Below are 576716 nucleotides of genomic sequence, written 5' to 3'. Positions count from 1 at the left end.
GTCACGTTACAAACAATAGAAGTACTGCTATGTGGTGTTGTGTAGCATGCAAAATCAAGATGCTGATACACATTCAAGTTGAATGAGGCAAAGCGGCAGTATTCATGTTTATAAGCTTAAAGAAACATGTTTCACACTGTCACGATGGAATTAGCACAATGGGGGTCTTTTCTCGGTTTCAAGAAAATCTTACACAGCCTTCCTATTGCCATCTGTTGAGTTGTACATGCAGGTTATAAATCTGAATACTGTCAACTTTGCTGGCCAGGTAAGACGGGCCTATCGCTCATTATTAGTATTCACCTTGTTGCAACCGAATAGGGCCTGGGGTGTTTTTTTGGTCGAATCTCTTTTTAGTCCTATGGTGAACCACAGTACATCAGTATATGCACAATAACTACCTTCCTTTTTTTCACAGTTCACAGTGGAATCAAAGATGAATTCATGGGAGTAGAGGTGAGATATCATTAGGGAAGTCTATAAAGAGAGATAGATGCGGATTTATTTATAAAACTTTATAAGCCGTTTACTCAAACACACCACACAACATTCATGTCAACTTTTGTCACAGTTGTAATTATTACGAATGGGTCAAGTGTAGATAGAACGTGAAGCTTGCATTTCTTTGACCTTCTCAACCCACCTTTCTGTATGGCGCCTCCAGCATGGCCTCCACATCAAAATCATCGGCCATGACGACCCTAAAGTAGAATGAGGGACATGAATCATAATCATAATATGTTTTAGTCACACTCACTTGGCAGTAGGGCTGCACAATATATCTAAAAATATTGATATCGCGAGACCTGCCCACGCAATACGCATATCGTGAACACATGCAATAAATTTCATCTGGAAATTTATGCTTTTATCTGAATTTGACCAGCTAGACGTCAACTAAAATGTGCACTACCATCCAATCGGTGAACATTATCGAGGTAATTCAAATGAACTAAGACTATATTGAGTTTGCTTATTTTGCCACATGAAAAATGTAATTCTTTCATTAGATAAGCGTACTTCTTTGTTTCATGTTAAATATCGCAACAATATCGATATCGCCATATTCAGCAACTACATCGCACGTCACGTTTTTCCAATATCGTGCAGCCCTACTTGGCATTTTGCTGTGACCAGCAACTCTTTTGCAGTGAACAGCTCTGATTGGTCAATTGCCGGAGTGAAATATTGACCTGGCGTTAATCTGCAATTTTACCGTGATTTCGGCAGAGGTTGCCCGTGAATAGGTTATTTTTAGTGTATGATCACTGTGATGTGTATGCTGCTGGGAAGTGTGGTACACATTCACCGGCGTATTATTATTATTATTATTATTTTAACTTGTAGTTCTTGTGCGATTCACGGCAAAATAACCAGGTGGCGAGTTGCCTATCACGGCAAAAAAAAACAAAAACACACACACACTGAAACACAATTACACATGTAACCTAAAACACTTTAAAAAAGCTAAAAATCCACACCCTGCGCTTAATGTGAAATAGAGTGTACATCAGTTGAGAGAACACGAACACTACGCATGTTTGACAATCAAGGCATGCTACAAAGTCTAAGGAGGCTAAATGGCGGTCGCAGCTACATGTTAACGCTAATTAGCTGCTCAGGCCCGTGGGGCGATCGACGGCCCCGCTTTGGACTACAAATCCGCTAATGTTAACTTCACGAATGTATAATGTGATAAAGGTACAACGTAAACACACTTAGCGCAAATGTTTGGCGAAATTATCAGCATGATGCGACCCTTTCAAAACGTTCATTAAAAAGGCCGGCTAACGGCAAACGTTAGCTTACTTAGCAGACAATGATGATACGATACCGTTTGGAATTGGTGAAAATGTGCTATCAACAGTTTCCCACTGAAGACAATCTTCTGGGTGCCTCTCGTTCTGTAAATCCCACTAAAAAGTAGTAGAAATTATTTCAACGAGTGCCTTATGTAAGACGTTTTTGTTTAGTACGTAAAAGCAAAAAAAAAAAACCCACAAGAACAGCCGTGGCCTTCACATACAACATTCAACTTCCTCCAGCTTCTTCTTCGTCGTTTTTTTTTTTTTTTAAACCGCCGCTCCATTATGAGGTAGAACTCCTGCCACCTAGCGGACGTAGGAGACACTCACACACTGACTGGCTTGTCATTGTTTTCCCAAAGCAAAAGAAAACGTTTGCACACTTCGATTAAACACAAAAGATAAGTCTGGTTCCATGAAGGACTACAGAAATATGAGGAGGCTGAATTCAGAGGAGTTAGATCATTTTAACTGAATGGCTCTGGTCTTGATTGATAACTTCATCACAGGTTCGTTGTCAATTAATTTTGACACATCTGATCTCAATGAACAGGACAAAATGTCTGTCAGTCTGTCTTGTACTGGCTCCAGGAGGCCAAACCTGGCAGACCACAAAGGACCAGCATAATGGCCATTCATTTGCAGTGTAATGGTTGCGCTCGTTTTATTTAATTAATTAATTAATTAATTAATTAATCAATTAATTAATTAATTAATTAATTAATTAATTAATTAATTATTTATTTATTTGTTTGTTTGTTTGTTTATTTATTTATTTATTTTAATTTTTTTGCTGTCAAATGCCAAATCAATCAATATTAAAAAAATAATGTTGGTGAGTACAACGTCAATTCTTTCTTTCTTTCTTTCTTTCTTTCTTTCTTTCTTTTCATTTCTATCTTTGGAGTACTATTTTTTGCTTCCTACTTTTATTTTGCATTGTGTTTATCGTTGTTCAAAACACCAATCGTGATAAATCGCGCTAAGATAGATCCAGTGTTTTTATTTATTATTATCTTTTATTATTTTGTTTTAATTGTAGTTGGATGGGAAAAATAAACATATAAACATAGTTGTGAACTTGTGACACACAATATATGACAACTCTTGTCTCCACACTCAAGATGTCTTTACATTACATATCAGCTGAGTTCTTTCGCCAGCCAGGAAATCCAGTGCCACCAGCGAATGGCTTCTAAAAACACTCTGTCAAACTTGAAAAAAAGCATATTGAGGTAAGCTGAAAATTTGTTGCCAAGTGGTGTCGAGGGTGTGACTCTTAATTAAACTGTAATCATATTTACGTATAGCTAGCACATTGCTATCCTAGCAACGTGCTAGTAATTAGCTTTTTTCCCCCCACCACATTCGCTCAGGTTCGCACATAACATGCACCTGCTGGTCCTTTGAAGGGTCATGGGGATATCTCATAAACAGTGAAAGAATAAAACAGCATAGGAATTTTCATCATTACATTCTTAAAAGGGTCCGAACTTGTCATTCATGTCATTTCATTGCACATACTTAAATCGTCCACCAGGTGTCACTAGTGTGTCTATTAAGTGGCAAGGTCTCGTTGGAACTACTGTATAGTATTTGGACACAGTTAGGTATATCATGTTACACAATAAAGACTGCAGTAATGATGAGAAATAAAGATTGATAATAAGCAGTGACGAAAAAGGGACTAACTAGACCAGGGGTGTCAAATTCATGTTAGCTCAGGACCGCATGGAGGAAAATATATTACCAAGTGGCCCGCATCGGTCAAATAACGGTATATAACTTAAAAACGGGTGCCGTAAATTATACGCAGATTTTTGCTATTTGTGGGCCAGCCCTAAATTACGGAGCTCAACTGTCATGATATTGTTCCCAAAATTTTTTTTTTTAAAAATACAAATGCAAATGGAACGCGGCAATGCTGAGTTCTGGACGTGTTAAATCACATGCTTTGCAGATATATTGTTCCCAGAATGCATTGCGCAGCGCAGTTGTTTTATTATAACATTATATTACATTATATTATATTATTATTATTATATTATTGTTATATATTACATTATAAAGATGCTAATCCTTGTCACACCGACTTCACCGATGGACTACAAGTAACATCACTCTACAATGGCGACCCCTTTGGAAACACAGACCGTGAACGATAAAACACAATTTACTCGAGTATAAAACTAGATAGCTTTCTTTATTCATAAATATTCCACATAACTTGACAGGGCTCGACATTGCGAGCATTTCACTCGCAAATGCGAAATGTGAATGTGAAATTTTATGGCAGCAAGCTTGCAAGCTTGTCTTGGACAGTTCAAATGATACAGATGAAAAGGGCAGGGGAACATCTGCCGAGGAGCAGGTGAAGAATAAAAAGTACTGACTTTTACTGAGATAAACAAAATAATGTTCACATGTTATACGAAATGATTGACTTGTTTTGATAGCCACTACTGTTGCAGGCAAACCTCCAATAAAATAATATTGAGTTGCGTATGCCTAAGGTCATGCTGTAACTCCACAAAAAAAAAGTGGTGCGACCAAATCCCGTGCTGTGCGACAACTAAAAATCTTACTCGCACCAGTGCTACCAGTGGAAAAGTTAGTGTAGAACCCTGCTTGACGTGACGCAACGTACGTGACAGTATGCTACGGAGCCCATAAGGTGACATGGTAGGGAAGAAAAAAACAACAACTTTGTGTTCCCTCGCAAAGATTGCAAGATAATGCAAAGATTGCGAAATAACGCAAACTTTTTTTTTTGTTTTTGCGAGAGGGCGCTTATTTTTTATTTTAAACGAGTTAATGTAATTCCGGGTCATCTTCCGTGTGACCAAAAGCGACGAGGATGGAGCGTGTATTTTTCCGCTGCTTTGTACACGCTCCATCCTCGTCGCTTTTGGTCACACGGAAGATGACCCGGAATTACATTAACTCGTAAAAAAAAACAAAAAAAACTTTTGCGTTCTCACAATCTTTGGATTCTTATAGAAGCCCATTCCCGCCAGTACAAAAAAAAAAAGGGGATTTTTTTTTCGCAGTCAGGAACCGTCAGTGGATTTTTTTATTTATTTTTTACACGTTAGAACGCCAGTGAGAATTATTTTATTTTTTTTTACACCGTCAGTAACTACCAGTAGATTTTTATTTTTATTTTTTTTTTACACGTTCCGCCAGTGGGGATAAAAAAAAATAATCTATCAGACTTCTATGCGGCATGTTGCGCCCTCCAGTGGCGAGCGAAGTTTGAAACAATTCTGAAGACCACGTCACACTCAACGAGCATCTAAAAGTCGACTTTATTAAATTATTGTACAATTGTACTTGGCAACATGTATTATAATGATGTGATTTGTGGTGTTATAGACCTACATGCGACAATACCCACCACGTTGAAGCAAGGTTGCACAAACTGGACAGGTGACCAACTGTTTCTTCAGGTTGCCATTACGCTCATTTTGGTTGATGCGCCTGCATCGATAGCACGTAAAAATGGCCTGAAATTTGAATCCGCGTGTGGTTGAAACCGATGGAGGGCTTGCGTTTGCCGCATGGTATGGGAACCCATTCTCGCTTTAATAAAGACTTAGATTGTCGTTGAGTGTGACGTGGTCTTCATAATTTTTTCAAATTTTGCCCTGCGAGAGAACGCAAAGTTTTTCTGAGAGGGAACGTAATCTTTGCGAGAGAGCGCAAAAGTTTTTTTTTCTTCCCCCCTACCATGTTACCTTAGGGGCTCCGTAGTATGCCGCTATCTCCCTGCATGAAATTATACGGTGAACTAAGGAACTGTATGGAATGCTTATGAAATAAGTTCAAAACAATAAATGAAGCAAAATTACGACAAGGTAAGTTTGCTGGAGGTCAAAATGAGTTATAAGAACCCCCCAAAAAAAACAAAAACAAAAAAACAATATACTACTATCCGCCATTTTGGTTGTTTACTTTTGCCTTTGTAGCAATTAGCACCTTAAGGGGTCGCTGTTGCCCATCAAGTAAATTAAGGTTAAATGAGAGCAGGTGTGCGTGTGTGGTTAAAAACGCCAGATTGAGTGGAGCACCAGAGTGACTGCTGGGCTCGTATGTAGGTGCTTATGAAGTGAGACTGTTGGTGAGTGATTTTAAGACTGTTTGTTTGTTTTGAGTGTGATGTTTTAATAATTTTTGTACAACAGGACTATATGAGGCTATGCCAATGTAGGTGTCATCCGAGTGCGTGTACAGGACTGTGTGTGTGTGTGGTTACGACGCACAGGTATAACCTTTTTATTGTTTAACATGTTTAATGTCTGTTTTAAACATGTTTTGAAATCTTTACATGACTGTAATTTTGTTTGTATTACAGTTATTCTACACTGCACCTGCTGTCCTTTTTTAGAATTATAACTCCTTTTTTTTAGCTCGATTATAAGTGCCCTTTTTTATATCGTTTATACGCCAATTATTTTATTTGTATTTTATTTGTATTTTATTGTTATTCTCAGGTCACTTCCCACAGGAATACTGATGCCCGATTGGCCACGGTGGGCCACGCATAGGGTTTTATAGTTTGTAGTGTTGAGTGCCATATTGGGTGTTGTTTGCAGTGCTGTGTTTTTATATTTGTTTTTATTGGAGTGCTGTGAAGATTTGACGGTTTTGTTTGCCACACATATTTTTGTGACCTATGTGGCTCACTGTCCATGTTGAAGCCGCTCACTATGTAAATGAAGGGAAAAACTTTTTACATCTTGTTAAAAAAATGATATGACTATCTAATCTGACTCCAAGCTCGTTATATGAAACACAGGACTACGACACCGTGAAGGATTTCAGGTCGGAAATGGGAAGAACCAAGGTCATATATCCGACCTCCGACCATCCTCGAATGCAGCATATCTTTGGCTTTCTTGAGTTGAAGCGGTGAGCGAGTAACTGTACAGCGGCATATCAAAATATACTGTGTCATCAAAGCATAGATCGTCCGAAGGTGCGGCCAGGTAAGGCATTTTCAAGACGAGGCCCGTGAGCAGGCCTCCGGCGGCCGCTGCTGCGATGGTGGAGAAGACGGCCGCCACCTGGAAGAGAGCTTGTTCTCGGGCACTGCGGTCCAAACCTGGGCGGAGACCGGGAATCAACGCCTGGAGCTCAAGCAACTTAGGATCTCCTTCTTTTGGGGCTCTGTACGGAAAAGTCTCGTACAAACTCGGACCGTAGACGTTCTCGTCAGCCGCCACGATTGCGCAAATCCCAGCAATGCAAGATATGAGTCCCGTCAGCCCGTGCAAGTTATGTATCCCGCACTGATCCTGGATCCGGAAGCGCCTCGCCAACACGGGGCTCAGGTACTTGTAGCCCAGGATGCACGCACCGCCGCCCAACATTCCCAGGGCGTACGCTCCCGCCGGCGACACCATCATATCCACGGTCCCGGTGACAGTCACGCCCCCGGCCAAGGTCACGTTCTGGATGTCGGCCATGCGGAGTTTCCCGTCCTTGTGGAGCAGCGCGGAGAGCGCAAAGGCGGTGAGGGTGGAGGCGCTGAGGCCGATGAAGGTGTGGAGGATGGCCCGGTGCTGGTCGTCGCCTCTCAGAGTCAGCGCCGCGTTGAAGGAGGGCCAGAAGACCCAGAGGAACAAGGTCCCCATCAGAGACAGGATGTCCGAGTGGTAGCTGGTGTTCTCCTTGGCGTGGCCTTCGTTGAGGCCGGGCCTATACAAAACAAACGTGACGCCCAAGCCGAAATAACAGGCAAAGAGGTGAACGAGGATGGCACCGCCGCTGTCGTTTATCTTCAGGTACGTCAGCACCGCCCACTCGGTGACCGCAAACACCGGCACCTCCAGGAGAGCCATGACCAGCATCTGCAGCGGGCTGGTCTTCCCCAACACGGCGCAGAAGGAGATGAGCACGACGGCGCAGGCGAACTCGGCATTGATCAGGTTGAATACGCCAAGCTGGATCTTGCCGTCGTGGCTGAACTGGAAGTAGCCCTGCACTAGAATGGCCCATTGGATGGTGAAGGTAGCCACCAGGAAGTTGAAAACCATCCCCCCAAATGCGTAGAGTCGGAAGAACGCCAGCAGGCATCCGAAACCGATGAATATCATCACCTGTATGTCTGTGAAAAAAGGGTAGTCCTTGTACACCGCGTTGTCCATGGGCTCGGTCGCGTTGGTTTGGAATCTGGCATCGGCGTGCTCGTCGTATGTGACAAACGTGGCAAAAAGAGCCAGAATCGTCACCTCCGCCGCAAAAACAATCACGGGCAGCTTCAGCTGCAGGCTGCTGGTGTAGGCCAGCTTCATTGTCGGAGCGCTTCGATCAAATGATGCGTCTTTCATTTGAAGCCGGGATTCTCATTAGCACAGATAAGGGAGGACAACATTCAAGTCTGCGCCTGCTCAAACAAGTTGAGATATTCAGGAGGCTGAACTTTGCCTTGGCTCAGAAAAAAATGTCGCTCTGTTTAGTGAGATGTTTGGCACCTCATTATTTTAACTCTGAATTTAACAGTGTTCCCACACTGTAGCAATATTCTCATTAAAAAGATGTAGTAATAATAATAATATCTATCATGAGGTTGTTGGCAATAACCAGCCTTTGTGGCTTTTAGCTTAAGTACATATGCTGCATTCGAGGCTGGTCGGAAGTCGGAAATATCCGAGTTGAAACTTCCCATTTCTGACATCAAAGCATTCAAGGTGAAAGTAAACAACCAAAATTGCGGATAGTCATAAATTGTTTTTTATTTTGGTCCTCAAAACTCAATTTGACCTCCAGAAAACTTACCTTTTTGCAATTTTGCTTAATTTATAGTTTTAATCTTATTTCATAAGCATTCCATACAGTTAAGTAGTTTACTGTATAATTTCATGCAGGGATATCGCGGCAATACTGTCACGTACGTTGCGTTACATGAAGTTATGGTGAATATTTTTGAATGAAGAAAGCTATCTGGTTTTATACTCAAGTAAATTGTGTTTTGCCATTCAGAGTGACGTCACATTGTAGTCCGCCGGTGAAGTCAGGGTCCTTGTTTTTTTCCAACTTCGCGAGTGGAATTTTCGAGTTCAAGTTCCCGGGCGTACTTCCTGCTTTGAACTTGGATAATTACGATTTCCGACCATTCTCAAATGCAGCATTAAACCTCCAATTGTCCGCTCACTATCAGCGGTTTTTCCTCGGCTCACTTTTTACAGGTTTTTGTTTTTTGTGTTTTTTGTTTGCCTTCAATCACAAATGTACTATGCACATGGCTAATGAAGCCGCAGCAAATATTTGTGCAGGTTTTGCAATTCAATTCAGTATAATTAAATTAAAAGAAAAGTTAAACATTGTAAAACCACTGTGGTGTGTTCTTCTACGGAGCCCCTAAGGTGACATGGTAGAAAAAAACAACAACTTTGCGTTCTCTCGCAAAGATTGCGAGGGAACGCAAAGTTGTTTTTTTCGCCTGCCATGTCACCTTCGCTGCGCCGTAAACACTTCCGGGTCATCTTCCATGTGAACAAAAGCGACGTGTAAACAAAGCAGTAGAAAAATATATGCTCCATCCTAGTCGCTTTGGGAAAGCTTTCCCACTGTTTTGTTTCATGCTTACAAACGTTCCATCCTCGTCGCTTTTGTTCACATGGAAGATGACCCGGAAGTGTTTACGGCGCAGCGAAGGTGACATGGCAGGCGAAAAAAACAACTTTGCGTTCCCTCGCCGATTTTTGCGAGGGCACGCAAAGTTTTTTTTTTTTTTTTTTTTTTAATTTATTACTTTTTTTTTTCTTTTTTTTTCTACCCGGTAACCGCAGCGGCCAAGCCCCAGGAAATTCATGACTCCACTCTTATCTTGGTCAATAACTGGTCATTTAAATGAAACAACACAAAAACCTTTATTGACACACACACCCACATTTCAGTTTGTATTTCTAAGTCTAAAATGACACATTTATTTACATGTTATTCTTTTTCTCACACTCGCACGCAAGTGCGACATTAGTCAATTAGTATTGACTGGTGAGTTTTTTTTTTTAACCAGTCTGTCAGGTTTTATCTCTAACATTTACAATGTCTGTCTCTGCTTGTCAACATTATAAGTTGAAGTTGATGTTGAATTTAGTGCCGTCGCTTGACCTGTGTGCTTCCATGCAAACTTATTAACGACAACGAAAAGAAACATTTAGATGAGTACATATTGAAAAGGTTCAAACAAGAAACTTGTATGAGAAAATGAAAGACAAAAACATTCTTCATGAAGGCGTGGGAATCGAAGCAGAATGAAATGCGGTTGAATCAGGATGGAGCCACCCGCAAGGTTTTATCCTTGAGGGAGGTTTTGTGAGAGTCAGATGACATTGAGGGCCGAGCCTGTGGGTAAAATCTATTCAGGATGTTCAGGAGTAGATGGTAATGACCTCGCGTCCCCCTCCGCGGACCAGGAGGACCCGATTTAGACCCTCTGTGAGCACCTCCAGGAACTCCATGTCTGGAGTTTAAACTCAGTAAAGGAGGACAAAGACAGTAGCATGATAATCAGGGATACGAATGATGGAACATTGTTCTCATTTCATGATGAAGGTTTTCTTAAATGCCGTGAAATACTCTGACTCTTTTTGAAGCCTAACCTATTGTGAAAACCTGCAAAAATGGACCATTTTGTCGATTTGTGTGCATTAATGGAGACACGGAATGGAACGGTGAACACAGCAAGGATACAGTTTTCTTCACCGGTGCGATTTTTCGGGGGTCCGGGCATGTTGAGCAGGACGAGCTTTGCCTCCTTGGACTTCTTTGTGATGACCTCGTTGAGCCGCAAAGCTGTGTGCATGCGCCTTAAATCTGTCTGGTTCCTTGCGCATGAGACAAATGAGAAGACTGGATGTAGCTATTCGGATCAAATGGTCGGTCACCGGGAGACGTGGTCATACTTACAAGTTTTCCCATTCCCTGCAGAAGCATGTCACGAGGGAGAAAATAACGTTTGAAATACAAAGAAGACGTACACAGCTGCAGGCACTTTCACACTGCCCATCTAACATGACTTTGTCACTGCCTTCCTCAGCGCATGTAAAGTACCGATACTGAATCGAGGTTGAAATCAACCGGGAAGTTTTTCTGGCAGCCAGAGTAGTGTCATACTCTTAGCAGAGGGAAAATGGCACCTTGGTGTAGTAAGGGGATATATTATTTAAGAAAACGGATGGATTACTTGTCGATTAATCGGTTATTTTTTCACAGCTCTAGTTATGTTGTGAGAGCATTGAGTAAACAGAAATAGTAAAAGATAAATTTAAAAAGAAAAGCTATTTTTTTACTTCACTTTCATCAAAATTGCAAGAAAGTCCATAAAAGCAACATTGCCCCATACAAAATAAATACAATAAAGTGAAGCTACCCTAAGCTAAAGTGAATTAAGCCCTCGTCCACAAATTAGCCCTTAGCTAATGCTAGCGCTTATGCACATATGGGTGTATCATTGGCCCCAAAGAAGAAGAAAGCTATGTCTTCTTTCAATGTTGGTCCAGCCAAAAGAAAAGCAATTACCATGGAACCGTAGCTAAACATCATAAAAAGATTGCAAAAAGGAGACTTCGACAAACATCGACAAAGACTTGGCTTCAGTCAGACAGTCGTAAAGCTTATTTTTTTGTAAATCTATTTTAGATTTTTTTTTTTTTATGCAAATTATTTTGATGTAAATATTGACTTTAACTCATTCACTCCCAGCCATTCATACATATATTTTTATCTGTTTCCATTTTGCAGCAACTAGCATTAGTATATAGCTAAGTTTCATTATTATTCACAAACCTGTTGAAAACATTGGGGAAAAGAGCTTGTCGCAACATAGCCATGGTTGATTTCTTATACTGTGCTGCCACCTGCTGACTTATTTGTAATAACTACTATTGCTTTAAGCAACCTCTTCAGGTCAGAAGCTGCATAAAAGCCTTCTGTATGCTCTAGCATTAAAGCAGAAAACAATTAAAAAAACAACATATAAATACGTTTTTGAGAGTGAAGGACAACTTATTAAAAAAACGTATTTATACTTTTTTGGGTTTGAATGATTAATGAGAAAATTCAACTTAAGTCGAAATTCGGGTTACATCGCTAGCGTAGGAACGTAGCTGATGTAACTCGAGGACTCCCTGTATATAAGAAGTGTAGAGGCTACTCACGGTTTCATGTTGAAAGGGTCTTTGCCCGCCTCCAGGTTCTTCCCCTTGTCAACGTCCTTATTGTCTGTCCAAGTGTTCCCGCCCCCGGCGGGGGCAGTTAGGCTGGTGGGGCTGGTAGGTGTTGAGGCGTTCTTACTGTGGATGAGCTGCACCTGTTTGGAGTTGACAACAGCCACAGACTGAGACGGGACATAACGACAATACCATAATGAGACATAACGACAATGTGACAGAGTGACAGAAAGAAAAGAAACACCTATCAGCAAAGACATCAAGTCATTGTCCAATAGCGCTTGTCCTCCTAGTGTTGTGGGCGAGCTGGATCCTAGCCCAGCTGACTTTGGGGAAGCGGCAGGGTCCACCCTGAACTGGTCACGGACCAACCACGGCATATTTAGACCAACAGCCGTTCACACTCGGCATTCTCGCCCATGGGCAGTCTTCAATGAATCTATCCTTGCATGTTTCGGAATTGTGGGATGAAGCTGTATACTGTAGCTGCAGAAAAGCCATGCAGGCATGGGGAGAACATTGCACATAGAAAGGCCTAACTCAGGGGTGGAGAGATCCGGTCCTCGAGGGCCACAGTCCTGCAGGTTTTGGATATTTCCCTTCTTCAACACAGCTGATTCATAATCAGCTCATCAGCAAACTCTGCAGAAGCCTGATAACGAGCCTGTTAATTGTAATCAGCTGCACTTCGAGTAGGGAAATCTATAAAACCTGCAGGACTCCGGACCTCGAGGACCGCATTTTGCCAGGCCTGGCCAAACTCAAGATTCTAACAGAGAATCCAGAACTATAAGGCAGATATGGTAACCACGAGGGAACTTTACTGCACCATTTGTCCTCTTGCGGGTTGCGGGTGAGCTGGAGCCTATCCCATCTGACTTTGCGTAATACACTGGTGTGATAAACAGTCAACTGATCACCAGCCAATCGCAGGTCAAAGGCCTGCATTGGAACACTATTTATTGCCCATGTGTGTCTGTCTTGAGTTGTGCTCTGTGATTGACTGTCGACCAATCCGAGCTGTACCTTGCCTCTTGCCCAATGTCAGCCGGGATATGCTCCAGCTCACCAGCAACTCAACTTCAGTCGTCAAAGAAATGATGGATAATTGGTGTAGTTATGTGATATTGGGATGCCATCCCAAGAGATCAACTGAAAAAAAACAGTTCCGATTGGTCTGTACCTCCTCTTCTGGATGTTCGGCCACTCGGACTCCTTCCTCAATGCTGTGCTGTGAGCGTGAGGCAAAGGATTTTTTACGCCGGATGGACCCACGTGACGAATCCGTTATGCTCTGAATCTGTCGAGTTATAAAGGAATGCAATGGATGAGTGCCACTTGCTAATTTAACCGAGGGATGTACTAGTTGTCTGGCTGCCAACCAATTCATAGTCGGAGAGCATACTTTTAGGACCCGCTGATTAGTAACAAAATACAGCTTTCCTCTCTCGATTTTTTTTATTTTTTTATTTTTTATTTTTTTAAATGCAAGCTTACCTCTCGCTCCATTTCATTCTTAGTCAGATGCATCTGCTTGAGGATCTGTGAGCGCTGTTCCATTACTAGTGTCTTTTCATAGGTGTAGGCTGAGATGTCACTATCATGCTATAGGATTGGAAGACAAAGTTTAAGTGTACAACAAGCATCATATGGTGGATGCTGGTGTGGATGTATGTAGGTTGTATAGACAACACTACATTATACTGAGAGTCATTTCGGTTACACTGATCTACTTGGTGCAGGGGAGAAGTTTTGATCAAGCTCTTGTATCGCATTATTTCACACTTTCACCAAAGTACTTGTTATACCCTGAGGTCCTAAACCGGCTTCTGCTGTGAATCGATGCTCAATAAATGAAACAAATAAATGAACGATGAAAATCAATTGCGCAGGTGTAACAAATGTGAGTTTACGCGCCAGTCTCACCATCTCCACCACTTCCACCTGAGCATCAATACGCAGATGATAGAGAAAAGTTTTGACATCCTTTTTCATCTGAATACTGTTGTCATCCATCTGAGCCACGGTGAAAATGCGCATCTTGCACTTCCTCCACACCTGCGAGAAAATGGAGAGCACCAGATGAAGCCGTATCCAACCAAAAGAATACTTTAGTCTTGCATTTGCCACCTTATGCTGACGCAGCAGGAAGGGCAGAAGCATCAACATGCCTCCATCGTGGACAATCCACCACACATCAATGTGTCCTTCGGTGAAGCGCTCTCCATTGGACGGGTAGCTAGAGATGTTTTTGGGAACCAACAAGGCCAAACTGGCCACTGTGGTCTCTCTGACCACCTCTACACAGAAACAGGAGGAATATATTTGCATTAAAGAGTGACTGGACAAATTGACCAATTTGACAGTATGTCAAATGTGAAGCTGACTCTTCAAGAAAAAGTCAAATACCTCAAGTAGTACAGATTGTGCAGTAGACAGAGGTCACACAAAGTTAAGAAACATTAAAGATGGTGAGTATATCGTCAGCAGTAACTTACCAATAAAGTTTCGGAATTGTTGGTGGAACTCGGGCTGTTTCCAGTTCCGTGGCCAGCTGACCATCACAGTGTTGTGCTTCAAACCTCCAAGTCCTCCAACCTGGATCAGGTGGGATGTCCCATCTCTCAGATTGGAGGATATGACCACTTGGGGGAAGCCCTTCACCTTCTCTGTCTCCATCAGCTTGCGCAAAGACTTCAGCATGGCAAAGAATCACCGTTAGACATGGTAACAAACTGTGTTCGCTTAGTGGGATGAGTGACAGAGACCTGGTCTGCCTTTTGTGCTTCAGTATAGTTGTCAAGGAACTTTCCTTGAACAGACGTGCCAACGATAGTGAGACCCTTCCCCGCTTTCAGTTGATTAGTCAACGAGATTAGACGAGGCTGCTCCACATTCTGCTCGGCATCCATACTGACAAGAACCAGGATCTGCGGCCTGAGCAGAGAAATGGGTACGCAGCTAGAGCGCAGCCAGCTTGAACAGAAATCGAGCATCAATTTCTGTAAATGATCACAACTGAGCTTGATTATGACTGACCTCCAGTTCTTGGTATGTGGCGGCCCCTCCTCCAACCTCATGAGAGCAAATCGAGCAGCGCTCAGAGAGATGCCGCGGATCCCATCACCCCACTCTTTCTCAGCTCTTTCACATCATATTTTATACAGTTAGCATGTGTGTCTCAAAAGAGATTTGCATTTAGTCTCCATCACATGATGACATACTTACCCGCAGAATTCAATGTATTTGTAGATGCAGGTGGCGATCCCCATGGCAACGATGGCATAATACCAGGAACAGATGAACATAAGTGATAGGCACAAGCTCATGCCCAGGAATGAGAGAGCCCTGTGGAGGACAGTACGTTGCATTTTTGATCAAACTGGTGTTTACTGGCAGCCTCAAAATGTTATTATTTTGCTTGCAGCTTGGCAGCTTTCGGGCTTCTAGTACTCCCTACCCGCTTCTTAAGTTACTTGTATGTTGGAATTCCTGCAACTGATCCAGCGGTTCAGATAATGGATGGCTGGATGAAAGCTGAGAAGTTGTATAAGAGGCCATCAAGGTCATGACTCAGGTGAACTCTCACACAAGCAACTGAAATGCTCTCATAGTCGCATCTGAAACACCCTCACTCACTACTGAAATGCTTCCATACAAACTACTGAAAAAAAACAACAGTTTAGTGTGTGTGAGAACGTTTCAGTAATCCTGAATCATGTCCCTCATAGGTATATAATGCGGCTTTTCTGTGTACTTTGGCTTTCTCTCATTTTATGTTGAGCATTGCTTAAAATCAACCATGTTCTGACATTATCATCCTTTTTTTTTTATTTTATTTTTTTTATAACCATTTTATGCTTTATGATTAGTTAAAAACTGGTTTAGTTATTTCAATGAAGAACCTCTTCAGATTCATCCATCTATTTTCTCTACAGGGAGTCCTCAAGTTACGGACGAGTTCCGTTCCGACGCTGGCAATGTAACCCGAATTTCGACTTAAGTTGGATTTCACCGTTAAAGTCGATATTTACATCAAAATTACTTTGTAATTTTACAAAACATATTTGCGCCACCCGGAAGATTCCGGAACCAATATTTTGTGTTTCCGCACGGACACTCATTGTTGACGGACGGTAAAGCGGAGCTAATGGAAACTTAAACAACTGCTTGGTGGACGCCTGTTGCTAGAGGTAACAACAACACAACTTTAAATAACTTTAAAATGGCCTGATTACGATGGGAAATTAATGAAAAGGAAGGTGCTACGGATGAAGCATGTGCGTCGAAACGTCGTATGGTCGCGTACGTCGTAACTCGAGGACTCCCTGTACTGCTAATCGTCGAGTTAGGGTCACGGGTGACTTTGGGCGAAAGGCACGGTACACCCTAGACTGGTGAGCAGCCAATCAGTGGGCATTTTTACTGATTCCGAGAGCAAATCCTGGATAATCTTGTCACCATGCTACTATTAAAATAGCATTGTCCAGCCTTTAAATAGCAATTAAAGGTGATATACGTTTTAAAAATAAACATGTAGCTCACCAGTGGTAGAACTTAAAACGTGGCCTCCAATTAGGTGTCCTCAGTAAAGTTTGCAGTGCACAAGCAAGGTTAACAAACATGTAGCACATCAAGAAGAACCTGAGAAAGACAAAGGAGCAGTTCAACACGAACATGTTGTACGTACAGTATGTTTGGCTTGGCATCAAAATTACATGGAGAGGATGGGTGCGACGGCATCCAAAGAGGCAATAATGATGCCAATCTCACAAATGCTAGCTGTGAGCAGGAGGGCCCAGGTGGGCTCCCCATTGGCTTTACCATGTCCAAACACCTGTGTGGATAAAAACCAAAAAAGGGGCTTTAGTAAATCACATTGCATTATCCTCGTGCTGAATTACGTTGTTACTGTAAATATATGACAGGATAGACACGACGAAAGATTGAGTGTTAGAGTAAGCTTGAACATTCATCGGAAAGAATCAAGCTGGCATTAGTGAACTCACCCGAAGGAATGGGATGATACCGTCTCTCGAGATGGCCTGCAGGAGGCGTGGCGCTCCGGTCAGACTCTGGAGCCCTGCGCCACAGGTGGAGAAAAAAGATCCAAAAACAATGACCCACGGAGACGGCCACGCTAGAGTCCCAATCACCAGGTTACCATTGACCCCTTCACCAAACCTGCAAGGTGAAGACAAATGAGAAATAAGTAAGAGTTTACTTAGATTTTGGAGGACTGCAAGGTTTAGTAATGGGTCCAATAAGTGGGACCTACTTGTCCCTCAGGACAACACCCTCTATACAAGCACCAAAGAGCACCACACAGGACATATCTGAATCAGAAGTCTACTAAGGAATACATCATTGGAAATGTTGAGAAAGCAACAACAAACAAATGCTTGGCTCTTTCAAATCCATTCGGATTGTGTTTTATAGACTATTGCTGCTCTGTGAAAGATACACACAGTAGATGTAGTGGTGATGGCTGCAATGGTGCCGATGGGGATGGACTTCTGAGCATCACGTAGGTCTCCAGAACGGTTGGAACCTGCCATGATACCTGCAACACAAGGCAAGCAATTTGACCATTGCAGGTGAGTTTTGAGCTTTTGTTGACCGCACGTCCAGCTTTTTAATGTTTTAGTACTTTTGCTCAACTAGCTCTTCTCCAACAAGGAGCCGAACAGCAAAATTCACAGGTTTTGAATAGTAAAAGATTTCCAAGGACGTCCTCTTCTATGTCTTTCTGTGACTCTTCCATTCTCTCTGTACCTTTATTGCAAACTGCTCATGACACTGTGATTGTCTGACACTCTGACCACTTCCTGATGGATATTCGAACGACATGTCAAGTGCCTGAGCAGCGATTAATATTTTTGTCCGTCGCCACGCGAACTGTGCAAGTAATGGACGAGCAGTGTTGCCAGGTGTACGATAACTATCGTGTTTGTACGATAATTTGTCCATCTGTACGATGTATGATCAATAATCCTAAAAAATGGCTAGTGTACGATAATTTGACCATTTCATAGTTGCCTGCGAAACTGAAACTGACAGTTGTTTGTGAACCCTGAAGGTATCTGTTCTCATGTGACATAATACCAACCAATCGTGATTTGCAGAGCGTGAGAAACGAGTGACGTCCATCACGCATTGATTGGCTGAATGGTAAGCGTCCGCCCCAGGAGACGCTCCCAGACAGGAAGTCGAGCATGAGTCAAATCACCAAAACAAGTGAATGAGAGGTAAACGCAGAAGACAGAGAAGGAGAAGGAGAGATAAACAGAAGCAAAATGAATTCCATTGAAGGGGACAGTGAGGAGGGACGAGAGAAATAAGCATCGCCCACAAACTTAGAGAAAAGACTGGGAAAGTCCGTCCCACTTTGCCGGTTGGCTGCAACCCGTTGCGAGCTTAGACGGTAAGGCCGTTTGTCGTCGTTGTTGCAACACAGAGATGTTTGCTGAATTAACGGTTTGAAAAGACCACAGCAAATCAAAAAGGCACACTGAGAAACTTAAAAAAAAAAAATGGTGCCTCCAGCACTCATGATTAGCTCATTAGTTCCCACCAGTCAGTCAGTGTTTGCTGGGGACATATTAGTCTAACACAGCTTTAAGTTCACGATAACCCATTCTCTACTGACACAACGAAGCTTTGAGTATCTGTGAGCGGAGTACACTATTAAACACTAGAACGAAAATATTGGACTGTCGTGAATCAGTGGGCTTGTTATTTTGGTTATGAGGGGTGTACAATAATTTCCATCAAAATACGACCATTTTGAGTCGACGGTACGATCATCATATATTTCCCACCTAGCAACGCTGTGGACGAGTGAAAATAGACTCCTAGTTCATGAAACTCGCGAAAATCCTGGTCGTCTTTTTCTCTATCCATCAAGTGTACCACTGCGTGCTGCACTCCCCTCACTTCCCCTCGAGCCTTGAAGGAGTGGTGGCTAACCCCGAGTTTACACCGGTTGCGTGTGTGCGGTGAGGCTGCGGTGCGTCTTGACTGCATGCTCCGGATACGTCAATTTTTTGGCCAACTTACACCGGCTCCGCACAGCTGCGCTCCGGCAGCTCCGTCGCCGACCGCTTCCCGCCGTGTCTCGCGTGACCGCGCGCGATCATGTGGCATTCAAAACAACGACAAACACACAGAAAGTCTGTGCTCAACAGAGAAGCAGAAAGAGAGGTGGACTTTTATTATTTTGTGGCTTTCTACCTCCAATATAAACCTCTCCTCGTCCATGTTCGCTGGTGTCTAAACCGTGAATGAGCACCTCGCCCGTTAACTCCAGGGCTGGCTACGCCCACATCACGTTTTGCTAACATGCTTGCGAAATAGGAGCTTTGCGAGTGTTTTATTTTGAAAGGTAACCGGAAATTTATTTTGAAACTGCCTCGGTCTTGCCATTTGCCGGAGGCCGGCAAAAATAGAAAATAGGTCTATCCTTGCGGAAGGGCTGCGGCACGCTGCAGCTGAGACGCAGTCGACATGCAGCACACACGCAAGCGGTGTAATTCGCACCATTCGAATGAATGGAATCTAATTGGTTGCGTCGCCGGAACGCACCTCAGCCGCACCGCAGCCGCAACCGGTGTGAGTCCCGGGTAAGATTTAGTCTCGACGGGCCGCCACTGCTGCTTAATGAATGTGGAGGAAAGACTGTACTGTACACAATTTTGTTGACATTTCAACGACATCTATCTACTGGCAGCATGCCTCTAACCTGTGACAGATGGGAAGTATATTCCCACCAGCAGTGTGAAGAAGCTGGTGATGTCGGCGATTACAAAGCGGTTCGTGCTGGAAGCGGAACCGTCTGGGTCCACTTGGGATGCCAGTCCTCTCTTCTCTACAATCATCCCTTTTTCCAAATAATTGCCAAACAGGTTTTCTGGAAGAGGAATCCACTGAGCTTCTCATCTGGATATTTTTTCTTATTTTTTTGGTAATTGGGTCATGCAATGAAACTTGAGGCACTATTACCTGCCAGGATTCCACTCGTGACCCCTGGAATGCCCTGTATCTCTGTGACGTTGTTGTCGCTGAAGTAGTCATCGCAGGTGGCATTGATGTACTCGGAATCACAGAAAGAGCGCCACAGTTTGGTGGTGACTGTCTCGTTGTCAATTTCAATGACCTTTGCGCAGACGTCATAGCCCTTGGAGGCAAGGGTTCGATTTCCCAGGAGGCACACACTGTAGGGAAAGGTCAAGGAGAAGGAACACATTTCAGAAACTTATGCCACCACAAAATCCCTCATCAGAAATGTCCATTAGACTGACGGGAAGACCGGCGGGTCAATGGCGGTCTTGATGACTCCTGCATAGACAGCCAGGATGGAGAGGATGACACAAGCGAGGAAGACCAGCGCCAGCTTGTTGACATATTTGACCCCCACGAACACCACCAGAGCCATGAAGCTTAGAACGATGGTGCCGTACACCCGCATATTATTTAGGAGGGCGGCCTCTGCTTCCAGCCCTTCCAAGCCTTCGATCTTGAAGATGGCTGCCTGAGGAATAATATAAATCTGACAGATGGGAAGATAGTTCAAGGCAAGGAAAGAAAATGGGCAAGGTTGTGGAGGATAATGGAGGAGACAGAATACATATGTTCATCTTTGCCTTTAAAATGCAATACAGTATGATACAGTGGAATACATACATGGGGATATAAACAACCCCAGCTATAGTAAGTGGTTGACAGTTTACTGTCTGTTTTAGAAGATCTTGTCCTGTATTGTATTATATTATAATATTTGACTCATATTGCAATATCATACAAAATATCAACATGTTCCAAATAGAGGTTATGTACCAAACTATTAATATTCCATCCCTCACATATCGTAAGCATAATCCCACCGGCACGCCAGCAATGCTAAAAATGCTCAACCATGACTGAACATGTAAGCAAGATTTAGTAATGCAGAATATACGTAGGCTATCCAACTCTACTGTATAACTGGCACACCTGACTGGAATGCAGCCATTGCTAATTCCAAACGAACTCTCCAGTTGGGACACGTAATGTCTACAATGTCAATTTAAGATCTTACATAAGCAGTGTTGAATAACACACAAATGCTAGCATAATAATTGCTAACTTACCAGCAGGATTTCAATGCAACCAAGGATGTACATAGCGCCAGCAAAAGTGGTGCCCAAGTAGAAACAAATCCCAACAGCGCCGCCAAACTCAGGCCCAAGTGAGCGAGAGATCATGTAGTAGGAACCTCCAGCTAGAAGAAGAAAACGCTCAGTCAGTCAGAGAGAAGTCAGCGTCAACAAAGTATTATTTAACAGTTTCCGTCATCCACTCACCCGGCACCACTCCGTTTGTAGCAATGGCACTCATGGAGATGGCCGTGAGCATAGTCTGATGATAGAAAAATGCAAAAGAAATACATCTGACTGTGAAACAAGAACCAAGTGAATTTATCTACTTGATGAATTCTCCATTATGCATTTTCACCTTGAGGCTGGTTACTACGGAGCCCCTTAGGTGACATGGTAGGAAAAAAAACAACAACTTTATGCTCTCTCGCAAAACCTTTGCAAAACAACTTTGCGTCCCCCCCACCACCACCACCATCATAGATGATAACTTTTGACCTTTGCACTATGCAGGGTTGCGGAATCCAAGTCCAGAACGTAAAAACTCTACCACAGATTGGCTTTAGCCACAGGTGCTTCTACTTAATTGGCAGGTAAACGAGCTTATAGAAGCACATGTTGAGTAGAAGCACCTGTGGCTAAAGTCAAACTGTTTCAGAGTTTGTTCTCTCTGGACTTTTCTCAGGATTTGGTCTGGTACTTTTCTTCCATAATCTCCCAAAACAATTTGCAATTTGGACTCATCAGTCCACAGCACACTTTTCCACTTTGCGTTAGTCAGTCTCAGATGATCTTGGGCCCAGAGAAGCCTTCAGTGTTCGAGGTGTTGTTGATACTTTGTATGGCTTTCGCTTTGCCCAGTTTTCACTTGCAATTTTAGGTGTAGCATCGAACTGTGTTAAATGTCAATGGTTTTCTGAACTGCTCCTGAGCTCACATGGCAATATCATTTATACAGTGATGCTAGTTTTTAATGCAGTGCTTCCTGAGGGATTAAAGGTCACGTGTATTCAATCTTGGTTTTCGTCCTTGTTCCTCCCATGCGGAGATTTGTCCAGATTCTTGGAATCTTTTGATATTATGGACCGTAGATGTGAAATCACAACATTCCTTGCAATTCTATGTTGAGAATTACGTTCCTTATACTGTTGCTCATACAGTTGTTCACAAAGTGCCGAACCTCACCCCCCTCTTTGCCTGTGAATGACTTTTGAGTATGCACCTTTTATACACATATGATAATCACCTGTATCCAATCAGGCTGTTCACCTCTGGAAAGTTCCAAACAGATGTTTGTTTTTTTCGCATTCCTCAACTTTCCCAGTCTTCTGTTGCTTCTGTCCCAGCATTTTTTTTTAAATGTTGCAGGCATCAAATTCAAATTTATAGAACATTTCCTTCATCCACCCATTTTCTTAACCGCTTGGTCCTCACTCGGGTTGCGGGGGGTGATGGAACCTATCCCAGCTGGCTTCGGACAGTAGGCGGGTTACACCCTGAACTGGTTGCTCGCCAATTGCAGTGATAGAGAATTTTCAAACAATAATGTTCATCAGTTTATACATAAAATATCTTGTCTTTGTGGTGGATTCAATTAAATAGAGGTTGAAAAGGATTTGTGTAGTATTGTAATCTGTTTTTGCTTTATTCCCTGTCCCACCCTCAACGGAAAATATGCGACTTGAATTTAGTCTTGCAATTCTCAGTAAATCCATGTCTAACCACTGCAGACATTGTGGGAGACATTCTTTTCCAAAGGTTGCATTGGATTGCCAGGATTTGAGTGGAATTTCAGGAAATGCTCAGCTATATTGCCATTATTACACGATAAAGCCACAGAGGCCACATGGCTCAGCAAACGGGAAGTAAACCCCTTTTGGGCAGAAGGCATGTTGAAACGCAAATGAAGAAGAATCTTAGACTGCTTGCCAGTTTACACGGCAGCCTCCAACTTGAAGGTAGATTTTTGTTGGATTACAACATAGCAACTGTACAATACATTTTACTCAAATATATAGCACGGTATTTTATACTGCATTTTGCTGTAACAGTGTGCGATTGATGCAAAGTAGGATAAAGGCCATGGTGCAGTTGTTGGTGGCTAACTATTTGAGGCCAGGATTTGCCAGGTCACCTTCAGCATCTGGATAATGCACATTCTAATCATACCAACCGGTATTGAGCCAAGGCACATGTTGTACATACGAAAAAACCTCACAGCAAAGCACCAAACAAAAATGCCACAAAAGATAATGATAATCTGGTCTCAATGTATTCACAAATGTACTTGTAAGTAATGTAAGTAGTTCAACACAAGGCGATTGCATCAAGTGGATGAGCATTTCATTGTTCTGCCTTTCATTGTAAGTTGCTGGCATAGATGGATGAATATCACATTTCAAGTCAATAACTAATCATTTTTTAACCAATTCTGTGAAATTCCATTATTTTGGCATCATATGGTCAGAAATTAGTGACGTAAATCAACGGTGAGGATTCACAAGTTAGGAGCACATGCACGTCTACAATACTCACTGTGGAGCAACACATGAAGACAATTATGAAGGAACCAAGGACGCCTCCAATCCCGACCATCCAGGTCATTCGCAAGAAGAGGATCACACCGAAAATATTCTGAATGCATGGCAAGTAAACACCCATCAGAGTTCCCAGTTGTGGAGCCTGACAAACACAAAATGCGAACAATGTGAAAGGCAAATACAAGTTGCCGCCAGTGTCACTTGTTTTTTTTTGTCAACCCTTTAGTAGAACTAGAAATTGAATTTTTGACTGTATGATTTCTCCTTAACGCAGTGCGGTTCCCATTCACTTCTTCACCTTGACAGGTTTTTTCGACGGACGTGCACCCTCTTCATTGTTCTCGGCCTCCTCATGCTCTTTACTCCCTGTCGGCAGGTTGGAGTAGTTGGCAAGGCTGCTGAGCAAAGAGGACACCATCGGACTGGTGTCCATCTCCTCCTGCAAGTGTACACGCACACAGACGCAGGCAGACACGCACTCATCGCTATCAATTTCATTCTCTCCGAGTACGCATTTGACAGAGAGAGAAAAAAAAAAACCTCTCTGACCTCAAACAGGGCCATGTTCTTGCCGTCATACTGCTGGCTCTTCTCCACATCACTTGAGGCACTGCTGTTGATGAAAGGACTGCTCTCCTTGGGGTTTCCATCACCTGAGACACCAATCAATGACAAGAATGGGTTGAAGTGGAGGGCATATAAACATTATATTGAGGTTCATTTTGCTCAGGCATTGGGGGTCAAAAGCCTGTCAGGCGGCGAGTAGATCAAGTGATCGCAAGTTCAAGTCCAATTCATTCAATTTCTTGTAAACTTTCCAAGTTCCTTCCAGGATTTTCCTCTTGTCTTTAGTTCACCAGCTGACTCAGTCTTCCTCTGCCTCTCTTGCCTTTCAAGTTCAGTGTAGTGATTGTTTGATGACATTGTCTGCCAAGTGTGTCTGATCCAACCCCATTTGTGACAGAGAATTTCAATCTCAACACTTCTTGTCCTGCTCTTTCCAACAGTTTTTCATTTCTGTTGTTGGCCTCAACAATGTCAACAACGCAAGAAACTCAACTCAACTTTATTTATAAAGCACTTTCAAACAAGCATTGCTGTATACAAAGTGCTGTACATGGTCGTGCAGTAAAGAATAAGATAAGAAAAACAAGAACAAAGCAAACATTTGAAGTGAATATAAAAGTATGTATATATAAAAGTAAGTACATAAATTTTACATCAGTAAATTAATAACAAGAAATAGGCGAGTGAATAAATAAATAAATAGAATAAACAGATTTATAACACAAAACACAGTACACACCACAAAATGTCTCATGGTGCGCCAAAAGCCAAAGAATACAGATGGGTTTTAAGACGGTTTTAAAAGTAGATAAAGAGGGGGATTGCCTAATATTTTGTGGAAGGTCGTTCCTAAGGGAGGGACCGGCAACTGCAAAGGCTCGACCCCCTCTCGGTACATCCAATTGTGTCTGGTCTGCTGACCTGAGGCACTGGGCAGGTGAGGAGGGCTGCAAGAGCTCAGCGAGGTAAGGTGGGGCAAGACCATTTAGAGATTTAAAAACAAATAAAAGAATCTTAAAATGGACTCTAAATTTTACAGGCAGAGAGGCCAGGATAGGGGTTATGTGCTCCCTCTTTCGGGCACCAGTTAGGAGACGTGCAGCAGCATTTTGGACAAGCTGGAGACGCTTGAGGATGATTCCAAAGTAAAGTGCATTACAGTAATCCAGCCGAGATGTAACAAAGGCATAGATTACCATTTCTAAGTGCTGCTGAGGACTTACTACTTACTTACGTACTTGCTGAACACTTACTAACCTTGTCTTTGGCCCTCCATCTCTTGATATGACAGTCCCTAAGTATGTGAAACACTATGGCTTCAGGGGTGGCGTGGCTCAGTGGTAGACTGGTCGTCTCCCACCCGTGAGGTTGTGGGTTCACGGACTCACTATTCTTGGCTTCCCTTGCAATCAGTTTGGAAAACAGGAACCGGGGAGTAACAGTGAAATCAACTTTATTACATCTGGAAACTAATGGGCAAATCTACTTGAAAACCACCTCTGTGTAACGCTGGAGCAGATATTTGCGTATATCAGCTCGCACTTCAGAAACGTTGATAGATGAGTGCCACATCATCACGGCTTTTCCATCTGGGCCCACTAAGAACTTTTCAGTTCCATTTGATGTCACTGGTTTTCAACGGGTCCCAGAACAGTCTATTGGTGGGGTTACCAAAGTTGTCTCCAACTAGAGGACAGGAACTCTGGAGGAAGGTGTGAACCCCTTGCTCATCTTTCCCGTTCACATCCCCTTTCTCAAACAAGAAGAAGTTTGGAACAAAGTCGTTGCCGGGCTTGACATGCTTTAAAGCTGGCAGGTGACCATGTCAAAGTGTCCTTGAGCAAGACAGACACTGAACCCTGATTTGCTCCCAGTGGACCTAGCAGTGCCTTGCATGGCAGCAGCCGACCGCTGGTGTGTAAGTGTGTGTGAATGGGTGAATGTGAGGCTTTGGAAAGCGCTTTGGGCACTATAACTAAAAAAGTGCTATATAAATAGCAGTCCATTCCATTCAAGGGGGTGAATTTCATTTTTGACTACACTGTTGTGCACATGACCTTGGTTTTTATCTCTGCCTTCTGTCAATTCTACTTTGGCAAACATGTTGGCCAGTAGAGCGCCAGAGGTGATTGTGTGACAACGGAGCAATGTCATCTGCAAAGTCATGTTGAGGCCACGGTGTCCACTGCAAGCCAAACTTGTCTTCTTATGTCGTTCTTCACGTAATGTCGTCTACAGACTTGAAAAGTATTAATTGCAGGAACAGGCAGTTCCAATACTGTGGAATGTTCTGGGAGCAAACCCATTATGAACAACTTGACAGAGCGACGTCAATGACGGGCCGTTGTATTGACGGATGTCCACCTTTCGACGAGTGCATCCACATTTTCGGCGAGCGCTTTATGACGCGAAGCCTCGTAAAAATACACGGACTGAAGAAGGTTTACGTCCTTCTCAGTCCGTGTTCAAGCAAAACATGTGCTTTAAACAATAAATTCTTAACCAATAAAAGAATAAATAGGAAAAAAACTGAGCGATAATTTCTTCCAAAACGTTTATGCGATATCACAGGCTGCAACTTGAAATGCGAGGCAGATTTGTACCCTTCATGTGACACGGCTATTACAAAATGGACAGTTGATTCCAGCTTTTAAAAGCTTAATAGGACACAGGCTCAAGGGGATTATCCAGCAGCTGCTGGAGGCCACAGAGGAAGGCAGAATTTAACATCTGCATGTGAGCAAAATGTCCCAATCAGCTGCATAAGTGAGCTTGAATTACATCAATTACATCAGGCCCACAAATATCCCGTCTGTTTTCACCCCGCCTGCTGTAAATGAAGATTCCGTATTATTATTGTCTCCACTGAGCCAAGTTGACACTGATTTGGGAAGCCTTCTGTCATGGTCAATTATACAGCAAAAAAACTGATCTGTTTGGTCCACCTGACATTCTGAGATCAGGAACTAGAACTACTTCCTGATTTTGCATGTAAGAACCATGGGAAATGTAGTTCTACTATCCACTGTGGTTGCCAGTTGCCTGTCAGACAATGCAAGCGTTGATCTTTCTAGCGGTCTATTTACAATGTTAGAATGCGTGTGCAGCGTGAGGTAAACACCGGCACAACCAGCTACCAATAGTTGTCAGGACTGAGCAAAAAAGGTTAGATAATGGAGAGTGCATTGACCTGTTTAGTGCCGTTGAACAGTCAACCAGTATAGCATTTAGCAATAGCATTTAGCATTAGCAATTGATGCTTATTTCACGTTTTTTGAACATTGTTAGTGAAAACTCCATCCACAAGTCTTGAGAGATTACACCCAAATAAAACGTTTCATAAATAAACAAGCTAGTCAATTAATGGTGCCTGATTGTGGTCTATAGAGACAATATTCTCGTGTGAATGAGATGCTATATTCTTCATTGAAGTAAAGATTAGGTGACACACTGTACTGTATTTTATCTAGTCTAAGATAACTGGGTGGTGTTGTAGCTCAGTTGGAGGATTAAAGGAAATCTCTGTCACTGCTCTTTGCTCTTTTTCTGGACCCTGGACAAACATTCTCAGATGAGTGATCCCAGTGACTTGTGAGGCGACTTAGTAACATGAGCGAGCCGAAGCTGTGACTGCAAGTGTTTTCTTTTATTGAACGCAAGCCCATATTTCCAGTGTGTGAGTACATCCACTTCAAGTGACACATGGCACAGAAACCCAAGTGACAACGGCAGAAGTAAACAGGATTTCTGGCTTGTTGTAATGCAAGGGTAGTTAAATGATCCAGGCCTCAGATTTGTATTCTTTCACTACCGTGGCGTATATCCAAATGAAGGCAAAATTTGAGACAATTTTACACTAAATATGCACATAAATCCTTTTGATTGATTCAACCTAAAATACTTTGGGGCATATTCACTAAAGGTTTGCGTCGCCTTTGCACCGAGCTAACCAGTAAAAATGGAGCAATCCGGGAGCGCCTAATTCATTAAACGCGCAGATGGGGAAATCCGTCACTCAGTGTTCTGCCAACCAGATCGCACCACGGTGCGCCGGTGTTATTTGCGCGTATGTAAATTAGGTAATTTGCATACATTTGACGCAAAATATGCCCACCCCAATGCAAATGAGACTCATTGATATACAGCGTCTAATTCACTAACGCCAGCGCAAATAGCCACACCGAGTTTGGTGACGCAAATAACGTTTTTGGAAAGCATGTATAAACCTGCCGCAACCTCGATCCCGGGATCATGACAGCGGTGCATGTCATTTGCGGCACAAGAGAGAGAGAGGGAGCGAGGGAGGCAATTTTTTCGTGTTGGTTTAGGACACATGATGTAACCCGGGCTGATCGGCAATGGCAGGGAGGCCAACCTCTGAAAATATATTTTTAAAAAACAATCGCACCGGTAATTTGTACTTTATGAATGAATGACGTCGTTGTCGTCCTCTCTGCTCTGTACAGCTTAATGGCGCTATAAACGCTTACTCTCGGTCCAACCTTGTTTTCTGATAATCGCAACTGTTACTATAACAACCATGTTCTTGGCGCAAATCCATTGCCATGTGTGGTAAATCAGGTGCAAATTTGCTCCAAGCTGTCAGTTTTGTGGGCGTGTTTGCGCCGGTATATGATTAGAGCAATATGCTTCGTGAATAGGTGGGTAACTGGGCGCAGACTGCCTGTGCAGTTGTGGTGCAATATTTCGCGCTATTACCGGACGCAGCACATTCTTAGTGAATATACCACATTGTGTTTTATGGTCATATATAATGTTAATGCTGCAAAATCGCAGTTGAGATTGCAAGGGTAGTTATATGATTGAGTCCTCAGATTTGTATTCTTTCACTACCGTGGCGTATATCCAAATGAAGGCAAGATTGGAGGCAATTTTACACTAAATTTCCACATATGGATTCAACATAAAATACATAGTGTTTTATGGTCATATATAATTAACCTTGCTCTCGTAAGGTGAATTCTCGCGGTATTTGTGAGTTGACAAACTCCGGAGAATATGTCTTGTACCGCTCCCGCTGATAACAATCACAGAGCGACATTGTTTTGTGTTTGGGGGCGGGATATGCAACTGTGACAAAACCAGGAAGCCGGCGCTGACGCCGGAGCTAACAAACAAACCTAACATGGACGAATGGATGCTACAATTAATTCTGTTCTCGCAGAATTACTCACCCTTTCTTTGCTGAATGTTGAAGAGCGAGATGCGCCTCGTGCATTTCTGGCTGGTAAGATGTTTGTGCTTTTCCCCACTTCGGCAGGAATGAACACAAAATTTTCACCCGTGGCCGTGATTGGTTAAAACAAACGTGTAGAATGCCGCATCGTCCAATCAGCTCGAATTATTGTACAGAATGTCCCGCCTTTTCCGATCAAATGTATTTATTTATTTATATTGCGGATCATATCCATCTGGCTGTTGCCTGGTTAATATATAATGTTAATGCTGCAAAATTTCAGTTGAGAAGAAATAACTGGAAGCAAGATTTTAAATTATTATTATTATTATTATTATGTCTAAATCAACATTTCTGTTTTATTATTATTATTATTTGAATTTTCTAATGTCTAAAATCTAAATAAGCAAATATTCAACATTTGTCTGTTTATCCATCCATCCATTTTCTTAACCGCTTGCCCCTCACAAGGATCGTTAGGGGTGCTGGAGCCTATCCCAGCTGGCTTCAGGCAGTAGGCGGGCTACACCCTGAACTGGTTGCCAGCCAATCGCAGCATTTGTCTGTTTAATTAAGGCTTAGTTGGATTGTTGTCTTGTTTTGGTGATGGCCCAGGAAATTGTACTTCTCTTTATGTCACTTAGAGACTCACGGTCACCAGCCAATCACTTGTACAGAGAATCTTTACTTAACTGCGATTACCTGAAGAAAACCTGAGAACTTGCAAACCTCTCTGCACCGGCAGTCTGTCGCCAAGATTCGAACCCAGAACCTCAAAACTGTAACAGCTGAATCACACTGCCGCACATTCTAATCCATAATATAGAAAAGAAATTGGGTTTGTCTAAACGACGACAATATGTCAAGACCTTTGTAATCCAACTTTGACATTCTGACCCACTCGCTTGATATGATTAAAGTCATGACGTGACACACTCTACATTCAAGTGGAGCAATTGGAAGAGGCGCTAAAACACATTGTGAGGATTACTGACAATCACTGAAAGGATTTAAACACACTCCCTGATGAAACACCACCCTTGGCTGTCCTTTGCATTCTTGAGGTGCACCGTTGAGGGCGACATGCCAGGATGGAAGACAAAAAAAAAAAAAGCTCTCTTCTCGTAGACAGATTAGTGAAGCAATACATCTATAGCAGGTAACAAAATCCAAATATTTATATGACAAAAGAAGGTCAGCTTTAGATGTTGCCACACTCTGCTACATGCGATTATGCACAATTGCATGGCAAATGTGCATAATTGTGCACAATCTCATATCCATTTACGACCAAATAGGAAGCGACACTAGAACGCTACATTGATAAAATGCTTCTATCATTGGGGAAGGAAAAGATGAGTGGAAACTGTGAACGTTGTTTACATTTGACCATCAATATTTGCTTGTATCACTACTTTTGGAAAGAACTTTGTCTCTCAAGACACCCCTGTAAATACCCTGTAAGTTCCCTTGTTTATCGCTGAGTTTGTGTTCCAAAAAATACCCGCAATAAGTGAAATCCGCAAAGTAGTCAGTACGTTTATTATGAATGTTTTAAGGCTGTAAAAACCATCACCACACACTTTATACACTTCTCAGACAGGCATTTACATTTTAGCACATTTCTCTCTGCATAAATGTAAAAAAAAAAATAGGTGCAGTACTTGAAAAAAATGCACGCAAAATTACACGCACAAAAAAATCTGCATAACAATGAGGCTGCGAACATGTGAATCGCATTATAGCGAGGGAACACTGTATATTTAAACTACAATAAAATGAGAACTCAACACAATTTTATATAACTCATATTCCTGATGCCCGCTAAGAACATTTGAGCTGTCAATCAGTGATCATTTCATAAGACCCTTTCCCATTCATAAAAATGATTACGTTTGGGCAATCAGAGAAATGGATTCTATATTCACATGCCGACAAACAGGCTTGTGACATCTGGACAGTGGATTAGTTCATCTCAGCTGCCTGTGTTTGTTTTAAGATCAGGCAGGATCCTCTTGTACCTTTTTAAAGAAAAAAATCTTGACATTGTCAGATGCAGAAAAACATTTTCCCCAAATTTCAGAATGACCATCTTTTCCTTTGTCACACAAAGTTAGATTAGCATCGATGCAATTTGATATTTAGTGTTTGGTTTAGAATGTTGTTGTTGTTGTCCCAAATACAAGTAAGTTGGCTATAAAATGAGCTGCCTGCTGTGAATTGGATGCGTGGTTTAGCGCCGATCCCAGTTGAATTCAGGAGAACTGTTCCAGACCATCGAGGTCACTGAAGCATTGAGTGGTGTGCAGCTCTTAGCATGTGAGAAAACATCCAACCCAAACAGCAGTTTGCGTAAGAAAATAACTTCCTTTTCTTTTCTGTGTGCAGTACATCAATATTTGTTCGTCTACCGGACGTCTTGTTTTGACGAGGACAGTCTGCGTGTTCGCAACCTGGACCGGAAATAAACTGATGTGCAAAATCACGTCCCGCCTCTTCCATGGCATATACTCCATTTCCACTGTTACAATGTGGGATCGGAGCAGCTTCAAATACCTGGTGCCGGGGGGGGGGGGGGCGGGGGGCAGAGCAAAAAAAAAGAAAAAAGAAAAAAAGTGGCATAATGGTGAGTGCATTGACTTGTTTTGCGCTGTTGAACTGTTAGCCGAGATAGCGTTTAGCATTAGCTAGCGATTAAATTCTATTTCAGCTAAATTGTAGCATCCCGTTTTTTTCCCACCCTATCATATACATTTGTAATTTGTAACAGACAGACAATTACATTTTTTTTTAAATTTAGACGCTTTCTGTGTATTTACTTGGTTTTCTATTCATTTTTCATTTTGTATTAGTGTCCATCCATGTGCTTCCCTTGCATAACACGGTCGCAAAGCCTCACTCACCCCTGACCTCACGTTAAAGTGCACATGGTGTCATTTTATGCTCTTATATAAACACAGACAAATATTTGTAATTGAAATGACCTTCACTCTTCTCCGCAAGCTGCGCCAGATGATTTGAGGGGCTTTGAACCTACCGGAAAACGCAAAAAACTGTCAGTGGAATAGCATGCGTCAACAGACGTCTCAATTAGGATGTTCATGTTGAAGGTTCACTTTTGGACTTGGGGTTTGTTTTGTGTTCACATCTGGAGTTTTGCAACATAACGTCGGCCAACCAGCCTTTGCCTCCACTCCAGCAAATTGAATCCTGACTTTTTTTCTTCTTTTTTTTTTACTCTTGAGGTCATTATGATGAACTGCATTGAAAAATTATATTGAAGAACAAAACAAAAATGTGTTGTTCATTATCTACAAAAAACATGAGCAAGTGCAATCGCAAACAATTGATTCGAGTTCATCCAAACTGATAACTCATCCATAATAATTGTTGTTTATACAAAACAATTTCAACTTAGTTTGACCTTTATGCATTATGTTCGGAATCATCTCCAGTGGCCAATACATGATCATTAACTTCACTCAAAAAGGGAAAAAGAAAAAGAATACAAACACACTGACTGCTATTTGGAAGTGTTCATTATTTAGTAAGGCCCCAGGCCCAGCTGAAGAAAAACAGCCCATGCTTCACTGTGAGGTATGTTTTTTTGGGGGGTTGTTTTTGGTGACATTTTTACTGAAAGTGAGGACACAGTGAATTATGAACAGTTCCAAATAGCAGTCAGTGTTAGTATGAAATTTTCAGGCTTCATCTGGAGAGTATAGTTGTTGATGTCATTTTTTGGGTTCAGGGTTGTTCTTTGGTTTGGGTTTTTTTGTGTTCTTGTTTACCTTTGGTTCAATACAGATCCTGACGTTGACGTCAAAATGGCTGCTAGCGCAACAATTTTAACATGATAGAAAACGCATCTGCCACACTTGAACAATGATTGACAGCTGTTGTGGACCAGCTGCCACAATGAGAATAGGCAAAACAAAAAAAGTATCGAGGATGCTACCAAAAGAGGAATCAATGCGGAGCCAATGCACATGGTGGCTGAATCAGCAGATGCGAACTATTAGCACACGCAAAATGTGGGGGAAATCATCAGTTTCATTTGCGCGGCTACGGTTGAATAGATATTACACAGTTGAATTTAATAACTGACCAACACCATAAAGAAGACTTTTAAATGGTATAAATGATGCAGCCGATGTAGCGGCTGCTAAGTTGCTAACATACATATAACACTGCCAAGACTTGCGTGAAACTGCTAACTTCGATGGCATTTTGAGCACACATAAATGGGAAATAAATCCCGATTGTAGAAACTTGTAAAGCATTTGTATGGTCAGATTTGAAAGCACTCACCAGCGGCAACACAGAAACTAATTCCACGTTAGCAGCGCCGCCAAGTAAAAAACAAAAACAAAAAACCTCCTGACACTTACTTGGCAATCCAACATGTCCACCGCACGCATGTATATCATGTCTTTTTCATCAAAGTGACTGTCAATGCTCTTGGGTGGAAAGTTGACAGACAAAAGCTAGTTTTCAAACTCCACGCCATTGTAGCCCATTGCCAATAATTTCCAGCCGCAAGGGGGCGTGTTCAGAGAAAGTCACGTGACCTCAGGATCTCTATTGTGGTCTTTTTTTGTTGTGTTTTCCTTTGTCTTGTCCTTTTCCTTTCATTAGATAATAAAAATGTCATTTCTTTAAGCTATGATGTGTCCACTACAGAGGACATTTCTTTTAAACTTAAATACTAGGCTCAAATACAGCTAGAATAATTCAAACAATACTTTAATGTGTTCTTAAGACACGTATAGAAAACATGCTAACAACATTTAAAGCCTAAATTTGCTCAATAAAAAGTGTTATATACTTACTTTTCCCCTTCCCTAAAAAGTGCTTGCACTGAGGGAAGCCATTTTCTTTTATGATGCAATCAAACGTAGCAAAGCCCCACCCCTACACATTTGGTATCATTGGAAAACTCTGAATGTCCTCTATAGAGCACAAAATGAGTTAATTCAATCGTATGCACTGGCTGGGAGATATTCAGGTTCAAAAAAGGTCCACTACAGAGGACAAATTTGAATTGCTGGTAGTCAGGAGGATATGATTTATTTTGGTCCCCCCCATCTGATTCAAAATCCACTGCACAAGTTACGCATCTTTTTCATATTCGATCTTATTATGGATAACAGGTGTGTGTTTACATTGTATTGCATATCAACATGATTGAGGTGAAAGACAAAATAAGGTGAAGTTGAATGTTTGGTGACGCATTGTTGAACCACCATCGATTCAGCGATGACAAATTGCTCACTTAACCTCACAGTCACTCCGGTCGAGCTCATTGATTGCGATGAATCACCCGCGGACGCCTCGTGGGATCGATCAGTACTTGTTATCTTGCCTGCGTCTCTTACTCAGGAACGAATGGAATAAGCAATTCTGGCGGGATTCGGCATGCCGTCCTCCTACATAATGATCGCAATCCGCTCCATGAGAATGCACCTGATGAGATGTGCTTCAACTCGTGACCTAGTTATTCGCCACTTTACAAAACAAATGGACGAATTTGTTCTGCTTCGTGTAATTTACGTCTCAAGTTGTATTCTAAAACATACATACAATTTGACACAGGCAGTTCTTTGGAACGGACGTTTATTGCTTACTACAAATTGGACACAACAAACAAAAGAACAACAAACAAATACCTCGTTGGCCGCTTGCCATGAAAAGAGATATGATGTCGGCTATTATCCACAAAGTTTCTTTCAGTCTTTTGTCTTCTCTTAAATCCAATTTGGAGCATGACTCTTTGCGCTGACGTCACTGCTTAGCCTCCCATAACGAATGAATGTAGAGAGCTTGATTTTCGGCAAGCATTTTCATTAAAAGGTGGGAAATATGTCAAGTGTCACAAAAGACGTCCCGAGTACAACACTACATTACTGCGACTCATTGAAACCAGTCGTTTGGAGCCGCTACCTACAAAAAATGGAGAAGAAAGTGGAAGTGGAAACTTAAGGTAGCCTATTATGTTTTTGGTTTAAACAGTACGTCGATCACTACTTTCATGGTGTAAATCAGGGGTGTCCAAACTACGGCCCGGGGGCCATTTGCGGCCCGCTGTCCACTTTTTAGTGGCCCGAGACGTATGCTAAAAATGGCATTTGACTCAGTTCAAATAAAATAACAACAAAAATGTTTGGAGATGGTCAAAGTTAGAAGGGAGGGTGTAAAAAAAAACAGGTGCTATTTAAGTTTATTTTAGTTAACTAAAACTAATGAAAAAACTAAAATTCAAAAAAACAATTTCATTAACAAAATAAAAACGAAGATGCTTTTTTTTTTTTTTTTTTTTAAAGAAAACTAACTGAAACTACAATTTATGTTTACAAAACTAACTAAAATAAAACAAACAAAATAAAACATATTGCGCACAAGTAATGCACATAAAAAAAAAAAAACTAATACTGAAACTAACTAAACTAAAACTAAGCATTTATTAAAGAACTAAAACTAGTAAAAAAAATAAATAAATAAAAAACTAACAGAACCACCCTGAAAACTAATTAAAACTAACTAAATTTGAAAAAAAACAAAACTCAAAACTAAATAAAAACTAAAATGAAAAATTCCAAAACTATAATAACCCTACCGCCATATTACAAATAGATTGGTTTATATACTGGAGCATTTTTCTAAATATGCAAAAGCACAAATAAATTATTTGGACAATTTTTATTACTAAACACAATTTCTGTTCATAACATTATGTGGCCCTTGCGTCCTTCTGATTTTTTGTACGTGGCCCTCAAATGAAAAAGTTGGGACACCCCTGGTGTAAATTGCCATTTAGGAAATCGTTTGTGTCCAGATATACTTGTCTTGCTGTATATCGAAGTCTTCAAGCTATCTTAGCTTACTAGCTGCTAACAAACATTACTGCGACTCATTGAAACCAGTCGTTTGGAGCCACTAGCTACAAAAAAATGGAGGACAGATTGGAAGTGGAAGCTTAAGGTACGGGGAGAACATGCAAACTCCACCCAGGAAGGCCAGAGCCTGGACTCGAACCCGAGTCCTCAGAACTGGGAGGCGGACATGCTAACCAGTCTCCCACTGTGCCGCCCTTACACAAAATTATTTAGTCATTTGTTTTCAATTTAGTCATTGACGAAATTGTCAATTAGTTCTCGTCATCGTCTATTTTAGCTTTAATTTCATTTACGTCTGAAAACATTTTTTTTTTTTTACCACGAAAAATATGACAAAAAATTTCCGTCGGCAAAAGATCACTGATGTGCAGCAGACTACTGGTGTATGTATGAATGTGAGGCTTTGTCAAGCACTTTGGGCGCCATACGGTGTCGATAAAGCACGAAATACAAAGCAGTGCGTTTACTATTTCAGAACGGTGAAGCAAATGTTCTAACCACTAGTGTTAATTTTGTCTGCCATTTTTAAATTTAGTCTCAGTTTTAGTCCAGTTTATGTCACGCTTGTTAGTTTTTATCACAGCTAGTCAACCTCATCCCATTTTTATTTAGTCGACTATAAATCTCGCATTTTAATTTGTATTTTAGTCAAAGAAAACAATTTTATTTGTCTAATTTTAGTCGACAAAAAGGACAACCATTTTACCCCTGGATATTTTTTTGTCAGCAGATTATATTGAACATTTTCGGATCTAAAACTATTTCACATCAAATTTTCTTTCATCTTTTGGATGGAAAAACAACTTCACACACAATAACAGTGGCTACTATAGCTCCATGCTTTGGGCTAGTAAGTTAGCCAACATTAGTTAGCAGTTGCATTCACACTATTGTTGGAACGCTTTAGCCGTTGGATTAATGTTAAGTTAAAACTATAAAAAAAAAAATTCTTTTTTTTTTCTTTTTTTTTTTTAACCTTTCACGGTGAATCCACCTCCTGTCTGTCCCATGTGTTTGTGTTGTGTCACATGACGGTGTTAGACGTTTTTGTCTCGTCTTTATTAGTCGACGAAAATGCATACTGATTTAGTCCCACTTATTGTTTATAAATAAGGATTTTAGTCTAGTCTAGTCTAGTTCGGTGAAAAATGTGTGTTGACGAAATTATTTTGATTTAGCTTTAGTCGACGAAATTACCACTACTAACTACCCTTATCCGATATTGTTCGATAGAGTGATTTATAATTGGGCATTCTCTTTGCTAAGACACTCTAAGCATGAATTGGAATTAATATGTTGCTTTGGTTACATGCACATCACATAAAAACGCGTTATTTTTTCCTTCTTCTTTTCATGGATTCATTGACAAGCTCAACCTCTGTTGGATTGCGCTCACATCGAAAATTACAAACAGGAAAATGTGCGGTTTGCAAAGTTGAGCGAGGCAATCAAGGAAAAACACGTCTCTCTGAAAGTCTGTCTTTCTCCAGCAAGGTTATTTTAGTTAACAAAACTAATGAAAAAACTAAAACTAAAATCAAAAAACAATTTCCTTAACGAAATAAAATAAAAAAACGAAAATGCTGGTTAAAAAATGAAAACTAACTCAAACTACATTTTATGTTTACAAAACTAAAACTAACTATAATTATAGCGAAAATGTCCTTTGTTTTAATCTTTGGTAATTAATTTAATGCATGCGCTTTTGGGGATGATTGTAAACGTGATATGAAGTCAATTTATTTTGATATGAACCGGAATAAGGACGTTTGAAAGTGTGTCACATACAGAAGTGACGTCATCTGGCAACAGCCAATAGAAAAGCACCTTCAGATGACGTTGCTACCATGCTGTTTATGAAATATTGTGCACAAGTCATACACAATTTTTCAAAACTAATACTAAAACTAAACTAAAACTAACTATTTATTAAATAATTAAAACTAATAAAAATCTAACAGAACCACCCTGAAAACTAATTAAGACTAACTCAATTTAAAAAACAAAACTCAAAACGAACTCAAATGAAAAATTCCCAAAACTATAACAACCCTGGTCCCCAGCCACAAACCAAACCGCAGCATCCGTCCGGTCCCCTCTGAACTTGGAACAAAGTCATCAGGCTCACACTCACCCTGGTTGTTCGGGCTGCCCTCTCCTTCCTCGCAGTCGGTTGTCACGTTGTTGAGCATCCTCTCTCCTCCACACTTGATCCCGTGCTTCAAAAGCAAGTGCTATATATATCTGGTGCACGTCTCAGTATTAAAGAGCAGGTTATGTCCCTTGCTTGATGCTCTTGAGCGGGACGTTTGAGGGTCAGTGGGGAGTCGACGAGTTTGCCAGCCTGATGGCACATGCGCTCTCCTGTGCGCCACTCGCCCTCAAGTCACTTTTAAGCCCATGCAAGCGCTACGTTCATGCGTTCACACGGTATTATCCCCGCTCCCCTCCCGTCCTCGCTTTTCGCTCCCTCACGCACCGTCATCCGTGTGGCGGTGACGATGAGAGCGCCGTCAGACGACGCCACCGCTTTTCATATTCTTTTCAAAGGGCAAAACGGATTCCGTTTTTTGTTTTTTTTCCATTAGTTGTTTTACTTTGTTATTTTTACCCCACCTCAAGTCTCTCTTTTCATATTTCCATGGACGGACAATTGTCCGTTGGAAGGGCTGCAGGCTGTTCTTGTATAACTTTGAAAGCCTTGCTCCTTCTGAGGGTGACCTCTGTGTGTGTGTGTGTGTGTGTGTGTGCACGCCTTTGTCTTTGCTACAGTATGGGGCCCATACTCACTTTTTTTCCCCCCTGGTTTAATTACCAGTGTGGGCATTGACGTTTTTGGCTATAGGCGAAGTAGGCCACTGCCTAAGGCCCCCAAGCCACCAGGGGGCCCCCAAGCTCTTTGTGTAGTCTTACCTGAGGATGATTAAAAAGTCCTGTCTTTATTCTGTCTCTAATATTTGTTTATTAACTCCCATTTTTGATTGTAAAACAAAAATAGGACATAAATAAAACAAACTGCGATGTTAAGCAGTGGCTGGTGATTTTGTGTCAGTTTGTGACGCTACGTCAGTAACGTCACTGTGTGAGAATGATACCCATCTACTCTTCCCGTTAGTGAGTAAATATTGCCGCTGTTGTCAAATCCATTTTTTTCATCTTAGGCAGCTGGCTAAGGTAAAAAATCTCGTATCTCAGCAGCGCTTCGAAACGGTAATCCATGCCTTTGTTACATCTCGGCTGGATTACTGTAATGCACTTTATTTTGGAATCAGCCAGTCCTCCCTCCAGCGTCTCCAGCTTGTCCAAAATGCTGCTCGTCTCCTTACTGGTGCCCGTAAAAGGGAACACAGAACCCCTATCCTGGCCTCTCTTCAATGGCTGCCTGTGAAATTTAGAGTCCACTTTAAGGTCAGCAGACCAGACTCAATTGGAGGTACCGAGGGCAGAGCGGAGATGTTTAGATGTTTAACAGATTGTGGTATCTTAGGAGACCATCTAAAGGGTTAAAAATCTCTTCATTGTAGTTTGACAAACTAGGGACACCCAAACAGAATCTTGCCTAGGGCCCCCATGAAGCTAGAAACGGCCCTGAGTGTGGGGGCCGACAAGTTCAGACCTCTTTTTGAGGGTCAAGACTTGTGCAGGTGCCACAACGTATGTCACGTATGTATGTAGTGTGTGTGTGTGTGTGTGTGTGTGTGTGTGTGTGGTTGCTATGGTAATGCGCGGATGTTGAGGTCACATGACATGAATGCCGGTGTCGGTGCGAGATGTGATCGGCCTGCCAGATTTTATCAGGGTCACCTACCGATGACGTCACGCTTACAGGATTGGCTGGAAATTGTCCGGTTAACGTAAAAAAAACCCCCAAAAAATTCAAGGTGTCATTTAAATAAACTGTATGGACTGAAATTGTGAAAACACAAGTAAAAAATAATCCTAAAAATATAAAAGCAGGATATGTTAAGGTTGAACAAATAATAAAATAGATTGATTAAATAATAAATGAGATAAGATAAAAATAAATAAATATAAAAGAACGCTTGCAAATAAATGCAAAAACTAAAACAAATATTATTGAAAAGCTATCCATTCAAATTAATTTACTGAGATGTGACAAATGTTGTCAGATTAGATTGCTAATGTGTCCCAATTATCATGAAGATTGTTTTTGGGATGTATTGTGATTTTGTGACAGCTAAAAACAAAACCACACCAAATCTGACTTGCACAGTTTGTTTTCAGTAGCGCTGCTCTACTGACGTCATCGGAAGGCCACCGATACAATCTGGCAGGCTGATCGCATCTGGCACCGATACCGGGAGCTTCAAGTAGGTATGCTTTCCGGTAGTACGGGTTTGTGAGTCGAGCTAGTTAGCGGTATTTTTTTTGTTGCCCGCAATGCATCGCACCACTGAACGTGAATCTATCCAATGTGCGTGATCGTCAAAGACACAAATGATATTATTGAAAGAGCATTCAAGTCTCAACGTGCCTCTCTGGACAAACCGACATTGCGACAGCGTGTCACAAGACCCACCACCGTCTCTCTCACAGAAGCGGCAACTTGGTCTTAAAGTTTAGGTTTGAATTGGGTTTAGTTGAGACAGTCCTCCAATAAATACAACCACATTTGTCGTTTTGCGTATTTTAGTTGAGCGACCTCGATCGGCCATGTTAAAAAGCGCAAAAATACTAAAGACAGTTTTGAACCAAGTCCAAAGATAAGTGTGTATCCGACTGAGCTATGCGTCCAGTGATTGCTTTAGTGTTGACTACATGTTTTGTCATCAGGGATCAGCTCTGAGCCCCTTCTTGTTCGCTATGGTTATGGACAGGATGACAGACGAGGTTAGACAGGAATCCCCATGGACTATGATGTTTGCAGATGACATAGTGATCTGTAGTGAAAGCAGGGAAAAGGTGGAGGAGAAGCTAGAGGCGTGGAGGTTTGCCCTGGAAAGGAGGGGAATGAAGCTTAGCCGTAGCAAGATGGAGTATCTGTGTGTGAATGAGAGTGATCCAAGTGGAAGAGTGAGGTTACAGGAAGAAGAGACCAAGAAGGTGGAGGAGTTTAAGTATTTAGGGTCAACAGTCCAGAGCAATGGAGAGTGTGGAAAAGAAGTGAAGAAGCGTGTGCAGGCAGGTTGGAACGGGTGGAGAAAAGTGTCAGGTGTGATGCGTGATAGAAGAGTTTCAGCTCAAATGAAAGGAAAGGTTTATAAAACTGTGGTGAGACCAGCAATGTTGTTTGGTCTGGAGACAGTGCCACTGAGGAAAAGACAGGAGGCAGAGCTGGAGGTGGCAGAGATGAAGATGCTGAGGTTCTCTTTGGGAGTGGCCAGGATGAATAGGATCAGGAATGAGTACATCAGAGGGACAGCACGTTAGAGGCTTTGGAGATAAAGTCAGAGAGGCCAGACTGAGATGGTTTGGACATGTCCAGAGGAGAGAGAGCGAGTATATCGGCAGAAGGATGCTGAGTTTCCAAATGCCAGGCAGAAGATCGAGAGGAAGACCAAAGAGGAGGTTTATGGATGTAGTTAAAGAGGACAGGCTTAGATGGAGGTAACTGATTCGCTGTTGCGAGCCCTGAAGGGAAAAGCCGAAAGAAGAAGAAGAAGAAGAAGATATATCCGACTTCCGACCATCCTCAAATGCAGCATACAAATGAGCGCAAAGCTTGTTACTGGACGGTTAGCTCAGTAATTTAGATGTTAGTCTTTCGCACAGAAGATCTGGCTTCAAGTCTCAATTTTGTATTTTTTTTATTTTTTTTTACTATTTTACATAGTGGTCGCTAAACTACAATACACAACACTTGGTCGTATTTTGGTGCATGGTAAAACGACCAAAATGGTCGTTATTGTTGGACGACTTGTTGGTTTGGTTGGGGTTAGGTTAAAGGTTAGGATTGAGAAGTTTATTAAGTTTGTAATTTATGGCTTTAAACTTGTAAGTAAATGGCAAAAACTGGGGACTCGTATCCAATCCAATTGTGTCTTGTACGGCTTTGTCTTCAAATTTGAAGTTCTCTTCTGGCTTTAAACTTCAAGATACGACATGGCCAATGGAGAAGGTCGATGGTGAAGTGCAGGTGTTTTTAAATTAATAAAAAAAAAAAAAAATGTTTTTAAGAGTGGTTTGTTTCTCATCCAAAGAGGGCTGTTTAAGCCACCAGCCTCGTGATCATCATCATCATGGCACTGCCAAAATACAATGCATATGAAATGGATGAAAGATGAAAACCTAAAAGCCTTTTCGCCATTCGTATTTGTGCGTTACGTGACAGTGAACTGCCCGCAGCCATTTCTGCTGTAGTGGTGAGATGATCTCCACATAGACTTGATCCTCAGACCACCTTCCTGATCTTCTCTATATTAATAAGTCCTCCTGCTCCTCTGTGACGACATGAAACTGCACCAGACGACCTTAACACAAAGCTGCAGTAGGAATATGATTCAGGGCTCTACACTAACTTTTCCACTACTAGCACTGGTGCGAGTAACATTTTTAGTTGCTCGCACAGCACAGGATTTGGTCGCACCATTTTTTGTGGAAGTGTAGCTTGACCTTAGGCATACGCAACTCGATATATTTGCAAAATATTTGATTGGAACACGAGGTTTGCCTGCAACAGCAGTGGCTATCAAAACATATGATTCATTTAAATATTCAAAACTTATAGTGACATTTGTTGCTTGTAGACAATCTTAAGACACCACACATTTTTACAGTATCTTCAAACATGTTAAAAAACAAAACAAAAATGTCTTCTATATTTTCATATATTGAATCAATTATTTAAATAGACCGCAACAAAGGGCTGGGCGATATGACTGAAAAAAATGTACCAGTTTAAATATTTATTAGTCGTTATTGACAGCTATAATTGTTTTTTTTTCTATTCAAAATAAGGATCAATTAAACAAAAGGCTGATAATTTGAAATATAAATATTTAACCTTTAAAAAGACACAAACACAATATGTGCACAGTGTGAAGTATTTCAGAAACATAAAAATTTGAGACATGAAATAAACCTACCGTCCAGCCAAAAGAAATATGAAGCCACCTTATGGAACAATAAATCTATCAAACACATTTTAACCACTTAATATATCCAAAAAATATTGACAAAAGTGACCTTCCCTTTTTATCAACAATTTGTGTTTTTCTTTTGCCATCACATTCATTTTTGGTTAATGTATGACGTCTTTTTTTCTTTTTTTTTTAATCTGAGACACGATGATGACCACGGAATCACTGCTGTTCATTTTTTTTTTTTTTTTTTTTGCTGTGGTTCATTTTGAGTTTGATGACGTAATTGCGGGCACATCTCAGTTCTTCTATCTGCTTGTCGCGCTAGCCAATCGCAGAGCGGGGGGCGTGTCACTCACTGTAGGCAGACGGGCCGGGCAAATTTGTCGCCTGCATGACGTCACTCCTGTCGCAACTTGACAGCATGCATGGTTTTGTTTTTTTTCTTCACTCACTCACTCACTCACTCACTCACTCACTCACTCACTCACTCACTCACTCACTCACTCACTCACTCACTCAAGTTTACTTAGTCTCCCACTCACTCACTCACTCACTCAAGTTTACTTAGTCTCCCACTCACTCACTCACTCACTCACTCAAGTTTACTTAGTCTCCCACCCACTCACTCACTCACTCACTCACTCACTCACTCACTCACTCACTCACTCAAGTTTACTTAGTCTCCCAGGCTTGTGTGAGTGGGAGACTAAGTAAACTTGAGTGAGTGAGTGAGTGAGTGAGTGAGTGAGTGAGTGGAACAAAAAAAAAAGTCAAGTTGCAGCGAGAGTGACGTCATGCAGCCGACAAATTCGCCCGGCCCCGTCTGCCTACAGTGAGTGACACGCCCCCCGCTCTGCGATTGGATGGAGCGGTAAACAACTGTCTGTCTACAGAAACATCCCGCTGTTGATAAAACAAACACAAAATGGCAAAATACAGGCTGGGGGGATGTGGGTAGAAGAAAAAATCACCACCACACATTAACAGAAGCCCAGAGGTGTAGACTGAGAAGGAGTTCATATACATTCTGTATTTATATAGTGCATTTTCCTGAGTGAAAACGGAAGACCGTGCCTCAAAGTGAAAATGCCATTTTAACGTTATTTAAAGTAGTGTTGATGTTACCTCCAGCAACGTACGTCCATCGAGCAGGTCGACTCGCCATCAGGCACGTCACATTTCCGTGTTTAAGTCTCCATTAGCTCCGCTCTGCCATCCGTCAGCAATGAATGTCCTTGCGGAAACACGCAATATTGGTTCCGGCTCTTCCAGGTTGCGCAAATCTTTTTTTTTTTTTTTTTTTTTTTAATTATTGTACAAAGTATTTTGATGTCAATATCGACAATAACGGTGAAATCCGACTTAAAGTCGAAATTCGGGTTACATCGCCAGCGTAGGAACGGAACTCAGCCGTATCGAAAGGATTCCCTCTATAGCATTTCAAAATGTCTGGCGCAGCTTGGCCAACTTGTTGTACAGTTTTGAAGGTATTTGAACAATCTGAGCCAAGTCCGATTTTTATTTTGCCACGCCCATTGAAACGTCCGAATTTTTTAGTGAAGGGTATCTTCACTCCCTCACCATGCAATTTTGCCCAAAAACAAAAGGAAATACGCATCGCTGTCTGCTGTTACACAAGTCAGGAAAAGACAGTTACCTCACTCACTTCGACCAATTGTCAGCAAAACCGAAGTTTTTGGACATTATTCCCATCAAGCCGGGTAAGAATGGATTTATATTACCTCATAGTTTTAATGTTCTGTTGGCATTTATAGTAAATAGTAAGTCAACAAAGGCGTGGACGGTTAGCTACCCAGAGCTATCGTTAGCCTTTGGCTAAAAACAGCAAGGGGGAACATTACCTTAGTGCAGACGTAGTGGTTTCTGGTTATTTTGAAGGCATTCATCTGGTTGTGTGTGCAAAGTTTGTTCTGTTGGCATTTATAGTAAATAGTAAGTCAACAAAGGCGTGGACGGTTAGCTACCAGGAGCTATCGTTAGCCTTTGGCTAAAAACAACAATGGAGAACATTACCTTAGTGCAGACGTAGTAGTTTCTGGTTATTTTGGTGGGATTCTGGTCGTGTGTGTGCTCTTCAACAAAGTTTGATCCAGCGCAGACATTTTTCGTAGTTGTTTGAGAGTTCAGGGAAGGGAATAAACCGGACAGTGTCACTCTTGTGTGTCTCTTACACAAGCTGTGAATACCGCAGGACGCCGGTTAGTTGATCGGGATAACAGCTATCATTCTTACACAAGCCGTGACGACAGCGTTTAACCATTTTTATTGTTTTTTTTTTTTTTTTCTTGGCTTTGGATAACCTCGCAATGCACCACTGGGAGCTGGATTGCTTTTGTTTGTCCTCAGCAGAACGCACGTTCCGTCGCAGTCACGTCTTGCATCTTGATTGCTTTACTAGATAATGTGGGCGTGGTTTACAATAAGGTCAATTTAAATGTACAATGTATTTGTAATTTCTCCTTTTCCACATACTTGTCCTGTCTCCCGTTTTGTTCGTCCCATACACAGTAGTCGAGCAGCCGTCCAGTTTTTATCATCATGGGAGGATGTTGGCGCCTCTCAAAATGTTGCAGCATTCCACTGAACTTGTACAACTAATCCAGCCTAATCGTTCACTTCTCTTTTCACTCCTGCTTAGCTCAACAACTCAAGCAGAGAAAGATAATTTTCCTGGAAAATATTCCAGTGATGATGAATGAAACCCTTGCAGACCAATAAACTCAAATGTTCTGCAAGACGACACTTCGATCCATCCATTCATCCATGACGAGACTTTGGGGTGTGTCTCGATTTTTGTTGTTGTTGTTGTACTGTTCATCCAGAAGAAAATGTGTGAGGTCAAAGACGAGTTTTTTGTTCCATTTGATGGGATTCTGTAGTCTATGCTAAACATCTGACAGACTCTACGTGTGGCCCAGCTCGCAGCTTCCTCACCATGTCAGCGAGCGTGTGTTATTGGCCGGGCTTGGATTGGCACAGAGCCTGAGATCCCCGTTCATCTGTGCCAAGCCGCTTTAGCTCTTAAGCGCATGTCCCTCCATCTAGTCTGCCGGCCGTTGCTGCACATGTGGCCGACGGTGTTGCTGTCCATACGATCAATCGCACTTTTGTGTGCCGGTTGCAATGCATTTGCATCACGTGCGGCCTTCATACATGCAATTGCAATCAGGAAGCTTTGACTCACACAGATGCAATGACGTGAAATGACAATAAAAACACAGCGCTCAAGTTTAGGACACACTAATCCCGCAGATTAAGGCCATGGAGCATTGGGGCAAAAATCTACTTTTCTTTTTCCTGATCAAACACAGACTCTCGCTCTCAGATGATGATCCAGCTCCTCTGGCAGCTTGCAGACGTTTCACCGTAATGGTCAGACCTGAGAAAGATGTTTCAGAAAATATTTTCTATCACTATAAAGTAGGGATGTAACGATATACAAACATCACGATACGATATTATCACGATATGAAGGTTTACGATATGATAATTATCACGCTATTGTGGGGAGATTGGCGATAAAAAAAGGGTCACAATATTGTAAAAAAAAAAAAAAAAAAGAGTTCATACTAAAAAAACAAAATCTTGTGCTTTTGTAGATTACAGCAATGCATATAAAGCACCCACAATCTCTAATAATCTCTAATATTGAGACACTTGCTCATGCACGCACATATTGAGTTCCTCCACATATTGACTCGCTTCACAAGAATATTATGTTCCCCTTCATCTGACCATTAGCGTGGATTTTAAACATAGAAGGGCCAAAACATGCCCTGTTAAAATTAAACTGCACTAATAAACTAGCCACCAGAGGGTGATAGAACTGCACAAATAGAAATCAACCTGACTTTTTGAACAGATGTGCTGCTTTTAACATTGTGACATGACGACGACGATATATTGTGGCAGTTTTAATATCGCAATATCACGATATTGCTATCGTTAAATCCCTACTATAAAGTCACTTTGTTCTCATTTGTGTCATTCAGTCATCATGAAAATGCAGCAGAACAATATACTCCAGTACAATGGTGAGTCTCTTAAAGGAGCACAAGACTTTTGAAACACTAACCAGCTATTCTGTGAAATGGTTAATTTCACAACTCTTCCCTGAAAAAATTGCCAATTGATGTTGAGCCTTCATGATTTTGTTGCACTTTTGCTGAGTATTTTTGCATTAAGTACTGTATCAGGCAGTTTGGACAGTCACGTGATCATCGTGACGTATCATGTGCGTGAAATACACATTGAATGACATGACATGAATGACAACAAAGAGAATCACGAGGAATGATGGCGTCCCACAGCAGACATCAAAGGCAGAATTACGACTTACAACAAAGAAGCATTTCTTCAAAAGCAGTACGGCCATGGAGGACACGCCAAAGATTTGTTTCCAACCGAAAGCCGGATGAAACTGTCAGATCCAGCCGCCGGTGAGTCGACATCCGGGTGACTTTTACTCTGCTAGGCTAAGATACATGTCGTGTGCTAACAACGCTTTAGCCCACATTAGGAGCGGCTACCCCCCACCGCTCCACCACCACTCGGAATGACGTGAAACTGGACTTGCTGAGGACTTTACTCTGAACAGAATTGGCGCAGTATTTGGGATCGAAGACGGTCTTTTTCTTGCCCATTACATCAGCAAACTCCCATTGAAATGAGCGAAGACGGCTTTCGTTTTACGCACGCAGTACGTCATCACGATCACGTGACGAGGATCATGGCGTTCACCATGGTATGTTTGTATTTTGAGACTTAATCGGTTTAAAAGAAAATTCAGGGTGTAAGATGCCAGAGATATTTGTAATTTTATTCTTTGTACACAATTCCTAAACCAATACTAGAAAATTAGTTCTAAGTGTTGTATCGCTTTAAGGATGCAAATAATGTCGCCTCACAGTCGGTGAAGTTTTGGTGCGACGAGATATGATGACAAAACAGCTGTCCGTATCTCAAAATGTAGCTTTACTCTCAAAATTTATTTTATGTTAATATTTTTGAGTTTCTGTATTCCAGACTCTGGAGTTGATTAATTGGATTTACATAATTGGGAAATATTTCTTTGGCTGTTGTATGATTCAGTTTTAGCCAGACTTTCTGAAACGGATTATCCCGAAAACCAAGGTTATACTGTATTTCTCTGCTGACAGTTAACCTGAATATGATCTGTGAAACGTTACCCAGTAGGAGGAAGTACAAGTACACAAACATTGATCCCCCCCTCCACATGAACCGTTGCCAGTTCGTTTGAAGTGCAGGAAGAGTTACTAAATAGAGTTACAAAAACCTGGATCTATTTCATGCTGTTAATTGTGCTACAAACACATAGGGTGGTTGATTTCGGAATTTGAGTGCCTGAGTGTTTTCAGTTGTGGATTGTGAACGGCATGCGGGACAAGCGCGTGGTAGTTTAGTATTGAAGTCTCGGATTTGACTTGGTGGAAAACGTACTCATGTTCCTTCTTGGGTATCGCTGGCGATGTGCCAAAAACTCAGAAGTCACGAGTCAGTACATTTCAGACTTTTTCAAAAAAAGCTATACTATTGGTCAGTCCACATATATTATTGTGGGAATGCTTCAGCATAACATAACATATGTTATTGTGATTTTTTATTGTCCACACTTTTTTGCCGTGTAACAACTTCCACACAATACTTCCGATTTACACTGTTTAAATTTCAACTTGCTTAAAAAATTGACGCCTCCCAGGGTATATATCGTCTGTTTCCACATTACTTTCAGTATTGGCACAATTTAATGTTAAATATCAACTTTTTCCCATTCATTTTCAATGGGACAGACAATGAACTTTTTCTAAGTATCACTTTCCACGCCCACTTCCATACTTATAATTTACCAGGTGTCTGATACTTCTCGGTGGCACAGTTGGTAAAGTGCATTGACCAGTAACCAGGATGTCATAATTTCATAATTTATCTCTCAATTTGTTCGAGTCCAGGCTGCGGCCTTCCTGGGTGGAGTTTGCATGTTCTCCCCGTTCCCGCGTGGGTCTTCTCCGGGTACTCATTCCCCACATTCCAAAGACATGCATGGCAGGTTAATTGGGCGCTCCGAATTGTCCCTAGGTGTGCTTGTGAGTGTGGATGGTTGTTCGTCTCTGTGTGCCCTACGATTGGCTGGCAACCAGTCCAGGGTGTCCCCCGCCTACTGCCCAGAGCCAGCTGAGATAGGCGCCAGCACCCCCCGCGACCCTTGTGAGGAATAAGCGGTCAAGAAAATGGATGGATGGATCTCTCAATTTATTTCATAAGCATTCCACATACATTCAAATCTTAGCATTCACCTATTGGCGTTCGGCTTTCAGCATTCCCACGCAATTTCTCCAGAAATTGCACTTAGTCTAGTTATTATTATTTATTTATTTTAAAAATGATTGACCTATCTAAAGTGTGAAATGTCTTCCTCTCTCAATGTTAGTGGTTGAACAAACATGCTGTTTTTTGGTTTTGATTTTCGATGTAGGCTACAAAGTTTTGGCCCGATGCCAGCGAGAAGAGTATCAAATGACTTCTTGCACTTAATATTGTTTTAGTCTTTTGTTCTGTCTTAGGAATTTTTATTTTAGGAGAGCCCTATTCCCAGGAAAATAAAAAATACTCACAGTATGTGGTTTGCATCAAAGCATTTGTAGCTGACATGTGGATTTTTTTTTTTAATGCATTTGAGCATTAAGATATATGAAGATAGTCATCGAGGCATTGGTTTAATAAAAAACCAGACGTATACGCTATTTTTTGTCCTTATTGAAACAACATTTTTGTCATACATCTGCTGAGGAAATGTGCAGTCCCCCAGTAGCGCTCACAAAAGTGTGACCCCTTCCGTCACTCAACGATGAAGACCGACAACCTTTCGCATTGACATTCACGCATGCGAGTTTTTGAGAATGCACATGCGGCAAAGCCACATAAGCACAAGGAGTACATGCAAACTGCGCACGGCACGGCAGGGGGTACTTGAGATTGAAAGCCGGAACCTCGGGATCGTCAGGCACATGTGCTAGCCACATGTATTGAAACCAAAGACTGTTTATTGCTTGCATAAGCGTCGAGATGTCTATAAACCAGAAGTGACAACTTGGTCTTGGGACTGCAGCACGTCAAATTGCTTTCCCATGTTTGTGATTATTAGCAGCACTCTAATAAGAGAGAAGATTAATGGCTCATTAGAGGCCATTTGATGAAAATAAGAGATGTGATGACTTCAGCCCCAAGCAGGACACCCAAAGATAAGCCGCTCCGTTTCTGTTTCTGGCCTAGTTTGTTTGGAAAACACGCCATTAACCGTGCACATTGGGATCGTTTATCATAACATTCTTCATTTTTTGGGCCACCTTTTCGCAAACATCGTGTGTGACATGAACAAGCTGTTCTTCTTGGGTGCATGTTTTACAAAAAACGTATTTGTCAGAATAATACAAACAGATTTGAAATACTCATTAAAGAGTCATCAGTAATCAGTCTAACCATAATGAAAATCGTCATTAAAGGGCAATCAGTCCCACTATGAATAAATATGGATATAAATATGTCATTCAAGTTTTTCGATGCTTTTGGACACATGCTGGCCACTCAGCCGGGTGTCAAGTCTCAGAGGATCATAGAAGCTCGATTAGGAATTCTATCTATCTATCTATCTATCTATCTATCTATCTGCCTGCCTGCCTGTCCGTCCCTCTGTCTGTCCGTCCATCCATTCCCTCCATCCGTCTGTCTGTCTACCCATCTATCTATCTGTCTGTCCATCCCCCCATCTATCTGTCTGTCTATCTGTCCAACTGTCTGTCCCTCTGTCTGTCCGTCCATCCATCTATCTATCTATCTATCTATCTATCTATCTATCTATCTATCTATCTATCTATCTATCTATCTATCTATCTATCTATCTATCTATCTATCTATCTATCTATCTATCTGCCTGCCTGTCCGTCCCTCTGTCTGTCCGTCCATCCATTCCCTCCATCCGTCTGTCTGTCTACCCATCTATCTATCTGTCTGTCCATCCCCCCATCTATCTGTCTGTCTATCTGTCCAACTGTCTGTCCCTCTGTCTGTCCGTCCATCCATCCATCTATCTATCTATCTATCTATCTATCTATCTATCTATCTATCTATCTATCTATCTATCTATCTATCTATCTATCTATCTATCTATCTATCTATCTATCTATCTATCTATCTATCTGCCTGCCTGCCTGTCCGTCCCTCTGTCTGTCTGTCCGTCCATCCATTCCCTCCATCCGTCTGTCTGTCTACCCATCTATCTATCTGTCTGTCCATCCCCCCATCTATCTGTCTGTCTATCTGTCCATCCATCCCTCTATCTATCTATCTATCTATCTATCTATCTATCTATCTATCTATCTATCTATCTATCTATCTATCTATCTATCTATCTATCTATCTATCTATCTATCCATCCATCTATCTGTCATGTTTCAGTTTGGTTTGGTTTGGGTTTTGTTTTATTTTGGTGAGACTGTTGGTTGTCTGGTGTTCTTGTGTGTTTTCCCCCCAGTCTCGTTATCGTTAACCTTGTCCACCTGCATGTGTCTTCCCTTCCCGGTGTGTTGCTGATTGGTTCCCCCTGCCTGCTGTGTCTCCCAGGTGTGTCCTGTTAGTGTCTTATTAGTGTTGCATGTTGCAGCGCAGTGTTGTCTTTTCTATGCCAAGCCATCCACGCCTCGCCATCCCATTATGCCATGTCTCCACGCCCTTCCAAGTCTGCTCCACGTCATGCCACATCAGTCCACGTACAGTCTGGTCAATAAGGTTCTTCTCATTCATGTCAGTATTCTCCCTGCCTGTTTTCTCCGTCTGTGGGTCCCACCACACCCCCACCGTGACTCTATCTATCTATCTAATATTGCAAGGAGAGCAAGACAACTAAAAAAGCAAGGCAAGATTCAGCACACATGGGTAACCAATTGTAAGATTTTTATTAAATGAAATGGAACGCCGGAAGAATTAAAAGTCCTGGTGGTGAAAAATATACAAGATCTGGAGAAGTACAACTGACCTGTATGGTACAACTTACTTTTGAATTCTCTTGACCATCATTATGCATAACACGACATGTAATGCCAAATCACAAATGGATATGGACATGCTAAAGTCAATTATCCAAAATAAAGAATTTGAGCTGGAAACAAATGAATATTATGAGCATAGTACAACTGAGTTTGATCTTGGAATTGACCCTGAAAATAACTTACTCACTTCTCTCGTTAGTAGTTGTAATTATTTCACCGATGAACAGTTTAAAACTAATATGAATTTGTATGGGAAATTGTCAATAATACACTTTAACAGCAGAAGCATGTATGCAAACTTTGAATCAATTCAGGAGTACATACCAGGATTTGGCTGCCCCTTTAGTGTCATTGCTATCTCAGAAACTTGGTTCAACTTAGAAAATGGTATAACATTTTTTCTTGATGGGTATGAACTAAAATATATGAACCGGCAAAATAAAGCAGGAGGAGGTGTTGCCATATGTGTTCAAAAATCAATTAAATTTAATATTGTAACACATATGACTCTTGCAATAGATGGAATTATGGAATGTGTAACAGTTGAAATTATAAATGAAAAAATGAAAAATAAGTTGTGCGTATTGGACACCTGGTTCAATCATTGAAACTTTTACTGAATGGACAGACAAATTGTTTTCTTCTGTTAATCATAAAACATTATTTATCTGTGGGGACTTTAACATAGATTTGTTAAATACAACCAAACTCAAATTTATTGACAACTTTACAAATACAATGTATAGTTTAGGTCACACAGTGCCACTATTATTGATAATATTTTTACTAATATTATGGAAACGTATGTTACCAGGGGCCTATTTGTGACATCACTGATCACTTCCTGTTTTTGCCTTGTATGACTGCAAATTTAAGAAAGTAAAAGATTATATGGAATTTATAGTAAAGCGATCAAAAAGTGAGGAAACAATTTATGCATTGAATAATAGTTTAGCGCATCAAAAGTGGGATCTCGTTTATAAAGAATTACATGTTGATAATGCTGACAGTGTATTTGTTCATATATTTACTACGCTCTATAACAAACGCTGTCCTCTGAATAAAACCTGTATAAAGAGGAGACATAAAAGGAGTCCTTGGCTCACAAAAGGAATAGTTAATGCTTGCAAAAAGAAAAAATAACCTTTATAAACAGTTTCTCAAGGCAAAAACAAAAGAAGCGGAACAAAGATCTAAATGTTATAAAAGCAAATTAACTGACATTATAAGAAGAAGCAAGCAGTTACATTATAGGAAACAGCTGTATGATAATCAAAACAATATAAAAGGTACGTGAGATACGTTAAATAGTTTAATTCAACTCAAATCAACTTTATTTATAAAGCGCTTTAAGAACAGGCGTAGCTGTATACTTTCGTCTCTTCAAAAGCCAGTCGACCGCACGGTTAGGTGCCACACCCTTAACTCTTTCAATCCCACGCATTTTCTGACAACGTAACTCCAGAATCCCACCAGATTTCGCACATTTTCACCCATTTTCAATGCTTATTAGAATATTGTGTGCTATGACTAAATAAACATGGTGGGTGTCATTTGAAAGATTGGGTTCTCCTCTTTCATTAGAAAAAAAAAGTATGATTCTACCTTATTCTGTTCTTTAGTAATCATCATTTGAAAATGGCTTGATTTAACATAATTCAAGAATCTCGGGCAAAATAAGGAGAAATGAAGCTTTTTGTGAAATGATGCATTTTCTGCAAAACAGTGACTTTTACAGTAATATTTTTTGGTTTAGTGACATCTCAAATATCTCAACAGTCCTTGCCTTCAATAAAACATGAAAAAAAAAATGAAAATGTGTTTTTGATAGCAAAATAAGGATTTATTTACATATCTGACAGCGTGTGGAAACAGCAATATTTTCACATTTCACAAACTATTTACAAAATGTTGATCATTTACAGGAATGTTTGTGCATGTGTAGGGCGTGCAACTTAGCTGCAGAAATTCCGTCCCATAAAGCCGAAACATGCGATACATCTATTACATCTATAACCAGCGTCGCTTTTCCTCTTACCAACAGATGAGCAAGAAGTAATAAGTGCGGTAATGAAATATAAGAGTAAGTTATCGACAGATTTTCATGACATTAATATGGCTTTAGTAAAAAAAAAGTTATTGCTAATATATACATTAGCAATAATATATATATATATATATATATATATATATATATATATATATATATATATATATATATATAATTTTCTTTAGCTAAATGCTAACATGTAGCCACGTTGGCCCTTCTTGACCAGCTGCGTTTCGATCCTCACTGAGACCATCAGTGACTTATGAGGTCTCTTTTTCCCTTCCTCATCATCTCCTTTTGTCTTGTCTATGTTGAGGGTGAGAATAGATTATTGTCCACCCACCGTAACTACTTGACGGGCCGCCTGCATCCCGTTCAGGATGATTTTTGTCTTCTTCACAATCGTTTGCAGACGATGTTTTCTGAGGACGCCTCCTCGTGTCAAACTTGACAGACTGCAAGCCTGCTCGTGAAGCCGTCTATAAGGTGCAAGTCACAGATGGCGGGGTTCAAGTCAGTCCGTTTGTGGGTGAGTCGATAACGAACGATTGCATTCAAGTGGAGAGTTCACATTTGTCTCGCCGTTGCAATGTCAAAAAGCGCATTTCTTTTCTTTAGCACAATTCTTCAATTCTATTGGAAGAAATACCAGCATTATTAATGACATGTCACTGTGGAATGTTGTTTGTTAGTCAGCTACAATTTTTTTATTTTATTTTTTTTTGGTTGATGCAAGTTGCATACATGCCGGTTATCAGTCATCTAACAAACACCTGATGAGAGTTCATTTCCAACATCTGGACTTGATCGATACAAGCAGAAAGAGTGCAGTCGAGGTGAAATGATTTGAACGCGGATTTTCTTCGAAGTCATGTTATCACACTTGGACATTTGCAGCTAATGATAATGTACATCATTATTTATCCGTATAATGTTGCCCTCAACTCATCTCCAATCAATAACACAACCATGTGACATTTGCTGTCATATAATTATTGTCTTAAAATAATCATAATAGTTTATATATATATTTTGGTCTTTAATCAAAGTGCTGAAGCAGTTCTGATCAGGAAAAATGTCAACGGGTGTAATCCTGTTTTAGCAGTCAAATCCTCTCAGCATGATGACATCGCCTGGCCGATGACATCTGCTGAGTTTAGTAGTTGTGATTAATATACATAAGACCCGACATCACGTAGAGGGCGGCATAAGAAAAACGTCCTCTTTGATATTGTTCCCCTTTAATTGAGTCAACACATGATTCACAGGATTCAGGCATCTCTCTCTTTTATTCTTCTTTTTTCTTCTTTTATTCTTTATTCTTCTTCTTTTCTTCTTATTTCAACTCGAACGAGGCTCGCTCCGTTACACCTCTCTCTCCCTTGCGCTCGTGACATGCGCAGTACACTAAGCACTTCATATAAACTAAAATACAGTGGAAAAAAAACAGAAGCAATAATTCACAAAACAACTATAAGTCCATTCGAAGTAAATAAAATATGTGTTGACAATCAATTACTTAAGTTGACACATAGAAGTTTCACCTTTGTGTTAGTTCTGCTTTGTTTTTGAAGTCTTCACCATAGTGGTCATTTTATGTTTAGTACGCCCCCCACTGGCCAGGTATGGCTACTACATTTAGATGTGTGCGCTTCCTACTGGGTTAGAAGGTTAAAAGCAAGATGGCTGCCTTAACGCTAGTGTGTGGGAGGGGAGACAATAAGCGCTAGGCAGGCCTCTCGTCTCGTTAAGGTTTTTCAAGCATTATTTGACATACTCCAAAGGATTCGTATTGTTTATGTATTCAACTTTTCAAAGTACCCAACACCCATAAGCCGGTTCCTCGCCATCATCGTCTGAGCAAACAATTGGTGAGTCAACGCTGTAGTTTGAAAACCCTGCTCGAGGTCACCCGTCAGTGTTTTTTATTTTTGATCTTGAGGAAAATGAAGCGAACGTGTTTACTGGTTGGAAATCATTTGTGCTTTTATGTGAACTTCTTGGACACACAGTAGGTTTTGTTTTCACAAATGTCACATGATCTCATTCAAAAGAGTTTTTGTTGCATTATGCCAAAGAATAAGCAAGCTGCATATCATTTGACTTTTCGTTGGATAACCTCAACTGGGATGAATATCTCAAGTCTACATTTTGTGAGAGATCAGAGGTGTCCAACGACAAATGATTCAATGATTCACTTAATTGCTCTGAAAATTATTTATTCATCACATCTAGATTTTTTTTTCATTTATTTCTGTCTGCTATGTACAGTGACAGGCAGGAAACTATTTGTTTTTTGTGTTGTTTTTTCCCCCACTATACTGTAGATGCCTTTTTGCTTTTTGGTTTGCAGGTGTGTCATAAGATGTTTTTCTAATGTGAAAATACATGCATCAACTCAATCGTTTGGAATTACAGTTGTAATACAAGAAGCCATCAGTAATGTTTTACTGTAAAGTAGTCGATATATTTGACCTAAAAAAAATAAAAAATAAAAAAAATAAAAAAAATAAAAAATTCCATTGTGGTTGCTTTATAATCTTTAAGACATGTTTTTTTCCCCCCCTTCTCTGCATTTGAATACATTCTAAAGCATTATCATTACCCGTTTGGGCAGCATGGTACAAATTACAAATCTGCCTCACAATTCATATTGTTTTCATCATGTAAAATAAACAAGATTAAATAAAAAATAATCCTTTCATGACTCCCGCAGGGAAAGTTCAGTGAAGGAAAGGCAAGTTTATTGTGGGAATGATGAAGCATTCCCACATATGTTATTCTAATTTTTTTCTCCACACTTTTTTTTTGCCGCGTAACAACTCCCACATAATACTTCCAATTTACACTGTTCAAATTTCAACTAGCTTCAAAAGTTCACACGTGCCACGGTATATATCGTCTGAGTCCACATTACTTATAGTATTTACACAATTTAATGTCTAAAATAAACTTTTCCCCAGACATTTTCAATGGGACAGACATTGAACTTTTTATAAGTACACTTTTCATGCCCACTTCCATACATATAACTTATCATTACCAGATGTCTGATACTGCTCGGCGGCACAGTTAGTAAAGTGCTTTGTCCAATAACCAGGGTGTCATAATTTCATAATTTATCTCTCCATTTACTTCTTAAGCATTCTACATGCATTCAAATCTTAGCATTCAGCTATTAGCATTCAGCTTTCAGCATTCCCACACAATTTCTCCAGAAATTGCACTTAGTCTAGTTGTGGGAATGCTGAAGCATATGATATTGCCGCGTAACAACTCTCACATTATTCTTCCAATTTACACTGTTCAAATTTCAACTAGCTTCAAAAAATGACGCCTCCTGGGGTATATATATATATATATATATATATATATATATATATATATATATATATATATATATATATATATATATATATATATCATATGATTCCACATTACTTACAGTATTTGCACAATTTAACGTTTAAAATAAACTTTTCCCCATTCATTTTCAATGGGACGATTTTTTTTTTCTCGTACACTTTCCACGCCCACTTCCATACATATAACTTCCATATAACCAGGTGTCTGATACTGCTCGGTGGCACAGTTGGTAAAGTGCATTGATCAGTAACCAGGAGGTCATAATTTCTCAATTTACTTCATAAGCATTCCACGTGCATTCCAGTCTTAGCATTCAGCTTTCAGCATTCCCACACAATTTCTCCAGAAATTGCACTTAGTCTAGTTTGTATCGCACATTACATATACAAGGAGACTCAATGTGCTTTACAACAACACAACCCCTATAAGCATCAACAAACATGGCAGTTAACAGTATTTAGAAGCAATAACGAGAAAACAAAAGTAGGTTACAAAATTTACTAAAAGAATATACATTGACTATGTTAAAACATTAGACAGCAAACTTTAAAAACATTTAGTGTAGGCCTAAGGAAGATTAAAGAAATAATTAAAAGGGGAAAACCCCCCCAACATGATTTAAAACTGTTTAAAAGTCCTTCATCGAAGGTATGTGAGTTTTTAACCTGGATTTAAAAGTATTTACACTCGGGGCTGTAATCATCCACAAGGGAAATGAACTGTCATTGACTTACAACGAGCTCGATTCACTAAAGCGCAACTAACAAGAAAATAATGGAAACAACTTTTATTCAATGATTTTATTAAATGAAATGACTTGTCGATGATACTTTAACCCAGGCTCCCCACGTAAACCAAATATTCTTTTTTCAACTGGTACTCTGGTTGTGATGTTGTAGTGTAGCCAGTAGATGGCGACAGAGATGATATGTCACCGTACGGTACTTGTAGCTGATAAACAATTGTCGCTTCTCTCCTTTGACTTGTTTCTTTCAAATCTACCATTACGGACAGACATTGACCTCAACTGCACTTGTTTCTGAAAAACCTGACGCTCGCTCCTTGCGGGCAACGCCATCCAAGAGTTGTTGTCATCTCACGAATGGTTGTTTGTGCCGTAAATCGTTGTATAAAGTCAAATTGTTGCTGTGAAAAGATTGTCACAATGAGGACACTGGATGGCTGCGGGCACAGCAAAAGCCAGGCTGAGAGGCGATGGTTGTTCTTTTTTTTCCCTTCTGTTTCTCCTCCCACACGCGATCTTGTGCCGCGTGTCCCCTCCCTCGACTCGTGATCGATACTGTAACATCTCAAGGAGGCCTTGTATCATTTTTCTAACTTGACCTCCCTACAATCGTTTGCCCTGCTTCAAGTCGCTGTAAAAGTGTCATCATGTGACCACACCTTCACACTCATGAGACTCATGGGACGTGGCCGTCATTCCACAAGTTAACACGGAAATATTTTATTTATTTTTTTCTTGGGGGAGAAAACGATCATCCTCTTGCATTCAAACATTTCCGAGTAGCGCGAGAACTCGATAACCAAATTCTGGTTGAGAGTAAAAGCACAAGAAGCCAGGTAATGACATGTCCAATGGCAACAAATGAACACAAAAACATGATTCATTTTGAAAGACCAAATCATTTCATTTCAGCAGATCTGAATATTTTTTCTTTGTCCTCCATAAAAGCAGAAAAGTTATTTTTGTGTTATTTTCCTCTGGGAAAATAAAAAATAATGTCCGTGCCTCAATGTGCATCATTAGCAAACAGAAATAGAGCGCAAAAAACACACATGGCACAAAACAAGTTTTGATGGTGATTGGCATTGGTACTGCAGGCAAATAACACTTTCATTATGTGATTTATTGTATAGCCATTATTTCAATTAAGAATTTTATAATGGATTTTTTTCACATACGTACGCACGAACATATCTACATACTCATCAAGTTCCTGTACTATTCATGTACTTTTAGCATCCCCCCCAACCTACACACACACACACACACACACACACGCGTGGCTCAGTGGCGACATGGGTTCGGAACCATAAGTGTGACGTTATGTGCATTTTTTTATTTTATTTTTTTAACTTTGAGCACCTGCACAATACCAAGGACCAAAACTGCCAAAATTCAAAATAAAATAAATGACTAAAAATGAAAATAAAAACGGATATAAAAATATAATTCGAAGATTATATAAAAAAAAAATATATAAATGGAAATAAAAAGAACATATATATGTATATACATAAATAAATACATTTGTATTTATTTTTTAGTATAGATTAGTTTTTATTTTCACTTTTAGTCATTTATTTTGAATTTATGCAGTTTTGGGCCGTACTGCTAAGTCGAAATGTTATTCAAATGAGGGGGCGGTCCTAAGTGCGTCTTGGGTTGGCTGCAAACTACCTGTCATTGGTCAAGCGAGCAGCTTGGCGAACAAAGAAGTCTTGCCGGCTTGCAATGGAGAGCTCCCATCAATGGATGACGATCATGTCCACTGTCATCTCGACTTGTTGTGTAGCAAGTAGCAACTCATGTCGCAAGTTGGCGGAGTCCAACCCAAGACACGCTTAGGACCGCTCCTTCATTTGAATAACATTTCGACTTGGCAATACGGCCCAAAACTAAAAGTGAAAATAAAAACTGAAATAAAAAAAATATATATATATAATTGGAAAATGAAATACAAATACAAATGTTTTTATTTATGTGTGTGTGTATGTATATATATATATATATATATACACAAAAAGTAAAAGCGTGTGCAAGGTTTTCCGAACAGCTATTAAAATGAAAAATAGCAGGCAGCACAACTAACCTCTTCCAGCACTTTGCGCCAAACGCATCCGAAAGAATGGGAGGAATGCTCACATCTTCGAGAGTGCGGCGTGGCTAACGCTAGCAAAGATAAGTACACGCACACCATGAAACAATAAAGTTGAGCTGTATTTAGTACCGGGGGAAACATTGTGACATGCACCAGAGCTTGTCTTTTGCCAGAGTCAGTTGACAGGCTAGTTTTGCTTGTAAGGAATTTGAGTTTATTACAATAAAAGGTGGCGCTGATTTATTTTCACTTTTAGTCATGTATTTATTTATTTATTTAGAATTTTGTCAGTTCACCTCATCCCCTCTACTTGGCACCATCTCACCGACTGACATGACAAATGAAGAACACATTGTACGCTGACAAAATATTTATTCTATACAGTGACAAGGTCACCTTTTGAGAGCTCATGACAGAAAGTCTCTGAATCGTGTCCACATATGAAAGTGGGTGCTGATATCCTGAAAGCCATGTGGGATTTCAAGCTAGCTGCCTGATTTTTAACATGACAGCACTAAACGTGAGAGGGTATGATAGACACTATTCGCCACAGTGTTCTCAACACAGCAATAACGCCAGAGACATTTCATTGGGCAGCTGTCATAAGATGACTGTATATGACACAAAAAGGCCCACAGGAATGTTCACATACAGCAGAGTAAAGTAGCTGTGTAAGCGATGGTGACGGTATCTCAGGTATAAATAAGCGTTTAAAATGTTATTTCTTCTTTCCACCTTTCGGAGCTTTGTCCAACCCTTGGATGTACTTGCGAGGAATTCCATAATGGTCTGAAATGACAGATGAGAGACAACCATCACGTACGAAAACACATCAGTTATAAGCAAAAAAAAAACAAAAAACAAGTTGACGCTCCACACCGAGCAGCAAATGTCCAACTTGTTGAATCTGGTTGCCTTGAATCTGGACCAGGACTTTGTCTTTGGTCCCAGGAACCGCTTGCATGACTGAACTGGCTTGAACTCTGTGCTGCAATGCGCTGGCGACAGCAGAAGGCTCCAAAGCGTACACCTCCAGATTTTTTATTATGGTCACCTACGCATAGAACATCAAACCCATCACAGATAGAATAATATAAAGCAAATAAAAAAGATAGATTTGGTTTAATTAAATTAATTAATTAAACCCAACAAAAGGCGAACTCCAAAAGGTAAGCAAAGCAAGACGGGGGGGGAAAAACAAGGCAGAAAACCGGCAGCATGACGGGGTGAAAACAACAATGAATCGACGCGGACAGAGGGGAGACAAGAGACTAAATACACGCACACTAATTGACAACTAGACACAGCTGGGCAAGACATAAGTGGCAGAGGGTGTTGATTGGTTGAGACACGTGAGGAAGGGCAGGCAAACACAGGTGGACATGAAAATGCTTGACAAGTCTAGTGGTGCACACAAGGACAACAACACAAAACACACATCATGACTGGAACTAAGAAAAACAAGGATAAAATCAAACAAAAACAAAACCAACTCTAAACCATGACGTAAATAAAAACAACAACAACAAAAAACCCCAAACCAAACATGACAATTTCATTGAGAAAAACCTGGGGGGGGGGGTTTCTTCCAATTTTATTTTTCGTTATTTCATTAGTTTTTGTAAAACTATGACAACCTTGGCCGAGACAGGAAAAATTTCTTGCCATGCAGCAATTTTGGAAAATTGCTCCAATGCCAATTGGTGAGCCGAGAAAATGTAATGTTTACAAAATAAATGCAAAGTGACTGACAGCTGTACATCTGTTCGAATAAGATCCTGAACCAAAATAGGAATAAAAAATAAATAAAAAAACTACTGTATGTATTAGGGCTGCTCGATTATGAAGAAAATATTAATCACGATTAATTTGGAAATAATTGAAATTACAATTATACAATCAGTTGCTGTTTGAACATGTAAAAAATATTCAGACAAATACATTTCTTTAAAACACTATAATTACGCAAGTTCCTTTTGGACCAAACAAGATGTATTAAATCAGTTATTTTAAAATAAAAAAGTGCAAAAATATAAACAACTCAAAATCAGTATTAATACTCTTTTATTTTTGTTTATAATTATGTATTTGTGGAGTATAATAATTAAAATTGTAATTGAATGTCGAATGTAATTGCACAGCCCTAGTACATAAATACATCTATTTTCCACACCACAAAATACTTTTAAAGCCATTAACAAATCGGACGGTTGCAAAGAACAGCAAATTTGCATGTGCGTTTTAACAGAAAGATCTTGGGGATGGATGTCGGTCACCTTCTTGTTGGAGCCTCGGGAAGCCACTGTGACATCAATGGGCTCAATATGTCCCTTCTTTATTAGGGGTGTTTGTCCAGGAAACACTATTTGATAGCACTCCTGCATTCTCCCCAATGTCCTGCACAAATGAGAGGTCAACGTTTCAATTATTCCTTAAAACCACAACAATGACTGTCAGCATTCACACAACAGTAGCAACTTCAATATCAATGTGCTCCAAAAATTCCCACCAACGAGGCACATGTTTTATTACATTCCACTTAGGTGAAGTTTTCACACAATTTAATGTTTAATATAAATTTTTTCCCATTCATTTTCAATGGAACTTTCAGTCAGAATTCCACTCCCTTAAATACCACACAGGTGTTTTATACTGCTGCAATGGTGCAGTTGGTAAAATGCATTATTTAGTGATCATTCACTATTCATTAAAGGTTTGCGTCGCCTTTGCGCCGCGCTAACCGGTATAAATGGAGCAAACGGGAGCGCCTAATTCACGAAACACGCGCAGATGGGGAAATCCGTCACTAAGTGAGCTGTCAACCGGATTGCGCCATGGTGCGCCAGTGTTATTTGCGCGTATGTATATTAGGCAATTTGCATACATTTGACGCAAAATATTCCCACCCCAATGCAAATGAGGATTATTGATACACAGCGTCTTAATTCATTAACACCAGCGCAAATAGCCACATGCAGCTTGCGTGACGCAAATAACGTTTATGGAAAGCATGCATAAACCTGCCACAACCTCGATCCCGGGAACATGACAGCAGTGCATGCCATTTGCGGCACAACATTCACGGCAGAGAGAGGCAGAGAGAGAGAGAGAGAGAGAGAGAGAGAGAGAGAGAGAAATTTTTCTATGTTAGTTTAGGACACAACATAATAACCCGGGCTAAATGGCAATAGCGGGGAGGCATTTTACGATCATTTTTATGTGCCAGATGCATACTGTACACCCACGCCAACCTCTGAAAATATATTTTTTTTAAACGATTGCACCAATAATTTGTACTTTATGAATGATGTCGTTGTTCTCTCTGCTCTACAGCTTAATGGCGCTAAAAACGCTTACTCTCGGTCCAACCTCGCTTTCTGATCATGTCATCTTTCTCGCAACTGTTAGTAAAACGATCATGTTCTTGGCGCAAATCCATTGCCATGTGTGGTAAATCAGGTGCAAATTTGCTCCAAGCTGTCAGTTTTGTGGCCGTGTTTGCGCCGGTATATGATTAGGGCAATATCCTGAGTGAATAGGTTGGTAACTGGGCGCAGACTGCGGGTGCAGTTGTGGTGCAATATTTCGCACTATTACCGGACTCAGCGCATTCTTTGTAAATATACCCCAAAATGTTATACATACATAATATCATATCATAAAATGAAGTTCATCACATAAATGTGGATTAAACAAATAAAATTTACATTCATCTTCAGTTTTATACCAAATTATTCAATACAATTGCATACCCTTTTCAACAATTTATACATTTATTAGGGCTGTCAAAGTTAAAGGGTTAATAGATTAATTAATCACAGAAAATTGTCGCATTAATCACGTATTAACGCATATTAATCGCACTATTTTTTTGGACCGCACTTGAGCCTTGAACGTAACCGTGGATGGTTACATTGAAGGCTGCGCAGGTCAGTGATTAGGTCAATGCACGGCCTTTCCTACGCCTGTTGTTCCAAGATGAGCGGGGTGACTCCAGTTGATTTGCTCGGTGGTAAAAAAAAAATGTCGCTTTAAAAAACACCCCGACGGGACTTTAGATAAAACGAAAGTAATTTGCATTTAAATAATGAATAATTGCTGAATTGCACCCAGTAGATATGATGCTGTTACCAAGTTTTCGTCAGTATTTAGCACATTCTTTGCAATATAATTGCTGAATTGCACCCAAATGATATGATGCTGTTGCGTTTTGAGCAATACACGCATGCATGCAATTGCATACATGCATTTAATCAATGTTTGCAAATGACATTCAGATAATAAAATGTGTTAATGTCAAAATATTACGGTATTTTGTATTTTATATTACGCAAGTAATTTAGCTGATGAATCGTGATTAATCAAAATTAAAAAGTGTGATTTGTCAGATTAAAAATTTTAATCGTTTGACATCACTAACATTTATACAAGCAGATGACTAGTGCATGGGAAACCAAGATTCAAATCCAGGTTGCCGCAGATTTTAGTCCAAGTTCAATTTATTATCATAATCATTGTCCAATTATTTATCAGCCATTATATTCAATACCACTTCACATAAATGAATTTCTTTCTAAATCATTCCATACTTTCATTGACAACATGAACTCATTCAAAATGGCAGTTCTGTTATTTACGATCATTCAATTATATTCAATAATGAATCATCTTCACATAACATATCTATCAATATCCTTAAGCATTCCACAACATTCCACATGCATTCTGCTTTGTACATAATTCCACATGCATTCAACTTTCAGCATTCACACGCAATTTCTCCAGAAATTGCACTTCTAGTCACACTAATACTTCCCCCGACAGTGTCACCAAAAGTCAGAAACATAACTGGACTTGAAGTTTGGCTTTGACTCAGTTCTCTCAAGTCACTCTGGACCATGATAACAGAGCCATGTTGTCATTTCTTGTACTGGGGTGAAGGGGAGGGTGTTGTTATTCCCAGAAATAGTTTGAGCGTAAAAGTTTGTTGTCATCTTTGTCAATATTATCATGAAGTAAACTGAATGTGACTCTGCCATTGAAAAGAGCGCTCCACTTCCTATTTGCGCATTGCTTTGTTTTCCCTCACTCTGCCATTGATTACCACAGTAATGATGGTATGCAACCACAGATAATCTGTCTGTCTCAGTTGCCTTTTACATGCTTGAAAGTTTTATAATCAGTCACATTGTGATGGCGATAACATCAAAGTCTTTTTTCTAAATTCCCCTATTTGTGTGTTCCAACCTTGCCCTACAATTTTATGGTCAACCTTAAAGCGATACAACACTTATAACTCATTTCCCAGTATTGGATTAGGCATTGTGTACAAAGAATACAAGTGCAAATATCTCTGGCATCTTATTCCCTGAATTTTATTTTAAACCGATTAATTCTCAAAATTCAAACGTACCGTGGTGAACGCCATTATCCTGGTCACGTGATCGTGATGACGTATCCCGTGTGTAACCGGAAGCCGTCTTGCCTCATTTCATTGGGAGTTTGCTGACGTAGTTGGCAAGAACAAGACCGATTTCGATCCCAAATACTGCGCCAATTCTGCTCAGCGTAAAATCCTCAGCACGTCCGGTTTCATGTCATTCCGTGCGGGGGTGGGGCAGTGGACGGTGGCTGCTCCTAATGTGGGCTAAAGCGTGCTTAGTACACGACATGTAGCTTAACCTAGCAGCTGAGTACGTCACCCAGATGTTTACAGCACTTAACGCAAAAATATTCATAAAAAGTGCTATAAAATCATAATCGCTCAACATAAATTGGCAATTTTTTTCAGGGAAGAATTGAAATGAACCATTTCACAGAATAGATGGTTAGTTTTTCACAAGTCTTGTATTGCTTTAAAGTAGGACAGTATGTTACCATTTACTTGAAAGCCCATACTACAGTACATTGTATTTTCCAAGTCTTGAATTTTAGTCACTGCATCATTTCATTAAGGTATCAAAACGGCACTATTCAGCATTCACCATGAGAAAAAGGTGTTCCGAATGGTTTGATGTTGGAACAGTTTGACTCTGTTCTGAAATGCTGATACTGATAACTCAAACGTGAGCACCTACATAATGTTGTTTTATCTTCCAAGGTAGGGACGTCGTGAATCGGTGGGGGGAATACTTCGAAGACGTCCTCAATTCCACCAACACGTCTTCCTTTGAGGAAGCAGAGTCTGGGGACTCTGAGGTGGGCTCTCCTATCTCTGGGGTCGAAGTCACTGAGGTGGTTGGAAAGCTCCTCGGTGGCAGAGCCCCGAGGGTGGATGAGATCCGCCCGGAGTTCCTAAAGACTCTGGATGTTGTGGGGCTGTCATGGTTGACACGCCTCTACAACATCGCGTGGACATCGGGGACAGTGCCTCTGGATTGGCAGACCAGGGTGGTGGTCCCCCTTTTTAAGAAGGGGGACCGGAGGGTGTGCCGAGGCCGAGGGCAGCTGAGGCGTTGAGGGGTTCCGGTTTGGTGGTCTCAGCATTGCATCTCTGCTTTTTGCAGATAATGTGATGCTGTTGGTTTCATCAAGCTGTGATCTCCAACTCTCACTGGAGCTGTTCGCAGCCAAGTGTGAAGCGGTTGGGATGAAGATCAGCACCTCCAAATCCAAGACCATGGTCCTCAGTCGGAAAAGGGTGGCGTGTCCTCTACGGGTCGGGGATGAGATCCTGCCCCAAGTGGAGGAATTCAAGTATCTTGGGGTCTTGTTCACGAGTGAGGGTAGGATGGAGCGAGAGATCGACAGGCGGATCGGTGCAGCGTCTGCAGTGATGCCTCTGCGGACTCTGTATCGGTCCGTTGTGGTGAAGAAAGAGCTGAGCCAAAAGGCAAAGCTCTCGATTTACCGGTCAATCTACGTTCCCACCCTCACCTATGGTCACGAGCTGTGGGTCGTGACCGAAAGAATAAGATCCCGGACACAAGCAGCCGAAATGAGTTTCCTCCGCAGGGTGTCCGGGCTCTCCCTTAGAGATAGGCTGAGAAGCTCGGTCATCCGGGAAGGACTCAGAGTCGAGCCGCTGCTCCTCCGCGTTGAGAGAAGCCAGCTGAGGTGGCTCGGGCATTTGGTTCGGATGCCCCCTGGACGCCTCCCTGGGGAGGTGTTCCGGGCATGTCCCACCGGTGGGAGGCCCCGGGGACGACCCAGGACACGCTGGAGAGACTATGTCTCTCGGCGGAAGCTGGTTGAAGTGGCTGGGAAGAGGGAGGTCTGGGTTTCCCTCCTAAAGCTGCTGCCCCCGGAACCCGACCTCGGATAAGCGGTAGTAAATGGATGGATGGATGGATGGATAGATTCAGAACAAACCGCAGGGAGTCCCATCCAGAGTCAGCAGAATAGCAAATCATATTTTATCATATTTTATTTTGTGTTCAACAAGCAGTGAAGATAGCAAAACACGGCTGAGTTTGCTGGAAATGCAACATGCTGATCTTCTATTTTGCATATGTTTGGCTGTCTGCGTTCATGTCATCTGTATGTGCAACTTTTTTTTTTTTTTTTTAGTTCTTTTTATTTTTTTTATTTTTTATTTTAAATATTTTTTAAAAGAGCTCAGAATTGTTCATTCGGTAGTCTTACCGATTCAACGTCTTATCATCATTGCTCTTTTTTTTTTTTTTTTTTTTTTTAGTTCTAAATAATGCAACTCGACCCTAAAGAGAGGATGAAATGTTATTGCAGTATGATTACTTGCAGATTGTATTTGTTTAATAAAACATAATGTAATTATCCATCACCTGACTTTATGCACAACCACAGGATTCTTTTTTTTTAAATTTTTTTTTAAATTGTTCGACTACAGTGTTTCGGTCATTTAAAGAACGTTAATAAACCGTTAACCTGTTTTTTTGAGATATGAGTGAGCTGACATCCAACTTTTTCGTGAAACACGAGTTGATCACATTTTTTTTTTTGTTTTTTTTGGTTTTTGCTTCGACTTTTGAGATAAAAGTGCGAGATGTTTCCCACAAAGTCAGGTTAGCAGATGGAAAAACAATTCTTAAAAAGATACTTTACTTATTTAGTCATTTTTAGCAGTCAAACATTAATATTTTGCCTATAATAAATTTGATATTTGCATTATTTTTCATATATAATTAGTACCTTTAGAAACACATTTTGCAACTTGCTGTCGACTGAAAATGACATCACAAGGGCTCAGGTAACCAATCACAGTTCAGCTTGTGAATGTCACATGACCAAACCTAAAAAACAGCTGAGCTGTGATTAGTTACCTGAGCCCCTGTGATGTCATTTTCAGTCATCAGCAAGTTGCAAAATGTGTTTTTAAAGGTACTAATTGTGCGTGAAAAGTAATGAAAGTATCAACTTAATTATAGACAAAATATTAACTTTTTATTGCTTTAATTGGCTAAATAAGTGAAGTATCCCTTAAAAAAGGAGCTAAGGACAGCCCATGTAGCTAAATGCTAATAAACAAGTCATTTGAGTCAGTTGTGGAAGTCATCTTCAGGTTATCAATGTATGCATTAGACTGCCCCCTGGTGGCTAAGGCATGCACACCAGAAGGAGCAGCACAATGCCCGTTGAGGCAAAGTAGAAAAAGAAAAGGCAAAACTTGGTAAAAACACAATTTTAGTAATACAGTATTTTTCTTATTAAGACACGATACAAATTTATGGGAAGCCGGAACATATTAATGGTAATGTCACAAAATGAATTAAACTCATGCCTAAACAAAAGTCAGGTCTTTGTCGGTTTTAGGAGAATATCTACTATATCTGTGTAAATATTTGGCAACTGTTACTGCTAAGTGGGAAAAAAAAATCCCATCTCACTTGTTTGTTTTCATCTGTGAAAGTGAAAGCGAGAAAGAAAAACATGAGGGAAAAAAAATAATCTGTGACCAGTAAGCATTCCATCCATGGAGTTTGACAGTTTCTCGATCTGTTGATTATCCCGTTTTTGAGCAGCAGCAATCTCAGACACGGATGAGAGAAGTGCACGGTTTTGCATCACTGTAACACACATATCCTGTTCAACATAGACCAACACCTTATCAATACGATCAATACGGTTCAGTGACGGTCAAGTTGAGGGGTTGTTGCGTTGTCATGATTTTTCAACTCTGAAAGAAAACATATGCATTCTTTTCCTACAGTGCAAACTGTTACCAGGTGTCTCAGCACGTATGTGTGATACTGGATACCTTCCTCCAAAATACTTTGAGGATCCATAATTACAGACAGAGGGCAACATTGTTTGGAGCCCAATGTTAATGAAACCAAAACCCAGAGAAGAAATAATACATAAAAAAAAATCTTTAAAAATGATTTGAAAAATTGTGAATGAAAACGGCTTGGATAAAAATGATGATACCCCACATAACTTATTGTGCAACCTTTAGAGGGAAGTCTGGTGATACACATATTCAAGAACCCACTGTGCCAGATTTAAAGCAGCCCCAGAACATAACTAAGCCTTCTGTTTGTTTCATAGTAGGTACTCAGTACTACAGTCAAACAAATAATTGTTTTGTTATTTTTTGGGGCTGCTTATGCAAATTTGGCACATCTTGAACCTGTGCTTGATGCAAAGACATCGCAAAACTATCAAGAAGGCCATGTGCTGCCCATTGCACCTATTCAACCTCTTCTCAAGTCAAGTCAAGTCAAGTCAAGTCATATTTATTTAATTAAATTAAGCTCTTCATAATAAAGGCACTGTGCAAAAAATGGCTGTAATTCATATATATTATATATCATATAATATATCATATATATATATATATATATATATATATATATATATATATATATATATATATATATATATATATATATTATATATCATATAATATATCATATATATATATATATATATATTATATATCATATAATATATCATATATATATATATATATATATATGATATATATATATTATATATCATATAATATATCATATATATATATATATATTATATATCATATAATATATCATATATATATATATATATATATATATATATATATATATATATATATATTATATATCATATAATATATCATATATATATATATATATATATATATACACATATACATATATATATATATATATATATATATATAAAGAGAGAGAGAGAGAGAGAGAGAGAGAGAGATGACAAACTCATATTAGCTCAGGGGCCACATAGAGGAAAATGTATTACCAGGTGGGCCGGATCGGTAAAATCATGGTATATAACTTTTGGTGTCAATTATACACAGATTTTCGCTCTTTGTGGGCCAGCCCGAAATGATGGGTCTCAACTGTAATTATATTGTTCAAAAAAAAAATAACATGATTGCAAATGGAACATGACAACACTTTACCTGTATGAGTTCCAGACGTGTTATATGATATATAACTTTGCATATATTGTTCCCAGAATGCATTTTGTGGCGCAGTGAATGAAGTTATAAGGACGTTAGTCCTTGTCATATTGAATTTGTGCCGTATTTAACATGGTTATGTAGGTCTAAGATTTTATTTTTATTTTATGTTTTTTAACAAACCATAACTTAAGGTTGTGAAATAATGACAGCCAGGCCAATTGACCTTACCGTAAACCACGCCCGCATGACCTAGTAAACCAATCAAGACGCAAGACTTCATGTCTGCGACGGCACGTGCCTTTTGCTGCGGACAAACAAAAGCAATCCCACTGCATTGCCCGGTTGTCCAAAGCCAAGACAAAATCAATAAAATGGTTAAACGCTGTAGTCACGAGTGATAGCCGTTATCCTGATCGACTAACTGGCGTCCTGCGGTAGTCACGGCTTGTGTAAGAGAGACACAAGAAAGATACTGTCCAGTTTATTCCCTTCCTAAACCCTCATACAACTATGAAAAATGTCTGCGCTGGATCAAACTTCGTGGAAGACCACACTCACGACCAGTCAAATTCCTCCAAAATGAGCAGAAATCACTACGTCTGCACTAAGGTAATGTTCTCCATTGATGTTTTCAGCCAAAGGCTAACGATAGCGCCGGGTAGCTAACCGTCTATGCGTTTGTTGACTTACTATTTACTATATATGCCAAGCAAACATTGAAACTATGAGGTCATATAAATTCATTCTTACCCTGCTTGACAGGAATAATGTCCAAAAACTTTGGTTTTGCCGACAATCGGTCGAAGTGAGTGAGACGACCGTGGTCTTTTTATGACTTTTGCAGAAGCAGACAGCGATGCGTATTTCCTTTTGTTTTGGGGCAAAATTGCATGGTGAGGGAGTGAAGATATAACCTTCACTAAAATAATTTAACCCCCCTTTGGTTGCTTGGAAGAGAAATATCGGCGTCCTGAAAATACCTGAGCGAGAAATCACAAGGAAGATCTGACAACTTTGTCATTACAGCGCATGCTGTTTCGCGCATCTTGCTCAAACAATGTTGTAGGGAGTTGCTTGTCGCACAATGTGGGTGGGGAGTAGCATGCCACGGTAAGGTCAATTGGTCCGACAGTAACCTTTTTTTTTTGTCTGTTTCTTTACTTTAAAAAAAAAATCATCTCGTGGGCCGAATTAAAACCCTTTGCGGGCCTGATGTGGCCCGCTGCGGGCCGCATGTTTGACACCCCTGGTGTAGAACAAAGCTTGTTTGTGCGGTGTCAATTTGAAAAAAAAAAAAATAAAATCCCAAACGTTACCTGCTGAAAAGGTCATCCCACTTGAGAGTCTCTACTTCCTGGTACTCTGATTTCTCCAGCAAGCAGTCACATAAAGTTGGGTTGATCCTCACGTAACTGGTTGAAAAGCAAACACACAACATGATTGTCTGACTTCCACTTGCGCATTCAACTGGAAGGCAGGCCACGTGCTGCCTTGTTAGGCTTTTCATGGTTTAATCGGCTTCATCTCTCTTACAGCGAAATCATCAATTTATGTGAAACGACAAAGACAAAAAAAGAACAGGAATGCCCCTTCAGATTGGGAGTCACATTTTCAGCATTTAGATCTGATTACAGCCGCATCACATGCCCCGGAGTGGTGAATGTTGGGACCCTGAACCACTAGAACTGAACTATACTGAACCCTGAAGCAAGCGGTGCCCTTATTATGATTCTAATCTTCCACTGTTTATTACTGACTGCCAAAAACAGTTTTTCTTTCCATCTCGCCTGCTGACTAAAGGAGCAGTTTAATTTAACGTAAACACTGTATGTCATTTTAATTACCTTCACAAAATAAGTATTATGCAAAGTGAAATGTTTTCCATGTATTTATGACTTAGTGTCAACGCACTGTTTATGCATTTGCAGAAAGTTGATTGTACTTACTTCTTATTGGTTTCATCCACCAAGTCGTTCGTCTTCACATAGTCGGTGACGATGCTTCTCACCTCAGCAGCCTGCAGTGCCGCGCCTTTCCTGTGGGAGCGCCAGAGAACATCATTTTAAACTAATAGAATGGCTGCATCCTTTAGTCATTGATACAGTTATTTCACAATTTATAGATATACTGTACTGTAAAAAAACGAGTGTGATATTGATTTGTGTTGAGGTCATTTTTCTGCCACTAGATAGCATAATTGAATTTTTAAGACATTGGTGACAGCACAGTGCATTTTTCTTTTCATATTAAGAGCTACCTCATCTTTAACATGAAGTAACTTGTGAAATTCTGCACATATTTCAAACTATAAAATACAACTTGACCCCAGTCACCACAAATGTATGCATTATTTATTAAAGTAATTATTTATTGAATTAATTTATTTCTGCTAAATTTTGACGTGGATGTGGCTTTCCAAGTAAGGGGTGTTCATTAATCACGAATTAAAAAAAATTGTGGCGTTAAAGGAACTTTAAATTAAGGCACTAATTTTGACACCCCTCTGTTATACTAACACTTCATGTTACATACAGAGCACATCTCTCCATGTGAGGTGCCTGGCTTTGGTTTGAGGTTCGTTGGACATTGGTGGAGTTAGTGAAGTGAGGCTAGTTAACAGTATGATAACATGGACCAAAATCTCAGGGCAAAGTTTTCACCAGTCTGTGCCGTGAAGAGCCAAGTTGTGAATGTAAAAGCAGCTCCAATCAGGTACTTGCAAAGTTTATATTACAACAAGTCCAATGAGCACTACAGGACTGCATATGAGAAAAAAAAATATCACACTTTTGACATCACAGACTGGCAAAATAACAGTCATGAGATCCTGGAGATATCAACGAGGATTTGCTTTAAAGGCATGACTTAGATTTCTCAGTAATGTTACGGTTTTTTTAGACGTTACTGTAAAAAAAAAAAAAAAAAAAAAAAAAAAAAAAAATCCCAAGCAACACACATTTGATACATTTAAAATTATTGCATATCATAATAACACATGTCATTCAGCTGAGAAAAGTAAATTAATAAAACGGGAGTCATTTAGACACTTTCTTACACATTCTAAAAGTTGAGTTTGCTGTTGTAACTCACTCCCAACCCCCCTTACTTTCAGGGTTGTTTGGACGTTAAAGCGATACAAGACTAACTCATTTTCCAGTATTGGATTTGGCATTGTGTACAAAGAATAAAAATGCAAATATCTCTGGCATCTTATTCCCTGAATTTTATTTTAAACCGTTTAAGTATCCGAATTCGAACGTACTGTGAAGCTCAATTCACACTGCCAGCAGAACGGACGTGGTGCGTTTTCCGTACGGACGGCGCAAGGATAGAACGCATTCAAGTCTACGTGTCAATTCACACCAGCTGCGGTGCGGAACGACTGCGGCGATGCAGAAGGTTTCCGCAAGTGTTCTATTTCTTCCGGACACCGCATGCGGAATTTTGATGAAGCTGAAGAAATGACATGAGCCGGACAGGAAGTCGGGCATCTCGCATCAAGGTAAATCCGGTATATTTAAAAATAAAACCGTTTGCGAACTACATAGCATGACATGAGTCGGACATTTAAGACAAAAAAAAAAAAAAAAAGCTCAGAATGAATTAAAGATGACAAAATAACACTATTTAAACACAAAACGTACTTACCCATTCAAATTGAAAAACACTTTATTTGTCCCCGAGGGGCAATTCAATGGCATACGAGCAGTGTTAAAAAACAGGCATTATATCAATAAACATAAAAAAACATACCTAAATACTACAGGTAAAAATCATTCCAGCTAACTAACAATAAAAAGAAAACAAAGTGTTCTGTGCTTCATTTTAAAGTGCTACATGCATTCCATCAGTCAGTCCATCGCAAAAACTGACGGAATGTATGTAGCACTTTAAGTGTGAAGCACAGAGCACTTTCTTTTCTTACCCATGGTGGTAGACGTCCCAGAAATAATGTCCAAAAAGCATATTGATGTGGCAACAGGCTATTGTTAACAAAATAGGACTCCATATACACGGTTATTATCACGTGAACTCAATTCTCCAGCATGAACCCCACGTGATCTTGTGGTCTGGCGGGTGCACACATGCAACGCACGCGGTGTAAATTGCAGTCCTTGCGGATGCCGTGCCAGGGCCGTACGGGAAACACACCGCGTCCTTTCCGCAGTCAGCGTGAATTGGGCTTGAGGAACGCCATGTTCCTGGTTACGTGATCGTGATGACGTATCCCGTACGTAAACCGGAAGCCATCTTCGCTCATTTCAATGGGAGTTTGCTGACATAATGGGCAAGAAAGACTGTCTTCGATCCCAAATACTGCGCCAATCCTGATCAGAGTAAATCCTCAGCACTTCATGTCATTCCGTGTGAGGTTGGGGTGGTGGGGGGTGGCCACTCCTAATGTGGGCTAAAGCGTGCTTAGCACACGACATGTAGCTTAGCTTAGCAGAGTAAAAGTCACCCGGATGTTTACCGTCCACTTCGACTCACCGGCGGCTGCCTCTGCCAGTTTCATCCGGCTTTCGGTTGGCAACAAATCTTTGACGCGTCCTACATGGCTGTTCTGCTTTTGAAGAAGTGCTTCTTTGTTGTAAGGCGTAATTCGACCTTTGATGTCCGCCGTGGGACACGATAATAGGGCAGTTCACAATTACCCCCAAACTACTATTTTTAGAACAGCGCTCTGCGCGTGGGCGTGGCCAGTTGAGTTTGGACAAGAAATGGAGCACTGCACAGGCAGGCGACTGAGGCGAGTGTATTAGTGCGAGTCCAAACTTGTGAACTGACTTACTATTTTACCTTAAATATCCTTAACAAACGTATTATAGTTACAACAAACCTCTGCTGCTTTGGTGTCTGCCGCTATGTGACTGTGTTGCGATGTTGGCAAGACAAGACTGCAATGCACATTTCATTGTTTTTAAATTAATGCATACATAAATTTTCTCTTATAAGCTATATCTGTGAGGGTTATTCAAAGACTTGTCCGCATCATGTTGTCAGGACAATGAACAATTAAATGAACGCAAAGGCCATCAGGACAAAATTGGCTGTGAAATGTAAACCCAACTGAGTCCATTTATGTACAGTAAGCTCTTGACAACATTAGACATGCACATGGCAGCCAAACCAGTATTACACCTGTCCAAAACCTGAGATCATAAATTACATGATGTATGTATGTATGTTCCAAAAAAACATTCAAACCACTTGTACATCATGTGTCTGACGATCAGATTCAGCCCTGTTTGTTAATTGTTTTTAATTACTGGTTATTTTAGGCATAATAAAGTCTCAAAACAATTTTTATAAATATGGGCTCACATCGTCCACTCAAAAATAACGGAAAACGTAATTTATTAAAACGTGAACATTTCTGAAATGCATGAAGAGCCTCATTGAAGAGGCTCGTAAACTATGCCGCGCAGTCTCGTCAGTGTTGAGTGTTTGTATCATGTATGCATGCTTGAAACTGCAGTAGAACAACTGTGTGCGCAGACAAACTGCTATTAAAAGTGAAGTGGGAATGGTGTCCTGTTATGTGTGTGGTACACGCGCCGGCTGGCGTCACTGTAGTGACGTGATGCCCGTTCACTTTGGACAGAGCCGCTCCGTCCCACAACACGACATGGCTGTTCCCCTTGCATTTAAGCTTTTTTGTCACATTTTTCTTTCCCATTCCATTAACCACACGTACTATATCAAGTTTTAATTTGTTTATAGGAAGTTAATATAAAAAATACAAACAGTAAATACAGCTGCAGGTTAGGATTTTTTTTTTTACTGCGCTGAAAGACATTTGCTGTGTGCTGAGGTTGTAAGAGCACTGCGCGATTGCGCACGCGCGCAGCTTAGAGGGAACTAGGGGTGTGAATTGCCTAGTACCTGACGATTCGATTCGTATCACGATTCATAGGTCACGATTCGATTCCATACTGATTAATCCCGATACGAATTTACAAGTCGATTGTTGCAATTATTTTATTTAAATTTAGTAAATACTAATCAGTAAACTTGTACAGTGTAAGATTTGTATGAAAATGTATTATGTATTTATCTGAAACTCGTCTTATACAGGTTGTAATCTGTTTCATGTTTGAACAGCATTAAAATAAAATATTAAGGCTTAATGTTCCATTAATATAACATTCCTCCATGCTTAAGGTGTGAACCCAAAGGCGTTTTGGTGAATATTTTTCCATCAAAAATGGATATTTAAAAATCGATTCGGCCGCCTATTGGATCAATTCGAGAATTGCGCGATGTAATATCGCAATATATTGGCGAATCGATTTTTTTTTAACACCCCTAGAGGGAACATTGGTCTGCACTGGCTTCAAGCATGTAAACGGAAGGGATTTATGTGAAAAATGTCACAGAAGACACCTAAAAGTGCTTTCTACATTTTGTCAGTGGAAATGGGCCAGCAGCTGAAAATCCAGACCAATATTAGCGACTGCAGCTATGTTTATCGTCTGTTTATCAGCGTTAGCCTTGCTAGCTGCCTGCTACAACATGTTAGCTACATCATGGTAAATTGTAAATACACCAGAAAGACCTCAAGTTCACCTACGGAAGCCACTGCTGCTTCGATGTGAAAATTAATATAAAATATCAGCGCTATATAACTTTCTTTGCTTTGCTTTCTTGAATTCTCGCAGTATTTGTGAGCCCACAACAACATGCTAGTTGCTCAGTGATGTGTGCAGTCACTGTGTCACCATGCCGCTTTACCAACAGTAACTAAACAGAAGTAACAGCCCAAAGGTAGGCCTAAAATCTTCCAATGAAAATTGTGACTTTAATGTGTTTCCTTTACGTGAATATTTGCGGCCAACATGAGAGTAGCAGCTACCAAGACCGCACCGGAGTGTCAGCAATGATCATACAGTTAATCTTACCTTTCACCTGAAAACTGCTTTCTTTCTGCTCACTTTGAGATCTCCGCATGTCAACCGTTTAAGTTGTTCCATGCATATTAATGAGGAAAACGTGACACCATTCGAGATCAACCCTATTCCTCGTGAGTTTCGTTGTTGTCATTCATTCCATGTCATTCAATGTGTATTTTACGCACGCGATACATCACGAAGATCACGTGACTGTCCAAAATGTCCGATACAGTACGTAACGCAAAAATATTCATAAAAATGCGCTATAAAATCATAATTGCTCAACATAAATTGGCAATTTTTTCAGGGAGGAGTTGAAATGAACCATTTTGCAGAAAAGCTGGTTAGTTTTTCATAAGTCTTACGTGTTGCTTTAAGGTCTACCACAGTGCCGCCCAGGCGGAGTGGAAGTCTAATTCAAGGAAATATGAAACATGTGGATGATTCCTGACTCACAAGCGTCTAGAATTCGCAGGAACATGTTTCATTATGGCTCACGCTCGGGAGTACACGCACACACACCTTTTGCTTGCATCCTGAAAAAGAGGCTGCAGTCGAGCTGACACCAAGTATAAAGTGGTGATCTCAGGAGGATGGTACGGCGTTTCTCCCAGTGGAAGCGCTTCCATGCACGTCTCCTCGGGGACACGGAAGCGTAGTCTGCATGTGACACATGTAGAGGGAACAAATGAGAACTGTGGTGATTTTCACTTTTGAATGAATCTGTAGAGGCCGAGCTCACTCTGGACTTTTCCAGTCCACCTCTACGATGCTCTCCACGCCCTTCGTCAGCTCTTTCACGCGTACGATGCTGTGCTGCTGCTGCATGACTTGCAGGAACTTGGAAAGCTGTTTGAAGATTCAAGTTGAAAGTAGAGTTAATTTCGTCAGCAAAAATTAAACACAAATAATATCGCCAACACACATTTTTCGCCAGACTAAGACTAGACTAATGCTGCATTTGAGGATGGTCGGAAGTTCGCCCGAGGCGAAAGTAAACAACCAAAATGGCGGATAGTGGTAAATTGCTTTTTATTTTGGTTCTTAAACACTGATTTTGACCTCCAGCAAACTTACCTTCTCATAATTTTTTTCTCATTTATTGTTTGTATCTAATTTCATAAGCATTCCGTACAGTTCAGTAGTTCACAATATAATTTCCTACCGGGAGATACTGTCACGTACGTTGCGTTACGTGAAGTTATGTTGAATATTTATGAATGAAAAAAGCTATCTAGTTTTATACTCAAGTAAATTGTGTTTTACCATTCACGGTCTGTGGTCGCCATTGTAGAGTGACGTCACTTGTAGTCTGTTGGTGAAGTCGGGGCCCTTTTTTTTCCCCGACTTCACAAGTGAAATTTCTGAGTTCAAGGGGGCGTTCCCGTACACACTTCCTGGTTTGAACTCGGAAATGTCCCTCTTCCGACCAGCCTCGAATGCAGCATAAAATCCTCATTAATAAACAATAAGTGGGACTAAATCAGTTTGCATTTTCATTGACTAATGAAGACGAGACGAAAATGTACTTCACTTAATAAAAAGTGGACTAAAATCTATGGACATTTTAGTTCATGAAGAAAAACGAGACAAATTATCTGATTTTTGTAAAATCTTGTCTATGCTAATCCGTCACGTCTGTGACACTGTCATGTGACACTCAATGACACACCCACTTTCAAATCTGCAGCTAGTGCAACATGCACAAACACATGGGACAGACAGGAGGTTAAAAAAAGTTTTGTTTTTTTTTCCCAGTAAATTATAGTTACATAACAGTTAACATAACATTAATCCAACGGGTATAATGTTCCAACAACAATGTTAATCCGATCGCTAACTAATGCTGGCTAACTTACTAGCTCATAGCATGGAGCCATGTTAGCCACTTATTGATATACTGTAATTGTGTGTCAAGTTGTTTTTCATCAAAAAGATGAGAGAAAATTTGATGTGAAATAGCTTAAGATCCGAAATGTTCAACATAATCTGCTGACAAAAAAAAAATATGCAGGGGTTAAATGATTGTCTTGACTAAAACGTCGACAGTTTTTGTTGACTAAAACCAGATGAATAAAATGTTTTCTTGGACTAAAATAAAAACTAAAATGCTACCTTTATAGTCGACTAAAAATGGACTAAATAAAAAAACAGGATGAGGTTGACTAACTATGATATAAACTAACAAGCGTGATTGAAACTGGACTAAAACTGAGATTAAATAAAAAAATGGCAGATAAAATTAACACGCGTTGAAAGAAATTTGCGGGATTCAAACATGACATTCATTCACATGTACCTTTTTATAGCTGGATTTTTTGATATCTAGTTGTTTTCCGCTGGGGCTGAAGGGAAAAAACAAAAACAGAATGTTTTGAGTAAATCACTGAATTCCTCTTGAACGCTTTGTGACTAACGTCTGACTCGGTTACCAGCAGGAGACCATGTGGTTGCGGAGAAAAGTGCTTGTCAGTAGAGGGAGCTCTGCTTTCTTCACCTTGCTCTTGAGAGCCAGGAGAAAGCACTGCCAAAGTAAAGTATCCATGACCTCTGTGAAAACAAATGACGGCCGGGGTCACACACACTTAACTATTTTCCCCTTTCACCACATCGCACCATCATGCGCTCATGAAAGGGCTCTGCATACGTGATCGCTGCATGCCTCCTGCAACCAATTACTGTCTGAAATTTAGGAATTTGAATGGAATCTTGGTTCCTGTGAAGCTGAGGCACATCAAAGGACGAGCGCTTGTGGCAAAAACCACAGCGCCACATCAAAAGCATGTTGCTATTATCACAATACCAATAAATGACACAGAAGATCAAGACGAAGACGATGTTACACATGTAGGTGGTATTATTATTATTTTTTTTACAAACTCACGTCACTTGGCAGAAATAACCACAATGGTGGTTTTCCAAAACTGCAATTTTAAACAGTTATTTTCAAAACAATCCTTTTCTCCTCTGATTGTGCCACGCTCCACACTTTTGAGTTAAGTTGATTACTAAGGAATGCAACAAATGGTGTGGGGTTACATGTTGCGGTGTAAATTCCAACAGACAAATGGAAAAACTACGTCGTAGAGGTCAATGAACCGTGCGCTTCCGTTCTAAAACAAACAACTTGACAGCGAGTGACAAAGCCAAGCAGAAAACACATTCGCTGGTACTGCGTTTACGGTTTTCTACATGTAACAAGCTAAACTGAATACATGCTTTCTGCCTGGTGGAGGTAAAAACAAGGACGTAGCACTTGATCATCATAACTCATTTCATATGATCTTGTCTCTACACATTCCGAATATAACAAATTAGTCCTTTAGAAAAGCTGAAAGAGATTTAAAAAAAAAAAAAAAAAAAAAAAGGATCTACTGTCAAGTAATTTTGAGAACATTTATTGTAGCCTATGGACAGAGAGATGGAAGTGTCCACCTCTGTTATTTTGTAACTGCGGTTTTTAATCAAATACAAATGTCTTCTTAACAGAGACCACTTTCTGTCAACAAATTTGTGTCTTTCTTAAACACTATTGTCATGCAACATGTCAGTCAGTTAGTCATTTGTTTCATTTTATAAACTGTGACACAATTCTTTGTGTAACACTGCAAAAGTAAAGAAATAAAATTACTTAAATATTAAATCAGAAATTGTGTTTCAAAAAGTCGAAACATAAAATGTATTAAAACTTTAAAATTTAAGATATAAAACACATTTTTCATGGAAACATATGTAAAACTGTGTCAGTTGCTGGACAGATAAAATGTCTTCCACAAGTAAAAGTAAGCTCATGAGTGTTCTTCGCCTGAAGACTTCCGTACATTTCCCCGCCACTCTTATGAGGTGCTCCCCCTAGCGGCCCTCCAAGTAATTGCTCAATAAGTCATGAACAATGGAGCTGTTTATAGTGGCTGTATATTGACTACAAATATCGCGATACTTGCGTAGGCGTATCGATTGGGAGACAAAGCCTCACAATTTATCACGATATCGATATATCGTCACACTCCTACATGTCAATCTTCGATTAGCTTAGCAATTAGCACGGCCTCTTTGTCTTGTGCTAATCGTCCGGTCGTGAGAACGATACAACAAGTCTAGCTTATTTGCCACAACGGAGGTGATTATCAACTTTGGAGCGACTCTGCTTTTGTGTTTAGTCGCGCACTAGTGCCAATTGAAGCTCAATGCTAGTTAGCTGGTGCGGCGTAATCGGCACAGAGCTTGCCTCGACTGCCCACTTCCCGCACATAGTTGACGTAAGCGTATTGCAATGTACGTCAAGCCCAGTGCAGCAAATTTTGAACACTTCCAAATAACACTCAGCACAAAACATTCAGGTTTCTACAAAGATGCAAAAAAAAAAAAAAAGGAAAAGCCTACTAGAACTATATTTAGGGTAAATCAGACGCAAATAAAGCAGATGTTTAACAAAGTTTGAAAGTGACTGGTTGGGGTGTGCTGACTTTTTCTATTCACCGGACAAAACTTTTCCGTACCAGTTCAAAGTTTCGATACAGTTTGTGATGAGTGTGCACAATGTGTTTGTATGAAGATGGCCTAAATCTTGTACCTTGTGGTGACTTTTGATCTTCTTGGTCCTCCTCCCTTTCCTCGTCACCCTTTTCAACTACCCCTTCGTCTTGCTCAGCCACAGCAGGGCAGGCTTGACCTTTGACCGGCTCGCTTGCTTGCTGCTCTTGCACTGCACTCTGCTCACCTTCCTCCTCCTCCTCCTCATCTTCCCCACTTTCTTCTTGCTCATCAGTCACACATTTGTCACCATTCACATCCTCAGCTTCCCCCTCCTCATCTGGTAAAGTGGGAGGACAGGACTTTTCTCCAAAAGCCCTGAAAAACAAAAAATAAAGTGGACATTATGAAGAAAACATTATTAATCACAATTCATTTGGTAATCATTGAAATCACGATTAGGACAACCATTTGTTTTTTGGTAAAAAACAAGAAAATGTTTAAACGTAAAAAATATGAAGACAATTACATTTGTTTGAAACACTATAATTACGCAAGTTCCTTTTGGACCAAACAAGATTAATTAAAATAGTCATTTGAAAATTTAAAAGAAGATGCAAATATATGAATTTAACAACTTATTTGGTCCCAAAAAGTATAAATACGTTCTATTTTAAATGTTTAATGTCCCAAAGACGTATTTATACGTTTTGTTTTGTTTTTTTTAATGTTTTTTTTTTTTTTATGCTAGAGTATACAGACGGTTTTGATACAGCCTCTCAACCACAAAGAATGGGTGAAGCAATGGTAGTAATCACAAAAACGGCCAGCAGGTGGCAGCAGAGCAAAGGAGATCAACCAGGGCCATGTTGAAAAAAAGCTCAATCATTCACAATTCTAAATAGATTTGTGAATAATGATTAAACTTAGCTATATTCTAATGATAATTGCTGCAAACCGGAAACAGATAAAAATATACTTTTTTTTCCTGATGAAAGAAGAGACTCTACTCTTTCTGTTGGTAGGTTCCATGTTTTTATAGCAATAGAACACAATATTCTGTGGGCCTTGCAAAATCAGTCCAAATTCAGTAAAACAGCGTGAAGGAGTGAAGGGGACTGCTTCTGTGAAAATGGCTGCCAGTGAATGAGTTTTAATCTTTTATTTTTGTTTATGATGATGCCAATTTGATAATTGTGGAGTGTAATACATGAAATTGTAATTGAATTTCAATGAATTGCATAGCCCTAAGTAGACATATGAAAAGCAAACTTACACAGTGGTGCCCTGAGATAAGAGTTTAATTGGTACTGTGACTATGCTTGTAACTCAAAACACTCTTATCTCAAACTTTCTTGAATGAATTGAATTGACGTTAATCCCTTCCAGCCTTACTTAAGAAAATTGTAATTGTAATTTAAGAAAAATATTACGGTTATATTTAACTTAACAGAATAATAACAAAATTGAATAGAATGTTAAAGAACTAACCAGTTTGTGTATCATGATTAAGATCAGTCATTTTCAAGGACTCCGCAGTCAGAAAGAGTACCGTCACGGTCCAGGGGTACATTTGCATATGGCGATGTAGCAGATGTACAATTCATACAATTTTGGCTGTCACAAATGAATTGACCAAATTGTTCCTGATATTTTCCTTTAAAATGTGGGCTTGGCTCTGCTGCACATCAAATCATGCACTTTCTCAACCAGTAGTCAGACAACCACCAATGTCTTAAGGCTTCATTAAGCTGCCCAAATAACAAACAAGAGCACCCTGCAGCGGGAGAGTCTTATGAGAGTGGCTCATGTCGAGAAAAACAAAGTACAGCACAAAAAAAAAAAAAATTGGAAAAGGGATCCTAGACTGGTGTCAGATTCCGGGCAGGGGACAAAAAACAAGATTATAGCACAAAGTTAGCTAGCCTCTGATAAATTTTGGATTATTGAATAAATTCAAATGAAAATCTATTCACTTAAAGTTGTATTTTGGACTGAAAATACCGTATGTTGTTTGTTGAAAGGTAATGTAATAAAAACACAGATGTTTACCCTAACATGACAACTAATTGTGATTAATAATGGTGATTACAAAACTGATCAAATAATAAATAATCCCAATTATAATTTTTAGGCATAATGGGTCAACCCGGGTCAGATGCATCCACCACATACATAGATCCACATCTCCAATTGACAACTCAACCAAGTAGAGTGTATGAGGTGTGTGGCATCCACAAGTGAAAACTTTTTTATTTTCTTCTGGGCTCCGCTTCCACAAGTGCAACACTATAGCGCCGCCCTAAAGACAGCCCAGTAGCTAGCTAGTACATGAGGCAAGGTGAACGAACCCTGTCCCCTTAAAAAGCAGGCTAATTTCAACGGGACTAGAAATAGACAGGCACATGGCTAAGACACCTGTCAATCTATTTAAATTGTGAAAATACAGCTGTCAAACTTTTTTTTTTTTTTTAATCAGATTAATCACATCTTAGAATTTTGATTAATCACAATTTATCGCGTAATTAAAAAGGCTTTTTTAATCAATATTTTTTTTGCCCGCCAACTTTAAATTTTGTTAATTTTTCTACATTTAATGTTATGAGGACGTCTTCAAAACATTTTATCCACAGCATGCGCTCATCCTCCTCTTTTTCTCATCAGTTAATTACTTGCATAATTTCAAATGGGAAAAAAAATTATCCAAATAGTTTGACATGAACAACTATTCTGAGTGTCATACGCCAACATTTATTAAATGCTTTACTTTAAAGGGATAGTTCGGATTTTTTGACATTAATCTCCATTTCATTATCACCTCCAGTGTGTGTGATCATCACTGACTTACCCCTGAATGCGTTCTGTGACACGAGTTCTGGTCCGGTGTTGGACGAGAAGAAAATAGTCCGGCAAGTTGGCTGGGGCCACCTAAATAAAGCGTTTTTCTTCTAAAAACAATTTGTGTTCAAAAGAGTGATACATTTACATACAAAACTCCCTCCGGAAAAAAAGTCAGACTTCATTACCGCCGGGCACTATTTTTCTGTTCATTCGTATCGCTGCGCGGCGCCCCGCATGCAGCTGATAGACGCGCACCAATCTACAAGTTGTTTGTCTTTTCGACGGCGGAAGGCGCGACTATCAGCTGTCTGCAGCGCGTCTATCAGCTGTCTACAGGGTGATGCGCAGTGATACGAACGAACAGAAAAAAAGTGCCTGGCGGTAATGGAATCTGACTTTTTTTCTGGAGGGAGTTTTTTTTTTTTTAAATGGAAATGTATCACTCTTTTGAACACAAATTGTTTTTAGAAGAAAATGCTTTATTTAGTTGGCCCCAGCCAACTTGCTGGACTATTTTCCTCTCGTCCAACACCGGACCAGAAATCGTGTCACAGAACGCTATCAGGGGTAAGTCAGTACTGATCGCACACACTGAAGGTGAGGATGAAATAGAAATTCGTGTCAAAAAATCTGAACTATCCCTTTAATGCATGTAGTTATGTTTACTGCTTAAACACAACCTGTGCTACCTTTAACGTAACCATCTGCTGTCAGCTAAAGGATCATATGCAGTCAAAATGAACAGTGTAATTCATCTGCGTTAACACATGATTAATGCAATAAATTTTTGTGATTAATTAATTAGTTAACGCTTTAACTTTGACGGCACTAGAAAAAAAAAATCTCCCTTCAAATAAGTGCAGAAATGACTGATCTCTCTACTTTGGTCATTTGTTGATCATGACTAATGAATATAGAGAATGTAACGCACCTTGAGCACTGCCTAAATATAAGCTTTTGTTTTTTTACATTTATTTATTAAGGGTGCTCAACTCTACAAAATAATTTCATTCATTCTGACATTTAGACCAGTGGGTGGCGGTAGTACATTTTTAATGACCAGAAGAAGATAGAAGAAGAAGAAGATGATGAGGAAGAAGAAGAAGATGATGATGAAGAAGATGATGATGATGAAGAAAAAGAAGATGGTTATGATGATGATGATGATGAAGAAGATGATGATAGTGAAGATAGAAGAAGAATGGAGATGATGATGATGGTGAAAATAGAAGAAGAATGAAGAAGAAGAAGAAGAAAAAGAAGAGGAATGAAGAATGAAGAAGAATGAAGCTGAAGAAAAGAATGAAGCAGAAGAAGAATGACGCAGAAGAAGAAGAATGAAGCAGAAGAAAAGAGGAATGAAGCAGAAGAAAAGAGGAATGAAGCAGAAGAAAAGAAGAATAAAGCAGAAGAAGAAGAAGAAGAATGAAGCAGAAGCAGAAGAAGAAGAATGAATCAGAAGGTAGAAAAAGAAGAATGAAAAAGAAGAGAAAAAGAAGAAGAATGAAACAGAAGAAGATAGAAAAAGAAGAATGAAGCAGAAGAAAATAGAAAAAGAAGATGATGATGGAAAAAGAGGCTAGAAAAAGAAAACAATTGAAGAGCCTGACCATCATTCAGCAAGGACACTAAATGGCGAATGGCGAATGGTATTCGATTTGCTTGGTACAAAGTTGATCGACCTTCCATATCCAAATCCCGGTCAGTTGCTTCCCAAATTAAATTAAATGACTGAATCAAATCGAATTTAGAATCAATATAAGCTATCACTACAATTGAAATATCTCGTGATACTTAATCACTGACTGATAATGCTGCCTGAATATTCCTAATATAATCACATTGCTCTGAAACTGCTGTTATCCCATGTTAACCAAACATATCTATCAGCAACGCTATCACTGATAAAAAAAAGAAGAAAAAAAATAAATAAAAAAAAGGAGGGAGGTACATCAAGTGCAACCGATAACATGTTGACGAAAACATTTCATGCCAATTAATTATCTGTGCCCACTGTGGACAGATTATTCCTGCAGTAACACAGCGCTCATTGAAGCCGTCTGTGGCTTGCGGAAGAAAGCCACTCACCAGAGATGATCCATGTACGTGTGCAAAACGCACACTCCTCTTCCTTTCATGCCCGCGCTGAGCATTTCTGCATTCGAGACTACAGCGGTGCCAATTGCCACAGGAGCTCTGGAATCATTACAGAGAGTTCTGTTCAATATGTATATGTCTATGAAGAAAAAAAACAGTAATTAAAAAAAAAAAAAGCATACTTATTATTAACAAGCGTAACAGCGCAGGCGTCCCCCTGTTTTACGTCTGGGAGTCCACTGGAAGGCACTACCACACCAGGAAGCATCAGATCTGTAGACGGGAAGTTATTCAATGGATGCAACTTTTTGATCATTCGAATCAAATGTAAAAAATATTTTCCAGCTGTTCAAAAAGACGCTTACCAGCTCCTCCGATCAACTTGTGAAGAACAGGGGGCCACGTCCTGAACGTCGGCAGGGCAGCAGGGTAGTGCCAAAGCATATACACTATTGCAATATGAAAATGCACGTTTGAATTTCATAAATGAGCATTTCGTCGGTTTGACGTTGTCGACTTTTAATCACCTGTAGGATAAAGTTGTTTGTTCACTTCAAAGAAGAGCGGGTTCTTATGACCAACATATAATGTCACAGCGTCTCCCTTGTGCGCATAGATCTTCACAACACTGAAATCCTCTTTGTTCGGGACCAGCTCTGTTAATTCATCAGAAGACAGACAAGGGAAGGCTGCTGCTATGTCAGCCTTCAGCTTCCTCCTAAATTAAAATGCAATGTTATTTGGGTGAGAGAATCCAGTAGTATACAATTCACTTCAAGCCAGATACATATACATTAAGTAGGGTATTCAAAAGCAAATATGTTTGCTTAGAGTAATAAAAAAACAATTAGCAGACTACAGCAGTTTTTATTATTATTGCTAATTTATTTTGAACGTGCATATTGCATACAAATAAGAATAAATTAACTAGTGAAAAGGAAAAAAAATGCTAAATTAAACCAATAAAATATGAAGTAAAAAAAAAGAAAAAAAAAAGCTAAAGTTAAGTTAGATCAATCAATGCAAAATCTGCGATATCATACCTGCTTACACATGCTCGAAAAGGAGTAGGAAGAAGTATATAATTATTCTCATCTATTCCTACCCCCATACCCTTATTTAATTATCAATTTATTTCAGTATTTAAGAATATTCATATTGATCTATACATAAAATACAAAATACAATATTCTAATTTAAAATACATTGTGCAATGCCGTATTTATCTACCAGTATGTAGTTTTCCATAGTATTTTAATTTTCAATCACTAACCCATCAATATACTTCCTATGTTTATTTTACTAAAAATAATACAACGTAACCCTTATTTTCATCAGTATTTCTACTCTGCATTATTATATCCTTATCTATGTATGTACATCATCAGTAACATATAGTAATTGTTGTTATAGCTTATTCCAATTATGTGCTTAACCAGCCTCTCCTCTTCTCCATATCTCCAAAATATTTCATTTATATACACACATATATGTATATACACACATATATGTATGTATGTATGTATGTATATATATATATATATATTAGAGGTGTGCAAAATTTCCGATTCTTAGATTATTCACGATTCGGCCGTGGAACAATCGAGAACGATTCACAAAAGTCCAAATTCCGATTATATAAATATGCCAAGGGAACCGAAACTAAAAGTGGACCGGAGCGGAAAGTACGCGGAACTGAAACGCAGTAGCGCTCGCGGTCTTCGGGACGCTTAATGGGACGGACCGAGAGTACACATCCACAACTCACGCCTCGACATTCAAAACAACAACAAGCATGGCTGAGCTGACCAACCCACCTCTTCGTCAGATCAGACCTGCTCCGAAAAGGCAAACAACTTCAGGCGGAAGTATCAGCTAGCTGGCTGCAGTGCGTCGGTTAGCGTTCTACAGGGCGCCGCGCAGTGATACGAACGAACGAACAGAAAAGTAGTGGCTGGCGGTAATGGCGTCTGACTTTATTCAGAAAAGAGTATTGTGGTGGAAATGTATCACGCTTTTGAAAACAAATAGTTTTTAGAAGAAAAAGGCTTTATTTCCGAGACCCCAGCCAGCTTGCTGGACTATTTTCCTCTCGTCCAACGTCGAACATGAACGCGTGTCACCGAACGCTGTCAGAAAGAAGTCAGTGCTGATCGCACACACGGGAGGTGAGGATCAAATTGAGATTCATGTTAAAAAAGCCGAACGATCCCTTTAATGTTTACACGTTCATGTTTACACAAGTTAAAAAGCAGAAAAGCACTTGAGGTTTTTTTTTTTTGTACCTCTGAGAAACTTTAATGTTTACATGTTCATCTTTACACAACTTAAAAAGCAGGAAAGCACTTTTTTTTTTTTTAGGCATTTGTATTGAAGTAGTAGTTCACATTGTCTTTCATTTATATCTCAGTGCACTTTTGAGTGGATAAAAATAATATATTTTTGCTCAATGCTATGTTTTATTCTGTTGAAGACTGAATATACTTAAAAGCTGTTGTTACAGAATGAGGACTTGAGTATTTTATTTACTGTTTTGAACTGTTAACTTGATACTGAAATAGTAGTTTATTTAGGCCTGAGAGGACTTTTGTACTATTTTTGTAACTAATGTACGAAACATTAAAAGCACCAAAATACATTGTTTTTTTTCTGCTGCCTGGGGGGAAATCAATAATCGTTTTATAATCGAATCGTAGCCTCTGAATCGTAATCGCAATCGAATCGTGAGGTGCCCCAAGATTCCCACCTCTAATATATATATATATATATATATATATAATAAACTGATTGGCTGTTGAACATAGCTGCAGTTCCCCTAGAGTGTTCCATATTTTTGACTTGAGATATTGGGAAAACGTCGAACTAAAGCATGTTGTTTCACGTTGTTTCACTATCAGCTACAGAACATGCATTTATTAATGTCGGTGGCTGGTAGACGGGATTTTTTTTATTCTTTTAGTGGACAAAAAAAAAGACAAGGTTGGCTATTGAGATTTAGCAAAAAGCACAGTCTGTCGCTGTCACTCACCTGTCGGATCCCTTCATTACAACGTTGGATTTAACTCGAAACGATTTTGCAAACATCTTAACGGAAAATGAATAAAAAATAAACAGGACAAATACCGTATACTATATTACATGCTAGTATGCAAATATTAACAATGATAAACTCGCTTATTGCAGCAGCTTGTGCGTTGCGTTTAACCGCCCGGTGCGTATTTACTTCCGACGTGAAACAAGAACCCGGCGTTTTGGTTCCGCTGACCAGACGTTTAGAGGCAACAACATGCTGTTTTTTGGATCAATAAAGAAAGACACAAAAGAAAGAACGAAAGAAAAAAAAAATATGTGGCATGAGTCACGACTGTTGTGTGACTCATTTAAACTGCGTTTCTCAGTGTGGTCTCCCCACTCTCGGAGCTACAACCACCGGATGCTGTTATTCACAGAGAACGGAACAACATGGAATCTAAATTGGCATATGTGGTTTTGAGCTGCTAATTTGTGGTTTACCAAATTAAACATTGTTGGGATGCTCATGTGTGGCAAGTGAGTTCTCTCTTTAATATAAAAAAGCCCACTCTGACATCATGCCATCATTCCTGGCAAGTCAGCATGTCAACATTGTGTATTTTCTGGAGTTGTGAGGCAAGTTGGGAAAGTGCAGGCATGTCAGATCAAATGCATCTCATGTTTTTTTTTGCAGTGAGTGAGAAAATAGATCTGCGTTCTTGAGGCACAAATGATTCTTATGCTCTCTGAGACAAATGTTTCTTCTTGTAGAACTACTGAACTTCCTCACAGTCTCATGGAACAGTGACAGATCGGGATCTTATTCAAGTTTTTAGTCACAAAGCAGGAAACGAATCATTAATCAAGAAGATAGAATCTTGAAGGCTGAATAGGACGTGCATATTAACAACTAATTTGAAGAAAATAAACCCATCATCTGACAAGGGAAGTCTTTTTTTTTTTTCTTCTTAATTTTGGCAACCACTTTGAGTTGCCTGGCTTGTTTGTTCCCTTGTAGATGGTCATTATTTTACAGAAGATCCTTTTGAAAATAGATCTTCTGTTCTCTGCTCTATGCAGCTGCAAAATCACACGCTTTGTTGACATTTTTGTCTTTTCTTGTAAGTGTGTTATGAAGTCAGCCTAATTGAATCGCTAAGGTTATCACTCGCTGCGATTGGCTGCCAACCAGTTCAGGGTGTTACCCCGCTTACTGCCCGAAAACAGCTGGAACAAGATCCAGCGCGCCCGCGAGCCCTCGTGAGGGAGGATAAGCACTTCAGATAATAAATGGATGGATGATGGTTATTATTCTGAAGTTTTTATTGATAGCAAAACAAGTCATGCATCATGTGGGCTCATTTAGTAGCTTGCAGGTACAACTGATGCATCCAGAGCAACTTTTGCAACTGGAAGTTCTTATGATCATACAATGAGTATATTGGGTATAGTGAGTGAGTGAGTGAGTGAGTGAGTGAGTGAGTGAGTGAGTGAGTGAGTGAGTGAGTGAGTGAGTGAGAGAGACAGAGCGATCTGTGTGTGTAAAAAGTGGCCTTGTACAATACATGGGGCTACCTATGATTATCATTTTAACATGGCCTTCATCAGCAGTCAGTCATCTTGGCCAAATTACACTCATGTCTGTGGTGGTCCAAGTTGCAGGCAGAAAACTCAGAAAACTTAATTTATGGGTTCCATTAATAAACTATAAAAGAGTATACACTAACACAGTGAATAAATGCCTTTGTAATATTTCAAGTCATTTGAACCTAGTGTAAAGGTAATTAAAATTCTTAATATATGTGATGTATACATTAGCATTTCCGTCCGTCCGTCCGTCCGTCCATCCATCCATCCATCCATCCATCCATCCAATCATTTTCTTAACCGCAGAGTTTAGAAATGATCTCTATAACAGTGCTCGTTTCTGAATAATATTGATTAAATGATGCTATCAATCTCCCAGAATGGTTGATGTATTGTGACTTCAAAGGTATTCATTTCCAAACATGACAAAGGCAGATCTGAACACTTTGTAAGAATGTGAAAATCACATGTCGGATTATGTTTGCTGCCGTTTTGCTAGCCCTAAACTTCAGGAAATAGCACTCTGTGATTTGTCAACAAAACTTATTATTGGGTTTGTTTGCAAGGCATGATAATCAAGTTATTGTCATTCATTGTATACCTCTGTAGTTCATAATCGTTGTTTGTGTTCTTTTGCCAAAGATTGAATCTTCTTTGTTGTGTTCTACAGCCAGAAATTCTGCAGTGCATGCAGGCAGCTCCAGCTTCCAAATGAAAATTCGATTTGTGGAAATTTGAGCTTGATCGATTATTTATTATTATTTCTCAGTTGTAATAATGATTCTTGCTATACGTAAATTAAATTGTGTAAAATCTTCATTGCTTTTGCTCAATAACTTGTGATGGTAGCATTGTGTGACCACTGACCAGGCATGAACGTGCCAGTCTGACAACTTGTTTAACAAACAATTTTCCTCATGTCCGACGTAATGGGTGAAATGTTTGATCTCACACTTGCATCATCCAATTCACCAAAAACAACAAATAAGAGCCAACAGTAACATGATCCAAATAAACTGTTTGGCAAGAGAAGTGGACATTTGGCTCATATTATGTTTCCATCAACTCCCACTGCGTTGTGAATCCCACAAGTTGATGTTCTTTACAAGTTTAAAAAATAAAAATAAAATAATAGGCCTACTTCTTGTATAAGGCGCATTGACAAACAGATATGTAAATAATCAACCAAGTTTAAAAAAAAAAATGTAAATTTTTTTTTGATTGTGGCAACATGGTGTGTGGCATCATAACAATTCTAAAAGTATTCAAATAAATGAATGACATGAATCTTAAACTGGAAGAGTTATCTCTGAACTTGCCATCAGCTTTCATGATGGCCTTTTAATATAGTCGGAATTCTTTTTTTTTTTTTTTTTTTTAAAGAGAAAGCTCAGAATTGTTCATTCGGTACTTACCGATTCAACGTCTTATCATCATTGCTCTCTCTTTTATTTATTTAGTTTTTTACGTGTATGTGTGCGTGCGTGTGCGCGCGTATGTGGGTGTATCCGTGTATGCGCGTGCAAATGCGTGTGAATTTATATCTATATTTTATATAATAAAAATCACATTACCCTTCACCTTAACCGGATACTTCAGTCTCATCAGAGTCGTGAGGTTCAGACGGTCAGTAAACCAGAGAAAGTCAGAAAAGATAAAAAGAAAAGAAAGATAAATCAAAGTAAAATCCAGCACCAACCAAACACTTCCACATGGTTACAAAATCAGAGTTACGTCAACCCCAGAAACCTCTAAATTCCAACAAATTAAAGAGATCTCAAGAGACTAGAGGAAAAACTAAAGAGAGGAAGGAGGGAAGCATAGACGAGGCAGAGTGAGATCCACAGAAACCAGCACATCCAGTCCATCAAAGTGAAATCCAGCACCAACCAAACACCTCCTGCCATCCGCATGGTTACAAAACCAGAGTCTTACGCCAACCCCAGAAACCTCTAAATTCCAACAAATTAAGGAGATCTCAAGAGACCAGAGGAAAAACTAAAGAGAGCAAGGAGGGAAGGATAGACAAAGCAGAGTGAGATCCACAGACACCAACACCCACTGATTCAACGAGCAGTGGGAGGGAGAGGCGGGTTCTGTTTGAATTTCAGTAGATGCTGGTGTGATGGATCTGGCATGCATAATGACCGCCACCAAAGAAAGGAGCCATCAACCGCGGCCCAGCAAAGCGAACACCGCCTCCCGGAATCCCCCAAGCCGCGGCAGCACCAAGGCCACCCCCACGCCACCCGGGCAGATACCGGTCGGCGAGCCAACCCAGATGCCCGGAGCACCCCCGCCCCGGCCCGCCCCACAGAGCCCAACGCCGCAGAACGATGCCTGGCAGGCCCCCACAGCGCCCCACCGGTCCACACCGCCCCCACGACCCCCCCGCACCCCACCCACACCCGCCGCCCACCGGTTTGGATCAATACCTGCTTTTCATATTTTGTGTCCAACTGCTACAGGATTTATTGGTCTTCTATTAGACTTTGAACTCATTCACTCCCTGCCATTTTCACAGACGAAATCCCCTTCAATCCCAGCTGTTTTACTGGATTTTTGACTGATTCTGCAAGGCCCACAGAATATTGTTTGTATTGCTATAAAAACATGGAATCTACAAAAAGAAAGATTAAAGTGTCTTCTTTTATTAGGAAAAACTGCAAAATTACAGATAAACAGACGAACAAGCAAAAGGGTGAAGTAAAGTTAATAGTACAATCTTGTGCCGGTGTTGAAAACAGCACCAGTGTTTTTCTGCTTGCCTTTTTTTTTTTAAAATCAAAGACATGTTTCAATTTTATTGGAACGGTTGCCCTGGAACCATTTGTTCCAGACTCCTTGCGAAATGTCAAAACCAATGAGATCGCTTCTGCCTCTATCTCTTCAAAATATGCAGACTGATCCAGCTGTGCAGAATCAAATCAGTTTGACACTTGGCAAAATGGCGTAACATTCCTGTGTTTGTACAAATCCAACCTGCTTAAAAAAACAAAAACAACAACAACAACAACAAAAAACCACAGAAGCCCAAAAGTGTCAAAATTCAATAAATAAAAAGGTTATTTTTAAAATAACTATCCTGTAGATAAATAACAGACAATTATGTAATATGGCCGTTAAAATTTAAAATGAGGTGTTAGTATTATTATGAAAAGTGTTATGCTATTTTTAATTTGTAACAAATATTTTATTTTGATTAAATGTTTCATAATGATTATTTTAACGTCACACTTTTTTTTTTTTTTTTTTTTTTTAATAATGACCTTTAATTTATTTTTCAAGGTTTTATAAGATAAGAAAACTTTGTTTTACAAAGTCAGTTTTTATTTCACAATGTCCTTTTCCACAATGGTCTTCTTTTCCATAATGGCGTTTTACAGCCGAATGACTTGGTCTGCCAACCAAAGTCAGTGGGTGGGACCACCTGTGTGAGCCTAGATCGCCGTGACGCCTACGCTGTAGCCTGACGCAGAAGTTTAACAAGGCCTTTACGTTATGATCCGATTCTAAACGATTTGCTACTGCTTGGAGTACTTCTGAAAGTGACTTATCTCCCTCATCCATCCTTTAGCAAGCCTGTGACCGCCGCGGCTCCTCATCAGGCGCTAAACCTAAACTCTCCACGCGTGAATCGATTCTGCAAGTGCTGCTGCTAATGTCTCTATAAGGGACTCAGCCAAACACGTAACTGGCTCTGCCTCATGTCATTTGATTGACAGACCAAGTCATTCGGCTGTAAAACGCTATTATGTACAAGAAGACCATTGTGGAAAAGGACATTATGAAATTAAATCTGACTTTGGAAAAAAAAAAAGTTTTCTTATCTTATAAAACCTTGAAAATAAATCAAATGTCATTATTTTTAAAAAGTATGACGTTAAAAATAATCATTATGATGTATTTAATCAAAATAAAATATTTGTTATACAGTATATTAAAGAATAGCATAACACTTTTCATAATAATACTAACACCTCATTTTAAAATTAAATGGCCATATTACACAATTGTCTGTTATTTATCTACAGGATAGTTATTTCAAATTGACCTTTTTATTTATTGAATTTTGACACTTTTGGGCTTCAATACTTTTGGGCTTCCATATCCATATACTGACTATTGATTTCTATTTTGTCTTTATTGTTATTTATTTTATGTTAAAGCCTTGCATCTTGACTGGGAATTATTTTGAAGACTGTTATGGTTTAAAGTAGCCACTAGATGGCCCTTTATATATGCCAATACGGTGATATGCGCATTGCATGCTAGGAAAATAGCGCCACAGGCGAGACAGTGCTCGACGCCGCTAACAAACTTTGACACAGTAGAAAAGGTGAGAAAATTTTTCTAAAACAAAATACTGCTGTATTCATGAGTTTTTTGAGTCCACACACCTAGTAAGTCATTGATGGAAAGTTCCAGACTACTCTGACCGGAGGATTGCTTTTGATACTGATTTGCTCCGGTGAGTGAGTGAACTTTTAGCATGCTACGTAGCGAATGCTAGCGGCCGTGTAATGGTCAGTTTTTCTGTAGGTTTATGATTTTTCCAAAGTCTTGAACTGTTTTATTAGTCATTTAATTAAAACCGACCGGAGTAAGTTATAAATGTATAGCAACATTTTGGTTCTTACATTCAATGAGTTTTAAGTTTTGTAAAGCATCTGTCTCTGTTTGAGAACGTCTAATTTTAACTGCGTCATTTGTTGATGCCGTGTCTAATGGCGGATAGTTAGAAATGCCGAGTGAGTCAGGTGAATTTGTACGGAGCCCCTAAGGTGACATGGTAGAAAAAAAAAAACTTTGCGTTTCCTCGCAATCTTTGCGAGGGAACGCAAAGATTGCGTGCCCTCGCAAAAAACTTTGCGTTCTCTCGCAAAGATTGCGTTCCTTCGCAAAACAACTTTGCGTTCCCTCGCAATCTTTTCGTTCGAACGCAAAGTTGTTTTGCAAGGGAACGCAAAGTTGTTTTTTTCGCTTACCATGTCACCTTCGCTGCGGCGTAAACACTTCCAGGTCATCTTCCATGTGAACAAAAGCGACGTGTAAACAAAGCAGTGGAAAAATACATGCTCCATCCTAGTCGCTTTGGGAAAGCTTTCCCATTGTTTTGTTTCATGTTTAAAAACGTTCCATCCTCGTCGCTATTGTTTACATGGAAGACCACCCGGAAGTGTTTACGGCGCAGCGAAGGTGACATGGCAGGCGAAAAAAACAACTTTGCGTTCCCTCGCAAAACAACTTTGCGTTTGCGAGGGAACGCAAAGTTGTTGTTGGTTTTTTTTTTCCTACCATGTCACCTTAGGGGCTCCGTAAATTTGACACATTTTCCTGATTTTTTTTTTTTATTACATCATACATTCATATTGGGTTAATTACAAATTGCTTAAAAGTCATGTGAATGGGAAAAGAGATTGTTTATTAGATACATTATCCTTTCAATTGTGTGACATTTTATTAATAATACTGTTAATGACACATTGACATCTGAATAGTTTAGCGTTTATTTTGTGACCAGTATTTAAAGTTACACTTATAGAAATATAGAAATATAATATTGTACAGTAATTCATGATTGTATTATTAATTTCAATTCCTGATAGAGCAGATTGGTTTTATGAGTGCTGGTTTGACATTCGAGGGACAGCGTTGATTCCACCGAGGTTCTCTGTCTGATGCAGGGCAGAGCTACAAAGCATCTTCAAAGCTTCATCTTCGTGGAGATTCACGCCTGGACCAGATAAGCTTGAAACTCCGCAGCAACATACATACGTAGCACACACATACACACTGAACAAACGGAGCGAACATGAAATGAAAAAATGCATCACAGAGCATGTAGCATTAAAAAATAAAAATCTCATACTGTGCTTATTTACCAACCAGTTGAAGCACGTAGCCTCACTCACACACACAAACAACAGACAGACGAGGCTGAACATAACGGTAACGTTACTTCGCAAAGTAGCTCATTGAGTGTGGGGTCATCGTACTAACGTTATTAGTTTAGATATGGACAACAATTATAAGACGGGAATTCAAATGCACTTGCCTTGAATTCTTTGTACAAGTCTGGATGTCCATGTTTCACTAAGTTGGATGTGTTCCCCTTTCGGCTGGAAACGGTTTCGGCATCTCAATCCCTGCGCATCAATGTCAAATTCAAAGTACTTCTATACGTGACTTTGGTGTTTTTTCTTCTCAACTAATTGAGGGGCCGCTGCAGTTAAAGACGCCGCAGATGTGCGGGCTACTGTCATGTTGCACGCATGTTACTCTACTTCCTTGTTATTGTAGCAGCGGGAGGGTAGTCACGTGACGTCATTAGACGTAACGTGGGTTGCCAGATAAGCGCCCATATCCACCCAGTTTACATGATGTCAGCTTGTGTGAATGAGTGCGTGTGGGATTAAAAAAATAAAAAAATAAATAAAATAAACACCCCAAAACAACACAAAAGACGTGGTCAGATATGCCGGCTCGATACCAAACGGTACTTCGGGTATTGTAGAAAATGAAGTACCGTCACATTTTCAGAATCTTGGCATCGACTTGGCACCGAAGTATCGATTCTTGTGACAACCCTAATATATATATATATATATATATATATATATATATATATATATATATATATATATATATATACACACACACACCCCTACACACACACACACACACACACTGAAAGGGTCTAACAATATAGTCATTAACCTGTTGTCGTGTTAGCTATTGCGGCATACACAGGAAGCCCGTACACCTGTTTTACGGTTTTAGTCACGTGATATTCTACATGCAGTGGTTTATGGTAAAAAAAAAAAAAAAAAAAAAAAAAAAAAAAAACCTAAACAAAACATTTCTTCGCGAAACACCAGACTGGCTGGCTCTCCACAATACACGTGTGGGCTGGTCCGTCAAAACTCCGGGGCCACTTTTTCCCCCCAGTCCGTCCCTGGTTGAACCTGAGACATTAGTAAATTATTGTGGTTGCAAAGCAATATTTATTTAATAATTATATGTACAATAAATAGTGTTACAATGGCAACAGGTGTATGCACAGGTTTGTTGTACCATCTGCCATCAAATGGACTTTTTGCCAATCGAAGCGGCTCCTCTCATTTCCTTTAAATTCAGCGCAGAGGAGGGGCGTCGTACATTTTGGAAGCATAAACAGACTCACTGAAGTCTATGTAGGAGATCGACGTGTAAAGTATGTTTATAAGGAACTGCAAGAAGATTTCCACTTGCGGATGATGTAAAGTTGGCTACTGTTAAGTCGGCATGGAGAATGACTTCCATTCTGCCCTGATCATGGGGAGTCTGACAAAGTCAACTGCACGGAATTTATTCTCACTCAAGGCAATAAATCAGAGCAATCTTCATGGAGAAAATTGATTTTCTCTAAGCAAACATCACCATTTCTATTCTTAATACACAATAGTGTGACATCCCTTCAGTAATTCCTTTTTCCTTTTCTAATTGAATGTTTTTGTGATGGGGTCACAAAACTGTGGGAACTGTGTGTTACGATACTTGTATACGTCTCATTTTGTCTCTACGATCTCCCTCAATTTGCTGAGTACAGTTTCTAACACTTTTGACTAAAATCTCTTTATTTATTTTATTTTTATTTTTTTTTCCCCTTCTTCTTCTCTGTCATTCTGGACGATTACGATTTTAATCGATTTTAATCAAAAGTTTAAAAAAAAAATTAAACAAGATTTGATTTATTCAAAAATAAATTTTGTGCAAAATGTTTTTACACCGTTTTTGAATTAGTTTTAACGTAAATTTAACATACATTGCTTGTGCAAATAAAAAAGCTACTCATAGCTTTTGCTCAACTTAAATGCCCTACATAGCTTATGCAAAAAGAAAAAAAGCTACTCGTAGCTTTTGCTCAACTTAAATGCCACATACATAGCTTGTGCAAAAAAAGAAAAAAGCTACTCATAGCTTTTACTCAACTTAACTCTTTGTCTGCCATGTTCGGCAATTGCCGAACCCTGCAAACAGACCGTATAGCGCCGCCGTCAGGAATTGCCGAAAGCTATATTTTTAATGGGAATTTACAGAGTAACTTCGTAGCCAGCTGTGGTTTCAGTTTTAAACTGATCCTGTACTGTAACGACTAACTATGGCCATTAAATGTGACGACTCTCTTTTGCATCATCTCAACACTCCCCCCCCAATGGAAAGAGCGGAGGTGGGACATTAGTGGCTGCTGTTTTGGAAGCAGTGACGATCGGGCTGGCTTCACGGCCATCCGTTGATCACAGCCGACGCGCGCCAGTCAGACATTTTATGGTCAGCCCAACTAATTGGAGGAGTGGAAACAATCCGAGCGTGAAGAATATGATTGAACAGCAAATCAACATCCTCAGATCCAGACAGAAATATGCTAAGGTAAGCGCTAACATGCTACGAGCTAGCTCGCTAACTAGCTTTCACTAGTTCATCAAACGTTTGTGTAGAGGTGACAAACAGCATGTGTAACTCTGCTGGTATACACGATAACAACTGTTGCCTAACTATTGTGAATGTACAATAACGTGTTTGAGTAAAGCGGAGGCCGCGGAGGAAGAAAGTGTGCGAGCGATGGACAGAAAAACAAAACAGCTAACACTAGATGAGTTATTTTCGTCTGAAAATGCGTTGTCATCAAAGGAATGATGGCGGCGATCGTTTCACGTCGAAGAAACGCATCGAGCAGCCCTTGTACGTTCCGCCGGCCGCGTCCAGCGAGGAGGAATATACCGATCATCATGACAATTATACCGATTTGGAGGATGACTGTGCAAATTTCCCTGCTCTAACGTGCTGCGCCCTTTAAGAGACTTCTCGATTACGTTATTCCTGCACCAATTGACATGCGCATTCTGATCCTAGTGTTCAGTACGCAGAAGGAGCGGCCAGAGTTAGACGACCGTATCAGACTTCCATGTTAACTCGCTTGTTGTGCGTAATTGACACTGTAAGTATAATAAGTTCTTTATAGTTCTTTATACAATTTGTCAATTCTAAGTAGAGTTAACCCATGTAGAACGCCTGAATTCTGCCTTTATTTACATTTTACCGCAGCAGCCATTATCCACGCTGTAATTTCTAGTCTATTATGTGGTCTTTGGCCCACCCTTGTGGATATTTCGTGTAAACAGACTGCACCACAAGGAATAGTGTTCTGCTTTATTTAGTGTACAAATATGACTGTAAAATTCTTTGTGCCATTGATATATTTCGTTATTACTTGAAACAATTGATATTATTTCGTGCGATGCCTCAATGGACCTCATTGTAATTGTTTACATTTATTTGTTTGTTATAGAAAACCACAACTCCACAACTTCATTACAATTTATCAAGATCACGACCTCATACTTTAATACCATCAACAATCAAAAAATCCATGTTCTGCCATCATTGTGGTGATTAAAGACACTCAACCCCATCTCTGGATTCGCTGCAATCTTTCTAACCGAAGATTTAGGCCAGACGAGTGTAGACCCAGCATACTTTCAATAATATTCCACAATGACGATTATGAGCCAGATTTGGATCCTGACTTTTCAGATGAGTGTGTGCCTTCAGATTGGAGTTGAAGCAGCAGGGAGTCTTCTCCGAACCCCGCTCCAGAACGAGGAGGTAAGAAAACCTGCTAACTTGCTAAGTTCCCATTCATAGCTCACACCCCCAATGCCCTCATAAGGCAGTTATATGCATCATTTTGTCCTACCATAGAATAAAATTGCCAGTAATACTAATAATACATGTACAAGTCGTGCATCTTGTAAATGTAATGGACAAATATATGGGTGTCTGTGCGTGCGTGCGTGTGCACAATCGCTAGGTTGATAGACGGACTTGTGTATTGTTAATGTTTTAGTTAATAGTCAAAGTTTTAGAGAGAGGTGGGGAAATGTCAATATGTAGCAAAAAAAACCAAAAAGTGTATTGTCATTGTTAGTGTTTTAGTTCTAGTTATCGTTTTAGAGAGAGGTGGGAGAATGTCAATATGTAGCAACAAAAAAACAACAACAGATCGACTTGTGAACCCTGTGGTACTTTTACATAAATATATATTTTGTTTATCAATTACACATGAATCCACCAGCCAGAGAGCTTTGCCTTCCTTTATTGGTACAAAGAAAGGTGAATAAAAGTAGCCTACTATACTTCATACTGCAGCAATAAAATATCGAACATTTGCAATTGTTTATGGTTCTACAATATACAGGTGGTGCATCTAGAAGTTGTGGGGATGGTTGGAGCTGGCAGCGAACCGGATGGCAGCCGAAAGACATCCCACATGCACTGTCAGGCATTTATGTACATAGTTCAATTCGTTAGTTCAGTAGTTCTTTATGTTCAATAAACTGTTATTTTTGTTGTCAAAAGCACTTTTTGTAATGTTGTTTTTGTTGTTTTATAGAAGGAAAACATTATTTAGATGTTTGAGCTGTCACAGAAGAAAAAATAGCAGTGTTAAAGTCAAAGTTGTCCTTGAAATGTCTGTTTTTACAAAAAGCTCCTTTTCTCCCATTTCTTGGTCAAAAATGGTAATTTTCACAAAACCTAGCCATATTCAAACAATGATAACTAAAGAACGGAATGAGATAGCAATATACTTTTTTTTGTTTTTTTCTGTCGAAAGAAAAGAGTCTAATTTTCCTTTTGGTATGTCCCATGTTTAATTAGCATTAGAACTCAATATTCTGTGGGCCTTGCAAGATCAGTCAAAATCCAGGAAAACAGCTGGTATTGAGGTGTTTGCTCCAGTGAACATGGCTGGTATTCAATGAGTTAATTAGTCCCGCTCCCTCATTAATTTTGATGACCATAAGCTTTAGCGATGGCTTAAAATCAGAGGTAATTCGCTGACTATCTTAGCGCTTAGCGCCGTTGTTTGCGCATGAGCGGTGACTTATAGGTCAAAATTCAGTTGTCATCTGACTGGTTGTCCTGTATGTAAATCAAGTACAGTGTTCCCTCGTTTTCCGCTGGGGTTAGGTTCCAAAAAATACCCGCAATAAATGAAATCCGCGAAGTAGTTAGCTTTATGTTTTACAACTCTTATAAAGGTTTTAAGGCTCTAAAATCCCCGACCGCACAATTTATACACTTTTCTCATTGAGGCATTTACATGTTCTCACATTTCTCTCTTGTTCAAACATTGACATGTTCAAACCTTCATAAATTTTATAAAATGGGTATATTACTGTAAAAAAATATGCAAAATTGCACTTAAAAAAAAATCCGCGAGACCGCGAAAAGTGAACCGTGTTATAGCGAGGGAAGACTGTAACGGGATTGATGATAGGCTGGCATCGTAAGTTATGCTGCACTTAGAGCCGTTGTTTGCGCTTCATTGGTCACCTGAATGTCAAATTCATTTATATCAATGAAGTGATAGGATGAATGATAGACTGATATTTTTTAATGTCACGCCACGATTGACCACTACTATCGCGATCGACGTAATGAGCATCCCTGGCTTATAACAATCAGCATCACCTTTAATTGTAATTAAACTCTTAAATTCCTTGCAAGAAAATCTAGCTGGCAAATGACTCTCTGGTGCATGTCACAATGTTTCCCCCGGTACTAAATATGGCTAAAGTTGTTTCACGGTGTGTTTGCACTTGTCCTTGCTAGCGCTAGCCACGCCGCACTCCCCAAGATGTGAGCATTCCCCCCATTCTTTCGGATGCCTTTGAAGCAAGTGCTGGAAGAGGTTATTTGTGCTGCTGCTCTTCGTTTTAATAGCTGTTCGGCAGACCTTGCACACACTTGTAGTTTGCTCTACGTCGCTCTTGTAAAAGCCGAACCAATTCCATATAATAGACATAACATGAGTCCCTTTTCTTGGTATCAAGTCTTCGTCTTCTGCAGTAGACATAATGTGCGGCGAGTAGGCAGCGTAGCGTTTGGCAGAAGTAGCAAACAGGTGGTGATGTGTGAACTGCCTGCACGACTGTTGCGGGGTACTGTGCGCCTTCCGATGTCGTCACATACCGCAGCTTCGCTATATAGTAGCGTGCCGTCATCAGTAGGTGCGTTTCCATTACCCTCAGTTTTGCGCAAAAGGCATGTTTCGCAAAAGTAAGCTGGTAATGGAAACACCGGATTTGCGAAAAAAATCTCAAATATCGCAAAAAAGTTTTTGCGCTCTCATGAGGTGGTTTTTGAGACGTATCGAAAAAGAAGTATTTTTCAAAAGTGTAATGGAAACACTTTGCGCATTAGTAGTCATGTGACACCCGCCCGGTCACGGAGGAAAGGAATGTAACACGTTTATGTGTATTTTTAATAAACTTGCAATTACTATTTGTTTTGAGAATGATTAATTTCGGTTTTGTATTTTTGTTTCACATGCTGAAGTGATTTGTATCGGCTACTGCACGTCATGAGCGCAAAAGAGAGAGAGATGTAATCGAGCGAGCCCCCTTCGAAAAGTTGAAGGAGAGGAGAACTTGAAAACCTGTCCTGCCATGTCTGGTTAATATAGCAGAAAACATCAGAAACTTTTAACAATTTGTAGCCCTCCTTTTACCCAGCTTCTGCATGAGAACAACAACATTTCAGGATTACAGGAAGTAGGAAGTATGGTGGCACTCGCTTTCGTGTCAGAACTGCTTGCAATGCCAACTGCCGAGGGGCACCCACAACAACACCAACACTAAATGCCCAAAACCGCCCGATGAGGGGTGAGTGTTTTTAAAGTAATATAACTACACCGGGCGTCCATCTACCGTAAACATCATGAGCACAGCCTCCAGAACAGCGAGGTCTCGTGAGACGGAACATTCCGAGAATTGCGCCTCAGAAGCGAAACTCTCGTCAGTGGAAACACCGACAATTTGAAATTGTACTTTATCGAAATAGTACAATATCGCTTTTATTTTTGCGAAAAGGGGTAATGGAAACGTACCTAGTAAGTGCGCCAGCCACCAATCGAAGGACCCCAAAACAACGAGCGTAAGGAGATGCGAGCCGCCCAAGGGGTGTATTTATTTTTAAGCACTAGTGATGGGACTGATGGCTCTTTGACGAGAGCGTTCAACCAGGAACCGTTCACTTAAAAGAACCGTTCAAAAGACTCTTTTATGCTTTTTTGTCGGGGTGTGAATTGCCGAGTACCTGACGATACGATCCGTATCACGATTCATAGGTCACGATTCGATTCAGTACCGATTAATCCCGATATGAATTTACAAGTCGATTGTTGCGATTTTTTTATACTCAAATTTAGAAAAATTCAGTAAACTTGTACACTGGAAGATTTGTATGAAAATTTATTATTTATTGCTCTCAAACTTCAGTTTTATAACTGTGAGCCACTGTATTTAGCAAACAGGTTGTAACCTTTTTTCATATTAGAACAGCATTGAAATAAAATATTAAGGCTTAATGTTCCATTAATATAACATTCTTCCATGCTTAAGGTGTGAAAGTTAGACGTTTTGTTGAATATTTTATATTTATTTTATATTTAAAAAATCGATTCGGCTGCCTATTGAATCGATTCGAGAATTGCGTGCTTTAGTATCGTGATATATTGCCAAATCAATTTTTTTAACACCCCTACTTTTTAGCATTATTTTGAATCAATGTTTTACTCATAATCAACACTGAGGTTAGTGATACATCACAATTCATGTCATAGTTACTGTATAAAGTAGGCTTTAAGTGTATAGGAGTTAGTTAAGACATTACACTGAGAAGACTTAGACTTGACTTTATTGATCCCTTTGGGATGGCTCCCTCTGGGAAATTTACATGGTCTTCTAAAATATTTTTAAGTTTTTATGACGTGGGTGGAATTCCTGTCATAGTAGGTGGTAGGGGTGTGATTTGCCTAGTACCTGACGATTCGATCCGTATCACGATTCATAGGTCACGATACCGATTAATCCCGATATGAATTTACAAGTCGATTGTTATGATTTCTTTTACTCAATTTAGAAAATACCATTCAGTAAACTTGTACATTGTAAGATTTGTATGAAAATTTATTATTTATTGATCTCAAACTTCAGTTATAACTGTGAGCCACTGTATTTAACAAACAGGTTGTAACCTTTTTCATGTTAGAAAAGCATTGAAATAAAATATTAAGGCTTAATGTTCCATTAATATAACATTCTTCCATGCTTAAGGTGTGAAAGTTAGACGTTTTGTTGAATTTATTAATTTTTTTTAATCAAAAATGGATGTTAAAAAATCGATTCGGCTGCCTATTGAATCGATTCGAGAATTGTGTGCTGTAGTATTGCGATATATTGCCGAATCGATTTTTTTTAACACCCCTAGTAGGTGGTACGTTTGGCATTTTGGGAATTGTGCCAAACATTACTTCATTTTGACATATGGAATAGTCTAAAAAAATAACATTCAATTATGTTTTATTCTCTTAAAACATAAGAAAATATACATATGTAGTGTACAACAGTTTACATACATTGGCCAGCACGTGCATGTGTACACTGCAACAGCGATGTTTTGACTACTTTCTACACTGTAGACAGTAGACTCTACATACAATGTCTAACTGTCACATCTATCAAATCTACCCTTTAGCCTCTAACTTCTCCTAGGTCGCAAGTCCTCCGGCAGCTCCTCCCCTCCCCCTGCCCAGTTTTCCTCCCACACTGATGTTGTGTTAACCTTCTCACAAGATGAATTCTCGCGGTATTTATCAGTTCACAAACTCCGGAGAATACATGTTGTCCCGCTCCCGTTGATTTCCGCCGATTGGACCAATCACAGAGCGACATTGTATATAGGGGCGCGATACGCAACTGTGACGAAACCAGGAACCTAGCGCTGATGCCGAGGCTAACAAACAAACCCAACATGGACGATTGGACGCTGCAATTAATTATGTCTTTGCAGAATTACTCACCGTTTCCTTGTTGAACGTTGAACAGCGAGGGGCCCGTGCATTTCTAGCTGGTAAGATGTATGTGCTTCCCCCCACCTTCGGCAAGAACGAAGACAACATTTTCACCAATGGCTGTGATTGGTTAAAACAAACGTGTAGAATGCTGCATCATCCAATCAGCTCGAATCATTTTACAGAATGTCCCACCTTTCCCGACCAAATTACCGTGGAGAGGTACCAGATGGATATTGCCGAATTGCGGAGAACTCACTTGAGTGAAGCGCATATCCATCCGGCTTTTGCCAGGATAATGTTGTGTGCCTCCTCTCCTCTTTTCTCCCTCTCTCCGTGACTTGTGTTCTAACTTGTGCCATGACGCTAAAGCAGGCATGCGCAGTGAGCAGTGTCATCTGTCTTTTTTTTTTTTTTTTTTTTGCTTCTTTCAGAACTAATCGAAGAGCCGTTCCAAAGACTCGATTAGTTCGTGAACGTCCCATCACTAATAAGCACCTCGATTTCACGACTTAGCTAATTTTCACATCGTGGTACTTTAAATGGACCAATTAATCGAATTAATTCAATTTATTGCCCAGCCCTACTTTTGACCCACATCCTTGACCTAAATCGCCACCCCACACATTTCGTGAACGTGCGCGGCATGTCCTTATGCTTGTAGACTCAAGTTACAAGGTTGTCTTCTAGCTTTTACGAGGACCGCCTCTCACCAGCTTCATGACCTATGGTCTTTTTAATGGTGACAGGCTATCCTAATTTTAAAGCAAGGCCTGGTTTGTAATGAATTCCGTAACCCCTCGTGGGTTGCAGAAATGATCAATTACAGATATAGGAACATTTCTAAATTCAAGCACCGAAAAAGCAAACAAGAAGAGACACCACATCGCTAAAAAGAAAATTATGCTTGTCAAGCGAGAGTCCAAATGTTTATGCGTGATACTCCCTACAGTTTAATCATGACTGACTAATGAATCCCAGCTTAATAGAGCTTCAAAAAAAGTTTTGTTGTTAGGTCTCTACTTTGATATACATGCCAAAGCAAGGAACATTAAAATTCCATGCTGTGCTTTTTTTGTTATGATTCAATGGAGAAGAGCCTCACAGTATTGTGTAAAATCAAGTTAGTTTAAAAAAAAAAAAATGCTTAGAGCAAAAGAAACTAATGTGCTATAATGAATGTAGGTACATCTGCATTAAAAAAAAAAAAAAAATTTGAACGACATATTATGGAAAACAATACAGTAGATTTTAATACTCAACGAAAGTATAAAGTATAAGTATAAAGAATAAACACTTGTTTTTGTGCCCATTTTTTTATGATGGACTCAAAGATGTAAAACTTCTTCCACATATACTATCACAGTTTCTCTCAAACATTGTTCACAAAACAGTCTAAATCTTTGATAGTGAGCACTTCTCCTATATTAATAATCCTGGGCCTCTTTCGTATGTGGATATAAATCGGATATGCTTGTGATGCGTCTGCACTGTGAACGCTCATCCACACGCATCCGATTAATATGTCATCAAAAGCCTGATATGAATATGCGCTCTGTGCGGGCGGGAGAGAGTGCTTGGATAGGAGACAACTGACACATCGGTGAATATACAAAGCTGTTTTGAGTAACAGTGTTAAATTTTTATTTGTCTTTAATTTAAGGCCCAATCCCATTAATTTCACCCTACACCCTTGTCTCATTTTTTTTGTCTCTTTTCTTTTCTTTTTCTTTTTCTATTTTATTTGTCTCTTCCCCCTCCCACTACTACTTCTTTGCAAAGACAAAGAAAAAGAAATCCTCTCGGAATTGGGAAAGTACTAGAGCAGCACGCGTTGGTTGTGAAGTCACGGAACCTCGTCTGCTGCGACTTTAAGTCCATGAACCTCATTTGCTGCGGCTCCAAGTCACGGAACCTTGTCTGTTGCGGCTCCGAATCCATGAACCTCGTCTGCTGCGGCTTCAAGTCCATTATCCTCGTCGACTGCGGATTCAAGTCTATGAACCTCGTCCTCTGCGCCTTCAAGTCCATGAACCTCGTCCACTGCGGCTCCAAGTCACGGAATCTTGTCTGCTGCGGCTTCAAGTCCATAAACCTAGTCTATACTGTGGCTTCAAGTCCATTAACCTCTTCTGCTGCGGCTACAAGTACATGAACCTCATTTGCTGCGGATCCATGTCACCGAACCTTGTCTGTTGCGGCTCCAAATCCATGAACCTCGTCTGCTGTGGCGTCAAGTCCATTATCCTCGTCCACTGCGGCTTCAAGGCTATGAACCTCGTCCGCTGCGGCTTCAAGTCCATGAACCTCATCTGCTGCGGCTTCAAGTCCATGAACCTTGTTTGCTGCGGCTCCAAGTCACGGAACCTTGTCTGCTGCGGCCTCATGTCCATGAACCTCGTCTACTGAGGCTTCAAGTCCGTGAACCTTGTCTGCTGCGGCTTCAAGTCCATTATCCTCGCCCACTGTGGCTTCAAGGCTATGAACCTCGTCCGCTGCAGCTTCAAGTCCATGAACCTCGTCCACTGCGGCTTCAAGTCCATGAATCTCGTCTGCTGCGGCTCCAAGTCCATGAAACTCGTCTGCCGCGGCTCCGAGTCCATGAACCTCGTCTGCCGAGGCTCCGAGTCCATGAACCTCGTCTGCCGAGGCTCCGAGTCCATGAACCTCGTCCACTGCGGCTTCAAGTCTATGAACCTTGTCCACTGCGGCTTCAAGTCCATGAACCTTGTCCACTGCGGCTTCAAGTCCATGAACCTCATCCGCTGCGGCTTCAAGTCCATGAACCTCGTCCGCTGAGGCCTTAACTCCATGAACCTTGTCCGTTGTGGCCTCAACTGCCTCCACGACAACAGCCTCAGGTCCCCTCATCGCCTGGGCTGTTGCCGCCCCTTCATTCATCGCCTGGGCCGCGACAGCCTCAGACCCCTGTTCCTGTTTTTTTTTTTTTTTTTTTAATGTATACTTGATTGATAAGGATCCACCACAGAAGATGATTTATCAAATACATTTTTGACATTGAGCTTTTTTTTATTTTGACATCTATGGTTCTAATTTCTTAGTATGCTTAGCATATCCCCGCCAATTATTGGTATCGGCATCGCCCTCAAAAAATCCATATATTTTAACAGATGAACTAACTGCCTTTAACAAACTTAAAAATGACATGACATTGTAAAGTTTTATCCAAAATGTAGTTTATTGACACAAAAAATATTCATATTGAAGGAAGTTCCTTTTGAGTTTGACCTAAACTTATGAAACACAATAAAGTCATGTATAGAATAATTGTTGGTTAACAACCTTTGCCCTGTTCAACGTGACCATGGTTAGTGTATGTGTTGTCACTGATTCTCCCAAGCACATTACTTCACGGTTGTTATATTGATGACCGGAAAGTTCCAGTATTGGACAACAGGAAATGCCACAGCTGTATATTCTCTGGTGGCACATGCAGGCTACACGACTGGGATCCTTTATGGCAGTCACAGAAGTCATTCAGAAATTGTCACATTAAGTCCATTTCTGTCATTTTCATGTTAACCTACATCTTATGTGCACGTGCGTGTGAGAACTTTGCTTCCATTATGTGGCACAATGTGAAATCAAACAAACGGAAAACTGAAGATTTTTTTTTTTTTTGCCAAGATGGCACACACTCAATTCCTACTTCATGTAAAAAGTTATATAAATATCAGAACATTTTTATGTTGGTTAGAACTGATATCCATTTATAATTTGAGGCAGAACTTGTTCTGGTGTTTTGTAATTTTATGGACAAGCCTCCTGATGTGCCTCCACAGCATGAGCTGCACCTCCACAACCTGAGACCCAATACACCACATAATAGAAAAACTGCCGTTACAAAGAGGAATTGCGCTGCATCATATTGGAAGGTGTATTCATCATATTGTTTAATATGTGTTTGGTAAATATTTCTATCTTTGTAAGACTTGAATTTCTGATGCAGCTTTTCATCTGATTTGACTGTGCAGTTGTACCTAATGCTATGGCCAATGAGTGAATGCAATATTCATGTGTAAAGTAATACTGTATTGCTAATACATAGTGATTAAACCACCTTTTTAATATTACATATTTTAAATATTTAATTTTTATTATATATATTTTTTATTTTCTTTGCCCTCGTCAGAGGTTAAGTTTGGGGAATGTCATTAATATTTGTCAACTTTGGGCCTGTAAGCCCTTTGAGAGTCTTTTGTGATTAAGGGCTATAAACAGTATAAATAAATTTGACGTGACATGGGAAAGAATTACACGGCTTCCGTCTTATAAATTGGGTTTGATTGCATCCTAATTTTGGGGGGGAACTGGCTTTATTTAGTTATGTAAAACTTTAGCCAAGATGCAGCCTCTTAGTATCACATGCCATAATTTGATAATGTACATGAGTTGCACATGATTAAAATGTGGTAAACAGAGACAATTTTGCCATCTTCTTGAGAATAAAATAGTGTCAGTTTAATACATTTTAGTCACGTTCACCCAATGTACATGTTTGAATGAAGTAATTCAAATGACTCTTTTCAGTGCAGGTAAGTACCACCGGCGGTTTTTAAATCCCATCTTAAAAGGACAATTTTTTTATCATCAAAATGTATTTTTTTTTTTTTACTCAACAATGTAAAAATATTTACTTTTGGCCAGGTTAGTCAGTCAAACAACTTATTATAACAGAAAAAAAGGGATGAGAAAATATACAAACATTTCACTTTTCACATAAAGTTGATAATTACATTCATGGGATGTCATGGGCTAGATTGTCCATTAGGAAATAGCCATAAATGATAAGCTGCTGTTGTAGATTATATTATATTTCACGGTTTGGGTTTCTGCAGAAGCTGGAGGTTAGCAACATGTTTTTTCATCGCTCTCCTTTGCTCTTTCTTACACAAAACCTTCTCACCCCCTTAAGAGAGAAATTTCCAGTTGCTCTCAAGCTCAGGCACGATGCAAAGTGATCCATCAAAACCTTCTGGACAAGGCACGGACAAAATCAATACAACATTAAGGAATGTAATTTGCAACACTTCTACAAGCCTTCCAATTCTGTCTTTCTGTGTTATTTACGTACTGCAATAATAAGTCAAATGTCAGGCTTGTACTAACACATTTTCCCACCAAATCCTGTCAAGCCTCTCTGAGATTGAGCTTTTGTTGTGCGCACCACTCCGAACCCTTTCGATCTACAAATGAGTGTTTGTAACCAATCACAGAATATTATCCAAGGTCCATGGAAAGGAACTTCACACTTTCTCGAATACTGTACAGCTGAAATTGTTTGTCCTTGTTCAACATCCTCCTGCGCCCAAAATGGGATCAGCAATGGGGGACGTTAAAGAGCGAGGACAAAATGTCTTATAGTGTAGTGAACCAAATCATATATGGTTACTAGCGCGTTTTGGACCCCTCATAAAATGTGAAATCAAACAATAACTAGGCAACAAAATGCTTGAAGTGTATAATGAAGTTATATCACTTGCTCGTTAAATGTGACCATTTCAAATATACAGTATGGATTCGTAAATAAAATATACATTGTGAATTTGCATTTATTATACAGAAATTGTAAAGAATCAAACTAATAAATAACTTTTTGAACAACAATACAAACAATTGATTAAGCGATAAACAGATACGTTAATCAAAATGTGTAGTGGAGAAATTCTTTAGTTTACTTCAATTGTATTTGCAATATGATGTATAAACATAATATATGCAGAATTTCTTCAACAAAGGTCCATCTTTGCTCCTAGTCAAAAGGAACACTTTCAAATGAATTAGACAGCATGGCCAATTACTATTATGAAATCTTCTTTGTGGGTCAAACATAGCTCTTCATGATCTGCCGCTGGCAACACTAGAAATACAAACAAATTCAAGACAAACATGTACAGCAGCCATAGATCACATCGGATAATAATCTCAATCTCTTGACAATTTGGATAACATCTGTCAGAGACATCATTCTGCTTTAATGTAGGAGGGTGACGTGTAGGAGGGTTCCTTTCACCCAACTGCTAATGTCCTTTTTTTTTTTTTTTTTATAAACATTCAATAGGAACAACAATGGGTAAAACAAATTACCAGTAAATTGTCTGTTGCCCATTGTTGTTGTATGCATTTGTGTTCTTTGAGGTCAACTTGACCAGATTGACTTGAATCTGGAGAAAATTATTCGGCTAGAACAGTTGTTTTTTTTGTTTTATTAAAAACCCAAATCTAGGAGCCGCTGGCTATTTGGCTTAGAGCCGAGGAGAGGATTGAGGGCATTACAAGGTATGGCATTACCCATAAATTGTCGCTTTACACGGCTGATCTGTTGCTTTACCTATCAAACCCCTTGTCGTCTATCCCGATTGTTATAGACATCTTGACAAAGTTCGGTAAATACTCGGGTTATAAATTGAATTTTGGTAAAAGCGAACTTCTCCCAATCAACGGTCAATTTAGAACGTCTTCAGTGCACACTTGCCCATTTAAGATTACGCCACAGGGATTTCATTATCTAGGTGTGTTTGTTATTCCAACATTTGATAACCTTTTTAATATGAATATCCACTAATGGAGAAGTGTAAGCAGGACATGGCTCGCTGGTCCGCCCTTCACCTCTCGTTATCTGGCAGGGTCAACTTGGTAAAAATGGTGATGCTTCCCAAGTTCCTTTTATTTGTTTCAGCACATCCCGGTTTTCATAAGGAAATCTTTTTTTTTTTTTTTTTCCCAGCTGGATCGTTCGATTTCTTCATTTCTATGGCTGACTAAGCCCCCACGTATTAAGAAGACTATACTGCAATTGCCAAAAAAACCCAAATTGAGTTGAGGTCCTCGAAGCTCTCGCTGCATTCTCTCATTAACGCGCGACTGCCGCTTAAAGTGCACAATGTGTCCCAGAATAACGTGGTCTTGTGTACTTTAAAAATTTGGACTCAGTTACGTAAAAATTTTGGCTTGGTCGAACCGTCAGTACTTGCTCTTATTGTCAATAATCACCTTTTTACACCGTCTAGTTCTGACCCTACTTTTGCCAGCTGGCGAAGCAAAGGCCTGGCGCGAATTAGTGACTTTTACGTAAATAACCGCTTTGCTGATTTTCAGGAACTTGCGTGTCGATTTGATTTACCTCAATCGCACTTTTTTCGTTTTTTGCAAGCCAGACACTTTTATACAATCTGCTTACTCTAATTTCCCAAACCAGCCCCCTGGGTCTTTAGCCGACCAAGTGCTTACCCTAGACCCTGCTCAGAGACGTGTCATATCCATTATTTATAATTCCCTGGGATCTCTCGACTCTCAAATGCTTGATTCTGTGAAACAAAAATGGGACGAAGAGATTGGAATATCAATACTAGCTGATCAATGGGTACAGATATGCAGTCTCGTTCTTCCTCTATATCTGTTTGCTTCAATGTAAGGTACTTTTCAGGGTACACTATACAAACGCGAGACTTGCTAAGATTTACCCTGACGTCAGTGACACTTGTAATAGGTGCAAGCAATCACCGGCTAACCACACACGTGTTTTGGTCTTGTCCTGCTCTTAGCAGTTTCTGGCGTCAGATTTTTGACACTTTATCAGTGGTACTACGTTTGGACCTTGATTTTGAGCCGTGCACTGCCCTCTTTGGTTGCCCTCCTCTTTCAGCACCAAATTTGCCACTGGCTAAATGGCGAGTACTGGCCTTCACTACATTGCTGGCAAGACGCTTAATTTTGTTTAAGTGGAAACATACTCTTCCCCGACACACAATAGCTGGCTTCGGGACGTTACGACGCATATTAAACTGGAAAAGATGAGATTCTCGCTTTCCGGTGCTAGTGAAGTCTTCAACAAGACGTGGAAGCCATTCAAGGAATATTTAGAAAATGTCATGCTCCTTCCTAATAGCGATTAGATGCCCTCCCCACCCTTACCACACCCAGTTGACCCCTTTTTTTTTTTTTTTTTTTTTTTTAACCCATTATCTATTATCGTTTACGCGGTACTTCAGGACATATGTGGTTTTTGTCTTTTGTGTGTTTTTGGTTCATTTGTTTGCTGTCTGTATGTATGCGTTAGAGTGAATGGATGGTTGTCGATTTTCGCTAATAGTAGATAATTGCCTTGCTTATTGGTTCCTGAAGTTCGTTTTGAATCTCTAATACGACTCATTGATATTGTCATTCTGGATAATCCTTTGAAGTGTTAACCTATTTGTTTTTTACCTGTTGTAAGTCAAAAGGCCTTGTATGTCTGGAACTTCGACGGCATCACTGTGTTTTTCAAATCATAAAAATTCTGAATAAAAAGATTTACACAAAAAAAACAACAACCCCACATCTATGGAGTAGTTGCTTGATGTTTATGTGTTGACTACCAAAATAGTCCTGAATGTATTTATGAGACCACATGAGTAGCTTGCGGGCCTGTTCTAAAAATAGCTCACCATTGGTGGGTACTCATGTGATTTTCTAGTACGGTAATCATGTTGCAGACAATCATAGAAATCAAGTTCTACAAACTGATGTTTATCTTTTTCCTACCTTGTTCAACTATTGATGATAAATACTGGACGAAATCATTAACATGATCAGTGCTCTGACATAGATATCATTAATTATGAATAATGACTTATGATTAAGGTAATTTAAGCAAAGTTGCACACATTAATCGGTGCCAAAGAAATAGATCTCAGATTACAAAAGGTATTTGTTTATACACCTAAAAAAGCTTACGGTGAGATTGACCTGAAAGAACTCACATGTGTAAAACATCAATGTGCACTGGACAGGATTGACTGAAATACATCATGAGTTCCTGTTATTATACTTCATTACTTTATTCTAATTGAACGAGTTAAGCCATTTAACATAAACATGCAAAAAGAAAATGTCAATATAAATCACTAACCCCAAAGTTTATAAGTAGGATTAACACATCATCCAATTCTCGCCACTATTCCAGTGATTTAGGGTTAAAAAAAAAATAAAAAATCTCGAAAGCACATTTAAACTGAGATGGTTTGAAATTTACAGCAGCCAAAATCAGCACAACCCTAAATCAGGTTAACCAAAAGTTTATTAGAAAATAGAGAACAGGTGCCATGGCATAATAAAACGTTCTGATTGTATATGGCTCAACTGACAAGTCGGTACCAAAAAAATAAATCTGGAAGAATGTGTTGCTGCTTTTAGAATAAAAGGGTTCAAAGTTTAGAAGAGACAATTTACAGGATTGAGGTGGTGAGGAAAAAGCGCAACTCGGTAGACCTAGAGCAGAAGATCACATTTACTGTTTCTACTGTGAAAATTTTGCCTACGGTTGTACCGATAAATCTGGGAGAAGCGCCAGATGATTTAATGTGCAATTCATTTTCCACAAACCCAATATTAATCAGAATGCCGTGTTTAGACTAATGGGCATAGAACTTAGTATTGTAAAGAACGCGTTGGTCTTGAATTCCCCTTTAACGCTGAATGAAGTACAAGAGAAAGAAGTACAAATATGAACATACTTTATGTAATCAAATCTATAGAGGTGAACAGGGACAAAGTGTCCTGACACGTTGGAACATGTCGCAGTCATGATTCCAACATCATGGGTATAGCCTTCGTTACAGAAATCAGCACGTTTGCCAAGTTCTCCTAGAACGATCAACCTAAAAAATTCCCCAGAAACTACTGTGACTATTTCAATTTGAAATTCAATTGTAAAACTGCCCGAGAACCCCCCCCCCCCCCCCCCACCCCCCCCCCCCCCCCACCCCCCCCCCCGACACACTCACACACACGCACACTTACAGTTTGAATAGAAATGTAATTTGCAAGGATACTCACATTATTGTAGCTGCAGCTCTGTGCCTTGCTGGTCTCTGCTTTAAATTAAATGACAACATGCATCAGGGTAACCAAAAGTGGGATGTTTTGAAGGCATTGTGCAATGTGGTCTTACCTAGAAATCGTATAAGATCCCGATCTGTGACGGACGCGGGTCCTCTGTTTTTAAATGACAGGGACATAATTAGTGCCATGACTTTCAAAGAAAGTACACATGCTCATACATACTCATACATACAGTAGGAACTTGGTTAAAAAGTCTACACACCCATGTTCAAATGTCAGGTTTTTGTGATGTTAAAAAAAAAAAAAAGACAAGATAAATCATTTCAAAACCTTTCGCACGCTTATAACGTATACAACCCATTTTGTGAAAAAATCTTTGCGCAAGGTAAAGTTCATGTGATCTACGGCGGTCATCAACGCAAGAGCAAACGTGGAGGCATAAATTAGGCTTAATACCTTTGAAAAACAAGATCCCTCTGACGCTGCGGAAGCCCATTACAGACCATGGCTTGCACTTTATTTAACTTTAACTTTATTTGTGATTAATCAGGAGCACTTAAAATGGTGGTTGCTGCATGATGACTACCATTTAACATGAATTTGAATATGAATGGTTTATTCTGAACTAGGCGTGGGCCGATATTAGATTTTGACGGTATGATAGCCATGAGCAAAAATATCGCCATGTCACGGAATCACGGTATTAAAATTACATCTCTAAAATGTCCTTTTAAGAAATATTTGGGGAAATAAAAACAGCTTCTTTTTTTTTCATTCAACACTATTTCATTTTTAAACAAAATATAGAATATTTGGTACATTAAGAAACATGTACCATGCCAAGTTTAAATAAGTAAACATTAGGGTATATTCACTAAGAATGCGCTTTGTCCGGTAATAACGCGAAATATTGCACAACAACTGCACCCGCAGTCTGCGCCCAGTTACCCACCTATTCACTAAGGATATTGCTCTAATCATATACCGGCGCAAAAACGCCCACAAAACTCACAGCTTGGAGCAAATTTGCACCTGATTTACCACACATGGCAATGGATTTGCGCCAAGAACATTGTAGTATAGCAGTGCTTCTCCAATAGTGGGGTGGGCCCCCCTAGAGGGGTGCGAGACTCCATCAAGGGGGGCGTGTTTGATCTCGGGGAACATGCTTTTTTATTTTTTTATTTAGATTTTTTTTTTTACTGTCCTAGAATAAAGTGCAATCGCACCTCCACTACATTACATTCTTACTGGGGGGGGCCATGACAGAAAATAATTGAGAAGCACTGTATAGTAACAGTTGCGAGAAAGATGACATTATCAGAAAGCGAGGTTGGATCGAGAGTAAGCGTTTAGAGCGCCATTAAGCTGTACAGAGCAGAGAGGATGACAACGAGGTCATTCATTCATAAAATACAAATTATTGGTGCGATTGTTTTTTGAAAATATATATTCAGAGGTTGGCGTGGGTGTACAGTATGCATCTGGCACGTAAAAAATAATCGTAAAATGCCTCCCTGCCATTGCCGATCAGCAAATAACAATGGTGCACCGAGGCGCAATCTGGTTGGCAGCGCACTTAGTGACGGATTTCCCCATCTGGGTGTGTTTAGTTAATTAGGCGCTCCCTGATTGCTCCATTTATACTGGTTAGTGCCGTGCAAAGGCGATGCAAACCTTTAGTGAATAGGCCCCATTGTGTTTTAATTCTTCTTAGTAAGTCACAGTGTCCCATCACTGGTGAGCTATTTTTTAGAACAGACCCAGTTACTCATGTTGTCCGTTGGGACACGCTTGCACATACACGTACATTTATTTATTTATTTTAAGAACAATAACCATCTGTCCTTACCCCTACCCCTCTCCAGTTATTCCCTCCTCCCCCTTGAGCACGACTCCACGTGCACTTGCTGTAGAAGAAGAAAATTAATTGAAGGCAACAAACTTCAAATTGGCCCATTTACGCAACTCTGCAAGAAGAGCTAAGTACCGGTGACAGACAGTATTAGTGGTTATTGAAACCGTGACTTTTTAAAACCACGGTAAATCGTCAAACCGGTTATCAGCCCATGTCTATTCTGAACACAGTAATGTCCCATCCCTCCTTCTAAGAAAGTGTGCAAAATTATCTCAGTTCAGTTCCTCCCATGTAAAGATTTTTTTTTTCCCCAATAGCATTGTACAGGTTACAAGTCACATTTATGTAGGAAAAAGTTGTGATATTAGATTTATTTATTTATTTTTAAATATCACAAAAGGCTGGCACTTGAACGGGGTGTGTAGGCTTTTTTGCATCCAACGTAAATCGGGCCACGACCACTGGCCAGAGTTATACCTCATCAACATACAACAAAGCATTGACAAAGGTGTTATTTTCAAGTGCCAAACATTGTGTATGATGTGTGTGGGATCCTGGCTCAAATTGAGGCAGAGGTGGTATTATCTAGGGATGCTGCGATCCACTTTTTTCATTACCGATACTTTGGGGTTCAGTATCTGCCGAGACGGATTTGATACCGATCCATAATAAATTGTCTTTGCACTTTTTTCCCACAAAATGTTCAATGTATTCACAAAAAAATAATGTTTTGAAAATGTTTTTTGAACATTTATTGGAGTAGGATTTTCATTCATCCTGGCTGGCTGACTTCCCGCTCGTGAAAGCGTCTGATTATCCTTCTTTTCCCACTAATAAAAAAGTTAGTATTCCTTGTCGAGGGAAGTTTGCAAACCATTATGATTTGACGAGGGTCCGTGTCCTGGTTAAACTAGTCCCTCTGCCGCATCATCCTGTGCTTCCACGGGGTAAGCTGTTTCATGCGACTCGGGAACAATCTCGTTCGTTTTTGCGGCAGGAACCAACATAATATTTGCGATTTGTTCCTTCATCAGCCCGTGACAGAACGGCTTCCTTGCTAATGCTCGCTAGCTTCGTCCGCCACCGGCAGATGTAAACACTGATGTCATATTGTGATTATACTGTAGCCAATCATACGTCACTGGTCGCATCGAGGATTGTGGGTTCGCATGGAATTTTCATGCGGCCATGTTTTTTTTTGTACACGGAAGCTTGGTATAGCGATGTTCCGCCAGTGCACCTTTGACAGACAAATTGACTGCGTCACAACCGTAGCAAGGGGGAGATATTTACCTCACCATTCCCCGTTTCACCTTGTCATTGGAGGTGTGGTGAAAGAGCACACGCCCTGGAGATAAGCCTCTGTGGATCGGGACCATTTTGACAGATACCCGATCCATTTTTTTTTCTTCCCAATAGGTCGCTTGCACATCGTAATGCATCATGGGAGTTTTTCCTTCGGGCGCCATATTGGGTGTCCGCCGGTTCACAAGGTACACTCGCGAGTTACACGGTAGAGCTTATCAACCTGATGTAATTTTCGCAGTATTTTCACGATTTACCGGAAGATCAAAAACAACGATACAGGCAGAAGGTGTCTCTGTGTGGCGGGATTGATCCTAATTACGTCCTGACCAAGGGTGATTTTTTTTTTTTGACGGAGAAAGCTTGCTGGCCAAATGTGACATCTCTGGACATCTTTCCCTACCTCGTGTTGACAACATGCTCCATAACACGCCAACAAATCCCTGGAGGCTTACAATTATTTTGTAAGCGGGTGGATACAGAGTGTAAACTTTAACATCGCATCAGAAGAAACGGTTGCTGTTGCACGTAAGTAAACCACATGGTGTTGGTAATTCTGCACACAAAAATGTTGATTTGTTCTCAGGCTTCCTGTTATCATTGTGTTTACATGCACAGCTGGGTTTACCTGATGTGGTTTTTCTAACAATTTTATAACAGGCAAATATGGCAGAGCGTATAAGAATAAAAAGTAACTATGCACAGCCTCCCCTTGGCTTAATTAAATTTAATGCTACCCTTTCACTAGTTACATGTTACTTAATCAACTTATTCTAAATGGTTAAGGTTAACCACTCTCAGAGGACGTATTTTTAGTTTCAGTTTCCAGTACAATAAAACGTGTTCATGGTAACTACTGAGCATACTGACAGCTTTTCTTATGATCTCACGGTTAAGGAGGCTGTCACAACACCCAATTTCTGTCTGGTGCCGGATGGCAACAATTCCAATCACTTGTCACGACAACACCAATAGTATTACCAGGTATGTATGGCTTTACTTTTTGTAGTTTCTTATTTAATTCTATGTTTCATATTTTAATTACAATGTTTGTAATATTTTCAGATTCAGGCACAGATGAGTTTAACTGGACGGACTTCTGCGACTTTGTGGTGTGGACAAAGTGTGATTGAGCGAGTCCACCCAGATCGCTCGTTTTGGCCAGTTGGAAAAGCCAGAGTTTTTTTTTTTTCCCCAAAGTCCCCTCCTTACCTGAACTGCTCGGGAGAGCATTTACTAGATCAGCAGTGGACTTCCAGTGTTCCTGCTCAGCCGCTGTCACCTACCACTTGCTCATGTACTTCAAAGATGCGGAATAAAGTAGTTTTTTGTGCTGCAGCAGATTGTAAAATCAAATGATATCACTTGAAGTGTGCCAATCTAGACTGCCAAAAGGACAGTGGTTTTGTGGCAAGTGTGAAACAAGGATTATTGGGAAAACTGTAACACAGTACTGGTACTTGTCTTTCATTAAACAAATTTAAAAGAGAGCAACTTTTTCCTCTGTACATAGCATAATGAAAGTAATTGCGTACCCCATCAACATTACATCATACCGTCATCTCAGGATGGTAGGCACCTGTGCTAAAATAAACTACATTAATTAACAGTTCAATTTTTAACTCTGAAATTACTACATCTAATAATTATTCACTTCATTTTTTGTGCTTTTAGAAATAATAGAGATTTATGCCATTACTTTAAGAGGGACCATATTGCACATTGAGTCAAATCCTGTCATTTGTATTATGTATAGCTTTGTAAACAAACCCAACAATAGAATTTGTATAAACGCTGCCTTTATTAGCGCCAAACAAAAAGTCGCATGTTGTCCTCCTCCAATGCTTTGATGCTCGCCTTCGTTTCCATCATGTCATTGGCAATCAAGTCGGTGTGGCATGAGATCCCTAAAGAAAAAAATAAATAAAAAAATCACAAAAAAATACGGTACCAGTAATAGGTTTAATATAGTAAAGTAGTATAGTTTTTTTGTCAGTGTAAAAGAAATGTACACATTTTGTTGCATTTTTTAATGTATGAACATTGCTACAGGCAAATACTTATTTCTATAAACACTTCCAAATGTCTCTAAAATATAAGGTGCGTGTACACACACAAACAAACACATACATTCACTCATGCATACAATATATCATGTAATGAATTCTGAGTGGCATACCAGAGTCAATGATGTCAGCAGTACTTGAGGGTACAGGTTACTGGAGCCATCTGGCTGCATAACTGCAACAATCTCTGCCACTTCGAGTCGTCTTTTCTTTGCTTGTCTCTCCTGTGCACGTTCATATCTTGGCACCGACTGGGCTGAGACATAGATGTTGTAACTTGGGACCCAACTTTAATGTTGGAGCCCAGTCGGGATGATTGGACAGAAAAACGGGCGCAGGGCGACCTGTTAAAATAAACAAATATATAAACAAATAAAATATGGAAAGACTGGTTATTTTACCGCAGTAGGGTGGCCGTGAATAAGTTCTTTAGCATGATGTGTAGGCTACCGGGGGTCTGTTTTCTTGCATCACCCCCGGGGGTCTGTTTTCTTGCATCAGCCCCTTCTGTCTCTTTTTTTTCCAAGTTTACATTTTGCCACCAAAAAACATGTTATCGGCATTAAAAGCCCAAGACTAATCAATCCAATTTCAGCAGTAAACACTTTGCACTGGCACTACTTGGGTGAAAATGTTCGATGTTAGCTTTCGGCTAACGTCCGCTAGCCAGCTTGTACTACCGAACTTGCTTGCTCATGAATCCAAAACATAAGCAACTTGCCCATATATGGGCGGTCGAAACGTTATTAATCCTCATGCATTAAATAAAGGTAAACAAGCTTACCGCTCACAAAGTGATCGCTGCACACACGAGCCCAAAGTAACGACTTCCCTCCGGAGTCCGCACTCCTCTGTCTCCAGGCCCTGGTTCCTAATTATTTTCGGAATTCGGAAAAAAGACCGACCATTTTCCCCCTTGGCTTTGTTCGAACAGCCAACGATGCAGCAACAATGTACCATTTTAAACGCAGAAAACAAACGTGATAGATACGTGTTAGACCGAATCGCTACGTAAATGGAGGCCACCCAGCATGGCGACTACGAGAAATCCGAGGCGGAAGTGACGACATGTGCAAGCGACCTATATCTGGGCCAATACCCAATCCACGTATCGGATCGGAGCATCCCTGACTATGATGGGTGATATGACTATCTGCAACATTGGTTGAGACTGCAACATTGGCCTATTCTTTTTGTGTGTATGGTGCTCGTCACGAACGCAGCAGCTGCTTGTTTATGAGCTATCTTATAAGCAAACAGTTTGTCGCAAACGTGTGACGTCATACATGTTGCGATCGCGTGTTTGATCAACTGAAAGGAGACTGATTCTGTCCTCTTTCATCTATAATTGCTTCGAACATCAAATCGTATGTAGGAATGGAAGGATGTTGTTTTGTTGTGATTGTATTGTATTGGTGTTAATATTTTATGTTATGTTATGGTTGTTTTTTTTTGTGTGTGTTTCTGTAAAGCACTTTGTGACAGCTCAGGCTGTTTGAAGGCGCTATATAAATAATCTTGTGGATGATTTGGAACAGCAGTGTTTCCAACACCATGTTAAAACGTGTGAATGTTAAAGCATTCATTTAGTAAAACCGTTCTGCCAAAACATTTCAGGAGGGGGAAGTATCAGCCACTGTTTTTTCCAGGATTCAAAAAAAGACTTTCCGTTGCATGATGTGGCGACGTCTTAAGCCGGATTTATACTTATGCGTTTACTCTTGCGTTAATGACCGACACACATCCCAATTTACGCCGAGTATTGTGCCGTAGCTTGTGGTCGGGTGCTGCGCACACGTATCCAATTCTTGTACGCCGTAGATGGCGGGTTGTAACATCGCTGTGGCTTGTCCGTTTGATGGCGTACTCAGCTCCCGCCTCCCCCACCCCCCCGATAGTTTCCATGAAAGGAAACTGTGTTTGTAAGCGTAGGCGGCACAAATTCACTTCCCGTCAGGAGACCATGTTTGTGTGTGATTGCGTGGATGTGTGTGTGTGATGAGAAAAAGAAAAACAATGATCGCTAAGCACGGAGCATGTTGTGTTTTGACCAACACTAACCATTGCAAATTGGCATTAAATAATTGCTGTGGTGATGAGCTAACTCCCCCTTCCAGGCTGGAGGCGGCAAGCAAAATTCGGTGGAAATGGCCGCCTCTGAATTTTGTACACAAAAAAAAAACCATGTTCAATCGTGACACCCTTTTGATGCAAGAGTTTACCTATACTTCATGACAATGCACATTGAAAATGAATTTAAAACTGCTATCTTAAGATAGAGACTAGACAGATTAAAATCTGTACAACTACTTTTTGCTATAAGAGTTTTCTTCTGAAAGACCTATTACAATCTCCAGCAGCATTGTGGCTTCCTAGTGGGATAATGTGATATACGATCCAAATTGACTTCGAGACAAATTCACAACCTCCTTATTCTCTGTGTTCCTATTAGAGCTTTCAATACACTTGAAATCTTTATCTTTTTTTTTTTTTTTTTGGTCTCCTGTCAATCTGTCCTGATAGAAATTCAAATGTCAGTGTGGTAAACTTTTAAAGCATGATTGGTTTCTGATTAAATATAGCATTATCAATGTGCAGTTCTACATAAGGTTATCAGGTGGAGGTCTGTTAGCAATTCATGGTTAGTATTAAAAACATAAGGAGCACTCAGCTCAGCTCTAGAATGACCTGTCCGGAAAGATGATGAATATTCCTCTTTTAAAACTTTTCAGTTCTGGGCAAAATATTTACTACCGTTACTACGCATCTATTATTAGGGTCATAAACAGACAAAAACGTAGTTTGTCCTCTAGCAACAATAATGAGCTTATTGAGAATGATCAGTAAACGGATAAAAGCCCGGGCTGGTCATGTTCCATGTTCTAATTGCTCTTGTAGCCCGTCGATGAAGCAAAGTAATGCCTGGTGTGTTTTGAGAACATCATGGCCAAAGGAAATCTATTGTTTGAAGTCTCACAGCATTTCCCCTTTTGAGTTTTATAATTATACAGACATACTGTGCAGAAGACTATTTAATGGGAAAACAGACAGTGTTAAAGACATGGTTTCTTTGGCTCTATTAAGATTCTAAAATGGTCCATATGTTTGGGTTTTCATGCTGTTCTGGGCTTGCCTTCCACAAAGTGTTGATATCAAAACACCACCATAATATTTTTAGGATACTGCTGGTCAGAGCTCACATCTGACTGATGATTTAGATTTACTGGCCATGAGTTAAAGACTCCCAGATGCTATGGAACGCACATCATAGCTCAACCTGGTGAATTCTGACCATGTGTTTGCACACAGGACTAGAAGAAATCACTTGGTGAACACTCACAAGAAACGTTATTCAAAAAGCCAAACTTGATCCTATACTCGATCAAATAAACCCACTTTTACAACATTCATGGTGAGAACCTTGCACAAGCCTGTAAACTGTGGTTTTGGCCACAATCATCTCCGTATGAAGCTTGTTAATATAAATTTTATATTGTTTACCTCGTAAATCCAAGCCGTCATGCACAGAAAAAAATATCACAAACTGAGTAGGTGGGGTAGTATACAGGGGGCTTCATGAAAGGGGGAGGGAAAAAAAAAAAAAGGAAAAATGTCCACATTCTGTAGACCGGGGATGGGCAATCCTGGCCCTCGAGGGTCGAAGTCTTGCAGGTTTTGGATGTTTCCCTGCTCCAACGCATCTGATTCCAATGAATAGTATTGTTATCAGGCTCATGCAGAGCTTGCTGATGAGCTTCAGGTGTGTTGGGGAAGGGAAACATCCAAAACCTGCAGTATTCCGGCCCACGAGGACCGAGAAATATATATTACCGTAGTCTAGCTGGCATAACCTGTCGTTACCCCGGACTCACACCGGTTGCGGCTGCGCTGCGGCTGTGGTGCGTTCCGGCGACGCAACCAATTAGATTCCATTCATTTGAATGGTGCGAATTACACCGCTTGCGTGTCGACTGTGTCTCAACTGCGGCATGCTGCAGCCCTTCCGCAAGGATAGACCTATTTTCTATTTTTGCCGGAGGCCGACCGATGCGGCCTCCGGCAAAAATAGAAAATAGGTCTATCCAAGCTAGCACAAAGACCGACGCAGTTTCAAAATAAATTTCCGGTTACCTTTCAAAATAAAACACTCGCCAATTCGTATTTCGCAAGCATATTAGCAAAACGTGATGTGGGTGTACCGGGCCTGGAGTTAACGTGCGAGGTGCTCATTCACGGTTTAGACACTAGCGAACATGGACAAAGAGAGCTTTATATTGGAGGTGGAAATCCACAAAATAATAAAAGTCCACCTCTCTTTCTGCTTCTCTGTTGAGCACAGACTTTCTGTGTGTTTGTCGTTGTTTTGAATCCATATGATCGCGCGCGGTCATGCGAGACACGGCGGGAAGTGATTGGCGACGGAGCTGCCGATATGCAGCTGTGCGGAGCCGGTGTGAGTTGGCCAAAAAATTGACACGTCCAGCGCACGCAGTCAAGCCGCACCGCGCACACAACCGGTGTAATCCTGGGGTCAGCCGCTTAAAGCTGGTCTATCAATAAACATAACACAGTAAACATATTTTCTCACAAGCTCTTATACAGTATAGTTGGGGAGGGGCAGCCTCATGCTGTACGTCACTGGGCGGCTGTTTTTGCCCAGCCGAACACCGTGAAAACTGTTAAATACTATACTACCACAAATCATTACTACAATATTTCTTGGGCTTTTCCCATTTTCAACATGTTTAAACACATAATGAATTAAGGGGGAAAAACGAATCAATGAAGTTATTATACAGTGTCTTCAAAATCAAGACCACAGATATGTTTAAAATTTGATGGTGACAAGAAAATTGCAAAAGATCGTTTGCAAGGGCTGTCTTTGCAACGTTTTTCAATCTTGAACGAAAGCTGACGACCAGTAGGTAAATGAGGTCATTATGAGAAGCACCTGTGCCAAACACTGGCAGTGTTTTACTTTCTTGATCTGGTTTTCCCATTTCTGCCTGGCACGCCATTTGCTCAAAATGAGCATGTTGTATCGACCTCTTCATATCGGTGGCTGGTGTGAGTAGTGCACAGGCCTCTCGACCATGCTATTTTTGGTACGGTACATAATTGTTTCATTGTAAAGCCCTTATCTATGCTATCTAATTATAATGGGGGTGAATAAAAGGAAACGCTAGCATCGTAGCTCATGAACACCACCAGATGCGTCCATTATACTCCAGCCAAGAACCAACAAGGTCAACTTTAAAAGTTTTAAAACAGTTTTAAAATTTTTAAAAATACATTTATTTACAATAATACTCTATTGCATAAGGCATTTGCAGGCATACAAAAAGTACAAAACTATTTTTGTACTGTTATTGGGTGTTTAAAAAAAACCAAACCTAAAGGACAATCAGCTCTCTCAGCAAGCCCCTTTCCCAATTAGTGTGTTAAATTAATGTTCCACAGTATGTAGTGAAAATAAATTAAATGTTTCAATCTATATATAGTACATCTTGTCTTTTCCTGAATAACTGCGGAGTTCTGAAAACCACTGCAAGCCAGTAATTGGTGTGGTCTACCATAAACTACCGCTGTTCATTTGAAGGTGAGTTACAACAATGAAGTCCTTTTGACACATCTTAAACATACAATGTTACTCGACAATTGGGTTGTGATAAATGTAATAGTTTTGTATCTTAAGATTTTCTGTATAACACTTGTCGCAAATGGGTTGCAAGCCAGCTTCGTGCAAGCTTTGCTGTGCTAGCGTCAGTTCATGAGTTTATACGTGTGCTAGCTACTGTGATGTTGCGAACATTTAGGGCAGCAAATATGCTTTGGCAAACCTGGCATTGACACATGTTAGAGTGAGTGTCGAAAACAGGAAACATTTTAGGCCTTTTGTTCCCCCCAATACCACCCACCCACCACCACACGCACGCACATACACGCACAAAACCAAACAAATCCAATAGTGCAGAACCAAAAAATGTGACTAAAATTAGAGTAAAACCTTTTTGAGCTGTGTTGCCTAAAACTGTAATAAAACTATCATATCGTGAGATGACTAAATTGTGACTATTGGACCAATAAACAATTCTTGTCCAAAAGTTTAAGACTAAAATTAAAATGACTGCAAGATGCAGAACACAGATGCGGAAGGTTAATTTTCCCCCAGCGAACAATAATAGCGAGCGCAAGAACTTATCTAACTTGACAAATTGAACTGAATTGCAGAGCAATCTCCTACACCATGACCATAAAATCTTTTAGAGCATTTGTGTGCCTTACAAGCACGATCCTCTATTTCACCCAAATGCAGTTCTATGCGTAATTTGACATTAGCAACATAATGTGTCATTATGTGTTGTTAGTATTTCTGCATATACCCAACACAAATTATTAATTAATTAATTCCACAGCTTCTATGACTGTACATCTTTTATCTACAGGAGTTCATGGCATACGAGTATGTCAGCCTCACAATTCTGTTGTCGCATAGTACACCATCTTAAATGAGCCATTACTAAGAAGTCTTAAGAATTGTAATTGTTCTGTTGCATTCTTCAGCAGGCCTGTCTCAGAGAGCACAACTGAGAGGCCAAGGCACACGTGATCACGTGAGGAATTTTAGAGTATGGTAGAGATGGTTTGGGAATTAGCAAAATAGAAGCACCGGTACCTTTTGTGTGATTAGACAGAAGAGAGTAAATATGAACAGTAGTGCTCCGAAGATGGAGGTGATGATGAAGCCAAGCTTGTACAGGTCTTTCAGTGGTCTTCTCTGAGAGGCCTTCACTGACCTCGTAATATAACTGTCTGTAGAAGATTACACACAATCTGTGACCTCTGAGGCCTCAAGTAACATCAGAGAAGCCCTCAATAGATCGATGATCCCACCTGTGCAGCCTTGTGTGGAGGACGCTTGAGGTTGCTCCGTGCTTGAACCAAACAATTTTGAGTATTCATACTGGCAACTCCAGTCGAGTGGTGCATCACTCGTCGTTACCAGCTCCAAATAAACAGACAGCACTCTCGAAGCTCTCTGCAGCGCTTCTGCAGGAGACCCTTTGTAAAGCACTTCAAAACTCTCGGGCTTGTCCTGTAATGGGCATTGGTAAACATTGCATAGGTTTGCTCAGTTTCCATGGAAACCTTTTTCATAGCAAATACTTATGGCCTGAAGACGTACGCACCTCAAGCTCCTCGTTGATCTGAGGAACACATTTCTGCGAGTAGATATTGAGGATGAGTGCTCTCAAAGACTGAACATAGCTATAGTTGACCGAACCCCTGTTATATTTGAAGTGAGTGGTGAGGAGCTCTAATATCCACGGGAAGGCAGCTTTCACGAAGCAGCACTTGCTCTGCAATCAGAAAGTGTGGTCAGGAAGCTGGAATATTAAAATGTAGAATGAGGCCTATAATAATAGAACTGGTTGCAAAAATTTCTGTGTATGAAATTTAGATTATATCTTGACTCATTCAAGACCAAATGACATGTGCTAGTTGGCTGCAAGTAAAAGAGGCTCTGTTGATTAAATCTCAACTAATTTGCATCCTCAGTAGAATAGAATAGAACAGAAAAAGCATCCTCGATGGAAAGTTGAGCTACAACCACACAGACCTGTTGTATGACATATTTTTTCAGCTTAGTTCAAGGGTGATCTTGAAATAAGAGTAAATAAGAATATTCACTGGGAAGTAAGTATTATTTCAACTGGTGTTTATTTTCTGGACCATATTTTCAGTAAGAACCAGAATGCTGTTAAGTCGATACTACATTTTTTATTTTTAAAATTAACAATGCATTATAGTTCATTTGAACTTAAGGCACAACTGCCTTTCTTTTCTTCTGCCAGAATTTAGTGTTTAATTGTTAAAAAATACACTCTTGTCATCTGAAATTAATAGGCTCAAGTAAAATATTCATTCATGTACCACACGTTGAGAGGTCTGATTTGGATAAATACTGTAATGGAAACTTACAACAATTAAGAAGGTACCTTACCAAAGATTTCTGTTCTATGAATGTGTAAGTTATCGAGCACCCGCTTCTCAATTGGTTATCCATCTGTAGAGACAAAATGGAGACAGTTTTTACAACTTTTTAAATACAGTATTCAAGCAGTGTCTGTCTGAACCCACTTCCCCACAATCTAGTTAATAGAAACTGCATCTTAACACCTGTCATTAATTATATTTTAAAATGATTATCAGCATCAATTAACTAATGAGCATGTTTCAGCGTTGACATAAGCAGTTGACAGATGACCTAAAGAATTGATTGACTGTGGCATGCTTGGATGTGTTAATGGACTCAACGCCTCAAAGCAGTATATTAACTTTTAAAGTCTCTCACTGCACTGACTCTTGCAGTGTGTTTGAGAGTTGCCCGGACAACAGTCTCAGAATAAGTGAAAAAGGCTTATTTCCATTATTCCATTTCTTCTTTTCATTATATTGTTTACCTTCTGATTAGCTGCCGACCTGAAAATGTTTAACTGCATATTTATAAAGGACACTTTCACAACCCTCAACCACCCATCCCTACCAGCAACTACCTCCGTCAGACCCCAGACACCCTCCCCTGCCCAGCCGATTCACGAACATGATGTGAAACGGCTTTTCAAGCAACAGAAGATCAAGAAAGCTTCAGAGCCAGATGAGGTGTCTCTCGCTGACCAGCTGGCTCCATTCTTCACACAGATCTTCATCAGATCCTTGTGTGAGGTCAACATCTACTTCAAATGCTCCACCATCACCCCAATCCACAAATAACCTGCAATATCGCAAATGAGCAACTACAGGCCTGTCGCGCTGATATCAGGAGACATCATCAACAGAAGCACTGAGCAAGGATGCGCCCTCTGCCCACTGATTTTTCTCCCTCTACACAAGTGACTGCACCTCAGCTGTCAAACTCCTGAAGTTTACAGATGACACCAGAGACATCGGCCTCACCAAAGACGGTGATGAGTCTGTATTTCGACAGGAAGTGGAACAACTGGCGCTCTGGTGAACATGGTCAAGACTGCAGAGATAATTGTGGAGTTAAGGAAATATCCTTCGACATTCTTCCAGCCTGGCACAGGGTCATGGAATAAGTCCTGTGGTCTGCCATCATCGTCTCGTTTGGTGCGGGCAAATAAGGGGAAAATCCGATTTCAACGGACAGTAAGGACTGCTGAAAAAAATAATTGATAACTTCCTATCCACTCTTGATGACTTTCACACTCCAAGAAACATGACAAAGTCAGGCAAAATCCTCTCAGACCCTCCCCACCCAAGTCACTACCTCTTACAGCTCCTTCCCTCAAGTTTTGTAGGCGCTATCGAAGTATGCACACCAAAACCGACAGTTATTCCAACAGCTTCTTCCCTTTTGCTATCAGTCCCCTAAACAAAATTCTATAGTGGCACATGGTACCAGACACTTTAAAGTGCTCAAGGACTTTCTGCAAGCCGTTTGGAAAATGGATGGATAGATGGATGACTACATACTAACATTCATTGTGTGCTTTTCGCACACTTGGCCATTAAAGATGAGTCATTGTTTTTCACCCTCACTATTATTATTTCATATATATATATATATATTATTATTTTTTTCCACTTAGAGTTACATAATGGGTGTAGTTGTCACCTGATTCATTGTCTCTGTGTGATACATTGCTCCTTAAAACAAAGATCATGTTATTCCTGTTTTTTAAACAACACAGCAGTGTTTCAGCTTCAGATGTTTGTGGTGGAGCTGTAGAATTGGGTGTAGCCTGAGGTGTGTGTGGAAATTTATGTGCTGTTAAATGTAGTTGCTGTGAAACCATCACAAAATAATGTGTTGATTCGATTCCCATTCTGAAGTAACCTTTTGCAGAAAACTTAGTGTGCATTTGGCTGCCTACTTTTAGATTTCTTTCCTTCTACTCTCTCTCCTTTATCTTCTCTATGTCTAACAGCACTGTGTACTATGAACCAGGTCGAAAGTACAATTTTCATTTTTGCAAGGCGCGGTGTAGGTAGTCTCAAACTTCTTGATCAAAGCAACCTTATTATTGAACTTTCACAGGAAAATGTATTTGATCTTAAAATTAATGACATTGTTTTTCGTAACTGGCAAAACTTGATGCCTGTTGGCAATTAATAATATTCTTATTGGCAAAAATAAATGTAAAAAAAAAAAAAAAAAAAAAGTTTTACAAAAGCCCATGACTATCCATGCTTGGGGCCTTGCTGCACCATTAAAGGAACAGTTCGGACTTTTTTGACATGAATCTCTATTTCATCCTCACCTCCAGTGTGTGCGATAAGCACTGACTTACCCCTGACAGCGTTCTGCGACACAAGTTCTGGTCCGGTGTTGGTCGAGAGGAAAGTAGTCCGGCAAGTTGACTTGGGTCATGGAAATAAAGCGTTTATTTTCTAAAAACAATTAGTGTTCAAAGGAGTGATACATTTGCATCACTAAACTCCTTTTCTGAAAAAAGTCAGACGCCATTACTGCCGGGTCCTATTTTTCTGTTAGTTCGTATCACTGCGCGTTGCCCCGTAGACAGCTGATCAACGCGCTGCAGACAGCTGTATCCGCGCGGTTTCCGCCGAAAAGACAAACAACTTCTAGATTAGTGCGCGTCTATCAGCTGCATGCGATGCGCCGTGCAGTGATACGAACAAACAGAAAAATAGTACAGGCGGTAATGGCGTCTGACTTTTTTTCAGAAAAGGAGTATTGTGATGCAAATGTATCACTCTTTTGAACACAAATTGTTTTTAGAAGAAAAACGCTTTATTTCCGAGACCCCAGCCAGCTTGCTGGACTATTTTCCTCTCGTCCAACACCGGACCAGAATTCGTGTCACACAACGCTGTCAGGGGTAAGTCAGTGATGATCGCACACACTGGAGGTGAGGATGAAATTGAGATTCATGTCAAAAAATCCAAACTGTCCCTTTAAGTTTCCCCCATCCCCGACTTTGAAGCCTTTAAAAACACCTACCAGATGTTTGAGTGTCCGCAGGTGGTCCCTAGTAATGGAGTGTCTGCAAGGTCCAGGGACCTCAGCCATGGACAGCGGGAAGCTCAGGAACATAAGCACACACAGACACTTTACCTGCAACTGACACAGTCACATTTTCAAATTGGCATCTGCCAGCATGTTTGCGAACATTTAAAATCGGTGACGTTCAAAATGCACAAATTATGAAGTGGAGTGCCTCCCATGATTAATGGAGTCCAATTTGCAGAAACATTCAGTGGAGTTTAAAATATGTTGCAATGCTTCATCACTCTTAATGAAACCGTCACTCACTTTTGTTGGTGGTATGAATTTTCTTTAAGATAAAATGGTGCATAATTGTAACGATACCCCGAGGATCAACAAAAACAAGCCCCCCAGCAATACGCAGCATGCTGTTGTAATCATGCCCTTCAAGCATAAACAAACAGTGCAAGTTGATGGATGGTGGAGGAAAAAAAGATTGGTTTCACACCAAGTGGGAAAGTGGAAAGAGGAAAAACACCTGTGAATTCTTTGCTGTGAGCTCGCGAAGCTAGCATTGTTGAGGGCTATCAGTCAGGCAAGTGGTCAGCAAATGGCAAACACAAGCAAACTCGCAAACATATATACATATTTTTTTTTTGCATATTATTGAAATCAGTAGTATGTAAAGTAAGTTTAGATGGGAACTTTCGCAAGTTCTTTTATCTTGAATGCTCGATATACTTATAACCAGAAGACTGCATATTCTCAGTTTAACTATTTACTGGATGCCAGAAAGATTGAGTACACAGCTGTGGAGCCTTTCCTACTGGATCCAAAAGAAGGTCTAAACTATTCAAAACTCTAATCTTATACTGTCTTGGCCGCCCACCCACACAGGGTGAGTCAGCCTAGCGGCTAGGCTGACTCACCCTGGGCCCTAGGCCCTAGCCCATGTGAAAATGTGTGACCTGATGATCTTAACTGGTTGCAACTGTATAACTGTGCCAGAGTCCAGATAGATAGGAAGACGCCAAGCCAGGACAGGTCACAGTGACACAATGGCCTAATCATAAAGAGGCTAAATCTATAACAAGTGAGTGTTTAAAATGAACTATTAGTTCACCACTAGATGGTGCTAAGTATTACACAGTGTCCTGTTAATATTTTGGAGCCTGGCTACGATGTCCCATGTGACAACATAGGGAGCACAAGATGAGTCAGAGACTAGCTCATCGAAGAGAAGCATTAAGCGTCATGGTGAGTTGTCTTTTTAACCTTGCATTTATTTGTTTCAGTACCGGTCTGTCTAAATAATTCGTTAATTTGACACAAGGGCAGGAGCAGCTCTTCCAAACGGAAGCAGAAGATAACGGTTGTCTCCACTCAACTTAGGGCCCAGCTGCGTGACCAATCACTGTGACATCTCCCTGTTAGCGTCTGCATGTGTGTGGTGTGTTACAAACATATAACCAAATACAAACTGAGTTTCCCTTCAGTGATTTATTAGAATGATGATAATTAAGTCATTAGAAAAGAAGACAAATGATTAATTGAGAAGAAACATTTCCAGTTAGCCTTTAAAACACAACATAGTAGGCTGCTCCCTGTGAAAAGGGGTGCATTGTCAGTAAGGGCAACACATCATGCGAGTAATTCGCTGTGGCTGCTCAGATGGGTCGAGTGTAAAGCTACAACTACAAAACATCAAGCGTACACCCTTTTTTTTTTCTTTTTTTTTTAAAGTAAGGGAAGGACTGTCTACACGCTATCAAAAGGGACATTGTGATCTTGTCTTTGAAGTGTATTTAGTAAACTTAATTATGTTGTTCATGGAAAGAAAGTTGTCTTGGTGCCTTGCCTTGAGGACAGAATACCAACACCAGTGAACACTATAGTGAGGCTACGAGACTCTTAATAATGATTCTGAGCATAAGAGGCAGACTTGTCCAAACTTAATTATGCCCTTAAATGTCCCCAGGATGACTTTTGATTGGTCTGCGAGCAAGCCTGTGAGAGTCTATGAGAGTTTTTACTGGTCATTGCGTTATTAATTTATGTCTACAGTAAAGTCACTTTTCTATCACAAGTTCGAAAACAGCCTTGCCCTGTACCGCCACGGGCTCGTTTGGCCTGGCCTGGCCTCCGTCACCGATCAAATAGGGCGGGATTGGGGCTGTGTCAATTGAACTGCACAGCGTCCAATGTCAGTCTGTTACTTTGCCGTGATTCAAAATATGAATTGTTGCAATTTAGAACCCATCAAGTGCACAGATGATTTCACACATGAAAAATCAATTTCTCCATTTAAGCCAATAAGAGACAGCTGGCCACCACCAAAAATTAAAAATACGTAATCCATATTCAGTACTAGGGGTGTGAATTGCCTAGTGCCTGACGATTCGATTCGTATCACGATTTATAGGTCACAATTCAATTCGATACCGATTAATCCCGATACGAATTTATACGTTGATTGTTGTGATTTTTACCTAAAATTTAGAAAATACTATTCAGTAAACTTGTACATGCACACTAATATTTGTACGAAAATGTGTTATTTATTTATCTGAAACTTATAACTGGGAGCCACTGTATTTAACAAACAGGTTGTGATCTGTTTCATGTTTGAACAGCATTGAAATAAAATATTAACGCTTAATATTCCATTAACATAACATTCTTCCATTTTTAAGGTGTGAATCCTAACCCTAAGATGTTTTGTTGAATATTTTTCCATCAAAAATGGATGTTTAAAAATCGATTCGGGTGCCTATTGAATCGATTCGAGAATTGTGAGCTGTAATATCGCGATATATTGCCGAATCGATTTTTTTTAACACCCCTATTCAGTACACGCATACACGATATTTACAATTTCGTAGTAACAATGAAAGAAATAGTAAAGCTGTGTGCATGTCGCCGGGTCCTTCTCTTCAATGAGAAAGAGCTGCTATTAACAATTCCAAACATCCGGGCATTTCTTACAATTGTGGAATTGTAAGAAATGCCCGCACAACGCTTCATTTCCACGGTGTATTGTATTGTATTGTATTGTATTGCTTTTGCCTGACTAGAATACAAATCAGGCATATTGTCAAAGTAGGCAAAGATTTGATCAAATTTTCAAATCAAAATAATCCTCACAAATCAAATTACAACGATCCAAAGTCCAATGCGTCTCATTCAGCGAAGAGCTTCCTTTCACCGAGGATAAACTGCATTTGATGGAAGTGGGAAATAGGATTTATCCCATTTAGATTCTGTCAGTTCGATCGCAAAGAATTCGAGACAAATGTACTGTAAGAACAAGACATACGTTCACATGACACAATGTGATTTGGAATGACCGTGATAACCAGAACAAAATTTATCGGAATCAGCCATCTTTGTTGTTTACATTTGTCTCAAACACATTGAGGGCGGAACTGAAGTCACCCGAGGGGTTGAAAATGTTTGGTTTTACAGTTTAATTCCAGTTTGCAATCTCTTATTTGTGTACACACCTCAGCAATGTGATGTAATCCAATACAAAAGCTGTATCAATCTATCTTTAAAAAGATAAGGTGCGGATGGAGTGCTGATTAGGACTGGTAGAGAGGATTTAATTGAATTAGGTCAATTGCATTAGCACAGAACCTCAGAAGAGATACTGAGTAATGTTTATATAAACCAAAACAATAAGCACTTCTTCAAGTATGCATTGTTGCTACTACAACCACAATAAGAAACATTTGTTTTATTGTTCAGTCAAGTATTTGCTATAGAATTGAATTCTGTTATGCTAAGTATATAGCCATCATTACATCACATCATGTTGAAGGAGTCAGGAGACAGAAAAAGCATGGATAAATGAAAGCATACACTTATGCCCCCTACGGGCTACGAGCAATACGGACATGCCCAGCCATGATTTTGTCTTTGACTCAAGTGCAGTAGTTCCAAATCAATCAGAGTTTCCACCTGTGCGAGCAAAATACAGTAGATCCAAGTGAGGCCATTGCACCTAATGTTGCGGCCGGTGACTTTTTATTGTCAAGCTAGGCCATATGTGCTTCTTGCATGAATTTCCTCTTCTTTACAAAGCAAGAAACTGTATGAGAGGCCCATTACCTTACTGTAATAACAAACGCTGAAATTTATAGTATCTTTGAAAGGATCCAACGTTGCTTTAGGAGGAATACCTCATATTATTATAACCATGATCACCATGCCACAAGTTTGTTTTCCCGGAAATCTCCTGCCATGCATCCATCAACCAGACCTTTAAACCATTGACCTGGGTGAGGCTAAATTTTCATTTCTCATTTTTCGTCAACATTTTTTTGCTGGTGGGCCCTGCTCTTGTTGATAGTATTCCATCGAGGACAGCTACAGGCTGAATATTTATTTGGTTCCAGCTTTATTTATTCATTGTTGATCATCATTTATATGAACTTGGTAGCATGATCAGTGTCTACATGAATGATCATTAAATATTAAGTATAATATCAGTTAAGGTAATCTGAGCAGATTTATTTCAGAAGCATGTATAAAATTGGTCGCCTGAAGGGCCCATGTAGTACCGCTCAGTTTCAAAAAGGTTGGTGATCCCTATACTAAAAACAAAACTCATTTCTCTTTCTTGTTTGTTGGTCACATCACACAATTGCGTGGCCACTTCCTACAAGACGGGGTCAAAATGGCATGTGACACATGATTGCTATGCAAAGTCAAATAAATAGCGTGGAAGTAAAACTGCCACTGTTTTGACATAAACCTGCAGCCTGAGGAGCTCCAGTCTATTGATCTCATTGATTATGTAGGTTTGAATCATTTACTCTACTGAAAGCATGACTGTCCAGTGTCCAATAATATGGGTTACATTAAACGTCGGATATTGTACTTGCTTGATGGTATTTTTTCATATTCTATTTGAAATTGCATGGAAGGGATGTCTTTTGCGGGTGAGTTCAAGTGTAATATATAGAGTGCCACTCACTGGAAATCTGCCGGCAAGTGATTTTTTTGTTTTTTTTAATGGTGCATGACCTGAAAATAGACTGGGGAAACACTTTGTTGTAGTAAAACTGCCATCCGTTTAGAAAATGTGAAGGAAACAAATCTTATCACACTCAATTATGTTCGCTACCTAATGCGCTTTGGCAATTGTACTGTAAGTATGAAATGGGTGCCAGATGGACTTAATTTCACTCAACTTTATGATCGAAACATGGTCTTAAGCACATGTGCCTCACACATTCTACCCTCAAATGTTTTCTGTCACATGATTCAGATTTGCAACAATACGATACAAACGGGTGACAGACAGGCACAGAACTGAGACAACAAAACATGATTTATTTGAAGCCTGGCCAACATCTGAGATGGATTAGGACATAAAAGACAGAGCTTTAAAAGCCAGCATGGGCCAAGGACAAGCCACTTCATATTTTCTTTTAGTTCCTTTTGTGTTCTTAAGCACAAGCAGCATTTAGAGATTTGTCTTGTCTATTCTCTCTCGCTCTAGTCTTAAATTCACTTTTCACACTAACTTTAAGAGTCCTGCCACAGCTAGTTATGAATCCAAGTTGGATGTGTGGGGAATTGATTATTATGCAGTACAGCCGTAATTGGAAAAAAAAAAAAAAGTATTTAAAAAAAATAAAAATAAAATAAAAATAAATATATATATATATATTCCAAGAAAATAGTATTTTAAATTATGGTGACTAATGAAACAGAATAGAAAAGCTAATTGAATTCAAATTAAGATGTAAGATCCCAGCTAACGAAATTATTGTAATCTAATAGAGCTAATAATTTGACTTGCATGTAACAAGTGCAGGAGCACATGACATTCATGACATCAGTTACATGATGTGTTATCCAAGCAGTGAATGACATCTGGAGCAAAGGTACAAAGCATCAAACCACATGCGAGGAGTGACAAATGCATTTAAACCGAGAAGCGACAAGTTCTCACCTACCTTAGCCTTGCTCTGAATCAGGGTGGGCACAAGGATGGTCATCTGGTATGTGTTTGACAATGGGAAACAAATCCTCTGTCACACACATTGAAGCAAAGAGATTCTTCTCATATATTCACTTTCACTCCACAGAAAAGACACTCCAGCTGGGTCAGTGTTGCGCTTCGTCATGTGGCGTACTTCTAATGCACTGGCTGACGTGCTCTTCTTGCAGAGTCCAAACCGAGACTAACCGTCTCAGCAGACAGACAGGCAGAGAGCCCGTTTACAGACCTCCCACCTCTCATCTCACAGTCAAGATCCATGCCTTTCCATGTCTTATGATCATTTTGGTTGTTGTTGTTGTTGTTGTTGTTGTTTTATTACATGTGCTGTACATGGACTTTATAATGCATTTTTTGTCGACAAAAAAAATCCAATGTAAGCTATGGCATTGGGCTTATGTACTATACAGATCCCCATCAAAGTTTTCGTGCCCAGATTAGCAACTCAGTTCCAGAACCAGTTCAGAGCCAAGAAAAAAAAACGGCTGCTAGGTTGGAACCAAAACCTTGCAGGGCCAGTTTAAAGAAGTCACTAACAGGGACTACCAAGGAGCAACAATGTAGGCTTACCATCACATTATTTTTTACAGAAAGCATTGTGTTCATCTAAAAATGTAATAATTTATTGAATATTTTTACAACTGAAATCTGACAAAAAGAAGAAGAATCTGTCAGTGTTGCTGCGATCTCTGAATCTAGACTGGCAGCACCATGTGCTACTTGTTTTTTTTTTTTCTTGGCACATTCATTTCAAACTTATCCACAGAGACCGCATCACTACAAATGTTGGACCGATCTGCCTCATTTGTGAACAGGACCTGAAGATCCTTGCAGTCCTCCACTTGGGGCAGGACCTGGAGGACACCCCGCCCTTTTCTGAGGGAAGATCATGATCTCAGATTTAGAGGTGCTGATTCTCATTCCAAAAGTTCCAGTCACAACTCTAGAGAGTTGAGATGACAGCTTGATAAAGCCAATGGAACTACATCATCTTCGAAAAGCAAAGACGTCGTATTGAGGCCACCAAAATGGACTCACTCAATGCTTCTAGAAATTCTGTACATAAAATCTAGCAACATAATCAGTGACAAAGGGAAGGCTTGCCTGAGTCCAACTCCCACTATGGACAAATCTGACTAACTAAAATGTGGACTACAAGTAAAATCTGACACCCATCATACAGGGACCAAACAGCCTTTAGTAGGGGGTTCAGTATGCCATGCTCCTGAAGGATTCCATGAGGGACATGGTGGAACGCTTTTCCCCGGGTCCACAGACTGTAGTGCATGTAGATTTGGTGGTCACTGGGCAATCACATGCGCCATCCAGGAACCTGCTGAGGGTGTATAGCTGATCCACAGACTGGACGAAAACTACACCGCTGCTTCTGTTCTGAATATGAGATTCAACTTTCTAATGAAACTTAAAGAGTGTGATCACCATGTAATTGAAACACACTGTCAGATTTCATTTATTGAAAAGGAGGACCACCACCCCGGTCTGCCAATCCAGAGGTACTGTCCCTGATACCCACACCATGTTGCACGTGTCTACCAGGGCATCCTCACAACATCCAGAGCCTTTTGAAACTCCAGGTAACTCTCATCCAGCACGGTTCAACCTTCCCAGCCTATGCTTCCTCACAGGAATTGGAATTGAAGAGGTCTTTGAAGTATTTTCCCCGACTCACAATGTACCAACTCAAGGTCAGCTACGCCCCATCCCCACTATAGTGTTGATGATGGGCTACTTCCCCCTCCTGAGACCCCGGACGGTGGAACAAAATTTCTGGGAAGCTGTGCAGAAGTGATTCTCTATAGACTCATACAAACTCCTTCTGATGCCTTGAGTTTTGGCTCAACAACCACCAAAACTCCATACTGTTGGACCTGCTGGCACACATCAGCTTCCTCCGGAGTCCCACAGTATTCCCAGGCACACCCTTCTTCTCATTGCCTACATGAGGATTAAATACTGTATAAGCATTCAAATAAAGATTTAAAAGCCAAGTACCAGAGCATATTTGAATTTTGTTTTCTATTCAAGGCTGTTGCGCCGGATTTGATGGGAATGGAGCATAAAAAAATAAAATTAAATTAAAAAAAAGAAACATTGATCATTCCTTTAAAATACGTGTCCACATTTGAACTTAAAGAAAATGAGTTTTGATTGAGGGCCAGGCGCCCTTCTGTTCCACAAATAGATTTGTTATCACATGTTTGGCAGCAATGAAATTGAAGTGAGAAAGAATAACAGAACAGACCGAACACTCAGTGAGCGTCTGAAAACGCTGCAGGAGCCAGGCGGTGTTCAATGCTGCTCAAGGATTCCTGAACTTTTTTTTTTCCTTTATTATCCACATCAAATTGTGCTAGAGCCCGGGATGGGGCAACTTAAAGGATAGCGCTTCTCGAGTAGCTTTTATTTTCAAAAATGAATCGAGGGCTACTCCGCATGTGGCCTGCGGTCCGGCAGTTGCCCATCCCTGTGCTTGACAGTTGAATTTATTGAAACAGTGCGTGTGTTCATGCATGGATGGATGGATGAACTATTTTAGAAGGAGAATTAAAACTTATTAAAACTTGCTTTTATAGGTTAGTGATAACAGTGGTTCAGTTTGCAATTCATATTCTCAAACATGATGTATCACAAATAAAGTGTTACAGTGTTTTAAAAAATATTAGATTATATAAGTAGCCATGTCATTTCTCTTAAAGGGATCGTTCGGATTTTTTAACATGAATCTCAATTTCATCCTCACCTTCAGTGTGTGCGATCATCACTGACTTACCCCTGACAGCGTTGTGTGACACGAGTTCTGGTCCGGTGTTGGACGAGAGGAAAATAGTCCAGCAAGCTGGCTGGGGTCTCGGAAATAAAGCGTTTTTCTTCTAAAAACAATTTGTGTTCAAAAGAGTGATACATTTGCATCACAATACTCCTTTTCTGAAAAAAAGTCAGACGCCATTACCGCCTGTACTATTTTTCTGTTTGTTCGTATCACTGCACGGCGCATCGCATGCAGCTGATAGACGCGCACTAATCTAGAAGTTGTTTGTCTTTTAGAAGGCGGAAGGATCAGCTGGATGCAGTGCGTCGATTAGCTGTCTACAGGGCGACGCGCAGTGATAAGAACGAACAGAAAAGTAGTGGCTGGCGGTAATGGCGTCTTGACATTTTTCAGAAAAGGAGTATTGTGATGGAAATGTATCACGCTTTTGAACACAAATAGTTTTTAGAAGAAAAACGCTTTATTTCCGTGACCCCAGCCAGCTTGCTGGACTATTTTCCTCTCGTCCAACACCGGACCAGAACTCGTGTCACAGAACGCTGTCAGAGGTAAGTCAGTGCTGATCGCACACACGGGAGGTGAGGATGAAATTGAGATTCATGTCAAAAAATCTGATCCCTTTAACACATGACTAACATGCATGAAATGTTTAATATTGTCTTACAGCGCTGTACTTGGTGGCCTTGTGCCAAGGTGATGAGTCTTGCCCAGAAGAAAAGTGTTGAGAGGTGAACCCGCTTACCATTAATGTTTTGTTGACAGAAAGGAAATACTTCACAGTCAGATCATTTCTTCTTTGGCTTTCCAGCTGATAGCATCGACAGATGGAATGTTTGGTAAAATCACTGTAACAATGTTGAACACAGAGCACGGTGAGGCAAAATGCCTTTAGTTGTCTTTTACGTGGTACCATTCAACTACTCGTTTCTACAGTTGAAACACTTGCTGCCGTGCCGGCTAATCTTTCCAGTTCATTGTTTGCAGCTAGTTCTGCCATAACTGTCCAGACGACTTTGTCAGCTCTCAATTTTTATTTGTATCATTTAAAATAAGTCCTTCAGTGAATATGATCCAAGTAATCACCACTTACTTCTTCCCCCAATGTCGCTTTTAAGTACCTGCTTTTAGTTACATAGCGCAAGTTCAGTATTCCCTTCTGCCACAAACGTGACGTTGGCATAAAGATTTTCTAAATGATGCAGCTCCGGCCCCATTAAAAACATTTGTACATCTGCACTCACAATCAAGGAACAGGGTGTTCACGGTCTGCAGTGAGGGGCGATTGTAACATCCCAATACATCCCTATAAAGCTATTAAAGAATGGAACGGGCTTCCCGACCACGTAAAAAAAAAAGAAAAAAAACGATTTTTTATTTTATTTTATGAGGACTACAGATAGAACTAGCATTGTGCTAAATCTGATGCAGCCATCTTTTTAATGTTACTGCACACTGTCCTTTTAATAAACTAAAGTTAAACTCAAGACAACTCCCATTATACACCCAATCTACACATGCTGACACAACCAAAACACACCATGAAGGAAAAGATTTTTCAATTACGGAGCGCCTGCCAGGCGAGTCGCACCTAACTAGTGTTTGCAATCTGCACTGAATTGTATGATCTTTCCATCTTGGAAAGGACGTAACATTTTGGGACCGTCTAGTGAATACCCTTGCTCTAACATGAGCAAAAGCTGTTAAATAAATTTGAGTTGACAGTGAGAGAGCGGTATTGCGGATTGAACAAAGTGTAAACATGCATCTTTGGCCCGTATAGTGACAGCAGACAGAAGCCATGGAAAACAATTCCAGGATATGAAAATATTTTCCCATGTTACTTTATTATGTTTAGATCATTTCGAAGATTGAAATGTGTGACAAGCCGTACAAAGGTTTGGGCAGGGAGGGATGAATAGACAAACATTCTCTACATGTTTTCAGATGTGACTACATGCTTGTTGGGTGTAGCTTGTCACTGTACAGTACACCATGACTGTCAAAAAAGTGTATAGCTAAATAATATAATAACAAAGCTATTTGAACTAAAATAAATAAACCACAGCCTTTTCTTTTCAACTTAACATAAAACTTCTTGATCACAGAATGGAAATCAATAAAGGAATTCATTCATGCATCGTAATTCCCTCATCTTTATTTCAGTTTGGCATCAACAGGCCAGACACATTTTGCAAAGGCTTTTGCATAGTTTACAATTAGAGAACAGAAGGGGTTCAGGGCAACGAAACTTGGCAGAACGGGATGCAAAGCATGAAGGTGGTTGATTGGCTGCATACGATGTGAACCACAGAAGTGAAAGGTGTGCTGACGGTAGCAGGAAGTTGCAAATAGTGTTCCTTTGTCATGTTGTCAGACAGCTACAGCAAAGCCGATCCGATTACTGCGACGGTCAAACTCTGTGTAGTAGCGGGCGATGAAGTTGGCTCCCAGAATCCAAATGGGACCTGTAGGGGGCGGCACATCCAAGCCCCTGAAGGTAACAATGCAGACGTCCCCCTCTATCTGGGATTGCTGGAGCCACAACAAATCATCCGTGACTAACGGTATACTATAAATTTGAACGTCTCGGCATTCGCTATCCAACTTACCCATAGGATATAATCCTCATATGAGAGAGAGTACTCGAGGCCACCGAGGTGAAAAGCAATACTCGGCAATGTCTTCACAGTGTCACAGCTGACTTTGTACTGATTGAAAACATCAGTTATGGTGCAATGATGGGCAGGGCATTCTAGAGGGCAAATATTTTCAGCGTGAAACTATTTTGATTGTGTAGAAACAAAAAAAAACTTACACCACTTTCATCCAGCTGTGCTCCAATGCTTTTCATCAGCGCAAAGACGGAGGAGGCCGGGCCTGTGATGTAGGAGGAGCCTGTGTCGATCACAGCTGTGCAGCCTTCCACACAAAATATCATTTCTGCTCCCACGGAAACACTAAAAGAGTGAATGAAAAATGGACAGTCAAACAGATGTTAAGCATGGACTTTTTTGAGGTATTAGGTTATGAAAACATACCCTTTCATCACAACCTCCCACTTGCCCATCTCTTTGGTCTCCACATAATTAAAGGCTCCAGTGTAGTAGTTTGGGTCTGTGCCTCCCAGAACCAGTTCCCCACCAGGGGAATGTTGGGGGTCCCTGAAACCAATACACTCTCTTTCAAATGACATACAGTGTAGCATGTTAATTATCAACTATCCGTTGTAAATTGTTTTGAGATGTAATCTTTTGATCTTTCATTCCGACGAGGACAACAATTGATGTACTATGCTTAGCAGAACTGAATCAAATACTTTTAAGTGTGACAAAAAGTTGAGAGCAAGATTTATTTTTTTATGATAAGGGCTTCTGGTTTTCAAAACCATTTTTTTTGTAAGTGCAGTTTTTATTTGTTAATTAAAAGTATAACCAATTTTGTCACTGCAGCCTGTGTTGTCTGCCCCCCCCGAAAAACACCAATTGGACCAATAGAAGTGCGAGTGGGTCCGTTGACCTCAACATACCTGCTGTAGTAAACAGAGAAAACCTCCTCCTTGAGGACATGCTGAGACATGATGCGGTCAAACACTGGAGTGATACCGTCAATGGCTACATTGGGGTAACCCATCCCCAGAACGCCGTCGAACTTTGCAAAGATGAAGGGCATGGCAGACAGGGAGGTCGCCTCAGCAAAAACCTGGACCACGGGGATTCCACCCACCTCCAAGGAAAAGAATGAGGTGGAAGTCATTCTGACAGATAATGTGCTCTTCAGACCGCAGCTTTCATGAATAATGTGACAATTCATAAACGGTTGTTTTGGTAGCTTTCTCTCCGGAACTGGCTTGTAACAGAACAGTGGTTCTTTGAGGTATCGCCATTATCAAGATTGGACAAGTCGGAAAATAGCACTATAAATATTGTAAATAGTTTTTAAATATAAGGTTGAAACAGCTTCTGTATCATGACTATTTCATTTCAGCACCCTCTCGTGTGCGCGATTAGGGCACCGGGCAGAAATATAATTTTCTAATCGTAGGTCTAGTAATTGCAAATTATATTACAGAGGCCTCGCCGCACCTTTCAGCAGGCTGATATGTTTTGCCGTCATCCTTCTGCTACGGATACCCAAAGGAGAATAATTTCGTTGTGCAGGTGTTTTAAAATCATTGGATTCTATTAGTTCACCAATAGATGGTAGGCTACTAAGTCAGTGGGCGTCAATTTTTGCTAGTTGCGGGCCAGCCCACTCCCTATCCCTCCGCAAATAGCAATATCTCAAATTAGATTCAAGTCATCATGATGGTTTTAAAAATGACAAAAAAAAAATGACGAGAGATTTGCGCATTTCCCTTGAAGATGAGTGCAAATGCCAGGTTAAAATAAACGGTGCTTGGTGGTCAACTTTCAGACCCTTACTGAGATGTCTATTTTACCAACTATTCACGAATCAAGTAAACTTAGGGTTAGGCTTAGGGTACCCCTAATCCATAAATATTGTAACGAACTAAGTGTGTTGTATTTTCCCGGTGTTGCCCATTTTGTTTAGCACTCTTATGTCCGAGTGTAAACGCAATACACATCTCGTGGTGGAGGAGCTACGTTATGTTTGTGTTGGCTGCTTGTTTTCATTGCTGCACGCCGCTCGTAAATTGTTCTTGTTTTCAGCGTCAGCTACGGCCAACAGTAGCCGTTTGTTCAAGACAAATAAAAACGGTGACATTCCTAAACAATGATTTATTTATTTCCCCCCCCCCCTACAATATTGTATTGGCAAACAAAACTTTTCCGACACAAATCAGCGTTCTGGAGAGCTGACCAATTGAATCACTCCAGAACATTTGCATCTTTAAAGTTGTTTCTATTTTAGTTCTGTTTTTGGACCTTTGCAACTTTTATATTTGCTGATTTTTTTTGTTTGTTTGTCACATTTGTTCATTTCCTTACAACTAGTGACCCCAACATGACCACTAGTTTTAAGGCGACCGAATTAGCGAGTCTTGAGCTGGAACGTAACTGGTTTTATTTTGTATACAGAGCAAAGGGAAAGCAAACATAAAAGAGGCAAAAGCTCCAAAAGCGGACATAAAAGTAGAAACATACAAATTTTAAAGATACAAATGTTCCAGAGTGATTCTATTCGTCAGCTCTCTGGAATGCTGATTTGTGTCGGCAAAGTTTTGTTTGACGCTGCAGTATCCCAAATCACAGCACAGGTTGCGAATTGTTTACTCACCACAACCACATCCTCACTGAGGAATCCCCTGACGTTCCCTGAGGCATACTGGATGGAAAATCCTGTTCCATTTTCCATGTAGGTGTGAGACATGGAGGCGTCATACCTGTTATGTGTAACTGAAAGGTCACAGTTCGTTTGAGTCGACTTGACGTTGCGTGAAACCAAAACAAGCGGCTCTCCTGCTGCATGTGCGTGATACTTACAGCAGGCTGTGGAGAAAGGGGAGCAGCTTTGTGAGGGAACCCACAGGTTGGCTGAGCCCGTGTCAAATACCACGTTGAACATCTGAGCTGGAGAGCCGATGCTGATTTCTCCATAGTACTGTGTCTGTGTGAGCAAAGAGGAAAAAAAGGATGTTCATGCCGCAAAATTCCCATTTGGGACATGAAATCCACCACTGACAGTATGACGCAGGAATATTTTAAAGTCAAAGGGTCAGCTCTTAATCTTGACATTTTAATGTTCGACTAAGAGAACAACATGGTATGAAATTCCTTAACACAGCACAGACCAAATTGTCTCACATCCAAATAGTTTGTCAGAGGAGTGGGAGCAGTTCCATTGCTGAAGTCTTGCGCGTTCATCTGTGCTAACTCAGTCAACACCTGCTCCACCGAAACCCCCATATCCCGCAGTGTCTCCCTGATAGACGGCATCTTCTTCAAGCTTATTCTGGAAGCAGAGCGGACACGTGGGAAAGTCAATCCTTATGAGGCAGAAGAAAAATATCCCGCTCGGTGCACATGGTTGCTGAAAGAACATAAAAGAATGATACACAATTGTTGAGGTTACGCGCACGCCATATTGCTGGTCATCATTCCAGCTTCTAGCCGATAATAAAATGCAGACTTCTTAACTGACTGATCCTAGCCAGAAAAAAAAGGTCCCAATATTGAGCCAAGAGAAGAAAGCAAAAGTTGTAAACAAAAACACTTCACCCGCCACCACCCTCGGGGGTTTAGTGTGCAGTTTGTCCCCTCACAGTTTTGCTTGGTGTGATTTCTCTGGGGTAGAAATTATTAGGCTTACTTTGATTTCTTCTAGTCAGTGGCTAACATTGCAGTATGAAGACCCTTTTCAAAGCGGCCTCTTTTTATTTTTTATTTTTTATTTATTTTTTAACAGAATTCTGTTTCCTATTAACAGCACTAGCAAGAAAGTGGAAGTCTAATACTGTTATCCAATGATTGTAAATAGCACCAAATGGTTCTAGGTAGGGATGGCTGAATATTGATACCTGTCTTAATATAAGGTATATTGGTATTCTACAAAAATTAGAAGAATAGAAAATTGCCATTATTTTCATGCAATTTACGTAAAAATGCTATACTGTGTTGCTGTGGCGAGCGCTCATAATAAGCTATTAATGCGGCGCATGCCCAAGCCCTTCAATAAAATCATTGAAATATTTATCTGTTATACAATAATTCTATGGGCGGCATGGTGGTCGAGTGGTTAGCACGTACGCCTCCCAGTTCTGAGGACTCAGGTTCGAGTCCGGGCTCCGGCCTTCCTGGATGGAGTTTGCATATTCTCCCCATGCCCGCGTGGGTCTTCCTTCTCCGGGTACTCCGGTCTTCTCCCACATTCCAAAGACATGCATGGCAGGTTAATTGGGCACTCCGAATTGTCCCTAGGTGTGCGTGTGAGTGTGGATGTGGAGTGTGGTTGTTCGTCTCTGTGTGCCCTGCGATTGGCTGGCAACCAGTCCAGGGTGTCCTACGCCTACTGCCCAGAGCCAGCTGAGATAGGCGCCAGCTCCCCCCGTGACCCTTGTGAGGAATAAGCGGTCAAGAAAATGAATGGATGGTTTATACAATAATTCTACTGCTTTGGTCTTAAATTCCTGTGTAATTTGTCCTGTTTTCCTTGCGGAGAGGTGGAAAGCCGACAGCGGCTAGTTGGTACGCACGAACCATCGCGATAAAACGGGTGTCTCGCAAGAGGAAGCTTGGCTTTGTAAATAGCTTTCACGCATGCGCAATGGGAAATCAACTTGTCTTAGTTCCGAGAGATTACTTTCTGTACGGGCGCCTTTTGAATGGCGCATAGTTGGCTTACTTGGCTAGTAGTCAGTGGCTTTGGGTCCCGGAGATAGAGGGCCGGCAAATGTTTGACCGTGCTCCGCGGTCCTCCCGGCCGCTCCAGGAATGCTCCAGCGAGAATATAATTTCAAGTGATCGGCCTACTGAAGTAACCATCACGAAAACGGGGAAGAATTTCGTTTCTCACTTTCAAGAAAAGGTTGTACGAGAAACATCAGTGGCTAGCTGGCTGTCCACCGGTTAGCAAACTTTATTGTTGGTTGAAACCTCTCGCGGCTCTTCTGCGATGTAATTTTTTTCCCTTCTCCCGGGTTTATTAATGCTAACTTTTGAGTTAACAAATTTATGCATTTTGCACCTTTTCTAAATTTTAAAATAACCGCTTTAATAACTTTTGTTTTATCTCAAAGGAACTTGTATAACTATAATGTTTCAAATAATTTTATTTGTCTGAATATTTTTACGTTTAAACATTTTCTTGTTTTGTACCAAAAATTAATCGTGATTTCAATTATTACCAAAATAATCGTGAGTGAATTGACAGCTTGCTGTGTAAAAGCACACACAAGTATGGCCACATCCCACCTTTGCTGCTATAATTCTGTGGGACCTCCAATGGCACAACTTGCACTAATCATCAATTAATCAGTGGCTGCTTTTTGGAGTCACTTTCTCTGAATCAGTGTTAGCGATATCACTAGCTGATGTCAAATCAAGAAACCGCTTACCTCCTCAAAGAGTGGCCCGTGCTCATTGTCATCCACACAGCAACCAAGCATGCCCAATAGGCCGTCAACACTGCCATGGTAGGAAGGAAAAATGTCAAAAGGCCACCGATGGAAGATGGATGAAGACGATTGGATCCCCTTTTTCGATTAATGGAGAGTCCCGCAATTGAGGCAGCCGCAGCTTTGGCTGAGTTGTCTGACCATCCCAACAGTTTTATACCAGCGGTGCACGCAGGTAACAGTGAATCTGGACGGAGCCTTCCTAGAGATGAGCGCTTGAAAAAGAGCTGTGCCCCCCCCCCCCACCCCCATCCCTGGCACTTCTCCATTGGTCACGTAGCCCCTACTGTGATAAACAGTGAGATGTCTGCACTTTGACCTCATGAATCCCATTTAGGACAGAAAGCAAGAGGGGGGTTCACATGGAGCTGATTTTTGCAGCTGTGCAGATTGCTACCATTTGAATGGACGTCAAGCAGTCAATTGATTCGTTTCACTTCCAAGTTACTCCCAATTGATTGCTTTTTTTTTTTTTTCTAAGTGTACATTTCCTTTAGAACAGACGAGTATGAAGAGTTGAACATCTGCGAATTCACTGCAAGCTTTTGATTGTGATTGTTGGCAAGTGCGCCTGGCGCATGGCGAGTGTATTATGTTGATTTTGGTCATGTTGGGATTGCACGTCTTGCTGCGATGCACAGACCAAACACGCCGAACACTTTTTTTTTTTTTTTTCCATTGCAGGCCCGCTCTCAGTGGATTTTTACCCCTGGGAGGATTCCCACACTATCTGACCTGTCAGCCCGCGGTCATGTGCTCGTACTGTAACTGACCACCCAGTCGAGTAAGCAGATACGGGAGGGTTCTCATCAGCCATGGCAGAGGTCAGAGGTTAGCCTCAAAGAAAATAAGGTCACTGTGGGGCAGACCTTCCAGGAGAAGATAGCGTGGCTACGTGACGCACAAGACCTCGGCGGTAAGATGGACTAAGCATTTCTACTCACGCAACGTAGGATTTGGTTTTATTCTATTCACTGGTGTGCAACCATTATGAAGATGTGATTATAGCCTTTATTTCAACTTGCGTGTTCTTCTTTTTTTCTTTTTTTAATCATAGCTGGAACATTCATTTCTTTTAAATAAACATTAATCATAGAAAAATAAAACACGAAAAAGTAAAAACCATTTGTGCACTCTAGGGGACATGAAACTTTTCTTTGTTCTCTAATTCCTGGCAGATCATTAACACTGATGCACAGATTTTATTGTTTAGCAACATGCACACGCAGAAACATTTCCTCTCTCTTTTTTGGCCAATAATATTAATTTCATCAGATATTTTTGTCTAATTTTTCTGTTTTAGTCGAATTTCAATCACGCTTGTTAGTTTTTATTAGAGTCAACCTCATCCTGTTTTTATTTAGTCTATTTTTATTTGACTATCAATCTAGCATTCTAATCTTTATTTTAGTCCAAGAAAACGTCATTTTATTCATCTAGTTTTAGTCATCAAAAGCTGTCAATGTTTTAGTCAGGACAGTCATTTTACCTGTATATATGTTTTTGTCAGCAGATAATGTTGAACATTTCAGAGTTTAGGCTACGTTCACATTGCAGGCAAATGCGAGCCAGATCGGATGTTTTTGCCCAAATGCGACCTGTATCTATTTTTTTATTTATTTTTTTAATGCCGAACGCTCAATTCCGATTTTTTTCATATCCGACCTGGGTCGCTTTCATATGTGGTCCTAGATCGGATACGTATCCAAATTTTTGCAATTCGACTGCAGTTTGAACGGCCAGATCGCATATCAGTATCCAACCTCTACGTCATCAAAAGTCCACAATATACCCTCTGCGGCATCCGCGTGGGCACGTGACTCGGCAAAGTTGTTTCGAGTAACAGTTGTGGCTTTATGTTTGACTTTAATTTAATCCCACTTGAAACATGAAGCATAAAGCTGACATTTGTGGTGGTATTAGTAATATAGCCATGCTGACGGCTCATTTATTACGCAATGATGTGACATCATCGTTGGGGGGGAGATGTCCCTGTGAGATGAGTAGCTCGAACAGGCTCGCCTCATTTTCACAAAATATGAGCCCCAATGACGGACTTATAAATGTCCGTGGCCCTGACACGCTGGACCATACGTATTTACTTCCGCAAACACATCGTTGTGAGTGACGTTGTATGTTCTTCTGCGCATGCGCGTCACATTGGGGACATATAACGTTCATACAGCAGACAGACTGAGGTCGCAATTAATAGGTAATGTGAACGCTTACTCAAAAAAAAAAAAAAAATCATATTTCACTAAGAAATTGGAATTGAGCATTAAGACCTGCAGTGTGAACGTAGCCTAAAACTATTTTACATAAAATGTTCTCATCTTTTTGATGAAAAACGACAACACACGATTACTCCATGCTACAAGCTAGTACATTAGCCAGCGGTCGTTAGCGGTCGGATTAACATTGTTGGAACATTATAGCCGTTGGATTAATGTAAATTACTTAAAAAAAAAAAAAAAAAAAAAAAAAAAAAAAAAAAAAAGTCCCATATGTTTGTGCATGTTGCACTAGCTAGCTGCAGATTTAAAAGGTGATGTGTCACTGTGTCACATGACAGTGTCACAGTGACAGATTAGCAGATTTTACAAGACGATAACATTTTCGGCTCATTTTTATTCATGAACTAAAATGTCCATAGTTTTTATTAAGTGAAGTACATTTTCATCTCGCTTCATTAGTCAACAAAAATGCATGCATGTTATTGTTTATTAATGAGGGTTTTAGCCTAGTCTAGTTTTAGTCCGTTGTAAAAATGCGCGTTGACGAAATGATTTTTGTTTAGTTATCGTTGACAAAATTAACACTAATCACTGTATGCAAGGATTATGGAGATGTGACTACAGCCTCTATATTAACTTGTGTTTTTTAAATTACGGCTGGAGCATTTGTTTCTATTAAATAACAACATTAATCACAGAAAAATTAAAACACATTGGGGAAGAAAAAATATTTGTGCACTCTAGGAGACATGAAACTTTTCTCTGTTCTCTAACTCTTGGCACATCATTAACACTGATGTGCAGATTTTATTGTTTTGCGACATGCACGCATAAACATTTCCTCTTCTTTTGGCCAAGTATTTAAAGTTTTCCACTGTTATGCAGTGCACTAGAAAGTAAAACAAATACATGTGCATTTTTAAAAGCTTGAACTTGGCCACTTTAAATGTATGAGTCGGAGTCCGTTCCGAAATCTGCTTCTAATTCTATCCCTTTAATTGCATTCTTATGTTTGTGTATGAGGTACACTAATAGATAGTGACAGATTAAAAACACAAAAAAAAGAACAGTGTAAAGAAAAACATTGTTTATTGAAACAACTTGCATTTGATTTAAAATGGGATTGACTCATTAAAATCCTTCTAATTTATTCGATTGAGTCCCACCACTACTTTTATTTCAAAGCAAACTACAGTAAAATGTAATCCGGTGTTCCTTCATTTTTAGCCCACTCACTGTATGATATTGGTGCATTTCCGTGAAGTAGAGTTTGACCTTTGATAAAATAATTAAATAAATAAATGCATAAATAAAATTGTATTTTGGGGAGATTTATGCCTCTGCTAAGCTGTTATGAAATCCTCCCACACACATGGTTCTAAACATTTGTCACACTTCACATTTTTACTTTGAAAATGCAAAATTAAGTCTAAATAGACTCATAGTGTACTCTCGCAGCACACGTGGAGTGTGTTGGGAAATATTCTGCAAGTGATGCATGCGCTTCACTCGGACCACGTTTGAATCATGCTTATTTTGATATTCCCCAATCTTTGTAAAGTAACTGGAATACTGCAAAAGAAATTTTTGAAAAAAAAAATAAAAGTTTTTGTTTTTAAGCTATGATGTGTCCACTACAGAGGACATTTTTTAAAACTTAAATGCTCAGCTCAAATACAGTTAAAATAATTCAAACAATACTTTAATGTGTTCTTAAGAGTCTTATAGAACACATGCTAACAATATTTAAAGCCTAAACTTGTTCAATAAAAAGTGATACACTTTTCCTCTCCCCTAAAAAGTGCTTGCACTGAGGGAAGCCTCATCCCTACACATTTGGTATCATTGGAAAGCTCTGAATGTCCTCTCAGAGCACAAACGGAGTTAATTCAATCATATGAACTGGGTGGGAGATATTCAGGTTTGAAAAGGTCCACTACAGAGGACGAATTTCAATTGCTGGTAGTCAGTTGGATATAAGCGCAGCACGCTGTTCATGCAAACACAGACAAGGATATAGTTGTATTTTAAAATGACTTAACTACAATCACACTCTCGTTGTTTTCCTCTTCTTTGTTTTAAAACAACCTTTTTTTTCTGGTCGGACATAGAAGGAATTCAAATAGCAAGAAGACCCACATAATAACGAGGTAAACCTGGATTAAATAATGTCACGGTCACAAATGAAATCCCGCAATCGAGTACATCCGTCGTAATTGAACCGCAATGTAGCGAGGGACCACAGAATACCGTTGTAACGTCAAATGTGGTTACATATAACTTTTATGTAACCACATTTGATCGTTTTTTTTTTTTTTGCCGTGTCAATGAAGTCACACCAGCAGAATCAACAAGCCTGATCATCAACTGAGTACATCTTATATTATTTTTGTTCTCATTCCATCAGCAACAAGCTAATTGCTGTTTATTTTCAAACATGGAAAAACAGCTGTGCTGTTCTTGGAACTGAAATAATGTGATTGAGAACTAAAACTGTCAAAGCGGTTTGTTTAAAGTTGTTTCATCAAGCATGATAGCAAATGTTGTCTGAAGTAAGCTTGAATGTGAGCTCTCCTTATCTAACCCACAATTAGGGCCAATCTCACATTTGACATCTGACTTTTGACCCACAAGCTAAATAGATGCCAGCTCGCCATTTCCCACATTGCCGAGGGAGACCTTCACGTCACTCCTGTCTGGCCTTACACCCCTTGTGATGCAATTCTGTTGGTGGCCATGGGAAGAAAGTACAAGTCCAGGAAGAGAAATTGCTTGTCTCACATATTTTTTTTTTTGAAGAGCAACTAATGTTACCTTGGAGCTATTAGCATCAAGTGAAAGCTATGTCACCGCTATTTTCATTAGTGTTGTTCCGATACCATTTTTTGGCTCCCGATACCGATACCCAGCTTTGCAGTATCGGCCGATACCATACCGATACTTAAGGTTTTTTTTTTCCTCAACATGAAAAAGCTGTTGGTTCATTGGTTCAGAGCATTCAAGGGCCAATAGGATATATTAGATCGGCATGCAGTGAACATGTCACAGATCAGTGAATGTTGTGCACGAGCAAGACACAAGATGCTGCATCCAAAATCCTATATTAGAGTTGGCATTCATGGTATCGGCATATAACTTGTGAGTAGTCACTGATACCGATAGCACTGTTTTTATGCAGTATCGGCACCTCTGCCGATACCAGTATCGGTATCGGAACAACACTAATTTTCATGTCTTTGACTGTGGGATGAGATGTACATACAGGGATCCTGGCGTAAAACACTTCTAAGTGTTTTCTGTGGGAGGGAAATTAGAGTAGAGTGTACCGGCACTTATTTTTTTCCACTTAGAACACTGGGTGTGATGATGTCATATATGTAACTGCATCTGTTTTTTGTTGTTGTTGTTTTTTTAAGTTATCTGTCATAATAAGAGTGAAGTGAAGCAAAGCTGTTTTCAGGAAAATGGGACTTTAAGAAGACGTAATGGTTCTCAAACAAACAAATAAACCTCATTCCCACACCCACAAAATGTTCCATCACAGCTGGCAATACCAATAAAATGTGAAACATCTGTATGCAGCACTTATCTCGTGGTTGTACACAGACCGCACATTCTTCATATTTGAGACAATAGTTAGCTGATTCACTGTGGAACACGAATTAATGCTGCAACGTGTATGGCCAACAGGGGGCAGCATTGCATTTAAAAAGCGCTCATTCGTATGATTGAGCTCATTTAAAACACTTTGAAATTTAGTCTTTAAATCTTGTCATTTTATTTTCTTTCAGTAGTCATAAACTGAGAGCTACTTGGCTACTGATTACAACAGGGGCTATACACACTTCTGTACTGCATTGACTCAAAGTACCTTTAATCGGATATTTTTTTTTCTTTCTATTAATCATATTAATTTATGTGATGACACTGATCATGCTAATGATTTCTCACAATAATTAGGAAACAGATACATCTATCTATTGATCTATCTATATATCTAAGAGACCAACTTAACCTATCAATATATATAATTCAGCCTGCTGCATTCTGCAATGGAACCACATGGGGGAGGAAGAGGATAAGACAGGAATGGAAATACTGTACAGTAGTTGACTTGAAGCTTTGATAAAGTGATCATCAACAACATTATGCCCACAAGCACAATCATATTGAGATCAAATGTAGGAGCTATGATCAGAAATGTTGCCACTGCAGTGTTTAATGACTCTTACGGATAAACTACTAAATACCTATTGGACAGTGTCATAAAAAAAAAAAAAAAAAAAGGTCTAGTGTTACATTGTCACTCGGCGTAAAGCAAACATCCGTTGTGTTTCTTGTCATACAATACACTTGAACGTGTCGATATGAAAAGGAAGAAAGCGCATGTAGAATCTTTTTTTTATTTTTTTTTTTTTTTTTTTTTTTCAGTAACAGGGTTAGGTGTCACTTGTACTCTGGCGTGACGACCGGGGCCTCTCCCCACCGGGCTCGGTGTTCTGGTGTCCCGCCTTCTCCCCTGGTGCTTCCTCCTCTGCTTCCCCCCTCCCGCCGCTGTGCAAATCTCGCGCGGCTGGAGGTGGGGTGGGCACATCTTCCCTCTCTGCGCTGCTGCCCGGTGCCGGTTTCCGGGGGGGGGTGGGGGGTTCTCGCGGGGGGCCGGGTTCGCGGGGGGGGGTGGCGGCCGTCGGGGGGGGGCGGCTTGTTTGGGGGGGGGGTGGAGGTATGGGTGGGTGGGGGGTTGGGTGCTGGGGGTCGGGGTGTGTTCGGGGGTTTGGGGGTCGGGGGTGGTGGGGCCTGGGTCGTGGTGGATGGCGGGTTTGGGTGGGGTGCGGGGGGGTCGTGGGGGGATGGGGGCTGGGGACCGGTGGGGCGCTGTGGGGGCCCGCTGGGCCTCGTTCTGCGGCCTTGGGCTCGGGGGTGTGGGCCGGGGCTGGGGCGGGGGTGTTCCGGGTGTCTGGGTCGGCTCGCCGACCGGTGTCCGCTCGGGTGGCTTGGGGGTGGCCTTGGTGCTGCCGCGGCCTGGGGATTCCGGGGGGGGGGGGGGTGCTCGCTTTGCTGGACCGCGGTTGACGGCTTCTTTCTTTGGTGGTGGTCCTTATGCATGCCAGATCCGTCGCACCAGCATCTACTGAAACTCAACAGAAGTACCCTCTCCCTCCCACAGCCCCTTGAATCAGTTGGTGCTGGTGTCTGTGGTTCTCACTTTGCTTTATCTATCCTTCCCTCCTTCCTCTCTTTAGTTTTTCCTCTGGTCACTTGAGATCTTAATTTATTAGAAGTATGAGGTTTCTGGGGTTGGCATAAGACTCCGGTTTTGTAACCACGCAGGAGGGGTCTTGTTGGTACTGGACTTCACTTTGATGGATTGGATGTACTGGCTTCTATTGATCTCACTCTGCCTTATCGATCCTTCCCTCCTTCCTCTCTTTAGTTTTTCCTCTGGGCTCTTGAGATCTCGCTAAATTTGCTGGAATTTAGAGGCTTCCGGGGTTGGCGTAAGACTTTGATTTTGTAATCATGGGGAAGGCAGGAAGTGTTTGGTCGGTGCTGGATGTCACTTTGATTTACCTTTCTTTTCTCTTTATTTCTTTTTTTTTCTGACCTTTTCTCTGGTCTCCTGACCATTTAAATCTCACGACTCTGGCAAGATTCTGAAGTACCTGGTTAAGGCGAAGGGTAATGGGATATTTATAAGGTTTCAGGTGATTGAATGAGTATAAATTTATACGTATTTGCACGCACGCACACGCACGCACGCAAACGCACGCAAACGCACACACGCAAACGCACGCACGCAAACGCACGCAAACGCACGCAAACGCACGCACACATACACAAAAAAAAAAAAAAAGAAAAAAAAAAAAAGAAAAGAGCAATGATGACAAGACGTTGAATCGGTAAGACTACCGAATGAAAAAAAAAAAAAAGATAAAAAAAAAAAAAAAAAAAAAAAAAAAGCGCATGTAGAATCTAAGCACTTAGATAGACCGGCAAGGAAATTTATCATATGATATATAGATAATCCATGCAGGCGTGACAATAGGCTGTAGTGTGATTGTTTAATGCTGCACCTTTTATTTGCATTCTCTGGTCACCATCACCATGACAAATTGATATTACATTTAACTTGCTGGTTAATATTTGACTCTTCTGGATTGATTGTTGATTCTTGATTTGCTCACCAGATTACTGCCTCTTCCAAAACAGTTTGGGTTACACTGTGCTGAAGGCAGATTTTTACTATGGGCAGTGTGATCTCAACATTGAAAACTTGCTTTCTTTGATCTCTTTTTGGATAGCTCCCTTCAAAGGATGTACAGGTATGTAGGAAGACTAAAACGTAAGCAACTTATTGGAATGAATTGATGTCAGTCATACTGAATCAATGCAACCCAGTATCATCCCACATCTCATAAGGGCTTTCAATAGTTTCAGTTTTGTCGTCAATACATACATGAAGCTTCTCCGTAAACCTCCTCCGCCCTTCGGCCGTTAAAGTGCTTGAATAGCGACGATTTCGCCCGATAAATTTCTTTGTGTGTGGTGGTGTTTCCATACAGTCCGCCATGTTTTCTGCCATCCGCACATGAGTTAGAAAATGTCAACAAAGGATCCTCCTACAACCCCTAGCAAAAAGTATGGAATAAGCAGTCTTGGATGAGCACTCAGAAGTTTTATTCTATAGATCAAACTCAGATAAAAAGCATGAAACAAGTCGTAAGGTCATTCCAAAGTGCAACATCTTGGCTTTCAGAAACGCTAAAAGAAATGAAGAAAAAACATTGTGCTGATCAGTAAAGGTTACTTTTATAGCGCAGAGCAGGGAAATAAATATTGAATCGTGAAAAACAGACAAAGAAAAACCAATCAAAACACATCACTAATATTTAGTTGCACCACCTCTGGCTTTTATGACGGTTTGCAGTCTCTGAGGCATGGACTTGATGAGTGACAAACGGTATTCTTCATCAATCTGATGCCAACTGTCTTTGATTGCAGTTGCCAGATCATCTTTGCAGGTCGGAGCCTTGCTGGGGACCATTTTTTTCAATTTCCACCACAGGTTTTCAATTGGGTTGAGATCTTGGCTATTTGCAGACCATGACATTGACTGGATACGTCTTTCTCCAAGGAATGCTTTCACAGTTTTTGCTCTGTGGCATGATGCATTGTCAACTTGGAAAATTATTTCATCATCCCCAAACATTTTTTTCAATTGAAAGGATAAGAAAGCTGTCCAAAATGTCAATGTAAAATATTTAACCACGGCCATCTCCCCTGTGCCTTTGCCTGGCATGCAGCCCCATATCATCAAACTGTGGGAATTTTGACATTTTCTTTCGACAGTCCTTTGTAACAATTTTGTAATAATTTTTGATAATCTTGTCTTTGGTCTCAACAGACATCTCCGTTGTTGGAGCCATGATTCTTGCCAATCCACTTGGTCCAGCAACCCTCCCAAGGTGTGAAAACTGCACTGCTTTTAACTGCTGACTTAACGAGCAGTTGTCATTTGAGGCAGGTGCCCAATTAAGGAAAGGAAATTGACTGGGTGTGTCATTTTCTGCTCCAAATGGAGTGACTCCATATTTTTTTCCTCAGAATGGAATGATTCCATATTTATTTTCCTGCACTTGCTCTATAAAAGTAACATTTACTGACCAGCACAAAGTTTTTTCTTCATTTCTTTTAGTGTTTCTGAAAGCCAAGATGTTGCACTTTGGAATGACCTTACAACTGTTTCATGCTTTTTATCTCCGTTTGATCTACAGAATAAAACGTCTGCATGCTCATCCAAGACTGGTGATTCCATACTTTTTGCTAGGGGTTGTATATGAACAAGTAGTCATGGAAAATGATATTTTTTTTTCCAGACAACAGCAGTTGGAGCAGTGGGACAAGATGAAGAACAGAGCGACAACGTGTGGAAAACGGGCCGTTACCTGGCTGAGAAACGGGGCGTGATAGGGGGAGCCAACATGAAGTCAAATAGAAAACATCGCCGTGTACGTTGTGGTAACTACAGTATAAACATGGAGAAAGAAGCATGGTGATCATTCGCATGACAAACAATGAAGGTAAAAGTGGCACAGCTCGCGATGAACCACGCACGAGCCTCTCAGCACTTAACATTGAGATGAAATGGGATGGAAAGCATGCCTTTCATACATGCCTATCCGGGCCACTGCCCTCATACTGTAACAGTGGCAGAGCAGCCCCACTTTCTCAACTACAAGCTGAAACACTGAGAGGCTCTTTGTTTTCCATGCAGTGGCAACTGGCATGTGTTTCTCACCTGACCCTTGGGCTCATCTACAAACGAAACTTCTGATCACCACCAGTCACGGAAAAAACATCGTTATTATCACATTGCATTTGCTTTTTTCCAGACTTATAATCGTTATTGTGTATATGTCTTCAGTTACTTTACGTTCATGCACACATATATTCAGCATATCAATGACTCAATTGTGATAATCTCTATGAAGAATGTATACAAATTTTTACTCAGGCTGAAGTCTAGAGCTCTGCAATTAATCAAAATGTAATTATAATTTCAATTATTACACTCCACAATTACAAAATTAGCATAATCATAAAAAAGATTAATACTAATTTTGAGTTGTTGAAATTTATACAAATGTACCTTTTTTATTTATTTAAAATAACTAATTTAATAAATGTTTCATACAAAAGGAACTTGTATAATTAGTGTTTCAAAGAATTTTATTTGTCTTAGTAATTTTTGTTTGTAACATGTTCTTGCTTTGTACCAAAAAATAAATGATTGTCCTAATCGTGATTTCAATTACCAAAATAATCATAATTAATATTTTCTTCATTATCGGGCATCCCTAGGTTGAATGTTGGCAATGTAAGGTCTCAATTTAGATTTAGTAGTCCGAGTATGTACAGTAACTGTTTACAGTGGTTCTGAAACTTACAAAAAAAAAAAAAAAACATCTTAGCGCTCAAACTATCTCAATCATGACAAACATGAAATTACAATAATAAGCCCAAGTGTTCTTTAAAAAAGGGAGACATAAGCTTTATAACAAAAAAGTATATTTTATATTAATCAAATCCACTATAACATTATACGAGTTGAACGTTAGGCTCACGCTGTGCTACATTAAAAAAAAAAAAAAAAAGGTTCTTGCATGTTTCCTCTCAGCATGCCCCTGGAATTGACTAACAAATAATTCCAAGTTTATTTTGACAAAGTAAGGAGTAGAACGTTTTCAAATACAGGAAATAAGAAGTAAAAAGTCGCCAGAAAATCTAAAGACTCAAACACAAATACCTGAAATACAGTTAGAAATGTTAACTTTGAGCAATGATGATAAGACGTTGAATCGGTAAGACTACCGAATGAACAATTCTGAGCTCTCTCTAAAAGAGAGGGAAAAAAGAAACGTTAACTTTACTGTCCTAACACTTCCTGTGACATCCATTTTATGACTGATATTGAGTTTGATCCTGCAACCTCCACTCTCCATCAGCCTACAATCCTACATGTCCATTATTTATGAATAGAAAGTAAAAGCTCTTGCAGTAGTCGGGTTGATTGTCACTCAGTGGCGTAAAGCAAACGTCTGGAAGTTGGTGGGAGGGGCGTTGGCAGCCAAGGAGGCGGACACTCATGCGCCTCTCTGTCCACTCATCCTGCTTGCCTGGCGCACGAGCAGATGGGATTTGCTACCTTGTGCTACCTGCTTAAAGGCGCCGCCGGTGAATCTTCGACCAGCTGTCCTGCTTAAGAACAACTCATTTTCACATGTTAAATTGAACAAATACATATATGCAGAGTGGATGGGGAAATAGTCAAAAACGTGGAGGATGCAGGAAGAGCAGAGACGATCCGAGAGCGGATTAGATGCCACTGCTGTTAATCAGAGCGTGTTTGTTTGTCCAAGAAGCGGAAACAACAACAACAGAGGGACAACAAATGGGCTTGAAGCGCCGGGATGGCAGCGTGCACTTGGAGCAGCGTGGCTTGGTTCAGGACGCGCGTCAAAAAAGTGCTCGCCTCCAACTTGGGATGACGCACCAACATTGTGAACTTTTCCAAGTGTCGGAAGTACCTCCGGGCTATGCATCGACTCGCTTGCAGCTCTCTCGGCGCCACTGCGGGATTTAACTCGGATCCGAGTCACCATGTCCAAAGTCATCCAAAAGAAGAACCACTGGATCACCAAAGTGAACGAGTGCGTCATCGTGCGGGACGCGTGCGGCGAGCTGAACGTGGAGCTGCTCGGCGGGGCCGAACGCGGACAGTTTGCCTACGTCGGACACGTCCGAGAGGATGCGGTCCTTTACCAGGGCGGTAAAATCAAAGAGGGGGAGCTCATACTGGAGGTTGAGGGGCTGCCTGTGTCCGGATTACCCCTCTATGACATTTTAGCCGTGATCACGTGCACGAAAGGGCCCATCATCTTGAAGACTGTGCGTCAAGGTAGGATATCTATCTATCTATCTATCTATTCATCCATCCATCCTAATCTAGTCTGATGAAACTATGTTTACGCTTTTTGGGAAACTGGTTAAGCTTTTTGGCTGCAATTCAAAAGATTTTGTTTGGCTCATCATAAAAAGAACACCATCCCAACAGTGAAGCATAGTGGTGGGAACATCATAATTTGGGGCTGTCTTAAATTGGAATCAGGGCCTTTTGACATGGTGGATGGAATTGTGAAAAGTTCCAAATAGCTCTCGGTGTTGGCAAAAAAAACAAAACAAAAAACGAAAAGGCTTCTCTACTCGGACATCTGAAGTTTATTGTTCATTCCACAGCACCTCAGAAGTCCCACGTTAAACATGAAGTGACAGCTTGTTTGTCAACCACACGCAGGGTCACACACAAGGCCAAAAGGGCAGACTAGTTATAAAGCTCAACTCCCAAAACACACGAGATGTGTGTCAACCAAATACGCACACTTGTAACAATATTGAGTTATTTTTTGTCCGGTTGGCAACGCCGGATGTTGCTGTTCTTTGTTTTGTCAATTTGTGTTGATGGGAAGTGAGCGCAGGCGCTGTTATTTGTTTGCCAGGCCCCTCTTGTGGGCAGCTTGCGTGGCTGCTCGCGTGCCGGATGACCCTTCATCGCTCACGGTCTGCTGCATCCGCATCTGTCTTCGAGACGGCAATGCAAACTTCAGCTGTTTGTTTCCTCTGCCTCTTTGGCCAATTGTGTCTTTTTGTCAACAACTCTATCCAAACGTGGATGTTCCGTGTTGATGAAATTTGGAAATGAAGCATTTGTGCTGTGTTCCCACCCAAGACCCTCGTTCAACACGCCAGCACAACATCTGATAAAGCTTGCGGTCTCTCCGGGGAAATCATTAACAAGGTTACATAAGAGTTTCAGGTTAGTTTCGACTGTACTGTCCGTCCATTAGTGAACTAAAAGTCGTGGCCCCTGGGAAAACGGCTGAGCATCATGTCTGCGTTGCTTCTGACAAATAGTGTTCATTTTGTCTGCCATTCTAAAATTTAGTCTCAGTTTTAGTCCAGTTTCAGTCACATTTGTTAGTTTTTATAACAGTCAGTCAACCTCATCATAAATCGTGCATTTTAGTCTTTATTTTAGTCCAAGAAAACCTCATTTTATTTGTCTAGTTTTAGTCAACAAAAATTGTTTTAGTCAGGACAACCATTTTACCACTATATTTTTTTTGTCAGCAGATTATATTGAACCTTTTCGGATCTAAAACTATTTCACAATTCACATCAAATTTTCTCATCTTTTTGATGAAAAACAACTTGACACACAATTACAGTGGCTACTATGGCTCCATGCTATGAGCAAGTAAGTTAGCCAGCATTCGTTAGCAGTCGCATTAATGTTATTGTTGGAACGTTATAGCTGTTGGATTAATGTTATATTATAACGATAATTTACTTTTTTTTTTTTTTTTTTTTACTTTTAACCGTGAATCCACCTCCTATCCATCCCATGTGTTTGTGCTTTGTGTCACATGACAGACGTGACAAGATTTGACAAAAAAAAAATCACATCATTTTCCTCTCGTTTTTGTTCATGAACTAAAATGTCCATAGATTTTAGTCCAGTTTTTAAGGGACACAAATTCAGACTGATTTAGTCCCAGTTATTGTTTATTAATGAGGATTTTAGTCTAGTCTAGTCTAGTTTTAGTCCGGTGAAAACTGTGTGTTGACGAAATTATTTTGGTTTAGTTCTTGTCGACGAAATTAACACTACTGCCAAAGAACTTGGTTTTTGGATCAGAGATCAGACTGGTCGTACTTTAGATGAGCAAAGACGTTATCAACATTTTGAAATCATCCCTGAAAGTGCAGACTTGGAGCATTTCCCGATCCCTCCTTGTGGCGTTGTCATTAGCGTCGCGCATGAATCAGCAGATTGTTCCGCTCTCTCATTAGAGGAGCGAAATGTTCTTCGACTCGCGTCTCGTTTGCAGCCTCACAACTCTTCCGTTGTGCCTAATTGTGCACTGGAAGCCGTTTTGTGTTCCATGATCCGTGATATCCCAGACCTGATGAGCGCTTGCGGGGCTCTCCGTCCCCTTTTTCAGTCCGCGGGGCTGTGGCTCGTATTACGTGGGCTTCATCAACCTTTGCCAACGTGAGAAAAAATGGTTGAAGGGTGGGTGGGAGCCCTGCAGGTGTGCTCCCGCAGATGGAATGCAGGAAGGAAAGTACCTGAATGGAGCGGTGGAGATTTCCATGGGATCGGCTGCAATGTTACCCTCGTATCAGTTTCTATGTCTGGACTTTAATTTCTCTTTCTGTAAACAACACTTGACATTGAGAAGGAATCGATAGAATTCCAAACATTTGTTGTCACGGAGGGACTGACGACATTGCTTTTGTTCAATTTTGCTTTTCAATCCAACTTTCTATAATGGTTTGCAACCTGCAGCTTTCGAGCCACATGTGGCTCTTTAGTCCCTGTCCTGTGGGCTCCCTGTGGATCGCTAAAAAAAAAAAATTAGAAAAAAAAAATTAGTAGAAATAGTATTTTTTTAATATAAATTAATCTATATATTTTTTGATAAAATATTGTTAAAATGAATTAATGATTGAGATAAAATTATAATAAAACATTTAAAACAAAAGTCAGAGTCCAAATTTATAAGTTGTCAGAAAAGGGATGAAAGGAAGATGGAAAAGTTTTTTTTTTTTTTTTTTTTAAATTACTTAAAAATGTCCCCTGCGACCCTTGTGAGGAATAAGCCGTCAAGAAAATGGATGGATTGATGGATGGATAAAAATGTCCACAATAGAAGAGGAAAATCAGAAAATTACCATAAAATGTCCATGAAATTGCCCAACAGTCAGAAAATGTATTTTTATTAAAAAGACAGAAAAGAAAATATTGAAACAGTAACTGTTAAAAGTAAAGAAAAAAGAATACATTCTGAAAATTATCATAAAATATCCATAACATTTCAACAAAAGTAATAAAATAAAAAAAATAAGAGATTTGATAGAAAAGCAGAAAAGTCTGAAAAGTCAGAAAATGTATGAAAAATAGTCTGGGGGAAAAAAAAAGATCCAAAAATGGAAGATTAAAGTTAGAAAAAAATGAAACTCTACATATTTGATGGTGCAAAATTTCTGTTATGGTGCAGTTGAAATTAGCACTGTCTTGGGCCCTCAGTACATTAAAAATACTGTTTTCCTTCATCACAATCTTCAAATGTTTTGTGCCTTTTTTTTGGTCATTTATTTGGCCAAAAATGTCTCTTTTGACAGTAAAGCTGGCCAACCTCTGGCCTATAGAGTGTGTGTTGTTTACACATAGCATTTGTGGTTGGTTTTCTGGTACCTTCAGATACTTTTGGACTTTGACCTACCAGCATAACTCTTTTATCATCGGCTGAATCCCTTCAAAGAGTTCAAAGGTTCATTTGATACTTTCGGCTTGAATCAGACTATGTTGGTGTGCTGAAGCTTGTACTGTACTTTGGAATAAATGTTCTAAAATTGGAATTGCTGTCTTTAGGCTAAAAAAGTGTGTCCACCAAACATGCCTGCCAACTGCAGTGAAATGAAGTGAAATGTACACCGCGGGTGCAGCATAATGTACTGTAGTTGGTCCCTGTCATTCTCATTGGGGACAGGTGGGGGCCATACTGCAGGGGTTCTCATAGTTTGGAATTGGAATTTTTCATCATACTCAAAGTTTGTTTTTATTTCATTTTTACTTTTGTTTTTTAAATTCTGTTGGTTTTAATCTGGTTTCAGAGCAGCTCTGTTAGTTTTAATTTCTTGTGTGTGTGAGAAATGTATTCGTTTTACTTGGGTCTATGGCACACTATCTAAAGCCAACAGCCTCAAACCTGGGTGTCAAAATGGACAGTGACCTTAAACTAGACCGGCAAATTGCCGCTGTTGTCAAATCCAGCTTTTTTCATCTTAGGCAGCTGGCTAAGGTCAAAAATCTTTTATCCCAGCAGCACTTAGAAATGGTAATCCAGGCCTTTGTTACATCTCGGCTGGATTACTGTAATGCACTTTATTTTGGAATCAGCCAGTCCTCCCTGCAGCGTCTCCAGCTTGTCCAGAATGCCGCTGCTCGTCTCCTTACTGGTGCCCGTAAGAGGGAACACATAACCCCTATCCTGGCCTCTCTTCACTGGCTGCCCGTGAAATTTAGAGTCCACTTTAAGATTCTTCTATTTGTTTTCAAATCTCTCAATGGTCTTGCCCCACCTTATCTCGCTGAGCTCTTGCACGACTACACACCTGCCCGGTGCCTCAGGTCAGCAAGACCAGACAAAATTGGAGGTACCGAGGACAAAGCGGAGGATTAGAGGAGATCGAGCCTTTCCTGTTGCCGGTGCCTCCCTTTGGAACGACCTTCCACTAAATATTAGGCAATCCCCCTCTTTATCCTCTCTTAAAACACATCTGGATTCTTTTGCTTTTGACGCACCATGAGACTTGTTTTTGGTGTTTTGTGGTGTGTATGAATTTGATGTTTGATGTTTACAAACGCTCACGCGCTGCCACCGAGGGGCGAAAAAATGTCCGACATACCAGAGGATGAGGATGCCGAAATGGACCTCAACATCAAACATCAAATGTGCATTTATTTATTTATTTATTTATTTATTTATTTATTTATTTATTTATGTATTTGTTTATTTATTCACTCACTCGCGTACTTCTTATTAATTTACGGATGTAAAATTTACGCACTTCAAAATGTTTGCTTTGTTCTTGTTCTGTTACCTTATTCTTGACTGCACAACCAATTTATGTTTCATGTACAGTACTTTGTATACAGCAATGCCTGTTCTTAAAGCGCTTTATAAATAAAGTTGAGTTGAGTTGTTTTTATTACTTTTAGTATTAATTTTAGTTTTTTTGTGTTTTTTTTCAATGGGGAGTAATAATTCTAAAGTCAATTCCAATTCTTAAACAGCTAATACTTGTATTCCTTCCTCTGTAGCTACAGATGTAAAGCAACACTGAAATAAATATATTCCAAAATGGAACATGGAAGCTCATGTTTGATATTAAATGACAAAGACAAAATGAAAGACAATTTTGCTATATTTATTTTGTTAAAAAAAAGTGTTGTTTTTTTCCAATTTTAGTTTTTAAGTATTTGGTTATTTTTTTGTTAAGTAACCTTGCCATACTACACTGAGAACACCTGATATTGTCTGATTGTGCAAGCTAGTTAGAGTCAGGAATGACATCCGTTCATAAAAACATATGCCAAAATGTCATCCACGCAAATGTGACCATGAATAGGCAACAACTGTGAAAAAGAACAAAAAAAAAAAAAAGAAGAAGCAAGAAAAAGTAAAGGGTTTGAACCCAACCTATGATTGATGTTTTCATGCTTTTGTTGCTATAGTGTAATGTTGACACGTGGTAGGCAACTTGGTCATTTCAGTACAAGAAACTTCATCACAGCGAGTAAGACATGAGCTAATTATCTCAGGCTCTTCATCAAATGCGACCAAATGCTTTTGACAGCCCGTTGTCGTTGTAATAGGTTATGATGATGCAGTTTGATGTCTTACAATCCAGGTTCCAATCCCCTTTGGTTCAATAAATATAATCTGACATGCACTTAGATCAAGTGTATTAGATAAATAGTCAACTACATTTAATTGTTTGTGACAGTCAAATGTTAGTGTTTGTCCTTAATGGATCAAACAAACGCTCACGCGCTGCCACCGAGGGGCAAAAAAGCATCCGACATACCAGAGGATAAGGATGCCGAAATGGACCGTGCATTTTGTGAATGTGCATGCAATGTGTGAAATAAAATGCATATAATGACAAATCTGTAGTTCTAACGTCACTGTGGCAGAAGAATACTGCTAATCTCTTGAGGGATACCTTTGTTACTTTACAAGCTTGCAGTTGCCTCTACCCTAGTTTTATCGTTTCTTATTTTGTCAACTTTTGTCCACAATAGTGTTCTTTAGAAGCTGGCTTAAGTGGATTCATCGAGCTACGTACCTTGTGAGTGGCTGCTCGCCAGCTTGATTAGTCATTGCACTTGTCAATAGAAATTCAAATTCATCATATATTTTTTTTTCATTCAGTCACATTTAAAGGAGTCAAGTTAGTGTACTTAAGTTGGGGTGCTTTTTGTCTTTGAAAACGCCGCCACATTAACCTGGAAATTGCCAGATTGTTTTTGTGATTCACTCAAGGGAGTTCTCCACAAAATCAATCTGGGACCGCTCCACGGTGATTTGCTCGGGAAAGGCGGGACAAGCTGTACAATACTTGGAGCTGACTGGACGATGCGGCATCCTCTAACTTTCGTTTTGACCAATCGTGGCCATGGATGAAAATGTCTTCTTCATTCTCGTCGAGGGGAGGGGGGGGAGCACAATCATCTTTACTAGCTAAAAATGCACGAAGCGCCTCTCACTGTTCAACATTCAACGAGGAAACGGTGAGTAATTCTGCAAGAACTGAATTAATTGACCTTCCGGTAAACCACGCCCACATGACCTGGTAAACCAATCAAGAAGCAAGACGTCATGTCTGCGACGACACGTGCGTTTTGCTGCGGACAAACAAAAGCAATCCAGCTCCCGGTAGTGAATTGCATGGTTGTCCAAAGCCAAGAAAAAAAACACACAATAAAATGGTTAAATGCTGTAGTCACCTCTTGTGTAAGAGTGATAGCCGTTATCCCGATCGACTAACCGGCATCCTGCTGTAGTCACGGCTTGTGTAAGAGAGACACGAGAGTGACACTGTCCGGTTTATTCCCTTCCCTAAACCCTCAAACAACTACGAAAAATGTCTGTGCTGGATCAAACTTCGTGGAAGACCACACACATGACCAGTTGAATCCCTCCAAAATAACCAGAAACCACGTCTACATGAAGGTAATGTTCTCCCTTGTTGTTTTTAGCCAAAAGCTAACGATAGCTCCGGGTAGCTAACCGTCCACATGTTTGTTGACTTACTAATATGCCAACAAAACATTGAAACTATGAGGTAATATAAATTCATTCTTACCCTGCTTGACAGGAATAATGTCCCAAAACTTTGGTTTTGCCGACAATCGGTCGAAGTGAGTGAGGAGACTGTCTTTTCCTGACTTCTGAAGCAGCAAGACAGCGATGCGTATTTCCTTTGGTTTTGGGGCGAAATTGCATGGTGAGGGAGTGAAGATAGCCTTCACTCCAAAATTGAAAGTCCCCTTTGTTTGCTTCGAAGAGAAATATCGGTGTCCTGAAACTACCTGACTGAGAAATCACAAGGAAGATCTGATAACTTTGCCATAGAGTGCATGCTGTTTCGCTAATCTTGTGCGAATAATGTCGGAGCCAGGTGCGTGTCGCGTAATGTGGGTGGGGAAGGGCGTGCCACCGTAAGGTCAATTGCAGCGTCCATTCGTCCATGTTAGGTTAATTTGTTTCGTCACAGCTGCATGTCCCGCCCCAAAGACAATGTCGCTCTGTGATTGGTCCAAACTACTGGTTTGTGAACGCACAAATACCGCGAGAATTCATCTTTCAGAGCAAGGTTACTGTCACATGAGCAGATGAACAATCCGGGCCGGGTAGTTTGAACTCTTAACTAGCAGTCAACCTCAAGTGTTGCGCGAATGGCTTGTGCAGTTTCCAGCGTGGTTGTTAACAAAGTATTAGTTGATGACAAGCGCTCACCAATATACATTCGGCTTGATTGCTCGGCCACTTGGGAATTGTACTACTGTATATATTTAGACAAAATAGGTGGCGCGTGTGCATCTCAGCATCTCAGACGCACTGTGAGAATGTGAGAGAATTTCAGAGTGACACAGATGTTCTGTGATGTTCTTCTTCCAGAACGCGAGTATCTCACTTTTTAAGTTGGAGCCATTTGTCCAACTTGATTATGTACAAGTGATGGCGTTAGCGTGAACTTGAAAGGCTTGTCGAATCCTTGACGTTCGTCGTGTTCCGTCGCTGCTTCCCTTCCTTCCTCTTGATAGGAAGCGCTTCCTTCCTTTTTGCCTTTCTATCTTGAACTCATATAGACGCTTTACCTTCTCTTTTTATGTGCCCATAAAGGAATACGCTGGGCGATATCACAGAGTCCCGCTGCCTTATAATCATTGCCCTTTAAAAGGCTTTTGACATATCATCTTTAAAGATCTGTAATTTAGTGTGAGGAGTGGCATTTGGTGATTTATTAGATATACGTTGCCAAATGTTATTATGCCATGTGTTTCCTAGCATAAAAGCATATCTTCTTCTTTAACCTTAAGACCTTTAAAACATGCTGGTGACGTTAATGACATTATACAGTAGACTGGTTCTTAAAAACTTGTGAGAGTTTGATATTTTATGGGGTGGTCTGTCACACGGGCAATCGAGCGCCGACCAGCGAGTTGTGTTATCGTGGGGATAAATTGACATTTAAGCTGTTCTCCTCCTCGTTTCACACATCTGGAAAGGATTACACACCCCTACACGCACATGAATCACTTCAATTTAAGGGCTCTTTCTTTGCTTGTGCAATTTATTTTGGCGCTAATTACACTTTTTTTTTTCCAGTTGTAATTATAATATAGTGTTGGCCAAATGCTCAAATTTTTCAGTTGTCCTGTGTCATCAAGATGGATTTTCGAGGCTTTCTAATTGACAGGAAGTATTTCTGATGATAAAATACTGTCAAGTGCGGTTAAAATATTTCTCTGTAAAATGAGTTGAGTAGAAAGGTTAGTGGATGATGCTTAGAGGATTTCTGTGCTGATCTCTCTCTCCTCATATCTTGTGTCAATCTGTCGAGATTCAGGTTGCTCATAAGCCCTTGAGAGGCCGACCTGATCCAGTCCCGCTCTACGAGCGCATAAAACGCTTTATGTACGTACGATCGTCTGACATCCTGACACTAATGTCGTCCTCGCCGCTCTAATCGGAAAGCATGCTTCTTATGCGCGAGGCGGAAGCACCAATTTTAGGGAAACATTGATGTCATTTCAGAAAAGTATTACATTCTTGTAATAAAGTGGAGTGAATACAGTTTAAAATATTGTAACAAATGGTGAAAAGACGCACATTGGAAAGCGTCACACTTAGTTGTGATTTTGATTTGTGAGGATTATTCTGATTTCAAAATGTGATCGAATTGTCGTTTGACTACGATAACAATCTGCCTGGTTTGTATGTTAGTCACAGGCAAACGCACTACAATATGCCGTTTGTTTTCATCTGGTAAAGGAAGCGTTACGTTGTGGAAATGTTTGGAATTGTCAGTTGTCCGTCCTTGTTCTTCTTCTTTGTTGTCCCGTGACAGTTGGCAAATGAGCCTATTGGCTCCTTACTACCACGGCAAGGGAACCAATCTGAATGTATTGATTTGTTTAAATAAGGACAATATGCCATACTTGTGAAGAGACGAAATTCATTCAATGATTTGACTTTTGGACCTCATCACCTGTACTGAATGTTGTGTTGATCAAAGTCAGTAGTTAAGAAATTAAATCAAATCAAACATTTATGTGGGGGCGGAATCACTACTGGATTATTTTGTCAAATCATTAAAGGAATAGTTCAGATTATTTGACATGAATCTCTATTTCTCCCTCACCTCCAGTGTGTGCGATCAGTACTGACTTACCCCTGACAGCGTTCTGTGACACGAGTTCTGGTCCGGTGTTCGACGAGAAGAAAATAGTCCAGCAAGTTGGCTGGGGTCACCTAAATAAAGCGTTTTTCTTCTAAAAACAGTTTGTGTTCAAAAGAGTGATACATTTGCATCACAAAACTTCCTCCTGAAAAAAAGTCAGACTGCATTACCGCCAGGCACTACTTTTCTGTTCGTTCGTATCACTGCGCGGCGCCCTGTAGACAGTTGATAGACGCGCAGCAGACAGCTGATAGTCGCGCCTTCCGCCTTCGAAAAGACAGACAACTTGTAGATTAGTGCGCGTCTGTCAGCTGTATGTATCCTCTCGATCAACACCGGACCTGATCGCGCATACTGGAGGTGAGGATGAAATAGAGATTCACGTAAAAAAAAATCCAAACTATCCCTTTAAGCAAATGGTAAAAAAAAAAAAAAAAAAAAGTTAATTGGTTGCCTTTTTTTTTTTTTTTTTTTTTTTGTAATTGTGTAGCATTCCTTAGTTAATGCAAGTGTCTTTGAGGACAGTGATTTCCAAAGAAACAAGAGAGGGAATTGGGCATTATGACATAATTGATACAATAGCCATAAAAAAAAAAGGCAACCATATAAATTCAGTGTCAAAATTAATTAATGAATTGACAAATAATTATCATGTTATTCAACAACTATTTTCGTAATTGAGTAATCGTTTGGTGCCATTTTTTTTATTTAAAGTTGTCCAAATCGTCTGATTTCAGCATATTAATAGTAATTGGTCACTGATTTCAGTCGTCCTTCATGAAAGAAGAAAGATTATCTTCTATGTTTAATCCAAATAAGACATTTGCAAACATCTGCTTTTACTTTGGAAAACAATAACTGAACCGGTAACATAGTACAACCCCGAAAACCCCCACCCCCTTTTTTTTAAATCACTATATACAAATACAAAGTATGAAATAACAACCAATCACTGGTTAATAAACGGTCATCAGGGAAAAAATATTGTTGTTTTTAAATACACTTTAATACAAAATTAAAATGAATCTGATTAGTCGAGTAATTAATGGAATAATTGAAATATTAACCGATTCTAAAAATATTCGATAGTGACAGCACTAATATCTTGTCGTTATTATTGATGAAGTGAATTGTCATAAGTTAACCAATCAACAACAATAACTCATCAGAGAGAGGATCTCTTATCTCCATGTCTCATCTAAAAGCAACCACATGGTGGAACCAAAAGTTAGCACTAGCGGCAACAGTCTTGGGTCTCACTCTCAGGATCGTCAACCTTGTGAAAGGCGAAAGGGGGCCAACATCGCGCCACCGGATGGACAGGTGTTTGAAAATGGCTGGACGCTGCTGCTGACCACAAACATCCTGACTTCCAAACGCCCTCCCCGGCCGGATCTTCGCTTGTAAACGTCCGTCTGTCTTTGTTAGCTGGACAGTGCAAAGATGTCAGGGCTTATTTGTCATTTTGTGTACATAGTGGCTGCGCTTCCTGTGCAAATCTCTGCCCAGGTCTTGTTTTCCATTTTCTCTTGTGAGACTTGAGCTTGCCACGTGTACAGTCGTTCTGCATTGTTTTCCTCCAAAAGCAAATCCGGGTGTGGAAAGCGTCATGTTTGTAAATACTCTACATTTGATGACATTTGATTTTCCCATAGCAGTTTGTGTGTGGGGGGGGCCTATAGCTAGGCTGAAGGAAATGTATTCTCCTTACCTGTCGGCTTTGCTTCGAGTTGTATCGTGCTGTGCTGTTTCTTCAAATTGGATGTGGAGTAGTACAACGTTTGCAACACACTGACAGGGTTTTGTAATCTTTACTGGACAAAAATGCAAAGTAATGGTTGTATTTCCAATGTCTGCTTCTTCCATTGTTTACGTCGTGAAGAGGTAGAAAGTGTCTATCGTTTTGGCCATACTCATGGCGCTCGCCGCTCACACGTGTTGGTACACGTGACCCGGCGCCTCGTCATCCGCTGAGAAAACGCGACATGCGATGTGACGTCACTCCCAAATGCAAGAGAAACATTTTCTCCTGGAAATTATCTTCGAAAAGGACAACAAAATTCTGCATTCTGCATACATTACGAGGTCATAAAAAAATAGTAACGTATCGCCACTTAGAAAAGTAACTTTAATCAGATTACTGGTTTGGAAAAATGAACGCGTCAGATTAAAATAACGCGTTACAGTGATACTTCTACTTACGAACGTCCCTTCATACGAAATTTTCAAGTTACGAAACTCCTCAACAGGAAAATATTGCCTCTTGCTACGAATGAAATTTCAGGATACGAAAGGTAAAAAGACAGTATTCGGCTGCTACTCGCATCTCCCAGAGTTTCCTGAACGCAACATACTTACAGCTGCTCTGTCATTGGCTATTACCTTAGCATACTGCGTGTAAATAGATGTATCTATGTAGCGTCCTCATCATTCGCCCCTCGGGCCATGAGGTGTTCAGATAGTTTGACGTAAATGTATTCACTAACGGTCAACGCATTTGTGCAAAAATTCAAACAATTGGTGATTGATGAAGGCGACGTTGCACAGTAAGTTTTTAATTGCGATGAGACGGGCCTTTTTTGGAAAAAGATGCCTCGCCGTACCTGAAGTTTTGGGATTTGTTGAAAAGAATCAGCCAGAAAAAGTGTTCACCAGTCGAAATGATGTTTGCCTTGGACATTTTTTAAGGTTTGTTAAAGGGCAAAAAATTACGAGGACAGCAATTAAAAAGTTAAATGACCATCATTTTTATTCTTTACTCTATTCTTTGTTTTTTACATTATGCACAACTCTCATTTATTGTGCAATAATCTAATTGTAATTTGTTACATGTTTTGATGCATTTTTATGCTTTATAAAACATTTATGTCTGAATTTTGGGAGGCTTGGAACGGATTAGCCATTTTACATGTAAATTGCTGTTCGTTTTACGATGTTTTTCATTATACGACGGCGGGTCTGGAACGGATTAAATTCATAAGTCGAGGTACCACTGCACTTAGTAACGCGTTAGTGACAACACTGCGTATGAGTGTGTGTGTGTGTGTGTGTGTGTGTGTGTGTGTGTGCACGTATTGGCGAATGTGCTTGTTCAAAGAGTGTCATGTTTTGGTTTTGTGGGGGTGGGTTTTTGTTGTCTTTTGGTGTTTTTGGTCGTTTGTCATGTGTTTCTTGTTTCTTTCCTTGTCCCGTTATGTCAAACCACGTCCACCTGAGTGTGTCTTCCCTTCCCAGTGTATCCACCAATCAGCTTCCCTTGCCACTTGTGTCTTGCCCAGCTGTGTCTAGTCATTGTCATTAGCGTGTGTGTATTTAGTCACCTGTTTTTCGTTCGGTTCTTGTGGAGTCATTGTGCTTGTAGTATCTGTTGTGCCTGTTCATGTTCATGTCCCTGTTTTCCTTGCCATGCCTTGTTTTTGGTTTTTGATCTTGTTAATTTTTTCATAGTACCTTGTTTATAGTTTTTGTTAATTAAATCCCCTTTTTTTACCTGCATCCCTGCCTTGCCCTGTTTTTTGTTGCCCCCTGCATTTGGGTCCTGCCTCCAACACCCCCACTCCCGTGACAAAGAGAAGATTTGACAATAGGTGTTTTACTAAAATAGCAGTACACCTCATGAGTTACAGTGCATTTCCCGTGATTACCAATTTATTCCTTCACTGCGGGCAAAATGGCGGACGAGGAGCCAAAATGGCGGACCGGGCGCAACCACCTTTGGTCGATTGCGCCTTAAGTCGAGGACTCCCTTTCAACGTACTTTTTCGGAACAAAAGCTCTGTCTCATGTTTTGTTGAACACTTATGTTGGTCAGGTGGTGGTCACTTGAAAAGCGAAGTATATTTTTATGTTCTACTGGAGTAGCATTGCTCACGCCCATCTTTTGTCTGATGTGGCCATCATGAACAGTTGATCTCATCTTGGGGCACGTTGTCTTGTCTGTATCAAAGCAGCTTTATATTTTAGTCACGGTGAAGTTGTTTGGTTTTGTAGAACAGTTAGCAGAGTGAGGCCGGAGAGTCCGCGTGCACGTTCAAGTGTTGCATCTAAACAGCTGCGTGTGCAGCTGCAACACATTTGCATAATACCCATACGACATTTTTTGTTGACACATTTACGTCTTGGTTGAGATTCCCCCCCCCCTCACATATGCAACATGGAAGCGTCTTGTGTTGTGAGACTTTCTTGTCATGAACGCATTTTACATTTTACCTCTGGCCTTCGCACATACACACATATATGTACACACGTATATGCACACAAACATGCACACGCATGTCATCTACCACAATCTGACATATGACTCTGCCTATAACATCAGTGGCTGTCTGTCTTCCAACTCAAAATGACTAAATGTAGTGAGTCGATGATAGTGGAGTGAGTCCATATAGATGACGATTATGACAGAATGTTTGTCATCAAAACTTGCTTTTTCTCTCAATTTTTAAAATGAATCTTTAACTATTTCATCACCTTTTCCAAGTATAAACTTGTCAATGACATTTTTTCCAACGGGGCTAGATGGGAGAGAATCCGATTATGCGCCATTGTAAATGTCAAACACTAGTAGATGACATCATTTCCCCATTTTATCAAAAATAAACACCGTTTGAGAGTCCATGGGAGTAATGGCTGCATTTTGGGCAACCTACATTTTTCTACTGTCGATTAGACACGAACGGGACAAGGCAGAAAGGAGAGAGAGTTTATGCTGTCATTTGGCAGATTCGGTTTACACATAATTATTGAACATAATATCGTGTGGGTTTTGAACATTTTGAAATTTTCTAAAATGGCTGGCAGTAAACAAGTTAATTTATGTAATATTAGTAGTATACAAATTTCACTTAACTCCTGGAGGAGAAAATTGTTTTATTTAGGGGTGTCAGGTGATTACATTTTGTAATCATAATTAATCGCATGACTTCAATAGTTAACTCATGATTAATGGAAAATTTTATGTCTGTTCTAAATGTACAATAAAACATTTTATTTTAATATATATTAGGGGTGTGAATAGTACCTGACAATTCAATTTGTATCATGATTAATCCCGACACAAATTTCTAAGTTGATTGTTGCAAAAATTTTTTTACTCAAATTTAGAATATACTAACCAGTAAACTTGTACATGTACACTGTAATATTTGTATGAAAATATATTATTTTTTCATCTGAAACTTCAGTCTTATAACTATGAGGCCACTGTATTTTACAAACAGGTTACAAACATCTGTTTCATGTTTGAACAACTTTGAAATAAAATATTAAGGCTTAATGTTCCATTAATTAATACAGTCTTCCCTCGCTATAACGCGGTTCACTTTTTGGTGGTCTCGCTGTATCGCGGATTTTTTTTTAAGTGCAATTTTGCATATTTTTTTACAGTAATATACCCATTTTATAAAATTTATGAAGGTTTGAACATTGTCAATGTTTGAACAAGAGAGAAATGTGAGAACATGTAAATGCCTCAATGAGAAAAGTGTCTAAATTGTGCGGTCGGGGATTTTAGAGCCTTAAAACCTTTATAAGAGTTGTAAAACATAAAGCTAACGACTTCGCGGATTTCATTTATTGCGGGTATTTTTTGGAACCTAACCCCAGCGGAAAACGAGGGAACACTGTATAACATTTTTCTATGATTAAGGTGTGAACCCTAACCCCTAAGTAAGACGTTTTGTTTAATATTTTTCCATCAAAGACGGATGTTTAAAAATTGATTCGGCCGCCTATTGAATCAATTCGAGAATTGTGCGATGTAATATCTCGATATATTGCCAAATCGATTTTTAAACACCCCTAATATATATCATTTGATAGTTTTCATTCTCCTGTTAACATGAAAGAGGAAAAAAATGCTAAAATAATACAAATATGGCTGCTTTTTTTAGTCATTGATAAAAATTCATAATAATTCATAAAATTGAGTGAAAATTAAAAAGTAAAAAATAAATGTGTACTGTAAAAAAACGAGTATTGATTTGTGATTATGCCATTTTCTGCCACTAGATGGCATCATTGCATTTGTAAGACGTTGGTAACACAATGTTTTGTTTTTATTTTACTTATCTTACTTTTTATCTTTACTTAGATGAGCGATTCCTGTTTCATGTACAGCGCTTTGTATACAGCAATGCTTGTTTTAAAGTGCTTTATAAATAAAGTTGAGTTGAGCTCATTGCATTTTTCTCTTCAAGTTAAGAGCTATCTAACCTTTAACATGAAGTAACTTGTGAAATTGTGCACATTTTTCAAATTGTAAAATATACAACTTGACCCCAGTCTCCACAAATTTATGCATTATTATTACATTTATTACTGCAAAATTTTGACGCGGATGTGTCGGCTGCGTTGCGACTGGAATTCCACCAGTACAGGCTTTCCAAGCTCATTAATCATGCGTTAAAAACTTGAATGCCATTAGAAGATCTTGAAATGAACTCAAATTTAACGCACTTAATTTGACAGCCTTCGTTTTATTATTTTCTGGCTGTCTGCGCTCATGATAGAGCTGATGATAGAGTTGAATGTCTATGCTTGTTGTGGGTGTTTCAGCAATCAAGCATAGTTGCGAATCAGACAATCACCACAAAGCAGAAAATGAAGAGATGTATTTTTAAAACTGTCAAATTATAAAACGTTCTCTCTTGAGTGTGCTTTTTTTTCCAAAGCTGGAGCAGCAAGGATGCGTTTCATCACGCGATACCGTATTTGTACGGTTTCTTTTCCGAGGCAACGCCCGTATCGCTGCAAGTTCACAACATGCAGTCCAATTGTCACACGGAATGACAACCTTCCCTACAGGCAAAGTGTACTTAGTTTGCATCATATGTGTTCAGCAGGAAATGTGAGAATCAAGGTTTAAAAAAATAAAATAAAATTTAAAAAAAAGTGTGGTTCATTGTCTAATATAGCATTATCCCGGCAAGGAAAAGCTTTTTTTTTTTTTTTTTTGAAACTCTACAACAGGGGTTTCAAACTCATGTTAGCTCCGCCGCATGGAGGAAAATATATTATCAAGTGGGCAGCATCGGTAAAATAACGGTATATAACGGAAAAACACTTACCGTTATTTATACGCAGATTTTTGGACCAGGCCAAAATTACAGAGGTCAACTGTAATCATGTTGTTCCGTAAAAGAACACAAATGCAAATGGAACGCGGCAACACTTTGCCGGTATACATTCCGAACGTGTTAAATTGACCTGTTTGGCATGTATATTGTTCCCAGAATGCATTGCGTGGCACAGTTAATGACGTTATAATGATGCTAATCCTTGTCATCTATTTGTTCCCAGTAATTGAATTTGTGTCTTATTTAACATGTTTGTCAGTCTATGATTAAAAATAATAATAATAATAATTAAACAAACCGTATATGACGACATCCAGGACGATTCCCCATACAAGTTTCATTGCTCATCTGAGGACTGCTTGTGAAATTACAAATTATATATGTTTTGATTGTGGCCGGCTGATTAATTTGTCCGACATTACAATTTTCTTTTTTTTTAACTTTACAAAATCATTAAACCCCTTTGCGGGCCTGATCCGGTCCGCGGGCCGTATGTTTGACAACCCTGCTCTACAAGGTCTTTTTTTTTTTTTTTTTTTTTTTTTGTACAAGCCTCCAATGCATTCACATCCTTCCTACCATGAGATCTTGAACATGCTTTGAAAATGTTCCAGTCCTGTCGTCACATTTCTCATCTCTGTTTATCACAATGTAAAAAGGAAGGCCAGAACTATTTTTTCCCATGAATATGACAATAACCTTACATGTAGTGTTAATTTTATACACCATTTTTAAATTTAGTCTCAGTTTTAACCCAGTTTGAAGCAAACTTTTTCCATAGTTTTGTCAATATAATCTCGTTTTTCTTTAGTCCATTTTTAGTCGACTATAAATCGAGCATTTTAGTCTTTATTTGAGTCCAAGAAAACTTAATTCCAGTCATCCAATTTTAGTCAACAAAAACTGTCAACATTTTAGTCTAGTTTTAGTCAGGACAATCATTTAATTCCATCCATCCATCTTATACCGCTTATCTGAGGTCGGGTCACAGGGGCAGCAGCTTTAGGAGGGAAGCCCAGACTTCACTCTCCCCAGCCACTTCAACCAGCTCCACCGGCAGGATCCCAAGGCGTTCCCAGGCCAGCTGAGAGACATAGTCTCTCCAGCGTGTCCTGGGTCGTCCCTGGGCCTCCCGCCAGTGGGACATGTCCGGAACACGTCTACAGGGAGGCGTCCAGGAGGCATCCGAACCAGATGCCCGAGCCACCTCAGCTAGTTCCTCTCAACGCAGAGGAGCAGCGGCTCAACTCTGAGTCCCTCTCGGATAACCAAGCTTCTCACTAGTGTTGTTCCGATACCGATACTGGTATCGGCAGAGGCGCCAATACAGCATTAAAACAGTGGTATCTACTTTTTCGGACACTTTTTGATGAACGTCTGCCATATTTTTTCCGCCGCACCTGCCTTCATTTTGTTTCTTATTGCATGAAAACATTTTTTGTGTGGTGAGTAACGTGTTTGTTTGACCACGACTGTGTATCACATTCGGGCTGGATCACTTCAACCGTATGAGGCAGCCATGTGGAGATGAAAGTGATTAACGCTCGACTGTTTTTACCCGTTTGAGGGAGAAACGGCTCTTTGTGATTTTTTTGCGTCTGATGTTTGTTTTTGCTTTTCTGTCAGCACATCATAAGGATATATATATATATATATATATATATATATATATATATATATATATATATATATATATATATATATATGTATATGTATATATATGTATATATATGTATGTATGTATATATATATATATATATATATATATATATACATATATATTTAATAAATACTATATATGTATATATATATATATATATATATATATATATATACATATATATATACATATATAGTATTTATTATATATATATATATATATATATATATATATATATATATATATATATATATATATATATGTATGTATATATGTATGTATATATATATATATATATATATATATATATATATATATATATATATATATGTATGTATGTATGTATGTATGTATGTATGTATGTATGTATGTATGTATGTATGTATGTATGTATGTATGTATGTATGTATGTATGTATGTATGTATGTATGTATGTATGTATGTATATATATATATATATATGTATATATGTATGTATGTATGTATGTATGTATGTATGTATGTATGTATGTATGTATGTATGTATGTATGTATGTATGTATGTATGTATGTATGTATGTATATATATATATATATATATATATATATATATATATATATATATATATATATATATATATATATATATATATATATATATATATATATATATATATATATATATATATATATATATATACACTCCTGATCAAAATCTTAAGACCAGTTAAAAAATTGCAAGAATTTGCATTTTGCACTGTTGTATCTTAAGAAGGTTCTAAGTAGAGTTTCAGAATGCAAAAAGAAGAAATGGGAACAAGAGACCAAATGTTTTGAACAGGCAATTAATTGAAAAGAACAATTTAACTGAAATAGGCTGTTCATCAGCTGATCAAAAGTTTAAGACCATAGCTCAAAAAAAGCCCTAAAACAGAAATTAAAGTCTCGAAAACAGACTCAGTAATGAGTAACTCCACCATTATTGTTGATCACTTCAAAAATTTGTGTTGGCGTGCTTGATGCGAGTGTTTCCAAAAGGCTTGTAGGAATGTTGCTCCAAGTGGTGAAGATGGCTTCACGAAGGGCATCCACTGTCTGGAACTGATGTCCATTTTTGTAAACTTCCCTTGCCATCCATCCCCAAATGTTCTCAATTGGATTTAGATCAGGGGAACATGCAGGATGATCCAAAAGAGTGATGTTATTCTCCTGAAAAAAATCCTTTGTCAGACGGGCATTGCGAATTGCAGCATTGTCCTGCTGAAAAACCCAGTCATCACCACACAGACGAGGGCCCTCAGTCATGAGGGATGCCCGCTGCAACATCTCCACGTAGCCAGCTGCTGTTTGATGCCCCTGCACAACCTGGAGCTCCATTGTTCCATTGAAGGAAAAAGCATCCCAGATCATGATGGCGCCCCCTCTGCTGTGCCTTGTTGAAAAAATTTCAGGTGGCATCTCCTTGTCATGCCAGTAGCGTTGGAATGCATCAAGACCATCAAGGTTAATTATTTTCTCATCAGAGAATAAAACTTTCTTCCAACTTTGAACGTCCCATGTTTGGTGCTCCCTTGCAAAGGCCAAACGGGCAATTTTGTGGCGTTGCAGGAGACGTGGCCTTTGAAGACGTTTTTTGTTTTTGAAGCCGTTCCTTTGCAGATGCCATCTGATGGTTATTGGGCTGCAGTCAGCACCAGTAATGGCTTTAATTTGGGATGAGCATCGCCCCGTGTCTTGATGAACAGCCATTCGGATCCTCCGGCTCAGTGCCGGTAAGATTTTTTTGGGTCTACCACTTGATTTTTTTTATCCATAAACCTCAGGATCTTTTAAGAAATGCAAAACGACTGTCTTACTGCGTCCAACCTCAGCAGCGATGGCACGTTGTGAGAGGCCTTGTCTATGCAGCTCAACAATCCTGCCACTTTCGAAGGCAGTGAGTTTTTTTGCTTTTCCCATCAAAAGGTCTTGACAGTGTGATTACTTGACAGAAAATGACATGGAATCCAAATTTTTGCACAGATTTGGGCTTTTAAAGGATGTGGTCTTAAACTTTTGATCAGCTGATGAACAGCCTATTTCAGTGAAATTGTTCTTTTCAATAAATTGCCTGCTCAAAACATTTGGTCTCTTGTTCCCATTTGTTCTTTTTGCATTCTGAATCTCTACTTAGAACCTTCTTAAGATACAACAGTGCAAAATGCAAATTCTTGCAATTTTTTAACTGGTCTTAAGATTTTGATCAGGAGTGTATATATATATATATATATATATATATGTATGTATGTATAATATATCTCCATCCATCCATTTTCTTGACCACTTATTCCTCACAAGGGTCGCAGGGGGTGCTGGAGCCTATCTCAGCTGGCTCTGGGCAGTATGCGGGGTACACCCTGAACTGGTTGCCAGCCAATCGCAGGGCACACAGAGACGAACAACCATCCACACTCACACGCACACCTAGGGACAATTCGGAGCGCCCAATTAACCTGCCATGCATGTCTTTGGAATGTGGGAGGAGACCGGAGTACCCGGAGAAGACCCACGCGGGCACGGGGAGAACATGCAAACTCCACCCAGGAAGGCCGGAGCCTGGACTCGAACCCGAGTCCTCAGAACTGGGAGGCATACGTGCTAACCAGTCATCTACTGTGCCGCCATATATATATATATATATATATATATATATATATATATATATATATATATATATATATATATATAGTTAAATAAAGGTTAAGTATGTACATATATATATATATATGTATGTATGTATATATATACGAAACATGTCGACCTCTTTTTGTCTCTGATGTGGCTTTTTTTCCTCTCTCTATCGTTCGGCCTGCTCAAATCATAACACGGAGCGGAGGGGGGTGCGTTCGGCACGGGTTCTTCTGGTGAGGTTATATTTAGAAATGAACAGATGCAGTGCACTGGAGCGAAGCATGCCGCCTCTGCTCTTCTTGCACACGTGCATGTGTGTCTTTGTCTGTGACTCTTTCGTCATCCCAGTTTTCCCATTATGCGCATTCGGATTTTGACTCAGACGCTCAGCGGTGAGGAAATGGGTCAGAAGTGGCCAATAGACATATAGTCTTACGAGACAAATGTTGGCGCCATCAATCGTTCTCTGAACATTTCGCACAAAGTACCACTTCAAAAAAAATATTTAGCTCTCCAGGTAGCACCAATCGGGCCTAAGATTTCATTCAAAACGAGTCCTAAAAAGTACATTGGAAACCCTGTGAAATTAGGGCTATAGTTATATAACATTAATCCTGAGCTTAAATGTCGAAAAATAAATATATGTACTTAATAATTCAATTAAAATGTATTGCATATAACAGTTTTACCTAAATAAAAGTTTAATAGCAGTTAATGAAAATTAAGCGCAAATGTTTTGTACTAAAAAGCTAAATAAAAGGCAGTGATCGTTTCATGTAGAGATAGACCCATATGTTTTTTTTTTCCAGGTCCAATTGGCAATTAGTAGTCATGCTAACCGATAACTGAGTCAAGGTAACCGATATCCATCCATCCATCTTCTTCCGCTTATCCAAGGTCGGGTCGCGGGGGCAGCAGCTTTAGGAGGGAAACCCAGACCTCCCCATCCCCAGCCACTTCAACCAGCTCCTCCAGCGAGATCCCAAGGCATTCCCAAGCCAGCCGAGAGACATAGTCTCTACAGCGTGTCCTGGGTCTTCCCCGGCCTCCCGCCGGTGGGACATGCCCGGAACACCTCCCCAGGGAGGCGTCCAGGAGGCATCCGAACAAGATGCCCGAGCCACCTCAGCTGGCTCCTCTCAACTCGGAGGAGCAGCGGCTCGACTGACCGAGCTTCTCACCCTATCTCTAAGGGAGAGCCCGGACACCCTGTGGAGAAAACTCATTTTGGCCGCTTGTATCCGGGATCTCGTTATCCCTTTTAATCAAAATGAATTTTGATTAAAAGGGATAATATTGGCATAAAAAAAAACAAAAAACAAACTCCAGCTCTTATTATTATTAGTTTTTAAATTAGATGTTTATTGAACAACGTTTAGGGTTTGGGTTTGTAAAATATTGGCGTTTAAAAAATAAATAAATAAATACATCTTCATCAATAGACATCTTTGTTTTGCAAATCTTAACAAAAAGTTGAGGAATATTCCAGGGGCATGTCGTCAAAAGTTCAATAAAGACTTAAGCAAATAGCTCCATATTGTTTGCTACAGTAAATAAAGTTTTTGAAATTTCAGCATATATGAAGTATTAAAATTTGACTTTTAATTTCAAACAAAGACAGAAGGTGCAGAGTTCACAGGTCAGAAGCATCGATGTAAATTAAAATAATTAGTTCCCTGATTTTTGTTTTTCCTTATCATTCTTCAAAATGGCCAATGTCGATATTCGTCAAAATGGTGAATATCGGCGCCGATAATCGGTCGAGCCCTAGTTTGGTGTCCCACTCGAGAGCCTACGTAGCAAACTTTGAATCCACATTGTCAACTACAAATACAGTGGAGCCTTCAGATATGACTTTAACTCATTCACTCCATCATTTTCACTGAAGCAATCCTGTTTGGTCCCAGCTGTTTCACTGGATTTGGCCTGATTTTGCAAGGCCCACAGAATATTGTGTTCTATTGCTATAAAAACATGGAACCTACCAAAAGAAAGATTAGAGTCTCTGCTTCCATCAGGAAAAAAAATTCTATATGTTTCCATTTTGCAGCAATTAGCATTAGAATATAGCCAAGTTTAATCATTATTCACAAATCTTTTTAGAACTGTGTGGAAATCAGCTTGTTTTAACATGGCCCTGGTTGATCTCTTATACCCTGCTGCCACCTGCTGGCCATTTTTGTAATAATTACCATTGCTTCAACCGTTCTCTGCAGTAGAGAGGCTGCATCAAAGCCTTCTGTTCAAGTATAAAAAAAAATAAAAAAAAATGTATAAATATGTCTTTGGGAGACTTAAAACAATTAGAATAGAACGTAGTTATACGTTTTTGGGAGCACGAGTTAATTTACTCTGTGGTCACGCGCTTAACTCAAAACACATATATCTCAAGGCACCACTGGCTGTCCCAGTTGGTAGTTATAACTAGAGATAGACCGATATGCTTTTTTCAGGGCCGATACCGATTCCGATTATCGGTAGTCAAGGAGGCAGATAACCGATATTTGAAGCCGATATTCATTTGCAGTAAAAGTTAAAATGTTGGCACCAAATTTTTGAATAATGCAAACCCTAACCGTTCTTTACAATGGATTCTGACACTACACTTTTCATTTTACATCCTTCTATCTGCAATAAGACGTTGGTGGCGGGGGGAGTTAAATGTGGGGGCCAATGTGACATTACCTTTTATAGCATTTGGGATACTTGTAGTTTTATTCTATAAATGTTATATTTTTATATTTTGAAGTAATAGGAGGAACCCTGTCATTCAAAATGTGCATCAGCTGTGGCATTACTTATTACTACAGCAAAAAAAAAATGCAAAAAATTCCATGAGAAAAACTATTCATCCCTGAACACCATACAGTTCTTGTAGACCTTATTATAATTATTGTTATTGTTACCATATAGACAGTTTTGATAAGCTGAGGATCTTAAATCGAGAACAGCAATATCATGCTACTCCTCTCTACAAGAGAACTGTCAAAAGACACTTCATCATGTAGTTTACTGCCACTTAGGATGCACCAATCAACGCAGAAAAAGGTCGAGTAAAATAACTTGGTTATAATAATAGTAAGAATAACTTGGTTAAACAGACATTGTTGCGGTGGACCGCTGCCACTTTCTGCTGTTTAATGTGTTTTACACTTATAGACACGTGTGTGTATATGGGCACACTATTCTCTCACTACTGTACTGTACTGTATCACTTAATGGCACAGATGTACTTGTCTAAATAATAACTAGGCTGCAACATTGCTAATTCACATTAACAAGCACTATCTTAGCTGTCCACATGAATAGTTACTAACACACGAGAAAGTTATACAACACACCAAACATGAGCTCATTATTCAAAGTATGATGCACGTAACGAAATTACATCACTGAACATTAATTGCAGCCGACTACGGCCGTAGATGTTACATATTAGTGGCATCGATTGAGAGGATAATGTCCCAAATGACGGCAGACATGACGTGAAAAGAGAGACAAAACGAGCAAATAAGCACACTATACTTTAGTGCACTTCTCTACTAATGCCAAACATACGGAAGAGAACACGTTCGTGTAGTTAAACGGTGTTTGAGACACTTAATTAGTTACGGAGCGGACTTTAACGAGGTGCACAACGAGCTGTCAATCAAATCGACGTCGAAGCTTAAGGCACACAATGGCAAACCAGTGCGACAAATAAACACAATATAAAGTAACTAAACGCTATTTAGTGTCACTGTGGCATCTCACTGCATAATAACCGCTATGCAACAAGTAGTGGACGTGACCCAGAATGCAATGTGTGCGTCACGAGAGGTAAATATAATGACATTACTCTACTCTTAACATGGAACTAGACAATATAATAATGACAACTGTTAATATTTGGAACCTTTCTAACAAACATTATTTACTTAATTAAGTGAAAATGTGTGTGATTCCCTCCCCGAGTAGTTCAAGTAGCGAATTAGCTACTGGGTGTTAGCCTACATGCTAAGCTGAACACACCACTGTTAGCTAGCGGGGATTGAATGCAAGGCAATGCAGCTCCATTCATATAGTGCATTTAATACACCACATAATTCAATATGTTTAGCTTATCATGGTGAAACGATCGGCGGAGTCTCTTCTCTTTTAACTTACCTTCGAAGCATGTGTGTCTCGCGTTGTGTCCGTGGGCGCGTGTGTGACCGGCTACTGTGATACACGGCATACACTACTGATTGGTTCTGGCTTTTGCACGGCTAACCAATCAAATGCTGCTATGGGCGTTACATTGCTGGAGTTGGACTCCATAACAGACAGAGACGCTCTGGGCTGCATTCGAAGCGAAAAGACGGAGTTTTAAATGGATCGCTCATATCGGCCGTCAGATTAATAAAACAGACAGATACCGATATGTACCAATATGTCAAATATCGGCCCCGATTATCGGCCCGACCGATTATCGGTCTATCTCTAGTTATAACTGGTATAGTTGGAAGTTTGGTGTTTATATTCATCATTGAAAAGTTGAACATTTGTCTTTTTTTTTTTTTTTTTTTGCATCCCAAAATCTCTTAGGTGAAATTTTACAGGAGACCTGCACCAGATGTCAATATTTGACTTTCTGCTTTCTTGCATTTTGTTCTTTACTTTGCTTTTACTGTCAACGATGAATGCATGTTATGTAAATAGGAAATATGCAACATGACTAATGATGCCGATGTGGTTAGAAGTGGCTTTTTTTGGCACGAACATGCCAGATTTTTAAAACGATGTCCTTGGGTTGTTGTGAAACTAATTAGAGCTTAGTTGTCGTAATATCACGGCAATATTGAGTCACATCTGCGAATGTGAAAGTCGGCATGTGGACTGAGCAGAGAGAAGACGTTTTCGTGTCTCATTTGGGACTTTTTTCTCCACGATGCTGCAAGCACTTTGGATGGATGAGAAGCAGTTGAAAGCAGTCTGGGTGGGTGTGGTTGGTTATAATTAGAGAAGGAGAGAGGAGCCGGCTTGAAACGCTCTCTGTGATTGTTGTTTTTTTTTCCTCTCTCCACTCCCTCGTCACTCGGCCATCCCACCAAAAGCAGAATTAACAATTTCTTAATATTTTGCATATTGTTTGGCTGTGACATGTGAAGAAGGAGCAGACAAACGGTCCATGTTGGATGACCACATGATTTCTCTCTGAGCCAGGCAAATGTGTGAGAGTAACATCTGCTGGTAGCAGCTAACATTATGGAATGTGAGCAATTGAGTATGTTGAGCCCTTCCAGACAGGCCCGTCCCGGTCCTTTTGGATCATATTGAGTTAAACGCTTTGCTTTAGTAACTGGAGACTGGCAGGATGTCCTGAGACCGACAGGAAGCTCCCGAAACAATTGAATTTTCTGTTTAAGCAGCCTGCATTTCCACTTCCTGGTCTCACTCAGCTGACGGGAAATACGGCGATATTTATCCATGAGAGGAAATGACGACGCAACCCGACTGGTGTTTAGTTATTGTTTTTGTCCTATTGTTATTATTATTGTGCTTAACCTCAAAACCAGTGTGGAACATGACTGGCCTATTGGATCATCATCAAGTGTCTTTCATATGTGTATGTATGTGTGTGTGTATATATGTGTATATATATATATATATATATATATATATATATATATATATATATATATGTATATGTATATATATATATATGTATATGTATATATATATATATATGTATATGTATATATATATATATATGTATATGTATATATATATATATATATGTATATGTATATATATATGTATATGTATATATATATATATATATATGTATATATATGTATATGTGTATGTATATGTGTATATATATATATATATATATATATATATATATATGTATATATATATATATATATATGTATATGTATATATATATATGTATATATATGTATATGTATATATATATATATATGTATATGTATATATATATATATATGTATATGTATATATATATATATATATGTATATGTATATATATATGTATATGTATATATATATATATATATGTATATATATGTATATGTATATATATATATATATATATATATATATATATATATATATATATATATATATATATATATATATATATATATACACACCCACGCATACATACATACAATTTCAACTCTTACACCCCACAATTACAAAACTGGCATAATTGTAAACAAAAATACATTAATACTAATTTTGAGTTGTTTAAATGTATATTTTTGCACTTTTTTTTTTTTTTTTTTTTTTAAACAACAAATTAATCAATCTTGTTTGGTCCAAAAGAAACTTGCATAATTATAGTGTTGCAAAGAAATTGGTCTTATTTTTTTTATATTTATAAATTTTCTTGTTCTGCAGCAAAAAAAACCTAATGATTGTCCTAATCGTGATTTCAATTATTAGAAAATTAATTGTGATTAACGTTTTCTTGACAATTGAGCAGCCCTAGTGATATATATATATATAAGTATATATATATATATATATATATATAAGTATATATATATATAAAAGTATATATGTATTTATGCAACATACATAACAAGAAAATGTATAAATGTAAAAAATATTAAGACAACTTTCTTTGCAACACTATAATTATGCAAGTTTCTTTTGGGCAAAACAAGTGATTAATTTTTAATTTAAAAAAAAAAGTGTAAATATATACATTTAAACAACTCAAAATTAGTATTAGTTAATAATCTTGTATTTTTGTTTACAATTATGCCAGTTTTGTAATTATGGAAGAGTTGAAATTGTATGTGCGTGTGTGTGCTTATGTGTTGTATCGACTGAAGTTACATTAGAAGTCAATTCAGACTGTCCACTGGGGGGCAGCAGCCCATAATAATAAGCGCACTTGGCGCCTCTCCTTTATGCTGGTTGGCTCTGGGTTGCCGTGGCAACGGCTCTGCAGGAAGCTGACTTTATGAGTGACGAGGCTGGGAGACACAGAGGGCAGTGTTGAGTCGCACGACGGCCGCTGAATGCCAATGAGCAGCTGAGCTTCGCTTCACACAAAACCAGCATGAACTCATCATTGCAACGTTGTTCCTTCAATTTGCCGGATGATCAAACCACATCCCCGTCGCTTGTCGCATCAAACCATCACCAGCCTATTAAGAACCAGCAACGTGATTCATAGGCGCAGAGCAGTGACTTATAGTGACGTACAGGCGCAACGTGCAAATCAGCATCTCGTGAGATATTCGAACGGGCACAAACCATCCCCCTGTCCTAAAAAATGAGACGAGGATGCATAACTAGATTTAAGGTTATGTAATGCTGACTGGAGGCAGGCAGGCATGGAGGATGGTATAATCCACTCTTATTTGGGTTAAACCCATCTCTATCGCTCTCGCGAGGGGACAGCGGCCTCACATCTCTCCGGCTGAGGAGCAACAATTTGTGTCACACAGTCTTTTAACCGCCAGCTCCGTCAACGTCTCGGCAAGTTCCGGCTGCATCTCTCTTGGACTCTCGGTCGTTTCCGATTTGGCCTGATGGGACGTCTTCCATCGTTTATCCAAGCGGGTCGTAGTGTTAATTTTGTCTGCCATTTTTAAATTGAGTCTCAGTTTTAGTCCAATTTCAGTCACACTTGTCAGTTTTTAATCAGTTAGTAAACCTTGTCCCATTTTTATTGAGTCCATTTTTAGTCGACTATAAATCGAGCATTTTAGTTTTTATTTTAGTCCAAGAAAACGTCATTTTATTTGTCTAGTTTTAGACAAGAAAAACTGTTAGTCAACCTGATCCCATTAGTCCATTTTTAGTCAACTATAAGTCTAGCATTTTAGTCCAAGAAAACATAATTTTACTCGTCTAGTTGTAATAAACAAAAACTGTCAACGTTTTAGTCTAGTTTTAGTCAGGACAACCATTTTACCCCTGTATATATATTTTTTTGTCCGCAGATTATATTAAACTTCTTTTAGAAATAAAACGATTTCACATCAAATGTTCTCATCTTTTTTAACTTGACACACGATTACAGTGGCTAATATGGCTCCATGCCATGAGCTAGTAAGTTAGCTAGCATTAGTTAGCAGTCGCATTAGCATTATTTTTGGAACGTTATAGCCGTTGGATTAATGTTAAGTTATAACTAGAATTTACTTTGATTTTTTTTAACCTTTCACTGTGAAGCCACCTCCCGTCCGTCCCATGTGTTTGTGCTGTGTGTTACATATCATTTTTGTTCATGAACTAAAATGTCCATAGATGTTAGTCCAGTCTTTATTAAGTACTGATTTAATCCCAGTTATTGTTTATTAATGAGGGTTTTAGTCTAGTCTGATGTAAATCTAGTCCGGTGAAAAATGTGTGTTGACAAAAATTATTTGTGTTGAGTTTTTGTTGACGAAATTAACACGAGCAGGTCGTCATGAAAATCCTACGAGATCGTCATTCTGAATGGTTACACAAGCAGTTTAACATTTTTTGTTTAGCAGTGACCAGGTGTAAAATATCTATGATTTCAAATTTATAAAAAAAAACTAAAACGAGGAAATCAATTCATTGCCTACATCAGTAAAACATTTGAAATAATTCTTTGTTTCTCTCTAATTTCTTCTAATGTTGGAGCAGTTTTATGAATTTGACCTTGGATTTGCAATTGGATTTAACGTTGATGTTGTGTTTATGAACTCAAAGCTGCATATAATCTATTGTTCATTCTGTAATAAGACATGTTTTGTTTGTTTGTTCTATACCAGAAACATGCCACTTCTACCATAACAACAGTGCAGTTAGTGGCCATATAACAAAATGCAAAAGCGGCAGCACAAATGGAAAAATACGTTGCACAAATGCAAACGTCGCAATAAAAATGCAAATAGCCTCGACGAACACCATGTAGGCAAAGTGGAGCCAATAAGTCCAGTTGGGGGGTCTACACATACACACCTTTGTTTTTGTGAGCTCAAAAAAAAAAAAAAATCAGACCAAGACAAAAACTTTTCCCATAATTAATGTGACCTATAATCTGTACAACTCAATTTGACATCTTTTCAAGAAACGAAATGAAACAACTGAGATAATCACATTCAAGCTCATGTTAAATGGGAGTCAGGTCCGTAAAGTAACATGCCTCTAATTAATCCAATTCAAGTTCAGATGTTCTAGTAGGCCTTTCCTGACATTTTTGTCATCACATCTTCAAAGCACATGGCATGGTGTGTAGAGAGCTTCTCAATCTACAACATCAGAGGCTTCAGGCAGGAGAAGACTACAAAGTCAATCCTTTATTATATTCATAATTCAGTCAAGTGGAGAAAATATAACACAACCAACCGTGTCATGACCAAGAACCGGACCTAACTTCCAAATACGGGTGTACCGGTTTCAAATTTTGTGTGCGATTATAGTCTGAGAAAAAACAACAACAACAAAAAAACATGGTTTTACGGTTATTCCTATAAACATAAAAAAAATAAATAAATCACAGCAGCATTCTTTGTAAATGTAAATTCTTAACAACAATAAATAACTGATTTTTTTAAATTGCTGCCTTTTAAAAACAAATACAACAGATTTGACAAAGACTTAAAATAAAATAGGGCACTATGTATAACAAATGGATGGTATGTACCCTCTTTTATTTTTTCATATTTAAAAAAAAATCATCTTTTTCTTTTGTCTTTCAATTTGTTTCCATTTCAAACATACTTACATGTGAAATGTTCGTCCACGGCCTTTAAACAGGTGATTTATGCAGTTCATCGCTACACATGTAGGCATTTTGCAACCAAATGCCGAGATAACGTTTCTTGGGAGTCCCAAGATGGCGCCCCGCGGCTTCAAACGTCTCTATGGCCTATCCTATCTATAGCAGCGGGCGGTCGATGGAACCAAAGTGCTGTGTTGTGAGCAGAAATAACCAGTGTTGTTGAATGGCTGCGGTCAAATAATCTTGATGTTTAAAAACCACAGTTAATCGTAAAAACACGGTTAATTGCTGCACCTCTACATCCAAACCTGATGAAAAGATGTGAACATAAAAGCTGGATGGTAGGCTGCCAAGAGGCTGAAAACAACATTGAAGGAGTTGAAGGAATTTGTGGAACTGGGGCCTCTGTCAAAAGTGGAGGTACATATCAACACTTCTAAATACTATCGCAGTCAGTGTTAGCACAAAAAACTTCACACCCAATACAGACTGACTGCGGAAAGGATGCGGTGCGTTTCCTGTACGGCTTTGGCACAGCTTCCGCGTGGACTGCAATTCACACCACGTGCGTTGCATGTCCAAAAATCTGCACCCGCCAGACCACAAGTTGACGGGGGTTTACGCTGGAGAGTTGAGTTCACCCAAAAACAACAATAGACACGCTTGCCTGTTGTCACGTCCATATGCTTTTTGGACATTATTTCTGGGACTTCTACCATGGGTAAGTACGTTTTGTGTTTAAATAGGGTTATTTGTCATGTTTAATTTATTCTGATCGATTTTTTTTGTCTTAAATGTCCGACTCATGTCATGCTATGTAGCTAGCTAGCTTCCCTCCCAAAAAAAAAATGAATTCACAAACGTTTTTATTTTGAAATATAGTGGATTTACCTTGATGCGATACTTCCTGTCTGGCTCGTGTCATTTCTTCAACTTCATGAGAATCTGCATGCGGCGTCCAAACAAAATAGAATGCTTGCGGAAACCTTCCGCATCGCCACATCCGTTCCACATCGCACCGCAGCTGGTGTGAATTGACACGTAGACTTGAATGTGTTCTATTCTTGCGGCGTCCATATGGCGGCCGTATGGAAAACGCACCGCGTCCGTTCCGCAGTCGGTGTGAATTGGGCGTCAGGCTTCTGCTAGAAAGTGAAAAAAAATGTCAGAAAATGCCTCGTAGAACATTATTTGGGGTTCATCAGAGGGGCTTTAAATGGTAGCAGATGTTGCTGACTTCCATTTAACATGATTGCTTACTTCTAAACACAGACAGGTGTGCACACCTTTGCAAGCACATGGCCTCTGCTGTTTATTTGTGCATCCCCTCTTGAAAATGGTGTCACCTGTCATATGAACGGGGGGGAGGGTTGTAGAATTTTTAAATCCACTGTACAATACTGCCACTCCTCATTTTGATTGGTTTGTAATCTGTCACGATACACTGAGGTGAAACTCGACGCCTGCTTCTTTCCAGAATTTGTTCTTCCGCATCCACCGAGACCTCCGGTGGGGGTACAAAACGGCACACTCGCCTGTGCGTGTCATCTGTGATCCACGTGGCGTTAATCCTCATAAATATTAAATATTTGATGACTCTCTCAGTGATGGAGCGTGACGCTGACTGCGCATCCCCACAGGAGATGCTTGTTCCTGACGGGAGGTCCTCGTCTCACGTGAGAACGTTGACATCATGCAACACGTCATTAGAAACTTGTATTTTTTCACTATGCCTTTTTTATATATATAAAAACATTTTTTTAAAGCACTACAGCTTGAAAAGGGGGTTGCATAAATGAAGCGTGTGAGTGTGTTTCTGACTGCTGCTTGCCTAGCAGGGACCATAATGATGCTCGTCAGCACTGGCTGGTTGCTAGGTAACAATTACCTGACTGTGCTTGTGAGCGTATGTGTGCATGTTTGTGTAGCGAGAACGGAAAAATACAGCAAAGTCGATGACCAACTGATGTCTTCATTTCACTAAGCTTTGTGTGTGCGTGTATGTGTGTGATTTTTTTTTTTCACTATGTTGGCTCACCCCTTGGCTGCAATTTGATTTACTCCCTGACTTTTATTTTTATAATGGCGACGTCTCTAATTTATGAAGGATGAATGGTTTATTTATAGTCCCACGGGATTAAATGCTGACAAAACCGTCTGCAGCAATTTCCCATGATTTTATTATCAGACGTCAGTCATCAAGTCATCACGTCAGTCAAGTCATTCAAACCCAAAAACGTGTAAACATGTTTTGTTTTTTTTATACTTTGTCCTTCACTCCCAAAAACGTATTTCCATGTTTTTTTAATTTTTTTATGTTTTTTATGCAAGAGCATACAGAAGGCTTTGATGCATCTTCTGACATGAGGAGATGTCTTAAAGCAAGGGTGGTTATTACGACAAAAAAAAATGGCCAGCAGGTGGCAGCAGAGTAGGGCTGGGCAATATATCGAAAAATATTTCTATTGCGATATTGACCCATTCAATATGCATATCGCAAAAACATGCCATAAGTTTCATATGGAATTTTATGCTTTTACCTGAATTTGACCCAGTCATATGCTAAATGTTAAATGATATATGTGTAAAAAAAAATTAATATATGTAAATTATTATAAAATATATGTTAAATGTGTGCCCTGCGATTGGTTGGCAACCACTCCAGGGTGTCCCCCGCCTACTGCCCAGAGCCAGCTGAGATAGGCGCCAGCAGCCCCCGCGACCCTTGTGAGGAATAAGCGGTCAAGAAAATGGATGGATGGATGTTAAATGTGCATCACCATCCAATACTTATACATTATCTAGGGTAATTGCAATTAATTAAGAATATGTTGAGCTTGCTTATTCTGCCACATGAAAAAAATGTTATTTCATTTTATAATAAAGATGTTATTTCTTTAAGTACATGTTAAATATTGCAATATTGATCGCAATATTAACAACTATATCGCATATTACATGTTTTTCCAATATTGTGCAGCGTATAAGAGATCAGCCATGTTGCAACAAGCTCTTTTTGTCAGTGTTTTCACCAGGAATATAAATATTGATGAAACTTGGCTATATTATCATGCTAATTGCTGCAAAATGAAAACAGATACAATTATACTTTTTTATTTTTTTCCTGATGAAAGAAGAGAGCCTAATCTTTCTTTTGGTCGGTTCCATATTTTTATAGCAATAGTACACAATATTCTGTGGGCCTCAGTCCAAATCCAGTTCCAGTGAAAATGGCTGCAGGTGACTGAGTGAATCACCTGTCAAATCTTGATTTGATAATGGGACGTATGCACCCATAGTATGTCTAGCATTTGTCGAGAGTACATTTTGTAAAGTTGTTCCCTCGTTTTGGCTCATGGTACCTAGCTGCTGCGATATATTAGCTCCCTTTCACGTTAGCCAGAAGCACAGAGCCAGAAGGAAATCTCCTGTTCAGCATGACATGGCCCCTCCCCCGAGAAGTGTTTGCCAGCACCCCCCCAGACTTTGGATGATAAATTTGGAGATCATTAAACGGTCCTAAATGAGACCCTGGCGTGAGAGCGAGCCCTGACCATCTGGCTCCATTGTGGAGTGGCCGCGTCACCTTCAGACTTAGCCATAATCATCCCAGACTGTCATTGGTCAGACGCAAAGAAGGCCTGCTCATTCTGGCCAATGAGAGGCTCTTTTTCTTTTTTTTAGTTCCACCCACTTCATGACGAAAAACCATTCATCCGTGTATGCTGCATGTATACAGTAAAGACCTTGAGAGGGGCTCAATGTTGAAAATGGAACTTTTTACAAATGATTTTATTGATTTTTATTATTATTGAATTTTCTTTTAGGCTGGGAATACGATACAAAGAGATTCTCAAAAACCTTCAAGTGCAATGTAGGCTATTGATGAGAAGAGAAAACTCAATGACACTTGTCTCTAACGCGGTGCTTCTCAGTTATTTTTTGTTACTCGACCCCCCAGAATAAGTAAATATTTCACCCCCCACTCTCCACTAACTCTCTGCCGCGACTATAAATTAGTGCGATTTAATCCAAATTCAATTACAATTTCAATTATTACACTCCACCATCACAAAATTGGAATAATCGCAAACAAAAATAAAAGATGATTAATACTAATTTTGAGTTGTTTAAATTTAAATTGGTCCCAAATGAACTTGCATAATTCTAGTTTCAAAGAAATGTATTTGTCTTAATATTTTTTTACATTTAAACATTTTCTTGTTTTGCACCAATCGTGATTGCAATTAGTACCAAATTAATCTACTATTTTAATAATCGAGTAATCGTTTGGAGCCTTTTTTTTTTTTTAAATTGTCCACATCTTCTGATTTCAGCATATCATCAGTAATTGTTCACTGTTCCTTCATGAAAGAAGACTGATTATTATCTTCTGTGTTGAATCAAAATAAGACGTTTGCAAACTTCTGTTTTTACTTTGGAAAACAATGACTGAACCACTAACACAGTACAACATCAATTCCCATTAAAAAAAAATGTAAAAAAAAAAATCACGCTACAAAATACACAATAAACACCAAACTGGTTAATAAACAGTAATCAGGGGAAAAAATACATTTGTAATACACTTAAAAGCACCTTCAATAGTACAAGAATGAAAAAAAAAATCCAAAACAGTACATTCATAACATGCCTGATCACGACATATTTTACAAAAACATTCTCATATCGAGGGAGCATGCATTCATTAAGTACACAATACTAAATGACAGCATTTTACAGAAAATGAAAATGAATACTGAAAATGAACACTGGTTTATTTAGTATGTTTCATGGCAGCCCTTTTTTTGTCTGTCATTGTTGAGGAAAATGAACTAAATAGAATATCGTAAAATCCGATCATGTTGTTTGTCCATGGCGACTTCTCATAACTTGGCCTGTGTCTGCCATTGAAGGTAAGAAGCTGAACAAAGACCTGAAGCACTACCTGAGTCTGAGGTTCCAAAAAGCTTCTCCCGACCATGAACTGCAGAAGAGCATCCGGGCCAATCTGTATCGTCACGCTGTGCCTTGTGAGTAACATTTTCATGCACGTTTCATGCCGGATTTACCAAAGCATGATTTCCTTCTCGTCACCCCATCGACTCACTTTCCTATCTTGTTTGTCATCAATTATTCTTGCTCATGTGGTTTTGTTTCACCCAGAATCCATTCTGGCTTTCTTTTCCTTTCATGGATGCTAAAACATTATCTTTGCTACTCATGAATAAAATGGAAACATGATGATTTATTAATTCATTAACAACACTGATCACCGTTGAAGTCACTGAACAACGAAACTCCCTGGTAGGCTCTTCAGCTGCTCATATTTACAACAAATTTAGCTTGATATTTTTGCTGGGGAGATTTTACGATCGCACTCATAACATCTCGTTAATGTTTGTGTTGCAAAACTGATTTCTTAACTCATTCACTCGCAGCCATTTTCACTGACGCGACACCTTTCGCTCCCGTCTGTTTTGCTGGATTTTGACTGATTTGTTTTTGCAAGGGCCACAGACTATTCTGTTCTATTCCTATAAAAATATGGAACCTACCAAAAGACAGATTAGAGTCTCTTCATTCATCAGGAAAAAAAAGTAGATTTGTATCTTTCCGTTTTGCAGCAATTAGCATTAGAATATAGCTAAGTTTCATCATTATTCACATTCCTGATGAAAACAGTGGGGGAAAGAGCTTGTTGCAACATGGCCCTGGCTGATCTCTTATACTCTGCTGCCACTTGCTGGGCTTTTTTTTTTTTTTTTTTTTTTTTTTTTTCAGAAGCTGTATCAAAGCCCTTCTGTATTCATGAGCATAAAAAAAAACATTTAAAAAAACAAACAAAAGCGTATAAATACGTTTTTGGGAGTGCAGGACAAAGTATTAAAAACGTTTTTGGGTTTGAATGAGTTAATTTGCGACGATCACAAGGCTGCAGAATTTAAATCTTTGAATGGAGAAGCAACAGTGGATCAATCAGTAATACGGTCTTGGGGTATAGTTTAAGTTTTGTAATTCTGTCCTTTTCCACTTTTTGTGGCCCTCTACTCTCACTCTCTCTCTCTCTCTCTCTCTCTCTCTCTCTCTCTCTCTCTCTCTCTCTCCGCTCTGTCATGTGACCGGTAAATCCGCCTCTTTTGCCCTGCTGGGGATTATGATGTTCTGATGTATTGAAAATAGATTCTCGCCTGATTATGTGGTGAACATGCTGGACTCTTACAAAGATAGAGGATGTCGAAAAGGCCTCTGTTGCTCACAAAAGATGGACAAGTGACATTCTGATTGGACTCAAAAGGCATACGCTAATATTATAGGAGCCTAATAAATTGATACTGATGTCCGTGGTATGAGTTAATGGCAAATTTCTTATGGTATGCAACAAAAACAACCGTAATTTTCTATTGGTTGACGTTGTGTCAGAAATGTTCCAGGACTGGTGTCATAAATATTTTCATACAATGTCTCTCTTGTTTGCTACCAGTTACAGTTCGTTACTTAGCACACGAAACACTGGCCAACAATTTTTTTTCTTTGCGTGCCAAAGATAATTCGATGGTTTTTGAGTCAGAAAATCATCAAAAAATCAATGTAATTTGGCGTTATTTCAGGAAAATGTCCAGTTTTCAGTGTGGGACAAATGGGTGGCCATGACCAATTGTTAGTGCGACTGGTAGGCCACAGTCTGCTCCAAAGTCAGCCGTGAGGGATGTAGGGGGATAAAAAGGCGGGGTTTGTGTCTGTGTTGTTATTGTGATATATTAAAACACTGTTTTTATAGCAGGCCAGCTTTTTACATACTGCAGTTTCTGAGCCTTCTAATAAAATCCTAAACCTTCAATAAGGAGAAGTTTAGCTCACTGGTAGTACTCTGTGCCAACAAACCGGAGAAGCGGTCATGGCTCAATTTCCCCCCTGCCCCCAAATTATGAAAAAAAAAAAAAAAAAGTCAATCATGGGAGCAAAAAAGTTTGGGTTCAAATGCTTTTTTTTTTTTTTTTTTTTTTTACCCATACAGAGCAGGCATATGTTCAACTAGTTGTCATGTATGGCATCTGTGAGTAAAGTTTCAGTGTCATTTACATATCTGTAGATCGAGCCAAGTGTCCTCTTTTTTTTTTTTTTTTTTAAATCAAAATATGGTCACCCGAATGAAACACGATACGTGCTTTGATCGTTACTAAAAAGTGGTTTGTGTTTTGATGTCACCTGTTATCTGTTGTTTGCTCCTAATCTTGCCTAATGTAGTGAATTTTGTGCTTGATTTTCACATGAAACACGATTTGAATCAAGAACGATTGCAGTCTTTCACGATATCGCATCAAAAGAATGAAAGAATACTGTATATGGACATGCTTGAAAAGACAGATACAGTCTCATTAAACTTGTAACATGCTGTAAAGAGAATAACAATGTCAAATTTACATAAAACAAGTGTATGAAATATCTCAAAAACTAATGCCAATTTGTCAAGACAAAATAAAGTTTTCAGATTCAGCAACATCAGAACACCCTAAAACCGACGGTTGAAGCTTTATTGGCACCAAAATGTGTGTATTGTCTTTGGCAAAATCGACTTGCCACCGACGCAGATTTGATGGCGAGCTAGCATGGCTAACATCAGCTCGTTTCCACTCTGAGGTCAATTCACAAAGCAGAGAAGGAGCTCCTCGTTTTGTGAGAAATACGTCATATATTTTTCATCTGTAATATGCAATAAACGTGATCAAGGTTACGACACCGTCTGATGCTTAACCTACCACTAAAATAGTCCATTCAAAATCTTATGGCTTTGAATGTGAAGGGTTTTTTTTGTTTTTTTTTTGTCAAATGTTGGTGTCAAGCCTGGGTCATGGTTTAAAGTTCATGTGCAAGACAGAGTTAAGATTTCAAAATAGTGTTGGGAATGCAGTTAGGCTCTCAAATGACATTGAAGGCATTCAACTCAAACTCAAACTTGATTTGTTTATATAGTACCAAGGTTCTGAACAATTAAAATATCCATAATACAATAAAAATAACCTCCAATAAAAAAACATGGTGGGGCACAGAGGAACCATGTGAGGAAAGGCACCCAGGAAACACTGGAGCTAAAAACTAAAAGACAACAAAATACAGTGAAATGCTAGAAGAAGATAGAATAAAAGGCAAAAACAAATCTAAAAGGCGTCAAAAAGATTAGTTAGTTAGCGTTAGTTGTATTTCAACAAAATCGGGTCCGTTTCCTGGAACGTGTGACCTCGGGGGGTGTTTGAATTTGCCGGCTCCTCTCAATTTTTGATGCTGTTTATATTGCTTTCTTCCTGTCCCTCCCCGACGAGCTGCTACCTCCTTTCGATTGCCTCTGTGACTTTTCTCACAAATGCAAATATTTTGCGGGCACGACGAGGCGGAATGACAAAAGGCAGTTGAATAAAGGCCACGCTTCTCCAGCTTGATCTCCGCGTTTCCCCCTTGTTTGCTCGCCCTTTCTGAGCACATGTGTTGCCCCGCCTACCCCCCACCCGACCTCCTCCCCCTTTGGTTCACTCCAACAGGTGCCTTTCCCACCACCACCACCGGCCCAAGCGGGGTCTTTTATTTCTCTCTCTTTTTCAACCTTATTTCCTGGCATGATCTGCGAGGTCACATGAGGTGCCGCCACCTCCGTCCGTCCAGGCAGGCACCGTGCCCGACCTCCTCCCTCTTCTGCCTGCTCCTACAGCAGCTGGCCGATTGTCATGACGTGCTGCGATTGTCGTAATTGACGGAGAAGTTGCACTCCCTCGTGGGATTCATTTCTCGCTCGCGTCTCCAGCTGCTGCTCGGGGGGTGAGCGTTATCACGGCGTTATCCCGCCGGTTGAGCCCATACGCAGCCGAGCAGGCCTCCCGCCCTCCCTCCCCCATCTGATCTCTCCCTCCCTCTCTGACTCTCTCTCTCTCCCGCTTTTTCTCTCTCTCATTCTCCCTCCGTCAGTCCTCCTTTGGACTTGAAGTCTTCCTCCTGAGTGGCAGCGTCCCCGTGGCTCGGTGGCGGCCGCTGCCTTCTTCTGTCACACTCGAGCTGCTCTACCTCCATCACCCTCCATCCTCGCTCGCTCTTTCTGTACCCCCCCCATTTCGCTGTCGTTCGATCTCCCCCCCCGAACGCTTCCTTGTTTTGCACTCCACTGCCGATCTCAGGGAAATGAACGCCGGAGCCAATTTTTCCCGGTTTGCCGTCACCGCAAAGAAACGGATTACATCTTGAGTGGCATCCTCTCCGATCGCAGGCAAGTGTCAGCGTCAGCTCCTCGTTCTCGCCGCTCGCCATACGTATGCCCAAGTCTGGGATGAATGCTTGCGTGTGTGTCTGTGCTGGATGCTGTGTTTTTAGGCTAAGGAAATCAGAGAAGGGGTGGGGGGTGGGGGGGTAATCATGTGAGGGAAAGGGGGTGGGGGGTGGCACGTCCAACCCAGGGGGACAGATGGCCAGTAGCCCTGGTGCATTTTCCTCTCCGGTTTTCAAATTCACCCTGCAGGCTTTTTGTATGAGGCCCACAAGTACACAAGAGCGTCTTTTCAGGAAGCAAGACATGCTCCCTCCACTCAAAAGGAGGAATGGATATGGTGGAGACAGGGGGTGGGGGGGGTATTTGCCGTCGAGGCAGGTTTTTTTTTTTGAGAGGTTCGGCTTTGGAGACGAGTGGAAAGCAAAGAGGAGCGGGAATCGAAGGGGGGGGGGGGGGGGGGGGGGGGGTGCAGCAGATTGAAATGCATGGAGGTCAGGTCCAGATGCTAGCCAAACAAAAGGGGGGACGGCAGGGGGAAGCGCGGCGCTCGCCATTGTGCGTGTCGCTGCATTGCAGGGGGGTGCTGCCGGCCGGGGAGCCTCATGCTAATAATGACGGACATTCATTCCAGTGACCCGACATTCTGTTTGCCGGATTTTCACGTATGCAGCAGGCCTGACATTTTGCGTGCCGGGCCAGAATTACGTACGCCACATGAAATGAAAGGATGTGTGTGTGGGTGTGTGTGTGTGTGTGGGGGGGGGGGGGGGATTTTGCATCGTATAGGGACAAGTGTCGACTGTGTGTTCACACGGGATGTTTTGAATGGCAAATTGACAGCGTTTTACTTACTCGATGGCAAACAAACGTAGTACGCCTACAAACAGACTTTGTTAATATCTTCTGTTGTAATGTGGGAATGACAATATATGTTAAAGGGGGATTTGCAAGCTGTCATCTGGCGCATTCCTCAAAACTTTACAGTTCTCTGAGCTGAGTGTGTTTACTTATACAATCATTGGACACCTCATTAGGTACACCTGAAATATTCAATGAGCGTTAATACAAGAGAAGTAAAAGCAAAACTGAGCAAAACAGCTCAGAGAGGTCTTCATTTGACATTTTTCATACTGTGCATGTACTCAGCAGGGTACAACACTGCATGATACTAATATTAAAAACATAATCTACAGTATCTTAAAGGAACACAACACTTGTGAAAAACTAAGCAGCTATTCTGTGAGATGGTTAATTTCAACTCTTCCCTGAAAAAAATGCCAATTGATGTTAAGCAATTATGATTTTATAACACTTTTTTATGAATATTTTTATGTTAAGTACTGTATCGGGCATTTTGGACAGTCACGTGATCATCGTGACGTAACGCGTAAAATACACATTGAATGACATGGCTGCCATTGGTAACATATAACTCACGAGGAATGATCGTGTCCCACAGCGGACATCAAAGGTGGAATTTTGCCTTACAGCAACGAAGCACTTCTTCAAAAGCGTTACAGCCACGGAGGACTCGCCAACAGTTTGTTTCCAACCGAATGCCGGATGAAACTGTCAGATCCAGCCGGCTGGCGAGTCCAAGTGGATGGTAAACGTCTGGGTGACTTTCACTCTGCTAGGCTAAGCTACATGTCATGTGCTAAGCATGCTTTAGCCCACATTAGGAGCGGCCACCCCCCACCGCTCTACCCCCGCACGGAATGACATGAAACCGGACGTGCTGAGGATTTTGCGCTGAACAGAATTGGCGCAGTATTTGGGATCGAAGACTGTCTTTTTCTTGCCCATTACATCAGCAAACTCCCATTGAAATGAGCGAAGCCGACTTTCGTTTACTCACGGGATACGTCACCAGGATCACGTGACCGTGTGTTCTTATTTTGATACTTAATCAGTTGAAAATAAAATTCAGGGAATAAGATGCCAGAGATATTTGCACTTTTATTCTTTGTGCACAATGCCTAATCCAATACCGGAAAATGATTGTGTTGTATCGCTTTAACTGCAGCTCTCATTGCAGTACACTTCTTACCCGTTGCAAATGTAAACCATAGAAATATAAAGTGGAATCATATCTGCAAGCAGTCAATAGTTTGCGTTGTTACTCTTGTAAAAGCATAAATTTCATGAGATGATGGGGCATTCTCTGCCTTTGTGAAAGTACAACAAACACAGTAATTAGGGATGCACGATAATATCGGTGGCCGATAATTATCGACCAATTTGAAATCATACAGATAAACCAGATGATAAAGAAATCCGACAATAATAATCGACATGCCAGGTTGGTCCATGTTGTGGCCGCCTCCTCAACCCCTCCCCTTTCCTATGGTTGTGTCGCATATGTGTGACGTCATAATTGCGTGACCTTGTCTTCACAGAAGATGCATCATGGAGACTTGGCAGGTTTTCTTTACTGTGTCTCCCCAAAATATTAACCTCTCAGTTTTGTGTTGCATTTTTAAAACGTGACTGTTTTGTTTTGGTAAACTTAAAACGAGTTACCGGTTGACTTTGAAGCAGAGATTTCAATCAAATTCAGCTTTATGGTGCTTTACACAATGTTTCAATATACGTTAGACTTGTAGTACTCGAAAGTATATTTGTTTTCAAGTTCATTTTGCAAACAATTATCGGCTTACTTATTGGTTATCGACATCGGGACCTTCTAAATGATTGGTTTATCGATATCGGTTGAAAATAGCATTAGCATGCATCCCTAACAATAATCATTGTTGTTCTTCAAATTTAAAGGCTTATATTCACATTTCTTTGCCAAGTCTGTTACATAACAAACAAAGACAAAAAAAAATTCTCGTGTTTTTTTTTTTTTTTTTCATTAAACACTGGCAGGTCAGTTTGGAGTAATCCATTTGATGGATGAGCCGTTATCTTTTGCCACAATTGATCCAATCACAGTAGAAAAAGGTAGGACAGATTCTTGTCCTGCACAAGCGAAGAAAATGAACACTTGGACTGATTGACTGAATCAGAATGTGTGTTGCAAAAGGATTTAGGAAAAACCTTGTTGTTGTGGTTTCTTCGCGATACAGTGGGAGAGTTCTTTCACATATCGTGAAGTGCGTAGCCTCATGATTCATTTGCGTTTCGGACAGTATGTGATGACGCTTTCTGTCACTGGGGGTTACACAATCAACAAAGATTCTCTTTCATGACCTTTAAAAACGTGCACGGACATCTTGTGCTTGAATTTCTTCAGTCTCTGTTTGTGCTAGTTTGCCCGGCTGATCTTGTGCTGAACCCGAAATGAATGAGCATATCTTTTCATCAAGTGCCTATGCTGTATTTGTTTTGTTATTATTACAATAAGGAAGGGATGATGACATTTGTTTATTGAAACGTTTGTCATAATTGCTGAGTAGAGTGGGTGACTATTTATTTATTGTGGGAATGCTGAAAGCATCCCACATGTTATTCGGATTTTCAGTCTCCTCACTTTTCTTTGCCCAGAAACAACTACCAGATAATACTTCCGATTTACACTGTTCAAATTTCAGCTTGCTTCAGAAATTCACACCTTCCTTCAGGGTATATATCACCTGATTCCACATTGCTTTACTCGCACAATTTAACGTTAAATATTAACTTTTCTCTCATTCTGTCAATGGGACTGACATTGAACCTTTTCTAAGTCCCACTTTCCATACCCACTTTCATACATACAAGTGATCATCATTACCACCTCTATGACACTACTCAGTGGAGCACTTAAGTGCGTTGTCCAGTAACCAGGAGGTTGCATTAAAATTTCACTGAAATTATTAAATGTATGTTGGCTTTCATCACGGGGTTGAAACCCCGCTTGGACCACATTTTAGTACATTCGATGGTTTGATACCAACTGACTTTCAGATCGGGAAATTAATTAGAATTTCATTGAAATGATTAAATCCCACCTTAGACAGATTGCAGTTCAAATTTTCTTTTGATTGAGTTATCGTTCAACTTAAAACTTTGTAATTTTCCACATAATTTATCTTTCAATTTACTTCATAAGCATTCACCTTAGGATTCAGCCTTCAGCATTCCCACACAATTTCTCCAGAAATTGCGCTTAGTCTAGTTTGTTTATACAATTGTGTGTTGATGCAACAAAGAGTAAACAAAGCAGAAAAGAATACCATAAATTCATCCGTTTTTGCTGATCTCCAACCAGCCAACAAGCAACATTCTTTATTAGGCTTGTAAAAGAGTAGCATGGCTCAGTGGTTAAGTTGTTGTCTCCCATCCGTGAGGTTGCGGGTTCCATCCTCATGACTGGTGGTGACCATGTCGAAGTGTCCTTGAGCAAGACACTGAACCCCCATTTGCTCCCAGTGGACCTTGCATGGCAGCAGCCGGCCACTGGCGTGTGAATGTGTGTGCGGTTTTTAACCATTAAAATAGTTGTTGAGGAATTTGATAACCAATTACTTGTCGATTCATTGACAAATTTTGACAGCTCTACACGGTGACTAGCTTACTTCCTTTAACTTGTTTTTCCCTGTGTTTTTGCTTTTGACCCTGTTTAACGTTATGTTGTCAACTCAACTTAGGTTTTAAAAGTAACCAGCTCATTTTGAAAATGTAATGAGTATAAAGTACAGATATGTGCATTTGAAAAGGAAAGACTGAAAGAAAAAGTCAGCAGGAAAAAAATAAATACTGAAGTAGAGATACCTGAAAAAAAATCTAGTACAGTAACTGAATATGTTAACATGCAGTCAATATTCGAGTTAAGGTCAAAATTCCGGTTTCTGAATTATTCGGGAAAATCAGTTTACATGCATGAGCTGATAAAGTTAGTCTCGCATCCATATTCCGCTCTGAACCGCAATGCACGCACAATCTCATTACGCAAATACACGTCATTTGCGCTTTTAACTTTCTACGGTCAATAAATGACATTATCTTCGTATCACTAATCAAGTATCCAGTCAAGTACTTTTGATTTTGAATCTCGGGACTGTTGGTGTAGGCAACACCATGATTGTAATTCAGTATGAAAGCCGTCAGATAACAACAACATCCAGTATCGTTTATGCTTACTGGATTGACTTTCCTTAGGTCGACTAAGGTGTTAGCATATCGAATCAGAACGCTGCTATCAACCTTCCCTCAGGGTATCTCTCGGCTTTCGTGTTCATGTTGCCTGGCAAGCAGTGTACCTCCATGCATGTGCATTTTGGTCCACCACTGAGTTTTTTAATCAGCCACGATCCTCGTCAAGCGTGTGCTCGAGGCTGTTCAAAGCACCGTACGCGAATCCAACATGGAACTGAATCCAAGGCCGAGAAGACCGGCCGTCATTGTGGTTCAAACGTTTTTTTTCCCTCTACCAGCATGCTGATAATCGGCTAATTTCAATCTGCACTGTGCCCTCCCCCTCCTATGCCGAATAGCGAATCCTAAACCTAATCCTTGTCCTGCTGCCCTCCACACTCTTCTTTAGCCCGCCTCTCACCCCTGGAGAGGTTTTTGTCACACCAAGCAGGCTGTTTATCAGGACAGGCCATGTGTTAGGTAATGTCAAGAGTCTATATTTATGACGAAGATAGCAGGAGAAGGGGCAGGGAAGAAGAAGTGAGACGGAGAAGAGGAGCAGCGAGGGTTGCTCGTGGGCGGGAGTATGCGCGAGAGAGGGGGGGTGTGGGGCGGCAGCCATTGGCCACAGACGGGAACCGAGTGTGAATAGCTCACATTGGCTTAGCCTCTAAGCTGGGCCGGACCTCGCGTTTGCTCTGCTTGTGGAGCTTTGAAGAAAGACGGCAGCTGCCTCAATGAGCTGGGATCTCTCGGGCGAGTGACCGATGGAAGTTTTGGATGGAGCGCAATTCAACATGGATTTAGCCTCTTGATTTTTATCTGTGGAATATCATGCAGAGCGGAAATCGGCAGAAGTGGCGGCGCTGAGGTAATTCTGTGACATTTACGTGGCCTCTGGCTGATTCCGGGATGATGATTGATGAGGTGTAGGTGGGTAGGGAATTCACTCGCAAAGAGAGTCAGGTGCAATTTGTGACTCGGGGCTGTTTCTATGCAGGTGTTGTAAGATTGAGGTGTACGAATTATATGCTGAGTGAGATGGCGGATCTGTCTGCATATGGTGTTTGTTTGGGGTCTAAAACTTTTCAAGGTGTATTCAAGGCTCTTTTGTCGCCACCTCTTCCGGTTGGATCATCTTAACAATTGCTTCTCAATTCCGTCAATCAATCTGCCGTCTGCTCGTTCCCAGCTGCGCATGAGTGTTTGTAGTAGTGTTGTTCCGATACCGTTTTTTGGCTCCCGATACCGCTACCGATACCCAGCTTTGCAGTATCGGCCGATACCGATACCATACCGATACTTAAGGTTTTTGTTCCTCAACATGAAAAAGCTGTCCTGCCATTGGTTCAGAGCATTCAAGGGCCAATAGAATATCTTAGATCGGCATGCAGTGAACATATCAGTGAATGTCGTGCACCAGCAAGACACAAGATTCTGCATCCAAAATCCTATATTAGTGTTGGAATTAATGGTATCGGCATGTTACTTGTGAGTAGTCACCGATACCGATACCACTGTTTTAATGCAGTATCGGCACCTCTGCCGATACCTGTATCGGTATCGGAACAACACTAGTTTGTAGCATGCAGGCCCTGAGCTTCGGATTAAGCCATTCATGGTTGTAGCTAGGGCTGCTCGATTATGTTTTTTTTTTTTTTTGTTCAAAACAAGAAAATGTTTAAACATTTGAAAATATTAAGACATAAATAAATAATATCTAAGCTCATTTTGGACCAAGCATAATTTATATTAATATATATTATTCATGTTACCAATTTTGAAGTTGGGGTGCAGCGTGTGCAGTATGACTTGTGGGGTGTAAGCTAGTTTTGACAGGGGTGGTTGGTGAAAGAACTCGAGTGGGCCTGCCTCAAAACAACTCAAAATTAATATTTTTTAGGTTTGCAGCTATCAAATATTTTGGTATTCAGATATCCTACTGAAAATTCTAGAAAATAATCGGGTTTTGGATAGAAATTAAAACATACCTCTACAGTATATAGCTTACTTTCTTGGTTAAAGAACAAGTATAAATACAGAACACATTTGCATGTAATAATTAACATCAACAACCAGCTGGTTTTCATTTTTGGATAATCAATTAATCAACAAGCGTGCCAAACTTGCAAACTATTCTCCTCTGAAACAGTGAGATTTTAGACAAATCTTTCACCATAGATTTTATGGGTATATGCTAGGGGTGGGAATCTCTGACATGAGACCGATTCGATATGTATCTCGATACACAGGTTGCGATTCGGTTGAAAAACAATTATCTTTCAGAACAGAACGGTTCGATACGGTTCGATTGAGTTTGAGAATGATACAATTTTCGATTCGATACGATTCATTTCAATATTCAAAACTTATAGTGACATTTATTGAATCAATTATTTAAATTGACTGCAACAAAGGGCTGGGCGATATGACTGAAAAATGTATCAGTTTAAATATGTATTAGTCGTTATTGACAGTTATAATTTTTTTTTTAATTCAAAATAAGGATCAGGAAAACAAAAGGCTGATTATTCAATTTGAAATATAAATATTTAACCTTTAAAAAAAAAAGACACCAACACAATTAAACAGAATATGAGCACAGTGTGAAGTATTTCAGAAACATAAATTTAAGACATGAACTAAACCAGCCAAAAGAAATATGAAGCCACCTTATGGAACAATAAATCTATCAAACACATTTTAACCATTAATATTAAATCCAAAAATATTTCCAAAACTGCCCTTCCCTTTTTGTCAACAATTTCTGTTTTTAACAATTTTTGTTTTTCTTTTGCCATCACAATCATTTTTGGTTAATATATGACATGACTGATATGACCTATTTTTTTTTTTTTTTAATCTAAGACACGATGATGACCACGGAATCACTACTGTTTATGTTTTGTTTTTTGGGCTGTCGTTTATCTAGAATTTGATGATGTAATTGCGGGCACGTCTCAGTTCTCCTATCTGCTGCTCATGCTAGTTGTGTACATTGACAGGGAGCCACAAACGGAAAAATGAGATGCTTGCAGTATGCTTTTAGCTCAGCTGGTGTGTTAGCTGTGGGCCATACCTGTGTCGTTTGAATCCATGCATTGGATCGTCACGGGAGTTATTCTTTTGGCTCGCGCACAGTACCAACGCCGGCCCGGGACACACAAGTGCACCGAGAGGACTCGATAGCCATGGGAAATACCGAGATGTACGGCACGGGCTTCTGCTACTGTCTTCAGTTGCATGTTGTCACTCGCGCGCACCGTGTCGCGAGCCCGGCGGCGTTGACGGTGGGCAAAAGGTGCGTGACGTCTTTGCATTATGTTTACAACATCCGGGGAATGAAGCGTCTCTGAGCGCTACTTTGCTAGCTTTCTGTAAACACGGAAGAGCTTGAATAGTGATAATAGTAACAAAACAAGTAGAGCACGGTGCAGAATTCTTGCTATTGTTATGAAAACCATAAAGCCTCACTCACAACCGATTCACAGCCATGCGATATCCGGTCCACAGCTTTACAAGCAATGTATCTAAGGATTCCCGGCGAATTTTGTATCGGTTGACAAGTCTGCTACCGATACGGTCGTTTAGCTCCCCTTGATGAACGATGGTTCGAATCTTTTTTTTGTCCCACCCATAGTATATGCCACGGAAGAGACGGGACATGATTTTGTTGTGAACGCGCAACTGAGGGGCACAAAGTCGGAAGCACAAGTATTTTTGACGCAGCCCACACGTCGCAAACCGAACCGGAAACAACCTGATGTGCAAAAACAGTCCCGCCTCTTCCGTGGCATATACCACATTCAATGTAATTAAAGTGACGTCAGACCCACAATAGCAATGTCATTTCTTCAACTTCATGAAATTCCGCATGCGGCGTCCAGAAAAAATGGAACGCTTACGGAAACTTTCCGCATCGCCGCAGTCGTTCCGCACCGCAGACCGACTGCACCGCAGCTGGTGTGACTTGACACGTAGACTTGGCTATCCTTGCGGCATCTGTACGGCTGCCATACGGAAAACGCATCTTGTCCGTTCCGCAGCCAGTGTGAATTGGGCTTTAGAGAGAGGGTGAGAAGCTCGCGCATCTGGGAGGGCCTCACATTCAAGCCATTGAGAGGAACCAGCTGAGGTGGCTCGGCATCTGGTTGGGATGCTCCTTGGACACCTCCCTCGAGAGGTGTTCCGGGCACGTCCCATCGGCGGGAGGCACCGGGGACGACCCAGGACAAGCTGAAGAGACAATGTCTCCTGGCTGGCCTGGGAACGCCTTGGGATCCTGCCGGAGGAACTGGTTGAAGTGGCTGGGGAGAGGGAAGTCTGGGCTTCCATGGATAAAGCTGCTGCCCCCACGACCCGGATAAGCATGGGGGGTAGATCATGGATGGATGGATGGATGGATGACGCCCCATTTTTACAGTGCAGGCGTTTCCCCCGGACGAGCAGGAGAGCTGGTAGGATGGTCGTCTGCATACGCATTTTTCAAAAAGTGACAAACGGACGTTTGGCTTCTACTTTTTTGACAAGATCCTTGAATCCACCTTTAAATACTGCTCTGTTGACACACTTGCTGCTTGAGGTACATCCCTTCATTTTTATCTCCATCCTCCATCCTTATTGAAATTTTTTTCAGTTTCCCTGCCAATGAAACAAAACGTCCGTTCATTTATGTGAAAAGTAACAAAACCCTGGGAGCTTTTGTACTATTTCACGAGATTTCCAGTTAATGACGCTTGGTGCTTGCCCACTATTCAATTTCAGTCCCCCTCACTCATTCCTGTCCGCCATATTGAAAGGGGAGAGAGTCGGGGGGGAAACAGCAGGAGAATAGCATCCAGGACTCAGCTGTGAGAAGTGTTGTGGCGCGAGCTGAAAGAATGGCCTGTTGTGTTGGCCAGCAGCAGTATTGTGTGTCTGGCCTTTCTCTCTCCTCATCCTCCTGTTCAACTAGAATAGGCAACTCCATCATCCTTTTATTCGATAATCCCTGGCTCTTCTTAAAAGCAAAGCGACTGTTCCATTTGAGTGTTTTTTTTTCTTTGCAGTTGAATTTATTTTTGCACTATCAAGAATTAATAAGGACACAATTGGTGACCAAATCAAAATGGAAAACTATACTCGACAAAAATAAAAACGCAACACTTCGGTTTTTGCTCCCATTTTTTATGAGATGAACTAAAAGATCTAAAACCTTCTTCCACATACACAATATCAGCATTTCCCTCAAATAGTGTTTATAAACCAGTCTAAATCTGTGACAGCCAGCACGTCTCCTTTGCCGAGATAATCCATCCCACCTCATAGGTGTGCCATATCAAGAGGCCGATTAGACACCATGAGTATGCTGCATTCGAGGATGGTCGGAAGTCAGACTTTTCCGAGTTCAAACCAGGAAGTGTGTACAGGAAACGCCCCCTTGAACTTGAACTCGGAATTTCCACTTGCGAAGTCTGAAAAAAAAAGGACCCCGACTTCACCGACGGACAAGTGACATCACTCTATGATAGTTTCCCCTTTGGAAACACAGACCGGGAATGGTAAAACACAATTTACTTGAGTATAAAACTAGATAGCTTTCTTCATTCATAAATATTCAACATAACTTCACGTAACGCAACGTATGTGACAATATGCCGATATCTCCCGGCATGAAATTATACAGTGGACTACTGAACTGTATGCAATGCTTACGCTTTTAAGATCAAAACAATAAATGAAATGAAATAAATAAAATTACGAGAAGGCAAGTTTGCTGGAGGTCAAAATGAATTTTGAGGACCAAAATAAAAAAAAATTACCACCATTTTACAACCATTTTGGTTGTTTACTTTCGCCTCGAACGCTTTCAGGTTGGAACTGGGAAAAAAACAACTCAGATATATCCGACTTCCGACCATCCTCCAATGCAGCATTAGTGCACAGGTGTGCCTTAGACTGCCCAAAATAAAAGGCCACTCTGAAAGGTTCAGTTTTGTTTTATTGGGTGTGTCATGTCTGGGTCATGTCAGGGTTAAGTTTGGGTCATGCAAGGGTTATGTTTGGGTCATGACCGTGAGGTCAAGTGTCTGTTTTGAACTGATGTAAGTTAGTTTCAACTGGTCTTAACCTCTGTGATGTCAGGAGCTATGTGATGTCAAGAGTCTTTAATCTCTTTATCTGGTCAACAGCCAATCAGATAATTCCATGTCAGTCCTGTTACCCACATGTCTAGCCACAACCAATCAGATCGATTCACGGTCTATATAAGCTGTCTGAGAAATGTGTGTGTTTGTTGGATTATTACCTCTGTTCCTCTGTGCATCTCCACAGCCCAAGGGGGCTTGGCGGATTCTCGATGCGTTGTCATTGTTTTTCGTTTAGTCAAGTTGTGTGAATAAAAAGTTAAATCCTATTTGTGTCTGCATTTTGGGATCCAACCGCAGTACGTAACAGGGTGGGCATCTGGGGACACAGGAAACCAGTCAATACTGAGTTTTAGACTGGTTTGTGAACAATATTTGAGAGAAATTGTGATATTGTTTATGTGGAAGTTTTAGATCTTTGAGTGCATCTCATAAAAATGACAGCAAAAACAAAAGTGTTGCATCACAGCCACCTGCCACAATGTTATGGCTCTATAATGAGTGAAGTATCCAAGTCAATTCAGGGTTTCTTGTCCAAAGATTTCCTTACATCTAAGTGCTCAGTGAGTTGAGTCTTCAAAGTGTGTCAGAAAAGTTCCAGGACTGACGTCACAAATGATATCTTTCAAAACCCAAAATGAAAAGTTTTCAACTTCAATGTGGGCCTGATGATCCTCCAGTGAGATCCTGCAGCTTTTTCCCGTGGCTGTGCTCTGATGTCCTGAGCATCTGACGGTTCCTGGCCGAGAACATTGGCACTCAGGAACAGCCTCCCTCCTCACGCCACTTGGTTCCTTGTGATGGTTGTCGTCAAGGGGGGGCATCAAATGGGAGCGGTTTTGAAGAGAGAAGATGGCCGTGACAGTGGAGCTGTGGAGGATCCCTGAAGATGAAGAATCATTCCAGGAGGGCATGAATGCGTGGCAGGGAATGTTGGAAAAGTGTGTTAGACTTCAGAAGGATTACTTCAACGGGGAAAACTTTGAAATTCCTCTTTTGTGCCACCTGTCGTGGAACTTTTTTTTTTTTTTTGACACACTTCATCTACTGTATGCTAGCCAGTCTCAATGTGACTTTTGAGTGCTATTGAAGGTAATGACATTTTTAGAACTTATTCAGTGTTTTGCAGGTCTATAAAATGCATGAAAGAAACTGAGTTGAGCCTCACTTGAAGGTCAACTGTGTCTCTTTCCTTTTATCTTTAATATATTTCCTAGCATTCCTTTTGATTTCAGGTGGGGTTGCGCAAACTCACACCAGGTATACTGTAAATGTAATACTACTCACTTGCTTGCCCAGCCTGAGGAAACGAGTCTCATACCTGTCTGTTTATTAAGAAAATCGAGTGATCCATCTTTAACATTAGCCCTTCATAGAGGCGTTAAGGCGAAACAAATTCAAAACATTTTGTCAAATGACTCATCGTTAACTGGTTTAGTGCACAATAATCCCAGAGCGTGACACATGTCTTGTTACTAGCGTAGCAGGTGCTATAATACAGTCGGCATGAAGTTTGGGTAGGGTGAACAGATGTCCCGTTTTAACTGGGACACTTCCGATTGTGTGCCTTAGCCAGTCTTAAACCTGGTTCACAGATAGAGAATCGGGCTGTTTTTGTCCCGATATTGCCCCTTCCTGACCAAGGACGTCAAACGCCCGACAATCTTTTGTTTTATAAGATTATCTTATAAGATTATCTTTATATGTGAGATGTGTTTAGAGTGGATTTGTCCCGATAATTGGGTCCAAAACCAGTCGGGACCGACAATCTTACATAATGACTGTTCAATATTTACGACAAAAATCTTGTCCAACTGGGACGTCAAACGGAATGTAGCCAATCAAGAGGCGCCCTAACTGAAAAAGACAGAAGTGCGCATATACAAAAACAACAACAAGCATATCAGAAAGCATGTCCGATCAGAAGCACAAAGTCCGGTGGACCTCTAACATGGAGGACCAGCTGGTGGGAGAAGTAGTCCTCAAACCACCATCATTATTTCCAGTTCGTCGCGTTTGTTGTCTTCCATGGTGTGTCTCGTCGTTTCCAAGTTGTTTCAGTTGTTTTTTTGTTTTTTTTCACTTTCGGTATTGATCATGTATAATCACGCGAGAGGTCTCTCACGGAGGACTGGAATCTTGACCAGTGTTGAGATGATAATCTTTATGTTTGTGAGGCAGCTGTGATGAGATTATCTGTGCACTTTACACACAATATGACCAAAGCTGTTAAATGCCCGATTTTTTTTTTTATCTTTATGTGTGGCATCTGACAAAGATAAAAAAAATATTTTAAGATTTGACAAATCCTTATATGTGTTCCAGGCTTTAGCAGATTTCAGCAGCACTTTTGTCCTGGCGTCCCGTTTTTTTTTTCCTTTTTTTTTTTATTTTTTTATTTTTATTTTATTTATTTTTTTTGGTCCAGTCATCAAACCAATTGTTTGGGGCCATGTGTATGTCAATCACGCAGCTGTCAGCAATTCATATGACTAAGCTAACTACAGCTAATCGTTAACGGCTGTGTTTATTGTCATACAGGTACTAGAACCGCTTCCTGCTCCTATGTCTAAGATTCATGGGAAATGTAGTCCTACTACAAAAGCTGCCGGGATAGAGCCCAAAATGTTTGATAATGGTGAATATGGATAATGGAGTGCATTGATTTAGCGCTGTTGAACTGTCAATCAAATTAGCATTGGGCGTAGGATATTTCGTGGACCCGTAGAGGAGCTACAATACATAATTTACATTTAAAACAATAAATAAATAAAAAAGAAATAAAAAGAAAAGCTTTCCTAGCTACTCAAATTGCTTGTATTTCCGTGTAGTAATCATTTTAAGCAATGACGTCATTACCAGAGCTAAGCCGTCAAAATGATGTCTCTGTGAGATCTAATTAGTAGTTTTAAAATTCTGATAGACAAAGTGTTATAGCAAGGAGCGGTCCCTGTTCTTTTTGAGTGGGTTAAGGATTTATTGAAGTCTCCCTGCACCGGAAGGTTGGGTGCGCTCATCCAGTGAATGCGGAAGTGATTTGTGCATATAGTCCATATTGTAAAAAAATTTGCCCTTACTAAAAAAAAAAAAAAAAAAAAAAAAAAAGCACAATATTGTGCTTTTGTACATAGCAGCAATGTATACAAACCACCTACAATCTCTAATAACACTTAATATTGAGGCGCTTACTTGTTAATGCACACACACGTTGAGTTCCTCCACATATTGACTGACTCGCTTCACAAGCATATTATGTTCCCCTTCATCTGACATTTAGTATAGATTTTAAACATAGAAGGGCTGAAACATCCGTAATGAAAATTAAATTGCACTAAAAATAAAAGATAGCCACGAGAGGGTGCTAGAACTGCAGAAATAGAAATCAAACAGATTTTTTTTGTTTTTTTTAACAGATGTGCTGCTCTTAATATCGTGACATGACGACAACGACATTGTGGCAGTTTTAATATCATAATATCACAATATTGTACTTATCATTACTTACATTCCTATATTTGATAGAATTTTAAATAGGATACTCAAATACAAAAATATCCAACAACTGCGGCGCTAGTATGAAATGGCGCTGTCAGCAAAAAACCTTCTACAAGTGGTTGACTGCATAACAGAAAAGACATGAAGTCATGTGGCAAACTCCTCTCAGGGTTTGGATGAATAATCGTAATTAGCATCATTTGTTTTTAGTCGGCTGGTAACAAACATGTATACAATCACATTAGCATAAAGCCTCGTACATTGAAAGAAGAGGGTTACTCCAAACAAATGAATGTAGAGCAATAATGTGAATTGGCATTCTTCAGTTTATTGGATGTCATTTGTCACATTCACTTCTTTGTGGTTGACGTGCCTCCATTATCTGAAATGTATTCTTGTGTAGAGAAGATTGCCTCAATCAACACTGCTCCAGTAATAAGCTCAGGAGATTTCCCCCGCAAACTCCCTTTGTGACTGTTTGCGTTTTTTTGGCCCCTCCTCCGCTGAGGCCACTCTGTTGCCGTTGACGTCATTTCGCCTCGCGTCACCCCTTGAGCCGCTGTTTTCAAAACACACCCTCCGCCACCACGCCAAGTGTTTTTCCTGGAAACAGTGAACAAATGCAAAACGGTTTGAGTTCAACATGCACTGTGACTTGATTTTGTTAACATAATGCCTTTACCCCATAATCCATACATGCTTGTTTTGAGAACCCATTTTCTGGGTGTTATACCTACCAAAACGAGTTTACATTCTCTTTTTCCATCAGCCTTATCTCACTCAAATCAGCGAGGAAGTTGTTGTGCATTGTCCCATTCTGCCTCGCTTAACTATAGCAGACAGCAGATGTTTGGCTGCACAAGTGTGTGTGTACGTGTGCATTGCCTGTGTTAGACAATGAGTGGAAGCTTCCCACACCATAAACAGCGGGAAGGCGATTGAAGGTGTCAGATGTCAACAGAGTGCCGTTAGCCTCGCATCCCATTGTTCGTTCTCCCACCTGGATTTGCGTACGTGTGGGGGTGCGCATGGCGTGTCGCTGCATCGTCTCTGAAGAAATAGTCTGAGAACGTCTGACACTCATCCGATGAAGCTGAGCAGGAGGGTGTGAACGGATAGACCCTTCCGGCTGACGTCACCGCTTAGCTCCCGCTGCGCCTCCCGGAGGGCAAACGTCCCATCACAAATGAATGTAGAGAGCTTGATTTTCGGTCAGCGTTTTCGTTAAAAGGTGGGAAATATGACAAGTTTCACAAAAAACGTCCCGAGTAGGACACTACATTACTGCAACTCATTGAAACAAGTCATTTGGAGCCACTAGCTACAAAAAAAAGGGGTTTGTTGGAAGACAAAGTGAAAGTGGAAACCTAAGATATGTTGTTTATGGTGGAAACAGTACGTGGATCACTACTTTCATGGTGTAAATTGTCATTCATGATATTGTTTGTGTCCTCCAGATATCCTCGTCTTCAAGCTATCTTAGCTTGCTAGCGTCTAACAAACATTACTGTGACTCATTGAAACCAGTCGTTTGGAGCCGCTAGCTCCACAAAAAAAAAAAATGGAGGACAGAGTAGAAGTGGAAGCTTAAGGTATGTTGTTTTTGCTTGAAACGGTACGTCGATCATTCCTTTCATGGTGTAAATTGTCAGTCATGAAATCGTTTGTGTCCGGATATACTCGTCTTGCTGTATATCGAAGTCTTCAAGCTATCTTAGCTTGCTAGCTGCTAACAGACCGCACCTTTATTACACATTACTCAGCAGAAATCAAGCCCGAGTTAAAGTGTTGTGTTCATCATGTTAAATCGTTAACTTTTTGTTCAAAATTACTTGAATACTTGTGCAAAAAAGTATGAATGATTGTTTCACTAAAGATAATATGGCACATTCATCACGTCTGCCTGCGATTTACAATCAGACGTTAATGTTATGATCCAACTGTATATGAAAAAGAGAAAAACTACCTGTTATAAAATGATCTGAGCATATCCTCGTACTTTTTGTGGGTGGAAAGAAGTTGCGCCGTTGTTTCACTCGCAGTCGCGCTAGCCACCGTGCTCGTCTTTCACTCCTCACTGTCTTCTGTCTGGTTTAGAATCGCTGCCGGCAGCCGAAAGAACGATCTCATCTTCTCTTCATTCGAGCATCCGTCGGCTGCGCACAAGTTCGCCATAGCGTTGCTCGCTGATTTATCAACTGATTGACCTGTTTTCTAGCTCACACTGATTGTTTTCTAATTCACTCGCATTGACGCCCTGCCCTCCACTGCAAGGGGGCGCACTTCAACATCACATCAGAAGTGTCTTTTCAGAGGCCACGTTACCAAAATTGTACCTCCATTAGGGATGGGAAACCTCTGGCTACCTCACAATATGTTCCGATATGCGATACGAGGCTCACGATAACGATGATCTCACGATATGACGATACCGCGATTATCGGTATACTGGCCAGATAATAAATCCTCGATAATCTACGATAAAACTCAACCCAATCATGGCTCACCTGTTTTCTCAGTTTGGTCTGCAAACTGAGCCATGATTGGGCGTTACCTACTTCCTCAGCACAGGTGATGTCGTCATCAGGCGATAGCAAGTAGAAAAATTACTTTTTAAAGGTATTAATTGTACATGAAAAATAATGAAGTTACCACATTAATTATTGACAATATATTAACTTTTCACTGCTAAAAATTGTTAAAAGGGTCAAGTATCCCTTTAAAAATATTTTAATCGAACTCCCCTGACCGTGTGTCACAACTGTGCACAATGGCGCAAAAACGCCCGACCCTATCCAAGCAAAATACCAAAAATAACAAAAACTGCCCAACGAAACCGAAACCCACGCGACATGCTCAGCTCCAATTGCAAATGATTATGTTTGCATTTTAATGACATCAACTCAAAACGTTTCCCATTTTTCCTCTGCCACAAATCATTCATGTCAGCAGTGTTTGTTTTGATGTCATATGATATGGAGTCATAAGGAAGAACATTCCTAGCTGCCAAAACGCGCATTGTAAATGATTGACTAGCCAGATGGTCTTGACTCTGATGCCAGATACATTTGCCTCCAAATGTGTCACTGCTGTTTGAAGAATTTACACATTGAGATATGCTTTGCTTTGTTTTGGGTGTCAAGTAAATGGTGGTTAAGTGGCAAATAATCAGTGGCGGGCATTTGGGCCTGCAATGGGTGACCTTAGCCAGCTTAATCCAGCTCGGAATGTACCACTCAAGGTTATTTTAGTTAAAGGGATACTTGACTCATTGAGCAACTTTTCAGCAGTGGAAAATTCATATTTTGTCCACAATGAATTTGATAACTTCATTATTTTTAATGTACAAATAAAAAGTAATTGTTCTACTTGCTGTCGACTGATGATGACATCACCTGTGCTGAGTAGGCATTCGGGGTATGAATTGCCTAGTACCTGACGATTCGATCCGTATCACGATTCATAGGTCACGATTCGATTCGATACCGATTAATCCCGATATGAATTTACAAGGCGATTGTTGCAATTTTTTTTTAACTCAAATTTAAAAAATACCATTCAGTAAACTTATACATGTACACTGTAAGATTTGTATGAAAATGTATTATTTATTGATCTGAAACTTGAGTCTTAGAACTGTGAACCACTGTATTTAACAAAAAGGTTTTAACCTTTTTCATGTTTGAACAGCATTGAAATAAAGTATTAAGGCTTAATGTTCCATTAATATAACATTCTTCCATGCTTAAGGTGTGAAAGTTAGATGTTTTGTGGAATATTTTTCCATCAAAAATGGATGTTAAAAAATCGATTCGACTTCCTATTGAATCGATTCGAGAATTGCGTGCTGTAGAATTGCGATATATTGCCGAATCAATTTTTTTTTAACACCCCTAGTAGGTATGTAACGACACATCGTGGTTATTCATCAATAGGATGATTGTCAAAATGACATGCCATGTTGGTGACAAAAGTGGACTTTACGCTATAGACTACAGGCGTATTTACGCAAAAAGTGTCCGTAGCAGACTGAATGAATGAGGAAATGAATTGTCGTGTGTGGCTGAAAGGAGGCGGGGACAGGGAAAAACTCCAGGTTCATTGTGACAAACCTGCTAGCGACCAGGTTAGGGTGATGGACCATGTTACTACGGTAACTGACCGAGATCTTAAATGACCTCTTTTTATGAAACAGGCTAGAGTTCCCTCTTATCCTTTGGTTTCACTTACCTCCCTTTCGGAAACCAGTTTCCCACTTTTCAGGATTTTTGACCCAGGTTTCTCACTAAACCTGCTTTGTGAAATACACCCCTGGAGTTTATGATGCATGCTCTTTAACAGGCCACTTCAGGGTGGGCCGCAACTTTTTTTTTTTTTTTTAATGAACTGCCAGTGAGGACATCAACTGACATTTATTTATAGTCCACGCACTGAATAAACTATAAATGTGTTTGCAATTTGCATGCCCATTTCGTTGATGCCACTAACTGACAGTCATTGGGATGCTCGTGATTTCTTCCGTGTGTGTGTTGTTGTTGTTGTTGTTGTTTTGTAGGCTTCCTTGACTTTTCAAAGGCAATGATTTTATATTAGTTGTTAGCGTAATTGCTGTATAAAGAAACCTCCTGTCGGGAAATGTCATAAATTGTAGTAAATGTGCAGTTGTTTGTTAACAAAATCACGCCTAAAGTACTTCAATGATTTGCACAAACTTTTATGGTGAGGCTAGGCTGAGGCGGGCCAACTAAATTTTTTCGACACTCACCTTTTGGTTGCGCTCAAACTGCTTCAACTCCCATTGCAAATTACATGCATAATACAATAATTTCAACTAATATTACATCACATTGCAAATGAATTTCATATACAATGGGTTTTATGTTTATTAATTTTTTTAAATCATTTTTGTGTGGTATCTCATGTATGCAACACAAAAGTGTCACTTTTTTTCCTGAAAACTCAGCTTGGATAAAATACTGCATGCTAACCTGTAAACTTGAACAGGAAAAGTGCAAAAGAATTGACAAATGGATAGATACAAATTGGATGTACAGATTTGTAACTGTTGATGCTTTTTATTGCATGAATAAATTAATTGAACTTGACATACTGTTATCGGTTCCAAAAGAGCTATGCACTTGTGACTAAGGAATCTTCACATAAAAGTACAAATATTTGTTTTAAAATGAGTCTAGTGAAAGTAGAAGTACTGTATTGATTGAACCGATGTACTGACATCAAAGTAAAAAAAAAGTAGACTCTAAAATGTACATTAAAGTCAAACCTCCACATAAAATAGTTCCTCCCTTTTATTTACTTAGATAGAGCTCATATTGAGAAAAAGAAAAGAAAAAAAAAACACATTACATGGCACATTTGACAAGCAAGAGCTAGCTAGTGGTGTTTTTGTTTTGTTTTTTCATGTCATCAAAAGTTGTTCCAATGGCTTTCATAACCATGTGAACCGAGTACCAAAAAAAAAAAATGCTAAATTTGCTAATAAAAATAAAATGTTGGCACATTACACATTACATTTGCCACAAATTATGCTTGGACGTCAAACAATTCTATTAACTAAGCCATGGCTTGATCATATCTTGGTTCTTCTCAATCTGTTATCATCTGTTGTTGTTTTTGCCCTGCTTCATCGCATTTGAAAGTGTACAGAGTAAAAAAAAAAAATCCGAAAGTACAGAGAGCACCAGAAGAATATACCACTGTTTAAGTCAAAGCGTACGTTCTTTTGATTTATCATACATATAAACGTGACAAGACATGAAACTAAAACGTAAAAGAAAGAAAAGTATTATCAGTAGACTAGTCATAGTTCAACGCGGTTTACATGTTCAGAGGGAGTAGGAAGAAGAACTTATCTAGTCCTACAAAATATTCCTCATGTCAATAGATGATTAGGTTATTCAACAATATAATATAATATTTTCAACAATATATCAAAAATAAAAACAAAACTAGTTTATGCTTACGTTTAGTGTTAATTTCGTCAACAAAAACTAAACAAAAATGATTTCGTCAACACGCATTTTCACCGGACTAAAACTAGACTAGACTAAATTAAAACCCTCATTAATAAACAATAACTGGGACTAAATCAGTATGCATTTTTGTTGACGAATGAAGACGAGACAAAAATGTCCTTCACTTTAAAAAAAAACTGAACTAAAATCTGGAAATATTAGTTCATGAACAAATATGAGACGATTTTGTCAAATCTTGTCTCTGCTAATCTGTCGCATCTGTGACACTGTCATGTGACACATAGTGACAACCCTTTCAAATCTGCAGCTAACGAGTGCAACGTGCACAAACATGGGACACACAGGAAGTGGATTCATGGTGAAAGGTTAAAAATAAATAAATAAATAAATATAGTTATAACGTAACATTAATCCAACGGCTGGAACGTTCCAACAATAATATTATTCAAACCGCTAACTAATGGTGGCTAACTTACTAGCTTGTAGCATGGAGCCATAGCAGCCACTTGTTGATATACTGTAATTGTGTGTCAAGTTGCGTTTTTATCAAAAAGATGAGAGGAAATAATGTTGGACATTTGCTATCTAACGCTATCTGCTGAAAAAAATAAAATAAATAAAAATACAGCGGTGAAATGATTGTCCTGACTAAAACTAGACTAAAACGTTAACAGTTTTCGTTGACCAAAACCAGACGAATAAAATTGTGTTTTCTTTGGCTAAAATAAAGACTAAAATGTCAGATTTATAGTCGACTAAAAATGGACTAAATAAAAACGGGATGAGGTTAACTAACTATGATTAAAAACTAACAAGCGTGTTTGACTCTGGACTAAACTCAGACTAAATTTAAAAATAGCTGATAAAATTAACACTACTTATGTTTTTACCTGATTCATCTAACCATTGTTATTTCAAACATCCAACTATTCCTTCAGTCTGCCGCATTTGGAACTCACCGTCTGACCATGCTTGTAGCGTTTGTTGACCGCAATCAATCATTATGCGTTTAAAGGTTGCCATGATGACGCTTCATACTTGCATCCTTATTAATGCACACTCACATGACATGTTATTTCAATTTCTTAACTGTTTACAAAATGTCACTCGTCATGTATGTTCAAAGTGGCTGTAGCTTGTGGAAGGCCACGTGGCAACAATGTTGATGACGTGACGCGAGCGAGCGAGCGAGCGAGGGCAGGCCTGCCTGTGCTTCCTGATCCTTTTAGCGGCTTTCAAATCAATACGCGTCGATCTGCAGACCCGCGTCCGGCACATGCCGCTCAATCGGTAACACCGTGTACAGACGAGATAAGAGAGGAGATGTTCGCAACAAGCACGACGGGCTGTTTGTGTTTGCTTTGTTGTCGCTGCGGCGGCGGCTGTTTGCCAGACAGCGAGAGGTGAAAATGAGAGCGAAAGTGCAGACTGTTTGCTTCGGGATTTCACATCCCCATTACGGTGATTGTATTATTTTATTTTTATTTTTGGGTGCTTGTCGTGTGCGTATGTGTGTCACGTGCCTCCTCCACCATCGTCGACCTGATCTTTTTCCTCTCTCTCTTGCTTTTCACAGCACTTGTTAGTCGTGTTCTCTGTGCTGTAGAGATTGGAGCGGCTAATTGATGCTGCAAAAATGATAACAAACAGTTGGGTTTGTTTCCAGCCCCTTCTAAAATATAAATATAATACAAGGGTGACCATATTTTGATTTCCCCCCCCCCAAAAAAAGAGGTCACTCTTGAGATAATTAAAGGATACTTCACTTATTTAGCCCATTATAGCAATAAAAGCTAATATTTTGTCTATAATTAATTTGATACGTTCATTATTTTTCACGTACAATTAGTACCTTTAAAAACACATTTTGCAACGTGCTATCGACTGAAAATGACATCACAAGGGCTCAGGTAACCAATCACAGCTCATCTGTTTTCTAGGTTTGGTCATGTGACATTCACAAGCTGAGCTGTGATTGGTTACCTGAGCCCTTTTGATGTCATTTTCATTCTACAACAAGTTGCAAAATGTTTTTAAAGGTACTAATTGTACATGAAAAATAATGAAAATAGCAAATTTATTACAGGCAAAATATTAATGTTTGACTGCCAAAAAATGGCTCAATAAGTAAAGTATCCCTTTAAATGATACTCAAAGTTTACTCGAAGATGAAGTGTGACTATTTTATCGTATTGGTCGTAATGTGAAATGGATATGCAGCTTAATCGTAGATAGCTAAAAAATTATATACAGTGTTCCCTCCAGTGATAATTTTGACAAGAAATTTTAATGTAGTTTTAATTATTGTCTTTTGACTAAAATTAATTAAAATTGTAATCATAATTTAGTCATCTGATTGTATTTTAGTTTTTATCCAATTTTAATCGAAGAAAAAAGAGCAATTTAACAGTTTAGTCGATATTTTCCTTCGGCATACAATTCAGCTGTTATACATAAAATTATAACACACCTATTTGTAACTAGTTTAACACGCAAGACACATTTAATACAACAGTGTATTTATTTTTGATTTGATTTGTTTATTGAACATATAAACAAGTAGCAGAAAAAAATAAAAATTTAAAAGAAAAGAAAAGGAGAACCTTGTACAATCGTCATTAGTCACAGTTTACATGTTCAAGAGGGAGTAGGAAGAAGTTGAAAACTTGTCTAGTCCTACCACTTATTCGTTGTATGTTTAGACATTTCATTATTAATACAATAATAGGTTATAATATTTTTCAAAAGAAAATATATAAACCTGTTCATGTATACAAGTGCACTTGGACATGCGTACATTTGCCAGCAACATATGCACATACAATTCCTAGACATATACCATAATACATTTGTACATCATCATATCCACATACTCACATATACAATTTTCATGCTCTTGTCTGACGTAAGTATTCTTTGTAACTTTGCTTTTAAACAATTTTTTAAATTCAGCAAGTGAGTCACATCTTTTCAGGTCAATTCCAAAATTATTCCACAAATTAACACACCTTTTACAGAAACTTTATTTATTCTTTCAATGAAACATGTTAAGTTTGAGTTCATGACCTATTAAGTTTGGGTTCACGACTGTGAGGTCAAGTGTCTGTTTTAACTGATGTAACCATCATCCGGTTTCAACTGGTTTTATGCTATGTGATGTCATGAGCTTTGTGATGTCCATCTTTAATCCTTGACTTAGTCACAACCAATCAGATCGATTCACTGTCTGCAGTAGCGTTCTGAGAAGTGTTTGTGTTTGTCGGATTATTACCTCTGTTCCTGTGTGCAACTCTCGTTGTTTCTCGTCTAGTCAAGTTTGTTCCACGCCTCTCGATGTGAAGAAATAGTTCAAATCTTATTTGTGTCTGTGCTTTGGGATCCAACCTTCAGCACATAACAGGTTTGAACATTGAGAATGTTTAAACAAGAGAGAAATGTGAGGAAAATGTAAATGCCTCAATGATAAAAGTGTATATACTGTGTGGTGAGATGTTTTAGAGCCTTAAAACATTTATAATAAATATAAAACATTCAGCAAACTATTTTGCGAATTTCATTAATTGCGGGTATTTTTTTTAACCTAATCCCAGAGGAAAAACAAGGGAACACTGTAATCACGCTTATACTTAATTATGTTTTATTGTAATAAAGATGAGTGCGTAGAAGTATGGTAAAATTCTTGTGTAGCTGGTGAGAGGATTGGGAAGGACAGGAAGGCAAGAATCAAGGATAAGGTCAGGCTGTTTTGAGCTTCATGTGGAAAAGTTAAAAAAACAACAACCTCATTGTTAAAAATGAAGCATTTGAGCATAAACGGGCTGGCAAGCTGACATCAAGTGGAATTCACCCACCTTCTGCATCTCAACGGCAACGTGAAGCAGCTCTGGACCAATTGGACAAAGAACTCCTCACTTCTGCTTTGAAAAAGTGCATAGGAAGCGGTCCAGGAATAGATAACCTTTTGTCAATCGACATCATCGTCTTTGCTCGAGATAGGTGAAGCAATTGATCCAGAGCTCTGAAATTTATATAGACTCCTCAGAAATAAATGGACTTGTTGTGGGAATGCTGAGCATTCCCACATATGTTATTGTGAGTTTTATTCTCCAATCTTTTTTTTGCCACGTAACAACTCCCACATAATACTTCCAATTTACACTGTTCAAATTTCACCTAGCTTAAAAAATTCACACCTCCTGGGGTATATCTCGTCTGATTCCACATTACTTACATTATTTGCACAATTTAACTTGTAATATCAACTTTTTCCCATTCATTTTCAATGGCATAGACATTGAACTTTTTCCAAGTATCACTTTTCACGCCCACTTCCATACATATAACTTATCATCATTACAAGGTGTCTTACACTGCTCGGTGGCACAGTTGGTAAAATGCATTGTCCAGTAACCAGGAGGTCATAATTTATCTCTCAATTTACTTCATAAGCATTCCACATGCATTCGAATTTTAGTATTCAGTTATTAGCATTCAGGATTCAGCACGCAATTTCTCCAGAAATTGCACTTAGTCTAGTTTTAATTTGTTGTTATAATAATAGTTCTTTAAGATAAATGAACACATGTGGAGAAATGAACACTGGTTCCTTCAGTAGACAATAAAACAAAAAAACATAACTCTCTTTTGAAGTCAAACTTGAAAAATGAATAATGACCCGGTTCAAAGAGCAACATTTTTTGACCCAATATATATCAATCAATCAATCAATCAATCGAACTTTATTTATATAGCACCTTTCATAATTACAATGCAGCTCAAGGTGCTAAACAATTAAAAAGTCCATAATACAATAAAAAGAAAAAGAAAATAAAATAAAAATAAAATAGATTGCTTTTGGGGAAAAAAAAATGCCATTTGTATTGTGAATTTTTTTTTAAAATGTAATTTTAGAACTGTAATTTTAATACAGTAATGGCACAATATTTTTGCTCACATACACGATACCGTCAGAATCTAATATCTATGCCTATTAGAAGCTTTGATAATTGTGTGTGATTAACCCTTCATGTCATCGCTTTATGTTTGATGTTCCTACTTCTATCTTTTCAATTACTTAATACATCACATGTTTTGTTGTTGCCCCAAGCTGGGAGTCGTGTTGCATTTTTCATCAGAAACGTCCATGTTGGACGGCTGTGCAGTCCTTGAGATGCTCTTCCTGTTTGAAGCGGTGGAAAGACTGCATGCTGGAACTTCATAAAGCTTGCATGTGTTCTCTGGCATGTCGGCCTTGAATTTTTTATTTTGATATTACCGTTAAGGAGGCATTGCTCCACTTCTTCAGCGACACTGAAGTAACAGTCCGCGTCGTCATGTCTTGTCAGGCTTGCCTTATTTTCATGATGTTCATCATCATTTTCATCTTCTGGAACAAGACAATAAAGAACTAGACTAATTCTCATTCTATTGCAGAAATTGCGTGGGAATGCTGAAAGCTAATACCTGAATCATAAGCTGAATGTTTATGAAGGAAATTGAAGGATAAATTATGTGACAATTACAAAGAAATTAACTATTAATTACTACTACTAGTACTAGTACTAGTAGTAGTATTACTAATATTTTTTTAATAGTAACTTGGATTGAATGACAAATTAATAAAAAGAAAGTTAAACTGGGATCTGGTGAAGATGGGATTCAAATCCTCGCCTTCTGTTTACTCAACCAAGTGCGCCACTGAGCAGTATCAGAGCTGGTAATGATGATCAGTTGTATGTATGGAAGTGGACTTGGAAAGTAGCACTTGGAAAAGTTCTATGTCACTTCCATTAAAAATAAATTGGGAAAAGTTGATATTTAACGTTAAATTGTGCGAGTACTGTAAGTAATATGGAATCAGCCGATATATACCCCGGAAGGCGAGAATGTTTGAAGCAAGTTGAAATTTGAATGGTATAAATCGGAACTATATGTGGGAGATGTTTTTCAGCAAAAAAGTGAGGAGAGTAAAAATCCGAATGACATAGATGGGATGCTTTCAGCATTCCCGCAATAACAATTTTATATAGACAAGTTAGGAAAGCTAAACCTTTCTTTGACCACATACTAGAGGTGGGCTTGGTGGCATTTCTCAAAGACTGATGATTGTTGTTAGTTGATCAGAACTGGCGTCAGGAGAATGACTGGATTGACTGGATAAATGAAAGATGATCGCATGTGGTTTTCGGAAGACAACCCTACAAATGAAGCCATAAATTACTATAACCATATACCACTATAACCTATAGCCACGCTGCTGTCGTCATGTTGTGTTGGGGGTGGGGCACGCGAAGCGCAACTGCACGCAATCGATGAAGCCGTTCCAAAATTAGAAATGGCGTCATGGAAACTCCGTTGCATGAGCTAATAATATAATAATATGATCTAATAACGCCACAAATATGCCTAGCAGTAATGCAGCACGTCGGAATGTCATGTTTTCCTCTATTTCCGGGTTTCCTTATGCGCTCAGCTCTCGTCATTTTTGTCCAATGGAAGCACAGATTGTTACGCAGGTCGACGTGATTACGCAATATAGTCCACTTAAAAGCACAATGTAAATACAAACCGCACCAAACAAAAAAAAGTCAGCTTTTGGTCCGGACCAAACAAGCGGACTAAAGGACTTTTCTGGTCTGAATACACCCTCAATGTTATGTAGCGCATTGAGAACACAGCAAATGAAGCCATGAATTACGATAACACTCAAATGCATCAACATGGCTTTAGAGTCATTACTGATTCGGCAGTAACTTCATATGTTTTCCCCCTGGAACACAAAGAATCTAAACACGGCGAACGTTTATGCCCACTATTACATCATGCAACATTACTCGTTTCTAAATCAGTTTGTTGAACTTAATTATTAACTAGAAAAAATGCAATTTCTGGAGAAATTGCGTGTGAAGGTTGTCAGGCTGAATGAAAACGGTGGAATGATATTGAATGGCATGGGATGATACAGAATGACCTGGAAAGAGCTGAAAAGTTGAAAGTTGGAACGGTTTGAATCGGTGAATAACAGCAGAAAACACAAAATGGGGTAAGGTTTGAAGAATCAGGTAGGAAATTAAGGGTGTATTCAGACCTGCACTGTTTGGTCCGCTTTACACGGTCCACAGTTTGTTTCCCACGCTGATCCGGACCTTTTGTGCAGGTCTGAATGCACACAAACGAATCCTGATGCGGCCCGAGACACACTTTTTGAGGTGGTCTCAGGCCGCTTCCAAATGCACTCGGTGCGGTTCGCTCTGCAGTCTGAATACAAACCACGGCTTATCTGCTCCAAGTGCAGGACGTATGCGCCTTTTGGGGCTTAACAAGCCACCGTAGCCAAGCATCGTGTGGAGGAAATATTGCCCGGTAGTGAATATTGTGCTAAAGTCATTCATAATCATGAGTATCCTATTTAGCCACGCTGCTGTCATCATGTTGTGGTGGGGGCGGGGTACGCGAAGTGCAACGACTCCTCCGGTTATTATTGATCGCAATCGACGACACCGTTCCGAAATTAGAAACAGCGTCGCGGAACCTCCGTTGAATGAGCCACCATTGACGCTCGCAAATATCTTGCATCTAATAACGCCGCAAATATGCAGAGCAATAATGCAGCACGTCGGAATGTCATGTTGTCCTCTATTTGCTGGTTTCGTTATGCGTTCAAGCCCTCGTCATTTTTGTCCAATGGGAGCACAGATCGTGGGTCGACGTGATTGTGCAATATAGTCCACTTGCAAAAGGCACATTGTGAATATGAACCGCACCAAACGAAAACAAAAAGAAAGTCCACTTTTGGTCCGGACCAAACAAGTGGACTACAGGACTTTTCTGGTCTAAATACATCCTAAGTAAAGTTTGAAGAATCAAGTAGGGAATGGACTAATAATCATCCCTAAAGTGAAATGAATGAGTTAAATGTGTTGAATGTCACTTTGAAATTATGTAAATGTGAAATGTAGAATCTGCCATTGGGATTAAATTGGGAATAGTAGGGCACAAAATCAGGAATTGTGGGTCAGGTATGAATTTTAGGAATAGCAAATATGGTTCTAATCAAGGCATGAATATTTGGAATATGTTAAAATTGGAATGGCAGGAATCTGATGAATGGAGTAAGTGATGAACAATCAATTAGTAAATGGGGTAAGGTTTGAAGAATCAGGTAGGAAATGGACTAATAATCATCCCTGAAGTGAAAGGAATGAGTTAAATGTTTTGAATATCACTTTGAAATTATGTAAATGTGAAATGTTGAAACTCCCATTCATTGTCAATGGGAAGAAAATAGGGAACAAAATCAGGAATTGTGGGTAAGGCGTGAATATTTGGAATAAGAAAAATGGAAGCAGGAATGGCGTGAATATTTGGAATATGTTAAAATTGGAATGTCAAGAATCGGATGAATTATGTGGAAGTAGATAGATGTCGAAAAACGGGCGGAATAAAATTAATAATAAGTTTAAAGTATTGGAATTAATATTTGCTCACCAGCGAACATACTTCAATCCTCTCAGTCACGGCAGATGTTCTTTTTTTTTTTTTTTTTTTTTTTTTAAATCCAGCCTGTTTTCTATGTCTCCCACAGCCAACACGATGTTTCAAACAATCAGCAAGCTCTGCATGAAGCCTGATAACGATCCTCAGCTGTGTTGGCTGAGGGAGACTTGGAAAACAGGCTGGATAGGGGTGCTCGAGGACCGGGGTTGAGAACCAATGGTGTAGATATATGGTTTCACTTTCACTCTGTGTTTGAATTTTATGTGGAATTTATAGGCAACAATAGCTGAACTTGGGAAAACCGAGCTATGGTTTGTATTAAAGTTGTTTTTGTTTTTTTTGAATGAAGTGAATGGAGGATCGTGCAAGTCTGGCGTCATTCCAAAAAGGAATGTTTGGCGCAAACACAAGAAAACCATTCCGACATAGTAGTGGCAACATCATGCTTTGGATTTCTGTTTTTCTTCAGCTGGGAATAGGGATAGTTAGATAAGAGAGGGAAGTACTAACAGTTTCAAATACCAGTCAGTGTAAGCCCAAAGCCTTCAGGCTTCTGCTAAAAAAAATGTCTGGAAAGCCTACCTGAACTGAATCTAATCTGAAAAATATAGGGGTTAATCATTGGCACTTTAAATGGTGGCAATTGTGTGCTGAGTGATTCCCATTTAACATGAGCTTGAATGTGATCATTGGATGAATCTGAACACAGCCACATTCACCATTTATAAAAGGGTGTGCACACTTGTGCAACCACATTATCTCAGTTGTTCATTGTTACGTACCCTTTTGATTTTTTTTTTTTTCCATTTTAGTTGTAAGGGTTATGGGTCACATAACTGGTGAACAAAAGTTTTGAAATGATTTATTGCGATTTCATAATTTTTGAATCACAATCTGGTATTTGAATGGGGGTGTGTAGACTTTTTATATCGACAGTGTGGTAGACCGACGTATGCTCGCGGTTCAGGATCTGCAGTTTCAATTATTCACAGATTTTTTTCTTTGTCTTTTTGAGAAAATATTGTATTTATTTATTTATTTATTTATTTATTTACTTATTTACGTCTTTGTTTTTTTTTTTTTTTTGTTTTTGTTTTTTTCACGTAAAACACTTACTGGCGGTTTAAACCCTTTTTTTTTTTCTTATACCCTGGTTAAACCTTTTTTTTCCCCCACTGCATATGGCTTGTGTATCCAAAACTGAAGAGACAATCACATCTCAAGTACAAGTTAAATCTTATAGTTGTTTGCTAATGAATGTGCTGATGTAACAGTTGACAAAGCCCGAAGGTTTGTAGTTGTCAATATTCTACAACATAAGCAGAGCAGAATTATTCATCTCATTGGAGCCGCCGTCCACTTTGGGGAATATCCTGAAATAACAGCTACACTCCCGCCCGCCTCGGCAGACGGCTTCATTAGAGCTCGCAGAGCGTGTGAAGCACCCCCCCCCCCCCCCCCCCCCCACACACACACACACACACACACACCCACACACTAATGGGACCACCCAGTCCTACCAAGTCAAACTCCCAGACAACTTCACTTTCATCTCACTCCACCGCCTCCATGTTTTTCTTTTAGTTTTACGTGAGGGATTTGTTTGGTGGCGATCTGTCTTGTCTACTAAATGGCTTCAATTTGATGTTAGGGAATCAACCTGATGTGTATATAAGCATCTTGTCAGGTGTTTGTGCTCATTGGTGAAGTTAAAACTTGGGTCTTGTGTCAAACATGAGCTTTTTTCCCCCCAACTGACCAACCTGGTTAAGTAAAGGCTAAATAAATAAAGGCATAAATAATGCTAACAAAACATGCTAACAGCTTGCATTAGAGTGATGGTGTCCTGACAGTTTAACTCATTCACTGACAGCCATTTTGACTGAAGCAACCGCTTTCGCTCACGGCTGTTTTACTGGATTTTGACTGATTTTTGCAAGGCCCACAGAATATTGCGTTCTATTGCTATAAAAACATGGAACCTACTAAAAGAAAGATTAGAGTCTGTTCTTTCATCAGGAAAAAAAAAAAAGGATATTTGTAACTGTTTCCGTTTTTGCAGCAATTAGCATTAGAATATAGCAAAGTTTCATCATTATTCACAAATCTATTTAGAATTCTAAACAATTGAGCTTTTTTTCAACATGGCCCTGGTTGATCTCTTATACTCTGCTGCCACCTGCTGGCCGTTTTTGTAATAACTACCATTGCTTCAACCATTCTCTGCAGTAGAGAGGCTGCATCATGCCTTCTGTATGCTCTAGCAAAAAAAAAAAACAAAAAAAAACGTATAAATACGACTTTGGGACACTTAAAACATTTAAAATAGAATGTGTTTATATGTTTTTGGAAGCAAATGAGTTAAGCAACAAATATTTGAATGAACGCAAAGAGTGGAGCCGCCCATGCCAACAGACAATATAACTCATAGCCTTATATTCTTCATCCTCTGTGAAGAACTACTAATATTACTGTTGCTTGCTTGGTTTTGACCGGCAACATACATATCTGTATAACTATACTTTTTTTTTTTCTGTACACATTTTTTCTTGTTTTTTGGGGGAGGAAGGCAGGAACAGCTTAAAGTGGAAGTCAAGCTTAACCATTCCTAGACAATAATATGTTAGATGGGACCTCACTAGTCTAAACATGAAATTCTGATTAATTTATTTACCCCGAAAAAACAAACAAACCTATAAATATGTTCTATTTTAAATATTACCATGCTCCCAAATATGTATTTATACGTTTTGGCTTTGATGCAACCTCTGAACTGAAGAGAATGCTTGAAACAATGGTAGTTATTACAAAAACGGCCAGCAGATGGCAGCAGAGTATAAGAGATCAAAAAGCTTTTTCCCCCACTATTTTAAACAGATTAGTGAATGATGATTAAACTTAGTCATATTCTAATGCTAATTGATGCAAAATGGAAACAGATAGAAATAATCCTTTTTTCCTGATGAAAGAAGAGACTTTAATCTTTCTTTTGGTAGGTTCCATGTTTTTATAGCAAAAGGACACCATATTCTGTGGGCCTCACAAAATCAGTGAAAATCCAGTAACACAGCGAAATATCCTAGGAGTGAATGAGTTAATATTACGTTTTTGGAATATGAGTTATGAAGCAAAATGCAGCTGTTTGTTTTTTTTGTTTTTTTCCATCTCAGGGGGCGGCCATTTTGATACTTGCTGTCATCTGAAGATGACATCACAGTTGCACGGGCAATGACCAATCACAGCTCACTTGTTCTCTGAAGCTGTACTGTGATTGGTTGTTACCCGAGACCTGAGCAACTGTGATGTCATCTTCAGTCGATAGCAAGTGGCAAAATGGCCGCCCCCTGCGATGGAAAAAAACGGCTGGATTTTGCTTCTTAACTCATGTTCCACTAATGCAGTATTAACCAGAATGCAATATTTAGACTAGTGGGACTGCATAGAGCATATTATTGTCAAAAATAATTTTTGGGGTTGACTTCTGCTTTAATGGCATTTCCAGTCATTTCAATGAGACTGGTGATGTGTATCTCAAGGCACCACTGTACGGACTTAATTTCAACATTTATATATATATAACATGTTTTTGGGCTTATTAGGTCACACTGAAGACCTTTTTGTCATGCTTTACCTGACATACAGTATCAAAATCACATCATGAACAGTGAGCTTACACCCACACTCAAAAACCTGGTTGTGTAATAGCGCATTTCAGAGGCTCACCAATTAAAAAAAATGCCCTCCTGTAAAACAACATGCTTGTCACTAGAGGTGATCTTTACTTTGTCGTCTGATTGATTACGTGTGATGCTGTGAGCCAATTGTTAATCGTTTTTAGGAGCAATAGAAGCGTATTGAACATTCGCACCAAATCCCCTTTTGCCTTTCTTCGCTTTATCCTCTGACTTAAATTGTCGTCATGTATTAGCAGCACCTACCAAACTTCCATTTTGTTTCCCTCCTCTTCAGGTACCACCCGCGCCCCCCGAGACGGCGAGGTGCCAGGGGTGGATTACAACTTCCTGTCAGTGGATGACTTCCTCCAACTCGAAGAGAGTGGCACACTGCTCGAAATTGGAACGTATGAGGGTGAGGATGACGATGATCATGACGAAGGCGGACAATGCTGTGTGACTTGGGCAGGTGTTCTGATTCATCACAGTAAGAAATAATCCAAATGAATGTTTGCGACATGCAGGTGGGCTGCAAGATTTGGAACAGTTGATTTAGATAAGACATGATTTGCGGGAACGGGGTCACGCTACATCTGCCCCTCTCGTTCTGATTAGGACCGTGTTTTACCGTGCTCTAAATCTCAGACTTAAACAAACCTGTGCTGTGTGCATGTATAAATGTGCCTCATGTGGAGGGAGATGTTTGCATGCAAGTATGTACTGTAAGTAATTGTGTGTGTTTGGGGGAAGGCTTTGTGATTGTGTGTTTGTAGGCCTGGGAGAGAATGTTACAACATTAATCTGCTTGGCAGCAGTCCACAACTCTGTGTTGGCACTTGGCACATTTCGCGCAGACAAAGACACAAACCTGTCCACAGGAGTGTGTGACCAGCAAACTGAGGGAGACTGGATTCATTCATAACTATAACTAATATGATAACTCGTGTTACTGTAATAGCCTGCTAATATACAAACGTATAAAATGAGACTTTTTTTTTTCTCTAAAAATCAAGCCACTGTCTCCACTCTCGGGCGTAGTGTTAATTTCGTCAACGAAAACTAAACAAAAAAACCCACACATTTTTCACCAGACTCTAAAACTAGACTAGATTAGACTAGACAAGACTAAACCCAAAATAAATGACAGGAAGCAGTCAAGATGCTTCCATGGTAACAACTAAACAAAATAATTCAACAGCATGACCTTGTGCTATAGATAATTACTTTCCTTGCCTTCTGTTGTTGCAGCGAAGATGATAGTGAACATGTTGATTCAAGTGTTGTCATAGTCAATTCTATGCAGATGATATTAATCTGGGGAAAGTCTTTGCTAAACTAGACTAAGTGCAATTTCTGTAGAAATTGCGTGGAAATGCTGAAAGCCGAATGCGAATAGCCGAATGCTAAGCTGAATGCTTATGAAGTAAATTGAAAGATAAATTATGTGAAAATTACAAAGTTTTAATTGAAGTTGAAAGATAAATTAATAAAAAGACAACTTGAACTGTTAATCTGTCTAAGGTGGGATTTAATCATTTCAGAGAAATTATAATCGATTTCCTGAAAAGATAAGTCAGTTATTATCAAACCATCGAATGTACTAAAATGTGGTCCAAGCGGGGTTTGAACCCAGACTCTCCATGGTGGAAGAAACTGCTCTAATAACTGAGATAACTTGCCTTGTTCAAATTCATGGCTAATGGCGTATTTATTTTAAAAATATCTCATGAAAGCCAAAATGCATTTAATGATTTCAGTGAAATTGTAATGCATTTCCTGATATGATAGTCAGTTGGTATACAGTTATATCACGAAGCATAATTGCCATGGATATATTTGCAATGCACAGTTAGACATGGGATTTGAACCCAGGACCTCCTGGTTACTGGACAATGCACTTAACCAAGTGCGCCACTGAGCAGTGCCAGAGAGCTGGTAATGATGATCAGTTGTATGTATGGAAGTGGGTATGGAAAGTGGGACTTCGAAAAAGTTCAACGTCAGACCCATTGAAAATGAATGGGGGGAAAAGTTGATGTTTAATGTTAAATTGTGATAGTACTGTAAGTAATGTGGAATCAGATGATATATACCCCGGAAAGCATGAATTTTTGAAGCAAGTTGAAATTTGAACGGTGCAAATCGGAAGTATTATGTGGGAGTTGTTTATCTGTAAATAAGCAAGGAGAGTAAAAATCCGAATAACATATGTGGGATGCTTTCAGCATTCCCACAATAAAGCAAGCCAAGCTAAAGCTAAGGCAAGAAACTGACCTGCATGCCAGCTAGGATTTATCGTGATTCTGTTTTATGTCTTTTCAGCATTCGACGATGAGTTTAATTCTGCAAGCTCTTTCTTTTCTGCGCCTAATCTCTGTTCTGGAGTGTCTTTTTCTCCCTCTCCCTCTCAAGCATGCTAATGTCCTCCTTGTTGCCTAGGTAACTATTATGGGACCCCCAAGCCGCCGAGGCAGCCCGTCATTGGGACAGTGATTGCGGGAGATGCAGACTCTCGGCAGTCCACGCCGAAGCGCACCAAGTCCTACAATGACATGCAAAGCGTCCGAGTAGTGCCTGCTGACGACGACGATGACGACCAGGCCTCGGAAATGAACAACACTTTTACAGGTGAGAGCGTCGCACTTCATTTCCCGCCTCAATGTCCCTTTTCTCTCACACTCTGTGTTCTTCCTCCCTCGAGAAGAGTGCGCGCCGAGATGCGTTTGTCCGAGATCAGGGACACACTTGGAGGGGGATAATTATGTGTGTGTTTTCTTCCATGTCTGGTGGTTACATCATGTCTTTGTCAGGCTGAGTTCTTTGCGCTCAAGCATCCAAACACTGCCATCTGCCTGCCAGGAGGGGAGAGAGATTATTCAGGCCAATGTTTTGAGAGCCAAATGTGATTGCTTTCATTATGCATTTAGGATACCATACAATAAAAAGCCTTTATTGCCCACGTGTTGTACAGATACAAGTACAACAATATTGTGGCACAACTCAAGAATGGTGTATTGAAGAATTACTAATAAAATAGCAAAATAAATATAACAAATAGTATACAAGACTTAAGTTTCGCAGTACAAATGGAAGTAAGGCAGAGGTTTCAGGTGTAAAAAAATAAAAAGCAACATGGAGTAAGTGTAAGTGGAGTAAATTGTAGTGGACATGACATATTTGGGCGTCTAAACCAATAAAAACTCATAATTTTGATGATGTCAACACTTCTGGTTCATCATTGGATCCTAGCTAACCAATCACAATCGCAAGTTGATTTGCATGATGTTCATGTTAAAAATGTTACTTTAAAGCGATACACCACTTATTAATCATTTTCCAGTATTGAATTAGGCATTGTGTATGTTCCTGGTCATGTGATTGTGATGACATATCCTGTGCGTAACCGGAAGCCGTCTTCGCTCATTTGAATGGGATATAATGTGCAAGAAAAAGACGTCGTCAATCCCAAATACTGCGCCAATTCTGTTCAGAGTAAAGTCCTCAACACGTCCGATTTCATGTCATTCCGTGTGGGGTGGGGCGGTGGGAATTGGCCGCGCCTAATGTGGGCTAAAGCGTGCTTAGCACACGACATGTAACTTTTAGCCTAGCAGAGTGAAAGTCACCCGGATGTTTATCGTCCACTTTGACTCGCCGGCGGCTGGATTTGCCAGTTTCATCCGGCTTTCAGTTGGAAACAAATCTTTGGTGAATCCTCCGTGGCTGAACTGCTTTTGAAGAAGTGCTTCTTTGCTGTAAGGCGTAATTCTACCTTTGATGTCCGCCGTGGGATGCGATAATTCCTCGTGAGTTCTTTGTTGTCATTTATTCAATGTGTATTTTACGTCACCATGATCACGTGACTGTCCATACAATACTTTTAACGCAAAAATATTCATATTCGTGCTATAAAATCACAATTGCTTAACATAAATTGGCAATTTTTTCAGGGAAGACTTGTGCCATTGTGATTGGTTAGCAGGGTTCCAATCGTGAACCAGAAGTGTTGACATCATCCAAATTATGCGTTTTTATTGGTTCAGACACGTTAGCTTGTGAGCTACCTGGTGAGCTAGCTGGTAGCTAGCACCTCTACAGCGTGCTCCGCAACAGCCTGGTGGGATATTCCAGCCATCAGTCGTTTAGCTCAGTGGTCCCCAACCTTTTTTCCACCACGGACCAGTTCATACAAGTCCACAACTTCCGCGGACCGGCATCCCAGCGGGGTGAGGGGATTTAGGAAGTCAGGCGTCTCGTAACAAGGTAAATTTCCGGTATATTTCAAATAAAACAGTTTGCGAAGTCGTTTTTTTGGGAGGGGAAGCTAGCTAACTACGTAGCATGACAGCAACGTCAGCAAGTCTGACATTTGAGACAAAAAAAAAAATCAGCTCAGAATAAATTAAACATGACAAAATAACACTATTTAAACACAAAACGTACTTACCCATTGTAAAAGACGGCAAAAGAGGCTCTCGTCTTTCTAACACGTTTCTTTATTGACCACCCGAACTCCCCGCGCCTGCGCACAACTCTCTCGCGAGACTCCGCGAGTTATTGACACTGAATTACCATGCAGCTATAATATATGCACAAACATAAATGTTACATCATTATATGACATCTCCCCCTCTTTTGTGTTATTTCCAATAACAAAATAAATCTTATGCTGGACAGCAGATACCAGTTATCACTAGCATAATGTACCATTGTTTCTTCTATTAAAGAAATGAGTCAACTTAAATTTGCACCAACATAAATTAGTTCTGCATACAAATAATATCAACATTGTCAAAACCAACACAAATTTCAACTTTTCCAACATTTTCTCCTTATAGTTTTCTCTTTTTTTTTCCCCCCCACATTCAAATTTCCATTCTCCTTTTCGCATCATTTCCTCCTTCTCCCCACCCAAAGGCCATGTGACTCGCTGTCATCACAGGTCAAGCCTGCTGACAGGTTTGCTCACCCGCCCCGAACGGGTTACCACCTGAGTAGGTGAGGAACTTGAGGATGTAAACACACCCTGACGAACAGGAACAGGGTCCACTATGTCGGTGCTGGCAGAGTGGGTGTCTGTTGCCTTGCATTCCTCGGGTGCTGCTGGAACAGGCTGGGGAACCGGCCCAGGATGAAGGTGACGGCGATTCCGCCTCAACTCTGCCACTTGTGGCGTCTGGATGATGAACGATCTTGGTGTCGTGCTCTCCCGTGAGACCACCGCCGGAAAACACCAAGACTTCTCATGGTCCAATTTGGAATATACCTGATCCCCTGGCTGAAGGGCAGGCAAGGTTCTGGCTCCATGGCGACGGTTGAAGTAATGAGCTTGCTTCGCCTTTTCCTTCTTGTCTGTTTCCTCCACGGCCGTCCTGCTGGGCCACTTTGGTCTGAGGTTTCTCTCCAGGGTCGGGAGTGTTGTTCTGATTTTCCTCCCCATCAATAACTCAGCCGGACTGTACCCTGTGGTGGAACAGGGAGTAGCTCGATAGCACATAAGCGCCATGACAGGATCCTCCTGCTTTAAAATCTTCTTCGCCGTCTGCACAGCCCTCTCTGCGTGCCCGTTGCCCTGCGGATGATGAGGACTGGACGTGAAATGTTGGAAGTCGAGTTGCTTCGCAAACTCCTGAAATTCAGTACTTGTGAACTGGGGACCATTGTCACTTACTACTTCGTTTGGAATTCCAAATCTAGCGAAAACTGACCTCAGCTTTTTGATCATCTGCGTGCTTGTTGTGGATGGCAGGTGTAGTATTTCAATGAATCTCGAATAGTAGTCTGAGACAACAAGGTAGTGGTGTTGTTTAAATTCACAGAGGTCCATATCTACTCTCTTCCAGGGTCGCTCCGGAAGCGGTGTGGATAGGAGTGGCTCCTTCTTTTGAGTTCTTCTCATTTCATGACACACTTGACATGATGTCACAAGTTTGCTTATTTCTGACGAAAGTCCAGGCCACCACACTGATGAACCTGCTCTCTGCCTACATTTGATAAGGCCTTGATGTCCTTCGTGAATTTTCTGAAGTACTTCATCTCTCATCGATCGTGGCACAACAATCCTACATCCTCTCAGAACTAAGCCATCGTGCACTGACAACTCAGACTTGACTTGAACATACGCTCTAGCATCTACTGGCACTTTACTGATGTGCTCAGGCCATCCTTTCTCTATGAGCGATGTCACACAAAGCAGTTCGGTATCAGCGGCTGTTGCTACCCTGATTTCATCCAACTTGCTTGCAGATGCTGGGATCCCTTCCACCACACTAACCACATAGCAGGCCACATCACTGTGCGTTTCATCTGATGTGCTAATGTTAGTAATCGGGCTGCGTGACAGCGTGTCCGCAACAATCAGGGTTTTCCCAGGAGCATATTCGGCGACGGGGTTGAACCTCATGAGCCTCATGAGGAGACGCTGGCAACGTAAGGGTACATTGTCCAAGCTCCGGCTATTAATGAGAGGCACAAGCGGCTTGTGATCAGTTATGAGCTTAAACTGTTCCAGCCCATTAAGGTACCTGTCAAACTTCTCGCATGCCCAGACTCCTGCTAACGCCTCCTTTTCTATCTGTGCGTAGCGAGATTCTGCATCACTGAGCCTGCGGGAGCAATATGCTACTGGCTTCCAGTGACCTCCTTGGAGTTGGAGTAGCACACCACCCAGTCCAAAACTACTAGCGTCAGCCGACACAGCTGTTGGCTTGCTCACGTCGTAGTAGGCAAGCACCGGTGCAGTTGTTAGCATGTGTTTAATGTTCTCGAAAGCCGTTTGTTGAGCATGACTCCATGTCCATACAGCATCGTTCTTTAGGAGCTCATGCATTGGCTGGCCCACCGTAGAGAGGTTTGGAATGTACCATCCCAGGTAATTCACCATTCCCAAAATCCTCTTCAGCTCTTTCACATCAGCTGGTGGTGACAGCTGCCGAATAGCCTCCACTTTGTCGGGATCGGGCCGGATACCAGACCCGTCAATGAGGTGTCCAAGGAACCTCAGCTGGCTCTGTTTGATTGAACACTTCTCTTTGTTGAGCTTTAAGCCAGCAGATTCAATGCGTTGCATTACCTTTTCTAAGCGGTCATCATGTTCCTCCTCTGTGGCCCCGTACACCAGGACATCATCCATGAAGACCTCCACACCTTGCAGGCCCTGAAGAGTCTCCATCATCTTCCTCTGGAAGATCTCAGGTGCACTTGTGATTCCAAACGGGAGTCGTTTGAAGTTGAAGCGGCCAAACGGTGTGATGAACGTAGTGAGCTTACAGCAGTCTGGGTGGAGGGGTATCTGGAAAAACCCGCTGGCTGCATCCAGAGAGGAAAAGACTGTAGCTCCGCTTAGTTTAGCGATGATCTCTTCTGCAGTAGGCAAAATGTACCGTTCTCTTTTAACAGCTTCATTCAGCCTTTTAAGGTCGACGCAGATGCGGGCTTTGCCTGTACTTTTCTTCAGGACTGGCACCATGGGTGCACACCAGTCTATGGGCTGGGTAACCCTCTCTATTATGCCATTCTGCTCCATCCTCTGTAGCTCATCTTTCACTCGTTGCATCATCGGGAGAGGAACACGCCGTGCTGTGTGCACAGCATATGGCTGAGCATTGTCTTTTAGTTGTATTTTCACTGGTTCGGTCTTTAAGGTCCCGTGCTCACCATATGCATGAATGTGGCCTTGATTGGTCACCATCTCATCCACTCTCCTCACCAAATTCATCTTCACTGACATTGGTCGGCTGAGGAGGTTATTCACTGTGCGCCCACGGATAACATAGACTGTGATTGGGTAAGTTTTGCCCTTGTAGCTTACTGTGCTTTGAATCTGCCCTAAGCACTGCAATTCCCCCCCTGGGCTGTCGAGTGGAATATCAGCAGGCTGGAGTTGTGTGTTTTCGTGAAGCGAGTGATAGGTCTGTTCACAAATGACGTTCACGTCTGCCCCTGTGTCAATTTTAAACACAACTGGTGCAGATCCCAGTAACAACTTGACGGCCCATTGCTCAGAAGCCCCTTCTGGTTTCGTCACAGCCCCTAGGAAAAATGGCTGCTGCTGCTGCTGTTGTTCTGCCTGCTCTGTGACCTCACTCACCGCTTTCTTATTCCTACACACTCTGCTCCAATGTCCAACTTTGTTGCACGAGTTACACACAGATTTCTTAACGGGGCAATTTTCATTTTTGTCATGCCTAGCTTTCCCGCATTTACCACATTGTCCATAATGTCCTTCTCTTTGCTTACCGTGGCCTTTGGTGCGCTTTTGGTATTTGCTAGCGACTTCACGTACCATCACCGATGTCTCTCCCTGCATGCTGATTTGAGACGCCACTTCCTCAGACTGCCTGACGGTCTCAATGGTCAGCGCGAGCGTCAGGTCGTTTGTCAGCTGCAGCTTACGTGAAACTTCTTTGTCTAATATTCCCACGACGATCCTGTCGCGGATATTCTCTTCTCGGGTCGCACCGAAGTCACAATGCTCCGACAGTTCGTACAAGGCCCGGATGAATGTCTCCGCCTTCTCACCCGGCCGTTGCGCCCGCTGGTGAAAACATGCTCGTTCATGTATCACGTTTCTCCGCGGCACAAAGTACTCATCGAACTTGCCAAGCACCCGTTCAAAGTCATTCCTGTGTCCCTCTTCGTTGAAGGCAAACGACCTGTAGATGTTTTCGGCCTCGCTACCCATGGCGTAAATCAGGCTGCTTACTTGCACCGCGCCATCTTCTCTGTCGAGTTTCGTAGCGGTCCTAAATCTCACAAAACGCTGCCTCCAGTCTGGCCACTCACCAGGCTTATCGAAGGGGAAGCTCATCGGTGGAGTAAACTTTGCCATTGTTTCTAGTTCACTTCTGACACCATGTAAAAGACGGCAAAAGCGGCTCTCGTCTTTCTAACACGTTTCTTTATTGACCACCCGAACTCCCCGCGCCTGCGCACAACTCTCTCGCGAGACTCCGCGAGTTATTGACACTGAATTACCATGCAGCTATGATATATGCACAAACATAAATGTTACATCATTATATGACACCCATGGTAGAAGAGCCATTGTAGAAGTCCCAGAAATGATGTCCAAAAAGCATATGGATGTGACAACAGGCAAGTGTGGCTATGTTTACAAATAGTACTCTCTCTATACACGGTTGTTATCGCTGAACCCCCGTCATCCTGTGGTTTTTAGCATCTTGACATGCTTCAAGAGTCCGTCGTAAACAGAGAGAATCCAGTCACTTTTCAAAACAAATCATTTTAAAAGCCTCAGCTAATCAATTAACCGGAAGTACAGTAAGTTTGCACAGTAAGTTTTTTTTATTCTATCAGTTGTGCTGCTGCCACGGCCCGGTGGTTGGTGACCACTGGTTTAGCTAATATATACTGTATTCATGGCACAAACATATGTGTATGTGAACATAAAATATATACAAGGTGAAGTAGAATTCATTTAATTAGCGGATTGGTTTTCGTGCGATAAGCAGTTTCGCCCACAGGATTTGCAAAAGGACTGGGAAGCACTTTTATATACAGTATGCCATTTTTGTTTTTAGTTTCTTGAAGCTCTTTGCTGTTTTGTGAGTTTCCCTTCCCACCTCTCTTGTATACTGTGTATGTGTGCCCTCCTTGTGTCCACTTGCCAGGCTGCCAGAATGTTGAATTAGCATTTGATCAGGCCTGAAAGGAGCACGGAAGTGGTGGGACCAGAGCTGGGAAATGAGTGGGAGGCTGAGATTGAGAAATCTCGTTTATGGAGAAGGAAGCTTAAAACAGTTTGGAAAAGACTGTTGGTGGTCAAATTAGCATATTCCTGGGGTCCTTTCAGTACACCATCAATGGGGGCTGTTTTAGGGTGCGATGTTGAATAATAACGACTTGCTTATTTCCACTGTTCTTCACATAAACTGTCTTTTTTTTTGTTCTCCTATGTTGTTCCTTGTCGTGCCCGTTTTGTTACCCAGGATCCTTAGTGCGTAGTCTCTTCCCCTCTCCTTTGTTGTGCGCAGGTAACCCTAGCGACCAGGACGAGAGCCGCGGCGGCATCCTCCGGCCGTACCCCGCACGCGACAACGCTCCTTCCTGCGGTCTGAACAATGTGGCCATCTCCACGGCGGACAGCGGGCAGCAGACCCTGGCCGAGCCGCAGGTCTCCCCAGACGATACGTTGGGGCCGCTGCCCGAAAACTGGGAGATGGCGTACACCGAGAACGGAGAGCTTTACTTCATAGAGTATGTGCTCGAGCATGAAAGTGCTCCAAATTCGGCGGCATGGATTCACCTTTTGCTAGAAATGAAATAGTCAACGTAGCTCTAAATGTAGTCAACGCATCTTGTGTTGCACGTCCAGTCGCTTGTCCTCCCAATATTGTGGCTTTAAAGTGGAAGTCCACTTTAAGCATTTCTTGACAATAATATGTTATATGTCACCTCACTAGTCTAAACATGACATTCCGATGAATGTGACTTTTGTGGAATATGAGTTATGAAGCAAAATCCAGCCGTTTTTATCCATTTCAGGGGGCGGCCATTTTGCCACTTGCTGTCGACTGAAGACGACATCAGTGTTGCTCAGGGCTCATGCTGCATTCGAGGAAGGTCGGAAGTCAGATTTGGCTTTTCCCAGTTCCGACCTGAAAGCATTTATGGTGAAAGTAAACAACCAAAAATGGCGGATAGTGATATATTGTTTTTTAATTTGGTCCTCAAAACACATTTTGACCTCCACCAAACTTGCCTGTTTTTTATGTTATTTCATAAGCATTCCGTACAGTTCAGTAATTGACCATATAATTTCATGCATCGAGATAACGGCATACTGTCATGTACGTTGCGTTATGTGAAGTTTTCTTGAATATTTATAAATGCAGAAAGCTATCTAGTTTTATACTCTGGTAAATTGTGTTTTACCATTCACGATATGTGTTAGCGGGCGCCATTGTAGTGATGTCACATCGAAGTCGGTTGGTGAAGTCGTGGTACTTTCGTTTTTCCGACTTCGCAAGTAGGATTTCCAAGTTCAAGGGGGCGTTCCCGTACGCGCTTCCTGGTTTGAAGTCGGAGAAGTCCGACCTCCCACTTTCCTCAAATGCAGCATTAGGCAACAAACAATCAAAGCTCGCCTGTTTTCTGAAGTTGCGCTGTGATTGGTTGTTGACTGAGACCTGAGCAGGTGGCAAAATGGCCGCTGCCTGAGATGGATAAACGCATCTGGATTTTGCTGCTTACCTCATATTCCACTAACACAATATTTACCAGAATACCATATTTAGGCTACATAGAATAGCACGGTAGATGAGTGGTTAGCACAGCCGCCTCCCAGTACTGAGGACTCGGGTTAGAGTCCAGGCTCCGGCCTTCCTGGGTGGAGTTTGCATGTTCTCCCCGTGCTCGCGTGGGTCTTCTCCGGATACTCCGGTCTCCTCCCACATTCCAAAGACATGCATGGCAGGTTAATTGGGCGCTCCGAATTGTCCCTATGTGTGCTTGTGCGTGTGGATGGTTGTTCGTCTCTGTGTGCCCTGCGATTGGCTGACAACCGGTCCAGGGTGCCCCCCCGCCTACTGCCCAGAGCCAGCTGAGGTAGGCTCCAGCACCCCCTGCGACCCTTGTGAGGAATAAGCGGTCAAGAAAATGGATGAATAGAACATATTATTGTCCCAAAAAAAAGTTTGGGTTGACTTCCGTTTTAAGGCCCGCCCAACCCTCCACGCCTTCTTTGTTAATCCCCCGCATGTGTGGATCTCCAAAGGAGATCAAACCCCGATCACCTGATTTCCTCCACCTCTCTGTCCTCTCTGCAGCACAACAAAGGCACACCACCAGGACATGGCTGTGCATTTACAGAGCTTGTATGTTCATTTTTTTCCAATCACTATTGTTTCTTTTTACTTTGAAGGGGAAAAAAAAAACAGCGATTGATTGTTTCTATTTTGGCTGTGTTGCTCTGTTACTTGAATTTGTCTGTGCAGCAGAGGCCTGCTGCATTCCTTGATAAACAAACGTGTTTCAAATTGAAGTTGACATGTGACTTGTGTTTTAGCTAAGAGGCCCTTTTGAAGTATTGTTGTTGTTTTTTTTCCTTTCAGCCACAACACAAAGACCACATCATGGTTGGATCCTCGGTGTCGAGACAAAGCCTCCGGGCCTCTGGAAGAGGGCGATGACGATGGTAAGATAGCCCGCCACGGAACATAGTGGGCTTCTTTCGCAGTGTGAAATAATATTTCGGTGTCAAGGGAGAAATAAGACAAGAATTTGACAAGTACATCATGTCCAAGAGGCAGCTTGATGAGGAACATTTACAAACCTTGGTAAATTGCGCCATCTAGTGTGCAAAGACGAAATTAGCCACTGTCGGTTTTGAGATGATGCCACATCCTTTATTCAGGGGTTTCTCCTTCCTGTTTTTCCTCCTGTCGTTTCATTTGTCATTTTATTCCATCCTTTATTCTCCTCCACTCCCCGTCCCTTCTCTGTATCTTCATTTTGTTGTTCATTGGTTTCCATCCTGCTTTCACCTTGGAGAAGAGGGGATGCCTACGGAGGACCTGGAGAGCGATCTAGGTAGGATGTGTCAATTTTGTATCATCTTGCTCACTAGCAGCAGGTTTACACAAACACAATTTTTTGGTTCAACATAATTTTTCATGGAGAGACAGGTCACAGTAGTTAAAAAAAAATACAATAATAAAATGAAAAACAAATTTTTTTTTTGCCGTAACTGGCAACCCTCCTGCAAGCGTTATTTTTGCCGTGAATGTCTCCAATTGGTCAGTCAGAGGAACAAGAAAATGCCGTGATTGCTTGTAGACATTACTAACGGGTTGTGAATAACACAAATGTGCACGTTTTATATTTTTCATTTAGGGCCCTGTGCAATAGCAACATGCACACCATCTCGTCGAGAGCACATTAGCTTAGCGGCTGGTTAGCATCACAAACTCACGGCAACTAGGTGGAGGCTCGGCGAGTTACCGGTCACGGTAAAATAACCGCCGCGGATTGTTTTTCTTGGTCAAAAAATACGCAAACCCTTCAAGTATTATCCAACCACCGTCTGCTTTTTTTTCATGAGGAGTGCGTCTAATCAAGAACTTTTGTTCACTTTTACGCCCAACAACATGATCTGTTTCCTTGTCTTCCTCGCTGTGCATCCTCTTAACTTTCATGCCAACAGTTTCCCTGCACACTTTGCAAACGATTGTTTTTTGGGGGTTTTTTGCCTTATGTCTGACCTTTTGTAACCAAAACAGCCTCCACATGATGAAGATAGCTCACTCCCACTTTGCCGAAGACGCGGCAGAACTGGCTGCTCACAGGCTCACACGTTTTTATTCAGCGGTAGCAAAATATGTCCAAATGGACAATATGACGTATGATGTTACTGATTACGTCATCGCATCAATTTCGTGATATTTCAAATTTATATCACCCAAAAAAATACACCGGTAATATTGTAGAAGGTATGATATGGAACCACCCCTAGTACAAACGAAAACATGCAATACACTTGGGTCCGCTTCTTACCAGTATGGCACATTAGGATGGGATCAATCAACATTTCTCACCTTCTGTCAAAAATGTCTAAAGATGAAACTTGGACGCCGGGCTGCTCTGGAGCAAGTTTGCGGTCCTATGGCAGGCTGGAAATGAGGCCCCGCTCCTCTGTATGAAATAGAAAAAGTGAGATGCAACAGCATGCAGACAATTCCTGACATAAATGTTACAGTGCGTTTTATTCTAACACTGGCCAGTTGTCTGATTATTGACATTGCAACAAAACCAAGTCATGATTTCATTTCCGATGCTTTGTGACAGCTATGCACAAACGCTCGACGCATTATTTCAGCCTCACAAATAATCCATTTGTGCTCAATGTGCCGATTTGACATGAGAGTCGTTTGTTGTTCAGTGTTTTTACGCTCTGCGTCTCCTTCCTTTCAGAGCTGCCGCCAGGATGGGAGAGGATAGATGACCCCGTGTACGGAATTTACTACGTCGAGTAAGTCAATCGCCTTGTTGGCACGTCACCTCGCCGCTCCAAAGGAAATGAAGCCGTCTTCTCTTATAAATACGCTTGACTACGCATTGAGCTGTCAAATCTAACGAAGCTTTTTTTCCCCCTCCCCTCGCCGCCAGTCACATAAACAGGAAGACCCAGTACGAGAACCCGGTGGTGGAGGCGCGGTGTCGCAAAATCCTGCAGGAGCAGCAGCCGCAGCCTCCAGAAGGTGAGCGGTACATTCGAGGTTGGTTTCCTGCACGTTTCTTTCTTTTATTCTTTTTTTCTTTCTTTCTTTCTTTCTTTCTTTCTTTCTTTCTTTCTTTCTTTCTTTCTTTCTTTCTTTCTTTCTTTCTTTCTTTCTTTCTTTCTTTCTTTCTTTCTTTCGTGCTTGTTGTTATTGTCCACAGCTCACCGGGGTTTGGGCGCGCCAATCTTGATTTGCTGTGTCTTCAAGACAAAAGCATCCCCTTGCCAAATGAGGCAAATTTATTGGAAAACTTGATTTGAATTAGAGCCGTCCCAAGCCATGGTGTTGCTCTTTGTAGTTTTTATTTTAGTGATCGAAATCTATATTTAGGGCTTTAGGGATAGACCGATTTTCAGCTGATTATTAGCGCCGATATTGGGCCCTTTTGAAGCATATCGGGGCAACAAGAGGTCAGTTTAGGACTGCTGGCACATTTGGCACTGATTAGAGTCTAAATTCTTTGTTTGTTTTTGTTTTTTGTTTAAGTATTCATTAACTTTGCGAGACACGCTAATAGTATTTTGTTTACATTTTTAAACAAAGATATCTAGGCTGTTAAATAAACTGGAACTTTAAACAAATTAGGGATGTCAGATGATTAATTTTTTATGGTAATTAATCACATGACTTCAATCGTTAACTCACGATTACGGTAATCTAAAATTTTATATGTTCTAAATGTACAATAAAGATGTACAATTTTTTTCTCAAGTTTTCAATACTCTTGTAAACAATAAAAATGGGGAAAAAAGTGTTGAAATAATAGAAATATGGCTGCATCTTTTACTCATTGATACAGTAATTTCATAATTCATAAAATTGAGTTAAAATTAAAGTGATGTACTGTACTGTAAAAAAAAACAGTGTGATATTGATTTGTGTTGAGGTCATTTTTCTGCCACTAGATGGCATCATTCCAGGTTGGTGACAACTCAGTGCATTTTTCTTTTCAAATTAAGAACTATCTAATCTTTAACATGAAGTAATTTGTGATATTCTGCACATTTTTAATGTTGTAAAATACAACTTGACCCCAGTCTCCATAAATTTATGCATTATTGTTACATTTATTACGGATACATTTTGATGTGGATGTGTTTGCTGCGTCTCGACTGGAATTCCCCCGGTACAGGCTTTCCAAGTAAGGGCCGGTCATTAATCGCATGTTAAAAAAAAATTAGTGGTGTTAAAGAATCTTTAAATTAAAAAGAAATATATATCGGTCTATCCCTACATTACAATGCGCCATGCTGAATGTTTTTTTTTTCGATGTTTTTTTAATGTGAATGAAAAACTGTAACTGTGTACACTTATATTATAATCCACACCATTAGGAACACTTGTCAATCTAATGAGATCCCAAAGAAGAGCTATTAGTACTGTGAAACTTTTCCTTTATAAAGAAAATAATGCTCCGTTTTGATTAACACTGTAAAAGATGACATTCAACAATATTGTCATCATAGTGCACAGTGAACTACAGTCTCATAAAGAGGGATGTTTTCATATATTGAGCTACATGAGCTGGGCCATAAATTGGATTTTTTTTAACACATATTTATAAAATGTGTTGTATAATAATAATGTTCATGATTGCATTTTTTTTTTTACATTTTTGATCATTCCAATCAAAAGTGTTAGATCTCAATTGATGGTGCATTGTGTATCAAATGGTCGGTCTTGTGAGTGTGTGTGTGTTTTGTCATGTTGATTTCTATGTGCTATTGAAATACAACTTTTTTTGCCGCATATGTCGAGAAGTGAAGCTGAACCTGAAGGCTTTTTGTGTCTCCAGAGTGGATCGAGGAGCACTCTTCAGCTGCAGCGCCGCTCGTAAACTACCTTCCGAACCACCTGGAGACCTACAGGGACCCTCAAGTCCCGCCAACTCTACCTCCCGTCCCGACAGGAGCCAAACGTAAATGTCGAGATTCACGCTCCTATCATGTGGCATCGTGATTTGGATTTGGTCTTCGTGTTTATGGAGGACCAAAACTGCCAAAATGAAAAATAATACATGAATGAATAAATGAATACCTTAAAAAAAGTGAAAATTAAAAATATAAAAAGAAATACAAGAATAAATATACAGATAGAATTAAATTTCAAACGATAAATAAAAATGCTCTGCTCTTGTATTTGTTTATTATTATTGTTATTCATGCTGCAGACGCTCTGTCGGGACGAAATGTTATTCAAATAAGGGGGCGGTCGAGTGAGCGGGTTGGCTCACTGTCACCACCCGTCTTGTCAAGTCGCAAATGTGAAAACAGAGCATATTTATTTATTGATTGATATTTAATTGTATTTTTATATTTATTTTTGTATTTATTTCCACATTTTTATATTTATTTTATTTTTATTTTTTAATCTTGTTTTTTTTGTATTTATTTTTACTTTATTTAATTATAGATATAATGGGGCCTCATTTTTTTTTAATTTCTATTTATATTTTGTATTAATTTTTTTAATTGCATTTTTATATCTGTTTTTATTTTCACATTTGTTTATGTATTTATTTTTAATTGTGGCACTTTTGCTCTTCCATCCATGTGATTTACATCTTCATTTCATTGCTCTTGTGTACAGTTTTGTCAGTTTTTGATTCATGACTATTCCCACTCTAGTGAAAAATGTCACATGTCGATTTGAATGTGTTGCTTTTGCACCACTGCGCAGGAGGGAAGCCGTTCTTCACCCGGAACCCCGCCGAGCTGAAAGGAACATTCATCAACACAAAGCTGAAGAAGAGTCGCCGCGGCTTCGGCTTCACGGTGGTCGGAGGCGACGAGCCCGACGAGTTCCTACAGATCAAAAGTCTGGTGCTGGACGGACCTGCGGCCGTAGATGGCAAGATGGAGACAGGTGCAGTCCTGTTTCCCACCACTAGGAGGCACTGTTTTGCTTTGAGCCTCTCGCTACAATCCAGAACAAAGAGCCCGATGCTTTTCTGCGGGAGAAATGTCACCATCTCAACCAGTGTGAAATACTACACAAATGAATTGGTCGGGAATTTGAAACGTCGTATGTGACAATTCAATTTGATCAACTAGTATGGGAGGAAAGTGACTTTTTGAATGCACAGATTTCGAATGACAGTCAAAAGTCATTTTTCTGGACAGAGACACGAGTAATTCTGCTGTCATTTTGACCAAAGCAACACATGTTGAACCAATTTAAGATTACAAATTGAATTGTTGACCAATTCAAAAAATGCTTCAATTGGTAACACATGATTGAATTAGGTTAATCCAAAGTAGTGTTATATTTATCAACCATTTTTAAATTTACTCTCCGTTTTAGTCCAGTTTCAATAATACTTGTTAGTTTTTAATCACAGTTAGTCAACCCCATCCCGTTTTTATTTAGTCTATTTTAGTTGACTATAAATCTAGTATTTTAGTCTTTATTTTAGTCTAAGAAAACATAATTTTATTCATCTAATTTTAGTCAACAACAACTGTCAACGTTTTAGTCTACTGTTAGTCAGGGCAACCATTTTAGCACTGTATATTTTTTGTCACCAGATTATGTTGAACGTTTAGGATATAAAACTATGTCACAAACAATTATTTTCTCATCTTTTAAAAATAAAACAAAAAACAAAAACAACTTCACACACAGTTACAATATATCAAGTGGCTACTATGACTCCATGCTATCAGCTAGTAAATTAGCCAGCATTAGTTAGCAGTTGGATTAACATTATTGTTGAAACGTTATGACCATTGGGTAAATGTTACGTTGTAACTATAATTTTGTTTGTTTTTACCTTTCACCGTAAATCCACCTCCTGTCAGTCCCATGTGTTTGTTTAATTTTGCACTCGCTAGCTGCAGAATGGAAAGGGGGCGTGTCACTGTGCGTCACATGACAGTGTCACAATGACAGATTAGCAGAGGCAAGATTTTACAAAATCATAATATCATTTTTGTCTTGTTTTTGTTCATGAACTAAAATGTCCACAGATTTTAGTCCACTTAAGTACATTTTTGTCTCGTCTTCATTAGTTGATGAAAAGGCATACAGTTATTGTTTATTAATGAGAGTTTTAGTCTAGTCTAGTCTAGTTTTAGTCCGGTGAAAAATGTGTGTTAACGAAATTATTTTTGTTTAGTTTTCGTTGACAAAATTAACACGACTTTGTTGTGAATCACTTGTTTAACCTGAGGACGCCTCTTTTGTACAGTTTTAGTACATTTTAGTTCATGAACAATAACGAGATGAAAATGATATGATTTTTGTACCGCCAGCCACTACTTTTCTGTTCGTTCGTATCACTGCGCGGCGCCCAGTAGAACGCTAACCGACGCACTGCAGCCAGCTAGCTGATACTTCCGCCGAAAAGGCAAACAACTTGAGGCGGAAGTATCAGCTAGCTGGCTGCAGTGCGTCGGTTAGCGTTCTACAGGGCGCCGCGCAGTGATACGAACGAACGAACGAACAGAAAAGTAGTGGCTGGCGGTAATGGCGTCTGACTTTATTCAGAAAAGAGTATTGTGATGGAAATGTATCACGCTTTTGAAAACAAATAGTTTTTAGAAGAAAAACGCTTTATTTCCGAGACCCCAGCCAGCTTGCTGGACTATTTTCCTCTCGTCCAACGCCGAACCAGAACGCGTGTCACAGAACGCTGTCGGGGGTAAGTCAGTGCTGATCGCACACACGGGAGGTGAGGATCAAATTGAGATTCATGTTAAAAAAGCCGAACGATCCCTTTAACAGTCACTGGCGGGAAGAAAAAATAAATAAATTATAGATATAACTAGTGTTGTTCCAATACCGTTTTTTGGTTCCCGATATTGATTCCGATAGCCAGTTTTGCAGTATCGGTCGATACCGGTACCATAGCGATACTTTTTTTTTTTTTTTTTTTCTTTAAATCTCAACATGAAAAAGTTGTCCTGCCATTGGTTCAGAGCATTCAAGGGCCATACGATATCTTGGCTTGGCATGCAGTGAACATGTCACACATCAGTGAATGTTGTGCACAAGCAAGGCACAAGATGCTGCATCCAAAGTCTATACTAGTGTCGGAAATAATAGTATCGACGTTACTTATTAGTACTCGCCCATGGCGATACCACTGTTTTTATGCCGTATCGGGGCCACTAGTTATATACTAGCTCATAGCATGGACAGTAGCTACTGTTATTGTGTGTTTTTCATCAAAAAGAGGAGAAAGAAAAATTGTGAAATAGTTTTAGATCCGAAAAGGTTCAATATAATTTCCTGACAAAGAAAATATGTTGGTTGTCCTCACTACTAGACTAAAACAGTTGACAGTTTTGTTGACTAAAATCTAGACAAATAAAATGACATTTTCTTGAACTAAAATAAAGGCTAAAATGCTCGATTTATAGTGGACTAAATCAAAATGGGATGTGGTTGATTAACTGATTAAAAGGTAACAAGCGTGACTGAAATTGGACTAAAACTGAGCCTACATTTCAAAATGGCAGACACTACTTTTAAGTTAGTAATGTATCACAATATTTGCCTGAAACGCTTTAATCTGCCTCCTCTTTCACTGTTGCGACGCAGGTGACGTCATTGTGAGCGTGAACGACACCATCGTGCTGGGTTACACGCACGCCCAGGTGGTGAAGATCTTCCAGTCCATCCCCATCGGCTCCATGGTGGACTTGGCCCTGTGCCGCGGCTACCCGCTGCCCTTCGACCCCGACGACCCCAACACCAGCCTGGTCACCTCGGTGGCCATCTCGGACAAGGAGCCCATCATCGTCAACGGGCAGGAAACCTTTGACTCTCCCTCCAACCCGAGCGGGCCGCTCAACGGCCAGCGGGGGGAGCCGCGGGCGCGCAGCCCGTCGTCATTGGCCGACGACGGTGGCGGCGGCGGCCTGCGCGGCGGCTACGCCAGCGACGTGGTCACGCTGGCCTCGTCCATCGCCACCCAGCCCGAGCTCATCACCATCCACATGGAGAAGGGCGACAAAGGCTTCGGCTTCACCATCGCCGACAGCCTGACGGGCGGCGGGCAGCGGGTCAAGCAGATCGTGGACTACCCCCGATGTCGCGGCCTCAAGGAGGCGGACATTCTCATGGAGGTGAACAAGAGGAACGTCCAAAACATGAGCCACAACCAGGTGGTGGACCTGCTGAGCAAATGCCCTCGAGGGAGTGAAGTCACGATGCTCGTGCAAAGAGGTATGTATGGCCTCATGGTATCGCCGGATTATTGCCATACAGTCAACAATGTTGTGTCAGTTTTAATATATTGCCGCTATGTATTTATTTTTTTATGTCTTATTCACTATACAATATTATCCCGATATTCTGGGGAGGTTGGTGATATGGAAAAAGCTCACAATATTTAAAAATAACTAGACTAAGTGCAATTTCTGCAGAAATTGCGTGGGAATGCTGAAAGCTGAATGCTAATAGCTGAATGCTAAGATTCGAAAGCATGTGGAATGCTTATTAAATAAATTGAGAGATAATTTATGACATTATAACCTCCTTGTTACTGGACAATGCTTTTTACCACCGAGCAGTATCAGACACCTAGTAACGATGATGAGTTACATGTATGGAAGTGGGCGTGGAAAGTGATAGAAAAAGTTCAATGTCTGTCCCATTGAAAATGAATGGGGAAAAGTTGATATTAAATGTTAAATTGTGCAAATACTGTAAGTAATGTGGAATCAGGCAATATATACCCCGGGAGGTGCGAATTTTTTAAGCTAATTGAAATTTGGACAATGTAAATTGGAAGTATTATGAGGGAGTTGTTGCGCGGCAAAAAAGTGCTGAAGCATTCACACAATAAAAATAAGCTAATACTAAAAAACAAACATAATCTTGTGCTTTTGTTTATAACAGCAATGCACATAAACAACCTACAATCTCTAATAATACATAATATTGAGGCACTTGATAATGCACACACTTATATTTAGTTGCTCCACATACTGACTCGTTTCACAAGCATATTACATTTCCCTTCATCTGACCAATTAGCGTGGATTTTAAACATAGAAGGGCCAAAACATGCCTTGTGAAAATTGAACTGCACTTAAAAACTAGCCACCAGAGGGTGCTAGAACTGCACAAATGGAAACCAACCCACCTTTTTGAACAGATATGCTGCTTTTAATGTCTGACATGACGAGGACAATATATTAGTCAGTTTTAATATCACAATATTGCCGGGTTTTTTTTTTTTCTGGTTCACTGAGGAGACGACTGCTGTTTGGACTCTGTTGGACGATTCCATTCATATAAAAATGACTCAAACAGACAAAAAAAAAATAAAAGTGAAAATTTTACCAGGTTACGTACATGAAATCTGCAAGTAGATTTTGCACAACTTTTTTTGTACAAAAACACACTAGCTACCTAAAGTTACACCCAAAAAAAACTTTCAATGAAATGTTGAATCCAGAATAGTTTCCCCAGTTGTAACGTAGCCAGCGGACACATTGGTGTTCAATCGCCATCGTTGTAAAACGTCACGACCTGGATCCCAATTACCGGCAGGTTTGCAGTCAGCTCCCCACATTAATTACGCCCTCTAATGAGTTGACCTTGTGCGCCGCCGCTCCAATAACACGTCTATCTATATTGTGTGAAATGTCAGCATGGTTACGGGACTGCAGGTCCGATTGTGGGCACGTGTGTGAGGTGACGCTGGCTGATGTCGGGAATCGCAAGCAAGCTAAAGTAATTCCAAATTGTGTTGTTGTCAGTCAGTGGGTCTATGCTGCAAATCGTCTTTCCTCAGTTTGCCACTGCAAGTGTCATTTCTGCCGTTCCAGTTGAGTGGCCAGCTGATGAGGGACGGGTGTGCACCAAAGTGGCTCGCGTGTTCCAAATGTTGACAAATGAAGCCGTTCACAGTCAAATGAACGCCTGATTTGTATATAGTGGTGCCTTCCAATACAAGTCGGGATATTTTTGATACAAACTGTCGTTTGGCTGATTTCTTTTTTTTTTTCCGTTTGTTTGTGCTTTGACCTGTGAGCAAAAATTGGAGAGATGAGCAGCGTATGGTGGCAGTGAATTCAACTTACTTCACAACAAGCAGTAGTTAGGCAGGTTAGGAAAAAAAATAGAAAAAGACTTCAAAAGACAGGCTCATTGATGAATAGCCTCTACGTGGCAGTGTTATAATGAGGGCATGATCAATTAATCGGCTGGCCCATTTTATCAAACCCTATTAGTGCTTTTGACGTTGATTTCATTTATTTATTTATTTTCATGTTATCACTTTACAACAAAAAGCAAAGATAACTTTCATACAGTCCTAAATACTAAAGGTCAACATATTTTAAAGCAGTCAAATGTTCTGCTTGTGATTCAGATTTTTTTTGTTGTGTTATTGTGTTAAACGACCAAAAAAAAAGAAAAAGAAAAAAAAAAGACACCCCCCCCCCCCATTATATATTTTTTCTAGCTAGGGCTGTGCAATAAATTGAAATTCAATTACAATTAGACTTTGCCACTTCCTTTTGACTGAAAATGACATCACAGTTGCTCAGCTGACATGTAACGACCAATCATGGATTGGTCATGTGACGTTTGCAAACTGAGCCGTGATTGGTCGTTACCTGAGACATTAGCACGTGTGACGCCATCTTCAGTCGACCGCAAGCGGCAAAATGTGTTTTTAAAATAATGAAGCAATCACATTAATTATAGACAAAAACATGAGTCAAGTATCCATTTAAGCAACCAGTGCAGTTTATGGATGTCATTATTTTTGATTAATCCATGAATTATCACAATAATAGGATAAGCTATGCTCTGAAATTCAAGCCGCATAAATGATAAACAACAACATCTGATGTTTTCACACACCAATTCCTCCACTGAAAAAGGAGGGCAGGCCTCAAGCAACGAGTTCTCCATCTTGTCTTCCCGCTACGGTTGCCATGACAATGGCGCACAGTGCACCTGTCCCCCTGAGAGAGACGCAGAAAAAGACGATATGCAGAAGCGAGAGGAGTGAAATGCGATGATGAAATGTGGCGATAAAGTGAGAGGGCAACAACGACCTTAAAGCGCAACCTTAATGGCGAAAGGACAAATGTTAGCGGGTTAGTCTCAACAAAAGAGAGCATTACTCATCATGAACGTGCACGGAAAACTTGCAAGCATGACCCGTGTGGGGGTGTGGGGGTGTGGTGTGTTTGTGTGGGTGTTCTTGTACATAATACATAGTGAGGACCAAAATATGTCTTTATCCAACAAAATGAGGACATTTTTGTGAAGTGAGGACATTTTGGCCGGTCCTCACTTTGCAAGACCTCTTTTTGAAGGTCAAGACTTGGTTTTAGAGTTTAGGTTTGAATTGGGTTATGGTTGGGGTTAGGGTAAGGGTTAGGTTTAGGCAATCATTTTTGATGGTTGCGGTTAGGGTAAGGCTCTAGGAAATGCATTATGTCAATGGATGTCCTCACAAAGATATATGTACAAGGATGGGTGTGTGTGTGTGTGTGTGTGTGTGTGTGTGTGTAAACTGTGCATGGAGCCACCAAGGCCGCCTCTTCCCCGCCTCAGCTTGAAAGAAGCGAGCTCGTACAGACACAAACACAAATAGCACATTGTGGGGCCGATTCACTAAAGGTTTTAGTGAAGGTTTAAAGGTCTTTGCAACCTGGGAGCGCCTAATTCACTAAACACGCGCAGATGGGGAAATCTGTCACTAAGTGCGCTGCCAACCAGATTGCGCCACGGTGCGCCGGTGTTATGGAAAGCATGTATAAACCTGCCGCAACCTCGATCCCTTGTTCAGGACAGCAGTGCATGCCATTTGCGGTACAACATGCACGGCAGAGAGGAGAAAGAGATTTTTCTATGTTGGTTTAGGACAACATAACGTAACCCGGGCTGATCGGCAATGGCGGGGAGGCATTTCACGATCATTTTTACGTGCCAGATGCATACTGTAAGCCCACGCCAACCTCTGTAAATATGTTTTTAAAAAAAGACGATCGCACCAATAATTTATACTTTATGAATAAATGACGTCGTTGTCATCCTCTCTGCTTTGTACAACTTAATGGCGCTAGAAACATTTACTCTCGGTCCAGCCTCGCTTTCTGATAATAATCTGATAATCTTTCTCGCAACTGTTACTATAACACCAATGTGCTTGGTGCAAATCCATTGCCATGTGTGGTAAATCAAGTGCAAATTTGCTCCAAGCTGTCAGTTTTGTGGCCGTTTTTGCGCCAGTATATGATTAGAGCAATATCCTTAGTGAATAGGTGGGTAACTGGGCGCAGACTGCGGGCGCAGTTGTGGTGCAATATTTCGCGCTATTACCGGACGCAGCGCATTCTTAGTGAATATACCCCTGTATCTTTTATTGAACGTGCTTTTTGAGCTGGACTCACTCCACATCTCTCTCGTACAGTGAGATGAAATGCGAATGAGGCGACGCGTGTGGTTGCAGCTGCGGAAAGGCAGATGGACTATATATTTGCTTCTGCCTCCATTCCCCAAAAAATGAATTTGTAATTTTGCCATTTCCCCGCTGGAGTGCGGCGTCCTCCTTCAACAGTCACGCACGCTACTTGCGCTCACCTTCAATTTATTCACTGGATCTTCCCCTTGCCATTTGAATCGTGATGAGCAGTTGCAAGTGTGCTCGTAAGCAATAAGAACAACTAGGGATGTAACGATATCCAAACATCACGATTCGATATGAAGCTCACGATACGATAATTATCAAAAATCATAAGGATACTCTCTAAATCTAAGGATGTCCTGAATAAGAAATCATTATCCACATTATATTGTTCATTATTATTTCCATATCTTGACCTATTGTGTGGAAATCTGGGGAAACGAATACATGACCAGGTTTTAAAGATTTTTATTTTTTTTAAACTATTACCCCATTATCAATAATGAAATAAGTCTAAACATACAACGAATAAGGGGTAGTACTAGATAAGTTTTCAACTACTCCTTTTGAACATGTAAATTGTGACTAATGATGATTATATGAGGTTCTCCTTTTCTTTTCTTTTAAATCTTTATTTTTTTCTGCTACTTGTTTATATGTTCAATAAACAAATCAATCGATTATCACGATATTGCAGGGAAGTTGGCAATACTAAAAAAGGGCACAACATTGTAAAAAAAACAAAAAGAGCTCCTACTAAAACAAAACACGCTATATTGTGCTTTTGTACAATACAGCAATGAAGAATATAAAAATATTCTAAATAATTATATATGAATATTATAAAAAAAACATATAAAAAATATATAAATACAATATATATATTAAGGGACTCACTTGCTAATGCACACATTGATTTCCTCCACATATTGACTCGCTTCACAAGCATATTACTTATTATTCATCTGACCATTAGCGTGTTTTTTAAACATAGAAGCGCCAAAACATGCCTTGTGCAAATTAAATTGCACTAAAAAAACTAGCCACAAGAGGGTGCTAGAACTGCACAAATGGACCAGACCAAACCAGACTTTTTTTTTTTTTTTTTTTTTTAAACCAGACTTTTTGAACAGATGTGCTGCTTTTAATATCGTGAGATGATGACGACGACAACAAATGTTCTGACAGCTTTATCGCATGCGTCACTTGCCCCTTTCCCCATTCGTTACAAAGACGGATGTCAATTTGAATGTCGACGCACGATTACCGTAATTGCCAGACTATAAGCCACGACTTTTTTCACATGCTTTCAACCCTGCTGCTTACACAATGATGCGGCGCTCAAGCAGAAAGGTAAGAGTGCGACAGGTGGATTATGTGTGTGGAGAAAGACGCAAGTTGAGTGTAACTTGGCGCTTTGTGCGTGAATAAAATGAGCATTAGCAGACCCTCATCGTGGAAAATACAAGAAGTCTCAGTCTCAGTGACTATTACCGGTATGTTATTTTTAACCAGCCCTGTTAGTTACTACCGTATTACTGCCGCGTCACAGGCACTGTTTGGAAAGAAAACCTAAGGTATATTATTCAACCTTTGAAAACTCTTTCTGTGTACCGTCTTTCTTTGTAAATATCTCGTGTTTCAGTGTGGGCCCATGTGGCTTATAGTCAGGTGCGGCTTATGTATGTACAAAATGCTTTTTTCCTTTAGAAATGTACCGGGTGCGGCTTATAATCAGGTGCGGCTTATAGTCCGGAAATTACGGTGCTGCTTTCCTGGCAGGAGCTGCAAAATTTGAAAAGTTTTGTCTGAGGAGACAAAAAAAGGAAAATGGAAGCTACTTGGATAAAAGGACAGTCAAGGATCAACATTAGTCCGGATTTCACTTGCTAGCGTGAGCTTAAAAAAGAGAAAAAAAATGGCGCAATGCGCTTGTCCTCATGGGAAATGTGGACTTCCTTTAACCATTACAATACCGCTCTAATAGTAGAAACGCGGTAATTCACTCCCGGTCAAAGTGGGTTAAGTCGATGGGAGAATGTGCACAAGGCCAAATTCGACACCAACATAACATTGCAGTGTTGCTCCGCCCATAACGCGTATCTGACATGAAGGCGAATAAATGACAGAATAGTTTTAAGTTTACGGAAGCCCGGAAATTGCACCAGTTTGTGCCTTTATCCTCTTTGGCGCATCTTGCCCTGAGCTTTGTGCAACTTCACAATCTCCATGCGAATATTACACAAAGCGTGCGAACTTGCACGCGTGCATTTATGGATGCTTCATCAGAGCTGCATGTGTTGCACGAGCTCGCCGAACGCTCTCATAAATGTTTCATTGGCTCCGAATTACACATTTAACGTCATTTGCATCTCATTTTGAGATGCCGCAGATGTTGCATGCTGGCAAAGCCGTTTTTTTAGTCTTTCCTCCTTCATTGTTCTGTTTTTCAATGCACCATATGGCCGAGTTACGATTTTGATGACCTTGACTTTAGTTTGAACACTTGCAGAGCATGTTTCAAAGTGGTTTCGTTGACCTTGGCAGGTATAATTCAGTGCCCTGGGGTCACCCGTCATTGAAATGTGAGGTTGGAATATGTAACCCTTGAGGCACAGATGCAAGCCTGAACACTTGTCAGCAGCTCCGGTCGCTTGCTAGCATCCCATAATCCGATGAGAGGGAGCGAGCAAGCACGGCAAGTAGGGAGAGTCAGAGAGGGGGAAATAGCAAGGATGAATTATGAATCATGTAGAGAGATGGGTTTTGCAGCAACAGAGAGTTTTAACATTTAATGATTTTTTTTTTTTTTGATTTTTTTTTGCCAGTGCTGCAGTAAGAGCTTAAAGACGGATGTTGCATGTACTAATGTTGCTGTCACTTTCTGGTAGATTTCTCTTGCTCTGTGCATGTTAAAATTTACATAAACTCCTAATAAAAAAAAATCTTTCAGCCATTTTCTTATGGTAACTTTGGAGCCTAATACGTTTTTTCATGTCAATGCATGTTTTCAATTGTTGACGTATGTTCATATGTTCAAAGGTAACACTTTGAGGTCAAATTTGAATACATGAATAATTAATATAAAATAATACAAAATATAAAATAATATATAAAGTTAATATTGCGTTAGTGGAATATGAGTTAAGCACCAAAATCCAGCAGTTTTTAGCAGTATCAGAAGGCGGCCATTTTGCTGCTTGCTGTCGAGCGAAAATGACATCATAGTTGCTCAGGGATCAGGTAACAACCAATCACAGCTGAGCTTCAGAGAACAGGTGAGCTCTGATTGGCTGTTGCTTGACCCAGGACCAACAATTATGTCATGTTCAGTCGACAGCAAGTGTTAGACGGCTGCATTTTGCTGCATAATTCATATTCCACAAATGTCATATTAAAATTGATTCAAACCCAAAAACGTGTAAAAACGTTTTTTGTTTTTTTTTATGCAAGAGCATACAGAAGGCTTTGATGCAGCTTCTGACATGAAGAAGTGGCTTAAAGCAGTTGTAGTTATTTAAAAAAAAAAAATACAAATAAAATGGCCAGCAGAATTATTACACTTGCCATGGAAGCACTCAGCTCACTTGGCATCACCATCAAATAGTTGTGCCTGTGCTTCTTTGACAGAATCCGTCAGTGTCAAGCGGAGTCCTTGCATCTCCAAAATCACCAAACATTGCCATGTTTAACTCATTCAGTCCCAAAAACATGTAAAAACGTTTTTTAATGAGTGTTTACACGTTTTTTTTATGCAAGAGCATACAGAAGGCTTTGACGCAGATTCTGACATGAGGAGATGGCTTGGTAGTTATTTAATGGTAGTTATTTAATAAAAAAAAAAAAAAAAAACGGCCAGCAGGTGGCAGGAGAGTAAAAGAGGTCAGCCAGGGCAATGTTGCAGCAAGCTCTTTTTGTCAGTATTTTCAAGAGGAATGTGAATATTGATGAAACTATATTCTAATGCTAATTGCTTCAAAACGGAAACAGATGCAAATATACTTTTTTTTCCTGATGAAAAAAGATACTCTAATCTTTCACTTGGTAGGTTCCATGTTTTTATAGCAATAGAACACAATATTCTGTGGACCTTGCAAAATCAGTCCAAATCCAGTAAAACAACCGGGGTTGCTTCAGTGAGAATGGCTGCTGGCAGTGAATGAGTTCATCACAATGTCATGTTTAGACTAATGTGGTCATATATATTATTGTCAAGAAATGTTTAAGGTTGACATCCTTTTTAAACAGCCTTTTTTTTTACACTGTACATTAGTAGTATAAGAGAAATGTTGAAGAGGAATAGTGGCATAATACTGAAAGATTTTGAAAGTGGTATTTGGAGTGAAAAATGAATTTCCTTCTGTGCTGTTCATGCATTCATTTGACTATTTTTGTCACAAGCACTCATGCACAAGCTGCTGTAATAGAGGTAGCAGCTCCAGCAGGGAGAGAAGAAAAAAAATTTTTTTTAGTTCAGGCAAGATAGACAGTCAATCAATGTTCATAGCATGTTGATGAATCGAAGTGCTTGATTTTGCTGAGGTGGGTTTGGGTGTGAACAGGAAGAAGCAGTGAAGCGGGAACGGGGCTTCATCCTACGTTCTCCCCTGATAACTGTATTAATATTTCATTTGCACAAATGAGATTGATCTTGTGTGTTTATGAAAAAAAAGGGGGGGGTCGACCGAAAGCAGACGAGCTTCTCGACGAGCAAAACGGAGGCAGGCAGGCATGAAGCGGAATCGGCAATGTGCTCGAGTGAAGCTGCGGCTTTTCTTGATATGAAAGTCAAGCTGCTTGAGAGAGCTGACTGTATCGGTCTTGAGGGTGTTTTGGGGTGGGCGGTCTCCGCTTTGAGCTCACGTGGAGACCTGTGGATGAGAATGGGCGACCTGAGCTGCTGCTGCTGCTGCTTCACCGTCAGTCAGCCTGTCAAACGCAAGAAGCTCCTCCGCGAATAGCGAGCGCCGAGAGCGACCGCTGAGTGGAGCGGGAATCGGCACCGGGGAGGGATGTGGGAGGGGGGAGTAGATCACTGAGATCGGCGAGAAGCCGAGAATCTCACTGTTGCTCGGGCAGAGCCGTCGGGAGAGGAGTGAGAGAATTCTGCCGGGTGGAATTTGTTTGGAGTTTTTCGTCAACGGTGTCCGAGCGGAAAAGCCTCATTAATGATTTCGTTATCTCTCTGTCGCTGCTTTGCAGGAGTGGTGCCTGCCAAGAGGAGTCCGAAGCTGGTGGTGAGTATGACAAACGCCGGCGTGCTTGAGTGTGTCTGTGTCTGCGTTGTTCTATTTTAAGAACAAAAGATATGAGAAGACATCAAACTACTTCTGCGTGTCTTTTGTCCTGTCGCTGCTGCTCATCTTCACGTGTTCGTTCTCCGCCACTCTGCTTCTTTTCTTCCCTCCATTTTCTGCCCGCAACTCTTCTACTGTGGCCACGCTGCTGTCCGATGACCGTTTCACGTTTGAATAGTTCAGCAGCAGCCAGCTACCCCCCCCCCCCCCCCCCCCCCCATTAGTTGACGAAAATGCATCCTGATTTAGTCCCACTTATTGTTTATTAATGAGGGTTTTAGTCTAGTCAGGTCTAGTTTTAGTCCGGTAAAAAAAAAAAAGGGGGGTTGAAGAAATTATTTTTGTTTAGTTTTTGTTGATGAACTTAACACTCGTAGCTAGGCGGCATTAGGTTAGCATGGTGGGAAGATTCTGCCGTTATCCAGTAATTCATCTTTTGTACCAAAACCTTGTCAATAAAAAAATGCACATTAGATAATAAGTGGGTATAACGAGGCATGGCATGACTTTGCTTTAGAAGAGTTGTAGGCGGTAAGTGTGGGTACTTTTCTAGAAGGAACGGTGTCGGCCAGTAGAACGAACTGGGCCTTTTACATTGTGGATCATCGTGCACCTGTGGTCTGAAAACAGTTTCTTGGAGCGGACAATGAATTCTTACACTTGACGCGGAAGCTCACTTCGCATCACCTTTGACAGAATCCATCACTGTCAAGTGGAGTCCACGCATCTCCAAAATCACCATGTTTAGCGCATTCAGTCCCAAAAACGTGTAAAAACGTTTTTTAATGTTTTGTCCTTCTCTCCCAAAAAATGTGTTTACATGTTTGGTTGTTTTTTATGCAAGAGCATACATAAGCTTTTAGGCAGCTTCTGACATGAAGTGGTGGCTTAAAGCAATGGTAGTTATTACAAAACTGGCCAGCAGGTTGCAGCAGCATATAAGAGATCAGCCAGGGCCATGTTGCAACAAGCTCTTTTTGTCAGTGTTTTCACCAGGAATGTAAATATTGATGAAACTTAGCCATATTCTAATGGTTAATTGCTGCCAAACAGAAATAGATACAAAGATTTTTTTTTTTCCTGATGAAAGTGAGACTCTAATCTTTCGTGTTTTTATAGCAATAGAGTACAATATTCTGTGGGCCTTGCAAAATCAGGTAAAATCCAGTAAAACAGTTGCTTCAGTCAAACTGGCTGCGAGTTAGTTAAATTGACAGATTTATGGTTTACTGTGGTTTTAAAAATTCAAGCTTTCAATAACTGCTAATACTGATTGGTTGCTGGCAAAGTTGAGTAAAGGAGCCACCTCCACAAAGTTAATTACCTCCAACAAAGCTTCATTATTCCTCTGCGGGCAGTTATGCAAGGAAGAGGTGGGATGGAGCATGGCGAAAGAGAGACTGTGAAGTGCAAACACAGATACCTTTACGCTAACAAAAGGGGGTGGGGAAGGTGCCCTCAGGTGCTAGTTAGCCTCAAGGACAACATGAGAGGCCCACAGCTCTGTTCTAAAAATAGCTCGCCAGTGATGGTTCACTATGACTTACTAAGAACAATTAAAACAGAAGTAAAACGTTAATATTTATTATTGAAACTTAACGTAGTTCTTCTGTACTGTACTGTAAAAATTGCTGTTTTTATTTACCCAAATATAAAAAAAAAAAAAAAGAAGTCATTTTAGAACTAGAATTTTAATACTACAATATTTTTGCTCATGGTTGAGCAAATATCAGAATCTAATATTGACCCATGCCTAGTTCAGTTGCTAATTCAATATGGTTCAAAGAAAAGAATTGCAATGTTATCCTGTATATGTTGCTGCAGCACACTGTGCTCATTGAAGTCCGAGAAATACGTGAAAGCTAATGATAGTGTTAATGTCATCTCATCTACCAAAACTTTATTCCAAAAGTTTGAGAGCCATGTGGAATGCAATTAAAAAATTTAAAAAAAATACAAATGTGGTGGTCACTGATTTTTGGACCTGGGTCTTCAGTGCGAATTTTAGTGACCTCATCTACTTCTTTTTCTAAAACCGTCGCATCACAAAATAATATACAAAAAGGCTGTATCATTTTAGATGTCATAAAAAGAATAGGCAGCGCATTTTGCCTTTTTGACGATGAATGAACAAAGAGATTCATCGAGACTGACAATTAATTCATTCATTCATTCATTCATTTTTTAAAAAGACACTTTAATGTCACCATTTGACATTCTGTCTTACAAAGCAGACTCGAGTAGATGATAAGGATTCTTTGCACTAGTGTTAATTTTGTCTGCCATTTTTAAATCTAGTCTCAGTTTGAGTCCAATTTCAGTCACGCTTGTTAGTTTTTATCACAGTTAGTCAACCTCATCGCATTTTTATTTAGTCAATTTTTAGTTGAGTATAAATCTCGCATTTTAGTCTTAGTAATTTTATTCGTCTAGTTTTAGTCAACATTTTAGTCTAGTTTTAGTCAGGACAACCATTTTACCCGTGTATATTTTTTTGTCAGCATATTATATTGAACGTTTTCGGATCTAAAATTATTTCACATCAAATTTTCTCATCTTTTTGATTAAAAACACAAACGCACACAATTACAGTGGCTACTATGTCGCCGTGCTATGAGCTAGTAAGTTAGCTAGCATTAGTTAGCAGTCGCATTAACATTATTGTTGGAACGTTATAGCCGTTGAATTCATGTTAAGTTATAACTATAATTTACTTTTTCTTTTTTCTTTTTTTTAACCTTTCACCATGAATCCACCTCCTGTCTGTCCCATCTGTTTGTGCTGTGTCACATGACGGTGTTACAGACGTGACAGATTGATTTTACAAAATCTTATAATTTTCATCTGGTTTTGTTCCTGAACTAAAATGTCAATAGATTTTAGTCCACTTCTTTTTAAGTGGAGGACGTTTTCATCTTGTCTTCATTAGTCAACGAAATTGCAGACTGATTTAGTCCCACTTATTGTTTATTAATGAGGTTTTTAGTCTCGTCTAGCCTGGTTTTAGTCCGGTGAAAAAATGCGTGTTGACCAAATTATTTTTGTTTAGTTTTTGTTGACGAAATTAACACTACTTAGCAAATCAATTGAATAAAGCAGAAATCATTATCAATCAAATCATTTTATTGGAAATCACTTTTAATTGAAAAATGACTGAATCAAATTGCAAACCCAAAAATCCGAATCAAATTGGGTCGTGAGGCAGCCAAAGATAGATAAGGTGGTTGTGACGATGGAACGAGTGGGCCAAAAGTGAGGACGTGGAGCCGAACGAAAAAGACAAAATTGTTTTTTGCAGCAAACAGATTTTTCCAATTGACCACAATCTAATAAAAAACATGAGAGCCAGAAATTATTGTCACCCAAGAAAGCCACAACAAAGCTGTTTCCTCTGCGCATGTAAGTAAGGTCAGCAATGGGTTCAAGTCCCACAGTTTAATGGAAGCAAAGTCAACTAATCCCTCATTTTTTTTCGGGAATTAAAAGACCCCCCCCCCACACACACACACACACACAGATTTTTGGATTAGGATTATTTTTCAATGGCTGTTACCTACTGTGGTCACATGATACAGATGACGAGAGGGCGCCACTAGCATTGTCACTTGGGAACAGGGTTATTATAGTTTTGGAATTTTTTCATTTGAGTTAGTTTTGATTTCGTTTTGAGTATTGTTTTTTTTTGTTTTTTTTTGTTTTTCATTTTAATTAGTTTTCAGGGTGGTTCTGTTAGTTTTTATTAGTTTGAGTTAGTTAACTCATTCACGCACAGACATTTTCACAGACGCTGTTTTATTGGATTTTGACTGATTTTGCAAGGCGCACAGAACATTGTATTCTGATGCTTAAAAAAACATGCAACCTATCAAAAGAAAGACTAAAGTCTCTTCTTTCATCAGGAAAAAAAAGTACATTTCTATCACTTTACGTTTCGCAGCAATTAACATTTGAGTATAGCTACGTTTAAGCATTACAGTCTTCCCTCGCTATAACGCGGTTCACTTTTCGCGGTCTCGCTGTATCGCGGATTTTTTTTTAAGTGCAATTTTGCATATTTTTTTACAGTAATATACCCATTTTATAAAATTTATGGAAGGTTTGAACATTGTCAATGTTTGAACAAGAGAGAAATGTGAGAACATGTAAATGCCTCAATGAGAAAAGTGTATAAATTGTGCGGTCTGGGATTTTAGAGCCTTAAAACATTTATAAGAGTTGTAAAACATAAAGCTAACTACTTCGCGGATTTCATTTATTGCGGGTATTTTTTGGAACATAACCCCAGCGGAAAACGAGGGAACACTGAATTCACAAATCTATTTAGAAGTGTGAGTAAATGAGATTTTTTCAACATGGCCCTGGTTGGTCTCATATACATTGCTGCCATCTGCTGGCCGTTTTTGTAATAACTACCATTTCTTCAACCGTTCTTTGCAGTTGAGAGGCTGCGTCAAAGCCTTCTGTGTATGCGCTAGCATAAAAAAAAACAAAAAAAACGTATAAATACATCTTTGGGATACTTAAAACATTTAAAATAGAACAAAGTTATAGGTTTTTGGGAGCGAATGAGTTAATAAATATTTTTAGTTTATTTTTAGTTCGTTTCAATATTAGTTTTTTATTTTTTTTTATTTAAATGTGTATTACTTATGTGCAATATTTAAAAAAAACAGCATGGGAGCGACGTCATCTGAAGGTGCTTTTTTTTATTGGCTGCTGTGAGATGATGTCACTTCTGTGTGACACTTTCAAATGTCATTTTTCCGGCTATAATCAAAATAAAAGTACTTCAAATCACATTTGAAATCATCCCCAAAGGCTCATGCATTGAATTAATTACCAAAGACTAAAGCGAAGGACATTTTTGCTGTAATTATAGTTAGTTTTAGTTAGTTTTGTAATAATAAAATGTAGTTCCAGTTAGTTTTCATTTTTTTATTTTATTTTGTGACCGAAATTGTTTTTTGAATTTTAGATTGAGGTTGTTTTTTTTTTGTTCACTAAAATAGCCTTGCTTGGGAATGAGGACTTTTCCATAGAGGAAAGGTTACAAAGTCACCTGAACGATTACACAATTAGATAATAGATAATTCATTCTACGATCATTGTTGGCCAGCAAGTCAAGAAATGCTTTCATAAAATACAAGTCATCAAATCTTGAGTAGTCACCGATACCAAATACCACAAATACTTTTAATGCATAACATTTTGCCAAAAATGACAGCTAATTATGAAGAAAAACTTTTGTATTTTTCCTTAAAAATGAATTAAACGAATGGGATTTATTATTATTCTTTGTATTTCGAATTTCTAGTTCCTGGTTGTAAAATGCTGCGATTGGCTGGCAACCAGTTCAGGGTGTACTGCCCATAGCCAGCTGGGATAGGCTCCAGAACCCCCGCGACCCTTGTGAGGAGCAAGCGGTTCAGAAAATGGAAAGATGGATGGTTGTAAAATGGCCACAAAAGGATGGCCGACATTACTATTAGACCATTGTCGCATGTACCTTGACATAAGTCCTGCTGTTCCCCTGATAGTGATACCTGATATCGGTACTCGCCATTCATTCATTAACAATAAGTTAAATATTTCAACTCTAGCTATTAAAATCAGCCTATTAGACATATATTAGATGTCACACTTTTCTCAGCCAAACAGAAGAAGCAATGAGAATATTACAAATAACTTGAAAACAATCAAAGTTGGTCATGCTGTTAACGATTAATATGATTGACTGAAAGTTGATGTACTTTAATTATTTTCTGGCATCACGCTTTTTATGTCAATGAGAATTTTAAAAACCCCGTCTGAAAAGCTACCATTTTTTTACACAGTACTTTGGCACGGTTTAGCCTAGAGCTGTCAATGTTAATCGATTAATCGACAAGTTATTGATGGTCAAATTAATTGACAACTATTTTAATAATCGAGTCATCGTTTGGAGCCATTTTTTAATTTAAAATTGTCCAAATCCTCTGCTTTCAGCATATCATCAGTAATTGTAGACTGATTTCTGTAGTGCTTGATGAAAGACGGCTGATTATCTTCGGTGTTTAATCCAAATAAGACATTTACAAACATCTGTTTTTACTTTGGAAAAGAATAACTGAACTGGTAACATAGTACAACATCAAAAAATAAGTCACAAAATTAAAATGAATCCAATTAGTCGATTAATCAATTGAATAATCAATAGATTATTAAATTCTAAAACTATTCAATAGTGACAGCACTAGTTTAGACGATTGTTTTAATCACTGTACTTTTTCATGATTATTTTTAAGTGTTTCTTTTCTTTCTTTTTATTGTGAAATGTTTTTAATTGTGCGTGATTTGAATTGTCACGTGTTTTGGGCCCATCTTCTATGGTGATTTTGCACTTAAAAATAAACTGATTGATAGATTTGAATGAAATAAAACCCATTTAGAGAGCATCAAAAACATTTTCATGATTTCAGTCATGATAACCATTTGATTTCCAAGACTGGACTTCATTTATAATTTCTTGCAATTCAGCTTTTACAACCAGCCCAACCTTGATTTTGCAGTCAAACGTTGAATAGAAAATATCTCTTTCCACATCACAATTTCATCTTTTTTTTTTTGTCTTGCAACCATGGCAACAGAGTCTCTCTTTATTGCAAAGTGAGAGCTGCTTCATGCTGATGCTACAAAAGAGGCAACCTTGAATTCCGCCACTCTGAAACTGACGCACTTATCACTTTGCCCTCTGCCCTCGTCTTCTGCTTGTTTTTGTTTTCGTCTTTTTTCACAAAATTCTAATCTCACCTCTCTCTTTCTCTCGCATTCACGGAGCAGCAGTTAGAGCGCAAGGACAGCCAGGGCAGCTCGCAGCACAGCGTGTGCAGCCATCGCAGCGCCCACGCGGACTCGCCCGGCCACCCGCCGCCGCATTCCGCGATGCCCGGCGAGGCGGCGGTGCCCGCTCCCGCCGCCCCCTCCCAGCCACTGCCGGGCTTGCCCCCTCAGGACCCCGCAGACGGCACCCTCACCCTCCAGAAGAAGCCGGACCCCTTCAAGATCTGGGCGCAGTCCAGGAGCATGTACGAGAGCAGACGTGAGTGGCAGTGGCAATATTTCCGCGTTTGTCAGACGTTTTTCAAGTGGGTTTAGCAAATGATTGCAGGATGAATCACAACTGAGTTACAGAAACATCAGCAGAGATGGGAAAAGTAGTGACATTCTCTACTTGAGTAAAAGTACAATTATTTGTGTTTTAAAAATAAAAAAAATAAAATAAAAAATAAACTTTGGTAAAATTAAAAGTACTCACTCAAATAATTACTGAAGAAAAGTTTTTAAAAAAAAGTACAGCAGCTGAAATGTACTTGACGAGTAGAAGTAAAAAAAAATTGTTTTACCGGATATGTCCTCCTATGTCAATTTGAAATATACTGATTCAACTCATTAAAACCCAAAAACGTATAAATACGTTTTTTTATACTTTGTCCGGCACTCCCAAAGACGTATATGTACGTTGTTGTTTTTTTTGTTTTGTTTTTGTATGCTAGAGCATGCAAAAGGCGTTGATGCAACTTCTGACCTCAAGAGGTGGCTTAAAGCAATGGTTTGCTCCCAAAAACATATAAATACTTTCTATTTTAAATGTTGTCCCAAAGATGTATTTATACATTTTTTTGTTGTTGTTGTTGTTTTTATGCTAGTGCATACAGAACACTTTGATGCAGCCTCTCAACTGCAAAGAACAGTTGAAAAAAAAGGTAGTTATTACACAAACGGTCAGCAGGTGGCAGCAGAGCAAAGGAGATAAACCAGGGCCATGTTGAAAATTTTTTTTATTTGTGAATAATGATAAAACTTTGCTATATTCTAATGCTAATTGCTGCAAAACATAAAATGATAGATTTTTTTTCCTGATGAAAGAAGAGACTTTAATATTTGGTAGGCTCCATGTTTTTATACCAATAGAACATAATATTCTGTGGGTCTTGCAAAATCAGTCAAAATCCAGTAAAACAGCCGATAGTGAAGGGGATTGTTTGTTGATTGTTTCAGTATTAGTTTTAGTTTAGTTTAGTTTTTTATTTAAATATGTATTACTTGTGCGCAATATTTAAGGGATACTTCACTTATTTAGCCCATTATAGCAATAAAAAGTTAATATTTTGTCTATAATTAATTTGATACTTTCATTATTTTTCACGTACAATTAGTACCTTTAAAAACACATTTTGCAACTTGCTGTCGACTGAAAATGACATCACAAGGGCTCAGGTAACCAATCACAGCTCAGCTTTGAATGTCACATGGCCAAACCTAGAAAACAGCTGAGCTGTGATTGGTTACCTGAGCCCTTGTGATGTCATTTTCAGTTGACAGCAAGTTCAAATCTAATTAATTAATTTAATTAAGTATAGACAAAATATTAATGTTTGACTGCCAAAAATGGCTCTATAAGTAAAGTATCCCTTTTAAAACAACAACAACAAAAAACAAAAAAAAAACACACACACACACACCATGTGAGCGACATAATCTGAAGGTGCTTTTCTATTGGCTGCTGCGAGATGATGTCACTTCTGTGTGACACACGTCCTTATTCCGGTTCATATCAAAATAAATGGACTTCAAGTAACATTTAATATCATCCCCAAAGGCTCATGAATTAAATTAATTTCCAAATTATAGTTTTGTTGTTTGGTTTTGTAAACATAAAATGTAGTTTCAGTTGTAGTTTTTTTTTAAAAGCATTTTAATTTTTTTTATTTAATTAACAAAATTGTTTAGTTTTTGTTTTTTCATTAGTTTTAGTTCACTAAAATAACCTTAGGCATGACACAAAAGGATTTGCAAAAATCAAATGAAAATCAAGAAAAAATTCAGAAAATTAGGCAATATTGGCAGTTTAACAAATGCAATGCTTTTTTTTTTTTTTGGGTGCAACTTATTTTGTACGCTGCATGCAAGAGGGGAGCTTGAAGTCAAACTCAGGGATTGAAGAGCCACAGTCAAAGGCCGTTTTTTAGTCTTCTTCATCATGTGATTAGCAAGCCACAATCCGCATCCGTTGGACGCGATTGATGATTCACTCGGCACCTCATCCCATCCCAGGTGATCTCGTTGCGAGTCGAACGTGCAGCTCTCCGTTGTTGTGTAGTGCGGGGGGCTGCCTCCTAATCATGGCTGCCTGTGGAATCTAGGACTGCTGCTGATTAAATATTAACCGGGCCCAGAAAGCTGCGGCTGATTAGTCGATGTGTTTGATAACCCCTGGAGGAGATCCACAGTCATATGCGGGGGATGAGAAACGCAGCGAAACGAAGAACGAGACAAAAGATTGTCAAAGAGGCCTAATTCTGTCTGCGTGTAACCACTACAAGTGCCCGGATTTCCCTCGAAAAATAGTGAGACGGATGTCTGTGCGTTTACAGAAAAAGTTGGATATTTTCAGACAAAAGACACTAAATGATTTTTGTTGTTGTTTGGGTGACATTATCCTCGCATCTGTAAATATCTTAACCCTATAAAGCCTGAACCATGAAATATATGAGGAAAAAAAATCTGATTATTTGTAAATATTTATTGGTCATTTTGAAGAAAAAAAATATTTTTGAAAATCAACTTCCATATATAACTTTTGATTAGTGTGTCATATTTGATACATCCGGTCACAGTGTTTTAAATTCAGGTCTTCAGAATTTATGGGGGAAAAACATTCGATTTTTAAATAATCGATTCAATATCGATTACAGTGTTCCCTCGTTTATCGTGGATGTTACGCTCCAAAAACTACCCACAATAATGGAAATCTGCGTTAATTTTTATTTTATTTTTTATAAATTCCATTAATTATATATATTTTTTTATTTATTATGTTTTTTCATTCTGGTATGATTTTTAGTTTATTATGAATGTTATTTCATTCGTCATTTGTGTTTTTTTCCATTTACAGTCATTTTTTCCATTAAAAGTATATTTTTCTTAATTCACTTGTTATACAGCACAGTACAGTGATACCTCGGCTGATGAACGCTTAAGCTCACGAACTTTTCGCCTCACAAACATTAAATTCGCGATCATATAGTCTCTGCTGACGAACTAGTTTTCGGCGTACGAACCAAACCACGCGGTCGAACAGCACCACGGTGGCGGCCACGAGAAGCTGACGCACGCTCACGGCGTCCCAGTTCGTCACCCCCTTTCTTTTAGTGCGGACGTGGTTTGTGTTTGATAGACAATCTGGACCATATTGAGTGTACTTTTGCTATTATGGGACCGAAAAAGACCCCACCACAGGCTAGTGTTAAGCCTAATGCTTACCAGCGAGGGACGGCGATTCGGCGGCGCGTTTGCATTGTAGTCAATGGAGTTCGCGCCACTAAAAAAAAGCGAAAGTGCCATCACGTACCTCAAAAAAGGAGAAAATCGTGCCACGGCTGTTTAGTCCCAGGAAAGAGGTGAAAGTAGTTGGCGGTGCTCACTTTTTGTTGACTCTCTAAAGTGCTCCACTTCCTTGTTCACCAAGGGACACGCCTCCTCCGCTCCGGTGAGCACGAAAGTGCGAATGAGCCGCAACCGTTCCATAAACACTCTACGCGGTGAAACGCTCGCGAATGAAGTAAGTCTACCATTGCTACCATCCTTAAGAACTACCATCACAAAGGTAAATAAAACGACTTTATTATACAGTACAGTTTATTTATTTCATTACAATACAATAGCACATTTATTATACATAAAATAAGGTATATTTTTATGTAGTTTTAAGGCTTATTTAGTAGAAAATTATGTTTTATCGGGACCTGGGAACGGATTATTCTCATTTTAATGGTTTCTTATGGGAAATAAATGTTCAGAAGACAAACTTTTCACCTTACACACACTTTCTGGGAACCAATTATGTTCGTGAGCTGAGGTATCACTGTATATATTTTCAATCTCCGGACTGCAATGTCGTGCAGCGACGAGACTGAAGCCGTTGGCAAGGTCTCGTCGAGACGAATCCGTGAATGCCCGTCTGTCCCCGGTCGGACGTAGGGTTCGAGAGATACGGCCATCCAAAGACCAAAAAAATAAAAAATAAACAAAACAAAAAGCACGCTGAAAAAATCCGCGAGGCTGCGAAAGATGAGCCCGCGATAAACAAGGGAACACTGTAATTAATTTTTTTAATTTTTTTTTTTTAAACCAAGCCCTACCTTCTAATTCGATAGACTGAACAGACTGACACCAAATCCCGATATCGTCATTCCCTCACTCAACGGAGGCTGGAAATGTGTGGTTGTATGAAAATTGTCCTTCGTGATGTGTCCATCTGTGAATGTGACAAGGTCACAGCCGGTGAGTTTGCAAGGCAGCCCCATTTGTGGGCTTTAACGCAAGGAGCCACTCTTGCGCAACGAGGCGAGGAGCAGCTGTTGATCCCGCCCGCCCACAATCCAAAAGCAGACCCGATTTGTTGTTGATCAATAATTGTACAAACAAGCGTGGATGTGTGTTAATTAAACAAAGAGGAGTCTGACGCTATCAATCGCAGCTAAATGCATTTAGTGATTACTGCAAAGGCGAATCCATCAGGGGAAGATGGCTTCATTTCGCCACATCCTCACAATTGCTCTTTCTTTGCATTTCAGTGCCAGATTGCCAGGAGCAGGACATTTTCCTTTGGCGGAAGGATACAGGCTTCGGTTTCCGGATCCTTGGGGGAAATGAGCCCGGGGAGCCGGTAAGTATTCATTTACCTTTGAATCCGAATGAGAATCGGAATAGATTTATTGTCATCGTAGCACAAGAGGCAACGAAATGGAACAGACACATAACCCGTTCGAGATATAGAAAAACATTGTGCAACCCCAGGTGGGGACCGAACGGAAGCCTGCTGCTGTTTTCAAACTACTTGAGGAAGGTGGAGGATTTAAAAAAAACAAAACGGCCACAGACTAACAATGTGGATTTGGGGAGGAAAAACCTCAGCAAACAGGCACACATGCTTACAAATCGATTGATAATCTTTCATGTTAATTATCTCTAGTTCTTGATAAGTCTTCTTTTATACATTGTTTAATACATCTTAGACATTGTTTGGGGAAGGTTTCTTTCCGTCCTAGTGCACGATAGGGATGCAACGATAATGGCAATATTGTGATATGGCGATACTAAAACTGCCACAATATTGTCATCGTCATGTCATCATATTAAAATCAGCACATCTGTTTAAAAAAAAAAAAAAAGCCAAGTTGATTTCCATTTTGTGCAGTTCTGGCACCCTCTGGTGGCTATTCTTTTTTAGCGCAGTTTCCTTTTCATACGGCATGTTTTGGCCCTGTTTAAAATCCACGCTAATCGTCAGATGAAGATGAGAATGTAATATGCTTATGAATCGAGTAAATATGTGGAGGAATGTGTGTTTATTGTTTCAAATGGGATCCCCATTAGTTTTCACCATGAAAACTAATGGGGATCCCATTTTAACAGATACTATAAATAAAATTTTATTCTTTACAAAATCATAACCAAAGTGCATCCCTAAAATAAAATAAACCGAATTATTGTATTATATTATGGGGGAAGATGGTTCCAGTATGAAATTGCTCTCTACATTTTGTATGTGTAGGTTGTTTATATGCATTGCTGTTATGTATAAAAGCGCGATATTGTGCTTTTTGTATTACTATGAACTCTTTTTATTTTTTTTTATTTTTATTTTTTAACAATATCGTGACTTATTTTTAATATCACCATCCTCCCCACAATATTGTGATAATTATCATATCGTTGGATACATCCCTAGACTGCACGACACAACATGCATTTATAGTGTCTTTAGTTAATGTATTGCTCTTGTTATGAAAATGTCATTTTAACTGAAAAGTATTTTCGTGAATGTGTTGTTATTGTTGTGCATTTTCTTGTATTTTTGTTTACTAGGGTGACATTTACAGACTGCAGATGAAAAATAGCCTTTTGGCTAATTCTGGCATATTTACACAAATGTTGATTAATATAGGTGCTGTCCCTGATACAAATAAATCAAATCGATCAATCAAGATATTGCGACTTACTACTTGACTATCCACTCAAGTCATCCAAAAGTAGTGACTGCATTGAGGTGGTCTTGGAATGGCCCAAACAATCCAGCGTGTATTTGAACGATGGTACGCGACATCCACCATGTTTGATTGCCGCAGATCTACATCGGTCACATCGTGAAGTACGGCGCAGCAGATGAGGACGGACGCCTGCGGTCGGGTGACGAGCTCATCTGCGTGGACGGCACGGCGGTGGTGGGCAAGTCACATCAGCTGGTGGTGCAGCTGATGCAGCAAGCAGCCAAACAGGGTCACGTCAACCTTACGGTCAGGCGCAAGACCGCCGGATATCCAGGTGAACATTTTACAAGTATAATGCTGCATTTTCCCACTTCAGACCTGAAAGCGTTCAAGGCGAAAGTAAACAACCAAAATGGCGGATTGTGGTAAATTGTTTTTTTTATTTTGGTTCTTAAAACTCATTTTTGACCTCCAGCAAACTTACTTTCTCGTAATTTTGCTTCATTTGCTGTTTTTATCTTATTTCATATGCACGCCATACAATTAAATAGTATAATTTCATAAGCATTCCATACAATTAAATAGTATAATTTCATTCAGGGAGATAGTGGCATAATGTCACGTACGTTGCGTTATGTGAAGTTATTTTACATTTTCTAATGTAAAAATTCTTTTTGAAGGTTATTTTTCTTGTTGGGCTAAAAATGAGAAGGTTTTTTTTTTTTTTTTTTTTCACTTTTTTAAAAATCTTTTTTTTTTTTGCACTGGAAAGAGGAAATTGATCTTATTCAATATAACTTGAAATTGGAACAGTACTTGAACTGGTGATTTTTACAAGAAAAAAAATTATTACAATAATGAGCTATGTTGTACTTTTGTCTGATTGTTTTCATACTTGATTCATTTTCCCTCCATCTGAATACTAGATTGTGCAAAATCTTGAAATAATCAAATTCAACTTAAAATGTGGAAAATGTTTGTTTTAAGCCTCGCGGTTAACACTTAATGCCAAGACTGCTTGATCAAATAAGATAATTAAGCAACAAGTATCTTACAGTAAGTAGAGTGATCTTGTTTGTCACTTTTATTTTAAATAAAAAAATAAGTTAAAAAATAAGCAAATTTAGGTATGACTGCTTGATTCTAGAGAAAATATTAATCACAATTATTTTTGGTAGTAACTAAAATCACAATTAGGACGATCATTTGTTTTTTGGTACAAAACAAGAAAATGTTTAAATCTAAAAAATAAGATGAATAAAATTCTTTGAAGCACTGAGTATGCAAGTTTATTTTGGACGTAACAAATTCATTAAATTAGTTATTTTAAAACATTTAAAAAGTTGCAAATGTATAAATTTAAACAACTCAAAATTAATATTAATAATCTTTTTTATATAATTGTGCGGATTTTGTAATTGTAGCGAGTAATAATTGAAATTGTAATTGAATTTGGATTAATTACACAGCCCTAAATTTAGGTTACATTTAAGAAATTATCTCTTACTTATAGGGATGGGTAATTTTTGTGGTATGGACCGATTTGGCTCGGTACTTCCGAGCACCGATTCACTTAAAATCAAACGGTGCCTTGTTTCGGTTCTGAAGCACGGACCCAATTATTCTTTTCATGTAATGTCCTCTTCCAACTGTCTTTTTCTTTTTTTTGTTTTTTGTTTTGTTTTTTGTTTTTAATATTTGAGCCCAACGTGGGTTAAAACTTAGAGCTCTTCACATGGCAGCCTTTACATAAAAAAAAAAAAACAACCGCACAAGAAATCAAATTAACATCAATTATTATTTCTGTCGTTCATTGCAAAGAACTTTGATTTACACTTTGTAATATTAACTTAGGTTTATTAATTATACTTCAGTAATTGTTAAATGTTAAACTTTTATTTTTACTCTTCCTCTCTGGCTCATTAAATTTTATTTTATTTATTTTTTTGCTTGTCAGATTTTATATATTGAACGGTAATTGTTGAATTCATTTTTAACAAGATTTTACTATTAACTCATTCAAATCCCAAAAATGTATAAACATGTTTTTTAATACTTTGTCCTTCACTCCCAAAAACATGTATACGATTTTTTTATGCTCGAGCGAAGGCTTTGATGCAGCTTCTGACCTGAAGAGGTGGCTTAAAGCATTGGTAGTTATAACAAAAAACGGCAACCAGGTGGCAGCAGAGTATAAGAGATCAACTAGGGCCATGCCGCAACAAGCTCTTTGTGTTTTCAACAGGTTTGTGAATAATGATAAAACTTATCCAATATTCTAATGCTAATTGCTGCAAAACAGAAACATATACAAATATACTTGTTTTTTTTTTTTCCTAATGAAAGAAGAGACTCCAATCTTTATCTTGGTAGGTTCCATGTTGTTATAGCCTTGCAAAATCAGTGAAAATCCAGTAAAACAGCTGGGAGAGACGGGGGTTGCTTCAGTGAAAATAAGAGGTGGGACTGAATGTGTTAAATAAATAATGCTGAACATTTACTACCACCCAATTAATTAATTAATTAATTAGTTACATTTTGCAAATTAAAAAAAAAGTAAAAAGAGAGAGAGTGCGCGAGTACAAAAGTACCAAATATTGGTACCGTTGAGTTCCGGTACCGAATATTGGAACAGTACTGATTCAAATGTGAAAGGTACCCATCCCTACTTTACTTAAGATTTCGTTTTTTGCGACTGGTGACAATGTCCCGTCTTACAATGTGACTTTTTGGAACGTCTTTTTTTTCCGTCCTCGCCAGGGTGCAAAGGCGAAGGCGACGTCCCGCCGTCGCCGGCGTCCTCGCACCACAGCAGCACGCAGGCCCCCAGCCTGACGGAGGGCAAGCGGACCCCGCAAGGGAGCCAGAACTCCCTCAACACGGTCAGCTCGGGCAGCGGCTCCACCAGCGGCATCGGCAGCGGCGGGGGAGGCGGCAGCGGGAGCGCCGTGGTGGTCCCCGCCTCCCTGCAGCCGTACGACGTGGAGATCCAGCGGGGGGAGAACGAGGGCTTCGGTTTTGTCATCGTGTCGTCCGTTTCCAGGCCCGACGCCGGCACCACCTTTGGTGAGTCCGTGTGATAACCGCCGTCATGCAAATAACTTCAAAAAGGGTGTCTTGTTTTGAAAATGAACGCTTTTGAACGTCTCTCTGAAAATCGAGCCTTTTTTTTTTCTCTGTGATTCATCATCATTATACTTCAAAGCTGCGATATTTGGGTCTCGGAGCGTTTTTTATTTTTTTATTTTTTTTCCAGAGGCTTGGCTGCTTAATTCAGCAAAGCGGCACCGAGCACATTTGGTCCTCTCCACTAGTGTTAACTTCGTCAACACAAACTAAACCAAAATAATTTCATCAACACGCATTCTCTCGGACTAAAACTAGACTAGACTAGACTAAGACCCTCATTAGTAAACAATTAACTGGGACTAAATCAGTCTGCATTGTCGTCAACTAATGAAGGCGAAAATGTACTTCACGTCATAAAAACTGGACTAAAATCTATTGACATTTTAGTTCATGAACAAAAAAAAGAGATGAAAATTATAATTTTGTAAATAGTTGTAACTTAACATTAATCCAACCGCTATAACGTTCCAACAATAATGCTAATGCAACCGCTAACTAATGCTAAATTACTAGCTGATAGCATGGAGCCATAGTAGCCACTGTAATTGTTTTTTTTTTTTTCATCAAAAAGATGAGATTTTATGTGTAATAGTTTTAGATCCAAAAAGGTTCAATAAATCTGCTGACAAAAAAAAAAATATACAGGTGTAAAAATGGTTGTCCTGACTAAAACTAGACGTTGACAGTTTTTGTTGACTAAAACTAGACGTATAAAATGATGTTTTCTTGGACAAAAATAAAGATGAAATTGCTTGATTTATAGTCGACTAAAAATGAAATAAATAAAAATGGGATGAGGTTGACTAACTGTGATAAAAACGAACAAGCGTGACTGAAATTGGACTAAAACTGACTAAATTTAGAAAGGGCAGACAAAATTAACACTACCCTCCACTAGTGTTGAATTGATTCGTCATTTTTAAATTTAGTCTCAGTTTTAGTCCATTTTCATTCACGCTTGTTTTTTTGTTTTTTTTATCACAGTTAGTCAACCTCATCCCATTTTTGTTAGGTCAATTTTTTAAGTCCACTATAAATTTAGCTTTTTTTATTTTAGTCCACAAAAACAATTTTATTCGTCTAGTTTTAGTCAACAAAAATTGTCAACATTTTAGTCTAGTTTTAGTTAGGACAATCATTTAACTAACTCCTGTATATTTTTTTTTGCCAGCAGATAATGTTGAACATTTTGTATCTAAAATTGTTTTATAAAAAATGTTCTCATCTTTTTGATGAAAAAACAACTTGACACAGTTACAGTTTATCAACAAGTGGCTACTTAGCGGTCAAATTAACATAATTGTTGGAACGTTATAGCCGTTGGATTAATGTTACGTTATGACTATAATTTACTTTTTTTTTTTTACCTTTCACTTGACATTGTCACAGTCGTGACAGATTAGCAGAGACAAGATTTTACAAAATCAAATAATTTTCATCTCGTTTTTATTCATGAACTAAAATGTCGATAGATTTTAGTTTTTATTACGTGAAGTTCATTTTCTTGACTGGTTGACAAAAATCCATGCTGATTTAGTCCCATTTGTTGTGTATTAATGAGGGTTTTAGTCTAGTTTTAGTCCGGTGAAAAATGTGCATAGACAAAATAAACACTACTCTCACCAAGGTTGCGTTTCCTCTGGCGAATAGCATGAGATGGCTTTTGGACCAGGGCGCGCTTTAACACCAAGGTCACCAACCTGCTATCATGAGCTTAGGGATTTCGCAAATCACTTGATGAGCGGCGCTCATTGCGACAGGATCAGGCTGGCTGCGGCTTTATCGCAAACATCATCCTCGCTGATTCCCACCTCACAGCTGTGTTCGTTTACGACGGCAAAAATTGCGACAATCAAAAGTTGCTCAGCCAGTGATGATGATGTTCTCCTCCAACACATTTGATGTGATAATGTGCGTCTCCGATGTCATGCCAAGGTCTCTTGTGTAGTTAGCCGTAAAGATTTTGTAGTGTGATGTCATCTGCAAAACACTTGAATGGGCGTTGGCCGCATTGACTGATCCCGTCGGGATGATGATGTTACTTTAGCACTTAGTGGATGTTACTTGATGCAACAGCTGTGTTGTGGGCTAGTGTCAATTTCGTTAACGAAAACTAATCAGAAACTAGACTAAGTGCAATTTCTGGAGAAATTGCATGGGAATGCTGAAAGCTGAATGCTAATAGCCGAATGCTAATGTGAATGCCTATGAAGGAAATTGAAGGATAAATTATGTCAAAATTACACAACTACACAACTAGTAATTATTATTATTAGTAGTAGTAGTAGTAGTAGTAGTGGTAGTGGCAGCGGCAGTGGTAGCGGTAGCAGTAGCAGTAGTAGTAGTGTTGTTCCGATACTGGTATCGGCAGAGACCCTGGCAGGACAGCTTTTTCATGTTGAGGAAAAAAAAACCTTCAGTATCGGTATGGTATCGGCATCGGCCGATACTGCAAAGCTGGGTATCGGAATCGGTATCGGGAGGTAAAAAAACGGATCGGAACAACACTAATTATTATTATTATTAGTAGTAGTAGTAGTAGTAGTAGTAGTAGTAGTATATTTAAGTTGTATATTTAGTGCATTTAGAAATATGTTTTTACTAGGGCTGCACAAAAATGCTATTTTCAACAGATACCGATAAACCAATAATTTAGAAAGTGCCGATGTCCATAAAGCCGGTAATTTTTGTTTTCTTTAAAGCTTAGCATTAGCTAAGCATTATCTTAGCATTAGCTTAGCATTAGATTAGTATGCTAACTTAGCATGCTAAATTATAGGGGTGTTAAAAAAAATCGATTCGGCGATACTACATCGCGCGATTCTCGAATCGATTCAATAATCGGCAGAATCGATTTTTTTTTTTTTTTTTTTTTTAGGATTCACACCTTGAGCATGGAAGAATGTTATATGAACGGCACATTAAGCCTTAATATTTTTATTTTAATGCTGTTCAAATGTGAAACAGATTGCAAACTGTTTGTGTACAGTGGCTCACGGTTATAAGCCTCAAGTTTTAGATAAATATATTCATACAAATCTTACAGTGTACATGTACAAATTTACTGATAGTATTTTCTAAATTTGAATGGAAAAAAATCGCAACAATCGACTTATAAATTCGTATCGGGATTAATCGGTATCGAATCGTGACCATTCGTATCGGGATTAATCGGTATCGAATCGAATCGTGACCTGTGAATCGTGATACGAATCGAATCGTCAGGTACTAGGCAATTCACACCCCTACTAAATTAGTATTAGCTTAGCATTATCTTAGTATTGGCTTAGCATGCAACTTAATATACTAACTTAGCATGCTACATTAGCATTAGCTTAGCATTAACTTAGCTTAACATTAGCATTAGCATGCTAACTTAGCATTAGAATTAGCTTAGCATTAGCTTAACATGTTAACTTAACATGCTAACTTAAACTTAGCCTTAGCATTGGCATTAGTATTCCCTTAGCATAATGGCCCCGGATATCCACTATCTGCAATGTACAGTCGGAGGTGAGATTCGAACCCGTGACCTCCTGCTTACTGAACAATGTAAGTGAGCTACTGAGCAGTAGCAGAGCGCTGCTAATGCTGATCAGTTGTTTGTCTGGAAGTGAGCGGGGAAAGTGGGAAAATTCAGTGCCTGTCCCATTGAAAATGAAACTTTCAGAATTCCCACAATAATTTGGTCAACACACATTTTTTCACCGGACTAAAACTCGCCATAGTAGCCACTTGTTGATACACTGTACTGTAATTGTGCATCAAGTTGTTTTTTTCATCAAAAAGATGAGAGAACATTTGATGCGAAATAGTTTTAGATCCCAAATCTTCAACATAATCTACTGACAAAAAAAATATAGTGAGGTTAAATGATTGTTCTGACAAAAACGAGACTAAAATGTTGACAGTTTTTGTTGACTAAATCTAGACGATTACAATTGTTTTCTTGGACTAAAATAAAGACTAAAATGCTCGGTTTATAGTTGACTAAAAATGGACTCAATCAAACTGGGATGAGGTTGACTAATCATGATAAAAACTAACAAGTGTGATTGAAACTGGACTAAAACTGAGACTAAATTTAAAAATGGCGGCTCAAATTTAACACAAGTGTGCGCGCTAGTCAACACAAGCATGTCTTAATGCCGCCAAAGCCTTTGAGGCGTTCGCTTCGGCAGTTTTCTCCTGCGGAGGGCAGCCTGAGATGAATGGACTTTCATGTGCTGCACATCCGGCTTCACACGTTCCCAATAGAGTTCAACCAAGCTGAGATATGAAAAAATCAAGTGTATTTTTAAAAACATGAAAACGTATATTTTATGAGTTCTTCAAACAAGGGAATAACAGTGAAGCATGAGGTGGTTCAGTCACTCGTATAGCATGCAACCGACCTCCCCGTGCTTTCCTATTGGCAGCTGCTATAGAAGACGCCACTTCAAAACTTCACTTTCAAACGTTTTTATTCCAGTTAATATAAAAATAAATCTACTTAAAATCAAATTTAAAATCAATGCGTTCAATTAATAACCAAAGACTAAAACAAAGGACATTTTTGCTATAATTATAGTTAGTTTTGTAGACATAAAATTTCGTTTGTTAGCTTTCATTTTTTAAAAAGCGATTTCGTTTTTACTTTATTTTGTTAATGAAATTGTTTTTTGGATTTTAGTTTTAGTTTTTTTCGTTAGTTTTAGCTAACTAAAATAATCTGGGCAGGTATTCATTTAAGCAGTGAATGTTTGCAAACATAGCGAACTTGGGGTTTTCGTCATTGTTCGGAAAAGGTTGCAGTTGCTCACAGGCAGTTTGTACTTTTTGAAAACAATTTTTCTTGTCGCAAAGAAATTTTGACAAGAAAAATGTGTCTCTCTCTCTCTCGCGCTCCTCAGCCAGAGGGCGACGTGCACCATTCCACCTTTCCATGCACTGCTGTCATGAGGATTGAGGTTGCGGCAGATTTATACATGCTTTCCATAAACGTTATTTGCGTCACGCAAACTACATGTGGCTATTTGCGCTGGCGTTAGTGAATTAGACGCTGTATATCAATGAGTTTCATTTGCATTGGGGTGGGCACATTTTGCATCAAATGTGTGCAAATTACCTAATTTACATACGCACAAATGACACTGGCGCACCGGGGCGCAATCTGGTTGGCAGCGCACTTAGTGATGGATTTCCCCATCTGCGCGTTTTTAGTTAATTAGGCGTTTGCTGATTGCTCCATTTTTACCGGTTAGCGCCATGCAAAGGCGACGCAAACCTTTAGTGATTATGCCCCAAAGCTGTGTATTATCTAGATTATAAAGATTAAAAGAAAATATGTTCAACATATTGAAAATTTGAAAAGTTGTTTTAACAAACATGCTTAAGGGCATTTCAACAGTTACTTTTTTTTTTCTTAATTTTGACGCTAATATTTTCTCTCTTACTGCAAATTAATATCAGCTCCAAATCTGTTATTGGCCTCCTGACTACGAATAATCGGTATCGGTCCTGGGAAGAAGAAAAAAAAATAAAAAAAAATAAAAAAAATACATCGGCCCATAACTACTGCGTACCTGTCATGTAAAGTAAAGCCTTGTATCTCGTGTTATCTGGACAGAGGACAGGACACAAGTGTTTGTTTGTTTTTAAATCAGTTGCAGAGTAGAGACGCGTAATAAATCCAGACGTCATAAGAAAAAAGAATCATAACCGGGTGAAAGATTGTGAGAATAGGGGAAGAAATGAAGGGGTTGGATGACCAAACATCCCCAGTGTCTATTTGCCGTTTGATGATCGCTGTCACTCAGCTCGCTCTGACCTCTGACTGACTGTTGTCATTTCAAAGATCTGTCTGGATATGTCACCTGTGAAAACTCCACTTAAGAAGTGCTTGCACTTTTGGAGCCACTCAATAGCCCTAAAAACAAATGATTTTGGCCTTGGTAGATATTGATCCTTGGATCATGAAGGAGAGTGGGTCTGTGGCCATCACGATGCTCTGACTCTATGTGAAGCCTTTGATGGGTTGGACCTGTGTCATTTGCTTGCCATTGCATTGATTTCCACATCAGACAAAACGCTTCCTCACAAATGTTGCTTGTGTATTGGTTTGCACATCGGTATGTCAAGCTGATTGCTTTCTGTGGGTCAATTGGGTTATGATTGGGGACGATTTAATAAGTTTTCCCTGTCTCCTTTTGTCCCCTTCTTTTTCCTTAATCAATACACCCAATCAACGAAATCGCGCACATGTTGTCAACACAAAAGCTGGAAACGCTTGTGTGGCCATGCCCCACAAAATAGGACGCATCATCGAAGGCAGCCCGGCGGACCGCTGCGGCAAGCTGAAAGTGGGCGATCGAATCTTGGCCGTCAACAGCTGCTCCATCACCAACAAGTCCCACTCAGACATCGTCAACCTGATCAAGGAAGCTGGGAACACCGTCTCGCTCAGGATCATCCCCGGTGATGGTAAGACCCCGAGTCTGTCAGCCTTTACGTCATAATGCTGCAGCACATGACTTATTCATGGTTGTAGGCTTGGAAAGGGCACTCGTGCTTCTCAAAACTGGCAAAAGCACTTTTCATCCTGGTGTGAACCCTCACTATGGGGCGGATTTGCTAAAAGGTTTGCCGGGCACGAAGAAATTGACCTTATATTTCTTTTCTTAGTTACTGGTTCCTTTTATTCCATTGTTGTTTTGCTTTCTTTCTGCCTTTTATTCTGTATTCTTTTAGCTTTTAACTGTTTTTATTTTGCTGTCTTTTATTCTCCCCGTACCTGTATGGGTCTTCTCCGGGTTCCCCGGTCTCCTCCCACATTCCAAAGACATGCATGGCAGGTTAATTGAGAGCTCCAAATTGTCCCGAAGTGTGCTTGTGTGTGTGGATGGTTGTTCGTCTCTGTGTGCCCTGCGATTGGCTGGCAACCAGTTCTGGGTGTACCCCGCCTGCTGCCCATAGCCAGCTGGGATAGGCTCCAACACCCCCCGCGACCCTTGTGAGGAGCAAGCGGTTCAGAAAATGGATGGATGGATATTTTGTTGTCTTTTAGTTTTTACCTCTAGTGTTTCCTGCTGGGTGCCTTTCCTCATGTGGTTTCTCTGTGCCCCGCCATGTTTTTTTTTTTTTTTTAGGGGGACGGGGGCTTGTCGGGGCAATTTTTTTTTTTTTTTTTGTATTATGGGGTGTTTTAATTATTTAGCACCTTGCATTGCATTTTAATGTATGAAAGGTGCTATATAAATAAAGTTTTATTGATTGATTGATTGAGATGCGGAAGCTGAACAAGCGCAACCAGGAATTCATCTGAAAAACGGTCAACAAAAAATGGTATCATATCCTCTATTCAGCAATGCAATTTTTTGCTATCAAATGTGGTATCTATGGGTTAAATTTGAGCCAATCACAAGAAGGAGTCATGCCATCTCCCTTATGGCAAAAACTGCTTTCAACTCTCAATAAACACAATGAATCATACGTCATACGTGAATCATAATATGGCTTTTATGCGAGTGCTGGCTTACCCAAAATTATTGCAGTGATCGATTAATTTTTTGCAACTCAGTGATGATAACATTTGTAAAACCTGATCCACCAACATTCCCAATTCCATGACTTTGGGGTAATTTAATCCCAAATCTGCCATAATGAAAACCATCACAGTTACCTAAAGCACAAAACTGTCTTTTCTTTTTTTTTTAATACGGTAATGCATCACGTTTACACCTGATGCCGACAGAGCACATTTTTGGTCTGTTAGAGTGAGTGAACACGTAATTTAACGGCCATGAACATTTTCTAAAACCATCCACAGAAATATTCAGAATATGCTTTTACAATACTGTATCATTGTTTATTTGTTACATATGGTATTTGTGATCCTCCGCAGAGTCTTCAAATGCTTCTCTGCTGACCAATGCAGAGAAGATTGCTACTATCACCACCACGCACACTCCTCAACTGTCCAAAGAGTCTCGGTATGTATGCGCATGTATTATTTAGGAACCTTTTTTTTTTTTTGCCTAAATATTGAACGGTGTGTTCTTGTGGGTTTTTGCAGGAATAATTCCAAGTCGAAAGGAGTTCCTCCTCCTCCCCCTACACAAATATCACAGGTGAGAATACATACTTCACTGACCAAATATGATATTATCCCCCCCCCCCCAAAAAAAAAAAAAAAATCTATTAAAGGGCAAGTCAACCTTAAACATTTCTTGGTAATAATTTGTTATATGTGCCTTCACTAGTCTAAACATGACATTCTGATGAATATTAAATTTGTGGAATATGAGTTACGAAGCAAAATCCAGCCGTTTTATCCATCCCAAGGGGCGGCCATTTTCCCACTTGCAAATATATATATATATATATATATATATATATATATTTTTTTTTTAATCTCACCAGGTATCGGTATCTATGGCAATCACTGCCATGCCACGACCATCTGGTCGATTGACCACGACCACAGTCACTGCCTTGGCTGCTCAGACCATCGTATAAATGTAGCTGAATGAGCTCATATGATGATGATTATATTCATCAGTCGTGCATTCACTGGCCCTGCAATCACTGACATTTAGCGACTTCAGTGGGATGATGATCGATTATTCCTATTGTGGATTTGACACTTCACTCTTTTTTTTTTTTTTTTTTGGTAACTCAGGACAATGAGTTCTACTCAGTGGACCTTGAACGCGACAGCAAAGGTTTTGGTTTTAGCCTGCGAGGAGGACGGGAATACAACATGGACCTTTATGTGCTGAGACTCGCTGAGGACGGAGCTGCTGTCAGGAATGGCAAAATGCGGGTATGAAAACATCCGCCTATCATTACGTTCCCGTTCGCATATCCTTGCTCACAATGAGAATGTTGCTGCTTTCTAGGTGGGAGACGAAATTTTGGAGATTAATGGCGAGAGCACAAAGAACATGAAGCATTCGCGTGCCATTGAGCTGATCAAGAACGGAGGGCGCTGGGCACGGCTCGTCCTGAAACGCGGGGATGGATCTGTACCTGAGTATGGTAGGTTTGCATTTCCTCGCCTCCAAATCCTTTTTCAACCTTTTGTGCTACAATATCAAGCTCATTGTGGTCACCACTAATGAAAAAGGATTCTTTTCATTAGCTCGCAGCCATTTTCAGTGAAGCCCTTCGCTCCCGTCTGTTTTCCTGGATTTTGACAGATTTTGCATGGCCCACGGAATATTGTGTTCTATTGCTATAAAAACATAGAACCTACTAAAAGAAAGATTAGACTCTCTTCTTTTGTTTTGCAACAATTGGCATAAGAATATAGCAAAGTTTCATCATTATTCACAAACCTGTTGAAAATGCTGGGAAAAAGAGCTTGTTGCAACATAGCCCTGGTTGATCTCTTATACTCTGCTGCCACCTGCTGGCCGTTTTTAAAATAACTACCATTTGTTTAAGCCACCTCTTCATGACAGAAGCTACATCAAAGCCTTATGTGCTCTTGCATTAATAAAACAAAAAAACAAAACATATAAATATGATTTGGGGAGGGATGGACAAAGTATTAAAACACGTTTACACGTTTTTGGGTTTGAATGAGTTTCATGGCAGAAAGAGAACTGAGGTCCAGGCTCACATTTTCAAATCATCTTTATTGTATGTAAAACATTGAACTTTTATTATTAAAGTGAAAGTCGAACCAAAACTGTCCTTTCAAATATGTTCTATGCAGCCACACTAGTCTAAACACGGTGTTCTGATTGATATTACGTTTGTGTAATATGAGTTAAGCAGCTAAATCCAGCCATTTTTATCCATCTCAGTGGGCGTCAATCACAATTGCTCAGCGCTCAGGTAATAATAACCAATCACACCTCAGCTTTAGAAAATGGGCGAGCCGTGATTGGGTCACAATATTAATCAGAATCCCATATTTCGACGAGTGGGTGTGCATACAAAAACTATCGGGGTTGCCCTCCCCCTTAAAGGGTGTTTGGCCCTTGATGCGGCATATAACTGAAAATAACATTTACTACTAATGTATTTGTCTTATACATTGTAGAACTTTTCTGAATATGCAAAGATGCAATTTAACTATTTGATTTGATCTTTATTTATTTCGAACAAGTACAATAAAACTCAACAAAAAACTTCATACAAAGTGTTCGGTTTGAGAAGGGGCCGAAGGAAACCAAAGCTATTTACAGTTAAACAAGTAACATTTCTTCTCATAACACTGTTGTAAATAAAGATAATTAATTTTTGCAAGCAAAAATGGTTCCTTCCACTTTCTGCTCTGTGTCAAGGTCCAAACTGTGGAAATATTACATGACTAATTCCCAAGGAACAACTTTAAAAAGCGTCAGCTGACGACAGATTGCTCCGGTTTTGACTCTGAATGTCGAGATGGGATTCAGCTGATATTTTCTGCTGGCTTACACCACCACACCAAAATCTTGCTCAAATCCTAAACTATGTGCCTTCAAGAAAAATGTTCAGGTAGCGGTTTGTAAAAAAAAAAAAAAACAAAAAAAAAAAAAAAAAAAAAAAAAACTATATGCAATTGCTTGATTGACTAACTTTGGTGGGCTTGATAGATTTTAGTAAAATAATTTCAAAGTGACACTTGCACCCTCCAATTTTTCCATATGTGGCCCTTAGAGGAAAATGTCCGGACACAAGTGCAGTAAATGGTTAGAAAAAAAACATTTTGATGTGAACTGATGAGTTCAAATCATAGTTTAATCAGAAAACTTGGGACAAATTGGCCTCAATGAAGAAATGTTGGCTACAGAAATGTGTTGACAGATAACATGTAATGTTTAACTTCTGTTGTGATATTCCTTTCCATAAACTGGAGCCTCTTCTGATGGATTGTTCCGGTCATTGTTTATGTCTTATTGTGGCCCTCTTAAAATAATGGCCTGTCACGTTTGGGACTTTTTGTTTTGCCTTAAACATCTTCTCAAGATGCTTGCTGCCTCAGTTAAAATTGGCGACATCCTTAGTTGTGGGAAAGCGTTCCCACATATGTTATTTGTATTCTTTCTTATGGTTGGAATGCTGAAAGCATTCACTCTAACATTCAGCGAGACGTCCCTCAATGACATTTCACGACACTTCAATGATGACAGCAAGTCCTCTGTATCTCAATGGGTAGACTACTGAAGCAGACCTGTGACCAGTAAACAGGAGGCGAGGGTTCGAACTTTACTTCATGAGCATTCAGCTTAACATTCAGCTTTCAGCATTCCCGTGCAATTTCTTAGAAATTGCACTTAGTCTAGTTAAACAAGTCATTTAATTCTTCCCAAAATAAATTTATTAATAAGTTTAATATAACCAGTAGGCTACTTTGGTTCAGTTGTTGTTGTTGTTTTGTTTTTTTAATGTTTTCCATAAATAAATAAATCACTTGGGCCATTATTTTAAAGAGGGTGACGCTATTTCCTCGGTTTAACTTTTGAATGTATTTCTCCCCTTTTGTGAAACAGTACAAAGTGTTCTACTGTCTTTGGCGGTATACTCTCTCTTAGAATGAAATGTAAAACTGCCTCTTGTCTGTTTTATTTGTGTTCTCCTCTCCTCTTCTTCTCTCTTTCTTTCTCCGACCTCTCTATTGTCGCTGGGCTCTTCCTCCTCTCTCCAGCGATGATGGCTCCTCATCTCGCTGTTGGTACGATGAGGAATGACAAGATGGGAGAGCCCTGTTTCTACCTAATGGGCCAAAATCAGACCACGGTTTGTAGCCAGAAGTCTGTCATGATGCACTACCCGTTGCCCCCACCCCTCGCCCACATCATCTTTGATTTCTTTCCCAGCCCTCCATCAGCTCATCCCGACCTGCATCCTTCTTTGTGCATTGACAAAAGTCAACAAGCTTTCTGTCTTGTGCCTGATTCAAACTTTCACATGTGGAAAGGACCGGAACTAACTTAATGCCGTCACTCATCAGCTGCTGTTGCCATAGCAACCTGGCTAATCTGTCTAAATCCCAGTGAGACACATCATCGTATTGTTTTGAATGCTCTCTCAGGTGCCTGCGGTGTCATTGATCGATAACCCCGCCCCCCACACTTGCTGACGTTCACCTGCTCTTGTTGCTGAAATCACCTACCTTGTGTTTCACCTGCAGCCCTGGAGGCCAAATGCACTGAAGCCATGTGTCACTTCAGTGCAACCTCCATGTATATTTGTATTAAAAAAAAATATAATAATAATAATAAGATGTGCATCACTGTCAAGTCTAGTGGTGCAACGGATCACAAAAGTCATGGTTCTGATCAGATCACGGATTGGATCGTTTTTCTTTGGCTCAGCAAAATAAAAAAAAAAAAGGATAAATGTCTAAAATATCTAAGTCATTTGGGATTTAGGAACACAACTTTAAGTGCAATATGAGGCAGAAACGTTCTTCTTGAAACATGGTCCATGTGTAAAATAACAAGGTATTAATGGCTTAGTTGTGCTCCTAAAATCTAAACGGCTATGTTGAGTTGAATGTTTTTCTTTTTTTAATGGGCAAAGACAATGTTCTATTTATCTTTTTTTTTTTTTATAATAATGAAACAACCTCAACGTGAAATTTAAGGCACTTTCCCTTCCATTAAACAAGGAGAGTGAATTACAAAGTAGCCTTGGTCCAGAATTTTGAAAAAGAATTCATGTAAGTCAGGTACAAGCTGTCTAACTCCTTTTCAGCTACCAGCCAGGCACTCATTGGTCATGCTAACAGCTAGCTGCTAGCCACTTACGTCGGAGACTTCTGCTGGATCATAAAACGACGGCATAATTAATTAGCTGTTTCTTGGCGTCCTAAATTAGCCATTAAATATGAGTTTGCGATAGCATTGTGTTGATGTTGCTCGCAACTACAATGTCAATCAACTACGATAAAGAGAAGGCAAACTAGCAATCACGCCACAACGTGGGCCAACTTCAAAGTAAAAGTCTACTAAGGTTATTTGCATTGCCCTCAACATATTATTTGGCACTTTATTTTGAAGTTAACCTTGCTACGCTGAGTATGTTTCAGCATCCTTCACATGGTGTCAAGACGAGAGACAGGAAAAAAAAAAACTTCTTCTGTTTGCTAATATTGTGAATGTGAACCGATCATGTTGCTTTCGTGTGTTTTTTTTGTTTGTTTTTTGTTTTTTGTTTTTTTGATTCCACCAACCGATCCGTGGATCGTGCGCGATCGGAACCGACCACGGATCAATGATGATCCGTTGCACCACTACTGCCAACCATAACCGGAAGTATGTGCTGCATGACTTGCTTTAAATCCCCACCCAGTGGTCCTGTCATGTCACCACAGCTTACCGTATATGCACATGGGATGTCTGCCACTCTTTCTAACCATCTTTTTTTTTTTTTTCTTTTTGTTGGTCCTCTCCTTCAGACGGCAGCAATGACGGGTACCCTCCCACACCCGGGGCACAAAACACTTCGGAAGTGAGAACGCTGCCAGCCAACAGCCGATATCGCACCTCTTTGGATTCCAGTTATCCACCAGACCTTCACACACCATCACGCCGGGACGAGGCTGGGCGTGGGCGAGACAGGAACAGGAACAGGGACAGGGTCGTGGCGGATCAGATGGACTACCAAGCCCGACAGTTGAACCCTCACCTTCACCACACCTGGAATAACAATCACAGTCATAGCACCCCCAGACCACTGTCTCCGGACGACAGCGACGGTAGCAGCGGCGACAAGAACAACCGAGGGCGCAAAGTCAAAAAGTCTGAGTCTGAAAGCGGGATCTCCAAGCTCCTAAAGACTCTGAGGAAGGACAACTCGGGGAAGAAGGCCGTGGCGGCGCAGAAGGCCGCCAACCGCAGCTCGACTTCGGACGGGAAGTTTGGCGCGCAGCGCCGCGGCTCCCTGGACCGCTCACCGACGCGAAAGCGCACCTCCTCCCCCGACGGTCGGAGGGCCAAGTCGATGGATCGCAGGGCCGAGCGAGCGCAACGGGATCAGGGGTACGAAGACGGGGGCTTCCCTGAGCGTAACTTCTACGGGCGAAGGCGAATCCGGGAGGCCGACAATGCCGGTGGAGGCGATTCCTCGTCTCTTTCCAGGGGCGGCGCGTACGATCGGGTTGCCAAGAACGGGAACCTGATGCGGGACTCTTCCTTGGAGCGATATCGGCCGAACGGGACGCCGGAGAGACAATATCGACGGGAGCGTGACTCTTCCCCTGACAGCAACTACAGCCGGGATGAGCAGAACTATGCAGCAGCGCCCAGACTAAAAGACTACTACAGCATGATGAAGAACAACGCTGCATACAAGAACACAGGCCACAACAAAAACGCAGTTTGCCAAAGCCCAAAGCAGCTCCCTGAGCCCAAGAGAAAGCTGTACAAAGAAAGCCCCAAAGACCTCAGCATCTAGAGCCCAGCGGACTCTTCCCCCGACACACTTTGTGTAACATAACACTGGAATTGGACCAATGGAGACCTGAATAGTCAACTGCTTTATTGATTGACTTCACTTCTTGTGATCCCGTCCGGAGATTCCGAAAACAGCAGGAGTACTACAATCCCATCGGCTTACACTGGTTGTTTTTGTCATCGTTACGTTGCTCATAACAGCTTGTCGTGCTATAATACGAGTATTGTATGTGCCTGCATACGAAATTGGTGATTTTGCTTTTTGTCTGCATTGCTGAATCGAAGTGTTTTGTTCCCTTCCACTGTAGTTCGAGGCACGTTTCAATATGTGCTTTTTTGTCAACTTCTTACTTTAAAGGGACATTCAGTGATCCCTAGCGCCATCTAGTGGTGAACTAATCATTCATTAATTCTAAGAACCGACTTGTTTATTAATGGAATCCTATTCTCGTAGCTTTTTTTATTACGATTTTTCGCTCAACGTAAAGCTCTGCTCCTCCACTATTAGATTTTTTCTGTGAGCACAAATTGTTGCGGAGTTATGGAGACTTGGAAAAAGATGCGTCATTTCCTGTCTTCTGCGTCACTCTCCTCTTACACACTGCTTGTCCCTACTCCATACATGAAAATCTGCTGTAACATAAAAAAATACCTCCCGTAACGTATGCCGTAACGTATGGTACCGATACAAAGCTCTGCTTCTCCGCTCTCAGAATCCGTTGGAATTACTTTGCTATCACAAACGGTTCCGGATTTACGCTTATTTGAAGTCACTCCCCTCCGACGCACGAGTTCCTCGTCCTCCACTCGTGACATTCTGCCAACTACCGTAATGTATGAGGTATCGATGTAAAGCTCAACCTCTCTGCGCTCTGAAGCCGTTGGAATACGTTGCTAGCGTGTTCATGAGGTTCATGAGTTACGGTAATTTGAAAAACGTGCCAAATTTGCTGTTGGGGACGACAGGGTTCGTATGTTGAGGGTTAACCTTGCTCTACAAACTGAATTCTCGCCGTATTTGTGAGTTCACAAAATTCTGACAACACATCTTGTACCGAGCCCATTGACTTCCACTGATCCAAACAGAGCGACATTGTGTTTCGGGCGAGACATACAGCTGTGACGAAACCAAGAAGTCACTGTCGACGCAAACAAACAAACCGAATGAACGAATGGATGCTGCAATTAATTACTCACCGTTTCCTGGTTGAATGTTGAACAGCGAGAGACGCTTCGTACATTTTTAGATGGTAAATATGCTGCATTCGAGGATGGTCGGAAGTCAGCAGTTGGTTTTTCCCAATTCCGACCTGAAAGCGAAAGCGTTTGAGGCGAAAGTAAACAACCAAAATGGCGGATAGAGGTAAATTGTTTTTAATTTTGGTTCTTAAAACTCATTTTTTACCTCCAGCAAACACACCTTCTCGTAATTTTGCTTCATTTATTGTTTTTATCTTATTTCATAAGCATTCCATACGGTTTTGTTGTTCACCGTGTAATTTCATGCCGGGAGATAGCGGCATACGGTCACGTACGTTGCGTTACGTAAAGTTATGTTGAATGTTTAGGAATGAAGAAAGCTATCTCGTTTTATACTTGAGTAAATTGTGTTTTACCATTTACGATCTGTGGTCGTCATTGTAGAGTGACGTCACTTGTAGTCCGCCGGTGAAGTCGGGGTCCTTCTTTTTTTTTTCCGACTTCGCAAGTGGAATTTCTGAGTTCAATACTTCGTACAGACTTCCTGGTTTGAACTCGGAAAAGTCCGACTTCCGACCATCCTCGAATGCAGCAATATGTTTGTGCTTTTTCCCCGCCCTTCGACGAGAACGAAGACGACATTTTCATCCGTTGGCCGTGATTGAACAAACCTGTACAAAATGGCGCATCGTCCAATCTGCTCAAAGTATTGTACAGAATGTCCCGCCTTTCCCGAGCAAATCACCGTGGAGCAGTCCCAGATTGATATTGTGGAGAACTCCCTTGAGTGAATCACAATATCAATCTGGCTATTGCCAGGTTAAATATTTATGTCAATAGTATGCAAAAAATTGCTGTATTGCATAAACTTTTTTTTCCATATAGATCTAATAATCACTAATTGTCACTCTTCTGCTTTGCTCTCGTGAGCTTTTACCAGCTTCTGCCAAGCCGAGATGCTCGTTTGCTAACGCAAAATAAGAAATGGTGGTAGGCTTGCGAAATCTGGTCCCTCTGAGCCACCATAGTCTGCGTGCTCCTGCGTACTTCTAATGCTATTCTTTCACCACTAGATAGCGCTAGGAACTAAACACTGGGTCTTTAATGAACAAACGATGGCACAAATCACCCATGGCTTATGAGAACTGTGGAAAAAAAAACATTGGGTATGTTCAAAAGTGAAGAACTGGAGCTAAAGTAGAGTGCTTATATTCTAAATAATTTATTTATTTCACGTGTCTGATAGCTGTTTTTATTTAATTTGGCACATATCAGCCAGTGCGTTTGGTTAAATCCTTCAGATGTATGCTGGAGAAAGCATGGTTATATTACCATAAACAATGACATTTCTAAAGCTTCCACGAATGATCGCACAAGCGGAAATGAGTGAATGGATTCATGATTAACCATATGCAAGATGCATGCATGAATTCGAGTTGAGCTTGCCCACTTTTTCCTAACGAGCTTATTGGTATGACGTCAACACATTTCCAACAGATACTGTGAGCTCACAGTACGTGTTGGCCACCACCTCCTCACTCACCACACAAGTGGCTGACGTTACGCAGAATCTACAAGTTATTTTTCAAAAAAAAAAAAAAGCAAAAACTGAACCTATCTTTAGTTCCAAACTGTCATGTTCTAGCAAACGACTTGGCCAGCACAAGCTGTAATACAATCCAAACTAAACATTTGCCACCTGCCCACAATCATAGCACACAGATACTACCAACACTACTTCAAAGCAGCCATGAATGTTAATTCAATACAATTCCTTAACATGATCAGAAAGCACTTGCGGATGAGAACACCCTAATGACATTTACACGTTGACTGAGGTCCTACACAGTTTCTTGTGGTAGGAGACGACCAATCTGCCATGCTGAGCCAACACTGTCGCCCCACTGGAGTCTGGCTGCTGCTTTATAAAACCTGTTTTGTGACTGTTTGTCTGTTTTTTGTTTCACAACAACAAACGCGTCGGCTACTGAAAGGCACGCTTGGAAGTCGCACAGGCTTCGCTTTGAGACCGGGATAAGACTCGATTCACATTCGGTCTCGAAAAGCAATTCAGCATAAAACTATTACAAACACGAAACATTCTCGAGAAGGTCGAGCTCTTGGTTTGTCCAACCTTTGAGAACGGGCATCCTATTACACTTACCAAAAATATAAACGCAACACTTTTGATTTTGCTGCCATTTTTTTATGATGAACTCAAAGATGTAAAACTGCTTCCACATACACAATCTCACCTTTTCTCTCAAATATTGTTCACAAGCCAGTCTAAGGCCCGTTTCAGTGTATCCGTGCAAGTTTCTTACCGTTTAGGCAGTTCGTCCACACAGCGGCTCGGTTTTGGAGCTTGAAACCGATCACTTTTGAAACGGGGCTCCAGAGTGGAAAGATTTCAAAACATGCGCCGTACGTTCCAATGTGGACACCATAGCTACTTCTCCCGTGACTGCGAACGAACCCCCAGTCTGTCAACAAGAATGGCAGATAGCCGTGTCTTTGTCGTTTTGCGCAACCTCCTTAGCTTGTTTATGCTTTTACAGCAAAATGTTTTGCGTGATGTTGTACTTGAATCCACCCGGCATTGTCACGTCTCCTGTGTTGTGTTCGTCTCACTGATATGTATGTATTACTGGATAGCCGATGGCCCATACACGCCCGTGCAAGCCGTTAAAGTGACAGGGCAGCCATCTTACTCCTCCTTCTGTCTGTCCAAGATATGTTTGAGGAATGAAGCCCGCTTTGCTTCTATGTAAACAGGGCCTTAGACTGGTCTGTTAAGAATATTTGAGAGAAATGGTGATATTGTGTATGTGGAATAAATTTTAGATCTTTGAGTTGATGTCATAAAAATTAAAGCAAAAACAAAAGCGTTGGGTTTATATTTTTGTTGAGTATTATGTACTCTTGGCGAGCGCGCGTGTCAGTTGGTGTCACATCTGCCAATCACACGGTGTCGTGATGTCGTTTACCACCTTTGCAAATACAACCTTGCAGAAGATCAAAATGCAATGCGGTTGATCGACTTCCTCAAGACAGGGCCACTTTCCTATGCTGCAGTCTTGAGTTGACCTTGGTTACATGTTCGCAAAGCTCGATTATACGTGATTATATTTTTCTGCTAAAGCATGATTATATTCTTCCATACATGACCACTGTTTGTCCATCATGGTACTACCACGAAAAAAAAAAAAAAAACATTTTTCAAGATTTTTCCTATGTGACTATTAGGAACCTGTGGAAGAATTAAAAATGTTGCCTTTTTCATGTACAAAAGAGAAATTTATGATACACCCTCAGCAATGAGGAACGTGATATTGTGTTTTTAATCTCTGACTGGACCTGCTGATTTCTGGGAACTATATGTTGAATAACTCTGGATCAGGTATGTAAAGACCTTTTTGGAATGAAAAGACTGAAGCGGTCAAGCTGTTTGTCGGTTTTGAATCTCTTGATGGTTAGCCTGCCTTTGTATTCTAAAGCACTTGTATGCAGTCTGTGTTCTTCAAGCATTATTTCTGGCAATGTGCTCCAGACTGTATGTGTTGATAAGAGCAGTAAATGTATATGGGCCACATTTTTTTTTATATAAAACTATGCATATATAAATATTACATTGTTCATAGCTTTATTTGATCCATGAAGCTATACATAACATTAGTCAAAGTACAAGTAGATGTTGACTTATCCGGATTCTTTCCTTGAGATGGATTACACTGTATATGTAGCTATCAAAAGAAGTCTGTGAATGCTATTTTTATGATCAAAATAAAGTTTTCCATACAAAGTCACAGAGACATTTTCATACTTTTGATTCTGATATTTTCACTAATATCTATTTTGAGATCACCGCGGTCACACGACTACCTTCTAATATGCACTGACCTACTTATTTCATAATTACGCGTGAAAATAATCTTTCATCCGTTTATAAAAACATACTGTGGAAAGATGACACGGGCTGTTAGTTAGCCGCCCTCATTAAACGATGCAAACTCATTTATTTGATACGCTCAACCATTAAACCGCATCCTTTCCTGCTTGCTTCACACATTGTGCCAAAACACATAAATCCCCCTTGTTACATTTTTCTAATTCTTGCCATAAAGCTCACACGTTTGAACCCATTTATAAAATAATTACCACCACACACTCCATCCAGGTGTTTAAGTTTTATTTGGACTTCATCACTGATCTTTATTGTTTGTAAGAGCATGAGCACACATTATATGTCATTTTTATCTAAATCTCCTTTAAAAAAAAAAAAAAAAAAAAAAAAAAAAAAAAAAAAAAAAGGAATACCCAAAGAAAATTTGAATTTGTTCTTGAACCATTTGGAGTATCAGCATAGTTTTGGTCTCTCTCTCTCTTTTTTTTTTTTTTTTTTAAAAGGTAACACTTTGATTTTGATTTTGATTTTTTTATTTTTTTTAATCCCCAAGAGTCAGAATCTGTTGAAGTGCTACTGTCACTGAGTAAGTCAGAATAGACACACAAAAAGGATTTTATGTCTGCCTATTTATTTATTTATTTTTTTTCAAAAACATCATGCCAAATTTGACAATAATACTAGAAAATTAGCATTTTACATATTTTTTCTTCCTAATAAGGAGAGGTCCAGTGTGCCATTTGGGTAACCCTTGAGAGCCATGTTTTGTTTCATTTTTTGTTTTATTTGCAACAGGTCCCATGCTTCTAAGTTGGAGGATGGTGCTTCTCCTCTCAACTGGTACACTGCTGTCTGGGCTGTTTGCTGAGTAATCACGTGTGGGACCAGGGTGGAAGAGTAACGGAATACATACCGGCGTTACGTATTCCTAATGCCAAAAAATTACAATTTAAGTTACATTTACTTTTATGCCGAGGGTTTACAGTTTATACGATATGAGTGAGAGCGGGAGAGGGAGAGGGGGAGGGGGAGGGGGAGGGAGAGGGAGAGAGAGAGAGAGAGAGAAATGGGTTACCATGGGAAAATGTTAATAATAATAATTTGACTCTTTGCTAGCAAAAAAAAGCTTTGTGAGCAAGCAAAAGCTTTACTTTATCTCAATGGAGGACTCTGTCTGTCTCTATCTACTCTAAACTCTGAGGTGTGGTTAGTTTCAACGACAGTTTGAAAACAGCATATGGCCTTCAATCAATCAATCAATCAATCAATCAACCCATCTATAGCATTTTAATAGATGATTTTGGAGGTTTTTTTCTGTTACACGGGTTTGCAGCTTTTTTTACATAAACAAAGAGTCCCAATTTTCAAAGATTAAAAAATATATATATTCCCAATTTAAACCAAGAAAAGAATAGTTTCACACTAAAATGTGCCTTAGAGAGATAGTTCGCATTTTTTGACATGAATCTCAATTTCATCCTCACCACCAGTGTGTGCGATCAGCACTGACTTACCCCTGATAGCGTTCTGTGACACGAGTTCTGGTCCGGTGTTGGACGAGAGGAAAATAGTCCAGCAAGCTGGCTGGGGTCACGGAAATAAAGCGTTTTTCTTCTAAAAACAATTTGTGTTTAAAAGAGTGATACATTTGCATCACAATACTCCTTTCTGAAAAAAAGTCAGACGCCATTACCGCCAGGCACTACTTTTCTGTTCGTTCGTATCACTGCGCGGCGCCCTGTAGACAGTTGATAGACGCGCAGCAGACAGCTGATAGTCGCGCCTTCCGCCTTCGAAAAGACAACTTGTAGATTGGTGTGCGTCTATCAGCTGCATGCGGGGCGCCGCGCAGTGATACAAACGAACAGAAAAGTAGTGCCTGGCGGTAATGGCGTCTGACTTTTTTCAGAAAAGGAGTTTAATGATGCAAACGTATCACTCTTTTGAACACAAATTGTTTTTAGAAGAAAAACGCTTTATTTCCGAGACCCCAGCCAGCTTGCTTGACTATTTTCCTCTCGTCCAACACCGGACCAGAACTCGTGTCACAGAACGCTGTCAGGGGTAACTCAGTGCTAATCGCACACACTGAGGTGAGGGAGAAATCGAGACTCATGTAAAAAAAATCCGAACTATTCCTTTAAGCTTCCAACTAAACCTCAGAAAAGGTATACAGTATACCAGATTGTAGCCTTGTTGAGGGTACAACCACTCGAGTATAAGCTTACCACACTTACAGCTGGTCCTTGAAAGCTCCTAATAAACGTTCACCTGTTTGAAAGTCACAGGCTGCAAAGAAAAGGGATCCCAAAAAGGAAAAAAAAACAAAAACCCTACAAATATCTTTGCAGCAAAGTAAGGTGAAATATCCTTTTCGAGGGATCTAATTGAGACAGCATCTTCAATGAATCCATCGGCGGCTCAGGTGTTGTGCTTGGAGCCGAGCTAAAATGTGAGAAGTGTGCAGTTAAGCTGTGTGCCTGCGCCAGTGTAGTAGTAAAACAACGCCCCAGAAAAATAAAATAAAAATATGGCACATAGGCGTGTAACAGAAAGACTGGAGCATATCGGCAAAATGAATGGTACTAATGTGGGAAAAACTGATCTAAAATATATTCATGTCATTCTTGTTTGTTTTTTATGCAGACCAGTGTCGTTAGGCCTATTAGTCATTTGAGCCTTAAAGTCTTTAGTTAATGTCCCCTTTATATAATGACATCAATACTCATTGTGATAAGTTGTGTTGAGTCATGTACTGTATGATGATTAACAATAAATAATCCCCCACCCAGAATAAGTTCTAAATCCAAGGTGACACATGAGTGTGCGTAAAACGCATCTCCAAATCCGGTGTTCTTTAATTCTTGTGCAGTTCGTGTCCTCGTAAAGTAGAAATTGACTCAAGACAGTCATTGACATGCATTCTGAATATGCCATTCACGTTTATTCCTTTGTTCAATATACTATATCTTCATTTGTGCTTATCCATTCCAACTGTAAGTAAAACATAAACATGATGAGTCATTTGCAAAGTGCCTTTTATTTAACTTTTTTTTTTTTTTGCCTTGATTACATGCCTCTACATTCAAATATAAGCCAGTATCATATAGGATCCAACTGTTAAAGATTAACATACGTTTCCCTCAATCTAAGAGAAACAATCTCGCAGATAGTTGTGTTGGATTTTCTGTACATACAGGAACAAATCTGTAATGGGCGGATCTTTCCTGCAACAGTCTTTAGGTTGAACCAACTTGTTTGTAAAAATACAAAAAGGAAGTTGTTTTAAGTAGACATTAGGCTTCAGTCGTGTCCTGGGGGAAGCAGAACTCTTTTTCTTGGATGGACGGACCTTTTATGCGGGAGAGACGGAGCTGGAAGAAACAGACGAGGCTTCGGTTTTGGAGGCGGTAGTGGAGGCGCCCTCCTCCTCTTCAAAGGGATTCTTCCCGCAGCACATGGTGGTGATCATGCAGTGGCGGAACTGCTTGTTCATGCAGATGTAGATCATTGGGTTGTAGATGGAGGCGCTCTTGGCAAAGAAAGCCGGGATGGTCATTAAGACCGGTCCGAACTCGGCGCCCTGATGTGTGAAGATCCACCAGGCCACGCTAGCGTAGGGCAACCAACATACCAGGAAAGCAATCACCATGAGCACAACCATGCGGGTGACTTCCCTCTCAGCCCTCTGGGTGGTCTCGGACTCCTGCTGAGCGGCAGCGGCCTCTTTGACAGCGCAGAGCAGACGGCCGTAGCAGAAGAACACGACGGTCAGCGGAGTGAGGAAGTGGCAGGTGAACATGTAGACCACAAAGGACTCATTGTTGAAACCCTCAGCCCGTGTGTAATAGTCGACTCCGCATGAGCACTGCATGCCCTCGGGGATGTAACGGGACCAGCCGACAAGGGGAGGCACGGCACAAGAGCAGGCCATTATCCAGGTGAAGCCCAAGCCCATGATGGCGTGGTTCTCGCTGAAACGGAAGTTGCTGATGGGCTTGCAGACCACCACCCACCTCTCGATAGCCAGAACCACCAGGGACCAGAGGGCGATTTCACCACCGAGGGTAGCAAAGAATCCTTCCAGGTTGCAGCCCAGACGTCCGAGCACAAAGTAGCCGTGCATGGAGGTGTACATGGTTGTGGTGAATCCTCCAAACACCATGAAGAGGTTAGCCACCGCCAGATTCAGCAGGATGTAGTTTAGAGGGGTCCGCAGCTTCTTGTGTTCGATGGTGACGTACAGAGTGAGGAAGTTGATGGGGAAGCCGAGGAGGATGAGCAAGAACATGTAGGCACCCAGAGCGGCATAGGCTGCTGGGTTGACAAGGTAGTACTGAGGGTATTCATAAGGACTCCGGACAATGCCGGTGGTGTTAAGCATAGGGATGTAGAAATAAGGTCCCTCGGTGCCGTTCATGGCTGCAGTTGGCGGTTGCGATCAGCCCTTCTGTTGATGATTCTTCTGGCTGGTCAGGACGTGATGGAGAGGGACCTTGCTACAATTGCACCCCGGTGGTGGCCGTCAGCCTTTTAAAAGGCACGCTTTGGATTATCACTTTCCAAATCCGTCAGCACAAAGTGATTTAGGCCACGTTTAATATCTAATCCAGCCATCACTGCAAACAGAACTGACCACTCATCAATATATTAAGGTATTACACTTGCTCATTCCTGTCATCACCTGTTTTAAACACATGTAACACTCATTTTACACAGCAGCAACCGGTTTTCTTTGTAAATTGGCTTTCACTTGTATAGCGCTTTTCTAATTTTTTAAAGCGCTTGAAAAGTGTCTCCTCATTTTACATACTCATGATGCAGCATCAGTACCAACTCTGGGTTCAGTATCTTGCTCAAGGTCACTTTGACATGGTCACAAGGGCTGAGGATCAAACCGACAACCTTCAGGTTGGAGACAACCACTTTACCACCTGAGCCATGCCACCCATCTTGTCATACACAACATCTTCTAAACATATCTTTTGTTTGTTTGTTTGATTATTTCCCATAAGACTGTTTTATCCTAAAGCACATATTGGTTGTTAGCATCCAAACTCTAAATTGAAGTACTGTATCTGCTTTCACTTCCAGATGAACTAATCAAAGTGTGTCCCTTTCTCCTACTCGGTAAAGTTTCACAGATCATATTCAGGTTAACCATAAGTAGAGAAATGCAGTGTAACTTTGGTTTTCTAGATAATCCGTTCCGGAAAGTCTGGCTAAAACTGAATCATACAACTGCTTAAGAAATATTTCCCAATAATGTAAATTCAATTAATCAACTCCAGAGTCCGGTATACAGAAACTCAAAAATATTAACACAAAATGAATTTTGAGGGAAAAGCTACAATTTTTGATACGGACAGCTGTTTGAAATTGTCATCATATCTCGTCGCACCAAAACTTCACCGATTGTGAGGTGACATTATTTGCATCCTTAAGGTCTTATCGGAACAATGAGGACCTAGATAGATGGCATTCTTAAAGGATGCGGCTCATTATTTGTGTTATTCTACATGCACAATCAAGGCTGGTGTCGAGTCTCCATTTTGTATGTGAAGATTGTCTTTGGTTTTCCAAACCTTTGTTGTTCCTGTTTCGAGTTACCCAGTCTTTCCTGTTCAAGGTTGCTTTTAGATGAAGCATTTCATCTAGGTTTGATGGTGCTTCGATGTATTGCTTGCCGTCGTACTCCCTCCAGCATTCCAACCTGTGGAAAGCGACTTGGCTTGGGTCAATTTCTTTTACAGTTATAAAGCTTTTACAGGGCTTTAATCTTCGCCTCACTTCCTGGTGTCCACATAGTGAGTGTTTGGAATCGTTGAGCTGTTTATATCGTTTAATTTTACTGGTTGTTTATCGTCTGATGTGGGTGGTGGAATGTCATTTGTACGATGAAGAGCTGGCAAGGATGTTGGCTTGAGAGTGCCCGCTATCATCCGATACGCTTTGTTTAGCTCTGCATCTGTTTTGTAGGCATGACATGATCTTGCCCACATGGGTACAATCTTCAGCGGTGGATTGGCACAGTGTTAGAACAGTCTACCTCAATGTGTTGGGGTCAGCTCCCCAACTGGTGGTGCGAAGTTTACAGAGGAATTTGTCCCTGATGTAAAGTTTACTCCATGTTTGGAGACATCGTCTTTGAATGAGAGCGTCCTATTGAGGTTACTCCTAGGTAGACCGGAAATGGGGGATATATCAGCTTGTTTTTCCACTAGTCTTGTATTTCTGTTGGCTGGTTGTTTAAATAGTTGTCTGAAATACATAGAGTCCTTTTGTTGGGATGTACGCGAGCTTTCAAATCTACGGCGCCCGTGCCTCATCCGTAGAACCTTCTTTTTCATTAAGTTCCCACAGTAATCCTGTCATTTTATCCATCCATCCATCCATCCATCCATCCATCCATCCATCCATCCATCCATCCATCCATCCATCCATTTTCTGAACAGCTTGCTCCTCACAAGGGTCGGGGGGGGCTGGAGCCTATCCCAACTGGCTATGGGCAGTAGGCGGGGTACACCCTGAACTGGTTGCCAGCCAATCGCTACCTCGTCATTTTAAAGTGATTTAAAGTTGTGTTGTTGTTACCTACAGTAATTCGTTCATTGAGCTGGTTGGCTCGCCATCAGGCGCGTCACATTTCCGTGTTTAAGTTTCCATTAGCTCTGATTTGCCGTCCGTCAGCAATGAATGGCCGTGCGGAAACACAAAATATTGGTCCGGCATCTTCCGGGGGCCGTAAATATGTTTTTTAAAATTACTGTACAAAGTATTTTGATGTAAATAAAGACTTTAACAGTGAAATCTGACTTCTGGGTTACATCGCCAGCATAAGAACGGAACTCGTCTGTAACTTGAGGACTTCCTGTACATTTAAATGACTAATGAAGTTGATACAGAGCATTTAAACACACACTGTTACCTTTATTGAAGAGGTGAATGCGGCAATTTTACACTTTGCTATGACTTCTTGGATTCTGTCGTGATCCTCGCCTTCTTTATTAAATGGCAGTAATTTGGAATTCTGTCGTATTGTGTAAAAAGTGTTCAACAGATGGCAAAGTGTACTCGGCAATTCCAGCTTTTTATTAACGTCTCCTCCGTCCCGTTGTGTAACACGTCCTGTCCAAATTTAATCAGGCCTTTAAGGCCAACTGCATACAGCGCAACGCAACCCAACTTGGAATGGGACATAGCAAAATCATGACAGTTGGCGACTTACGCCCGCACAAACAGCTACCTAGTATGGCCTCAAGAGTTTTCAGGCTCCACATACAGTTATAATTTACTGTACCACTGCCATTCAACCATAAAACTACAGCGTGATGGTCAAGGAAGAAGTGGGTTGCTACAAGAGGGTAGGTGACAATAAAGGAGGAGGCTGCCTTGCACCCATTCACTTGAATGTACCTGACACTCTACGTATATCGCTCACGTGCATTTTGGTTCCCCGTGGGACCTGAATTCTCATACAGAATGCTTTTTTATTTGAGGTTATGAATATAATTATCGTGCACAGAATGCAGCAGCAATTCAAATGGGTCTATAAATACCGTACACCCTTTTATGTTGGTGCAGGCTGAAGTGTCGCTCGTATGTAGAGCACAGGCTGTGAATGCTGAGTGGTGAAGCGTCTTAGCTGTTGAAGAGCTCAGCACTTTCCTAATGGGTGTTGTATTAAAGAGATTTGGGGCTTATGGGTGTGTTACTCTCACAGGCCTGTCAAGGATTTAATATTGTACAGGGTCATTCTCGTTCAGCAGCGCGTTGCTATATTCGGCCTCATTACTCTTTTCTTTATTTTTTTTTTTCTTCCTCTATGTGTGGTTACCTTAGGGTTAACCTTTGGAAGCATTCTGGTCCAATTTGCTACGGCTGTTTAATTTCACAGTTGGAACATTAATAAAAATAAAAATAAGAAGGCATTTTCTGACTACTATGATTCATACAAATCTGTTGTTCTTAAATGAGGCAATCTCCCACAATCTGGATTGATCAAATGTCACTCACTGGACTGACATGCAAGCAGATAACAATTTACACTCACATTTACATCCCTCAACAGTTTAGTCTTTAGTGAATGGTCTGTGTTAAGAAACTGAGGTACACACAGAGAACCTACACAAGCACAAGGAGACTGGCCATCTGGGCTCGTTTTGATGTAACTGGATGCTGATGACTTTGCAAAGCAGTCGCACATTACAGTACAGAATAATCTCCTGTTGTATTATCTAAACTAGGGCCTGAAATAATATCCTGCCTCTACTGACCTCTAGTGTTTCTTCTCGCTATCCTGGACAAAAGTTGGGTTCATCCAAAATTACAGAAAAATAGGGATGGGTACCGAAGACGGTACTTTTGTGGTAAGTATCGATTGGGATCGGTATTTCCGAGCATCGATTCACGTAAAATAAAAGGGTGCCATGTTTCGATACTGAAGCACGTCGTTTTGAATTGTGATTGTGCGGGAGTATGTGAGTTGACTATTTTCCATGGTGGACATGAACGCAACATTATATGCAAATTACGCACCCGGCATACTGACGTCCCCGACTCGCGGAAGCCTAGCCGGTCTGGAGCCGCGTGGTCGGTCGGCGGAGGGCGACAGGCCCCGGTGGCAGCTCAGCTGAGAGACTGACCGCCCAACCCCTGGGTGCCACCGCTTCTTCCTCGGTCTACAACGCAGCATTCACTCAACCGGGTCCAGGCCGGGCCGCAGCCGGTGGAGGACGCCAACATTTCCGTGTTTGGGAACTAGCGAGACTTTTGTGCCTCCCGTCAAACAAATACATACAGTTTATAAAGGAGGAGGAAAGCCTCCGCACCCGGCGGAAGCTGGAAATGTCCGCTTCCCCGGAATCAGCACACGGGTGGGAGCGACCCCACCGAATAGAATCATGACAGAAGGTAAACTGCTTCACCATCGTTAAGGTGTATAAACATTGTAATTTGGATGTACAGCAGGCTACTACTCTTGACTATATTTACAATCGCGAAAGCTTGTGGCCAAAATGTAGCGAGCATTACGGACCACATCGGGTGCAGTCAAATGATTAATTTGAACACAATTATTCTCTTTGTTCACATCATGTCCCCTTCCAACTGTTATTTTTTTTTTCTATATTGAGTGTAAAGTGGGTTGGAACTTCAAACTCATTGCGCGGCGTGTGGCAACCTTTATGTTCTGGAAAAATAACTGCACAAAAAATGAAAACATCAATTATTAATTTATATATTTACTGTTAACATTTATTTTTTTATTATTGCTCTGTGGCTCATTTGTTTTACATTTTTGTTATTTGTCAAAGTTTATATATTTAAAAGTAATTGTTAAATTGATTAGAAAAAAAACACTGTTACATAACGATGAACATTTATCACATCCAAACAAATAATAATAATAAATAAAATTGGAGGAAAAAAAATAAAAAGAAAAAAAATATAAATTGAAAACAAGAGCAAAAATGTACCAAAAATTGGTACCGTTGAGTACCGAGTATCGGTACAGTATCGGTTCAAATGTGAAAGCTACCCATCCCTACAGAAAAATGTAAGCACCAACATGTTTGAAAACAGACCTTTCTATCTATCTATTTCCCAAACTGCTTATCCTCGCCATTTTATTTTAATTTATTTTATTTATTTCATTTATTTTATTTTATTTGTACTATATGAACACTCATTCAAATTTTTTGAGCAACAAGGTGGCAAATCAACAGTGTTGCCACAGTTACCTTGAAAAAGTAACTTAGTTACTTTACTGATTACTTGGTTTTAAAAGTAACTAAATTGCGTTACTGATTACTTGATTTTAAAAGTAACTAAGTTAGATTAAAAGTTACTTTTTTAGTTACTTTCAGCAGCTGCTGATAACACCATCTCAACATAAAAATAATGCGGTAGAAACGGAGTTCCAAATACTTTATTGAAAGTGCATTTTTAACATGAAAATAAAGTTTTTTTAATGAAAAACAAAATAGGCAGTCTGTCTTGACTTCTTGTAACGTAAATACTTTTTATAAAACAAAAAATAAAAATCTATCCAGGTTGAAAATGAAAATCCCCTTAATTCCTCTATTGTTTGTTCCGCTATTCCAGTGTGTACACTTGAGTCGACTCGTGCATGCTGAAAACTAGGGGTGGGAATCTCTGAAATGAGGCCGATTCGATATGTATCTCGATTACACAGGTTGCGATTCGATTGAAAAACGCTTACCTTTCAGAACAGAACGGTTCGATTAAGTTTGGGAACGATACAATTTTCGATTCGATACGATTCATTTCAATATTCACAACTTATAGTGACATTTGTTGCTTGTAAACATTAATCTTAAAACACCACAAATTTTAACAGTATCTACAAATGTGAACAACAACAAATATGTCTTCTATATTTTTATATTTTGAATCAATTATTTAAATATACCGCAACAAAGGGCTGGGCGATATGACTGAAAAATGTATCAGTTTAAATATTTATTAGTAGTTATTGACAGTTATAATTGTTTTTTTGTGTGTGTTTTTTTCTCTTCAAAATAAGGATCAGGAAAACAAAAGGTTGATAATTTAATGTTCAATATAAATATTTAACCTTTAGACAGACACCAACACAATTAAACAGAATATGTGCACATTGTTAAGTATAGGTCGCTTGCACATCGTAATGCATCATGGGAGTTTTTTCTTCGGGCGCCATCTTGGGTGTCCGCCGGTTCACAAGGTACACTCGTGAGTTACACGGTAGAGCTTATCAACCTGATGTCATTTTCGCAGTATTTTCACGATTTACCGGAAGATCAAAAACAACGATACAGGCAGAAGGTGTCTCTGTGTGGTGGGATTGATCCTAATTACGTCCTGACCAAGGGTGATTTTTTTTTGACGGAGAAAGCTTGCTGGCCAAATGTGACTTCTCTGGACATTTTTCACTACCTCGTGTTGACAACATGCTCCATAACACGCCAACAAATCCCTGGAGGCTTACAATTATTTTGTAAGCGGGTGGATACAGAGTGTAAACTTTAACATCGCATCAGAAGAAACGGTTGCTGTTGCACGTAAGTAAACCACATGGTGTTGGTAATTCTGCACACAAAAATGTTGATTTGTTCTCAGGCTTCCTGTTATCATTGTGTTTACATGCACAGCTGGGTTTACCTGGTGTGGTTTTTCTAATCATTTTATAACAGGCAAATATGGCAGAGCGTATAAGAATAAAAAAGTAACTATGCACAGCCTCCCCGTGGCTTAATTAAATTTAATGCTACCCTTTCACTAGTTACATGTTACTTAATCAACTTATTCTAAATGGTTAAGGTTAACCACTCTCAGAGGACGTATTTTTAGTTTCAGTTTCCAGTACAATAAAACGTGTTCATGGTAACTACTGAGCATACTGACAGCTTTTCTTATGATCTCACGGTTAAGGAGGCTGTCACAACACCCAATTTCTGTCTGGTGCCGGATGGCAACAATTCCCATCACTTGTCACGACAACACCAATATTATTACCAGGTATGTATGGCTTTACTTTTTGTAGTTTCTTATTTAATTCTATGTTTCATATTTTCATTACAATGTTTGTAATATTTTCAGATTCAGGCACAGATGAGTTTAACTGGACGGGACTTCTGCGACTTTGTGGTGTGGACAAAGTGTGATTGAGCGAGTCCACCCAGATCGCTCGTTTTGGCCAGCTGGAAAAGCCAGAGTTTTTTTTTTTTTTCCCCAAAGTCCCCTCCTTACCTGAACTGCTCGGGAGAGCATTTACTAGATCAGCAGTGGACTTCCAGTGTTCCTGCTCAGCCGCTGTCACCTACCACTTGCTCATGTAATTCAAAGATGCGGAATAAAGTAGTTTTTTTTGCTGCAGCAGATTGTAAAATCAAATGATATCACTTGAAGTGTGCCAATCTAGACTGCCAAAAGGACAGTGGTTTTGTGACAAGTGTGAAACAAGGATTATTGGGAAAACTGAAACACAGTACTGGTACTTGTCTTACATTAAACAAATTTAAAAGAGAGCAACTTTTTCCTCTGTACATAGCATAATGAAAGTCATTGCGTACCCCATCAACATTACATCATACCGTCATCTCAGGATGGTAGGCACCTGTGCTAAAATAAACTACATTAATTAACAGTTCAATTTTATCCCTGAAATTACTACATCTAATCATTATTCACTTCATTTTTTGTGCTTTTAGAAATAATAGAGATTTATGCCATTACTTTAAGAGGGACCATATTGCACATTGAGTCAAATCCTGTCATTTGTATTATGTATAGCTTTGTAAACAAACCCAACAATAGAATTTGTATAATCGCTGCCTTTATTAGCGCCAAACAAACAGTCGCATGTTGTCCTCCTCCAATGCTTTGATGCTCGCCTTCGTTTCCATCATGTCATTGGCAATCAAGTCGGTGTGGCATGAGATCCCTAAAGAAATAATAATAAAAAAAAAAAAGATCACAAAAAAATACGGTACCAGTAAAAGGTTTAATATAGTACAGTAGTATAGTTTTTTTGTCAGTGTAAAAGAAATGTACACATTTTGTTGCATTTTTTAATGTATGAACATTGCTACAGGCAATTACTTATTTCTATAAACACTTCCAAATGTCTCTAAAATATAAGGTGCGTGTACACACACAAACATAAACACATACATTCACTCATGCATACAATATATCATGTAATGAATTCTGAGTGGCATACCAGAGTCAATGATGTCAGCAGTACTTGAGGGTACAGGTTACTGGAGCCATCTGGCTGCATAACTGCAACAAACTCTCTGCCACTTCGAGTCGTCTTTTCTTTGCTTGTCTCTCCTGTGCACGTTCATATCTTGGCACCGACTGGGCTGAGACATAGATGTTGTAACTTGGGACCCAACTTTAATGTTGGAGCCCAGTCGGGATGATTGGACAGAAAAACGGGCGCAGGGCGACCTGTTAATATAAACAAATATATAAACAAATAAAATATGGAAAAAGTGGTTATTTTGCCGCAGTAGGGTGGCCGTGAATAAGTTCTTTAGCATGATGTGTAGGCTACCGGGGGTCTGTTTTCTTGCATCACCCCCTTCTGTCTCTTTTTTTCCAAGTTTACATTTTGCCACCAAAAAACATGTTATCGGCATTAAGAGCCCAAGACTAATCAATCCAATTTCAGCAGTAAACACTTTGCACTGGCACTACTTGGGTGAAAATGTTCGATGTTAGCTTTCGGCTAACGTCCGCTAGCCAGCTTGTACTACCGAACTTGCTTGCTCATGAATCCAAAACATAAGCAACTTGCCCATATATGGGCGGTCGAAACGTTATTAATCCTCATGCATTAAATAAAGGTAAACAAGCTTACCGCTCACAAAGTGATCGCTGCACACACGAGCCCAAAGTAACGACTTCCCTCCGGAGTCCGCACTCCTCTGTCTCCAGGCCCTGGTTCCTAATTATTTTCGGAATTCAGAAGAAAGGCCGACCATTTTCCCCCTTGGCTTTGTTCGAACAGCCAACGATGCAGCAACAATGTACCATTTTAAACGCAGACAACAAACGTGATAGATACGTGTTAGACCGAATCACTACGTAAATGAAGGCCACCCAGCATGGCGACTACGACAAATCCGGAAGTGACGACATGTGCAAGCGACCTATTAAAGAAACATCAATTTAAGACATGAAATAAAGCTACCGTCCAGCCAAAAGAAATATGAAGCCACCTTATGGAACAATAAATCTATCAAACATATTTTAACCACTTAATATATGCAAAAATATTTCCAAAAGTTCATTTCCCTTTTTAATCAACAATTTTTGTTTTTAACAATTTTTGTTTTTCTTTTGCCATGACATTTTTGGTTAATGTATGACATCTTTTTTTTTTTAATCTGAGACACGATGACCACAGAATCACTACTGTTTATATTTTGTTTATTTGGGCTGTCGTTCATTTTGAGTTTGATGACGCAATCGCGGGCACGTCTCAGTTCTCCTATCTGCTGCTCATGCTAGTTGTAGACATTGACAGGGGGCCACAAACTGAGAAACGAGATACTTGCAGTGTGCTTTTAGCATAGCTGGTGTGTTGGCTGTGGGACATACCTGTGTCGTTTGAATCCATGCATTGGATCGTCACGGGAGTTATTCTTTTTGGCTCGCGCGCAGTACCAACGCCGGCCCGGGACATACAAGTGCACCGAGAGGACTCGATAGCAATGGGAAATACCGAGATGTACGGTACCGGCTTCTGCTAACTGTCTCCACTGTTGCATGTTATCACTCGTTGTGCGCGCGCGCCGTGTCGCGAGCACGGCGTTGGCGGTAGGCTCCCCCCCAAGGTGCGTAACGTCTTTGCATTATGTTTACAACATCCGGGGAATGAAGCGTCTCTGAGCGCTATTTTGCTAGCTTTCTGTAAACACGGAAGGAGCTTGAAAAGTGATGCTACTGAAATGTAAACAAAACAAGTAGAAAACGGCGCAGAACTCTTGCTATTGTTATGAAAACCATAAAGCCTCACTCGCAACCGATTCACAGCCACGCGATATCCGGTCCACTACTGAAAACGTGACTTGTTGACGTCACTCCCCCTGGCGAGAGGGCGGAGACGACCTCATCCCATAATGCTTCACGGACCAGGATGGAAATAATTTTTTTTTTTTTTTTACCACTTTTATGGTCCATAATGTACACTTTTTTTTGTTGCCTTGTGTGCCTGTTGGTTAATAAAACTAGTAGTAAAAGTATCATCACTTTTGTTTTGAATGTGCAAACCATTCATGACCAGACCATGGCTGAATTCAGTGTGGTGATCAATGACTTCCGCCTCATCTTCATAGTTAGAGACAGTTGTTTGTGACTGTTACAACAGTGAGATATTTTGCCTTCTTCATGAAAATGTGGAGTAACGCATTGAATCTCTGGACAGTAACTACTTTGTAGAATAAAGTAACGCGTTAGACTAATAGTTACTTTGGGAAGCAAATTTTTAGTAACGCGTTTCCGGCAACACTGCAAATCAATGTCAATGTTATCATATTTGCTCATGAGTGCATGCTAGCCATGTTAGCTACTAGGGGTGTTTAAAAAAAATCGATTCGGCGATATATCGCGATACTACATCGCGCGATTCTCGAATCGATTCACTAATCGTCAGAATCGATTTTTTTTTTTTTTTGATTTTTTTTTTTTTTTAGGATTCACACCTTGAGCATTGAAGAATGTTATATGAACGGAACATTAAGCCTTAATATTTTATTTTAATGCTGTTCAAACATGAAACAGATTACAACCTCTATAAGACTGAAATTTCAGATAAATAAATAATACATTTTCATATAAATCTTACACTCTACAAGCTTACTGATTAGTATTTTCTAAATTTGAATGAAAAAAAATCGCAACAATCGACTTATAAATTCGTATCGGGATTAATCGGTATCGAATCGAATCGTGACCTGTGAATCGTGATACGAATCGAATCGTCAGGTACGAGGCAATTCACACCCCTATTAGCTACCATGCTAATTGTTCAAGATTAAAATTAGCTATATAAGAGGATGACCAGAAGTCCCGTTGTGGCCGGTACCGTCCTGTTTTTGAGCTTTGCCTCCCATATACTCTTTATCGTTTGCACAGAACGACCAACATTAGTGGCGGATTCACAATAATGCATTACTGAAACTTTTTGTAAACTACAGTCAACAACTACAGAAGCGTATTGCATTCACTTGAAAAAAAAAAAAATCCTGTTTTTCTGACTAATTTTTTGGGGGAGCTTTGTTTTTTTGTTTGAGTTGTGTGTTTTTTTTTTTATTATTATTTTCTGTCTTTCTGAATATATTTTTTCTGTTTTATTGAATATTTTTTTCTGTCATAAAAAAAAAACAGGGAAAGAATTATTCAGAAAAACAGGAGGAAAAAAAATATTCAAAAAAGCAGAAAAAAAATTGTTTAAAAACAGAAAAAAATATTCCAAAAAAAAACAGCATACCAACTTCTGTTTTTTGGAGTTTTTTTTTTTTTTTTTTTTAAATAAACCTCTGAACTCCAAGTGACTTGTTGCAGACCACTGACCTGTATATATAACTGGATTTCAGAGGTAAATAAATAAATATAATAATAATAATAATAATTATTATTATTATTATTATTATTATTATTATAAATTAAAAAATAATATAATAAAATATTACCAACCTCATAACCTAATATAATAATATAAAATAATAATAATAATAAATTTTAAAAAAATCTGTTTTTTTAAATATTTTTTTCTGTTTTTTTTTTTTAAGTAATTAGTTTTCTCCTGTTTTTCTGAGTAATCTTTCCTCTTGTTTTTCCTGAATATTTTTCCCTGTTTTTTTAAATATATATATATATATATTTTTTATGACATAAAAAAATATTCAGTAAAACAGAAAAAATATTCAAAAAAAGAGGAAAAAAAAACTCAATAAAACAAAGCGCCCCAAAAATTTAGTAAAAAAAAACAGGAGTCCCCCCCCATAGTGAATGCAATACGTTTCCGTAAACAACAACTCAAGGGCACAGCTATATTAGTAGTAGCTCTGAGTACGACATAGTGCAGTTCTTATCACTGCAATCTAGAATTACACAATAATAAATATTTAGTAGCTTCTGACATTGTTAAAACTGGTCTTTATTGTTTGTCAGGACTTAATCACCAAATTTCAGCGAGCGTGCTGTTTTGTATAGCCACTGGCTTGACTGTGACTATTTTCTTTTATGTGGTGGGTGCATTCAATAAAACTTGATGATCCCCGGCAGGCTTTTCATACTGCATCTGAAGATGAGTGAAGTTTGTAGAGGACAAATGAGTGGGAAGAGTGTGATGCTCTCTCACTGAGGACCGGTAGAGAGGAGGGAACACTGCAAACCAGGACATGGCACATTCCACACCATCAGCCCCCACATTACACTTCACACACTCTTATACATCATCAGAACCAAAATAACAGCAGCTGCTGCCGAGGTTGCCAATGCCTTCCATTTGGATTATGTATCATTGCTCATCTTGTCCTTATTACACATTGGCAGCCCAGTGAATGAACACAACCGAAATCTCTATCAAATGACCCCGTCTCATGTTGCGTTTTCATATAAAATGGTGACCGGTGAACGTTTTTACTGCATCATGTGCTTGCAGCGAGTACGCCAGCAGTGGGCGCTGTTTACTGACATACAGCCGAACAGCGCTGGTGCTGCATCAGTATTGATTGGACAGGATTCTACTGTTCATCTGATGATTAAACTGCAACCGGAGCTCTTTTTTTTTTTTTTTTTTTTTTTCCCCTGGCCAACGGCTTTCAAGATAGCCTCTTATGAGTGCCTGTTGCAGCAAAAGCAACACTTTGCTTATGTGTCACTTCCTGTTGTGTCACAGTAGATGCAAAGTCGTGTCTTGATCTTGTCTTTTTTTTTTTTTCCATCCTCATGGATCAGCATGTGGAATTGTCAGTTTCAAATGCTTCTTATGCCATAATTTCCCACAAAATAAAAACATTACGGTTGATTTTCACTCACCAGCAGGGTTATTATAGTTTTGGAATTTTTCATTTTAGCTCGTTTTTATTTCGTTTTTGAGTTTTTGTTTTGTTTTTTTTGTTTTGTTTTTAATTCGTTTCCAGTGTGGTTTTGTAAGTTTTTAATAGTCTTAGTTATTTAATAAGTGCTTATGCTGCATTCAAGGATGGTCGGAAGTCGGATATATTCGAGTTGTCCCAGTTCCGACCTGAAAGCGTTCGAGACGAAAGTAAACAACCAAAATGGGGGATAGTGATGAATTGTGTTTTTTATTTTGGTCCTCAAAACTCATTTTGACATCCAGCAAACTTACCCTCTTGCAATTTATCTTATTTCATAAGAATTCCATACGCTTGAGTAGTTGACCGTATAATTTCATGCAGGGAGATAGCAGCATACTGTCACGTACGTTGTGGTACCTCAAGTTGTGTCAAATATTTATGAATGAAGAAAGCTATCTAGTTTTATACTCGACTAAATTGTGTTTTACCATTCACGGTCTGCTTCCGAAGGGGTCGCCATTGTAGAGTGACGTCACTTAGTCCGTCGGTGATTTTGCTGTCCTTTTTTTTTTTTTTTTTTTTTTTTTCCCCCCCCCGACTTCACAAGTAGAATTTCAGAGTTCAAGGGGGCGTTTCCCATACACACTTCCTGGTTTGAACTCGGAAAAGTCTGACTTCCGACCATCCTCAAATGCAGCATGGTTTAGTTTAGTTTGTTAGTTTCAGTATAAGTTTTAGTTTTAGGTGTTTTTTTTGTTTTTTTTGCTTTTTTTTAATATATTACTTGTGCGCAATGTTCAAAAACCAGCATGCGAGTGACGTCATCTGAAGGTGCTTTTCTATTGACTGCAGCTAGATTACGTCACTTCCGTGTGACACACTTTCAAATGTCCTTATTCCGGTTAATATCAAAATAAATTACTTAAAATTACATTTAAAATCATCCCCAAAGGCTCATGCATTAAATTAATTACCAAAGACAAAAACGAAGGACGTTTTTGATATAATTATAGTTTTAGTTGGTTTTGTAAACATAAAATGCAGTTTCAGTTAGTTTTCGTTTTTTAAAAAGCATTTTCGTTATTTTGGCTTCGGGCAGTAGGAGAGCCAATCGCAGCCTCACAAGGGTTCGTTAGTTTTAGTTAACTAAAATAACCTTGCTTACCAGAGTGCAGAGAAGATGGGGTCATAGGTCAACTTTAATGCATCATACGAAGCCTTGTAGATAATCAGATGGTGCCGGATCAACACTTTACTCGTATTTTACAGGAAATTACTCAACTGAGTACTATGCCCTATGATTTTATTTTTTTTTTTAATGATTCATTTGATTAGAATTATCTTGTTTGTAAAACACAGTTTGAATATATTCATTTAGATGTGATTCTATTTACAGTGCATCCCAATTTTAGATTTCATAATCTCATCCAAGACCACCTTTTTATTATTTGAGGATTATTTCTAAAGTTAGACCCTTCCCGTCAGAATCAGATGCTGATGTTTTTATTTCTCGAGGGCTATGTTCCCGGCGGCCACAAAAATCCTGTTTCACGCCACCGTGGGCAAAAATGGGATGTTCGTAAAGCAACCGGGGGTATGGGATGGGCATACTTGACAGGCTGCGATTGCCGTGGATGCCCAGTGAGATGTTTATATTGTCAAAACAATTGCCACGGTAGCCACGAGCCACGCTACAGATGAGAAAACCTGGTTGGCCATAGAGCACGCAGCTAAATCTGACAGTAAACTATAGGCCATAAAACACTTGCAGTAGGTCTGCAGTGGCACGGGAAGCATATTTGACTCCCCGGCATCTCACACATGCCACCTCCAACTCTTGTTAACTCTTATAAGCATGTGTTTAATTTACTGCCAATGCCCACGGTGGCCTATTTATAGCGCAGGAAATCCATTTTTGCAGTTCCTCTCCCCGAGATCTCATTTTATTTATATCATTTTATATATTATCATTTTATATTTTAAAAAATCGGCCTTTAAAATTCTGTTTTCTTAAGAATTTATGGGGCAACAGATATATTTAAATAATCAATTAATGGTTTTATGAATCAATATTCTTTTTTCTTTTCTTTGACCAAGCCCCATTATATTATTTATTTTTTAATTTGTTGTGTAATAATTCCAGTGCACCCAGACAGCTTTCCCATCGATCTGTCTTGATGTTTTGCCTCATCCCTTTTTTCATCATTATGTTATTTCAATTTCAGCCACACATAATTTGTGCTTTGTTTTCGGACTCCTCCAACCTTTTTTTGATGAGAATGGCAAAGAAATTAGCAGTCTTCGACATGATTCAACATCGTTCTGGTTGCTACGGTGATAAATCCACTGTGCATGTGTCGATGGCTGAACTCCCGTCGAGTGTTTGGAGAGTCATGTCCTCCGTTTAGTACACACACACGCCGATAATGCAGTGTTGAGCTTGTTTTGGTTTTAATTCAGCTGCTTATTAATGTTTAAGGTACAGCGAACAGACCTGCTTGTGCAACAGCGTACAAATTGTGAGCACAATCAGAAAACACACACACACACACACACCTCCCACACAACTCATCTGCACACGATCACACGACGAGCGCTTGAGATTCACACATATTCATCAGCCACTTTTCAGAAGCGCCTTTTATCAAATCCCATCATTCATATGTTAAACAGCCACATCACTCGCTCTTGGGACTTCAAACAAGAGCGTGACGACGACAGCAGAGCCCCTCAAACGTCCGACATTTTAGTTGGACGTGATCCCGTTGTGTTCTCACAATCATGAAGAAGAACATCTCAATTATGATGCGAACATAAAGTCTGTAGAATTCAGAGCGTCTTATTGCAGGGCTTTAACCAAACTGACCTTGAAGGGCGAGCCAGTCTCAGCTGGACGCGTCTGAAACTGGTCCAGGCAGTGTCTCCAACTGGAGCAGATTCTGATCCCTAATCATCTTCAAATCAGACACACTCACAACAGCAGCCAAATACACGGTCAAAAAAAAAAAAAAAATTACTATGGTGGCCACCCTGCTTGCGTCTATTTCATTTAGAGCTGTCAAACAATGAAATTTTTTAATCAGATGATTCACATAATTCACATAATATGGATTCATCATGATTAACCACTTTAATTAAAAGAGCTTTTTATCAACAACTTTTGACCACAAATGCATATATTTATGTTTATTGCTCAAACACAACCTGTGCTACCTTTCATGTAACCATCCGATGTCAAGCTAAAGGATCATCTGCGGTCCAAATGAATTAGTGTGATTAATCTGCGTTAAAACATGATTATTGCAATATTTTTTTGTGATTCATCAATGAGTTAACACTTCAACTTTGACAGAACAAATTTAGTTGCATGAAATTATCAAATGTATCAGTTTTATGTATATAGAGTGAGTCATTACAAACAGAGGGAGTGCTATATTATTATGATTATTATTATTATTATTATTTTATTTATTTATTTTTTTTAACTAGGGAACATTTAGCACAGGCATTATTGTGATAAGTGATCCAAAATCCCCATCTAATGCTTTTCAAGGGTGTCATTTCCAAAACAGTAGCGTGCCGACTCCCGTGAAGGTCGTTCACAAAAACCATCTAAACGAACGACATGGCGCGAAATGTGATTACGGCAGTCTGATAATTAGTGTCATTGTTAGGGGTGATTGCTCTGGTTCGGAAACACCAACATTGTCCCTTGCTTATGTCCACCTGTGTCTGGCACCAAAACAATAAACAATTGTAACGTTTGTGCTTTAGAAGTACTTCGCAAAGAAATGTAGCCTACCGATTATTTAAAAGTACTTTAATTTTTTTAATATATATTTTAATATATATATATATATATATATATATATATATATATATATATATATATATATATATATGTATGTTAGGGGTGTGAATAGCCTAGTACCTGGCGATTTGATTCGTATCACGATTCATAGGTTCCGATTCGATTCGATACCAATTAATCCCGATCTGAATCTATAAGTTGATTATTGCGATTTTTTTTCTACCCAAATTTAGAAAATACTAATCAGTAAACTTGTAAATGTACACCGTAAGATTTGTATGAAAATGTATTTATTCATCTGAAACTTCAGTCTTATAACTGTGAGCCACTGTATTTAACAAACAATCTGTTGCAATCCGTTTCATGTTTGAACAACATTGAAATAAAACATTAAGGTTTAATGTTTCATTAATAGAACATTCTTCCATGCTTACTGTAGGAACCCTAACCCTAAGTAAGACATTTTGTTGAATATTTCCATTAAAAAAAATTCAGATTCAAGAATTGTGCGCTGTAATATCGCGATATATTGCCGAATCGATTTTTTTTTACACCCCTATATACACACTGTTATATTGTGTTTTGGTGTATGGTACTGACGTTTTGTTTTTAAATTTGTGACGTAGTAATATAAAGAGGCGGATTAAGTCGAGTAAGTCCCCACTGAACGGCCAGCTATTGAATGCACAGCCTGCCACTGCTATAAATAATACCTGCTTTTGCCAGTTGAATGATATTAGTGGCAAGGAGAGCTGTGACAAGCTGCTTGGTACGGAAGAATTGGGAAAACATTAGCTGCTGATCTATCAGTAAAGGCTGCAGATATCACAGGTCAAAATAAAAATGAATAAATGATGCGGACGTGGAGAGTGTTAAATGAATAATAGTTTGGCATTCCATGCGTTTGAAGCACTGCTCAGTTCATTTAAATCACATTAAATATTCATTTTTGTGTGTGTTCAGCATGACAACAGCAATAATCTTTTACGCCACTGACCGAACCATATTTTTAGCACACAACGTAATTCTGATTCATGGACGCTGTGACAAAGAGAAACGTTTAACATTGCGTTTCATTCATCGTACATTTGCTTTGATGGTCCAGCGAGTTTGGAAGGATATTCATCAAGAGTCTTGCGATGTGTGGCATGAGTGGTGGTGGCAAGTGGGCGAAGATGAAAACCGGGATTGAGTTTCTAACATGGCATGGAATTAACACAATTTCCAATTAAGCTTTCATTTCCTTAATGAGATGGAGATATGCGTAGACAGATCAGCAGATGATGGATTACGCTCCTGAGGAGTCCGAACAGGCTAACGTGGCTCACCGCTCCATCTGCTCGGCAACCTGACTCCACTCCTTGTGTGGTACACCTTTTTCTTTTCTTATCCGTGTACGTGATCAACTCACTCGCATCTCGCCACCTTGGAGACTCACAAAGGAGTCAACTACCAAAGGATCTAATCACTCATACTCAACCACGCTGGACTTGAAATAAAACAGTCCAGGGTGTAGTTAGTATATCTGTGACCCTCAGCAGGGTTGGCGCCAGTTTTTCAAAAATGGATCGGTAGGTGAAGTACAGGCATTGTATACTGGATGTAACAATATCCAAATATCACGATACAATATTGTCACAATATGAAGGTCACACTCCGATAATTATCACGATATTGTGGGGATGTTGGCGATACAAAGAAAGGTCACAATATTGTAAAAAAAAAAAAAAGTGTGTGCAAGCACACATTGAGCTCCTCCACATATTGACGTATTGTTTGCAACTTCGCAAGCATATTACGTTCCCCTTAATTTGACCATTAGCATGTATTTGAAACATAGAAGGGCCAAAACATGCCTTATGAAAATTAAACTGCACTAAAAAAAAAATAGCCACCAGAGGGTGCTAGAACTGCACAAATGGAAACCAACCAGACTTTTTGAACAGATGTGCTGCTTTTAATACCGCAATATCACAATATTGCCATTAGGGCTGCGCAATATATCGAAAAAATATCGATATCGCGATATTGGCCCTTGCAATATGCATATCGCAAAGGCATGCAATAAGTTTTATATGGAATTTTATGCTTTTTATATGAATTTGATCAATCAGATGCTAACTAAAATGTGCATCGCCATCCAATAGTTGAAAATTATCAAGACATAATTGCAATTAATTAACTAAGATTACAATAAGGTTGCTTATTTTGCCGCATGAAACATGTTTTTCTTTCATTAGATAATAAAAATGTAATTTCTTTAGATACATGTTAAATATCGCAATAATATCGATATCGCTATGTTCAGCAAGTATATCGCATATCGCATGTTTTTCCAATATCGTGCAGCCCTAATTGCCATTATCATTGCATCCCTATAATAACTAAATTTTCAGAGGCTGAAAATGATTCATTTGACATAACTGTTCATTTTTTAAATTTTATTTAACCTTGATGTATTCAGGTAAGGCAATTGAAAACAGTTTCTCTTTTGACCTGGCTGCAGACAGCAGAGGCAAAATGAAAGTCAATAAAAAAATAAGAATTGTGATGTACACAAACTACACAAATGCAAACCACAACACAAATATAAATCGATAATTATAAAAACACATGTCAAATTTACATTTTTTATGTTTTTGGGATGTCTGTATTCAGTTTCATCCCCCCCCCCCAAAAAAAAGTGTGTATTCAGACCTGCACTGTTTGGTCTGCTTTAAACGGACCAGAGTTCGTTTCCCATGCTGGTGCGGACCTTTTGTGCAGGTCTGAATACACACAAACGAATCCTGGTGCAGACTAAACAAGCGGCCCGAGACCGACCTTTCGAGGTGGTCTCGGTCCGCTTCCAATCGCACTCGGCGCGGTTCGCTTTGCAGTCAAACCACGGCTGATCCACTCCAACTGCTGGACATATGCGCCTTTTTGGGCTTAACAAGCCATCGTAGTCAAATATCGAGGGGGGGGGGGGGGGGGGGGGGGAATTTTGCCCGGTAGTGAATATTGTGCTAAATTAATTCATAATCATCCGTATTCTGTTTAGCCACGCTGCTGTCAGCATGTTGTGGTGGGGGCGGGGTAAGCGGAGCGCAACTGCTCCTCCGTTTACTACACGCAATCGACGACGCGTTCCAAAATTAGCAACAGGGTGGCGGAACCTCTGTTGAATCAGCTGCCCTTGACGCTCGCATATATCTCACATCTAATAACGCAACAAATATGCAGCACAGTAATGCAGCACGTCGGAATTTCACGTTTTCCGCTATTTCCAGGTTTCGAACACGTACAGCCCTCGTCATTTTTATCCAATGGGAGCACGGATCGTCGCGTGGGTCGACATGATTACGCAATATAGTCCGCTTGCAAAAAGCACAGTGTGAATATGAACCGCAGCAAACTAAAAAAAATACAGTCCGCTTTTGGTCCGGACCAAACAAGCGGACTAAAGCACGTTTCTGGTCTAAATACACCCTAAGACAAAAATGGACACATTTCAATTAGCAGTGGCGATATATTGGATATTATGAAATCATTATTTTTAATACTTGCATGAAAACTGGTTGACATGAAAAACCATATGAAGTGTGGAGTTCACGTTTTGACTTCACTCCCTGGAGGCATCTTTTTTATTTATTTTTTGTGCCAAGCCTTCCATTTTCACTTTAGTAAGAGAAAAACATTCTCTATTGGGTTGAAATCAGATGGCAGAATTCTCCATTATGTTTGCTTTTAATACTACAGCACACAGTAATGAAAACTAGCTATAGAGGCTACATGCAATTCTTGCTCGGCGTTTTGTTTTGGAATTAATTGCTCATTCACTGGCATTTCTTTCCTCGTGCATTATGTATACGCAATCTCCCAGTTGCCTGCTGAGCCCTGTTGAGTCCATTTCCTGTTGCGTGGCTGCTGATGGGAGAGTCCTTGTTTCGCCCCAAACACAAACAGCTATTTGTGCCTGGAAATATTAGTCATCTGTCCTTTTTGACTGAGAGTGATTTTCAATCATTAGTTCATGCTGCAGATCACATCACACATCGAAATGTGGCTTGAAAGTATCAGACAAAAACAAATGCAGCGGCTTTACTTACTGTATTTTGTGGTAAACCAGATAATGGATGGATGATTATGTTTACCTTAATGTTAAATTAATCAAACTGTGCTCAAAGTACTTTACACCATCTTATTGTTATTGTGAAATAACTTCAATAAATAACAGCCAAAGTTTGATCATATTTTGGATGAACAGATAGATGATAGATGGATACAGATGGATAGGTGGATAGATAGGTGGATGGATGGATACGGATTGATGGATATGGATACAAAAAGATAGATATAGATAGATAGATAGATAGATAGATGGATACGGATTGATGCATATGGACTGATGGATAAAAAAAGATAGATATAGATAGATAGATAGATAGATAGATAGATACGGATAGATGGATACGGATTGATGCATATGGACTGATGGATAAAAAAAGATAGATATAGATAGATAGATAGATAGATACCGATAGATAAAGATAGATAGATATAGATACAGATAGATCGATAGATAGGGATAGATATAGATAGATAGATAGATACGGATAGATAGACAGATGAATAGATATGGATAGATACGGATAGATATAGATAGATATAGATACTAGGGCTGGGGTCTTTGACTGTCTCACGATTTGATTCGATTACGATTTTTGGGTCTACGATTCGATTCAGAATGGATTTTCGATTCCCGATTCAAACGATTTTCGATTCAAAATTATTTGATTGGCAAATGATTTCTGCTTCAATTTACAGATATGCACAACATTGTCATGATCTACTCCAGTCTGCTTTGCAAGACAAAATGACAAATAGAGACATTAAAGTGTCTTTTTTTTTTTTTTTTAAACATTTATTAATTTTGTATTGTAAGTGCCTTTTTCCACAAAAACAGCATGTGGACAACTGCCTTTTCCCCTTCTTCTTCATTTCTAATTGAAATAAAATCGATTTTTGGATATTAATTTCGATTCGATTAATAAATGGGAATCTCGATTCTTTTCTGAATTGTTTTTTTGGCACACCCCTATTAGATACATATAGATATAGATAGATAGATAGATAGATAGATAGACAGATGGTTTGCTATTTTGTGTATTAAAAAAAATACACTGAACGATTACAGCAGTGCCTTAAATGTAAGCACATATTTGCGCTACTTTGGGTTGATCCTCCTCACCCACTTAATGAGCAGCCCAGATTAGCTCATTCCTCTTTTAATTACGCCGCCAAAAATATGATGGGCCTCGAGACGATCTCTGCAAACGCTGGGGACGCATCTGAATTACCCAGATGCCAAAATAAACCTCACTTGCACTTGCACAAATGTTGCTCCTCATGTGGGAAGAATGGTGGCGGGCCTCCGCTCTTCGTTTTCCATTCCCGGCGACAAATTGTAAGCACGTCTGACAAATATTCCATATTTGTCCTCTTTTCACTGCATAACTGAGGTCTCAAGGGCAAAAACGTCTTTGTGAGTTTGCAATTTGTTTACATTTGAGCGATAGCCTCAGGTTAGCCAGTACAGCACTTTGATGTCAACAAGCCAAACGAACATTTCCCCAGCTACATACAAATAAGTTATTTAGTTGTCTGGAGTAATGCTAAGACATTCTAACGAGTACATAAGACATTTTTTGTGCAGTTTTATTCAAATCAGACTTTCATGAGAAAATTGCATTTGCCTTCACAACAAAGTGCTTGTGAAAGGTACGATGCACCTTAACTCATTTGCTCCCAATAACGTACTAAATACGTTTTTTTTTTTTTTATGTTTTAAGTGTCCCAAAGACGTATTTATGTTTTTTTTTTAAAAATGTTTTATTTATTTTTTATTTTTTATGCTAGAGCATACAGAAGGCTTTGATACAGCCTCTCAACTGCAAAGAACGGTTGCAGAAATGGTAGTTATTACACAAACTGCCAGAAGGTGGCAGCAGAGCAAAGGATATCAACCAGGGCCATGTAGAAAAAAAGCTAAATTACTGACAATTTAAATAGATTTTTGAAAACTGATGAAACTTAGCTCTCCTCTAATGCTAATTGCTGCAAAACGGAAACAGAAACATACTTTTTTTTTCCCTGATGAAAGAAGAGACTTTAATCTTTCTTTTGAAAGGTTCCATGCTTTTATAGAAATAGAACATAATATTCTGTGGGCCTTGCAAAACCAGTCAAAATCCAGTAAAACAGCCGGGAGCGAACGGGATTGCTTCTGTAAAAATGACTGCGAGTGAATGAGTCAAATGGGAAAATGGATTATTACACAAGACACATAACTGACCACAGGAACCTTGATTTTAAATCACATGATCAAGTTTGTATCAAAATGTGCTTCTCTGGCTGGTTCATGACATTTGACTCTCAAGACCAAATGGCTTGAGTCACATCAACACAAACTAGAACGGAAGGCTCGATTGATGTTGTGGATTCCTCATGCCTAACAATGACAGCACATGAAAATGGCGGCAGACAAAACGAGCAGGCTGGCCCGCACGTGGTTTCCGTCCCGTCTATTCGATGTGAGGTCATTCAATCTGATTACTTCTGTCCAAACTAAGTGGATGAGGCAGATGTGGCCTTCCTTGGGGAAATCCACATCCACGCACATGATCTGTTCCGGCCCACCCGTGACCTACATGTCAGCAAGTTGTCAGCTGGGGTCAAGCCTTGCTACTGTTATTTTGCCCGAGATTCTTGAATTATGTCAAATCAAGCCATTTTCAAATGATGATTACTAAAGAACAGAATAAGGTTGAATCATACTTTTTTTTTCTAATGAAAGAGGAGAACCCAATCTTTCAAACGAGACCCACCATGTTTATTTAGTCATAGCACACAATATTCTAATAAGCATTGAAAATGGGTGAAAATATGTGAAATCTGGTGGGATTCTGGAGTTACCTTGTCAGAAAATGCGTGGGATTTAAAGAGTTAATGCGACTGCTAGCTAATGCTAACTTACTAGCTCATAGCATGGCGGCCATAGTAGCCACTGTAATTGTGTGTCAAGTTGTTTTTCATCAAAAAGATGAGATTTTATGTGAAATAGTTTTAGATCCAAAAAGGTTCAATAATTCTGCACACCAAAAAAAAAAAAAAAAAAAAATATATATATATATATATATATATATATATAGGGGTAAAAATGGTTGTCCTGACTAAAACTAGACTAATTAAATAGTTTTTTTGGGACTAAAATAAAAACTAAAATGCTAGATTTATAGTCGACTAAAAATTGACACAATAAAAATGTGATGAGGTTAACTAACTGTGATAAAAACTAACAAGCGTGACTGAAATTGGACTGTTTTTGTTGACTAAAACTAGACGAATAAAATTATGATTTCTTGGACTAAAATAAAAACTAAAATGCTAGATTCATCGTCGACTAAAAATAGACTAAATAAAAACGGGATGAGGTTAACCAACCGTGATAAAAACTAACAAGCGTGACTGAAATTGGACTAAAACTAAGACAAAATTTTAAAATGGCAGTCAAAATTAACACTACTTGTGAGTTTTTCGGACAAATTCATGTTTTGACTTGGAGCAAAAAATTGTAGCAGCAAAGTGGTCTTATGCTGCGTCTGACGTCAGGTTTATCCCACTCGGAGTGTCCCAGTTCCGCCCTCAAAAGCGTTTGAGGCAAATGTGTACAATAAAGATGGCTGATTACGATAAATTGTTTGTTGTTCTGGTTAACACAGTCATTCCAGATCTCGTGTCAAATGAACATAATATGTCTTATATTTACATTTGTACCTTGAACGCTTTGAGCGAGGAACTGACACAATCCAAGTGGGATAAATCTGATTTCCCGCTTTCCTTGAATGCAGCTTTTTTCCTTGGTGAAAGGAAAGGATGCTCTCTGCTTACTGAAAAGCATTGGACTTTGGATCATTTTAATTTGATTTGTTAGGATTATTTTTGATTTGAAAATCATCATAAAATGTTGTTTGACTACTATAACAACATGCCTGGTTTGCATTCCAGTAAGAGGCAAAAGCAATACAAATACAATAGGCCATTGAAATGAAGCGTTGTATTGTGAAAATGGCAGAAATGCTCGGATGTTTGGAAATGTCAACAGGCAGAGCTGGTTCTTCCGAGTGCCTGAAATTTGACAGTATGCAACATGTTAAAAAGGTTGATAATCACATAAAATATGTAGGATACAATATCAGTAACAAACAGTGTCATGATCCACAAAGTTAACTGTTAGCGAAATATGCTAACTAGCTAAAGCATTAGCATCAACACTACAAAAAAAACAATGAAACAAGTCAGTGTTTTACTTATTTCTTGTAATTGAGATGCCCTGCGATTGGCTGGCAATCAGTTCAGGGTGTACCCCGCCTACTGCCCAAAGCCAGCTGAGATAGGCTCCAGCACCCCCCGCGACCCTTGTGAGGAATAAGCGGTCAAGAAAATGGATGGATGGATGGATGAATGGAATGGAGATAGTTGGCCGATTATATTATCAAGTCATGTCACGCTAATACATCATTTAGTCGGCGTATCACCACACCGAGCAAAAGTTGCACAAAGTAGCGTCATCAGTGTGAGTGGCTGCTCCTATTCGTTTGCTTAATTAATCAATGAATGACATGAGGTTTGTGGTGACATCTTCGGGCTTCTTTCCTAGCCTTTGTCATTAACTTTAAATCCGATTTTTTTTTTTTTTTTGCTGGAAATAATGTACAGTGTATCTGTCAGGGTTACCTGTTTGACATCTATTAAACACGACACAAAAATGAGAGAAGACACTCAGTTCAAGGCTCGCGAGGAGAGAAGAGAGGAATTGACTGATACAATTTACTACTGCACTCTCTCAAAAAATCCCCTCTTCACCCCTCTTTTTATTTGGTTTCCATGCCCCTAGTTACATGGGTGTTCCAACTCTAAAAATGCAAATGCAAGGCATAGTTCGAACTAGTGTTGTTCCGATACCGATACTGGTATCGGCAGAGGTGCCGATACTGCATTAAAACAGTGGTATCGGTATTGGCGACTACTCACAAGTAACATGCCGATACCATTAATTCCAACGCTAATATAGGATTTTGGATGCATCATCTTGTGTTTTGCTCATGCACGACATTCACTGATATGTGACATGTTCACTGCATGCCCATCTAAGATATCCTATTGGCCCTTGAATGGTCTGAACCAATGGCATGACAGCTTTTTCATGTTGAGGGACACAAAGCTTAGGTATCTGTATGGTATCGGTATCGGCCGATGCTGTAAAGCTGGGTATCGGAATCGGGAGCTAAAAAAAACGGTATCGGAACAACACTAGTTGGAACACGTGTGTGTGCATGTGAGTGGAAGATTGGTGAGTACATGTGTGGTCAAGTTTGCAATCATTTCTTAACAGAAAACAGGCGGCCTCAGCAGACTGTCTCTAACCATTCTGCTGCGTTAGATGTTCTGCTTCTTGAGCTTCTTGAGTCATCTTCTATTAAGATAACATATAGCTAGGCTATATGAATGTGAGTGTGGAGCAGAGCAAAGTTTTCTTCATTGCAAGCAGAAACAATTACTCATTGCAGCAAATGTATGATAACTTATTATTCACAATTATTCCTACAATATCCATCTTTGCAATGCTAAACTTTTTAATCACCCCACAGTAGTGTTGGAAAATGCATGGAGGACCATGATGATTCATAGTTTAGAACACCTGTGAGGAAGAGTGATCTGTTGAAAGTTACAATGTTGTTGTTACTGTATGGCATCAGTGTAGTCCAATCAAAGTGTTTGATCGGAACTCACTGTTGTATAATCATCTTTATATACAGGAGATTGTTGTTCTGATTAATTCTGCCATGTATCTTAAGTGTGTACCTCATTCAAACAAGAGTATTCATTGAAAAATGATCACTTCTGCTCAGTTGTGAATACACATTTTAGTTTTTAGCTCCCCATCAATTCACAGTTGACATTTCCACATACACGGAAATGGACAGATAATTGCAAAAGGGACACTGGGACATCATCACTCCATCACCATACTGGGTCGAGTTGTAAACATTCACACTTGTGTGTCACAATAGCACTACCTGGAAATGGATATGTTTTGCTTCTATGTAGAGGGTCAGCCAAAAAAAAAAAAAAAAAGTGTTACCCATAAAAGCTCACACTTCAACAGCAAAATGTGTTTTCACCCAGAGGAAATAAGTATTGTACACCTTTTGTTGTTGTGTTGTGTTGTGTCTATTTTCTGCGAACATGACAGCAGCTCCTTCACAATATTGGACAGAGGTGTGAATTGTACCTGGTTTTAGCTCAAGCAACCAGTAGTTCAAAAGCTTATAATTACAACTACATTAAATATTTGTACTTGACTGCCACACCATCCATCCATCCATCCATCCATCCATCCATCCATCAAAATTTCAATCCAAATCCAAGCAACAATAAAAGAAGGCAAAGAAGGTTCATGAGAAATTAAAAGGGTATTAATTACTGTCAAAAAGGCGACCGAGTTCAAAATACAAATAAACCCAAACAAACAATAAAGCATAGCTTAGACCCAATGTAGCAAAGAAACACGGGGAACCGATTCACCACCACATATGGCAAGGAAACACGACATTGGAGGTAGCCAAGAAAGAGTGAAAGGAAAGCGGGATCTAAAAACCAACAGACTGACGAGTCAAGGAGGCACACCGAGACACGACACGAGTGACTGGACAGAGCTGATTGGTTGACGCGGGTGGGAGATGAGCTGAATACAACAGGTGGCAACAACGACATAATGAGTAGACAGATACAGGAAAACGTGCAAAAATAAATCCCAACAGAAAAATTATATGATCTGTCTGATCAGCCCGGATGTTTCTTTTCGTATATTTGTCTTCTTTTTAAAAAAAATAATAAGCAGTATTTTTTTTTCCATTTTTGTTTTTTTCTTAATTTTTGGATGTTTTCTTTACTATAATGAGTAGTAATTTTATTTTCAATTTCATTTGTTTCTTTTTTTCCATTTTTTAAATTTTTCTTTTTTTAAAAAATATGAGTATTGAGTAGTAATTTTTTTTCCCTCCCCATAATGAGTAGACATAACCTTGCTCTCACAAGTTGAATTCTCGCAGTATTTGTGAGTTCACAAACCCCGGAAATTAGATTTTGTACAACTCCTGTTGATTTCTGCCGATCCGGACCAATCACAGAGCGACATTGTGTTTGGGGGCGGGATATGCAACTGTGATGAAACCAGGAAGCTAGCGCCGACGCCGGAGCTAACAAACAAACCTAACATGGACGAATGGACGCTGCATTTAATTCTGTTCTCGCAGAATTACTCACCATTTCCTTGTTGAATGTTGAACAGCGAGAGGCGCTTCGTACATTTCTAGCTGGTAAGATGTTCATGCTTTTCCCCCCTTCGACGAGAACGAAGACGGAATTTTCACCAGTGGCCGTGATTGGTTAAAACAAACGTGTAGAATGACGCATTGTCTAATCAGCTCTAATTAATGTACAGAATATCCCGCCTTTTCCCGACCATATTACTGTGGATCGGTACCAGATGGATATTGCGGAGAACTCACTTGAGTGAAGCGCAATATCCATCCGGCTATTGCCAGGGTAGCGTTGACGGGGAACACAGGTAAACAAAGCAAAATGAAATCCCACCAGAAAAGTGAAATGATCAAGTCCTTTATTTACCAGTATATAGGTACTAATGTTAACTCAAAGACTAACTGCACTGATGCTTAGTGTGTATTATTTACATTGTTTCACCATGCGTCAAGCATCTGTGGCCTCTCATCACAGTTATGGATGAGATAACTGCTGGCTGCATCGTAGAAGTGGTAACCAGGTGAAATCAAAGGTCATCTCGTACGACGCAGACTCTAATCAAGGCTACACATCACTGTCACCCTCATTATCAACCTTCTCCATTGACCTCATATGGCACAATGGCTCATTAATGTCTTAGACTCGCAGCATCAAGATGAATCACGGCCTTCATCTTGTATTCTTTATTTTAGAAAGGGTTTAAGTTTCTTGACTTGAGGCAGTTGTTTTTCCGGTAAAGAGAAAAATCTCTTACCTTGCTGACCTTTCGTCTGTCACTCCAACCTTCGTCAAAGCGGTCATCGGTTCCTTGGTCTTATGTCGTTCGCGACCGTTTCGTTCAAAAAGAATGAATCTTCTCAGTAAACGTGAGTGAACGGGTCACTTCTTGAAGTGATTTAACGATTCGGTGAACAATTCATTTGAACGGTTATTTTAAATGAACAGATTCTATTGCTTCAGTTCACCTAAAAGAACTGTAATGCCCATCAACATAAAGTCCAATTTAAAATAACAAAACAAAACAAAAATAGCCACAAGTATACTTTGGGGTGAATGTGGCCCACAAACTAAATTCAACACAGGAGGACTGGGCTCCCCTTTACCCACATATTGCTGCAATGTTTAAAATCAGTGGTCTTTGTTGTTTAAATACTTTTTTTATTCTCATTGCTAGACTCAACCACAGCTGACCTCATATCACAAACTGATGAAGCATTCAACCACAACCGCCCGGTGGAATGGTTCAGGGATTAGCTACCCAGGTTACGGTGATTGATCCATTGTAGCCTTACAAAGCCTGCTGGTGAAAATGGGATTCTGATTGAGGTGCTCCGTGGGACACAGAAATCCATTCTAGAATTTCAGATTACAGTACAGGGAGTCCTCGATTTACGTCGGCGTTCCGTTCTTACGCTAGCGATTTAACCCGAATTTCGACTTAAGTCGAATTTCCCCATTAAAGTCAATATTTACATCAAAATAATTGATACAAATCTAAAATACATTAAAATAAAAAATAAGATGCTGTATGACTGTCCGACTGAAAGGCCCAGTATGCCGGTTTCACTCAGGAAAATGCACTTTTTAAATACAGGATATACACACTTTAACTTTCTCTCAAGTCTACACAAATGGGTTTATGTTAATCTTTGGTGGTGATTTTGTCCTAAACCCCCCACGCCCCAGCCTGTATTTTGTCATTTTGTGTTTGTTTTGTAAACAGCGGGACGTTTTTGTGGAAAGACAGTGTTTACACCCCTCCAGCCAATAGCAGAGCGGGGGTGGCGTGTCACAACCGGGGCCGGGCGAACGTGTCGGCTGCGTGACATCACTCCCGCGGCAATTTGAAAGCATGCACGGATTATTATTTTTATAGCTAGGCTATGTGAATGTGACTATGGAGCAGAGCAAAGCATTCTTCATTGCAAGCAGAAGCAATTCTTCATTGCAGCAAATGTATGATAACTTATATTTACAATTATTCTTGCACCAAGTTAATCAAATTAATAAACTTTGCTGGAATCCACACCTCACAACCTATATAACGCCATATCTCCTTACACTGGGGCTGTTTTAAAAGCTTGTCGCTGCCTGGATCTCTGGGACGAGATGCTATGCTCAAATCGGGGGACAATATACCTTGTAATGGAAAAGGTAAAACTTGCATGCTAACTGATTTATTTTTACACATTACGTACTGTATTGAAACGCTATGATGATGTTATATTATTATGTTGACTAGCATGGAACAAATGACAATTGTTGTGGCAAGCTATGCAGTAATTTCATGATTATGACGCCGAAAGATTGACCTCCAGAGTGAAAAACTCCAAGCACGAAGGCCAAATCTCCTATTATTAGCATGACTCAGCATCATTCTTCCTGCTCGCTCCCTGCACACTTTCATCAATTAAGCTTTTTTTTTTTTTTTCCCTTCCATGCGTTTGTTTTTTTACACAATATTTTTTTATAGCAGTTTTTGGGTTACCTGTAAGTAACGGATATGCTCTGATTGCCTCTCTAGTCAAATTAAAGCACCATCTTCTTCATAATTGCATCTCGAGCATAGCAAAGGGCCGTCACTTGATCGTAATAACATTTTTGGAGCTGTCACAAATGATCAGTTCTTTGGAAATGTTTTGCATGGCAACGGTGCATGTGGTTAGCAGGTCTTGCAGCATGCGCTCCCTCTTTGCGAGGTGATTGCGAACGTGCGTGTGAACAGGATTAAGTGGTAGACAAATGAATGGATGGAGAACTGGATTTGGATTCCTAAAATAAAAAAGAGCCTCTGCTCTGTTGTTTAAAAAGCCCATCATCTGTAGTTTTATGAGGCCAAGCTGGTCTAAGCCCTCTTGTGCCGGCTTAGTTCACTGCATAGTAACTGGGATGTTTCACTTTGAACTTCCAAAGACCTGCATGGAAGTGTCCTTTACTCAGCTTAGTACGTAATGGAGCTGGTCAGGCCCATGCAAGTTGCTGCCGCATGCATTAATGCTTGTGAGTAAGGGAATACTGCCAAGTACTTTGGGCAGATAAGAGAAAAGCATCTTACAAATCCGCATGAATATTCCATGTTCCACATTAACAGGTAAAGCAGTCAGACACATTCCAGAACAAATTTTGATGACATGGACGGCTGACTGTCATGAATGAAATAACCTGTTTGTATTCATGGATGCTTACCACATTCACGGAAAGACATTTGCAATATTGTAACAAACTGTTATGATGATTCATGTACTGTACATTCATTTTTCCTGGTAAGTGTTTCACCTGCAAGTGTGCAGTGATTAATAATGAATATTTATTTGCTTTGAAATCTTTATGCACAAAAATGAATGGTATCCACCAGGAGCGATTCCAGGTTCAGAGGTTTTAGGGGACGGGGTGCTGACAGTTTTGCAGTCTGACGAATACCCATAGGCTCCGGCACACACCCCCTGCGACCCTTGTGAGGAGTGAGCGGTTTTAAGAAAATGGATGGATATATATATATATATATATATATATATATATATATATATATATATATATATATATATATATATATATATATATATATATATATATAAACATTGATTTGGCCTTTTGCTTGCATGGCAACAGAACTTTTGAAGGCATAAAACAAAAATTCCTAGGTTGAATGACTTGAAAGATTTTCATTTTCAACCCCTTCAGACCCACATATTTTTCTGTTTTGCATTTTTTTTTTAAATGATTCGACCATTTTACCACCTAAGAACAACATGGATTTTTTTTTTTTTTTTTTTTTTTGTCGTTAGCTCATGTTTTTATTTGTTATAGTGGACGTCAGGATAATATGGCTGGAACGTGTTGTAAACTTACCAACTTATACGTAACATTTTCAACGTGAACATCATGCAAATCAACATGCGATTGTGATTGGTTAGCTAGGATCCAATCATGAACCAGAAGTGTTGACGTCATCCAAATGATGCATTTTGATTGGTTTCGACACGCAAATATGTCATGTTCACTGCAATGGGTCCGAAGGGATTAACGGAATGAAAATCGAGTCAATAAATTATGTAATTATTGTTTTGTTTTTGTTTTTTTGACTTCCTATATCTTGTAAAGATGCATTTTAACAGCCTTAGAGACAAAGGGAACATGTTTAAAACATTCACTGCCAGCCCAGCAAAAATGCATCATTTGACATCTTTTTCCATCAATGGCTGTGAATGAGTTAAAAATACTACTCACCATTACGCTCATTGTAGTTGATGTGTTTGTGGGAGTCCTGCACGTTTCTCTTCATCTAACTTCTCAGTTTCATCTTGTGTTCCATCAAGAGGACTTTCAAATAGTTGTAGTTGTAGCAAGTTTGTGTTGATGTGCAATTGTTGTTTGTAAATTACAAGCAAAAACATTTTGGCAAGGCAGATGGAGTTTTTTTCTTTTTCCTCACCGCCAGTTTTGAGGTAGGCCCATTGCTGGTATAAATCTTTTAAGACTAGTGGTGGTGGTAATAGCCAAAGCTAGCGAGTTTAACCTTTATTCTCATCCTCCCGTTTGTTTTCATACTTGTGTGGATTTGGAAGATTAGGACTTTGTCTTGATGTTTTGTTGTGCCACAGAGCGTTACATTCTGGCGACTGCGGCAGACGGGCGAGTGGAAAGTCCTGTGTAAATTGCCCAATTGGGAGAAGAGACATGTCAAAAACGTGATTAGCGGTGAGTCGCTTTCAAGCTCAAGACTAAATGTCGACTATTTGGTTCCAACCCGACAAATAAATGGTTGTCAGTAAAACGTGAGTATATCGATTGTGTATGTGGGGAAAGCAACGTTTTTGGCTTGGTTGTCTTGTAGATTTATCCTGAGGCGATCCTCCATTTGATCTTCTTCTTCTCAGCGCATAAGAACATAAATACTTGTGTTTTGCTGATCCCAGTCTGTGTCGCTGCCACGATTGGCTGAAAGATGATGACTCATTTTGAACAGGCTTTGAGGGGCTGGCAAAGAGGAGGGCGGGTGGGTTGCTGGTTGGAGGTGTGAAGGGGGAACAGGAGGTGGATGCGTAGACTTCAACTATTGCCTCTAACACTTGTACAGTGCTGTTATTTAACCACCACAGACACAGATATGCAAATTGCAAGACTTCATGTAAACACATTTTCCCAGATGTGTGAGTATGTGCCAGAGAGAGAGAGAGAGAGAGAGAGAGAGAGAGAGAGAGAGAGAGAGAGAGAGATGGGGGAGAGAGAGATGGGGTGAGATGGGGGAAAGCATGGGAGAGATGGGGGGGATAGCGACAGAAGTGGGGGAGAGAGAGAGAGAGCGAGAGAGGTGGGTGGGAGCTAGAGAGAGGGAGGAAGGGGGAGAGAAATAGAGAGAGGGAGAGAGAGATGGGGGAGAGTGAGATAGAGAGAGAGGGTGAGGTGGGGGGAGAAGAGAGACAGATGAGGGGAGACAGAGGGGGGAAGGTGGAGAGAGACAGAGGCGGGGGAGGGAGAGAGAGAGGGAAAGAGAGAGAGAGAGGTGGGGGGAGAGAGAAATAGAGAGAGTGAGAGAGATTAAGAGAGCGAATGAGCGAGAGAGAGTGAGAGAAATAGAGAGAGAGTGAGTGAGAGAAATGGAGAGAGAGTGAGTGAGGGAAAGAGAGGGGGAGGCAGATGGGGAGTGAGAGAAATAGAGAGCGAGAGAAATACAGAGCGAGAGTGAGAACTAGAGAGCGAGTGAGTGAGAGTGAGAGAAAGAAATAGAGTAAGAGAAATAGAGTGAGAGAGAATATAGAGTGAAAGAGAATAGAGAGAGCGAAAAATAGAGTGAGAGAGAAATAGAGCTATAGTGAGAGAGTGAGAGAGAGAGAAATATAGTGAGAGAGAGAAATAGAGAGAAAGAGAGCGAGAGTGAGAGAGAAATAGAGAGAGATAGAAGAGGGAGGGGGATGGAGAGAGAGGAGGGAGGGATGGAGAGAGAGTGATGACAGCCTGCAGCCCCCAGCACGGGCAGAGTGCCTCGTCGTCTCCCAGACTGGAAGGAGGGAGAAAGCCGTGAGCTGTCCGCGTTGCGTTGCGTTGCGGTGCAAAGCCAGTCCGTCCGCGGGTATGAGTCCAGCGTGAGCCACTCGCTCCAACCCGCCGCCGCCTCTCGAAGCTAAGGAGCTGCCACACGAACAGGTGAGTCTGAAACGCATCTTACCTCCCTCCGCCTCATTCGCCTTTTCAAGAACACCGTGTACAAACGTGGTCATTCTTGACCAGCTTGATTTGCCATCGCTGAAAGTTTTCCCCAGTGAAACAGGTGTGTCAATCATAAGGTGAGAAATGAAGGAGGGTGTGTTTTGTTTTGTTTTGTTTTTCATGCGAGTGTAAAGGCTTGTTTATCTCTTGAGTAACATGTGAAAAAGACGAGTGGGACTTGGGGAGGGGGGAGCCTGATCAGAGTGAATGTGTCCGATTCCCCCCCGCCCTGTGTAAATCCGTGTGTCCCTGAAAGAGCGAGTGGGCGGAGTGGGAAGGATTTCAGCAGCGGCTCTGCCACCGTTATCTCAGCCTTGTTTAGAAAGCAAAAGGGGAAAACATAAAGACGGTTTTAATGCTGCGCTTCAGGCGGACCATTTTGGAAGCGACGTGCGCACACATTGCGGCTGACAGCGTGTGGACACAGTTGAAACGCCACAACAGTCTGGGGGAAAAGCTGGAGGTGTTTACATTTCAGATTTTCTTCAGATTAGTGTGAGCGCACAAGAAAATATCCGTCCTTGTTTGTTGTAGAGTCAGCAGGAGGCGATCTGTGTCATACAAGATTCTCTATAATCTGCATCAGAAGGTGCCAAAAATGTTGGCTTTATTCCATAAAGGAGATGATGAGCCACGTGCTGCGGATTATCTTCTTGTTTTTTTGGGTGTAGGGTGCTTGAAGTTGCAATGTCTAAGGTGGCGTTTGTGGGTTTGAACTCGTTTCTTAATCTGGTGTCTAAATCACTCGACAATTTCGCCGCTTGTCGTCCATGTCGGGGTTCGTGTCCCCTTGTGTTGCATCATGGGATGTCATCTGTGTTGGAATGGCAGCATGTCAATATTGAGCTCAGTTCAGAAAGTGGCGTGCAACCTGTAGGAGTGAGCTCCTTTCAAACTTGAATGAGGCCTTATGTTGTAGGGATTAGACCAATTATTGGTGCCGATATTTGGCAATTGATGAATATCTGTATTGGCCTTTTTGAAAAGAAAAAAAAAAAATCTGTAATGTTTAAACATCCATCCATCTATTTTCTGAACCGCTTGCTCCTCACAAGGGTTGCGGGGGGTGCTGGAGCCTATCTCAGCTGGCTTTGGGCAGTATGCAGGGTACACTCTGAACTAGTTGCCAGCCACAAAGACGAACAACCATCCACACTCACAAGCACACCTCGGGACAATTCGGAGTGCCCAATTAACCTGCCATGCATGTCTTTGGAATGTGGTAGGAGACCAGAGTACCCAGAGAAGACCCACGCGGAGAACATGCAAACTCCACCCAGGAAGGCCGGAGCCTGGGCTCGAACCCTAGTCCTCAGTACTGGGAGGCGGACATGCTAACCACTGTTCCACCATGTTTAAACGCTAACAGTTACAAATATAAATTAATAACTGATGTTATCTTTAGGGCGGCACGCCGGATGACTGGTTAGTAGGGGTGTGTCAAAAAAATCGATTCATAAAAATATCGAGATTCTCATTTATTAATCGAATCGCTATTTAATATCAAAAAATTGATTTTATTAAAATTAGAAATGAAGAAGAAGGGGAAAAGGCAGTTGTAGCCCACATGTTGTTTTTGTGGAAAAAGGCACTTACAATACTAAATTAATAAATGTTTAAACAAAAAAAAGACACTTTAATGTCTCTTATTTGTCATTTTGTCATGCAAACCAGACGGGTAGATCATGACAATGTTGTGCATTTCTGTAAATTGAAGCAGAAATCATTTGTCAATCAAATAATTTTGAATCAAAAATCGTTTGAATCGAGAATCGAACATCGATTCTGAATCGAATCGGAGACCCAAAAACCGTAATCGAATCGAATCGTGAGACAGTCAAAGATTCCCAGCCCTACTGGTTAGCATGTGGGCCTCCCAGTACTGAGGACTTGGGTTCGAGTCCAGGCTTCGGCCTTCCTGGGTGGATTTTGCATGTTCTCTCCGTGCCAGCGTGGGTCTTCTCCAGGTACTCCGGTCTCCTCCCACATTCCAGAGACATGCATGGCAGGTTAATTGGGTGCTCCGAATTGTCCCGAGGTGTGCTTGTGAGTGCGAGTGGTTGTTCGTCTCTGTGTGCCCAGTAATTGGGTGGCAACCAGTTCAGGGTGTACCCCACCTACTGCCCATAACCAGCTGGGATAGGCTCCAGCACCCGCGCGACCTTGTGAGGACTAAGCAGTTAAGAAAATGGCTAGATGGATGTTATCTTTGTTTCTTGTGCAGTTGTTTTTCAAGAACGTAAAGCCTTCCAAATGACAATGTATACCGTAAAGGTAAAGCAGTGTACCTTCCAGCATGATTCGATTCGGCGTGGGGAAGACGGATCTCTCTGTTTCGGTGTCGGTGCACTGCACCTGTGAAAGACGGATGACCGCATTTCTGTACAGCGAGTGAAGACGGCGCCGTCACCTCACACTAGTCGTGCGCTAATTGCGTTGAACGGCGTTCATTGCCATACTCCACCCGGTCATACTCGATAAACTGTATTTTGTTTGGCTTGGCTCGATTCCAAACCAGGAAATGTATTTTTAGCGGGTGAAAACCAGCGCGAGTGTACGAGGTCAGTACGCTGGTGTACGTACAATGTTGCGTTCAAGTGCGCCATGGAAAATTGTCAACTCTCTTACTCCTGCACAGTTGCAAATTAGAATGACGTGCTTCAGAACCAAAACAAGGCACCGTTTGATTTGATGTAAATCGGTGCTCAGAAGTACCGACCCAAATCGGTCCATATTACAAAAAGTACAGTCTTCAGTACTCATCCCTACTCATTGATAAACAGTGTGTAATTCGCTAACTCCAGCGTTAATAGCCACACGCCGTTTGAGTGATGCAAACAATGTACAGTATGTGAAAGGCTGGTGTGAACTTGGTGCTTCCTCCATTCTTGTGGAAGGTTGTCACGCAGAATTTCAAGTGATCGTGATAGCTGTGTCACAGAAATCCCGTACGCTATTCGCCAGGAAAAGGGGGTTATTTTGCCATCATTTTCAACCATGTGTTTTCTGCTTATTAATTAACTCATTAATTCCATTGACATTTTACAGACTATTTTTGAATCTCGCGGTATTATGGGACAAAAGTGCGTCCCTTGACAATTCAACACGGAAAGCGTACTTATAGTTCTAAAAATGGGACGATTCCGTATTTCAAATGACGGTTGGCAACCCTAGGGGTGCTGCAGCACCCCCAAAAATAAACCACAGCACTCCCAAAATTTTAGAGCATATATGTAAATATATTTTAACTGCCCGTTCTTTTTAAGAAGCTAGAAACTTACAGCTATAATATATATAAAGCACAGAGTTCAAAAGTAATACTTAACGAAAATACAGCACACCCCCCATTTGACTGAAAATGGTTTGATCCACCTTTTGCTTACAAGCGACAAGACGAGCGGAGCGCTTCGTCCTCCACAGTCCAGTCACGGTATGTCTGTCTAGTTGAGTGAAAGTGTTCCTTACTTTTACCAGAATATGTGAAAAGTTTCTTACCTTAGTTTCTTACTACTCAACACCAACAAATTATTTTCATTACTAGTCTGCTTTTTTGATCCTCAATAATGTTGCTTCTTGCTAATAACGAAAACAAGTGCTAATATTTATGTCTCTATTGTGCTGCTATTGGCTAGCTCACTAACATGTTCATGTATATTAGGGTTGCCAACTGTCCCGTCTTATCCGGGACGCTCCGTATGTTGGGCTAAATTGTTATGTCCCGTACGGGACCTCAAAAGTCCCGTAAAATAATTCTCAATTCTTACAGGAAATGCAGCAAACGGCATCTTTGCCGTTTTTGGACCACGGCTGCTCCCGTAGGTTGACAAGTGACAAGGAAGTTGCTCGTAGCCAATAAAATGAGTCACTGGGTGTGATGTTATGTGGAGATCTTGCAAGGTAAGAGAGGCAACTAGAGAGAGAGAGAGAAGCACTTCCTGGTTTCGTCACAGCTTCATGTCGCCTACACTCTAAATGCCTATCTTAATACGTCGACTGCGAACGTATCAGCGGGAGCAATACAAGATGTATTCTCGTACTATTTATGAACAAACACTGCGAGAATTGAGCTTGCTGGCAAGTTTCACAATCAGCGCTTAACACAGCAAACCGCACTCTTCAGGTCCTAGACGGCTAAAAAGACAGCTAAAACGGCAATGTCACGAAGCACGGCACCTGTCAGCCAATCACAGGCATCAGGCATCGTCACGTGCATTTATTGTAGCGGCTTATTATGAGCAGGTGGCTAGCCGGTAGAAAATAATAATAATAATAATGATGTGTTGTGTTGTCCGGTCGGTTAGAAAGAGAGGATAAACCTGTAAGAAAGAAAAGAAAGAAAAGTCTCCATGGAAAAAGAAAATTTGGTGAGTCATGCTCCGCTTTTTCATTTTTTTAGTTTGTTTTATTTAGGTAAAGAGGCAAATTGTGGTTTCTTTGAGGTTTAGTATGAGGTTACATAATGATGGCCTGCAGTAAGGATTAAAGGGAATGTACAAACTTTGTGCATTTCGAATCTAATCAGAATATACACTGACTTCACACATCATGCTCACACCACCATGTCACCGTGCCGTGCACCTGTTTCGGCATGAGAAAGTTGGCAACCCTAGACAGCTCCAAATATCAGTTATCGGCCTCCTCGACTCCTAACCATCTGTATCAGCCCTCCATCCATCCATCCATCCATCCATCCATCCATCCATTTTCTTAACCGCTTGCTCCTCACAAGGGTCGCGGGGGGTGCTGCAGCCTATCCCAGCTGGCTTCGGGCAATAGGCGGGTTACACCCTGAACTGGTTGCCAGCCAATTGTGCAGCTGTATCAGCCCTTCAGCTTTCATTTTGTGTTTAAGCACAACACGTTGGAGCTGTTAGCAAACGAATCCGCATGTTTCGTTGAGATTTCACAGGCACAGCAGAGAGCGACTGCTCCTGTTGAGTGAACGTTTGCCCCTCAGTTTTTGTTGACACTGGACATGGATGCTGCAACCTCCAAGTGTCAACCCGTCACCGATTTTTGTCATGTGGAGGGATCGGTGGCATTGACCCCGCCGCGTCTTTTTTTAATCAAGCATCCTTCGCCGCCTTCATGCAGATTTGGAATGTTTGTCTCTTTCACTTTCAGTGCGCACTCCACCCCCACCTCCACCGCATCAGCGCTCTGGTCACCACAGAAACGGCTGATTCAGGAAGGGTGGGCGGGTGTCTCGCTGCTGCGCCCCGTTACGCTGCTTTCACGGCGCGCTTGTGCTTGTTGCGCTGATTTTCGTGTGCTTGATATGCTGACAGCAGGTGGCTCACTCCAATCTTGCACAATTATGTCAACACAACAAAGGCTGTTTGTTCACCTTTCGGGATGATATTTGGCTAGATTACCTTGTTAATACTCGGCATATTTTGACAGATCTCAGTATTTTTATTTTTTTAACCTTGTTGAAATTGTTATAAATTCTGACATCAATCTCTCTTGACTTGTTTTAGCTTGATCGAAAGTGCTCAGATTGATTTTCGTTTCACAGTCAACCAGTGTGCGTGTTTAGAGACGACACGACGGTTATTAATAATGCACACTGCTATGACCTGGACATTTAATAATAGATATGCCATGACCTTTCTCTTATATAAGCAAAGAAACATCACAACAAGGCTGACGAAAATTCCGTTCTGAAATGTTGACGGTGAATCATAAACAGCAGCTGTAATTGCAGTTAATTTAGTCCGTCGTCGTCGCTTAATCGGCGTGGTGGCATGTTTTGGGATTGCTTGTGTTGCCATGGTGATGGCTGGTCTAGTCACTTGAAAAGCGCTTCTTCTTCAAGGTGCCAGAGTAAGAAATGAAAAGTTGTTTCCGATCCAAGCGGGACCCCGAGAGCTCGTCCTGCTGTGCCAGGTGAAATTAAAATGGGAATTTGTTCTCGCCGAGGAAGTTACGATGGCGAGCATCTCCTTCCGTCCACAGAGGTGCTTTTTTTCTTTAAGTCCAATTCTCAAAGCTCCGATTGATTAGAGTCACACTATTAACTCATTAACTTGCAGCCATTTTCAGAAGCAACCCCCTTCGCTCCCCGACTCTTTTGCTGGATTTTGACTGATCTTCCAAGGCCCACAGAATATTGTTCGCTATAAAAACATGGACCAAAGTAACATTATAGGCTCTTCTTTCATAGGAAAATAAAGTATATTTGTATCTGTTTCAGTTTTGCAGCAATTAGCATTAGACTATTGCTAAGTTTCATCAATATTAAATCCCTGGTGAAAACACTGACAAAAAGAGCTCATTGCAACATGGCCCTGGCTAATCTCTTATACTCTATTTTTTGTAATAACTACCATTGGTTTAAGCCACCTCTTCATGTCAGAAGCTGCATCAAAGCCTTCTTTATTCTCTTGCATTAAAAAAAAATGTTTTTGGGACTGAAGGACAAAGTATTAAAAAACATATATATACGTTTTTGGGTTTGAATGAAGTACAATATTTAGTAGCTTAAAAAAATCATTACAACAGAATTGGTTGCATGATACATTTTCCCTTCCGTTGAAATCTGTACTGTTGTATAAAAATGTGAGCTGGCTGCAGAGATTTCTCCATCCTGCAGTGTTTGAGCTGGTGACGCAGCCCGAGACTGCGGAGCCGCCACAAGAGCGCCGGAACAAAGAGCCCCGCACTGTCATCTCACAGATGATGACAAAGATGTCGGCTTTTTCACAGCGTTTCAAAGAGGTGCAGATTGGGAGAGGGTGACATGATACGCGGGTGCACCTGCAGCTTGGAGTACGGATGCTGTGTGTGTGCGTGTCCCCGGGGCCACTTTGTTGTTTGGGCATCTACTTTCACACATAAACAATGCAGAGGCCAACAATTGGACTCAAGTAAGAATACAGGTACTTTACAATAATATGACTCAAGTAGAGTTAAAAGGTAGTTCTCTGAGTAATTACTTAAGTAATCAAGTACCGAGTAACTGTAACTTAAATTTGTATTTATTTATTTTTTTTTTAAAACAGACAGTCCTCCAATAAATACGACCACATCGGTTGTTTTGAAAAGGTGCCAAATTACGACCAAGTGTGACATATTTGAGTTTAGCGACCTCTAGCGGCCATGTTAAAATAGCGCAAAAATACGAAAGACAGTTTCAAACCCGGTCCACCTGGTCCAAAGTCGAGTGTTTATCTCACTGAGGTCAGTTGTCCAGTGATTGTTTTGGTGTCGACTACATATTTTGTTAGTGTTGACTGCATGTTTTGGAACGGTCTACAACCTCACCGTGCCTTCTACTAATCTCAACCATTCATGTCCCATGTAAAGACGTAACGTATAACATGGCCGATAGAGGTCGCTATACTACAACACATTACACTTGGTCACGTATTTTGGTGCATGGTAAAACGACCAAAATGGTCGTTATTGTTGGAGGACTTGTTTGTAAATCATAGAATGAATATTAAATTGACAAAATTATGACAGAAATGTTCACATAGTTTCCGACAATTATAAGAAAAGATCTGACATTAACTTTCTTTGTTGACAAAAAGTGTCATGACTGGGGCATGCCAAGGTTAAGTTTGGGTTATGCAAGGGTTATGTTTGGGTCATGACCGTGAGGTCAAGTGTCTGTTTTGAACTGATGTAACCATCATCTAGTTTCAACTGGAAAAACGCTATGTGATGTCAGGAGCTATGTGATGTCAAGAATCTTTAATCGCTTTATATGGTCAACAGCCAATCAGATAATTCCATGTGAGTCCTGTTAGCCACATGTCTAGCCACAGCCAATTCGATCAATTCACTGTCTATTTAAGCCAAACCGAGAAGTGTGTGTTGGTCGGATTATTACCACTGTTCCTCTGTGCATCTCCACAGCCCAAGGGGTCTCGTGACTCTCGATGCATTCTCGTTGTTTCTCGTCTAGTCAAGTTTGTTCTACGCCTCTCGATGTTATGCAAATAAAGAGTTGAAATCGTATTTGTCTGCGCCTTTGGGATCCAACCTACGAACGTAACAAAAAGCACAATTGGCTCACCAGGCAGAGATGGCACAGAGAACCACAATGTGTTCTCTCAAATTGAAAGTGGAGTTCTTGTAGGCTGAAATGTCAAAATTTTGAGGCAGACAGATATCTGACAGCCTGTGACTTTTTTGTAGTCCGTCGGTTAAAAACACAGATTGAATGTGCGACAATGGATATTCTGTCTCGTCTGACCGCGTGCCACGCCCCATTGTTGACAAACTAAAACAAATTGATCACACAAGCAATTACAGATCAATACAAATTAAAGTAACAACATGCTCACACTCCTTTCCACTTTGAGAAATAGAATGATTGCGGTCTTAATCTAGAAGACACACAGGGCCCAATTTACAAAGATGCCAAAATCACGTATTCACTCGAGCAGATTGTGCGCCGTTGGTAACAGGTGTCGATTTTAACAGATGATTTTACGCTTTGGAAGATCAATAACAGCGCAAAATGAAGTTTGAAATGATGGAATGCTAATTGTTAGTAGAAGAGCATATTATAGTAAGTGAGTGAAAATATAGTTCTTGCATTAATTACTTATTTTGAAGAAGTTAACATTGAAATGAAAGCCATATTTGCTTTGATTGAACAGGTTTTGAGTGCCTGCTTTTTGGATGCATTTGACATTGTGCTTCAGACAAATACTTACTTGTACGGGATATGGCCGCATGGGTCCGTGTACTTTTCGGCCATTTGTTTTTCCTTCTGAAGCAAGGACACGGAAAACGGGGAAACAAACCGATTTCCGTTTTTTGTTTTGATGTATATGAATAAATAATGGAAAACGAGTCGTCTCCCGTTTTTGCTGAAATAAAAGTGAAAATGAAAAACGGGAAACGAGCCCTTATCCGATGTTCTATTTTGTGTTTATTTAGCACAAATCGGGAAATGAAATGTGGCCGTAAACCGTTTTTCGCAAGCTGGTTTCTCCTTGACCCGGAAGCCGTTCATCTTTTGCGGCGTGTCACTGCTGCTGCTGCAGTGGAAGCTTAGCTCAGCTTGTGAATGTGACATAACCAAACATAGAAAACAGGTGAGCTGTGATTGGTTACCTGAGCCCTTGTGATGTAATTTTCAGTCGACAGCAAGTTGCAAAATGTGGTTTTAAAGGTACTAATTGTACATGAAAAATATAATGAAAGTGTCAAATTAATTATAGACAAAATATTAACTTTTTATTTCTATAATGGGCTAAATAAGTGAAGTATCCCTTTAAAGTTTTTCGTTGTATAAATAATGGATTAGTGTGGTCTCTGTATCCGCAACCACAAACGACACAAATTGCACGTTTGAATGAATTGAATTGAATGGGCAAGAATCATTTTTATCATGAATATTATACTTTTTTTTTTTTACACATCATAGTCAACCTTAATTTGCTGTCTACATTTGAACCCATCATTGAAAATTGAACCCCAACGAGTCAAGCAAATAATTGGAGCAGGGGTCCGCTTGATAGCACCGAGGGACCCGTTTGAAAGGTTTTGGTGTCTTGCACAAAAAGCAAGAGTCACGGTCGTAAAAGCAGATTTGCTTCAGTTATTTTGAAAAGTCCTTTCCTGGTATGACATTTGTGTAGCTCCTTTTCCACTCTGCCCATATGGATCATCCGCTCCTCTTTTTCTCACTGACACTTGAAAGTGGTCCTTTGACTGCATTTTGGGGTGAACAGGAACAGGCAAGGATGGCAGAGAAGTGCTTCAATGCATAGTTGGATCAGTAAAAAGAGAACATTTTACCTCGAATTAATTTGAAACACATTTTTGCCACTTGCTGTTGACCAAAAATGACATCACAGGGACTCGGGAAACTCAACTCAACTTTATTTATAAAGCGCTTTAAAATAAACAACACCAGCTGAATACAAAGTGTTATACATTGAACATAAAACATAATTAGATTGATAGCTAAAATAAAAACAACATGAAACATGAAATAGAGTAAAACAACAAATACATGAGCACTAAAAGAGCCAATCTCATGCTGTCTTATAAGGTGATTTTTATTAACAGGTAACGACCAATCAGAGCTCACCTGTTTTCTGCCTTTGATCATGTGATGTTAGAAAACGGAGCCATGATTGGTCGTTGCCTGTTTCCTGAGCATGCGTGATGTCATCTTCAGTCAACAGCAAAACTGTACAGTACATGAAAAACGATGTTATCAAATTTAATTGTAGACAAAATGTTAAAAAGGGATACTTGACTCATTGAGACATTTTCAACAGTAAAAAAAAAAAAAAAAGTTAATATTTTATCTATAATTATCGTGGTAACTTCATTATTTTTCATGTACAATTAATACCTTTTAAAAAGTAATTTTTCTACTTGCTGTCAACTGATGATGACATCAAGTAGGTAACGGCCAATCATGGCTCACCTGTTTTCTGAGCTTGGTAAGCAAACTGAGCCATGATTGGTCGTTAGCTACTTCCTCAGCACAGGTGATGTCATCATCAGTCGACAGCAAGTTGAAAAATTACTTTTTAAGGTGTACATGAAAAATAATGTCGGGATCAAATTCATTCTGGACAAAAATATTCACTTTTTATTGCTGAAAATGGTTCAATGAGTCTGGTATGGTTTTAAGACTGGCCTTTAAAGGGATACCTGACTCATTGAGCCATTTCAAGCAGTACAAAGTTAATATTTTATCCAGAATTAATTTGATAACTTCGTTATTTTTCGTGTTGTTAATATCGGTAAAAACAATTTTTTCCACTTGCTGTCGACTGCTGATGACATCACCTGTGCTGTGGAAGTACTTAACGACCAATCGTGGGCCCGTTTGCTGACCAAACCCAGAAATCAGCTGAGCCGTGATTAGGGATGCATGATAATACTATTTTCAACCGATACCGATAAACAAATAATTTAGAAAGTGCCGATGTCGATAACCGATAAGTAAGCCGATAATTGTTTGCAAAATTAACTTAAATACAAATATACTTTCGAGTCCTCCTATAAGTCGATTGATTGCAAACTTGACCACGCATGCACTCAGCAGTCTTCCATTCAGTACTGTGTTCCAACTATGTTTTGCATTTGCATTTTTAGGGTTGGAACGCCCGTGTAACTAGGGGCGTGAAAACCAAATAAAAAGAGAGGATGAGGAGAAGATTTTATTCCCTCAGCACGGGTGATGTCATCTTCAGTTGACAGCAAGTAGAAAAAAAAAATAGTATTTAACTCATTCACTGCCAATGACAACTATAGACGTAAAAAATCCAAGCAAACGGCCAGTGTTAGTTTTGAAAAAAAAAAAAGAAAGAAAATTTTAAATTAAAATTTTAATAAAAAAGAAATTTCAATTTAGTTTTAGTTATAGTCTTCTGACTAAATTTAATTAAAGCCTTAGTCATAACTTAGTCACCTAATTGTATTTGAGTTTTAATCCAACTTTAGTTGACAAAAATAAGGAGCAATTGACTTCTGGAGGTCGAGACCCAGTTTGTGATCTCAGTAAGACCAAGACCAATCACTATGCACGATGCACTTAGCAATGAAATTGTTGTCATCGTTATTAATAACAATGAGGATTAATAACTATGAATGAAAAAAAATGAATAACTAAAACTAAATTCAAGTTTCTTGTCAAAATTTGCACTGGCTGATTGCTTGGATTTTTGACGTCTATAGTCGTCATTGGCAGTGAATGAGTTAATATTAATTATACGTGAAAAGTAATGAAGTTATCAAATGAATTCTGGACAAAAATATGAAGTATTTATTGCTGAAATTGTCTCAAAAATGTGATTGAGTAGAGTGCTAGTTGTGTTTTTGTGAGAATGTGTGTCTCAGCATTTTGCACACTATCTCTGCAGCCCAGAAAATGCTGACTGGATCAATGTGCAGTTTATGCATGCTGTGAGGGAGACTGAAAAAAAAAAATAATTACAATTTGCGTCCTGGGGTGGGGTGGAGAGTTGAGGAAAAGCAAAGAAAGCAAGACACTGTTGTGCTGCCTGAGGATTGATCCACACTGACGCTGGGACGTAAATCTTGTGAACTGCCTCTGGACACAATTATTAATTGGAGTCGAGGTCATCTTTGCCGATTCACTCTCTCGTCAAGCGAGTGACGACATGACTTGGATTCTTTTCGATGTGTAGGCGCACTCATTTTGAAACAGCCCCACAGCCGAAGAACACGTCATCGTGCAATGAAGCGCCCACACGCATGTGCACAATTGTGTGACAAAATACTGCAGACATTTATTTCCAGTCAGCATTTCCTTACATTTCTTTTGAATGTATCGCTCTATTCATTCTGAGAGGAGATAATGGGATTTTTTTTTTTTTCGGACACAATTAATGGAACGTGTAGTGAGTAAAGACGGATGACCTTAACCCTCCCCCCTGGTGGCAACCATTATGAATTGGATCCGCTTGATGATTCATACTGCATCACACTGCCACGACAAACTATCTTGTCACAACCGTTTTGTAGCGTGTTCCCATCATACTGATAGGAGATTTATTTGAGTAATACTTCTTGTACTCATGGCGGCGAGGCTGGTGATCTCTTAGCGCATCCACTTCCTCCGGCCTTTCGATGTGGAGTTCAATTGTTAAATTATTGAACAATTTTGATGGAACAGCCTATTAATCCGTTTACAATGTAAACAGCACATTTGAACGAGTTGCGTGGCAGTCAGGCGGGAATCGAGAGTCACGTCTGAATACAAATTTGATAAGAATCTGTCTTGAGAATAGAACTTTTGATTGCTGTCAGTTACAACCATTGTTTTCACACGGTAGCAAATATTTTCTTAGTTTCCATACTCTTGTTAACATAAAAACTAAACTAATAGAAATATGTCTGTCTTTTAGTCATTGGCACAGTAATTTCATAATAAGTGACAAAATTGAGTTAAAAAAAAAATAAAAATATGGACTGTAAAAACCAAGTAAGGGGCGCTCATTAATCGCGTGTTAGCTTCAAATAAACTCAAAATGAATGCACTCATTTTGACACCCCTTGTTTTGACCTTATGATTTTTTTTTTTCAGGGGTTAGCGCCTAGTTCAAAGCTGTTGCACGTGCTGCTTTGCCATGTGCTTGCAAATGATTTCATAAGGACAGATTTTCTTTTTTCATCCTCCATCTGGACTTCAAACAAAAATACTCATGTAGTTGTCAACTGCCTTAGTAAAAATCTATTAGCTGCTGTACAACACGTGGAGACAATCAACAAAATCAGCATCAAGCATTAAATTGTCTTTGAGAGGCTTTTGGAGAACGACAAGTGCTTAACATTGTTTGTTTGATTTCCCTACTTGAGATTTTAATTGCTCGAGATGACTTTGATTAGTGATGTAAACAAAGATTTGTTGTCAGCAGCACAATACGATCACTCCCCCCCCCCCCCTCGGGTGCACTTGGAAAGGAAGGATCCTTTTGCATATCCACAGTCGAGAACTTCGGTGTACAGCAGGTTTCCGGGCTGTTTCTGTCCGTCTCTGTCGCTCTCTCTCTCCTTTCCTTGTAAAAGTCCAATTTACAAAGTCACTGTGACCTCACAAAGGCGGCCCCCGGCCATAACTTTGCATCGAATAGGATCAAGTGTGGAATAACGGCTGATATTTTATAACCAAAAGGTCAGTTCCCTGTGACACCATCATGTTCCACAAAAAAACACTTGGCTGCCTTTGATTTTTGCCATCCAAAATATCTGAATGCTCCATTTGAGTCTTTCATGGACATAACCACTGTCCCAAATAAAGGACTGCATGGCTGATAGCCCGTTCAGGCCCATGCAGGCCGTTGAGGTCACAGGGCAGCCATCTTGTTACTCCCACCTTTCGAGCAGACTACTGTATATTCTATAGGCACCACATGTACAGATGAGATAAAGACAGCTCGTAGGTTCTTAGTATTGGGACCAGGGCGGGTGTGGGTGGGTGGGTGTATGGGGGGCACTAGGGGCGTGGTTAATATGTAGGGCAGTTCAATTAATAGAAATCACTTATACCCTCCAAAATTACAAAATCGGCATAATTGTAAAAATAAATAAAAGATTAACAAATAAATTTAAAAATAGTTTTTGAGTTTACATTGATATATTTGCACATTTTATTTTATTTTAACCTCCTGATTACCAGGAACAAATGTTGTCCAATCATGTTTATTTTGATATTCCCCAATCGTTGTGAAGTAACTGCAAAAGAATTTTTTGTTTTTAAGCTATGATGTGTCCACTACAGAGGACATTTTTTAAAACTTAAATGCTAGGCTCAAATACAGTTAAAATAATTCAAACAATACTTTAATGTGTTCTTAAAGGAGTCTTATAGAACACAGGCTAACAACATTTAAAGCCTAAATTTTTTCAATAAAAAGTGTTTCCAGTACACTTACTTTTCCTCTTCCCTAAAATGTGTTTGCACTGAGGGAAGTCATTTTCTTTTATGATGCAATCAAAGGTGGCAAAGCCCCACCCCTACACATTTGGTATCATTGGAAAGCTCTGAATGTCCTCTATAGAGCACATTCAATCTTATGCACTGGGTGGGAGATATTTAGGTTTAAAAAGGTCCACTACAGAGGACAAATTTGAATTGCTGGTAGTCAGGAGGATAAAAGAACTAATTTAAGGATAGAGGTCCACAAACTACATGATCCAAAACATAGTCCAATGCATGTATAGATGCCAATACAATAGATGATCATTTCAAAAGTCATAACAGATAAAAAGATTGGCTTCATGTGGTATCATAAATATGGTAAACACAACATGTCGAGAAGAACGCCCCCTCATGTTGTATTTTTCCTACTGGACAACTGGGAATTTAATTATATTGAGAGCCGAGTTTCCGAGTTGGGAGAACTTTTCAAGTTTCAACATGGCGAAGAGTGCCGAAGGATTTGTGAATGGCAAGAAATATTCACACTTATAAGGGCGTTATCGTCCGCTAGCCGGTTGTTTTAGAATCTACACAATTACGTTGCATACACAATTCAATGTCCTGTCCTTTACATCTCATTAATTGACGTAATTGTTTGCTTTTACGAGCAAAGACTACATACATCAGCTGCTCTGTGTACAACAACAGAACTCAGCCGTAATTAGGACTTTCCCACAGTCTTGGTCTCACCACAAGCAACAATGTTGGGGAAAAAAAAGAAGTTTATTTCACCTCTTGACTTAATTTATGATTTATTCTCGCTTAATTCTAACCAAAGTCACGAAGCAGGCAATAATGTACTTGTCAACAACTTTAGCAAGCTAGCAATCATTCGTCCAACACAAAATGCAATATGTGGGCACATACAATGGCAAAAAAAAAGCCATATAATATATGTATATATTACAATATAAATCTACTTTTCCATTTCAATCATACTTACCTGTGAAATGTTTGTCCGCAGCCACTGGCGATATGCGTAGTGTACCGCTAAACACGTCGGCGTTTCCGTACACAACGCGTACTTCCGAGAAAGGTTTCCTGGGAGGAGCAAGATGGCGGCCGAGCGACTTCAAGATTCTTGGCCTACCAGCCATCTAGTCCTTTATATAGGTCAGTGGACATAACTGACAGTTGACTAAATGAAGCTATTCATCAGACTGTTTAGAATCTGTAAAAAAAAAAAAATAGACTTTTCAAAGTTTACTATCGAAACCAGAGTCACAAGCAAGAATTTTGGCTTTTCCAACTTGGTTTTGATTTGTGTTGATGTCGCTCGGATTGTGTTCCCCCATCTTGATGAGTGCATCCTGCTCCTGATGGGGGCTTGAAAATGACCAAGGCAAGGCCTCCATCAGTCACCTAATAGCTTTTGGAGCAGCCAAGTACTTGCTCACTCTCCGTCCAGTCGAGATTCAAGTGTGCATTTGCCGAGACTTCACTACTGAGAGGACGCAAGCTTACATTTATTTGTGATGAAGTTCATTCCAAATTCATTCCAAGATGAATCAGCATGGGAGTGCATTAAAAAAATTGTATCGTATCAAAGCAGGATTTTTCAAACGTTCTCAGAATATAGAGACACGTTTTAATTGATTTTTGATACGAGGCTAATTGGGTATGGGCGGGAGTGTAATTATAAACCGTCGAGGCCCCAGACAGACGGCGGTTTGCGAGTCTGCTCTCATATTCGAACGCTTCAAGGATGACTGCCTTCAAATCTGCACTTGGCTCACGAACGGAAACTTTCCCCCGTGTGGACCCTTTTGTCTCTTCGCGTTGATCGTTATCCTTTTGCGCCACGTAATCGCCATCTTACTTTTCGTCCTTCCTTTTGGCAAAAATCCCTCATCTATTAACTGACTTGATGATCTATTTTTTCATTTCCAAAGTGAAAGCAGCGCTTATCTGCAAATGAATGGGTATCATAATTGCTCTCTTTTTTTTCTTGATGATCGGTTTAACATACACACACAATTCCCATAGTGTGCTGCAGGTAATTTCAGTATGACATTTAATGTTGCTGTTGTGTAGCTGTACAGACGTGTTATGTCTCTTTATTTTTTTTTAAATTCCCCTCTGCCTGTGCCTAATGTGAGAGTGCTGGATAGTGATGATGTCACATGACCATGTGACCCAGTGCAGCCATTGAGGGGAGTATATTAGAGGGATTGAATTCGAACCAGAAAGTGAGGTGGAAGCTTGTCAGGATAGATATAAATAGTAGATGACGTAATCGGCAATGTCGCCACTGGTCGGCCATCTTAGGATGGGAGACTGCCCTGGTTTGCTGTGCTGTAGTCGGTGGTAAGTTGGATGATTTACTCACTTCGAAATAAAAATACCCGTAACTCACTGAATTCTTGACGCATTTAAAAATTGATTGGTAATTACAAACCTGATTAACGTGGATTGTGTGCACACTTGAATATTTGAATTATCAACCGCGGTCCTCGAGCTTGCTGATGTAATAAGCGAGAAAAAGACGTCTTCGATCCCAAATACTCGCCAATTCTGTTCAGAGTATAAAATTCTCAGCATGTCCAGTTTCATGTCCTCCTGGCTGTAATGCTTTTGAAGAAGTGTTTCTTTGTTGTAAGGTGAAATTCCACCTTTGATGTCCACCGTGGAACACCATCATTCCTCGTGAGTTCTTTGTTGTTACTGGCAGCCATGTCATTCAATATGTCTTTTACGCACGCGATACGCGATTGTCCAAAATGGCCGATACAGTACGTAACGCGAAAATATTCATTCAAAGTGCTATAAAAATCAGAATCGCTCAACATCAATTGGCAATTTTTTCAGGGAAGAGTTGAAATGAACCATTTCACAGAATAGCTGCTTAGCTTTTCACAAGTCTTGTGTTCACAGGCTGTGTTTGAGCAATAAACATAACTACATGCATTAAAGTAAATCTTTTAATAAATATTTGTGTGTGACATTCAGAATATTTGTTTGTGTCAAACTACTGGGGTCATTTTTTTTTCTACAAGTAATTAAAAGAAGAGGATGAGCATGTGCACTGGATCAAAAAATGTTGAAGACATCCTCGTAACATTAAATGTCCAAAAAATGAACACCACAGGTGCTCCGGCAAAAAATGTTGATAAAAAAGGTTTTTTAATTAAGAGATTAATTGTGATTAATCTGATTAACTCATTTACTCCCAATGACGTATAAATACGTTTTTTAATGTTCTAAGTGTCCCAAAGACGTATTTATACGTTGTTGTTTTTTTGTTTGTTTTTTTTTTGTTTTTTTTTTATGCTAGAGCATACAGAAGGCTTTGGATGCAGCCTCTCAACTGCAAAGAACGGTTGCAGAAATGGTAGTTATTACACAAACGGCCAGCAGGTGGCAGTAGAGCAAAGGAGATCAACCAGGGCCATGTAGAAAAAAAAGCTCAATTACTTAGAATTTTAAATAAATTTGTGAAAACTGATGAAACTTAGCTCTCTTCTAATGCTAATTGCTTCAAAACGGAAACAGATAGAAACATACTTTTTTTCCTGATGAAAGAAGAGACTTTAATCTTTCTTTTGGTAGGTTCCATGCTTTTATAGCAATTGAACACAATATTCTGTGGGCCTTGCAAAATCAGTCAAAATCCAGTAAAACAGCCGGGAGCGAACGGGATTGCTTCTGGGAAAATGGCTGGGAGTGAATGAGTTAAAAATGTTCTCATTTGACAGCTCTAATAACTATACAACACAAGGGCACCTTTGCTGCATCACATTTGAATGTGACACTACTCGTAGGTCAGGTCAGTGGATGGATTCCTTTTCGAGATAATGGCCGTCCGTCTCCACAGATGATGACCTCACTAGTTCAATATTCCTTTTATCATCATACTCACCATCATTGTGGTGCAAATGTTTTAAGAATTTCTGTGAGATAACCGACAGGGCAAGTGTGTCGATCCTTTCCAAAAAGGTCAGATGGCGTCAGAATCTTTGTCTGGTTATTTTTTTTTATTATTATTATTTTTTTTTAGCTTTTTACATCTGCGGCCTTCATGCTGCTATTGTCTGTTTTTGTCTTGTCACAGTCAACTTGGTTGGTTTTGTTCATGTTGGAACAACTATTATGAGTCATTACTTGATTACTCGGGAGCACAAAAGAGCTTGTGAGAAGGAGAAAAAAAAAAAAAGAGATTCAACAATGGCAGAGGGAGTGGAATGAATCATAACCAGAGTGCTTCTTCGCTCATTTTCATTTTGGGTTGGAACCAAATTCATTATCATTTGTATTTCAACCTTTCTGAAGAGATCATGACATTTTATTTATGTTTTTAATAGATGTCGCTTTGGTTTACATTACATTGAAGCGTGTGAAAATGTCACCCATCTGGTGCGCGTCCATTTCTTGCGATGGCAAACACGTCTGCGGCTGGTGTCTCTCTCGCTCTCGTCCATATGAACTTCACACGTGACGTCACAGGACAAAGAAATAGAGTCAAATATATTGATAAACACAAGTTGCAGAAATGCACAATAATACGTCAGTGTTGCTGTATATTGTTTTGCTCCAATTTGGTGATTCCCAACATTTATTGAGGTCATTTAAGGTCCATATTTTATATGAAGAAAAATCTCTGGGCCCAACATTTCAAGAAGTATACGTATAAGCCATAGGGCTATGTGCAATTGATAGAAATTCAGTTACAATTTCAATTATTAACACTCCACGATTACAAAATCGACATAATCATAAACAAAAATAAAAGATTATTAATATTAATTTTGAGTTGTTTAAATTTATATATTTGAATGACTAATTTAAAGCGATACTTCACTTTAGCCCTTTATAGCAATAAAAAGTTAATATTTTGTCTATAATTAATTTGATACTTTCATTATTTTTCACATAGTACCGAATAGTACCTTTAAAAACACACTTTGCAACTTGCTGTCGACTGAAAATGACATCACAAGGGCTCAGGCAACCAATCACAGCTCACCTGTTTTCTTGGTTTAGTCACGTGACATTCACAAGCTGAGCTGTGATTGGTTACCTGACCCCTTGTGATGTCATATTCAGTCGACAACAAATTGCAAAATGTGTTTTTAAAGGTACTAATTCTACATGAAAAACAATGAAAATATCAAATTTATTATAGACAAAATATTGTTTGACTGCCAAAAATGGCAAAATAAGTAAAGTATCCCTTTAATAAATCTTGTTTGGTCCAAAAAGAGCTTGCATGATTATAGTTTTTTAAAGAAATTATATATATTTGTCTTAATATTTTTTACTTGTTAAAATATTTTCAAAAACCAAATGATTGTCCTAACCGTGATTTCAATTATTACCAAATTAATCGTGATGAATATTTTCTTGGTAATCGAGCGGTCCTAATCGGCCATTCATTCTCCGGAATCTGTGCCATTTGCTTGCTGTTAACACTCTCAAAATAAATACGCCGTTGTAATACGGTATTCATATGGCACGTAAAAATGATCGTAAAATGATATTTGTAGTTAATATACAACCACTATAATGGCTCCTTTGTTCATGACTTATTGAGCAATTACTTGGCAGGCCACTAGGGGGAGCACCTCATAAGAGTGGCAGGGAAATGGACGCAAGTCTTCGGGCGAAGAAGACTCATCAGCTTACTATGACTTGTGGAAGGTGTTTATCTGTCCAGCAATTGACTCACTTTTGCATACGTTTTTATGAAAAATGTGGATTATATCTTCAATTTTAACATTTTAAAACATATTTTATGTTTTGACTTTCTGAAGCACATAATTTCTGAGGAATATTAATATTGATTTAATTGGATTTTAATATTTAAGTAATTTTATTTATTGATTTACTTTTGCAATGTTCTTCTTGAAAAAAAAAAATGGTGTCACAGTTTATAAAATGCAACAATTGACTATGTAACTGACTGACATGTTGCATGACAATAGTGTTTAAGAAAGACACAAATTTGTTGACAGAAAGTGGTCTCTGTTAATTGTATTTGTTTAAAACAAAAACATACACTAAAGTAGTCACTGCGAAGAAGACAGCAGTTTTAATATTGTGTTTCAGTGATGGTACAAAAAGAAACGATTTTCTCATTGAAAAAAACATCAGTTTATGTCTTGAGTCGTTTTATCGTAGATTATCGTGGATTTACCTGACCAATATATTAAAAATCGCAATATCGTCATAATTACTAATTATAATAATTGTAATTATAATAAATAATTATAATAATTGTTATCGTGAGCCTTGTAGCGCATATCGTATGGTATTGTGAGGTACCTCGAGGTTTCCCACCCCTAATTTCAATACTGTACAACTTAAGTGTTGATCCTGTTGTGTCACGAGATTTGATCTTGATTTGGCCAAATGCTACCGCTACCATAAGGTGAGCTGGTGCAAGCAATATTACGCCACTGAGGCAGGTGATCTTTGGTCGCCATGGAGACCCATTCTCCTGATCGCCATTCCATGTACCATTCAAGTAATTGTGACGTTATTTCGGTCTGATATCTTGTGTCGATTGTCACCATATGGCGTCCCGTGGCCACTGAAAGCATGTTGCATAAGCGCGCACCAAGTAACTGCTTCTTAAAATGAGTTCTCATATATTTGAGCGCAACGTGCTCCATATGCCGCCGTCCATTTGCACAACTCGCCATCATGCCAAATAAAAATGTTCTATGGAGCTTTGAAAGGTCAGAACTAATTCGGCAACGTGCAGAAGAACGTCAGCTCTTGCAAGACAACCAGTTGTTGGAGGCGACATAATAACTGACGACGACGACGTTGGCCTCGAATTTCGAAATTCTGCACAATAAAAGAACAAACCCATTTCAATCAAAAGTTCAGACTTTCAAGTGCTTGTTAATGTCAAAATGTTGCGCAGTAGCAGTTAGGATGCTCTCCCGTCGTCTTCTCCGCTGTGATGTGTTTTTGTGTGACCAGTGGGAGGACGTGTAAAAATGCATAGCAACAGACTCTTTCTCTTCTGGCCTCTTTCTCACAAACACACACCCCCACAAAATCACACACACACAATGAGAACAGCCTCATCCAGCCTCAAGCAAAACATGTAATTGGCTCCCCACAAGAGGATTTGTTTCTGTGTGTGACGCGGCGGTCAAGGGACCGACTGCATGCACTGCTAATTCACATTCAACACATTCACTCTAAAAACATTGGGTTAAAAAAAAATAATCATAATAATAACCCAAATTGGGTCAAAAATGGACCGAACCAACTTTTTGAGTTATTAAACAAATTCAATTCATAATTCGCAAAGCAAGCTAATTTTTTGTGGTTTATTTGTTGGTTTGACCCCGCTTTTTTGGTTAATTGATAGCCCAGTTGAATGTGGTCAAATAATGAACTGACCCAACTTTCTCAAAACGTTGGGTCAAATTAAATAATAACCCACAAATCAACTCAATTTGTTGGGTTGTTATGTGGGTTATTCATTTGACACTTTATTTTTTTCATTTTTTTTTCATTTTATTTCTTTTGGTTGGGGAGTTAATTGATAACACAATTGAATTTGATGAAAAATGAACTGACCCAACTTTTACCTTTTAGAGTTATTTAATCCAAAACGTTGGACCAACCCACAAAGTAACCCAAATTGTTGAGTTGTTTTGTGGGTTATTCATAGGGGTGTACCCATCAAATTTTTCCAACCAACCACTGATTTTCCAGCCGACCACCGATCCCTGATCTTTTAAAAAGTCTGACTTGCAATGCAATTTTGTTCATAACAAGCAGCAAACACCTTCAGTGTTCCAATCTTGTTTTATTAGAAAACATTGAACAATATCTGTGACATAATACAAACGGCTTGTTTTAACTGCACATGACGTAGTTCTCTCAAATCAAAAAGGAAAAAACGATTGGTCATCTCAGGAGAAGAGGACAGCGGCCCACTTTTTCAGACCTCTGAGGAGGGAGATGAGACGGTACAAAAGATCGGTTTGTTTTTAAGGGACTGGTCGATCACCAATGCCACAAAATTGTTATGTGCTGAGGTTGGATCCCAAAAACGCAGACACAAATAATATTTTAACTTTATTCACATCGAGAGGCATAGAACAAACTTGACTAGACGAGAAACAACGAGAGTTGCACAGAGGAACAGAGGTAATAATCCAACAAAAACACACACTTCTGAACCAGGCTTATATAGACAGCGAATCGATCTGATTGGTTGTGGCTAGACATGTGGGTAACATGACTGACATGGAATTATCTGATTGGCTGTTGACCAGATAAAGAGATTAAAGATTCTTGACATCACATAGCGTCTTACCAGTTGAAACTAGATGCTGGTTACATCAGTTCAAAACAGACACTTGACCACACGGACATGACCCAAATATAAGACTTGCATGACCCAAACATAACCCTGTCATGCCCTTGCATGACCCAAACATAACCCTGGCATGACCCAGTCATGACAGTACCATGACCCAAATATAAGCCTTGCATGACCCAAACATAACCCTGTCATGCCTTTGCATGACCCAAACTTAACCCTGGCATGACCCGGTCATGACAAAAATTAAGGAAATAGTGGCCGATTAATCAGCCGGCTGAACGATCGGTGCACCCCTAGTTATTCATGACCCCACTTTTTGGGTTAATTGAATAACCCAATTGACCTGGGTCAAAAATGAACCGAACAACTAAGTTGCGTGAAATTAAATTAGTAACCCACCAAGCAGCCCAATTTATCGATTGCTTTGTAGCTTATTCATATCACCGACTTCATAGGTTCACTGCATAACCCAAAAAAAGTTGAGTTGGTCCCCGTTTGACCCAATTTGGGTTATTTTTGACCCAACCGTTTTATGAGTGTTGCTTTATGTGACCACTGTCCCTCACGTGGCCGCGACAGCACCTCGCCCTCCCGCCATCCCGCCTGTCAAGCGATCGAATGAAATCCCCCTCCAACGGAGCCCAGGAGCGATCCATTTCCCCCTCAGAAGCTCGTGTTAGAGAGCGGCTCGGCTCGCCTGTTGAAAAGCACCAATTCTATTTCAGGCCATCCCACACACACACACACACACACACACACACACACACACACGCAGAGTGGGAGGAGGAGGGGGATGGGGGAGTTTGAGCTGAACGTGCCACCCTTTCATTACAGCCTTTCAACTCCTTGTGAAATTTTGTACAGCTGCAGGTAAGAGAACCCTCATTTGGATTTCAAGAACACACCTCCAGCAATTAGTCCTTCACAGCGCGTGTGCGTGCTTTTGTGTGACTTACCTGTACCTAGATGGCGGATCCAAAAAAAATAATAAAAAAAATGTCCTTCCAGCTACTCATGACAGCATGTGAGTAACGCTAGCGTATTATGTTCCCAATTATATCGGCAGCATTGTCACCCACTCGGAGATTTTCTCTCCGTCTGTTCTGCCGGTTGAACCGCAGAGCAGAATTCCTAGCGGGTCAACCCCCCTTCAATTAATTTCTTGTGAGTCTTGATCCAAATAAGCCACAGTAAGAATTTAATCACCGTAACGGGATTATGAGCTGATTGGCGCTACGACGACGAGAGATGTTTGTTGCTGAAATGAACAGCCGACATTTTTTCGGGTCCACGCTGATCAAGCGAGATGAGGCTCGCGTGGCTGCGACCTTGATGGGGATTTTTCGCGCATCGGTCGCGCACGCACACTTGCGCACATCGCCTCCACGGCGCGAGCGCGCATTATGAAACAAAAATCAAATAAAACTTGGCAAACCTAGAGTGGATAATACGGCTAAAACATCATCATCATCACATCATTATCATCTTAACGGACAAAATAACTGCATAAGCATAATTCATCATAACACAATGACCACATGACCCAACGCAAAACACGATCATAACAACTACATTCAAATCTTGCTGGCAGTTTTAGCACTGCAAACTCCCTATTTCACTCACACGGGAAAAAATAAAATAATGAATAAGTTCATGAAGTGGGGAAATGCTTTCAAAACAAATTACAAAAAAGAGCAATAAGAATGATCCAAATATACAGAACCAAAAAATTCATTATTTATCAAATGAAACATGATGAAATTTTATGATCTAGTTGAGTTTCAAATAGCTCAAATAATGTATAAGGTACACAACAACCGACTTTGCCACAATATTCAGAAGCTGTTTGAAATCAGAGACATTTAAGGGGTATAAGTGTTGATAAAAATAAAAAATAAAAAAAAAATAAAATAAGAACTATTAAAGGTGTGCTTCAATTATAGGTGTAAATTTGTGGAACAACTTTGGAATTCACCTAAAATTGTTTCAATCACTGGTTGCATTTAAAAGGATGTATAAAAACAAAGTACAACAACAATATTTAAATCGGGTAATAAGTGAATACAAATGTAGAACATATAAATGTATAAAATTAAAAATGCATGTGTCAGCCTTGCTGATTTATAAATGTGTAAAAATGTCAACTTAACTAAATGTACAATGCTGTTGGCATATCAATGCACGTATACGTGCAGCTGGTTGTATGTGCAAGTTAACATGTTTTTTGTTTTTTTTGTTTTGTAAAGGTGTAGGACTCCAAGTTTTGTTTTGTTTTTTTACTTTTTTTTACTTCCTACTCCCTTTTGAACATGTAAGCTGTGCTTAATGATGACCATGTATGTAAAAAACAACAAAAACAAACAAACAAACAAACAAAAACTGCATATTGATCATATCCCACATCATGCTTGAGTCATTCAACTTTTCCGACTTTCAATGGAATCTCACCTCTCATGTGATCAACACACACAGGAAGGAAGAATGCAAATTGTCTTGACGGGTTATCGCTTGCCAGCTAATCTCAAAGCTGCATGTTGGCAATTATTCCATTGTCAACAACCGCTGTGTGTAATTGTCATTCCAGCACATTGAAATTAATCGTCTCTCTCTCTCTCTCCTGGTGAGGATTGAGGAACATTCAGGATTTATAAAATCGCTCATGAAACAACTTGTCCCGATGAGCTCGAATGCAGCACAAAATTGTGACATCTCTAATTGCAGCACTTTGACGCAACATGCTAACGTGCAAAGGTGAAAACGTGGTACGGGAAGAGGTTCACATATTTTATTGAAATGTTAAAGGTCCAATGAAATGAAATGTTCACTTTTTTAAGGTTTTTGATTATAAAAAGGGCGGCACTGTGGCTGACTGGTTAGCACGTCTGCCTCCCAGTACTGAGGACTCCGGTTCGAGTCCAGGCGTCGGCCATTCCTGGGTGGAGTTTGCATGTTCTCCCCGTGCCTGCGTGGGTCTTCTCCGGGTACTCCGGTCTCCTCCCACATTCCAAAGACATGCATGGCAGGTGAATTGGGCGCTCCTAATTGTCCCTAGGTGTGCTTGTGAGTGTGGATGGTTGTTCGTCTCTGTGTGCCCTGCGATTGGTTGGCAACCAGTTCAGGGTGGACCCCGCCTATTGCCCATAGTAAGCAATCTCTGCTGAGTCTCAGCCTATCTCAGGCTCCAGCACTCCCCGCGACCCTTGTGAGGAATAAGCGGTCAAGAAAATGGATGGATGGATGGATTATAAATATTCCTTACCATAGCCTAAGTCCCCCAAAGCTGTGAGATAAACGACCCATGTTTCCCTTTCCTATGGGCTTTTGTATCAAACAGCACTCTCAAATGTAGCAGGTCGGTTTTACACGTCACTAACCTCACCTTTTTGGGTTTTACACGTCACTAGCTCAGCGCGAACTCCACCCTCACAATTTTCAACCAGTGCCGACACCGGAGATTTCCAACCCACGAACAAACAGCAGCAGCAGGACAGCATGGCAGCAAAACAACCCCATAGGAACTGTTCTGAACCAGATAGTATAGAGGACAACAAAAACATTTTCTTCTGCCACAGAAAATTTAAACATGCCCACAGTATTCTGTTGGCTCGTTTCCAGCACCAGGTGGGCATTGGTGGTAGTGCTCTTGATTGGTTTCGATCCTGTTTGGCCGACAGAACATTCTGTGTTCGCCTTGGGTGCTCCGAGTCCCGCATCGCCCCACTGTCATATGGTGTTCCACAAGGGTCTGTGTTGGGGCCCCTGCTGTTCTCGTTATATTTACTGCCCTTGGGCTCCATCCTTAGAAAACATAGGATCTCTTTTCACTGCTATGCGGATGACAGTCAGATCTATGTTGCGCTTAGTAAAATTGAGGCCTCTTTTCTTCTGTCTGGAAGAAAGCAAAGCCTGGATGGCTTTCAATTTCTTGAACTTCAATGAGAAGAAAACAGAAGTTATGGTCTTTGGTCCCAGCGGCTCTTCTCATCCTGCCGACTTAGGTCCTCTGGCACAATATCTGAAGCCAACAGCCTCAAACCTGAGTGTCAAGATGGACAGTGACTTTAAACTGGACCAGCAAATTGCCGCTGTTGTCAAATCCAGCTTTTTTCATCTTAGGCAGATGGCTATGGTCGAAAATCTTTTATCCCAGCAGCACTTAGAAATGGTAATCCATGCCTTTGTTACATCTCGGCTGGATTACTGTAATGCACTTTATTTTGGAATCAGCCAGTCCTCCCTGCAGCGTCTCCAGCTTGTCCAGAATCCCGCTGCTCGTCTCCTTACTGGTGCCCGTAAGAGGGAACACATAACCCCTATCCTGGCCTCTCTTCACTGGCTGCCCGTGAAATTTAGAATCCACTTTAAGATTCTTCTATTTGTTTTCAAATATCTCAATGGTCTTGCCCCACCTTATCCCGCTGAGCTCTTGCACGACTACACACCTGCCCGGTGCCTCAGGTCAGCAAGACCAGACAAAATTGGAGGTACCGAGGACAAAGCGGAGGCTTAGAGGAGATCGAGCCTTTCCTGTTGCCGGTTCCTCCCTTTGGAACGACCTTCCACTAAATATTAGGCAATCCCCCTCTTTATCCTCTTTTAAAACACATCTTAAAACACATTCTTTGGCTTTTGGCGCACCATGAGACTTGTTCTTGGTGTTTTTGTGGTGTGGTGTATGAGCTTGATGTTTAGTCTACTTATTTATATATATATATACAGTGGTATGAAAAAGTATCTGAACCTTTTGGAATTTCTCACATTTCTGCATAAAATCACCATCAAACGTGATCTGATCTTTGTCAAAATCACACAGATGAAACAACAGTGTCTGCTTTAACTAAAACCACCCAAACATTTACAGGTTTTCATAATTTTAATGAGGATAGCATGCAAACAATGACAGAAGGGGGAGGAATAAGTAATTGAACCCTCTGCCTAAGGATACTTAAAGAGCAATTGAAACCAATTTTTACCAAACAATTTATGTCAGGTGTGTGCCCAATCACTGATGAGTGGCTTAAAGCTGCCCTGCCCACTATAAAACACACACCTGGTCAGAATTGTCTTGATGAGAAGCATTGTCTGATGTGCACCATGACTCGCTCAAAAGAGCTGTCGGAAGACCTGCTATCAAGAATTGTTGGTTTGTATAAAACTGGCAAAGGATACAAAACCATCTCTAAAAGTCTGGATGTTCATCAATCGACAGTCAGAGAAGTTGTGTACAAATGGAGAGAGTTTGGCACTGTTGCTTCCCTCCCAAGGAGTGGCCGCCCACCAAAGATGACGCCAAGAGTTCAGCGCAGACCACTCAGAGAGGTAAAAAATAACCCTAGAGTGTCTGCTAAAGACTTACAGAGATCACTGGCACAGTCCAATATCTCTGTGCATGCATCAACTATATGTAAAACATTGGCCAAGAATGGTGTTCATGGGAGGACTCCACGGAGGAAGCCACTGCTGTCTAAAAAAAACATTGTGGCTCGTTTAATGTTCGCAAAAAGGCACTTGGGCACTCTACAGAAGTTTTGGCAAAATATTTTGTGGACTGATGAAGCCAAAGTTGAATTGTTTGGGAGGAACACACAACGTCATGTGTGGAGGAAAAATGGAACAGCTCACCAACATCAACACCTCATCCCCACCGTGAAGCATGGTGGAGGGTGCATCATGGTTTGGGGCTGTTTTGCTTCCTCAGGGCCTGGACAACTTGCAATCATTCATGGAAAAATGAATTCAAAAGTTTATCAGGATGTTTTGCAGGAAAACCTGAGGCCGTCTGTCAGACAGTTGAAGCTAAAAAGAGGATGGATGCTGCAGCAAGACAATGATCCAAAACACAGAAGCAAATCGACTTCAAAATGGTTTCAGAAGAACAAAATACACGTTCTGGAGTGGCCAAGTCAAAGTCCAGACTTGAACCCCATTGAGATGCTGTGGCATGACCTCAAGACAGCGATTCATGCCAGACATCCCAGGAATCTGACTGAAGTACAGCAGTTTTGTAAAGAAGAATGGGCCAAGATCAGTCCTGATCGATGTGCCAGACTGATCTGCAGCTACAGGAAGCGTCCGGTTGAAGTTATTGCTGCCAAAGGGGGGCCACAAAATATTAAATGTGATGGTTCAGTTACTTATTCTTCCCCCCTTCTGTCATTGTTTGCATGCTATCCTTGTTAAAATATGAAAACCTGTAAATGTTTGGGTGGTTTTAGTTAAAGCAGACACTGTTGTTTCATCTGTGTGATTTTGACAAAGATCAGATCATGTTTGATGGTGATTTTAGGCAGAAATGTGAGAAATTCCAAAAGGTTCAGATACTTTTTCATACCACTGTATATATATATATATATATATATATATATATATATATATATATATATATATATATATATATATATATATATATATATAGCGATGTTTAAGACCCAGCCTTATTTGAACTGCCCCGGGGCTCTTGTTGCAAAAACTGTTTCATATCAAACACTTGACTGACGTCAAGCGCATGACGTGACGACGGCCGATTGGTGGGGAAGAAAAAAAAAAGGAAAATTGATGGTGAAATTGGATGAAAAGTTGGTGATGCTTTATTGACCCATTTCATCTGTTTGATCATCTTTCTTACTGACAGCAAGCTATGAATCCAAATCCCAACGCGGCACAATATGAAATATGATTGCTCAGCTGTGCAGTATTATACAACCAATATAACGCAAAGTTCTATTTTTAGTGCCGCTACGTGTTACAAGAACATGGGAAAAACATGAAAGAAAAAACATGGCTTTCCACTTTTGTTATTATTAATCTTTATTGGAACAAAACAGAACGATTCACAACACCTTAAAATAACCGCCTGAGTCATTTTATTCAGATTTTTCAGGGAACACCAAAAATCGAACCATTTGGGATGATTTAGGCAAAAAATAATTTTGCAAAAAAAAAAAATGACTTAGCCAATTATTTTAAGAGGGTAATGATATTTAGAACAGATATATATCACACTTTCTACTCCAAGTACCACCTAAAAAAAAATAAAAAATAAAAAATACACCTGAAAAAGAAAAACACTTCACTCTCCTAATACCACCATAATGACAGAAATACAGAAAAATCTATTATTATTATTTAGGCATAAATTTTCATCAAAAAATGAGGTACAGCGGTTTTACTACTAAACATTAGGGGTGTCACGATTCGCCAACTCCACGATTCGATTTAAATTTCGATTTTGGGGTCACGATTCGATTTTTTTTCGATTTTTTTTTTTTTTTTCTCCGCTCCCCCACTTTATAACACAGAGGCATATGCTTCTGTAGGCTAAGGCTAGTCTATGATCATTGGTTCTATTCATTGTACAGTAAATCTTATTTCAAAAGATCGGCTACATATAGGTGATGCAATTTCCATATTATTTTTGTGTAAATTTATGTAATATATGATAATTGACATTAGGCAGGAATGATCAAATTCAAAGAATTTATTTACAATATAAAGTTAACCGTCTTGTTCTTACTGAAGTGTAAAATAAAAAATAAAAAAACAAAAACAAAAAGTCACAGTGGGTGCCTGCCATCTATTGACTGTTTTTGGTTACAACAGTGTGCTGTGCGTTCCTCTTAAAATAATGTGCAATGTGCAACAACAACAAAAAATATATTGTATCCAAAGTCATGGAACAAATACAGCCTGAACAAACTATATCCCAACATTTACAGTTGCTGGGCATACTGTAGCGTGGTTCAAGTACACTAATTAAATGTTTGAATCCAGCGTTTTCCAAGGCTGCAGGTCTGCTGCTATAAATAGACCTATGGATCTGGCGTTTCGCGCGAGCTGAAGTGTGTGGAAGTTTCACTGTAAATGAGGATGAAATAGTTGGTTGGACCGTTGTTTTCCCACTTCTAGTTGAATTTGATAAATCTAAATCTTTGTGATGCCTGCGTAAATGTCCCGTCATGTTTGTCGTGTTTCCCGTGGCCGAGTACAGTACGCGCACATAGCATATCTTGCAAACTGTGGTCTTTTTATCGACAACGTGAACGTTGTCGACATAACTCACCGGGAACGCAAAATGTTTCCAAACTGGTGACGAGAGAAGCGGGAGCGGCTTGAAGCACCATTGCTGTGTCTGTCCGCGCTTGCCATCATGACTGCAGGAGAAGTCAGCTAACCCCGGGTTTTCATTGACTGCGGTTGCGGTGCGGTTGCGGTGCGGTGCGTCTTGACTGCGTGCTCCGGACGGGTCAATTTTTTTGTCAATCCACACCGGCTCCGCACAGCTGCGGTCCGGCAGCTCCGTCGCCGCCCACTTCCCAACGTATCTCGCGGGACCGTGCGCGCGCGATCATGTGGCATTTCACAACGACAAACATACAGAAAGTCTGTGCTTCTTCTGCTATGAGATTCCATGCAGCATCCTTTTTTTGGTTGTCCTTGTAAAGTATATTAATAACGAGAGTCGGGTCAGTGCGTGCTCAAGGCGAGCGCCACTCTTTATTTCTGTCTTCCGCGTCCGGCTGCCGCTCAGTACGGCAAGCGAGACGGGCACAACAAGCAATCGCGAACATCAACCTCACAATACATTACAGTCTTTATAAAAAGGATGTGCCGTGTCATATATTATTTTGTGGTTTTCCACCTCCAATTTATTAAACCTCTCCGCGTCCATGTTCGCTGGTGTCTAAACCGTGAATGAGCACATGGCCCGGCGACGCCCACGTCACGTTCTGCTGATAAGCTTGCGAAATAGGAGCTGGCGAGTGTTTTTTTCTGAAAGGTAACCGGAAATTTATTTTGAAACTGCCTCGGTCTTCCTGTCCCGCTCGATGTGTTTTGTGCTAGCTTGCCATTTGCCGGAGGCCTACCGCTGCGGCGTCCGGCAAAAATAGAAAATAGGCTATCCTTGCGGAAGGCTTGCGGCACGCCGGCGGGGGGGGGGGGGCGGGGGGGGGGGGGGCGGGGGCGGGGGGGCATCGAATCGAGTGTCCTCTCTTCTATTTCGATGCTCGAAATCGTGACGTAATTTCGATCGATTTCGATAAAAAATCGAAATCGTGACACCCTTACTAAACATGTTCCGTTAAATTATTGTAAGCCAATTTAACATTGCACACAGTTTGGACATCAACACAGCACTTACATTTTGGAAAAAAAAAAAAAAAAAAAAAAAAATAGAATAAAATCACGGCTTCATTAAAATGTTTTGCACATAAAATATTAATAGAAATGGATCTAAATGAATGTTTAAAAACAAAGAGTTAATGCGCAATAGTTTGTTTCACTCTCGCAAGAATGTACACATATTCGTCAGTCCGGCTTATTTTGCAGCTTCTCATCAGTTAGTAAATATTCCGCAAACAACAAGCTCATATTGTTGTTATCGTTGCATCCCAAAAATCACTTTTCAGGAAATTTAAAACAAAAAAAAACAAAAAAAAAAATACACCATCTTGAGCTACCAAACATCACATCACTCAAGTTGATATTGTACCTTATATTTCTATCATTGCACCGACATCAACACAACCCTGAAATCATGTTCAATCATTCTTTTCATACGCTTCCATTTATTATGTGGAAAAAATGTGGTTCGAAGAAACATTTTATCAACTGACACAACAAGAAATACTGTGGAATATAAATACTGCAGCCCCCGGGGGCTAAATTACAACAAGACGGGAAAGTCACGTTCGCTAATATCTTTCTGCTTTTGTCATTTCTTGCTGCGTGTGCTCAAAAGTTATTAACGGTAATTAGCTCCTAATTAAAGTCAAGCCAGGTTGATTTACATAGGTAGATCTTAAAGACGCAGTGTGTAATAAGTGTCCAAAATTTGTGCATTTCGAAGGTAGTTGGGTCAGCAATGCAAAATGTGAAGTTCAACTTTCACTGCAGTCTCGTTGTGAGATATTTTGTACTGAGAAACTGAATTACTCTCATCTAATGTACGCAATAAGCTCTCATATTGCTAAATGTGTGTTTCAGTAGTGAGAGTATTTTCATAGTGTTTCTGAACAAACACAAATCAATAGTGTGTGTAAGACTGTTTCAGTAGTATGAGTACACACAGTATGTATGTTTTTAGTATGTAGGGGTGTTTCAGTAGTGTTCAGAAAGTTTCAGTGGGTGTGTGGGAGAGTGTTTAAATAGTGTGTGCACCAGTGTCTCAGGAGTGTGAATGTGAATGCTTCAGTAGTGGCTATGAAATTGTTTTAGTAGTGTAAAAGAACTTTTTCTTAGTGTGTGTGCGTGTTTCAGTTGGCGTGAGAGTGTTTCAGCAGTGTGTTTGACAGCTTTTCAGTATTGCGTGAGATTTTTTTTAAAATAGCGAGTGGGTGTTTCAGTAATGTTTGTGAGTGTTTTATCTGTAATTGTGTGAGAGATCAATTGTGTGTTTGAGAGTGTTTTAGTCAGTAGTGTATGAGAACTTAGTGTGTGAGAATTTCAGTAGTGTGTTTGAGCAGTAGGTGTGAGAGAGCATATCAATTGTGTGAGAGAACATTTGTAGTAAATGTGAGAGCACTGAAGTAGTGTGTGAGGGTGTTTCAGTTGTTTTGTGAAATATTTTCAGTTGTGTGTGAGAGCATTTTATTAGGGGAAGTGAGTGTTTCAGTCGTGTGTGAGAGTGTTTTAGGAGGTAGGCGTGAGAAAATGTATCAATTGTGCCCTGTCAAAGTGATTCAGTCGTGTATATGAGATGAAAATTTTAGAAATAAGAGTGTTTCAGTTGATGATGTTGTCTCTCGTGGCCATTTTCTTTCCTAGAATGTTGCTTCAATTCCAAATTGTGCAACATTTAAGGTGTTTGACTTTGGTATGAATGTCAAGGTCAAGGTGTCAATTAAACAATCATGTTGTTGTTGTTTTTTTTAAATGGCGGGACATGAATGAAGCACTGCGGCATGTGTGTGAGATCGTCCCTACTGACCTGGCGGCGTACTCAAATGTCAAGTTCCTGAACTCATTTAAATGTTTGATGAATGATAATAACTGCTTGGAGACGATTGCGCAATCCCTTCACTCGCGACTTCAACCTTTGCAGGCCGATCTGCCAAACACGGTAATGGATTGTAGCCGGTTAAAGAATTAGAACTGTAATTCAACAAAAGATTCCTCTTCCAATTCGAATATTGGGGTCTAAGGAATTGAGCGATAAAAGAAAAAGGGGGTCTTCACAGCAGCACATACCCTTCACCTTTTATTTTGTATTTTGTGTATTTGTTAAAAAATAGCGACCACCCTTCAACAACCTCACAATACGATACGATATGCGATACAAGGCTCACAATATCCCGATACCGCAATTATCAATATATTGCTCAGGTAATAAATCCAGGATGATCTACGATAAAACTAATCATAAAATAGTAATAATAATAATAATAATAATAATAATAATAATAATAAAAATAATAATAGTAAATAATAAAATACATAAATAATCAATCAATTAAAAAATAAATAAATAATAATAAAACTAAAACAATAATAAAAAAACCATAATAATAATAAAAATAATAAATATAATAAATATAATATAAATATAAACATAATATAATATCTAAATATATAGGGAGAATTCGGAGCGCCCAATCAACCTGCCATGTATGTCTTTGGAATGTGGGAGGAGTCTGGAGTACCCGGAGAAGACCCACACAAGCACGGGGAGAACATGCAAACTACACCCAGGAAGAGCGAAGCCTGGACTCGAACCTGAGTTCTCAGAACTGGGAGGCGGACGTGCGCCACCGTGCCGCCCTAATAATAATAATAATAATAATAATAATAATAATAATAATAATAATATATTTTTTAACTAAGCTGAAGAGTCTTCTTCGCCTGAAGACTTCCGTCCATTTTCCCGCCATTCTTATGAGGTGCTCCCCCTAGTGGCCCGCCAACTAATTGCTCAATAAGTCATGAACAATCGAGACGTTATAGTGCCTGAATATTAAACACTCCTACTGTATATGTCTCATCTGTACCTATACCATATTGTTTATACCGTAGTCTGCTCGCGAGGTGGGGGGAGCAAGATGGCCGCCCTGTGACTTCAACAGCGTGACCAGGCCGTGGATGGGCTATCGGCTATCCAGTCCTAGTAGTTCAGATCAGTGGCTTCTACCCTCCAGACTTTCAACGCAGTAGTTGCGGCGCTTGATATTCTAACAACTTGATAGCTGTCGGTTGTTTTTCCTCTTTTGTTCACGAAGCTTGTATCGCCAAATCGGCGCTCTTCGCAGGGAATGAGATGAGCCCGATGAAGCACAATAATAAGACAAGCAAGTCAAATTGTAACAGATGATGAGATTACAAATCGACATTTCCCTGCTCGTTCCTTTTGGCACGAGGAGGTAAAAAAAAAAAAAAATGGAGCCTCGCCTCGGTCAGGTGGTGAGCTTGAGCCGAGCACCTCCTCTAATGTCGGCTTTTACATAAATAAGAGCTTTTTCTCCCTCCTCTCTTTCTCTTATGCGCGCCCACACAGAGGCTGTCGGAGGCACATGCGGATGGGAGGGAGGGGAGGTGGGTGAAGCATGACACGTGAAGAGCGCCGCTCTTGTTTTCGCTTCACTTTGCTCTCCTCCTCTTCCTTGCACATCCATATTGTGTTCCGACGCCTCGCAGAAATCCCAGCTATGTTGTCCATCTTCACGCACAAAGCATCTCCCTGTATGTACCTGATTCCCCGCAAATCCCCCCCCCCTCGGGCTCGGAGCGATGCTGATTAATCGCCGTTAATTTATGTGTATATGACGGCAGCGCTGATTGGAAGAGAGGCAAATCATGATGAATCTAAAGATTAAATGGGAGTTGATGATGCGTAAAACATGATAGGCCTCAAGCGCGCACATGCAATCCGCCATTACATAACGGCAACAATGCATGACGAAGACGCAAGTCTCTCTATGAACACACTTCCTTGTTAAATCAGTAACGCGTACATGTCTTCACATAGCGAGATGATGCTCAGCAACTGGTTGCTACGGCAACTCAGCTTTTCTTTCTCTCTCTACTCATCCGCCATCTCTGCTGTCTCGCTCGAGTCCAGTTTCAATGAGCAGTAGTGATCTCCAGTCAAATCAAATGAAATGATTCTTTTAATGAACTATTTTAATGCTCCAGTAATTTCCCCCCAAACTCATCGTTATCTATTTTAATCAAATTATGTTTTCACTTCCTGGCACATGAGACAATGATATATGATTGATGATGATTCAATAACCTAACAAAATGATAATCCACAGTCACATTTTTGAATTTCAGTTTTATATTTATAAACAAACAAACTAACATGAATATTTACTCAATTACTAACTAACATTTACATTTAAAACAAGGAGGAATTTGGAAACCAGATGGCTGAATTAGATGTTGCGTATTTCAAACAAGCATACAACTTTGCCTTCTGCTAGCTTAATGCTACCACACAATGCAAAATGCCGCAGCTGAGCTAACGATTACTAGGGCAGGGTATCGATTCTAATTTCCTTGATCGATTTGATTTAGACTTGACAGTTCAATTCAATTCAATTTCCATTTTTTCACTTCAATCTGATATTGACTAATTATGGCACATCAATTCTTGTTAAATGTCAAGTACATGATAAAAAAAATATTAAATTCCAAAGTAAATTTTGCGCAGGCAGCAACTGCTGAAATTATTTAGTTTATTAATGAAAGTAACACGTGTTATAATAACTTAAAAGTGTTATGCAAACATTGACATCAGCAAGGAAAATATTTTATTGAATTGTATTAAAGTGCAATGTAAATGTAAGAAAATACTTTTAAATTCATGTGAACAGTACATTTCAAGAAAATAGTAAAATTACAAAAATCTTTTTTGTTAAGCATTTATGGGGAAAAGAGATATATGAAATAATTGATTCATGGTTTTATGAATCAATATCAGGCCTGAAAGGGAAAATCGATTCAATATCGATTATTTCATTTCAACCCAGCCCTAACGATTATTCCGGGTAGGTACAGTATTAACGTTTAAAAAAAAAAAAATGCCAAAGTATATTTGGTCACAAAATAACTTCCAGGTTTTATGAAACATTTGTGCCTTTATGAGTTTGACAATTGTATATCACCAACTATTGGCTAAGTCATACACCAGAAGGCGCGTCAAAAAATAAAGCACAATATTATAAGGTGCTATTTTTTTCTTGTTCAAAACAAACTGGCATGTGATGATATATTTATATCTATCAGAGATTCCAATATAACATCACTCTTGAATTGTGCATCACAAGCCTATCACAGTTGACAGAAATGAAGCATCAAGTGATTGTTTGAAAACATTGCAGTGTTAATTAAGTGGTTGCAAATCGTGCCATCAAACACGTTTTGTTTGTTTGTTGCTTCTAAACTTTCTCAATGCGGCAATGAACAAAACGGGAAGCTCTCAAGAGACAATTTAAAACATTTAAAAAATATTTGAAATGTTATGTGAGTGAATATCGCACCCTATTCCCAACAAAAATGTCATCTCGAGGCACAAGACTCTCGATTTGAATTGTAATGACGATAATTGTGGTTGAGTTGTTGTGTGTAGCTTGTCATAAATTCAACTGAGAAAAGTGTGTGGATCCTAATTTCATATACTGTCACACAATATGTCCAACCAATCGGCCCCTTCCGCAATCACTCAAACACACCTCAACTCTAAATTATATTTATTTATATGCATTTTTTGAGGCCGATACTGATTTTTGGCAGAAAAAAATACCGTTTATCAATTAATCTGCCGATTATTTAAAAAAAAATAAAAAAATCGATGTAATGCATAAAATTAAGCCCTTCCCCAATTCCTTTTAATGACTGCCATTTATGCGCAAAACTGTTCCCAAAAACGTATAAATACGTTTTTTTTATGTTTTAAGTGTCCCAAAGACGTATTTATATGTCTTTTTGTTTTTGTTTTTTATGCTAGAGCATACAGAAGGCTTGGATGCAGCCTCTCAACTGCAAACGGTTGCAGAATTGGTAGTTATGACACAAACAGCCAGCAGGTGGCAGCACAACAAAGGAGTTCAACCAGGGCCATGTTGAAAAAAAACTCAATTACTCACACTTCGAAATAGATTTGTGAATAATGATGAAACTTCTCTAGATCCTAATGCTAATTTCTGCAAAATGGAAACGGATAGAACGATACTTTTTTTTTTTTTCCTGATGAAAGAAGAGACTTTAATCTTTCTTTTGATAGGTTCCATGTTGTTATAGAAATAGAACACAATATTCTGTGGGCTTTGCAAAATCAGTCAAAATCCAGTAAAACAGCTGGGACTGAACGGGATTGTTTCTATAAAAATGGCTGCGAGCGAATGAGTTAAGATTCTCTGCTTTGAATGACGAGTCTAAATCAAAGAAATTCATGAAGTATACAAGGTTATTGTATAGATTTATGTGTCAATAATAAAACCATTCCTATTTGTTCACAACTGCTGTAAAACATTAACATTTTCTTTTCTATATATTTGTTTTGTGTTATTTTCACAAGTCATGGGACTTACTGGGCTAACCTGGGACCTCGGGGATTGGACTTCCGACCATCCTCGAATGCAGCATAAGACACAACGTCAGCGACACGTATTTCATGGCGGATAAACACACAGACGATAAATTGCCTCATTAAGTAAATGAGGAGCCACTTAGAAAACTTAAAACATTCAATTGATTACTTACAAAGATCTAACCAGGTTTTTACTGGCGTCTTAAAAAAAAAAGAAAAATAAAAAAAACATCAAACAATACTGTCTATCCGCAAAACATGTCCGGCCTCAAAATAGGTCCGGCTAGAAACGATGAAAAATCTGCGCAAGGAAAACCAACCAGTTAACATGGCGTTGTGAATCCATTCTTTTATTATTTTTACACCGATGCATATTTTAAGCGGATTACATCGATGCTTCATCGATTTCCGATGCATCCTTCCAGCCTGTCAGGTTTACCTGTTTGACATTTATTAAACACGACAAAAAAAAAAAAAGAAGACACTCAGTTCAAAACTCGCGATGGGAGGAACTGACTGATACAATTCACTACTGCACTCTGAAAAAAATCCCCTTCTCACCCTCTCTTTTTATTTGGTTTCCACGCCCCTAGTTACATAGATGTTCCAACCCTAATCATGCAAAGGCAAAACAGAGTTGGAACACAGTGTAATCATTTTGTCTACGTGTTTGTGCATATGAGCGGAAGATTGCTGAGTACATGTGTGGTCAAGTTTGCAATCAAGCGCGCTCCACAATCACTCAAAAACTGACTCAACTCTAAACATACTAGTGCTCATTTCTGAAGCACAAATTCATCAAAAGGAGGAAACAGAAATTCACATGCATGCCGTCTTATTGTGTGGCTGGGGGAAGGACTGAGCAGTGTTCTGACTAAACCCTCGGCCAGGCCGCTTTACGTCAAAACGTTACGATACACAATCAGTGGTAGTCATCCTTTTGTCGTTGTTGACAAAAGTGGAATACGTCATCATGTGTCAAGTGGGAAAGGAAATGTTGATAACTGGTGAGGTCATGCCATTAAGAGTCAGATTTGAGCCAAATGGCAGCTTGACATTAAAAACTGTTCAAATAATAATCATTACAAATGATATACAGTATAAATAGCTGGGCCGTTAGCAGTTAATGAACGGAATTTGATTGAATTATTGTGATTTATTCTTCCTGCCATTACAAATGAGCACGTCACACAATATACGGTAGTGCTGATTGCTGCCATAGTGACTGTTGTTTGCCGTATCATCCCGCTCCAGAACATATGAATTATCAATACAGCCATAAAAAGTCAAAATGTGTTAAAATGCTAATTCCTCACCAAAAACATGACGGAAGTGGTGTTTTCCTCCATTCGCCCCTCTCTGAGAAATTGTCGGTCAGTCTGCTCTCCTAGCACCAGCCCCTCCCAACCTGAGAAAACGAGCAAGTGATCACTTTATGACATCAGAAAGTGCGGACCCACCCCCACATCGCCTCTGCGGACTAAACGCACGCCCACTTTCTTAGACCTCCATGGGGTGGTGTAACAAAAGTAGCTTTTATCAGGAAACATTCTGTCCAAATGAATTGAAAGCAATCAATTATCCTTCACATTTTCAATGCCAAAGTGCAATGACAATTGGCCAGCTTAAAAAAAAAAAAAAAAAAAAAAAAAAAAAAAAAAAAGTGTTGACACTTGTGTAAACTACAAGTAAAACTTTTGCACTGTTCAACCTAATTGAATAGTATCGTGGTTAGTGTGCTTGCTTTGTAAGCAGCAAGTCACTGGTTCAAAACCAGACAAGGTTTATTTTTATTTCCTCCTCGATCCTTTCCTCTCTCTTCTTCTCTCTCCTCCCCTCCTCCTCCATGATTTATTACGTCAAGGAGCCATTTTGTTTCAAATGTTTATTGAAGAATTGGCTTGTGTCAAGCTGTGTGGCGTACTCAAAGGAGTGCTCAAACGCAGAGCTCCAACAGCAGACTGCAGTCGGCTCGCCGGGGGTGTGTCAAACACACGGGGAGAGGCGGGGAATGACTGAAATGGCCGTTTTACTTCCGCGTTATAAATCTAACCAGCAAAACTTTCTAATATTTCATCAAATATGGTGTCAAAGGTAAGATTTAATCATTATATGCCTATAGTTAACATTTGGAAGGGCTTCAAATACCGTGGTTGTAATCCCTTTAAAGCATTTATTTGCAGAAAATGAAAAGTTGTCAAAATGACAGAAAAAGTCCAGTGTTCTTTTGCTCTCAATGTTTTTCCAGAGCTGAATGTTTGTTTGTTTATTTTTTTTAATTGTTATATATTTTCCCCTTTCCCTAAAGCCCTTTTCCATTATAACACATTTCATCTAATACAGCTGCTAACTGCATTTCATTCATTTAGGCAATGACAAAAAAAGACACAGTTCTGTATTTTCTTGAAATCCCCAAATCAGTCAGCTCAGATATTCACACAATTCAGTGATTTGTTGAGAGATACAGTACATTCTTTTCACAATGGCCATTCTGAAAGGTAATGAATGAAGTGACATTCTGTATATTTACAACAACATAAAATTAAAATTAAAAATACTGCATTTCACAAAAGTGACAAGTAGAACATATCCCAGTCCAGTCGAACAGAAAATGGTTTCCTTAACGTAACGTTGCAGACAGCGAGCAAATCTCCAACAAAAAGGAATTTTTTACGACACCAAACGTAAATCATCTCGTCAAAGTGATGTCGGTGTCTGAAAATCTGCGTTAACTTGAAGATGTTCCCAAACAACCGCAGCTGTGGGAATGTGCAGCTTCTTTGTTGATCAACATGAGACACATACAACACGGACTGCTTTCTGATGAGAGCAAGTGAAAGCTAATGAAACAAGCTCAGACAAAGTGAGGTGAAAGGTCTGCTACAGAATTGGAACGTAAACCTGGTAAAAAAAAAAAAAGAAAAAACTCGGCTATTGCGATCTGAGGTTGATTTTGGCACCTGAAGTCCCGTTTTGAACTGATGTGGATCTGCCAAACGTGTTGTTTGCTTGCCACTCCGGTCGCTCGACTAAAGAAGAACAGCCTCGGGCTCAAGGTTGCAAACCAGCAATCTTCGCTGACAAAAGGAACCAAAAAAAAAAAAGGCAGTATCCACATTCGAGGGATAAACACTTGTCAGCTCTGCTTGGACAAGCGCCGACAGACCGGCTCATCATGTGCAAACATCTGCTGTCACATACATACTGTATGTGGAAATATATTTTGAGGAAATATTGTAAGATCTCATGGTCTGAAAAATACAGCGGTGCCTTGAGAAGTGACTCGACTGAGATTTTCAGTTCTTTGACTATTTGATTTTTTCTTCTTTGGTTTGCCAGTGTAGATTTGAGTAGTGCTGTCACAATCGAACATTTTTAGAATCCATTAATCGACCGATCCGATTCATTTTAATTTTGCATTAAAGTGTGCAGTGTTCCCTCGTTTATCGCAGGTGTTTAACGTTCCAAAAACTACCCGCGATAATGGGAATCCGCGTTAATTTAAAATAATTAAATAAATTCCCGTTAATAACATATATTTTTCGGTTATTACATATGTTTTTTCGTTTGGTATGATTTTTACTTTATGATAAATGCTTTTTCATTCTTCATACATGTGACCCGCTCTGGCAAAAGGGTCCGCATGTCGGCAGGATTGATCTCGAGATAATGGACGATATTAGGCAGTTGAACATTTTTTGTCCATTTTGAAATTTCTCCACAAATAACTTCCTTGAGGTCCTTAGTTTCATTTCCAAGCAGCACAAAAGTCAAAATTGTAATAGAAGTGTATGAAAATAAGCAATTATTAGACAGTATGCCTCGTAACTAGGGGGCGTGTTTTTAGCCAAGCTGCTTGCTAGCCCCGCCTCTTGTTTAGGAATAAGCGACCGAAATGAGTTTCCTCCGCAGGGTGTCCGGGCTCTCCCTTAGAGATAAGGTGAGAAGCTCGGTCTATCGGGAGGGACTCGGAGTCGAGCCGCTGCTCCTCCGCGTTGAGAGGAGTCAGTTGAGGTGGCTCGGGCATCTGGTTCGGATGCCTCCTGGACGCCTCCCTGGGGAGGTGTTCCGGGCATGTCCCACCGGCGGGAGGTCGACCCACGACACGCTGGAGAGACTATGTCTCTCGGCTGGCCTGGGAACGCCTTGGGAGGAGCTGGTTGAAGTGGCTGGGGAGAGGGAAGCCTGGGCTTGAAGCGGTTGAAGATGAAAGGATGGATGGATGGATGTTTAGGAACAACCCAAATTTCCAAGCCTTAAATGTCATTCACCAATGATTCTAAATAAATGTGAGAATAAGCGAACCTGCTAGTGGATGGATTCACATGGCAACCAAAAAAGTTGAAATACAGCATTCAGCACGAAAGTGAACAGAAGCAACGTCATCGGTCCTAGATATCGGCAAATTGTAATCCCATAACAGAGATATTCTGCAGGATCTGTTTCTTAATGTATTATTCTATCATTTTAAAGGGAATTAAGTGCAGAATTCTCATATTCAATATCTCAATTTTGATTTTTTGGGCAGAGCCGGTCACATATATTCGCTGGCATAGATAGTTTAAACCAAGATATACTCTATTTGTAAGAAATAATTCATTTTTAAATGTCTTATAAACGTCAAATGTCTTGGCAGTGCCGTCTTCTCTCTTTTACTTTTGTTTGCCAGCCACTGCGTCCATGCCACGCCAGCCAATCTCAAGCTATCCGTTAAAAATACAAATGCAAAAGGCTCCTGAGTGTTAGTGGGCCGCTGGAGAACTGGCAGCGCAATCTGATGGGCTCCACAAATATTTTTGCTGCATTTAATGTTTGCTACTAAATCTGCGTGGTCCACATGTGACCTTATAAATGGAGAAGATAAACCCTGAAGTGCTGCCATATCCTTCTCCTCTCTTCGTATTTTCATATTTTGGACTGCTTTTTTGTTTTTGTCACTAGTGTACCAGCCTCCCCCCGTGAAGCAGCGCGTGTAACGGAGCATGTTGTGACAGCCATGTCCCTGGAGATGGAGAAGACCATCACCAAGCTGATGTACGACTTCCAGAGGAATTCCACCTCTGACGACGACTCCGGGTGCGCTCTGGAGGAATACGCCTGGGTTCCGCCCGGCCTCAGCCCGGAGCAGGTACGCGTCCAATGTTTCCTCCTGAGATTGTCAGCTGACATTTTGACACCGCCACTCCTGCATGCTCCATTAGCTAATGTGTGTTTCCGCGCTTGGAGCCAGACCGACGCAAATTGAACTCAATCGGGAAGAGGAATTTCATTATTTGGCCGATCGCTGGCATTTCGACGATGGTTTCATTAACTGATTTCCTTTCACGATGCTTTAAGAGTCTTTGGCTTGCATTTGGGGTCAAACAAAGACCTGCAACTAAGCTGTCAGGCGATTGGCGAACGAATAATTGTAAAGGCGTTTTTTAGGAGGCAAATGGCAATGATCAAGCTGAAACTGTTGTAGGGAGCCAGTTCACATTCGACAAGAGTGACAAGCGTGGCCAAATGTTAAAAAGCAACCTCATACTGATTGACTGATTACAGTGTTTGAACAGAGTCTGTGATGCAGTGAACAAACGCCGCCCGGATCACTCCAGCGAAAGAAGCAATTTCCCCCAGCGGCAACTGCGCAGTTTGTATGGAAAAATGACAACACTTCAGAAATGAGTTGACGATTCCTACGTTGCAGTGGGATTCTGCCTTTGAAAGTCTCCTTTCAAAATGAAACCCAAAGGAATGAAAAGTCATTTACGTCAATGAACGTGCGGATACGTTTAATTGAAAATGTGCGTTAATGACTTGATGCGTTGGGCTGCCACAATGGGCTCATTTGCACTTTTAACTTCCTTGCTCTTAATTGTACACGCATGACCAAACTTATTTCGGCGACTGCGCAGGAAGAAATTAAAGCGTGTGTTGCTTTCTTTAGTTGTCACGTTTGATAAACAGCGTTTGTTTGAACTATGGGGGGCATCATAAAAATATGATCACCTGATGTGCAATGTGCATCCCAGTCACAGTAACATTGCCTGTCAGATGCATGGAGCATCTCTCAATCAAACAATAAAAATTAGCAGCCTAACATGTGCAGCAATTATTTTTTTTCTAAACCAGCCTCATCAATTATCGGCTCAATTTGTTGTTCAATTATTTGACTGACCAGTTTCTAATGCAAATCAAATTCTATTGTTGCAAAAGGGTCCAATTGTAGTGAGGCTTGCCGAAGGGGTTTTACAAATGTTTGGTTTCTATGGGAATGAATGGAAATTTACAGAATTGAACTCATTCACTCGCATTCATTTTCACTGAAGCAACCCGCCAGCTGTTTTACTGGATTTTGAATGATTTTGCAAGTCCCACAGAATATTGTGTTCTATTGCTATAAAAACATGAAAGAAAGATTAGAGTAGGGGTGTCAAACTCATCTTAGCTCAGAGGCCACATAGAGGAGAATATTTTACCGGGTAAATTAACGGTATAGAATTTAAAAACAACTTAGTCTATTCTTTCATCAGGGGAAAAAAAAAAAGTATATTTGTATTCGTTTCCGTTATGCAGTAATTAGCATTAGAATATAGCTAAGTTTCATCATTGTCCACATTCCTGGTGAAAACACTAGGAAAAACAGCTTGTTGCAACATGGCCCTGGCTGATCTCTTATACTCTGCTGAAACCTGCTGGCCGTTTTTTTTCTTTTTTTTTGTAATAAACACCATTGCTTTAAGCCACCTCTTCATGCCAGAATCTGCATTGAAGCCTTCTGTATGCTCTTGCATAAAAAAATAACAAAAATTAAAAAAAAACGTGTTAAAAAAACATGTTGACACATTTTTGGGTAGAGATAATGAGATAATGTGAAAATTTGGGCAAGTAATTGTAACATGGGCGGCACAGTGAGTGAGTGGTTAGCACGTCCGCCTCCCAGTACTGAGGACTCGGGTTCGAGTCCAGGCTCCGGCCGTCCTGGGTGGAGTTTGCATGTTCTCCCCGTGCCCGCGTGGGTCTTCTCCGGGTACTCCGGCCTCCTCCCACATTCCAAAGACATGCATGGCAGGTTAATCGGGCGCTCCAAATTGTCCTTAGGTGTGCTTGTGAGTGTAGATGGTTGTTCGTCTCTGTGTGCCCCTCGATTGGCTGGCAACCAGTCCAGGGTGTACCCTACTGTCCGAAGGCAGCTGGGTGGGATAGGTTCCAGCACCCCCACAACACTTGTGAGCAAAAGTGGGTCAGAAAATGGATGGATGGATAATTGTAACATCGACGACCACAGTCATCAACATTTAAGGGTCTATTGTCGTAGACAGAGCATCTGCGATGCATTTCATTCATAAATCTGTGAACAGCAGGCATCAAACCATCTGAATCACCCACCACTGGGGGGCACAGCTATTGTTTGGGGCAGACAAATGATCAGGGGTCGGTGGCGGTCGACAAGCCCCAACTTGACGGCACAGCAAGGCTCTCGATCAAGGTTCACCGATTCTGGTCCTCGAGGTCCAGAGTGCTGCAAAGTTTTAGATGTTTCCGCCCGCTAGCACACCTGATTCATTATAATTAAACTCATCACCATGCCTGATAACGATCCTGATCTTTCCTATCAGGTGTGTTGGTAGACGGAAATATCGAAAACCTGCAGGCCTCCAGACCTCGACGACCGGAATTGGCGAACCCTGATCAAGAGTGTGACTATTGCATCGCATTTAACTCATTTGCTCCCAATAACGTGTCAATACGTTTTTTTTATGTTTTAAGTGTCCCAAAGACGTATTTATACGTTTTTTGTTTTTTTATGCTAGCGCAAACATAAGGCTTTGATGCAGCCTCTCAACTGCAAAGAACGGTTGCAGAAATGGTAGTTATTACACAAACGGCCAGCAGGTGGCAGCAGAGCAAATGAGATCAACCAGGGCCATCTAGAAAAAAAAGCTAAATTACTTACAATTTGAAATAGATTTGTGAAAACTGATGAAACTTATCTCTCTTCTAATGCTAATTGCTGCAAAACGGAAACAGATAGAAACATACTTTTTTTCCTGATGAAAGAAGAAACTTGAATCTTTCTTTTGATAGGTTCCATGCTTTTATAACAATAGAACACAATATTCTGTGGGCCTTACAAAACCAGTCAAAATCCAGTAAAACAGCCGGAAGCGAACGGGACTGCTTCTGTGAAAATGGCTGGGAGCGAGTGAGTTAAAGGCAATGTTAAAGATAAGAAAAATAAAACATCTCCAATTCCAAACATGAACTATTGACTGATTGGCTGTTTTTTTTCTATTTTTTTGGAAATAGCAAATGATATCATCCAGAAAGTCTGCCAATGAACTTCTAATCAACCTTTTCCTGATGGTGACATTTCAAACTCAAATTTAATCCTCTCGTCTGTATCAGGTGCATCAATATTACAACTCGTTACCCGAGGAGAAAGTCCCGTACATCAACAGCCCCGGGGAGAAATACCGCATCAAACAACTGCTTCATCAGTTGCCACCGCACGACAATGAGGTAAAACGGCCAACAACAAAATCCTCCGTACTTGTACGGAAGCGGTTTGTTGTGGTTGACATGATAGAGTGTCGTCTGCTTCATATTTTGGACTGCCGATGACCTGTGTTGTCCAGGTGCGCTATTGCAACTCGCTGGATGAGGAAGAGAAAAGAGAGCTGAAGCTATTCAGCAACCAACGTAAGAAGGACAACCTGGGCAGAGGCAACGTCCGTCCTTTCCCCTTAACCGTTAATGGGGCCATCTGCGATAAGGTAGGACCAATCAAAAAGGCGCGTCTAAAGGAAAATGTACAGCGGCTGAAACTCCAAACCAGTCTTAAAGGGAAATTCGGTGATCCAGAGTGGTGAACTAATAACTCATTCATTAAAAAAAAAAAAAAAAAAGACTGTTTGTCAACAATATGCAAAAAATATGTTGTATCGCATCAACTTTTTTTTTTTTTTAATGTGTATATATATATATATATATATATATATATATATATATATATATTAGTGCGGTCAAACGATTAAAATTTTTAATCTGATTAATCACACTTTTTAATTTTGATTAATCATGATTAATCAGCTAAATTACTTGCATATTCACATAATATAAAATAAATACAAAATACCGTAATATTTTGACATTAACTCATTTTCTGATCTGAATGTCATTTGCAAACATTGATTAAATGCATGTACACAATTGCATGCATGCGTATATTGCTCAAAATGTAACAGCATCAAAACAATTGGGTGCAATTCAGAAATTATTAATTAATTAAACACAAATTACTTTTGTTTTATCTCAAGTCCCGTCGGGGTGTTTTTTAAAGCAAAATTTACCACCGAGCACACCAACTGGATGTCACGCCGCCACCAGAGTGGCGGGTCAAGCTTTTATTTGTCACAGTCAGGTTCCTGTTTTATTTTGAAATTACTAACTCTCATCTCATCCCAGGTCACTTACCCTTCCTGCAGCTCACTGATTACCGGTCCACGCCCATGATCACCACCACCTGTTCCCAATCAACCTGGACATAAAAGCCACCTGCATTCTCCCCTCCGTTGCCGAAGTGTCACATCTCAGTGCATGGAAGCGTCCTCACAGTCCTTGTTTCACAGTCCTTGTTCGATGTCTTGCCTTGCCTTGCCTTGTCTTGCGCCCTTAGTTTGCCCCTTGTTTTCCTCCCTAGCGGAGCGCCTTTAGTTGTCCCTGTTTTTGAGTGCCCTTGTTTATTCTCCAGTTTGGAGCTCTTTTTGTTCTGCCTTTTTTCCCTCCTTGAGAGGTGTTTTTGGTTCGAATTGATTAAAGCTGCAGCCTTGTTGGCCAACTGTCACTCTGCGTCTGAGTCCTACCTCCTCGCTTCGTGTCAGTACACTTCGGCCAGCATGGACCCAGCGGAGAAGTTGGAGGCTGCACTTCGACGACAGGCCGCCCGCCTGTCGCAGACAGAGGAGCTCCAGCAGGCGATGGTCACCCGGATGGGAGAGCTCGCTGGACAGGTGCAGGAGCTAAGGAGCCACCTGCGACACGCCACGCCGGCCATCACGAAACCAGAGACCGCAGAACCACCGAACCCAACTCCAGCCTTGACCGGGGCAGGGTTGAGACTGGCTTCCCCGGAGCGATACTCGGGAGACCAAGGACAATGTCAGGCATTCCTGACCGAATGCGACTTACACTTTGAACTCTCGCCACAGGCTTTCCCCACCGACCGTTCCCGTGTGGCCTTCATGATTTCACATCTGACTGGACGAGCCAGAGACTGGGCCACCACGGAATGGGCACGGCACTCCCCGACTTGCTCAACTGCAGCCGGGTTTAGCAGGGCACTTCGTCTTGTTTTCGATTCCACCAACATGGATCGGGAAAAGACTCGAGAGCTAAGTAATCTCAGACAAGGCCGAGAATCGGTTAATGACTATGCGATCCGATTCCGAACTCTAGCGGCCAAGAGTGGCTGGAATGAGACAGCCCTCTTTGATCATTTTTTGAAGGGGCTCTCCGCCGCTATGCAAGAACTCCTACTACCCGTGGACTTACCTAGCGACTTGGACTCGTTGATCTCGCTGGCCATCCGCATCGATCACCGACGGCGAGATCTCATGCACACCAGCGGTCACCATCGAAGGACCGGCTCCGAATTCTTTCGGCACCCCGCAGCAATGGAGTCACCACAAGGGGCGCCTCTCCAGTCGTCCACCATGGGGAGGTCCAGCGAGATTGGCGAGGAGCCGATGCAGCTGGACCGCGCCCGACTGACTCACCATGAACGCCAGCGACGTCGTCAAGAGGGGCGGTGCTACTATTGTGGAGAAAGAGGACATTTGGTGGTAGCTTGTCCCACCAAGCGAGGCCCTCCGGTGACTTCCGAGACTCCCAAACAGGTCAAGAACCGAAAACTCACGCAAGTCACGATTTCCGGCAATGCCATTTCCACAGACCTACTAGCTCTCATTGACTCTGGAGCGGACGAGAGCCTCATGGATTGGGGTCTGGTGGAAAGATTGCAGGCAGGCACGGAGCCACTTTCCACCCATATGAGGGCCAGGGCGCTCAATGGGAAAGACTTATTTCTCATCACGCATGTCACAGAGCCACTCGAGATTCACATTGGGCAGCACAGAGAACTCCTTCGTTTTCATGTCTTCCGCTCCCCATCACACACACTGGTCCTGGGACACCCCTGGTTGCAGTTGCACAACCCCCGCATCGACTGGCGATCGGGGCAAGTCCTGGACTGGGGAAAGGACTGTGAACACCATGGGTTGGAGCGGCCAGCGGCAGAGGCACCTCCCGCTGCCGTCCGACAGGTGACTCTTGTGAATGACCAGGAATACCCGGACCTGAACACCGTTCCCACCTGCTATCATCCTCTCAGGGAGGTGTTCAGCAAAACCAAGGCCATGTCACTTCCCCCACATCGATCCTATGACTGTGCAATTGAGCTGATTCCTGGGTCTTCCATTCCCAAGGGGAGATTGTACTCGGTTTCGGGCCCCGAACGCAAAGCCTTGAATGAGTACATCGACACGTCTTTGAAAGCAGGACTTATACGGCCATCGTCATCGCCAGCTGGAGCTGGTTTTTTCTTCGTGGGCAAGAAGGATGGTTCGTTACGTCCTTGTATTGACTACAGCCCTTTGAATGAAATCACAGTCAAGAACCGTTATCCTCTGCCTCTGATGTCCTCAGTATTTGACCAGCTCCAGCAAGCCAAGGTGTTCACCAAATTAGATCTTCGAAACGCCTATCATCTCGTCCGTATTCGTGCAGGGGATGAGTGGAAGACCGGCTTTAATACTCCCAGAGGCCACTATGAATACTTAGTCATGCCCTTTGGACTCACGAATGCGCCAGCAGTTTTCCAGGCCATGATTAATGACGTGCTCAAGGACTTCATCGACCAGTTCGTATATGTTTATTTGGACGACATTTTGATCTACTCACCGGACTTGAAGACCCACCAGCACCACGTTACCCAAGTCCTGAAACGCCTGCTTGACCATCAACTCTATGTAAAGGCTGAGAAGAGCCTTTTTCACACCGACACCATCTCATTTCTGGGATTCGTGGTATCCCCGGGCAAGGTCGAGATGGAGTCGGAGAAGGTCAGCGCTGTCAGGGACTGGCCCACACCTGAATCCAGGAAGAAGGTGCAACAATTCCTGGGATTCGCCAACTTTTACAGACGCTTTATCCGCAACTTCAGCTCCATCGCAGCTCCACTCCATGCCTTGACCTCTCCACAGCAACGCTTTGCCTGGACCCCGGAAGCCAATACCGCATTCAACCAACTCAAGAAACGTTTCACAGAGACTCCAATACTCAGAGTGCCCGATCCTACCCGCCAGTTCATTGTCGAGGTAGATGCCTCAAATCTGGGTGTCGGAGCCGTGCTATCCCAAAGGAGCCAGGAGGATGGAAAAGTGCACCCCTGCGCCTTCTTGTCTCGGAAACTCTCAAAGGCCGAGCGCAACTACAGCGTTGGAGACCGAGAATTGCTGGCTGTAAAGGTCGCCCTAGAAGAGTGGAGGCATTGGCTGGAGGGTGCGGAACACCCTTTCATTATATGGACGGATCACCGCAACCTGGAGTACCTGCGCCAAGCAAAAAGATTGAACCCCCGACAGGCCAGGTGGTCCTTGTTTTTTAACAGATTTTCTTTTTCTTTGACCTACAGACCCGGAAGCAAGAATGTCAAAGCAGACGCTCTCTCACGAATTCATGACCCGGAAACCACAGCCATCGAACCAGAACCCATCCTGCCTAAAGACTGCATAATAGGAACCATGTCTTGGCAAATAGAAGAGGAGGTCAAGGAGGCACTCCAGGACACAGTCACGCCAAAGGAGTGCCCACCACGGCGGCTGTTCGTCCCGGAGGCCCTAAGAGCACAGGTGATCAACTGGGCACACACCTCTCGTCTGTCTTGTCACCCAGGTACTCGCAGGACCCTGTTCGCTGTCGCCCGAAGATTCTGGTGGCCTTCTATGGAATCCTCGATACAGGAATATGTAAAGGCCTGCCCAGTCTGTGCTCGGAATAAGTCGTCGACTCAACCCCGGATGGGTCTCCTTCAGCCTCTGCCGATCCCCTCAAGACCCTGGGCTGAAATCTCAATGGATTTTGTCACTGGACTCCCCACATCAAATGGTAAAACCACAATACTTACAGTTGTTGATCGCTTCTCAAAGATGGTCCGATTCATTCCATTACCCAAACTACCCTCCGCCAAAAAAACAGCAGAAGTCATGATCGACCAAGTGTTCAGGATTCATGGATTCCCGCGGCACATAGTGTCGGACCGCGGTCCCCAGTTTGTTTCTCGTTTTTGGAGGGAGTTCTGCAGGGCCATAGGGGCAAAGGCGAACCTAACCTCAGGTTACCACCCGGAGGCCAACGGACAAGCTGAGAGGCTTAACCAGCAGCTGGAGACCGGACTTCGATGCTTGGTCTCCCAAAACCCATCAACTTGGGGCAAGAACTTGGTATGGGTCGAACTTGCACATAACTCCTTACCCACCTCTGCCACAGGAATCACGCCATTCAAATGTGTTCACGGATACGATCCACCGTACTTCGCGGACCTGGAGGAGGAAGCCTCAGTTCCCTCGGTTCTCGCCATGGTCCGCAGATGTCGCCGAATCTGGTCAGCAGCTCGACTGGCACTACAGCGTCAAGGCGACAGGGTGAAAAGAGCTGCTGACCGGAAGAGGAAGGCCGCACCCCATTACCAGCCAGGCCAAAAGGTATGGCTTTCCACAAAACACCTTCATCTCAAAGTACCATGTCCAAAGTTGGCCCCTAGATTTGTGGGGCCTTTCCCGATTGCCAAGACCATAGGTCCTGCCGCCGTGCGCCTTCGCCTGCCTCGATCCCTCCGCGCCCACCCCACCTTCCACGTGAGTCAGGTCAAGCCAGTCCAGGACAGTTCCCTGGTCCCGCCCGAGCCTGCGCCGCCCCCTCCGGAGATGGTGGAGGGGGGCCCGGTGTATAAAGTGAGAAAGTTGTTGGACGTCAGAAAGCGGGGCCGGGGACACCAATACCTGGTGGATTGGGAGGGTTACGGGCCAGAAGAGAGGCAGTGGGTGCCCGCCCGGTTCATCGTGGACCCCTCCCTCATCGACGAATTCTATGATGAACACCCCGAGATTCCTGGGCCGTCGAGAGCCGGCCGTTGAGGGGGGGGTACTGTCACGCCGCCACCAGAGTGGCGGGTCAAGCTTTTATTTGTCACAGTCAGGTTCCTGTTTTATTTTGAAATTACTAACTCTCATCTCATCCCAGGTCACTTACCCTTCCTGCAGCTCACTGATTACCGGTCCACGCCCATGATCACCACCACCTGTTCCCAATCAACCTGGACATAAAAGCCACCTGCATTCTCCCCTCCGTTGCCGAAGTGTCACATCTCAGTGCATGGAAGCGTCCTCACAGTCCTTGTTTCACAGTCCTTGTTCGATGTCTTGCCTTGCCTTGCCTTGTCTTGCGCCCTTAGTTTGCCCCTTGTTTTCCTCCCTAGCGGAGCGCCTTTAGTTGTCCCTGTTTTTGAGTGCCCTTGTTTATTCTCCAGTTTGGAGCTCTTTTTGTTCTGCCTTTTTTCCCTCCTTGAGAGGTGTTTTTGGTTCGAATTGATTAAAGCTGCAGCCTTGTTGGCCAACTGTCACTCTGCGTCTGAGTCCTACCTCCTCGCTTCGTGTCACTGGAGTCACCCTGATCATTTTTGGAACAACAGGCGTAGGAAAGGCCGTGCATTGACCTAATCACTGACCTGCGCAGCCTTCAATGTAACCATCCACGGTTACGTTCAAGGCTCAAGTGCGGTCCAAAAAAATAGTGCGATTAATATGCGTTAATACGTGATTAATGCGACAATTTTCTGTGATTATTTAATCTATTAACGCTTTAACTTTGACAGCCCTAATATATATATATATATATGTATATATATATATATATATATATATATATATATATATATATATATATACACACATACTTTTATCCAGACAATGACAACACGCCTATTTGTAGTTGTAGTTTAAAAGGAACCCTGACTGAATTGACAAGTTTGCACCGTATGATTTATTTGGTTGTTACGAAAATGTCTAAGAGATTCCTTTTTCAAAAATCATTTCCATTTTAATACATTTTGCAGAAAGTGTATTTATACATATGCCGCCATTGTTTACGTTGCAACGTACAATGGCCACTTCAGAATTCTGACTTTAATGTCTGACTTTATTCTGAGAATAAAGTGAGAAGCCTTCCAAACTTTTTTTTTTCCCCTCTCCTCACTGGCCCTAATTCTCTTCCGTATGATAGTGCACGTCCATGCATTCCCAATTCTTATTTGCTAGCTAATACACCAAGGACGTATTGATATCAATACGTCATCCCTAATGAAAATATGAAGTGCCTAAACTCATGCAAAGCATTCAATACTTGCTCACTTTAAAAAATAAAAAAAAATGAAATTGTGTAACCCTTTTCTTGCCACTTTCCTCCCCCAACAGTGCAGCGGTCCGATCCAGGGAGGCGACATCGTGGTGTTTGCCGCCAGGGCGGGACATGGAAAATGGTGGCACCCAAATTGCTTTGTGTGCTGCATGTGCGAGGAAATGTTGGTGGATCTCATCTACTTCCACCAGGACGGCAAGCTCTACTGCGGTCGGCACCACGCCGAGAGACTCAAGCCCCGCTGCTGCGCCTGCGACGAGGTGCGCCTCTCCGGGCCTGGTGCCCTTCACCGAAAATGCCGAATGCTCGCAAGCGCTGATTTTTTTTTTGGAGCCGCTTGGACAGGAGCCGGGTGTGAAAAGATGGCTCAGTGTTCTTGCCATGTCTCCGAAAATCTGCTCGTGTTTTGATGTACCGTATGCGAGGCAAGCAGGCAAGTCACGACAACAAATTCTCTGTGGCACTTTTCACTAATTCAAGTCTTGTAATAATGATAATAATAATAGTAATAATAATAATAATAATAACTAGAGCTGCGAGCAGCTATAAAGGGCCCTCGCAACCCAGGCCACGTTGGGGTACTTGCACGTTGAGGTACTGCCAAATAGGACAAGGACCGTCTAAAATGTTTTTGCCAAGCCTTGCGTGTGCAAAGTTTCATCAAAAGGCCAAAGATGGTGTGCAATTCCCAAAATAAAATCAAAATGGCGGACTTCCTTTTAGGTTTAGCATACGGCTACAGAATACTTTTTGTAGGTCTTAGGCTGATAGGCCTCCCAATTTTCACAAATCAAGGTGAATAATACAATCACAAATGCTCCATAAAAATGTATCGAGGGCGCTATTAAGCACCACGTTGGGGTACTTGCATGTCGGGCTGCTGGCACATTGGGGTACTGTTACATAGAACAAGGACCATCTAAAATGTAAATGTTTTTTCCCATGCCTTGTGTGTGCAAAGTTTCATGAAAAAAAGGCCAAAAATGATGCATGATTCCCAAAACCAAATCCAAATGGCGGACTTCCTGTTAGGTTTAGCAAATTGCTATATAATACCTTTTTGTAGGTCTTAGTCTAATAGGTATCTGTCCCAATTTGCACAAATCTGACATAATCATACAATCGGAAAAGCTTCATAAAAATGTCTAGAGGGCGCTATTGAACCATTTAATGCAATTTGCAAAATAAATCTTTAAAATATTCATGTTCATGACAGGTCTGATGTGTGTGCAAAGTTTCATGAGTGTTCACACATGTTGAGACTAAAAAAAAAGCAGCATTTATCTCGGCAAACAATGCATCGCGACAGCAATGTCGTGCGACACAATAAAAAACTTTATATAATTTTTCATCTTTAACATCTTAAGATGAAACACGCCATGGTTGAAGATGATCGGATACATTTTGTAGGAGGAGTTTGTTAAAACATGACCCCTATAAAAGGGCCCAAATCTCAAAGTAAACTAGAGGGCGCTATTGGGCCATTTATTGCAAATTGCAAAAGTAATCTAAAAAATATTCATGTTTATGACAAGTCTGATGTGTGCAAAGTTCATGAGTTTTCGCACACATTTAGACCAAAAAAAGGCAACATTTTACTTGGCAAAAAATGCATCGCTATACATGACTGAAATTGGACTAAAACTAAAGGGGGGGTATACATTTTGATAACCAAAAATGAAAAATACTCCTTTTGGGATAACACACAATTGGGGTTGTTTTGGGAAAAACAACCCCAATTGTGTGTTATTTGAGTCTAAAAGATTAGCAGTTGGGTCGGTCCATTTTTGACCCAATTTGGGTTATTTTTGAGCCAACTGTTTTTTGGAGTGTGCTTGTCAACTTTTGTATTTGACAACTCATTGTTATGTTCTGGGGCTGGATCCCAAAACGCAGACACAAATAAGACTTTAACACTTTATTCGCACAACATCAAGAGGAGTGGAACGAACTTGACTTGACCAGAAACAACGGGAAGGCATCATGAGGCATGTAACAAGGCGAGCAGAGGAGCAGGTGGCCACATGGACAGAGGAACGGATTATTAATTCAGCACCAACGTACTTCTCTTTCAGACTTATATAGATGACATGGATTTCTCTGATTGGCTTCTGACCAGATAAGGAGATTAAAGACTGCTGACATCACATAGCTTCTGACTTCACATAGCTTCTTCCCAGTTGAAACTCGATGCCAGTTACATGCTGATTGCAAACTGACACTTGACCACACAATCATGACCCGAACATAAACCTTGCCCCCCCCCCAAAAAAAAACAAAAAAAACACAGACAAAACACAGTCATGACACTCATACTATATAAGCCCTTCGATTGCGATTGGCCAGCGACCAGTCCAGGGTTGACCTCGCCTCTCACCGAGTCAGCTGTGATAGGCTCTAAGGCGGAAAAAAAAAAAATGAATGGATGGACTTTATGAAAATAAAATGAAATTCAGCAGTCAGATGTCATGGCTAAAAAGAAGTTATCCATCTCACTAGGAGTGGTAAAAAAAAAAAAAAAAAATGTGAAAAGGAAGGGACAAGATTAATATTTCCCTGAGGGTTCCAAATAACCTTTGAATTGAATTGAAAGGGTTTTTTTTTTTTTGGTTTTTTTTCACCCAGATTATCTTTGCTGACGAGTGCACGGAGGCAGAGGGCCGACACTGGCACATGAAGCACTTCTGCTGCTACGAGTGCGAGACCACCCTCGGTGGCCAGCGCTACATCATGAAGGACGGACGGCCGCACTGCTGCAACTGCTTCGAGTCGCTTTACGCAGAATACTGTGACGCGTGCGGAGAGCATATAGGTAAGCAATGCGTGAGTCATCCCATTTGAAATGGGCTGACCTTGTACCAAGACATGATCATTTATTTCTTACGCGCACACCCGGGAAATCCTCTTGAAGACGTTTATTTCAAGAGTGGCCATTGCAAGCGCTGGCCTGGTATATCGCAGCTGTGGTGAGGCGGAGTCAGTGCAACGAGATGTAAGATGGTTATTAAGTGAGACCCCATCTTGTATCCAGATGGGATCTGGGGATGATTATTACTTGCTTGAGATCAGCAGCAAGGTTGGAGACATCTTTTTGTCGCTTCTTATCAACTAAGAGTAGGGATGTAGCATAATATATCGGTGGCCGATATCGCCAATTATCGACCAATTTGACGTCATACATATAAAGCAGATAATTTTAAAAAAAATCTGTCAATAATTATCGGCAATTTTTGACCAATTTGACGTCATACAGATAAACCAGAGCATGAAAAAAAAAATCAGCTGATAATTATCGGCAATTATCGACTAATTTGATCTGATCCAGATAAACCAGATAATTAAAAAAATCTGCCGATAATTACCGGCAATTAACTACCAATTTGACGTCATACAGATAAACTAGATAATTTAAAAAAATCTGCTGATAATTATCAGCAATTATTGAACAATTTGACGGCATACAAATAAAGCTGATAATAAAGAAATCCGCCAAAAATAATCGACTTGCCGCATGGGTCCATCTGTTGTGCTCAACCAACTCCTCAACCCCTCCCCTCTCCTATGGTATGGTCGCATATTTGTGATGTCATAATACGTGCGACCTCGTGTTCACAGGAGATGCGTCAGACTTATGGTAGGACTCAAAAAGTATATTTGCATTCAAGTTAATTTTGCAAACAATTATCGGTTTACTTATTGGTTGTCGACATTGGCACTTTCTAAATGTTTGGTTTATCGGTATCGGTTTGAATAATAATAATGGTTATCATTTATTCATAAGACAAAGAAACTAAAACTTCTCTTGTGTTTTGTTCACAAAAGGCATCGACCAAGGCCAGATGACGTATGACGGACAACATTGGCACGCAACCGAAGAATGTTTTTGCTGTGCTCATTGCAAACGTTCTCTGCTCGGACGTCCCTTCCTGCCAAAGCAGGGACAGATCTTCTGCTCGCGCTCCTGCAGCGCTGGACAGGTACGAATACTTAAGAGTCATTGACAAAGTGTTTTGAGCAGTTTGAAGCTCTAGTGCAGTGTTTCCCAGCCTATAAGCAGCAAGGCACATCTCACAAAAGGATATATTTTAGGGGTGTCACAATTTGTGCAGTCATTTTGAGTTAATTTAAAGTTTCTTTAACCCCACTAATTTTTTTTAATGTGGGATTAATGACCGGCCCTTACTTGCAAAGCCCGTACTGGGGGATATTCCAGTCACGTCCAAATTTAGCAGTAATAAATGTAATAATAATGCATATATCTGTGGAGACTGGTGTCAAGTTGTATTTGACAATTTTAAGAAATGAACAGAATTTCACTTTACGTCAGGTTAAAGATCTTTTAACATGAAAAAAATGCACTGAGCTGTCACCACAGTCTTACAAATGCAATGATGCCATCTAGTGGCAGGAAAATGACCAACACAAAGCAATATCACACTCATTTTTTACAGTACAGTGTTCTCCCGTTGGGGTTAGATTCCAAAAAATACCCGCAACATGTGAAATCCGCAAAGTAGTTAGCTTTATGTTTGACGTTTATTCTAAATGTTGTAAGGCTCTAAAATGCCTCGCATTGAGGCATTTACATTTTCTCACATTTCTCTCTTATTTAAACATTCTCAATGTTCAAACCTTCATAAATTTTTCTAAAACGACATTACTGTAAAAAAAAAATGCATGCAAAATTGCACTAAACAAAATCTGCGATACATCGAGGCTGAGAAAAGTGAACCGCGTTATAGCGAGGGAACACTGTACAGTAATCTTTTTTTATTTTAACTGAATTTTATGAATTATTATGAAATGACTGTATCAATGACAAATTAATTTTTATTAGTTTAACATTTTTTTCCACTTTTATGTTAACAAGAATATGAAAACTAAATATAAAAATAAAAAATATTTTATTGTACATTTAGAACAGATAAAAAATGTGCAATTAATTGTGAGTTAACTATTGAAGTAATATGATTAACACATTTGCTCCCAAAAATGTATAAATACGTTTTATTTTAAATATTGCCATGCTCCCAAAGGCGTATTTATAATTTTTAATGCATACAAAAGGCTTTGATGCAGCATCTGAACTGAAGAGAATGCTTGAAGCAATGGTAGTTATGACAAAAACAGCTAGCAGGTGGCAGCAGAGTATAAGAGATCAACCAGGGCCATGTTGCAACAACCTCTTTTCTCCACTGTTTTAAACAGATTTGTGAATAATGGTGAAACTTTGCTATATTCTAATGCTAATTGCTGCAAAACGGAAACAGAAATGTACTTTTTTTCCTGATGAAAGAAGAGACTCTAATCTTTCTTTTTTGTAGGGTCCATGTTTTTATAGCAATAGAACACAATATTCTGTGGGCCTTGCAAAATCAGTCAAAATCCAGTAAAATAGCCGGGAGTGAAGGGTGTTGCTTCAGTCAAAATGGCTGCCAGTCAATGAGTTAATTACAATTAAAAAGAAATGTAACAGACTGACACAGAAGTAATGATGGTCTTGTGTCGGTTAACTCGGTGTTGAAATCAGGGCCTGTTTAGTTGCTATCATCATTCAGGTGAATGAATCGCAACAGGTACATCCACAGCTTGGGAACACTTCTCAAGTTGTGTCAGATGTATTGGCGGTCGGTCACCGATTGTTTTTGTTGTCTGAATCAGGATCCGGACGAGTCCGATTCGTCAGACTCCGCTTTCCAGAGCGCCCGGTCCCGCGAGTCCCGCCACAGCACCACGGTCGGCCAAAAGGAGCGCAAGAGCTCCGAGCAGGAGCGGCGAAACGTCGAGTCGCGCCACTCGGCTCCTCCGCCGATGCCCGACCGCCTGTCCGCCGAAATCGATCCGCTGGCCGTCCAGATGGACCGCCTAAGCGTGTCGGCCAGCCAGACCCCGAGCAGGACGCCCAACCGCACCCCCAGCCGCACTCCCAGCCGCGCTCCGAGTCGCGCGCCGAGTCTCAACCAGGTGTGGATGAGCCGGGATGACCCTTACGTCCCCGCTGCCTTCGAGGGCCCCCAGCGGGAATCGTCTCCCACCCCGACGCCGATTCACCTCTTGGGCCCGTGTAACGCCAGGCAGAGCTACAACCCCACCTCAAATGTTCATCCTCCGGCCCAGAGTCCCGTCAACCCGGCGACGAGGCCCGATTCCTGGGGCAAAGAACAAGGCAACGCAAAGAGGACACCAATGGCCGCCCTCAGGGGCCACTCCTTTAACGAGAACTGGATCCACCATAGCCAGGACGAGTTCCGGCCCAACAAGTTGCGCACCCAAATGAGCTTCAATGAGATGTCGAGCCAGAACCAAGGCTTTTCCGACAAGCGGAGTATTAGTCTTCACGGGTTCCAGAGGGACGGAAGGCCCCCGCTGACCAGGAGGAAGCCCATCAATGGCATGAGCTTCAATGAGCCGCTGACGCCGTTGGAGCAGACGCCGCGCGGCTCCGTCGACTCACTCACTGTGTCCAATGCGACAGGTAACAAAAAAAAAAACGTTGACGTGCATCCATCATCTGCACATTCTATGGGGGACCAAGAATGCCAAAAATAATTAAATAAATACAAGTGAACATAAGAACGATATAAAAAAATATATATCATCCAAAATTTTGATATAAAAAAAAATATATAAATGGAAATAAAAACAACTAGATCGATGGATGGATGATGGATGGATGGATGGATAGATAGACAGACACAAAAAATGATTGCATTAATCATGTATTAACACAGATTAATCACACCATTAATTTTGACCGCAGATGATACAAAAGATTGACAGCGAATGGTTATGTTCAAGGTAGCACAGTTTGTGTTTGAGCAATAATAAACAATAAACATAACTATTATTCAGAATATTTGTTCCTGTCAAACTATCGGGGTCATTTTTATTCCCATTTTAAATTCTGCAAGCAAGTATATAACTGATTAGAAGATGAGTGTGTGCAGCGGATCAAAAAATGTTGAAGACGCCCTCATAACATTAAACGTCGAAACAAGTAACACATAACAGGTGATCTTTAAATTTGGTGCGCAATAATGTTGATAGAATCCATTTTAATTAAGCGATGCATCGTGATTAATCAAAAATCTAAGATGTGAAAAATCTGATTGAAAAATATAATTGTTTGACAGCTCTATCTATCTCTCCATGTATCTAGCGCTCTCTCCCTCTCTCTCTCTCTCTCTCTCTCTCCATCTATCCATCCCCATTTCTCTCCATCTATCTATCTATCTATCCATCCATCCATATTAATAAAAAGAAAAATAAATACAAACACAGAATACAAATCGTAACTGTCCTGTGAAAAGCACATTTAAAAAAAAATGTTTTTGGGATGATGTAAAAAATGTAAAAAAAAAAAAAAAAAAAAAAAAAGATAAAAATGGACATAGGTTTTTCACAGGACAGCGAAGAAAATAAAATAAATACTTAAATGCATTGGACTGTCCCCTCCTTTGAATAACATTTCATGACGCATTTCATGCTGACAGCGTACACAGCATGAAAAAATATGACAGCGGAGCTTTTTTTATTTATTTATTGATTGACATTTAAATATTTATTTATTTTCATTTTTTTAAATATTTTTTTTATTTATTTTTGCTTTATTTAATTTCATTATTTATGACATAATTTAATTGGAAATTATATATATAATATAAAATGTCCATTTATATTTATTTTTTGTATTTAATTATTCAATTATATTTTTATAACCCTTTTTTATTTTCATTTGTATTTATTTATTTATTTAGTCATTTTTGGTCCTCCTCCACATTTCTGCCATAATTCCAAACGGTATGCAAATGTGAAAATGAAATGTGCGCTCTGATTTGAACAGGCCATTCTCTGGATGGGGTCAGCAAACGTCAGGAGAACTTGTCCCGGTTCTCCATGCCCGACCTGAGCAAGGATTCCGGCGTCAACGTGTCGGAAAAAAGCAACATGGGAACGCTTAGCTCTTCGGTCCAGTTCCACAGCACCGAGTCGCTGTCCTCGTCTCGCCCCTGCAACAACAACAACATGTACGCCCCGCACCAAGTGGGCTACCCGCTGCAGTACTGGGACGGCCCGCAGCCGCTGGCTTTCGACAGCGGCGGCCGCGGCGGGCTGATCGGCAGCAGCGGCAACCTGCGAATGGCGCCCATGAGCGACCGGATGCCCCGTCGACTGATCAACAACGCTCAGGAACTCGCTTCCCAGAACCAAGCGCCTCAACCCAGACGTCGCAAGCACCACCGGGGGCATCACCGCGGCGGCCGCCACCACAAGCGCTCCCGCCGTTCCCGCTCCGACAACGCCCTGCACCTGGCGGCCGACCGACCCACTCAAGTCGTGGAGCTGCCGTACCGGCGCGTCCAGGAGGATTATGACCGCTTCCCTTCCGGCCACGCCGCTCGCGAGCCGGGCGGGTGCTGGCAGCAACCGCTTCCGACCAGGCCCTGCCCCCGCACCACGTCCGACCTCACCCTGCAAAACGCCGGCTGGCAACCCGTGGGCTCGGGCGGACCGCGCTGGAGCGATCGCTACGCGGAGGCCGCCGACCCGTGGTGCTCCAGCTGCTCCTCTTCCTCCGAGTCGGAGGACAACGAGGGCTACTTCATGGGGGAGCCCATCCCGCGGCCCGTGCAGCTGTGCTACATCAACAACGAGGAGCTGCGCCACCGCTACAGCCCCTCCGGGATGGGCGGCCACCACGGACCGCTGCACGGGACCGCCCATGGCCAGTTGCACGCCCGCCAGAGAAGGAAGAGCAAAAACTGCATCATTTCATAAATCTAGACAGAAATAATGGCGAGGGAGGTGACGGAGATGAGAGAACGAGGTGAGGAGACAATAAAAGCAACAGAGTGGGTAGCTGAGTGTGCGATAGTGACGGGATAGTGTGTGTGTGTGTGGAGGGGTGGATGTAAAGAGACATTAGGCCTATTTTTCGTGATGTGAGGTTACACAACTCGGGTAGTGTTTGTGTACACCTACACACAATGATCTAACTACAAGAGGAAGCTGAGTTGTCTTACACAACACAAAACAAGAGGAATGTTTACAACGTTGGGACGTCAAGCTGCCGATGGTACGATGACGAAGACGAAGCGCTGCTTAGTTTGATTACGAAATATGAATGTAGTCGCGGTAAATACGACTTGTGTCGAGTGTCCGTGCGTGTCCGTGTTCTAGGGAGATTGGACAGTTGACCTTACCGTACTCCTTACCATGCCCCTAACCTTGCTCTCGCAAGATGAATTCTCGCGGTATTTGTGAGTTCATAAACTCCGGAGCATATATCTTGTACCGAGCCCGTTGATTTCCACGGAAATCACAGAGCGACATTGTGTTTGGGGCGGGACAAGCAGCTGTGACGAAACCAGGAAGCCAGCGCCGACACCGGGCTAAACAAACAAACCGAACATGGACGAATGGACACTGCAATTAATTCTGTTCTTGCAGAATTACTCACCGTTTCCTTGTTGAATGTGGAACAACGAGAGGCGCCTCGTGCATTCCTAGCTGGTAAGATGTTCGTGCTTTTTTTTCCCACTTTGACGAGAACGAAGGCGACATTTTCATCCGTGGCCGTGATTGGTCAAAACAAACGTGCACAAGATGCCGCTTCGTCCAATCGACCTCGAAGTATTGTACAGAATGTCGCGCCTTTCCCGAGAAAATCACAGGGGAGCAGTTCCAGATGGATATTGCGGAGAAGTCCCTTGAGTGAAGCGCAATATCAATCTGGCTATTACCAGGTTAGCACGCCCCTCCCCGACCACTAAATGCAACGAGCAACCCCCCTCCGACATTTACCGCTCTAGATGAGCTGAAGTGCATTCACATTAATGGCAAAGTTGTCAAATCTTCCTTGTGATTTCTCTGTCAGGTATTTTTAGGACGCCGATATTTCTCTTCCAAGCAAGCAAAGGGAGCTTTAAATTTTTTAGTGAAGGTTATATCTTCACTCCCTCACCATGCAATTTTGCCCCAAAACAAAAGGAAATATGCATCGTTGTCTGCTGTTACAGAAGTCACTCACTTTGACCGATTGTTGGCAAAACCGAAGTTCCTGTCAAGCAGGGTAAGAATGAATTTATATTACCCCATAATTTCAACGTTTTGTTTATAGTAAATAGTAAGTCAACAAATGTGTGGACGGTTAGCTACCCGGAGCTATCGTTAGCCTTTGGCTAAAAACAACAAGGGAGAACATTACCTTAGTGCAGACGTAGTAGTTTCTGCTCATTTTGGAGGGATTCGACTGGCCGAGTGTGCAAAGTTTGATCCAGCGCAGACATTTCTCGTAGTTGTCTGAGGTTTTAGGGAAGGGAATAAACCAGACAACTCCTCCCAGTCGATCGGGATAACGGCTATCTCTCTTTTACACAAGCCGTGACTACAGCAGGACGCAGGTTAGTCGATCGGGATAATGGTTAACACTCTTACACAAACCGTGACTACAGCGTTAAACCATTTTTATTGATTTTTTTTTCTTGGCTTTGGATATTTGTATAACCACACAATGCACCACCGGGAGCTGGATTGCTTTTGTTTGTCCCCAGCAAAACGTACTTGCCATTGCACAGACTTGCGTCTTGATTGGTTGACTAGGTCATGCGGGTGTGGTTTACGGTAAGGTCAATTGCTTTACAGGTCAAGAAGATACAGGATTGATGTCACAGTTCAGAGGTCAAACTAAGCCTTGGCCGTTTAAATGTAATCAGTGGACAATGTTGAAGTTGTGTGGGGCTCGCGAACGCTAACCTGCTGGATTCCGAGCTGTCGTGGCGGTTTTAAACCTCCGTGGAATCCAAATGCTGCTGGAATGGAGTGTTAGCTGGCTAGCCTAGTTCGCGCCATGTACAAATAGTCTGTTGAACCTTGTGCTCTGCATCAATTAGCCATGCTTTACCAAGGACAGAGCGCCGGCTGGCCTCTGCTCCTTGACCATTCAGGCACAGTAACGTCAGGTATGGTCCCGTTTTCTCTTCTGCAACATGCTTTGTTTTTTGACAGTTAACTGCTCATAAAGATAAGAATCCTAACAATAAACAAATAATAAGAAGTAATAATCTTATGGAAATTTTAAAAAATATATCTATTAAATGTTTATATAGTAAAACACATAATTAAAGGCAATGGATATAGTAATGTAAATGTCATGTACATATGGTCTTAAATATCTCTATATTTTGTAACTAAAGAATCATTATTTGTATAATATTATGTAGAGATAGGGATACTTGCATGTCGTTTTGTTGTTGTCGCATACTTCAAATAAAGTGTACTTCTATGAACAACCAATAAGGCATATAGATCTTGTGTGTGTGTTCTTGTACATAATACATAGTGAGGACCAAAATACGTCTTTATCCAACAGAATGAGGACATTTTTGTGAAGTGAGGACATTTTGGCCGGTCCTCACTTTGCAAGACCTCTTTTTGAAGGTCAAGACTTGGTTTTAGAGTTTAGGTTTGAATTGGGTTATGGTTGGGGTTAGGGTAAGGGTTAGGTTTAGGCAATCATTTTTGATGGTTGCGGTTAGGGTAAGGCTCTAGGAAATGCATTATGTCAATGGATGTCCTCACAAAGATATATGTACAAGGATGGGTGTGTGTGTGTGGGGGGGGGGGGGGGGGGGGGGGGGGGGGACTGCCCTCGGACCTTCAGTGGCAATTTGAAAAAATCAAGTCAAAAGCGATCTGAGCAATAATCACTGGAAGTTTGAAGACACTGGTCAGAAGCTGCTCTTGTCATCAGTTGAAATCCAAAAAAAAAAAAGGATTTTGATGGTGTATTCTAATCAAAAATGTATGACTTGGTTCTTCAACCCAACGCTACACTGAACCCATGAACAAGCACATTTTGATTTTTCATTTTTGGGGACATAATATTAATTTAGTGGCCACTTTTCTTCTTCAGATTTTGTTTACTTACTCAGCTACGTGAAAGTTGTGAAAAACATAACGAAAAGAAACAGAAACAGCTCCTGGTATGATGCTGTGCAATTTCCCGCCACTGGAAATTACAACCCCCATTAATAAACATACCGACAACCTCCCTGACATGGTCAATTTATAATGGAGCTTTATAAAAGAAAGACAAATTTTAGATACAGTGCACCATCAGACTCAACTGGTAACCAAAAGTGCACACCATTGTGATCGGCTTTTGGTACGTTTAGCTAACATCACATGCAAACATTATTGTCACTTTAACGGCTGGATGAGAGCAGCGGAAATTACAAGCGACATACTTGATCACCTGCAAAAACATTCTTTGTATCTGCACCACAGGGATGCGTGCGTGCGTGCTCAGGAGGCAAACAACATCTTGTGTCTGGTGAGTGAGAATCAATGTCCTCGATAAATGTTTCCATGGCATCTGCGGAATGATTGCATCTTTGCTTGCCGTGCCGACTAAATAGGAGCTTGCGCAGGTTGTTATTTGCGGACAGGTTTCATCTATCTGCTCTGTTACCAGGCGGCCTCAGTTGCCCTGCAACAGTGAGTGAAGAAGTGAAAAGGAGGCCATTTTGCCTAGCGAGTGGGTGGGAACACACGGGCACATAACAACAAACAAACACGTTTATCCTTTGCACTGGAGTTGGCATTAGTGTGTAAATGAGCTTGGTGATGGGACAAAATATCAATGTTTTCTCATGATACAGTATCAGTGTGCGCTAAACAGTGCTTTATCGACACCATGTGCTCAAAAGCGCTTTTCCAAGCCTCATATTAACCTTTTTGAAAACATCGGCACGTACAGGGACGCGCTAACGCAGCCGTGTCCGGTTCTTCTTTAGTTTAAAATAAAATTCAGGGAATAAAATGCCAAAGATATTTGTACTTTTATTCTTTGTAAATAATGCCTAATCCAATACTGGAAAAATGATTAATAAGTGTTGGGTTGCTTTAACATGATATGGTTAATCTCTGCGAAAGCAATTATTATCTCCTTATTTGAAAACCCGAACGAAAAGTTTTGGCACAAACATCCGTTGTACGCTACGTGTATTTCGCGTATGTTTCTGAGTTCCATCCATCCATTTTCTTGACTGCTTATTCCTTACAAGGGTCGCGGGGGGTGCTGGAGCCTATCTCAGCTGGCCTTGGGCAGTAGGCGGGGTACACCCTGAACTGGTTGCCAGCCAATCGCAGGGCATATGTTTCTGAGTTTTTTCTCACAAATCTGCCACTTTATATTCGCAAAGTTGCCACTTTATAAAGTGGCAAATTTGATTTTTTTTCTTAAAAAACTGCCCCCACCCTCTAAATAAATATATATTTGTACGTGGCCCTACTAGACAAAGCATGGTAAACAAACAAGCGAAAGATGTAACATGTCCAAATGAAAGGGAACTGCCTCAGGATAAGAAGAGGATCCACATCAATATGAAGGCTACAGAAAACAAACGTTTCACGTCTCCGAGTGAGTTCCAAACTCTTCCCTGTCAATCTTCCTGTTTGCGTCTGTCTGTTCATAACTATAACTTCTCCCCAAACGGGTCTGGAAATGACACGCTACCTCATCCATCTCTCTCCGTCTTTTCAAGCTCTCATTTGAAGGGTTTTCTTCCCCCTGCTGTATTTGCTGCCTTTGTGATGCCGCCCGCTCTCAACTGTGATTTCTCCTTTCCCGGCTTTGGTTTGCGGCCGCTTTGAGGAACCTGCAAAAGAAAATGGTACCAAACAGTTGGACTCTTTCAATGAGACAGTTGGCTGGAGAGGGATAATGATGAGCTGGTAATGACTCAAAGATGATGAAAGTGAGGCACCACATGTCGACTTTGCAACAAGGCTCCAGTGAATTCGGAGCTTGTTGGATGGCATGTTTTATCAAAAACATGTCACAGGGAAAAAAAATAAAAAAAATGATTCACTGGAGCTTACAGTATATCAAAGTGCATCAGGACAGGCTTTACTTGGAGCAAACGTTGGACACGGCAGACATTTGGACTCTGACATCTTTTTAAATTGACGGCTTGTTTTGTTTTGTTTTCTTTTCTTTTCTTTTCTTTTGGTGGCAAGGTTTCACATTTTGGGGTGGTACCACTGATGTTACCTGGTACATTGGTCCCTCCCAAGAAACGTTTCTCAGCATACGATCCTATACATTTACAGTTTGGAAATTGGAGAATATTTGAGACAGTACTTAGTAGAAAGAGCATGATTTATGGTGTTTTAAATTTGTTAAACATAAAGGACTTCAGACATTTGACAACTTGTCTTATACATGTATAAATTATATGCTGATGGTGTTTACGGGAAGAAACCTTTTTTTTTATTCAAGAATTATAACTAATCAACAAAAGATGCCTCTGATAAATCTAATATTGGAACTAACCGATAAAAGAAAAAGGTGGACTTCAAAGCAGCACATGTCCACTTGCTATTTTTTATTTTTTTTTAACTTGTTAAAATATAACGACCACCCCCGCCACAAACCCTCCACCCTGCCTCCGGGACTTTTACTAACTGCCTACGATCTGTATATGTCTCATCTGTAAAAAAAAAAAAAACAACAACGTGTATAAACGTATGTATAACCTGTATTTTATACAGTAATTGCAAGGTGGGAGGAGCAAGATGGCCGCCCTGTGACTTCAATGGCTTGCACGGGGCGTGTATGGGCTATCGGTTATCCAGTCATATATACAGGTTAGTGGGTAGTATGGTGGACAAGCGGTTAGCACATCCCCCCAGGAAAAATGCGAGGGTCGTCCCTCGCTATATCACTTAGTTTTTAACGATACGACTCGATAGTCCAAGCACGCATTCAGCACACTAATACTACAGTGTAGAATGTGAAGATGGCGACCCCAACGTGGACATTGTATATGTTGATAATGTCCATGAAGCTTTCAAAAACAAAATGGATTTATTTTGATCACAAGCTTACAGACTCCAACTACAACGGGTGTGGAATGTAATCGTGGGGGATTACTGTACGTGAAATGGTTATCGATTGCTTTCGGCTCAAAGGATCTCACATCAGACAGACATTCGAAGTAAGAGCATGATCAAGTTCCTGAATGTTAGTGATAGGAGGCCGTTAGCAATGGGTGATAACCACTCACTTGTTTATTAGTCTCTTGCTAGGTTCAAGGTTGAGCATTTGAAGCAATCACCTTTGTGAAATCGGTTTCAATTTTGTACCTTTGTGCGTCGACTTTCTACATTCTATTTGTCTGCGCATGAGTTTTTCGACTGCTATTTGTAAATGGGCACAAATCCACTACTTCCTGAACTCAACACCACTCCTTCGTTTCCTGTCTTTCATGAGTGGACAATCTGATTAATCCAGGTGTGCCTGACCTCAGTAACTACAACGACGTTGGCCAGACACACCTGGATTAATCAGTTTGTCCACTCATGAAAGAAACAAAGGCATGGTATTCAATCCAGGAAGTAGTTGAGCTGTGCAAAGAGCCCATTCCAAACACATTGCATTGAATATTCTCAAGCAGTGGTTCCTTAAAGTGTGGTATGAGCACCATTAGTGGTACGTGAGCACCCTCTAGTGGTACACGCAAGAATCACAGAATCAAATGTTCAAACTGCGCAGACTGCATTTGCTTTTTTTTTTTTTTTTTTTTTTTTTTTAATTCAGTACAATAGATTTGTTATGTCAGGTGTATATAACTTCCATCCATCCATCCATTTTCTTGACCGCTTATTCCTCACAAGGGTAGTGGGGGGTGCTGGCGCCTATCTCAGCTGGCTCTGGGCAGTAGGCGGGGGACCCCCTGGACTGGTTGCCAGCCAATCGCAGGGCACACAGAGACGAACAACCATCCACACTCACAAGCACACCTAGGGACAATTCGGAGCGCCCAATTAACCTGCCATGCATGTCTTTGGAATGTGGGAGGAGACCGGAGTACCCGGAGAAGACCCACGCGGGCACGGGGAGAACATGCAAGCTCCACCCAGGAAGGCTGGAGCCTGGACTCGAACCCGAGTCCTCAGAACTGGAGGCGGACGTGCTAACCACTCGTTTCACCGTGCCGCCCCATATATATATATATATATATAGTCTATATATATATATATAATATATATCTATATATATATATATATATATATACTATATATATATATATATATATTATATATATATTAGGGTTGTAACGATAAGGGCAATATCGTGATATTAAAACTGCCACAGTATTGTTGTCATGTTCACGATATTAAAAGGAAAACATCTGTTTAAAAAAAAGTCAGGTTGATTTCCATTTGTGCAGTTTTAGCACCCTCTGGTGGCTAGTTTTGTAGTGGAATTTTCATTAGGAATATTTTGGCCCTTCTATGTTTAAATCTAAGCTAATTGTCAGATGAAGGGGAACGTAATATGCCTGTGAAGCGAGTCAATATGTGGCGGAGCTTATTGTTTGCGTGCATTAACATGTAAGCAATATTGTTATTGGAGATTGTAGATGGTTTATATGCATTCTGTTATGTACAAAAGCACAATATTGTACTTTTATGTAGTGTATAGTGTATTTTTTATTTATTTTTTTATTTTTTAACAATATCGTGACCTTTGTGAAATATCGCCAACCTACACACAATATCGTGATAATTATTGTACCGTGCGCTTCATATTGTGGTATCGTATCGTGATGTTTGGATATCGTTACATCCCTAATATATATATTAGTTCATTTTTCTCTGATGAACAGTAATGAAAATGCTGAACTAGTAATGCATTTTAATGTTGTTCATTATGGTGGTCGGTGGAGACCTACAGTATGTATTTTTTTCAAGTGGGCTAGTATAAAACGTTTGAGAAGCACTGCTCTAAATTGTCCATAGATCTAAATCTGAGAGTTAATGTTAGTTTGACTTAAATGTGCCCTGTGCCAGACTGGCCTGATGGCGACCAATCCAGGGTATACCTATATGTATTCATTGTTTGACTTTAGCGTACACAACAACATACACAGTTAAATGGAGTATACAGTAAATGCGAACATATTTTCTCATTTGAGAAGAGAACTCTTCCCGAATGAGGCCCATGGCAGGTGCGTTTGTCGTCGTCTGAACACAATCGAAGAAATGTGAGCGTTTCTCCTTCGTCGCTTCAGTTTTGACTCCAGTGCTGCAGTGATCCATCATGTGCTCATGCTTTGCTCTCTCGCAGTGTTTGGGTCAGCCAAGAAATGTGTGCAAAGCTTTAATTTTAGATCTCGGTGCCGCACTGAAGCAAAGTGGGTCTCGGCGCTCATACTTCCTGTGTGATGAACTAAATTAGATCCAACTGGCTGGGACGTAAATTTTGGCGGCAAGGTATCATCCCGTCATGCAGGTAACGATAATCGTTATCAATTAATTGAGCTAAGCACTCATGTTAGTTTTTTTTTTCTTTTTTGTAAGCAGGGACTCTGTCTTTACATTCACTATGTGCCACAAAGAAGAAATAAATCGCAATCCAAAGTGAGAGTAGGCCCTTGTTTTGGGCAATGAAGCAGATGGTGACGCGTATGAACTTGCACTGAACCAATTGTCCTTGTCTCTGCTTGAGGTGCACTCAGAAAAGAAAAAAAAAAAAAATCTGAGCTGGAAAGAAAACAAAACTCAAGGTTGAGACATCGAAGGCGGTTTACGCTATTGTTTTTATTATGACATGGCTTTTTTTCTCCATCACACCTGTCTGCCTGTGTTTGACTTGTTCCCATGGTATCCACCTAATTAGAAAACTAAGAACGGTTTTGTGAGGAAAAGCCAAGATGCTATACGAGACTGCAGTATTCCTGTGCAAAGCATCATATACAGCCTCTCACTTATATACAGCACGCACAAATCAGCGATGAGTCACCATCATCGCACCATCACTAGGGCACACACACAAAACCTGTTCCACACTCACACATACACAACACACCTCCACAGTTCTGCAGCGTGTGGAAGAAGAAGAAAACAACATGCTGCTTCAACGTAACATATTAAAGCCACACGTGTGCTCCATGGAGATGTTTAAAAAAAAAAAAAAAAAAGCCTCTTCTGACATTGAAATCAGAATGAATCTACCTTTTAGTCACACGGGCTTAGATTGTTACCAGGAGCTTGACTACGGTAAGAATGTTGACATGTGGGGAAAAAAAAGCATTATTTGCTCTGATTTTTTTTGTTTGTTTGTTTGTTTTGCTGGTATGTGGCTGCCTGCCAACCACTCGAACCTGCCTGCTCCCCGCCCGCCAAATACTTCTAATACGTCAGGGAAAGCCACACTGCCCCCAAATGGCCATGCAAAAAAATTGCATACAGACGTCTGGTTGTGATGTATTGTTAAAAATAAATAAATAAATAAACGTCTCTTGACCACGTGGGTGGAGACATAACGATATAAATACATCAGTCCATTCAAACGTCTTGCTTGTTTAAGACTCTACTTGTCAATAACAGCATGTGGGTCAAGAAGCAGCTATTTTGCTGCTACATAAGGATTACGTCACAAGTTCCAAAAATATAAAGCAATAACACTCTGGGCTAAATGTACTTTTCATCTATTCCAAGTAGCATTCTCAAATCTTCCTCTTGTCCTCACTCGAACAACACCATTAGTCTTCAAATAAACGAGCGTACAGTCTCATCTGTGAAGACACTCATGATGTTACCATGATGTGAATGGCTTTCCATTTCAATCATACTTACCGGTGAAATGTTTGTCCGCAGCCTTGGTACTGGCAATTTCCACAGTGTACCGCTACGCACGTCGGCGTTTCCGTACACAACGCGTACTTCCGGGAAAGGTTTCCAAGATGGCGGCCAAAGCGACCTCAAGATTGTTGGCCTATCAGTCAGTGTGCTCAACTCAACTCAGCTTTACTTATAAAGCACTTTCAAATGTGAGGAAAGAATTTTACATCCTATATTTACACATTTTAACTGCAAAAAATACAAAACTATTGCCTTATATTATTCACTATGCACATGAACTATAAACATTTCAAATTATAAATAATGTAAATAATGTCCTTTTATCAGAATGAACTTAAATCACCTTTATACTAGGGATGTAACGATATCCAAACATACGATATTATCATGATATGAAGGTCACAATACGATAATGATCACAATATTGTGGGGGGTTGGCGATATTTAAAAGGGATCACAATATTGTAAAAAAAAAAAGAAAAAAAAAAGAGCTCAAACTAAAAAAGCACAATAACAGCAATGCATATAAACCACCTACAATCTCTAATAACAATATTGAGGCGCTTACTTGCGAATGCAAGCACACATTGATCGCTTCACAAGCAAATTAGATTCCCCTTCATCTGACAATTAGCATAGATTATAAAAATAGAAGGCCAAAACATCCCTCATGAAAATTAAATTGCACCAATAAACTAGCCACTAGAGGGTGCTCGGACTGCACAAATGGAAATCAACCTGACTTTTTGAACAGATGTGTTTCCTTTAAATATTGTGAACATGAGGACGATATCGCAATATTGCCCTTGTCGTGACATCCCTACTTTATACAAATATTACTGAACTTAAAATTAGAATGTAGGCTCCTCCACTTCTGCTGGGCAGAGTTTTTTTTTTTTTTTTTGCGGCAGGTGGTGCATTTGTTACCTGGGCCTTCTGGGGACTTAATCCACCTCTTAATAGGGATGTAACGATATCCAAACATCACGTTACGATATTATCACGAGACAATATCACAATAATTATCACGATATTGTTTGGGGATTGACGATACAAAAAACAAAAGGTCACAATATTGTAAAAAAAAAACACAAACAAAAAAAAAGCTCATAGCTCATACTAAAATAAATAAATAAATAAATATAAATCATACAATATTTTGCTTTTGTACATGACTATTAACGTGGATTTTATACATCAAAGGACCAAAACAAGCCTTGTGAAAGTTAAACTGCATGAAAGAAAAAGTAATCACCAGAGGGTGCAAGAACTGCACAAATGGAAATCAACCTGAATTTTTGAACAGATGTGATGCTTTTAATACTGCGACATGACGGCAACAACATATTGTGGCAGTTTTAATATCACGATATTGCCACTATCATTACATCCCTGCCTCTTAATGCCACAATTATCATGTTTCAAATATAGAAACAATCAAAACCGCATGCAACTGTGCCACACAGATCATCTGAAGTAGTACGCAATTATTTCATACCTTCGCAAAAATGGAAAGTTCAGTTTAGTTGCATTTACATGGGCCTGCACTTGTGATTTGGAAGGGGAGATATGATTTATATGGCAAAAACAGTACAAACACATGTAGTGGAAGCAGCGTGGCCAAGAGAAACGCCACAAAATGAAGAGATGTTGGGATTACATGATAAGAATACACAATTTCTTTGAACAAATATTATAATTTAGGTTATGCATGTTGGTCAGAGCTTCTGAAATGAAGAGGCCAGCAGGGAAGGAATCCCCACTGGCGCTGACCATCCGCTTCAAAGTATGTCAAATAAATGATTTCTTTGATGACATACTCAAGTGATTCTGAAGAAAGCACTGAAAAAGATCATGAATGCCAGAAACGTTCCATTTTATTGGCTTTTAAAAAATGCATGTGGACGTTAGAGTGGCAAAAGAAGGAAATTAAGCTCTCGTCTTCTTTTTTCCTTATTTTATTATTTTTTACTTTTAATGTGGTGTTCTGTTTGTTTATATAGTTAATGCCACTGGCTGATTTTAATATTGATGCTCGTTGAATTGTACTCAGAGGTGAAATAAGGACCACCAACTTTAGTGGTAACTTTTGAGAATTCTGGACACCTCTCATGGGTTCTCTCAGAAATCACACATCTTTAGGGGAAACCGGGGCTACTTGTATCACGGGTAAGTTGTCACATTGCAATTTTCTTCTCCACCAGAGGGTGCAATGAAAAAGTGGAATACTAGTTTTCTGCGTATAAATACGAATACGTATAAATACGTCAGGGGTTGTGTACTGTCTGAGAAGAGAATAGGACATTGTGAGCTGAGATGAATGCCACTTATCTGTTTTGCACAACCCAAAGTAAAAATTTTCACCGGCATATATTTTGAAACAGACGTCCTACATAGACAAATTCCAGCAGCAAAACATGTGGAATGGTTAGAGGAGAGATTCAGCATCATGTAATGCCAAATATATCAAAGTATAAAAAGTGATACAACTTGCCCCGATCTCCCTACTATGAAGACGCAAGAGGACAACTGAATTCAAAACAACATTCATTTAATAAAAGATGAAACATAGTCAAACATATTGCTATTGTTGGAGCCAGTATTTTGGAAAGGAAATTAAGGCTACAACAGGTACAAAGCTTCTAGCTAGGGTGATGCAAGCCTGCTAAAAAAAAATAATATTAAAAATATTAATAATTCAAATCGTGCATTTTATACTTTTCGTGTACGGTCGTAATTTTTTAACTTTTCACGTTCTGTGCATGTTCTATGTACCATTCAGTTGTATTTAATTTTCACATATATTTGTGTTTAACGTTAAAAAACGAAGTACAGTTTTTGCTTGTCCTATACTTAAAAACAATGTTAAAGTTCAAACTGTGCATAATGTTGCCATTCAATATACTTTTTTTTTCTTTAAGACCTGGTGTGTAGTCCTTAGTGCCCTCTAGTGGTCAAAGAATAGCATTTAGAAGCATGCAGGTGCACGGTGGCTCAGAGAGACCACATTTTGTAAGTGTATCATCAATTCTTATTTTACGTGAACAAACGAGCATCTGGGAGAGCGACGGCGACGTGGCAGCCGTTGGGAAACCCGGCGAGTGACATTGAAAGACCGAGTGAGCCGGAATTAGCCGGACCAGCTAGTGAGGGGCTAGCAGGAGTTAGTTGGAGCCTATAAACTGGAGTGGTGAACAGGAGTCCTTTGTGGCTCAGTGGGTACTGCAGCGGAGCTTTGACCAGTAAAAAGGATTTGAGAGTTCAAATCCCACCTTGGACTGGTTGGTTGCAATCCCACTAGCGGAAGGAGGCGGAAACATGGCACCTCTGGTAAAAGGTGAGTCTGCTGCCATGTAATATAATTAGTGATTGTTAGACCTATGATTATATGAAAAAAAAATATGTTTCTGCCATACAACATATATTTTTGCATACTACAGACATAAACAGTTGTCGTTTTTTTTTTTTTTTTAAATGAATGAATTATTAGTTCACCACTAGATGGCACTAGGGATCATTGAATGTCCCTTTAAATGGAAACTTCTGAATTAAAATCTCTGATCTAAAGCCCTGGAGTGAAGCAGCAATAAGGTACCAAAAAACCTGTGACTTTTCTTTTCTTTGTTGTTGTTTTTTTTTTTTTTTTTAAGAGCTCAGAATTGTTCATTCGGCAGTCTTACCAATTCAACATCTTATCATCATTGCTCTCTCGCTTTTTTTTTTTTTTTTGGTGGTACGTGTGCGTTTGTGTGCGTGCGTGTGTGCGTGCGTGCGTGTGAATACGTGCAAATTTGTACTCGTTAATTCACCTAAAACCTAATAAAAATCCCATTACCCTTCCCCCTAAACGGATACTTCAGAGTCTTGCCAGCGTCGTGAAGTTCAGATGGTCAGGAGACCAGAGGAAAGGTCAAAGAAAAGAAAGATAAATCAAAGTGAAATCCAGCACCAAATAAACACCTCCTTCCATCCACATGGTTACAAAACCAGATTCTTACGCCAACCCCAGAATCCTCTAAATTCCAACAAATTAAGATCTCAAGAGACCAGAGGAAAAACTAAAGAGAGGAAGGAGGGAAGGATAGATAAAGCAGAGTGAGGTCCACAGACATGAGCACCCACTGATTCAACGAGCAGTTGGAGGGAGAAGCAGATTCTGTTTGAATTTCAGTAGATGCTGGTGTGATGGATCTGGCATGCATAATGACCGCCACCAAAGAGGGGAGCCGTCGACCGCGGCCCAGCAAAGTGAGCACGGACTTGTGACTTGTCTTGACGTGACTTGGTAAATGAGTTTGACACTGGACAAACGGGGCCATTCAAAAGTGGACTAACTTGTTTTACGTGTTTGTTTTACAGATTTGCTGGATTATCAGGGAGCGATTGAGGCTTCAGCAGCACCTTTTTTTTTCCCCTCCAATAATGTTTTCCCTTCTGTTGACAGAAAAAAATGTATCATGAAGATTTGCATTCGACTAGATTGAAACAAATGCCACCAAAAGCGTGAATTCCTCTGTGCTACTATCAATATTCTTCATGAGATGATAATTATGTTTGGTGTGATTATCCAGTTGCAATAAACATCTGTTTCTGGAACAAAATGTGCATAATTGCCAAAACCACAGGGAAATAAAAGCCTAAGATCATCAATAAAGACATTTCCCAGAAGAGATGGCATTTTTTTTAAAAACAAAAGTAAGAATAGCTCCGGGCCAGCTGATCTGTTCATTTCCTCAGTCTCCTCCACCCTGTAGCTCCGCCCTTCTCACCACTTCTCCCGCCTTGGACTCCGGTGAGAACATTTATGAAAAACAGACTTGAAGCACAGTATGGTGGTGTGTTTGTCTTCTATCTGTGGCACACTAGAAAGCGTCGGGAAGTTCACAAAGGTAATTCTATATATTCGATAGATAACACTTGAACACCTGTTGACCATGAAACCACCACTGTTTGGTGTTGTAAACTTGTTGGGGCAGGTTTTTCTTCTTGTTGGATTTGTCACACTTCCGCTGTACGAATGTAGTTGGGCTCGACACTCGACAAAGCTAAGCTAGACATGACGAGAGAGACTTGACATTTTCTCTCTTTGAAATCAGCATAACTGACTGTATGGAGGTTCACTGAGGAGGATCAAATAGAGAAGAAAGACTGGAAAACTGAGACTAGACACCCACGTACAGTAACTGCTTCCATGTCTTACTTCAACACGCGGAAGTTTAGTGTACTTTCTGACATGTGCTTTCTTTTTTGCAGCATCAAGACTGAACTTGGCAATAATCCCCCTTCAAAAACCCGCTCAAGTTAGTGTTCCGCGTCAAGAAGAGACATGAGGTCAGGCCCGTAAAAATCACACTTCAATATTTTCAGAATATCCTCGAAGGATCCATATTCGCTAACATGGCAATAGCGTACCGCTCAACAGTAATTTTGTCAGGAAAAGGCGGGACATTCTGTACAATAATTCGAGCTGATGGGGCGATGCAACATTCGACACGTTTGTTTTAACCAATCACGGCCACGGGTGAAAAAAAGTCATCTCCGTTCATGTCGAAGGGGGGAAAAGCACGAACATCTTACTAGCTAGAAATGCACGAAGCGCCTCTCGCTGTTCAACATTCAACAAGGAAATGGTGAGTCATTCTGCGAGAACAGAATTAATTGCAGCGTCCATTCGTCCATGTTAGGTTTGTTTGTTAGCTCCGGCGTTGGCGCTAGCTTCCTGGTTTCGGCACAGCTGCATATAACCCGCCCCCAAACACAATGTCGCTCTGTGATTGGTCTGAACCACCAGTGGTTCGGGAACTGCGGTTATCTGCGGGAGTGGTACAAGATGTCTTCTCCGGAGTTTGTGAACTCACAAATTGCAAGTGTTGGAACGCGGCATACACGTCACAACCCTGAACCGGAATCAAAGCTGATTTGTAAAAACACGGAAGTCAGAAGTCCCGCCTCTTCCGTGGCATATACAGCTCGTAGGCTCTGAGTATAAGGCCGTGGGCGGGGGTGTTTGGCGGGGTGATCACTATTTTTTAACAAGTGGATGGTATGTGCTGCTTTGAAGACCCCCTTTTTCTATTCGCTCAGTTCCTTACACCCCAATATTAGTTTTGTAGAATTAGTTATAATTATTTCAGAAAAAATATACAAATTTCCTCCTGTAAACATTAGAAATAAGCATATAATTTATACATATATTTAAGGCAAGTTGTAAAATGTCTGAAGTCCTCTTGTTTATGTTTAATACATTTAAAACACCATAAATCGTGCTGTTTCTACTAAGTACTAGGGATGTAACAATATCCAAACATCACGATACGATATTATCAGGATATGAAGGCCGTGATATGATAATTATCACGATATTGTGGGGAGGTTGGCGATGCAAAAGAAGGTACAATATACTAAAAAAAAACACACACAAAACAAAAACACAATATTATGCTTTTGTACAATACAGCAATGAAAAATATTATAAAAATATAGTATATATATAAATAGAATATATATATAATGCGGCACTTGCTTGCTAATTCAAGTGCACATTCAGTTCCTCCCCATATTGACTCGCTCCACAAAAATATTATGTTCACCTTCAGCTGACTGTTAGCGTGGATTTTAAACATAGAAGGGCCAAAAGATGCCTTGTGAAAATGTATCTGCACTAAAAAAAGTAGCCACCAGCGGGTGCCAGAACTGCACAAATGGAAATCAATCTGACTTTTTTTTTTTTTTTTAACAGATGTGCTGCTTTTAATATCGTGACATGACGAAGACGACAATATATTGTGGCAATTTTAATATCGCAATATCACAATATTGCCGGTATTGTTACATCCCTACTAAGTACTGTCTCAAATGTTCTCCAATTTCGATACTGTAAATATATAGGATCGTATGCCTGCAAGCATTTCTTGGGAGGAGCAATATGGCAGCCTCGTGACTTCAAATGTCTTGGCCTATCAGCTATCCAGTCATACATACAGATCAGCATTAGCATGGAAGCTCCAAGGTTCTGCTCGAGAGCAAAATAATGTCAGGAAAAGACCACTAGAACATCTGAAACCCATTTGAGTTTGATGAGAGGGAATTTAAATGGGTGTGTGATGACTGCTGACTCCCATTTAGCAATTAGTGTGGATGGGATTGGTTAATTAATTCTTAAATATTAATATTCTTAAAAAACAAAACAAAAAAACCCGCATCGATTTCAAGATGATTGATCTTAGTCTGCAAATGGCATTTGAGCAGGGGTGTGTAGACTTTTAATACCCACCGTGGGTTTGTTTTGCAGAGTGCAGACGGCCTCAAGGGCACAAATCCTGCGCGAGTTTGAGTCGACGTGTCAGGCCCTCTCTGCTTCTGACAACAGAGGCTTTAAGCAGGAATTTGAGGTAACTCGTCGTCGTCTTCTGCTGCGGGGAAGCTCAAACTTGCAAAACATGTTTTCATGTCCAAACAAGAGCGTTTTTGGTTTGCCAAATGTCAAATCATATTTCCTCTTCTCAGTCGCAGTCAATCCATCTGTTTCCGAGTGCTTTATATTTCAATTGTCATCATTTGATGAATGAAGTTTGAAAACGAGGAATATTGAAAACAAACAAACATCTGATCAATGTCTTTGTGAAGGAGCTGAAGGATGTCGGTAAAGATCTTCCAACCAAGACGGCGGACTTGGAGGCAAACAGAGAAAAGAACCGATACCCATACATCTTGCCATGTAAGTACTTAAGGAAACTTTTTTTTTAAATTTTTTATTTTAAGTTCAGCTATGTTTGACTTTTTCCTCTCAACCACATGTGCCTCCAGATGACCACTGCCGCGTGAGGCTGTCCATTCAAAACTTTCCTAACACTGACTACATCAACGCCAATTTTGTACCTGTAAGAGTTTTGTTGGCTCACTCATCTTGATGAATATTGACGGATTGGTTTTAATTTTGGACGCACATGTGTCTCCGTGCAGGGTGGAGGATCTGAGAGAGACTTCATCTGCACCCAAGCCCCCATGCGCCACACCACCGAAGATTTCTGGAGGATGGTGTGGGAGCAGAATGTCCAGATAATTGTCATGGTGACGGCGCTCAGAGACCGAGACATGGTGAGACACATTCCCTCACTGTTGGTGTGTGATAACACCGACATGTCTGAATTATAACGTACAAAACACGATATAATTACGAGGGATTGTGGACAATTCCAAATTTACGCCCCAAGTCAAAATGGTGGCCTTACTCAGGGAAAACAAGTCCTCCACTCATTGGAAATCATTGGACTTTTGATCGTTGTAATTTGATTTGTGAGGATTATTTTGGGGCGGCACGGTGTCTGACTGGTGAGTACGTCCGTCTCCCTGTACTGACGGTGCAAGTTCGAGTCCAGGCTCCGGCCTTCCTGGGTGGAGTTTGCATGTTCTCCCCGTGCCTGCGTGGGTCTTCTCCGGGTACTCCGGTCTCCTCCCACATTCCAAAGACATGCATGGCAGGTTAATTGGGCGCTCCGAATTGTACCTCGGTGTGCTTGTGCGTTTGAGTATGAGTGGTTGTTCGTCTCTGTGTGCCCTGCGATTGGCTGGCAACCAGTCCAGGGTGTAGCACACCTACTGCCCATAGCCAGCTGGGATAGGCTCCAGCACCCCTGCGACCCTTGTGAGGGGCAAGCGGTTAAGAAAATGGATGGATGGGTTGTGAATCTCCGGATGTTAAGCCACCAAATATGGCTCCTTGGCCTTTACTGTTAAGCTTGCTCTTGCAAGATGAATTCTCGCGATACATCTTGTACCGCTCCCGTTGATTTCCACCGACCAATCACAGACGGCCATTGTGTTTGGGGCGGGATATGCAACTGTGACGAAACCCGGAAGCCAACAAAGGGGCTAACAAACAAATCTAACATGGACGAATGGAGGCTGCAATTATTTCTGTTCTTGCGCTTTGTGCATTACTAGCTGGTAAGATGTTCGTGCTTTTCCCCCCTTCGACAAGAACGAAGACAAAATTTTCAGCCGTTGCCATGATTGGTTAAAACAAACGTGTAGAATGCCGCATCGTCCAATCAGCTCGAATTATTGTACAGAATGTCCTACCTTTCCCGAGCAAATTAATGTGGAGAGGTACCAGATGGATATTGGGGAGAACTCACTTGAGTGAAGCGCAATATCTATCTGGCTATTGCGCGGTTACTTTACAGTACCTTTTCCAAAATGATGAAATAATGTGTTCTGCCATGGTCGTTATTGAACCAGTGATAAACTACTGACCGCTTGTGAGCTGAAAGTTCCTCGACATGTACAACAATTTGTGTAATCAAGTGAAATGTTTCTATGGGTGCAGGTTCTATGTGACGAGTATTGGTCTCTGGAGCCAGGAAGTGTTTATCACGGACCTTTCCAAGTGACAACCATGACTCGGAAACAAGGCCCGGACTATTTTACGTCCGCCATTAACCTCAGACAGGTTCGAAGCAATTAGTTTTCCATTTGCTCCTTTGAAATCAGCGCTGTCGACTGAAAGGAGTCCGCTATGTTTTCAGAGAGACTGTCCGACAGATCGCATCATCACGCACTACCACTATCCGTCCTGGCCGGACCGCGGCGTCCCCAGGGAGCCGTCGTCCCTCTGCGCCTTTACAGATCACGTGCGGCAGCATTTGCAATTCATCCCGCGTTTGGGGCCCACCGTTGTGCACTGCAGGTATGACCTCCGGCAAAAAATACGCTCACAATGAGCTGCCGGGCCATCCGGAGGCTTGCGTTCATTCTCCGTTGTATGTTATATATATATTTTTTTTTTACAATACCGTCTGTGCCATCATCAGTGCAGGTGTAGGCCGATCGGGGACCTTTGTGGCCCTGCTGTGGCTGATGCAGCTGTGCGCGAGGGGCATGCGGCCCAGTATACGAGCTGCTGTGGCTGACTTGAGGCTGCATCGAATGGGGATGGTTCAGATACTGGTAAAATAAAATAAAAAAAAAAAGATCTTAACCCATATTTACATTTTTTTTTTACCAATTCATAAATGGCTTATTTGATTAAATGTAAATGGTCTCTTCTCGTGACATATTAGGAGCAGTACATATTTGTTCACCGGTGTCTGCTACACTGGCTGAGTGGTGGCAAGTGGTGAGTGAGCAAATGGAAGCAATACGTTCCCCCTTGAATTGTCATCCGACGACCTGATTTTTGAACAGCTTAACCCACTTGGAGAACACGAGCCGAGAACTGAGGAGGCGAAATCGACATCACAGACGGAAACATTCGTCGGGCCAAGCGGAGAGCACGTGGCAGCAGATCTTACAACCCGGGAAGCTGCTGCGGAGGATGCTACCCTCGTCATGGCCACTCAATCCGGGGCCACATGCCTTTTGACGTCACGGGGTCGACGGGGGGGCATGACTAACCAGGCACCCCCCCCCCCCCCCCAAAAAAAACCAATTATATTCATCAACTACAGAAGTTTATTGCATTCAATTCAAGACAAAAAAATAAAAAATCAGGGAGCTTTGTTTTATTTATTTATTTTATTTATTTAAGTTTTTCTGAATATTTTTTTTCTGTCATAATAGGATATTTAAAAAAAAAAAAAAAAAACAGGAGGAAAAATTACTCTGGAAAAAAAAAACAGAGAAAATGTATTCAGAAAAACAGAAAGTGGTGCTCTGTATTTGGGAGTATTTTTTATTTATTTATTTTTTTGCGAGTCTGCAACAAGTCACTTGGAGTTCGGAGGTATTAAAAAAAACAAAACAAAAAAAAAACAGAATTTTTTCTTTTTTTCGTTTTTTTTTTGGTAATATATAACATATTCCTGCGATTGACTAGCAACCAGTTCAGGGTGTACCCCGCCTACTGCCTGATGCCAGCTGGGATAGGCTCCAGCACCCCCCACAACCCTTGTGAGGAGCAAGCGGTTCAGAAAATGGATGGATGTAACATATTCTCCTGTTGTTGTTTTTTTCAGATTTTTTTTCCCCTATTTTTCTAAATATTTTTTTGAAGTAATTTTTCCTCCCATTTTTCTAAATATTTTTTTTGTTTGTCTAAGTAATTTTCCTCATTTTTCATATTTTTTTCTGTTTTTCTTAATTTTTCCTCCTGTCTTTCATATTTTTTCTGTTTTCCTAAGTAATTTTTCCTCTTCTTTTTCAAAACAGTTTTTTTGTTTTTTTCTGAGTAATTTTTCCTCATTTTTGATGTTTTTTCTTTTTCCTGAAATATTTTTCCCTTTTGTTTTTCTGAATATTTTTTTCTGTTTTTCTGAGATATTTTTCCTCCTGCTTCTCTAAATATTTTTCTGTTTTTCTTGGTAATTTGTCCTCCTGTTTTTCAGTTTTTTTCTGTTTTTCGAAGTAATTTTTCTTTTGGTTTTTCAGAATTTATTTTTTTTTTCTGAGTAATTTTTCCTCGTTTTTGATTTTTTGTTTTCTGAATATTTTTTCTGTTTTTCTAAATAATTTTTCCTCATTTTTTATGTTTTTTCTTTTTCCTGAATATTTTTTTCTGTTTCTGAGTAATTTTTCCTCCTGTTTTTCTGAATATTTTTTTACCCCCATTTTTCAGATTTTATTTGACAGAAGAAAATGTGCAGTAAATAAGAAAAAAAAATATTCAGAAAAACAAAACAAAAAAAAGCCTCACACCAAATAACCCCCCCCCCCCGAAAGTGAATGCAATATGCTTCCGTAATGAACATTTGAGGGTACCAAATCCCTGAATGCTACCCCGCTCACAGGTAGCTAGCTTTAAAAGTTGTATGTTGGGATAACAAAACAGCAACTGCACTCATGCGCTACCACATGAAAACCAAAGCAACTCGTCAGCAGGCAAGCGATAAGATGACAAACCTGCCAGGCAGGCCCAACCTGTTGCTCAACGCCGTACGAGTCTCAAGCAAACAATGCACATATTTCTCGCTGCTGGTACATGTCAATGGAGAACAAGTTTGCAAGTGGTTGCTTTGGTATGTTGTCAGCATCATACTGTGACTTGTCTCTCAATTAAAATTTGTTTGGAGAAATCATTGTGCAGTGTTTTATTATGACACAATGCAGGCTAGCAGTATTTAAGGATGCAGGTGCAGAACTGACACTGGACATACTAGAAAGGCAAAAAGATGGTATATAGCAGCTGTACAAAACAAAACAAAAAAAATTTGCATCAATACATGAAGGAGGCGAGTATCATACATTATAAAACATAAAAGGGCTTGACACTTGGTTGAGTCTTTCAACTGATAAACATGAATGAATGAATTCCTCTTTGGAATTATTTCGGACAATCCAGGACCTTCCCTCGCTGCCACATGTCCACCGTGTGGTGAGTGCTTAGAAATGCTTGTCCTTACGTACAACGTTGAATGAGATCCCCACAGTTCCAAGTCCTTGTGCGAACACACACAAAAGCGTAAAACCACACGAGGTGTTCATTTGTGACACACAGCAACAAAGACAGACTGGAAGAAAGAAGTCCAAGAAAAGCGGTCAAAGAAATATATTACAGTTTTGCTTCCGGAAAGCGTATAAGCAATTGATAGAGTAATAACAAAAAAAAAAAAAAAAAAAAGGCCCACAGATAACATAATAGCAGAAATCAGGTCCAATCATCCTTTGGCCAAACAAAATAGCAATAGAGTCGTTTGAAGGAGACATGATTGCCTGATTGTATGTACATTTCATGTCATGTACAAGATAGTATGCAAACGTAACGTGAACAATATCCATGTGAGGGAATAGAAAAGTACTTTTTTTTTTTTTCTTCTCCCTTTGGGTCCAATTAGTGTGCGCTCTCGGCCATGTTGATGCTTTCTTGGATTTCGCGGACGACGAGGATACGGGTCAGCATCTGCTCCAACTCCTCTTTTGGGATGGGCTGAGTGGAGTACCAGATGGGGCTGTTGGGGGCCACCACGGGCTCCGGCGTCAGGTAGAAGGTGTCGTTGCGTCCTTTGGCGCTCTGCGGACTGAAAAGAGGGCAAATAGTTTGCGATGATCCGTCAATCACCGTCACATTCAAGTCGGCTTTGTTGAATGCCAAAACAATGCAAAATGCCAGCAATGGGAAAACAAATGGCATCAGTGCCACAGTGTTATTACAAGGTATTATATCTCAGCTCATTTTAATGCAACTTCAAACTATGTTGTATTACATACACACAAATGTGCATATAGTGTTCCCTTGTTTATCGCGGGTTCGTCTTATGTGGCTAAACATGCTTTTTGGTTTGTTTATTTATTATTTTTTGGTCTTTGTGCAGCCATATCGCTCGACCCCTGCGTCCGACCGGGGACATACGGGCATCCGCAGATCTTTCCAACGGAGTCAGTCCCGTCGCTCCACAACATTGCATTCCGGAGATAGAAAATATATACAGTGCGGTATAACAAGTGTGTGTGTGTGTATATATATATATATATATATATATATATATATATATATATATATATATATTAAGGGTGTCACGATTTCGATTTTTTATCGAAATCGATCGAAATTACGTCACGATTTCGAGCATCGAAATAGAAGAGAGGACACACGATTCGATGCCCCCCCCCCGCGCCCGCCGCCACCGCCGCCACCGCCGCCACCGCCGCCTCCCAGGAAAGCAAATGAGACGCAGCCATTCAGCTACTAGCTAACGGCACTTGTTAGCTGACTTCTCCTGCACTCATGATGGCAAGCGCGGACAGACACAGCAATGGTGCTTCAAGCCGCTCCCGCTTCTCTCGTCACCAGTTTGGAAACATTTTGCGTTCCCGGTGAGTTATGTCGACAACGTTCACGTTGTCGATAAAAAGACCACAGTTGCAAGATATGCTATGTGCGCGTACTGTACTCGGCCACGGTGTTACGCCCGGCTCGTCAAGGGGAAGGGAAGTAACACAATAACAGAAAATATAGAGTAGATAAACACGGGTCGACTTTAACATCTGAGTAGTTTTAATTGAAATTTCAGGCAGGGGTTTGACAAGGGAGTGAAAGTGGAAGGTGAACAAATAATAACCGCATTTGACAGAACTGACAGAACGGAGGAGAAACAACAATACACGGATACACAATAGCGTCGCGCTGGCACAGTCGTCCAATCGGAGTGTCGCGCTGGCACAGTCGTCCAATCGGAGTGTCGCGCTGGCACAGTCCTCCAATCAGAGTGTCGCGCTGGCGCATTCAAACTGAATGGCCCGAGCCGCCAGCCGTAACAACGGGAAACACGACAAACATGACGGGACATTTACGCAGGCATCACAAAGATTTAGATTTATCAAATTCAACTAGAAGTGGGAAAACAACGGTCCAACCAACTATTTCATCCTCATTTACAGTGAAACTTCCACACACTTCAGCTCGCGCGAAACGCCAGATCCATAGGTCTATTTATAGCAGCAGACCTGCAGCCTTGGAAAACGCTGGATTCAAACATTTAATTAGTGTACTTGAACCACGCTACAGTATGCCCAGCAACTGTAAATGTTGGGATATAGTTTGTTCAGGCTGTATTTGTTCCATGACTTTGGATACAATATATTTTTTGTTGTTGTTGCACATTGCACATTATTTTAAGAGGAACGCACAGCACACTGTTGTAACCAAAAACAGTCAATAGATGGCAGGCACCCACTGTGACTTTTTGTTTTTGTTTTTTTATTTTTTATTTTACACTTCAGTAAGAACAAGACGGTTAACTTTATATTGTAAATAAATTCTTTGAATTTGATCATTCCTGCCTAATGTCAATTATCATATATTACATAAATTTACACAAAAATAATATGGAAATTGCATCACCTATATGTAGCCGATCTTTTGAAATAAGATTTACTGTACAATGAATAGAACCAATGATCATAGACTAGCCTTAGCCTACAGAAGCATATGCCTCTGTGTTATAAAGTGGGGGAGCGGAAAAAAAAAAAAAAAAAAAATCGAAAAAAAAATCGAATCGTGACCCCAAAATCGAAATTTAAATCGAATCGTGGAGTTGGCGAATCGTGACACCCCTAATATATATATATATATATATATATATATATATATATATATACACACCTTTAATGGAATAAAATGACTGTCAATGAAAAAAATGATTAATGAAAAAACAAAATAAAAAAAAACCCATATAATTGACAAAAAAATAAATTAAATAAAAACCAAAATATCTATCTATATACAGAGGACTGTCTCAGAAAATTAGAATATTGTCATAAAGTCCTTTATTTTCTGTAATGCAATAAAAAAAAAAAATGTCATACATTCTGGATTCATTACAAATCTACGACGGCGTATTAGGGCCACATAGAAATATATTAATTTTTTTAGAGGGCGGGGCCAATATGACAAGAAAAAAAGTGGCAAATTTGCCACTTCATAAACTGGCAACTATATTGTTAATCTCTGCTTAAGCAATTAGTATCTCCTTGTTTGAAAACCCGACCGAAAAGTACATTTTAAGGAGTTCTTCTTTTGCAAACTGTGACTGTGTGTATGCATTTCCTTTCTGCTGGCCGGCACCACACTTGACACAAACAGCCGCACGACCAGAAAAAAAGTGGCAAATTTGCCACTTTATTAAAGCACCTCCCTGGAACCGGCTCGACCTCGGCTTTCCAACAGTGTCGATGCTGGCCCTCCACGACCCTCCGGGCCGGAGATACGGTGCCACGAAATCGGCCACCCGACTCTTGGGAGATGGATTTACCCCCCCCTACCGGTCGAACCATAGGTCCTACGAGCACATCCCGGATTTTTATTATTATTATTATTATTATTATTATTTAATTAAGACGGATTTCCATTATTGCGGGTAGATTTTGGAACGTAACACCGGTGATAAAGGAGGGAACACTGTATATTCCAGTACCCATGTCAAGATGTCATGAACATATTGCTTATGAAAGTGTAATTTACCATTTGAAGAGGTAGAAATCATACAGCTTGATGGGGCATCGCAGAGGATTTTCCGGGTCCTCCAGCTGCTCTGAGTACATGTCATCTGTGACTGAACACACAGCAACACTGTTTTTTAGCGTTTTGTTTTTTTTCTTCTGGGGTCGACTTAATGAGCACATCCAAGTGATGTGCTCATCTCTTTTACCTTTCTGTCCGATGAACCTTTCTGTTGCTTTCAGGTATCGGATGCTGGTGCTCTTGTCTTTGGGATTATTCGGACTCTTCCTGGTGTGTCGTAGCACTTTGGAAAAGGCAACTTTTAGATGCTGATCAATTGTCTTCAAATGAAAATACCTGTTTGTGAAAAAAAAAAAAATGCTTTCATACACAAAGAATGATTTGATTGCGTGTGGCAACAAAGGGATGGATGACGACTCACTTTGTGTTGAAGAACATCAACGTTGTAAGCAATGTCGACGGGGAGTGAGCTCCAAGTTGTTTACATTCCCACAACATCTCCTCGGTCACATGACTGGGGAGTAAATAGCCTGGAAGGAGATATCAGGTGCACAATGGTTACACGGAGATGGGTAGAGCTGTCAAAATTAAATCGACAGGTAATCGATGAACAAATTCACTGACAACTATTTCGATAACCGAGTAATCTTCTGGAGCAATTTTTTTTTCCATTTAAAATTGTCCAAATCTTATGTTTGTTTGTTTGTTTGTTTTTTTGTTTGAATCAAGATACGAATATGAAGTATGAAATAAACACCAATCATTAGGGCTGTGCAATTAATCAAAATTCAATTACAATTTCAATTATTATTACACTCCACAATTACAAAATTGGCATAAACGTAAACAAAAGTAAAAGATTATTTATGAACTCATTGACTGGCAGCCAATTTGACTGAAGCAACCACCTTCGCTCCCATCTGTTTGACTGGATTTGGACTGATTTTGCAAGGCCCACAGAATATTGTGTTCTATTGCTAAAAAACATGGAACCTAACAAAAGAAAGATTAGAGTCTCTTCTTTTATCAGGGAAAAAAAAAAGTACATTTCTATGTGTTTCCATTTTGCAGCAATTAGCATTAGAATATAGCAAAGTTTCATCATCATTCACAAATCTGCTTATAATTGTGGGAAAATTAGCTTGTTTTCAACATGGCCCTGGTTGATCTCTTATACTCTGCTTCCTCCTGCTGGTCGTTTTTTGTAATTACTACCATTTTTTCACCCGTTCTCTGCAGTTGAGAGGCTGCATCAAAGCCTTTTGTATGCTCTAGCATAAAAAACAAACAAACAAAAAAACCAACAACAACATATAAACACGTCTTTGGTACACTTAATTTAAAATAGAATGTATTTTTACGTTTTTGGGAGCAAATGAGTTAATAGCAATTCTGAGTTGTTTAAATGTATATATTTCAACATTTTTTTAAATGTAAAAATTACTCATGTAATAAATCTTGTTTGGGTCCAAAGGGAACTTGCATAATTATAGTGTTTCAAAGAAATGTGTTTATATATATATATATATATATATATATATATATATATATATATATATATATATATATATATATATATATTTTTTTTTTTTTATTTTATTTTTTTTAACACGTTTAAACATTTTCTTGTTTTGTACCAAACGACAAATGCTAATCGTGATTTCAATTATTACTCGTGTTGTTCCGATACCGTTTTTTTTGGCCCCCGATACCGATCCCCAGCTTTGCAGTCTCGGCCGATACAGATACCATACCGATCCCTAAGGTTTTTTTTTCCTCAACATGAAAAAGCTGTCCTGCCATTGGTTCACAGAATTCAAGGGCCAATAGGATATCGGCATGCAGTGAACATGTAACATATCAGTGAATGTCGTGCACGAGCAAGACACAAGATGCTGCATCCAAAATCCTAAATTAGCGTTGGAATTAATGGTATCGGCATGTTACTTGTGAGTAGTCACCAATACCGATACCACTGTTTTAATGCAGTATCGGCACCTCTGCCGATACCAGTATCGGTATCAGAACAACGCTAATTATTACCAAATTAATCGTGATTTATATTTTCCTCATAATCGAGCATCCCACCAATCACCGGTTAATAATCAGTAATTGGGGAAAAAAATGCTTTTGTAATACATTTTATACAAAATTGAAATGAATCTGATGAGTACATTAATCGATTGAATAATCAATAGATGAATTGATTCTAAAAATATTCGATAGTGATAGCACTAGATATGGGTCTGTAGTTTTAACTAGGGATGCTCCGATCTGATACGTGGATCAGGTATTGGCCCAGATATTGGGGAAAAAAAAATGGATCTGTCACAGGTATCTGTCACTAGTGCAAAGCCAATTTAGTATGGAATGGTTGTTTTACTGGATTTTGACCAAATTTGCAAGGCCCAATTGCTCTAAAAACTTGGAACCTATCAAAACAAAGATTAAAATCTCTTCTTTCATTAGGGAAATATTTGTATCGGTTTCCGTTTTGCTGCAATTAGCATTAAAATATGCCTACGTTTTATTATTACTCACAGATTGGTTTAAAACACTGGGGAAAACAACCTGCTGCAACATGGCTCTGATTGATCTCTTATACTCTGCTGCCATCTGCTGGCCGTTTTTTGTAATAACTACCATTGTTTTAAGCGACCTCTTTGGGTCAAAAGCTGCATCAAAGCCTTCTGTATGCTCTAGCATTTAAAAAAAAAAAAATATATATATATATATATATATATGTATAAATATGTTTTTGGGACCGTGGCAATATTCAAAATAAAACATTTTTATACGTTTTGGGGAGCAAATGAGTTAAGGTTCATAATCGACCGCCTTTTGTTCTCACCGAGCGGATGAATGGACGGCGACCAGGGTTGGAGAATCTGGTGCAGGCTCTGAGCAAAGCGAGTGTAGTACTGGTCGGAAAAGATGTCGTCCACGCGACCGTTATCAAACAGATACTGCAAAGATAAGAGCACGGACAGAACTAAAACGCAAGTCCATACAAGCACAGGTGCACGTGTATTTCAAGTGAGCCCACCTTTTGTATGCAGAGAAAAACGTAGTAAAGGACGTCAGCTTCGTAGGGCTCTCCTTCCAGGCCGCGCGCCTCGGCCGTCATCAGAGAAAGACCCATGCAGAGCTCGGCCACGGCGCACGACACCAAATCTTCCTGGAATCGCAGAGCCTGCCGCCCTAAAGCAAACGCGCAAGTTACTCACTTAGCCAAGTGCCAAGACGGTAAAAATATCATATTGAGGTTGAAAGACGACGCGCACTTACGGCCAATCGGAGCCAGTTTATGTTGATCCGACTTGTCCATGTCGGCGTTTTTGCGCTGGGCCCAAGCACACCATACGTCCAGCCCCTCCTCGGGTTTGAGAGTGGCGGGCAGCAGAAGCTCTTGAACTTGCACTTGCTGCTGCTGGCCTTGTCCGTCCACCTCGGCGACTACCGTCTGAGCCTGCGCGCGTGGGGGGGACGACACTTCCTCACTTTATGCTAAGAAATGCCACCATGTATTTATACAGGGGCTATATAAAAGGTCTACACACCCCTGTTCAAAGCTTTTCCCACCATTGTGACCTGTAACCCTGTGAAATATTAGTTTACCGTAATCTTTTTGAGCGGGGAAGTATAAATATACACACTTGAAAGAATGAATATGGGCGTCAGCAGGCACCTGCTACTAGTTAACTCATTTGCTCCCAAAAACGTATAAAAATGTTGTATTTAAATATTGCCATGCTCCCAAAGACGTATTTATATGTTTTTCTATGCTAGAGCATAGAAGGCTTTGATGCAGTCTCTGAACTGAAGAAAATGCTTTAAACAATGGTAGTTACTACAAAAACGGCCAGCAGGTGGCAGCAGAGTATAAGAAATCAACCAGGGCCATGTTGCAACAAGCTCTTTTTCCCAGTGTTTTCACCAGGAATGTGAATAATGATGAAACTTAGATATATTCTAATGCCAATTGCTGTAAAACGTAAACAGATAGAAATATACTTTTTTTCCTGAAGAAAGAAAAGACTAATCTTTTTTTGGTAGATTCCATGTTTTTATAGCAACAGAACACAATCTTCTGTGGGCCTTGCAAAATTCAGTTAAAATGGCTGGGAGTGAATGAGTTAAAGAATTTTTTATTCATAAATACATTTGAGATGCCCTAGTAGGCTTTTCCTGTTATGGATTCATCGTGATTCATTAAAATTCTGAGATTTGATCAACGATAATCTGATTAAAAAAAAAAAAAAGTTATCGTTTGACAGATTTAGTAATTACTCCCATTTAACATGAGTTTGAATGTGATTGGTTCATTCTGGACACAGCCACATCCCTAAATAACACATTTGCAACTAGGGGTGTTAAAAAAAAATCGATTCGGCGATATATCGCGATACTACATCGCGCGATTCTCGAATCGATTCAATAAAAAAAAAAAAATCGATTTTTTTTTTTTTTTTTTTTAAGAGCTCAGAATTGTTCATTCGGTAGTCTTACCGATTCAACGTCTTATCATCATTACCTTTTTTTTTTTTGTGTGAATCGATTTCTAAACTTCCATTTTTAATGGAAAAATATTCAACAAAACGCCTGACTTCGGGTTAGGATTCACACCTTGAGCATGGAAGAATGTTATATGAACGGAACATTAAGCCTTAATATTTTATTTTAATGCTGTTCAAACATGAAACAGATTACAACCTGTATAAGACTGAAATTTCAGATCAATAAATAATACATTTTCATATAAATCTTACACTCTACAAGCTTACTGATTAGTATTTTCTAAATTTGAATGAAAAAAATCGCAACAATCGACTTATAAATTCGCATCGGGATTAATCGGTATCGAATCGAATCGTGACACGAATCGAATCGTCAGGTACTAGGCAATTCACACCCCTATTTGCAACACTACATTCTTCAGCGTAATAACGTTATTTCCCCTTCACTTTCAAACTCGTGTGTGTGTGTGTGTGTGTATATATATATATATATATATATATATATATATATATATTTTATCCCAACAAAGAAGGACAGGATATATGCCCAAATGGTGGGAAACATTTTGAAATGATTAACCCTGGTCTCATTTTTTTGCATCACAAGCATTTGAACTGGGGTGTGCTGACTTCTCATAGCCACTGCGCTTGCAACGGAGATTTGTGGGCGGGTGGTTTGGTGGCGTACCTGTATCTGTTGCCCATCCTGGCCCGTCAGCCCCTGCGTGTGCAGCACCTGCTGCTGCGGGTCCCAGATGAGGGACTGCGTCGCGTTGGAGTATCCCTGCACCGCCACCGGGATGTGAATATTTCCGTTCATCAGCTGAGCAGGGAAGAGCGCGTTTGCGGCCAACGTGTGCACCACTTCCTCTTGTCCCCCGATTCCACCGGCGGCGGCGCTCGTGATGCTGGAGACCGCCTGTGCGGTCTGACTCGGACTGGAAGAGTTTTTCAACTTGTCGTTTTCCACGGCGGCCACGTTTGCCGTGGCGTTGGCCACCTGCACGGTCCCGTAGGCTTCCTGCGGGATGGCGATGTGCGTGACCTGTTCGCGACCTCCGGCCCCTGCGGGAGCCGAGTAGACGGGGATGGTCCAGGTCTCCCCTGTGGGACTGGTGATGGTGCCCGTGGCGCTGTAGAGGTGGGAGCTGTCCACCGTGAGGAGGTCCGGCCGCAGGGAGACATAACTCTGCTGCTGGCCCTGCCCTTGCGGGATGGCGAGGACCGTCGCCACCTGCTGACCAGGCAGGGCGTATGACACAGTGATGGGCATGTCCACCTTGCGCTTCTTGACAGGCTGGAGGATGCCCGCGCCTTGGGACGCGGAGCCTACGGCCCTCCTCTCCGAGCCGTCTTGCTGCTGAGTGGGCGAGAGCGCCCCCACTGTTTGGATTTGGATCTGTTGTCCTCCCGCGACAGCCGCCACCAACTGGGCTTGGAGCTAACACAGAGAAACGCATTGCATCTGCTCAACGCAAAGTGTAATTTCATTGGCAACGCCCATTATTGTGAATTTCATCAACGACAAGTCAACAAAAATGTTTTCATTCAAGGCACATTTTTCAACGGGCTAAAGCTAGACTAGACTAAAACACCCTTCTATAAACAAATAAAAAAATTAATCAGTATGTATTATTCTCGACCCATGAAGATGAGACGAAAATGCACTTCACTTCATATAAACGGGACTAAAATCTATGGCCCTTTTAGTTCGTGAACAAAAACGAGATAGAAATTATATGATTTTGTTAAATCTTGTTTCTGCTATTCTGTCACTGCGACTGTCATGTGGCACCCGGCACAGACACGTCGGACAGACAGGAGGGGGATTCACAGTGAAAGATTAAAAAAAAAGAAAGAAAAGAAGTAAATAACAGTTACAACGCAACATTAATCCAACGGCTATAACATTCCAACAATAATGTTAATCCAGCCGCTAACTACTGTAATTTAGGGCTGTAACGATAACGGCAATATTGTGATATCGCGATATTAAAACTTCCACAATATATTGTCGTCGTCATGTCACGATATTAAAAGCAGCACTTCTGTTAAAAAAAAAAGTCAGGGGTTGATTTCCATTTGTGAAGTTCTAGCACCTTCTTCTGGTGGCTACTTTTTTAGTGCAGTTTAATTTTCACAAGGCATGTTTTGGCCCTTCTATGTTTAAAATCCACGCTAATGGTCAGATGAAGTGGAACGTAATATGCTTGTGAAGCAAGTCAATATCTAGAGGAACTCAATACAGGTGCATTAGCAAGTAAGTGCCTCAAAATTAAGTATTAGAGATCATAGATTGTTTATATGCATTGCTATAATGTACAAAAGCACAATATTGTGTTTTTTTATTGTTTGAGCAATTTATTTTACAATGTTGTAGCCTTTTTTTGTATTGCCAACCTCCCCACAATATCATGATAATTATTGTATTGTGACCTTCATACCGTGATAATATCGTATTGTGATGTTTGGATATCGTTACGTCCCTACTGTCATGCTGGCTAACTTATTAGCTTGTAGCATGGAGCCGAAGTAGCCACTTGTTGATATACTGTAATTGTGTGTCAAGTTGTTTTTTTCATCAAAAAGATTAGAGGAATTTGATGTGAAATAGATTTAGATCGGAAATGTTCAACATTATCTGTTGACAAAAAAATATACATGGTTAAAATGATTGTCCTGACTAAAACGCTGACAGTTTTTGTTGACTAAAACTACACAATTAAAGTTATGTTTTCTTGGACTAAAATCAAGACTAAAATGCTAGATTTATAGTCAACTACAAGTTGATGAAATAAAAACGGGATGAGGTTGACTAACGATGATAAAAACTAACAAGCATGATTGAAACTGGATTAAATTTTAAAATGGCCAATAAAATTATTTTAAAATGATTATTTTTATTTTTTTAATATGTGGTACTTGTTGGTGCTGCTCCTCCGTGAGATCTCCTGGCTGAATGAGCTGCGCCGTCGTCACGCCTTGAAGGTGCTGATGGGAGCCAGCGGGCACTTGGAGTACCTGACCCAGCATCTGACTCGTCTGCTCACCAATCTGAACCTGATTTGAGGATGGCGCACAATCACGGCGGCAATGTGACAAACGTGAAAGTGACTCGCGAGAAGACAAAATTGAACAAACCTGTACGATCTGCGGATCGTCAGTCGGCTGGACATTTTGCTGGGTTGACTCTTGGATCTGCTGCGGCTGAACCTGCAGCTGAACCTGCACCAAAACACTGAGAGCTCAGTCCCGAGTACCGAAATCAACGCGTAGGCATCGGTCTTACCGGACAGGCGAGTTCCAGAAGTGAGCCTGCCACTTCGGTGCTGTCTGTGTAAATGCAATTCGCCTCTTGCTGGTACACCATGGTGGCGGTGGTGGTTGCTGCATCGTCACTTTGCTGGCTGAACTCCTGCAGCGCATCTGCACCCTTGCTGGCCAAGGACTCGAGGAACTCCTTCATACGATGCTGCGGGACGCTCCGAGCTTTCTGACGCACGAGCTCCTCGTAGGAGCTGGCGCCGTCCAGGGAGTTATTCATTCTCGCCGACACTTTTAGAAGAAGAATAATTTAGCTGTGGAACAAACAAGAACATTTTTAAGCTCTAGTTTCAATCCACTTTTGTCATTAAAAGTTAACAAGAGGGTAAAATCATTTGACTGACCCCCTGCTCTATGTGGGAATATTACACACTCTTCCAATTAGAAAGATGAGTTGACTTACAACCCAAATAGAATTACGTTCAAACACATAAGGAATTTGACTCCAAGAGTCGGAGTCACTCTAGCAAAACAGATAACATAACCAAATGGATGAACCAAAATTTCCTTCAGCTAAACGAAAACAAAACGGAGCTCATTGTTTTCGGCAATAAAGAAAAGAAGATTGCTGTTAAAAAAACAGCTTGAGTCACTGTCTTTAGAAACCAAAGACCAAGTTCGAAATCTTGGGGTACTTAATAGACTCAGACCTGACCTTCAGCAATCATATTAAATTCATCACTAAAACAGCCTTTTACCAGCTGAAAAACATATCCAGACTTATGGACTGCATGCTTCAAGCAGACCAAGAAAAGCTTATCCATGCTTTTATCTCCAGCAGACTAGATTACTGTAATGGTCTTCTGACTGGACTCTCTCAAAAGAACATGAGACAATTGCAGCTCATTCAGAACGCTGCAGCTCAAGTTCTGACCAAAACAAAGAGATCAGAACATATTACTCCAGTACTTAACGATTTACACTGGCTCCCTGTCAGCTGTAGAATCGATTTTAAAGTTCTGCTACTCGTCTATAAATCACTAAATGGTTTGGGTCCTGAATATATCCAAGAAATGCTGATTGAGTACAAGCCCAGCAGGGCTCTGAGATCTACAGACTTGGGCCAACGAGTGGAACCCAGAGTTCGAAGCAGACATGGTGAAGCTGCATTTAGCTATTATGCTGCACACAGATGGAATAGGCTACCAACAGAAGTGAAGTCAGCCCCGAGTGTAAATGCTTTTAAATCCAGGTTAAAAACTTTGCCTTTTTCTTATACCTTTGATTAGGGACTTTTAAACAGCTTTAATTAAGTGTTTATTATTATTATTATTATTATTATATAAACTTCCTTATGTTAAATGCTTTAAAGTTTGTTGAATAATGTATTAAGATTAAGTTTGTAACCTATTTTCATTTATTTTTCTTCCTCTGAATGTTAACTACTGTTTCTTGATGCTTATGTGTTGTCCTTCCTTGTGTAAAGCACATTGAGTTGCCTTGTGTATGAAATGTGCTATACAAATAAACTTGCCTTGCCTAATTTAGAACAGAAACACTTGACACATACAACGTGTCGGAGAGGTTCCAGATTTCAAACCCAATCTACAAGCAAAATGGAACCCAGAGTTCAAAGCAAACATGGTGAAGCTGCTTTTAGCTATTATGCTGCACACAGATGGAATTGACTGCCAATAGAAGTGAAGTCAGCCCCGAGTGTAAATTTTCAATCCAGGTTAAAAACTTTGCTTTTTTTCTCATACCTTTAAGAACTTTTAAACAGCTTTAATTAATCATGTTTTTTTTCCCCCTTTTTGATTATTAATGTTTTAACATTGTCAATGTATGTTATTTGGGTACATTTTGTAACCTTTTATTTTTTTCTTCTTCCTCTGATTGTTAAGTTTTTTGTTTTGTTTTTTTGATGCTTATGTGTTGTCTTTCATTGTGTAAAGCACATTGAGTTGCCTTGTGTAAGAAATGTGCTATACAAATAAACTTGCCTTTCCTAAATGGTACTGGGGGGTTCGATTTTGCAATAAACTTTATTGCAAAAAAAAAATGAAACAATTACTCATTTAATCAATGAAATAACAGAATAACCGATTCGAAACAGTTTTGATAGTAACAAGTTAACAACCCTAAAGAGGTACGCAAATGAATATTTCCACAATACCCAAACATTCAAGACAAATCAAATAAACTTAAACAGACCAAAATATGACACTGTGATCAGTTCAACTGCATTTGCGGTCAGATTGGCAGCTGAGCTCGCTGTCCTGTGGCGTCTCAAAACAAGATCGTACGCGAGAAGACGAAAGGGTTAATTGTGACTGCGTGTAGTCGAGCTGGGCACAAAAAGCGCGCTCACTTTCCAAATCGGCCACGGAAATATACGTTTAATGGAACAGTTCCACTCAGCGCTTATTTTCCACCGCTTAAAAAAAAATACATATTAGAACTCTGCGTTATATTCTTGCAGCCGATTACGCAACACGTCATCTTAGCCATGAGTACGGCTATCTAGCCGCATGTTGTTTGCTTTCCAAGACAGCCAAAAATGGCGAGCTATGGAGCGAGCGCAGCTGTTAACAGTAACATCTCGTTTACATCTGGCTCCAGGTACTCTTAACATTGCGTATGGTGGCGCGGCATCTCTATGTTTTCGTGGCGCTACAAGTCCTGTATTTTCTGTTAGCTTCCCCGCTAGCAGGCAAAGGTTTGCACACTAGATAGCATTAGCTACCTCTCTTCCTCAACGGTGCCGAGTCTCGGGCCGCCCACTTCTCTAGCAGCGAAAAAGCGCCTCTTTTTCGTCAAGGAAGCAAATTCTGGTTGATAGGCTCCTTCTTTCTACAAATTAAAAAAAAAAAATATATATATATATATATTTTGACTACTTATATTTCGCTGGGCGCCATTTTACAACAGCACCCTCAGACCAATGGGCATGCGATTTGTAAACCTGCCTTCCTCTCGCGGTATTTCGAACTCTTGTTCTCGCGGGAACTGCCCCCGCACGAACATTCATTAAAGGCGCCACATGCTGACCGGGATGCACAAAGGATCGGCGAGATAGCGGTCTACCTTAAAAGCTTGATATTCCAGACACTTGTTTCTAGTGGTTCACTGGCGTCTCATGGTTTTAAGGTCGTCTCATTGAGATTCTGGGATGATTCGAGTGGGTCTTGTCAAGCTCTGGGCTATGGAGGGTTAATGCCCTAAATTTGGTTTACCTTTTGATTTTTGTTTTCCCCCACTTCAGTTTTTATTTAATTTTATGAACAGCGGTGTAACAACACAAACAGGAAACAACACAACAAAAAACAAGTACAAGAAGAATTCTAAAGGGTAAGTGCCTGGGTAGCAGGTGTCGTTCGAGTAGTTTACTAGTTTTATAAAATAAACACGCGCACACTATTTTTGCCAATTGTCTTTGCTTTCCTTTTTGAAAATAAATAAATATATATATATATATATATATATATTTCTCAAATTAATGGCTATCAACTAGTCCACTGATGGACTGGATACTTTACCCCAAAGTATTATTATTATTATTATTATTATTATTAAATAACATATTTATCCCTTTCACTTATGGACAATTCCGAGTTTATGTCAAGTCAAAATGACCGTCTTTACTCGGTGAAAGGACGCTCTCCACTCATTGAAAAGCATTGGACTTTGGACCGTTATAATTTGATTTGTGATGATTATTTTGATTTCAAAATGTGATCAAATGTTTGGCTACTATAACAATCTGCCTGGTTTGTATGCTTGTCACAGGCAAAAGCAATACAATATGCTGTTTATTTTCACCGTGTAAAGGAAGCATTTGCATTGTATTGCAGATACGACTCGGGGCTACAATTCTAATTGTTAAACAATGGTTAAATAGTTCATTACAAATAATACAATTAAAATTGTGCATGACGTGTCTCTCCTGTCCATTTTAGACATCAAAGGCAGCCCATGAGCACAAAAATGTACACACCCATGATAGGTTACAGGACCAAAATTTCAGGCATAAATGATGGTGAAGCCATGCACTTCCCAACATGCCTGTCAATAGTAAGAGTTAAAAGTGCATTCTGTTACTGGAATATACGATAGTTAGTCTTGTAATTACATTTTCTACCAATACAATTCAACATTTGTTTCATATTTGTAAATAGATAAATTACAATTAAGCAAAACAGAACAATATAATTTTTGTAGCCATTGTTCAATATAGTTCTGGAAGGACTCAGGTTTGACAACTAGAAGGTTATGGTTCGAGTCCACCAATTTTACACACGCCTTTCACTCCTTGTATGTCTGCATGATGTATGATAGATTAGAATGACTACAACCACTAAATGGGATCTCATTAGGTTAATCGTATTTGTTACTTATTGAGAAGTAGACAAAAACTTGTTTTTTAATCTATTTTAATTTTCCCTGATACACGAGAGCACCCTCGGTGACAAAAAGAAAATGACGTCATGGATTTGAGAACATCACCTCTGCAACACGACAAGAGACAACGCTGTTATGAAATTCAGGTATTATGGTATGCATTGCACAACTGATGAGGTAACAGTAAGCAATTACAAATAAGTCGTAATTTCACACGGACGTTGCAAAGTTTGACACTAAAGATCCGAAAGTACTTCCACTCACCAGTTTCATGATGAATATTGTAGAAACAAATTAAAAAACATATATATTTTCCAATTGAGATGCATGTGGAAGAATGCTGTTCCCAAATATGGTCTGAATTATTTCAATGTTAAAAAAAAAAATGCTGTCTTTATACACAACATGATGCAAATGATTTTGGCATGTATCTGTGGGCTCTTGGGAAGTGGGAGGGACACACAGCTTGATCGCAACCACACATTTAAATCTTCCCCGGATCCTCTTTGAGAGTAACTGTCCTGTTGAAGACCAGCTGCAATGACAAAGAAGACAAGAGTGAATGTTAAAAAGAAAAAGTAACATGAGCTTATTGTGGGAAGCATTCCCATATATGTTATTGTGATTTTTATTCTCCACACTTTTTATTTGCCGCGTAACAACTCCTACATAATACTTCCAATTTACACTGTTCAAATTTCAACGAGCTTCAAAAATTCACGCCTCCTGGGGTATATATCATCTGACTCTACATGACTTACAGTAACAGTATTGGCGCAATTTAACATTAAATATCAACTTTTCCACATTCATTTTCAATGGGACAGACAGTGAACTTTTTCCAAGTATCACTTTCCACGCCCACTTCCATATATATAACTTATCATCATTACCAGGTGTCTGATACTGCTTAGTGGTAGAGTTGGTAAAGTGCATTATCCAGTAACCAGGAGGTCATAATTTATCTCTCAATTTACTTCATAAGCATTCCACATTCATTCAAATCTTAGCATTCAGATATTAGCATTCAGCTTTCAGCATTCCCACACAATTTCTCCAGAAATTGCACTTAGTCGAGTTGGAAAAAAGACATTACAATATGGTTGCAGTTATAAGCTATTCATTTTCGACTATTTCGCATCAGGCAGCGGTTTCAATGTACCTTGTCTGCGGTGGTGTCAGGGTCCAAAGAGAAGTAGCCGACTCTTTCAAACTGGAATTTGTCAAGAACTTTTGCTCCCTTGACAGACGTATCAACGAAGGCACTATTGATCACTTGCATAGAATTCTGCATTTGGGGGGGGGGAAAAAAGTTTTTTTGTTTTTTTTTAATGAATCTACTACGATCCAATGATGAGAATTCAAAAGCCCCATTCAGGCGTGTGAGGGCCACTCACTGGGTTGATGTCACTCAGGAAGCCATTAGGGACCTCAGCTGGATCCTCGGGATGTTTGTGTAGGAATCTATAAACAAGGTAAAAGTAGAAACATTAATATCCTTTCTTTGGGATGCACACGTTTGGAATGCAAAAGTTCTCGAGTCTTGCATCTGTGACAGAGGCCAACGATGACAACACTTGTTTTATTGTGGTGTTTATGGTTATGACATTTTCTCATTTTACTTCTGTGAGGATTCATTTTCCAGGTGTTGGATGTTGGCACGCTCCTTTTCCCATTCATCTAATTTTGTTAACTTACTATTTACTGTGTTCATTTTGACCAGAAATGTTAAATTAGTTATAGTTTTGACTCAAATTAATTCAAGTTTTAGTCATAATTTAGTCATCTGAATATATTTTAGTTTAATCCAAAAAAAAAAGAAAAGAGACTAAATTAAAAAAAAAAGTGCATAATTGCTCGAGATTAATCTTACAGCTGCACAATGAATGTGAACATGTTTGAGCAATAAAAAAAGTGCAGTGAACAGTTTCTGAGTGGTTCTTTTCTCCAACCCCCATTTCGTTCCTTCTGATTGGATTGTGTGAATTTTCATTACTGTGTTGTTTTCATTTTCATTTTAGTCATTGACGAAACTGTCAGTCAATTTTAGTTATCGTTACAGTCTCAATTAATGGCTTCCATTTTAGTTTTCGTTAAATTTTCATCGGGAAAAAAAATGTCCGTGACGAAAATTATGACAAAAATTTTTAATTGACGAAATTATCACTGTTTTGAACATGGCTTTGACTTTGATATCCACTGTAAAAGTGGCGTTATTCACGACAACTCACAGCCTTTCGTAGATGCGCACTTCACACTTGAGTGGCTCGCTAACCCAGTGGACGAAGGCCTTTGGTTTCTCTGCTGTATCAGAGCTGCAGCAGCTCACCTCGAGTTCCACCACTTGACCCTGAGCGTCCTGGAATAGAGCATGCATGCACGAACGCATGCAGGATATGAGCATGATGATGCAAAAAACAAAAACGCACAACACTGCTGAGTCGTACCTTGATGACCTTCTTTACAGAGATAACATAGCCGGCATGCCTTAAGCCTACGGGCTGTTCCAGGGTCAGACGCTTGTAGCCTTTCTCCATCACCTGAAAAAGATAAAGTACCATCATCGTCTATCTACAGTTACAATTACTCAGCCATGGGTGCTTTTTGTGTGTGCGTGTGTGTAACAAACCTCTCTGAAGTCACTTTGTTCAATGAAGATGGTGCTTTTAAATGGCACCGTGTGGCTGCCCTTGGCCTCATTAGCGGGGAAGTCTGGCACTTGTACTTCTGACTGACAGAGGCGAGAAGGGCATGGGAGATCATTTACATCCCCGTATCAGTATCCGGGGGCATTTGATCCATTCATCCAGAACAACATTTATTAGGTTAGAGATCACCATTGATCGAAAGAGATTGTTTTGGTTCATACCAGGGTTATTATAGTTTATTATAGTTATTAGAGATTTTTTTTCGAGTTTTGTTTTTTAAATTTAGTTAGTTTTAATTAGTTTCCAGGGTGGTTCTGTTAGTATTTTTATTAGGTTTAGTTACTTGACACACTTTCAAACATCCTTGATCCCGTTAATATCAAAATAAATCAACTTCAAATCACATTTAAAATTATCCCCAAAGGATCATGCGTTAAATTAATGACCAAAGAATAAAACGGACATTTTTGCTATCATTATAGTTAGTTTTAGTTTTGTAAACATAAAATGTAGTTTCAGTTAGTTTTTGTTTTTTAACTCATTTGTTCCCCAAAACATATAAATACGTTATATTTTAAATGTTTTGTGTCCCAAAGACGTATTTATACGTTTTTTTATGTTAGAGCATAGGTGTCACACTGCAGTCCTCGAGGGCCGCAGTCCTGCAGGTTTCCCACTTTCAACACAGCTGATTCATATTTAAGTTCATCAGCAAGCTCTGAAGGAGCCTGATAATTATCCTGATCATTGAATCAGGTGCGTTGGAAGAGAAACCTCGAAAACATGCAGGACTCTGGCCCTCGAGGACCGGATCTTGACACGTGTGCAAGAACATACAGAAGGCTTTTGATGCAGCCTCTCAACTGCAAAGAACGGTTGCAGAAATGGTAGTTATTAGAAAAATGGCCAGCAGGTGGCAGCAGAGCAAAGGAGATCAACTCAATTACTCACAATTCTAAATAGATTTGTGAATGATGATGAAACTTAGCTATATTCTAATGCTAATTGCTGCAAAACGGAAACAGATAGAAATATGCTTTTTTTCTTAACAAAAGAAGAGATTTTAATCTTTCGTTTGGTAGGTTCCATGTTTTTATAGCAATAGAACACAATATTCCGTGGGTCTTGCAAAATCAGCTAAAATCCAGTAAAACAGCCAGGAGCGAACGGGATTGCTTCAGTGAAAATGGCTGCGAGTGATAAGTTAAAAAGCATTTTCGTTTTTATTTTATTTCATGAACGAGATTGTTATTTGAATTTTCTCGTTAGTTTTAGTTAACTAAAATAAACTTGGTTCATACTGAATGCATTTCATATTCTTCCGAACGATATCATTATGTACCTTGCTTTTTTTTCCCTTTTTGCACTAATGCACAGTCATGCTGGAACAGAAGAGGCCATTCCTCAGACTATCCCAGTAAAATTGGAAAGCAACGACTTGTCCAAAATGTGATCGCGCTTTGACCGTTAAAGCCGGGGAGCGCTCCAGCACTCTTCTCCCTCTACAGCCGGGACAGCGGATATGTCATTTTGTTTTGTTTTTTTTTACCAATTCTGGGTCTCTTTGCCGATGAAATGCACCAGGAACATACACGAGAGGGTGAGGTAGGCCTCGTAGCATGTCCTGGAATTATTTATTTGAGCATTTTTGGCTTACGCATATTCGCGGGAGTTATGAAATAAATGACATGATTGACGACGGCGTTGGAGGAATTCGAATCAGCGTAACCAGTCGCCAGTGGGATATTGTTAAGAAATACGTTTGTAAACAATGAGGTTGTTGAAAATTTCAACGACTAATTAATTACCACTCGATTCCCCGAGGTTATTACAATATGCGCTCCAGTGTTGAAGGTAATTATTCCCGCAGAATGATGTGACATTTGTTTGTTGATTAAAAAAAAATATATACATATTGAAGGTTAGTAATAATAAACTTAGGTTTGTGTGAACGCCACAGGTGTGAAATGTTTTTGGAATTGTGTTTCTATGTGCTTCAGGAGCGGAGATATCAATTATTTTTATTAAATATTGTTGAATTTCCAGAAAAACTTCAGGTTTTCGGGGGGTGACGCCAAAGTCACCCAAAGGTTTTAGAGGCATGTTTGGCCAGGCGCTTTCGGCCTTAATTTAATGAAGAAATATGATCCAAGGGGGGTCAAGCGTACCCCCTGATCAGATTGATTACAGTATTTGATTAAGAGACGTTTGACTAGGAATGTAAAGGTAATGGCAATATTGTGATACCGCGATATTAAAACTGCCACGATATATCGTCGTCATGTGACGATATTAAAAGCAGCACATCTGTTTAAAAATTCGGGTTGATTTTCCATTTGTGCAGTTCTAGCACCCACTGGTGGCTACTTTTTTTTGGTGCAGTTTAATTTTCACAAGGCATGTTTTGGCCCTTCTGGGTTTGAAATACACGCTAATGGTCAGACAAAGGGGAACGTAATATGCTTGTGAACCCAGTCAATATGTGGAGGAACTCAATGTGTGCGCACATTAACATGTTTGTGCATCAATATGAAGTGTTATTAGAGATTGTAGGTTATTTATATGCATTGCTGTTATGTACAAAAGCACAATATTGTGTGTGTTTTTTTAGTTTGCTTTTTTTTTTTTAAACTACAATATTTTTTTCCATCAAACGTACCTTTGAGCCCTCCGGAAGGTTTACGATGGTGACTTTGAGAGGTTCCAACACGGCCATGGCTCGTGGGGCCGTCTCGTTGAGCACGTCCCGGACACACGCTTCCAGAAGATGCGGCTCGGTGGTCGTCTGGGAAACCGTGACGCCCACCTAGAAACGTTTCGGAAAATAATGTTTTACAAGGGACTCTTCAGCCATTCCTCTACTATTCTTGCTTACCCGAGCGCAGAAGTTGTTGATGGCCTCCGGCGGGAAGCCTCTCCTCCTAAGTGCTGTTAAGGTAAAGAGGCGAGGATCGTCCCAGTCTCTGAAATTTGACAGGCAGGATACATGTCAAATCAACAGAGATTTAACACTGTTGTATCATGAATACTTTACTCGAGGTTTATTTAGTCAATACTGCACATACTGTTGGCTTTGTATGTCAACGTCTACATTCATCTGTACTTGTTTGTAATTTATATGAGCAGTAATAATTTATTTATTTATTTTTTTTTATTGTTTTTGTTCCTGCTATAGATCTGATGTAACTACTAGGGATGTAACAATAACCAAACATCACGATACAATAATATCACAATATGAAGGTCACGATACGATAATTATCACAATATTGTGGGGAGGTTGGTGATATAAAAAAAGGTCACAGAATATTGTAAAAAAATCTTATACTTAAAAAAACAACAACACAATATTGAGTTTTTTGTACATTACAGCAATGCATATAAACAACGTACCATCTCTAATAAGACTTAATTAATATTGAGGCACTAATTTATTAATGCACGCACACGTCGAGTTCCTCCACATATTGACTCGGTTCACAAGGCAAGCATATTATACGTTCCGCTTCGTCTGACCATTAGAATGTATTTTAAACATATAAGGGCCAAAACATGCCTTGTGAAAATTAAACTGCACTAAAAAAACTAGCCACCAGAGGGTGCTAGAACTGCACAAATGGAAATCAACCTTACTTAAAAAAATAAATAAATAATGTTTTAACTAATTTGCTCCCAAAAACGTATACCGGTAAATACGTTCTATTTTAAATGTATTAAGTGTCCCAAAGACGTATTTATAAGTTTTTTAATATTTTTTTTTTATGCTAGAGCACACAGAAGGCTTTGATGTAGTAAAATTAGTAGTAATTACAACAACGGCCAGCAGGTGGCAGCAGAGTATAAGAGATCAACCAGGGTCATGTTAAAAAAAAAGCTCAATTGCTCATAATTCTAAATAGATGTGTGAATATTGATTAAACTTAGCTATATTCTAATGCTAACTGCTGCAAACCAGAAACAGTTAGAAATAAATATACTTTTTTCCTGATAAAAGAACAGACTAATCTTTTTTTTGGTAAGTTCCATGTTTTTTAAGCAATAGAACACAATATTCTGTGGGCCTCGCAAAATCAGTCAAAATCCAGTAAAACAGCCGGGAGCGAAGAGGGTTGCTTCAATGAAAATGGCTGCCAGTGAATGAGTTAATATCGTGACATGACGACGACGATATTTTGTGGCAGTTTTAATATCGCGCTATCACGATATTGTTATTATTGTTACATCCCTAGTAACTACAAACATCAGTAGGCATGCACTTGTTCTATTCCAAAATCAAAAGAATAATTTCACAAAGCCAATGCCAAATTTGGTACCACATGGGACATTCTCTTTGTCCTTAAAAATGTGAAAAAAAAAAACTTGATTTTGCCATTTTACCTAACCGCTACGTTCTCCACCAATTTGATGATCTTCCTCTTGGACACCACGGTGTAGGTGAGGTTGAGGCGGCCATATTCCCACTGAACAGGGCAGTACACATCCAGAGCGTTGCATAACCAGTAATATGATGACCGCCTGCCAACAAAACAAAACATTTTCACACCAAATTAATTTAGTGTACCACCAAAAATGAAAGAAAAAATATAACCAATGACTTTACCTGGCCTGGAACTCTTTGGTGCAGAGTGAATGTGTGATATTTTCAATGGAGTCGCACAAACAGTGGGTGTAGTCATAAGTGGGATAGATGCACCTGAAGAAAAACATTACAGGAATTCAGGTATTGTAGTATTTGACTGAAAAACTTGAGATGACTTGGCCTACCATTCATCTCCTGTTCGATGATGCGGCGTGTATTTGATTCGGTATGCCACGGGATCCATTTTTCCATCCTCCATGACGGTCTTCATCCTGAGCGTGACCTCGCCCTCGGCAAACATCCCCTTTTTCATCCTCTCAAACAAAACCAGAGATTCTTCAATGGGACGGTCCCGCCACGGGGACGGAGGAGTATTGTGGCCCTTCAGCTCCTCCCCCTTCTGGTGGCACACATACGCATGGCCCCTGATGGAAGACAAATGGCAAAAAAATAAAAATATCGTCTATCCTACCATTAATTGTGCAATTGTAAACACAAATACAAAAAAAACTTGAAGCACTCACCTGCGAATGAGTTCAAGTGCAAGATCGTAGAGTTGCTGGAAGTTGTCCGATGCGTGCGTGACTGCGTACGGCGTGTAGCCTGTGCAAGATCATAATGTTAAGATGCCAATTTTATGCATGGAGAAACAAATCATCAACTAGGAATGCTCGATTATTAAGAACATATTAACTCATTTGCTCCCAAAAACGTATAAATCCGTTTTGTTGTAAATACTACCAGTGTTCCAAACACAAATTTCTACGTTTTTTAATTTTTTTTAATGATAAGTATGGAAGTTATTACAAAAACGGCCAGCAGGTGGCAGCAGAGTATAAGAGCTCAACCAGGGCCATGTTGCAACAAACTGTTTTGTCCAGCTTTAAACCGATTTGTGAATAATGGTGAAATTTTGTTATATTCTAATGAAACAGATAGAAATATTTTTTTTTTTCCCCTGATATAAGAAGAGACTAACCTTTCTTTTGGTCGGTTCCATGTTTTTATAGCAATAGAACACAATATTCTGTGGCACTTGCAAAATCCAGTAAAACAGCCGGGAGCGAAAACGGCTGGGAGTAAGTGAGTTAATCATGATTATTTTGGTAATAAATTGAAATCATTTTTTTTTTGCACAAAACAGGAAAATGTTTAAAGGGATACTTTTTTTTTTAATCATAGTTAGTCAATCTCATCCTATTTTACTTATTTAGCCATTTTTGGCAGTCAAATATGAATATTTTGCCTATAATAAATTTGATATTTTCAATATTTTTCATGTACAATTAGTACCTTTAAAAACACATTTTGCAACTTGCTGTCAACTGAAAATGACATCACAAGGGCTCAGGTAACCAATCACAGCTCAGCTTGTGAATGTCACATGACCAAACCTAGAAAACAGGTGAGCTGTGATTGGTTACCTGAGCCCTTGTGATGTCATTTTCAGTCGACAGCAAGTTGCAAAATGTGTTTTTAAAGGTACTAAATTGTATGTGAAAAATAATGAAAGTATCAAATTAATTATACACAAAGTATTAAAGGGATCGTTCGGCTTTTTTAACATGAATCTCAATTTGATCCTCACCTCTCGTGTGTGCGATCAGCACTGACTTACCCCCGACAGCGTTCTGTGACACGCGTTCTGGTTCGGCGTTGGACGAGAGGAAAATAGTCCAGCAAGCTGGCTGGGGTCTCGGAAATAAAGCGTTTTTCTTCTAAAAACTTTTTGTTTTCAAAAGCGTGATACATTTCCATCACAATACTCTTTTCTGAATGAAGTCAGACGCCATTACCGCCAGCCACTACTTTTCTGTTCGTTCGTTCGTATCACTACGCGGCGCCCTGTAGAACGCTAACCGACGCACTGCAGCCAGCTAGCTGATACTTCCGCCTGAAGTTGTTTGCCTTTTCGGCGGAAGTATTTTCCTCTCGTCCAACGCCGAACCAGAACGCGTGGCGCAGAACGCTGTCGGGGGTAAGTCAGTGCTGATCGCACACACGGGAGGTGAGGATCAAATTGAGATTCATGTTAAAAAAGCCGAACGATCCCTTTAACTTTTTATTGCTATAATGGGCTAAATAAGTGAAGTATCACTTTAAAGGGATACTTGACTCATTGAACAATTTTCAGCAGTGAAAAGTTAGAATGAATTTGATAACGTCATTATTTTTAAAAAGTAATTTTTTTACTTGCTGTCGACTAATGATGACATCACCTGTGCTGAGGAAGTAGGTAACGGCCAATCATGGCTCACCTGTTTTCCGGGGTTGTTCAGCGAACTGAGCCATGATTGGCCGTTACCTACTTCCTCAGCACAGGTGATGTCATCATCAGTCGACAGCAAGTAGAAAAATGAGTTTTTAAAGGTTTTAATTGTACATGAAAAATAATGAAGTCACCACATTAATTATAGGCAAAATATGAACTTTTTTTGTTTTTACTGCTGAAAATGGCTCAATTAGTCAAGTATCCCTTTAAATGCAATATATATATATATATATATATATATATATATATATATATATATATATATTAAAACAACAAAAATTCTTTGAAACACTATTATTATGCAAGCTCCTTTTGGAAGAAACAAAATGTGTGTTTTTTTTAATTAAAAAGGGTACAAATGTATAAATTTAAACAACTCAACAATTCAAATCTTTTTCTTTTTTTAATTATGTTGATTTTGTAATTGTGAAGTTTAATAATTGAAATTGTAATTAATTGCACAGCCCTATCACCAACTCACCGAGCCACTCGACCATGTCCTTGATGGCAGTGAAGTATTTTTCTTCCTCCTTCTCTGGATTTGTGTCATCGTATCTCAAGAAACAAATTCCGTTGTTTGCCTGGGTAAGAATGCAAGCGGCGTTGTTTAATAGCTGCCTTGACTGGAGATGGAAAATGGAAAATGGAAGAAAAGGATGTACCTTTGCATAACCAAAATTAAAGTTAATGGCTTTGGCGTGTCCAATGTGAAGGATGCCGTTGGGCTCAGGAGGGAAACGGGTACGGATCTGCAAGAGTTAAGACATCAGTCAAATTTGGTCATTATTCTTTTGCTTCTTGTCTACGCGTGAACTCACCTGTCCACCAAATAGCTCCAAGTGCTTTTTGAGCAAGTCCATTGTGTTTGGGGTAACCACATAGTCCTCAGTTGTATAGTTCTCGCCTGCTTATCGGTTAAGAGATACAGTATTGATGCTTAGTATGGAGCAAATTGTTCGCACAGTATTTGGGTTTGTATTTGGTTTCCTTTATCACCTGGTTTGTGGAATTTCAGAGCTTCTCCCCTCAGCTGCTCCATCAGTGATTTGCCCTCCACAGCTGTGACCTCACCTAAACAACAAATATGAAAAATAAAAAAATACTAGGGCTGTCAAAGTTAAAGCGTTAACTAATTAATTAATCACAAAAAAAGTATTGCATTAATCATGTATTAACGCAGATTAATTACACGATTACATTTGACCGCAGATGATCCTTTAGCTTGACAGCGGATGGTTACATTAAAGGGAGCTGAGGTAGTGTTTGAGCAATAATCATAACTACTAGGGATGTAACGATAACGACAATATCGTGATATTAAAACTGCCACAATATATCACCGTCGTCATGTCACGATATTAAAAGCAGCAGCACTTTTTTTTTTTTTTTTTAAAGTCCGGTTGATTTCCATTTGTGCAGTTCTAGCACCCTCTGGTGGCTAGTTTTTTTTTTTAGTGCAGTTTAATTTTCACAAGGCATGTTTTGGCCCTTCTACAGGACTGTCTCAGAAAATTAGGATATTGTGATAAAGTCCAATATTTTCTGTAATGGAATTAACTTATTTGCTCCCAATAACGTGTAAATACGTTTTTTTAATGTTTTAAGTGTCCCAAAGACGTATTTATACGTTTTTTTGTTTGTTTGTTTTTTATGCTAAAGCATACAGAAGGCTTTGATGCAGCCTCTCCACTGCAAAGAACGGTTGCAGAAATGGTAGTTATTACACAAACGGCCAGCAGGTGGCAGCAGAGCAAAGGAGATCAACCAGGGCCATCTAGAAAAAAAGCTAAATTACTTACAATTTTAAATAGATTTGTGAAAACAGATGAAACTTAGCTCACTTCTAATGCTAATTGGTGCAAAACGGAAACAGATAGAAACATACTTTTTTTCCTGATGATAGAAGAGACTTTAATGTTTCTTTTGATAGGTTCCATGCTTTTATATATTCTGTGGGCCTTGCAAAATCAGTCAAAATTCAGTAAAACAACTGGGAGCGAACGGGATTACTTCTGTGAAAATGGCTGAGAGTGAATGAGTTAAATAAGAAAAAATGCCATACATTCTGGATTCATTACAAATCAACTGAAATATTGCAAGCCTTTTATTATTTTAATATTGCTGATTATGGCTTACAGCTTAAGAAAACTCAAATATCCTATCTCAAAATATTTTCTCAGACCAAGTAAAAAATAAAGCCATAATCAGCAATATTAAAACAATAAAAGGCTTGCAATATTGCAGTTGATTTGTAATGAATCCAGAATGTATGGCATTTGTGCTTATTTATTTGCATTACAGAAAATAATGGACTGTCACAATATTCTAATTTTCTGAGACAGTCCTGTATGTTTAAAATCAACGCTATTGGTCAGACGAAGCGGAACGTAATATGCTTGTCTTGTGTAACGAGTCAATATGTGGAGGAACTCAACGTGCGCGTGCATTAGCAAGTAAGTGCCTCAATGTTAAGTATTATTAGAGATTGTATGTTGTTATTATGCATTGCTGTAATGTCTAAAAAAAAAAACCACAATATTGTGTGTGTGTGTGTGTGTGTGTGTGTGTGGGGGGGGGGGTTTAAGTAAAAGCTCTTTTTTTTTTTTTTACAAAATTGAGCCTTTTTTTATGTATTGCCAACCTCCCGACAATACAGTGATAATATTGTATTGTGTGATGTTTGGATATCGTTACATCCCTAATAACTACATGCATTAAAGTAAAGCATTTAATACATGTTTACATATGACATTCAGAATATTTGTTCGAGTCAAAAATATTGAGGCCTTTTTTTTTTTTTTTTTAATTATGAAGTAATTAACTGATTAGAAAAAAGAAGAGGATGAGAGTGTGCAGTGGGTCAAAAATGTGGAAGACATCATAACATTAAATGGCGAAAGAATTAATGCATAACTGGAGTTCGTCAGATTGGGTGGGCAAAAAAAAAAATGTTGTTAAAAAACCTTTTCAATTATGTGATTAATTGTGATGAAACAAAATTCTAAGATGTGATTAATCTGATGGGCGGCACGGTAGTCGAGTGGTTAGCACGTCCGCCTCCCAGTTCTGAGGTCTCCGGTTCGAGTCCAGGCTCGGACCTTCCTGGGTGGAGTTTGCATGTTCTCCCCGTGCCCGCGTGGGTCTTCTCCGGGTACTCCGGTCTCCTCCCACATTCCAAAGACATGCATGGCAGGTTAATTGGGCTCTCCGAATTGTCCCTAGGTGTGCGTGTGAGTGTGGATGGTTGTTCGTCTCTGTGTGCCCTACGATTGGCTGGCAACCAGTCCAGGGTGTCCCCCGCCTACTGCCCAGAAGCAGCTGAGATAGGCGCCAGCAGCCCCCGCGACCCTTGTGAGGAATAAGCGGTCAAGAAAATGGATGGATGGATGGATTAATCTGATTTAAAAAAAAATATATAATAATAATCGTTTGACAGCGCTGAGAAAAATACACAAACCTAATTGAAGTCCAATCCTGGACCTTACCATTAAGTGTCACCTCGTCTTTTTTCGTCTTCACCTCATTTTCAGCTTTATTTTTCTGGGGCTGCATGGTTTTAAAAGAAAAAGACATTTTGAAATGTCAATATTTTCTTTATTGCAGCAAGACAATTATGAGATATCAATATTTGAAGATCTAGGCAGTTTTTTTTTAACTTGAATACTGAAAAGTGTTAAAAGAAGTCAGCCTAACTAACCCAAATGGTAAAATAAATAAATATAAATAAATACATGAAAAATATCAATTTTCCGAGTTACCTTCGATTTTTTCTCAAGATCAGCCTCTGTCTTGGGGCCTAAAAGGTGCAGGACCTTAAGAAGCAAAGGTGGAGTCATTTACTATTGATAGGTAAAGCTAATTACATTGCAGGTCTGTCACATACTGTACTCCCAATGCACCTTTTTTTTCAGACCTACCTGCATGTCCACCTCATTCTTGAGAACTTTGCCATCAGCCCATTTTAGAGCGGAGCGCACATCTCCTGCACCAAACGGCAAAACCACAATTTAGACCTTCTGTCTGCGCAGCGTCACTCTCACTAGTTTCAGAGAATATCGGCCCAGCTAGGTGAGCGATCATACCCATTAGCAGGCCCATGTTGAAGTGATACCTCTCCTTTTCAAGCTGTTCTTTGTGCTTCTTGATCACAGACTCCACCTGCGCAAACAATTTCCTGTCACTGAGCAGTGCACATTAAATTAAAGCTTGTAAGTTGTTCACATCAGTGCGTACTTACGGCATCTTCAATCTGCTCTGGTGTTATGACCACACCCACTCCACAGGCTTCATTAAACTCACTCTGGTCGAGGCTGTCCTCGGGGTGAATCTTAAAAAATTCCAAAGCAGCTGCGGATTCCGAAATCAACATTCAGTCAGCCTGCCCCTGGCAGCTATGATTCCATACATACTTTACTGTCACCATCCAATGTTAAGGGTGTTGAATGTGTGAAAACAAAAGGGGAAAAAAAAGAAACTATATAAATCTGATGCATGAACATTTCTTCTCTCTTTTTTTTTTTTTTTTACAATATAAACAGTAAAGTATCTATTTATTGTGTGCAAGCAGGTCAAGTGGGGCAACATGATGCAATCAACTGCAAAAAAAAGTTAATGGTTTGCCTTCTCTGTTAAATATCAATCTGGCCTGATATTGAAAGCAAATTATCAGTATGGGTTAGGCAACTATTAATCTAAATAACTGCGCGTGATTTTTACAAGGGTGTGTGTAGGGCTGGGCAATAAATCGAATTAATTCGATACATCGTCATTTTAAAAAATCGAATTGTTGAAAATTTGCTAAATCGTGAAATCGAATTTTGTCTTCTGGATGATTAAAAGCTGTTGTTCTGTTACATCCAAATGCTTTTATGTGATGTAATTTTGCATTAAAACTGATCTAGAATCAGTATACGTTACTGGTGTCTGAACATTTTGAATAAATGAAGCCTTTAAGTGTTTGTTGGATTTATTAGGTTAAAATCGATTAAAATCGTAATTGTCCTGAATGACTGCAAAAAATCGAGATTTTATTTTTTGGCCATATCGCCCAGCCCTCGGTGTGTGACTCATTTATGTGGGCAGGAGCATATTTACCATTAGACAAACTCGGGCAATTACCTGCTGCCCCAACATGGCCCCTAAATGTGCAGTAGCAGTAGAAATGAAGTGGAGCACAGAGTATGACAACAAATGGTAAACTATATAAAATGTTATATCAAATGATTAATGTTCTTATCGTGTTGAGAAAACTCACTCATTAGATAATCCTCAAGAAGGATTTAAGGAGTTTTTAAAGTGAAGATAAAACACGAATCAGTGCAACACACAAATGTGAAATGCTATGAGCCAGTTAAATGACTATATACAACTCCACCTATAGGTGAGGTGTTGCAGCATGTCGCAACTTACCTGCGAGTTGTTGCTCTGTGGTTATTTTGCGCAGAGCTACGTTTTCTACGAGGAATGCCAGACGTTTTGTGTCTTTGAGGCGAGAGGCCAGGCTGTACAACAATGTCCCCGTTGCTTTGTCCACTTCTGTTGCTCCACTGACACTGCGAGCCTAGAGAAATAGTTACAAGCAAACCAGAAATAAGAACACAACTTTTGACCTTCATTAACAAATGGGTTGTGACTTTAACAACAACAAAAAGACCATCAACAGGCATCAACAATAATTATGTTAACACTTGCCACTTAGGAAGAGACATGAAAGTGAAAATAAACTCCATGTGACCCTCATTGGAAACTACGCAGCTGTAGTATACTCAAGTAAAGAGAAATATGTCAAATTCTTTTTACCGATCACATAAATACACACATAATTTCTCAAGTTTGTTGCAACACAAGAAGTGATCAGTGTGCGGCTGTCACAGCTGTCCCTACTATGAGTTCCATGAATAGATGCGGGAGTCAAACCTGAACGATTGCGCTCTTCAAGGTGGTACTCAGCGCCGCATTTTTCAGCGTTTCTTTCGCTTTCTGCTCACTAAGCCCGATGGAAATGAAAAGTGTCGATGTATCGTCCATTATTGTCACTTTTCTCCGACAGGTTCAGGTGAACACCAAAACACCACCTCACTACAACCTCGCTACTTCGAGAAAGAGAGAAACTGCTTCCTGTTTGCTTCAAAGGGGAGGGGAAATAAAAATAGGAGCCAATTGGAAGAAGCGGGTTTGGACAACTCAGCCAATCATGTAACGGTTTAATATGAAGCACCGCCTACTAAAAGGAATATAGCCAATCACAACGTTTATGTCATACAAGCGTAACGAACCACTATTTGAGAAATATTGCGTCAGAAAATCATTCCAGATAATCATGGATTACTCATACACACGGCACATTTCGTCATACCACAACATTTTCTCCGTAATGCATGTGTCAATGTAACGTGGTGCAACGTTTTTTTTGTTTTGTTTTTGCCAATGAAAGAACAGTTTTTAGTTTGTTTGGGCTTTTATCCGCGGAAAGTGACTTCAGTGTCTATTCTCTTCTTTCTTAAAAATATGATTAACAGTCCCTTTACGTCTGTAGACGGCCAATCAGACCACGAGAAATATAACTTCAGATTGATATTGTCATTTTATTATCAATCATCGCCAGTTATAATATATTTATTCTTTATATATTTTTCCCCTCCCAACGATGTAACAAAATAGTGACAAAAGTCACCCCAACGTCATACCTTAGAAAAATGTAAGTAGTAAGGGTATGTTGCTCACATATTTTATAAGTACTACTACTACTACTACTACTACTACTACTACTACTACTACTAAGACTACGACTAATAATAATAATAATAATAATAATAATAATAATAATAATAATAATTTTTCAACTTTGGCAGCATGCGACTGATGATAACTTCCGGTCTGACGTCATCGAAGTTCCGCCGGTGTACTGTATGTAAACAATCGCGACAAAGGTGCAACTCGAGGTTCCTTTCACCGTGGGAAGCTTTTAGATGCATGCACGCTTGCCAACAAATGCGTAAAGTTATGGCATCACATGCAGTTCTGTCGTCGGGAGTAAACACGTGGAGATCTCTTGCCTGCGAGAAGTCAGAGCTGCGACTGGATCTCACTCTTGCTTGTGGGCAATCGTTCCGGTACGTCTAGTAGACTACTAGTGACTAGTGAGCTTAAACATGTGTTTTACATTGGAAAAAAAAAAAAAACGTCACGGCGAACCACCTAACAAATAAAAATGTCGCTTCTGCCATTCTAGTGGAAGAACATTGAATTATTCTTCCTTCCACCGTACATTGCTGGCATGGATGGATGAACAAAGCTACATTATTTAACCAAACCAATACAGGCAACCATACAGGCTCAAATTCATACCAAACATTAATATTTTTCCACAGCTGGAGGGAGACGGCAGACGGCCACTGGACTGGAGTGATGGGAGGGCGCGTTTGGACTCTAACTCAGACAGAGGACACTTTGTGGTACCATGTTTACAAAAGCAACGACAGAGGAGTCATGGCAGGGAAGGGTGGTGTTTTCATCAATGAGAAAAACAAGTCACAGATGAAAGCAGCCCTGAAGAAGGAAGAGAAGGAGCATGACAAAGAGGACAAGACCATTTTGACAGATTACTTCCAGTTGAATGTGAATTTGAGGGATCTGTACAGAAAATGGGGAGCAGCGGATCCGCACTTCAAAAAAATTGCAGACATCTTCACTGGTCAGCGTATGCTCGCATGCCATCGTTTTATCAAGAACTAATGACTCACGATGTTCATGTTTCTTGCCATAGGTGTGAGAATGCTCCGCCAGGACCCCACCGAATGTCTCTTTTCCTTCATTTGCACGTCCAACAACCACATCTCGCGTATCCAAGGTATGGTGGAGAGGCTGTGCGAGGCCCGCGGTAACCTGCTGTGCCGGCTGGATCAAACCTCGTACTACGACTTCCCTTCGCTGTCCTCGTTAGCAGGTGCAAGTGTGGCTTGTTGTAGCTTGCTAATATTTTGTCCTGATCTGTTCTTTTTATTTATTCATTTATTTATTTATTTATTTTAGGGGGTCCATTAATCCATTATAAAAGTGCAATTTATCTTCAGTTTTTGCAGACTTTACAAGCATTTTTCTTCACCAAATGCAAAACTTCCAAAATTTAAAATAAATAAGACTAAATAAATAAATGACTATAGAAATGACTAAATAAATAGATAAATAATTGATTAAATAAATGACTAAAAGTGAAAATAAAAACTGATTTCTTTCTATATATACATATATATATATATATATATATATATATATATATATATATATATATATATATATATATATATATACACACACACACATACATACCGGTGTATATATATTTTTTTGGATATAATTTTCGAATGATATTTTTTATATTGATTTTTATTTTCACTTTTAGTCATTCATTTTTTATTCAGTCATTTATTTATTTTGAATTTTGGCAGTTTGGGTCCTCCATATATGTGGTGTTATGTCTTTCAATATTTTAATTATAATTTTCAAGGTTTTCGATAATAAATGAAAAAACAGAATACAACCCCCCCCCCCCCCCCCCCCCCAGAAAAACACAAAAAAACATTAAAAAATAAAATAAAATAAAAATAAGTAAATAAATAGAGCCCCTTTCCACACACATAAAAGGTTAAACAAGCAAAAATAGTAAATAATAATAAAACACATGCCATATTTTCAATATCTAAGCAAACGTGCATTTTGTACTTTGTAGACAGCAGTGTAGAAGCATGCCTGAGGGAACTGGGTTTTGGATACAGAGCTCGCTTCTTGCAACAGAGTGCAAAGCAGATTTTGGACAACCGTGGTGACAAATGGCTTGAAGGTCTACGCAGTGTCCCGTATTTGGAAGCCCGCGATGCACTGCGTGCCCTCCCCGGAGTGGGCACTAAGGTAACAGAAGATTAAATGGCAAGCTAGTCTGTCATGAACTTGTAATATAAAACTTGTGTTCTCCTTTAGGTGGCAGATTGCGTTTGTTTGATGTCCCTGGATAAGGCAGACGCTGTGCCGATTGACACGCACGTGTGGCAAATCGCCAAGCGTGACTATAAATACGCTGTTGCCAACGAACCCAAAAGCATCACAGAGAAGCTTCACAAAGACATCGGTTCGTGTCGCGTCGAGCGTTATTTCCAAACTATCCGCTTGGCTTTAGCTCACCTGTGTTTGAATGACGCAGGTGATTTCTTCAGGAGTCTGTGGGGTCCTTACGCTGGTTGGGCACAGTCAGTAAGTCGTCAGTCGTTTACCGTCGAACATCGAATCGTCCATTTTGTCCTTTGCAACCACAGAGTGTGTTTCCGTTGCTTAGGTGTCGTTCTGTGCCGATCTCAAGAAATTCCAAAAGTTGAAGGAGACGCCACATCTGAAAAGGGAAAAGGAAGATTCTGACTGTGAAAGCGTGGTGACATGCAAGAGACCAAATATTAAGACTGTAAAAAATGGTACTGCGAAAAACAGGAAACCCAAGTCAGCATGTCAAAAGGAGGAACAGGTAATATAACGTGCTGTACTTTTCTACAATATACAGTTAAATTTCCCCCCAAATTCTTGACAACAATATGTCTAAATAGTTTAAATGCTGTATTCTGGTTAATATTGTGTGGAATTATAATATGAGTTAAGCAGCAAAATCCAGCAGTTTTTAATCAATATCAGAAGTCAGCCATTTTGTCACTTACTATATCGAGTGAAAATGACGTCACTGTTGCTCAGGTCCCTGGTAACAACCAATCACAGCTCAGCTTCAGAAAACAGGTACGGTAATAATAAAGACATTATATTTGTTCACTTTCCGTTTGTCTGTTTACTTTACATTTGAAATCAAATCTCAAAGTGCTACAATGGTTACAGGCTACACAGCACTAAAAAACATACATTAAAAAGCAGCATGCAATATGAACAATCAATACACAATAAATAAGTAAATAAATAATAATAGTAATAATAATAATAATAATATGCCCTGCGATTGGCTGGCAACCAGTCCAGGGTGTCCCCCGCCTACTGCCCAGAGCCAGCTGAGATAGGCGCCAGCACCCCCCGCGACCCTTGTGAGGAATAAGCGGTCAAGAAAATGGATGGATGGATGGAATAATAATAATCATCATCATCATAATCATAGGTGAGCTGTGATTGGTCACAACTGGGATGTCATCTTCAGTTGACAGCAAGTGGCAAAATGGCCGCCCCCTGAGATGGATAAAAAAAAAAAACGTCTGGAACAAATTGTCACGAAATGTTTAAAAGGTTGACTTCCCCTTTAAATGAGTAATTTTAGGGTATGAGTCATGTAACCTCTGTCGTGTACTTTCACATTAAATTCAGCACTGTGCTTCCTGTTGAAATAAATACAAAATAGCAACATTTCAGTCAGAACCAGTTATTTCTTGTCAAGAGCAAGCCGTGGAGTACTACAAGTGGCCTCAAGATGGCAGTATGCAGCGGGGAAGATATTACCTGACACGTTAATGTCATATATTGGTCTTTTGCGTGTCTATTTTAAGTAGCTGCCTGCGTCCAGAGTGAACACATTCTGCCAGCATCCCTGGTATTAATACAGCATGACTTTTATGTTGATATCTAAAAGAGGTCAAGTGGCATCATGTCCATTTATTTCTATGCATTTCTATGGAGTTTAGTGCGACAGTGTCCTCGTGTTTATCAGCATTGGTTTGACTGTGTCAGCTGGCCTTTTTACAGCAGGGATTGTTGCTGTCTCTCACTGCTTTGTGTCAAAAATACTGACCCCTTTTTTTTGCCACATTATGCAGTATGTGCATATTCATTAGCTCCCAAGTTCCATTTTGCCCTCGCCACAGGGAATTAGGCGGCTGCATCCTAAATACGGGTTGCATTATGTTATGTTTATGTGCGTGTCATACAACCATAGGTGCTGTTTTCTATGTTGGAGTGTGCAGCCATGTGTATTAATGAATATGTGAGTCAGCGTTCATGCCCACTCCATTTAAGCTGAATACAGGCTGGGGCCCCGCTTTAGGGCAGACTCGAGCCAAGCAAGAGAGGAACAGCCGAGTGAGAATGGAGTCAAGAGAGCAGCAAAAAAATGAAACAAAAAAGGGAAGGAAAGGAAAGGCCACGTGCGACAACTGAGCGCACATTGCATTATGTAAGTGATGGGTCTCAGCTTTGTGCTTTGTGCTCGGTGTGTGGCATCGCTTCTTGTCTGCTTTGTTTTACTGTGCTGAATTACTTCAACACCAGGGGGCGTCACAATTTGCCGTTCTAGAAAAGTTGAAAGTTGTCTTTCTGGATCAATAAATTCTGTACAGCAGTAGCTTGACTTACAAGTTATTTACAATTAAAATGCCATTAATCCATTCCAGCGCCACAAAAAAAAACCCCCCACCGTTTTAGCACTGTATTGTATAACGGCAGAATAAAGTGTGCGTATTTACGATATTTGTGTTGCGTGAAACTGCCTAATCTTTTTTAATATTGCTGGTAATTAAGTTACTTTCCACTGAAACACGATTTCATTAAGTTAGTATCTCTGCTAGCTCCTGAGCTGCTAGCGGCAGGAGAGGCTAGCCGCTATCCACTCCCCTCCAGGCTAGCAACACAACAACCAGCGGCAACAACCGTCAAAGGTGGATTGATAGCAAACAACCGTACTCCCAGTGGACCCTTCCTATTAGATCCGTTTCATAACCTAGCTCGTCCAATGCTGCAGGCTGCGAGGGGAACCCCCGCTAATCAAAACCGCTATCGCTAAAGCCCGTATCCCACTGAGAGGCTTAACATTTGCAAAGCTAACGAATGTTGATTTCAAGTCCCAGCGTTTCTTAAATGTTCTCTATACTGTCTTTTTTTTTTTTTTCTTCTTCTTTTTTTTTTTTTTAGTTTTTGGGGGTTCATGTCGTCTTTTGACCGGTTTGTCTCTCCTAGTCTCATTATCGTTAACCTTGTCCACCTGCGTGTGTCTTCCCTTCCCAGTATGTGTTACCACTTAGTGCCCTCTGCCTATTGTGTTCTCCAGGTGTGTCTTGTTTAGTGTTGTTCCGATACTGTTTTTTGGCCCCCGATACCGATACCGATACCCACCTTTGCAGTATCGGCCGATACCGATACCATACCGATACTTAAGGTTTTTTTTCCTCAACATGAAAAAGCTGTCCTGCCATTGGTTCAGAGCATTCAAGGGCCAATAGGATATCTTAGATCGGCATGCAGTGAACATGTCACATATCAGTGAATGTTGTGTACCAGCAAGACACAAGATGCTGCATCCAAAATCCTATATTGGCGTTGGAATTAATGGTATCGGCATGTTACTTGTGAGTAGTCACCAATACCGATACCACTGTTTTAATGCAGTATCGGGACCTCTGCCGATACCAGTATTGGTATCGGAACAACACTAGTCTTGTTAGTGTCTCGTTAGTGTGGTGTATTTAGCCTGTGTTGTGTGTTTCCTCCATGTGTCCCTGTTAGGTTGCTTTGTGTTCCAGTCTGTTTTGTCACATTAGGTTCTGTCTTGTCATGTCATGTCGTCGTCACAACCAAGTTTCCCCACGTCGTCACAGTCAAGTTGCTCCACGTCCAAGCCAAGTGTGTCTCCCTCCACGTTCCAGCCAAGTCTTCCCTTGTCCAGCCAAGTCTCACCTTGTCCAGCCAAGTCTCTCTTGGTCCAGTCAAGTCTCCCCTAGAGCAGCCAAGTCTCCCCATGTCCAAGCCAAGTCTCCCCATGTCCAAGCCAAGTCTCCCCATGTCCAAGCCAAGTCTCCCCTAGTCCAGCCAAGTCTCCCCATGTCCAAGCCAAGTCTCCCCTAGTCCAGCCAAGTCTCCCCATGTCCAAGCCAAGTCTCCCCATGTCCAAGCCAAGTCTCCCCATGTCCAAGCCAAGTCTCCCCTGGTCAAGCCAGTCTCCCCTAGTCCAGGCAAGTCTCCCCCAGTCCAGGCAAGTCTCCCCCAGTCCAGGCAAGTCTCCCCCAGTCCAGCCAAGTCTCCCCATGTCCAAGCCGAGTCTCCCCCACGTTGTCAAGCAAAGTCTCTCCCACGTCCTGTCAAGTGGCCCCACATTTGGAAAGTGGCCCCACTTTCTGGCAAGTGGCGCCCACGGTCTGGTCTCTGCACTTGGGTCCACCCACCACGTCCATGCACCCCCCATCTTCACACTTTCTTTTCATGAGATTTTATTTTATTTTTTAACATTTTCAATATTGCAAGGAAATTTTGGACATTTGTAATTATGACAATAAATACCACAAAGCCCATTAGGAAACCATTGGGACAGTTTTAAAAATGTTTAGGAAACGTTGCAACTGCTGAATGCATCCTGACGAGAAATGAACATTTGCCAGTGTCGCAAATGTTGATCACTCAGTGGGATATGCGGACTTAACAGCACTCGAGCACTGACCCGCAGCTGCGTCTGAAGCGAAATTGTATTTCTAAGGATTACGGTTACATATGTTTTGCATTTAGATTACGTAATCTTATGATCTGCACATGCAGTATGCAAATATCATGAAAGCAAATTTACAATTATTTTTCCATGAGAATTGAAAGCTACTCTGGGCTGTTACTACTGAGATCCAAAGTGTTTGAAGCACATCCCTCCTCTAGTTTCTCAAGCGATGAATATTATTACTGCTGAATAGTACCAGATGTATTACAGTATGTGTGATACTTGGCCGAAGATGGATAAAATAGGGAGACATGTTGATTCACCTTCCGTGTGGTCAAAGTGGTGGAACCCAAAGCGGCTGGAGCCGGTCGGTCCTCATATGGAAGTGTGTTTTCGGGAGGCTTGATCACACCGATTCATCTTTGCAGTCTCGACACCCACAGACAGAAAGACAGAGTTGAGTTGAAGAGTTGACGTTGGCGTGTTGGTGAAATGAGGCCTCCGTTTATTTCCCAGCAATGAATATTTTGTTGCAACTCGTCAGGCTCAAGGCTTTGGTTGGCAAGTGATGAAGGTCTTGTACCATCTGAGGAAGAGCAAGTTATGTGTGTTCCAGTTTTGAAGGTCACATCGCCAATACCCCAGATCAATTGAAATGACTAGTGAAATATGTTCACCACATTCTTGGATTAAGATGAATGTGGCAACGGGGATGGAAAGAGCATTTTGTATGCTTTAATGCTGTATGTTATATTACTTGTTTGAAATTTTGAAAATGATTTCATATATTTATGAATAGCTGTCAGTCAAATATGATTGTGGGAATGCTGAAGCATTCCCACATATGTTATTGTGATTTTTATTCGTCACACTTTTTTGCCACCTTACAACTCCCACATAATACTTCCAATTTATACTGTTCAAATTTCAATTAGCTTCAAAAATCCACGCCTCTTGAGGTATATATCGTCTGATTCCAAATTACTTACAGTATTTGCACAATTTAATGTTTAATATCAACTTGTCCCCATTCATCTTCAATGTGACAGACATTGAACATTTTCCAAGTATCACTTTTCACGCCCACTTCTATACATATAACTTATCATCCATATAACTTATCATCATTACCAGGTAAAGTGCATTGTCCAGTAACCAGGAGATCATAATTTAATAATTTATCTCTCAATTTACTTCATAAGTATTCTACATGCATTCAAATCTTAGCATTCAGCTATAAGCATTCAGCATTCCCACGCAATTTCTCCAGAAATTGCACTTAGTCTAGTTAACTATGTACTCACTTATACATCATAAGATACACTTGCCCCTTTTTGTTGCTAAAGCATTCCCACATATGTTATTGTGATTTTTATTCTCCATACTTTTTTGCCACTTAACAACTCCCACGTAATACTTCCAATTTACACCGTTCAAATTTCAACTGGCTTAAGAAATTCACACCTCCTGGGGTATATCTCGTCTGATTCCACATTACTTACAGTATTTGCACAATTTAACATTTAATATCAACTTTTCCCCATTCATTTTCAATGGGACAGAGATTGAAGTTTTTCTCAGTATCACTTTCCATGCCCACTTCCATACATATAACTTATCATCATTACCAGGTGTCTGATCCTGCTCGGTGGCACAGTTGGTAGAGCGCATTGTCCAGTAACCAGCAGGTCATAATTTCATAATTTATCTTTCAATTTACTTCATAAGCATTCTACATGCATTCAAATCTGCATTCAGCTTTCAGCATTCCCACGCAATTTCTCCAGATATTGCACTTAATCTAGATAACAATATACTCATTTATACATCATCAGATACACTTGCCCCTTGTTTTTTTTTGTTTTTTTTAAATAACACGCTGACTCAGTTTTACAGTTTTGAGTAAGTATTGCTGTGGAAACATGATGTATTGGATTTGATCAGATTGTACTTTACTTCTTTTTTTTTTTTTTGATTGGTTATGGTTCATACCACTTATGCCTCACTGTTCTGAGCGTGGTGGTTCAAATCTGGGCTCCGGCTTCCCTGTGTGCCTCTAGGTACACCAGATTCCTGAAACATACCAACTAATCATGCTTTTCAGGTTAATTGAAGACTATACTGTAAAGTGAGCGTGAATGCTTGTTTGTCTAAATGTGCCTTGGCATTAAAGTTGGAGGACCCGAGGCGGTTAGTGTTAATTTTATCCGCCATTTTTAAATTTAGTCTCAGTTTTAGTCCAGTTTCAATCCCGGTCGTTAGTTTTTATCATAGTTAGTCAATCTCATCCCGTTTTTATTTAAAGGGATACTTTACTTATTTAGCCATTTTTGCCAGTCAAACATTAATATTTTGCCTATAATAAATTTGATATTTTAACATTCACTGCCTTTGACAAGTATACTTGTCAATTGTATTTTTTAGAGCGGTGCTAAATGGGGGCGAATCTGAGCATGCTCCACTGTAAATATCAAACTTGGAAACAACTTTACTGATGCCCAACCACCGGTAGATGACATCATTGACCCATTTTATACGAAATAAACACAGTTTCAGAGTCCATGGGAGAAATGGCTGTATTTTGGCAAACCTACATTTTTCTACTGTCAATTATAAAAGAATGGGACGGGGCAAAAAGTAGGGAGTCTATTCTGTTATTTGGTAGATTCGGTTTATATATAATTATTGAATGTAATATCACGTGAGTATTGACAATTTCAAAATTTTAGAAAATGACTGGCAGTGAATGAGTTGTTAATTATTTTTTATGTACAATTAGTACCTTTAAAAACACATTTTTGCAACTTGCTGTGAACTGAAAATTACATCACAAGGGCTCAGGTAACAATCACAGCTCAGCTGTGATTGATTACAACACAACAGTGTTTATTTTGTGCATCAAATAAGCAGATGAGCTGTCGCTTCCCACGTTTTAAACCCCGTTTGGTAGTTCCTGCTGGCTCAGTTACAACGTAATGGAATTATGGCAATCCTCTGTCATGCGCGGGTTATTTTAGGATTACGCCGCACGCCGTGTGGACGCTAAATAATGACGACGGCAGTGGCCACCTGCCTGCTTCATACGTGTTTAATAACCATTTAATAATGTGCTCATTGTTGCGGTTGTACTTGGCGTCGTACCACTTCATTATGGTAGATGTGTTGATTTTATATTTTTCTGATGACTTTATTTGCACTCCCTACATTTGAAAACGCGTTCTCCTTGTTCGGTCAAGAAGATGTAAATAGAGTTAAAAATTGATTGAATGAAAATATAATAATTTCACTTTTGTACTCAAGTACATTCAGTCTTTATTTTTTTTTGCTTCTACTGAGTCTGTTGGATCATTACTTCTGCTTTCATTAGTCTATATACTTTTAACATGGGAACATATTTTTGTTCGTAACTGTAATTGAAAATCCACTACAGTAGGTGGCAATGTCGCTTTCATTGTCAGAGTGCTGAAAAAGTATTAGCTCATCTGCACAGTTGTATTTGGAACAATTTTATAGACAACTGATACTATTTATAGTTGCCGTGTGAAATATTTTTTTTCTTCCTCGGTGGGGGGCAGAACAAAAAATAATTGTGACGCACGACTGGTAACACAATTCAGCTGTTAAAGGCATACTTGACTCATTGAACAATTTTCAGCAGTGAAAAGTTAATATTTTGTCCAGAAGGAATGTGGTAACTTCATTATTTTTCATGTGCAATTAATACCTTTTTAAAAGTCATTTTTCTACTCGCTGGCGACTGATGATGACATCACATGTGCTGAGGAAGTAGGTAACGACCAATCATGGCTCACCTGTTTTCTTGGTTTGGTCAGTAAACTGAGTACATATTTTATTTATTATTTATATTTATATTATTATTATTATTATTATTTATATATTGTATTTATTATTTATTTATTTATTTTAAGCATACATATTTTAGAGAGGGGAATTAAGAGGTTAATTTTTTATTTATGTATTTTTAATATTGACAAATATAGAAAAAAATTGGCTGCAAATAAGGATTTTTTTTTTAACCACATTCACTCCCAGCCTTTTTCACAGAAGCAATCCCGTGCGCTCAGAGTTGTTTTACTGGATTTTGAGTGATTTTTGCAAGGCCCACAGAATTTTGTGTTCTATTACTATAAAAACTGGAACCTACCCAAAGAAGATTTAAGTCTCTTATTTCATCAGGGGGAAAAAAAAAAAGTATATTTCTATGTTTCCGTTTTGCAGCAATTAGCATTATAATGTAGTTAAGGTTGATCATTATTCACAAATCCGTTTCGAATTGTGAGAGATTGAACTTTTTTTCACTATGATCCTGGTTGATCTCCTTTGCTCTGCCGCCACCTGCTGGCTGTTTGTGTAATAACTACAATTTCTCCAACCGTTTTTTGCAGTTGTGAGGCCTTCTGTATGCTGTAGCAGAAAAAAAACAAAAAACGTATAAATATGTCTTCGGGAAACTTAAAATATTTAAAATAGAACCTATTTATACATTTTTTGGGAGCAAATGAGTTCATCCATGCAGGGCAAAAGGGCAAGTGCTTGAGCACCACATAGTGCCTATGTGTGAATACTTTTGCCACCTCTCGGAATTAATCATGAAAAATTAGGACGGAAAAATTTCCTACACATGCAGCACAGTTTTTGTACGTCATTATATTGTGCAAGTGCTTGCACAATATAGTGACTTGCCTGCTCTGTGTATACTGGAGAATACAGATCTTTGTGATCGTGTGTGTGCATTTGTTCCCACGGCGACAGCAGCATGTCCCAACAGGAGTGTTATTGCACCCCAGAAGCCAACGAGCAGGTGGGGGGCGGAAAAGCAGGCATAGGGCCAAGGTGCAGCATGATGGTGCAGTAAGATGGAGGACGGCTCATATTCCACCTCGTCCTCTGCTGACGCATGTATCAGCTACCACTGCAAACACAAAACACATTTAAATAAGCCCTCATGACAAAAGATTTTCATGTTATGAGTCATCACTTTGTCTTTTTTTTTTTTTTTGCTTTGTGTTTCAAACGAGCTTCAGCTGCATTGCTGCTAGAATGAAGTGGGAAAAAAAGGTCGTTCTGCTGTAGCTGCAGTGTAGTGCCCAAGTGATGTTAGCGATAGGAGTGGTGGTGTCAACTGTCTAGTATCGGGGCACACACAAGATTGAATGTGGTGACTGTGCACTAGGGCTGTGCAAGTAATCGAAATTCAATTACAATTTCAACTAGACTAAGTGCAATTTCTTGAGAAATAGCGTGGGAATGCTGAAAACTGAATGCTAATACGTGAATGCTAAGATTTGAATGCATGTGGAATGCTTCTAAAGAAAATTGAAAGATAAATTATGAAATTATGACCTCCTGGTTACTGGACAATGCACTTTACCTGGTAATGATGATGAGTTACATGGATAGAAGTGGGCGTGCAAAGTGATACTTAGAAAAAGTTCACTGTCTGTCCCATTGAACATGAATGAGGAAAAGTTGATATTTAACGTTAAATCAGACGACATATACCCCGTGAGGTGTGAATGTTTTCAGTAAGTTGAAATTTAAACGGTGCAAATTGGAAGTACGTATTGTGTGGGAGTTGTTACACGGAAAAAAATGAGGAGAATAAAAAAATCACAATAACATGTGGGAATCCCACAATTATTACACTTCACAATTGCAAAATCGGCATAATTGTTAAAAAAGAAAAGATTATTAATAGTCGTTTTGAGTTGTTTAAATTTATACATTTGCACTTTTTTTTTAATTTAAAAGTAATTTACTAAATTTGGTTTAATCCAAAAGGAACTTGCATAATTAATGTGTTTCAGAGAATTTTATTTGTCTTAATATTTTTTACATGTTTAAACATGTTCTTGTTTTGTACCAAAATATAAATGATTGTCCTAATTAGGGGTGTTAAGAAAAATCGATTTGGCAATATGTCACGATATTACAGTGCACAATTTCTTGTATCGATTCAATATGCGGCCAAATCGATACTTAAACATCAAATTGTGATGGAAATATTCAACAAAAAGTCTTAGGTTTAGGGTTCACACTTTAAGCATGGAAGAATGTTATATTCATGGAACATTATGTCATGTCTGGGGTCAGGATTAAGTTTGAGTTCATGACCTGTTAAATTGGGTTCATGACCGTGAGGCCAAGTGTCTGTTATCTACTGATCTAACAAGTGTCTGTTTTGAACTGATGGAACTAGCATCTAGTTTCAACTGGTTTTAGGCTATGTGACGTTATGTGATGTCAAGGGCTATGTGATGTCAAGAATCTTTAATCCCATTACCTGGTCAACAGCCATTCAGATAATTCCATGTCAGCCCTGTTACCCACATGTCTAGCCACAACCAATTAGATCGATTCCTTGTCTATATAAGCCTCCTGAGAAGTGTGTGTCTTTGTCGGATTATTACTTCTGTTACCACTGTCCCTCTGTGCAACTCTCTTTGTTTCTCGTCTAGTCAAGTTTGTTCCATGCCTCTCGATGTGAATAAATAATTAAAATCTTATTTGTGTCTGCGCTTCGGAATCCAACCTCCAGCACATGACACATTAAGCCTTAGTATTTGATTTTAATGCTGTTCAATCATGAAACAGATTACAACCTGTTTGTTAAATGCAGTGGCTCACAGTTATAAGACTGAAGTTTCAGATAAATAAAAATAATTTTTTTTCATACAAATCTTACAGTGTACATGTACAAGTTTACTGATTAGTATTTTCTAAATTTGAGTAAAAAAAAAAACAAAACGCAACAATTGACTTGTAAATTGGTATCGGGATTAGAGAATCGAATCGTGACCTATGAATTGTGACTTATGAATCGTGATACGAATCAAATCTTCAGGTACTAGGAAATGCACAATCCTAATGTGTGTGTGGGGGGGGGCGTGTGTGTTATACATATATATATATATATATATATATATATATATATCTTTTAAAACATAGTCTTGATGTTCTAACAGGAAATATAAAACCATCTTGTTTTTGGTGAACACTTGGGACTATACATTACTATATCTTATTGTTGGTAATTATAGTGGTACTTGGGCTGTAACGGATTGAGAGCATGCCAATGAATTTCAATAGAGAACATTGATTTGAAGTACGAGTGGCGAGTTCGGTTCCAGAACGAATTGAAGTCGGAAGTCAAGGTAACGCTGAGTATATGTCGTCACTACGCACTTCTACCAGCTCACAGCACGCGTGCGCGGTTGGTAAGGTTGTGTAATGTGTGCTGCGTGTTCCACGGTGAGCAATCGCCTTCTCCTGCTGGCGGGGTTGGGGGGCGTGCTTCTACGAGAGGGTGGTGGTGGACAATGGAGAGTTGGACATATGCAGAGAGATGCAGTGGTCGCTGGATCGGCGGGAGGGGGGACGTCTCCCTCCCTCACTCTCTCTCTCTCTCTCTCTCACTCCAATCCTCCTCATGAGCTCACGGTCCAGCCGGTTGGTTGCAGTATAGCGCAGAGGCGAGCATTTCACGCGTCTCTTCGTCTTTTTCCAGCGGACTGTATGGACCCTTTTCCCGCAGCCAGGACGTCCTAACCGGTGTCGTGCCGCAGAGGAGCCGCGCAGCCAGCAGGTAGGTCAAATATTTCGCGGAGAATCTGCGGTGCGGCGTCACTTTTGCGCAGTAATACAAATGTGACGAAGCGTACGTCGTGCCCAGAACTACTGTACTTCATTTCATTTCTGACTACTGTACTCACTGCAACATTTTTTCCACTTGCTGTTCTAAGTGGTTTCCTATTTTTACGATTGTTGAGAGGGAATGCATTGTTGTGTATTATTATTATTATTATTATTTTAGCAAGTGGTAGCATGGAAGAAGTAGGGGGGCCTCCATGAATTATATCCATCCATCCATTTTCTTGACCGCTTATTCCTCACAAGGGTCGCGGGGGCTGCTGGCGCCTATCTCAGCTGGCTCTGGGCAGTAGGCGGGGGACACCCTGGACTGGTTGCCAACCAATCGCAGGGCACACAGAGACGAACAACCATCCACACTCACACGCACACCTAGGGACAATTCGGAGCGCCCAATTAACCTGCCATGCATGTCTTTGGAATGTGGGAGGAGACCGGAGTACCCGGAGAAGACCCACGCGGGCACGGGGAGAACATGCAAACTCCACCCAGGATGGTCCGAGCCTGGACTCGAACCGGAGACCTCAGAACTGGGAAGCGGACGTGCTAACCACTCGACTACCGTGCCGCCCCCATGAATTATAATAATATAAAATAATGTTTTCATGAAAACAAATGAAATGGATGTATTTATTTTTAAATTCAGGTGTTGAATATTAGGGATGTGTAATGGACCATATTTCTTTGATGGCATTGGGGAAAAATAGTTTAAACTAGAACTAGAGAATGCAATTTCTGGGGAAATTGCGTATGAAGGCTGGAAGGATGAATAAAAACCTGTGGAATTATTTGGAATTATATTGAATGATGTTGACTGATATTGGAATGATATACAATGATCTGGAATGAGCTGAACATGCTAAAGTTGGAATGGATTGAATTCATCCCGAAATCTAGAAGCAGTTGAAGGAGGAAAAACAGCACCAAAATAAAAATGAATTAGCAAAAAACAAAGAAACAAGAAAACAAGGAAGAAGTCAAGTAAGCAATAGAGGATGGAGCAAGTAAGTGAGAAAAATTAAGTAAGTAATGAAGTAAGGAGCATAGAATCGAGTGGCAACAGTGTAAGGAGTGACAAATAAGAAATGGAGTAAAAATTGAGGAATCGAGTAAGCAATGGAGTAAGGGTCACTCTGTTGAAATCAGTTCACTTCCTGTTGAAGTCAGGTCACTTGTTGAAATCGGGTCACTTCCTGTTGATTTTAGGCCACTTCCCAGTCAAGTCCTGTTGAAATCGGGTCACTTCCTGTTGATTTATAGACCACTTCAGGGTCACTTCCTGTTGAAATCAGGTCACTTTCTGTTGATTTTAGGTCACTTCCGGGTCACTTCCTGTTGAAATCGGGTCACTTCCTATTGATTTCAGGTCACTTCCGGGTCACTTTATGTTGAAACAGGTCACTTCCTGTTGAAAACGGGTCACTTCCTGTTGAAATCAGGTGACTTCTGGGTCACTCCCTGTTGAAATCAGGTCACTTCCTGTTGATTTTCGGTCACTTCCAGGTCACTTCCTGTTGAAATCGGGTCACTTCCTATTGATTTTAGGCCACTTCCGGGTCACTTCCTGTTGAAATCAGGTCACTTCCTGTTGAAATCGGGTCGCTTTCTGTTGAAATCAGGTGACTTTCAGGTCACTTCCTGTTGATATCAGGTCACTTCCTGTTCAGGTCGGGGCATATCCTGGCAAGAATTATGAATCAGAAAAATGCCCTTGCTTTTGAAGTTTTTTTGAATGACTTTGACTTGATTTAAAAAATTTATGGGATAAAAAAAGTAATAAATCCCAGGCGTACCTAATCAATTGGCCAAGATGGCTGCAGCCCTGGGGGGCCCGGTTGGCGAGAATCTTGGGATAATATTATTTGTCCAAAATGGCCGCATAATATGAATTCATATAGAATTTATGACACCTTAAATGCATTACTAACACTATACAGTATAACTTAATTAGTTAAGAATACATTGAGCCTGCTCATTTAAAAAAATCATTCAATAATAAAGATGAAATCACAGTATTCAACACATTGCATGTTTTTCCCATTAACGTGCAGCCAGCCCTATTGTATTATACGACTTGAGACTTATCAATAGCACCTCTGCTTGTTGGAGGCCAGTAGTGCAGTCCATTGCTTCAATTAAGCGCTTAATTCAACACAATTGACAATCAATTAATCCACTAAATCCGGTTCTCAAACCTTAACTTGGGAGTCAAAATTTAATTTGCAATGAATTGTGTTTTACCATTTAAAAAGTCAAGTGCTTATCTAAATATTGGATCGACATGCCAATAAAAGTGGCACATCCCCTTTGGATCAGTGGTGTAGTGGTCCCTTGGAGACGTGGGTATACTCTCAATTTTCACCAATTCTTTTATTTATGTAGTCCAGAAAAACATCCTATTTTATAAACGGTGACATGTAAGAATGAAAATCTGTCATTTTTACTTGCTCACAACAATAAAATGATCATGACTTGTTAAGAACAGTTTGGTAACACAAGCAGCCTGAAATAATGTCAAATGTATTTTTCATGAAACAAACAATAAAGTATATGTTGTCAAACAAATGACAATATTTAGTGAACAATGAACAAAAACAGTCTGGTTAGACTTTAGTATTGTTTTGCCTCAATCTTAAACTATTTGTCCCCATTCTTGTGTATTAATTTACCGGCATTTACTACTATATATATTGATGTGTAATTGGATTATTAGTATTATAGGAGAGTCATTAAAAAAATATAACTCATTTGATATATTAAAAATTATATTTCTGAAAGTGTGCATAGTAGTGTCTATGCCATTTTGTGTTTGTACTGCACCATGATTACAGTATCCCCAGCAGTAAGTTTTTGCTGATGTTGTTATGCGTATCAGTTTTGAGAAGGGTGTTGCTTTCCAACTTAGTCATGCTGGGGCTTGTTGAAATGCATTTGGCGACCAATCCCAGGTCAAACGGGCAGAATACTGGGAAGTGGGAAGTGAGCAGCACGGCCCACGTACAGCTAAGAGACTTTGTATGAGTTTATTCCGAGAGCCCGATAAAATGGAAAATAGACCTTGGGTGGATATTGTAAAGCAGTTAAGGATTACAGAGAATGTTTTAGTTAGAGCAATATGAGGACTATGGCTTTGTTTTCTTTGTCACATCTTGTCCCAATTCCCCGTTTGTAAGCCTCAGCTTCTTGGGTTTCATTAAACTGAACGAGGAAACCAAATTAGCTCAAATAATAAGCCAGGAAATTGAAACGGCAATAACAGCGCAGAGAAGGGAAATAGCCGTCATACTTAAACTATATAGCAACAAATGGAGCGGTTGCATCTACGTTTGTTTCACATGAGCAGGTGCACGGCAAGTGAGCAGCAACATTTCTATGGAGGACCAAAATGGCCAAAATAATAAAAAAAAAACAAAAAAACCCATAATAAATTAATTTTAAAAACGTGAAAATAAAAATGGATATTAAAAAATATAATTTAAAAATCTGCGATTGGCTGGCAACCAGTTCAGGGTGTCCCCCGCCTACTGCCCAAAGCCAGCTGAGATAGGCTCCAGCACACCCCGCGACCCTTGTGAGGAGTAAGCGGTCAAGAAAGTGGATGGATGGATGGATAATTCAAAAATTAAATACAAAAAATAAATATGTATGGAAATAAAACAACAAAATATATATAGATCCATAAATAAATGAATGCATAAATAAATAAATACAAGTAAAAATAAATAAAAAATGAGATTCAAAAAATAAATGTGGAAATAAATACAAAAATAAATATATAAATAGAATTAAATATCAATCAATCAATAAAAGCACTGTGCTCTCACATTTATTTATTTCATGCTGCAGACGCTCTGTCAGGACGAAATGTTATTCAAACAAGGGGGCGGTCCTCAGCGTTGGCGAGACTTCCTTGACTGATGCATGAATTACATAAATCTGAGAGGAGAGAGTTTTTATTTATTGATTGATATTTAAAATTATATTCATATATTTATTTTGGCATCTATTTTCGCATTTATTTTCATATTTGTTATTTTTTTTAATGTTTTTTTTTTTACATAATTGATTTGTACTTCATTTATGTGTTTATTTATTTATGTATATATATATTTTTTTAGGGCTGGGAATCTTTGACTGTCTCACAATTTGATTCGATTACGATTTTTGGGTCTACGATTCGATTCAGAATCGATTCTCGATTCAAACGATTTTCAATTCAAAATGATTTGATTGACAAATGATTTCTGCTTCAATTTACAGATATGCACAACATTGTCATGATCTACTCCAGTCTGCTTTGCAAGACAAAATGACAAATAGAGACAAAGTGTTTTTTTTTGTTTTTTGTTTAAACATTTATTAATTTTTTATTGTAAGTGCATTTTTCCACAAAAACAGCATGTGGGCTACAACTGCCTTTTCCGCTTCTTCTTCATTTCTAATTTAAATAAAATCTATTTTTGGATATTAATATCGAATCGATAAATGAGAATCTCAATTCTTTTATGAATCGATTTTTTGGCACACCCCTAATATTTTTGTTGTTTTTATTTGCATTTATATTTATTTTTTGTATTTAATTTTTGAATTATATTTTTTAATATCCGTTTTTATTTTCAGTTTATTTATTTATTTATGTGTTTATTTATTTATGTATGTATTTATTTACTTATTCATTCATTTATTCATTCAGTCATTTATTTTTTAATTTTGGCAGTTTTGGTCCTCCATACATTTCCACACACTGTTGTCAAACGTATAGCGTCGGACGGATTCACATGCTGCACCCGGTCAGGAATATTTGAACACATCACGCCGGGAGAGGAAACTGGGCCGATGTGCTACTGCATGGACGTCAGGCAGAACCTGCCATGTGAACTCAATTCAGAAGAAAAACAACACGCCCTTGATCCACTGGCAGGACAAAAAGGCTTCATCTCTCCTCCAAACGCAGCTCAACAAAGATTTACGGCTTGTTTTCGACAGTCTGCTCATGGACAAGTTGGCTTTTGCGTAAAGTGGAGGACAGAAGAGAAGCCTTTGTTTTTACTACAATATAATGGCTTACCTTGGAGGCTTTTAAACAAGCAGTGAAGTCCAATATCTTCTGGCAGATTCTCTTTTCCACAACTCACAATCTTAAAAATGGCACAATTGAGAAATAAAACTTCATTCGCAATCAGCATACCGACAACAAAACACAATTTCACTTCACCTTAAACATAATCTTGGGCTTTTAACAGCCCTGCATGCAATTGTCATGTAAATGCATCAAAAATGTTTCAACTGAAAATGTTTGCCACACAACACCTTTTATTGAGTAAAAGTTTTGCTTGACTCGACACTTGAGGACGTGTGATGTGGGTAACGTCTTTTCCTGACAGTGTTTGGTGGTTGTACATGATTTAGAAGCGGTCACTACTTCTAGTGCGTCACTGGGAATGTGGGGCCACTATTTGAACACCTGAATATACTCCGATTTTTTTTGATTTTTTTTTTATTGCATTGGGAATGTGCGGCTTTGGGAATGACTGGGTTTGGGCTCGATGAGAAACATAACAAAAAGGGCAAAAATGTGAATCAGCTTTTTGGTAGCTGATGTCAATGAATGTTGTTTTGCTTAAAACAACGACGATTAGTTTGCCTTCATGGAGGACTAAGTAACTTTGCCTTCAGATACAGGTGACCCGTTGTATGCCTGATCTTTTTTTTTTTATTATTATTTTCTTTGACTTGAGAGCAAAAATTTGAGATACAAGCACGGTACAGTATGGTGGCAGTGAACTTATAATGCATATACATATAAGTGATAGCATAAAATAGCTTAAATGCTAACACATAATGGAATGAATAGCGAATGGGATCTACGCGTTAGTGTGGTGGTCTTTTAAGAATTTTTGGGCTTGCATCAACCTCAGTGAAAGAAAACATGACTGTACTTGGAAAAAGCTAAGACACCACACAGTGATTTGCTAGCAAACCCATTTTGATTTCATCATCATAAATTGTATTTTCTAGGGGTGTCACGATTCGCCAACTCCACGATTCGATTTAAATTTCGATTTTGGGGTCACGATTCGATTTTTTTTTCGATTTTTTTTTTTTTTTCCGCTCCCCCACTTTATAACACAGAGGCATATGCTTCTGTAGGCTAAGGCTAGTCTATGATCATTGGTTCTATTCATTGTACAGTAAATCTTATTTCAAAAGATCGGCTACATATAGGTGATGCAATTTCCATATTATTTTTGTGTAAATTTATGTAATATATGATAATTGACATTAGGCAGGAATGATCAAATTCAAAGAATTTATTTACAATATAAAGTTAACCGTCTTGTTCTTACTGAAGTGTAAAATAAAAAATAAAAAAACAAAAACAAAAAGTCACAGTGGGTGCCTGCCATCTATTGACTGTTTTTGGTTACAACAGTGTGCTGTGCGATCCTCTTAAAATAATGTGCAATGTGCAACAACAACAAAAAATATATTGTATCCAAAGTCATGGAACAAATACAGCCTGAACAAACTATATCCCAACATTTACAGTTGCTGGGCATACTGTAGCGTGGTTCAAGTACACTAATTAAATGTTTGAATCCAGCGTTTTCCAAGGCTGCAGGTCTGCTGCTATAAATAGACCTATGGATCTGGCGTTTCGCGCGAGCTGAAGTGTGTGGAAGTTTCACTGTAAATGAGGATGAAATAGTTGGTTGGACCGTTGTTTTCCCACTTCTAGTTGAATTTGATCAATCTAAATCTTTGTGATGCCTGCGTAAATGTCCCGTCATGTTTGTCGTGTTTCCCGTTGTTATAGGCTGGCGGCTCGGGCCCGCCGCCGGCTCCGCTCCCCTAGTATGTATGTGTGTGTTTGTGTCGGCTGGTGCCCGTATAATGGTACTTCAGTTTGAATGCGCCAGCGCGACACTCTGATTGGAGGACTGTGCCAGCGCGACACTCTGATTGGACGACTGTGCCAGCGCGACACTCCGATTGGACGACTGTGCCAGCGCGACACTCCGATTGGACGACTGTGCCAGCGCGACACTCCGATTGGACGACTGTGCCAGCGCGACGCTATTGTGTATCCGTGTATTATACCCCTATTGGTTATTGTTGTTCTGTCAGTTCTGTCAAATGCGGTTATTATTTGTTCACCTTCCACTTTCACTCCCTTGTCAAACCCCTGCCTGAAATTTCAATTAAAACTACTCAGATGTTAAAGTCGACCCGTGTTTATCTACTCTATATTTTCTGTTATTGTGTTACTTCCCTTCCCCTTGACGAGCCGGGCGTAACACCGTGGCCGAGTACAGTACGCGCACATAGCATATCTTGCAACTGTGGTCTTTTTATCGACAACGTGAACGTTGTCGACATAACTCACCGGGAACGCAAAATGTTTCCAAACTGGTGACGAGAGAAGCGGGAGCGGCTTGAAGCACCATTGCTGTGTCTGTCCGCGCTTGCCATCATGACTGCAGGAGAAGTCAGCTAACAAGTGCCGTTAGCTAGTAGCTGAATGGCTGCGTCTCATTTGCTTTCCTGGGAGGTGGCGGTGGCGGCGGTGGCGGCGGGCGCGGGGGGGGGGGGGCATCGAATCGTGTGTCCTCTCTTCTATTTCGATGCTCGAAATCGTGACGTAATTTCGATCGATTTCGATAAAAAATCGAAATCGTGACACCCTTAGTATTTTCACATATTTGTATATTTCAGAGAATATAATTAGAACCACACCATGATTAGAATAATATTGTTCTGTGGCTGGAACGGATTAATTGCCTTTCCATTCATTTGAATGGGAAACATTACCTCAATTAACAAACGTTTCGGGGTTACAAATGGGGTCACGCAATGAATGAAGTTTGTAACCTGTGGCGGACCCACTGGAGAAGTGTTTTGAGTCACGAGTGTGGCTATTTGTACTTTACTGTCACTGTGGTTCAACTCAACTTATTTAGTCCTTTGACCACTTTAGAGAGGAGCAGTTGAATGTGAGGGAGATGACCATTTGGTGCACTCCAACCCCCCCACCTCTCCCTCGCCATGATGGGTAGACAATGAAGTTTTCTGGAAACGCATTCTATGGCAACCATCATGAGTCAATATTTGCAGGCTATGTGGTTTGTGTTTGTGTGTTTGGAGGGGAATCAGGGGGTACTGACCAGACCACCATCCATGACATTCGACCTTTTGATCTGAGGGCGCAGCATCAGTCAAAGATGTCATAGGGCTCAGCACTTTTCAGCTAGACATCCGTTTGGGTTGGGGATCAAAAGCAGTCGCAATTGGTTTGTGTATGGAGTCTCTTCCTCTTACCGCACGACCTTGCCGGCTGAGAGGTAGCAGATTCGACACCTCCCCCAGGTGCGAGAGAGGCGTCTTTAACCGGCTTTGGACGGTCTTAAAAGCTCAGCGGCAGCTTTGGGGTTAGTTGCCTATTGGCACTGCAGTCGAATCAATTATACTCACATTTATTTGTCTAGATTTTAAACCGCGTAACATAAACTGAATTATTAGATATGTTTTGAGGACCAAATCTGTCAAATAAATGGGAGAAGCATGAGAATGTCCACATGTTATTCCAAGGTGTGGAAATTTTAACGGTCGTACCCGCGACCTCCCCTCCCCAACTACCCCACATTCCAAGATAACCGCACATACCCACCCTCCCGTTTCCCCGCTCCTCGCAGTGCGGTGCATATGCCGCTTCACAGCCTCATACATAAGGCAGTGCAAACAAGTCATACAGTACGGTTGGTGTGGGGAGTGGACGTGCCAGCAAGAATATTTAAACACTAACATAGCCACTTTCATCCAGTTTTGCTCTCTTTATATTACATTGTCGCTTCTTTCAGATTTTCATGTTATCCCACTGACACTTTGATAACATAAAGTGTATGGAGTCATTTTAGGTGAGAGGCACTGGAGGTTTGGAGGTTTCCCTTCTCCAACATAGCTGGTATATGATCAGCTCATCAGCAAGGTCTACATACATAAGGCCCTGTTTACACCGAAGCAAAGCCGGCTTCGTTCCTCAAACAAATCTTGTACAGACAGAACCGTCTCAAGACATCCGAGTGTCCAAAAGAAGACGCCTAGGACGTTCAACGGCTGTAATATATATGGCAAGTCTGGAGTGGCGCTGTAGCGCTGCCACAGGGAGTTAACGGAAAGCGTAGAAGAAGAATCAGCGAAGAAGATGAACCATTGATCTGAATAGTCGGGTTTGAAGCTGCAAGGCTGCCATATTACTCCTCCCAAGAAACGTTTCTCGGCATACGATCTGTATAGAAATTAGAGAACATTTGAGACAATACTTGGTAGAAACAACAACAGGGGTCTAGCAACTGAGCGATAAAAGAAAAGGGGTCTTCAAAGTAGTTTAAACATCAGTCTGCTCGCGAGATGGGAGGACTAAGATGGCTGCCCAGTTGCTTCAGTGGCTTGCACGGGAGAAGCAGCTGTCCTCATTGGAACGTATGGGGCGTGTTTTGAAATCTTTCCACTCTGGAGCCCGGTTTCAAAAGTGACCGGTTTCAAGCTCCGAAACCGAGCCGCCGTTTGGACGAGCTGCCCAAACGGTAAGAAACTTGCGCGGATACAATAAAACGGGCTTTCGCGTGAACGGGGCCTAAGCCTGATAACGATCCCGTTGATTGGAATAGCTTGTGTTTGGAAGAGGCAAACCTCCAAAACCTGCAGGACTCTGAGGTCCTTGCCCTTGAGGACCGAGTTTGCCCACCACTGCTTTAAGCCCTACCTAGAGCCTCTGAAATGTACTCAATAGAGTGCTGCTATATTTGGTGTATGAAGAGTGGATCCTATCAGCGAGCCATTCGCTCTTGTCCCGCGCACACGTAGAGCCGGTGGCGACTGCGCGCCGAAATTATCAAACATGTTTGATACTCGGCGCTGTTGGTGCAGTGTCAACCGCGCTCAAAAACGCCCCCACACACTATGGCGAAAGGTGGGGACATACCAAGCGCTGATGGCAACTGAGCACCAATATCGCCTTGTGTACATCAGGCTTTACAAGACCCTCTCAAAGCACTTTCCATTCGACTACTCGTTGACCTACTGATGACGCAACACCAGGAGCAACTCGGGATTCAGTATCTTACTCAAGGATACTACAGCGTAGGTCGCAATGGCATGGCATCAAACCCACAACTTCTGGGTTTGGAGACAACCACTCTACCACTGATCCATGTTCCAAAGGTCAAATTCAACTTGATGAAGCACCTGCTGTCTCACCTGTAAGGTTGTTTTGGGTGACAATTTTCCCCATCGAGTCTTTGCTCAGGCTACTTCGTGCTCTTTAAATGCTGTACTGCCGTTCGGAAAGGAACAACGCTATGCTCAGTTTTGGATACAGTGTTGGAGGAGGGGGGATTATGAGAACATTTGTTCACTAGTGCATGAAACAAGGTTCCTCATGGGACAAAATACCGCCGATTTGCTTCTGTGTGGCTCGTGGAGCATATGTTGTAGCATTTCCTTTAACTCTTAAAACCAAATTATATGATATCTTTTGCTAAAAATTCCCAACAAATTGATGTGTATCCCATGAAACATTCACTAGTCTGAAAGGAAACATTTTGCTGCCAGGCCGTCTGGACGCTGGCACAGAAGTGGGGGGGAAAAAAATCTCCAAAATCTTCCATGCACACCCCACCTCCCCGTCTGCACAGTTCCATATGAACTAACCAACACCGACTGCTCATGTTAGTATATTAGCACAGAAATGACATTAATACTGTGTTGATTAAGAGATTAGCACCTGTTTTCGTACTTAGTCATGTGATCAAGTAAACATTCTTCCGTGTAATCTTCCGTGTTACTATTCCATATCATTTGTCAGCATTTCCTGTTCTGGAGAAAGAACATATTGTGCAAGAGAGCGTGACGGCATCTCTGCAACATGCACACCCCCTCTGCAAGTGAATGAGCAGACTGATGTGTCCTTTGGCCCCTGGGGGGCTAACATGATAAAAATACTCACACTGGCTGCACCCATCTGCTCCCCCCCCCCCCACGGACTGCCACAAAGGGAGCCAATGTGAGATTACACTCTCTTTGGGGATGAAACGTGTTCAGATTGGAGCTAGTTGTTTCATTTTAACGCGCAGATCCAGACAAAAACATTCTGGAGGTACACTTTGTGTTTCTCTGAAGCATTCAAGACTCATTCATCTCACTCATGTACTGTATACACACTGGCTTGTGCATGCTAGAGTGCTTTGGAACAAGACAGTGATGTGTTTATTAAAAGCCACTTGTCAATGGTGATATTGTTTACATTTGGCTGCCAGGCCGTGTGTACCTAAATGGAAACTTCACCAAAGTGGAAAGTGGGAATGGAACATCTTAGTCCTGTAACGCACACTGTATAGACCAGTGGTGTCCAAATTACAGGCCGGGGGCCATTTGCGGCCCGCCGTCCATTTTTTAGTAGCCCGCGACATATGCTAAAAATGGCATTTGACTCAGTTCAAATAAAATAAAAACAAAAATGTTTGGAGATGGTCAAAGTAAGAAGGGAGGCTGTCAAAAAACACAGGTGCTATTAAAGTTTATTGTAGTTAACTAAAACTAACGAAAAAAACTAAAATTCAAAACAACAATTTCATTAACAAAATAAAATAAAAACAAAGATGCTTTTTTTTTAAAAAAAAAAGAAAACGAACTGAAACTACATTTTATGTTTACAAAACTAACAAATAAAACCAAATTAATTTTAAATGTGATTTTTAGTACATTTATTTTGATATAAACCGTAATAATAACGTTGAGCCCATGGTGTTTTTTTTTAAATATTGCGCACAAGTATTACACATAAAGAAAAAAGAAAAAAAAAACTAATACTGAAACTAACTAACACACCTGTTGCACAATTGTTTTCTAGGTTTGGTCTAGGTTTTGCAAGTTGAGCTCTGAGGCACTGTGATGCCATTTTGAGTCGATAGCAAGTGGCAAAATGGCCGCAACCTTGAGATGGATAAAAACAGAGAGATTTTGTTGCTTAATTCATAATCTACAAACACAATATTAATCAGAATGCTGTTTTTAGACTAGTGGTGCCGCACAGAACATATTGTAAATATTTTTTTTTACTTAACTTCCACTTCAAGAGCAAGAAATCCATTTTTATCTGAGTAATCGATGAACTAATAAATAAAAAATATATAGATTTAATATCTGCAACCCTGCTTTTCTATTGTGGTTTCCTAATGGGCGCATTCGTTGTCATTTTATCTTAACCAGTCTGTCCTTTCTGCTCTAAATTTAAACCTTCACTTGTTCTCCTCGTTAGGATTTTGTCCCTCCATCCGCCGGCGGTCCCCTCCACTGTCAGCTTCATCTCATCACTCTGCCTTCTTTGTTATTACATTGCTGCTTCGCCAGCCTATCCACCCTGTCCTGAAAACGACTCCACTAAAATGGCCTGTTTCTGCCTCTCTATCTTCACTGGCCCAATGTGCGCTGGGATTATTCAGGTTGAATGGAAGAGAAACAGAAAAGAGGAAAGGAAGGGAGTTGAACTGGACACCAGCCAATAAGCCCGAAAGTGGAAGTGACTGAGACGGCAAGCAAAATAAACACACAGGCTACTGTTATGCAGCATACTTATATTTCTGCGCTCATGGTCATTTCACTTATATGCTCCATTTCTCTGCATGCGTGATTGGACGATTGTGATTAACTAACCCTAACCCTGGACACTGGCTGTGATTTCTCGCTTGGTGACTCGCTTGGTGAGAGTTGTCATTTTTTCCAAATATGGAATACTCAAAAAAAAAAAAAAAATGACCTCATGAGAGTGAAAGATGCACACGAGCCGTCACAGCTGTGAAGGAAAATTTTAGGTGAGTCATTGGCTATAGAATAAGTCCTCCCGCAGGTCGACTCGCACACACACACTGACAAACCCACGCCCACGGAATTCAGTGATTTCTGCTCCTGAAGTTTCATGCTGAAGTTTCAGTACGGTCTTGACTGCCGCTCAGGGGGTTTCTCCCATTGTGAGTCACTGATAAAGGCCAGTGTGAACAAGGAAGGTTTACGTAAGTAAGCCATGTGCTAAAATAGGCAGGAGTGAGTTTTGGGGAAAAGAGCAGGGCAGCTGCTATCTGTTTGTTACTTGAGGTGACTTGAGATGTTTCTTTGGTTTAGTTGGCTCTTAATAGACTGTATTTAACTGCATTGAACACAACTTCTATCAAAATACTTGATGAAATTTGCCAAACTGACCACTCAGACTACTAATTAGAGTTAGACCGATATGGTTTTGTCAGGGCCGATACTGACTGTTAGTAGTAGGATGCCGATAACCGATATTTAGAGCCGATATTCATTTTCACTAAAAGGAAAAATATTGGCATCAAAATTTGAAAAACTAGAAACTCCAGCTCTAAAATGTTGATTGAGCAACCTTTAGGGTTCGTAAAATATTGGAGTTAATAAATTTAAAAAAAAATCGTATTCAATAGACATCTTTGTTTTAAAAATCTAACAAAAAGTTCGGGATCTCCCAAAGGCAACAGCATGTCTTCAAAAGTTAAGTTAAAAAAAACAAACTGAAGTAAATAGCTTGCTATTGTTTTCTATACAGTAAATAAAGTTTTCCTAAATTTCAAAATATCTCAAGTATTCAATTCTTACTTTTAATTTTCAATTTAAAAAAAACAGTGCAGATAATTCCCAGGGTCAGCAGCATCTCTGAAAATTTAAATACCTGTAATTAGTTCCCCTGAGGTTAACACTTTTTTTTTTTTTTAAATGGATCTATTATCGTCCGTAAGATTCTTCAAAATGGCCGATGCCGATATTCGTCAAAATGCTGAATATCTGCGACGATAATCGGTCTATCCCTGCTACTAATATATCATTTCCTGCATGTCATACCATTGACAAAGAACAAAATAGCATCAATATAGAGATTACAAAAACGTGAATTAAAAAGCGGTAAACTTTTGTGCCTGTTTGACAATCAGTGACACATTTTGACACTTCTGGGAAAAGGCTGTTTCCATGGAACCAACTGCCTCCTTTTGTGTTTGTTTCTACTTGTTTCTACGTGCTGTGTTATTGTGAAAGCATCCACTTGACACATCCCTCTATGACTGCTGGTGACGTGCCAGACTGCAAAAGTCCCAACAGGAGTTTCACTGACCTGACCATGACGTGACCTCTGAGTCAGCAATTGATTTTGAGTGGATTTGTTTCTTGTTTTCATACTAATATTTGCTTTAAATGGGAAATCAACCATGGACATTTCTTGACAATAATATGTTATAAGTGACCTCAATCATCTAAACATGACATTCTGATTGTTACATTTGTGGGATATGAGTTTTGCTGTAAAATCCATCCGTTTTCATCCATCTCAGGGGGCGGCCATTTTGCCACTTGCTGTTGACTGAAGATGACATGACAGTTGCTCAGGGCTTAGGCAACAATCAATCACAGCTCACCAGTTTTCTGAGGCAGAGCTGTCATTGGTTGTTACCTGAGCCCTGAGCAACTATGATGTCATTTTCACTTGACAGCAAGTGGCAAAATGGCCACCGCCTGAGATGGATAAAAACGGCTGGATTTTGCTTCATAGTTCATATTCCACTAACGCAATATTGACCAAAATACCGTATTTAGACTAGTGGGGGCTCCATAGAACATATTATTGTCAAGAACTTTTTTGGGGATTGACTTCCGCTGTATTTATGAATTCAATACCGAGTTAGCGTAGTTAGCGTGGCAGCAATGACATCATCAGTGACGAGTCAAAATCCATTTGACTTTAATCACGTGTGACGTGACCATTTAAAAAAATCTGAACTCTCACCAAACACTATTACTACTTGCTAGTATAACAACAACCAATTCTAAATCAATTTCTAGTGGGTTATGACATGTTTTTGCACCCTAAAATGTAGTACTTATTTGTCTTTTTTTTCCTCATCACAGAAACCCAGTGTGAGGATGGTGTAACAGCAAGACGCTCTTCTGACTACTCAGGCCATGGCTTCCATGCCACTCCTTTTAATAAGCTTCCTCATCTCCTCCCTCCATCCATCCGATGCCCGGGTCATCACTGGCACATCGCCCTCCTCCTCTCATCTGGATATCCCTAAAGACTCTCAAGCCACCAAGCAGACAGATGGAAACTGGTCCTCTTTGTCTTCCAGCGGGCGCAGCGCCGTGCCAGCTAAGGTTACAACGCGGGATCGGCTGACAACAACAAATGCAGCGCAACAGGGGCCTAGAATACACTCGGCTGCCTCGACTACGTCAACCCTTTCTTTTCAGACACGTAGCCGTGGGACAAACACGAGTTGGCCAAGCGTTACTGGGCCTAAGGTGGACTCAACTAGCCCGCCACTCAGCGGGAAGTTGGAGAAGGAAAACGTTGGGACATCTGTGCTCAGTTTACCCTCCGGTGACAAAGCGGTGACAACTAGCAGTCTACTTCAAGAGGCAAGTGATTGGCAGGGACTCGGATCAGGTAGTACAACGCTGATGCTTGAAAAGGAGGAATTGCTCGTTCCTGTGCCAACGACGATTAATAAATTGGCACAGTATCGACCACAAGCACAGACGAAAATAGCTGATGTGCACAATTCATCAGTGGACAGTCAGACTGTGGAGCCTCAAGTGTTGGTACTGACAACACAAACCGTATTGCAAGCAGGTGAGGAACTCGGTTCTGTTGAGCCATTTAAGTTCAAATCAGCACTTGAACTTCACACTTGTGTATTTTCTTCCAATTCTCAGGTGATTCCACACTTCCCAGTGACAGAAAAAATCAGTCCGCGGCTGCAGTGACTTTAAACAGACCCTCCGCCACCACAGTCGCCTCCATCGCAAAACAACCACAGACTCCCAATCAGCCAGTTACCAATCAAAGCAAGAAAATTTCACTCTCAAAGGTTATGACAGAGAAAGTAGCTGTGACAACCACGGCTAGTATGCTTACAACTACCGAGTTGGATCAGAAAACGGCAACCCAAGCTACAAATAAACCCAACAAAACTGCACATTTGGAGAGAAACACAACAAGGACTACTTTGCAACCAACAGCAACAGGTACTTGAAGAATGCACTCCAAGCAAACCACATAAATTGACTGACTAGTTTGGCCATTTCCATACAAATCAGTTTTGAGATGGCCAAGCAAAAAAAGCTTCAAAGGATAGGAAAAAGCATAGTGAGGTCGACCCAGATGGGAGAAAGTATGCAGGAGGCAGCATGGTGGGATGTAAGGGAGGGAAATAACTGGAATCCCTGGCAAACAATCATACAAGAGGAAAATGAGTTCAGGGAGAAAAAAAAGAAGAAAAAAAAAGGACTGTTGGGAATACAGAAGCAAGGGTTGGGTGAATATGTGGTAAAGGAATAAGATATAGAAACTCAAGAGTTGGTAATGAAAAACAGATGCAGTGAAAACTGAATCAGGGAAAAGGGAAAGTGTGACACATGGGCCGATTTGGCCGTTGACTCTACATCAGACACCTTTCAGTTCACTTTTCATTTTGTATGAGTTCATTGCCACATGTGTGCGTCCAGTACACTACAACGGTGCATGTGGTTTGGGGGAAGACTCTAGGGTTGAGGTACGTTAAGCCTACCCAGCTGTGCATTGCGGAATGTGTCCAGATCCCACCCCTGTAAGGAATAGTTTGAAGGAAGGAAGTCAAACAGTATGACATCAACAAAGAAGTGGAGCTTGCAAGTAACAAGAAGAAGAGGTTGCAAGTAAACAATGACTTGTTATCACGTGCTCCAATTGGCCAAATTAAGAAGTTACTGTTCAACGTATTTGTGTGGCCATCCATCAAGATAAAAAAAAAATGTGGAGGCGTACGTCTCCATAAATTACTCTGTGACATTGCACATCTGTTGCCTTTAAAAAAAAAAAAAAAAAAAAAAAAGTCATCCGTCAATGGGCAACCCCATTGTGCGTTCCCAGTGCAGGAACAACAAAACAAAGTGGTATGCGTTCAAACATGATTATGACAGATTAGGACATACTATACCATATAATCTGGTCGGATGTTGTAGTGTTCTTAGGTATACACTTAAATGCTCTATGGCGTTATGTAACATGTAGACCTTATTAATTACGTAACTAATCTAATTAAGCCTCACAATTACTGCTTTAATGAACATTATTATCACAATGTCGTCATATCTGAGATTATATAGTTGATGTTTTGCCATCCTAGTTGAATTACATATGGAATGACTCTAGTGTAATGTCCCTGCAGTGGCTCAAATTTGTTCTCTTGAACCCTGTGAAGTGGTAGGAGGCATTTACAGTGCTGCGGTTTACATCATGATGTTCACAATTAGAGGTTTCATTCGATTACTTAGTTATCTTCCTTTGCAGAAATCATGTTTAGACCTCAGGTGATTAGCTGCATAACAAGTTAGCTGTATAATGAGACTGGATTGGACCAGATGGTCCTAGGTTGTTACACTGATGGTGAACTACACCCTCTAGTGGCTTCAGCACCACAACTCAATCTTGGAGTTTTAGTATTAGGATTCCCTACAGGGTTAATCCTATTTAGTAGATAAGCAAATAATGAGGTAGGATTTATTTAAAACTTGCCAGGAGACAGTTCAAATACAGCCAGGATGGCTGCTGCTAAGAAGTGTCTGTGAGCAACCTGATAATACAATATCGGAGAGATAGCAACAAAGTCAACCTTCGTATCCTCATATAAAGGTGTTATAAATCTAATTATACTAACTATATATGTATAAGATATGAATGAGCGTTTGCATATGTGTTTACCATTTAACCACCAAATCCATTTGAATGGTTTACTAATTGTACTTTTGTTGTAAAACATGGATAGTCCAAAAAAATGAAAAACACAATGTCATCATTTTGGTGAATGGAGTGCACTTATATAGCACTTTATCTACACCATATGTTGTCTAAAGTGCTTTATCAAGCACTTGAAAACATATCGGAGTGTATAGCCTAAATGCGGCCGATGTTCTAAAACAGTCAACCTGCGGGAACTTTTAAATAACTAAGAATAACTTACTTGAATCCTCTGCGTACACAACCCTGGGTGTTTTTTTTTCTTCCACTTTTGGCAAAGTTTTTAAATGTACAGTAGCCGTGTTTGTCCTACCAGCGAGCTAGCGCTAAGCTAACCAAAGAGGGTTCATCTCTCCAGTCCAGTGTCCAAGTTTGCAAACTCATTTCGTGCTCGGATGGCATCAGAGGCCAACAGCAAAGTAATGACAAGGGCGTTGATACACTGCCTAGATGGGCTTTATTAACTGATGGCTGAACAGTTTAATATTATAATGCTCATTAGCCGGCTAAACATTCCCATAAATGCGTAAACACTTTCAGGTGTCACTCTCGAAGAGCGCGCGTCACAGGATGCTGTGCACTGCACACATACTGTACAGTCACACACGTTGCCATTCATTGCACTCAAACATTCCTATGAATGACACGAGCACACACGACAATATGCTATGATTCATTCTTACTCAAATCCCAAAATTCTGATTCGGCATTCATGTTTAACGACTAATTCATATCTCAATTCGTGTCACCACCGATTCATGCACAGACCTAGTACATGCATGTGATAATTTTGAAATGATATGTATTTAATGTTCATTTCCCTTATTATTTCCAGCTAAACCACCGTTCCTGACTACCAGTGTGGCACCAGTCACCCAAACAAGCTTCACTGATCCGAAGAATTCCTCCATTATGTTAGCGGATCCTCATCAAGCTTCTAAGTCGTCCCCTTCTCCCAGCGCCGAGTCCTCCCCAGATGGAAGCCTGATCTACTGGGGTGACCTGAGTCGGAATCTGACATTTGCATGGGAGCTTCACGTCTACGGGTCAGCAAGCCTTTTTTTGCTTTTGTTTGCCGGATCTGCTCTCGGGCTCGTCTTGTCCCCGGGTTCAAACTGTCCTCATCGGGGGGCTCTCGCCCTGGCCAACGCCCTGTTGTTTCTCGTCGGAGGACTTAGGGCATCTCTCTTTCTGATCGATCCCTACGGGACGCAGAAAATCCTCCCTCGTTCGGCAGTTGCAGCCATTTACAACTTGCCGCTACACTTGCTGGTGTGGACACAGGCTGCCTTGGCTCTGCTGGCCATGAGGGTGGCCGGTGTGACGGTTTTACCTTCAACGTTGGAGCGTCCTCCGCTGGTGGCCGTGTTGGCTGTGTTGCAGTGCACTCTGCTGCTGGCAGCAGATCTGCTTTCGCCAGCTCTATCCCCAGTGGTTCCCGTCACCCTCCAGGTTCTCTCCTTGTGCTGGGGTCTGGGTCTCTGTCTGGGATTCCTCTTCTATGTCTTTCCACGAATACGTTGCCCTCCCATTTCTCACCCTGGAGTCGTCGAAGAGGCCAGGAGAAAGGCTTGGTCGGGGAGCAGGAGAGAAGGGATGATTCTTGGAAAGGTCCTGGCAGTTTGTGCAGTTGTTGGAGCGCTGTGCTGTGGGCTACATCTTCACGCCACCCTTTGGCTCTATGGACTTCTTGGGGACTGGATGAGCTTCAACTGGGGCTGGTGGCTGGTTCATTTCTGGGCCCGACTCCTGGAGTTGGCCTGGGGATTATCCCTCCTTCTCTTGGCTTCGTGGGTCTTCTGGAGACCTCAGTGTTGCCGAGGAAGGGACGAGGGGGCAGCGGGAGATGGAAGAACAACGGCAGACATGCCGTCCCCTGGCCATTCTGGAGGCTCCTCTCATAGACACACGTGCTGGTCCAAGATAGTCCAGAGTCTGACGGGGAAACCTTGCAGAAAGTCTGATAGTAACGGCGTCGGCGCAGGAGGTCACGCGGAGATGCCCAACAATTGGGCTGGCCAAGAACGTTCCGGAGCAGACATCACAAAGAGTCTCATCAGGAACCACAATCACGATCAAGCAGCCAGCCAACAACAGTGCATCAAAGATAGCAACCGAGTTCGTAACCACAGGGGCCGTTCGGCAGAACGGGGCGTGTCCGATGGCTCCACAGGCTCCCTGCTGAGACTCCAACCGCTCGGACTGACTCCGCAGCGCTCAGTCAGTGGAAGTCTGGAGCCGGATAGGGACACCTCTCTCTCTATGTGCGAGTTTGATCTTCGGCCCCCATCTCCCATCAACCTCACTCGCAGTATCGACGAGGCTCTGCACCGAGAACACCTGCTCGAAGGGGGCAGCTTGTTTCATCCTTTTAACCAAATTTCGCAATCTCCTTCCCCTGGATCCGGAGTCAGTCCAGGACTCTGGCTGCGTAGGAACAGTGACCCTCAGTTTTCCGAGAGCAGCGAGGCTCCGACCGAGTCCTCCATGCCTCTGGGGGGCAGTATTCTTAGCAGTGTGCCTAGCAGGCAGGTGACTGCTCCACCCACGCCGTCCCACCAGGGTCACAGGTGGGCTGGGAATGAGGTGGGAAACGTCCCCTCCTCGGTCTCCTGCCCTGTGTCACTTCACCCGATGAGAACATCAACGGGACATCTGGGGGAGGATGGAGTGGATGACACGCGACCCTTCGTCACACCAGACTGCGAGCGGGGGCGGGGGAGGGCCGCAAGGCCCGTCGGTTCACGCAGTTACCTGGAAGTCAGCCGACATGACGACTCTGCCAGCGTGAGCAGTGAAATTATTGACTTATGAACCAAATCTTAGACATGAGAACCAGGGGCCTGCACACATCCAATATGCCATTCCATTTTAATTAGCGCCTTTGCAATTTTGACAAACAAGTATTCACACCGCTACGGACAATTTAGAGTCTTCAATGAATCTTACATGCATGTTTTTACCAGGTGCGGTATAAAACCCATACAAGCACGGGAAGGCCAAACAAAGTCCGCAATGGAAGGCAGGAACCGAGATTCGAACCTAAACCTCTGAACTGGGAGCCAAACTTAATAGACTGCTATAATATCAAACTATCAAAACTTAAAAAAAAAAAAAAAAAAATCTGTCACATTTTTTTCATGCTAAAAGAAGTAGAATAGAATAGAATAGAATAGAATAGAATAAAATTCAACTTTATTGTCATTGCACTGTCACAAGTTCAGAACAACGAAATGCAGTTTGCATCCATCCAGAAGTGCTTTAGCAAGGATAAATTATATATTTTAAAAATAAGATTGAAACAGTATATACACATTATTGCAGGCTATAAATATATATGTAGTATTGATAAACAGCTAAATAATTATATATGACTATCTCTACAGTATTTACAGATATTTATTTATAGTAGTGCAATTATGATCATGAGACAGTGTTCAGGAGTGTAACAGCAGTGGGGAAGTAGCTATTCTGATATCTCGTGGTCTTAGTCCGGAGGCTCCTGTAACGCCTTCCAGAGGGCATGAGGGTAAAGTGTCCATGTGCTGGATGACTGGAGTCTTTAGTGATTTTCTTCGCCCTCTTCAGGCACCGCCTCATATACATGTCCTCAACAGAGGTGAGTGGTGCACTGGCGATGCGCTGGGCGGCTTTCACCACCCTCTGCAAAGCCTTCCGGTCCATAGCTGAGCAGTTTCCATAATAGATACCATAATATCCTGTGAATTACACGCAACCATGTATAATACGCCTCACCCCAAAGTCACCATTGAAAGGCTCTTCTTCTCTGTGTATTAAACAGTCCCCCAATTTGCTAGTATCCTGTATTAGCAGTAGGGATGTAACGATAACGACAATATTGTGATATCACGATATCAAAACTGCCACAATATATCGTCGTCGTCATGTCACAATGTTAAAAGCAGGACATCTGTCAAAAAAGTCAGGTTGGTTTCCATTTGTGCAGTTCTAGCACCATCTGGTGGCTAGATTTTTATTTTAGTGCAGTTTCATTTTCATAAGGCATGTTTTGACCCTTCTATGTTTAGAGATTGTAGATTGTATTTGTATTGCTGTAATGCACAAAACACAATAGTGTTTTGTTTTTTTTGTTTTTTCTTTTTTAGTAATTTCTTTTTTAACAATATTGTGACCTCTTTTGTATCGCCAACCTCCCCACACAATATGGTGATAATTATCGTATTGTGACCTTCATATCGTGATATCGTATTGTGATGTTTGGATATTGTTACATCCCTAATTAGCAGAGTAAATAACAAGAATGAATAAAAATTCAAAACATACCAAGTAAGTGTTTTTAAGTCCAGGTTAAAAACTATGCTCTTTTCCCAATACCTATGATGAAAATCTTTCAAAGTATTTTCAAACTCATGTTTTCCAAATTTTGTTCTTGCACTGTAAACTCTTTTCATGATTTTAGTAAGGTATTTTATATTTCCTTACTTTGCTTTTAAATGTCTTTAATCTGTTTGCATCTATTTTTGAATGGTGGTTTTAATTACACTATGTGAAACATATTATGGAGTATGGAGGACCAAAAATGCCAAAAATACAAAATAAATAAATAAAAGTGAAAATAAAAATGGATAAAATATACATAATTCAAAAATTAAATACACAAAATAAATATAAATACAAATTAATATTTTTTTTGCATTTTTGGTCCTCCATAGCATACGTTGTGTCAAATGTACTACAAATCAGTGATTCAATTTTTCCTTCAACCCCTTAAGGTACTGCCTAGGTACTGGTAAATGTCAAAACAACGTGGAAATGTGTCATTTCTTATTAAGCCCCCTGTAGAATACCTCCTCGGAGAGAAAAAAAAAAAAAAAAAAAAAAAGTGTTATTCACAGGATTTTACAGCACTTGGTCTATGAGCAACACAATCAAAATACAGTATCGTGAAACATGGATACGTTCTAGTGTTCCTAATTGAGTCTCTGCTGATTTGGAATTAGTGGTCATTTTGCTTCCCAAATTGCTAAAAATATGATTGTTGCAGGTGAAAGATAGAGTGACCAGATGTCTCGGATTAAAAGGGACATTCTCGTTTGAGCCTTGTGTCCCAATTTCCAGCGGATTTCCATTGTTGTTCCACTATTAGGCAGGTCCTGTTATCACGGTAAATGTAGTCCTACTAGCCGAGTACTGCGCTTGCCAGTCAGACCCAACACAAACTGAGCTTTTCTAGCAGCATATTTCTAATGTTATAATGTAAACAGCACAGCCAAAAAAATGTTGGATAATGTTGAGTGCATTGACTTATTTACAGCTGTTACAACCAAAATAGATTTAGCATGGAGTTCCGGACGTCACGTGACTATTTCTCTGAACACGCCCCCTCTGGCAGGAAAGTCACGACGCCGCGTTAATGGACTACAATGACGAGGAGGGCTAAAACTAACGTTTATCCGTCAACTTTCCACCCAAGAGCATTGACACTCACTTTGATGAAAAGGACATGATACACGTGCGAAGTGGACAGGTTGGATGATAATACCATTGCCGATGAAGTGTCAGAAGTTATTTTTTTTCTAACTCGCCGATGCTTTACATGGAATTACACTGGTGAGTGCTTTCAAATCTGACCAAACAACGGATTTTCAAGTTTGTCAAATCCAGAATTATTTCCCCTTTATGTGTGGTCAAAATGTCATCAATGTTAGCTTAGTTTCACGCAAGTCTTGGCAGTGATATTAGGTACGTTAGCAACTTAGCGTCTGCTAATTCGACCGCCGCATTTATGCCGTGAAGAAACTTTATGGTGTTGGTCAGTTATTAAATTCAATTTTGTAATATCTATTAAACCGTATAAACACAAATGGATGAAACTGATTATTTCCCTCACATTTTGCGCGTGATAACTAGCTTCAGGCAAGTTAGCATGTGCTGATTCAGTCACCATGTACAAAAGTGCTCAATCTCGTCTTTCGCCTTCCTTTAATAACTATACAATTGAGCTACATCTACACGACTAACTGATTCAGTAATTGACTCACATAATATGAAGTGATTGCTGTGTGTACACAAGCAATGAGGATCTACGTAATGGTTCCTCTTTTGTTTGCCGTGAGAATACTTGATCCCTTTTTTTTTTTTTTTTTGTCTCTTCTGTTTGTGGCAGCTGGTCCACAACAGCTGTCAATCATTGTTAAAGTGGCAGGTGCGTTTTCTATGCTGCCAAAATGGCTGCGTTAACACCCATTTTGGGACACGTGACCCCAACGTCCGGTTCTCTATTAGCTAAAGTAATAACACAACCAGACTGACTAGCGATTACATTTGATAATAAATAGTTCCTGGTGAGAATTTATTGTACATTTGAATTTCAGCGAAATTGTAGTGTCCCGGTTTTTAATTTTGAACTCTGATCACCCTAGTGAAAGATAAACTGTACTCTTGTGGGTCCAATAGCATTTGTTTCTGTGTGTGTATAACAATAGTGATTTATTTAATTTGTTCATATGGTCCTGGCAATTTTCATTGCAATTTTCCTCTGTCATGTAAAAATGTTCCATACGTTATTTCTGCTTTGTTCTGTGCTTGTAATGGTCCTGTAAACACGCAACATGTCATCTTGAACATGACTCATCAACTATTGGCGTTTCTCAGCTCTTAATGGTACTGTTTGTTCCCAGCTGCTTTGGAACTGATGACATCATGAAGTAGTAAACCACAACCACAGTCGCACTTGCTACAACATGCTTACATGCGCTGAACTGTTGGCAATTATCAGGATTGGGTGACATCAATGCATTGATTGCATTTTACAAGGATTAAATGGAAATATTGCATTTCAATGTGCCGCAGGTTTCCTGGACTGCACGGGAGAAACGTCGCCTAGCTTGGCATGAATGCACTTAACTTTTCATCCACGGCACTAGACTGAAGTATTTTATTACTCGAAATATAAAGTATCTTTACAATATATTACATAGAAGCAAAAATGTAAATACTTTTATTTTTATGTTAAATAAAGCTATATTTGAAACATAGTCATATTTGTCACTGTGAAAGACAATCGAAAGTGTTTTTTGGCGTATTGTTTGCTGTTTTGATATCTGTCTTTCTTGGCTGCGCTAAGGATTGAAATATTGTTGCGGGTGTTGCAAAGGTATTTAGATTCCTTTTGAAAATAATACTACAAGACAAGTATTTTTCATTAAAAAAAAAAAAACTCAAAGACAAGACATACCATAAAATAATGATACTGTAAATTGACTTTATTGTTTAATATTAGAACTACAGGAATGATTTCCGGAAGTGGTCAATGCCTTCGTTCATGTATCAGAAAACGACAGGATGACGTCCAGTTTGTTCCAGCGACGTTTAAGTCGTTTAGTGATTTGTGTCTAATGGCCTTGTGTTGTGGTCTGCATTCCAATGGACTTCTAAGATTTTTGCTGTCTTGCTGTTCTCTCTTTTTTTTCCCAAAGTTCCAAGCGTATTCATTGTTGCCCTTTAAACATACGTGCCATAGAAAATGAATCATGTGCCCACCTGCTGTGTAGTCTCAGTGCACATATCGTCGCTGCTATGTGAAAACATTTTTGGGATGTCTGAATTCAGTTTCATCCAAAAACGGACGTAAATGTTTTTCACTTAGCAGCGATGATATTCAGTATTAAGAGTTGTTTATTTGAGTCATTTAACATGTATTATTTCTTTTCTGTTGTTTCATGTCACCCAATTTCATGTCTGGATTCAAATAAAAAAATGAAATGATCATAGTTCATGCTTATTGTGTTTGATGATCACGATATGTAATGTATACTCAACAAAAACATAAAACGCAACACTTTTATTTTTGCTCCCATTTTTTATGTGATGAACTCAAATATCTAAACTTCTTTCACATACACAATATCACAATTTCTCTCAAATATTGTTCACAAACTAGTATTGTATAAATATGTGAGAGTCAGCACACCGAAATAATCCATACCACCTCACAGGTGTCCCATATTGTAGGAATACTTGTAAATAGTTATAATACATTTGCTGCAATGAAGAATTGCTTCTGCTTGCAATGAAGAATACTTTGCTCTGTTCCCACTCACATTCACATCACCTAGCTATATGAAGATGACGCTGATGAAACATCTAACATAGCAGAATGGTTAGAGCCAGTCTGCTGAGGCCGCCTGTTTTCTGTTAAGAAATGATTGCAAACTTGACCACACATGTACTCAGCAATCTTCCACTCACATGCACAACACAGACAAACAAGTACACTGTGTTCCAACTATGCCTTGCATTTGCATTTTTAGGGTTTGGACACCCATGTAACTAGGGGTGTGGCCGCGTGGAAACAAAATCAAAACAGAGGGTGAGGAGAGGATTCTTCAGAGAGTGCAGTCGTGAATTGTAATTCCTCTCCTCGCGAGCCTTGAACTGAGTGTCTTCTCTCCTTTTTGTGTCGTGTAGATGTAAACCTGACACATATCAAGAATGCTGATTAGACACCATGATTAGTGCACAGGTGTACCTTAAACTGCCCACCATAAAAGGCCACTCTGAAAGGTGCAGTTTTTTGGGGGGTGGGGGCTTTACTGAGTCCCCGGAAAGCTCAGAAAATTTAACAAAACTGCACTGCACCTTTCAGAGTGTCCTTTTTTTTTTTTTTTTTTTTTTGCACTAATCGTGGTGTCTAATCAGCATCTTGATTTGGCACAACTGTGAGATGACATAGATTATCTCAGCAAAGGAGAAGTGCTCACTATCACAGATTTAGACTGGTTATATTTGAAAAAACAAAAAAAATGGTGATATTGTGTATGTGGAAGAAGTTTTAGATCCTTGAGCTGATCTTGTACAAAATGGGAGAAAAAATAGTGTTGCATTTATATTTTGGTTGAGTACTACTGTTGTTTTTAACAGTGAATCAGTGAATTCATTCCAATAACCAAATGAAGGAAGACAATGACGACAAGTAATCTTTAAAAAAAATAAAAATAAAATAAAAAAAAGCTTGCCGGTGCAGTTTGACTAGATACCATCAGCCTAGAAAGAAGAACCGGTTTATTTAATCAGTTCAAGTCTTTAAAGTTCAGTACGAAACTGCAGTCCAGCGGATTGTATTTGCTGCATGTAGTGCTCATCACAGCGTTCACTCTGGGCCACAGTGAAGTGATTCTTCCAGTCACCAACTTTCCCTTCAAAAGGCAGACAGATCAATTCAGACGGTATCGCAACGGATCCGTTTGCAAGCAGGCAAAACCGCTGACGGCCATCTTGTTTTGTACCTTTTCTCATGAAAGGAGACACCTTCAGATTCATTAAGGGGGCGTTGGTGAAGTTGGTCACTTTGTTGTCTTTCATGTTGTCAAATTTCACAGCAGTCATGATGCTTTCCTTCTCCTCGGCCGAGGGAGACATGCCGAGGAAGCGACACAGCTTGTCCATCTCACGTCCCAAGTTCTGCGCACGTGGAATTAGGTTTGGTCAGACTTGATCCAAATGGTTTTACGCTCAAATCACGTGTACTACACACGTGTTTTGTTTTCTTTTTTTATTTTTGTTTCTCTGCTGTTTTTTTGTATGTTTATATGTTCAATAAATCAAATCAAATCAAATCAACACTCCAAAATGTACTTGGCTTGTCACCGCAATGGTTATGTATAATTTGAAAAATGGAAGTAATAACCTTGGACTTATTAATAGTTGTACAATTTTTCATGATAGCCTTATTTTATATACTTGGCAATTTCTTTTAATCATTCGAATTCGAGAAGTTCAAGTATCTTGGTGTCTTGTTCACGAGTGAGGGCAGGATGGAGTGGGAGATCGACAGGCAGATCGGTGCAGCGTCTGCAGTGATGCGGACTCTGTATCGGTCCGTCGTGGTGAAGAAAGAGCTGAGCCAAAAGGCGAAGCTCTCGATTTACCAGTCGATCTACATTCCAACCCTCACCTATGGTCATGAGCTGTGGGTCGTGACCGAAAGAACAAGATCCCGGATACAAGCGGCTGAAATTACTTTCCTCCGCAGGGTGTCTGGGCTCTCCCTTCGAGATAGGCTGAGGAGCTCGGTCATCCGGGAGGGACTCAGAGTCGAGCCGCTGCTCCTCCGCGTTGAGAGAAGCCAGGTGAGGTGGCTCGGGCATTTGGTTCGGATGCCCCCTGGACGCCTCCCTGGGGAGGTGTTCCAGGCATGTCCCACTGGCGGGAGGCCCAGGGTCGACCCAGGAGACGCTGGAGAGACTATGTCTCTCAGCTGGCTTGGGAACGCCTTGGGATCCCGCCGGAGGAGCTGGTTGAAGTGGCTGGGGAGAGGGAAGTCTGGGCTTCCCTCCTGAAGCTGCTGCCTCCGTGACCTGACTTCGGATAAGCGGCAGAAAATTGATGGATGGATGGATGGATGGATGGATGGATGGATGGCATTCGAATTTGGAAAATTTACAAGACATATTTTTTTGTTTTTGTTTTAGCCTTGAGTCTTCTGATTGACCCACTAAGTGGCCTTAGGGTGTTCCACAGGGTTCAATTTTGGGGCCCCTGCTGTTTTCATTGAATTTGATGCCCCTGGGTCCATCTTCCCTTCACTTCAATGCAGATCGATGACAGTCAGAACTTTGTGCCGCTAAGTAAAAAGGGACTCTTTCTCCTTAAGGCCACTTTTGTCCTGTCTGAAGGAAATCAAGGCCCGGATGGCACTGAACTTCAAGTCTCGTCTCTGAAATGGAGCTCATAGGTGGGAGCACATAACTCCAATTCTGGTCTCACTTCACTCCTTGCACATTTTCGAGTTTTGTTTGTTTGACTTTTTTTTTTTAATGGTCTTAGCCCACCTAACCTCTCTGAGGTCCTACACACCTTGAGTCTCAGGTCAGTGGACCAGATGCAACTGGAGGTACCAAGGACCAGGTTTGGGGAATCCATGTCCAGAAAGTAAATTGATTTGGAATGATCTTCTGCTAAATGTTATTCAAGGCGCTTCTCTACCCAGTAAAAGTTGTCTTAAAAAAAAACTAAAACAACATTATTATTCTTTGGCTTTCCCCTCAACAAGAGACTCCACATTGTTTTATTGTGTTGACTGTTATATTATTAATTTATTGCTTTAAAAAGGAAGTAAACACAAAATGATTCTTGAATAATGTGCTCTGTGCAGCCCCACTAGTCTAAATATGGTATTCTGGTTAATACTGCGGTCGTGGAATATGAATGAAGCAGTAAAATCCAGCCTTTTTTTTTTTTTTTTTTTTTTTTTTTAAATCCAACTCAGGGGGCGGACATTTTGTCACTTGGTGTCGAGTGAAAATGACATCACAGTTGCTCAGGTCTCATGCTGCATTCGAGGATGGTCGGAAGTCGGACTTTTCCGAGTTCAAACCAGGAAGTGTGTACGCCTTGAACTCGGAAAGTCCACTTGCGAAGTTGGGGAAAAAATAAGGACCGACGGACTACAAGTGACGTCACTCTACAATGGAAACACAGACCGTGAATGGTAAAACATAATTTGCTTGAGTATAAAACTAGATAGCTTTCTTCATTCATAAATATTCAACAACTTCACATACGCAACGTACGTGACAGTATGCTGCTATCTCCCGGCATGAAATTATATGGTCAACTACTGAACTGTATGGAATGCTTAGTTATGAAATAAGATTTAAAAAAAATAAAATAAAAATAATAATAATAACAATAATAATACTAATAATAATAATAATAAATGAAGCAAAATTATGAGCAGGTAAGCTTTTGCTGGAGTTTTAAGAACCAAAATAAAAACCAATTAACCACTATCTGCCATTTTGGTTGTTTACTTTCAGCTCGAATACTTTCAGGTCGGAATTGGGAAAAACCAACTTGGATATATCCGACTTCCGACCATCCTCCAATGCAGCATCAGGTGACAACCAATCACAGCTTAGCTTCATAAAACAGGTGAACTGTGATTGGTCGTTTGCCTGAGCAACTGTGATGTCATCTTCAGTCGACAGCAAGTGGCAAAATTGCTGCTCCCTGAGATGGATAAAAACAGCTGGATTTTGCTGCATAACTCGTATTCCACAAATGTAATATGAAACAGAATGTCATGAATAGACTAGCGAGGTTACATATGACATATTGACAAGAAATGTTTGAAGTTGACTTTCCTTTTATCTGTCTCTGTTTTTGTATGTTTGACTTGATGTGTGGCACTTTGTTGGTTGCTTTTCAAGAGTTTGAGTTGAATCTTCACTTCCAAATTAAACTCAGACGTTGTGCAGACTTTAGCGAGTAAACAACCTGCTAACATTTCACCTCAGTAAGATCTTCATAGAAAACGTAATGCAGATTTGGATACGTTTGCTTCTTCTCCCACCAGCCGACCACGTGCTCGTGCCAAGCCCCATACGCCACTGAAGCCACAGAAGAGCACGTTCATGAAAGGACGGAAGAGCCTGTTTGACGGAGGAAAAAAAATGCACGTTGACCTCACTTTTCCCCTGCATGAATCTTTGTAGAAAGCCGTCCCAATCTCCTGGCTCAGGGTGGGTTCTGCTCATGCGGCTGAAGTGGAAATGGGACACTACCACGTCCTTCGGGTTTCGAGCCACGTAGATTGCCTGCATGAAAAAAGAGAGAGATAATTGCGTCACTTTTTTTTTCACCTGCCACTTTTGTTTTTTTGTTTGTTTGTTTGCTTGTATGTTTGTTTGTTTTTACCTTACAGTTCTGCTCCCAAAATTTCTGTGGTACAAGCTGGACAGGCAGATGAGTTTTAATGAGACGAGGCGTGATAGTGAGCTGGTCTGCCAAATCTTTTCCTAAATGAAGGAGAGAGAGAGAGAGAGAGAGAGAGAGAGAGAGAGAGAGAGAGAGTGTCATTCACAGCTAAAAGCACCGGAAGAATGGGTGAAAAAAATTCTGACATTTTTAACTGAGGCCTGGCCCTGACTCTTACCTAACATGTACAGTTCTGACACTCATTTTTATTGATGATGTTTCATTGCCTTCTATATTCGAAATGGATTAATGGGCTTGTTCCTCTAAATTTAGAAAGACCCATTTTCAGTGCTGTGCAATTAATCGAAATTGAATTACAATTTCAATTATTACACTCCACAATTACAAAATCAGCATAATCATAGAAAAAAAAGATTGATACTAATTTTTGAATCGTCTAAATGTATGCATTTGCATCTTACTTTAATTTTAAAATAGCTAATAAATTTTGTTTCATCCAAAATGAACTTGCATAATTAGTGTTTCAAAGAATTTTGTGTCTTTAATATTTTTTAAGTTTAATGTTTTTTTTTTTGTAAAAACAAAACAAAAAAATCATCCTGCTGCACAATGCACAAGCTGTACTCCAACTTCAAGTTTTTGAAACATAAATAAAGAAATTAATTAATTAATTAATATTAATATAAATTCTGCTTGGTCCAAAAGGAACTTACGTAATTAGAGTGTTTCTATTTTTTTATTTATTTTTTATTTTTTGGTCTTGACCATTTACTCGTTTTGTACCGAAAAAAATAAATGGTTTGAATAATCGTGATTTCAATTATTGCCAAAATAATCGTCATTATTATTGTTTCCATAATATACCTTGGCTTTTAATTCAGCGTAAATTGTGTGGTCTTTTTCTCCGGGTCTTTGTGTTTTTGTATTTGTTTTTTTAAATGTAATGATTTTTTTTTTTAAATGTATTGATTTTTTAAAATTTTATTTCATTTACTGTATTTTAGTATTTATTGACTTTTTTTTTTTTAAGAGTTGATTTTACTAGATTTTATGTGTGATAGTGTGCAAATCTCAATGTGCAGTACTTTGGAAAAGCTTGTTTATTAAACGTGTTATAGAAATAAAGTGGATATGATAAATCGTGGGCCAATCTCTTGGGTTAAAATTGAGGAAAATAATTTTTTTATAGGGGTGTCAAAATTAGGGTGTTAATTTTGAGTTAATTTAAAGTTCCTTTAACACCTTTAATGACTTGCCCTTACTTGGAAAACCTGTAGTGGGAGAATTCCAGTCACAACGCAGCAAACGTAAAAAATTAGAAGTAATACATTTCATGGAGACTGGGGTCAAGTTGTATTTTACAATTTTAAGTTACTTCATATTAAAGATTAGATAGCTCTTAAAATTAAAAGAAAAATGCAATGAGCTGTCACCGTCTTACAATTGCAATGATGCCATCTAGTGGCAGAAAATTGACATCAACACAAATCAATATCATGCTAACTTTTTACAGTACAGTACATCTTTTAAATTAATTTTAACTGAATGTAATGAATTATTACAAAGTTGCAGTACCATGAGAAACTGAGAAAAAAATATTTTATTCTACATTTTAATATAAATTTAGAAGAGTTGTAAAATTTGTGATTAATTATGATTAAAAAATTTAATCGCCTGACACCGTTGCCATTTTTTTTACCTTTGGGATGACCAGGGATGCTTTGCTCCAGAAACGGTACTCTCATGTACAGAGGGAGGGATGTCTCTTTCTCGGGATGAGTCTGTCCAAAGTACAGACGATCCAGGAGGTAGCAGACCCATGTGGTTCCTGACATCACAACAAAAAGTATATTTTGCAGAGGCAAAAGATTGTTTTGTTGACCAAAATGAGAAATTCATACACGTAAGCTGACCTGATTTCGGATACGATGCTATAACAATATCATCTGGCTTGGCCTTGAAGTTCTTGACGTTTTCCCAGTTGTCTGCGAAGTATTTTGTCATGGACACACCGTGGAAGTCGAACAGTTGCGGTCGAGGTAGCGCCTCCATCTGTTTCTTCTGTTTCAATGCATAATCAATACTTTTCTCCGTCTTGATTCTCATGAGAACAGGTTGTCATTCATCGCATTGATCAGATTTCCAGTTGTTCCCATTTAATTTTCACGACAACTGTCATAAATAATGTCTCTTTGTCCTTCGATCTTGACAGTGATAGATAGTGACAGGCAGAACAATGAAATCCTCTTTGACGGAAGGTGCAATTAACCTGTTTATCCACCTGTTACTATTCACACAGCATAATAACAACTTTGTGCTCAAATAAACAGCCCCAGATTTCACTAATAAATTAAGACGTGATTATTATCAGTATTTCAACATGCAGTATTGGATATTTGTGACATTTTTATTTAGCGGGTTCCACGACATTTTTGGCTCGGCTCAAGAAAGTTTGAGGAAATTCTGTGAGGCTGTCAAAACACCGACAGCAAGGTGTGGAATTTCCGGCTGTACAGTCGTCTTTTTAAAAAAAAAATTATTTTATTTTATTTTTTTTAAGATACACTTGACAAATATACATAAATAATTTGATTAAACACACATTTTTGGATTTATGACACCACTTATTCTTAGGGTAATTCTAATCACTTCTTTGTAGATTTAATTGTTCATTCAAGACTCTCAACTTGTTCACAGAAACTTGCCATTCATTACCATTGTGTCATGAACAATTTATTAGATAGAATTTTTGTGGAACCTGCATGAAATATTTCCCAACCTGACTATCCAGGCATGTTAGAAATTGAAATGGCAGGGCACCCAATATGACCAGTAAAACCAGCATTAAAAGTAAAAAGCCATGTTGCAAAATATAAAAAATATTTCACATTTTTCTTTTCAGCAATTTAAAAGCCACAATAAAGAATAAAGCACGAAGCCACTCACGCTGAGCTATAGATCCTCCGAGGTGTATGTACAAAGTCAAAGTGATTTCCAGGCAAGCAAAAGCATGTTAGACTAGTCATTTGATTTGTCACGTCACATATTTTTATTTGATAAAATGTCGTAGAACCAGTTCATGCAAAATGGTAAAGCTAGGCTATACAATTTACACAAAACAGCTGTATTGTGCTCCAATTACGTCAATAAACACGATTCATGTGAATGATAATTTATTTGCATAAACCAACACCGTCCAAAAAAACAAAACAAAAAACAGAAAAAAAGCAATCATTTAAGAATTGCTGCCATCGAGGTGACTGTCAAGTGGTGTTTGTTGCTTCACTGATGTCTTTCCAACTGCTATTATTGTACTTCATTCACACATGGAGTACTAACATAAAATATAATCTACAGAATGGAACTATTTGTGCATTACAATTTAATGCTGGTGGTTGACTGGTTAGCATGTCCACCTTCCAGGGCTGAGGGTGTAAGTCGAGTCCGGGCTTCGGCCTTCCTGGATGGACTTTGCATGTTCTCCCCGTGCCTGCATGGCTTTTCTCCGGGTATTCCGGTTTCCTCCCACATTCCAAAGACATGCATGGCAGGTTGATTGGGCACTCTGAATCATCCCTCTAGGTGTGTCTGTGAGTGTGAGTGGTTGTTTGTCTCTTCGTGCCCTGGATTTGCTGGCAACCAGTTCAGTGTGAACCCGCCTATTGTCCGAAGCCAGGTGGGATAGGCTGCAGAATCCCCCACGACCCTTGTGAGTAGTAAGTGGTACTGTATTAAGAAAATGGATGGCTGGATTTAATGCTGTACTCTAATTCATTGTGCTGCTCCTTCTGGTGTGCCTACCTTGGCCACCAGGAGGCAGTACTGCATAATTCAGTCATACAGACACACAAACAAAGAAAAATAGACTTCTTCTACAACTGTGACTCAGTAAATTGCTGTACTATAACTTAGAATTCCTATAGGTAGTATTACTATTAAACTACTGGTTAGCACTTCCTTTTTTTCTGTTCATCAATATTTCACTGTAGTGACAATAAAGTTGTTTCTAATTTAATATGCAAATGAGAAAACAAGCTCACCCCTCATTTGATTCGTAAAGATTATTTAAATTTCAAAACGTGATGAAATGTTGTTTGACTATACTATACATCAAAATAAAAAACACCTTTGTCAGGTAAATTTCGTTCAAAATTTTGAATTGGACCTCTTGCTTTGGAAGGTATTGGAAATGCTATATAATTCTTTCTTATGTTTTTAATCTTGTCAATCTCAAATGATTTCAAAATATATGACCTTTTAACTGGATGAGGATAAAATTCATCTAACAGCACTTTCCTGATGACCTTGTTAGTACATTTATGACCACAAAACGCCACACCCCCAACGCACAATTGTCTTGAACTTTGGGAGACTCCAGAATTTCGAACACCTTCTTTCACCATGGTTCGAAATATCAGAAATTGAAACTGAATTTGTCCATACATTTCAAATTGCTTTGGAAGCGTATGCAAATCACCAACGGAGGGGGCGCTGTCAATCTCGCGTTGGCCTTCGCCCTCGCGGAAGTGACGTCACGTGAGAAAAGGAAGTCTGGGGTTGAACAGATACACAACAAAGATGGCGTCGCGCGCTACTGACACAACGAAAGGCTCACACGTGGGGAAAACGAAAAAGGTAAACTACTATCAGGACAATAGTGCACAACTGAAATTGCGTCAGTCCTTGGTTCATGTCGGCCGGCCAAGACGGAAAATATGAACAATTAAAAAGGAGAGGCATTCCTTGACACTAAGCTACTCAACTCTATCGCGTGCTAACATAGTGGTTCCCAGTAAATCTTAAAAATGAAACGTGTGTGGATAATCACATGTATCCGGATCATTTCTTTGTCAGGGCAACTGGACTGCTCTTAGAAATCGTTTCGCCACTTATTAATTCATGCAGCAAGGCTCGGTTTGGACAGAACAGCCATTGAGGGATGAGAACTGAAACATCTTCTCAATCTCAAGTTCTCAACCGAGCTCAATTTACCAGTACTTGCCTTTTTTTCTGGCAGCCTCCAGCTCGTTACTGGCACGAGAAGAAAGATGAAAACGGCGATGGAAAACAGACTGCTGATGCTGATACACAGACACAGAAACGTGAAACGTCACCAAAGAAGAGGAAGAAACAAAACATTAATGGACGAGGAAAACCATTTAAATCTCGGGTAAGACAAATGTCGAATCTTTCGCAACTGTGCAGTGTGGTGTGCCAAATTAACAGTTTCATATTATAGATCGAACACAATGAGAAACAAATATGAGAACATAACAGACAGTCCATATTAAAGATGGCTGCTCCTATCAATTTTCCAACGTTGGTAAAAAAGACATGATTAGTGAGGAATAGTATTTCATCTGTAGATACTCGTAAAAAAATAATAATACATAAAAAAGCTTTATGGTCAAAAACTATCCACCCAAGTAATTTATGCACTGTGCAAACCTTCCTCTTGACCTTCTGCTTCACCTTTGTCTGATCCAATTATTGGCACTTCCTCAGAAACGGGATACTTTCCCAGGACCTGCCACTATTCCGGAAGCCAAGCTACGGAAGTTCACAAGGAAAGGAAAAACGAAAGAGAAAGTCAGCAATTTGAAATTTATTTTCAGTATTTCAATTTAGCGTCTGGCCATAGCACAAACTTTTGTTTTTTGTCTCTCTCAGATCAACAAGCACCATTTCAAGCTGAAAGAAGTCATTGCTCGTTCAGATGAAGCCTCAGAAATGGCCCAAAAACAAGCCGCCCGCTTTGACCTTCTACTCCCAGAGGAGGCGGGGTGAATAAATTCTTCGCGGCTTGGAAAAATTGGTTCAAAAAATGTTCTAATCTCATTGGAGGCTTGCTCAGGTTTCTCGAAGGGGATGACGATGAGGACACGTGTACGATCTCACAGCAAGATATCGCAGATGCTGTGGATATAACGTCTGGGACCAAGGTGAGCAATACTACCTCGTGTAGTCGCGTTTGACTCCTGAGGGAAATTGTGGAATTTCGTTTTAATATATTGTAGTTTATGAGTACCGTTCGGGATTTGCCGTGGCAACTATTCCTGTTTAAGTTGAAATACCGGTAGGTACAGAAATTGTTTTTTATTTTTTTCTGTTTTCTTCTACTTTGTCTTCAGCATTTTGACCTGAATCTGTCTCAATTTGGACCATACCATCTGGATTACAGCAAGACTGGACGGTCAGTGACCCACGTTGGGGTTAGCGCATGTGAATATTTATTTCTGGTGCTTATTTTTTGACAACAATGTTTTTGATTTAGTCACCTTCTGCTGGGTGGGAGGAGAGGCCATGTCGCTTGTGTCGACTGGCAATCCAAACAGCTGACGTGTGAGATAAACGTGATGGAGTCGATCAACGATGTCCGGTAAGCCTTCTCACTCACACAAGGTAAAAAATTTGTCGTCACCCCCTTAATATAATTGACGAAATCATCTCCTTGTAGGGGTGGGAACCTCGCGATAGGATACGATATGCGATACAAGGCTCACGATAACGATTATGTCACGATATGATGATACCGCGATTATCGATATATTGCTCAGGTAATAAATCCACGATAATCTACGACAAAACTACTCAAGACATACACTGTTTTTACAATGAGAAAAATTTTTTCATTTTGGACCATCACTGAAACACAATATTCAAACTGGTGTCTTCTTCACAGTGACTACTTTATTGTAGTTTTTTTTTTTTTTTTTTTTTTTTTTTTTTTTTTTTTAAACAAATACAAATGTCTTCTTTACAGAGACCACTTTCTGTCAACAAATGTCTGTCTTTCTTAAACACTTGTCATGCAACATGTCAGTCATTTACATAGTCAATTGTTTCATTTTATGAACTGTGACGCAAATTGTTTTGTGTAACATTGCAAAAGTAAATACATTCAAAAAATTACTTAAATATAAATCCAATTAAATCAATATTAATATTCCTCAGGAATTGTGTGCTTCAAAAAGTCGAAACATAAAATATGTTTTAAAATGTAGATGAATTGAAGATATAATTCACATTTTTCATAGAAATGTATTCAAAACTTGAGTCAGTTGCTGGACAGATAAATGTCTTCCACAAGTCAAAGTGCGCTCATGAGTCTTCTTCGCCTGAAGACTTGCGTGCATTTCCCCGCCACTCTTATGAGGTGCTCCCCCTAGCGGCTCGCCAAGTAATTGCTCAATAGGTCATCGACAATGGAACCGGTTTAGTGGCTGTATATTAAACTACAAATATTGCGATACTGGCGTAGGCATATCGATAATCTATTGGGAGACAGAGTGTCAGGATTTATCGCAATATCGTCACACTCTTACTCGTGATGCAAATGGTTCCATTTTTGGTGTTTCCTGAAAAATCTGTAAAACGAAAAAAAAATGACCTAGGCGATTGTTTCAAGAAGGTTGCCGTTGTGTAATTTTCTTTCATTGTGCGCTTTCCAGCTGGCTTCACACGGAGCACATGTTTGCAGTGGCTCAGAAAAAGTGGCTGTACATCTATGACTCAAATGGGATCGAGCTGCACTGCATCCGCAAGTTCAACGATGTCCTTCGCATGCAGTTTCTGCCCTACCACTTTTTGTTGGCCACCGCTGTAAGTTTTTTTTTTTTTTTTTTAACCATGTATTGCGTGTTTGCGTCAGAAATATTAACACAATAATAAGAAATTACACTATCAACTCTGCACAACGTCTCTTAACTTATTTGCTCCCAAAAACGGATAAACACGTTCTAGTTTCAATATTGCCATGGTCCCAAAACCGTATTTATACTTTTTAAATTTTTAATGCTGGAGCACACAGAAGGCTTTGATGCAGTCTCTGACCTGAATCGATCGCTTAAAGAAATGGTAGTTATTACAAAAAAAAGGCCAGCAGGTGGCAGCAGAGTATAAGTGCTCAACCAGGGCCATATTGCAACAAGCTCTTTTCCCCGGTGTTTTCAACAGGTTTGTGAATAATGATGAATCTTAGCTATTAGGGGTGTTAAAAAAAAGCGATTCGGCGATATATCGCGATACTACATCGCGCGATTCTCGAATCGATTCAATAAGGGCAGAATCGATTTTTTTTATTTTTTTTTTTTTATTATTTTTTTTATTTATTTTTTTTATTTTTTTTTTTTTTTTAGGATTCACACCTTGAGCATGGAAGAATGTTATATGAACGGAACATTAAGCCTTAATATTTTATTTTAATGCTGTTCAAACATGAAACAGATTACAACCTCTATAAGACTGAAATTTCAGATAAATAAATAATACATTTTCATATAAATCTTGCACTCTACAAGCTTACTGATTAGTATTTTCTAAATTTGAATGAAAAAAAATCGCAACAATCGACTTATAAATTCGTATCGGGATTAATCGGTATCGAATCGAATCGTGACCTGTGAATCGTGATACGAATCGAATCGTCAGGTACTAGGCAATTCACACCCCTATTAGCTATATTCTAATGCTAATTGCTGCGAAACGGATAGAAATATACTTCTTTTTTTTCCTGATGAAAGAAGAGACTTTAATATTTATTTTGGTGTAATTATGTCTGGGGTTAGCCTAAGTGTCCCCCTGCGACCTTAGTAAGGCAAATATATGCGGTTTAGTTAAAAACTAGTGGTGCAACGGATCACAATAGCCACAGTTCGGATTGTTTTTCTTTTTTGGATCAGAAAAATAAATAAATAAATAAATAGTACTTTGTCTTCATTTATTTTGTAAAACGATATTCTCCATTAATTAAAAAAAAACAATTCTAATTTTGCCATTTAAGATTTAGTGTCTTCCTTTATTTTGTAAAACACCTTTTTTCCCATTAAATTACAACAAATCAATTCAAAATAGCCGTTTAGGAATTTAAAACACAGCTTGAAGTGCAATATGAGGCAGAAATATTCTTATTTTTACATGGTCCATGTGTAAAATAACATGATATTAATGGCTTAAAGTTGTGTTTCTAAAATCTAAATGGCTATGTTTGACATTTTGAGTTAAATGTTTTTCTTTTCTTTTTTTTTAATGGGCAAAAGGGTTTCATAAAATAAGTGAAGACAAAGTCCTATTTATATTGTTTTTAAAGAATGAAAAGACCTCAGCGTGCAATTTAAGGCACATTTCCTTCCTTTAAACATGGAGAGTGAGTTCCAAAGTATCCTTGGTCCAGAATATTGTAAAAGAATTCATGTAAGCCAGGTACCAGCTGTCAAACTCATTTACAGCTACCAGCCAGGTGCTCGTTGGTCATGCTAACAGCTAGCCGCTAGCCACTTACGTCGGAGACTTCTGCCGTATCATACAATGACAACGTAATTAATTAGTGGTTTCGTAGCATCCTAAATTAGCGATTGAATATGAGTTCGGGATAGCGTTGAGTTGATGTTGGTCGCAACTGTGTAATGTCAATCAAAAACTACGATAAAGAAATACTAAATATCTAAATGGGAAGTCAAGCTAGCCATCACACCACGACGTGGGCCACTTTCAAAGTAAAAGTCTACTCTGGCTATTTGGCAAATTTTATTTTGAAGTTAGCTGAGTGTTGTTGTTGGGTTTTTCTTCTCACCAACCAATCCGCGGATTGTGAACGATCCCAACCATGGGGCCTGATCCGAACCGACAACGGATCAATGATGATCCGTTGCATCACTATTAAATACCTAAATATACGAGGTGTAAGTGTTTTTTTGCAGACTGCATCTGGGTCTGAAGTGTATCCCCCATCATAAACTGGCATTCACTGTTTGTTTTTGTTTTGTTTTTTTCAAAATGTTTTTTGAGTCATTTGTCCTGTTTTTAGAGCGCGACAGGTTTCCTGCAGTATCTGGACGTATGCGTGGGAAAGGAGGTCGCCGCCATCTGCACCAAGAAGGGCCGCCTAGACGTCATGTGCCAGAACCCCTACAACGCCGTCATCCATCTGGGCCACCATAACGGCACGGTCAGCCTCTGGTCGCCCAGTCAAAAAGAGCCCCTGGTCAAGATGCTCTGTCACCAGGCAGGAGTGCGCTCGGTCGCTGTGGACAAAACGGGAACGTGAGTCAAAACTAAAAGACCACTTGCAGTCTTCTGACTAAAGATGATTCTGTGGATCGTGTACTGTACAATAGGGCTGGGCGATGTGGCCCAAAAAAATAGAATCTCGATTTCTAATTCAGGACGATTATGATTTTAATCGATTTTTATTTCATAAACCCAATAAACGTTTATTTAAAAGTTTCATTTATTCAAAAATAACTCCTGTGCAAACTCTAAAGACAATGATCAGTTCTAACATAAACTCAACATTCATGGTTAAAAAAATTACAACTCACTAACATCCAGATGTAACACAACATAAGAACAACAACTCTTAATAATCTGGAAGACAAAATTCAATTTCGCGATTTAGCAAATTTAAATGTTTCGATTTTCAAAATGACACTTAATTGAATTAATTACAGTGAAGGGGCCAACCCCTACCATAAATAGTGAAATCCCATGACAAATTGACAGCACCCCAAAATGTTTTAGCAATGCCTATCCATTCCATAAGATGGCAGAAAATAACTACTTTTATAGTCACTTTTACTTTAAAATTAAAAAAAAAAAAAAGCTAGTGTTGTTGGTATATTGGTACTTAATGTAATTAGTCATAACCGGTAAACTTAAACAGGATAAACTCCAATTGCATAGTATACCGTAATTAAAACTGAGCACTATCAGCTTTAGTTAGGTGTTTTTTGTTTTTGTTTGTTTTTGGGGGGTTTTCCCAATTAATTTGCATGTGGACCTTGTGTCCAGTGAGTGTATTTACGGGGATAGGGACTGAGCACTTTAGCAAATAGCGAAAAACTACAAGTGACCTTAAAGCCTGGTTCACATGGCAAGATTTTAAAATTGTCGGCCGATTTCCAATCTTTGACAGACACCAGACGTGAAGAGAAAAAATCACGGGAGTTCCAGTTTTGAACGTACCGTGCGTGGTGTGCGGCCACACTGCACAATCAACACACTCCACACGAGCCGAGTTCATTCAAGAATGTGACGGGAAGTCTCGCAAAACCTCTCGAGATTAAACGTGACTTCCGAGTCGTCAACATGAGTCGATCCTGGTTTTCAGTCGAAAAAGCAGCATAAAAAGAAAAGATGTTTAAAGGAGTGTAAATGGGCACTGGCATTTTTTTTTATTTATTTTTTTTATGCACATCAATGGACTTTTAATTTCTTACCTCTTAACCTAGCTCCTCCCCCAAATGCAAAGCTCCTCTGTTAACTAATGCTGCCTTCATGTGCTATCAAAATAATGGTAAACACCGCATATTGAGTTGAAAATTGCACGTTGTGTTTTCCACTGGAGAACTGTAAATTAATTTTGAGACCCGAGTTTGTGAGCTGAGAACTTTTCAAATTTCAAGAGCGGCGCACGCTCAAGGATTCGCGGATGGGAAGCAATATTAACACTTGAAAAGGTGTTATCGTCCACGAGCTGCAGGTTGTTTTTGAATCGACACAATACACGATTCAATGTCTTGTCCTTTACAACTCATTATTTACCGTAATTGTTCGGTTGTACAAGCAAAGATGACGGCAGCTAGCAGCGTGTAGGGCATGTGTATTTTTATTTTTTTATTTTTTTTAAAACAGCAAAAGCGCATGAAGTCGTAATTGAGAGTTTCTGAGTAGTGAGGTCCATCTTTCCCCATAGCACATTAGTTCCTTGCCACTAAGATACCAAAGCTAATATGAAAGTAGTCCGATATTTAATTTGACATTTCACATTTAATTTGTAAGTTTACTTTTATTTTATTATTAAAACTATGGAGGACCAAAACTGCCAAAATTCAAAATGGCTAAATAAATAAATAAATGACTTAAAGTGAACATAAAAATAATACATTTGTATTTAATTTTTGATTTTTTTTAATATCCGTTTTTATTTGCACTTTTAGTCATTATTTAATTATATAGTCATTTATTTATTTATTTATTTATCTAGGCATTTTATTTATTTTGAATTTTGGCAGTTTCGGTCCTCCATATAAAAACAGAATTATACAAAAATAAAACCAATAACAATGTGGGGCTTTGGCGTCCTCTTGTGGCATCTAAGGTCTTCTTACAAAGAACACCATAAACAGTAAAAGAACGAACTGTGACTAGGCGAGGAACAATATCTTCACTGTATGGTTTGTTATTATTGTCATGTGACCTATTTTGTCAGCTATATGGTGACGTCGGGCATGGACAAAAAGCTGAAGGTGTTTGACGTCCGAACTTTCCAGCCCCTCAAATCTTACTTCCTCCCTGCCGGAGCGTCCTGTTTGTCGCTGAGCCAGCGGGGGCTGCTGTCTGCGGCCACGGGGGACGTCGTCCAGGTCAGTCGCGTCGTCTTGGACCAACACAGATTTATTTTAGCGTAACCTGTAGTCAACATGAACGGCCTCGTTTACTAATGGTGGAAGCTGATCAACTACCTGGGTGGCGATTGATTTCGTACCCTCCGGGAAATTTTTCAAACCTGAGACAATTGCGATGGCTGATCTTTAAATTGAATGTCTGAAAAAGTAAACTAGCACACAAGTTGGGGTCAGCACCGCGTCGTGCGTTCGTGCAGGAATTAGTGCAACGTAGCATCTATTCAAATGTAATTTTGAAACCCTTAGATGATCTGATGGCTGCCGTTCACAAGAAGGAGTCATGCCATATAGTTCATAAAGATTCTTTCAACTTGGCATTTAGTGTTGGCCTCTCCCAGTTCACGCTGGAGAGTTGAGTTCACGCGATAACAACCGTGTATATAGAGTCCTATTTTGTAAACAATAGCCATGCCACGACGCTGAAGTTGGCCCCACGGTTGCGCTCCCGTCAAATCATCTTTTCATACCACCTTAAAAGCCCGCAATTGCGCTATCTCGCCTGTAGGTAGCAATGTTTGCCATTGCAGAGGCACCACTCACTTGGGGTGAAACTTGTTGATTTTGGGGGACTCCCGTTTCCACAAAAAGGAAATGGCGTTGCCTTTCTCACCTTTTTCACACTGTCCACATCGCCATCTATCAAATAGGACCTATTTTGAAAATCTGATTAACAAAAGTTAGAATAAACTACGTTTAAATTTGCCATTTATTTCATCCATTAGCCTCTGCAGTCAAAACACCTATATTGGCACGTTTAAACCGATTTTATTCCAATTTTTGTCAATCGGATTTTTCAAAATTGGCTTTATTTGATAGATGGCGATGTGTAGCGTGTGAAACAGGTGAAAAAGTGAACTCTATTCTTTTTTTGTGGCAATGACAGGTCACCGAAATCACCAATATCATCCATTAGCCTCTGCCGTCAAAACGCCGATGTTGGCAAGTTTAAACTCGTTTTATTCCAATTTTTCCAATCAAAATTTTCAAAATAGGTCTTAGTTGATAGCTGGCGATGTGTAAAGTGTGTAACAGGTGAGAAAGTCAAAGCCATTTTGGTTTTATGTCAACGGGAGACCACCACAATCACCAACTTCACCCAAAGTGACTGTAGCCTCTGCAGTCAAAACACCTATGTTGGCAACTTTAAACGCAATTCATTCGATTTTTTTACCAATCAGATTTTTCAAAATAGGTCTCAATTGAAAGCTGGCGATGTGTAGAATGTGAATCTAGTGAGAAAGTCAACGTCATTTCGTTTTTGTGGAAACGGGAGTTCTCCAAAATCAACAAATTTCACCCAAAGTAAGTGGTGTTTCTGCAATGGAAAACACTGCTATCTACAGGCGACATAGCGCAATTGCAGGTTTTTAAGGCGGTATGATTTGACGGGAGCGCGACCGTGGGGTCAACTTCAGCGTCGTAGCCACGCTTGCCTGATGTAACATCGATATGCTATTTGGACATTATTTCTGGGACTTCTACCATGGCTCTTCTACTATGGGTAAGTACGTTTTGTAGTTGTCTTAAATGTCCGACTCATGTCATGCTATGGAGTTAGCTAGTTTCCCTTCCCCCAAAAAACGAGTTCGCAAACCGTTTTATTTTGAAATATACCGGATTTACCTCTGTGAGACGCCCGACTTCCTGTCAGACTCGTGTCATTTCTTCAGCTTTATGAAAATCCGCATGCGGCGTCCGGGAAAAAATAGAACGCTTGCACAAAACCTTTTGTATCGCCTCATCCATTCCGCACCGCAGACGCCGAACGGAAAACGCACCGCGTCCGTTCCGCAGCCAGTGTGAATTGGGCGGCAAAGGTATATGCAAATTTTGCTGTGCGAACGTGAACTCCTGATTGGTAGACAGGTTTCACGCTCATTTCTGGTTGGCTAAATCTTAGCTTTGTTTGACATTTTGAGTTGAATGTTGTTGGGTTTTTTTGTGTTTTTTTTTAAATGGGCAAAAGTGTTTTGTAAAATTAATGAAAATGAATATTCTATTTATCTTTTCTTTTTTCCCCTTCCTTTAAACGTGGAGAGCGAATTACAAAGTAGCCTTGGTCCAGAATATTGAAAAAGAAGTTCAGAAAGCAAGACAAGCGCCAGCTGTCAAACTCATTTACCGTTACCAGCACGGCTCTCGTTGTTAATGCTAAAAGCTAGCTGCTAGCTACTAACGTTGGAGATTTGTGCCATTCCATACAATGATTTCATGTCATTAACTAGCAATTTCTTATTGTCCTAAATTAGCGATTGAATATGAGTTCAAGATAGAGTTGTGTTGATGTTGGCCGCAACTATGTAATGTCAATAAAAACTACCAAAAAGAAAGCCAAAAAAAGCTAGCTAGCCTTCACGACACGATGCGGGCCACCTTCAAAGTGAAAATCTTACTAAGGCTATTTGCATTGCTGTCAATGTATTATTTGGAACGCTCCATTTGTGGTTTCTTCTGACAATGTTAAACATCGTTTGCAGGTGTACAGGGATGTGTGGAGCTCTCCGGTGAAAAAACCCTACATGGCCCACCGAAGCCGGGCCGCAGCATGCGAGCTACGCTTTTGCCCCTTCGAGGATGTGCTCGGGGTCGGCCACGGACAAGGCTTCACTAGCATGCTCGTACCAGGTCGGAACACATTTGCATTCACATACGACTTCAGTTTCGTTTCAAGTTCACTTGGATCGTCAAAGCACTGTTGTACTTGAATACTTAAACAGGAAGTCGACCATAAACATTTCTTGACAATAATATGTTATACGTGACCTCACTAGTCTAAACATGACATTCGAATTAATAATACATTTGTGGAATATGAGTTATGAAGCAAAATCCAGCTGTTTTTATCCATCTCAGGGGCGCGGCCATTTTGCCACTTGCTGTCGATTAAAGATGACATCACAGTTGCTCAGTTACTCAACGACAAAACACAGCTCACCTGTTTTCTGAAGCTGAGCTGTGATTGGTTGTTACATGATTGAGCAACTGTGATTGTAATTTTCACTCGACAGCAAGTGGCAAAATGGCCGCAACCCCCCCCCCCCCAACCCTCTCATATTCAACTCATATTCCGAAACCATAATCTTAATCAGAATACTGTATTTACACTAATGGGGATGCATAGAACATATTGTCAAGCAAAAAAAAAAAAAATGTTGGGTTGACTTCCGCTTTATGAGGTGATTGAATGGTTAAAAGAAAGAAAAAAAAAAACTAACATGGGTCTTATGTTTTGACCTCATTTTGAATTCCACAGGAGCGGGTGAGCCGAACTTCGACGGCCTGGATTCGAATCCATACCGCAGTGCCAAACAGAGACAGGAATGGGAAGTTAAGGCCCTGCTGGAGAAGATCCAGCCGGAACTGATCAGTCTGGACCCCACTCATCTCGGGAAGGTTGATCTTGGCACCTTCCAGCAAAGGCACCAAGACAGAGTGCAAGCCCTGGTCAGTTTTCTAATTCGAGTCCTCCATGTTAGAGAGAGAGACCCGTATGGGTTTTTTTTTTCAGGGCCGATGCCCATTATTAGTAGGCAAGGAGGCTGAAAGCCGATTACTCATTTTCAGTAACAAAAAAAATAAATATAATAATAATAATAATAACAACAATAATAATAATAATAATAATAATAATAATAAAGGGGGGTGGGAATATTGGCATCCAAATTTTTAAAAATACAAATGTCAATCTTGACTTTGTTACAATGTCTTAACGCATTAATGCTTAATGAACAAATTTTCAGACTATTTTTTTTAAATATTAAGACAACTTAGACAATATACTTCATTTTACATTTCTAAAAAAAATAATAATAATAATAATTGTTCAAGGAGCACCCAAGGTTATCAGTTTGTCTTAAAAAGTTAAATGGAAACTTAAGCAAATAAATACCATAGCTGTTTATTCCTAAATTTACACACACAAAAAAATGTAATCTTAAACTTTCATATTTTTTTTTGTTTTAATGTCAACCAAAAACAAACGGTTCAGAAGGTTCCCAGGGTCAGCAGCATCTCTTAAAAAGTTAAGTCTTTGACCGCCAAAAACGTTTAATAACGATGAGTAAAATCACGATGTATGCCGCCTTGAACGTTAAATGACGTCAACAATGTTTTTTTTGTGTGTTTTTTTTCTTAAATCAATGGGCAGTGCAAAGTCCAAGTGCTGCCTGGTCAATGGGTTGTGAAATCAAAAACAGCCACTAACTATGGCCAGCAGATGGCAGCATTGTATCTCTTTTCAATGGGCTGCCGGTGTATGGAATTACAACGAAACATGATGGAATCTGATGAAATCTGATTAAATTAAAGAACCTTTTCAAAGATAACGTAATTCACAGAGCGGCACTAAACAAAATAATTTATGTCAGTCACTGTGGTGGAGAAAATATATCTTTTCACAAAAAGCTTGTTTTCGTATCTTTTCAATTTTCGCTCAGTGGCATTCAAATCACCTATTTTCAAATGGTGATACTGATTGCTAAAAAACGGAATAAGGTAGACATACTTTGTTTTCTAATGAAAGAGTGGAATGCGAGCTATATAAATAATCAAAATCGGTTGAACTGAAAATTTAAATAGTTTCCTGAGATGAAAATGGTTTTAGCTTTACCTTTTATCGTCTGTCAGACTTTGAAAAAAGACCGACACTGAAAATGCCCAATTTAAAGTTTAAACTTTTTGAAGGTACTCCGATCAATCTAAATGAAAAACCCTTTTGTCTTCCTAGGGCTTTGATCCTCTCGCCAAAGAGAAATTTGTACCCAGGTATAAGAAAAAGGGTCGCAGCTCAACAGGAAATGTGGAAAGGCGAAAGAGGCAAGTGGCGAACATGGACAAGCGGGTAAGTGTGACCACCTTCGTTAAAACCAGTCGGCAATCCAACTGATGTCTTATCAAGTCATTACTTTCACCGTCCAGGATGTAATCGTGAAAAGCATGGAAGACAAAACGAAGCTGGAGCGAGAGAGAAAAGCAAAAGAAAAGAAGCAAGCGGCGATCGCCGGACAAAAATCAGCTCTGGGCAGATTCCAAAAGTAGAAGAGGATTTTTTTATTATTTTTTTTCTTCACTGTGCTAGTAAAGCACTGCGACGTCATCGTTCAGTGTGAAGCTGCTCTCGCGTGGGTGGGCAGAACGAGCCATGCCACAAAAGGAAATGACAAAATGAACGCCGCTCATCACAAGTATGTGCAACTTGTTCATGCCTTCAGCACTTCCTGTCTGCACAGGAAATTATCAGCTGAGACATGTTCATGTGCTTTTTATAGTTCAACTCTTTTTCCAATTAAAGTGCAACTCAACCTTTAATATTTCTTGACCTCACTAAACATAACATTGTGATTAATAATACATTTGTGGAATATGAGTTGTGAAGCAAAATCCGGCCATTTTTAATCATCTCAAGGGGGCGGCCATTTTGCCCACTTTCTGTCGACTGATGATGACATCACAGTTGCTCAAGGGCTCAAGCAATGACCAATCACAGCTCGGCTGTTTTCTGAAGCTGCGCTGTGATTGGTTGTTACCCGAGACCTGAGCAACTGTGATATCATCTTCAGTTTTGACAGTAAGTGGCAAAATGGCCGCCCTGAGATGGATAAAAACGGCTGCATTTTGCTGCTTAACTGAAATTCCACTAATGCAATATAATAACCACAATAGAATATTTAGGGTAGCGGCTGCATAGAACATATTGTCAAAAAAAATGTTCCCCTTTAAATAGAAATGATAAATGGATATTGAAGTTAAATGCCTGAAAAATGAATGTCAGTGTGGTTTTATAGCATGACATAACGACCTCCACTATGACGTGGTGTATCTTTGCAAGTACATAGAATTGAAATCAACGAATCCACAGTTTAGCTCAGATTAAAAAAAACAAATATTTTTTATGAAAAAAATTCCAACAAAGACTTCAAAATGTTGCAAATTGAAAGGAATGGCACAACTTCCGCAAGCATACTTTGACTTGTGACAAAACCGTTTGCAAACCTGGTGGGATGAAATAAAGATGAGAATTGTGTCAAGATTATTCAACTCCTTTATTGAAAGGCAACATTACATCCACAGTATTTTCCTGAATGTAAAAATATCAAACGGAATTCTATTGAGGAATGTAGCAGAGCAAGCTGGGGTTGATTTGTTGATGCCGTCCGTCTCATCGGCACAATCGTCGATGCCACACAACACAATACTGCTTGGATTGGGACAGTCGGGACTCAGTGCATCATGTATGGTAGGGCTGCACGATATTGGAAAAAACTGACATTTTGATTTTTTTTGGGTCTGTGATGTAAAAATGGAAGAATTTTCACCAGATGGGTGGGGGCAGTGCCAGTGACTGATTTGCAGAAGTGAGGGGGGAGCGTGAGAGGTAGCTTGCTTCATGAAGCAAAACATTTACTTGCTCTAAAAAATAAAAATAAAAACATTGCACGTCTTTCGATGTGACTATCGCGCATGCGAACATCGCTATTGCGATGTTCAAACGATATATCGTGCAGGCCTAATGTATAGTGTGATATACATACAATTATACATTGCAATATTATTAATTAAGCTTCAAAAGTTACAAATGAACTCTTTCCATTTGATGAAAAGTACAATAAATCTACACTTTCTTGCGCGTAACATTTGTGCCCATAAAATTTCATTTCCCAAGAAACATTCTGCTTCTATCATTTCTATTTGACTATCTGTGTTGTAAGAAATGAATAAAATTCTACAAAAAAGAAAAAAATGTGCTCAGTACGTAGAATTGCAACAAATTAGTACATTCGTGTCCCAGTGCTAAAGTGGGAATTTGCTGATACAGGCGGAAAAATAACATTACCAGTATTTCAAAATATAAAATAAAATGCTGGAGTGGCTTTACTAACATTTCTGACATTATAGGACACTGTTGCCCGTGTGTACTCTAGAGTAGTTTCGTCATGGTTAACTTTAAGAATCCCTCAGAATTTCATCCCGCGTAAGCTTATTGAGGCAAACGTTTTTCAATCTTGTCGTAGAAAAATCATCCCCCAAAAAGGCAACTTTCTCCAGAACCCATGTTCGGATTTTCTTAAGTCTTGCTGCATTGTTGTGCTGAGGTTGATATGACACATTTATCATTTTGGGAAAATCTTGCTAAGGTCAAAGTACAGAATTAATGCTGCATTCGAGGAAGGTCGGAAGTCGCCAGTTCCGATCCTGAAAGCGTTCAAGGCGAACGTAAACAACCAAAATGGCGGACAGTGATTAAACTGATTTTTATTTTGGTCCTCAAAACTCATTTTGAGCTCCAGGAAACTTGCGTTCTCGCTGTTTTGCTTCATTTATTGTTTTGATCTTATTTTTCTAAGCATTCCATCCAGTTCAGTAGTTCACCGTATAATTTCATGCCAGTCAAGTATGTTGTTATGTCGAATATTTATAAATGAAGAAATATATTGTACTCGAGTAAATTGTATTTTACCACTCACAGTATGTGTCGCCATTGTAGAGTGACGTCACATTGTAGCCAGGCGGTGGAGTCGAGTTTTTTTTTTAATTTTTTTATTTTTTTTTTATTTTTTTTTTTTTTTTTCCCAACTTCACAAATTGGATTTCCAAGTTCAATGGGGCGTTCCCATACACACTTCCTGGTTTAAAACTTTCCTTGAATACAGCATCAGTCCCACTCCACGCCCCCTTAACCCAGACCGAGCTGGGTCAGGACTTTGCACATCACTGCAGCCTGCAGGGCTCAAGTCTTCAGGGTCAGGTTGGAGTACGAGTGCAGGAAACCAACCTAAACCAGGTCCCCGTGCTCCCTGCCCTCCTCCGTGAGCATCTTGGCCAGTCCGGGGTCAGATAACACCCCCAGCATGAAGAAGGTCATGACTCTCAGGCCCCTCACGTTGTTCTTCCCGCCCCATGTGTCCCTGATGTCCTGGCGTGCACTGCGGTGAGCAGGGGTCGAGGTAACCATTGGCGCGCTGGCACACCAGCATGAGCAGGAACTCTCCGGGTCTGGGGGGGGGAAGATGACCGTGAGCGGCCCCGGCACGGCGCGCATTCTCTTGGACGTGAACCACCGCTCGACGACGTCCACAAAGAGCAATTGGTGAACACGGCAGCGCTCACGGTCGCCACGCAGACACGCGACACGATGCGGGAGCGCCTTCGTGGTTTCCTCGCAAGGGGCAAGCACATGCACAGCCTCCGGACGGATGCGCGGAAGTGGGCCACGCGGCTGCGTAGCACAACACGATCGAATGAACTGGCGACTCGCTGGAGACACATTTAATGAAAATGTGTTCCAGAACGCATTCCTTTTAACCGCCCCCCACGGAAGTTTGGCAGTGAAGCAGCGCGGAAAAGCGTCCTCTATGTTCAGTCGAAAGCCGAACACTATTAATGAGACGGAAGACAACCTGAGCTCATGGGTTTTGTAGGAAAAAACGCGTTGTCTGTTATCCCCACAAAGTAAACACATCACATGCCGTGACATGACATGAAATGTTATGTATGTGTTCTCTCTTTAAGCATATCCGCAATTCCGCATGTTTCAAATTTGACATGTGGATAACGGATACACTTAGAGGCCATTTGTGGTACTGCATGTACGGTATATCATAATTATTTCAGTTCTGTTTTCTCTTGTATTTTACTTTTCCTTTAAATTGCTCAATTGTCTCTTTTAATCAGTGTCTGTTTTTAATGTGAGGTTTTTCCTTTTTTAAAAAAAACAAAAAACTTTGGTTCGAAAGTAGCCTGAAACGTTCACGTCGTTACGTTTCAGTGGAACGTCGACATGTAGTTATTGTATATGTTCATTTGATTCAAAAGCAACTTGTAATTAGAAGTTGCCCGTACAATCAAAATGTAACTTGTAAAAATTGTAGTTCTATTAAAAATGTGTGTGTAGAAAATAATGTACTTGTAGTGAAAACAAACAAGCTGTAGAATTGATAGCTTATAGTTGTCGCAAAAACGACTTGGTGTGGAAAACAAGTTTGTCTTTGAATCCAAATTATACTTGTAGAGAAACGCTAATTTGTAGAAATGACAACTTGTAGTTAACGAAGTCGCCACTAGGAGTCATGTTTTGTTTGTTTGTTTTTCTGTTGCTGTACGGTTACGTGACAGCACCACATATATCTCACTAAAACAGATTCGAAAAGCTTGTACAGATAGGAAAGTTAAACTAGCGATGGGTGCGGCGGTAGACAATTTGACCAATCAAAAAAAAAAAAAAAGCTCGTTTGAGACGCTGGGTTTACTCTCACTGGAGTGCAGCTCGTGCACTGTGCAGCAGGACATTTTTTTTTTTTTTTTTTTTTTTGGTACAAACAAGAAAATGTTTAAACGTAAGAAACAAATACAAAAATATTAAGACAAATAAAATTATTGGAAACACTAATTATGCAAGTTGCATTTGGATGAATTTTTAAAAATAAATTATTTTATTTTAAAATTAAAGAAAAAAAATGCAAATGTATAAATTTAAATAACTCAAAAATTAGTATGAATAATCTTTTTTCACGGTTATTCTTGTTTTGTAATTGTGGAGCGTAATAATTGAAATTGTAATTGAATTTGGATTCATTGCACAGCTCTATAAACCACCTACAATCTCTTATAACACTTAATATTTGTCACGCCGCTACCAGGCGTGGCGGCTCATGCTTTTATTTTTGTGTCTCTGTTTCCCGTTTTACTCTGAAATCCTAAACTCTCCTTTCACCCCAGGTCACTTGCCCTTCCTGCCGCTCACTCATTACCGGTCCCCGCCCATGATTATCACCACCTGCCACCAATCAACCCACACAATAAAAGCCACCTGCATTCTCCCCTCCGGGGCCGAAGTGTCACACACAGTCAGTGCATGGAAGCGTCCCACAGTCCTTATGTCCTCGTTCATGTTGCCAAGTGTTTTTGCCTTGTTTTTGTGCCTTTTCCTCCCCAGTGGAGCGCCTTTTGTTACCCCTTTTGCCTTGTGCCCTTTTTCCTCCCTAGCGGAGCGCTTTTCGTTGTCCCCAGTACCTTTTGCCTGTTTTTTCCTCCCTAGTGGAGCGCTTTTTGTTCTCCACTTTTTTGCTTCCCTGTTCTCCTCTCAGCTTGAGAGGAGACACCTGTTGGCCGGAAATAAACCTGCTGCCTTGGTGGCTTACCTTATCCTGCGTCTGGGTCCTACCTTACCTCGTCGTGACAATATTGAGGCACTTACTTGCTAATGCACCTACATTGAGTTCCTCCACATATTGACTCGCTTCACAAGCATATTATGTTCCCCTTCATCTGAGCATTAACGTTGATTTTAAACATTGAATGGCCAAAACATGCCTTGTGAAAATTAAATTGCACTAAGAAAAAAATAGCCACCAGAGGGTGCTGCAACTGCACAAGTGGAAATCAACCGGACTTTTTGAACAGATGTGCTGCTTTTAATATCGTGACGAGACGACCGACGATCGTTGAAGTTTTAATATCATGATATTGCCGTTATTGTTCCATCCCTATTTGAGCTGTGTTGACATGAACCGCCATAGACAAGGGAAACATGGGTCGTTTTCCTTACAGCTCAGCGGACTGAGGATGGGCGAATGCATTTATGATCAAAAACCTTGACAAAAAATAATGCAATTTTCTTTTCAGGTCCCCTTTAAACAAAGGAATCCACAACTAATCTCAGAGCACATCTATTTTTTTTATTTTTTATTTTTTAATGAAGCATTCACAATGTCCATTTATTTTGCAGTCTAAATGCAAGCGTGTTTTGTTTTAATGACTAATTGAAATGACGCGCTGGCAATGGTGCAAAGAAGGAAGTGGACTTTTATCTCCTTCCTGCTGTTTGTTCCGCGGCGCTGGTTAAATATTACACGCATGCACGCCGCCGAGCTGGTGTCAGCAGCGTACTTTGACTTGCTGTGACAAACTGTTTTGAAACATGCTGGGATGAAATCAAGGTTGGAAAGATTCCTTTTATTGAAAGGTCACATTCCATTCACAGTATTTTCCTGAATGTCAAACAAAACGTGCTCTTTTATGCTGGGAGTACACGATTGGATTGAGGTTGAACTGTGGATTTGTTCGTATTGGCACAACCCTCAAATAATGTTTACTCAGTCATAGAACACAAACACTGCTTGGTTTGGGACAGTCAAGTATAATGTTGTGTTATACATACAATTATGCATTGCAACTCTTTATATTTGTGTTACCTGCTAATATCATAATAGCTTCTAAAACTAGACTAAGTGCAATTTCTGGAGAAATTGCATGGGAATGCTGAAAGCTGAATGCTAAGATTTTAAATGCATGTGGAATGCTTATGAAGTAAATTGAGAGAGAATTTATGAAATTATGACCTCCTGGTTACTGGCCTTTTACCAACTGTGCCCCCGAGCAGTATCAGACACCTGGTAATAATGATAAGTTATATATATGGAAGTGGGCGCCAGAGTGACACTTAGAAAAAGTTCAATGTCTGTCCCATTGAAATTGAATGGGAAAAAGTTGATATTAAACGTTAAATTGTGCAAATACTGTAAGTGATGTGGAATTATACGATATATACCCAGGGAGGCATGAATTTTTGAAGCTAGTTAAAATTTCAACATGTAAATTGGAAGTATGATGTGGGAGTTGTTACGTGGCAAAAAAGTGTGGAGAATAAAAATCACAATAACAAATGGGGGAATGCTTCAGCATTCCCTCAATTAGAAATGAGCTCTTTCCATTTGTACCCGTGAGATCAGTTTCATTTTCCAAGAAACATTCTGCTTCGATCAGTCCCATTTGACTGTGCTGCAAAAAATAATATTAATCGTAAAAAAAATGAATCTTTGCTCACCTGTCAATGCCGGCGACATAAGTGACATGCCAAACAAGTGAATGTTCTTCTAGATGGTAGAAGTTATCATTAACGCGCATGTCCTTTGTTTTTACATTCATACAACTTCATTCAACTAAACAAACAGATTTTTTTTTTTTTTTTTTCAAATGTAAAACATGTGCCTCGGCTCCAAAAGGTTGACAAACAGGTTGGACAATATTTTGTGCCAGTGCAAAGATGATCAGGTCACAATCTGATGATCCTTACAGTTCTCCGAAGTGTCCATTTGCTTCAAAAGTTCCTGTTAGCAACTAAAATAAAAACAAATATTTTCACCACCTGTTTAAACGTGTGCTGTGAGTAGCAACGTGACTAGTGGCAAGAATATTTGTGGAATTAAAAAAAAAAAAAATGGAATGAGCAAATGCCTCAAAAATCCTTTAGAACAGATAAGTAAGTGGAAAATTGGATTTGGAATGTGGGACTTTGCCGGTTCAAGGCTGATAAAAATTAATGTATATTTGTCAAATATAAAATAAAATGCTGGAGTGTCTGAACTGGGGCTACACAGATTGCCCACGTGTAGGCCACATGACCTATTTCACGGCCCACATCACTCGTCAAACTTCTGCTATTTGAGTCGACAATATTTCCTCATGGTCGTCGTCATGGTGAATTTGATAAATAATCCCATCAACTTGTTATGAGCTCATTGGTGGACACCCTTTTTTTTTTTTTTTTTTTTTTCAATTTAACTTGGCAAACAAGGGCCGAGAATCGTTGAGGAATAATCAATTTTTACTCGAATTTGAGTAGATTTTCCATCATACGAAAACATCCCTCAAAAAGGCCACTTTATCCAGAACCCGTCTTCCGATTTCCTCAATTCTTGCTGCATTGTGCTTCGGTTGAAGTGCAACTAGACTCGGAGCTAACAGAATTAACTCATTAATTAACTAACTAACTAACAGAATTGTCATTTTCGGCAAATCTTGCCACGTTGCTACTGTAAAAAGAGTACAGTATGGGGTATATGCGACGGAGGAGGCGGGACTTCCGACTTCCGGGTTTTCACCCATCAGCTTTGATTCCGGTTTCGGTGTCGGTGTCAGATGTGATCGGGCTGCCAGATCGTATCGGGGTCGGATAATGAACATGTCCCACTACAGAACTGGTTGGAAATAATCCAGTTGACGTCAAACATTGAAAGGAAAATATTAAAGATGTCATTTAGATAACAAAATGTATGGACTGAAATTGTAAAAACATAAATAAACCTAAGAATATAACCACAAAATATATTGAATAAATAATTAAATAAGATAGACCGGATTATAAACACAAAATGTGACAAATATTGTTAGTTTAGTTTGTAAATGTGTTCCTATTATCATTGAGACTGTTTTTTGTTCTTGTGATTGATTTGTGAACAGCTAAAAAAGAAACCAAACCGACGCTAACTTCGTTAGCGCTGCTGTACTGACGTCACTGGCAAGTGCGAAGGCGCATCAATCTATTTTTTTTTTCACTCTTAAAGTATCATGCTTTTATATTTTTAGGCTTATTTACGTTTTTACAATGTCAGTCCATAAATGTTATTTTGAACAATTGAAAACGGACAATTTCCGGACATAACTGTAGCGTGACGTCATCTGCAGGTGACCCCCGATACAATCTGGCAGCCCGACCTCATCTGGTACCGACACCGGAAGAAGGAAGTCTGTGGCATCTACTGAGTCCCACTCACTCACGCCTCCTTCCCCAGGCCGAGCAGGGCCCCGACTTTGCACATCAGCAGAGACGCTCGCGCGCTCAACCAAAAGCACCGTCCCGATGACTGGATATCGGTCCAGTGGTGCAGCATATCCCGAGGCGGGACGTGGTGCACCGACACCATGGCTTGATAGCAGCAGCGCCAATACGGCATCGATGGTCCGCCGGAGAACAGTGGGGAGTGAGCGGGCGGTACCCCAGCCGCCCGGGCGCACACGCCCACAAACGCGTCTTCGGGCGGGTGAGCCGTGGACAGAGATGACGCGAAGGCCGCCAAAGATATTTTGAGCAACGCGGAACGGGATAGAACGTATGCCGTACCGCTGCAGTAGTCTGGTAAAACAGACGACGGGTAGGCCTCCTTCGGGATGTAGTGCTTGCTGTCCGGGTTCCGGTCCGGAGCCACGCGGAGGTGCACCCTGCCGAGATACAAGTCCGCCTGTTCGTGCGGGCTGTGGCTCTTGTTGAGCAGGTGCAGCAGCGCGCTGGGATTGAACAGGACGTCGTCGTCCACTTTGGCCACAAATTGAGCCTGGGGGCAGAAGCGGCGCACCCAGCTCTGCAGGGCTAAAGTCTTCAGGGTCAGGTTGGAGTACGAGTCCAGGAAACGGCCCTGAACCAGGTCCCCGTGCTCCCTCGCCTCCTCGACCAGCATCTTGGCCAGTCCGGGGTCAGACGACACCCCCAGCATGAAGAGGGTCATGACCCTCACGCCCCGCACGGTGTTCTCCCCGGCCCACGTGTCCCTGATGGCCTGGCGTGCCCTGTGGTGGGCAGGGGCCGAGGTAACCATGGTGATGAGGTAGGGCTTGGCGCGCTGGCACACCAGCGGGCTGGGCATGAGCAGGAACTCCTCGGGTCTGGTGGGGGGGACGTTCTGCGGGGGGAAGATGGCGGCAGCGTGCGGCTCCGGCGCGGCGGCGCTCATCGCCGCGGATGTGATCCACTGCTCGATGACGTCCACGAAGAGCAACGTGAACACGGCGGCGCTCGCGGTCGTCGCGCAGAGGCACGACGACAAGATGCCGGAACGCCCGCCTCGTTTCGCTCCCCAGGGCATGCATATCCACCACAGCCCCCGGGCGACCATCCTTCGTTCCTCCTCCTCGCGCCCGAAAAGTGCTCACTCCGGTGAAAATGCGTCTCCGCTGCCCCTGTCGCGCGCACGCGTCGAGTGGAAGACCTGCGAGCGGACGACGCTTGTTTTGGATTTCGACATGAAGAGCACACGTTGTGTTGTTGGATTTCCAGTTGTAGAAGCAAGTTTTTGAAAAACAATAAAATTACGTGCGTACTGCGTTATCGCGGAGAGGCGAGTGGAAAGCAAGCACCCACTCGCCTTCTGCAGTGTACTCGAGGTGCGTTCAAGGACCAAGCAAACCGTAGGAAATCTCCAACATCCATAGGAAAAAGCTCAGATGACTAATCATTTTTTTCCGTTTTGTTCCATTGTTCCAGATCTTTGTTGAGAGAGAACCTATATTCAAAAGGCACTCCACTTTTATGTTGTAAATTTTAGAACAAATGTGGGTTTATGCTTTATTTTGATTGTTTTATTGATATTATTTTCAAGGCAAGGCAAGGCAAGTTTATTTGTATAGCACATTTCATACACAAGGCAACTCAATGTGCTTTACACGAGGAAAGACAACACATAAGCATCAAGAAACAGTAGTTAACATTCAGAGGAAGAAAAATAAATGAAAATAGGTTACAAACTAACAATCTTAAAACATTATTCAACAAACTTTAAAAAATTTAACATAAGAAAGTTTAAAATGATAATGATAAAAATAAAAATAAAAATAATAATTAAAAAAAACAAAAAAACAAAAAACACTTAATTAAAGCTGTTTAAAAGTCCCTAATCAAAGGTATAAGAAAAAAGCAAAGTTTTTAACCTGGATTTGAGGCAGTTGTTTGTATTTTTTTAATTTGTGTTAAAAAACACAATGCCTAAGAATTACATGCTCAAATTGAGGAACTGAAATAGAATGTTTATTTAAAGAGACACTTGATTGGCACTTGTTTGCAAAAATGATATCAGCACTAAAATCCACCTCCCCCTGAAAACGTCAGTAATGATCGAATGTGTTTATATCTCGACAATCGGGCAATTTATGGGCGTGGCCTATTTTTTCCCCCTCAACTCAACGTCATAGATGAGGAGGCAAGTAATGTAATATTGGCTTGTTTTGTTTGTCACGTTCTATTGTCACCTAGTCTCTGAAAATGGCGACGAATCGTCACCAAAATTCATTGTGCACATGCCTACTCTTGTCAAATTTACCTTGAAAACATAAAAGCAATCGGCACAATACTTGGGACTTGACTGACATATAACACCACCCCTCCACAAAATCGAACATATCCTGCTGTTCTCTCTTTTCTCTCTCTTCTCTATTTTTTTTTTTTTTAACAGACTGAAGTGTATGGAGGACCAAAACTGCCAAAATTCATATTAAACGAATAAATAAATGACTAAAAGTGCAAATAAATTGGCTGGCAACCAGTCCAGGGTGTCCCCCGCCTACTGCCCAGAGCCAGCTGAGATAGGCGCCAGCACCCCCCGCGACCCTTGTGAGGAATAAGCGGTCAAGAAAATGGATGGATGGATGGAAGTGCAAATAAAAACAGATATAAAAAATGTTAATTACAAAATTAAATACAAATGTATATATATATATATATATATGCTCTTTTTAATTTTCATTTATATTTATTTCTTTGGATATAATTTTCGAATTATATATTTTTTATATCCATTTTTATTTTCACTTTTAGTTATGTATTTATTTATTTATTCATTTATTTATTTATTTATTTATTTTTTGGTCCTCCATAGAAGTGGACAGTAGTATGAATGTGGATATTAATTTTGGTGGTGGTTGGTCACAGTTTTCAGATATTTAGCGATGGCTATAAAGTTTTGTTTCGAGGCTCATAGGCAGGCAGCCATTAGCCCCGTAGCTAACTGACACCATAAAGTGAAGCTAACCCTCAATTGAAATGTAATATGTAATGATTTGTGAACAATTCTGCTTATAATAGCCCCTTCTGGAACGCATAGTGTCCATATCATAGCTTATTACAGAAAGTAAATCTGTCATGAGAAGTAAGCTCCTCATTTCTTCATTTTCTTATAATTCAGACATGGCGAGACTAATTCTTGAAGTAGGCATAAGTAGAGATGTCTACTTATTAGCGATGTATATGTACAGTGATTTTGAACGTAGAAATTGTTTCCGTTTCCTGCTCTGACTCCCGCCAAGACATGGGAAGAGGGAGGGGTGCATGTGTAGCTATATTGGCTTTTACAATTTGGTTTTATGATGATCAGTTATTGATTTCGCCAAAAACAAATGGACAATTCCTAGGATCCGGGCATTTCTAATATTTCTGCAATGCAAATGCTTCCTTTACCTGGCGTACACAAACGACAAATTGTATTGCTTCTGCCTGTGGCTCGCATCCAAACCAGGCAGATTGTTATAGTCGTCAAAATGACATTTGATCACATTTTGAAACCAAAACAATTCCTCACAAATCAAATGACAATGATCCAAAGTCCAATACTTTTCAATGAGTGGAGAAGAGTGTCCTTTCAACCGCCATTTTGACTTGTGCGTAGCCTCAGTATATTTTCCATTGATAAAAATGTAAAATATAAGCTATTATAATTTTCCTGATTTAAAAAAAATACATTGAATTTATGAGTGAAAAATTGGTCATTCCGGCCGGATCATCTCTTTAAAAACAATCAAATAATGAGCTTTTATTTTTATTTTTAATTGATTTTGGATTGCTACCGACGACAGAAAGAACGACTAATTGATTTTGGATTGCTACCGACGACAGAAAGAACGACTCACGTCGTGATGATGTCCGGATGTTTTTTTTTTGTTTTTTTTTTTTATGCTTTTATGAACACAGCTCAATACAGATTTACATTCAAGAACATATCTTGTATGGATACCAGACAAAATCGTTGTACAATTTAAAGATAGTAAAATACAAAAACAAAAAATAAAATCGGCATTTGACATGAAAACATGTCAATGATGTCCGGATGTGCCTCTTACTGGCAGACACTATGACGTCACCTGTCTGGCTCGCACGCGCCCGGAGGAGGAGGAGCGCGGCGACGCGACAGAGGAAGAGAAGGAAAGAAAAAAAAAAAAAAAAGAAAAACCTCCAACCATCAGCGGGTCACGAACTATGACCTTTCACAGCAGAAAATCAAAACAATGAATTTTATAAAATATCTGATTTAGCTCCGAGATCTTCATTCGTCCGCTGTTTGGGGTAAGGCTCGGCCTCGGCTAGAAAAGCACATAAAAGCCTGGCGATATTACGCATGTTAAAATAGCGGCGCTAATCTCCCGGTTTGCATGCTAGCTCCAACGGAGACGCGACTTGCGACACGGCCGAGGAGGGCCGTGGTGCACAGTGGCTCCTCTGAATTGGCTTTACATTTACGTATGTGTGACGTATAGTGGTACTAACGTGAGCTGTTAATGTGTCACCATAGTGAGGGATGACGAACACGCTGCAAGCTGCAGTGATGTTATGCTAGTTTGGGCAGCTAACAGTAGACAGCTCGACCTTTTTACCTTTGCCATCCCGGCGACACAAATGGGGCAGAAATGTCGTGAAACTTGCCCCCACCACCACCCGCTGCCGATTCGTCAAATGTTCATTTCCGACCAACAACAACCTCAATAATGTTCTGAGCGCGAGAAATGTTGTGCTGCTGACATGCATTCGTCGTGAAGATTCGCCCCCCAGTGTTATTGGCTGCTTGCCAAATTCTCCATTTTGTTGTGTTGTCATTCGCAATGTGGGAGGGAAAGCAAGTTTTGATGGAATCCTGTTGGACCAATCACTAAAGCGCCGTGGAGCTACACGCCCCTCCCTTTATAGATATTTTGATTTGATTTGATTTATTTGTTCATTTTTCCTTTCGGACAGCATTGTGACAATCCAACATTTCATCATACAATTTTGACATATAATAACCGAAAAGAAAAAGGGCTGGCAGGAAGAAGCATAAAGCATATAAATTCCCGCCCCCATACTAAATTTTCGTCGTGACGTCACATGTACTTCCGGTCGGCAAAACTCGACGTAAACAATTTGACATAAACTCGATAGATAGATAGATAGATAATAAAGTAAAAATGTTTATATTTAAGGAAAATAGAGGTTATTCCAGTGTAGAGAAATATTAGCAGTGCAGAGTTTCGGGAATGTAGGATCCTACACGAGGCCCTGCCAGAACCGACACTTACCCTGCATATTCATAATAGGTTATGGTAAATGGCAATAATTATTTCATGTTTAGCATGTGTATACAGGATTTTTTTTTTTTTTTTTTTAAGACTTTAAGAACATTTTACTTCTGGAGTAGTGTTAATTTCGTCAACACACATTTTTCACTGGACTAAAACTAGACTAGACTAAAACCCTCATTAATAAACAATAAGTGGGACTAAATCAGGATGCATTTTCGTTGATTAATGAAGACGAGACGAAAATGTATTTCATTAAAAAAGTGGACTAAATTCTATCGTGTGACACCCCTTTTCAAATCTGCAGCTAGCAAGTGCAACATGCACAAACACATGGGACAGATAGGAGGTGGATTCATCGTGCAAAGTGGTGAAAAAAAAAAGTACATTATAGTTTTAACGTAACTTTAGTCCAACAGCTACAATGTTCCATCAATAATGTTAATCTGAGACTGCTAACTAATGCTGGCTAACTTACTAGCTCTTAGAATGGAGCTATAGTAGCCACTTGTTGATATACTGTAATTAGGATGAGATGAGAGAACATTTGATGTGAAATGGTTTTCGATTCAAAATGTTCATCATAATCTGCTGACCAAAAATAAATAATTAAATAAATAAATAAATAAATACAGGGGTTAAAATATTGACAGTTTTTGTTGACTAAAACTAGACAAATAAAACGATGTTTTTCTTGGACTAAGATAAAGACTAAAATGCTACATTTGTAGTCGACTAAAAATTGACTAAATAAAAACGGGATGAGGTTGACTAACTGATTAAAAACTAACAAGCGTGATTGAAACTGGATTTAAAAATGGTGGATAAAATAAAAACACTTACTCTGGAGTTATATTTTTATTGTGTAAAACATTTGATTTTCAAGCAAGTCATAGTAAATCGATGGATGATGATGATTGATTAATCAATTTAACTTATAGCAATTAAGCAAAACAAGGTCAGTGGCTAAGTTGAATGGCGACGTTAGCCCTTCTTCTCTACGCCCATGGCTTCAATGTGTGATTTTTCAGTCAGGAAAGACATTAACGTTACGTGAGGTAGATGGAAAAGCCAAACATCATTTACATTCCATAGACTGATAGCCTATATCAGAATTCTTTCTGACATTTTGGCTTGTTGGTGTGTTATGATGCTTATGATATTTTTCTAATGTAAGATTTGCTCCATGGCAAGGTTGGAAAATTCAGCATTAGTACAAAAAGAAAATAAATCATGGCTAGTTTTTAGGGATGCATGATATTGGACATGCGATATTGTGCGATTATTATGTAACGATAAGCGCAATATCGTGATATTGTGATGTTACAACTGCCACAATATCGTCATCGTCATGTTCACAATATTTAAATGCACAGCTGTTAAAAAAAAGTCGGATTGATTTCCATTTGTGCAGTTCTAGCACCCTCTCGTGGCTAGTTTTTTAGTGCAATTTAATTTCATTCGGGATGTTTTGGCCCTTCTATGTTTTCAAATCTACACTAATTGTCAGATGAAGGGGAATGTAATATGCCTGGGAAGCGAGTCAATATGTGGAGGAAATTCATGTGTGCGTGCATTAACAACATAACATAACATAATAATAATAACTTAATAATAATAAGACGTAATAATAACATAACATTGATGTTATGTACAAAAGCACAATAGTGTGCTTTTTTTTAGTATGAGCTTTTTTTTTTTAACAATATTGTGACCTTTTTTAAATATTGCCAACCTCCCTACAATATCGTGATAATTATCGTATCATGAGCTTCATATCGTGATAGTATCGTATCGTGACTTTTGGATATCGTTACATCCCCATGCGATATGCAATATAGTTGAATATTGCGATATCGATATTAGGCCTGCACAATATTGGAAAATCATGCGATATAATTGCTGAATATAGTGATAGATATTATTACGATATTTAACATGTACTTAAAGAAACAATATTTTTATTATCTAATGTCAGAATTACATTTTTTCATGTAGCAAAATAAGCAACCTCAATATAATCTTTTTTTTTTAATTAATTGTAATTACCCCTTGACAATGTTCAACTATTGGATGGTGGTGCAATATCAATATATTTTCGATATATTGTGCAGCCCTAATCGATATTATTGCGATATTTAACATGTACCTAAAGAAATAAAATAGATTGTCAAATTAAAGAGTAAAATTTTTTTCATGTGACAAAATAAGCAAGCTCAATGTATTATTCTTAGTTAATGAATTGTAATTACCCCTCGATAATGTTCAACTATTTGATTGTGATGCACATTTAAGTTTGTGTCTTGACTGGTCAAATTCAGCTAAAAGCCTAAATTCCATATGAAACTTTATTGCATGTCTTTGTGATATGCAAATTGCATGGGCCAGTATCTCAATATCGATATTTTTTTTTTTTTCGATATATTGCCCAGCCCTAATACCGGACTGTCTCAGAAAATTTAAATATTGTGATAAAGTCCATTATTTTCTAGCATGCAATTAAATAAACAAAAATGCCATACATTACAGATTCATTACAAATCAACTGAAATGTTGCAAGCCTTTTATTATTTTAATATTGCTGATTATGGCTTACAGCTTAAGAAAACTCAAATATCCTATCTCAAAATATTAGAATATTTCCTCAGACCAAGTAAAAAAAAAAAGCCATAATCAGCAATATTAAAACAATAAAAGGCTTGCAATATTTCAGTTAATTTGTAATGAATCCAGAATGTATTGCAATTTTGCTTATTTAATTGCATTACAGAAAATAATGGACTTTATCACAATATTTTAATTTTCTGAGACAGTCCTGTAGTTTTCATTAGGGGTGCACCGATCACAATTTTCCGGCCAATCATCGATCCCTGATCTTTTAAAAAGTCTGACCTGTCGATCTCGATTTTTGCCGATTACGATTTTTTTTTTTCCATAATAAACAGCCACCTTCAATGTTCTGATCTTGTTTTATTGGAAAAAAAACTTTGAACAATATCTGTGAAATAATGCAAACAATTGGTTTTAACTGCACATAATGTATTTATCTCTCATAAAAATAAAAGCGTAATAATCATCTCAGCAGAAGAGGATACTTTTTACAGACCTACAAGGAGAGAGATGAGATCGGTGGAAAAGATCGGTTCATTTTTAAGGTATCGGCCGATCACCGATCCCCCAAAATTTCAGGAAATCGGCCGGCCAATCGATCGGTGCACCCCTAGTTTTCATGATACACCAGTCCAAATATCACATCAGCTCTTTTGGTATTGTTCACCTTTTTTTTGTGGGCGATTAATCACACACCTTGTATTGTTCCAAACAGTCCTCACGAATGACCTTACATCATCGTCGTCGTCATGACGGCCAACCTGAAGTTGCTCTCTCGGGAGAAAGCGGACTTTTGAGTACGAGGCAGAGGTGAGTTGTGCTCTCTTCCATGCTGTTTTTTTTTTTTTTAATTTTTTTTTTTTTTTGCGGCTGTTTTGATAAGAGTGGCTTACACGTCCCTTCTGTAAACACGAACACGAATGGCCACGCATTTGTTCAGGCTTCTCGATGACAATCCAGGTGCGTCTTTCAAATTGTAGGCGTCAACAGACTCGGCGATGAGTCAGTCACCTCGACGCTTTCAGGTTGTGTCGAGCGAGGAGGCGCCAGCGACACCGCCGCAGATACAGGTTTGTTACCCGTGCGATGTTTGCGGCTGGCGCACGTCTGCCGCACTGTCGCTCTTCATCCTCAGATTGTAACTGAGCAGCAGAAGATTCGGATCGTGACCGCCATGGACCCTTCCAGCGCGCCCAAGCAGCAATTCATTCTGACCACGTCGGACAGCTCCGGCGCAGGAAAAGTTATTCTGGCCTCTCCGGACAACCACAACGCAAAGCAGCTCATCTTTACGTCTGCGGACAGCCTGATGCCAGGAAGGATACAGGTGACAATCATTCAATACGTGCACTTATTGAATGATCGCCATTCTTCCATTTCATCTGGAATCTAGGTCCTGACCGATATGTATTTATTTATTTATGCTTTTAAAGCAATACCGATTTTTGGCAGAAATAAAAAAAATACCGTTACCGATTCGTCAGCTGGTGACTGATGAGCAGAAGGGAGGGGAGCGCGAGAGGTAGCTTGCTACCTTTATGAAGCAAAACAAACGTTTGCTTGCTCTAAAAAATACAATAAAAACATTGCACGTCTTTCGATGTGGCTATCACGCACGCGCACATCGCGATTGCGATGTTCAAACGATATATCGTGCAGGCCTAAATGCAATTGTATTCTATTAAAATAACTCATTTTTCACAGCTTGGAAAGAATTTGTGCCTCGACGTCGCGTTATCTTACCGGTGTTAGGGCTGTGCAATTAATCGAAATTCAATTGCAATTTCAATTATTACACTCCTCAATTACAAAATCGGCATAATCGTAAAATGGGCGATAGCCCATACACGCCAGTGCACGCCAGTTGAAGTCACAGGGCGGCCATCTTGTTACTCCCACCTCGTAAACTGGTATAAACTGTATAAACTATACGGTATATGTACAGATGAGACATATGCAGCTTGTCGGCAGTTATTATAAGGCCAGAGGCAGGGTGGGTGTTTTGTTCCGTTTTTTTTTTTTTTCCTTGTTAAAAAAAATAGTGAGCACCCTGGCACAACACCCCCCCCCCCCCCCCCCCCCCCCCGATATACTAACTGCCTATGAGCTGTATATGTCTAATCTGTACGTATACCATATAGTTTACACAGTAGTCTGCTCGTGAGGTGGGAGTAACAAGATGGCCGCCCTGTGACTTCAATGGCTTGCACTGCCGTGTATGGGCTATCGGCTATCCAGTCATATATACAGGTCAGTGGTCTTCAACAAGTCATTTGGAGTTCAGAGGTCCAAAAAAAAAATACTCTGAATAAGAAGTCGGTGCTCTGTTTTTTGGAATTTTTTATTTTTTTTGTCGTTTTTTTGGAATAGTTTTTTCCCCCCAGTTTTTCAGAGTAATTTTTATTTTCTGTTTTTCGGATTTTTTTTTTTTTTTTTTATGACAGAAAAAAAGTATTCAGTAAAACAGTAAAAAAAATATTCAGAAAAACAGAAAAAAAAAATACTCAAACAAAAAAAACAAAGCTCCACAAAAAAAAAAAAATTAGTCAGAAAAACAGGAGTTTTTTTGTTTTTTTTTCCAAGTGAATGCAATACGATTCCGTACACTTGCTTGTTGCTAATGTGACGCAAGGAAAACGGTGCATTCGGGGTACTCTCACAGCGTCGGAAACTTTGTTTATCTTTGATTACAGTATCACATTTTAAATGGAAAACAATCTGTCATTTTGGCCCTATTGGCGCATTGTTTTGGCAGATGTTTGAAGGGCAATAATCGGCCGATACGAGGGCAATAATCTGCGGCCAGTTAATCGGTCTGGCCCTACCGGCAATCTTAAAATATTAGCAAGGCAAAGGATTATTATTAAATCCAAGTTTTCTCAACAATGTTCTGTTTTTTTTTTGTTTTTTTTCCATGTGTGTCCCCAAGATATCGATGACTCAATGTGCACTTTTGCTCTCAGATCGTCACGGATCCGCTGTCGATGGAGCAGCTACTCGGCCAGTCGGGCGATCTGAGTCGGCCGCAGACGGTGGAGTACTGCGTGGTGTGTGGAGACAAGGCGTCAGGTGCTTGACTTGACAGTGATGTCGCCGATTGTTTATGTCCGTCTCCCCCTACTCCGAAGTCATGCTAGTCTGGTGTCGCGTGTGTTCAGGCCGTCACTACGGAGCGATGAGTTGCGAGGGATGTAAAGGTTTCTTCAAGCGGAGCGTGAGGAAAAGTCTGACGTACAGCTGCCGCAGTAAGCAGGATTGCGTCATCAACAAGCACCATCGCAACCGCTGCCAGTTCTGTCGCTTGAAGAAATGCCTCAACATGGGGATGAAGACCGACTGTACGTCAACAACGTTTGTTTTTTGTCAACAACCAAACAACATTGCTTGAAAGCCCTATTGTGTATTTTTAGCGCCATCTAGTGGTGAACTAATAATTCATACCATTTAAAAACCACAATTGATTTCAGTAATTTGCAAAAGAAAAAAAAAAAAGTATTGCATAAACGTAATTTGTTTTATATAATTATAGGTATAATAATCACTAGGGGTGGGTGATATGGCCTAAAAATTACATCACAATATTTCAAAGAAATTCACGGTGACAATGTATTTGACGATATTGGTAATAATTACTGAACAATAGATTTGTGATTGACACTTCGGAATTATAGCACTTTTATTGCAGCAGCAATATTTAAAGGGATAGTTGACTATTTGAGCCATTTTCAGCAGTATTTTGTCCAGTATGAATTTGATAACTTAATATTTTTTCTTGTACAATTAATACCTTTAAAAACTACATTTTTCCACTTGCTGTCGACTGAAGATGACATCACCTGTGCTGAGGAAGTAGGTAACGGACCAATCACGGCTCACCTGTTTTTTGGTTTTGGTCAGCAAACTGAGCCATGATTGGTTGTTACTTCCTCAGCACGGGTGATGTTTTTAAAGGTATTAATTGTACAAGAAAAATAAGGAGGTTAATAAATTAATTCTGGGCAAAATATTAACTTTTTACTGCTGAAAATGGCTCAATGAGTCAAGTATCTCTTTAAGCCACTTTTTTTTTTTTTCCACAATTGAAATGTAAACAAAGTGCAACTATAGCAACTGTAATGGAATAAAATGGAAATAAAAACAGGCCAGGTGGTGTTCACCTTGCGAATTGTAACATAACTTCTTAAAGCACATTTACTTGAAATAAAAATACAATGAAAGCACATACCTTCAGAAGTCGGTTGCAAATTGCACGAGACAAAAAAAGAGCACGTTAGCTTAGCGGTCGGTTAGCATCACAACCTCACATGAACTCGATGGCAAATTAATTATAAACACGGCAGATTGTTTATCTTGGCCAAAAATACGTGACCGCTTCGGTATTAACCAACCACTGTCTGTTTTTTTTTTTTTTTTCTCCATAAGGAGTGCATCTAATCAAGAGTGTCAAGAGTGACCTCTTGTAGCAAAACAGCCTCCACATGACGAAGCACTTTGCCGAAGATGCGACAGAACTGGCTGCAGCTCTTTTGGAGCCGAACACGCTCCGACATTGTTTTTTATGCAGCAGCGAACGACGCGTGTACGTCCAAATTGACACGGAGACGTATTACGTCATCACGTCAATTTCGCGATATTTCACAGTTTTATCACCTAAAAAAAATACACCAGTAATATCATAGACGATATGATTTGGAACACCGCTAATAATCACTAATGCGGTATATGCCACGGAGGAGGCGGGACTTCTGTAAGACACACAGAGATGGGAAAAGCGGAGTTTGGCTTCAGCCACAGTTGCTTCCTCGTTTACCTGCCGGTTGAGTAGAAGCACCTGTAGCTAAACCTGAATTGTGGCAGGTTTTTTACTTTCTGAACCTGGAAATCCATCTCAGGCCCATACACGCCCTTGCAAGCCGTTGAAGTCACTAAGTGGCCATCTTGCGAGCACACTACTGTATAGGTATACGTACAAATGAGACATATACAGCTGGTAGGCAGTTAGTATAAAGGCCAGGGGGTGGCCACTATTTTTTAACAAACAAATGGTTTTCAGAATGGTCGCTTAAACGACAAGCAACCCGAATTTTGCTGCTTGTCCTCAGCCGTTCAGAGCGAGCGGAAGCCTGCCGACGTCGTTCCCAGGGAGAAGCACGTCAACTGCGCACCCTCCACCCAGAAAATCTACATCCGCAAGGACATTAATAGTCCGCTCATCGCCACGCCGACCTTCATCTCGGACCCGGAGACGGATGGCTCCAGGTCAGTGGCAAAAAAATATAACCTCGCAAGCGGCGCTTGGCGTGTTGATAACGGCATCGTGTGTCGTGCGCAGATCGAGCCTGCTGGATCAGGGGATGCTGGTGAACATCCAGCAGCCTGTCGTGCACAGTGATGGAACGCTGGTGCTGACAACCGACTCTAAGGTACAACTCTTGTGTTTTGTTTTGTTTTTTGTATATTTTGAAATGATTTGTCTAGTGCTGTCACTGTCGAATATTTTTAGAATTGATTAATCTATCCATTATTCAAACAATCGACTAATCGGATTCAGTTTTTCCCCGGATCACTGTTCATTAGCCAGTGATTGGTGTTTATTTTTTTACTTCGTATTCGTATAGTGATTAAAAAAAGAGGGAGGATTGCTGTAGTACTATCTTACCGGTTTGGTAAATCTCTTACTTTGATTAAACACAGAATATAATCAGTCTTCTTTAATGAAAGACTACATAAATCAGTGAACAATCAAGAGAAATCATAGGATTTGGACAATTTGAAATTAAGAAATGGCTCCAAACGATTACTTGATTATTAACTCTTTGATCGCCAAGAACGTTTAAAGGCACAGTCTTCCGTTTTCACTCAAGAAAATGCACTATATAAATACAGGATGTATACACATGAACTCCTTCTCAGTCTAAACCTCTGGGGTTCTGTTAATGTGTGGTGGTGATTTTTTTCCTAAACCAAGCCTGTATTTTTCCATTTTGTGTTTGTTTTGTCAACAGCGGGACGTTTCTGTGGATAGTTGTTTACCCTTCCAGCCAATCGCAGAGTGGGGGCTGGCGGGCGGCATGTCGCAGACGGGGCCAGGTGAATTTGTCGGCTTCATGACGTCACTCCCGCAGCAACTTGACAGCACGCGTGGATTTTTTTTTTCACTCACTCACTCAATCACACATTTAAGCTTGTGCGAGTGAGTGAGTGGGGAAAAAAAATCCGTTTGTGCTGTCAAATTGCCGCGGGAGTGCCGTCACGGCCCCGTCTGCCTCCCCACCCCCCGTTCTCCTGAGTGAAAACGGAAGACTGTGCCTTTAATAATAACGTTTAGTAAAATTGTGATATATGCCACCATAACCATTAAATGACGTCAACTACGTTTTTTTCTATATATATATATATATATATGTATATATATATCAATGAGCAGTGCAATATCTAAGTGCAGTGCTGGCTGGTCAATGGTTTGTGGAATCAAAAATCCCCACTAACTATGGGCACCATATGGCAGCATTAGCTCTCTTTTCAATGGGCTGCCGGTGTATGGAATTACAACGAAACATTACAAAATCTGATAAAATCGAACATTTTCAAGGATGACGTGAATGATCAAAGCCTTTGTCACATTAAACCAAATTCACAGAGCGTCACTAAAAAAAATATTTGTGTCAAAGTCACTGCGGTGGAGAAAATGTATCTTTTCATTAAAGCTTGTTTTCGCCTTACCGTTTCAATTTTTGCTCAATGTCACTCAAATGACCTATTTTCAAATGGTGATTACTAAAGAACGGAATCAGGTAGAAAAACGACCGTTCATCAAATGTTTCCACTGGCTTTGTCCAGCCGTGGACTGCGATAGCGACACAATTTGACACATTTCCTGTTGTGTGTTTCTTTAGATGGAGTCCGGCCACGGTGACCTTGGGACGCTGGCCAATGTGGTGACGTCACTGGCCACTTTGAGTGACTCGTTAAAACAGAACTTGAAGAATGGAGATTCATCGTCAGACTGCCAATATGTGGAAAAAAACACCATGGCGATAACACGGTCAGTTAAGCAAATAGTTGCAAATTGCACGATTTAACTTTTCACGATTGTGATTCTGCAAGTGGGCAGATGTGGAAAAAGTACTCGCATTCTACTTAAGTAGCAGTGCAACAAATACTTCTGTCAAAAGTAAAAATAAAAAAGTACAGAAAATGAAAAAAGTGCAAACGTGAATATGAATTTTTACTGTCAGTTATAAACGATACTTGTTTTGATAACTTGGCACAACAAGACAAAAACAACACTCCATAAAAAAAGAGTTTCTCTGTTTTATTCATTTTCATGGTTGCTCATACTGAGGGTGGAAAAACTAGCTAGCATTGGCTCAGGGCTTGATATCATCCGTACAGTGTGTTCCCGTACCTTTGCTTATGTATAAACAAATGGACGCCATCTTAACTCATTCACTCCCAGCCAATTTCACTGAAGCAACGGCTGTTTTTGCAAGGCCCACAGAATATTCTTTTCTATTGCTATAAAAACATGGAAAGATTAGAGTCTCTTCTTTCATCAGGAAAAAAAAGTATGTTTGTATCTGTTTCTGTACTGCAGCAATTAGCATTAGAATATAGCGAAGTTTAATCAATATTCACATCGCAGGTGAAAACACCGACAAAAAGAGCTTGTTGCAACATGGCCCTGGCTGATCTCTTATACTATGCTGCCACCTGCTGGCAATTTTCTGTAATAACTAGCATTGCTTTTAGCCACCTCTTCATGTCAGAAGCTGCATCAAAACCTTCTGTATGCTCATCATGAGGAGATGATTTAGGCAAAAAAAAGTATATTTTTGCAAAAAAAAAAAAAAAACTTAATAAATTATTTCAAGAGAGTGACAAAATGCTAATGATAAACAGAAAAAAATACACCTTTGTTGTTTATTTTTTCAGCTTAAATGGAGAATTTTTGAAAATCTGAACGTCGTGTTTTTTTTTGGATGGCACAAGAAACGGCGCATGGCAACCGCGGTTGACTCTATATTTTTTTTGTCTTTTTTTTTTTCCCCTCGCCATCCTCCTTGAGTGTTGAAGGGGGGAAAAAAAAGCTTTCTTTGGAAATTAATAAAAAGTACAGATATGTTTTCAAACATAAGGAGCAAAAGTAAAAGGCTGCCACATTAACTGCCATAGACGGCTTTAGACATCAAAGATTCATTTTTTCCTGCACACGCAATGAAACAAAGTGCAAAAAGCTTTTTCTTTATGCATCAACTTGGTATTAAAGCAACAACAGTAAATTGCAGCGTTTACTACACATAGTTAAAAAAAATCAACTTTTGTGTAGTCTCCAAGAATATTCAAAACATGCGGGCATCCAACTTTAAGACATTCACTGCCATAGACGGTTTTAGACGTCAAAGATTTTTTTTTCCTGGACTGGCAGTGAATGAGTTAACAAAATAAATACAATATTCAAGTAAAGTACAGAACAGATACATTGAAAAAAAATCTGCTTAATCTGCAAACATAGTATTTTTTTTTCTTGTGTTTTTTTTTCTTGTTTACTAAATGATGTGTGGTGCCTTCGTTTAATGTTATGAAAACACTATTGGTGTTGTGAATTATTATTATTTTTTTTTGTGTTAATCAACAAATGTGTGCGTTTGCTTGACAGTGCCTTTGACACCCTGGCCAAAGTCCTCAATCCACCTGAAGCGGACGTCGTCGCTGACAAGTGTGTCAGCGAAAGCACCTTTCGGCTGATTGGCCAGGACCAGGAGTCGCCCATCATTGAGGTGGAAGGGCCGCTGCTCACAGACGGTCACGTTAAGTTTAAGGTGGGCGGGATCAACTCGTGTCATTCATGAAAAAGGAAGCGAGAGCCTCTTGTCTTGTCGACACGTCTCCTTGAAATCACGCGCGCTGTTTGTTGTCTTCCTTGCAGCTGAGCATGCCCAGCCCCATGCCCGAGTACCTGAATGTACATTACATCTGCGAGTCGGCCTCCAGACTTCTCTTCCTCTCAATGCACTGGGCGCGTTCAATCCCCGCCTTCTTAGCCCTTGGGTAAGGATGCGCGCGAGAAATACATTGCATGTCTTGTCATTGGAAGCCGTTATCTTGATTTTGGCATCTGTAGTACAAAATGAGAGAAGAAATGTTCTTGTGGTGGTAAAACAAAGGACCGAGTTACAGTTCTTTAACTCACTGACTGGCAGCCATTTTCACTGAAGCAACCTCCTTCGCTCTAGGCTGGATTTGGACAGATTTTGCAAGGCCCACAGAATATTGTGTTCTATTACTATAAAAACATGGAACCTACCAAAAGAAAGATTGGAGTCTCTTCTTTCATTAGGGAAAAAAAGTAAATTTCTATCTGTTTCCATTTTGTAGCAATTACCATTAGAATATAGCTAAGTTTCATCATTATTCACAAATCTGCTTAGAATTGTGGTGAAACAGCTTGTTTACATCATGGCCCTGGTTGATCTCTTATACTCTGCTGCCACCTGCTGGCCGTTTGTGTAATAACTACCATTACTTCAACAGTTCTTTGCAGTTGAGAGGCTTCATCAAAATCTTCTGTATGCTCGAGCATGAAACAAACAAACAAACATAAAAGCGTATAAATATGTCTTTGGGACACTTAAAAAAATTTAAAAAACGTATTTATACGTTTTTGGGAGCAAATGAGTTGGCAACTTTCAGAGCCAAACTGTCACGAGCACCAAGCCTGCACGTGACATGAAGCACATTTGTCGCGTCTCTTTCGCAGGCAGGAAGAAAACACGGGTTTGGTGCGAGCCTGCTGGAACGAGCTGTTCACGCTGGGTCTCGCTCAGTGTGCCCACGTGATGAACCTGTCCACCATCCTGGCGGCCATCGTCAACCACCTTCAGAGCAGCATCCAGGATGGTATGGACCATCATCATCATCACCATCCTCATCATCATCATCTCACAGTAGGACAAAACCACATTTTTTTAGTCGTATCAAAATGTGCCCAATTGACCGGCGAGGGTCACAATGTACTACTTTCTTCCTCTTCTTTCACTTTGGCCTGCCCTTAAACTAGGGGTGGGCGATATGGTAAAAATGTCATATCACAATTCTTTAAAGATAAATTCACGATCTCGATTTTATCACGATTCTTTTTTTTTTTTTTTTTTTACATATTTTTAGAATAATCTTCACATTTCTGAACATTTTTGTAAATTTTAAAACATATTTACAATGTATATAAAACCCTAAAAGAAAAACAAAACAAAACAAAAAAAAACATCTTAAGTCAACTAAGCTTTCTGAACAGGTTTCACTTGAAATAGTGCATTTATAGCAGCTGTGGTCGATATTCTGCCAGACTACAGGAGGCAGTAAAGAGTGCCAACGGTGTATGAACAGCGCTAGTTAACACCACAATAGAAGTTGAACATGTTTTTTCCTCAATAAACTATCGACAAAAACAGTTTGAAATGAGTTTGCAAAGTAAATGAAACACAGAATTGGAAAGTAGAAAACACTGTTTACGACAGCGTTTGCTCGTCCGCGACTCCGCGTAGTTTACAAATTCTCGTAGGTGCGTGTGTGGGAAATGTGGGCGTGTCGCGGCGTGGGGAGAGTTGCGTACCCATCGGCTGTCGGGTAAGGTTCTGAGGTGGCCGGGCCGCACTGGCACCGGTGGGGGGGGCGTCCCTGCACCGGTCGCAGCTCCAGGCCGGGGAGGAGCGCAAACCAAGCCGGCCGGGTAGTCGGCGCTCCAGCGAGCGTCCGACTCCTCCACGGCCGCGCGCGCCCTCGGCCTCGTGTTTGTGTGAGTAAGTGGAGGGGAAAAAAAAAAAAAAAAAAAGACCACACGGATGCATCAAGCATAAACCAAGCTTGAGCCCGCATAAAGTTGAACTGTATAGAATGTGCCACAGACGATCTTCCCGATCTGTCAGCTTTATGAGATCGGCAAAACACATTAAAGTTCTTAAGGATCTAATATTGTCATATCGCCCACCCCTACATTAAACCTATCGACGGCTCGCCGAGGCAAGTTGATACGAGCTGACGTTCGAGATTCTTGATCTGTCAATCCGATACACCAAGAAAAAAAAAAACGTTATTAACTCATTCACTCCCAACCATTTTCACTGAAGTGCTTTCCTGGATTTTGACTGATTTTTCAAGGCCTGCGAAATATTATGTTCTATTGCTATAAAAATATGGAACATACCAAAAGAGAGATTAGAGTCTCTTCTTTTATCAGAGAAGAAAAATTATATTCCTATCTGTTTCCGCTGTGCAGCAATTAGCACTAAAATTAGCTAAGTTTCATCGTTTTTCACAATTTTGTTTAGAACTGTGGGGAAATCAGCTTGTTTTAACATGGCCTGGTTGATCCCTTATACTCTGCTGCCACTCAACCATTTTCTACAGTAGAAAGACTGCATCAAAGCCTTCTCTATGCTCTAGCATAAAAAAAAACAAAAAAAACAAAAACAAAAAACGTATAAATACGTCTTTGGGACACTTAAAACATTTAAACTATGACGTATTTATACGTTTTTGGGAGCTAATGAGTTAATGTTCTTAATTACTTCCTTGCAGTTGCTGAAGGTGGCAGTGGTGGCACATTTTCATGCCATTATCACTCGCAGCCGTTTTCACTGTTTTCCTTTGCACGGATTTGGACTGATTTTGCAAGGCCCACAGAATATTGTTCTATTGCTATCAAAACATGGAACCTAACAAAAGAAGGTTTAGAGTCTCTTCTTTCATCTCTGCATTGAGGCTGCATCAATTATGTATGCCCTAGCATAAAAAACAAAAAAACAAAAAAACAAAAACAAAAAAAAAACCTTATAAATACATCTTTGGTACACTTAAAACATTTAAAATAGAACGTATTTATACGTTTTTGGGAGCCAATGAGTTAAAATGGACGTACAATGGTGCCTTGAGATACGAGTTAAATCTGTTACATGACCATCATGTCTAACTCCAAATTCTCTTTTCTTGAATCAACTTTTTCCCATTGAATTGAATAGAATGCTCTTAATTTGTTACAGGCTTCCCCCAAAATACTTGTAATATGTTTTTAATTGGAAAAATAACACTATATTATTAAACTTTGTAATAACATATAGTAACCCTTAACTAAATAGAATGAAACTTTTTGTTGGGATATTGTGCTGCTCCTTCTGGTGTGTGCAGTATTTACATGTTTCTTTTGTATCTGTTTTTAACCTTAAACATTTCTTGACAATATGTTCTATGTGAGCTCACTCGTCTAAACATGACATTCTGATTAATATTACATTTGTGGAATATGAGTTAAAGTAAAAAAAAAAAAGTCGTCTGAATACAGCTCTTATTTTGAAAACTCTCAAGACAGGTGACTTTTTTTTCTTTTTTTTTTCTCACTCTTATCAGCCATAACTATGAGGTTGATGGTGACAAAGAAAGTTGACATGGTTGACCTTGTTGTCCCGTAGACAAGCTGTCAGCGGAGAGGGTGAAGCAGGTGATGGAGCACATCTGGAAGTTCCAGGAGTTCTGCAACAGCATGACCAAGTTGGAGACAGACAACTACGAGTACGCCTACCTGAAGGCCATCGTCTTGTTCAGTCCCGGTGAGACGTCGCATCGCGTCGCTGCTGTATGAATCATCAAACAAAGAAGAAACACATTCATGCATTCATATCTTGTCATCAGATCACCCTGGTGTGGACTGCGGCGGACAGGTGGAAAAGTTTCAAGAGAAAGCCTTGATGGAACTGCAGGACTACGTACAGAAAACGTATCCAGATGACACCTACAGGTACAAATAAGGGATTCCATGCATAAATGCTATGGAGGACCAAAACTGCTCAAAATTAAAAATCAATAAATGAATAAATACATAAATAAATGTGAAGAGAAAAACGGATATAAAAAATAATTCAAAATTAAATACAAAAAATAAATCTAATGGGGAAAAAAAACTATTATATACAGTTTTTATTTCCATTTATATTTATTTTTTGTATTTAAATTTTGAATTGTATTTATCTATTTGTATTTAGTTTCACTATTTATAAAAAAAATAAAAAAATAAAAGTGAAAATATAAACGGATATAAAAAATAATTCAAAAATCAAATGCAAAAAATAAATATAAATGGAAATAAACACTGTGTATATAATAGTTTCCCCCATTTATATTTATTTTTTGTATTTAAATTTTGAATTGTTTTTATATATTCGTATTTAGTTTCACTTTTACATAAATAGAAGTAAAAAATGAATACAAAATTAAAAAATATGATTCAAAAAATAAAAATAAATGTGGAAATAAATATAGAAATATAAATAGAATTAAATATCTATCACTGTCATCACAACTTATTGAGCAACTCAAATCGCAAGTTGAATAACATTTTTTGCTGACAGCGTCTGCAACATGAAATAAATAATTGTGAGAGTGTTTTTATGTCTTGATTGATATTTAATTCTATTTATATATTTTTGTATTTATTTCCTCATTTATTTTTATATTTATTTTTTGGATCTTGTTTTTTTTTTTTGTACTTTTATTTATGGATTTTGTTTTCATTTCCATTTATATATATTTTTTATTTATTTTTTATCTGTTTTTATTTTACTTTTATTTATTTATTCATTTAGTTATTTTTAATTTTGGCAGTTTTGGTCCTCAATAAAATGCAACTTCAGTTCTCCCGTCAAACAGAGCAAAGCGTAATCCGATTTCAGGTGTGCGTGTGTCTGTATTATACTACCCGCTGAAAATGACAGCCCTGCCCTCAATGATCTTTGGAGCTTGAATTGAATTGCAAAATCCCCCAAAACATCTCCTTGCATGCATGCGCGCGTCTTGTCCAGGTTGACTCGCATCCTGACCCGTCTGCCGGCGCTGCGCCTGATGAACTCCAGCATCACGGAGGAGCTCTTCTTCACCGGCCTGATCGGCAACGTCTCCATCGACAGCATCATTCCGTACATCCTCAAGATGGAGACGGCCGAGTACAACAGCCAGGACGCCGACCCCGCCGAGTGACGATTGAGAAAAAGGGAAAAATCCAAATCTCCACTTCAGGTACTCGCTCGTCGGTCAACGTTTGGTGTTGAAACTGCGGACAATATCCTGCAACGGCCTCTCGTTCTCTCTCTGCTCATTATGTACAAATCCAAATCTTTAATTTGCCGTCATCATCATGACATACAATCATTCAAAATTCCTGTTAAGGTAGAATCGTACATAAGAAAAAAGAATGCGACTAAATGCATTATGTAAAGGAACATCTGACATCCATATTTCCCCTTTTGCCTGCATTTCAAATGTATGTTTTTAAATATGTATGAGTTGCCTTGCGGTACAAACCCGTATCGAATACCCATGCGCTCTTTTAGTGTAAGCGATTCCAAATATTATGGAATATAAATATGCATTGCAAATGGCTTCACTAATCTCTCTTGTTTATTTATTGTATTTTATTGTTTGACGACATGTAACTTAACTGGAAGGAGAGCATTGACCTATGGAGGACCAAAACTGACAAAATTCAAAATAAATAAATGATGAAATAAATAAATGACTAAAAGTGAAAATAAAAATGGGTATAAAAAAATGTCATTTGAAAATTATATCCAAAAAAATAAATATAAATGGTAATAAAAAGAGCAATATATATATATATATATATATATATATATATATATATATATATATATATATTTGTATTTCATTTTTGAATTATATTTTTTAATGTCCGTTTTTTTCCCCCCACTTTTAGTCATTTATTTATTTATTTAGTCATTTATTTATTTAGTCATTTTTTTATTTTGAATTTTGGCAGTTTTGGGCCGTACTGCCAAGTGGAAATGTTATTCAAATGAGGGGGCGGTCCTAAGGGCGTCGTGGGTTGGACTCCGCCCATTGCAAACGGCCTGTCATTGGTCGGGTGAGCCAAGACACGCTTAGGACCGCCCCCTCATTTGAATAACATTTCCACTTGGCAGTACGGCCCAAAACTGCCAAAATTCAAAATAAAAAAATGACTAAATAAATAACTAAATAAATTAATAAATGACAAATAAATGATTAAAAGTCAAAATAAAAAACGGATATAAAATATAATTCAAAAATTCTATCCAAAAAAAATATATAAATGGGAATAAAAAGAGCAAAAATATATATACATCCATAAATAAATACATTTGTATTTAATTTTCAAATTCTGTTTTTTTTTTTTTTTATCTGTTTTTATTTTTACTTTTAGTCATTTATTTATTTTTAATGTCAGTTTTGGTCCTCCATATCCATCAGGTTGATGCGCGTGTACTCTCATGTAACAGCAGCACAACAAGACCTCAATGTTTAATCTGTAAGTAAAGTGCTTTCGTAGCTCATTAAATATGATCTTTTATCTATTTATTACTGCTTTTAGTTCAATAGCCTTCTCTCACAATTGGCCAAATATGTTGGTTTTTATTTTCTAATTATTGCTGAATGGCATCTCTGAGGTTGCGAGTGTTTTTTTTTTTGTTTTTTTTTTTTTGCACTTATTATTTCTGGCCTTGAATTGATGGCTAATGTATTCCGTGCAATGACTTTTCCCTTTAGGACAATCATTATTTTCTTTTATTCCCTGTACATTCGTTGTCTCTGAAGTGTTTGTCTCAATTTTTGTACGTTTATTTATCAAAAGCATTTATTTTTGCATACAGTGTTGTTGCGTTGCTAATGTTGTAGCCATGCTACTGTTTTTGTGCTTGTGTTTGCTCAGTCAGCTTTTTTGTGAGCGTTCATCCGCCACATCCGACCTGACTCAACTTTGTGTTTTGTACGTTTTATGAAAACTACCAAGTTGTTCTGAACAATTATGCTCGTTGAATACTAAGTGTACTTAAAAGTCGTTTTGGGCAGGATTCCCTAATTTAAAAAAAAAAAAAAAAAGAAAAAAAAAATCCTTGGAAGCCAGTCTCAAGTGCATCGTCTTGAAGACTTTATGCAGCTGCTTCCCGCTTGTATGATGGGTCATAAAAATGTATCCATGAATGAGAATCTTATCTCAATAAGTTCAATACAAATAAAATGGTAATAGTTGGGTTTAAAAACTCATTGAGACTGTTTGTAAAGGTGTTTGTTGGGAACTTTGTACATGTAATTTCATTCAAATGAGTGCATGTTGTTTTTAAGCAATTTTCTAATGTTTATGGCGTCTACCCTATTAACCATCATTTTATAGTGCATCATTGTGCATGAAGAAGTGGCTCATTGCATTTTATTAAATGCTGTATTAAAAAAAAAAAAGGTTTATGTCATTGTTGTGGCTTTAACATATTACTACAAACTCCCCCACTTTGGAAAATATTTTTTTCCTTCATATTTGTGATTCGCGTATTCTTGGGTTCACATTTTGTATGAGATACAGTTATGTCCTTTTTTTTTTTTTTTTTTAACAAATGTATATGTATGTTTTTCTTCCAACAGTAAGTTTGTCATTGTTTTACCCAAAGTGATTGCAACCTTATTTCTACCTCACAGATGAAGATGTAACCCAATGTATTCATTCATGAACTCAACTCAACTCCTGTATTAACATTCCAGTCTCCGAGGCTGGCTTTTGTCGAAGCCACACAACCATAAATAAACTGTTATTCATCCAATTAGTGAGGTGTTATTTTTTTTTATTTTGTTTGTCTTTTAAAGCCAAAACATTCTGGAAAAAAAAAACCTGGTAATGCAGGCCATCAACCAAAAAAAATAATCTTAAAAAAACAAAACAAATAAGCTGGTACTTTAAGTATGTAAATAAACCTAAGAATCTAAACGTAAAATATATTGAATAAATAATAAAATAAATTGACTAAATGATAAATACAAAAAATAATTGTCTCAGATGTGACAAATATTGTCAGTTTAAATTGTTAATGTGTTCCTGTTATCATTAAGACTTTTTTTTTTGTTATTGTGATTTGTGAACAGCTAAAAAAAAACAAAAAAAAAACGTTGCTGTACAGACGTCACCGGCAAGCGCGAAGGCGCTTCAATCTATTTTTTTTTTTTCCCCCACTCTTAAAGTATCATGCTTTTATATTTTTAGGTTTATTTACGTGGTTACAATTTTAGTACAGAAATTTTGTTCGTTTGAACAATTGTATACTGACAATTTCTGGACAATCCTGTAGCGTGACGTCATCTGCAGGCGACCCGATACAATCTGGCAGACCAATCATATCTGGTACCGACACCGGCATTCAATACGTGTGGTGTGGCTTCTTCTTTCGCGTCCGTGTAATGGAGATTCCTGCGTTGTAGTTGCACATAATGTCCACTGGATGACATTAAACGCAACAGTTTGGCAGCCACATTGACGCCCAAACCCAAACATGCAAACAGCATAGCAGCGGTTCTCGATGCGCGCACACACACGACAAGAAAAATGTCCCGCTTTCCGTCTCGTCTCTTTGCGTTCTACCGACGCGGAGGTTCGGTCGTCCTCTGGACCAGAACGCTCGTCCAAGCCAGGGCCGAAGCCGCCAAACTGAAGAGCATCGATGACTTGGCCGGACCAACTTTGTTCAAAACCCTTTTCTGGTTATTTGTTAAAGGCTATGCGGACAAGAGCCACTTGCTGCAGGTAAGCAGAACCAACGGCCGAACCTTCCGATCCGCTAGCGGGGTCCGGGGTGATGTGATTCGACGGACTGGTTTTAAAACAGCTTCCCGTATGTCTAATTATAATTCAAGGTCATTTTTGCAAGTTACGTCCCGATTTTCAAATTTAATGCTCAGATTTAGATTTAATTATAAACAAATCATTCTCCGTGACGTGGTTTGTTATTCTGTATTAATGAGTTTTTTTCTTCTTCTTTGTTCCAAGTTATTAAATCGAGTGTAGTCTGCACCCTTAATTAAAAACAACACAGTAAATGTGTTGAATTACTTCGACTGCAGTCTTTGTTTATTCAGATGTGCATTTTCTACTTATAAAAATGGGCAGTTTGTATTTATTTATATATATATTTTAAATTATAGACACACTTCCAGTGTGACGTCAAGTTTAAGTGCGCCCCTTGCGGTGGAGGGCAGGGCGTCAATTTGTTTGTTAGCAGCTAGCAAGCTATGATTGCTTGAAAACTTCGATATCCAGCAAGACAAAATTCGGACAGAAACGATTTCATGAATGACAATTGACACCATGAAAGTATTGATCGATGTACTGTTTTCAAGCAAAAACATAATACCTTAAGGTTCCGCTTCCACTTTGCCTTCCAACAAACTCCTTTTTTTTTTTTTTTTTAGCTATCGGCTCCAAACGGCTGGTTTCAATGAGTCGCAGTAAAGTACTGTCCTACTCGGGAAGTTTTTTGTGACACTTGACATATTTCCCACCTTTTAACGAAAATCAAGCTCTCTACATTCATTTGTTATGGGATGTTTGCCCTCCGTGAGGTGCAGCGGAAGCTAAGCAGTGATGTCAGCTGGAAGGGTCTATTTGGAAACCACCACGCCCGATGGGGTGACATTCATTTTCTGCGCTCTTGCAAGCCAACTTACTCACCCGCAGCCTTGCACTGACCTGTTAGCTTGAATTACAGGAATTTTCACGATAGTAGTACCTTGTAATACACAGGTACACCTATGGAAAATAAACTAAAATACCCATCCCTCATTTACTAACAACAAGCAGGGCCAAGAGACCTGAGGCAGCTGAGAGGATGCAGAAGCGAAACAGAATTAACAACAGTTCTGCTCGACAGCTGTCACCAGTTTTTTTTTTGTTTTGTTTTTTTTACAGGTCCAATCTTTTTTTACGCACAATTTTTTTTATGTACATATTCTTTTTAGCATACAATTTTTTTTAGTACGCTTTTTTACAGGTACACATTTTTTTACAGGTCCATTTTTTTCACGTACACATTTTTTTTTTTTCCCAGGTCCAATTTTTTTTACGTACACGATTTTTTTTTCACAGGTCCAATTGTTTTTTACATACACATTTTTTTTACAGGTCAAATTTTTTTACGTCCACAATTTAAAAAAAAAAAATTTTTTACAGCTCCAAATTTTTTTTACGTAAACTTTTTTATTTTTTTTTACAGGTCCAATTTTTTTTAAGTACACATTTTTTTTACAGGTACAAATCTTTTTTTATGCACATTTTTTTTATGTACAGATTTTATTTTATTTTTTACGTACAATTTTTTTTTTACGTAAAATGTTTTTACAGGTCCTTTTTTTTTTTACATACGCATTTTTTTTTAATTTTTTTTTTACAGGTACTATTTTTTTACAGTTACAAATCACGGCTTTTACAGATATAAAATGTATACTTTTTTTCTATAGGTACAATTATTTTTTTTTACAAGTTACTTTTGCACCATATTGACCTCCATATTTTTGCCTTCACCTGACACTTTTTGTCCAGGGTGTCCAGAAGAATCTGTACGGGCCAATCTGGCGCTCCAAGTTCGGCCCATTTGACCTGGTCAATGTGGCCAGTCCGGAGCTCATCTCTCAGGTGATCCGTCAGGAAGGACGCTACCCCGTGCGAGCAGAGCTGCCTCACTGGAAGGAATACCGAGACCTGAGGGGACAAGCGTACGGCCTGCATGTCGAGTGAGTGAACTTGCAGGCTTACCAACGTCAACAACAACAAAATGTTTTGCGTACGTAAAAAGCAATTCTACAATTACGGATACAACTCGCGTGACTTTTGGCAGTGATATTCTGCCGAGCAGTTTTACGTGCCGAAAACCCATGATCCACATGCGCAAAGCCAGTAAACAGCAGGGGGCGCTGTTGAATCAGCGCCATATTGAGAGAGCGTTTGGCCAACTCGTTGAAGAACTACTACGCTGTGATTGGCCAACTGCAGGTCACATTACTTGTTAAAAAATAGTGACCACCCTGGCACAAACCATATACCGTACAGTTTACAGTAGTCTGCTTGCAAGGTTGGAGTAACAAGATGGCCGCCCTGTGACTTCAACGGCTTTGCACGGCCGTGTATGGGCTATCGGCTATTCAGTCATTTATACAGGTCAGTGGGGCGAGGGGAAAATATGGCAGGCGAGGAGCCAAAATGGAGGACCGCTCAAACTTGTACATTTTTTTTTTTTTATTAAAAAATTACAAGTGTAATTCAGCAAAAGATGCCTCTGCCAAATCTAATATCGGGGTTTAAGGAACTGGGCGATAGGAGAAAAAAGGGGGTCTTCAAAGCACATACCATACACTTGTTGTGTGTAACGCTTCATATAATTGGCCATAATGGTCGAGCCAGGAACATAGAAGTGCAACAGCTGCCGCCACTTTTCAATCGTTGTCATGCACATGAAAACAAAAGTAACAAGTAACGAACGACCCTCTGATTTGAAAATGTATCAAGTAAAAACTACAGATACTGTTGTGAAAATGTAATGGATAAAAAGTAAAAAGTATTATAAAAAATAAATACTCTGAATTACAAAGTACTGGAAAAAACTACTAAAGTACAGTAACGAAGTATTTGTACTTCGTTACTTCCCATCTCTGCTAGCTACGTATTTGAGTCTAGTTTTCATTAAGTGAAGTACATTTTAGTCTCGTATTCATTAGTCGATGAAAAATGTATACTAATTTAGTGACAGTCCAAGTTATTGTTTATTAATGAGGGTTTTAGTCTAGTCTAGTTTTTGAAAAATGTGCATTGACGCAATTATTTACGCAATATAAGGGCTGAATGGTGATCTTTTGATGACTTTTAGCAAAGGTCAGGAATGGTACAGGATCCGCAGTGCTCTGAACCCGAAGATGCTGAAGCTGCAGGAAGTGTCCGCCTACGCTTCCATCATCCACCAGGTGGTAGACGATCTCCTTCGCCGCATCGAGTTCCTGCGCAGCTGCAGCCCGGACCGACTTTCTGTTTCCGACGTGACCGGCGAGCTCTACAAGTTTGGCTTTGAAGGTGAGACGGCGACAGCGGTGACAGCGGCGGCGAGGTGCCCCCCCGTTGACGTTCTCCTGAACGCCGTCATGCAGGCATCTCGTCCATTTTGTTTGAGACCAGGCTGGGCTGCCTCCAGGAGGACATTCCCAAAGACACGGAGCGCTTTATCGCCGCCGTCAACGACATGCTGACGCTGTCGGAGACGGTCGTCGTCTTGCCGCGCTGGACACGCCGCGTCCTGCCTTTCTGGGAGCGCTTCGTTCGCGCCTGGGACGACCTCTATAACACCGGTAAACATTGGAAAATGGATTCTCTAAAATATTTACGACTCCAAAAAAATACAAAGCTTTTCAAATGCCACCATAATGATCAACAGTGAAACACAGTGGTGTCTTGTTGACATATATTTAGTCAACAATTCCTCCATAAAAAAGAAGCTTTAAGCTATTTAACTCATTCAATCCCAAAAACATGTAAACACATTTTTTAATACTTTGTCCTTCACTCTCAAAAACGTGTTTACACGTTTTGTTTTGTTTTTTAATGCAAGACCATACAGAAGGCTTTGATGGAGCTTCTGACAGGGAGAGGTGGCTTAAAGCAATGGTAAACGGCTAGCAGAGGGCAGCAGAGTATAAGAGATCAACCAGGACCTTGTTGCAACAAAATCTTTTTGCCAGTGTTTTCACCAGGAATATAATATTGATTAAACTTATTCTAATGCTAATTGCTGCAAAACAAATACAAATACTCCAATTTTTCTTTTAGTAGATTCCATGTTTTAAAGCAATCGAACACAATATTCTGTGGGCCTTGCAAAATCAGTCAAAATCCAGCAAAACAGTCGGGAGCTAAGGGGGTTGCTTCAGTGAAAATGGCTGCGAGTGAATGAGTTAATAGAGGTGTGCCAAAAAAAATTGATTCTCATAAGAATCACATTTAGTACAATTCAGAATAGATTTTATATGTCCTAAAGTCGATTTTATTTAAACTATTTGACACGGTCTTGCCCTTGTTTGTGTACTGAGAATGCTGTTCATGTTGTACCTGTTTTGGCCACTTAGGGGCAGTGTGGTTCCGTGCGTTCTGATACACAGTTAAGTTGTAGCCACATTAGAGAGTAGAAGGAAAGTTATGCCAATAAAAGTAGATTTTATTTTTATTTTTCATACACCGGTGAATAATGATAAGATGCTTCTCTGTTATACATTCCTGAAGCGTTTTGTGTGACTAGCCGATTCTTTTGAAGGTTAAAAGTGTTGCGAGTAGTGCGCTAATTAGCATTAGTGAGTCTGGATTGTGACAATTATTTGTTCATCTATAAAATGAAATCAGAAATCATTTTGAATCGAAAATCGATTCTGAATCAAATCGAATCGCAGACCCAAAAATCTGAATCGAATCAAATCGTGAGACAGTCAAAGAATCCCACCCCTACTATTTAATGGTGCTGCCAGTTGGCTTGCTGTCAAACTTGATATCACATCAACAATAGAGAGAGAGACCGATAATCGGCCAGACCGATTTTCAGCGCCGATATTGGGCATTTTGACGAATATCGTATCGGCGGCCGTTTTCAAAATCTGACAGCCAAGCTAAAACCGTTTGAATTTCAGGGAACTATTTAAGTTTTCAGTTAATGATGGGAACCTTCTGGACCATTTGTTTTTGTTCGATATTAAAGCAAAAAAATGTGAACGTTTAAGATTTTAGGTATTTTTAAAATTTTGGGAAAAAAATATTTACTGTAGAAAATTTAAATATTTAAGTTTCCATTTAACTTTTCAAGATGTGCTAGTAACGTTGGGAGCTCTGTGAACATTTTTTTTTTTAAAATAGAAATTTAAAATTATTGTCTGAGATGAAAAAAAAAAACCCTGTACATTTTGAAAAGTCTGAAAAATTGTTCAATAAGCAATATTGTTATAAGACATTACCACAAAATCCAGATTTTGATTTGTATTTGAAAAAAAATTGATGCCAAAATTCTTATTTTTATGTACTGGAAATATTGGTTTCAAATATCAGTTATCGGCCTCCATGACTACTAATAATCGGCATCGGTATCTGCCCTGAAAAAAAAAAACATATTGGCATATCTCTAATTAAAAAACAACCAAACAACTTTGCCTTAAGAATGGGCCCGCTACACACACATAAAGGGAAACGCCATTGACACATGCTAACACCTAGCATCAAACCAAAAGTTTCGAGTTGAATGATCTCACGATCAATTCTGACGCAATAGCGCAGAAGCTCATTGACCGCAGATTGGCGGATATTCAAGCCCGGACGGAGCGAGGCGAGCTGACGGAAGGCTTGTACCTGACATACTTGCTGTCCTGCGACAAGATAACCCGATCCGAGATCTACATCAGCGTGACCGAGCTGCTGCTGGGCGGAGTCGACACGGTGAGAACACCTCGGCCGCTTTTACCAGACGTTTTCTTGCATATTCGCTGTTAGAGCTGTCAAATGAATCGAGGAATGGGTTATCAAATTAATTGACAACTATTTTAATAATCGAGTAATCGTTTGGAGTCAGTTTTTTTTTTCATTTAAAATTATCCAAATCCTTTGATTTCAGCATATCAGCAGTAATTGATCAGTGATTTCTGTTGTCCTTGATGAAAGCGCTACTGTTTAATCCAAATAAGACATTTGAAAATATCAGTTTTTAACTATTGGAAAACGATACATTAATCACCCCCCCCCCCCCCTCCTTTTTTTAGCACTATATGAACACAAAGTATGAAATAACCACCAATCACTGGTTAATAAACAGTAATCAGGGGAAAAAATGCTTTTGTAATATAATTTAATGCAAAATTAAAATGAATCCGATTAGTCGACTTATCGATTGAATAATCGATGGATTAATCGATTCCAAAAATATTCGATAGTGACTGTTAACATTAAGCCCAATATGGATCTTTTGAGGCCGATGCCGATTACAAATTTGGCAAAACCAGACAACCAATTAATTGGTTAATTGATTTTTTTTTTTAATTATGTAACAAAGAAAATAAAGCTTAATGCTCCTTTAACTTTAAGATATGAATTACAGTTAGAACCTTTGGCTGTTTTACAATATGTTGTTCTATATCTGAAAACTCGCAAAAACAGCCGATATATATGTATATTTTTTATTTTTTTTAATCGATTCTCCAGGGCTCAACTATATTAAATCGTCTTTGTCATATGTTGTAATGTATTGTGTAAAATAAATATTTTTTTTGTCAAAAATTACCAAAAAAAAAAAAAAAAAACAGCCGAAAGTTTGTGCAGAGGAACTATGTTGACATGAGTTGAGGCGCTTCATTTAGTCAAAAGTAGTGCTTTGCTGCCAATCACTACATTGACATGAGTTGAGGAGCTTCATTTCAAGAAAATGTATGCCTTATCTTACCAGTACCATCTTGTGCCATCTTACTGCTAACAGGAGTTGACGTGCTTAATTTAGACAAAAGTAGTGCTTTGCCGCCATCTTGTAGCATCTTTAGGCAACCATAAACCTTTTTGGGGGGTGTCAATTATTCATGTTGTTTTGCTATTTGTGGCAGGACTGAGTCTAGTTATTGTTTTGTATTGTTTAGTCTTAGTGTTGTTTTGTTTTTTCATACAAATCAGTGTTTTTTTTTTTGGTTTTTTTTTTTTAAATGTTTTTGGGGCTCAAATGGATTAATCAGATTTTTCATTCGCTTCAGTAATTTTGGTTTGTACTTGTTGGCCACAATGAGGTCCTCCGATTGGTTGATCTTCTGGAATGTGAACACAAAAGTGGTCCGGCCAGATTCATTTGGTCTTGTGCAGTGTTTTTTTCCTTTTCTTTTTTTTTTGTAACTTTCCATTGTATGACTTTTGTTCCTTGACACCACGAGAGGAGTTGGTTCCTCTTTTCAATCAACTCCAGATGGGAATACAAAAACAATCAAATACATACAATGATTGGTGGTTATTTTGTACTTTTGTGTTCGTGTAGTGATTAATAAAAAGTGGGAATGATGTTGTACTATGTTACCGATTTGGTCATTGTTTTCTAAAGTCAAAACAGATGTTTGTAAATGTCTTATTCTGATTAAACACAGAAGATAATCAGTCATCTTTCTTTAAAGGACTATCATCATTTACTGTTGATAATGCTGAAATCAGGGGATTTGGACAATTTTCCATAAAAAAAAAATATGGTTCAAAACGATTACTCGATTATTAAAATACAGAGAGTCCTCGAGTTGAAGTTCAGAGTTCCGTTCCTACGCTAGCGATGTAACCCGAATTTCGACTAAAGTCAAATTTCCCCATTAGTCAATATTTACATCAAAATAATTTGCATAGAAAATCCAAAATATATGAAAAAAAAGATGCTGTACTTACCATTACTACTTAGAGATGGATGGAAAAGAAGCGGGGGGCTTGATGTGAGGAAAAAAAAAAAAGAGGGCAAAAAAGCCAAAGATACTCCCCCATGTGCACAAGTGCTCGCTAAATAGCGGACGAGGGGAAAACACTGGGGCCAAAATGGCAGCCGAGGAGCTAAAATGGCCAAAATAGCCGTTGTAAAGTCGAAACGCCTTAGGTCGAAAGAAGCAAGGGACGGGAGTGGGGGTGGGTCTGATTAGAGGACGAAAAAGCCAAAATACTCCCACAAGCGCTAGCATTAGCTAAGCGCTAAATAGTGGACGAGGGGAAAACACTGCGGACGAAATGGCGGACCGGGCTAACCGTTGTAAAGTCGAAACGACTTAGGTCGAGTGCGCCTTAACTTGAGGACTCCCCGTAGTTGTCGATTAATTAGGTAATCGATTAACTTGTTGATGAATCGATTAACTTTGACAGTCCTATTTCCAACCAAATTTGAAAGAACCGCAACATGAAGAAAGACAAATGTCCTGTTTGTCCTGTCTTTGTGAGCAAAGATGTCAAAAAATATTTTTTTATTTTCCGCTGAGGGAAGTCAAACTTGTTGCGCCTGCAAGCAGCTGCTTGAATCTTGATGAATTCCCGCGTTCAGGCTGGGACTTGTTTGTCTTGCTCGCCTCTCTCGACGACGACATTTTTGTCCAAACCCATTGATGCGGTCATGTGACGTTGTCAGACCTCCAACACGCTGTCCTGGGCCTTGTACCACCTGGCGAGGGACCCGCGGGCACAGGATCGACTGTACGGCGAGGTGAGCGCCACGTGCGCCGGCAAACGGCAGCCCGACATGGATGACCTGAAAGCGATGCCCTACTTAAAGGCCGTCATCAAGGAGACGTTACGGTGCGCTGCGCTTTCACAAATATTTGGACCCGGCCCGGCCCGGATTCCAAAGCACACCACACGTTTTTTTTCCCTTCTCTCCTATCTGTGCTTTGCCTCCAGCTTGTATCCTGTTGTCCCTGGCAACGGACGCTTTGTTACCGAAAATGAGGTCATCGTGGACAACTACTGGTTCCCAAAGAAGGTACGGACACGTCGAGGCAGGGGTCGCCTCGAGGTTTCTTTCCTTACAAGGAGGAAGTTCTTGCCTTGGTCTCGTAAAATGTGGGAGGAGTGTACGTTAATGGACGGCCCCATATATTAATTATATAAAATTGCCAAAATTAAAAATGAATGAATAATTAAACAAATAAATAACTGATGTCAAAATAGAATTGAAAAATTAAAACACAAAAAAATAAATAAATGTACCGGTAAATTAAAAACAACAATATGTACATATATCCATAAATAAATAAAAACTGATATTAAAAATATAATTGAAAAATTAATGCACAAAAAATAAATACAAATGTAAATTAAAAACACCAATATATACATATATCTATAAATAAATACATAAATACATAAATAAAAACTGATATAAAAATATAATTGAAAAATTAAAAGACAAAAAATAAATATAAATGTAAATTTAAAAGAACAATATATACATGTAATCTAAATCCATAAATAAAAGTAAAAATAAATAAAAACTGATATAAAAATAGAACTGAAAAATTAAAACACAAAAAAATAAATATAAATGTAAATTAAAAACAGCAAAATATAGATATAGGCATAATTAAATAAAAGTAAAAATAAATTTAAAAAAACTAATATAATAATATAACTGAAAAATTAAAATACAAAAATAAATGTAAATTAAAAACAATATATACATATATCATAAATAAGACATAAAAGTAAAAAGAAATACATAAAAACTGATATAAAAATATAATTGAAAAATTAAAACAGAAAAAATACATATAAATGTAAATTAGAAACAACAATATATACATATATCATAAATAATAAATAAAAGTAAAAATAAAGAACTGCCACCAAGTGGCCGAGATGTATACCCCAAAATGAGCAGCACAATGTTTTTTGAATTGAGGCAAAAAACAAAAAACGTTTGAATTCTTTATTTTCTATTTTATTAAATAAAATATCATAGAGTGCTATTTTATTCAATTTTTTTGCTGGGTGAGGCTGGAAAAGATTTATGGCATTTCCAAAATGAGAAAGCACGACAGAAAATGTTTGTAAGGACAAATTGAAATTGCAGTCAGATGCTTTCACGTGAAAGAAAAACCTGCTCCTTTTTTTTTTTTGCCGCCTGCAGACTCAGTTCCACCTGTGCCACTACGCGGTGAGCCGCGACTCGACCCAGTTCGCCCGTGCCGACGCGTTCGTGCCCGAGCGATGGCTCCGCGGCGGCCGGGCGACGCCGGGCCTGTTCCGCCACCACCCGTACAGCTTCATCCCCTTCGGCGTGGGCGTGCGAGGCTGCGTGGGCAAGCGAGTGGCAGAGATGGAGATGCACTTTGCTCTGTGCAGGGTAAGCGGCGCCGTCCGTCTTTTTTGGGCTGGTGAGTGGAATCTTTCACGTGGCTCAAGAATGCTGACTTGTGTTGTGTTGCGGGCCGGCAGCTGATGCAGCACTACGAGGTCCGGCCGGGGGGAAACGACGACGACGGCGCTCCCATCCAGGCCAAAACGCGGACGCTGCTCATTCCCGCAAAGCCCATCCATCTTCGTTTCCTGCAGCGCTGAGCCTGAGGAAACCAAACTGGAAAAGTCAACAGAGAAGAAGATGGCACTTAAGACAACACAATTATTTGATCAAGTTTTCTTGTTAATACATTCTCTTCAATTCAAGCTTATTTAAGATGAGTGCAATTGTGAAGCACCTTTGATGACTCAACTCAATACCCACATAACAAAGATACAAGATAACATACTGTAGTACTTTTCACGAGAATATATTTTAACACACAAAACAAAATTGTTTGTGAGACTGGCACGAAATGCTACACTTGTTTAAACCTTGACTTCTGGCACAAAATCAAAATGACTGATTTCATTTGGGTATTTTGTAAGTTGTTTTTTCTAACCTTTATTGTTGATTCAAATGGCTTAAAGAGATAGTTGACTCATTGAGCCATTTTCAGCAGTAAAAAGTGAATATTTTGTCTATAATTAATGTGGTAACTTCATTATTTTTCATGTACAGTGAATATTGACTACCTTTAAAAAGTCATTTTTCAACTTGCTGTCGACTGATGATGACATCACCTGTGCTAACGACCAATCATGGCTCAGTTTACTGGCCAAACCCAGAAAACAGGTGAGCCATAACTGGCCGTCACCTACTTCCTCAGCACAGGTGATGTCATCATCAGTCGACAGCAAGTAGAAAAATTACTTTTAAAAGGTATTAATCGTACATGAAAAACAATGAAGTTATCAAATTCATTCTGGACAAAATATTCACTTTTCACTGCTGAAAATTGTTCAATGAGTCAAGTATCCCTTTAAACATGCTTTACTGTCAATTACAGTGTTCCCTCGTTTTCCGCTGGGGTTAGGTTCCAAAAAATACCCGCAATAAATGAAATCCGCGAAGTTGTTAGCTTTATGTTTTACAACTCTTATAAATGTTTTAAGGCTCTAAAATCCCCGACCGCACAATTTATACACTTTTCTCATTGAGGCATTTACATGTTCTCACATTTCTCTCTTGTTCAAACATTGACAATGTTCAAACCTTCCATAAATTTTATAAAATGGGTATATTACTGTAAAAAAAATATGCAAAATTGCACTTAAAAAAAAATCCGCGATACAGCGAGACCGCGAAAAGTGAAGCGCGTTATAGCGAGGGAAGACTGTATAAAACACCCATTTCTTAGACACAGCAAAAATGAAAAATTGCACACAAAACAGATTCTCTCTTTTATTACCTTGCATATTGTTTGTACTGAGGAAAATAAATCAATGAATAAACATCAATGTAAGTACTGTTACCATGTATTTTACTTCCTATGGATGTGTATCACGTTCACCTCGGGGGGGTCCTGATTTTCTAAATTTTTGGAGGTGCTTTGTGTTTTTGTGTATTTTCTGTTTTATTTAATTTTTTTTTTTTTTATATATTTTTCTGTCATTAAATAAATTCTGAAAAAAAGAAATAAAATCAGTAAAACAGCCCCCCAAAAAATCTGAAAAACAGAAACACGGAAAAAACATTCAGAAATACAGAAAGAAATATCCATCCATCCATCCATCCATTTTCTTGACCGCTTATTCCTCACAAGCGTCGCGGGGGGTGCTGGCGCCTATCTCAGCTGGCTCTGGGCAGTAGGCAGGGTACACCCTAGACTGGTTGCCAACCAATCGCAGGGCACACAGAGACGAACAACCACCCACACTCACAAGCACACCTAGGGACAATTCGGAGCGCCCAATTAACCTGCCATGCATGTCTTTGGAATGTGGGAGGAGACCGGAGTACCCGGAGAAGACCCACGCGGGCACGGGGAGAACATGCAAACTCCACCCAGGAAGGTCCGAGCCTGGACTCGAACCCGAGTCCTCAGAACTGGGAGGCGGACGTGCTAACCACTCGTGCCACCCAATATTTGTTTCTGTTTTTTTTAATTGTTTTTTTCTGTCATTAAATAAATTCCAAAAAACACACACACACAAAAGAAATTCAGTAAAACAGCCAAAAAATATTCTGAAAAACAGAGGGAAAATACTCCGTAACATGGAAAAAGTATTCAAAAATCCAGAACGAAATATATTAAAATAAAACAGGAAAAAATATTCAAAGAAACATAAAAATATTCAGAAATACTGAATTGTTTTTAAACAAAAACATTTTTAAAAAATGTTTGATAAAAGACATTTTAAAAATTACTAAAAAAAAAAAAAAAAACTAGCGAATATTATTCCCAACTAATTTTACCTGGAATGAAAGTAGCTGCAGAGTTATTCATTTATTTATTTATTTATAAGAGGGGTGATTTTTGTTTTATCGGGTGGTTTGTTTCGATTCCCCACCTGTAGGTGGCGCGAATGACCTGCAAAAGTGCACAGTGTAACAGGCGATGCGCGTGCACGAGCTTCTCTGCCTGCCACCTTCATGGCAAGCACGACATCCCGCGTCCGTTCGTCGGTCCGTCCATCCGGGCTCGGGTCCAGCTCCACATTTGGCCTGCCGACCTTCCCGCCGCCGCGGTTCTCTTCTCCGCCGTCCAGTATTTGAAGCGGCTGCCGTCATGGAGGACTAGTCCCATCCGGTTCCATCGACACGGGAGACGTGCGTCGTCGTCTTGCTCCACCACGCCGACGGACGGAACACACCCTGTCGGGCTGGGTTTGGTGTTCATGGCATAGTCGGGGCTGGGGGCTACGGTGCCCCCCCCACCTCTGCGGTCATGAAGACGACGCGGGGGTGGCGCGTCACCCCGGTCGGAGCTGATGATGGTGAGTCCTGTCCGTCGACTTTCACACCACCTGCTGTCTAACGACGGATGCTTCGAGGACATTCATGAGTTCGGGATTGAAATGAGGTCATTCTAGGATGGAGGTCGATCCGGGTTTCCCGGATGGCCGCATCGCGGTCGATGAGTTCGTTGGGAGAAGGCGCGTGGCTCAACGGATGGATCGCTAGTGCAACGTGAGGCACAAACATGGCGAGGTTGACGTCTCCCAGTGGTCCGTGAAAGCAGCGCCAACCATTTGACGCCTGAAAGCCATTAATCCGCTTCATATCAAACACGAGGCCCAAGCATAGACAAATATGATACACAGAATTACCCACGAGGAAATCTATCCGTATTTTCTAAAAAGCAGCATTTATTCGATATCGGCTGAAGTCCCATGTACTGTACTAGCTTCTTGTCCTTGTCAGTAAGACGTATCAAATGCAGCACACTAGTAACACAACAGGCCCACCGAAGTAGAATGACTGTTGAGTTGAGATAATGCTACTATTGGCATGCAGTTGTCAGCTATTGCAAAGGTTTGCCTCACTGAGTCACTAGTAACATGTTCTACTAATGCACATAATGTCACGCCATGTCACATAGATGTCATGTCATAAAGTAGTAATGGGGCAAAAAAACGTCACTAGTGACAATCTAGTGCTCTTAAAAGGAAAGTCAACCTTAATTAACTCATTCACTGCCTTTGACAAGTATACTTGTCAATTGTATTTTTTAGAGCGGTGCTAAATGGGGGCGAATCTGAGCATGCTCCACTGTAAATATCAAACTTGGAAACAACTTTACTGATGCCCAACCACCGGTAGATGACATCATTGCCCCATTTTATAGGAAATAAACACAGTTTCAGAGTCCATGGGAGAAATGGCTGTATTTTGGCAAACCTACATTTTTCTGCTGTCAATTATAAAAGAACGGGACGGGACAAAAAGTAGGGAGTCTATTCTGTTATTTGGTAGATTCGGTTTATATATAATTATTGAATGGAATATCATGTGAGTATTGGAAATGTAAAAATTTTCTATAATGACTGGCAGTGAATGAGTTTACTTGACAATAATATGTTATATGTGACCTCACTAGCCTAAACATGACATTCTGATTAATATTACATTTGTGGTATATGAGTTATGCAGCAAAATCCAGCCGTTTTTATCCATCTCAAGGGGGCGGCCATTTTGCCACTTGCTGTCGACTGAAGATGACGTCACACTTGCTGAGGCTCTGGCTATGACCAATCACAGCTCACCTGTTTTCTGAAGCTGAGCTGTGATTGGATGTTACCAGAGACCTGAGAAACAAGTGGCAAAATGGCCGCCTTGTGAAAAAAAACTGCTTGATTTTGCTGGTTAACTAATAGTCCACTCACACAAAATTAACCAGAATACCCTATTTAGGCTAGTGGGGCTACATAGACATATTTTTGTCAAAAAATGTTTTGGATTTGACTACTTTTAAAAGCAAGTAAGCTGACTCCGCCCCCCTTTCTTCCTCGGAAATTATGTGCTTCAAAAAGTCAAAACATAAAATATGTTTTAAATTGTTAAAAACTGAAGATATAATCCACATTTTTCATAGAAACTTATTCAAAAGTGAGTCAGTTGCTCAACAGATAAAAATGTCTTCCACAAGTCAAAGTACTCGTTGAAGAACTACTACGCTGTGATTGGCCAACTGCAGGTCACATTACTTGTTAAAAAATAGTGACCACCCTGGCACAAACCATATACCGTACAGTTTACAGTAGTCTGCTTGCAAGGTTGGAGTAACAAGATGGCCGCCCTGTGACTTCAACGGCTTTGCACGGCCGTGTATGGGCTATCGGCTATTCAGTCATTTATACAGGTCAGTGGGGCGAGGGGAAAATATGGCAGGCGAGGAGCCAAAATGGAGGACCGCTCAAACTTGTACATTTTTTTTTTTTTATTAAAAAATTACAAGTGTAATTCAGCAAAAGATGCCTCTGCCAAATCTAATATCGGGGTTTAAGGAACTGGGCGATAGGAGAAAAAAGGGGGTCTTCAAAGCACATACCATACACTTGTTGTGTGTAACGCTTCATATAATTGGCCATAATGGTCGAGCCAGGAACATAGAAGTGCAACAGCTGCCGCCACTTTTCAATCGTTGTCATGCACATGAAAACAAAAGTAACAAGTAACGAACGACCCTCTGATTTGAAAATGTATCAAGTAAAAACTACAGATACTGTTGTGAAAATGTAATGGATAAAAAGTAAAAAGTATTATAAAAAATAAATACTCTGAATTACAAAGTACTGGAAAAAACTACTAAAGTACAGTAACGAAGTATTTGTACTTCGTTACTTCCCATCTCTGCTAGCTACGTATTTGAGTCTAGTTTTCATTAAGTGAAGTACATTTTAGTCTCGTATTCATTAGTCGATGAAAAATGTATACTAATTTAGTGACAGTCCAAGTTATTGTTTATTAATGAGGGTTTTAGTCTAGTCTAGTTTTTGAAAAATGTGCATTGACGCAATTATTTACGCAATATAAGGGCTGAATGGTGATCTTTTGATGACTTTTAGCAAAGGTCAGGAATGGTACAGGATCCGCAGTGCTCTGAACCCGAAGATGCTGAAGCTGCAGGAAGTGTCCGCCTACGCTTCCATCATCCACCAGGTGGTAGACGATCTCCTTCGCCGCATCGAGTTCCTGCGCAGCTGCAGCCCGGACCGACTTTCTGTTTCCGACGTGACCGGCGAGCTCTACAAGTTTGGCTTTGAAGGTGAGACGGCGACAGCGGTGACAGCGGCGGCGAGGTGCCCCCCCGTTGACGTTCTCCTGAACGCCGTCATGCAGGCATCTCGTCCATTTTGTTTGAGACCAGGCTGGGCTGCCTCCAGGAGGACATTCCCAAAGACACGGAGCGCTTTATCGCCGCCGTCAACGACATGCTGACGCTGTCGGAGACGGTCGTCGTCTTGCCGCGCTGGACACGCCGCGTCCTGCCTTTCTGGGAGCGCTTCGTTCGCGCCTGGGACGACCTCTATAACACCGGTAAACATTGGAAAATGGATTCTCTAAAATATTTACGACTCCAAAAAAATACAAAGCTTTTCAAATGCCACCATAATGATCAACAGTGAAACACAGTGGTGTCTTGTTGACATATATTTAGTCAACAATTCCTCCATAAAAAAGAAGCTTTAAGCTATTTAACTCATTCAATCCCAAAAACATGTAAACACATTTTTTAATACTTTGTCCTTCACTCTCAAAAACGTGTTTACACGTTTTGTTTTGTTTTTTAATGCAAGACCATACAGAAGGCTTTGATGGAGCTTCTGACAGGGAGAGGTGGCTTAAAGCAATGGTAAACGGCTAGCAGAGGGCAGCAGAGTATAAGAGATCAACCAGGACCTTGTTGCAACAAAATCTTTTTGCCAGTGTTTTCACCAGGAATATAATATTGATTAAACTTATTCTAATGCTAATTGCTGCAAAACAAATACAAATACTCCAATTTTTCTTTTAGTAGATTCCATGTTTTAAAGCAATCGAACACAATATTCTGTGGGCCTTGCAAAATCAGTCAAAATCCAGCAAAACAGTCGGGAGCTAAGGGGGTTGCTTCAGTGAAAATGGCTGCGAGTGAATGAGTTAATAGAGGTGTGCCAAAAAAAATTGATTCTCATAAGAATCACATTTAGTACAATTCAGAATAGATTTTATATGTCCTAAAGTCGATTTTATTTAAACTATTTGACACGGTCTTGCCCTTGTTTGTGTACTGAGAATGCTGTTCATGTTGTACCTGTTTTGGCCACTTAGGGGCAGTGTGGTTCCGTGCGTTCTGATACACAGTTAAGTTGTAGCCACATTAGAGAGTAGAAGGAAAGTTATGCCAATAAAAGTAGATTTTATTTTTATTTTTCATACACCGGTGAATAATGATAAGATGCTTCTCTGTTATACATTCCTGAAGCGTTTTGTGTGACTAGCCGATTCTTTTGAAGGTTAAAAGTGTTGCGAGTAGTGCGCTAATTAGCATTAGTGAGTCTGGATTGTGACAATTATTTGTTCATCTATAAAATGAAATCAGAAATCATTTTGAATCGAAAATCGATTCTGAATCAAATCGAATCGCAGACCCAAAAATCTGAATCGAATCAAATCGTGAGACAGTCAAAGAATCCCACCCCTACTATTTAATGGTGCTGCCAGTTGGCTTGCTGTCAAACTTGATATCACATCAACAATAGAGAGAGAGACCGATAATCGGCCAGACCGATTTTCAGCGCCGATATTGGGCATTTTGACGAATATCGTATCGGCGGCCGTTTTCAAAATCTGACAGCCAAGCTAAAACCGTTTGAATTTCAGGGAACTATTTAAGTTTTCAGTTAATGATGGGAACCTTCTGGACCATTTGTTTTTGTTCGATATTAAAGCAAAAAAATGTGAACGTTTAAGATTTTAGGTATTTTTAAAATTTTGGGAAAAAAATATTTACTGTAGAAAATTTAAATATTTAAGTTTCCATTTAACTTTTCAAGATGTGCTAGTAACGTTGGGAGCTCTGTGAACATTTTTTTTTTTAAAATAGAAATTTAAAATTATTGTCTGAGATGAAAAAAAAAAACCCTGTACATTTTGAAAAGTCTGAAAAATTGTTCAATAAGCAATATTGTTATAAGACATTACCACAAAATCCAGATTTTGATTTGTATTTGAAAAAAAATTGATGCCAAAATTCTTATTTTTATGTACTGGAAATATTGGTTTCAAATATCAGTTATCGGCCTCCATGACTACTAATAATCGGCATCGGTATCTGCCCTGAAAAAAAAAAACATATTGGCATATCTCTAATTAAAAAACAACCAAACAACTTTGCCTTAAGAATGGGCCCGCTACACACACATAAAGGGAAACGCCATTGACACATGCTAACACCTAGCATCAAACCAAAAGTTTCGAGTTGAATGATCTCACGATCAATTCTGACGCAATAGCGCAGAAGCTCATTGACCGCAGATTGGCGGATATTCAAGCCCGGACGGAGCGAGGCGAGCTGACGGAAGGCTTGTACCTGACATACTTGCTGTCCTGCGACAAGATAACCCGATCCGAGATCTACATCAGCGTGACCGAGCTGCTGCTGGGCGGAGTCGACACGGTGAGAACACCTCGGCCGCTTTTACCAGACGTTTTCTTGCATATTCGCTGTTAGAGCTGTCAAATGAATCGAGGAATGGGTTATCAAATTAATTGACAACTATTTTAATAATCGAGTAATCGTTTGGAGTCAGTTTTTTTTTTCATTTAAAATTATCCAAATCCTTTGATTTCAGCATATCAGCAGTAATTGATCAGTGATTTCTGTTGTCCTTGATGAAAGCGCTACTGTTTAATCCAAATAAGACATTTGAAAATATCAGTTTTTAACTATTGGAAAACGATACATTAATCACCCCCCCCCCCCCCTCCTTTTTTTAGCACTATATGAACACAAAGTATGAAATAACCACCAATCACTGGTTAATAAACAGTAATCAGGGGAAAAAATGCTTTTGTAATATAATTTAATGCAAAATTAAAATGAATCCGATTAGTCGACTTATCGATTGAATAATCGATGGATTAATCGATTCCAAAAATATTCGATAGTGACTGTTAACATTAAGCCCAATATGGATCTTTTGAGGCCGATGCCGATTACAAATTTGGCAAAACCAGACAACCAATTAATTGGTTAATTGATTTTTTTTTTTAATTATGTAACAAAGAAAATAAAGCTTAATGCTCCTTTAACTTTAAGATATGAATTACAGTTAGAACCTTTGGCTGTTTTACAATATGTTGTTCTATATCTGAAAACTCGCAAAAACAGCCGATATATATGTATATTTTTTATTTTTTTTAATCGATTCTCCAGGGCTCAACTATATTAAATCGTCTTTGTCATATGTTGTAATGTATTGTGTAAAATAAATATTTTTTTTGTCAAAAATTACCAAAAAAAAAAAAAAAAAACAGCCGAAAGTTTGTGCAGAGGAACTATGTTGACATGAGTTGAGGCGCTTCATTTAGTCAAAAGTAGTGCTTTGCTGCCAATCACTACATTGACATGAGTTGAGGAGCTTCATTTCAAGAAAATGTATGCCTTATCTTACCAGTACCATCTTGTGCCATCTTACTGCTAACAGGAGTTGACGTGCTTAATTTAGACAAAAGTAGTGCTTTGCCGCCATCTTGTAGCATCTTTAGGCAACCATAAACCTTTTTGGGGGGTGTCAATTATTCATGTTGTTTTGCTATTTGTGGCAGGACTGAGTCTAGTTATTGTTTTGTATTGTTTAGTCTTAGTGTTGTTTTGTTTTTTCATACAAATCAGTGTTTTTTTTTTTGGTTTTTTTTTTTTAAATGTTTTTGGGGCTCAAATGGATTAATCAGATTTTTCATTCGCTTCAGTAATTTTGGTTTGTACTTGTTGGCCACAATGAGGTCCTCCGATTGGTTGATCTTCTGGAATGTGAACACAAAAGTGGTCCGGCCAGATTCATTTGGTCTTGTGCAGTGTTTTTTTCCTTTTCTTTTTTTTTTGTAACTTTCCATTGTATGACTTTTGTTCCTTGACACCACGAGAGGAGTTGGTTCCTCTTTTCAATCAACTCCAGATGGGAATACAAAAACAATCAAATACATACAATGATTGGTGGTTATTTTGTACTTTTGTGTTCGTGTAGTGATTAATAAAAAGTGGGAATGATGTTGTACTATGTTACCGATTTGGTCATTGTTTTCTAAAGTCAAAACAGATGTTTGTAAATGTCTTATTCTGATTAAACACAGAAGATAATCAGTCATCTTTCTTTAAAGGACTATCATCATTTACTGTTGATAATGCTGAAATCAGGGGATTTGGACAATTTTCCATAAAAAAAAAATATGGTTCAAAACGATTACTCGATTATTAAAATACAGAGAGTCCTCGAGTTGAAGTTCAGAGTTCCGTTCCTACGCTAGCGATGTAACCCGAATTTCGACTAAAGTCAAATTTCCCCATTAGTCAATATTTACATCAAAATAATTTGCATAGAAAATCCAAAATATATGAAAAAAAAGATGCTGTACTTACCATTACTACTTAGAGATGGATGGAAAAGAAGCGGGGGGCTTGATGTGAGGAAAAAAAAAAAAGAGGGCAAAAAAGCCAAAGATACTCCCCCATGTGCACAAGTGCTCGCTAAATAGCGGACGAGGGGAAAACACTGGGGCCAAAATGGCAGCCGAGGAGCTAAAATGGCCAAAATAGCCGTTGTAAAGTCGAAACGCCTTAGGTCGAAAGAAGCAAGGGACGGGAGTGGGGGTGGGTCTGATTAGAGGACGAAAAAGCCAAAATACTCCCACAAGCGCTAGCATTAGCTAAGCGCTAAATAGTGGACGAGGGGAAAACACTGCGGACGAAATGGCGGACCGGGCTAACCGTTGTAAAGTCGAAACGACTTAGGTCGAGTGCGCCTTAACTTGAGGACTCCCCGTAGTTGTCGATTAATTAGGTAATCGATTAACTTGTTGATGAATCGATTAACTTTGACAGTCCTATTTCCAACCAAATTTGAAAGAACCGCAACATGAAGAAAGACAAATGTCCTGTTTGTCCTGTCTTTGTGAGCAAAGATGTCAAAAAATATTTTTTTATTTTCCGCTGAGGGAAGTCAAACTTGTTGCGCCTGCAAGCAGCTGCTTGAATCTTGATGAATTCCCGCGTTCAGGCTGGGACTTGTTTGTCTTGCTCGCCTCTCTCGACGACGACATTTTTGTCCAAACCCATTGATGCGGTCATGTGACGTTGTCAGACCTCCAACACGCTGTCCTGGGCCTTGTACCACCTGGCGAGGGACCCGCGGGCACAGGATCGACTGTACGGCGAGGTGAGCGCCACGTGCGCCGGCAAACGGCAGCCCGACATGGATGACCTGAAAGCGATGCCCTACTTAAAGGCCGTCATCAAGGAGACGTTACGGTGCGCTGCGCTTTCACAAATATTTGGACCCGGCCCGGCCCGGATTCCAAAGCACACCACACGTTTTTTTTCCCTTCTCTCCTATCTGTGCTTTGCCTCCAGCTTGTATCCTGTTGTCCCTGGCAACGGACGCTTTGTTACCGAAAATGAGGTCATCGTGGACAACTACTGGTTCCCAAAGAAGGTACGGACACGTCGAGGCAGGGGTCGCCTCGAGGTTTCTTTCCTTACAAGGAGGAAGTTCTTGCCTTGGTCTCGTAAAATGTGGGAGGAGTGTACGTTAATGGACGGCCCCATATATTAATTATATAAAATTGCCAAAATTAAAAATGAATGAATAATTAAACAAATAAATAACTGATGTCAAAATAGAATTGAAAAATTAAAACACAAAAAAATAAATAAATGTACCGGTAAATTAAAAACAACAATATGTACATATATCCATAAATAAATAAAAACTGATATTAAAAATATAATTGAAAAATTAATGCACAAAAAATAAATACAAATGTAAATTAAAAACACCAATATATACATATATCTATAAATAAATACATAAATACATAAATAAAAACTGATATAAAAATATAATTGAAAAATTAAAAGACAAAAAATAAATATAAATGTAAATTTAAAAGAACAATATATACATGTAATCTAAATCCATAAATAAAAGTAAAAATAAATAAAAACTGATATAAAAATAGAACTGAAAAATTAAAACACAAAAAAATAAATATAAATGTAAATTAAAAACAGCAAAATATAGATATAGGCATAATTAAATAAAAGTAAAAATAAATTTAAAAAAACTAATATAATAATATAACTGAAAAATTAAAATACAAAAATAAATGTAAATTAAAAACAATATATACATATATCATAAATAAGACATAAAAGTAAAAAGAAATACATAAAAACTGATATAAAAATATAATTGAAAAATTAAAACAGAAAAAATACATATAAATGTAAATTAGAAACAACAATATATACATATATCATAAATAATAAATAAAAGTAAAAATAAAGAACTGCCACCAAGTGGCCGAGATGTATACCCCAAAATGAGCAGCACAATGTTTTTTGAATTGAGGCAAAAAACAAAAAACGTTTGAATTCTTTATTTTCTATTTTATTAAATAAAATATCATAGAGTGCTATTTTATTCAATTTTTTTGCTGGGTGAGGCTGGAAAAGATTTATGGCATTTCCAAAATGAGAAAGCACGACAGAAAATGTTTGTAAGGACAAATTGAAATTGCAGTCAGATGCTTTCACGTGAAAGAAAAACCTGCTCCTTTTTTTTTTTTGCCGCCTGCAGACTCAGTTCCACCTGTGCCACTACGCGGTGAGCCGCGACTCGACCCAGTTCGCCCGTGCCGACGCGTTCGTGCCCGAGCGATGGCTCCGCGGCGGCCGGGCGACGCCGGGCCTGTTCCGCCACCACCCGTACAGCTTCATCCCCTTCGGCGTGGGCGTGCGAGGCTGCGTGGGCAAGCGAGTGGCAGAGATGGAGATGCACTTTGCTCTGTGCAGGGTAAGCGGCGCCGTCCGTCTTTTTTGGGCTGGTGAGTGGAATCTTTCACGTGGCTCAAGAATGCTGACTTGTGTTGTGTTGCGGGCCGGCAGCTGATGCAGCACTACGAGGTCCGGCCGGGGGGAAACGACGACGACGGCGCTCCCATCCAGGCCAAAACGCGGACGCTGCTCATTCCCGCAAAGCCCATCCATCTTCGTTTCCTGCAGCGCTGAGCCTGAGGAAACCAAACTGGAAAAGTCAACAGAGAAGAAGATGGCACTTAAGACAACACAATTATTTGATCAAGTTTTCTTGTTAATACATTCTCTTCAATTCAAGCTTATTTAAGATGAGTGCAATTGTGAAGCACCTTTGATGACTCAACTCAATACCCACATAACAAAGATACAAGATAACATACTGTAGTACTTTTCACGAGAATATATTTTAACACACAAAACAAAATTGTTTGTGAGACTGGCACGAAATGCTACACTTGTTTAAACCTTGACTTCTGGCACAAAATCAAAATGACTGATTTCATTTGGGTATTTTGTAAGTTGTTTTTTCTAACCTTTATTGTTGATTCAAATGGCTTAAAGAGATAGTTGACTCATTGAGCCATTTTCAGCAGTAAAAAGTGAATATTTTGTCTATAATTAATGTGGTAACTTCATTATTTTTCATGTACAGTGAATATTGACTACCTTTAAAAAGTCATTTTTCAACTTGCTGTCGACTGATGATGACATCACCTGTGCTAACGACCAATCATGGCTCAGTTTACTGGCCAAACCCAGAAAACAGGTGAGCCATAACTGGCCGTCACCTACTTCCTCAGCACAGGTGATGTCATCATCAGTCGACAGCAAGTAGAAAAATTACTTTTAAAAGGTATTAATCGTACATGAAAAACAATGAAGTTATCAAATTCATTCTGGACAAAATATTCACTTTTCACTGCTGAAAATTGTTCAATGAGTCAAGTATCCCTTTAAACATGCTTTACTGTCAATTACAGTGTTCCCTCGTTTTCCGCTGGGGTTAGGTTCCAAAAAATACCCGCAATAAATGAAATCCGCGAAGTTGTTAGCTTTATGTTTTACAACTCTTATAAATGTTTTAAGGCTCTAAAATCCCCGACCGCACAATTTATACACTTTTCTCATTGAGGCATTTACATGTTCTCACATTTCTCTCTTGTTCAAACATTGACAATGTTCAAACCTTCCATAAATTTTATAAAATGGGTATATTACTGTAAAAAAAATATGCAAAATTGCACTTAAAAAAAAATCCGCGATACAGCGAGACCGCGAAAAGTGAAGCGCGTTATAGCGAGGGAAGACTG

The 576716-nt window shown here is 39.9% G+C and overlaps 20 protein-coding genes and 4 long non-coding RNA genes across 68 annotated transcripts in view; 11 read left to right on the top strand and 13 right to left on the bottom strand.

Moving 5' to 3' along the window:
• Positions 1-2053, bottom strand: part of rbm39b (RNA binding motif protein 39b) — an 18183-nt gene extending 16130 nt beyond the window's left edge. For 2 of the 9 annotated variants that reach the window (XM_077513900.1, XM_077513903.1), the window contains exons 1-3: positions 1835-2052; positions 644-701; positions 402-477 (exon numbers count right to left, since the gene is read on the bottom strand). Coding sequence is in view for 4 of the 9 variants with exons in the window: in XM_077513897.1 (XP_077370023.1) it covers positions 644-694 (51 nt within the window). In the remaining 5 variants the exon portion in view is untranslated. Of the gene's footprint in view, positions 478-643; positions 702-1809 lie in introns of all 9 variants that reach the window. The other 7 variants (XM_077513902.1, XM_077513895.1, XM_077513897.1 and 4 more) reach the window with 6 other exon arrangements.
• Positions 2054-6637: 4584 nt separating this feature from the next.
• slc12a5b (solute carrier family 12 member 5b) lies at positions 6638-38728 on the bottom strand. Of its 4 annotated transcripts, none has more exons than XM_077513893.1 (26): positions 38449-38728; positions 24204-24307; positions 23953-24093; positions 23650-23796; positions 21322-21376; positions 21109-21239; positions 20281-20528; positions 19982-20193; positions 19722-19889; positions 17445-17543; positions 17259-17316; positions 16990-17164; positions 16699-16817; positions 16526-16624; positions 15209-15328; positions 15020-15124; positions 14749-14917; positions 14479-14674; positions 14111-14280; positions 13907-14038; positions 13478-13585; positions 13164-13280; positions 11969-12147; positions 10719-10733; positions 10520-10636; positions 6638-7973 (listed from the first exon to the last, which is right to left on the bottom strand). In XM_077513893.1, the coding sequence occupies exons 1-26, from the start codon at positions 38504-38506 to the stop codon at positions 6653-6655; spliced, it is 4563 nt and encodes a 1520-aa protein (XP_077370019.1). In that variant the 5' UTR covers positions 38507-38728; the 3' UTR covers positions 6638-6652. The 4 variants fall into 4 exon arrangements, with proteins under 4 accessions (XP_077370019.1, XP_077370016.1, XP_077370018.1 ...); XM_077513890.1 differs by lacking the exon at positions 6638-7973 and adding an exon at positions 9661-10272 and having other exon boundaries at positions 10503-10636; XM_077513892.1 differs by lacking the exon at positions 6638-7973 and adding an exon at positions 9661-10272 and having other exon boundaries at positions 10503-10636; positions 11969-12120.
• Positions 38729-61051: 22323 nt separating this feature from the next.
• Positions 61052-90572, bottom strand: eif2d (eukaryotic translation initiation factor 2D). Its single transcript, XM_077515352.1, has 15 exons — positions 90377-90572; positions 87876-88066; positions 87714-87797; positions 87531-87621; positions 87340-87447; positions 82511-82788; positions 80370-80487; positions 80237-80282; positions 78680-78786; positions 78460-78597; positions 72991-73080; positions 72361-72456; positions 62976-63096; positions 61579-61753; positions 61052-61488 (listed from the first exon to the last, which is right to left on the bottom strand). The coding sequence occupies exons 1-15, from the start codon at positions 90430-90432 to the stop codon at positions 61418-61420; spliced, it is 1770 nt and encodes a 589-aa protein (XP_077371478.1). The 5' UTR covers positions 90433-90572; the 3' UTR covers positions 61052-61417.
• An 8102-nt stretch (positions 90573-98674) lies between these two features.
• Positions 98675-160681, top strand: LOC144014227 (uncharacterized). 8 transcript variants are annotated; one of them, XM_077513888.1, is made up of 7 exons: positions 98675-100359; positions 100843-100927; positions 101524-101595; positions 142361-142422; positions 150453-150684; positions 159408-159468; positions 159880-160681. In XM_077513888.1, the coding sequence occupies exons 1-5, from the start codon at positions 100352-100354 to the stop codon at positions 150538-150540; spliced, it is 315 nt and encodes a 104-aa protein (XP_077370014.1). In that variant the 5' UTR covers positions 98675-100351; the 3' UTR covers positions 150541-150684; positions 159408-159468; positions 159880-160681. The 8 variants fall into 8 exon arrangements, 5 of the variants coding, with proteins under 5 accessions (XP_077370014.1, XP_077370010.1, XP_077370013.1 ...); XM_077513884.1 differs by lacking the exon at positions 100843-100927; XM_077513887.1 differs by lacking the exons at positions 100843-100927; positions 159408-159468 and adding an exon at positions 158305-158325.
• On the bottom strand, positions 111341-139072 carry csf1b (colony stimulating factor 1b (macrophage)). 4 transcript variants are annotated; one of them, XM_077513879.1, is made up of 9 exons: positions 138860-139072; positions 132909-133028; positions 129924-129986; positions 129109-129279; positions 128813-129014; positions 128595-128731; positions 116799-116842; positions 116684-116721; positions 111341-112727 (listed from the first exon to the last, which is right to left on the bottom strand). In XM_077513879.1, the coding sequence occupies exons 1-8, from the start codon at positions 138899-138901 to the stop codon at positions 116685-116687; spliced, it is 816 nt and encodes a 271-aa protein (XP_077370005.1). In that variant the 5' UTR covers positions 138902-139072; the 3' UTR covers positions 111341-112727; position 116684. The 4 variants fall into 4 exon arrangements, with proteins under 4 accessions (XP_077370005.1, XP_077370007.1, XP_077370008.1 ...); XM_077513881.1 differs by having other exon boundaries at positions 116684-116718; XM_077513882.1 differs by lacking the exon at positions 128595-128731 and having other exon boundaries at positions 112691-112727; positions 116684-116718.
• LOC144015039 (uncharacterized) lies at positions 119967-121342 on the top strand. The gene is made up of 3 exons (XR_013282672.1): positions 119967-120380; positions 120750-120836; positions 120918-121342. It is a non-coding gene; the product is annotated as an uncharacterized LOC144015039 (long non-coding RNA).
• LOC144015038 (uncharacterized) lies at positions 121635-122976 on the bottom strand. Its single transcript, XR_013282671.1, has 3 exons — positions 122703-122976; positions 122032-122262; positions 121635-121759 (listed from the first exon to the last, which is right to left on the bottom strand). It is a non-coding gene; the product is annotated as an uncharacterized LOC144015038 (long non-coding RNA).
• On the bottom strand, positions 143933-149785 carry ren (renin). Its single transcript, XM_077513878.1, has 9 exons — positions 149709-149785; positions 147460-147607; positions 147139-147262; positions 146933-147051; positions 145221-145417; positions 144733-144855; positions 144510-144651; positions 144304-144402; positions 143933-144226 (listed from the first exon to the last, which is right to left on the bottom strand). The coding sequence occupies exons 1-9, from the start codon at positions 149783-149785 to the stop codon at positions 144065-144067; spliced, it is 1191 nt and encodes a 396-aa protein (XP_077370004.1). The 3' UTR covers positions 143933-144064.
• A 993-nt stretch (positions 160682-161674) lies between the features above and the next one.
• Positions 161675-300734, top strand: LOC144014223 (membrane-associated guanylate kinase, WW and PDZ domain-containing protein 1-like). Of its 13 annotated transcripts, XM_077513875.1 has the most exons (25): positions 161675-162461; positions 198101-198217; positions 235580-235699; positions 237724-237912; positions 245235-245502; positions 247074-247121; positions 247359-247441; positions 247798-247836; positions 249217-249274; positions 249412-249521; positions 251320-251442; positions 252204-252389; positions 255069-255695; positions 265105-265139; positions 272019-272277; positions 276815-276906; positions 278369-278564; positions 280991-281296; positions 287618-287821; positions 289242-289329; positions 289413-289467; positions 290019-290162; positions 290239-290377; positions 292977-293068; positions 294732-294934. In XM_077513875.1, the coding sequence occupies exons 1-25, from the start codon at positions 162164-162166 to the stop codon at positions 294786-294788; spliced, it is 3933 nt and encodes a 1310-aa protein (XP_077370001.1). In that variant the 5' UTR covers positions 161675-162163; the 3' UTR covers positions 294789-294934. The 13 variants fall into 13 exon arrangements, with proteins under 13 accessions (XP_077370001.1, XP_077370003.1, XP_077369993.1 ...); XM_077513877.1 differs by lacking the exon at positions 247074-247121 and having other exon boundaries at positions 247801-247836; XM_077513867.1 differs by lacking the exon at positions 292977-293068 and having other exon boundaries at positions 161676-162461; positions 245280-245502; positions 294732-300734.
• On the bottom strand, positions 217427-218588 carry LOC144014224 (uncharacterized). Its single transcript, XR_013282430.1, has 2 exons — positions 218119-218588; positions 217427-217721 (listed from the first exon to the last, which is right to left on the bottom strand). It is a non-coding gene; the product is annotated as an uncharacterized LOC144014224 (long non-coding RNA).
• Positions 300735-303853: 3119 nt separating the features above from the next.
• Positions 303854-305354, bottom strand: LOC144014221 (rhodopsin). The gene has a single exon (XM_077513863.1). The coding sequence runs from the start codon at positions 305250-305252 to the stop codon at positions 304188-304190; it is 1065 nt and encodes a 354-aa protein (XP_077369989.1). The 5' UTR covers positions 305253-305354; the 3' UTR covers positions 303854-304187.
• A 4053-nt stretch (positions 305355-309407) lies between these two features.
• LOC144014220 (prickle-like protein 2) lies at positions 309408-404771 on the top strand. 3 transcript variants are annotated; one of them, XM_077513860.1, is made up of 9 exons: positions 309408-309745; positions 382955-383141; positions 386405-386518; positions 386635-386772; positions 393526-393729; positions 396095-396281; positions 397292-397446; positions 399131-399944; positions 401313-404771. In XM_077513860.1, the coding sequence occupies exons 2-9, from the start codon at positions 383010-383012 to the stop codon at positions 402245-402247; spliced, it is 2679 nt and encodes an 892-aa protein (XP_077369986.1). In that variant the 5' UTR covers positions 309408-309745; positions 382955-383009; the 3' UTR covers positions 402248-404771. The 3 variants fall into 3 exon arrangements, with proteins under 3 accessions (XP_077369986.1, XP_077369985.1, XP_077369987.1); XM_077513859.1 differs by lacking the exon at positions 309408-309745 and adding an exon at positions 339510-339712; XM_077513861.1 differs by lacking the exon at positions 309408-309745 and adding an exon at positions 339881-340238.
• On the bottom strand, positions 313153-314428 carry LOC144014222 (uncharacterized). The gene is made up of 3 exons (XR_013282428.1): positions 314202-314428; positions 313557-313789; positions 313153-313277 (listed from the first exon to the last, which is right to left on the bottom strand). It is a non-coding gene; the product is annotated as an uncharacterized LOC144014222 (long non-coding RNA).
• An 11418-nt stretch (positions 404772-416189) lies between the features above and the next one.
• LOC144014218 (receptor-type tyrosine-protein phosphatase V-like) lies at positions 416190-422532 on the top strand. Of its 5 annotated transcripts, none has more exons than XM_077513854.1 (13): positions 416190-416408; positions 416483-417012; positions 417220-417297; positions 417377-417454; positions 419415-419514; positions 419750-419840; positions 419930-420003; positions 420086-420220; positions 421452-421574; positions 421651-421811; positions 421936-422071; positions 422185-422240; positions 422309-422532. In XM_077513854.1, exons 4-13 carry the CDS (start codon positions 417450-417452, stop codon positions 422484-422486), a joined length of 1059 nt encoding a protein of 352 aa, XP_077369980.1. In that variant the 5' UTR covers positions 416190-416408; positions 416483-417012; positions 417220-417297; positions 417377-417449; the 3' UTR covers positions 422487-422532. The 5 variants fall into 5 exon arrangements, with proteins under 5 accessions (XP_077369980.1, XP_077369982.1, XP_077369984.1 ...); XM_077513856.1 differs by having other exon boundaries at positions 417220-417302; XM_077513858.1 differs by lacking the exon at positions 417220-417297.
• Positions 422533-424134: 1602 nt separating this feature from the next.
• LOC144014217 (transcriptional regulator QRICH1-like) lies at positions 424135-439207 on the bottom strand. Its single transcript, XM_077513853.1, has 12 exons — positions 438546-439207; positions 435825-436113; positions 435677-435760; positions 435458-435595; positions 433224-433976; positions 431307-431487; positions 431065-431219; positions 430870-430984; positions 428440-428548; positions 428206-428354; positions 428019-428109; positions 424135-425076 (listed from the first exon to the last, which is right to left on the bottom strand). The coding sequence occupies exons 2-12, from the start codon at positions 436077-436079 to the stop codon at positions 424890-424892; spliced, it is 2217 nt and encodes a 738-aa protein (XP_077369979.1). The 5' UTR covers positions 436080-436113; positions 438546-439207; the 3' UTR covers positions 424135-424889.
• A 1008-nt stretch (positions 439208-440215) lies between these two features.
• Positions 440216-455816, bottom strand: qars1 (glutaminyl-tRNA synthetase 1). Its single transcript, XM_077513852.1, has 23 exons — positions 455616-455816; positions 455109-455259; positions 453937-454046; positions 453782-453857; positions 453617-453681; positions 453458-453511; positions 453185-453245; positions 450696-450770; positions 450518-450603; positions 450362-450448; positions 450181-450280; positions 447952-448030; positions 447613-447852; positions 447449-447541; positions 447226-447363; positions 445724-445811; positions 445508-445654; positions 442830-442931; positions 442648-442740; positions 442432-442559; positions 441598-441664; positions 441363-441488; positions 440216-440735 (listed from the first exon to the last, which is right to left on the bottom strand). Exons 1-23 carry the CDS (start codon positions 455724-455726, stop codon positions 440685-440687), a joined length of 2328 nt encoding a protein of 775 aa, XP_077369978.1. The 5' UTR covers positions 455727-455816; the 3' UTR covers positions 440216-440684.
• A 747-nt stretch (positions 455817-456563) lies between these two features.
• Positions 456564-460053, top strand: ogg1 (8-oxoguanine DNA glycosylase). The gene is made up of 7 exons (XM_077513850.1): positions 456564-456811; positions 457070-457392; positions 457465-457644; positions 458428-458606; positions 458676-458823; positions 458896-458945; positions 459028-460053. Exons 1-7 carry the CDS (start codon positions 456672-456674, stop codon positions 459217-459219), a joined length of 1212 nt encoding a protein of 403 aa, XP_077369976.1. The 5' UTR covers positions 456564-456671; the 3' UTR covers positions 459220-460053.
• A 707-nt stretch (positions 460054-460760) lies between these two features.
• LOC144014213 (uncharacterized) lies at positions 460761-496342 on the top strand. Its single transcript, XM_077513848.1, has 5 exons — positions 460761-460845; positions 470615-470692; positions 485725-486448; positions 486532-486843; positions 489429-496342. The coding sequence occupies exons 3-5, from the start codon at positions 485779-485781 to the stop codon at positions 491405-491407; spliced, it is 2961 nt and encodes a 986-aa protein (XP_077369974.1). The 5' UTR covers positions 460761-460845; positions 470615-470692; positions 485725-485778; the 3' UTR covers positions 491408-496342.
• Positions 495815-504305, bottom strand: LOC144014215 (cytosolic sulfotransferase 3-like). The gene is made up of 8 exons (XM_077513851.1): positions 504242-504305; positions 503209-503356; positions 502995-503123; positions 501275-501375; positions 501048-501174; positions 500870-500967; positions 497863-498037; positions 495815-497772 (listed from the first exon to the last, which is right to left on the bottom strand). Exons 2-8 carry the CDS (start codon positions 503345-503347, stop codon positions 497660-497662), a joined length of 882 nt encoding a protein of 293 aa, XP_077369977.1. The 5' UTR covers positions 503348-503356; positions 504242-504305; the 3' UTR covers positions 495815-497659.
• A 1493-nt stretch (positions 504306-505798) lies between these two features.
• Positions 505799-519727, top strand: wdr46 (WD repeat domain 46). The gene is made up of 14 exons (XM_077513847.1): positions 505799-505930; positions 506313-506465; positions 506801-506884; positions 506966-507078; positions 507150-507237; positions 507427-507488; positions 507570-507674; positions 508747-508897; positions 511101-511336; positions 513504-513657; positions 516177-516324; positions 516953-517143; positions 518426-518539; positions 518617-519727. The coding sequence occupies exons 1-14, from the start codon at positions 505874-505876 to the stop codon at positions 518734-518736; spliced, it is 1776 nt and encodes a 591-aa protein (XP_077369973.1). The 5' UTR covers positions 505799-505873; the 3' UTR covers positions 518737-519727.
• A 6492-nt stretch (positions 519728-526219) lies between these two features.
• b3galt4 (UDP-Gal:betaGlcNAc beta 1,3-galactosyltransferase, polypeptide 4) lies at positions 526220-528636 on the bottom strand. The gene has a single exon (XM_077513846.1). The coding sequence runs from the start codon at positions 528363-528365 to the stop codon at positions 527250-527252; it is 1116 nt and encodes a 371-aa protein (XP_077369972.1). The 5' UTR covers positions 528366-528636; the 3' UTR covers positions 526220-527249.
• Positions 528637-531369: 2733 nt separating this feature from the next.
• Positions 531370-549849, top strand: nr2c2 (nuclear receptor subfamily 2, group C, member 2). 3 transcript variants are annotated; one of them, XM_077513844.1, is made up of 15 exons: positions 531373-531580; positions 535892-535986; positions 536157-536246; positions 536312-536503; positions 538140-538245; positions 538335-538514; positions 540279-540435; positions 540509-540599; positions 542073-542221; positions 543836-543998; positions 544106-544227; positions 544937-545076; positions 547641-547778; positions 547861-547966; positions 549027-549849. In XM_077513844.1, exons 3-15 carry the CDS (start codon positions 536175-536177, stop codon positions 549199-549201), a joined length of 1791 nt encoding a protein of 596 aa, XP_077369970.1. In that variant the 5' UTR covers positions 531373-531580; positions 535892-535986; positions 536157-536174; the 3' UTR covers positions 549202-549849. The 3 variants fall into 3 exon arrangements, 2 of the variants coding, with proteins under 2 accessions (XP_077369970.1, XP_077369971.1); XM_077513845.1 differs by having other exon boundaries at positions 536117-536246; XR_013282427.1 differs by lacking the exon at positions 549027-549849 and having other exon boundaries at positions 531370-531580; positions 544937-545123.
• Positions 549850-552381: 2532 nt separating this feature from the next.
• Positions 552382-564357, top strand: cyp27a2 (cytochrome P450 family 27 subfamily A member 2). Of its 2 annotated transcripts, XM_077513809.1 has the most exons (9): positions 552383-552787; positions 554579-554769; positions 555900-556099; positions 556174-556371; positions 558330-558493; positions 561177-561343; positions 561446-561527; positions 562674-562889; positions 562982-564357. In XM_077513809.1, exons 1-9 carry the CDS (start codon positions 552590-552592, stop codon positions 563102-563104), a joined length of 1539 nt encoding a protein of 512 aa, XP_077369935.1. In that variant the 5' UTR covers positions 552383-552589; the 3' UTR covers positions 563105-564357. The 2 variants fall into 2 exon arrangements, with proteins under 2 accessions (XP_077369934.1, XP_077369935.1); XM_077513808.1 differs by having other exon boundaries at positions 552382-552787; positions 561177-561527.
• A 1068-nt stretch (positions 564358-565425) lies between these two features.
• Positions 565426-576716, top strand: part of LOC144014200 (sterol 26-hydroxylase, mitochondrial-like) — an 11426-nt gene continuing 135 nt past the window's right edge. The window contains exons 1-8 of one of the 3 annotated variants that reach the window (XM_077513811.1): positions 565427-566015; positions 568394-568593; positions 568668-568865; positions 570824-570987; positions 573671-573837; positions 573940-574021; positions 575168-575383; positions 575476-576716. The exon at positions 575476-576716 is cut by the window's right edge and continues 135 nt beyond it. In XM_077513811.1, coding sequence (XP_077369937.1) covers positions 565945-566015; positions 568394-568593; positions 568668-568865; positions 570824-570987; positions 573671-573837; positions 573940-574021; positions 575168-575383; positions 575476-575598 — 1221 coding nt within the window. In that variant the 5' untranslated portion in view covers positions 565427-565944 and the 3' untranslated portion in view covers positions 575599-576716. Of the gene's footprint in view, positions 566016-568393; positions 568594-568667; positions 568866-570823; positions 570988-573670; positions 574022-575167; positions 575384-575475 lie in introns of all 3 variants that reach the window. The other 2 variants (XM_077513810.1, XM_077513812.1) reach the window with 2 other exon arrangements.

This window comes from Festucalex cinctus, chromosome 2 (genome assembly GCF_051991245.1).
Source record: "Festucalex cinctus isolate MCC-2025b chromosome 2, RoL_Fcin_1.0, whole genome shotgun sequence".
Classification (NCBI taxonomy): Eukaryota; Metazoa; Chordata; class Actinopteri; order Syngnathiformes; family Syngnathidae; genus Festucalex; species Festucalex cinctus.
This window is presented reverse-complemented; position numbering and strand designations above follow the sequence as displayed.

Bases quoted from the DNA above. Each gene is read 5' to 3' on its own strand.
- b3galt4 (XM_077513846.1), bottom strand. From the start codon at position 528,365: ATGGTCGCCCGGGGGCTGTGGTGGATATGCATGCCCTGGGGAGCGAAA.
- LOC144014218 (XM_077513858.1), top strand. The intron at 419,515-419,749 runs GTAACTCGTCGT...GTCTTTGTGAAG, and splicing joins GCTTTAAGCAGGAATTTGAG to GAGCTGAAGGATGTCGGTAA. The intron at 422,072-422,184 runs GTAAAATAAAAT...GTGACATATTAG, and splicing joins TGGGGATGGTTCAGATACTG to GAGCAGTACATATTTGTTCA.
- ogg1 (XM_077513850.1), top strand. From the start codon at position 456,672: ATGCACGCTTGCCAACAAATGCGTAAAGTTATGGCATCACATGCAGTT. The intron at 457,645-458,427 runs GTGCAAGTGTGG...TGTACTTTGTAG, and splicing joins TTCGCTGTCCTCGTTAGCAG to ACAGCAGTGTAGAAGCATGC. The intron at 458,824-458,895 runs GTTCGTGTCGCG...TGAATGACGCAG, and splicing joins GAAGCTTCACAAAGACATCG to GTGATTTCTTCAGGAGTCTG.
- LOC144014215 (XM_077513851.1), bottom strand. From the start codon at position 503,347: ATGGAGGCGCTACCTCGACCGCAACTGTTCGACTTCCACGGTGTGTCC. The intron at 501,175-501,274 runs GTAAAAACAAAC...TTTTTCATGCAG, and splicing joins TTTGGGAGCAGAACTGTAAG to GCAATCTACGTGGCTCGAAA. The intron at 497,773-497,862 runs GTACAAAACAAG...TGCCTTTTGAAG, and splicing joins GTCTCCTTTCATGAGAAAAG to GGAAAGTTGGTGACTGGAAG.
- csf1b (XM_077513879.1), bottom strand. From the start codon at position 138,901: ATGACCATCCTTGTGCCCACCCTGATTCAGAGCAAGGCTAAG. The intron at 129,987-132,908 runs GTAGGTGTTTTT...TTGTCTCTACAG, and splicing joins TGCGGACACTCAAACATCTG to ATGGATAACCAATTGAGAAG. The intron at 128,732-128,812 runs GTGGGATCATCG...AATCTTCTACAG, and splicing joins CTCCACACAAGGCTGCACAG to ACAGTTATATTACGAGGTCA.
- LOC144014213 (XM_077513848.1), top strand. From the start codon at position 485,779: ATGGCTTCCATGCCACTCCTTTTAATAAGCTTCCTCATCTCCTCCCTC. The intron at 486,449-486,531 runs GTGAGGAACTCG...TCCAATTCTCAG, and splicing joins ACAAACCGTATTGCAAGCAG to GTGATTCCACACTTCCCAGT. The intron at 486,844-489,428 runs GTACTTGAAGAA...TATTATTTCCAG, and splicing joins TTTGCAACCAACAGCAACAG to CTAAACCACCGTTCCTGACT.
- LOC144014223 (XM_077513864.1), top strand. From the start codon at position 162,164: ATGTCCAAAGTCATCCAAAAGAAGAACCACTGGATCACCAAAGTGAAC. The intron at 198,218-235,579 runs GTGAGTAACATT...CCTCCTCTTCAG, and splicing joins GTATCGTCACGCTGTGCCTT to GTACCACCCGCGCCCCCCGA. The intron at 251,443-252,203 runs GTAAATGTCGAG...ACCACTGCGCAG, and splicing joins CGTCCCGACAGGAGCCAAAC to GAGGGAAGCCGTTCTTCACC.
- slc12a5b (XM_077513893.1), bottom strand. From the start codon at position 38,506: ATGCTCAACAACGTGACAACCGACTGCGAGGAAGGAGAGGGCAGCCCG. The intron at 24,308-38,448 runs GTGAGTGTGAGC...TTGGTGTCTCAG, and splicing joins GGGCAGCCCGAACAACCAGG to GTGATGGAAACCCCAAGGAG. The intron at 20,194-20,280 runs GTCAGTCTAATG...CTTTCCCTACAG, and splicing joins ATTGACCCGCCGGTCTTCCC to TGTGTGCCTCCTGGGAAATC.
- qars1 (XM_077513852.1), bottom strand. From the start codon at position 455,726: ATGGACGATACATCGACACTTTTCATTTCCATCGGGCTTAGTGAGCAG. The intron at 450,604-450,695 runs GTGATAAAGGAA...ACCGATAAGCAG, and splicing joins TCTGAAATTCCACAAACCAG to GCGAGAACTATACAACTGAG. The intron at 447,364-447,448 runs GTAAAGTCATTG...TTTTGTTGGCAG, and splicing joins ACCAAAGAGTTCCAGGCCAG to GCGGTCATCATATTACTGGT.
- eif2d (XM_077515352.1), bottom strand. From the start codon at position 90,432: ATGTTTGCAAAATCGTTTCGAGTTAAATCCAACGTTGTAATGAAGGGA. The intron at 78,598-78,679 runs GTGAGCTCGGCC...TGTCACATGCAG, and splicing joins GTGGACTGGAAAAGTCCAGA to ACTACGCTTCCGTGTCCCCG. The intron at 72,457-72,990 runs GTAAGTACAATC...CTTTTCAACCAG, and splicing joins GTGGATGAAACCAATAAGAA to TTACGTGAGGATCAACCCAA.
- LOC144014220 (XM_077513860.1), top strand. From the start codon at position 383,010: ATGTCCCTGGAGATGGAGAAGACCATCACCAAGCTGATGTACGACTTC. The intron at 386,519-386,634 runs GTAAAACGGCCA...TGTGTTGTCCAG, and splicing joins TGCCACCGCACGACAATGAG to GTGCGCTATTGCAACTCGCT. The intron at 397,447-399,130 runs GTACGAATACTT...TGTCTGAATCAG, and splicing joins GCTCCTGCAGCGCTGGACAG to GATCCGGACGAGTCCGATTC.
- nr2c2 (XM_077513844.1), top strand. From the start codon at position 536,175: ATGAGTCAGTCACCTCGACGCTTTCAGGTTGTGTCGAGCGAGGAGGCG. The intron at 538,246-538,334 runs GTGCTTGACTTG...GCGTGTGTTCAG, and splicing joins GTGTGGAGACAAGGCGTCAG to GCCGTCACTACGGAGCGATG. The intron at 547,967-549,026 runs GTACAAATAAGG...CGTCTTGTCCAG, and splicing joins TATCCAGATGACACCTACAG to GTTGACTCGCATCCTGACCC.
- LOC144014221 (XM_077513863.1), bottom strand. From the start codon at position 305,252: ATGAACGGCACCGAGGGACCTTATTTCTACATCCCTATGCTTAACACC.
- LOC144014217 (XM_077513853.1), bottom strand. From the start codon at position 436,079: ATGAATAACTCCCTGGACGGCGCCAGCTCCTACGAGGAGCTCGTGCGT. The intron at 431,220-431,306 runs GTAAGTGCGCGT...CGTTTGCTTTAG, and splicing joins TAAACTGGCTCCGATTGGCC to GGCGGCAGGCTCTGCGATTC. The intron at 425,077-428,018 runs GTAAATTACACT...CCCTCTTTTCAG, and splicing joins GATTTCTACCTCTTCAAATG to TCCGCAGAGCGCCAAAGGAC.
- wdr46 (XM_077513847.1), top strand. From the start codon at position 505,874: ATGGCGTCGCGCGCTACTGACACAACGAAAGGCTCACACGTGGGGAAA. The intron at 505,931-506,312 runs GTAAACTACTAT...TTTTTCTGGCAG, and splicing joins ACGTGGGGAAAACGAAAAAG to CCTCCAGCTCGTTACTGGCA. The intron at 517,144-518,425 runs GTCAGTTTTCTA...TTGTCTTCCTAG, and splicing joins AAGACAGAGTGCAAGCCCTG to GGCTTTGATCCTCTCGCCAA.
- cyp27a2 (XM_077513808.1), top strand. From the start codon at position 552,590: ATGTCCCGCTTTCCGTCTCGTCTCTTTGCGTTCTACCGACGCGGAGGT. The intron at 554,770-555,899 runs GTGAGTGAACTT...GATGACTTTTAG, and splicing joins GCGTACGGCCTGCATGTCGA to CAAAGGTCAGGAATGGTACA. The intron at 561,528-562,673 runs GTACGGACACGT...TGCCGCCTGCAG, and splicing joins ACTACTGGTTCCCAAAGAAG to ACTCAGTTCCACCTGTGCCA.
- ren (XM_077513878.1), bottom strand. From the start codon at position 149,785: ATGGCAGTGTTGACGGCCTATTGGGCATGCTTGGTTGCTGTGTGGATG. The intron at 147,263-147,459 runs GTGAGACAATTT...TTGCTCACACAG, and splicing joins CTCTGACAAACTATTTGGAT to ACACAGTACTATGGAGAAAT. The intron at 145,418-146,932 runs GTGAGTAAACAA...TTTTCCTTGGAG, and splicing joins TCAGTGAGGATGTGGTTGTG to GTGGGTGGAATCCCCGTGGT.
- LOC144014227 (XM_077513885.1), top strand. From the start codon at position 100,258: ATGGTCAGCCCAACTAATTGGAGGAGTGGAAACAATCCGAGCGTGAAG. The intron at 101,596-142,360 runs GTAAGAAAACCT...ATTGTCTTACAG, and splicing joins CCCCGCTCCAGAACGAGGAG to CGCTGTACTTGGTGGCCTTG. The intron at 142,423-150,452 runs GTGAACCCGCTT...TTTCCATTGCAG, and splicing joins CAGAAGAAAAGTGTTGAGAG to GCCCGCTCTCAGTGGATTTT.